Below are 504,444 nucleotides of genomic sequence, written 5' to 3' on the forward strand. Positions count from 1 at the left end.
CATACTGAACGTAGACTGGGGTCTTGTCCTCTGGAGTGAGGCGTGAGCTTACATGTGTATATAAAATCATGCCATTTCTGTGTTCTCCATTACGATCTCTCCATCATCACATTCTTGTTGTCAAATGTCTGCCCTTGCCTCTCTTTCACTCTGTAAAACAATTACAGATGCCGAATAAAGTGCAGTACAGGTAGACAGTAAGGTACAGGATCATAATGAGATTGATTGGGAGGTCAAGAGTCATTATTATTGTACTAGGGAACCATGCAAAAGTCTCAACAGTGAGGTAGAAGCTGTCCTTGAGCCTATGCTCTCAGGCTTTCATATCTTCTGCCAAGTGGGAGAGGCATGAAGAGAGAACATCCAGGTGGGTTGGGTCTTTGTCTCATAAAGCAGCCGGTAGAATTAGAGTCCATGAAGAAGGGGCTGATTTCTGTGCTGTGTCCAGAACTCTCTGCAGTTGGCAAAGCATTCGCCATACCAAGTCATGATGTCTCTGGATAGGATGCATCAATAAATATTGGAGAGGGTCAAAGGGGACATACCAAATTTCTTTAGCCTGAGCAAGTAGAGATGTTGCCAAGCGTTATTGGCCATGGCATCTACACGTTTGGACCAGGACAGGCTATTGGCGATGTTCACTCCTAACAACTTGAAGCAATTTGGGTCTCTGAAGTGGAAAGCCACTACACTAGGGAACCTCCCCTCTGTTGCAATCGGTAAGGAATTCCAAAATTTCCAATTACTCTGGCCACTTTTTTTTCAAGTGGAGTGAAGGTATTGCACTGATTTCTACGTTTCATTCAGAGTAGTATTTGGGCTACTGAGCACCTTGACCGCCATGGCTCCCTCAGTAAACATGTAAACTCTAAACCTTCCAGAGTCTGTCATTCCCTTACTAACCACTAAACACTCACAACCAGTGGAGTGATTCGAAAGAGACATTAAAACCAGGGAATGCTGGAAAATCAGGCACCGTCTGTGGAGAGGAATAGTTAATGCTTCCTGTTTATGACCCTTCGACAGGACACACTAAAGTCTGCAGTTTTTGCTTTACAAGTAAAATCCTTTTGGAAATGTTTTTGTAATTTTAGTGCTAATTCCTCCTCCCTCCCTTATTCTTATAGTGCACTGTCTTCTCCTATCAGAAACCATCTCTTCAACTCTTTAGATCTTCCACCAGTCTCCTCCCATTCTCTTACATAATCCACCCACCTTTCCACTCACTTGGTTTCACCTGACTCCCTTCCCCCACCACTTTATTCAGGTTGTTTCTTCCTTCCTTTCCAGTCGCGATGAATCGTCTTGGCCTGAAACTTTGTCTGTTTATTCCACTCAGTAGATGCTGCCTGAGCTGCAGAGTTACTCCAGTGTTAGTGTGTGTTGTTCTGGATTTCTTGTGTTCATATTCCTTGTTGTTTAGCTTGGAGAGCATAGAGCATAGATCTATGTATTTTGCCCTATTAACATTTATTTAAACTAAAACTTTATTCTTAAGAAGTACATACAAGAAATGCAAACTGGCACATGGCTTCTCTGCATTCATAGCATTGGGTCAATATATTCTATTAACTTTCAAGAACACTGGATGTTTATACCTCCAGTGTATACCCCGCTGAAAGTTCCTGTTCAGTTTAGTATCCTAATTTGCCATGGGGAATTCCAGTCAGGATGAATGCGAGTGGGTTTTCCAGCTGGCTCTCACTGGCCACACCCAGATGTGCATGTCACACTTACATGCAGTGGTAGGCTCAAATCGCAAAGAATGGACTACGGCACAATCAGAACAGGGTACTGATTGTGTATTGTCGGCCATGATCACAGTGAATGGCCGAATGGCCTACTCCTGCACCCACTGTCTATTGTCAATCCAGTGATCAAACTGCTAATCAGGAGCCAGAAAAGACCAATCAGTAAGAGTGAGCACAAGGAAAAGTGAAAAGGCTTGTGTTTGGAAAGGTATTTTGCCCACTATCGTGTTTCAGGATCGTCACCCAGTTTGTAGTTAATTGTCCTCCGGTGCTGGAATATTCAGGTAAAATCTTTCTAGTGATGTTCCTTTAAAAAGCTCTACAAGCTGTCGTATCTACTAGGTGTCAGCTTTAAGCGGTACATTGCATTCTCCAGTAACGGTATCCTCTATTACATTCTGTGTACACGGACACCACGAAACCACATAGGAGATTGGTGAGTAAAATCAGAGCTCATGGCATTGGGGGCAGGGTTTCAACATGGATAGAAAACTGGTTGGCAGATAGAAAGCAAAGGGTAGCAGTGAATGGGTGTTTCTTGGACTGGCTGGAGGTGACTAGTGGGGTACCACAGGGCTCTGTATTGGGACCACAGCTCTTTACGATTTATGTCAACGATTTAGATGAGGGCATTGAAAACTATATCAGCAAGTTTGCTGACGATACTAAACTGGGTGGCAGTGTGACATGCGAAGAGGACGTTAGGAGAATACAGGGAGACTTGGATAGGCTGGGTGAGTGGGCAGATACTTGGCAGATGTCATTCAATGTGAATAAATGTGAAGTTATCCACTTTGGAAGCAGGAACAAGAGGGCAGAGTATTGTCTGAACGGTGTAGAGTTAGGTAAGGGAGAAATGCAAAGAGACCTAGGAGTCCTAGTTCATCAGTCAATGAAGGTGAATGAGCAAGTGCAACAGGCAGTGAAGAGGGCAAATGGAATGTTGGCCTTTATTACAAGGGGAATTGAGTACAAGAGCAAGGATGTCCTTTTGCATTTGTACAGGGCCCTGGTGAGACCACACCTGGAATATTGTGTACAGTTTTGGTCTCCAGGTTTAAGGAAGGACATTCTGGCAATTGAGGAAGTGCAGCGTGGATTCACTAGGTTGATTCCTGGGATGGCAGGGCTGTCTTACGCAGAGAGATTGGAGAGATTGGGCTTGTACACACTGGAATTGAGGAGATTGAGAGGGGATCTGATTGAAACGTTTAAGATAATTAAAGGATTTGATAGGATTGAGGCAGGAAGTATGTTCCAGATGTTGGGAGAGTCCAGTACCAGAGGGCATGGATTGAGGATAAGAGGTCAGTTATTTAAAACAGAGTTGAGGAAGAACTTCTTCTCCCAGAGAGTTGTGGAGGTGTGGAATGCACTGCCTCGGAAGACGGTGGAGGCCAATTCTCTGGATGCTTTCAAGAAGGAGCTAGATAGATATCTGATGGATAGGGGAATCAAGGGATATGGGGACAAGGCAGGGACTGGGTATTGATAGTGAATGATCAGCCATGATCTCAGAATGGCGGTGCAGACTCGAGGGGCCGAATGGTCTACTTCTGCACCTATTGTCTATTGTCATCATTCTGTGAACTGCACCCACACACCCAAAGCCAAAGACGTTTAGTTTGATTTATTTTTTATAAATTGAACTTGGTAGAATTTTGAGATTCAGCTATGTTCTGATTTGTAACTCTAAAACAAAACACTAATCAAAATGAAACATGGGAGTCTGGAATGTGAGTCAAAGTCCATTGTTTAAGTGAGGCACTGTGGCGACCCACTTCCCAGCACACTTGAACTGGCTCACAAAGCGGCGCGCGCCAGCATTGAGGCCGGTCCCAAAGAGGGGGCCAAGCCTGCTTCACCAGCAAGGGGAAAAGCCCACGCGCGGGACGGGACTGTGAATACGCGCCCCCTACAGCATTCCCGCCCGGGGAGGGCAGGAACAGGAAGGCTTTAAAGTGAGGCCGCGAAGTTTGAATAAATCTCTCTTGCAACTGCAGCTCACCGACTACGTGTCGTTATTTCAGCGCTGCGTGTAGCACACCGCTACAGCATCACACGTATCACGTGGTAGCATCATGACGTGTGTGATTCACATATAACCATAACGAATTATATATAATAATGAATCGTAATGAATTCTGAGGACACAGCCTCAGAATAGAGGGGTGTTCTTTTTGAATGGAGATGGAGGAATTTCTTTATTAGCCAGAGAATGGTGAATCTGTGGAATTCTTTGCCACAGGCAGTTGTGGAGGCCAAGTCTTTATGTATATTTAAGGCAGAGGTTAATTGGTCAGCACTGAAGGGATATAGGGAGAAGACCATAAGGCAAAAGAGCAGAATTAGGCCAATCAGCCCATCGAGTCTGCTGCACCATTCCATCATGGCTGATCCTGGATCCCACCAACCCCATACACCTGCCTTCATGCCATATCCTTCGATGTCCTGACCAATCAGGAAACTCTCATCTTCTGTCTTAAATATACTCACAAAATGGCCTCCACTGCAGTCTGTGGCAGAGCATTCCACAGATTCACTGCTCTCTGGCAAAAAAAAAATCCTCCTTACCTCTGTCCTAACATGTCACCCCTCAATTTTGAGGCTGTGCCCTCTATTTCTGGATATCTCCTCCATAGGAAACATTCGGTAGATTTCAATAAGATCCCCTGGCATTCTTATAAATTCCAGTGAGTACAGGCCCAAAGCTGTCAAACGCTCCTCATATGCTAACCCCTTCATTCCCAGAATCATCCTCGTGAGCCTCCTCTGGACTCTTGAATGTCACCAATGCCTCTACCACCATAGTGCCAGTGTGTTCCAAGAACCCACAACTATTTGTGGTAAAACAAAACAACTTACCTCTGACATTATCCCTACACTTTCCTCCAATTGCCTTAAAATTATGCCCCCTCTTATTAGCCATTTCTGCCCTGGGAAAAAGTCTCTGGCTACCCACTTGGTCTATGCCTCTTATCATTGTGTACATGTCTGTCAAGTCACATCTCATCCTTTTTCGCTCCACAAAGAATAAAGTCCTAGCTCGCCCATCCTATCCTCATAAAACATGCTCTCTAATCTAGGCAGCATCTTGTTGGATCTCCTCTGCACCCTATCTAAACCTTCCACATCCCCTGTAATGAGGTGACCAGAACTGAACTCCAAGTGTGGTCTAATCAGAGTTTTATCGAGCTCCAACATTACTTTGTGGCTGTTGAACTCAATCTCCCGAATAATGAAGACCCACATGCCATATGCCTTCTTGACCACTCTAGCAACTTTGAGGGCCTATGGATATGGACCCCAAGATCCCTGTGTTCCTCTACACTGCTAAGAATTGTGAAATTAATCCTTTATTCTGCCTTTAAATTTTAAAGTCCTGCGGTTTGTGTTTGGGTTCACTCTGGCTGCAGAGAAGGCAGAGGGCAGACAGGCCAGTGCGGAGGAGAGTTAAAATGACTTAATCTGGCATTAACTGACACTTAAATACCACACTTGTACACCCTCTGCTCCAGCCAATGTCTTCCCCTTTCTTCTGTGCTACCTACAGTAGATTAGCATGTTGCTCTCTATTGCAGTCCTGATGAAGGTGCCCAGGTTTGAAACGTAACTGTTTCTCTCTTCCATCTGGCCTGCTGAAGTTTCCAATCTCTGAGAATAATACAGAGTACCCAGAGTAAATCAGGGTCAAGCACAAAACATGCTTATTAATAAAGATTGATTCAGGAAACAATTGTCTAAACATTAACTGCTCAATGTTATAAGTCCTCAGAAAGGCTTTCGGTGTTAAACCTGGGGCCAGTAGTTTTCCTCGTGAATCTCAGAACTCTGTAAATCAGCTGCCTCTGTTATGGACAGTTGCAATTTCCTGATTTCACTTCTGAGTGAGCTGGAGATCATCGAAGTGTGACATTTCAGACTTCAGAGTTGGATTTGAATATCTTTATCACATGCACACTGAAACCACAAAATGAAATGTGCCGCTTGTGTTAACAGCCAACACGCCCAAGGATGTGCTGGGAGCAGCTCGCAAATGTGGCCACGCTCTCGGTGCCAACTTAGCTTGCCCACAATGCTTGGCAGAACTATAGAACACAAATCAGAACATGCCAAGTGGTAAAGCAACAATAGTGATATAAGCCCCATTCCTCCTTCCCACCTACCCATCGTATGCACGCACACAGTTGGTCAGTCAATGCATAGGTTGTCTTCATTCGGTAAAACCTGCATTTGGCAGCATTGGTGCTCCATATTCCGCTTGGCTAGTCTAAAACTCAGTGCTAGGTCTAACGTTTACTCCCTCTTTCCCCCTGTCCTTTTAGGTCATGATTCCATTTGCCATTTACCTCACCTCTGCCACTCATCACTTCTCAACCAGCTGAGCGTTGCCCTCCTCGTACGCCATCTTACCTCTCTGTCTTGGTGGTGACCAAAGTTCTGGCTTGACCCGCTGACAACCTCCAGCAGACTTTCACTCCAGATTAGAGCACCTGCAGTCTCTTGGGTCTCTTTAGTCACAGTTGCGTGCTTCCCAACCACATGAAATGCTCGCAATATTGAAATGTAGAAAATTGGAGCAATCTTCACGAGGCAAGGTCATTAGACAGTGCAGTAAGATACAGTTCTTGGTTGTAATATTGTCAGTAGAAGGATGAATGGCCACAATAGGAGGATTGCCCTGCTTCGTAACAAACTCTGTTGGTTCTTCCTCATCCCTTCCCAGAGAGCAGAGTGGATTTCACTCCACTGGCTGATCCGAGACATCAGGTGCTAGGAATAATACCTTTCTTCTACCTGACCTGCTGAAAGTTTCCAATGAATAAACTTATTTAGTGTCAGGATAATGCAGAGCACACAACAGTAAATTAGGGTTAGGCACATAGGAGATGGTATGAGGATGTTACCAGGGCTGATGAATTAGTCATCGGAAGAGATTGGCTGAGTTCATGTTGGAGCAGAGGGTACCAAAGAGAGCCTTTAAATACTGCATAAAACTACGAGAGTCATAGTCATAGAGCAGTACAGCACAGAAACAGGCTGCTCAGCCCATCTAGTCTGTACTGAGCTATTACCCTGCCTAGTCCCATGTCCCACACCTCGACCACTGCCCTCCATACTCTTCCCATCCATGTACTTATCCAACCTTCTCTTCAGTGTTGAGATTGAACCCGCGCGCACCACTTCTGCTGGCAGCTTGTTCCACGCTCTAGTTCACCCTCACATTCTCGTAAACATTCACATTTCCACTCACTCAGAAGTGAAATCAGGAAATTGCAACTGTCCATTCCAGAGGCAGCTGATTTACAGAGTTCTGTGATTCGTGAGGGAAACTCCTGGCCCCAGGTTTAACACTGAAAGCCTTTCAGAGGACTTACAATGTGAGGGTGAACTAGAGCGTGGAACAAGCTGCCAGCAGAAGTGGTGCACGCGGGTTCGATCTCAACACTGAAGAGAAGGTTGGATAAGTACATGGATGGGAAGGGTATGGAGGGCAGTGGTCGAGGTGTGGGACATGGCACTAGGCAAGGGTAATAGCTCAGTACAGACTAGATGGGCTGACTGGCCTGTTTCTGTGCTGTACTGCTCTATGACTATGACTCTCGTAGAGGTAACCCATGACCTCTAGTTTGAGTTTCACCTAACCTCGGGAAAATGCCTGTTTGCATTTACTCTGTCTATATCCCTCATCATTTTGTGTACCTCTGTCAAATCTCCACTCATTCTCTTGCACTCCAGGGAATAAAGTCCTAACCAATTCTACCTTTCCCTGTAACTTAGATCCTCAAGTCCCAGCAACATCCTGGCAAACTTTCCGTGGGCTAATTCTGTTAGATAGGACATCATGGTGGTAGAATGGTTAGCACAGCTCACTGTCCTCCAAAGGTAGGCATTCAATTCTGGCGCCATCTGTAAGGAGTTTGTGTCAGATTAGATTCAACTTTATTGTCATTGTGCGAGTACAGATACAAAGCCAATGAAATGCAGTTAGCATCTAACCAGAAGTGAGAAAGAATATGTTATTTACAAAATAACTGCGAATAAAAAGTAAGTACTACAGCACACAAATATAAAAGGACTGAGACAGTACAACATGGGTGCAATACTGCTTAGCGCTGTGATGTGAGGTTCAGCAGGGTCACAGCCTCAGGGAAAAAGCTCTTCCTGTGCTTGCTGGTGCGGGAGCGGAAGCTCCTGTAGCACCTACCGGATGGGAGGAGAGTAAAAAGTCCATGGTTAGGGTGAGATGCATCCTTGATAATGCTTTTCACCCTGCCCAGGCAGTGTTTATGGTAGATGTTCTCAATGGTGGGCAATTGGGTGCCGATAATGCACTGGGCAGTTTTCACCACATGCTGGAGTGCTTTGTGGTCCGATACGGGACAATTGCCATACCACACTGAGGTGCAGTTGGTGAGTATGCTCTCAATGGTACAGCGGTAAAAGTCCATCAGTATCCTGGGACAGAGGTGAGCTTTCTTGATGCTCCTCAGGAAATAAAGACACTGTTGCACCTTTTTGATCAGGATGGAGGAGTTCAGGGACCAGGTGAGATCATCGGAAATGAGGACTCCAAGGTATTTGAGGCTTGATACACTCTCCACTACAGCTCCGTTGATGTAGATGGGGACGTGAGGGTGGCTCCTAGCATGCCTGAAGTCCACAATGATCTCCTTGGTCATAATGAGGTATGTTCTCCTCATTAACCACATGGATTTCTGCCAGCGGCTCTGATTTCCTCCCTCTGCTCATTCTAAATTGTAAATTGTCCTGTGTTTAGGCTCATGGGGCCAGAAGGACCTGTTCCATGTTGTATCTCTAACCAATAAAATAATAAATTTTGTTCTGCAAGTTTATGTAATACTATGTGTGTTAATATAGATTTGTCATGTCTAGAGGCGATGACTTTGTGGAATTTGTTACCACAGGCAGCTGTGGAGGCCAGGTCGTTGGGTGTATTTAAGGCAGAGCTTGATAGGTTATAGGGAGAAGGCTGGGGAATGGGGCTGAGAAGGCAGTAAAAAAGGATCAGTCATGATTGAATGGTGGAGCAGACTTGATGGCCTAGTTCTACTCCTGTGTCTTATGGTCTTATGTTTGTAATGAACTGTGCTGCTGGCACACATTTCCTGGCATTTATACCCTGGGTACAGCTCCCCTGACAACGAATTTGACAGGTTGAAGAGGGAAGTCCAATTTCCTGCAACAGCCGGGGGGTGTAGATGATGAGGTTGGGATTTTAGGCACATACAGCCTCAGGCAGTCTGGAGCAAGAGAGCTACTTGTGGTGTACAGGCCAGGGCTGCGTAGTGGGGTTAGCTCAGCCAGTGTGGACTCAGTGGGACGAAGTTTAGTTTATTGTCACGTGCACGCACAGATGCAATGAAAGACTTGCAGCAAAATCACAGACGTGTAACAGAGTCACACATTCACCAGAGAAACAAATTAAACATGAACTGTACTCTAATTTTACAAGAGCAGAAACACAAGAGATTCTGGAGCAACATACGAAATTTTGAAGAACTCAGCAGGTCAGTCAACATGTATGGAAGGAACTGCTCTTCCATAGATGTTGCCTGATCTGCAAAGTTCCTTCAGCATTTCGTGTGAGTGTTGCACAGTTAAGGTGTTGTGATTCAGGCTGTGAAGGTCAGGATCCAACTGATTGAACAGAAGTTGCTGTTCTGAGACTGATGGAGTTGGTCTTGAGGCTTCTGTACCTCCTGCCTGACTGTAGCTGTGAGAAGATGCCATGGTCTGGATGGTAGGGATCTTTGATTGATTTTTACACTCTTGGGGCAGCCTGTCCTATAGATAGTGGGGTGGGATGAGTGTGTGATGTATTGGACTGAGTCAGTCCAGTGTAGTCCAAAGCATTTTGTGTTCCTGCACGTTTGAACTGCAACCATTTAGAATACTTCCATCTGGCATTCTGTGACATGTGGTTTTGGGATGCTTTAAGCTGCAAAAATGTTGCTGGAATTTACAAAATTGACTTGGAATATTTTTGAGTTTTCCTTCCCATTGTATTTTTGCAGGCAGAACTGGCCGATACACCCTCATTGAGAAGTGGAGAGAGACAGAGCGTCACCTGGCACCCCACGAGAATCCGCTGGCTGCCCTGAACAAGTGGGGACAGTATGCCAGTGATGTGCAGCTGATCCTGCGGCGGACGGGCCCCTCTCTGAGCGAGCGGCCCACGTCAGATAGCGTTGGCCGCGCACCTGAGAGAACTTTATACCGGCAGAGCCTGCCGCCCTTGGCCAAGCTGAGGCCCCAGAATGACAGGTCGTTACGGAGGAAAGAGCCCAAAAGGAAGTCCCTGACTTTTAGTGGTGGCCCAAAGGGGTTCATTGATGTTTTTGGGAAGTGTGCGAACTTGGAGGTGAAGCACCAGCCTCTGGCCAGCAGGGTGCCTGCCGAGGAGCTGAAGAAGGTGGTTCATCTGCAGCGGGAGAAGCTCCACACGCTGCAGAGGCAGCTGGAGTCCAACCAGGCTGAAATGAAGTACTGGGAGGGAAAGGTGGGCCTCCGCATGGAGGAGGAAATCCTGCGGCTGGAGCAGAGAATTAAGAAGAATGAGGTAGAGATTGAGGAGGAGGAATTCTGGGAGAATGAGTGGCAGATTGAGCGGGAGAATGAGAAGCAGCTGAAGGAGCAGCTGGAGGAGGTGAGTCTCCGGATCAAGGACAGCGAGGAGAAGCTGAAGGACTGCACGGAGAGAATCCAGCGGATCGAACGGGGCATTGAAACCGAGAAGGTGCAGCAGGAGCTCCGCGGATCGCAGGTCAATGAGGAGGAGGTGAAGGGAAATCTGGTGAAAATCAGGAAGGACATCGAGCTCAAGTGCCAGCACAGCACGAGGCTGCAGAACAGTCTGCGAGCTGTGGAAAGGACGTTGGGTCAAGCCAATAAAAAGCTTCAGGTAACAGTCAAAGATCATACAAGCTGCGCTTATAATGTGTTGGTGTCACAAAGGAAGGAGTTACATCTGTGCTTCCTTGTGATGTAGACCATTCCAGCTCTCAGAGCAATCCCAACCCACCCACTCTTAATCTTGCCCATAACCCATAAGACATAGGAGCAAAATTAGGCCATTTGGCCCATCTAGGCTGCTTTCCCATTCCATCATGGCTGATTTATTATCCCCCTTAACCCCATTCTCCTGCCTACTCTCTGTAACCTTTAATGTCCTTATTAATCAGGAAACTATCGACCTCCGCTCTTAAATATTCCCAGTGACCTGGCCTCCACAGCTATCTGTGGCAATGTATTCCACAGATTCACCACCCTGTGGCTAGAGAAATTCCTTCTCATCTCAGTTTTAAAGTTTGACCCATTCTCCCCACATCCTCACCCACTGAGCGGGATCCTACCATGGGACGATGTACGGCAGCCGATCCGCGTCTCTTTTGGATGTGGGAGGAGACCGGAGCTGCCCACACAGTCGTGGGGAGGAAGGGTAAACTCCATGAAGACAACAGCAGAGGTCGGGGTTGAACCCGGGAAGCTGGCATCAGCTGCACCACCATGACCCACCCGCTGGCCATGTGGTAAGGAGATGGAAGGGTGTGGGACAAGGCAGTACAGCCACAGTCTGGTGTACTTTCCAGGGGAATCCACGCAGGAGATGCTACGTGCATGATTCTTCTTTGTAACATACTTTTGTGTATTTATTGATCCTTCCCCTCTCCAGTAACAATGAGTTCACTTCACAACACAGTCTGCTTGTGTTGGGGCACTTGGGATTGACAAGATTCCTTCCCTGACAGATAATATGAACCAGTCAGGGTTTTAAATGAAGTTCGAGATGGATAAACTTAGCAATTCAGACAGCATTTGTGGCAGGACAAATAGAGTTGATGTTTCACCCTTCTTCAGCCTGAACCTGTAACAACTGCTCTTTCCGCAGAGGCTGCCTCACCTGCTGAGTCTTTCCCACTACTTTGTTTTGATCTCATATTTTCAGCAACTGCAGTGGCTTGTGTTTAATGTTCCAGTAGCAGCCCGGATAGAACGCCAGTCTGGAGACTGTGAGTGGAGGCTGGGCGCCTTTGTGTCCACCCCACAGGTCAAGTAGGTCACTGTTTCATCTAGTTGGATAACACAGGAGGTTCTGCAATAAAGTGATAGTTCGTTCCTAAAACAAATTTGCCTTATAGATGTTGTGATATGGAAGAACAGTCTGCAGTTGCCTTCAAAGCACAGTTTTTAACAGGCTTGCAATTTCACTATAATAGTGCAGTCAGCATAATTCAAATCAAGTTCCCTAATCCACCATCCATTGTATAGAAACATACATTATCAATGCATCAGAATCTGGTTTACTATCATTGACGTACACTGTGAAGTTTGTTGTTTTGCAGCAACATTACATAAAATATACTGTACTATAAATTACAATAAGAAAAATAGATTTAAAATATATTAAGTTGCGCAAAAAGGTGAGCAAAAATAGTGAGGTAGTGTTCACGGGTTCATTGTCCACTCAGAAATCTGGCGGAGGAACTACAGTATACCTGATTCCTTTGATGTTTGAATGTACCACCAGTTTCTGAGGTTTTAGTGGGACTGCTGTTTGCCCAGCGGGGATTAAATCATGTACAGTTTGTGTGTCTCCCTCTCCCCCCCCCACTCATTGTTAAGATTGTACACCTGCCCACTGGGGTGTATTTTTTGGTCGTTTTCCTCCTTCATTGTATTTGGGTGGGGAACTTCGCCAGAGCTTGGGCGATGTATTCAGGTCATGTGGGTAGGGAGAAGTGAAGGCAGAATACATCCCAGCACAATAACCCCAGACAAACCTTTAACAGCAAAGTCTCACCCCCTTTGCCACCTGGCACAGCTGTCAAAGTCCTTGGAATATGACTAAATGCTCCTGATGCCCAGGACCTTTCAAAAGGAGAGAAGCTATTGGCAACAGTTGGAAATTTGTTTTTTTAAGTATGAAAGCAATAAATTAAATATTGTGATGAATGCAATTTTCTTTTGAATTTGACTGTTTTACATTGGCTTGAATCGGATTCTCTGATACCAAGCCCAGCCTGAACTGTGAGCAGATTACTTTGAGTAAGAGCTAATGAATTTCTGCAGGTTTCTACCAGCCCTGACAAATACCGGTTTGTATCTGTCAGGAAGATTGGGACTTCCTTGTATTTTACACAGGTGGCCTGCTGGACCTCCAGCGCTTCCCTGCAGGATGCATCTCTTTGGCTGTTCCCGGTTCCCGTCGTTCTTTGTGTGAAGAAGTACATGGTAGCATAGTAGTTAGCACAACGTTCTACGGTACCGGAGATCTGGGTTCAGTTCCCATCACTGTCTGTAAGGAGTCCGTATGTTCTCTCCGTGACTGCTTGTGTTTCGTCCAGGTGCTCCGGTTTCCACCCACAGTCCAAAGACGTACCACTTGGTAGGTTAACTAGTCATTGTAAATCGGGGATTGCTGGGCAGTGCAACTCAAAAAGACTGGAGGTTCCACACTGTATCTCAGTAAATTAAAAATGATTATTTTGATTATTGCGATACAGTGTAGAGTAGGTTCCTCTGGGTCTTTGAGCCATGCTCCCCAGCAATCCCCAGTTTAATCTGAGTCTAATCATGGAATAATTTACAATGACCAATTAACCCACCAGCTGGTATGTCTTCAGACTGTAGGAGGAAACCAGGGCACCTGGATAAAACCCACACAGCCATGGGGAGAATAAAAGTGTTTCCCTAACATTGCCTGGGAATGGTTTACCTCAGCTTTAAGGCTGTTTGTTCTCAATCCCCTAATCAGCAGAAGGAATAGTTTCACCCTATTCCCTTTGTCATCATGTATGTCTCAAGAATGGGTACCATAGTTCAGCAGGTCAGGCAGCATCTATGGAGGGAAATGGACAGAAATTATCTGGCTCAAGACCTTACTGTTAAAGTGACAACTGTCTTTCCCTCTTATAGATGCTCCACCGACTTCCCGAGTTGTGTTGCGTGTCTTCTCTAACCTGGAGGATTGTGGAGGTCAGATAAGGGGGATCTATAAGGAGGGGGTAGGTAATTGTGAGATCAGGTAATTGAGGGCTATTGAGAACTGGCATAGGAGGAGGACTAGTCTGTGGCACGCCAATCATGATTGTATTAAGTGATGGCACTGGCTCGAGGGGGCAGACTGGCACTCATTGATATGTGCTGCCACAGGGAAGGCCAGTTGGCCCATTAAATAAATGCCAGCCCCCTGCAGAGTAGTTCTAACAGCCCCAATTCTCCCTATTCACTATGTCCTTACCCTCTCTTACCTTCCAACTCCCGTTTAATTCTGTTTTGCCACTTACTTCCATTGAGGGTTAATTTGCAGTGGCCAGTCCCTAAGACTTTGGGATGTGGGGGGATACAGGAGCATCTGAAGGGGATCCCACAGTATTGTAGAGAGTACCTGCAAACTCCACCCAGACAGTACCCGTGGCTAGGATTGAATCCGCCACTCTGGAGCTTCAGAGCAGTGATCCGTGGCGATGATGCATTTGTTGGATTGTCATAACATCTCATTTGGGTTATTGATGTCCAAAGACTGTTAACTCTCGGCTTATACACAGTCCAGAGCCACGGGCTTGTAACCGTGCTCTGTGATGGCCCAGCAAGACCTGACAGCCCTCATGTATTCGTCAGTCGTAAGACGAGGAGTGAGCTGAGTATTTGTGGATCAGACTGTTTGCAATGTACATGAGCAGCTGTAAGATCGGGTTTCAGTACCGGCTGCTGTCGGTATGGAGTCTCCCATAATCCATGTCCCACACTGCAAAGACGTGGGTAAGGGTCAGTAAGTTGTGGGCATTCTCCTGTCTGTTGGTGCTGCAAGTGTGGCGACTGTCCACTACAATCCTCACTGCTTTGATTTAACACAAATGACACATTTTCTATGTATGTGTGACAAATAAAGCTAATTCTTATCATTAAAAATTAATCTCTAATAACACTAGTTTAGTAAGAGGTACTGTTAAAAAGTGATCAGAAATAGGCAGTGAACTTCGAGTGGACAGCCAAGGACTTTTCCCCGCGGTGGAAGTGGCTAATACATGAGGGCATCATTGTAAGGTGACTAGAAGAAAGTATAGGGAAATGTCAGAGATAAGTAAAAAGTGACAGGTGCATTGAACAAGGGTGGTGGTAGAGGCGGGTACGTTAGGGGCATTTAAGAAACCTGGGCACATGGATGATAGAAGAATGGAGGGCTATGCAGGAGGGAAGGGTTAGATAACTCATGGGCTGAAGGGCCTGTTCTGTGTTCTTTATGTCATTCAGAACAAGTCAGTTATGGTGGGATTTGAACACTTGAATATAGAGTTGTAATCCTGGTACCAATACCATGTGGTTCCTGGCCTCAGTTTAATGGTTATCATAACTGTATCTCGACTAAGTGGGCAGAATCTGTACTAGTCTGTTTGTAAATGGAATTCTGCTGGTATTGTCACATGTACTGAGATACGATGGAAAACCTTGTATTACATATTGGTTACACACTGTACACTGAGGTAGAACAAGATAAAAAATAACAATGCAGAATAAAGTGTAACAATTACAGAGTTTGTGACAACTCTGGTTGAATGGAACTTTGACTCTCCAGAAGGGCAAAACAAACTTTAACAGAAACATCAGAGAACATTAGTTTTCAACAAGGGAGATAGTCCCCTTTAAATCTAGTAGGGAATGCAGAAGGAACCTTCCTCAGAGTTTTGGGAATGCAGTGTTTGGAGAGAATTTGATTTGGTGTGTTACTAGAGAGGATGAACTCGGACGCAACAATTCAGTCGCTTCTTGAGGCTGTCTTGTCCTTGAGCTCTGCTTTCCCCCTTGTCTCGCATCCCAGATCGCGCTCTCACTTCCCCTTGGGTTAAATGAGACTAGAACTAGAGTTCGTATGTTTAGGGTGAAATAGTTGAGGGGAAATGTCTTCACTTGGAGGGTGGGTGTGAGTGTGGAATGAGCTGCCAGTGGAAGTGGTAGATGCAGGTTCAATTGTAACATTTTAAGAGATGTTTGACGAGGTACACGGATGGGAGGCGTAAGAGGGACATGGTCCAGGTGCAGATCAATGGGACTCGGCAGGAGACCAGGACAGCATGGAGTAGGTCAAGGATCAACTTTATTTACCGTGTACATTTACAGGTATTGGCAATTTTCTGTGGTGTGGCATCAGGGCACAAGGTGCAATAAAAAAAATCAACATTCATCAATGATAAAAAGAATTATTATAAAAAATAAAAATTTAGATAAACAATAAAATTTGAATAAATACATACTGTAAAAACTGGCATGTATTCACACTGTAACCAGCATTATAAAAAGTGGTTTATAGTGTTTACAGTGCATCAGTGGGGTAATAGAAGAAATGAAATGGAATGGTTAATCAGACTAAATGCCTGTGGAAGAAACCTTCAAGATAATGTGGAACTTTTAGATGGGCTGAAGTGCCTATTTCTGTGCTGTGCTACCACTCAGGCATCCTACAGACCCAGAAACCTTCCTCTTCCCCTTTGAAATCACTCAGTTATCCCCATTCTCCCCCTTTGGTTGCCTCCAGTTCTCCCACTACTTTCTCCCGTGTCTCAGCTGGTCACGTTGTGTCAGACTGTTATCAGCAGGTCCCTGCCTGCTCTCACATCTCTGTTTGAACTGCTTCACACAGCAAAGCTGTCCCCTTAATGCATCACTGCTTGACACAGTCTGCCGAACGCTTCAGCAAGCTAGGATTGGAGATCGTCTTCAGAATTCGCAGGGTCTTGCCTTCTGCAGCAGAGCCGTCAGTGCCAGATCTATCTGAGGTAACTGCAGCCAGGGCAGCTGGGTAGTCCTACCCTTTAATGCAACCCGCTGTCTGTAAGGAGCTTGAACATTCTCCACGTGACGGTTATGTGTTTTCCACATTCCAAAGACGTACGGTCAGGGTTAATGAGCTGTGGGCATGCTGTATTGCCGCTGGAAGTGTGGTGACATGTGCTGCGGGCTGCCCCCAGCACAACTGTTCATGATTTGACCTGACACATAATGATGCATTTCACTGTATGTGACCAATAAAGCTAACCTTTGTGCCTTCCGCTGGCTTACTGGCAGCACAGCCATCAACTGCAAACTTCAGTGAACGGCCCTCCTTGTACTGACCGTACACATTGTAGACACTTCTGATCTGCTAGGGACTGTTCTGTAAATACTAAATCCCTGCCTTGCTGATGGTGGAAGCTCCTAATAGAAAGTTCACTTCATCCCGGTGTAGAGTCTCGGCTGAAAACATCGACAGTTTACTCTTTTCCATAGATGCTGCCTGGCCTGCTGAGTTCCTTCAGCACTTTGTGTGTGTGTTAGAAGGTTAAAGTCCAGTGATTGTCATAAGCACAAGTACATAGAGCACCCGTAAGAAAAACATAAATGATGCACATTTTTACAAGAAAGAGCACACTAATAAAAATAAGCACAGTCCTTTGATTAACTTTATTACACATGTATATTGAAACCTACAGTGAATGCATTGCTTGTGTCAAGTCAAATTGGTGAGGATTGTGCTGGGTGCAGCCCACAAGTGCTGCCACAGTTCTGGTGCCAACACTGCATGCCCACAACTCACCAGCCCTAACTGTGGGAGGAAACTGGACCATACAGAGGAAACCCACACGGTCATGGAGAGAATGTACAAACTCCTTACAGACAGCAGCGGGAATTGAACCCCGATTGGTGCAAGCTGGTGCTGTAAGGTGATCCACCAGGTACTGTGTTACAATGTCACCCTGTGCTACCTTGCCATCCCTTTAGTGCACAGTGGACATGCCGCTGCTAAGTGATTAGGTTAGTGCAGGTTCAAGAACCGAATGGTTGAAAGGAAGTTCTTGAACTTGGTGAAGAGTGATCTCAGTACCTCTTGCCGAATGGGAGCTGTAAGAAGATGGCACGGCCCAGGTGGTGGTGATCTTTGGTGGATGTTGCCCTCTTGAGGAAGTGCCAGCTGGGACATCTTACCCTGGCCAGTTTGTAACTTTGCAGGTTTGTGTCTCGGCTTTGTGATCAGGTTTCTGTCTCGGCTTTGTGATCAGGTTTGCGTCTCAGGTTTGTGATCAGGTTTGCGTCTCGGCTTTGTGATCAGGTTTGCATCTCGGCTTTGTGATCAGGTTTGCATCTCGGCTTTGTGATCAGGTTTGCGTCTCAGCTTTGTGATCAGGTTTGCGTCTCGGCTTTGTGATCAGGTTTGCATCTCGGCTTTGTGATCAGGTTTGCGTCTCAGCTTTGTGATCAGGTTTGCGTCTCGGCTTTGTGATCAGGTTTGTAATCAGGTTTGCGATCAGGTTTGCGTCTCGGCTTTGTGATCAGGTTTGCGTCTCGGCTTTGTGATCAGGTTTGCGTCTCGGCTTTGTGATCAGGTTTGCGTCTCGGCTTTGCGATCAGGTTTGCGTCTCGGCTTTGTGATCAGGTTTGCGTCTCGGCTTTGTATCTCAGGTTTGCGTCTCAGGTTTGTGATCAGGTTTGCGTCTCGGCTTTGTGATCAGGTTTGCGCCTCGGCTTTGTGATCAGGTTTGCGTCTCAGGTTTGTGATCAGGTTTGCGTCTCGGCTTTGTGATCAGGTTTGCGCCTCGGCTTTGTGATCAGGTTTGCGTCTCGGCTTTGTGATCAGGTTTGCGTCTCGGCTTTGTATCTCAGGTTTGCGTCTCAGGTTTGTGATCAGGTTTGCGTCTCGGCTTTGTGATCAGGTTTGCGTCTTGCGTGTCGGCTTTGTGATCAGGTTTGCGTCTCGGCTTTGTGATCAGGTTTGTGATCAGGTTTGCGTCTCGGCTTTGTGATCAGGTTTGCGTCTCGGCTTTGTGATCAGGTTTGCGTCTCGGCTTTGCGTCTCAGGTTTGCGTCTCGGCTTTGCGTCTCAGGTTTGCGTCTCGGCTTTGTGATCAGGTTTGCGTTTCGGCCTTTGTGATCAGGTTTGCGTCTCGGCCTTTGTGATCAGGTTTGCGTCTCGGCCTTTGTGATCAGGTTTGCGTCTCAGATTTGTGATCAGGTTTGCGTCTCAGATTTGTGATCAGGTTTGCGCCTCGGCTTTGCGTCTCGGCTTTGTGATCAGGTTTGCGTCTCGGCTTTGTGATCAGGTTTGCGTCTCGGCTTTGCGTCTCGGCTTTGCGTCTCAGGTTTGCGTCTCGGCTTTGTGATCAGGTTTGCGTTTTGGCCTTTGTGATCAGGTTTTGCGTCTCGGCCTTTGTGATCAGGTTTGCGTCTCGGCCTTTGTGATCAGGTTTGCGTCTTGGCTTTGTGATCAGGTTTGCATCTTGGCTTTGTGATCAGGTTTGCGTGTCGGCTTTGTGATCACATTCGTAGGTGTCCCTGTGATGGATGGCTTCTGCCCTGGAAATTCAGATCCAGGTTGGTGCAATATCTGCTTCAGTCCCTGACGCACAGCAAAGTAGGCACAATCTTTGCCAAGCTGTCAGCACAATAAACCCATTGCTTCTGGGAAATATTCTCTATACAGTTTTGATGTCACCTCACTTCTGGGGACATCATCTGCCCATCGGGTGTCGGTCAGTGGTCCCTCCCCTTCCTGCCCAAAACACAGACTCAAAACAGTTGTGCAGATCTCTGCAGGGGCATCATTGTCTTCTTCTCATGTTATCACCCTGTTGCTCAGTTTGCTGGCCTTCCTCACAGGACCCCTCGTTTGCCCTCAGGACCTGTTCCAGGCAAATGGGAGAGTCTGAATCTTCTCTGACTGACCCATCACTTCCTCAGTCAGCAAAGCCCTAATCTCTTCCCCCCCCCCCCCGCAGGCTGTTTGATCCCACTGCTCATAAATAGGAGAGTGGGTTGACTGTAGAGCATCCTTTATTGAGGGCACCAACCCTCGCTGGAGTCTGGTACATCAGTGTATTGGGTCATATCTCCATGGCACTCTGTTTCTGAAGGTACAGCTCTTCCCCAGCTTATGAATGCCAGACTTGGAGCCTGCACATCTAACCAAGCATTTGGGAGGCTGATGAGATGAATTTAAAGTCAAAGTCAAAATAAGTTTACTATCAAAGTACATACATGCTCAGTGGCCATGTTATTAGGCACAAGAGTGGAATTAGTAATTAGGTGCCGGAATTAGCTTGTTTATTTCGGCTTTTTTCTTCAAAGATGTGCTGGGTGTGTCCCGGCTACAGCTGCACGCCTTGCGGATCAGTATCGGTCCATGGCCCAGAGGCTGGGGACTACTGACTTGGGCCACATTTCTTCCCCATTCTGATGTTTGATCTGAACAACAACTAAACCTCGGGACCATGTCTGCATGTTTTGATGCATTGAGTTGCTGCTACATTATTGGCTGATTAGATATTTGCATTAATGAGCAGGTGTACCTAATAAAGTGGCCACTGAGTATATATCGCCTTATACTACCTTGAGATTAATTTTCTTGCAGGCATTTACAGGAAAATCAAGAAATACTTTAGAATTTATGGAAAGCTACAGATAACAAAGACTGGCAAACAACAAATGTTCAGATGAAGGCAAGTTCAAAGTAAATTTATTATCAAAGCTCATGTATGTCACCATATTTAACCCTGACATTAATTTTCCTGGACATACTCAATAAATCTATAGGATAATAACCAGAACAGAATCAATGAAAGGCCACACTAACTATGGCATTCAACCAGGTACAAACAACAACTGTGCAAATACGAAAAGATAGAAATAATAATAATATATAAAAAAGCAATAAACATTGAGAACATGAGATGGAGTCCTTGAAAGTGAGTGTATAGCTTGTGGGAATATTTCAGTGATGGGGTGAGTGAAGTTACTTTCTTTGGTTCAAGAGCCCAATGGTCATGTTGATAATTAATAAATAATACTGAGAACATGATTTGTAGAATCCTTGGAAATTAGTCCATAGGTTGTGGAATCTGTTGAGGTGAGTGAAGTTACCCACACTGGTTCAGAAGCCTGATGCTTGTAAGATAATAACTGTTCCTGAACCTGGTAGTGTAGGACCTAATTTACTGGCTATGTGGGGGTGTACACTTCTGTCTGGGATTCTTGGTCACATTTTGAGCTATGAGCAGTTCACAGGAGCTGTAACCTAGGAGTGTCCTGTAGATTCACTGCATGTGGCTGATAGACTGGTTTGGGCTGAGTAGTAGTTGAGGAGAAACCAGATAAATATACTGGGGGGGGGTTGGTGCTGGGAAAGTAGGGTGTAGAATAGTTGAAGTGGATCAAGTGAGGAGAGTTTTGCATGCAAGGCCTCTCTGTAGTCACCTATCAAGCTTTAATAGTGTTTTGAAAAAGATATACATTGGTCGCACAACCCAAGATTCAGTACAGCTATTCAGTAGAGTTAGATACCCAGTCAAAGTGTCACTAACAGAGCTGTTAAGGCTACACTTTAATCATTTTAACTGGGTGGGGGGAGGGGCCTTCCAACATGTGGGGTCGAAACAGGCTGCAAAGGGTTGTAGATTCAGCCAGCACTGCCATCAAGGCCGTCTTCAAAATGTGGCTTCTCAGAGGGCAGTGACCATCGTTAATCTGGGACATGTCCTCTTCTCATTGAGGAAGAAGTACAGGAGGCTGCAGAGCAACACTGATCATTTTAAGAACAGCTGCCATCAGCTTTCTGAACGGCCAATGAACACGACCTCAGTAATCCTCTTTAGCAATATTTACTTATTTTTGTAACTTGTGACAATAAACCTGATTCTGCTAATTCTGTTTATAATTTGATTTCCATCTTAACATAAAGTGAGTACAAAAATGTGCTATTTGCATGTACTCTACCTGGGTATCCCTCTTGTAACTCTCACCTCTGGGTGTGTTAATCCAGTCACTATCTCCATTAGCTGTTGATTCTCCTCCTTCACTCTCTTCCCAGTAATTTACAGACAGACACACTTTACTGATCCCGAGTACAGTGACAGTGTACCTTAAACTGATATCCACAACTGAAATCCATCAGAATCAGGTTTTTTTCCCAAGTCTACAGTATATGTTGTGAAATTTGTGATGTTGTGGCAGCAGAACAGTGCAAAGATAAAATTACTATAAATTAGAAAATAGTGTAAGGAAAGAAATAGTGGTGTCCATGGGTTCAACGACTGTTCACAAATCTGATGGTAGAGGGGGAGAAGCATTTCTTGAATCATTGAATGTGGATCTTCAGGCCTCTGCACCTCTTCTGCAATGAAAGTACTGAGAAGAGGTTATGTCCCAGATGATGAGGGTGCTTATTGACAGCTGCTGCCTTCTTAAGGCCCCACCTTTTAAAGGTGAGTGTACAGTGCCATGCAAAAGTCTTAGGCACATATAGGGTGCTTAATACTTTTGCACAGTAATATATTTGTCAATGTGGAGCACAGATCAAGTTTGTAAATCTGGCGGGAGTAAAGGATGTTGGGAATGGTGAGGGTGGAATGCTGTGGGACCCGTGGTTGAGAGGGAATGTCGGGGGCGATGGAAGCATGGGTTTGAGACACCAGGCAAGGTCATTTGATTCCAGACTACTTGGTTTATTGATCAGTACAGAAAGTCTCTCGGGTGCTTCCTGCTCCCTCCCCTCTCCCTTCCCCTTTTCCCAACCATGAATCTCTTCTCCCTGCCCCCTTCCCACTCTCAGTCCGCAGCAGAGACCCAAATCTGAATCAGGTTTATCATCAATCACATATGTCATGAAATATGTGTGTTTTTTTTACTGGAGCAGCAGTCCAATGCAATACATAAAATTACTACAGTACTGTGCAAAAGTCTTAGGCTCCGGGGGTGGGGAGTGTGTGCGTGTAACTCTTACACTATACTATATAACTCATTAAACCTCACTGGATGATGAATCTTGATCTCCATTATAAATAAAATGCAATGCCTTTTGAGAAAATTGGCATGAATTGGTATTGATGTGGTCAGCAAGTGCAAAAGCAGATTGATTTGGAGAGGAATTTGCAGTCAGAGGCAAACTATTCCTTCCCACCACTGACCTTCAAAAAAGGGTTGCACTTAGCTCGTGCTGATCTCCCAGGTTCATTTGGCAGGGTCTCCTGAGTGTAAATCACGTCACTATGGCCTGGAAAATGGCAATCCGTGAAACAGTGGGGGCAAACTTAACAGCCACGTTTTATAATGCTATTTATGTGGTAAATACATACCAGTGATATTCATCGACATTTTATTCCATATCTGTCCTTTAACCTCTTAACTTTTTTAGCTTCATTATATATCATTCTTTGTTTTGTATAAAATTGTTGAATGTTGTTTTTTGTCTCATGTCACGCCCTGGCCAACACACCACAGCAAATTCCTAATACAGTGGATTCCAGTTAATTGGACCATCAGTTAATCAGAGCAGCCACTTAATTGGGACAACTGTTGGAAAAACAAAATCTAATTGAGAAAATGGTGGAGATTTATTTGGGACACTATGCCACTTAATTGGGGTTGGTTTCTAAAGATGCATGTGCTTGTGTTCAGAGAGCAGTGGTTTTTGTTACTGATAGTTGGAAAGAGATGCACGCTAAGACCAGTTAGACTTGGAGATGCCAGAAGTGGCTGGGAGTGACAGTGAAATAATCTCACTACTTCAAAATATGTTAAGAACTACAAGGAATTTGAAGGTCTTGACAATCATCTTGAATGCTGCAATGTAACAAAGATTTGGAGGATGCAATAATGGAAAACAGCAGTCTATTATCCGCACTAGGTGTCTGTGGTGATTTTGTTCATTTACAGTCAATGAAAAGAACATGGGAGAGTACACTGGATTAATTCCTCCATTCACACCTATTTGGAACTAATAGAGTTTTATAGTACTGTAATAGTATTGGTATGTTTTAATTTGTTATGTAATCCATTTCAATACATAATTTGCTACTCAGTTAAACGGTATTTTGTCATTTTAGATACATTTTTAACTATTTCTATGAAACTTTGGCTAATTGGAGCAGCTGCTTAATTGGGCTAAAATGTACTGGGTCCCGATGTGTCCCAATAAACCAGAATCTATTGTACATGTATATGTGCGTGGTGATTAAAGTGATCCTAGATTGTAACTGCATCTTGCCTTCATTCCTGTGGTTATGTTAGAAGTGAGAGGTATTTATTGTCAGTGAGTGTACACCTAATGCAGAGCGCAAGCTGACTCATTCACCACAGAATCAGATCTTCGGTTCACTGAGTCAACACCAACCCACTCCCAGTGTTCTTAACTTTTTATTGTCCGCCATGTTCCCATCAGATCTCCCCGGATTCTATAACTTATCTGCACATGGGGGCAACTTAGTGGCCAGTTTACCTACATTCAGAACATGTGATGAAACCCTGGCAGTCACAGGAGAATATGTAAACTCCACACAGCACCAGAGGTTGGGATTGAACCCGGGTTACTGGAGCCCTGCGGGGCTAATTTTGCTCGCTGAGCCATTCATACTTGACTGTGATCCTGTGGTGGAACTTTGCACAGTCTTAGTTCCCTTGCCTTAGAAAAAGGATTCACGAGCCTGGTTCTAGGGATTTGGGTTTACCTTTGAGCTGAGGTTGAGTAAATCAGTACCTCATTCCCTAGTATTTTGATGAGCAGGAGCTGTTTTGGAATTTACAACATTCTTACAGGGATTGATCAAGGCTGATCCCTCTGGCTGAAGGATCAGTCTTAGAATAAAGGGACAAAGATGAGTAATCTGTCAAAGAGCAACTTGGAACCAGCCGTTTTGATTACTGCTATTTTACAGTTTGGTTAAAGATAGTTTAGCTGTATTTGTCACATGTATATTGAAACATACAGTGAAGTGTGTCATCTGTGTCAAATCAACGAGATTGTGCTGAGCAGCCCACAAGGGTTGCCGTGCTTCTGGCACCAACGTAACATGCCGCCAACTCACCAACCCTAATCTGTACGTGTTTGCAATTTGGGAGGAAACTGGAGCAACCAGAGGAAATCCACGCAGTCATAGGGAAAATATTCAAACTCCTTACAGACAGAGTTGAGAATCCATCCCTGATCTTACAGCTGGCGTTGTAAAAGATTGATCTAACTGCTAGCTATTGTGCCAATTACAAGTTGATCACTGGATAATGTTTGCCTGATTTTTTTTCATGCACGTTTCAAAGTTGTTGAAATGAGTCTGTCCCAACAGGAGAAGGAGCTGGAGCTGGAGCAGCTGACCAAGGAGCTGAGGCAAGTCAATCTCCAACAGTTCATCCAGCAGACAGGAACCAAGGTCACAGTACTTCCCGCTGAACCGACAGAGGAAGAGCTGTCTGCAGCCCAAGAGAAAGGTCAGGATGAGCCTGTCTCTGTCCCTGCTTATCCTTTAGATCAGCAGTCAAAATTGAGCTCATTGTCACATACACAAAATTACACCTACACTCTGCTGCAACTAAAGACTTGTTTGTGGCAGCACCACTGGCACACAGCAACAGATAGACAACATTCTTGAGAGAAACATAAATGGACCAGCAGAGATTTTCTATCATTGGGTGTTATTCCTATTAATAAACAGGTTTAATACTCTTTTTAAGATGCTACACAAAATAGTATAATGAATGTTCCAGCGAACAGCTAGTTGAAAGGAACAGGGACCTTAGAGAGTTAAGGAATTGGTATTGGTTTATTATTGTCATATTTACTGAGACGGAGCAGACTGTTCATACTGATTGAGTCATTACTGTTGACCGTTGGTCAGTTGAACTATAGGAAACTCATTACGCAGCTTTGAATTGTTTGAAGCTCACACTTTGTTATCTCTACACAAACAACCACGTAACTATGTTGACTCTGGGCCAACAACGTAGAACCTGAATTCTTCTCTTCCCTCTGTACCAATGGTCACTCTGACAACTTTTCCCATTTATAACACTGAAATAGGGGATCTCCATTGGCCAGATGATCGATCCTTTCTTCTTCAAGCCCCTGGCCTGGGGGTTCTTCCTTGCAATGGTGATTCTCTGGAGCTATCGCTGATAGTGCAATCGAAGTGTCCACTTTTGTATTCATTTCTTACCAATTCAAATTTTGCATTCCGGTGTCATTGGCTGGAGGTCATGTGTCTGACCTTAACACCATTTTACTGGCTCTGCTCCAGGCCAGCATCCATTTATTGCCCCCTTCCCAGCAAGAGACAATCAGTAATGGTTTTCTGTTCTCAGTCAGCCACCAGCTTGAATCACACAGACCAGACTCAAACCCCAAGGTTCACAAACCTACATGATATATCTAACCAAAGAACACCTCACAAATAACTTATTTGGAAATGATCCTAGTTCAGCAGATCACCTGAGGCATCATTGTGTCTACTTTAAAAACACTGATAAAGCCAAAGTTCAAAGTACGTTTATTATCAAAGTATGCATTCATATATACAACCTTCAGATTAGTTTCCTAACAGGCAGCCACAAAACAAAGAAACCCAAAAATACACCCCATGTATGCATATAAAAAAGACTAACACCAGTGTGCAATGGAAAAAAACATCATGCAAACATTAACCACAAGCAAATAGTGTTTCTGAACTGAAGACTGTAAAGAGAGCGTAGAACCGGCCTCTTCCTCACGCTGAACTTCTCAATCTATCTGATCTGCGGGTTCTTCCGCTGGACCTCGCCGCCTTGATTCAGCCTGTAAATCTCTGTCGCGTCAATATGTTCTGGGGCCTAGACCCTGAGGCTTTGATTCAGTTTGTACCCAACCTTACGCACCCCTCCATGCACTCAGCATTGGGCCCCTCGCCTCACCTTGGTTCTGCCACATCGAATTGCCTCCAAGACCAAAGCCAAGCGACTGGCTCACAAAATGGAGAACACAGTCTGTTCATCAAATGGCAGCCTCTGTCTCCTCTCTCCTGGCAAGAACAAAGGCCATAAGACATGGTTGAACAAAGGCAATTGTTTTGTCTGTTTCCACTGTCCTTGATTCATTTGATTGCAACATTTTCTTTCATATTTCAAATCCGCCAAGGCCAACAATTACACAGACCATTGAGTTAGAACAAGGTTAAAACAATGGAGATCCTGAGGTCAAGGGCCCATCTTATTGACTAGGGAACCATTTAGTCATCTTAATGCAGCCAGATGGAAGCTGTTCTTGAACCTTGTGGAATGTGCTTTCAGGCTTTTTATCTTCTTCCTGTTAGGAGGGGATGGGTGGGTCTTTAATTATGTTGGCTGCTTTACTGAGGCAGTGAGAAATATAGACATGGTCTATGGAGGGGTGGCTGGTTTTCATGATGTGTTCACAACTCTCTGCTGTTTCTTGTGGCCTAGGCAGACCAGTTGCCATAGCAAGCTGTGATGCATCCAGTAGGATGCTTTCTATGGGGCATTGATAAAAATTAGGAAGGGAGCTTACTGGTAGTTGTTGCCATCAGGTTATAGACCTCATTGTGGCGATAGAGGAGGCTTTGGACCGACATGTCAAAATGGGAAAGGGAAGCAGGAGCAGATGGTAACTGAGAAATCCTACCTGTTTTTGGCAGACAAATGAAGGGCTGTTCAGTTTTGCAATTGAGCAGAGATTGAGTGGACATGGGACTGCATTCCTCATTGAGAGGGGATATAATAATCTGGATGCCAGGAAGATATCACCACTGGCTGAGGAGTCTAGGACTATCTTTTCACAATACGTCAACCTTTATGGAGTGAGATGAGCTATTTCTCAATGCAGAGGGTGTCGAATTGTTGGAACTGCTTTCCCCAGAGGGTTGTGGAGACTCAGACATTGAATTCATTCAGAACAGAGACATGTGGATTTTACAACAAAGGACAGTCCTGGAAAATGGTGGCCAATCAGATCAGACATATCTCAACGAATGCTCTGTGTTGTATGGTTGCTTGTTCTTAAAGTAAAATCATCTTCCAATCTCTTATATTTAATCTTGTAACACTGTTGCTGTGGAAACAGTCTGTTTCTTATAGAAGCACTCAGAAAATGGGTCGGGCAGCATCTATGGAAGTGAATAAACAGTTTTGTGCTGAGCATGGGAAAGGAAGGGAGAAGATATCAGAATAAAAGGGTGGGAGGTGGGGAGATGGTGGGGGAAGAGGTCAAGGGCTGGAAGATGATGGGTGAAGCCAGGTGTGTGAAGGGTTGAAGAAGGAATCTGATGGGAGAGGAGAGTGGACCATAGCAGAAAGGGAACGAGGAGTGGACCCAGGGCAAAGACATAAGCAGGTGAGAAGCGGTAAAAGGTCAGAGTGGAGAAGAAGGGTATTTTTTAACCAGAAGGAGAAATCTATATTCATGCCATCAGGTTTGGAGGCTACCCAGACAGGACATAAGAGGAAGCCATGGGCTGACATGTCAGAGCTGGAACGGGATCTCATGGAGAATCTCTTTGGACACCTCTGTAAAATACCCTTTGGCAGCCTCCTGCATTTTAAATGCAACTGCTCCAGATTTTCAAGAATTTCTTCATATTTGTCTTGTTTCTTACCAGGCATTATTGTTGCCTGAGATGTATCTGCCTTATCAAGCTAACACTGAAATGCACCCTTTCAACCCAGCCACTCCGTGTTGAGTGCTTTCCAAATCTTACCAATCTCTGGATAAGAACAATTTTGTTTTAATCCTGAAGTTTTCTATCCAATTCACTTAATTCAAAAGCTAGAAGTAACTTTATTATCAAAGTAGATGTGTGACACCATATACAACCCTGAGATTCATTTACTTACAGGTATATGCATTAAATCCAATAATCGTTATAGAATCAATGAAAGACTGCCAGACAGACAACCAGTTTGTAAAAGACAACAAACTGTGCAAAAACACAATAAAAACAGTAATAATAAATAAACAATAAATATTAAGAACATGAAATAGAGAGTCCTTCAAAGTGAGTCCATAGGTTGTGGGAACGGTCAGTAATGGGAGGAGTGATGTTATCCGCTCCTGGTTGAGGGGTAATAGCTGTTTGTGAACCTGATGGTGTTCCTGCAGTGAGAAAGAGCATGACCTGGGTGGTGGGGCGCTGCTTTCTTGCGACAAGGCTTCGTGAAGATGGTGGGTTCATCCGCGATGACCTTGGGAAGTATCCTAATTTTTGTAGGATTTTCCGTTCAAGGGCATTGGTGTTTGTATATCGGGTTGTGATGTAGCCAGGCAATATACTCTCTACTACACATTTATAGACATTTGTCAAATTTTTAGCTGTCATGTCGAATCTTTGCAAACTTAAGGAAGTGGAGGTGCTGCTGTGATTCTTCATAATGGCACTTGCCTGCTGCGTATAGGACGGGCCCTCTGAACATTGCTGACCCTCTTCACCTCTGATCCCCTGATGAGAACTGGCTCATAGACCTCTGGTTTCCTCCTGAATTCCTTGGTCTTGCTGTTGTGGCACCACTCGGCCAATCATAGAGACCTACTGCACAGAAACAGGCCCTTTGGCCCATCAAGTTCCACCTTCACCCATACCCCTAGCCAGGTGGTAGTCGAAAGTGCAATCTTCTGATCCATAATCAGATATTTTATCCATTGCGCCACTGTCCTACACTATGGGTTTGACAAGTTAGTTATTAGTAACTAACTTGTCACATCCTTCCATAATCCCCAAGATTGCCTTCTGCATACTGGTTCTGTTTTCAGTTTTAAATAACTTCTGAAACTTCACTGAGATGGTTTACACTGAGGACGTATGGATTTTTGCACGATTAGTGCTGAAGGTTGTTCCTTGAAGTGGTTTGAGTTGGAGGAGGCAGGATTCAAGTGAAGGAAAGGTTATAGCTTTGAAGGAGTTGATTTTGGAAAAGGATAAGCAGAATGGGAGAGCACAGAAGAAATATTTGGAAGTGAAAGTAGTTATTGTTCACTAAGATTGTTGTTTCAGCTACACAACAGCTTTTCTTCCCCCTGGGCCAGTGAATGGTAGGGTGTGGAGAGAGCTACGGAGGGGCACAAGTACATATAAGTGACAGTCATAGACAGGGTTGTGAAGAAGGTGTTTTCATGCTGACCTTTATCAGTCAGGCATTGAATACAGGAGTTGGGACCTTGTGTCACAACCGTACTAGTTGCTGGGAGTCACTTGTGCTTAGTTCTGTCACCCAGCTGAGGGAAGGACATCATTAAACTGGAAAGGGTGCAAAAAAAATTCACAAAGAAGCTGCTGCACCCGGAGGTCTTGAGTTGTAAGGAGGGACTGGATCTCATGGGACTTTTTATAAAATTAAGAGGCGGATGGTCTTTTTTATTGTTGGGGTAAGGGAGTCTAATACTTGAAAATATGGAGCAAGCTGCCAGAGGAAGTGGTAGAGGTGGGTACACTTACAATGTTTAAAAGACATTTATACTGGTACATGGATAGAAAAGGTGCAGAGGGAGATGGGCCAAATGCAGGCAATTGGGATGAGCACAGTCAGACCTGCTGTACGACTCTGAGCCTGTAATTGCATCATGAGCAAGTTTGAGAAATTATCCCAGATAATTGCCAATTAGAAAGAACAGTTGAAAATGCAAATAGAGCTGTTTAACATTAATTATAAAAAAGGAAGAATGGTAAAATGTTAAAATGATTAGTGTTCTATGAGGATGCATAATGAATTTGTAACAAATGACTCTCAACGCATCCTCACCTCGCACATGGTTTTGACCAGGAAGTGGTACATGGACAAGATAGATACAGGCATAGTCAAATGGGACTAGCTCAGATAGACATCTCGGTCAGCATGAGAAAGTTGGGCTGAATGGTCTCATTCTGGCCTGCGTAACTCCGTGACTCTATAACGTGTGGTTTTGCATTATGATCAAAGATGAGAAATAGTCCCGAGTACTTTCCATTAAGAAAGAATGGTTAAAAATGGAAAAAGAGAGGCCTAACATTAATATTAAAGGATGTGTTTAGACCAATAGTAGACTAGACCGGGTTTAATAATTTGTTGGTTGTGCGAGTGTGGAATGTGAGCAATGAGAACACAGAACATAGACACAGCTGCACTGTGCAGGCCATTTGGCCCACAGTGTTGTGCTGACCTTTTAACCTACTCTAAGATCAATTTAACCCTTCTCTCACACATAGCGCTCTATTTTTCTTTCATTCATGTGCCAATCTAAGAGTCTGTTAACTGGCCCTAATGCATCTGCCTCTACCTGGCAGGGCATTGTACACACCCACCACTCTGTAAAAAACAAAAATCTTACCTCTGATGTTTTCCCCCCCACCCCCCCAATACTTTCCTGCAATCACCTTAAAATTATGACTCATCATTGCTACCCTAGGAAAAGGTCTCTGGCTGTCCACTCTATCCATGTCTCTTATCATCTCGTACACTTCTATCAAGTCACTTCTCATCCTCCTTCACTGCAGAGAGCAAAGTCCTTCCTCGCCCAACCTGTCCTCATAATAGGTGCTCTCTAATCTAGGCAGCGTCCTGGTAATTCTCCTCTGCAGCCTCTAAAGAATTCAAAGATTCTGCATAGGGGTGTGGGAAACATTAAATAAACACACAGGGAAGTGGCTCATCGATTGCACTTTGGTATAACGATTTGGAAGCTAGAATATTTTTCAGAGAATGGTGTTGTTGGAGTTAGAGGGGTGCTGGTGTACCTGTTCAAGAGACACAGAAATTAAACAAGTTGGGTTTATTGTGATGTGCACATACAATGAAAAGCAATGTCACAGGCACCATGATTCAGAACGTAAAGTATACAATTCAGTGAAGGCAATAATGGTGCAAAAATTGAGTGTAGAAAAATATGATCAGAGGCAAGCCTGCAGTAGTGCAAGAGGTTCTGTTGCTAAGGTAGTGTTAGGATTGTGCAGGTCGGTTCAAGAATCTGATGGTCATAGGAAAATAGCTATTCCAGAGCCTGGTGGTGTGGGATTTCAGGCTTTTGCACAATGGCAGCAGCGGGAAGAGGGCATGACGCAGATGGTGAGGTCCTTGTTGATGGATGCCTCCTTCTTGCGGCTGTACCTCATGTAGATGCTGTCAGAGGGGAGGGCTGTGCCACTAACACTCTGCAGCCTCCTGCATTCATACGTGTTGGAATTGCCAGGCTGTAATGCAACCAGTTAGGATACTTTCAACAGTGCCTCTGTAAAAGTTTGTTAGAGTGTTTGGTGACAAGCTGAACCTACCTTAATCTAAGTAAAGATGCTGGCACACCTTCTTTATGATTGCATCAATGTGCTGGGCAAAGGACCAACTAAGCACAGAATGGGCGGGTGAGATCAACAGAGATATCCAGTGCAACACTTTGTGGAGAGCAAAGGGCATGATGAGATGCAAAAGAAGTTATGGAGATGTGCTAGAACCAAGGAAGACCCCAGTTTTGACATATATTTGTACCACTGGACCCAGCTGCCCAAAGTTAAGAGTGCAACAGCTTTTCCACTTTAAACACAACTCTCCTGCACTGGTTCCCTGTCATCATCAGGTTTGACAGACCATCACCACATAACAATTACAGCACGGATACTACCCTAAGATTCATTCACGGTAGCAGGTATCCACCGTAGAACCGAAAAGAACAATCGAATCAGTGTAAAACTACACATAAAGACTGACAAACATCCAATGTGCAAGACAAACAGTACAAATAAAATAAATAATACTGAGAATTGAGTTGCAGAGTCCATAGGTTGTGGAATCAGTCAAGTGTTGTGGTGAGGGACATTATCCACGCTGGTTCAGGGGTCTGATGTTTGTGGGGTAATAACTTCCTGAACCTGGCAGTGTGGGTCCTAAGAGCTTCCCTCGGTCACATTCCTCATGGAATTACTAGTGACGGAGTCAGTGCGGAACAAAACAGATTAGTTAGAATTCTAGAAAAGTGCACATGACTGGGACACCAAACTGTGTTTTTGTAAAGGTCTGCCTGGTTGAAAAATGGATGTTCATGTTGTTGTCGGCAGTAAGGTGAATTGATTTTTTTTTTAATGAGTGGTTTCTCCCCTCCTACAGGTTCCCTGAAGTGGCCTACCTCAGCACGGCAGCTGCCCAGTAATCTAAGGGCTCTGCAGAATCCTCTGATTTCAGGCTTCAACCCAGAAGGCATCTACGTATAATGAGATCACTCCCATCAATGAAGCCACAAGGAGAGTTGCAGAAGTTGCTGGTTATTCTCTGACCCGCAGTAGTTTTGTTAAATTTGCTGATTCTGTGCCTTACACCGAGTCGGAGCCCTGTAACCAGCCAGTCACAGATGGGTAAATGAGGATATATTTCTTGCGGAGCTAGCCAGCGTTGCTGTCCCACTACGGAATGTCTGTTCCACTCAAGGCGAACTTGCTTGGGGGTTCCAGTTGTGGAATGTAGGCAGAAGTTATTTTGCAGACTTGTGAAGGCTTTGGTTCACTTTTAAAAACATTGTTCAATTTTATTTGGAGTTTAATCCTACTCTTCCCTGCCCTCAAAGCAAAAGGGCCCAGTAATGATGGTAAGAAATTTTTGTCAGTATTTTCAAAATTAGATTTTTTTCAAAGCAATGTCTATGTGTCACAACAATGGGAAGAGGAGGTGTGTTTTGTCTGGGATGCACATAACGTGTTACATGAAGCGAAAATCATGGTGAAGGTGCACTTCACGGGAAGAGTTTTCTTTAAATCAAACACTGGGCAATTCTAAGGCCCCTTTCCAAAATGCCAAATAATAAGATAATTTCAGACATTGAACTTTCCATTGCACTGTTTGTGGCTAGTCAGTGAGGACTGAACCCTGTTTTGCTGCTACTATTCCAAACTTACAGCAGATGCACGGAAAGAGCCAGCCACCGCGAGACAGCGGAGAGAGCCGGCAGTGCAACTAGTTAACAATGAGTGAATTTCCAACTTTGTTATCGTCGCTGATTCAGAGCCCAGTAGGTTTCAATAACCGGGGGGGAGAAAATATCAGGCCTTCAGAGAGATGAGGGCAGAGTGAGCAGTGTTCAGAGCGCATGTATATTTTATATATCTCAGTGAATGCAAAATAGAAGTGGCTGTCAGATTTGGGAAATCACTGTTCTAGCTAAGGCAGGGGGGAGCTTGCCGGATTCTGATTATGTATATAGTAAATAAAATATTTAGATCTTATTTTTTGGCTTTACCAGTGTATATGGGTATGTAAAATTAATATAAGATTCAGTTTAATAGCATTACTTTTATATTATACCAAGTGCCAATTTTACACATGCACGGTCTGAACACATTGTGTTTAAGTGTATGGGAAGGAGATACCAGTCTGTCAGAACAATCACTCTGTAAATCCTATTTATTAAGTGATGCTCTGTGTTATTCAGAGACTCGTGTGCTATATATTTTCAATGCCATGCATGTAATTACCACTAAGCTGAATGCAAAGTATTAATATTTCAGTATTATTTGGTGCAAAGGAACGTACTATAAAGCAAAATTGATTTTATCACGTCTTCTTATTTCAAGCTTTAAAGTTGTAGCATTGTGAATTTTAAACAACACTGTCCTAAACCCTAATGCAGAGTAGAATAAACATGCCCATTGAAAGAATTGTAATGTGGCTTGTTTCTTTACTCTTCCACTGAATGCCTGCAGCACCTTAACTCCACATGTTGTGCTCAAAATACACCCCCCACCACAAAGAACACAGTGGCTTTTCTGGTTTGTTTTTAAGTAATGGCGAAGCATGCAGATCTGCACAAGTGTAAACTGCGATATCTTTTGGGTTTGTGGCTCAGTTAGTTTTTAAGTTGGTAGGGATAGTTTTTGGGAACTGTGTTGGGAGTCAGGTTAGGGTGTAAGGTTGGGGTGGGGAAGTGAGAGGTCAGGGATAATAAATGTAGAGTGGGTGTGTGGGGGGAAGAGCCAGGGGTCACTGTTCAGGATGCAGCACTCAGTTTGGACGCCCACTAACCCTGGAGGCCCATGATCAGTGAGTCTTGTCTTGTCCATACTGCACCAACTGCCACCACTGGGCTGTAAACGTGCAGGAGCAGACCTTGCTCAAGGATACACATACTGCCTCGCCTGAGGCTCGAACTAACGACCTTCAGATCTCTGGCCCAAAGCCTTAACCACGCCCAGTTAGCCTGGAGTTTGAGGCCTAGAGGTCAAAGTCTGGTGATGAGTGAGTCATGGAGCCATTACCCAGAGGTCAAAGTCCAGAGATTAGTGATACCAGATGTCAAAGAATAAAGTCAGCGAATCCAGAGGTCAAAGGCCCTACATCTGAGGGTCCCGGAGGAGGTATGTCTGTGTGTGTTGCTGGTGTGGAAGTGAGAAGGGTGCGTGTTTGTCTGTTATTGTTTGTTGTTGCTGCGTGGTGGGCATTCTCGATTGACACCAAGTGTGTGGCACTACTTGTGGGCTGCCCCCAGCACATCCTTGGGTGTGTTGGTTGTCAACACATGATACACTTTGCTGTATGTTTCAACATACATGTGATAAATAAATGAATCTGAATACAAAGTCTCCAGTGTGTTAAAGGGACCATTGGTGTCCATCACATGAAGGTTAGAAATCTGAAGGATTTTGTTTATATTGTTGAACAAGTAATCCAGGACTCAAAACCCACCATGGGAGTTTGAGAGTTTGAATTTATTGTCTATCTATAAACACAGGAACGAAGGCGCTGGCATCAGTTGGATAAGCATAGAGATTTGCTTTGGGAAAGGAAATGTGGCACCTGGTTTGATCTGTGTGTGGCCCCAAACTGGTATCTGAAGTGGCCTTGCTTGGCATGACACCGGCAAGGTCGCAGAGCTGGGTAGTGAGGTTCCTGTCGTCATGGGGATTTCAAAACCTGCCTGCAGGTGTCACCACACATTCCAGAGTTGTACAGGACAGAAACAGGCTCTTTGGCCCACGGTATCCCTGCCAGCCACCAAATACCCATCTACATTAATCCCATTTTATCTCTTCCGTCTGTTAACTTCACCCCTGACCTCAATTAGTCTTGCTGCCACTCAGATGCCAGGGGAAACCTCACAGCGGCAGACTGACCAGCATTTCTTCGGGAGAGACCCAGAGAAGCACAAGAAGAATGTGCAGACTCCCCACAGACTGTGCCAGAGGTTGGGATCAAACACAGGTAACCCAAGATGTGAGGCAGCATGATTTCTCACTGACTCACCCTGTGATGCCAAGCATCCAACAACACAGCTTCAGGTTTTCCTCTCTGCTACACTGACTGGGCTCTCTCTTACCCAGCACTTAGAACAGATTTAATTCTGTTTACATCAGATTCAGATTTAGTTAGCACGTGTACAGTGAAATGAGTCACCTGCATTATCAGCCAACACGCCCAAGGACGTGCTGAGGGCAGTCTGCAAGTGTTGCCATGCATTCTGGGGCATTCATGCTCACAATTCTTGGCCAAACCTCACAGAACATAACAGATCAGAACATGCCAAGTGACAAAGCAACAACTGCAAAGCAAGCCCCATTCCTTCCACACGGGCAGGCCGTCTTCAGCAGGCTCATACACTTGTAGACCTTGAGCCTTTGACTTCCCCAGTGCAATTGCAGAGATTCACAGTCTTGGGGCTCTTACCATCTGTCCTCCACTTCTGGACATTGATCAACCTTTGGGCTTTGATCTGGGCTTGCCATTAACCCTTGGGCTTTGATCTTAAGTACCTATCCAGGACCTGGCGATGAGGACTGAAATTTCAGGCCTCAAACTCTGGACTGGCTGATGACAGGATCCCAAACACTAGGCCATGAACTCTGGTCTTGCTGATTCACGCATCTAAAGGTCCCTTGGCCACACAGGTCTGCCAGTCTGACATGATGTCATTGGCTTACAGCCTGTCCTCTAATTCACCCGCATCCCTGTTCCTAAACTCTAACCTGACCCGAACTCCCATTTCTGTCCCCCATACCATCTCTAGGTGCCTAAAAAAAACCTAACCTTGAGCTGCAACCCCGATGCAGCCGGCGTCTCACAAGGACATCAACAGGAGTTGGCTGCCAGTTGCCCCACCAGTCAATACCAGGCCTCAACTTCTCTGTGACAGTTCCACGTTATCCTCAACACCTTGATCTTTCAAATGTTTACCTCCAGCTCACGCTTCTAGTGATCTTCAGATTTGTAGATCAAAATTGGACCCCTGGGAGAACTCGAGGGGTCAAGCAGCATCTGTGGAGGCAGAGGATTAATTGATGTTTTGGGTCAAGACCCTGGATTGGAATTGAGAATATAAAGGGGTGATAGAATATTAAAGTGAGAGTATGAGGCTGGAGTCAACAAGCAATAGGTGGAGATTTGCAATTTTCTGTAAAGAAAAACTGCACAGCTCAGTTTTAAATGACCATTGTATCCATATACTTCCATTCGTAACTCCCCCGCTAGTGAAAACATCTCAATATCTACCTGTCATGTCCTCCCGATACGCTTGAATAAGGTCACCTTCTCAAACTTCTAACCTCCAGATACAGACCCAAACTGGAAGCTCACAGTGTCCAAATTAACTGCTGCATTGCATTAGACTTAAACTCCTGTTCTTTGAAATAATTCTGTTGGGCATTTAGGCACCTGTGTGTCAGAGTAGCTGGAACTTCTGCTCATCAAATAAACACAACTCCCAACAGTGAAGTACTCAGTAAAATTATAAATTGTTGAGACTGGGTTACATAAGAGTATTGCCCAATCTGCCGAAGCTTGATCTTACAGCATGGTACAGGCCTTTTGGCCTACCATGTTGCACTGATCTTTTACCCTACTCAATGATCAATCTAACCCTTCCCTCCTCCTCCTACATAGCCCTCCATTTTTCTATCATCCATAAGAGTTTCCTCAATGTCCCTAATGTATCTGCTTCTAGTACCACCCTTGTTGTGTTCTACACACTCACAACTCTGTTTAAAGAAGCTATCTCTGACATCCCCACCCACCCTATACTTTCCATGAATCACCTTAAAATTATGCCCCCTCATGTTAGCCAGTTCCATTGTGGGCATAAATCTCTGGTTATCCACTCAATCTATGCCTCTTATTATCCTGCACACTTCTATCATCCTTTACTCCAAAGAATAAAGCCCTAGCTTGATCAGCCTTTCCTCGTAAGACATGCTCTCTAATAAAACAGCATCCTGGTAAATCTCCTCTGCACCCTCTCTAAAGCTCCGACATCCACATCAGCCCAGATCCCTCCCTCCATTAACAGGGATGGACAATAAATGATGCCCTTTCTAAGAATAAACACAAGTGATAAAAATGAAGATTTTTTTAATACAACAGCTGTTAGCGGAAACCCGCGTTCAAGATGGCATCTATTCCCAACAGGAGTGAAGTTATGTATTTTGGGAGGTTGAATAGGGGTAGGTTCTGCACAATAAGCAGTAAGGGTGACAAAGAATGTGGATGAACAGAGAGACCAAGAGATCAGGTCTTCATCCCTGAAGAGATGACACAGGTAGACGGGTTGATGAAGAAGACATATGCCTACATAAGCTAGGGAACAGAAGATTTGGGGAGTTACGTCTCCTCTTTTGGTTGTACTTAGTGTGTTGTGTGCAGTCCTGGTCAACTGTTAAATCCTTAAGCATTAAGACCTCTCATTCATCTAAATTCGGGACAATCCAGGGCTCATCTGCTCCACCCTTCCTTAAATAACACCCCTGCTGTACTTGGAACCAGTCCAGTCCTCTATGAGTACATCCCTTTTGTTTAGATAAGGAGACAAATTGTGTACAATATTCCAGATGTGAGACCCACCGTCGCAGTAACAGTTTGTTACCGCTAAGCAGGAGTTCTCGGAGTAAAAGCTAACATGCCACTTCTTTCCTAACTGCTTGTTCACTTCCAGTGACCTTTGATTCACTTCTAGGTCACTTTGGACATCAAAACCAGCAGGGATGACAGCAGAACAGCAATGGCTGGAGTCTCTGGGGACAGTTCAGAAGGTGCAGGATAGACACATCCTAAAGATGAAGAAGTATTCTAAACAGAGGATGAAGCAACTGTGAAGTCAGAGACAGCCTAAATACAAATGAGAGGTTATATAATAGAGCAAAAATTAGTGGGAAGTTAGAGGACTGAAAAACCTGTAAAAACCAATAGAAGGCAACTACAAACAACATAGAGAGAGAAGAGATTAAATATGATGGCAATCTAGCCAAAAATATCAAAGAGGATGGCAGAAGCTTTTTCAGATATATAAAGTGTAAAAGAGAAGTTAGAGTGGCTACTGGAAAATGACACGGGAGAGGTAGTAGTGGGGGATAAAGAAATGCCGTTCGAACTTAAGAAGTACTTTGCATTGGTCTTCGCTATGGAAGACACCCAGCACTAAGCCAGAAATTTCAGAGTCGGGGGTGGGGGGGGGGGGAAGAGAAGTGAGTATATTTGCTATTATTAAAGAGAAAGTGCTTGGGAAGCTGAAAGATCTGAAGGTAGATAAGTCACCTGGACCAGATAGAATATTCCCCAAAGTATTTGTAATGATCCTTCAAGAATCTTTAGATTCTGCGATAGTTCAGGAAGACTGGAAAATTGCAAATGTCACTTCACTCTTTAAGAAGGAAGGGAAGCTGAAGAGAGGAGATTATAGGCCAGTTGACCTGACTTCAGTGGTTGGGAAGATGTTGGAGTCTATTATTATGGATAAGGTTTAGGGGACTTGCAGGCTTATGTTTAACTAGGCCAAAGTCAGCATAGTTTCCTTAAGGAGAAATCTTGCCTGACAAATCTGTTGGAAATCTTTGAGGAAATAACAAGCAGGACAGACAAAGGAGAACTGCTAGACTTGGATTTTCAGAAGGTCTTTGACAAGGTGCTGCACACGAGACTGTTTAACAAAATAAGAGCCCCATGGTATTACAGGAAAGGCATGGATAGAAGATTGGCTGATTGGCAGGAGCAAGAGTCATAATAAAGGCAGCCTAATCTGGATGGCTGCTGGTGACAAATTCCACAGGGGTCAGTATTGGAACCGCTTCCTTTCACGTTGTATGGCAACAATTTGGATGATGGAACTGATGGCTTTGTAGCCAAATTTGCAGATGATACAAAGTTAGATGGAGGGCAGATCGTGTTCTAGAAGAAGGGATGCCTGCAGAGGAATTTGGATAGGTTGGGAGAATGGGCAAAGAAGTGGCAGATGGAGTATAGTGTTGAGAAGTGAATGGTCATGCACTTTGGTGGAAGGAATAAAGGTGTAGACTATTTTCTAAATGGTGAGAAAAGTCAAAAATTAGAGATGCAAAGGGACTTGGGAGTCTTTGTGCAGGATTCCCTAAAGGTTAACTTACAGGTTGGGTTGGTGTTAAGGAAGGTAAATGCGATGTTAACATTCACTTCAAGAGCAAGATGTAATGCATTGATCTGACCGTACTTGGAACATAGATTTCAGTTTTGGGCCTCTTATCTACGCGAAGATGTTCTGGCATTGGAGAGGATCTCGAGAAGCTTGACGGAATGGAAGGGTTAGCACGTGGGGATGGTTTGATCACTCTGGGCCTGCACACGATTGAGTTTAGAACATTCATTGAAACCTATTGAATATTGAATAGCCTAGACAGAGTGGACATGAAGATGATTTTTCCTGTAGTGGGTGATTCTAGGACTAGACGGCACAGCCTCAGAATACAGGTATGTCCATTTAGAATAGAGATAAGAAGGAATTTCTTTAGCCACAAAGTGGAATTCATTGCCACAAATGGCTGTGGAGGCCAAATCATTAAGTATACTTAAAGATAGGTTCTTTGTTAGTCAGGGTATCAAAAATTACTGGAGAAGGCAGAAGAATGGGGTTGAGAAGGATAGTAAATCAGCCTTGATGGAATGGTGGAGCAGACTTGATGGGCCGAGTGGTCTAATCCTGTTCCTTATTGTCTAACATTTCTCACCATTTCCAGTACATCCCCTTGAACCTACCCCTCTCAACTTAGATGCATGCTCTCTAAGATAAGATAGTTGAACCCTGGGAAAAAGACTCTGTCTATGCCCCTTATAACCTTCTACTAGGTTTCATCCTCAGCCTCCACTGCTCCAGAGTATACAATCCAAATTTCTCCAACCTATTGTGATAGCACACGCCTCTAATCCAGACAGCACCCTAGTAAATCTCTTCTGCACCCTCTCCAAAGCCACAGCATCCTTCCTATAGTGGAGCGACCAGATATGAATGCAATACTACAGATGCAGCCTAACTAGAACTTTATAAAACTGCAACATAACTTCCTGACTCTTGAACATAGTGCCTCAGGTAATAAAAAAAGAATGTCATATGCCTCCTTTACCATAAGACTGTAAGATAAAGGAGCAGAATTAGGCCATTTGGCCCTTCACGTCTGCTCTGCATGGCTGATCCATTTTCCCTCTCAGCCCCAGTCTCCTGCCTTCTCCCCGTATCCCTTCATGCCCTGACCAATCAAGAATCTATCAACCGCTGCCTTAAATACACCCAATGACTTGACCTCTACAGCCACATGTAGTAATGAAGTCCACGGGGTCACCACAATTCCCCCTCGTTTCTATTCTAAATGGACATCCCCCTGTGCCCTCTGGTCTTAGACTCCCCCACCATAGGAAACATCCTCTCCATATCCACTCTATCCAGCCTTTCAACATTTGATAGGTTTCAATGAGAGTCCCCCTCATTCTTCTGAATTCCAGTGAGTACTGGCCCAGAGCCGTCAGATGCTCCTCATATGATAAGCCGTTCAATCCTGGAATTATTTTCATGAATCTCCTTTGAACCCTTTCAATATCAGCACATCCTTTCTTAGATAAGGGACCCAAAACTGCTCACAATCCTCCAAGTGAGGCTTCATAAGTGTCTTATAGAGCCTCAACATTACATTCTTACATTTATATTCTACTCTTCTCAAAATGAAAGCTAACATCACACTTGTTCTCCTCACCACAGACTCAACTTGCAAATGAACCTTTAGGGAATGCTGCATGAGGACTTCCAAGTCCCCTTGTACATCAGATTTTTTAATTTTCTCACCATTTAGAAAAAAGTCTACACTTTAATTTCTTCTATTAAAGTATATGACCATACACTTCCTAAAACTATTCCATCTGCCACTTCTCAGCCCATTCTCCTCATCTCTCTTAGTCCTCCTGTAGCCTGTCTGCTTCCTCAACACTACCTGCCCCTCCACCTATTTTCATATCATCTGCAAAATCGGCTACAAAACAATTCCATGATCCAAGTTATTGACAAATAATGTAAAAAGAATCGATTCCAACACAGACCCCTGTGGAGCGCCACTGGTGACCAGCAGCCAATCAGAAAAGGCTCCCTTTATTCTCACTCTTTACCTGTTGTTAATAAGTCAGGGCTTTATCCATGTTAGAATCTTTCCCTTAATACCACGAGCTCCTAACTTGTTAAGCAGTGTCATGTGTGGTACCTTGTCACAGTTCTTTTGAAAATCCAAGTACACAACATCCATCAATTCTCCTTTGTCTGTCCTGCTGGTTATTTCTTCCAAGAATTCCAACAGATTTGGCAGGCTAGATTTTCTCTTCAGGAAACCACGCTGAATATCATGTGCCTCCAAAGTACCCTGAAACCATATCCTTAACAATCGACTCCAACATCTTCCCAACCACTGAGGTCCGACTAACTGGACTATAGTTTCTTTTCTTCTGCCTCTCTCCCTTCTTGAAGTGTGGCGTGACATTTGCAATTTTCCAGTCCTCCAGAACCATGCCAGAATCCGCTGCTTCTTGAAAGATCATTACTAATATCTCCACAGTCTCTTCAGCCACCTCTTTCAGAACCCTGGGAGGTACACCATTTGGTCCAGGTGACTTATCTACCTTCTGACCTTTCAGTTTCCCAAACACCTTCTCCCTAGTTATGGAAACCATTCACTTCTGCCCTCTGACAGTCTCGAACCCCGACATACTGCTACTGTCTTCCACAGTGAAGCCTGATGCAACATTCATAGTCAGTTGATATGCCATTTCCTTGTCCCCCCATTGCTACCTCTCCAGCGGTCCAGTATCTACTCTTGCCTCTCTTTTACACTTTTATATCTGAAGAAACTTTTGGTATCCTCTTTAATATTATTGGTAACTCACCTTTATATTCCACCTTTTCGTACTTATGACATTTTTAGTTGCCTTCTGTTGGTTTTTAAAAACTTTCCAATCCTCTAACTTCCCACTAATTTTTGCTCTATTATATGCCCTCTCTGTGGCTTTTACATTGGCTTTGACTTCCCTTGTCAGCCACAGTGCCTCATCCTGCCTTTAGAATACTTTTGCTTGGGATGTATCTATCCTATGCCTTCAAATTACTCCCAGAAACTCCAGCCATTGCTGATCTCCTGTCAAACTAGAAGTGTTTCCTTCCAATCCTCTCTCATGCCTCTGTAATTCCCTTTACTCCTCTGTAATACTGATAGATTTGACTTTAGCAACTCCTCAAATTGCAGGGTGAATTTTATCATACTATGATCACTGATCTCCTAAGATTTCCTTTACCTTAAGCTCTTTAATCCATTCTGGTTCATTGCACAACACCCAATCTAGAATAGCTGATCCCGAGTCAGCTCAACCACGAGTTGCTCTAAAAAGCCGTCTCTACAAATTCCATCACCAGGGATTCAGCACTAATCTTGTTTTTCCAATCTACCTGCATATTGAAATCCTCCATGACTATTGTAACATTGCCCTTTTGAAATGTATTTTATATGTCCCATTGTAATTTGTAAACCACATCTTTGCTACTGTTTGGGGGTCAGAATCAGAATCAGGTTTACTATCACCAGCATGTGACATGAAATTTGTAAACTTAGCAGCAGCAGTTCAATGTAATGCATAATATAGAAGAAAAAAATAGAAATAAAATAATAATAAATAGATTACAGAATACATATATTGAATAGATTAAAAATCATGCAAAAAACAGAAATAATATATATTTAAAAAGTGAGGTAGTGTTCACGGGTTCAATGTCCATTTAGGAATCGGATGGCAGAAGGGAAGAAGCTATTCCTGAATTGCTGAGTGTGTGCCTTCAGGCTTCTGTACCTCCCATCTGATGGTAACAATGAGAAAAGGGCATGCCCTGGGTGCTGGGCATCCTAATAATGGACTCTGCCTTTCTGATACACTGCTCCTTGAAGATGACCTGGGTACTTTGTAGCCTAGTGCCCAAGATGGAGCTGACTAGACTTACAACCCTCTGCAGCTTCTTTCGACTGTCTGTACAGTGTTGTAACCGATCCTTTTTATAAATGACCTGGATGGTTTGGGAGGGATGGGTTAGTAAGTTTGCTGATGACACAAAGGTAGGAGGTGTTGTGGATAGTGTAGAGGGTTGTCAGAGGTTACAGCGGGACATTGATAGGATGCAACACTGGGCTGAGAAGTGGCAGATGGAGCTTAACCCAGATAAGTGTGAGGTGGTTCACTGTGGTAGGTCAAATCTGATGGCATTCTTGGCTGTGTGGAGGATCAGAGGGATCTTGGGGTTCGAGTCCATAGGACGCTCAAAGCAGCTGCGTAGGCTGACTCTGTGGTTAAGAAGGCATATGGTGTATTGGCCTTCTTCAATCGTGGAATTGAATTTAGGAGCTGAAAGGTAATGTTGCAGCTATATAGGACCCTGGTCAGACCCCACTTGGAGTACTGTGCTCAGTTCTGGTCGCCTTACTACAGGAAGGATGTGGAAACCATAGAAAGGGTGCAGAGGAGATGTACAAGGATGTTAAAAAACACAAAATGCTGGCAGAACTCAGCGGGCCAGACAGCATCTATGGAAGGAGGTAATAACGACGTTTCAGGCCGAAACCCTTCATCAGGAGTGAAGTAACATGGGATGGTCGAGGGGGGATAAGAAGTGGGGGGAGGGATAAAGTAGAGAGCTGGGTAGTGATAGGCTGGAGGGAAATGGGCTAGGGGGAAGGTGGAGAATTATGGAAAATAAAAGAGAAAGAAAGGTAAGGCTGGGGGGGAGGGATGATAGTGAGGGAGGAAAAAGAGAGAAAAAGAGAACCAGACTAAAATAATAGATAGGGATGGGGGTAAGGGTAGGGGAGGGGTATCAACGGAGGTCAGTGAGTTGGATGTTCATGCCAGTAGGAAGGAGTCTACCTAGGAGGGAGATAAGGTATTGCTCCATCGACCTGCGTGTGGCCTCATCTTGACGGTAGAGGAGGCCATAGACAGACATGTCGGAGTGGGAGTGGTCTGTGGAATTGAAGTGTGTGGCCAATTCCTCCCGCCATTGCTGGAGGAATGAGCGCCGGTGTTCGGCGAAATGGTCTCCCAGTCTGCGGCGGGTCTCCCCAGTGTATAAATGGCTACATCGGGAGCACCGGATACAGTATATCACCTCAGTTGACTCACAGGTGAAGTGGTGCCTCACCTGAAAGGACTGTCGGGGGCCTGGGATGTTGGTGAGGGAAGAAGTGTGGGGGCAGGTGTAGCACTTCCTCCGTTTGCAGGGATGGGTGCCCGGAAGGACGTCCATGGGGAATGATGGGGGGGATGAGTGGACAAGGAAGTCGCGTAGGGAGCGATCCCTGTGGAAAGCCGAGAGTAGGGGGGAGGGGAAGATGTGGTTGGTGGTGGGATCACGTAGGAGGTGGCGGAAGTTACACAGGATTACATGTTGGATCTGTAGGCTGGTGGGGTGATAGTTGAGGACCAGGGGGACTCTATCCCTGGTGGGCTGGTGGGGGGATGGGGTGAGGGCAGAGGTGCGTGAAATACGGGAGATGCGATGGAGGGCAGAGTTGATAGTGGACGAAGGGAAGCCCTTTTCTTTAAAAAAGGAAGACATCTCCTTTGTCCTAGAATGAAAGGCCTCATCCTGAGAGCAGATGCGACGGAGGAGGAGGAATTGAGAGAAAGGGATAGCATTTTTTGCAGGAGACAGGGTGGGAGGAGGAATAGTCCAGGTAGCTGTGGGAGTCTGTAGGTTTGTAGTAGACGTCGGTGGATAGGCTGTCTCTAGAGATAGAAACAGAAAGATCTAGAAAGGGGAGGGAGGTGTCAGAAATTGACCAGGTGAATTTGAGGGCGGGGTGAAAGTTGGAGACGAAGTTAATGAAGTCGACGAGCTCAGCATGTGTGCAGGAAGCAGCGCTGATGCAGTCATTGATATAACGCAAGAAAAGAGGAGGACAGATACCGGTGTAGGCTTGGAACACAGATTGCTCCACATGGCCAACAAAAAGGCAGACAATTCCACAGACCACTCCCACTCCGACATGTCTGTCCATGGCCTCCTCTACCGTCAAGATGAGGCCACACGCAGGTCGCTGGAGCAATACCTTATCTCCCGCCTAGGTAGCCTCCTTCCTGCCGGCATGAACATCCAACTCACTGACCTCCGTTGATACCCCTGCCCCCCCTACCCCCATCCCTATCTATAATTTCAGTCTGGTTCTCTTTCTCTCTCTTTTCCCCCCCACTATAATCTCCCCCCAACCCTACCTTTCTTTCTCTTTTATTTCCCATAATGCTCCACCCTCCCCCAGCCCATTTCTCTCTAGCCTATCACTTCCCAGCTCTCTACTTCATCCCTCCCCCCACTTCTTATCCCCCCTCGACCATCCCATGTTACTTCACTCCTGATGAAGGGTTTCGGCCCGAAACGTCGTCACTACCTCCTCCCATAGATGGTGTTTGGCCTGCTGAGTTCTGCCAGTATTTTGTGTTTTTTATTTACTTCCAGCATCTGCAGATTCACTCGTGTTGCCTTTACAAGGATGTTGCCTGGATTGGGGAGCATACCTTATGAGAATAGGTTGAGTGAACTCGGCCTTTTCTCCTTGGAGCGAAGGAGGATGAGAGGTGACCTGATCGAGGTGTACAAGATGATGAGAGGCATTAATCGTGTGGATAGTCAGAGGCTTTTTCCCTAGGGCTGAAATGGTTGCCACAAGAGGACACAGGTTAAAGTGCTGGGGAGTAGGTACAGAGGAGATGTCAGGTAAGTTTTTTACTCAGAGAGTGGTGAGTGCATGGAATGGGCTGCCGGCAATGGTGATGGAGGCGGATATGATAGGGTCTTTTAAGAGACTTTTAGTGAAATAGAGGGCTATAGGTAAGCCTAGTAATTTGTAAGGTAAGAACATGTTTGGCACAGCTTTGTGGGCCAAAGGGCCTCTATTGCGCTGTCGGTTTTCTATGTTTCTAGATGATAGGCGGAGCACAATGAGACAAAGGAAATAATGAGAAACAGGTGAGTGACGGGGTACTCAGTAATACAGGGGCCGGAGTAGAACAGGAGCTGGACAGGAGCACATGGCAATACAAAAACAGACTGACGGCTAAGGGGAAAACACACAACTGGAGGTACTGAGAAAACCATCAGTCATGTATTCATCACCTTCTTTTGATTTTGTCTCCTTTTTTCATTAAAACTCTTCCCATTAACTGCAATTTTTCCGATCTGGTCAGCCTCTCCTTGCCAGTGGTCTCACTGCACTCTGTCTCTGTTTGTAAACCTGTGCAGCCATTTTCAGCGAGCTGTGGACTTGGACCTCAAGATCCCACATTCTCCTCAACTCCCCCCAGATTCTGGCACTCACCTGCATCAAGAGGCAGTACATAAAGTATAGTCATTCTTCCCTGATAGCCAGAGCTATGGCGGAAATAAGAGGGAGCATAGTCTGAAGGTGTTTGGAGGGTGTCTTTTCACACACAGAGTGGGAGCGTGCTGCCAGGGACGGTGGTGGAGGCAGACACATCAGGGAAATTCACGAGTCCGTTATGCACATGGATGAAGGACAAATGGACGGCTATGTGTGGGGGGGGGGGCGGATTTGTTAGATTAATCTTGGAGTAGGTTGAAATGTCGGCACAACATGGAAGGCTGAAGGATCTGTACGTAATTTTAAACTCTTATGTAAGGAGGAGAAATTCTGACTTTCAGCGGGTTTGGAACTTTGGAATTTACAGCAGCCAATGTAGCAACCTACGTGTCTTTGGGATGTGGTCACAGGGAGAACGCAGAGTTTGGAACGTTATGTCAGTTCACGATGTTGCGTCAACTTTGAACCCACTCCAAGGTCAATCTAACCCTTCCCGCTCACACAGGAGTCCATGTTTCTTTCATCATGTACCTAAAATTCTTCTGAATTCCTCTAGCAACTCCTACACACCCACCAGCCTGTGTAAAAGCCTCTGACATCCCTCCTATACTTTCTTTCAATCACCTCATGCCCCCTCATTTGCACAGTGGGAGGGGTCTCTGGCTGTCTGCTTGATCTGTGCTTCTTGTCGTCTTGTACATCTCAATCAAGTCACCTCAGCCTCTTTCGCTCCAGCAGGAGAAGCCCTAGCTCGCCCAGCCTGCAGGAGAACTATCAGAGTGTCCTGTCTGTGTGGTATGGAAGCTGCAAGGCCCTGAGAGGATCACTGGGGTCTCTCTCCTCCTTATTTTGTGACATGTTCCAGTACTGCTGTCGACCCACCCACTCCACAATTTCTTTGACCCACTATCGTAAAGAAGGAGATACAGGAGTTACACCTGGGTTACACCTTCTTCCCTTAGGCTGTGAGACTAATGAATATCCTTTTACCACTGAGTTCTCAACAGGACAGCAAGCTGTCAGGATCCTTCAGTCCTGATGAAGGGTCTCGGCCCGAAACACTGACAGCTCATTTCAACGGATGCTGCCTGACCTGCTGAGTTCATCCAGCTTGTTTGTACGTGTTGATCTGATCACAGCATCTGCAGTGTACTTTGTGTTTAGCAAGCTGGATACTGTTTACCTGTGCTGCACACTATGTATACTTTGAATTCCATATATTTTGTTTACTTATTTGCAATAATATTTTGTTTTATGTGCTGTGTGTGATATATGTATTGTGGGTTCACCATGTTCTGAAGGAATGTTGTTTCATTTGGTTGTATGTACAGTTAGATGAGAATAAACTTGCTTGCAACATGAAACTAAAGGACAGCACCCAGGGTCAGGACTGAGTGTGGATCACTGGTGCTGTTTTTCTGTTTCATACACACTGTTCCATTTTATATTCCATCTATAGGATGCCCTCACCCCCTCAGTCAGCTTGATGACATCCTGTCAGGCAGGGCCCAGCACTCACAGCCCCACCGTGTCAGTTTGTCATATCCAGTACCGCCAGTAGATGGCAGTGAGAGCTCACGTTCTCGCAATGTTGAGTACGGCAGCAACAAAGTAATTTCATCAATCCGACTGTCAGCATAAAGTGTGTCCAATAGTTCTTCCTACAGCTCTGGTGCATGCAACAGTTTCTTCTCTTGATCTTTCCAATACTAGGATAAGTGGCAGGATCTGCTGTGGTTTTTGTTAAAGTGCACATGGAATCCTTGACTTTATAAATAGAGATTCTACACAAAGAGAAATACAGCATGAAAACGGGTCCTTCAGCCCTTAGAGGCTGGTTTGGACAGATATGATCAGGTAGAAGGAACTAGATGGGCCAAAGGGCCTGCTTCTGTGCTCTAGTGTTCTATGGCTATGATTCTAAATGCAAGCAAATAGGACGAACATGGACACAGAAAATGCTGGAGGAAGCAAGGATGGATGCAAATGGACGGTCAGGTACAGATTAATTTATTCATCATGCATAGAGTTCTGTGCAAAAATCTTCTATATGGTGGGAGCAAAGGTTGTTGGGAAGTGCAAGGGTGGGTGGAGCCCTGCGAGAGGGTGCGGGATATGCAATAGAGGAAGAGTGCCAGGGTGAGGGGTGACACGAGTGCAGACATGGCCAGCCCTGAGACACCAGGCAAGGTCATTTGATGCCAAACTATTGGTTTATTGATCATTATAGAATGTCTCTCTGGTGCTTCCCGCTCCCTCCCAGCATGATTCAGTCCTCTTCCCACTCTCAGTCCACAACAGACCCATATTGGAATCATGCTTATCACCATTCACATATGTCAGGAAATGTGCTTTATTTGTGTGGCAGCAGTACAGTACAATACCTAGAATTACTGCAGTACTCTGCAAAAGTCTTAGGCATCCCAGGTATATATACTGAACGTGCCTAAGACTTAAATTCCATCTGCCATTTTTCGGCTCGTGCAGATCCCACTGCAAGCTTTGACGGCCTTCCTTGCTGTCCACTGTGCCCCAGTCTTGGTGTCATCCTCAGATCTGCCGATCCAATTCACCATATAATCTTCCAGAGGTTGATATATGGGCCCAGCACCGATCCCCGTGGCACACCACTGGTCACTGGCTTCCACTTAGAGAAGCTCCAGGGGCACAGAAGAGAAAGGATGCAGAATTGGAGCTGTGGGTGGAATGTGCTCCATGATTGATTAGAGGGAACATAATGGCTACAGTTAAAGAGGAGACAGTATCCTGTAGGGAGGCCGTATAGGTGGGATGATCACTTCCATAACATAGGCCTTCCAATAGTCAGTGGGAATTAAAGAATATCAATATGACATAGGTGATGTCCTGCAGATATCAATATGTATGCAAATTTCAGACAGATAGAAGAGCAATTGGTTTACAGTAGTGGGGGAATCAGAATCAAGTTTATTTTCACTTTCATATATGTTGTGAAATTCAGTGCAAAAAAAGAACAAGATAGTGTTCATGACCCATCAGAAATGTGACGCAGAAGGGAAGAATCTGTTCCTAAATCATTGAGTGTTGACATTTGGGCTCCTGTACCTCCTCCCTGGTGGCAGAATTGAGAAGAGGGCATATCCCATCTGATGTGCATCCTCAATGTTGGACGCCGCTTTTCTGAGGAATTTTAACTCTCTCAGTATTGACTAGTATTGCTTTACTGCAAGAGGCTTAGATGGGGTGGACTTTGTTAAATCCTGAGAGGTTTATGATTAGGAACAGTCAGCGTGGCTTTGTCAAGGGCAGGTCGTGCCTTACGAGTCTGATTGAATTGTTTGAGGATGTAACTGAACACACTGATTAAGGTAGAGCAGTAGATGTAGTGTATATGGATTTCAGCAAGGCATTTGATAAGGTTCCCCATGCAAGGCTTATTGAGAAAGTAAGGAGGCCAAGGGGACATTGCTTTGTGGATCCAGAACTGGCTTGCCCACAGAAAGCAAAGAGTGGTTGTAGACGGGTCATATTCTGCATGGAGGTCGTTGACCAGTGGAGTGCCTCAGGGATCTGTTCTGGGACCCTTACTCTTCGTGATTTTTATAAATGACCTGGATGAGGAATTGGAGGGATGGGTTAGTAAGTTTGCTGATGGCACAAAGGTAGGAGGTGTTGTGGATAGCGTGGAGGGCTGTCAGAGGTTACAGCGGGACGTTGATAGGATGCAAAACTGGGCTGAGAACTGGCAGATGGAGTTCAACCCAGATAAGTGTGAAGTGGTTCATTTTGGTAGGTAAAATGGTGAAATATAATGGCAGAATATAGCATTAACATTAATTCTCGGCAGTGTAGAGGATCAGAGGGATTTTAAGGTCTGAGTCTATAGGACACTCAAAGCTGCTATGCAGGTTGACTGTGTGGTTAAGAAGGCATACATTGGCCTTCATCAACTATGGGATTGAGTTTAAGAGCCAAGAGGTAATGTTACAGCTATATAGGACCCTGGTCAGACCCCACTTGGAGTACTGTGCTCAGTTCTGGTCACCTCACTACAGGAAAGACGTGCAAACCATAGAAAGGGTGCAGAGGAGATTTACAAGGATGTTGCCTGGATTGGGGAGCATGCCTTATGAGAACAGGTTGAGTGAACTCAGCCTTTCCTCCTTGGAGTGACGGAGGATGAGAGGTGACTTGATAGAGGTGTACAAAATATGAGAGGCATTGATCGTGTGGATAGTCAGAGGCTTTTTCCCAGGGCTGAAATGGCTAGCATGAGAGGGCATAGTTTTAAGGTGCTTGGAAGTAGGTACAGAGGAGATGTCAGGGGTAAGTTTTTTAAAATTAAACACACAGAGTGGTGAGTGCGTGGAATGGGCTGCCAGAGGTGGTGGAAATGATGGGATCTTTTAAGAGACTCCTGGAGGATACATGGAGCTTAGAAAAATAGAGGGCTATGGGTAAGCCTAGGAGGTTCTAAGGTAAGGACGTGTTTGGCACAGCTTTGTGGGCCGAAGGGCCTGTAGGTTTTCTATGTTTCTAGAGTTGTTGGAGACAATAGCTATGGAGTCGTTCTTGAGCTGGGGCAGTTCTCAACCTTATCTTAGGAAATGAAAGCAGGCAGGGAGTGGAAGCATCGGTGGAGAAACCATTGCCATGAACCTATAGAGTGAAAGGTCAGGTGGCACAGTATCATAACAGTCAAGGTCATGCTCACTTTCGCAGTGCCAGGTGTAACACTAGGGTTTGATTTCTGCTGTCTGTAAGGAGCTTGTTCAGTATCCCCATGATCTCATCGGTCTAACAAACAATGCATCTCACTGTATGTTGAAATGTACATGTGACAAATAAAGCTAATCTTTTTCTTAAGTGATGGAAAAGAGTTACACAGACACTAACTTGACTCTAGATGATAGAAAGCTGGAGGAACACACAAAATGCCACTTGAATTCAGCAGGCCAGGCAGCATTTATGAAGGGGGATGAGCAGTTGACATTGTGGCCAATGCCCTTCGTCAGGACTGGAAAGAAATAAGGCAGAATCCAGGATAAAATGGAGCTACTGGTGGTGGTGGGGGGGGGGCGAGGTTGGTGGGGGGTGAACACAAGATGGTGTGTTCTGATTTCAATAGTTTAGAGGGCCAGCCAAGGTAAATATATTTGGATGAAATGACATCTGACAAGTGGGAGTCACAAGTCTTAAGTGGGACCTGCCAACCCTGTCTAACCCTCAACTACATCTCCATGCCTGCAGTAACATTATGCTTCCAAGTGCTGATCCATGTTCCTGGCGAGTGTTGCAACATCCAACCATCTAATTGATCGGAATTTGTGCACAGAAATCCAATTAACAGCCAGTCATGGTAATTACAGGCACAGCTTGATTTTTGATTAGCCCTGGAATTTGTCTTTTGGATCCAATTCATGTTTACACTTCCAAGGCGAACCCAGACAGTAAACTTTGCTTGAATTTCCTGTCAAACCAATTACAAGTTTTAAAATTTGGTAGGTCAGCACAGATGAGATGGGCTGTATATCCTCCTATTCACAGCACAAGGACCTAAAGTAGGACTCGTAAAACCTATTTCCATAAAATCAAACATGGTAGTGGAATTGGGCCATTCAGTCCATCAAGTCTGTTCCACCATTTCATCATGGCCGATAGTCCCCTCTCAACCCCATTCTCCTGCCTTCTCCTCATAACCCTTCATGCCCTGCCTTATCAAGAACCCAGTAATCTCTGCCTTAAATACCCTCACTGCCCCAGCCTCCACAGCTGCCTGTGGCAATAAATTCCAGATTCACCATAATAAATATCTATAAAGATATATAAATAAAGAAAAAAGGGAGGTGGGGCAAGAGTAACTCCCTGAAGAAATCTGGTTCATTACACAAGACCCAATCCAGAATAGCTAACTACCTCGTGGGCTCAACCACCAGCTGCTCTAAAACACCATCTCATAAGCATTCTATAAATCCTCTTTTGGGATCCAACAACAACCTGATTTTCCCAATCTGCATACCAAAATTCCCCATGACTATCGTAACATTTCCCTTCTGACTCGCCTTTTCCAGCTTCTGATGCAATTTGAAGCTCACATCCTGACTACCATTCAGAGGCCTGTGTAACGCTCACAGAGTTTCTACCTTTGCAGCATCTTAATTCTACCCACAAGAATCCTACGTCTTCTGCTCTTTCTAAGGATTTGATGTCACCTTTTACAAACAGAGCCACTCCAGCCCCTCTGCCTGTCCTTTTTATACTGTGTATCCTTGGATGTTAAGTTCCCAATTATAATCTTCTTTCAGCCACAACTCAGTAATGTCCTTAATATCACAACTGCCAATCTGTGCTACACGATCATCTACCTTATTCCATATACTGCATGCATTCAAATATAACACCTTCAGCCCTGTATTTGACACCCTTTTACACTGCATCACATTCCACCGATTGCAATTTTGTCCCATGCTCTGACTGTCCTTGCAGACGGTCTCAACTACACACTGCATGTGCTTGTAAACAAACAGCCCTATCACTCCAGTCCCATTCCCCTGCCAAATTAGTTTAAATCCTCCCCAACCGCTCTAGCAAACCTGTCTGCAAGGATAATGGCTTCAGGTGTAATGTACAGGTCAGACCTTCCCCAGGAGCTGGAAATCCAAAACCCTGTGCTGCACCATCAATAACTCTCAGAGACGGGAGGGGAACGATAGGCTTTTATTAGCTGCAAGTGTCACCACAACGTCCTGGAGGAGCAGTGCCTCCAATCACCTTTATACAGGGGTCTGTGGGGGGAGCCACAGGAGCAGTCAGCAGAGGGCCACATCCCGACAGGTACACATAGTTTACCACACCCTGTCCCTGCACCAGTTCCTCAGCCATGCTTTCATTTGCCAAATCATCCTATTCTTACCGTCACTGGAACATGGCATCAATCCAGAGATTGCTTCCCTGGAGCTCCTGCTTTTCAGCTTTCTACCTCGTGCCCCAAATTCTCTTCAGGGCCTCCTCTCTTTCCCAACCCTGAAATTAATTCTAATATGCACCAAAACTTCTGGCAGCTCTCCCGCCCCCCACATAGAATGTTGTGGACACGTTCTGAGACGGCCCTGACTCGGCACCTGCAAGCTCCCGGTTTATCCATTGTATTCAGAATCACACAAACACCTCTTTAACTACAGAATCCACCATTGTGACCACAGTCCACTTCTCCCACATTCGCTCCTGAGCCACGTGCAGTGCCCGAGACCCAGTTGCTGTGGCTCCTCCCCAACAGTAGGTAGTCTACCGCAGCAGCATCCAAAACAACATACTTATCATTGAGATGAATGGCCGCAGGGGTACTCTGTACTGGCTGCCCATTTCTCTATCCTCTCTGGACAGTCACCCTCTTACCTGCCTCTTGCAACCCTCACGTAGCTCCTGTCACGACCTGTTCCCTGTATGAGGAAAAGGTCAGAGTTGCAGCTCCAGTCCTTTAACACATTCTCCGAGGAGCTGCACCTGGTGCAGATGTGGTTATCCGGAGGCTGGAGGTCACCCACAATACTCACATCTCACACAAAGGGCACAATCCAGCCCTGGAGCCGTTCTCATCGTTAACAGACAGTGAATGAAGAAACTCACTGGGTACTTCCCTTACCCTTCAGTCTAACCCTGCTGCATTCCAACCTCACTTGTCTCTGCCTTATTTTTATTTGCCCCTTCTCATGTCACCAAATACAGTCAAAATCCTGAAAGTTTTTTTTAAAAAAAAAAATCAGTCTCTCCACGACCTCCGCCAATTCAACTGTGCCTGTGTCAGCTCTTTGGAAGGTGAAACTAAAACCACATTCTCTTCATCCTTGTAACTTCCCTTTCCAAAAGGGCAGCAGATGATTTGACCAGATTTGGAGTTCATTAAATGTTTGGCACGATAGGAATACATGGATCTTGAGGGAAGCTGCAGACTTCGCTGATATAGAATGATAGAGCCATTACTCCCTCTCCCACTTTCGTTAACTCGGCTGATGTTATAGACACAGAATACCTACAGCACAATACAGGCCCTTCGGCCCACAAAGCTATGCTGAACATGTCCCTACCTTAGAAATTACTAAGCATACCCATAGCCCTCTATTTTTTTAAGCTCTATGTACCTATCCAGGAGTCTCTTAAAAGACCCTATCGTATCTGCCTCCACCACTGGCGCCGGCAGCCCATTCCACGCACTCACCTCTCTCTGCACTAGAAACTTACCCCTGACATCTCCTCTGTACCTACTTCCAAGCACCTTAAAACTGTGCCCTCTCGTGCTAGTCGTTTCAGCCCTGGGAAAAAGCCTCTAACTATCCACACGATCATTGCCTCTCATCATCTTGTACACCTGTCAGGTCACCTCTCATCCTCCGACACTCCAAGGAGAAAAGGCCGACTTCACTCAACCCGTTCTCATAAGGCATGCTCCCCAATTCAGGCAACATCCCTGTAAATCTTCTCTGCACCCTTTCTACGGCTTCCACATCCTTCCTGCAGTGAGATGACCACTTGAACAAGAACTTGGCTTCCCAACATTTCAAGCCCAGTTCAATGCTCCTAAAGGAATGAGAAGCTTTTGCATCCTTTCTACAGGAAAGATACCGATAAGATTGAAATAGCAGAGGAAATTTACAAAGATGTTGCCAGGATTGGAGGATCTGAGTTATAGGGAAAGGTGAACAGGTTCCACGCCTGCAGCTTAGGCAGATGAGGGGAGATTTGAGAGGCATACAAAATTTGAGTGGTACAGGTAGGGTAAATGCAAACAGGCTTTTTCCATGGAGGTTGGGCGAGACTAGTACTAGAGGTCATAGGTCAGGGATGAAAAGTAAACTACTTAATGTGAAGGTTGGGGGGGGGGGGGGGGGTAGAAAAAAAAAGTCCACTCAGCAGGGGGTGAGAGTTGCCAGTGGAAGCGAATTTGATTCTGGCATTCAGAAGTTAAAGTACATGGATGGGAAGGGTACGGAGGGCTATGGCCCACACACAGGCCAATGGGACTCAGCGAAGTAACAGTTTAGCCTGCTTCCTTGCTGTAGTACTCTATGACTCCAAGTAGGATTTCTTTTTAAAGTTCAGAGCAAGCCAATACAAATACAGAAAAAAAACTGACATTCCTGCAGATTAAGATTTTTTAAAACTCACTGCGGGTTAATTCCAAAGTGCGTCATTTGAACCATCTTCAATGTGCAACCTGTGGCACAGCCATCACTATTCGAACATCTGGCGAGTTCAGCATGAACTGATTGGACTTCTCACTACAATTACTGACACGTGTTTATATTGGCCCAGAGACAGTAATTGTGTCACAACCGAGTTTACACAAGGGGTGCAGTTCAACAGCCAACACAACGGAGTAATCCGATTATCCCACTTTAGTTTTTCTATTGCATGTCATAAGTATAATATAAAAAACAGCTTTTGCTTTTACACTGGGATATTAATTTTAAATGTACTCCATGTTTGTTTGCTTGTTAAAAAACTTCTATAGTTTTTCTTTACAATGAATATCCAAAAGCTATACTTATAACTAATGGTTTTAAATGCTGACAGTATTTATTTTAATAATTTAAGACTGCATAAGCATCAACAAAAAGTGCAAACATTATTCAACAATTCTTCATAAATTTGTTTTGTTCAAGACAAAATATTCAGTGGTTATCACGTGTAATTCCCCTACAAAAATAGCTTCAGACAAGATCCATGATTGTTCCCCAACTATTTACAATTCACAAGAGCCACTTCAGATATGTACATTTCCACTATATTTTAGAACTCAGCACATCAGGCATTTAGCAGCAGTAATGTAACCAGGATGAATACAAGTTCTGGCTCGCGCTCAAGAAAGGGCGAGCCTCAGCTGTTACATAACACTTCACAGCATCACCAACCCTGCTGCCTTGGCAACAACTAAAAATAGGCTTCACCGAGGCTGCCGTCTCCTCAGTTTGGTGACAACTGCATGACTTCAATTGTCTGGCAGGGCTTGGGGACAGGGTTCAGGGATGGTGAGGCTGTGGAAGGCGGGAGTGGAGACGGAGGAAAAGCAATTCAGCCCAGAATCACAAGAGTTATCACATAATTCAGAAGCATTCCACGATCACCAAAGTGGTGGATGTGCGTTTGATTTCAACTTTTAAGAGAAATTTGGATAACTGCATGGATGGCAGGGGTATGGAGGACTATGGTACAGGTCAATGGCTCTAGGCAGAGTAGTATCTCAGCACAGACTCTATAACTACGATAACTCTTCTGTTGAGACTCGGAGGGCAAGATATTTATTATTCTTAAATTCACATTTGACTGACTGGGACGGGGATTTACAGCTTGCTTCTATTGTCAATGCAAACCTTTTATTTAGGGCAGCTTTAACTATTTCTTTGAAGCTGTCACCCATTCAATACTCACTCTGTTTAATTACTTCATGAAATTCCGGGGGGGGGGGGGGGGGGAGACACGGGGAAGAAAGGGTGAACAAAAGTGGGCATTTTTCCAGGACCTGCGTCTGGTCAACATAAATATCAGAGGGAGGTGGTTGAACTCCACAATGAATGATAGTGAACGCTTCAGCATTAGGGTCTGGAGTTCTAAAGCATTATGAGCATACAGAGTGAAGAGCAGGATTCTATCATGGTGTGAAGGAACAGTGGGTTCCTGGTCCACGTCCACAGATCCCTCAAAGTGGTCGGGGTGGTTAAGAAGGCATTTGGTGTGTTGGCTTTCATTAGTCAGAGGAATTCAAGAGTTGAGAGGCAACATTCCTGCTCTACATAACCCTGGTTTGACCACTCATGGAATATCGTGTTCAGGTCTGGTCACCTCATTATAGGAAGGACGTGGAAGCTTCAGAGAGGGTGCAGAGAAGAATTAACAGGATTAGAGAGCATGTCTTATGAGAAAATGGTGAGTGAGGTAGGGCTTTTCTCTTTGGAGCAATGGAAGATGAAAGGCAACTTGATAGAGGTATATATAAGGGGCATAGATCGAGTGGATAGCCAGAGACTTTTTACCCCAGTTGTGGAAATGACTAATGCCAGAAGGCATTATTTTAAGGTGACTGAAGAAAATAATTGGGAGAATGTCAGAGATAAAGGTTTTTTTGACAGTGGTAAAACATGCAGCCGAGTGTGGTGGCAGAGGCAGATACATTTGAGAAACTCTTAGACAGGCACATGATGACAGAAAATGGAGGGCTGTGGAGGAAGGGTGGGTGGGTTAGATTGACTTGGGAGTAGGTTAAAAAGTCCGCACAACATTGTGGGCCAGAGGGCCTGGTCTGCGCTGTAGCACTCCAAATACACCAATTCCAGTCCTGAGAAGTTCCGAACTTTTAGAAGATGGATCTCTGGAAGACATTTGGAGATCAGAATATTGATTTAGTTTCAAAACTCATGTTTCAGGGCGAGTAATTTTAGAGCCCAAGACTTCTCTCCAGCTCCGGAAACAATTCAGAGGACAGGGCCCATGCTGCCCAGCACTACATTTTGAGTGTGTGGGGGGGCAGGGGAAGGAAGAAAGAGAAGACGTGGGGCAAGGAAGAGGGTCTGTGTGACCACCTTTAGGACGTACCGGCTGGTGACTGGAGCAGCTCTGGGGATCTACTCAAATCCCTCTCCATTCCGATCGGCAGTCCTGCCTGGGACCCGGCTGGGCAGAGCCCCACTGTGGCAGCTGGCTCCAGGGACAGAAACCGGCCCAGCTGAGTCTCAGGGACCAGCGCCGGAATGCCGGGACACAAGAGTGGGAAGGGGGCTGGGCACCAACACTTCTCCAAGCTGCCCTTGTCCAGGAGGGTCAAGTAGGGAACAGCTGCAGATGGGGTGATGAAACACAGAGGCAGGCAGAACGGGGGCTGCTGGCCTATCCCGCCAACCCCCACTGGGCAAAGACCAAGGTCACAGCCGAACTCAGGGCCAGTCACTTTCAGCCTCTTTGCCGGGGGGTCCACAGGCTCCGATTTAATCTGGACAGCGAGGCTGCCGTGGCCAGTCCCAACTGGCGGGCCAAGCCCCTGCTCGCCTTCTCCGCCATAGCCGCTGTCAGTATCCGTGTCACTGCTGCGTTGCTGGCACGCCGCTGCCCTCTGAATCACCGGCACACAGTTCTCCCTCGCTCTGTCACCAACAGACCGCTCCCCTCCACTGGGCGGGGGCTGCATGGCTGCTCGGTGCAGGTGGCTGAGGAGCTGCTCCCGGGACGACCGGCCCTCACAGCCAGACAGATGCTGCAAAACTTCCTGGGCGCAGGTTTGGAACCCGGAGTAGAACGCATCCAGGTCCGACCTCTTGGGTACCTTCAGCGTGGCGTCCCCTTCAAAACAAAAAAACAAAGCAGTGTTAATGGCGGACTCTTGGCAGAGTGCAGGAACAGAGAGAGCTTGTGGTTCACTACACAATTAGGAGGAGGTGATTGAACTTTACCATAAATTCCAGTGAACTCTTCAGCATACACAGAAACTGGAGTCCTAAAATGTTACAAGCTTACAGGGTTAATGGCAGGATTCTTCATCGTGTGGAAGAATATTCACAGATCCCTCAACACTGCCACGCGAGTTGATAGGGTGGAAAAAGGCCGCATGTGGTAATGTTGGCCTTCATTGGTTGGGGAACTGAGTTGGAGAAACAGGAGGTAATGTTGCAGCTCTATAAAAGTTTGGTTAGACCACACTCTGAATGACCTGCTCAGTTCTGGTCACTGCATCACCGGAACTATGTGAAAGCTTCAGAGAGGATGGAGAGGAGATTTTCCAGGATGCTGCCTGGATTAGAGAGCATGTCAGACGACGACAGGATGCTGCCTGGATTAGAGAGCATGTCAGACGACGATAGGATGCTGCCTGGATTAGAGGATGTCAGACGACGATAGGATGCTGCCTGGATTAGAGAGCATGTCAGACGACGATAGGATGCTGCCTGGATTAGAGGATGTCAGACGACGATAGGATGCTGCCTGGATTAGAGAGCATGTCAGACGACGACAGGATGCTGCCTGGATTAGAGCATGTCAGACGACGATAGGATGCTGCCTGGATTAGAGAGCATGTCAGACGACGACAGGATGCTGCCTGGATTAGAGAGCATGTCAGACGACGATAGGATGCTGCCTGGGTTAGAGAGCATGTCAGACGACGACAGGATGCTGCCTGGATTAGAGGATGTCAGACGACGATAGGATGCTGCCTGGATTAGAGAGCATGTCAGACGACGACAGGATGCTGCCTGGATTAGAGAGGATGTCAGACGACGACAGGATGCTGCCTGGATTAGAGAGCATGTCAGACGACGATAGGATGCTGCCTGGATTAGAGAGCATGTCAGACGACGACAGGATGCTGCCTGGATTAGAGAGCATGTCAGACGACGACAGGATGCTGCCTGGATTAGAGGATGTCAGACGACGATAGGATGCTGCCTGGATTAGAGGATGTCAGACGACGATAGGATGCTGCCTGGATTAGAGAGCATGTCAGACGACGATAGGATGCTGCCTGAATTAGAGAGCATGTCAGACGACGACAGGATGCTGCCTGGATTAGAGGATGTCAGACGACGATAGGATGCTGCCTGGATTAGAGAGGATGTCAGACGACGATAGGATGCTGCCTGGATTAGAGAGGATGTCAGACGACGATAGGATGCTGCCTGGATTAGAGGATGTCAGACGACGACAGGATGCTGCCTGGATTAGAGAGCATGTAAGACGACGATAGGATGCTGCCTGGATTAGAGAGCATGTCAGACGACGATAGGATGCTGCCTGGATTAGAGAGCATGTAAGACGACGATAGGATGCTGCCTGGATTAGAGAGGATGTCAGACGACGATAGGATGCTGCCTGGATTAGAGAGCATGTCAGACGACGATAGGATGCTGCCTGGATTAGAGCATGTCAGACGATAGGATGCTTGAGTAAACTGGAGTTTTGCTCGCTGGAGCGAAGAAATACAAGAGGTGACTTGATAGAGAATAAAAAGATTAAAAATGAAAATGATAGCATCAAAGATCAGGTGGATAGCCTGAGACTCTTTCCTAGGACCGAAATGGTCAAGACTAGGAGGCATAATTTTAAAGTGATTGCAGAAAATTATGGAGCAGTGATGTTAAAGGAAGGCTCACCCCCCCCCACAGAATGGTAAGTGTGCGGACCATAAACAGCAGCAGAATTACCCCATTCTCCTACCTTCTCCCCATAACCTTTGACACCCTTACTAATTAAGAACTTATCAGCTTCCCGCTTTAAATACACCCAATGACATGGTCTCCATAGCAGTCTATGGCAATGAATTCCACAGATTCACCACCCCTTGGCTAAAGAAATCCATCTAGGCCTTTCAATGTTCAAGGGATTTCTATGAGATCTCCCCCCCCATTCTTCTGAATTCCAGCGAGTACAGGCCCAGAGTCTAATGCTCATGTTTTAACCCTTTCATGACTAGGATCATTTGTGTGAACCTCCTCTAGACCACCTCAAGGCCAGTACATCATTTCTTACAGAAGTAGACCAAAACTGCTGACAATACTCCTAGTGCAGCCTGTCCAATGACTTATAAAGCCAGCAATACATCCTTGTTTTTATATTCCAGTCCTCTTGTAGAATTCCATCTTCCAAAACAAATACACTCAATCAAGGTGCACCTTGATCTCTGTGCAGCAATCCACCTTTGCAGAAGCCAAGCCCACACAAGCCATTTTAAGAGCTCTTTCACTCAAAGGGCCAGATCTGACAGTAAACACAAGCTTGCCTGCGAAACCCCACTACCTAATGACTTAAATGTTTACTTTGCCATGCATATACAATTTGTTATTTTAAGCTTATGCAAGTTTATTCACTGTGCTGCAAAATGCTAATTTTCATGACATTTATACCCTAGGCATGTATGCCCATGATAATACACCTGAACTGGAACCAGCTCCTGCTCTGCAGCTTTATAATTACATACCACAGACAGGTGCACACCACGATCCGATAAAAACCCGTGTTTTACCAGTACCCCCCCCCCCCCCAGAAAGCGAGTTCTTGTCCTTCCCCCACAGTGCTGCCCTCGCTAGAGAGGGTAATGTCAGTCCAGGCCCTGTACAATTTTAGGCAACTTAGTAGGAGTGTGGAATGAGCTGCTGGAGGAAGTGTGGGTTTGATTTCAGCATTTAAGTTTCAATAAGTTCATGGATGGGAGTGGAACGGAGGTCTGTGGTTCAGGTACAGGTTGATGGAGACTAAAGGGAATAATAGTTCAGCAGACTAGATGGGCAGAAGGGCCTGTTTCAATGCTGTAGCAACTATGACCATCTCAATTAAAATATTTCATCAGCTGCCTCTGTCCCAGAGAGAGCAACCTCCACCTTTTCCTCATAGCTCGATCGTTCTTTACTGCCAACTTCCTCCGAAATCTCCCCGTACCCTCTCCACTTCAGACCCTTCCTGTAATGCGGTGACCAAAACCATAGGCAAACACTAGCTGTAGGCCAGCTGCTAGTTTAGGTTCTTGCACAACTGCCCTACTGCACTGCTTCAAGCTCTGATGCACCATCAATAACTCACTCTGAGACATAAAGGCCAGATATCGGCTTTTATTGACTGGAAGAAGGAACAAGCAGTGAGTGACCACCATACTACATCCTGGAGACTGAGAGGCCGGGCTCAGGCCTCAATCGCCTTTATACAGGGGTCTGTGGGAGGAGCCACAGGAGCAGTCAGCAGGGGGCGTGTCCAGACAGGTATATGTAGTTCACCACAAGGTCTGACTAGTGAAGGGAGACATTCCACACCAGGTCAGTGATAATCCAATGTGTCGTTTTCCTCTGCATCCTGGGGATAAGAGAGAGGAGCCGCCGTCACCCCATCGTCTACCCGTCCTACTGCCTTCTGTCAGCACACCCACAAGCCTCTTCACCATATTTATTCCAGACCTGTTCCGTTTTCCCCAGATGAATTCTTACTCCTCTCCAGAGTGAATTCCAATTGCCGATTAACTAATTAATTTGTATTAACTAATTAATTTGTATTTTCTTTTAACAGCTTCCTTCCTCACTATTAGCTGCCCTGCTAATGTTGTGCAATCTGCAGACTGAAGCATGGCCCGGTAATTACATGCAAGTCTTATTGATATTTAAGTCCATCAGACGTAGAAGCAGAATTAGACCATTCAGCCCATCTGGTCTGCTCTACTGTTTCATTAGTTAACATCCCTCTCAACTCCATTCTCCTGCCTTCTCGCCACAGCCCATGACACCTTTGCTAATCAAGAACCTATCGAACTCCACTTTAAGTATTCCCAATGGTTTGACCTCCACAGCCATCTGTGGCAGTGAATTCCACAGATTCACCAGCCTCTGGCTAAAGATATTCCTTTTCATCTCTGTTCTAAGAAGTTATACAGATTATAATCACACAAGAAAGAATCTATAGCATTGCCCACAGAACGGCACTGCGAACAACATGCAGAGGTTGTTTCCTGGACAGAGAAGATGTTTCCAGTAGTGGGTGGAACCTAGGACTAGAGGGCACAGCCTCAGGCCAAAAGGATGTCTCTTCTGAAAAGCAATGAAGAGAAATTTCTAGTGAATCTGTGGAATTAATTGCCACAGGCGCCATTGGTGGCCAAGTCACTGGGTATACATCAACCTCCACATGGTAGGTTCTAGATTAATAAGGGCAAAGGTTACAGGGAGAAGGCAAGAGAACAGGGTTGGAAGAGGTAATAAAAATCAGACATAATGGAAGGTTAAAGCAACTCGATGGGCTGAATAGCCTAATTCATTTCTTATGTCTTATGGTCTCAAACAGTCTTTCTGTCACAAACACTTCAACAAACAATTTTCCACCTTCTGACACCAGGCTAACGGTAAACCAATGTGTCACACTCCTCTGCAGTCCAGGGGTTTTTACAGAAATGTGAGACCTTGTCAAAGCCCTTGTTGAAATTCAGATGGCCCATAATAGAACACTTCCTCAACAAATCCATGTGGGCTGTTATTGATTAATCTGTGTCTGAATGGAAGAATGGGTGAGTTCTTCCTCAAAGGGCAACAATTATGACAAAACTTAAGAAAAACATTGATTTAGACCAGGGCTCCCATCCTGGGGCCATGAACCACACAGTTAATGGCAGGGTTCCATGGCATAAAAATTGTTGGGAACCCCTGATTTAGGCTCAAGACGCAGGAGTAGAATTGTGTCGTTCAGCCCATTGAATCTGCTCTGGCATTCCACCATGGCTAACTTATTATCGTTCTCAAACCTATTCTCCTGCCTTACCCCTGTAAACCGTACTAATGAAGAACTTATCAGTCTGCACTTTAATATGCCCAGTGAGCTGGCCTGTACAATTGTCTGTGGCATGAATTCCATATTACTGCACATTGCCGCATTACAATTTGCTGAAACTTCTTGGGCACTATCTGCTGGTTTGCCCCCCACCTTCAACTCAAAATTGGAACTTTAAAGAAACTCAGTTGCCCTTGAGAACCAAGAAAAGAGGCTTAGAATTGTAAAAGGAGTTTCATAAATGTTTAAATGTCACATTACCATGCACAAAGTCACACATTACCATGATCTGGACCCTACAGTGCTGTGGGAGCAGTTTGCCCAGGTGACTGCTGCAGTAACACAAAGGAGGCAGCTACCACCATCTCAAAGACACACAGACTGTACAACATTGCTCAGCTCCCCTCCTGAAAGATTTTAATAAAACTTACCATTCTGCAAAGCAATTATCCTGTGGTGTTGCTGCTCCGTCAAAGTCGTTAAAGCCTTTAAGTGTTTCAGCGTTAACTCTAAAACTACAGCTTTCTCCAGATGACCCAGTGTCTCGAGTTGGGGGCAGGACAGAAAGGAATACATTTTAATTTTGCAAATTACTCTATCAAATGCAAATACAATCAAAGCCCCAACATAGTTCAAAAATGCAACACTAAATTAAGAGGATTTGCTTGTCTTAACGGACGGTCATTAAAACAATTTTAAACGTGTTTCAGTGTAGCCCAAAGATTTATTAAAAGCGCACGTGATTTTAATTATGTTTCACTGGCACAGGTCAAACTTTGAATTCTATAAATAAGCGGGGGGGGGTGGAATCAGTCTGTATGAATGTTAATTCGACGCCACTTTTCGAGAACGAAATAATTACAGAGCAGATAGCTTACCGTCAGTTTCAGATGTTCGGGAAGAAGATCCTTGAGCTGCGAAATGCATTCGTTAATCCTATCACGTCTTTTCTTTTCAATCAGTCTATGCGGTAATTTGTAGGTTTCCTAACAATTCGTGAAGTCAGGAAACAGCAGAAATGACAATTAGAAGGATTGCAGGTGTTACGTTGCGCCACATTCAAAGGTGTGCTGAATAAAACACACTCCAACGTGCAGTATTACTAAAAACTCGGAATAATAGCACTTGTCTCAACACTTGATGAAAACTGCTTGCCTTACCTTGCTCTCTTCTCGCTTCACCCCCCGTTTTGATTTGCATGTGAGCATCGAATGGTATTCAACACTATTAATTGAAAAATAGTAAAGTTGAGATAGGACCACAAAGGGTTAATGTACACCGGGGGGGGGATTTTAATGCACAAAAACTCACCCAATAAAGTCTGCATTTTCTAATAACTTCCGTTCTGTTAAGCAGGTGGACGGTGGTAAGCGAGGTATACCGTCCTGCATTCTGTGCCTCGGGGTAGTACGGGGGCGGAGATTGCAAAGTGCAGTCGGAATAAGACCCTCGCCGTAATATATATTCCCCTAATGTACAGTATCTGGAATGCACAGCTTTGGGTTCGGGTCCCGTTGGCTGGACTCTCCCTCTCTCCGTGTCAGCCGGCCTGTTTCCTAGTCTGCATTGCCCGGACAGACGTGCACGCAGTTTATGTCGCAAACGGAGCGCAGGCGCGCCGAGAAACCCCGAGCACTTCCCAACACACGCGTGGCGCCCGACGCCACCCACTGAGACTGGGAGAAGGGGAGGTGGCAGGAGCACAGACACCACCTTCGTGTATCAACCCCTCCCTCGAGGCAATGTACAGCACCAAGTGATGGATTATGTAGTTCGGCCCTAAGTGCCCTACTGTAGTGAGTCCTTCAGTTCCTCAGCACAGCCGAGTTAATGATCTTTACCATCAGCCTGGGGAAGAGCGGGCAACCTGGCAAGTCAGAAAGTTTATTGCTCGCCAAGTCCGTTGGACTTGGCTAATTTCGTGCACTGGAAGTTATAGCTGCGTTTACAGGTACACTGTATGTGTGCTTTTCCACCGCACGTATATTTTTTAAAAAACATAAATTTGGATGCAATTGAAGTTGCTGACGTAAAACGGGGTTGACAAAGGTGAGAGATCAGCTATCAGTTTCCTGAGCGACAGCCCTCTGCTCTTCTATCATTTTCAGTAACAGGACACACGGCTGTCAACGTGATGGAAGGTCGACCTACCAGCCCAATACCTAGGTGTTATTTTTATCTATTCGCCGCATGCGTTTTCAAGGCAATTAGGCATCCTCAGACCAGTGTCTGTCTGTGCGCGCACACACTGAAAGTGCCACGGGTAATTTATCCTGGGGGTGAAGCGGTGTTACTGCTGTATTTCTCGTGCAGGTCCAGTGTGAACTGTCACTGACACGTTTGCAAGATCACCATGTCTATGTGTTGGTGGTATTCCAGAATGTGTTTCGCATCTACGCCCGATTTACACAATTAAAAACGCAGCTTTTTTTAAGGATGCACCAACAAAGATTCTATTTCTTAATCTTGATGCAGCCACTGGCTAAAATACAGTTTCCAGAAACAAAACTAAAAACAGGTTTTTTTGCAATATCGCATTCGTCAATAAAATAACTGATCTGATGCGGCACGTAGATTTTAAACGCGTTAAGTAAACAGGAGGTCATCTTCTCCGTCATTTCAGAGCACCGCCCGGACTAACAGTGAATGATTATTTGAGCTGCAGCTGTTCTAGGCAATGGCTTTGCTGTTAACAGGCCAGTGCACGGACACGCTGTGGGTGTGATAATGCGCGACGTGGGACCATCACGTGCGATAGGAGCAATTAAAACCTTCCTCACGCCTCCAGTGCCAGCGTTGGCAAAGTCTGTAAACATGAACTCGGAAAACCCTGCCAGATTAAAGTACTGTATTACTTTTCGGCTGTGAGGAATGCTTCACAGCCAGGTCCTAGCTGAAGAGCAAAAGCAGGGCGAGAGAAATGGGAATATTTAATTAATCTGGGGAACAATGTGTGTGAGGAGGGGAGCAGATTTGTTTGTGTGTTCCTCGCAAACAGCGTAACGTGCACATCCGTGCAAAAGTGAAGGGCGCGGTAAATAGTAACAGTCCGGACGCGAGAATTAAGGTGTTCTGCTTGGGGTGTGTTCGCGATTTGCGGACACAGCGGCGTGCTGTGAATAGAATGGGGGAGACAGCAGTACTACCACTACTTGAATACAGGTCGTCCCCGGGTAAACGGGAGTACAGGGGCCGGCGGGATGGATTTGCCGCCTGCCGTGAGATCGCTGACATCTGCATGCTGTTCTGAGGCAAACGCGCGGGTTTAACTGCACGTTGTCCCTGGCTGTCCGATGTTTTAATTAAAATATACTGGCAACTGGCTGCGTTTTTTGACCTGCAAACTGTTCGAAAGCACTTTCATTTTAACTCCTGTGCTGCAAATGGCTTTGTAGAGTAAAATATGAGAGGTTGCAGAAACTTTCATACTTTATGCCATATATATGACATTCTTCTGACAACAGACAAGGACATTCGATCCATCAAGTCTATGCTTTCAAGTTATTTCAGTCAGTCCCCTCTTGCATTGATGAGTTATAACTGGAATGAAATTAGGAAGCATTTCATCACATGAAATGTCTGAAAACCAGGCCTCATTCTAAATGCCAATGATATTTAAGCCAGAGATTTTTGAAAGAAAAGGGTTTCCTGGAATATGAAGAAAAGACAATGGCCCATGGTTTTCACACACATAGACAGTATCCTTTTCAAATCTCTTCCTTTTTAACTCAAAACATTCAAACACACACACACATAATGATCACACACTGTATAAGTGTTCACTGTGGAAGACACTAGATGTTGTACCAGATGTTGTGTGTGAAGGAAGAGAAGTGGGTGCAGTTACTGTTACAAGGGAGAAAGTGCTGGAAAAGCTGAAAGGCCTAAAGGTACATAAGTCACCAGGACCAGACGAATTGCACCCTAGAGTTCTGAAAGGTAGCGTTAGAGATTGTGGAGGCATTAGCAATGATCTTTCAAAAATAGTTGGACTCTGACATGGTGCCAGAGGACTGGAAAATTGCAAATGTCACTCCACTCGTTAAGAAAGGAGGAAGGGAGCAGAAAGGAAATTATAGACCAGTTAGCCTGACCTCAGTGGTTGGGGAGATATTGGAGTCACTTATTAAGGATGAGATGATGAAGTACTTGATGACACAGGACAAGATAGGACAAAGTCAGCATGGTTTCCTTAAGGGAAAATCCTGCCAGATGAACCTGTTGGAATTCTTTGAGGAGGTTACAAGCAGGTTAGATAAAGAGGATGCAGTAGATGTTGTATATTTGGACTTTCATAGAACATAGAGTAGTACAGCACAGTACAGGCCCTTTGGCCCACAATGTTGTACCAACCCTTAATCCCTTTGACGAGGTGCCACACATGAGGCTGCTTACCAAGTTAAGAGCCCATGGTATTACAGGAAAATTATTAACATGGTTGGCTGATTGGTAGGAGGCAATGAGTGGGAATAAAAGGACCCTTTTCTGGTTGACTGCCAGTGACCAGTGGCAATCCACACAAGTCGGTGTGGGGACCACTTCTTTTATGCTGTATATAAATGATTTAGATGATGGAACAGTTGGCTTTGTTGCCAAGTTTGCAGATGATCTGAAGATTGGTAGAGAGGCAGGTAGTGTTGAGAAAACAGGTGGGATGCAGAAGGACTTAGACAGATTAGGAGAATGGTCAAGTAAGTGGCAAATAACATACAATGTTGGAAAATGCATGGTCATGCACTTTGGTAATAGAAATAAATGTGTGGACTATTTTCTGAATGGGGAGAAAATCCAAAACTCTGAGATGCAAAGGGACTCAGGAGTCCTGGTGCAGAACACCCTAAAGGTTAACTTGCGGGTCGAGTCGGTGGTGAGGAAGGCAAATGCCATGTTAGCATTCAAATCAAGAGGTCTAGAATACAAGAGCAAGGATGCGATGCTGAGGCTTTATAAGGCACTGATGAGGCCTCACCTTGAGTATTGGGAACAGTTCTGGGCTCCTCATCTTAGAAAAGATGTGCTGGCATTGGAGAGGGTCCGGAAATGGTTCACAAGGATGATTCCCGGAACGAAAGGGTGATCATATGAAGAATATTTGATGGCTCTGGGTCTGTACTCACTGGAGTTTAGAAGGATGAGGGGAGATCTCATTGAAAGCTTTCTAATGTTGAAAGGCCTAGACAGAGTAGATGTAGAAAGGATATTTCCCATGGTGGGGGAGTCTAGGACAAGAGGGTCTAGAAGACCTCAAGATAGAGAGGTGTTCATTTAAAACAGAGATGCAGTGAAATTTCTTTAGAAGGAGGGTGGTGAATTTGTGGAATTTGTTACCACAGACAGCTGTGGAGACCAGGCTGTTGGGTGTAATTAAGGCAGAGATTAATAGGTTCTTGATTGGACACGACATCAAAGTGTACGGGTGAAGGCCAGGGATGTCCATCCATCTACTACACAGATAGTGCCTCCCAGCTTTCTGCGCTATACCCAGCACACTGCCTTCCAGCTCCCAAACTTCATCCCACTCAATTCTTGACCCTTTCACAGTGTACTGTACCCCACCCAGCTTCCCAAATTCAGCTTGTTTAAATCGGACACCTGGTGCCGTAACATTTGCAGTGACATGGCAGTGTCATGGCTGTCTCATGTTCCTTACCCAGAACATCCTCAGCATGTATTCGTCGTTAACGCAGGGAACACATTTCACTGTATACTTTCTGGTATATGTGAAACTCTAGTCTGCATCACATGCGAGTATCTGCAGGGGAGGTAATTTCAGAAGCCCTGTGCACCAGTTGCATGTAACCTGAGGTGACTGAAGTCACGTGTATACTTTCTGAAAGGGACCGGCTCATTGCTACAGCCACTGTTGCAACCATAGCCCCGTCCACAGACAGGAGATGGCTCCCTCCCACCAGCTGTTACTCCAAAATTCCCTGTAGGAGTGTTTGGCATCAGGAAAGAACACTGCATTCCCCGGAAAAGGGAGAGGAGGCGAGAAACAGTACAAGAAGTTTAATGACCTCACCCATAGGTTGTGTGAAAGTGGTGGATGCAGGTTCTATTTTAACATTTAAGAGAAATTTGGATAAGCACGTGGATGAGAGGGCAGGGCTACGATGGTGTTTAACAGCAACTTCTTCCAGCTCATCTGCAAAAACAGCTTAATTTCTACTTCTGATGTTTCTTTTTTCTTTTCAGTGCAGATGGGTTTCTGTTGGAGACGCTGACCTGGAGTTACTCAGTCTTCAGTTTTTTGCAGTGGTGGGACCAGCCCCCAGGGGCTCATGACCAGCCATTTTTCTAAATCCTAGGGACACGGAGTAGAAGATGAGGGTGTCGTCATGGTCATTCTTTGCTGCTGCTTGTGCATGGGACGGTGGAGTGGGGGGGCTTTGGGTTTCTAACATTTTTACCATCACACATTCTTTGGGGCACTCTCCTGTGTTTGTGGATGTCTGTGAAGAATAAAAAATTCAAGATGTATATTGTATACATTTCTCCAATATTAAATGGAATTATTGGAGGACTATGTTCCATGATGGGATTAGGCAGAATAACAGTTCTCCATGGACTAGATGGGCCAAAGGGCCTGGTTCAGCACTGTAGTGCTCTATGACTCTATACTCAGAATCAGACCCAGTTTCTTTATCACTGACATAGGTGGAGAAATTTGTGGATTTTTCAGCAGCAGATACAAAAATTACTATAATGACAAATTCTGATGTTTTTGATCCAAGATTCTTTCAGAAGTCAAGGAAGAGGCATAAAACATGGTGCTTCACAATTGTTTTATTAAGAGCTAATAGAACAAGGAAAATTGGAAATGGACAGTAGCAGGAATCTAAGAACAAAGAAGAAAGGAAAGAGAAAGATGGCAGACGAACGTGTTCAGCCCTTCTTAAACTGTAGATAAGAGACATTTATTCAAATTTGTAGTTAAGAGTTAACTAATCAGATAGCCCCTATTCAAATAATGCAATACCAAGGGGCCTCAAGAAGGAGACAGAGCCGTAACCACTAGGGGCACAGAGAACAATTGCATATACATGCTGTGACCACTAGGAAACATACTAACTAATTACAGTTACAGTATTTTAGTTACATAAAATACAAGCAGGCATAAATTGTTAAACTTCAAGGAAAGTAACAATTATACGGTGTAATCCAGCAATAATTTACAAAAATTAAATTAATAATGCATTAGACAAATAACAAGGTAGCAATAGCGAAAGCATTTCTGAGAAATCTATTCCACCCCCCCCCCCCCCGGCTGTTTCATACATTAACCACACCCTGCTGTCAAAAGCTAACAAAAATGCAAATCTCTGTTGATACTACAAACCCAGAATAAAAACAGGACATGCTGCAAATGTTCATTAGGTCAGACAGCATCAACAGTCCAACCTAATATCTAAATAACCTGCACAGTCATTGGCATGACTCATACACCCACTCACAGTGTGCTCATACTTCCTACAGGCTCACCACATCGTTTGGGCAGATGATCGCATCTTCACTCCAATTCTCCCTCATCCCACAGGCCCTGGTGGTTTACAAGGTACAGATGATTTAAACATCTCCCAATTATTTTCACTCACTCCTCGCTATTGCCCCGATCTTCTCAGTTTCACCATCCAGCAGTTGTGTCCATAGAATATAGAGGAGGCTCCCCAGTCTGACCCTCATGGCCACCTGCTCAGATAATGGAGCTCCATGGGGTGCCGAGAGAGGGTGGGCAGCAGGTGGAATACGAGACACCTGCAGTCCAAGAATGGAAAAGTCTACATAAAGTAATGAATACAGCCCAGATCATCACAGGAAAAGCTCTCCCCATCATTGAGCCCATCTACAAGGGACACTACCACAGGAAAGCAGCAACAAAGACCTTCACCATTCAGGCCATTCTCTCTTCTCATTACTATCACAGGGAAGGAGGAACAGCCTTAGGTCCTACACCACCAGATTAAGGAACGGTTATTACCCTTTAACCTTCAGGCTCCTGAACCAGCGTGGATAACATCACAAATCTCAATATTGAGCTGATTCCACAAACTATGGACTCTACAACTCATGTTCTCAATAGTATCTATTTATTTATTACTTGAGTTTTTGTGTGTATTTGTATATTTGTCTTCTTCTGCACATTGCCATTGCTTTTCATCAATCTTTGAGTGCAGTTTTTCATTGATTCTATTGTATTTCTTTGTATTATTAAGAATGTCTTCAAGAAAATTAATTTCAGTGTAGCATATGGCGACATATACATACTTTGATCATAAATTTACTTTGAACTGAAGGCTCTCCGAGGGACATACACGTACACCAGTTCTGGTTGTAAGTCTGAGGGGTGGAATCCAGTGCCCAGCTTACAGCTAATGTCACCCACAGTCTGCAGGAGGAATTCAATGGGTCAAGCAGCATCTGTGGGAGGAAAGGAATTGTTGACATTTGGAGTTAAGCACCCTATATTAGTTCCTTTCCTCCTACATACTTTACTCAACCTGCTGAGCTCCTCTAGCAAATTGTTTGTAGCTCCAGGTTACAGTGTCTGCAGTCTCCTGTACCTGCACATACTGTACGTCATGCCTGGAGAATTGTGGGAACATGGGCAAGTCCAGTCTTTAAGCCTTGCATATGGCTTGGCTACCCAGAGAGGAAACCGAGAGCAGCTCCATGCACCGGACACCTATTGGCTGAATATCTTCTTTCATTACAGATTACAGGATGGGCAGACTGCAGGCAACGAGAATCGGAATCAGAGTCAGGTTTATTATCACTGATATATGCCATGAAACTTGTTGTATTTCGGCAACAGTACAGCACACAACCTAAACATTATCTTAAGTTACGAAAATCAATAAATATTGTAAATGAGGAATGGTGAGATAGCATTCATGGACCATTCAGAAATCTGATGGCAGAAGGAAAGGAGCTGTTTCTAGCTGTTGAGTGTGGGTCTCTGATGGTGGTAATATGAAGAGGGCATGTCTCAGATGTTAATCGTCGATGCTGCCTTCTTGAGACATCGTCTTTTGAAGATGTCCCTGATGGTGGTGAGGATTGTGCCCATGATGGAGCTGATTGAACCTACGACCCTCTGAAGCCTCTTTCAATCCTGTGCAATGAAGCCTCCATACCAGGCAGTGACACAACCAGTCAGAATGCTCTCCGTGGTACATCTGTACACAGTTTGTTTCATACCCAATCTCCTCCGACTCCTCCTGCAGTAGAGCCACTGGTGCCGCAGCCAACTCTGGCCATTGATGCATGGACTGCTACCATGATACAGTCGGGATCTAGTGCCTTGTGGGCCCTCCAGACGACTATTGGTGGGTGATGCCCCAGCCCCAGAGGGTGACCCATAGAACCCGTAACTGCTCTTCTTTCGCACAGTGGTGCTCTTGACACTGCTATGGTGATATGGCCTCTGCTCGTGTGAAAAACTGCAGACTGAAGTTCAGATCACCTGAGCTTAGAGTTGAATGAAGTCACCATTCCAGCAGCTTGGCTGAAGCAGGAGGAGGGTAACTGCACAACACTAGCAGGACAGGGGAAGCACAAAAGTGAAAGGACAATGACGGGTGTTTCTTCTGCTGATTACACTTATCCCACTATTTGGTGAGTTGCTTTTGCTGGACTCAAATTTGCTTATGGCCTGGGTTCAAGGAGAGTGACAATGACATGGGAACTGAGGTTTGGGGTTACCACAACTGGCTGGGAGGCTGAATACTCTCCCTCTTCACACATTTATGTTATTTAGAGGCTATAGATCCCATCACACAGGACAGTGCCCTCTTCTCATTGATACCAACAAGGAGGAGGTACAGGAGCATGAAGATACACACTTAGAGTTTCAGGAACAGCTTCGTCTCTTTGCCATCAGATTTCTGAATGGACAATTAATCCATTAACATTTCTTTTTCCTCACTTTTTGCACTATTTATTTAATTTTTTAAATATATACTTATTGTAATATATAGTTCTTCTTCTTCTTCTTATTATTATTATTATATATTGCAGCTGCAAATCAAAGAATTTCACGACATATCTGAGGCTTTTTTCCCAGGGCTGAAGTAGTTGCTACGAGAGGACGCAGGTTTAAGGTGCTGGGGAGTAGGTACACAGGAGATGTCAGGGGTAAGTTTTTACTCAGAGAGCGGTGAGTGTGTGGAATGGGCTGCCGGCAACGGTGGTGGAGGCGGACACGATAGGGTCTTTTAAGAGTCTTTTAGATAGATACATGGAGCTTAGTAAAATAGAGGGCTATAGGTAACACGAGGAAATATGCAGATGCCGGAAATTCAAACAACAACACACACAAAATGCTGGTGGAACGCAGCAGGCCAGGCAGCATCGATAGGGAGAAGCACAGTTGACGTTTCGGGCTGAGACCTTTCCAAAGAGTCTCGGCCGGAAACGTCGACAGTGCTTCTCCCTATCGATGCTGCTTGGCCTGCTGTGTTCCACCAGCATTTTGTGTGTGGGGCTATAGGTAAGCCTAGTAATTTCTGAGATAGGGACATGTTCGACCCAACTTTGTGGGCCAAAGGGCCTGTATTGTGCTGTAGGGTTTCTATGTTTCTATATGCTGGTGATATTAAACCTGATTCTGAGATACAGCGTGGAACAGGACTTTCTGGCCCAACAAGCAGTGTCACCCCAGAACCCACCTATTTAACCCCAGCCTAATTACAGGACAATTTACCATGACCAGTTAACCTACCAACCAGTATGTCTTTGGACTGTGGGAGAAAAATGGAGCATCCATAGGAAAGCCACACGGTCACAGGGAGAATGGACAAACGATGCCCCTCATAATTTTATAAATCTCTATAAGGTTGGCTCTGAGCTTCCTGCATTACATTGCGAATAAACCAGGCCTGACCAGTCTCTCCATATAGCTACAGGTCTCCATTCTCAACAACTTCTTGGTGAATCTCTTCTGGACTATTGCTACCAAATTCTTCCTTAGTGTGGCAACCTGAACAGTACACGGTGTTCCAAGTGTGGCAGAGCCAAACCAATGTTCTGTACAGCTGCAAAATGACAGTCCAGATCTTGTACTCTTTGCCCTGACCTTTGAAGGAAAGCATACTAAATGCCTTTTGTCGCTATCTAATCAACTTCTGTCACCACTTTCAGGAAACTTTTGATTTATACCTCATAGTCCCTCTGTATACCGACACTCCCAGAGTCTCTGCCTCTTATTCTACATGTCGTAACAGATTTTAACTTCTTAAACTTCTCAGTAAGTTTATTATCAAAGTACACATACTTTACTATAAACAACCCAGAGATTCATGTTCTTGTGGTCATGCTAAAGAAATCCATAATAGAATAATAGCCACAATAGAATCAATGAACTTGGGCATCATCGGAGGTTGTGGGAGTTTGTGATGGTTCCTCCATGTTCTGACAGTTAAAGCGACCATAGAAGACGTTGATCTCATTTGGATGCCATGCCATACTGTCGCCGATGTCACTTGATTAAACTTTATAAGAGATAATAGTAATCAAGCCCTGCCACAATTTTCAAGCATCCTTCGTTCCTGAATTGCCACTTCACCCGTGAGATGGCTTTCCAGAGATCGTACCTGGACCTCTTGAAACTTTCTTGTTCACCAGACCTGATGTCTCTGATCTGGCTCTCAGCTGATTGCAGAGTGTGGTGAACTACATATACCTGTCTGGACACGCCCCTCTGCTGACTGCTCCTGTGGCTCCTCCCACAGACCACTGTATAAAGGCGATTGGAGGCCCTGCTCCTCCCTCAGTCTCCAGGACGTTGTGAGATGGTCTCTTGCTGCTGACAGTGCTTTCTTGGTCACCAGACCTGATGTCTCTGATCTGGCTCTCAGCTGATTGCAGAGCTCACGGTTCATCCAGGGCTTCTGACTGGGAAAGACTCCAGATGACTTTGTGGGGACACACGCGTCTACAACTGTTTTAAAGAAGCCCATGACAACCAGGGTGTATTCATTCAGATCCACCAGTCCACTGACTCGAAGCAATCCCACAGCTGCTCCTCTGCCTCCTGCAGGCACCTCTTTGTTCTCTGGAGCTTTCACCGTTAGCCTGTCTCTATGCAGGTAGGCAGGAGAAGGACAGCCAAGTGATCCAATTTACTAAAGTGTAGTCTGGAAAAGCTGCTTCTCCAAGCAAGCTGCTGTGTTAAGCCACAACTCTGGCCTCTCCTCAACAATATGAGGGACAAAACAGGACAAACTCCATCCCAGCTAATTACCACCTAATCAGTCTATTCTTACTTATAACAACACAACAGCAAACTAGGCTGGAAAGAGTGAAGAGCAGATATATGAAGATGTTGACAGGAGTAAAGGGACTTTGTTATGGAGAGAGGTTGATCAGGCTGAGAGTTCATGTATTGGAGTATAGGGGAATAATGGGTGACCTTATGAAGCCACATAAATCCTGAGGGGCTTAGATAGCCTGAGTGTGCACAGTCTTTTTTTCCCCAGGGTCAGGGAATCAAGAACTAGAGGGCATAGGTTCAAGGTGAGAGAGGAGATTTAATTGAATCCTGAGATGCAATATTTTCAGCCAGAGGGTGGTCCATGTAATAATATAATAGCACAACCTTGAGCAATGACAATAACTTTCTATTCTAATCACAAACAAGATTCTATTCTATTTTTCTATTCTTTTTTATTCTATATGAAATGAGCTGTCAATAGACAGAGATTGAGGCAGGTACATTAATAACATTTCAAAGATACCTTGCCAGTTTCAAGTTCCTGGGTTTCAAGATCTCTGAGGACCTAACCTGGTCCCAACATATTGTTGCAGTTATAAAGAAAGCAAGACAGCGACTATACTTTATTAGGAGTTTGAAGGTTTTTGGTATGTCAACAAATACACTCAAAAACTTCTATAGTTGTACAATGGAGAGCATTCTGACAGGCTGCATCACTGTCTGGTATGGAGGGGCTACTGCACATGACCAAAAGCAGCTGCAGAAGGTTGTAAATTTAGTCGGCTCCATCTCGGGTACTAGCCTACAATGTCCCCAGGACATCTTCAAGGGGCGGTGTCTCAGAAAGGCAGCATCCATTATTAAGGACCTCCAGCACCTAGGGCATGTCCTTTTCTCACTGTTACCATCAGGTAGGAGGTACAGAAACCTGAAGGCACACACTCAGTGATTCAGGAACAGCTTCTTCCCCTCTGCCATCTGATTCCTGAATGGACGTTGAACCCTTGAACACTACCTCACTTTTTTAATATATATTATATCTGTTTTTGCATGATTTTTAATCTATTCAAAATACAGATACCATTATTTATTTATTTATGTACCTGTCTATTTATTTATTCTATATTATGTTTTGCATTGAACTGCTGCTGCTAAGTTAACCAATTTCACGACACATGCCAGTGATAATAAACCAGATTCTGATTCTGATACATGGATAGGAATGGTTTAGAGCGGTATGGGTAAATGGGACCAATGTAAATGGGAGTCATGGTCAGCATGGCCAGTTGGGCTGAATGGCCTGCTTTCTTGCTTTCTGACTCTATGACTCCATGTGGGAACTGTTCTGGAGACTCTGGACTTCTGGAATCGGTGCATCTATATCGCCATTGCCAACTTCTTGCATGCTGATCGGAAGGTTCTGAGGAGTTATATGTTTTAGTTGCGTAGAGAGGAATCTTGGTTGGCATGGATTAGTGGGGCTGATGGGCTTGTTTCAGTGCTGTATGACTCTATGCTAATGGAAAATGTTACCAACATTAGTATGAAACAATACTTACTCACCAATGACCTGCTCACTGATGCTCAAATTGTGTTTGGTGGGAATTATGTGGATCCAGACATTATTGAAAGTTTGGTTCAAATACAAACAAAAGAACAACGTCCGAGAGGAATGCTCTTGATATCAAGACAGCATTTATATCAGCTTTGCATCAAGAAGTCCCAATAATATTGACAACAATGGTTATCAGTGGTTGGAGTCAAATCTTGCAAAAGCAAGGTGCTTGAAATAGGTTCAGATCAACTCTCTGAGCTCTGACATTTCACTGCTGGAGCTCTTCTGGGCAATACCTTAGATTCATGCTTCATATAAAGCTTTCCACCCTTGGTAATGTCAGAAGAGGTGGTGAAAATGTCATTGGTGGGTGATGTACAATCTTCAATTCTGTTTGCAAATCCTCAGGCAATGAAGGTGTCCATGCACAACATTTAGCTGTTACGTGGTGGGCCACAATGAATATAGAATTGAGTCAGGTTTTATAAACAAACATAAACATTTATTAAACTCTGCTCAACAAAAAAGAGAAGTAAGCAAACGACTAACTTAACCAGAAGTTAACTGCTATACGACAATTCAACAAATAGCCAAACTCTGGAATAGTTCTTAAAGTGGTAAATTCAAACACAGTCTTAAAGTGGTAAATTCGAAAGTCCAAGTGATTTATACAGTCATTAAGAAGAGACTTTCCCAAAGTGACGAGTTCTTTGATGAAGTGAAGTAACTGCTGATCAGAACCGAGTGATGCCTTTCCAAATTCACGACGAAGGAAATAAAATGGCTCAAAGGAACTGACCTTTTTATTCTGGAGGGTAGACACTGCACAAACCTTTCCTGACCCTGCAGGGGTTTATCTCAAATGCAGGCCATTATTCCTGAATGAGGATTCAATAAGGTCGATCCTTTCCAAAATCACTGAACTACACCAACTTTACTCAATCCTTTTGCCTCGGGTAATGCGGGAAATTTCTTCATTCTGTATACTAGACTGTAGAGATAAAGCAAAGGTGCGACAAACAAAACTGGCTGCATTTGGTGAAACTGCCGGCAACAACCTTTGCACTTTAAAATAGAAAGTAAAACTCCACTTTAAAAGGAAACTGCGTCATGAGACGAATACGCAGCAGAACAAATTAATGAACTAACTGTGTCACAACAGGAGTTTCCCCTTTATACCTGTTGGAACGTTCCATCACGTGATCTCACTCTGGCGGGAAAATTACATCACGTGACCTCACACTGCCGGGAAAATTACATCACTCCACCATCACAAGACAATTACATCATGCTCACCAGATACTCAATTACATCATGGTCATAAGACAGTCACAAGATACCCACAGGGTATGTAACACAGCTAAAAGGCAGCATGTAACTTTCACACTGTGTAAGTGCCACTTAATGGCTGTTTTCATCATGTGAGAGAGTACAACCACATGTTCTTGACTTTGAATGTCAACATCCTGGGACAGATTACCGTTTTCTTGAATCTGAAGGGTCATTTGCATTTCTACAACAGCAGAACAGAGGCCAGGGAGTCTGTTGGGATTTCCTAAAGCCTCTTCACCATTTACAGGGCTGGGTTCTGTGGTGAACTACATATACCTGTCCGGACATGCCCCCCAGCTGACTGCTCCTGTGGCTCCTCCCACAGACCGTGGCTCCTCCCACGGACCCCGGTATAAAGGCGATTGGAGACACAGACCCAGCCTCAGTCTCCAGGATGTAGTGTGGTGGTCACTTGCTGCTTGTTCTTTCTTCCAGACAATAAAAGCCTATATCTCACCTCTCGTCTCTGAGAGTTATTGATGGTGCATCAATTTTATTGGCTGGAAGTCTTAAAACATGGAGAGTATTTTACATCCGGAAAAATTGGACTTGGACCCTCAAGCTCCAGAAGCAGCTCTTGCCTTTGAACTCTGGCTTGCATGCTTCCAATCATGCTTGGAAGTGATTCCCGTGATTGAGCCTGCCACAATGCACAAAATCCTCCTTTCCAGGGTCAGTCCGAGGGTATTCTCCCTTATCAGGGACCTGCCGACCTACCAAGGGGCACTGGATGCCCTCAAAAGACAGTACCTGTGGCTGGTGAACACCATCTATGCAAGACATCGCCTAGCGACGCAGCAGCAGCAAACTGGCGAGTCGAGCGGGGAGTTTCTCCGAGCCCTACAGACACTCGTGCGGGCCTGCGACTGCAAGGGACTGATGGTGGAACACCATGCAGAGCTCCTGGTACGAGACACCTTCATTACGGGGATCAGGTCAGTGTACGTGTGCCAGCGGCTGCTGGAAAATGCCGATCTTACCTTACGCTCGGCGATCAAGACAGCTGACACGCTGGAGGCTGCTCTGCACAACACTGACGCGGTCCAGCTGCACGATCCCCCACTGGTTCCGTGGACACTGCAGACCCCACCACCTGCGAGCGAATCGACCTTGGCTGCTGCCAGTCGCGAGTCCATGAGCTCCCCAAAACCGACCACAGCTGCTGCCAGTCGCAAGTCCATGCAGTGTTATTTCTGTGGACTCAAAAAGCACCCCTGTAAAAGCTGCCCGGCCCGAGAAGCTACCTGCTCCAGCTGCGGAAAGAAGGGCCATTTCGCCAAGGTTTGTAAGTCTGAACCATGAGCGGGGTCGGACAGCGCCGCGTGTGAGGCATGGGGGCAGCCATCTTGGTCGCCGCCATCTTGCCTGCCCGCCTCGTGCAAGGCATGGGGGCGGCCATCTTTGTCAGCGCTACCTCGCCCCGCCCCTGACCCATGGGTGCTTACTGGGCACCAAGATGGCGATTCAACTCTGGCCTCCATAACCCTCGACCAAAGCGCCCCACACCAGCTTGCAAGGTCAATGATGGACATCCTGGTGGAGGAGCACAGGACTAGCTGCCTGTTTGACATGGGCAGCACTGAGAGTTTTATTTACCTGGACTCGTGACACAGCCGGTAAGCCAAAGGGTCACCATGGTTTCTGGGTCGCATTCCACAGACATCCGGGGGGGGGGGGGAGGGTTGTGTAACGACGTTGGTGGTGCAGGGCACAGAATATCGGAACTTTGCGCTACTGGTCATGCCTCAACTGTGTGCGCCTGTGCTATTGGGGCTGGACTTCCAGAGCCAGCTCAAAAGTGTGACTATGGCATATGACGGGCCCCTCCCACCACTCACTGTCAGGAATCCTCAGTTTTGTGGGGCTTCGTCATATACCCCGCTACTGACCACACACACACACCGACCCGCACATCCCACCCAGCACCATGCCAACAGCTGCACTACTGACACAACTTGCAGCCTCTCCACCCTCAAGATCCCTCCCCCACCGCTGTTCACCAACCTGACCCCCAAATGTAAGCCTGTGGCAACTAAAAGCAGGAGGTACAGCGCAGGGAACAGGGCCTTCATTCAGTCGGAGGTCCAGTGGCTTCTCAGGGAGGGGATCATTGAGCCAAGCACAAGTCCTTGGAGGGCCCAAGTGGTCGTTGTTCAGACCGGGCAGAAAAATAGGATGGTCGTGGGCTATAGGTTCACGCAGCTTGACGCATACCCCCTACCCCGCATCACGGATATGGTCAACCAGATAGCTCAGTACAAGGTGTACTCGACCATAGACCTGAAATCCGCTTATCACCAGCTCCCCATCCACCCAGAGGACCGCCCTCGAGGCGGGCAGCAGTCTCTATCACTTCCTGCGTGTCCCATATGGTGTCACAAATGGTGTCTCTGTTTTCCACAGATGGTGGACCAGTGCCAACTGAAGGCCACATTTCCCTATCTGGATAACATCACCATCTGTGGTCACGACTGGCCGGACACAACGCAAACCTCCAACAATTTTTCCAAGTGGCCGAAGCTCTGAACCTTACTTATAACAGGGACAAGTGTGTGTTTGGAACCACCCGACTCACTATCCTTGGGTGTGTCGTGGAGAACAGGGTCATTGGCCCTGACCCCGACCGTATGCGCCCCCTGTTGGAACTCCCTCTTCCCACCACCCTCCGAGACCTCAGACAGTGCCTGGGTTTCTTTTCCTATTACGCCCAATGGGTCCCTCATTACGCAGACAAGGCCCACCCCCTGGTCAAGTCTACCACTTTTCCCCTCTCTGCCGAGGCCCGTGCGGCCTTCTGCCACATTAAAGGGGACATTGCCAAAGCAATGATGCATGCGGTGGACGAGACCATTCCCTTCCAAGTAGAGAGTGAAGCCTCCGACTTCATGCTGGCTGCTACCCTCAATCAGGCAGGCAGGCCAGTGGCATTCTTCCCTCGTACCCTTCAAGGCCCTGAAATTCGGCACTCCGCGGTGGAGAAAGAAGCCCAGGCCATAGTGGAAGCTATTAGGCACTGGAGGCACTATCTCGCTGGCAAAAGGCTTACCTTGCTGACTGACCAGCGCTCAGTTGCGTTCATGTTCAGCAACCAACAGTGGGGCAAAATCAAAAATGATAAAATTTTGAGGTGGAGAATAGAACTCTCCACCTACCACTATGACATCCTGTACCGGCCTGGAAGGCTCAATGAGCACCCTGATGCCCTATCCCGGGGAGCGTGTGCCAGTGCACAGCTCGACCAGCTATACGCCCTCCATGCAGATCTTTGTCACCCAGAGGTCACCCGATTTTACCATTTCGTGAAAGCCCGGAACCTGCCATACTCCCTTGAGGAAATCAGGATGATGACCAGGGACTGCCAAGTCTGCGCTGAGTGCAAACTGCACTTCTACTGTCCTGACAAGACACAACTTATCAAGGCCACCCACCCCTTTGAGCGACTGAGTGTTGACTTTAAGGGCCCCCTTCCCTCCACCGATCGCAATGTCTACTTTCTCAACACTATCGATGAGTACTCGTGGTTCCCCTTTGCCATCCCCTGCCCCGATACCACTGCCACATCCGTCATAAAAGCCCTGCGCCAGCTCTTCACTCTGTTCGGATATCCCTGCTATATCCACAGTGATAGAGGGTCCTCCTTTATGAGTGACGAGCTGCGCCAGTATCTGCTGGCTAGGGGATTGCTACTAGTAGGACCACGAGCTATAATCCCCTGGGGAATGGACAGGTGGAGAGGGAGAATGCCACAGTGTGGAAGGCCACACTTTTAGCCCTTAGGTCAAAGGGGTTGCCGGTCTCTCACTGGCAGGAGGTCCTCCCGAGGCGCTCCACTCCATCCGCTCTCTGTTATGTACGTCCACCAATGCCACCTCTCATGAGTGCCTCTTTTCTTTTCCCAGGAAGTCTGCCACTGAGACCACCCTACCAGCTTGGCTGACATCCCCAGGGCCAGTGCTGCTCCGGAAACATGCGAGGAGCAATAAATAAAGGATAAATAAATAAATAAAGCAATAAAGGAGCTGGTCGAGAGGGTTCACCTTCTACATGCGAATACCCAGTATGTTTACATGGTCTTACCTGATGGGCGGGAGGACACAGTCTCCGTCGGCGACCTGGCGCCCGCAGGAGCAGCAGACCACTACCCCGAACACTCCACGGTGACTATGAACCCTGTACCCGAGGAGACACCAGGCACACCAAGCCCCACACAGACTCCTCACGACACTCCCATACCAGGCGCCGCGCACACGCATGAGGGATCACTGATGCCTAGTGGGCTGACACCTCCAGTCAGGCCGGAACCAGCACAACCACCGTCTCCGGTGGAATCACCACCGGCACCTGTGCAATCACAGCCGGTGCTACGTAGATCGCAGTGACAGATTCGACCACCTGATAGACTTAACCTGTAAATATACGTAAGAAATTTCGCCCCTTGGGGACTCTCTTTTAAAACAAAAGGGGGGGTGAATGTGGTGAACTACATATACTTGTCTGGAGACGCCCCCCCCCCCCCACCGCTGACTGCTCCTGTGGCTCCTCCCACGGACCCCTGTATAAAGGCGATTGGAGGCACAGACCCAGCCTCAGTCTCCAGGATGTTGTGTGGTGGTCACTTGCTGCTTGTTCTTTCTTCTAGACAATAAAAGCCTATATCTCGCCTCACGTCTCCGAGAGTTATTGATGGTGCAGCAGGTTCACTCCCCAGCTGGCTTGGCCGAACAGTAATCCAACACTGGTTAGGAACTTGACAGCAACCAGGACAAATTGCTCTTTGATTGTTTGTCCATCTTTGTGTGTGTTGTTTCATTGATTCTATTGTGTTTCTTTCTATCTACAATGAATACATCAAAATGAATCTCTGGGTGATGTGTACATACTTTGATAATAAATTTACTTAGAACTTTGAAATCACCACACTTGTTTGGCACCTTCTGCAAAGCCTTAAGTATTCAGTAACCTTCACCATTTTCTCATTCTAGCCATAGTGGGTAAGCACTGTAGCAACTTGCTCTTTAATAACACAACCCAAATCCATGACCTGTAGTTCTAAAATGATGAGGGCACCAGGTGTGAGGGAAGACTACAACTCCATGCTCTCTTTCCTGTTGTACAGCCCCCTGACTTGGAAGTTGTCACTCCATGTAAAGTAATGCATATCGTTGGAGCACCATCTTCCAAGTGAGACTTCAAGTGTAGAGTCCAGAAGTATCCATGAGGGCCCAGATCACTAGGGTCTCAAGACCATAAGTCCATAGATATAGGAGCTGAATTAGAACATTTGGTCCATCAAGTCTGCTCCAATATTTCATCATGGCTGATCCATTTCAATCTCCTGCCTCCTCCTCGTATCCCTTAATGGCCCTGACTAATCAAGAAACTATCAACCTCTGCCATAAATATACCCAATGATCTGGCCTCCACGGCTGCCTCCGGCAACAAATTCCACAGATTCACCACTCTCTGGCTTAAGAAATTCCTTCTCATCTCCATTCTAAATGAACGACCCTCAATTCTGAGTCTGTGTCCTTTGGTCTTAGACTCCCCCCACCATAGGAAACTTCCTCTCTACATTTACTCTATCCAAGCCTTTCAACATTGGATAGGTTTCAACGAGATTCCCCCCTCGTTCTTCTGAATTCTGGTGAGTACAGGCCCAGAAACATCAAATGCTCCTCATGTGATAAGACTTTCAATCCCAGAATCATTTTCGTGAACCTCCTCTGAACCCTCTTCAAGGTCAGCACATTCTTTCTTAGGTAAAGGGCTCAAACCGGTCACAATACTCCAAGAGAGGCCTCAGCAGTGCCTGTTGAAGCCTCAACATGACATCATTGCTTTTATATTCTAGTCCTCTCAAAATTAATGATAACATTGCATTTGCCTTCCTCACCACCGACTTAGCCTGCAAATTAATCTTTGGGGAATCCTGCACGAGGACTCACAAAAAACCTCAGATTCTTGAATTTTCTCTCCACTTAGAAAATAGTCTATTGTAGCAGTGTGCTACATGCAGCGCTAAAATTATGACACGGAGTCGGTAACTGTTGTCGAAGGAAAAACTTTATTCGCAATCCTCAGCCTCACTTTTAAGCCTCCCTCAACTTGCCCCCCATGGCGCAGAGGCTCCATAGCTCTGTGCTCGCAAACCCCCGTAGGCTGTCTAATTGTGAGCCGGTTCGGATGTGCCAGGAAATGGGTCGCCACACTATGCTTTTACTTCTACTGTCAAAGTGCATGACCACACACTTCATGGCACTGTATTCCATCTGCCTCTTCCTTGCCCATTCTCCTAAAAAGTCTAATCTGTCCAAATCCTTCTGTAGCCTCTCTGCTTCTTCAAAACTACTTGCCCCTCCACCTATCTTCATATTGTCCACAATCTTGGCCACAAAGGCATCAATTCTGTCATCCAAATCATTGACATATAACAATGTGTCCCAATACAGACCCCTGTGGAACACCACTAGTCACGAGCCGCCAACCAGATAAGACTTCCTTTATTCCCATTCTTTGCCTCCTGTTAAGCGGAGGTCAGTACAAGTCTGTAAGTGTTAGAGCCAATGGTCAAACCTATGACCAGCGTGCTGGGGTGGACTCCAACATTACAGGCCCAAAGTCTATGAGATTGAGAATCTGGGGACGAGTACTCAAGGCGTGAAGATGGCCTATCCTGGGCATGGAGGAGTGTGTGTGTGTGTGTGTGTGTGTGTGTGTGTGTGTGTGTGTGTGTGTGTGTGTGTGTGTGTGTGTGTGTGTGTGTGTGTGTGTGTGTGTGTGTGTGTGTGTGTGTGTGTGTGTGTGTGTTTAGAACTGGATGGGTGGGAGGGATGAGAAAAGGGCTCATTTTGTTGTTGTTGCTGCTTGTGTCATTCTGTGGAAAATTGTGGGCATGCTATGCTGGTGCTGGAATGTGTGGTGACTCTTGCAGACTGCCCCTGGTATATCCGGTTGTTAATAACGCATTTCACTCTATGTTTTGATAGACATGTGATAAATAAAGCTGAATCTCAATCCGTTATTGCTAGTTTAAAACTTGGAACTATCCACCCAACAACAGAGTAGCTGTGTCCAGGACCATGTTTCATCACCACCCTCACAAAGGTGACAGCTGTTGACCTTGTGAGCAATGCTCAGGATCTTTGACCTTGCTCTCTCTGTCAGAGAAGGTGTGAAGAACCAGCTTTACAAGAGTTATCCAAACATAATCAATCAGAGGTTCACCCTGACAACCAAGCTCAGAGGGAAGGAGAACAGAAAAATCCACATCTTGAAGAAACTTTTCCCCAATTGGTAGTTATGCGTAAAGATGGAAAACATACAGGGCAGGCACGAGGAAATCTGCAGATGCTGGAAATTCAAGCACTACACACAAAGTGCTGGTGGAACACAGCAGGCCAGGCAGCATCTATAAGGAGAAGTGCTGTCGACGTTTCAGGCCGAGACCCTTCATCAGGACTAACTGAAAGGAAAGATAGTAAGAGATAGTAAGGGTGTGCTCTGTGCCTGCTCCATGTCCAAAATATGTGCAATGGTACAAAATGATTTATGTCTCATGCATTAAGTGCAAAACATTAACACTCCCCAATGGATATGACAGTCAAATAGTTAATTCAGAAGTACGTTAATGCAGTGTGGAACCACGGCTGAGAAACAGACTATGAACATTAACACAGAGGATTCATATGACAATCATTTGACAGAATTAATTTGTTTACCATAATTGGTCACATATGATCACATGGTAGTTCTGAATTCATATCATTTGTTCTCACCTAAATTGGCAGTACCTTTATCTGTTCACGCTGCTAGTTAATAAACTCCACAAGAAATAAGAATTCTGTGCATGCGCACACACGTGTATGTGTGTGTGTGTGTGTGTGTGTGTGGTATAATTATTTAGAAATCGGTTTTACCTTTTCGTGGTGTCGGTATCTAACCCAGAAAGATCAGGGTTGTTGGAGGGAGGGCTGGATCAGTCGGGGAGAATCTTGTGATCATTTTGCTTCTGGTCATGGACAAACAGGCCTTTCATGAGTCTAGGCAGCAGGCAGTCAGTGTTCTGCCAAAGCCTATTGTTTGCCCCTCCTAGGGTTACATCTTTGCCTGTGTGTCCTTGGAGAGGGAGCATGTGGTATCCTTAGATGCCCAGGGGCTTTCTGGGAGCAGTAGGCACCACAGGGTCTCGAGTGTGCTCTGGACAGAGATGATTTTGTTGTAATTTAAAGCTTTTGCTAATAAATAGCGTGAATTGTGGAATACTGTGGAAATGTAATAATGTGATGCTGTAACCACGGAATAAACCTCCTTTGGAAAAGAGAATAAAAAGTAAGGGAACTGGCCACAGGAAAGTGTGCAGCATGGCTGGTGGAGTTTGCATGAATTAGCTGCATTACGTTGCAGCAATGCAGTTGGCATGCAACCAGGTTGAATGTCATTTGTGGCCACCTTGTTCCGGCATGCCAACGGCAGACCATCTTCCCACTGCAGCTGAACAGTAGCAGGGCACAGTATTGCTGTGTGAGGAAGGGGAGGCCATGAGGTATCGGCAGCGCCTTAGGGATACAAAGAGGGATCTAAGCATGGTGACTACTGAGGCTCAAGCCAGTGCTGAGGCCTACTGTTCCAGCTCAGACAGAAAGCATCAAGATCACTCTCCGTTCCAGGAAGCCTCTACATCCTGTAGGTGGAGGATGGGAAGCGCTGGCTGAAAAGTGTCATTGTGAGGAGTCTGTCCTTTCTCCACATGGGTTTCCTGCCCAGATGCACAGTTTTGGTTAGTGAGTTGTGGGCACACTATGTGATGCTGGAACTATGGCAACACTTGAGGGGTAACCCCAGCACATCCTCGGACCGCGTTGGTCATTGATGCAAATGGCGCATTTCACTGTAGGTTTGATGCACATGTGACAAATAAAGCTAATCTTTAACCTGCTTCACAGCTCCAGTGACCCGGTTACGACCCTGACCTCTGGTGCTGTCTGTGTGGAGTTTGTATGGCTTCCTGGTAGCAGCACGGATTTCCTCTCGATGCTCCAGTTTCAGCGCACTTTCCACACGTAGACTGGCAGGCGAATGGTGTATTGCCTTTCATCTGTCGGAGCAGGGAGTTGGTTAGAATATGGGGAGAAAGCAATCGGGCAATGGGTGTGTTCTGTGAGCCACAGAGACTTACTGGGCCAAAAGGCCTCCTTCTATGCCAAATGGGAATGTGGTAATTCCACATCAGACTGCAAGACCCTGCAGAGGAAAGTAAAAGCTGACGAGAGCATCATCGGAGACTCCCTTCCCCGTATTGTGACACTTACTGGGGGTATTGCAGATGAAGGGCATTGTTGAGGATCCCTACCACCCATCCCACAATATCTTTGGCCCACTACAGTCAGGACTAGGACTGCCAGACTGGGTAACAGCTTCTTCGCTTGGGCTGTGACAGTATTGAACACCACCGAGGTCTCATCACCAGAATGGAGAGCTGTTTACTCTTTAATGTTTACCTGTCCTGTGCTTTACTACACGTATTTTGAATTCTATCTTATTAACTTATTTATAGTATGATATTTTGGTTTATGCACTAATTGTGTGATATATGTTCTGTGGGTGCACCATGATCCAGAGGAAAATTGTTTTGTTTGGGTATATATAAGAACGGTCAGATGACAATAAACTTGAATTTGAACTTGAACTTGTATTCTGACCGTGAGGCTTTCAGGAGGAGACTCTTGTGGATGCTCACTGTGGCAGTTGTCAGTCTGAATGCAGCTGCTGACGAGGAGTGTAGAGATTTCATCTTCTTCCTCCCTCTCACCATCAACTCCACTGGGAAGCCAGTCTAAGGCAGCTAGTGGCTCCAGGAGCATCTCCATGTCCTCCCACAGAGCAGAAGGAGATCAACATTGTCCACGAAAACCTCGCATTTCTCCGCACTGAACGCCACTTGCCATTTCTTGGCCCACTTCCAGACAACCTGTAGTTTCCAATAGTTATCCACCTCAGGGTGGCAGGCCAAAGCCAACTCACTTAATGAAAGAACCTCTCCTGGGTGAAAGGCAGCAGAATGCAACCACACAGATTGGGGTACAGGCTGTCGATATGGGTGGGCGCCAACATTACTCTCAAACCACTTGCGATGATCATCACAAGAAGTCACTAGGGCTTAAACCTGAAAGGAACATAGTGAGAAGTTTTCATTGTATTGTACACAACTCATGAGGTGGTGATGAAGACTGATACATTATTGACATTTAAGGGACTCAGGCACATGGATGAAAAAAATGGAGGGTCATAGGCTATGTAGGAGGGGAGTTTTAGATTGATCTTAGAGTCGGTTAAAAGAGGAACTCAACATTGTGAGTTGATGAGCCTTCACTGTGCTATAATGTTCTGTGTTTTATTTTCCTGTGAGTCATGAGTTCCATTCCTTATTGGATATGTACAACCTTTCATAGTGCAGAGCTATCAGTGATCATGCTTTGAAAGGAAGCCAATGACATTTTACTGGGACTTGGATTCCAGAGAGTGACATGAAGTGGACATGGACTAGTGTGATTCCTGTACTTGGGTTCCCCACCGCCACGATGAGCATCACTGACCCCCTGCCCACCTGCTGCATTTGCAGACTTGGCTGATCTGAAGGAGCAGGAGAGAGGCATCAAGAAATGGGAGCAGCTGACAACTGGTAAATGAACAAAGAGCACTTTACCTCTTGTCAAATGACAACAGAATAATCACTCCAAACCATCCTCTGTGCACAACCTACTGGAGGAGATAAACAGTTAATAGTTTCACAAAGGATCTGGAGGAACTCAGCAGGTCAGGCAGCATCGGTGGAGGGAAGTAGAATATAGATGTTTCAGGTTGAGACTCTTCATCTGGGCTGGAAAGAACGAAGGGAGGTAGCTAGTATAAAGAGATGGGGCAAAGGGGTAGTTCGAGAGCTGTCAGGTGATAGGTGGATCCAGGTGAGAGGGGGTGATAGGTAGGTGAGGGAGGGGGAGAGTGGGAATGTCAGAATCTGAGAGGTGATAGGTGGAAGTGACAAAAGGCTGTAGAGTGTGGAATCTGATAGGAGAGGATAGTGGAGTATGGAATAGGAATGGGGGTAGCTGGGGAGGAGAACCGGTAGGAGCAATGTGTGGGTGATGGGCAGAAGTTGGAGAAATCAATGTTCTTGCTGTTAGGTTGGACACTGCCAAGGTGGAATATAAGATGTTTCTCCTATAATATGTGCCTGGCCTTAACTTAGCAGTAGAAGAGGCTGTGGACAGATTTGTCAGTGTGGGAATGGGAAGTGGAATTGAAAGATCTGGCCACTGGGAGATCTCGCCTGGTATAATGGATAGAACAAAGATATTTGATAAAATAGACCTACAATCAAAGGACTATAGGAGGAATGGAGACAGGTTACATCCTATTGACATCAATGGATCTGGGGTTGAGTGGGTGAACAGCTTTATGTTCCTCAGCATCCACATCACCGAGGACCTCACGTGGTCTGTACATACCGGCTGTGCGGTGTAAAAAGCACGGTTCAGACGGTTGAAGAAGTTTGGCATGAATCCCCAAATCCTAAGGATCTTCTGCAGGAGCACAACTGAGAGCATCCTGCCTGGCTGCATTACTACCTGGTATGGGAACTGTACCTCCCAGAGCAGGACTCTGCAGAGAGTTGTGCGGACAGCCCAGTGCATCTGTAATTGTGAATTTCCCGCATTTCAGGACATTTACAAAGAGTTGTGTGTAAAAAGGATCATTGGGGACCCGAGTCACCCCAACCATGATCTATTCCAGCTGCTACCATCCAGGAAACGGTACTGCAGCGTAAAAGCCAGGACCAACAGGCTCCAGGACAGCTTCTTCCACCAGGCCATCAGAATGAGTAATTGATGCTGATACAATTGTATTTCTCTGTTACATGTATTTATTTATTACAAATTACTATAAATCGTAAATTGCACATTTAGACAGAGAAGTAACATAAAGATTTTTACTCATGTATATGAAGGATGTAAGTAATAACGTCAATTCAACCTGCATTGGGTCTCACCATTACAGAGGAGGCTGCACTGGGAGCATTGGATATAACAAGTGGCACACCAATGGATTCACACGTGAAGCCTGTCTCATCTGGTAGAACTGCTTGGGACTCTGAATGATGGTGATGGAGGATGTGTGAGGGCTTGGTGTAGTTGTGGGGATAATTGCCAGGAGGGGCATTGGTAGGGAAGGAATACTAAACAAGGGAGTCACGGGGAGATGCAACCCCTCGGAAGCTGGGGGTAATTATGCCTTCAGATGGGAGATGGCAAATTTGCAGGGGATGATACATTGGGCATGTGGGCTGGAGGGTTGGTAGGCGAGTTCCAGGGGAACCCTATCCCTATTACCTATGTCTGGGGGTAGATAGGGTGCAGGCAGACATATAGGAAATAGAGGAGATACAGGTGAGGGCTCCATTGATATTCGGAAGAAAGGAGGACGTCTCAGATGTCTTGGAGTGTAAGGCCTCATAGCGAGAACAAGTATGTTGGAATGGCCTGGCAGGGAGAGAATAATGAAGAAAACAGAACAATGTTGGATCCTGGTCCAAAGGTTCAGAAGTCAAGAATGAGGCATAAGCATATTGCTTATGCATGATTTATTAATGATGATAACTTTATTAAGTTTTAGAACAGCAGGAAACAAACAAGGAAAAGAAGCTGATAGAACAAAGGAAAGATGAAGGAAGAAGCAATTGTTTTCTCATGCTAGAGATAACATAAATTCCAGTGATAATACTTAACTTATAACATAACCAGACTGAAGTGACGTGACACCTGCTACTGAAAACAAGAAGTTTCTAGCAAGCATAGGGAAGTTAAACTACAAGAAATACACAAGGAAAATTGTGATTCTGCACCCTAATCCAACAGCAGCTGTGGGAAATAGGAACAGATTGACAAAGGAAAGGAAGCAGCAAGGGGGAGTTTTGCATGGGGTGGGGTGCAGTGACAGAGGAAGCTGCAACAACAGCGGCAGAGTTGCAGGCAGGGGAGTGAGGAATTCCCGAGGATGCTTGTTAAAAAATTATTCTTGAAGGTATTTCATAAAATTCTTTATAGGAGACTCCCAGTTTCTGTAACTGATGAAAACTGATGGAAGTAAGACTGGGAGAGCAGGGACACAAGAGTAAGGATAATGAGATGGCTGTCATTGCTGGGATATTGATGCACCATCAATAACTCTCTCTGAGACATGAAGTCGAGATATCGGCTTTTATTGACTGGAAGAAGGAACAAGCAGTGGTTGACCACCACACTACATCCTGGAGACTGAGAGGCCGGGCTCAGACCTCGATTGCCTTTATACCGGGGTCTGTGGGAGGAGCAGGGGCCGTGTCCAGACAGGTATATGTAGTTCACCACAGATATCATCAGAGCTGTTGTTCCAGGATCTACAATGGGGCTGTTATTGTTTTCACAATGTATAAATTATGTAGACAATGTGATAGTGCGATCACAACAACTTGGAGCTGAATGCTCTCAAAACCGTGGAGAATGCATATTGACTTCAGGGGAAATGGGGCTCCTCTCCACTCATCATCAACAACTTTATAGCATTGCTGTAACATATAGGTTCCTGGGCATCTTTATTTCACAGGACCTCATGTGGGCGAATCATATCACCTTTATTGACAAAAAGGAGGCAGTTAGTAAAACTCCATCTTCCCCAGAACATTCTGGTGCAATTCTGCACTGCCATTATATAGAGGGTCCTCACACCAGTCATTACTGCCTGGTTTGGTGCAACACGCACCACAATATACAAAAACTGTGATGATCTGTCTGGTCAGCAGAACAGGTCATTGGCTGCAGTCTCCCAGCATTTCAAGACCTGTAGTCCTGATGAAGGTTTTCGACCCGAAACATTGACTGCTTCTTTCAACGGATGCTGCCCGACCTACTGAGTTCATCCAGCTGTTTGTATGTATTGCAGGACCTGTATGTGTCCAGGACAAAGAAGTGGGCAGGGAGAATCACTGTGAACACTACCTACCCTACAAACTGCCTTTTCCAAAAGCTCCCTTCTGTAAAGTGCTACAGGGCTATTGAAACAAAAACTTCACAGTAACTTAAAAGTTTCTTCCCACAAGCAGTTAATCTGATTAACCATTCTAGTTAGACCCACCCCCACTTCCCTCTATCTATTACCTGAGTCACTCCATTGTAAACACTTTAAACCACTTTTTATAATGCTGTTTACATTGTATATACATGCTGGTATTTATGTATTTATGCACATTTTATTACATATCCGTCTTTTAACCTCTAAGTTCTTTACAATTCTTTATTCTTTTTAATTGTTGAATGTTGTTTTATTTTGCAAGTCACACCAGACCAACACATATAAAGTTGAGCAACCACACAAAATGCTGGTGGAACGCAGCAAGCCAGGCAGCACCTATAGGGAGAAGCGCTGTCGACGTTTCAGGCCGAGACCTTTCCACAGCGCTTCTCCCTATAGATGCTGCCTGGCCTGCTGTGTTCCACCAGCATTTTCTGTGTGTGTTGCTTGAATTTCCAGCATCTGCAGATTCCCTCGTGTTTGACATAAAAAGTTGATCCTTTATAGAAATCCTTCTATCCAAGATTGCCCATGGCACAAAAATCAGTGGTATGGTAAGCAATGTAGACTAACACATTATAATATAAAGACATACTAATGTAAAGAGACAAAATTAGGCAAAGAGACAAAAACTAAAAGGTTTTGAATGAATCATTGAAAAATACGATGCCATTCACTTGAGATAGAATATAACTTTTATTTTAACAGTAGCCTTAAACACTCCATTAAAATCTCATGGGCAATTACAAAGTTCCAAGCAGCTTACAGAATATTGGAAAGAACCAGAATAGGACAAAGCTTTGACTAGAAGCACCATCACCCCTTCAAGGCACCACAACGTAGGTAGATCTTGGCTGTTTGTTGCGTCTAGTACTATGGGATATAGCTTAAACATTGATCCAAACTGTTGAGAATTGAAATTAGGAATTGCAACAAATGTAGGTAAGCTTCCTCAAACTGCAGTTGGTGCAAGGGTCCAGGATGTCTCCGAGCAGTTGCAGGATGCTCTTGAAGGGGAGGGTGAGCAGCCAGAGGTTGTAGTACATGTTGGTATCAATTATATAGGCAGGAGAGGGGTAGAGGTCCTGCTCAGTAAGTTTTAGGGAGCCAGGAAGGAGGCTGAAGAGCAGAACTTCCTAGGTGGTAACTTCCAGATTACTCCCGGTGCCACGGATAGTGAAGGTCAGTACAGGAAAATAGCGCAGATGAATGAGTGGCTGAGGAGATGATACAGGGGGCAGGGTTTCAAGTCTTGGATCATTCTGGGGAAGGGGTGACTTGTACAAGTGGGATGGGTTGCATCTGAACTAGAGGGGAACCAATATCCTCGGAGGAAGGTTTGCTAATGTTTTTGGGGAGGGTTTAAACTAGATTTTCAGGGGGTGGGAACCAAAGTGAAGAGGCTGAGGATGGGGTGATTGGCGCACAAGTAGGGACAGCTTATAGGGGGTTTATGAGGTATATGTTAGAGCAAAGAAGCACTCAGCCTGATGGTTTGAGATGTGTCTATTTTAATGCAAGGAATATCTTACACAAAGCAGATGAACTTAAAGCATGGATCAGTACGTGGAACTATGATGTTGTGGCCATTGCAGAGACTTGGATGACTCAGGGACAGGAATGGCTGCTGAGTGTGCCGAGCTTTAGATGTTTCAAAAAGGACAGGGAGGGAGTCTTAAGAGGTGGGGGAGAGGCACTGCTAATCAGGGATAGCATCACAGTTGCAGAAAAGAAGGAAGTCATGGAGGGATTGTCTACTGAATGCTTGTTGGTGGAAGTCAGGAACAGGAAGGGGGCAATAACTCTACTAGGTGTTTTTTATAGACACCCCAGTAGTAACAGAGACTTCAAGGAGCAAATAGGGAGGTAGATTCTGGAGAGGTGCAATAATAATAGGGTTGTTATGATGGGTGATTTTAACTTTCCAAATATTGACTGGCATCTCCTTAGAGCAAGGGGTTTAGATGGGGTGGAGTTTGTTAGGTGTGTTCAGGAAGGTTTCCTGGCACAATATGTAGGTAAGCCAACTGGAGGAGAGGCTGTACTTGATCTGGTACTGGGAAATGAACCTGGTCAGGTGTCAGATCTCTCAATGGGAGAGCATTTCAGAGGTAGTGAACACAAATCTATCTCCTTTACCATGGTGCTGGAGAGAGGTAAGAGCAGAAAATTTAGGAAGACATTTAATTGGGGTAGGGGAAAATATGTTGCTATTAGGCAGGAACTTGGGAACATAAATTTGGAGCAGATGTTCTCAGGGAAATGCACAGTAGAAATGTAGAAAATGTTCAGAGAACATTTGCATGGTATTCTGCATAGGTATGTTCCATTGAGGCAGGGAAGGGATGGTAGAGTAAAAGAACCATTGTGTACAAAGGACGTAGAAAATCTAGTTAAGAAAAGAAAAGCTTAAGAAACATTCAAGAAACCAGGTACTGTTAGAGCTCTAGAAAATTACAAAGGTACCAGGAAAGAGCTCAAGAATGAAACAAGGAGAGTCAGAATGGGCCAAGAGAAGGCCTTAGTGAGCAGGATTAAGGAAACCCCAAGGCATTCTACAAGTATGTGAAGAGCAAGAGGATGAGCCATGTGAGTGTAGGACCAATCAGCTGCGATAGTGGAAACATGTGCATAGAGCCAGAGGAGATAGTGGACGTACTTAATGAATACTTTGCTTCAGTATTCAGCAATGAAAAAGACCTTGACAATTGTGGGGATGAGTTACAGTGGACTGAAATGCTTGAACATATAGACATTGCGAAAGAGAATCTGCTGGAGCTTTTGAAAGGTATTAAGTTAGATAAATTGCTGTGATGAGATGAAATATACCCAAGATTATGGTGGGAAGTGTGGAAGGAGCTTGCTGAGCCTCTGGCAATGATATTTGCATCAATAGGAATGGGAAAAGTACCAGAGGATTGGAGGGTAGCAGATGTTGTTCCCTAGTTCAAGAAAGGGAGTAGAGATAACCTAGGAAATTATAGACCAGTGAGTCTAACTTCAGTGGTGGGAAAGTTGTTGGAGAAGATTCTGAGAGGCAGGACTTAAATGCATTTGGAGAGACTTAATCTGATTAGGGATAGTCAGCCTGGCTTTGACAAAGGCAGGTCATGCCTTACAAACCTGATTGAATTTTATTTGATGGCATAAAAGAACACACTGATGAAGGTAGAGCTGTGGATGTAGTGTATATGGAATTCAGTAAGGCATTTGATAGGGTTCCCCAAGCAAGGCTTGTTCAGAAAGTAATGAGGCATGGGATCCAAGGAGACCTTGCTTTGTGGATCCAGAATTGGCTTGCCCACAGAAGGCTAAGAGTGGTTGTAGATGGTTTGAATCCTGCATGGAGGACAGTGACCAGTGGTGTTCCACAAGGATCTGTTCTCGGATCCCTCCTCTTTTGTGGTTTCTATAAATGACCTGGATGAGGAAGTTGAAGGGTGGGTTAGTAAGTTTACTGATGACACACAAGTTGGGGGTGTTATGGATAGTTTGGAGGGTTATCAAAAGTTACAGGGTGATAGGATAGGATGCAGAACTGGGCTGAGAAGTGGCAGATGGAGTTCAACCCAGGTAAGTGTGAAGTGGTTCATTTCAGTAGGTCAAATTGGAAGACAGAATCTAATATCAATTCTAATATCTAATACCAAGACTCTTGGCAGTATGGAGGACCAGCAAGATCATGGGGTCCATGTCTATAGGACAGTCAAAGCTGCTGCGCAGATTGATGATGCTGTTAAGAAGTTGCATTGTGAGTTGGCCTTCATCAACCATGGGATTGAGCTCAAGAGCTGTGAGGTAATGTTACAGCTATATAAGATGTTGGTTAGACCCCACTCGGAGTACTGTGTTCAGTTCTAGTTACCTCATTACAGGAAGGATTGGATGCTATAGGGTGAGTGCAAAGGATATTTACAAGGATGTTGCCTGGATTGGACTGGATATGAGAATAGGTTGAGTGAAACTTGGCCTTTTCTCCTTGGAGTGATTTAGGTTGAGAGGTGACCTGATACAGGTGTATAAGATGACGAGGGGCTTTGATGGATGGATATGAAAGAATAGCAAGAGGCTTTTTCCCATGGTTCAAATGATGGGACCGTTTTAAGGTGCTTGAAAGTAAGTACAAAGGGGATGTCAGAAGTAAATTTTTCTTACAGAGCGTGCTGGGTGTATGGAATGCACTGCCAGCGGAAGTGGTAGAACCTGATACAATGGGGTATTTTAAGAGACTCTTAGATAGATACACAGAGCTTAGGAAAATAGAGGGCTATGTGGTTGGGAAATTCTAGGCAGTTTCTAGGGTAGGTTACATGGTTGGCACAACATTGTGGGCTGAAGGGCCTGTAATGTGCTGTAGATTTTGATGTTCTATGTTCTCCGGTGGTTAGTAGTTAATCTTAAATCAGAAATTGATTCACTTTTGATAACCAGAGCTATTGACTCATGATAGTCTCTCACTGAATGACAGCATAGTCTCTAGTGATTAAAGCAGTTGCAAGGACAATGGGCCAGGAATGGACAGTAATATTGATGCTGAAAGATGCTGTTAGCATTTGCAGAAAAAAACTACTAAATACATGCATAACTGAAATAGGAATTTATACTTCAGAGAAGAATGTCAGGGGGAAAACAAGAAGTTTAGACAGAAGAGTATCACAGTAGAGGAATTAATAAAAATCCTACTATTACCCTGCAAAATTCCTATTTCAATAGATCGTATCTGGGTTTGGTAATGGTTGACGAGTAAGATCAGCCAGACAAATCTGATCCCTTGACTGATAATCTGGAGCCAGGAGCGCACTTTCAGAATAAGGGGTACCTTATTTAAGATAGAGATGAGGAATATCATTTCCCTTGAACATTTGTGAATCTTTAAAAGTCTCTACCCTGGTAAACTATGGAGCTGCAGTCACTGAACAAGTTCAAGTGTGAGACGGAACATTGGTTCACAGAGGGTTCAAGGACAATGGGGAAAAGCAAAAAAATACAGCTGAGGTCAGATTTCCCATGATCTTGAGTGGTGGATCAGACTGAAAGGGTCACCTGGCTCAGAGTTTTTATGTTTCTACGGCCACAGGTTGTCTGGAAGTACTCTGCAGTGTATTTTTTGAAGGTGAGCCTTTACGTGAAAAGTGGTAGCAAAATCCTTTCTTTTGCAATTTGTCCTCAATGTAATACATGAAAGGTGAAAGAAGCAGACTTCATGAAAAGTCTATTATGGAACAGTTAAGCAGGTTGAACCCATGCTTATAGGATTTTATAAGAATGAAAAGTAATTTTCATATATATGATGTGGTTCCTAGATCGGGCTATGAATCGTGGAGTGAGCAACTACCCTCTTAACTCTCCAAAGCCTGTCCACTATGCAAAGCTCAAAGTTAGCAGTATGATGTAACTCCCTCCACCCATGTGGATGAGTGCAGCTTCAACAACATGTAACAAGCACACATTGCAGCTACCATTGAGCAGAAAAATAGAGGGGTAGGTGGTTGGGAAATTCTAGGCAGTTTCTAGAGTAGGTTACATGGTTGGCACAACATTGTGGGCCAAAGAGCCTCTAACGTGCTGTAGATTTTGATGTTCTATGTTCTCTGGTGGTTAATAGTTAATCTTAAATCAGAAATTGATTAGCTTTTGATAACCAAAGCTACTGACACATGATAAGTCTCTCACTGAATGACAGCCAGGCCATCAGGTTCAAGAATGGCATACTTCCCTTTAATCATTCAATTCTCGAACCAACCTAGTTAAACAACGCTGTGACTCTTTGATCACTTTGAACTAAAATGGACTTTCTGTTCTATTGTGTTCTTTCTTGTAAAAATTATGTATATATAATTTGTGTTTATTTGTTTTCACATGAATGTTGTGTATCTGGTGCTGTTGCAAATAAGTTTTTCATTATGCCTGTGCATGATAAAAAACGACTTTGACATAGCGGCTTGCTTGACAGGTCCATTCAGTCCAGCTCCGCCACACAGTAACGGCATTGTGTATAACCATCTACACCAGTGGTTCCCGACCTTTTCTATACCCCACACCCCTAGAAAATGTTTGATTAATGTTCTCACCCCCTACAAAAGTAGTATCACATTTGAAGATGAAGAAGTCTAATTTCTAATTTTTGAACCACATACAATACTGCGAGTGAACAAATTGAACTTAAAAAAATAAGCTTTTAATTCAGTGCATAAAATGCAAATATAAACTGAGCAATTGAATTCTAATTTATTCAGAAAAAATTGTAAACAGTAAAATCAATCCCAACTGTGAACATAAAATTCAATGACTTCTTTGCTCCTGCTTCTCATTCATGATTTTGTCAAAACGTGGAACTTTCTTGCTGACTGCGATCTGCAGGTCTGCCTGTGGGTTCAGGCGATTCCTAGATTTTATCTTGATTGACTAAAGAGAACTGAATCCAGATTCACACAAGTATGTTGTTGCAAATGGAATGAGGACACGGAGTGCTTTTCCACCAAGTCTTGGGAACATATCCAGTGCTGCACACCAAAACTCCTCCAAAGTCTTGCTTTCAATTGCATTTCAAGAGCTCAATTTGTCCACAAATCAATACGAACTTCCTTCAGCTCTTCATCATCTGACATTTTTTCCAAATTGTAGGAATATGGATTCATGATCCATTCTTCTGAAATCTTCAAGTCTCCAGCAGAAAAATATCCATCAAACGATTCTGACAGCATTTCCAGATGAGCCACAATTTCTTCACACACAGTAGGAGTTATGGATCCAGCATCATCAACCATCTCTTCTAGTGAAGGAAAATTTGAGAGATTGCCTCTTTCCATCCTTCGACGCTAAAGGGGTAACTTTTCTTTGAAGGCATTCAACTTTTCACAAGCCTTCAATATATTTATCCCTTTTCCTTGAAAAGGAACACTCAGGTCATTCATACGAGTGAAAATGTCAGCTAAGTAAGCCAGCGAATTCCTATGATTGGCTGGCGAAGCAGGCGAATTCCTATGATTCCATTGCCCCAACCAGATCACATTCATGCTCTTCCAGAAAAACTTCGATTTCTTCCTGCAGTTCAAAGAAGCGGGTTAAAGTTTGTGCTCGTGACAACCAAACGACAAAGTGTGGAAAAGCAAAACTGAATGCTCACTTCTCAAATCCTCACAAAATGATTTGAAGATACGATGGTCCAAAGCACACCCCCTGATCCAGTTGATGATCTTCACACAAGTATCAACGACTTTCTTCAAATTTGGAGGCAATGTTTTTGATGCCAAAGCATGCCGATGAAGAAACCAATGGGTAACTTGCAAGTCTGGAATCTCCTTTTTCATCAATGCAGAAAAGCCAGATTTATTTCCAAGCATTGCAGGTGCCCCATCAGTGCACACTGAACCAATGACTTTGATATCTAAATCATGTTTGGCAAAGACGTCTTTCACCAGCTGCATCACATCCTTTGAAGTTGTGTTTGTTTTCAGATCTTTACAAAACAGGAAATCTTCCTTCACAGCACCATCATTGACATACCTCACTGATGTGATGAGTTGACTACAACTGGAGACATCAGTTGACTCATCCAACTGAATAGAGATTTTAAGAGGACTAGCTCCGACATCTGAGATGACTTGGTCCAAAATATCTTCACTCTAATCACTGATTAGGTTGTGAATGACATTATTTGATAGGGGCACCTGTTCAAATTTTTTTCTTGCTTCTTTGCCCAGGATAATTGTTGCCATTTCCAGTGCACATGGCTTGATGAGATCTTCCACAATTGTAAGGGCCTTCTTGGATTTGGCCACTTTATATGCCACTTGGTATGAAGCAAGAAGTAGTGGTCTTTCAACAGAAACAAAACCTAATTTTGGAAGAGTTCCTTGTGAATCAAAACAAGTTTTTTTGATTTTCAATGATCCAACATCATGTCCTTCAACATCAGCTCCGCCGTGCTTGTTCTTGAAGTGCTCTTGAAGCTTGGATGGCTTCAGATTTGAGTTGGAAAACACAACGCTACAAAGAATGTACTGGGGTTTTTGCAAGCCATTATTTCCTGTTGTACAAGTGAAACCAAAGCAAACATAGTCATCATTCCATTTCCTTCTTTTTGACATGATGAAGGGTTAATGAAGGGAAAAATATTAGCTAATATGAGAAAAACTATCTGACTAAGTCAGGGATGACCGCTTTACTTAACCAGACATGCCTATAGCAAAGTATCACGAGAAATACGCTTTTGAATATTATATTACGATATTATCTGTGGTTAATCCAAGATAAATCATCAGGTGGAAATGCTACGGGGACGCAACGCGACTTATTAGGCTACTCTCCATTGAATTTACACACCTATTTCCGATGATTGCTGGAGATATGAACTCCCATCACACGATTCAAAATCCTCGATGCTAACCATGATACCTCCTCAACTAACACAATTCAAAATTATCAACAGTTCAGGAAAAAAAACCTTTTAAGAGAAAAAAACCTTTGAAATTCAAAAACTTCTTTAATGCATTGAGACAAATACGGATGAATGACTTCAGCTGCTTTTTATCAAAATGCGGCTTTTAAAGATTTTATAATTGAATAATTTACCTACTGTCTGCGGGTTTGGTTTTAAAGCGAAGTCGTTACTTGATGGTTGATTCGGGATATATAAAGATTTTGGCATTATGAGATGATTTTTAACTCTGAGATGTAACCTTCTGAGGTGTAACTCCCAGGTAACACTGATGAGAATCCTCAGCGCTGACTCGGGCAGTGGGAGACTGGAGTGAGTTTATGTCTCTCTCGACTCGGGCAGCGGGAGACTGGAGTGTGCTTGGGACAAACGTTACTACCACTCCTCAAGGCACACTGGCAACTGGCTGAGTGATGACTCGTGACTCGTCACTCAAGGACACAAGCCACTCTTTGTCGCACCCCCTGAAATTCCATCTCGCACCCTCTGGGGGTGCGGGCACCCCAGGTTGGGAACCCCTGATCTACACAATGTGCAGCCACAGTTCACCAAGACTCCCAAGGCAGCACCTTACAACCTCATGACCTCACCAGCTATAAAGGACCAGGCAGCATATGGAAATCGCTCTCGTGACCTGGAAATATATTACCTTCCTTCCTTCACAGTACCTAGGTCAGGATCTCCTCTTGTATACCTCATATGTATGCATATGCATACCTCATACTGCAGTGGTTCAAGGCGGCAGCTCACCATCACTTTTTCAAGGGCAACTAGGGATCAGAATTACAGCCAGTCTTTTGCAGGGCTTCTACCTGAAATGCTGACAATTCTATTCCCTCTACAGATGCTGCTCGGCATGCTGGGTTCCTCCAGCAGACTTTGTTGCTCCAGATTCCAGCATCTGCAGCCTCTCGTTTCTCCATGGCAATTAGACTGACCCAGCCCGTAAAACCCACCTCCCTCCCATGAATAATTAAATAAATTACCAAAACATATAAGATTTGGAGGCGGTTTGATATGGAGTAGACTTTTTTCCCTTATATGGTGCAAATATTTGATGCAAATGCAGAGTGAGATTAATTCAAGCATCCAGGAGGGAGGGCCGAACAGGCTACTCAGTGCTGTACAATCTCCTGTAATGTGGGATAGCATAGCTACCTTCCGATAACGGCAGTGCCCACACAAGGAGGAGGGGCAGGGGGTGAGTATTTAGAACCGCAGAGGAACAAATATTCTTCTGGAGGAACACAGTGAGTAGAACTGCATCTCTACAGAGGTTGACGTTTTAGGTCTAAACCTTGCATGAGTACTAGAGTGGCAGGGCGATGGCCATTGTAAAGAGGAGGCAAGGGCTAAGCCATAAACCAGAGGTGATGGGTGGACTGGGGAGGAATGTAAGATAATGGGGAGATTGTGCTGATATTAGGACAGAGGGTGGAGAGTGGAAGGCATCATAAGAGAGAGCAGGGCATCGGGAGCGTCAGATGAGGGAGGAGGGTATTGGGGCCGAGATTGGCGGATATCGAAAGTACGAAGAGAAGTCATTAGGAGGGCATCAGGAGTGAGGGGGTGGGAGGTAGTTTGCTGCTCCCAGTTCCACCATCTGCAGTACTGTATTCTGTACCAACCCCGATGTGAGTCCCGGCGCACCGTCCTTGCGAGAACCGTTTCGGTGGGACGTTCGAGTCCCCCCTCGCCGCCCCCTTCCTCCTCATCTATCCGTGGCACGCAGGGTGGGGATTGCCCCTCAGTGTTCTCCATATTTGTACGGACTCTCCTCGGTCGGACTCAGTCACCCCTCCCCTCTCTCCTCAGAAGCGTCTCACCCCCTGTTTGGCGCGGCCACGTACCATGGGGAAGGACGGGGAAGGCGGCGGAGCGGGCGCGGCCACCGCCGCCCAGGCGGAGAGCGGTGGGAAGAAGGAGGAGGAGAAGGGGAAGGGGAAGGGGAAAGGGAAGGAGAAGGAGGGAGCTGACCGGCGGGGCGACCTGCACAAGTGCTGCGGTTGCCGCTTCCCTCTCCTCATCGCCGCCCTGCAACTGCTCTTGGCCATAGCAATCACCGTGGTCGCTTTCATCATGAAGAGTATCAGCTCCTCCCTGCTCCTCAGAGACACCCCTTACTGGGCCGGCATCATCGTAAGTATTCTGGTTTTGAATCTATGCGGGCAGTCGTTTCTTCTTTTGCAATCTTGCCGCAGGGACTGAGTATTTGCACGGGTCGCTAACTGAATGCACGCTAGGCGAGGTTGCTAAACCTTGCAGGCTTGCATTTAACACTGAGCCAGGGGCGTTTGTCCAAATTTACAGTAACTTCCAAGTCGAGTTTATCGTGTGCAAAAGTACAACGCGGTAGAGGTGAGATACAAAACTTGCTTGTCGTGGCAACAGACACGGATAGGTACAGGCAACACATAATGTATGTTATATTATAATTGTGCATTAATGAAACAAGATAGTGAAGAAAAAGAGTAAGATCTTGGTGCAAAAGAAAGAGACAGATACAAGTCCATTATGGTTCAATCCTTAGCAATGGATTGCTGAGGTATTGGCTCTGTTACTGAGGTAGTGATGAGGGTTGTGCAGTTAGGGTAGTTGCAGGAAAGTAATTATTCCTGAATCTGGTGATGTGGGACTTCGGGCTTCTGTCCTGCCTGCACATTGTCCTTTGTCAATACTGGGAAACCTAATGTGAGGCCTGTTGTTACACAGTGGCTTTTGACAATCTCTTGATAAGACACAGGGCTGCACTGTGGGTGGAATATAGAACCGTGGAAAATATCAATACGTCAAAGGTAGTGTGGGCATCACTTTGAACAAGAGAAATGCGTCATGGTTCACGTCAGAGGGGAGAGTTTCTCAGAGTGGGCACACCTGTACCTTAAATTTCAAACACTTTTCAAATGTCCGTTCTTAGGTGCTTACTCATTTCACCTGCTTTCTGTAGTTGACAGAAACAAAGGCAGCAATATCTCACCACGCTTCAAATAAATTATAGCTTCCTTTCCTCCAAAAGTTTTGAAAACAAATGATATTTAAAAAAATGGAGAGGGAAGAGCCTGCAGGGATGTCTTGCATTGTTTGTTGCTGTGTGATGGAACAAGGAAAAATTGCCTTTAGAACGCATAGAACCGAGATTTTTCCCAACAAAATGTCAGTGCATCTTCTGCAATTATTTTACATGCATTAAGCTAAAGTCACTCTGATTCAGCAGTTATATATAACCAAATATACTGTATTGTATGCATAGGGGTAATATAGATTGCCTTTGCAATTACACACGTCCATGCATTTCAACATTAGTGTGGCAAGTTTGAATGTGCAGTTTTCATTATGAATGTGAGTTTTGAATTTAAACTATGACTTTACAATGAGGAGTGAGCTATATTTGCATGACTTAGTCCAACTTCTAAGTTTACTTTCTGCGAAGGTTCAGAGCAACTTGTGATTGAGTCCATGAGGGGAAATGTTATTCTGGATTGGCTGTTTGGTGGTGAACCAGATTTGACTAGCTTAATGTAAAGGAACCCTTTGGAAACAGTGATCATAATATGATAGAATTTATCCTGCAGTTTTAGAAGGAGAAGCTAAAATCAGATGTATCAGTATTATAGTGGATTATAGAGGCATGAGAGAGGAGCTGGCCAAAGTTGATTGGAAGAGGACACTAGCAGGGATGATGGCAGAACAGCAATGGCTGGAGTTTCTAGGAACAATTTGGAAGGTGCAGGATAGATACATCCCAAAGAAGAATAAGTATTCTAAAGACAGAATGATGCAACTGTGGCTGACAAGGGAAAAGCAAACTTGATAGGCTGATTGGTCTAATTCTGCTCCAAACTCTTATGGTCTTATTCACTTGCTGCTGGCTAGCTAGGAACGTTTGTCGCTGGTGATAAAATTAATAACCATTATACACCTCTTCCAGTAATAATATCCATTGTTTTATTTTAGCGATTGTAACATTGAGTAGACCTTACTAGCCCTTTGATCCACAACGGCCAACAAGCCCCGACAAACCCTATTAACCTTAATCTAATCACAGAACAATTTGCAATGACCAGTTAACCATTCCCGTACATTTTTGGACTGTGGGAGGAAAGCAGAGCGCCCGGGGAAAACCTATGCATCCCATGGGGAGGATGTAGAGAGGCTCCTCATAGAAGGTCAATGGAATTGAACTCCGAAGTCCAGAATGCTGTAAGAGTGCTACGCAAGCCTGTATGCCACCGTAGCACCCCGAAAGTCAATGGGAAATTGAATACTTTAAATATCAAAGCATCTGAGCTCCTCATAAGTTAAAATGTAACATATGGTCACCGAAAGCAAATAGAGACAAATTTGTTTTGTTGTTCTTATTTTGCAAAGCAGTTAATCACAGATTTGGTTTTATCATTTATCCCTATAGTTGAGCTCTCTCTGTCTAGTTAGACTATTACACAGTAGTGTAGTGAGTAGTCTGTGATCCTGTTGATCTTGTTGCTGATTAACTGGCTGGAGTGTTCACTGAGATCTTTAACCCCTTGCTTCAGCAGTCTGGGGAACCCACATGTTTCAAGCAGCTTCGGTTATACCAGTGCCTAAGAAGAATGTGGTAAGCTGCCTCAATGACTGTCGTCTAGTAGCACTTACATCCACAGTGATGAAGTGTTTTGAGAGGTTGATGATGAAACATATTAACTCTTGCCTGAGAAGCGACTTGGATCCAATCCAATTTGTCTACCAGAGCAACAAGTCCACAGCAGATGCCATCTCTTGGCTCTTCACTCAAACCTGGAACATCTCAACAGCAAAGATGCATATATCAGGATGCTCTTTACTGACTATAGCTCAGAATTCAATACCATCATTCATTCAAAACCAATCAATAAGCTCTAAGACCTTGGCCTCAATACCTTCTTGTCCAATTAGATCCTAGATTTCCTCACTTGCAGACACTGGTCAGTTAATGGTGGCAATACCATCTCCTCCACGATCTCCATCAGCCCAGGAGTACCACAAGGCTGTGTGCTTAGTTCCCTCTGCTCTACTCAATTTACACTTGTGACTGTGTGGCTAAGCACAGCTCCAATGCCATATTCAAGTTTGCTGATGATACCACTGTTATAGGCTGAATCAAAAATAGTGATGAATCTGCATATTGAAAATCTGTCTGAGTCGTGCCACAAAAACAACTTCTCACTCAATGTCAGCAAGACCAAGGAGCTGATTATTGACTACAGGAGAAGGAAACCAGAGGTCCATGAGCCAGTCCTCATTGGAGGATCAGAGGTAGAGCGGGTCAGCAACTTTAATTTCCTCTATGTTATTTTGGGGGACCTGGGCCCAGCATGTAATTGCAATTACACCCTATCCTCGTTATATGCGGGGGATACGTTCCTTGCAGCCAATGCATAATGTGAATAATTATTTAAATGGAGAAAATAGGGATGTGTTCCAGAGGGCTTCCTAAATATGTTGTATCTGTACAATAATTTATTCACATTTTCATACCAATATGACACAAAAGCAGTACCACAAGGCACATTTGTATTATATTTCATCAATTTAAGGTAATATTCAATGTAATAAATCATAGAAGGTTAACATACTAGGGTGTAGAGTACTCACCAACAGTGGCAAGTGTGTTCGCTCCGGGAGATGAGTGGTTGTTGTGGTGTCGGGCAGCTTTACGTGGATTAGGTGCATGGATGGTTGTGGAGTCGGGATCATATCAAGCACAGCAAGGGGTGAAGGAAGACTCACAGAACTCTTGGGACTGCTGGCACCGGTTTGAAGAAAGTGGTGAGGGTTGTTTGCTTGGCAGCATTTTGTTTTTCAGCATAGATTTGCTTGTTAGGGAAGAAGGGTTGACGGCAGGGAGCAACTGAAATGCTGACTCCGTTCTAAACTTGGTCCATGTCCATCGCCATTTGTGCCAAGTGTTCCGACTTTCACCATTCCCTCACCATTAGTAAACTCCCGGGATTTTCAAAATCCTCTATTGCTTGCAGCATCTGAGAGATAGTTGGCTGTAAAAAAAAAACATGCCTTGAATGTGGATCACACCTTGGTCGAGTGTTGAATCAGCGACGTTGTTAGGCGGCAGGAAACACACTGTTATATTAGGATGAATGCTGTCCAAATGTTTAGGATGGGCTGGTGCATTGTCAAGCAACAAAAGAACTTTAAAGGCAAGATTCTGTTCCTGGCAGTAGCGCCCCAGAGCTGTGTTACCATCACCTGATGCCACGCTGTTTATAATTTCCAACTTTTTTTCAAGTGTTAAAGCGGTTCTCTGCCACTCGGCTGATGGCCCAGGACATGACATCGGATGCTTTGGAGGCATAGTTAAATATTTCAAGCACAAAATCACTGCACCGTAGGTAAAACCAACAAAAGTTTAAGAGCGCAAGGTCGCGCATCCACAGCTTGGCAAAACCAATGCGAGACTGGCAGGAGTGAGATTGTGAGATGCGCGCACGTGACTTGTATTGGCGGGAAAGCTGTGCTCCTCGCATAACTGTGAGTTTTGGACGCATATAAGGAGACATTGATAGAAATACAGGTGTCCCCCATTTTTCAAACATTCGCTTTATGACAGCTCGCTGTTACGAAAGACCTACATTAGTACCTGTTTTCGCTAACCAAAGAGAATTTTTGCTTTTACGAAAAAAAGACACCCGCTTTATATGTGTGTTTACCCCGAGAAAGACTACCATGACCATGAAACCTTGTTTGCGCATGCGTGTACATGTCAATTTTTTTTCTCCATATCGACTTTGGCTCGCTGTCTCTCCGATTTTGATAAGTGAAATTACACCGTACATACAATAATTCTACTTTATATAGGCTGTATATTTATCATATAATTCCTGCTTTTACTATATGTTCATGTTATTTTAGGTTTTATGTGTTATTTGGTATGATTTGGTAGGTTATTTTTTGGGTCTGGGAACGCTCAAATATGTTCCCCATATAAATTAATGGTAATTGCTTTTTCGCTTTATGACGTTTCAGTTTACAAACAGTTTTATAGGAACACTATACATCGCATAGTCCGAAGACGCATATAACGAGGATATGGTGCACGAAGAAAACACAGCAGTATCTCTACTTCCTTAGGAGTTTGTGACGATAAGCAAGTTCATAGGTTGTGCGACCATTTCAATGATGAGGCAAATAAAGTTATCTCCTTTGGTTCAAGAGCCTGATGGTTGAGGGGTAGTAACTGTTCCTGAACCTTGTTGTGAGAGTCCTGAGGCTTCTGTATCTTCTCCCTGATGGCAGCAGTGCTCAATGGTAGATTGAGCTTTACCCATGACGAACTGGGCCATATGCACTACTTTTTGTACGATCTTCTGTTTGAGGGCATTGGTGTTTCAATACCAGTCTGTGACGCAGCCAGTCAATATACTCTCCACTATATATCTATAGAAGTTTGTCAAAGTGACAGAGAGGAGGGCGCTGAGTAGGCTACGGTCAATCATGGAAAACCCTGAACATCCTCTGCACAGCACCATCCAGAGACAGAGAAGCAGCTTCAGCGGCAGGTTGCTGTCAATGCAATGCTCCTCAGACAGGATGAAGAGATCATTACTCCCCAACGCCATTCGGCTCTACAATTCAACCACCAGGGGCAAGACATGTTAAGTGCCGGGGTTAGGACTGAGCTTAAGTTACCACTCAATGCACTTTAGTAAACTATTTAAGAACTTTTTAAAAGCTATTTATTAATGCTTTTTGGGAGGGTGATTTTAGATGCATATCATATTATACTGAGTTAAATACTGTGTAATTAGTTTTGCTACAGTAAGTGTATGGGACACTGGAAAAATGTTGAATTTCCCCTTGGGGATGAGTAAAGTATCTATCTATCTATCCTTTGCAAATTGGTTGAACACCGTAGTTGGTAAGGTCTTTCATTGATGCTGTTATGATTATTATTCTGTTTTGGATTTTTTGAGCATTCCTGTAAGAAAATGAATCTCGGGGTTGTATATGGTGACGTATATATATATATATTTTTTTTTGATAATATATTTACTCTGAACTTTTTGAACTTTGTTACCTCACAGCCCCACTAACCTGGGGTCTCTGGTTCTGCTCGCAACACACAATGTTCACATTTAGAGCTATTTATCATATGCATGACAAAACATATGGCAAAGTGTGACATATGCGCTAACAACCAACGTAACCTAGCGGTGTGCTGGGGGATGCCTGAAAGTGTCCCACACATTCCAGCACCAACATAGCATGCCCACAATGTTCGGCGAGCAACAAAACAACAACAGCAGAATAAGCCCCTTCCAACTGCATGTCAGTATCTTGTCTCCAGGCTTTGGTCACTGGGCTGTGACTTCCTGACTTCTGATTGATCTTCAGTATCAATCCCTGGACTAGCCGATGACGGGACCCTGAACTCCAGGCTCAAACTTCAGGTGTGCTGACTGACCAGCCCTTGTGTCGCCTGCTCACACAGACTCCTGGTTACTGGCCTTCGAGCATGGAGCACTGCCCTGGACTGTTGTTGTCCTTCATCAGCTGACCATGTTGCTGGACTTCAAACACAGTGCAGAGTACAGGCCTGACCTCTAACTCCTCCATATCCTTGTCCCTAAACCCTAAATCTTAACCTGACATCTGAATCTCCTCTCTGTCCCCAAAACCATCCCTGCAAACTTAAGAATGAGTGGGTTAACTGTCTACTCTTTTGTTGCCAACAGCATGACTGGATGATTTTTAACTTTACGTCAAACACCTTTAATCAATCTGGATTAATCTTACAATTGGTGAAGAGCAGGTTTTACAATAACAGAAGCCCTGGTGATTGCTGAACTATGAGACCATAAAACACTGAAGCAGAATTAGGCTATTTGGTCACATTTGCTCAGCCATTCCATCATGGCTGATTTACTAACCTTCTCAACTCCCTTCTCCCTACCAACTCCACTTTAAATATACCCAATGACTTATACAGCAAATAAGTACCTCCTCATCCCTGTTCTAAAGGGATGTCTCTCTATCCTCTCCACATCCACTCTATCTAGGCCTTTCAATATTCATAGGTTTCAATGAGAACCCCCACCATTCTCTTAAACTCTGGTGTGTACAGGCCTCGAGCCATTAGACGCTCCTCATATGTTGACCTTTTCAATCCTAAGACATTCTTGTGAATGTCCGAATGTCCTCTGGCCCCTCTCCAATGCCAACAACTCAAGTAGTGTCCCTGAGATCAATCTTTAGTCTCAAAGACTTCTGGGCAATCTTGGAGAACTTGTAATACTCTGTGCCTCCAGAGTGTTTGAGGAAAACATCCCTGATTTTGGTTTTATTGACCATCAGACCAAGAGTTCCTGTCCTTTGTTTCTCCAGTTTCGTTTAATTTTGCCTTGTATTGATCACTTCCAGTCACTTTGAAAACTGAGCACAATTGCAAAGGAGCTATGTTTTAGAAGACCCATTCTGGTACACTACACCATACATGTATACATGGAGGGTTGGGGATGAAATTGTTCTTGGGCATTGCAACAGTTATAAAATGACAGCTTTTAAGAACATACATTGAAATCTACAGCATATTACAGGCCCTTCGGCCCACAATGTTATGCCGACCTACTCTAGAAACCGCCTAGAATTTCCCGACCGCATAGCTCTCTATTTTTCTAAGCTCCATGTACCTATCTAAAGTGTCTAAAAAGACCCTATTGTATCCACTTCCACTACTGCCGGTGGCAGTGCATTCCACACACCCAACACTCTCTGAGTGAGAAACTTACCCCTAACATCCCTCGGTACCTATTTCCAAGCACCTTAAAACTATGCCCTCTCGTGTTAGCCATTTCAGTCTTGGGAAAAAGCCTCTGGCTATCCACGTGATCAAAGCTCTTCATCATCTTCTACACCTCTATCAAGTCATCTCTCATCCTCAGTCGCTCCAAGGAGAAAAGACAAAGTTCACGCAACCTATTCTCATAAGGTACGCCCTCCAATACTACCAACATTCTTGTAAATCTCCTCTGCGCTCTCTCTATAGTATCCACATACTTCCTATAATGATGTGACTAAAACTGAACACCAAGGTCTTATACAGCTGTAACATTACCTCATGACTCTTGAACTTAATCCCACAGTTGATGAATGCCAACACAACATATGACTTCTTAGCAACACTGTCAACCTGTGCAGCAGTTTTGAGAGTCCTGTGGACACGGACCCCAAGATCTATCAGATCCTCTACACTGTCAAGAGTCTTACCATTAATATTATATTCTGTCTTCAAATTTGATCTGCCAAAATGAACCTTCTCACTTTATTTGGGTTGAAGACCATCTGCCACTTCTCAGCCCAGTTCTGCATCCTATTGATGTCCTGCTGTAACCTCTGACAACCCTCCAGACTATCCACAGCACCCTGAATCTTTGTGTTATCAGCAAACTTACTAACCCACCTTCTACTTCTTTATCCAGGTCATTTATAAAACTCACAAAGAGGAAGGGTCTGAGAACGGATCTCTGCAGAACACCACTGGTCACTGACCTCCATGCAGAATACAAACCATCTACAACCACCCCTTGCCTTCTGTGGGCAAGCCAATTCTGGATCCACAAAGCAAGGTCCCCTTGGATCCCATGCCTCCTTATTTTCTGAAGGAACCTTGCATGGGGAACCTTATCCACTTCATCCATATACACTACATCCACTGCTCTATCTTCACCAATATGTTGTTTCTTCCTCAAAGAATTCAATCAGGCTTGTAAGGCATGACCTGCCCTTGACAAAGCCATGCTGACTATGCCTAATTAGGTTATGTCTCTCCAAATACTGTTAATTCCTGCCTCTCAGGATCTTCTCCAACAATTTGCCCATCACTGAAGTTAGACTCACTAGTCTGTAATTTCCTGGGTTATCTCTACTCCCTTTCTTGAACAAGGTAACAACATTTGCAACCCTCCAACCCTCTGGTACTTCTCCCATCCCTATTGATGATACAAAGAACATCACCAGAGGCTCAGCAATCTCCTCCCTCGTCTCCCACAGTAGTCTTGAGTATATCTTAACTGGTCCTGTTGGCTTATCTAACTTCATGCTTTTCAAAAGCTCCAGCACATCCTCTTTCTTAATGTCTGTACACTCAAGCATTCAGCCCACTTTATGTCATCACCACAATTGCTAAGGTCCTTTTCGCTGGTGAATATTGAAGCAAAGTATTCATTAAGTACCTCCACTACCTCCTCCAACTTCATGCACACGTTTCCATTGTCGCACCTGATTGGTCCTATTCTCACATGCCTTACCATCTTGCTCTTCACATACTTATAGAATGCCTTGGGGTTTTCCTTAATCCTGCTCACCAAGGCCTTTTCTTGGCCCCATCTGGCTCTCCTGATTACATTCTTAAAGCTCCTTCCTAGGAACCTTGTAATTTTCTAGAGTTATAACAGTGCCTAGTTTCTTGAACCTTTTGTAAGCTTTTCTCTTCTTAACTAGATTTTCTGCATCCTTTGTACACCATGTGTCTTTTATCCTACCATCCTTTCCCTGCCTCGATGGAACATACCTATGCAGACCTCCATGAAAACGTTCCCTGAACATTTGCCACATTTCTGCCGTGCATTTCCCTGAGAACTTCTGTTCCCAATCTATGCTCCCAAGTTCCTGCCTAATAGCATAATATTTCCCACTACCCCAATTAAATGTTTTCCAAAATTACCTGCTCCTTTCCCTCTCCAGCACTATGGTGAAGGAGATAGATTTGTGGTCACTGCTTCCAAAATGCTCTCCCACCAAGAGATCTGACACCTGACCAGGCTCATTTCCCAATATCAGATCAAGTACAGCCTCTCCTCTGGTTGGCTTATCTACATATTGTGTCAGGAAACCTTCCTGAACACACCTAACAAACTTAACCCCAGCTAAACCCCTTGCGCTAAGGAGATGCCAATTAATATTATGGAAGTTAAAATCTCCAGTCACAACAACAGAAAATGTTGATTTACGAAATTATGAGGGGCATAGGTAGGACAGATGGAGCCTTTTTCCGAGGGCAGGAGTGTCTAGAACTAGTCATAGGATTAAGGTGAGGGGGAGAAGTATAAAGGAGACCTAAGTTTTTCCACACAGAGAATAGTACTGAGAGGCTGTCAATTCCATATCACTTGCCCAGGGTGAAGCTCTCTCTATGTAACTTTTGTATACTTTTACTACGACTTGATAAATTTAAGGAGAGGAATAGTTAAAAGAAGCAAGCGAGAGGAGACATTGTAGTGAAAGAATTATGCTTATAATGGCCAGTATGGAAAAGCTGGAAATTGTCAAAATGTTGAGACCAAATCTGAAACCGTAAGACCTTAAGATATAGGAGCAGAATTACGCTATCCGGGCCATCAAGTTTGCTATGCCATTTCATTAGGGCTGATCCAATTTTCCTTTCAGCCCCAATCTCTGCCTTCTCCCCATAGCCCTTCATTCCCTGACCAATCAAGAATCTATCAACCTCTGCCTTAAATATACACAAAAATGGCCTCCACAGCTGCCTGTGGCAAAGAATTCCACAGATTCGCCACTCTCTAGCTGAAGAAATTCCTCCTCATTCTCTGTTCTAAAAGGATGCACCTCTATTCTGAGGCTGTGTCCTCTGGTTTTAGACTCTCCCACTGTAGGAAACATTCTATCAAGGCCTTTCACCATTCAGTGAGGTCATCCCTCATCCTTCTGAATTCTAGTGAATACAAATCTTCATAAATTGTTTGAGATTTTATATAAAATCTTCACTCTGCAGAGAGTGATAAGGACAGGAAGCAATGGTGATTCATATAGATATATCCAACAGGAATTAGGTGGAGAAAGATAGGGATAGGAGGATATCTGAGTGGATTAGGTAGTCAGAGGAGATTTGTGTACATCTCACACCAGTTGCTTGTTTCCATGAAGTGGATTCAATGTCATTCCTCATTGCAAATGGGGTAGTTTGACCACAGTTCAGTGAGTTTAAGTGAGCTATACAAAACCTATGCATCTGCTGTGGTACAGGGACAGTAGTGAATACGGATTGTATACGTTTGTTTATGAATTGTGGAAATTCACACTATTGATCTTCTTATGGGAAATGTGAATGCCAATATTTGCATTGATTCAGCTAAACCAAAATTAGCACATGGGTGGATTAATATTTAATTAAATATGTCTGTACTGGCTAGCTCAGTGACACAGTGACTCCTTTGGGATTGTAGATGGAATACTTACAAATGTATTTATTGTGTTTTTTTAAAAAAATTATTATTGTGTTATTTACCTAATTGTGTTTTCTTTGTGCTGCATCAGGTTTGGAGTAACATTTTTTTTCATTCTCCTTTACACTTTTGCGCTGGAAGTGACGTTAAACAGTCTTGAATTGTGAATGGATGCCGGGAACTCTACACCCATTAGCTTAGAGCTAATGATGCGAAGGATAATGCAAAGATATAATTGAGAAACACCTAAAAACTGCAAATATGGCAAAAAGTAGTTAAAGCTGATTTCAGAATGAAATATTTAACAAAAAACAAATAATTATAACCACAGGGAAAAAAAGTACACTGTTGAATCTTTTGCAAAAAGCTGAACTGATGGAGGTCTTTGTGATCACGACAGTGTTTTGGTGGGTGAACACAGTGACCTTCCCACTTAATATAAGATGGTGCCCATCACATCCACTGGGAATTCCACAGAAACATCCTGACCTACGGAGGTGAGGATGAGGAAATGGCTATAACAAAGAGTAGTTGTGGTAGTTTTTGTTGATACTGTTAGTTTTCTGTAGGTTGGATAGACTAGAGATGCTGCAATGGCAGGTAAGCCAATGGAGATCTTGGGAAAGATTTGAGTGGAACCTGGATCTTTTAGATGGATATCTGTGCTGTAAGTTTAATGTAAAATGATGCCATTGATATCAAAATAATGAAATCAATGGGAAAAGTCCATCTCTGTGCATTATGGATGAGCAGGAAAGGTAGAAAGTGATCCCGAACGCGAGTCCTTCTGACCCCAGATGCCCTTCTGCACTGAGTCCTTCTCATTAGTCAGTATTGAGAAATCCTTGGATTAATATTCCACAGGAACAGACAGACCAAATCCTATGAGGGAGTGGAGAAGAGTTTCTGAGAAGGAATAGATGACTGAAACAACATAGAAGTGTGGCTTTTGTCACAGAAGTAATCCATGGTCTGGAGTTTGGCACGTATGATTTACTGAATCAACCACAAATAGTTTATACTTGATATCCATATAATAAAGCTTAGTGATCATCCTCTAATAATTAAATTTGGTAATAAGGAATACAAAATTGGCCTGTTAATGTTACGATATAAACATAATATCTCACTGTAAGCATATTGCTTCTGTAACAGAAGGAGGCGTTTCTTTTATTCTGTATGTCATGATACTGCAGACATTCCCTTCCATTGTTCAAAATATTTTGTGTCCTTAACTCATGTTTCTGTCCTTAGCACAGAAACAGGCTCTGCAGTCCACTTCGTTCATAGCAACCATGCTACCTATCTATGCTAATCCCTGCTTTGGCACTTATCACTTCATGCTTTTTCTGTAAAAGTGCCTATCCAAATGCATTTTAAACATTGTTCAAAAAGCTCAGAGTGATTTTTTTATTCAAACTACGTACACATTACCATATACAACGCTCAGATTCATTTCCTTGTGGGCATACTCAGTAAATCCATCACAGAAGCAATGAAAGGCCATAACAATAACAGCCAGTGTGCAAAAGACAACAAACTATGCAATACAAAAAGAAAGAAACAATCATAATAAGTATCGAGAACATGAGATAAAGAGTCTTGAAAGTGAGTCCATAGGTTGTGGGAACATTTCAATGATGGGGCGAGTGAAGTTGAGTGAAGTTATCCCCTTTGGTTCACAAGTCTGATGGTTGATGGGAATAACTGTTCCTGAACCTGGTGGTGTGAGACCTGAGACTCCTGTACCTTCTTCCTGATGGCAGCAGCGAGAAGAGAGCTTGATCTTGTTGTTGGGTGTGTGGGGGTGGGGGGGGGGTGTCTCTGATGATGGATGCTGCTTTCCTGTGACAGTGCTTCATGTAGGTGTGCTCAATCATGAGGAGAGCTTTACCTGTGATGGACTGGGCTGTATCTACTACTTCTTACAGGGTTTTCCATTCAAGTGCATAGGTGTTTCCATACCAGGATTTGATGTAGTCAGTTAATATACTCTGCATTGCACATCTATAGAAATTTGGCGAAGTTTTAGTTGTCATGCCAAATCTTCGCAAACTCCTAAGGAAGTAGAAAGGCTGTCGTGTTTTCTTCGTAATTGCATTTATGTGCTGTGACAAGGTCAGTCTTGCAAAATTATAACAATGAGGAATTTTAATGCTAATGGTAAAATTCAAAAAGATGAGCTTTATTTGTCACAGGTACGTTGAAAGGTACAATGATACAGTGATAGCTGCTTAACAAGCTACGAGCCCATGGTATTACAGGAAAAATTCTAGCGTGGATGAAACAGTGGTGGATTGGCAGGTGACAAAGAGTGGGAATTAAGGAAGCCTTTTCTCACTGGCTGCCGGTGACCAGTGGTATTCCACAAGGATCTGTGTAGGGACCGATTCTTTTTATGTTGTATGTCAGTGATATGGATGATGGATTAATGGCTTTGTTACGAAGTTTGCAGATGATATAAAGATGGCTGGAGGGGCAGTTTGTTTTGAGGAAGTGGAGAGGATACAGGAGGACTGAGACAGATTTGGAGAATGGGCCAAGAAATGGCAGATGGAATACAGTGTTGGGAAGTGTATGGTCATGCACTTTGGTAGAAGAAATGAAAGGGTTGACTATTTTCTAAATAGAGAGAAAATACAGAAAAACAGTCATGTAAAGGAACTTGGGAGTACTTGTGCAGGATTCCCGAAAGGTTAATTTACAGGTTGTGCCTGTGGTAAGGAAGGCAAATGCAATGTTAGTATTCATTTCAAGAGGACTAGAATGTAAAAGCAAGGATGTAATGTTGAGACTTTATAAAGCACGGGTGAGGCCTCACTTGGGGTATTGTGAGCAGTTTTGGGCGCCTTATCTCAGAAAGGATGAGCTGTAACTGGAGAGGGTTCAAAAGAGATTCATGAAAATGAATGGCTTGTCATGTGAAGAGTGTTTGATGGCTCTGGGCCTGTATTCACTAGAAATGGGAAGAATGAGGGGTGACCTCATTGAAACTTATCGAGTGGAGAAAGGCCTTGATAGAGTGGATGTGGAGAGGATTTTTCCTTTGGTGGGAGAGTCTAAGACCAGAGGACACAGCCTCAGAAAAGAGGGGTGTCCTTTTAGAACGGAGATGAAGAGGAATTTCTTTGGCCAGAGAATGGTGAATCTGTAGAATTCTTTGTCACAGGCAGCTGTGGAGGCCAAGCCCTTAGGTGTATTTAAGGAATGTAGGAATTGATACAGCCTCTCCACTCTCTCCTAACTGCACACTGTTCTACACTTCAGGCAACATCCTGATGAACCTTTTCTGCATCCCCTCGATGTCACCAGATCCTTCCTGCAGTGTGGCAAATAGAGCTGTACACAATACTCCAGGTGCAGTCTACCCAATGATTTGTGCTTCTGCATCAGGACAGACCAACTCTTGTACTCATTGCCTTGGCCTATGAAGGCAAAGCATACCAAATAACTTTCTCACTGTACACACCCCTTGTGTTGCTACTTTCAGGGACCTCGACCTGCACCCCAAGGTCTCTCTGCACATCAGTGTTCTTCAGACCCTCACTATGCCCTACCAGAATTTGACCTCTTAAAGTCAATACCTCGCACTTATCTGGACTAAACAGGTCACTTCTCAGGGCCAGTGTCCTTCAAGGGAAAATTAGAATTTATTCTTGCATATACCAACGTCCAGTAAAAAGCTTGGCTTGCATACTGTTCATACAGATCAGATCATTGCACTGAGGTAGAACAAGGTAAAACAATAACATAATGTGGAATAAAGTGCCAAGCCTGCAGATAAGATACAGTGCAGGTGAGCAATAAGGTGCAATATCATGATGAGATAGGTTGAGAGTCCAGGAATCCAATGTGTACTAGTGGACCATCCAGCAGTTTGCAGTAGCTTAATGGTTACAGTGCCTGCTGTATGATCAGAGTTCAATTCCCGACGTTGTCTGTAAGGAATTTGTACATTCTCCCCGTCACCATGTGGGATTCCTCAAGGTATTCCGGTTTCCTCCCACATTCCAAAGATGTACAGGTTAGGTTTAGTGAGTTGTGGGCATACTATTTTGGCGCTGGAAGCATGGCACAATTCACACTGATTTAATTTGATGCAAACTTGCAGGCTGCCCAGCACAATCCACGCTGATTTAATTTGATGCAAACTTGCAGGCTGCCCAGCACAATCCACGCTGATTTAGTTTGATGCAAATGACACATTCCACTGTATGTTACATTGTACAGGTGACAGGAAAGCACATCTTTGTTTCTTTCTTATAACAGGAGCAATAATGAATTTCTTCCACTGCAGTCTGACTTCCTTCAGCTTCCTTCCTAACTTTTTTTAGTCACAATGGTTGAGCAGCAAAATCAAACTTGCCGAGTTGGCGAGTGTCAGTGATTGTAAGGCAATAAGGCTTTGAAAGCACAAATGCACTTTTAAACTGAAGTTTAACAGGAAAAAAATAGATTCACAAAACAGCTGCCAAACAACTATGTGGTGAGTCTGTGCCAGCACCCATTTATATTAAACCCTACACTAAGTGCGAAAGTTCCTACCAACATCTCAAGGACATCCAGCATGGGTAATAAATACCATTCCCACTAGTGACGCCCACATCCTGAGAATGAATATTAAACTGTTTACATCTTGCACTATTTCCTTCCATATGGTTACGGATGTTTCCTTTTCAGTTCTCCTAGTTTTGAAAAGCAGTTCCCTTCACCAATAGATTGAAAGCGTGAAAGAGGAGGCTTCTGGGCTTGGCCTTTTATAACTTCAGCCAGGAAGGCATCACTCGCATTCACTTTTAACATTCTTTGTCAGGGGCCTCACAAAGGGAATTCTGGTGTGCGCACACTAGAGATCGCAGTGAATTCGATACAGTAATCTAGAGATCCAATCTTCATTTTACAAGTGTGACTATAGATTTGAATTTGAATGATTCTGGTCTTCATGTTGTACATTACTGAAACTTCCATCTGCTTTTCATTTGGAGGGATTGCTTTGGATACTGCCCGTTAGTCATAACAACCAATCTATGTGTATGGAGATGGAACATCAAACAGATTTAAAAGCTACCATAAACCCATTTTGCCATAATGATGCACTTAAACCAACACAAAACTTTGTACAGAAAGATCATAAGCCAAATTTCATCTAATGACACGCTCATTACACTGTAGAAATTGAGTTTGCTGTAGATCAGTACTTTATAAATAAAGTTTTTCCAGTCCACAGAATGGAAACTGGGTACATATTTGACACACAGAACATTAATTCAGAAGGACTATTTAATGCCATTTATTAAGGAACATTGCACTTAAAAAAGTAGACTGCTAAAAATGTTCACATACTGATCTTTATTTTCCAGATCTGCTTGACTGCATTGCTGGGGTTTTATATGTACTGCATCATATACGAAGTCGATGAGCACGCTGCTCGGCAGTTTATAGTAAAGGTAATTGATGAATGACGTGTTAATGGAATCAAATTAACTAATCAGTGTGGGTCATGGCTCATTGACAAAAGTTACCAGGGAGTGATAACTGCTCACTTCCAACACCTACCAGTTTCTCAGTCTTACCCCTTCACTCAACTGGTATTTGGTTAATAAGATAAAAACTCTATGATTAAGAAGTGTAGTAGTTGCCATATCACATTCTCATTGGAAGTTTCCCAGTAAGATACTAACTTTATAACACGTTTGCTAGGTTACCATTGTGAATCACATACTGTAAAACTGTGATAAGCTGTTTTAAAAGTATTGATTTGTCAATGAAGCATTCCATGATATCAGTCACACTGAGTTGGCAGCTAGCTGATTGAACATTACTGCTGAGAAAATAAAGACCAACTGGCCGATGAATACCGGCAATAGAATTATTTGTTTTATCACATAACAATTTATCTGTTTAATTTCTGTGAACACTGTAAAGAATTGCTTAATATCACACTGATGGATTATCACAATATGTATTTCCCTAAAACCAGTGAGTATAAATGTATTATACAAGGTGGCCAAATTTCTTGCATAAAGCCCCACCATGACATTAGTGTCATTAATTAAATGTGAATGATTGTATTAGAATATGGTAAAGATGGGTTAAATTGGACATTGTGGTTCATGTGGTTAGGTAAATTTAAATTCCACCCCTGAATTGGCCTTTGCCATTCTTGTGGTAGGATTTGCTGTGGAAAGTGCCTGGAATCTGTCTCCCTACAACATTAAGTATGTGTGGGTGTATTATTTCACTTCTATTTTCTATTAATTTGTTCTCAGCTCTTCAAAACAATAAGCAAATGCAAAGCTCCTCAGCACATGGATGTGCAGGGAATGGAGGGATAAGAAGGGACCAGTTAGGTCACCTTGAGTATTGTAAACAGTTTTGGGCTCCTCATCTAAGAAAAGATGTGCTGACATTGAAGAGGATTCAGAGGAGGTTCACAAGGATGATTCTGGGAATGAAAGGGTTATCATACGAGGAATGTTTGATAGCTCAGGGTCTATACTGACTGGAATTTAGAAGGTTGAGGGGGGTATCTCATTTAAGCTTTTCAAATGTTGAAAGGCCTAGACAGAGTAGATGTGGAAAGGATGTTTCCCATGGTGGGGGAGTCCAGGACAAGAGAGCACAGCCTCAGGATAGAGGGGCGTCCATTTAAAACAGAGATGCGGAGAAATCTCTTTAGCCAGAGGGTGGTGAATTTGTGGAATTTATTGCCACATGCAGCTGCGGAGGCCAGGTTTTGGCAGAGCTTGATAGGTTCTTGAACATGGCATCAAAGGTTACGGGGAAAAGGCCAGGGCGTAGGGCTGAGGAGGGGAACAAAACATCAGCCATGACTGAATGGTGGAGCTGACTCAGTGGGCCAAATGGCCTAATTCTGCTCCTATGTTGTATGGTCTTATGGTTGTAATTAATTTGGCTCAGCATTGTGGGCCAAGTGCCTGTTCCTATGTTCTATGGTTCAATACTGTTCTATAAATTGACTTTGGCTACAGTTGGTGGACTTGAGGACATTGACCTCTTCCCCTCACCAACCAAGCAGGAGCGAAGTAACAAGGGACTCAGAGAAATCAGAATCAGAAGGAAAACAGGAACTTGACTGAATGACCTTCCAAAAGTTTGGTTGATGAAGAAAGACAGGAAGGTAAGTTGTTAAGGGAACATAGGTGATTATAGCCAGGTTACATAAGTGGTTGGAGAACTGGTCTCAATACAGAGGCATCAAAGAGGGTGCAGAGGAGATTTTACCTGGATACTGCCTGGATTAGACAGCAGGTCTTGTGAAGATAGGTTGAGCGAGTTCGGCTTTTCTCTTTGGAGCAAAGGAGGATGAGAAGTGACTTGTTAGAGGTGTACAAGATGATAAGAGACACAGAATGAACATTCAGAGATTTTTTCCCAGGGTAGAGATGGCTCATACCAGGGTGCATAATTTTAAGGTGATTAGAAGAAAGTATTGGGGGAGGGAATATCAGAGTTAAGTTTTTTTTTTACAAGGTGGTATCTGCATGAAACACTGTGCCGGAGGTGGTGTTAGAGGCAGATATATTAGGGACATTTAAGAGACTCTTAGGTAGGCACATTGATGAAAAAAAATGGAGGGAAGGGTTAAATTGATCTTGGAGTAGATTTGGAGTGGGCCGAAGAGTCTATACTGCACTGTAGAGTTCTGTTTTCTAGTATAATGGGGAAAATGTGAATTGTCCATTTTGGCAAGGAAAAAATAATAAGCTGTATATTATTTAAATGGTGAGGGATTGCAAAGCTCTGAGATGTAGAGGGATCTAGTATCCTCTATGTGAATCATAAAAGGCTAGAATGCAGATGCAGCTAATAATAACAAAGGTCATCAGAATGTCATCACTTATTGTGAGTGGGTTTGAGTATAAAACTGGGGAGGTTATTGATGGCATTAGTGAGACCACGTCAGGAGTACTGTGTACAATATCAATCAAGAGTACAATCTCTTTCAAGAATACTGTGTACAATATCAATCTCTATCTTTAAGGAAGGAGGTAAGCGTATTGGAAGTAATTCCAAGAAGTTATTCAGAAAGTGTGGATTATCTTGTGAGGAATAGCTAGATAGGATGGATTTGGAGTTTAGAGAATGAGAGGTGAGTTGGTTGAAACACAGAAGATGCAGACTGGGCAGATGTGGAAAGTGTATTTTCTCCTGGGAAAATCTAGGCCAAAGGGGTCATACATTAAACAGAGAGATGAAAGGAGATTATTTTTCTCAGTGTGATGAATCTTTAGATCTCTTTTCCTGAAACAAATGTGAAAACACACTGATTATTTTGGAGGCAGAAAGGGGCTAACAAGGCCACGATCTTGGTGAATGGCAGAGCTGAAAATTTAGTTGCTTGTACTGACCTCTAAGGAAATATTTTATTATTGATGATGTTTGTAATTTGATATTGTCATCTTATATTTATTTCCATACGTCATCAGGAAATGCCAGGCAGTTAGATGACCTATGGTTGGTAAAGAGGTGAAAACTTCAGGACCTTAGGACATCGAACAAGAAAAGTGGCCCATAAATTGTTTTTTGAAGTGTTAGCATGGATTTGAAGGGGGAAATATCAGTGGCTCATTTTCAAGATTTCACAGCCATAAATGATTCAAATAACCTGATAATCTGTTGCTTGATGTGACACCAGAGTGTGCAGAGAATGGAGGGATACGGACAAGGCTATTGAAAAAGAATACCCTCTGATATAAATCAGGTCTAATATCACTGGCATATGTCATAGAACTTGTTGCTTTGCGGTAGCAGTACATTGCAATACATAATAATAAAAAATATATACATTAAAATAAGAAAAAAAGAAGAAAGCAAAGTAGTTATGTATGTATATGAGTTCATTGTTCATTCAGAAATCTGAAGGTGGAGGGAAGGAAGCTGTTCCTAAAATGTTGAGGGTGTGTCTCCAGGCCCCTGTATCCCCTCCTTGATGGTAGCAATGAAAAGAGGGCGATGAGGGTCCTTAATAATGGATGCCACCTTTTTCAGGCATCGTCTTTTGAAGGTGTCCTCGATGCTGGGGAGACTGGTGCCCATGATAGACCTGGCAGAGTTTACAACTTTCTGCACCTTTCTCTGATTCTGTGCAGTGGCCTCTGCAGACAGTGATGCAACCAGTTAGAATACTTTCCACAGTACATCTGTAGAAATTTGCAAGAGTCCTTGGCGACACACCAAGTATCCACAAAGACCTAATGAAATATAGCCACCGTCATGCTTTATTTATAATTGCGTCAATATGTCAGGCCCATGATGAATCTTCAGAGCTGCTGACATGCAGGAACTTGAAACTACTCACCTTTCCCACAGCTGATGCCTCGACTTCCCTTCCTGGAGCCTACAATCAATTCCTGAGATCTAGCCCTCAGCAGACTACGAACCTGGTTCATCCACGGATTTTGGTTTGGGCTGGTCCGGTATGTTCTCAAAGGCACACACTCAAACATGGAGGTTTTGATGAAGTCAGTGACAACTGTGGCATATTCATTCAGACTTGAAAATGAATCCCCGAATATTGTCCAGTCCACTGACTCAAAGCAGTCCTCTATCTCCCTTGACCATATTACTGAAATCTGAAGTGAAAAATAGGCTACTGGAGAAACTCAGTGGATTAAGCAGCATCTGGAAAAGGACAGTAGATGTTTTGGGTTGAGAACATTCATCTGTAAGATGAAAGTAGGCTTGGTGTTTATGTAGACTGTGGAACAGTCCAAACCCTTTAGCTCACATTGTTCAGACCTTTTAACCTACTCTAAGATCAATCTACCCCTTTCCTCCTCCATAGCCCTCCATTTTTCTGTCATCCATGTGCCTAAGAACGTTTTAAATGCCCCTAATGTATCTGCCTCTATCATAGTGTGGTGTTACATTAACCACCAGACCAGATTAAGATGTTTTAAGGTCCATACATCCTAGGGTGTGCTGCAGCCTTCAGTTTGAGTGTGATGTAGGGGCGTATGTAGGGAGGGCCACATCACAGTGGGTGGGGAAATTAGAGCCTGCGTCAGCTGTAGCAAAGAAACTCCAGTGCAGTTTAAGTTCATGAGGTCACCCTTACTGAAAGCCCTGCCCCCTGCGAATGGGCTTAATTAGATTGTCTGACTCATATGCCAGAGTTCACTGGCAGCTGTTCTGATGCCAGAAGTCTGCCGTTCCCTTCAATGATCCCTGCAAGGTGTTCGCGTGTGCTTGTGCACACATCGTTTGCTAATAGCACACAAAGAAACTTAAACTGCACACAGAAGATTGTCACCCACTGCCTCGTTGGCATGTTAAATATACTTCACAATCAGATTTCCTTTTCCGGTTTCTGACAGTGTTGACCACGTGGAGTTTGTGATGATTTGTCTGCAGATTTTACAACAGGCTTATTTATACTGTTTTTATTGAAGAAATTATTGATTCACTGTGTCAAATTCCAAAGAAGCGAAGGGAGCGAAGTGCAAAAGATTTCTAGTTCATTTAAAGCAGAGTGGCTTAATGAAACAGTAGAAACTGTTACACCAAAAGCTCATGAGGTCAGGAACATGCAGCCTCTTTCTGTGCAGTGTAACCCTATGGAGCTGAACCTTGACATCTTTAATCAATCCAAAAATACTAGGTGTAGAAATCCACCACCATCTGTCTGTAAAATTTTCTGACAAGCATTATAACTACTCAGAATGAGCGTGGAACACAGAGCATACATATAACAGGACAGGCCTATGATGTAATTACAAATTAACTAAAGTAGTAATTAACAGGCTAACAAATCTAGTCCTTTCAGCCTCCACTGTGTTCTCACTGTACACCACTATTCTCAGCACAGACCAGTGTCACATCATGTAATAGATTACCAGGTTATTTGTATCATTCATAACTCTGGAATCTTGCAAATGGGCTGCATAATTTTTATCATTTATTTCTCATTAGATGTCCTGAGGTTCTGAATGATACTATGCCATCCTTCATTTCTCCAGCCTTCATCAACTAATGGTCTGACTCTTGTACCGACTTTCTTCACCAGTTGACCACTGTATTTTTCTAAGAAACAGATGACAGCTCATTAACAAGCAATTTACTGGATTGGAAGCATATTATATATTATTCATTCTTTCATTCATCTAGAGTTGCTGCATGGTCACAGGTCCTTTTGCCCCGATTACCCCCTGCCACCCTAGTACACACATGTGACCAATTAACCCAGTAACTTGTATGTCTTTGGAATGTGGGAGGAAACCAGAGCACCTGGAGAAAACCCATGTGGTCATGGGGAGGGTGTACTGGATAAACGCCCCTTACAGACAGCCCTGGTGCTTTATGTTACTATCACTGTCTGGTTTACATTGCTACAAGTAAACAGAACAAGAGGAAGCCCTTCAGCCCATCAAGTCTGTGTCACCTCCTATTCCATCTTCCTGTCCCCTTTCCCAGCTCCCTGTAATGTTTTCCCTTTCAATTCTCCTGTCTCTTTGAATTTCTGGCAACCTGTCAGGCAGTGGACTTTAGATAGGAAAACTCTTCCTCACTTGCCTTTTCTTCTCTTGCCTATTATCTTAATTCTGTGCGCTTGGGTTATCAATCCTTCATCTGATTGGAACAGTTTACCATAATCTTCTCAATGATAAATGCCCTCACAAAATCTCTGCTTCTGTTTGAGGAAAGACCCCAGTTTCTCCACTCAATCCAAAGAATTGGAATTGGAGATGTAGGAGATCCAAATACATTTTTCTGTATTCTAAGCAATGTTAAGCCATTGAATAATTACTCCATCTGAGGCCAACAGGCTGATCTAATCTTTGACATGAACTTCGCAACCTTTACTAGCTTTTCTTTGGTTGTCACTATATGTATTTTTTTTCAGCTACTCTGTTAATCTGTACAGCTATCGTTCTGTATAACTACATTAGGATTACATTTGTGAGGCCCCTTAGCCTCTCAGATCTACTCCATCATTCATTATGATATTGGCTGACCTGACTTAATTCCCTGTGACCTTTCTCTTCCTCACCTGTCAGGAATCGATCTCCCTCTGCTGTAAAAAATACTCTAACACTGCATTTGTGAAAAAGACTAACAAAAATCCATGAGCAAGTTCAGAAATTGGAGGTGCAACGGAACTTGGAAGTCTTAGTACAGGATTACCAAAAGGTAACTTGTAGGTTGAGTCGGTGGTGAGGAAGGAAAATGCAGTGTTTGCACTCATTTCAAGAGGAATAGAATATAAGAGCAAGGATGTAATGCTGAGTTTATCAGGCACTGGTCAGGCCACACTTGGTGTATTCTGAACAGTTTTGGCCTCCTAATCTAAGAGATGTGCTGAGGGTCCAGTGGAGGTTCACAAGAATGATCCCAGAAAGCAAACGGCTAATGCATGATGAGTGTTTGATGTTTCGTGGCCTGTGCTCGCTGGAGCATAGAAGGATATCCCTTTAGAACAGAGATGAGGTGGAATTACCTCAGCCAGAAGGTGGTGAATCTGTTGGAATCATTGTCACAGATGGCTGTGGAGTTCAAATCATTAGTTATATTTAAAGCAGAGGTTGATAGGTTCTTGATTAGTAAGGGTGTCAAAGGGTATGTGAGAAGGCAGGAGAATAGGGTTGCAAGGCTTTGTCCATTTAGGAGAGGGAGGAGGGAAGATTTTGTGTCTTTGCTCTTTCAAATAGCTCGCCCTTTACTTTTTCACAATAACCTGCTAGTTCTATATGCTCCTACAGTAGGAAACATCCTCTGCACATCCACCCTGTCATGAATCCGCAAACCTTGTATGTTTTGGTCAAGTCACCTGCCGTTCTTGTAAATCCCAGTGGCTACAAACTCATCCTGTCTGATCTTTCCTCATAAGACAATCTGCCTACTTCCGTTATCAGTCTGGAACTACTTGTATCTATTCTGAAAGATAGAGATCAGTACTGTATACAATACCCCAGATGTAGTCTCACCATTTCCCTAGAACCGAAGCAGAACCTCTCTGCATTTGTGTTCACTCCACTTGCAATAAGCAATAATAGTCTCTTGGCTTTCTCAATTCATTGCAGTACCCATCTTATACTGGAGCACAGTGCCACTGCATCTCTGAGGTTAGCAATCTGCCACCAGTTAGATAATAATTCTTCTGTTTTGTTTGTCCCATCAAAATGGACAATTTCTCATTTTTCCTCATTAAGCTTCAATTGCCCACCCATTTAACTATCTATATCCCCTCATAATCTCCTTTTTTATTTAATATAGCGATACAATAGACAATAGGTGCAGGAGTAGCCTATTCGGCCCTTCGCGCCAGCACTGCCATTCAGTATGATCATGGCTGATCATCCACAATCAGTACCCTGTTCCTGCCTTCTCCCCAAATCCCTTGACTCCGCTATCTTTAAGAACTCTTATCTGTTTCTTGAAAGCATCCAGAGAATGGGCCTCCACTGCCTTCTGAGGCAGAGCATTCCATAGATCCACAACTCTCTGGGTGAAGAAGTTTTTCCTGAACTCCATTCTAAATGGCCTACCCCTTATTCTTAAACTGTAGCCTCTGGTTCTGGACTCCCCCAACATCAGGAACGTGTTTCCTGCCTTTAGCATGTCCAATCCCTTAATAATCTTATATGTTTCAATCAGATCCCCTCTCATCCTTCTAAATTCCAGTGTATACAAGCCCAGTAACAGACCCATCCAGTCCACCCAACTACACCCCATGCGATCAATTAACCTACTACTCATATGCTTTTGGAACGTGAGAGGAAACCAGAGCACTCGGAGGAAATCTTCACAACTTAGTTTCATTCCTATCTTTGTGTCAGCAAATTTAACAACTCATGCCTTCAGCCCTTTCAACCAAGACAGTCATATGCTTGGAGCCCCAGCACCAGTCCCTGTGGCAAACTACTCATTACGTCTTGCCCACCAGAAAATCACTATTGCATTATGTTACATCCTAAACTACTAGCTTTTCCTTTCGACAGTAACTTGTATAACCTTTCCTTTCGACAGTAACGTGTTGTTTGCATCAAATCAAATCAACAAGGATTGTGCTGAGCAGCCAATAAGTATTGCCATGCTTTCAGCATCAAAGTAACATGTCCGCATTTAGTGACCCTAACGTATGTCTTTGGAATATGGGGGGAAACCGGGGCACCCAGAGGAAGCCCACACAGTCACGGGGAGAACGTGCAAATTCCTTACAGGCAGCAGCAGGGATCAAACTCCGATCTTACAGTTGGTGCTTGAAAGCAACATGCTAACCGCAATGCTATCGTGCCACCCAATGGTAGAGGTATCTGTAATGTTCCAGTCTGGGGTAGGATTAAGGTCGTGTGGGTCGGTTGAAGACCCTGAATGTTATAGAAAGGCAGCTATTCCTGAATCTGGTGGTGTGGGACTTCAGGCTTCTGGATCTCCTGCCTGACGGTAGCAGCGAGAAAAGGGTAGGACCCAGATGGTGGGGCAGGGAAAATAGTTGCTCATGAGTCACAGAGTTCTAGCCATCACCTCTGCTCACTTTGTGTACATCCATTTTAAATAAAACGAATCCCATTTATTTTCCCCACATTTCCTTAAATTCACCTGACAGTATTGTGTGTCTTTCCTCTGTGCCCTCCAGTTTCCTCCCATGTCCCAGAGAAATGCAGGCTGATAGGTTAATTCTGTAGGTGAGTGCTGGAGTTTGGGGGAATTGATAGAAATCTGAGGAGAATAGGTCATTGGGGAAAATTAGTGGGCGATGGGTTTGGTCTGTGAGCCTGCAGACCGTAGGTGTGACCATTAGGAGAGCCAAAGTCCATAGGAGTTTTCCCACTTACCCCAATGAACAACTTGACATCAGCACCTCTCAAATGAACAACTCCACACCTCTTAGAGCTCAGGGCAGCACCAGGTCACAGCTAGGATATTCATAAACCATTGTTCAATTATCCCTGGATCAAAATTCTGCCCACACCTCTAACAGCACCATGCAAATATCTTCAAGTAGAGAACCCATCAGCATTAGTGGAAGCGAAGGGAAGTAAATGCCAAACTAGACACACTTGGAATATTGTATTCAGTTCTGGTCACCTCGTTATAGGAAGGATGTAGAATCGTTAAAGAGCGTGCAGAGGAGATTTAACAGAACGCTGCCTGGATTAGAGTATTTGTCTTAATAGGATAGGCTGAGTGGGCAAGGGCTTTTCTCTTTGGAAGGCAGGAGGATGAGAGGTGACTTGCTAGAGGTGTACAAGATGATAAGATCGAGTGGATAGCAGAACCTTTTTCCCAGGGAGGAAATGTCTAATACCAGGGAACGTAATTGTAAGGTAATTGGCTCAGGATAATGGGGGTGGGGGGTGGTGGCTGAGGTGAGTTTTTTTACACAGAGAGTGGTGGGTGCGTGTAAGGCCCTGCCAGGGATGGTGGGAGAGGCAGATTCTTTAGGGTCATTTAGGAAATACTTAGAGAGCTGTCAGTTTTTCTGTTATCAATGTGCCTGTGTAGAAAGGATGGCTAGATTGATCTTAGAGCAGGTTAAAAGTTGGCATAAAGTCATGGGCTGCAGGGCCTGTACTGTGCTGTAATTTTCTATGTCCTACACTGCAGAAATCGGACAACGTGCAGGCAGGAAAATAGCCTTTGCAGAGGCTGTCCATGATTCTGTCAGTCCCCCAGCTCCCTCCCGAAGGGGATATTAAACAATGATAATGAAATGAATGTGCTTTCTATCCACAGCTGATCTACTTCTTGCTGTGCACCCTTGGCCTGATTCTCTGCATCTCAGCTGTGGCTTTTGCTGGCCACCATTATAATCAGATCACCAAGCTCACCTGCCAGATGAACTCGGAGCACTGCGTCTGCAAGCAGGATCCTGAGGATCAGATAGCCCGGACTTTCCAGTACAACGATGTGCCCGACTGCGACTCTGTCACCAACACCATCAAACTCTACCTACTGCTGCAGATGGTTCTGAACCTAACCCTCGCCCTCGTCTGCCTCCTGGGCTGCTACGTGATGTGGAAGGACAGATACCAGGTGTTTTTTGCCGGCCTCCACTTCCACCCCTTGAAGAGCGCCAGCCAACAGCAGCAGAAGGTGTGAATAACCCAGCTGGAATGGTCAGTCACAGAGCGCAGGCTGACACCAGAACCCGGTGCACAGGAAGAAATTACTCCAGTATTTACATGTTTAAGACTAGACTTTGCTTACAAAAGTGTGCAATTTTGAGAATGTGCTATCTACACAAGGAAGTGTGCTTTAGGGAAATAACGGTCCTATTCTTACAGGTGTCTAATAACCCTGTTGCTGGTATAGAGTGGACTAACTGTTTCAATATTGTGCTTCCATGCCATAACTAACAAGCAAACTGCTCTGGCTTCACTTTGCTCTCGGTAATACCCCATGAGGATTTTTAAAGACTGTAAGTTGTTAACTGATGTAGGTTTTAACTGCACTCGAGAAGCAAAAACTGCAGATGCTGGACATCTGAAATAACAGAAAATGGTGAAAATGCTCAGAAATCGGATAGCATCTGTGGAGTGAAGGTTTGGTCTCCTCAGTGGAACTGGACAAGTGAGAAGGCAAGGGTGTTCAACTGCAACACACACAAACTGAATAGGAGAGGCTGCATCCATGGAAATGAACAAGTCCTCGATGTTCTGGGCCCAGGCCCTTACACTGCAGGGAAGGGGGGGGGGGGGTGGTTGGAGACCCAGGTAGTTCTGGTGACCAAAAGCTTTCATAAGGGAGTAAGACTGATGACAGCTCGCAGCCTCAGTGTGGCCTTCCTCCTCTCCTCTGTACTCACTGACATGCCTCTCCTCATCCTCTTCCAGACAGATCAGTTCTAATCTACAAGCATTAATTTCCCTTGTGTTTCCCATCCCAGACAGTGACCCTGTCCTCTCCGCCCCTCACCCCCTCACCGGATGTTAAACCTCTGGGTTGAAACACCCTTTTATACTCTCTTCAGTTCTGATGAAGGATCTTCAATCTGAAATGCTAACACCAGCTCTCTCTCTCTCCGCAGATGCTGTCTGACCACTGAGTGGTTCCAGCGTCTCTCTTCTTATCTTAAACATGAATAGCCTGTGGCACTGTGCAGATAAAGGGTGTGAGACCCTTCCTCAGGCAGCAAGAAAGAGACTAAACTACACTGGTCCCTGCAGAGAATGAGCTTTGCCTCAAACTTTAAAATGGTTTTAGTTTTTTGCAACCCTACCAAATCAACTCTCACCCTCCTTCACTCCAAAGAGAAAAGGCCAAGCTCGTTCAAACTATCCTCATAGAACGCACTCTCTAATCCAGGCAGCATCCTAGTAAACCTCCTCTTCACCCTCTCTAAAGCTTCGACTTCCTTCATGTAATGAGGGAGCCAGTAATGAAGACAATATTTCAAATGTGGTCAAACTGGGGTTTAATAGAACTGCATCATTACCTTGTGGCTCTGGATCTCAATCCCGGTCTAATGGAGGCCACCATTTGCCTTCTTAACCACCCTATCACCTTTGCTGTCTGACTATGGTGTGGTACTTAGTGGGTGAGAATCGTGTACGGCACCCAGTTGCAGTGCGTGCCAGCACTTAGCAGCACGGTTTATAGGACCCATGATTTTTAGAGCATTAACACGACTGAATTGGGGATACAGGGTGCATAGTTAGTACCGCTGTTGGCTCTCAGCTGCAGTGACCCAGGTTCGAGCATGGCCCTCAGTGCTGTCTCAGGGGAGTTACACACGCTCCCTGTGACTGCATGGGTTCCCTCGACTAACCATAAGACATAGGAGCAGAATTTGGCCATTTAGCCCATTTAGACTGCTCTGCCATTCCATCACGGTTCATTTATTATCCCCATTCTCCTGCCTTTCCCCAATACCCTTTGACCCCATAGCTCCTAATCTAGGAGCTATCAAGTTCCTCTTTAAATATACCCAACGACTTGGCCTCCACAACCATCTGTGGCAATGAATTCCACAGAATTCCTCCTCATCTCTGTTCTAAATAGAAGTCTCCATATTCTGAGCCTGTGCCCTTTGGTCCCAGATTCCTCCACTACAGGAAACATCCACTCTATCTAGCCCTTTCAATATTTGGTCCGTTTCAATGAGATCCAGCCCCTCATTCTTCTAAACTCCAGCAAAGTTAGGCCAGAGCCATCAAATGCCTCTCATGCATTAACACTTTAATTCTTGGAATCATTGTCGTGAATCTCCTAGACCCTCTTGAGTGCCAGCATATCTTAGATAAGAAGCTCTAAGCTGCTCACAGTACTTCAAATGCAGACTGACCAATGCCCTACAAAGCCTCAGTATTACATCCTTGCTTTTACTTATATTGTAGTCTTCTAAAATGAATGCTAATATTTAATTTGCTTTCCTTATCACTGGCTCAACCTGCAAATTAATGTTTAGGGAATCTTGCAAGAGGAATCCAAGTTCTTTTCACCCCTAACCTCTGAATTTTCACCCAGTTTAGAAAATAGTTTAAGCCTTTATTCCTTCCACCAAGGTTCATGAGCATACACCTCCCTACACCATATTCCATCTGCCGAATCTTTGCCCTGTCTGAATCCTTCTGCAGACTCCCTGCTTCCTCAACTCTACCTGTCCCTCCACCTATCTTCATATCGTCCATGAACTTGGCCACAAAACCATCAACTCTGTCATCCAAATCAGTAGCATATAACATGAAAAGAAGCCTAACCCCACACCCCATAGAACACCACTAGTCACTGGCAGCCAACCAGAAAAGGGTTCCTTTATTCCCACTCTTTGCCTCCTGCTAGGCAGCCAATCTTCTATCCATGCTAGAATCTTTCCTATACTACCCTGGGCTCGTACCTTGTTGAGGAGCCTCATGAGCATCTTGTCAAAGGCTTTCTGAACTGCTCTAGTTTCCTCCCACATTTTCCAAAGACGTGTATGTCTGTAGGTTTATTGGCTGCTGTAAACTATTCTTTAACGTTTAGAAGTTGATTGGAGTATGGGAAGAATGAGATGGGATTGCTGTGAATGGGTGGGCGATGGCCAGCACGTTTCTGTGGTGTGTTTGCAGTGTATTCCAGCAGCTGCAAAGCCAGTGGACAAAATGACAAGTCACTTCAGTTTTTCACAATATCGTAATACTTGTTTTTATTTGAAATGCTTTGTGTAGTGTGCTTTGATCTGATTACAGCTCACTGGAAAGATAATTCACATGTCTTTGAGTAGATCTTGGTGCAGGATCTATTAGAAGTCGAGGTAAAGCAACGTGATCCAATTTGGGTCAAGCCTTCACATGATACCATCTGTGCCTTTCAATGGCTGGACGCTTTTCTGGGCAGGCACTTGGACAGATGCCTGGAAATCTGGGAAAGACACACACACACACACACACACACACACACACACACACACACACACACACACAAGATCTTGAAATGCACAGTTCACAGTATCTCAGGAAGCAACAAATCGGCAGACTTGAGATTATTATCTACGATGGTTTTTAAAAAAAGCAAATTACAGGCCAAAGAGCAGAAATCTGTAACCATCTTCCACAGAAAGAAATCCGAGCCATGCATGTTTATAAACTTGCCTATTTCAGTTTGTTAAAGTCCAGGGAGTTACTGCATAGGCTGGGGTGCACAAGAGGGGGATCACTTAGAACAGTGACAATGTCAATCCTAATTTTTTTAAAATAAAAGCAGCCTGTTTTCAATGGAACAACTTGGGACAAGTGGAATACACTTCATTTGCTGCAAAGCAAATCAGTGCATGCAGTTACTTTCCTCAGAAACCGATGGAACAGTAAGGGCACATCTGCAAATTAATACAAGAGCACCGTTTTCTTGCAGTAACTTAGCTGTATTGCACTCTGAAAGATCTTGTTTCACAGTTACATTGAAATAACACTTTCCATAACATGTAATCATTCTTTCTCTGTTTAGTATATCTGAGTTTCAATGCGTTTTTATATTGCAGTTTCGCTATTGCTTTCAGATATCTAACCCAGTATTATACAAGCATGACTTACTTTCAATTTTGTTTGTAAAAGCACCGCCCAAATATTTTGACCCACTTGTTGGGTTGCTTGTGTGATCAATGGTCAATATCCTACCAAAATGCGACTTTTCTCTGGACTTTACATGTAAACTTTAACCTTTGTTGAAGCAATTTTCTATACAATCTTTGTGTTAAGAAGATTTATTTTCTGTCTATAATATTTATAAAAATAATAAAGTATCTATATATGGAACTTGTTGAATGTATTTTGGTCCTGTCACTTCTTAACGCTCTGTAAGTCTGGTTGTTGCATGGGGTATTAAAGGCAGTGTTTATGATGAACTGGTTAAATAACAGCATGCCCCCTGCATTTTCTGTAACCAGAACATTGATATTATCTCTAACCTCTGCTCTGTTTATCTCCACCATCCTTCTCAATGTCCAAATCATTCTGCGTCTTCCTCGGGTCTCCAGTTCTCATTTCTTTCATAGACTCCTCCAAACACAGAGACTGGTCCTTCAGCCCTTCACATTGATGCCATCCTTTGAAGGTATCATACCAGTTTCATCTACCTGCATTTGGTGCATAATCTTTAGTACATGGAATACTGCAGCACATTACAGGCCCTTGCTCCCACGATGTTGTACTGATCTTTTAACCTACTCTAACCCTTCCCTTCTACATAACCCTCTATTTTTCTATCATCCATGTGCTTATCTAAGAATGTCTTAGATGTCCCTAATGCTCCTACCAATACCCCGTATTCCTCACACCCACCACTCTCTGTGTAAAAAAGAACTTACCTCTGACAGCCCTCCCATACTTTCTTCCAATTATCTTAAAATTATGTCCCATTATATTAGCCATGCTCTTCCCCCCCACCCCCCCGTCCGATCTGGCTATCTGGCCATCTTGTACACCTCTCATTCGCTTCTGTTCCAAAGAGAGTAGCCCTAGCTCACTCAACCTATCCATAAGGCGTAATCTCTAGTCCAGGCAGCAAGTGCTTGTAAATCCTGTCTCTAAGAATCCTTTACAATAATTAGCCCACCACTAAAGTAAGATTCAGTGGTCTCTAATTCCAAAGGTTATCCTTACTCCTTTTCTTGGACAAAGGGGTAAGATTTTCCACCGTCCATTCATCTGATACTACTCCTATAGCCAGGAGGACATAAAGATCATCACCAAAGTTGCAGCAATCTCTTCCCTCACTTCCTGGAGTAATCTGGGGTATATCCTCTGGCCCTGGGGACTTAACTATCCTAATATTTTTCAAAGGTTCCAGCACATAGTCTTTCTTAGCATCAACATGGTCCAGCATATCAATCCGTTTTATGTCGTCCTCGCAAACGTCAAGGTCTCTCTCAGTGGTGAATACTGAAGCAAAGTATCTTTCAAGTTCCTCCCTTCCTGTTCTGACTCCAGGCACATGTTTCCCCGACTATCCCTTATCCCTTATCAGTTCCCTCACACTGGCTTCCTCCGGTTCTTCACGTGCATGTAGAATGCCTTGGGGGTTTCCTTAATCCTACTTGCTTTCTTCTAGCTCTTCTAAGTCCATTCCAGCTCCTTCCTGGCTTCCTTGAAACTCTTCGGAGCCCTGTCTGATCCTTGCTTCCTAAACCATGAGTAAGCTTCTTTTTGCCTTTTGACAAGATGTTTTACATCTTTTGTCAACCATGGTTCTTCCTTGCTACCATCATTGCCCTGTCTCATTCGGACAAACCTATCCAGAACCCTCAGCAAGTGCTGCTGGTAAGCAACTTCTGCACTTCTGTTGTGCATTTCCTTGAGTACATCTATTCCCAATTTATGCTTCCCAGTTCCTGCCTAATGGCTTGTAATTCACCTCCCACAATTAAATACTCCCCATACTGTCTGCTCCTATCCCTCTCCAAAGCTATAGGAAAGGTCAAGGAGATGTTGTTTATTTGCAATTTATTTGTTTGCTCATAGTACATTTACAATGTAACTGCAACATTATATTCTTCATTCTGTAATAATACACACAAAGTGCCGGAGGAGCTCAGCACCCCAGGTAGCATCTATGGAGAGGAATAAACATTTGGCACTGGTCTTGACCTGATAATGTCAACAGTTCATTCATCTCCATAGAAGTTGCCTGACCTGCTGCATTCCTCTAACATTTTGTGTGTGTTACTCTGGATTTCCAGCATCTGCAGAATCTCCTGTGTTCTTCATTTTGTTATCTTTTTAGTACTTCAATGTACAGTACATAGTTATGCCATGATCTAGCTAATGGCATGCAAAAAAACGCTTTTCACTGCACCTCAGTGCACATGACAGTAAAGCAAACCAATTCCAATCCCTCTTTTGCATTAGCAATTAAAGTGCCCATCCAGACACGTTTAAACCTGAGAACTGGAATTGCCATCTGCATTTTTATATAGTTTTATATATTTTTATATATAAAAATATAGATATATATTTTTAATATATGATCATCCTTCATTGTCCTATTCTCCATTGAAAAAGGCCCCAGCCTGCACAATCTCTCTCCATAACTCAGTCCCTTGCCTTGCGTACTGGCATCATCTTGTACAGTCATCTTAATGCATCTTTCCGGCAGAAGGGTGACCAAAACAGAACACAATATTGCAAATGCACCCATTACCAGCATCTTGTACAGTTGCGACATAACATCCCCAACTTTATAATCAGCTCCGTGACTGATGAAAGCCAGGGTGCCAAAAGCCTTCTTCACCATCTCACTTTGAGCAAACCACATACTTGTACTCCTAGCTGCCTCTGTTCTACAACAGGCCTCAGACCCTACCATTCACTGTGAAAGTTCTAGCCTCATCTGTCTCCCAAATCTAAAGCTCCATTTGCCATTTCTGTCTGTAACCCTCAGGCTCGGCCAACTCGTGTTCATCTAGGGGAAACAGCCAAACTGAGAAATCACGTTTGTGTAGATGCTGTAATGTACCGCCCAGTTACAAATGCAAAATATCAGACAGTACACCATATGCAATTAAATGATAGACTTTATTAATCTTAATCTGACTATAGGGTTAATATTGACAATAAAAAAGGGCCCAATTCCAGGAAAAGTCAAAAGTCCCCGTTGGAGCTCACTCAGTCGCCATTCTTCCACCATTGATCTCCTCCAAGCGTTGCCGACCTTTGGACCCTCAGATCCCAGTCCACTCTGTCGGGTGGTCTACTAGCTCCCTCCACACTCTCTCCCTCTTCATCTCTTCTCGAGAAAGCCCGCAAAATACCTCCTTCCAGATTCACAAGACAGAGCAACAATCTCTGATTGGCTAACATGCATACCACAGTCCTGAAATCTCCAGGCATAACCCAAACATTGCTGCTACAGAGAAACCGTTACCTCAGCAGTGAACATTACAGAGAAGCCGTTACATTAGCAGTGAATCTTTACACCGCGTTACATGTCCATTTGCACAGGTCCCTCTGTAAATCCTGATAACTATCTTCACTGTTGAAAACACTACCTATTTTAGTGTCATCTTCAAACTTACTTAACATTTTCATCCAATCATTGGTATGGATGACTAATAGCAATGGGTCAAACATTGGCCCCTGGGGAGGAACACTAATAGTCTCTGGCCTCCAGTCCGAAAAAACAACTTTCCACCATCAACCCCTGCTTCCTAGCATCAATCGACTTGTACATACAATTATCAACAGAAGCTACTGCTTCAAGAAGGCAGCATCCATCATCAAAGATCCCCACCACCTGGGACATGCCACCTTCTCCCATCAGGCAAGTCCCAAAGTCCCACACCATCAGGTTTAAGAACAACTCCTTTCCTTCAACCATTCCACTCTTGAAGCAACTTGCACAACCCTAATCGCTATAGCAACACAGTAATCACTTTGTTTTCTAACTTTTGTTCTATTTGTGTCCTTACTTGCAAAAAGTATTTAAATGTTATCCTTGTGAATGCTGCTAAAATGATGCTGCAATGCCTTGAGGATATGTTCAATCCCCACAACTGTTCTCAAATTTCACAATTTAAATAGGATTTCTGAATCAATCATGTCAAGTCGAAAGAGAAATTCCAAAACCTGTCAACAATTTACTAAAAATTTAAAAAAAAACAAAGTTCTGAGACTGAAGAATTTATTCATCCCCTTCATAATTACTATGCTAACTTTCCTCAGTAGAAATATATTACCGTATTGACTCACCCAATTTGTTAATGTAGAAAACTGGGGGATCACCTGGTTTTAATAAATTCATAAGATTACTGTATGTACCCCCTCTTTCTGTAAGGTCCAACACTATGATGGATTTTCAACAGACCTAACCAAAGTAAGACAAAAGAGCATCTGAGATAAGTTAGGGAAATGATAATAGAGAAGCACAAATCTGGGGAAGGGTACAAGACCATCTCAAGGGCACTGAGCATACCTCAGAGCTCAGTGCAGTCCATTGTGGAAAGTGGAAAAATATGAAACCACAGCCATACTGTCTAGGTTAGTCCACCCTCTAAACTTAGTCGTCAGAGAAGAATGGCATTTGTAAGAGAGGCTAGTGTTGACACCAACAGTCACTTTGAGTGAGCTGCTGAAGTCAGTGGCTGTAACTAGAGATGAATTTCAAGGCTCCACAATCTCTAAGGCCTTGAACAACATGGATATATATGGAAAAGTGGCAAGAAAGAAGCCCTGACTGAAAAAAAGCATACTCTTGCCTGTAAAGACTTTGCAAAGTGTCACTTAATAGATAACTGTAAAGATGTGGAAGAAGGTCAAAACAAATCAAATCAAGTTTTATTATCATTCATATCATACATGGGTACAGCTGAACGTGACTGAGTTCCTTTCGGGCCAAGATGCAAAATATTCAAAATAGCAAGCAAATGTTCAAAAATAATGAGTAACAATTCAAAATATCAAGCAAAGAAGCATATTCACTTGAAAAAAAACATACATAATCCAAGACTCTGAGTGGCCATGTCCAGCATGTGACAGTACAGTGTCCTGGCAGTGTTCAGACGCACGCAATCCAGCCTGTCATTCCACTGCTCAAACGTGGGAGGGCAGCACTGACAGGCGAGGCTAGGCCCCAGCTGAGCTCAACCAGACTGTAGTGCTTCTGCCTATCTCACCTGGTCTGCAGCAGCAGGCAAGTCCCAGGCTTGAGGCCTAGTTCTCACTACAACTGAGGCTACACAATCCCTTGTTGACTGTCTCTTCACCAGACTAGGGTACAGGTCTGTAGCAACTTACATTATCACTGTCCAACTGAGACTTGTGATCGCAAGTGAAATGTCCAAAACAATCTTAAATGGTTATACCACACCAACTTCGATGCTTCTGAGTAGCGGCCAGCAACATGGTCTGTAGCCAGTTCAGCTTCTCCGTACCCAAACAGGCTCCTCCGATATCCCGACCACCTTCTCCGATATCCTGACCAGCTTCTTCAACACCGCCACCGGCTCGGCTGCCAACGCCAGTCCAGCTACTCCGATCAGCGAGCATCTCACTGATGGAGCAGCCCCATAGTATCCGATGTTCTTGGAGTAGAATTATCTTTGGATCGAAAAAACAGATTTTACAATTTGGTTGGCCTGAGAGGCCAATGGACTCACATACGCTGCTATGTTACCAGAAGTTCTTGTGGTCAGATGAGACTAGAGTGGAACTTTCTGGTCCCAATACTAAGTGGTATGTGTGCTTTAGATCTAATAGAGCACATCCCTACTGTGAAGTATGGTGGAAGTAGCATCATGCTATGGGGATGCTTTTTAGCACCAGGGACTGAAAATCTGGTCAGGCTTGCTGGGAAGATAAATGCTGCTAAACACAGAGAGATTCTGGATAAAAACCTGCTCATCTCTGTCAGAAAGCTTAAACTAGGGAGGCATTTCATCTTTCAGCAGGACAACAGCCCAAAGCACACTGCCAGCACAACAAGGGAGTGGCTTCAAATGAAGAAAACTGATGTCCTTGAGTGGCCCAGTCGGAGTTATGACCTTAACCCCATCCAAATCTCTGGCAAGACCTCCACCGCCACTTCCCAACCAACGTGGTATAGCTTGAGCACTTCTGCCAGGAAAAATGGGCAAATCCTACTCCATCACTGTTGTAATGTGGGTATTACTAACAGTAAGTTAATACCAATCGGGAAGCCATTGGTAAGAAGATGCTGGTTCTGGTTTACGCAGGGTTTTACTGCCAGTGTGCTTTGTATGTAGTTCCACCACCCATGCCGTACAAGGTACCTGAAAGCCCCTCTATTGTAAATACTATTTGCCGTCCCAGATAAAAGTGTTCTTCTGGCTATGAAATTGTTGAGTGGTCCTTTTTAAAAGTAGAAGTTACCACATATTTTTGGTGACAAGATGAACTGGTTTTGTGGATGTGTCGGCTCGTTTCGAACAGGAGATGTGAGCGGATTATCAGTGAATTTGAAGAGGAAATCGAGGACTGGCTGGAGTACGAGGAAAGGTTGGGACACTTGTTCAGTGCGAATGGAATTACTGAGGAGGCTAAGGAGCACTCTATTCTTCTGAGTGTGTGTGGGGCAAAGACTTACTAGTTGATAAGGAACTTAGCCACACCACGGAAACCGGGAGAAATTCCATATGACCAACTGGTTGAGCTCAATCCAAAACCTTCGGTGATAGTCCGACAGTTCAAGTTTCACAGCCAGGTCCGGAAGCCAGGTCAGTCTGTGGGTGATTTTGTGGCCGAGCTTCGGCAGCTGTCGGAGCATTGCGATTTCAGAGCCGTGTTGGATGACATGCTCCGTGACAGATTAGTATGTGGCATTAATAATGACGCCGTACAACACCGCTTGTTGGGGGAAACCCCACCGTTGACTTTCAAGACAGCCCTAGAGATTGCCCAAGGCATGGAGTTGGCTGCTGTTAATGCCAAGGATATACAGAAAGGATATGGGGGGATCGCAGTCAGCGGCAGTGCTCCAAGTCAGGAGGGAGACTGGTAGGCAGGAAAAGCGGGTGGAACGTTTTTGGTGTGGAGGAACGCACTGTGCAAATGTTTGCAAATTCAAAGATACTGTCTGCCATGCTTGTAGCAAGAAGGGACATTTAGTTAAAAAGTGCAGGAGCATAAAGGGTGAGGTTAAGCCTGGGCAGGGGAAAGCTCAACAGGCTCGGGCAGCCACACACCACCTGGGAGAAGCAGATGGAGAGGCAGCGTGTGCCTACAACATGTTTGGGGTGGAAACGGATGAGGGACCACCTGAATCATATTATGCCACAGTCACTGTCAAGGGAAAGGACATTAAGTTTGAGATTGATTCAAGGGCTACTGCATCAGACATTAGTGAAGAGATCTACAGGAGGACACGGGGGTCCAACCTTCCTCCCATCAGACCGTCTAAGCTCAAACTCAGGACCAATACGGGGCAGCCCATACCTCATTTAGGGGTGTTATATGTGGATATTTCAGCCGGGGGCCAGGAGGCTGAAGCCAGGCTGGTGATAGCTAAGGGCAGTGGGCCCAGTCTTCTGGGCCGCGATTGGCTTTGCTCAACTGACATGAAATTAAGTATGCACACTCAACAGAAGACATTCTGCAGCGGTATAGTGATGTTTTCAGGGACGAGCTGGGCACACTGAAGGGTGTGACTGTGAAACTCCATGTCGACCCTGAGGCCACACCACGTTTTTTTAAGCCCAGGTCGGTGCCCTATGCCATGAAAGGCAAAGTCGAGGAGGAGCTGGACTGTTTACAGGGGCTGGGCATCACTGAGCCTGTCCAGTTTTCAATGTGGGCGGCTCCCATTGTTCCAGTTTTGAAAGCAGATAAAACGGTGAGGATATGTGGGGACTACAAGCTTACAGTGAATCAGGTCTCTAAGCTGGAGGAGTACCCATTGCCATGTACCCATTGGATGACCTGTTTGCGACCCTGTCAGGGGGTAAGCTGTTCACAAAGCTGGACATGAGCCATGCCTACCACAGCTGCTGCTTGACGAGGATTCAAAGGAGTACGTCACCATCAATACGCACAAGGGATTATTCAGATACAATCACCTGGTGTTTGGAGTGGCGTCTAGCCCCACCATTTTCCAAAGGACAATGGACTCTTTGCTGCAGGGGATTCCACATGTAGCAGTGTATCTTGATGATATTTTGATCATGGGAGCCACGGAGGTTAACTTAGAACAGGTGCTGAAGAGGCTCTCAAACACAGGGTTGCGATTGAAATGTGGAAAATGTGTGTTCCTGGCTCCGAGTGTGACCTACCTGGGACACAAGGTTACAGCTGAGGGGCTTTGCCCAGTGAAGAACAAAGCGAGAGCTATCAAGGAGGCCCCAAGCCCCAAGAGCGTCACTGAACTCAGATCATTTTTGAGCATGGTGAATTATTATGGCAAGTTTCTTCCCGACGTCTCAAAGGTTTTTACCCCACTGTATCAGCTGCTTCACAATGACACTAAGTGTCAGTGGGGTGAAGAGCAGGAGGAAGCTTTCAAGGAAGTGAAAGGACTCCTGCACTCAGCTAAGCTGCTCGTTCACTATGACCCAGACAAGGAGATCGCCCTTTCATGTGACGCTTCACCCTATGGAGTCGGGGCAGTTCTCTCACACGTAATGGAGGACCGTTCAGAGAAGCCTATTGGTTTTGCTTCACATACCCTGGTGGCTGCTGAGAAGGGATATTCACAGCTAGACAAAGAAGGTCTGGCCATTGTTTTTGCGGGGGTCAAACACTCTCATCAGTACCTCTATGGACGTGCATTCACAAGTTATACAGACCATAAACCACTGATGAACCTTCTCAGTGAGACCAGATGCATCCCACCGCTAGCCTCAGCCAGGATACAGTGTTGGGCTCTCACATTGTCAGCCTACCAGTATACTATTGTGTACAGAATGGGTGGGGATAATGCAAACGCCGATGCGCTGAGTCAACTCCCTTTACCTGAGATGCCTGCTGCTACATGTGTGCCTCCAGAGACTGTGTTTGCATTGGAGAGGCTGTCCGAGACACCTGTGAAGGTGACCCAGATCAAGCAGTGGACAGAGAGGGACCCAGTCCTGTCTATAGTCAAGACTTCCCTTTTCTAAGGCTGGCCCAGAGTCGTGGAAGGAGAAGAACTGAGGCCTTATGCCAAACGCAAGATGGAACTGAATCTGCAGGATGGCTGCATTTTCTGGGGGGGGGGGGTGGGTGAGGGTCATCATGCCTCCCCCTGGCCGTTCACAGATTGTGGAGGAAATTCATGAGACTCATCCAGGGGTGTCTCAAATGAAAAGCCTTGCAAGATCCTACGTCTGGTGGCCAAGAATGGATCAGGATCTGGAGAACAAGGTAAAATCATGCACACAATGTCAGACCAATCAGAACATGCCACCACCAGCTCCTTTGCACCCATGGGAGTGACCAGTCTACCCCTGGTCTAGGCTACATTTGGACTTTGCTGGCCCCTTTATAGGGCAGATGTTTCTTGTAATGGTAGATGTGCATTCCAAATGGATCAAAGTTCACATCATGAGCAACATCACAGCCCCCTCAACCATAGACAAACTCAGGCAAGTGTTTGCAGTCCACGGGTTGCCTGACACTCTGGTCACTGATAATGGCCCGACGTTCACCAGTGAGCTGTTCAGTGAGTTCATGCGGCAGAATGGCGTTCCTCACATTCGGACGGTCCCTTTCCACCCAGCCTCCAATGGTTTGGCTGAGTGGCCTGTTCAGACAGTGAAGGAAGGCCTGAAGCGTATGACAGGGGACTCTCTTAGTACCCGGCTTTCACGTTTCCTGTTTAAATACCACCTCACTCCACAGACTACGACTGCACGCACTCCAGCAGAGATGCTGATGGGGCGTAGGCCTAAGTCAAGATTGGACCTGCTGCACCCAGACTTGAAGGCAAAAGTGGAGAGAAAGCAGGAAAAGCAGAGGAGGGACATGATCAACATGTGCGAGAGAGACAGTTAGAACCAGATGACAATGTCTATGTGAGAAACAATAATCAGCAATGGTTACCTGGGGTTATTCCTGAGCAGTCTCCTATGTTGTTAAGCTGACTGATGGGCGTGTTTTCTACAGACATCAGGACCATGTGCGCCTGCGTCATGATTCCGGCTCAGACGTAGACAGTTCCATGGAGTTTCCAATGGTGAGATAGACTACTGGGGAAGCATGTCCACCAGTGGCTTTGCTAGAGGAAGAGATTTGCTGAGGGGGCAGAGTCCCCTGAAGACGATGGACATTCTCACATGGACACACAGACCCCTCTCATGTCCCCGACACCAGATCCACCCAAAACATCATCGCCAGCGGTGCCTGCTGGGTCACCAGGGGTAGTGTGTAGATCACAGTATCCTCGCAAACCTCCTGACAGACTGAATATTTGATTGAAACAACACACACAAAATGCTGGTGGAACACAGCAGGCCAGGCAGCATCTATAAGGAGAAGCGCTGTCGACGTTTTGGGCCGAGACCCTTCGTCAGGATTAACTGAAAGGAAAGATAGTAAGACATTTGAAAGTAGGAGGGGGAGGGGAAAATGTGAAATGATAGGAGAAGACCGGAGGGGGTGGGTTGAAGCTGAGAGCTGGAGAGATGAATCTTTGATTGGATAGATTTTTGTTGTTAGATTTGATGTTGAATTTGCTACATTTTTTAGGTGTTTTGTATTGGTAACCAGTTGCTAATGATACCACTGATTTTATTTACCAGTTCTTCTATATTTGGGTAATGTTGGATTTTAAAGGGGGAGAAATGTTGTGATGTGAGTATTATTAAGTTAATACTCATCGGGAAGCTGTTGGTAACAAGAGGCGGGATCCGAAGTTGGCAGGATTTACTTGCGGTATTGCATTGTATACAGTTCCTCCACCCATGACGCACGAGGTACCTGGAAGCCTCTGTTTTGTAAATATCATTTGCCGTCCCAGATAAAGATGTTCTTTTGGGCATGAAATTATCGAGTGGCCCTCTTTAAAAGTAGAAGTTACTGTGTAAAGCTAATAGAAACTTATCCAAAAAAACTACTGGCTGTAATAGCTGTGAGGGGTGGTTTGTTTTGAACCCCGGTTTCAACACCTGGGACAGTACGTGATGTACTGGGAATCTGTAACTTTGTTTCTTGCAGTGTCACGCGATAACCTACCCCAAGAGTATAAAAGGAGCCACGCATATTGCTCCAGGGACATACTTTGGGAGAAACACTTTGGGAGAGGCAATTTGGGAGACACTTTGGGAGACACTTTGGGAGAGACACTGGGAGAGACACTTCGAGAGAGACACTTTGGGAGACACACTGTGGGAGACACACTTTGGGGGAGGCACTTTGGGAGAGACACTTTGGGAGAGACACTTTGGGGGAGGCACTTTGGGAGAAACACTTTGGGAGAGACACTTTGGGAGAGACACTTTGGGAGAGACACTTTGGGGGAAGCACTTTGGGAGAAACACTTTGGGAGAGACACTTTGGGAGAGACACTTTGGGAGAGACACTTTGGGGGAGGCACTTTGGGAGAGACACTTTGGGAGAGACACTTTGGGGGAGGCACTTTGGGAGAGACACTTTGGGAGAGACACTTTGGGAGAGACACTTTGGGAGAGGCAATTTGGGAGAGACACTTTGGGAGAGGCACTTTGGGAGACACTTTGGGAGACACTTTGGGAGAGACACTGGGAGAGACACTTTGGGAGAGACACTTTGGGGGACAAATTTTGGGAGAGACACTTTGGGAGAGACACTTTGGGAGAGGCAATTTGGGAGAGACACTTTGGGAGAGGCACTTTGGGAGACACTTTGGGAGACACTTTGGGAGAGACACTGGGAGAGACACTTCGAGAGAGACACTTTGGGAGACACACTGTGGGAGACACACTTTGGGAGAGATTGGGAGAGACACTTTGGGAGAGGCACTTTGGGAGACACTTTGGGAGAGACACTTTGGGGGAGGCACTTTGGGAGAGGCACTTTGGGAGAGACATTGGGAGAGACACTTTGGGAGAGACACTTTGGGAGACGCACTTTGGGAGACACACTTTGGGAGAGACACTTTGGGAGAGGCACTTTGGGAGAGACACTTTGGGAGACACACTGTGGGAGAGACACTTTGGGAGAGGCACTTTGGGAGAGACACTTTGGGAGAGGCACTTTGGGGGAGGCACTTTGGGAGGGGCACTTTGGGAGAGGCACTTTGGGAGAGACACTTTGGGAGAGGCACTTTGGGAGACAGACTTCGGGAGAGGCACTTTGGGAGAGACATTGGGAGAGACACTTTGGGAGACACAGTTTGAGAGACACACTTTGGGAGAGACACTTTGGGAGAGACACTTTGGGAGAGACACTTTGGGAGACACACTTCGGGAGAGGCACTTTGGGAGAGACATTGGGAGAGACACTTTGGGAGACACAGTTTGAGAGACACACTTTGGGAGAGACACTTTGGGAGACACACTTTGGGAGAGACACTTTGGGAGAGACACTTTGGGAGACACACTTTGGGAGAGGCACTTTGGGAGAGACATTGGGAGAGACAGTTTGGGAGACACAGTTTGAGAGACACACTTTGGGAGAGACACTTTGGGAGAGGCACTTTGGGAGAGACACTTTGGGAGAGACACTTTGGGAGAGGCATTTTGGGAGAGACACTTTGGGAGAGGCACTTCGGGAGACACATTTGGGAGAGACATTGGGAGAGACACTTTGGGAGAGTTTGAGAGACACACTGGGAGAGACACTTTGGGAGACACGCTTTGGGAGAGGCACTTTGGGAGAGGCACTTTGGGAGACAAATTTTGGGAGAGACACTTTGGGAGACTTACTTTGGGAGAGGCACTTCGGGAGACACATTTTGGGAGAGACACTTTGGGAGGGGCACTTTGGGAGAGGCACTTTGGGAGAGGCACTTCGGGAGACACATTTTGGGAGAGACACTTTGGGAGAGGCACTTCGGGAGAGACACTTTGGGAGAGACACTTTGGGAGACACATTTTGGGAGACTCACTTTGGGAGAGACACTTTGGGAGACACATTTTGGGAGACTCACTTTGGGAGAGACACTTTGGGAGAGACACTTTGGGAGAGACACTTTGGGAGAGGCACTTTGGGAGAGACACTTTGGGAGACACTTTGGGAGAGACACTTTGGGAGAGATACTTTGGTGGAGAGGCACTTTGGGAGAGACACTTTGTTGGAAAGACATTGTGTTAGGACAGCAGGGTCGTTAGTGAGAGTGAAGAGTGCAAGCTTCGATCAAACCCAAAAAGGGAGTGAGTAGTTAATAATGCTGTGCATTTTGAAGGTGACTGACATTTCTTAACCCAAACATTGATATTTGGCACTTTCCTGCTATGCTTCAGTCGGTGACACTGGCACAGAGCCAGCTCACCCACAGGGCCGCGAAGTCTCGTAACCCGGAAGGTGCATCCATTATCTAGTCCGCATCCTTGGGAAATTGAAAAACGGCCGGTTGTGAGAGCCCGGGAGCAGGTCCCATCACTGCATGAGTCTGGGTGTGACTCTAGCCCAAGGTCTCCAATAGAAGCCTTTCAGCTTGAAAAGGAAAAAAGAGACATTAAAGGTAGAAAGTAAGCTGTTTCCAGATATTAGCTCAAAGGAATCTGGGTTAAATGCCATTGTGGCTCCATAATATAACTATAACCATAATACACGCAGCATGTGTGGAAGGGCATTCAGGACATCACCAACTACAGGAAAAGATCACGTGACTGTGTGGCTGATGCCTCCCTCCCAGATGCGCTGAACTACTTTTACGCTCATTTTGAGGTGAGAAATGACATGGCGGCGAGGAAGTCCACCCCTCCTCCAAATGAACAGGTGCTGAGTCTCACCGTGGCTGACGTGAGGAGAACCTTGTGCAGGGTCAACCCACGGAAGGGTGCTGGACCAGACAATATTCCTGATAGAGTGCTTAGAGGATGTGTAGACCAGCTAGCAGATGTTCTCACCGACATCTTCAACATCTCCCTGAGTAACGCCACCATTCCAATGTGCTTCAAGACTGGCAACATCGTCCCCGTGCCGAAGAAGTCTTCAGTGTCCTGCCTAAATGACTACCTTCCCGTTGCACTCACATCCATCATCATGAAGTGTTTTGAGAGGCTCGTCATGAGGCATATCAAGACCCTGATACTCCCCCCACTGGATCCCCTGCAATTCATGTACCGTCTCAATTGCTCAACAGATGACACCTCACTGGTCATCAGTCTGTATTCCTCACCGTCATCAGTCTGTATTCCTCACCGTCATCAGTCTGTATTCCTCACAGTCATCAGTCTGTATTCCTCACCGTCATCAGTCTGTATTCCTCATTGTCATCAGTCTCTATACCTCCCTGTCATCAGTCTCTACTCCTCACTGTCATCAGTCACTATTCCTCAGTGTCATCAGTTTGTATTCCTCACTGTCATCAGTCTCTATTCCTCACCGTCATCAGTCTGTATTCCTCACAGTCATCAGTCTGTATTCCTCACTGTCATCAGTCTGTATTCCTCACTGTCATCAGTCTGTATTCCTCAGTGTCATCAGTCTCTATTCCTCACTGTCATCAGTCTCTATTCCTCACTGTCATCAGTCTCTATTCCTCACTGTCATCAGTCTCTATACCTCAATGTCATCAGTCTCTATTCCTCACTATCATTAGTCTCTATTCCTCACTATCATTAGTCTGTATTCCTCACCGTCATCAGTCTGTATTCCTCACCGTCATCAGTCTCTATACTTCCCTGTCATCAGTCTCTATTCCTCACTGTCATCAGTCTCTATTCCTCACCGTCATCAGTCTGTATTCCTCACTGTCATCAGTCTGTATTCCTCAGTGTCATCAGTCTGTATTCCTCAAAGTCATCCGTCTGTATTCATCACTGTCATCAGTCTGTATTCCTCAAAGTCATCACTCTGTATTCCTCACTGTCATCAGTCTGTATTCCTCACTGTCATCAGTCTCTATTCCTCACTGTCATCAGTCTGTATTCCTCACCGTCATCAGTCTGTATTCCTCACCGTCATCAGTCTGTATTCCTCACTGTCATCAGTCTGTATTCCTCAGTGTCATCAGTCTCTATTCCTCAGTGTCAACAGTCTCTATTCCTCACTGTCATCAGTCTGTATTCCTCAAAGTCATCCGTCTGTATTCCTCACCGTCATCAGTCTGTATTCCTCACCGTCATCAGTCTGTATTCCTCACTGTCATCAGTCTGTATTCCTCAGTGTCATCAGTCTCTATTCCTCACCGTCATCAGTCTGTATTCCTCACCGTCATCAGTCTGTATTCCTCACTGTCATCAGTCTGTATTCCTCACTGTCATCAGTCTGTATTCCTAACTGTCCATCGGTCTCTATTCCTCTCTGTCCATCGGTCTCTATTCCTCGCTGTCCATCGGTCTGTATTCCTCTCTGTCATCGGTCTCTATTTCTCACTGTCTTCAGTCTGTATTCCTCACTGTCCATGGGTTTGTATTCCTCTCTGTCATCAGTCTCTATTACTCACCGTCATCAGTCTGTATTCCTCACCGTCGTCAGTCTGTATTCCTCACCGTCATCAGTCTGTATTCCTCACCGGCGTCAGTCTGTATTCCTCACTGTCATCAGTCTGTATTCCTAACTGTCCATCGGTCTCTATTCCTCTCTGTCCATCGGTCTCTATTCCTCACTGTCCATCGGTCTGTATTCCTCTCTGTCATCGGTCTCTATTTCTCACTGTCTTCAGTCTGTATTCCTCACTGTCCATGGGTCTGTATTCCTCTCTGTCATCGGTCTCTATTCCTCACTGTCATCAGTCTCTACTCCTCAGTGTCATCAGTCTGTATTCCTCAGTGTCATCAGTCTGTATTCCTCACTGTCATCAGTCTGTATTCCTCAAAGTCATCCGTCTGTATTCCTCACTGTCATCAGTCTGTATTCCTCACTGTCATCAGTCTGTATTCCTCAGTGTCATCAGTCTCTATTCCTCACCGTCATCAGTCTGTATTCCTCACTGTCATCAGTCTCTATTCCTCAGTGTCATCAGTCTGTATTCCTCACCGTCATCAGTCTCTATTCCTCACCGTCATCAGTCTGTATTCCTCACTGTCATCAGTCTGTATTCCTCACCGTCATCAGTCTCTATTCCTCACCGTCATCAGTCTGTATACCTCACTGTCATCAGTCTGTATTCCTCACTGTCATCAGTCTCTGTTCCTCACCGTCATCAGTCTGTATTCCTCTCCGTCATCAGTCTCTATTCCTCACCGTCATCAGTCTGTATTCCTGACCGTCATCAGTCTCTGTTCCTCTGTGTCATCAGTCTGTATTCCTCACCGTCATCAGTCTGTATTCCTCACCGGTATCAGTCTCTGTTCCTCACCGGCATCAGTCTCTGTTCCTCACCGTCATCTGTCTGTATTCCTCACCGTCATCAGTCTGTATTCCTCACCGGTATCAGTCTCTATTCCTCACCGGCATCAGTCTGTATTCCTCACCGTCATCAGTCTGTATTCCTCACCGGTATCAGTCTCTGTTCCTCACCGGCATCAGTCTCTGTTCCTCACCGTCATCAGTCTGTATTCCTCACTGTCATCAGTCTCTATTCCTCACTGTCATCAGTCTGTATTCCTCACCGTCATCAGTCTGTATTCCTCACCGTCATCAGTCTCTATTCCTCACTGTCATCAGTCTGTATTCCTCACTGTCATCAGTCTGTATTCCTCACCGTCATCAGTCTGTATTCCTCACCGTCATCAGTCTCTATTCCTCACTGTCATCAGTCTGTATTCCTCACCGTCATCAGTCTGTATTCCTCACCGTCATCAGTCTCTATTCCTCACCGGCATCAGTCTGTATTCCTCACCGTCATCAGTCTGTATTCCTCACCGGTATCAGTCTCTGTTCCTCACCGGCATCAGTCTCTGTTCCTCACTGTCATCAGTCTCTATACCTCAATGTCATCAGTCTCTATTCCTCACTATCATTAGTCTCTATTCCTCACTATCATTAGTCTGTATTCCTCACCGTCATCAGTCTGTATTCCTCACCGTCATCAGTCTCTATACTTCCCTGTCATCAGTCTCTATTCCTCACTGTCATCAGTCTCTATTCCTCACCGTCATCAGTCTGTATTCCTCACTGTCATCAGTCTGTATTCCTCAGTGTCATCAGTCTGTATTCCTCAAAGTCATCCGTCTGTATTCATCACTGTCATCAGTCTGTATTCCTCAAAGTCATCACTCTGTATTCCTCACTGTCATCAGTCTGTATTCCTCACTGTCATCAGTCTCTATTCCTCACCGTCATCAGTCTGTATTCCTCACCGTCATCAGTCTGTATTCCTCACCGTCATCAGTCTGTATTCCTCACTGTCATCAGTCTGTATTCCTCAGTGTCATCAGTCTCTATTCCTCAGTGTCAACAGTCTCTATTCCTCACTGTCATCAGTCTGTATTCCTCAAAGTCATCCGTCTGTATTCCTCACCGTCATCAGTCTGTATTCCTCACCGTCATCAGTCTGTATTCCTCACTGTCATCAGTCTGTATTCCTCAGTGTCATCAGTCTCTATTCCTCACCGTCATCAGTCTGTATTCCTCACCGTCATCAGTCTGTATTCCTCACTGTCATCAGTCTGTATTCCTCACTGTCATCAGTCTGTATTCCTAACTGTCCATCGGTCTCTATTCCTCTCTGTCCATCGGTCTCTATTCCTCGCTGTCCATCGGTCTGTATTCCTCTCTGTCATCGGTCTCTATTTCTCACTGTCTTCAGTCTGTATTCCTCACTGTCCATGGGTTTGTATTCCTCTCTGTCATCAGTCTCTATTACTCACCGTCATCAGTCTGTATTCCTCACCGTCGTCAGTCTGTATTCCTCACCGTCATCAGTCTGTATTCCTCACCGGCGTCAGTCTGTATTCCTCACTGTCATCAGTCTGTATTCCTAACTGTCCATCGGTCTCTATTCCTCTCTGTCCATCGGTCTCTATTCCTCACTGTCCATCGGTCTGTATTCCTCTCTGTCATCGGTCTCTATTTCTCACTGTCTTCAGTCTGTATTCCTCACTGTCCATGGGTCTGTATTCCTCTCTGTCATCGGTCTCTATTCCTCACTGTCATCAGTCTCTACTCCTCAGTGTCATCAGTCTGTATTCCTCAGTGTCATCAGTCTGTATTCCTCACTGTCATCAGTCTGTATTCCTCAAAGTCATCCGTCTGTATTCCTCACTGTCATCAGTCTGTATTCCTCACTGTCATCAGTCTGTATTCCTCAGTGTCATCAGTCTCTATTCCTCACCGTCATCAGTCTGTATTCCTCACTGTCATCAGTCTCTATTCCTCAGTGTCATCAGTCTGTATTCCTCACCGTCATCAGTCTCTATTCCTCACCGTCATCAGTCTGTATTCCTCACTGTCATCAGTCTGTATTCCTCACCGTCATCAGTCTCTATTCCTCACCGTCATCAGTCTGTATACCTCACTGTCATCAGTCTGTATTCCTCACTGTCATCAGTCTCTGTTCCTCACCGTCATCAGTCTGTATTCCTCTCCGTCATCAGTCTCTATTCCTCACCGTCATCAGTCTGTATTCCTGACCGTCATCAGTCTCTGTTCCTCTGTGTCATCAGTCTGTATTCCTCACCGTCATCAGTCTGTATTCCTCACCGGTATCAGTCTCTGTTCCTCACCGGCATCAGTCTCTGTTCCTCACCGTCATCAGTCTGTATTCCTCACCGTCATCAGTCTGTATTCCTCACCGGTATCAGTCTCTATTCCTCACCGGCATCAGTCTGTATTCCTCACCGTCATCAGTCTGTATTCCTCACCGGTATCAGTCTCTGTTCCTCACCGGCATCAGTCTCTGTTCCTCACCGTCATCAGTCTGTATTCCTCACTGTCGTCAGTCTGTATTCCTCACCGTCATCAGTCTCTATTCCTCACCGTCATCAGTCTCTATTCCTCACTGTCATCAGTCTGTATTCCTCACTGTCATCAGTCTGTATTCCTCACCGTCATCAGTCTGTATTCCTCACCATCATCAGTCTCTATTCCTCACTGTCATCAGTCTGTATTCCTCACCGTCATCAGTCTGTATTCCTCACCGTCATCAGTCTCTATTCCTCACCGGCATCAGTCTGTATTCCTCACCGTCATCAGTCTGTATTCCTCACCGGTATCAGTCTCTGTTCCTCACTGTCATCAGTCTGTATTCCTCACCGTCATCAGTCTGTATTCCTCACCGTCATCAGTCTCTATTCCTCACTGTCATCAGTCTGTATTCCTCACTGTCATCAGTCTGTATTCCTCACCGTCATCAGTCTGTATTCCTCACCGTCATCAGTCTCTATTCCTCACTGTCATCAGTCTGTATTCCTCACCGTCATCAGTCTGTATTCCTCACCGTCATCAGTCTCTATTCCTCACCGGCATCAGTCTGTATTCCTCACCGTCATCAGTCTGTATTCCTCACCGGTATCAGTCTCTGTTCCTCACCGGCATCAGTCTCTGTTCCTCACCGTCATCAGTCTGTATTCCTCACTGTCATCAGTCTCTATTCCTCACTGTCATCAGTCTGTATTCCTCACCGTCATCAGTCTCTATTCCTCACCGTCGTCAGTCTGTATTCCTCACTGTCATCAGTCTCTGTTCCTCACCATCGTCAGTCTCTATTCCTCAGTGTCCATCAGTCTGTATTCCTCTGTGTCATCAGTCTGTATTCCTCAGTGTCATCATTCTGTATTCCTCACTGTCATCAATCTCTATTCCTCACCGTCATCAGTCTGTATTCCTCACTGTCATCAGTCTGTATTCCTCTGTGTCATCAGTCTGTATTCCTCACCGTCATCAGTCTGTATTCCTCACTGTCATCAATCTCTATTCCTCACCGTCATCAGTCTGTATTCCTCACTGTCATCAGTCTGTATTCCTCATCGTCATCAGTCTGTATTCCTCACCGTCATCAGTCTGTATTCCTCACTGTCATCAGTCTGTATTCTTCACCGTCATCAGTCTGTTTTCCTCTCTGTCATCAGTCTGTATTCCTCAGTTTCATCAGTCTGTATTCCTCACTGTCATCAGTCTCTATACCTCACTGTCATCAGTCTGTATTCCTCACCGTCATCAGTCCGTATTGCTCACCGTCATCAGTCTGTATTCCTCACCGTCATCAGTCTGTATTCCTCACTGTCATCAGTCTCTATTCCTCACTGTCGTCTGTCTCTATACCTCCCTGTCATCCCTCTGTATACCTCACTGTCATCAGTCTGTGTACCTCACTGTCATCAGTCTGTATTCCTCACCGTCATCAGTATGTATTCCTCACCGTCATCAGTCTCTATTCCTCACTGGTCATCAGTCTGTATACCTCACCACATCAGTCTATATTCCTCACCGTCATCAGTCTGTATTCCTCACCGTCATCAGTCTGTATTCCTCACCGTCATCAGTCTGTATTCCTCACCGGTATCAGTCTCTGTTCCTCACCGTCATCAGTCTGTATTCCTCACCGTCATCAGTCTGTATTCCTCACCGTCATCAGTCTCTATTCCTCACCGGCATCAGTCTCTGTTCCTCACCGTCATCAGTCTGTATTCCTCACCGTCATCAGTCTGTATTCCTCACCGTCATCAGTCTGTATTCCTCACCGTCATCAGTCTCTATTCCTCAGTGTCCATCAGTCTGTATTCCTCAGTGTCATCATTCTGTATTCCTCACTGTCATCAATCTCTATTCCTCACCGTCATCAGTCTGTATTCCTCACTGTCATCAGTCTGTATTCCTCTGTGTCATCAGTCTGTATTCCTCACCGTCATCAGTCTGTATTCCTCACTGTCATCAATCTCTATTCCTCACCGTCATCAGTCTGTATTCCTCACTGTCATCAGTCTGTATTCCTCATCGTCATCAGTCTGTATTCCTCACCGTCATCAGTCTGTATTCCTCACTGTCATCAGTCTGTATTCTTCACCGTCATCAGTCTGTATTCCTCTCTGTCATCAGTCTGTATTCCTCAGTTTCATCAGTCTGTATTCCTCACTGTCATCAGTCTCTATACCTCACTGTCATCAGTCTGTATTCCTCACCGTCATCAGTCACTATTCCTCACTGTCGTCAGTCCGTATTGCTCACCGTCATCAGTCTGTATTCCTCACCGTCATCAGTCTGTATTCCTCACTGTCATCAGTCTCTATTCCTCACTGTCGTCTGTCTCTATACCTCCCTGTCATCCCTCTGTATACCTCACTGTCATCAGTCTGTATTCCTCACCGTCATCAGTCTGTATTCCTCACCGTCATCAGTCTCTATTCCTCACTGGTCATCAGTCTGTATACCTCACCACATCAGTCTATATTCCTCACCGTCATCAGTCTGTATTCTTCACCGTCATCAGTCTCTATTCCTCACTGTTCATCAGTCTGTATTCCTCACCATCATCAGTTTCTATTCCTCAGTGTCATCGGTCTCTATTCCTCACCGTCATCAGTCTGTATTCCTCACCGTCATCAGTCTGTATTGCTCAGTGTCCATTAGTCTGTATTCCTCAGTGTCATCAGTCTGTATTCCTCAGTGTTATCAGTCTCTATTCCTCACTGTCATCAGTCTGTATTCCTCACCGTCCATCGGTCTGTATTCCTCACCGTCATCAGTCTGTATTCCTCACCGGCATCAGTCTGTATTCCTCACTGTTCATCAGTCTGTATTCCTCACCATCATCAGTTTCTATTCCTCAGTGTCATCGGTCTCTATTCCTCACCGTCATCAGTCTGTATTGCTCAGTGTCCATTAGTCTGTATTCCTCAGTGTCATCAGTCTGTATTCCTCAGTGTTATCAGTCTCTATTCCTCACTGTCATCAGTCTGTATTCCTCACCGTCCATCGGTCTGTATTCCTCACTGTCATCAGTCTCTATTGCTCACCGTCATCAGTCTGTATTCCTCTCTGTCATCAGTCTCTATTCCTCACTGTCATCAGTCTCTACTCCTCACTGTCATCAGTCTGTATTCCTCACTGTCATCAGTCTCTATTCCTCACTGTCATCAGTCTGTATTCCTCACTGTCCATTGTTCTGTATTCCTCTCTGTCATCAGTCTCTGTTCCTCTCTGTCATCGGTCTCTATTCCTCACTGTTATCAGTCTGTATTCTTCACTGTCCATCGGTCTGTATTCCTAACTGTCCATCGGTCTGTATTCCTCTCTGTCATCAGTCTCTATTCCTCTCTGTCATCAGTCTCTGTTTCTTACTGTCATCAGTCTCTATTCCTCACCGTCATCAGTCTCTATTCCTCACTGTCATTAGTCTCTATTCCTCTCTGTCATCAGTCTCTATTCCTCTCTGTCATCAGTCTCTATTCCTCTCTGTCCATCGGTCTGTATTCCTCACTGTCATCAGCCTGTATTCCTCACTGTCCATCCATCTGTATTTCTCACCATCCATCAGTCTGTATCCATCAGTCATGCATCGGTTTGTTTTTCTCACTATGCAGATGTCTGTATTTCTCAGTGTGCAGCAAATTGTATTGTAACCAGCAACTGGTTCATGTGCACCCACTCTGCAATGGAAGCCCAGATCCTGATGGGAAATCAGAGAGTAATGCCAGAGTAGGCCACTCTCCTCTTCAAGCATATCTCACCATAAAAAGACACAATACATATCAGCATAATTAGGCCATTCAGTCCATCGTGTCTGGTCCGCATTTCCATCATGGCTCATTTATTATTCCTCTCAACTCCATTCCTTTGCCTTCTCCACATAAACATCAAAGCCCTTACCAACCATCCTCCACTTTAAGTATACCCAATGACTTGACCTCCACAACTGTCTGTTTCAAAGAATTCCACAGATTTACCACTCTCTCACTCATGACATTCTTCCTCATATCTGTTCTAAAGGCACACCCTTCTATCCTAAGGCTGTGCCCTCTGATCCTAGAAACAAACTCTCCATGTCCACACCATCTAGGCATTTCAATATTTGATACATTTCAATAAAACTCCCCCCTATTCTTCTCAGCTCCAACGTGTACAGGCCCAGAGCAATCAAATGTTCCTCATATCTTAATTCTTTCATTTTTGTGTTCAATCTTGTGAAGCTCACTTGTTCATTCTTCAGTGCCAGCAGTCCTTTCTTAGATAATGGGCTTAGAACTGCTCACAATACTCCAAGTGAGACCTCACCAGTGCTTTATAGAGGCTCCGCATTACATCTTTGTTTTTATACTTTAGTTCCTTTGACATGAATGATTTGCCTTCCTCACCACCAACTCAACCTGCAAGTTAACCTTGCACAAGGACTGCCAAGTCCCCTTGTGGCTGATTGGTAGCCTGTAAGTAACTTTAGATGCCATGTTTCAATGTCCCGTTGATCCCTAGTTCCCTGTGAACTTCACTCCATTTAGATAATCATAGTCATGCGACATGGAAGCAAAGCTTTGGGCAGCTCATCCATGGTAACCAAGGTGCACATCTAAGCTAACTACCATTTTCCCACATTTGGCCCATGGCCTAAAGCAAGGGTTCCCAACAGGGGGTCCACAGATCCCTCGCTTAATGGTATTGGTGCGTAGCATTAAAAGAGTGGAACCTCTGTTTTAATGCTTTCCTGACCATGTACCCATCCAAATGTCATATAAACATCGTTACTGTACCTGCCTCTGCCACTTCCTCTGACTGTTCCATATACTCACCACCCTCCATGAAAAGAGATTGTCTCTGAGGTTCCTTTTAAATCTTTCTCTGCTCAACTTAAACATAAAACATAGAGCATTATAGTACATTACAGGCCCTTTGGTCTGGTATGTAGTGCTGATCTTGTAACCTACTCTCAGTTCAATGTCACCCTTCCCTCTATATTGTTATCATCAATGTATCTGTCTAAGAGTTTCTTAAATGCCCTTATTGTATCTGCCTCTACCACCATCCCTGGCAGGGCATTCCACACCCCCTCCACTTCCTGTGTAAACTCTCACCACTGACATCCCCCCTGTACTTTCCTTCAATCACCTTAAGATGATGTCCACTTGTATTGGCCATTTCCACCTTGTGAAAAGTCTCTGGATATCCACTCAATCTATGTTTCTTATCATCTGTGTATCACATAACCGCCATTCCTCTATCACTCCTATCCTCATAAAACAAGCTTTCTAATCCAGGTAGCATCCTTGTAAATCTCTGCTTCCTCTCTAAAGCTTCTGCATCCTTCTGATAGTAAAGAGACCAGAACTGAACACAATGTTCCAAGTGTGGTCTAACCAGAGTTTTATAGAGCTACAACATTACCTCATGGCTCTCGAACTCTCGAAACCTCTGTTTTTGAATCCCTTTCCTGAGGAAAAAGACTGTGTGCATTCACCCTGACCGTGTTGCTTCTGAAATTCTGCCTTTTGATTTATCTTACTGAAATGCATGACCTCACACTTCTCCACATTAAACTTTATTTACAGGATTTTCACCAACAATTTCAGTCTATTTATATCCCATTACTGGATCACAATGTGCTAACCTCAACATGCCTTCTACGTGTTTTCATAACAATGCTAAACTTGGAACCCTTACAACTCATTCCTCCTCCTGCCTGTTAAATGGAAAATGATTGCAAGCCAAGAACAAATCCCTGGGATACTGCCTTAGTTACATCCCACCAACATGAAAAGAACCCATTTATTCCAGCTCTTTGTAATTCATATGACTGCCAGTTTTCAATCCATGCTGACATTTATTTTCTAATACCTCTCAATTTATGCACCAGCCTCTCGTGTGTCAAATGTTAGCTTATAGTGTATTCCCCCATTTATCTCACCTGACAAGATACAGAACATAAAACATTACATTAGTGCATCAGGCCACGTGGCCCATGATGTCTGTGTCAGACACAAAGCCAAATTAAACTACAGTACTATGCAAAGGTTTAGGCACATATATATAAGACTTTTTGCACGAATTGCATTAATTTTATGTATTGCATAGTCTGCTGCCACAAAAGAAAAATTTCATGACATTTGTGAGCGATGATAAACCTGGGTCTTTGGTGGACAGTGAGTGGGAAAGGGGCATGATAGATGGGGACAGAGGAAGGGAGAGGGGAGGGAGCTGGAAGCACCAAAGAGACATTCTTTAATGATCAATAAGCAATTGTTTGGAATCAAATGACCTTGCCTGGTGTCTCGGGACTGGGTGTGTCCACACCTGTGCCACCCCCTGCCCTGGCACTCCTTTTCTGCCACCTGTCCCACACCCCTTCCACAGCACTCCACCCTCACCATTCCCAACATCCTTTGCTCCTGCCAGATGAACAAACTCGCTCTCTGCTCCACATTGACAAATACAGTACTGTGCAAATGTCCTAGTCACCCTATGGCATAAGACTTTTGCACAGTATTGTAAATCCTTTCTGCCTGCATATGATCCATATATGGACCCATCTAGAAGCTTCCTAAACACCACTCGTGAATCTTTGCCCACCCTTTAAAACCTTGAAGCCCCTTTGCTTCCTCATCACCATCCCACCCAACTGTGCATAAGGCAAATTTAGAAATTCAGTATTACACTTCATTGCCTCATCCATATTACTGGTGCACATTGTGAAGTATGGACCTGGAGATTACAGATCCATGATTTGTAGAGAGAATAGTGAAAAGGGCAACTGTTCAGGACCCATCCAGTGAAAGACCAATTCCAATTCCAATTCCAGTGAAAGGTTGTCAACCTGAAATGTTACTCCGTGTTTCTCTCTCCACAGCACTGAGTATTTCCAGTATATACTTTATTCCTGTTTAAGAGTTGTAGTCATAGAGTCATGGAGTACCAAAGCTCAGAAACAGGCCTTTCAGCCCATCTAGTCTAGTCTGTGCCAAACTATTGTTGTACTGCACCCAGATCATAGCCCTCCATGTCTGTCCCATCCATGTACCTATCCAAATTTCTCTTAAATCCTGAAATAAAACCCACATCTACCACATCTGCTGGCAGTTTGTTCCACATTCCCACCACCCTCTGAGTGAAGACTTTCCCCTCATGTACCCTTTAAACTTTTCACCTTTCTCCCCTAAGAGCCCAGCTAAATTGGAAAGGTTGAGTGCTGTTAGAACCGAGATGGCGAAGCTGAGCCCTTGGGTGAGACTGACCTGAGGTTTGGACAATTTAAGTGCCGGGGCAGAATGAAATGGTGGGGGCTGTCGGGGAAGAGGTTGGCTTGCTCTGTGCTGGGCTGAGGTTGTGGCCTGCAACTCGTGGATCAGCTGCCGTGATGTCCGTTGTTCTGAGCTTCAGTTCCGAAAGCTGTTTGCTTGTTTTTATTGTTGGCACAATTTATTTTTTTTCTCTCTGCACTCTGGATGTTTGACTTTTGTCTTCTTTTGTTTTTAATGGGTTCTTTGTTTTGTGGCTGCCTGTAAGGAGACAAATCGCAAGATTGTTTAAAGTATACATACTTTGATCATAAAATAGTCTTTGAACTTTTCACCAATGACCCCTAGTTTTAATCTCAGTGGAAACAAAATACTGCTTTCATTTACCCTATCTATATACTTCATAATTTTGCATACCTCTATCAAACCTCCCCTCATATCCTACGCTCCAGAGAATAAAGTGCTAACCGATTCAACCTTAACCTATAACTCAGGTTCTCTATAACTCCTGGCCACATCCTTGTAAGTTTTCTCTGCACTCCTTTGGTCTTAATGATTTCTTTCCTGTAGGTAGGTGACCAGAACTACACATAATAATAATTATACTAAAGCATTTTTCCAATATGTTAGCCAAAGAGAAGTTGTGGAAAGAATTATACAATAGGTGGAGAGTTTCAGCCTTAGGAAATCTAACATTGGCTGTTGACTTGAAGATAAATAATTGGGGAATCTTTTTTTGCATTTCTCCCATAAGCACAGAAAATAAATATACTGAGTTATAAAACTGACCAATTGAAAAACTAACCACAGTTTATTAGTTAAACAACCCGTTGCAGTAGTCAGCTCACCCATCCATCAAATCAGAAGGTTATCGGCCATAAAAAGGGAGTAGAATTTGTCAGAAAGAGCCATAAAGACCCAACTGTCTCAAAAGCTCTATAAACCGCTGCTGACTATTCTGTTTATACCACATGTTGAATGATGTGCTAAGTTTGTTTTCCTTCTGGGGGCTGGGTTGATGCCACAAAGTCGCCCGATTCTGGTGGAGTTTACCTTCCTCCGCAGCATGGTCCACTGTGCAGAGCCACTCTGCTTCGAAGCTGGGTCCACTGGTGAATTGTCCTGTGATTAAGATAGGGTTAAAATCATTGGGTTGCTAGGCGGTGTGGCCCGGTGGGCCAGAAGGACCTGCTCCACGCAGTATCTCTAAATAAATAAACATCATCACACTAGGGAACTGTTCAATAGTCTTATCACGGTAGGGTAGAAACTGTGTTTGAGCCTGGTGGCATGTGTTTTCAGGATTTTGTATCTTATCTGGTGGGAGAGGATCATATGTTTCTGATGAGAGGGGACTTTGATTATGCTGTCTGCCTTACCGAGGCAGGAAGAAGTGGAAGTCCGTGGAGAGGGAGCCAGTTTCTGTGATGTGCTGAGCTGTGCCTACAGCTATCTGTAGTTCCTTTGTAATTAATTGTATTCTTTCTTGTATAATGTTTATTTTTTTAAAACTTACTTAGAGATACAGAATAAAACAGGCCCAGAGCAATCAAATGCTCCTCGTACAGTAACCCTTTCATTCCCAGGATCATTCTCATGAGCCTCCTCTGGACCCTCTCCAATGCCAGAAAATCTTTCTTAGATAAGAGGCCCAAAACCTTAAAAAGCCCCAATGTTGCGTTGTTGCTTTTTATATTGTAGTCCTCTCCAAACGAATGCTAACATTATCTTTGCCTTCCTTGCCACCGACTCAATCTGTAAGTTAACCTTTAGGGAATCCTGCACAAGGACTCCCAGGTCTCTTTGCACCTCTGATTTCGGAATTTTCTCCCCATTTAGAAAATAGCCTACAAGTATTTCTACAGCTGTAATCCTCAGTCACTGCCACAGTACTTCAGAAAGCAACATCAAGACAATTTTAACAATCTATCAATCCCCAAAATCATCTGATCCCTCTGAAATTATGACACCTAGGAATTTAAAGTTGCTAGCTCTCTCCACCTCTGAAGTCAATAATCAGCTTCTTATTCTTGTTGAAATTGAGTGAGAGGTTGTTGTTTTTGTGGCACCACTCAGCCGGATTTTCAGTCTTCCTTCTATATGCTGATTCAGCCAACAACAGTGGCGTTGTCAGCAAACTTAAATGTGGCATTGGAGCTGTGCTTAGCCACACAGTTATAAGTGTAAAGTGAATAGAGCAGGGGGCCAATCACCAAGCCTTGTGGTACACCTGTGCTGATGGAGATCGTGGAGGAGATGTTGTTGCCTGTCTGAACTGACTGTGTTCTGCAAGAAAGGAAATCGAAGATCCAATTGCACAAGGAGGTATTGAGGCCATGGTCTTGAAGCTTATTGATTAGTCTTGAGGGGATGATAGTGCTGAAAATTAAGCTATAGTCAATAAAGAGCATCCTGATGTATGTATCTTCACTGTCCAGATGTCCCATGGCTGAGTGAAGAGCCAATGACATGGCATCTGCTGTTGATCTGTTGTGACAGTAGGCAAATTGGAGTGGATCCAAGTTGCTTTCTCAGGAAGATGTTAATATTTATCATCACCAAGGGAGGCAGAGGACTGTTTACAGGACTGCTCTGAGTCAGTGTACTGGACAATATTCAGGGACTCATCTTCGAGTCTGACTTAGTAGTTGTCACTGACTTTTCAAGACCTTTGTGAATGAGTGTGTGCCTTCAAGACATACCCAAAGCAAAAGCTGTCAATGAACCAGGAGATTCATAGTCTGCTAAGGACTAGATCTGTGGCATTGAAGACTAGTGATCCAGAACTATACAAGAAGTCCAGGTATGATTTACAGAAGGCTATTTTAAGACAAAAAAACAATTATGATTGAAGTTGAAGACGGAATTGGATGCACATCAGCTCTGACGTGGTTTGCAGGCCATTACTTCCGACAAGACAAAACCCAACATCATGAATTGCAGTGATGCTTCACTCCCAGATGAGCTCAACGCCTTTTATGCACACTTGAAAGGAAGCATAAAACTACACCTGTGTGAATCCCAGCAACTTTTGGTGACCCTGTGATCTCTGTCTCGGAGGCTGATGTCAGCACACAGCTCTAGTTATGTAATTGGCCAGGACCCTGGCACTAGGCACAGTTCATTTGGAACAGCTCCCTCCTTCCCCAATACTGACGTGAATTCAGACCAGCTTCTTCCACGCCAATCTTTGAGCCATATATTCAGTTCTCTGATCTTCTTAGCCCTGTGCCAATTTGCACGTGACTCAGGTAACAACCCCGCGGGGAGGAGGGACAGGGCATCAGGTCAAACATGGAAAAGGGCACCTCCTCCTGGTGACTTCCTGTCTCACTAACACTCACCCCAATAAGACACAGGTGAAGGCCAATCAGAATCAGAATCAGGTTTATTAACTGAGCTATATCATGAAACCTGTTGTCTTGAGGCTGCAGTACAGTACAAGACATTAAAAATGATCCTAAGTCACACTAAAAAGAAATAAACAAACTAAAGAAATCAAGAAATAAATAAGTCGTCACAGAAGGGCAACAGTTAGCACGATGCCATTAGAGCTCAGGGTGTCCCGGAGTTCAGAGTTCAATTCCGGTGCCACCTGTGAGGCTCGGCTAGGCTAGGGTTAAATAGGTGGGTTGCTGAGCAGTGCATTTCGGTTGGCCAAAAGGGTCTGTTCCATGCTGAATCTCTAAATAATAATCAATAACTTTATAGATACATACACAGATAAATAAACAAACAAGCAAATAAATAGACAGTAGAGAGATGGATAGTATAAAAGAGGAATTACAAGATAGTGTTGGTGGACCATTCAGAGATCTGATGGTGGAGGGGAAGAAGTTGTTCTTAAAATATTGAGTGTGTGTCCTCAGGGTCCTGTCCCTCCTCTCTGATGGTGGTAATGAGAAGAAGGTATGTCCTGGGTGGTGAGGGTCTGTAATGACGGATGATCCAACTTGAGGTACTGCCTTTTGAAGATGTCCTCGATGGTGGTGAGAGAGGAGCTGGCTGAGTCTACATCCTCTTGTGTTCCTGCTCATAGTGTCCATGCCAGCTCCTCGCAGAGCAGTTCCTTCCGTCCCAGCCTCACCCCTCTTATTTCTGTGCACAACCGAGGGGCTGTACAGTGATCGTCTCCAACAACAGAGTGCCCATAAAAACCAGTCTCCCCTCCGTGGACCCTGTCTACACTTCCTGCTTCCTTGGGAAAACAGCCAATGTAATCAAAGACCCCTCTGCTCTTGGGCATTCCTTCTTCTCCCTCCTTCTGACAGGCAGAAGATGCAGAAGTTTCAGAACATGCACCAAAGACTCAAGGACAGCTTTAATCGTGTGAACAGACCTCTCATACAAACAAAGGTGAACTCTCAATCCCTTTGTCTGTCTCCTCGTGGTGCTTGCACCTTATTAAAGATTAGCTTTATTTGTCACGTGTACATTGAAGCATGCAGCGAAATGCGTAACCTTGCGTCAAATCAATTCATTGAGAATTGCGCTGGGCAGCCCACAAATGCCACCACACTTCTGGCGCCAACATAGCATGCCCGAAACTCACTAACACTAACCATCCGTGTTTGGAATGTGGGAGGCCACCCGGAGGACTGCCACGCAATCACGGGAAGAATGTACAAATACCCTACAGACGGCAGAGGGGAATTGTACCCTGGTCTTACAGCATTACCATTCCAGCCCATCTACACCACTGTGCCTGGACAGCACTTTCTCTGTACCTGTCACTCTATATTCGTCGCTCTGTTAGAGTTTCCCTTGTACTAGTCCAGCTAGGTAGCTGTGCTCAGTGATTGCAATGCTTATCATCTACAAACCGCACTGCAGTTACTCTCCTGGGCTACTCTGACAGCACCCCCCACTACCTATAAAGGGCAGCAGATGCCCTTCTCCTACAAGTCACCCTCCAAATCATGCACCCTCCTGACTTGGAAGTAAATTGCTCATACTTCATTGTCCCTGGGTCGAAATATTGAGGATCTCTGCCCAGAAGACCATCTCCACCTAGAGGTTGCAGTTCAGGTATAGTTGTTTCCTAGGGTTTTTTAAGGTTCAGGGGGATGGTTTTGGGAGCAGAGTTGGGGAGGGGGCGGGATTGGAGGTCAGGATCAGGTTTAGGGGCAGGGATATGGAGGAATTAGAGGATAGGCCAGAGTTTAAGCCTCCGTTCCATGTTCAAGGGGCAGGAATGTGGGTGTCATCAGGTGTTAGGCCTGCAGACCAGTGAAGACAAGGGCTGAATGTCAGTGAGTTGTCGCCAAGTCCCAGGAGGTGACGAGATCGGAGTTTCAGACCTAGCTTTTGGGTCCTGTCATTGGTGAGTGTGGTGTTCTAGGGGTGAGTTTGGGTCCTCATCCAGGTTCCTCATTCATTATTATCTGCGAGCTCCTGGGTCTACACCAAAGATCAAAGGTCAGGAAGTTAGGCCCACGGCTGGAGCTCCTAGTCTGCAAGCACATGAGTCTGCTGGAGGCTAGGATCTGAAGAAGATGGTTATTCCTGGGGTTAGAGGACTGCGGGGTTAGTGGCATGTGGGTGAGAGCGAGGAGCAGGGTTTGTTTTGCTTTGTCATTTGCTATGTTCAGTTTTGTTGTTGTCTGTTATTCGACTGAGCATCGTAGAGATGCTGTGTTCACACCAGAATGTGTGACAACATTTGCAGTGTTCCCCAGCGTACCCTGGGTGTGTTGGCTGCAAACGATGCACTTTACTGTACGTTTTGATGTATACCTGATCAATAAATCTGAACCTGAATCTGAATCTAAACTCTGAAGGAGTGCAGTGGCTCAAGACAATGGGTCACCCTCACCTGCCTTCTCATAACTAATTATGGATGAATAATAGCCAGCCTTGTCTGGGGGTGGCACAAGTGATGCTGGAAGTCCAGAGCAACACACACAAAATGCTGGAGCAACTCAGCAAGTCAGGCAGCATCTACAGAGTGAAATAAACAGTTGACATTCGTTTCCCTCCACAGATGCTGCCTGACTTGTTGAGTTCCTCCAGCATTTTGTGTGTCTTGCTTGGATTTCCAGCAACTGCAGATTTTCTCTCATTTGTAAAAAGGCAGATGATGTGTGTGTAGTTAGCCACTCTGACTTTATATATTCACAAAACAGCTTGAAGGAATTATGCAAATAGTTACTGAGTTCTGTAACAAGACAACCCCATAGTAAAAATGTAAGTAGACTGATTGATGGAATATCTGCTTTATTTTAGATCAGCATTGATAAAATGGAGTTACATTTCACCAGCTGCAGAATATGACTCATCCCCAAGTGTGTCTCATGACAAAAAAATAACTCTTTAATAGTTTAGAGAGGAAAAAAAGTGTTTGTCTTCTTCTTCCCATGTAAGTATCCAGGGGGTAGAGGAGGGTGGGGCAGTGGATGATCATCTTGGACAAACAAGCCATCTTTGTACAAGGCTGTTTTATCAGGATCAGCTTTAAAATGATGTCCAGGAACACTGGTCTGTTTAGTACAAGAACATTGCCACAATGAAAAGCATCTGGTCTCAGTGCAAACCACGTTATTGGATTTTCAAAGAGAAGTGTTGGTCACAGATAAAAAATGTAATGAGGTTATCTTATTACTAATAATACCTGTTGATGGCATGACTGCCAAGTGGTCGTAAAGCCCACAGCATCAGCTGTTTGGTGATGATATCTTGCCTCAGGAACATAAAGCTAATCTTGGGTAACCCGTGCACTGTGTTAGGCATGTGAACCACTCACACCCTCACACTAACACAAGCAGTATTTTTTTTAAAAAGGAAACACTAATATGAACATATGAGTGCTGACTTCCTCATATGTTGACAGTTTGGTTGAGGGCTCTCTGAGCACTAAGCCAGAGCAGGTAGGGACAATGTGAACATAAGTGAAGTGTGTGGGGATGCAGTGATGGTCTGGAAATGTAACACAGAATCACCACATTTAAAACCAGACTCGGGGAGAATCACAGGCAATGATTGACGTTCCTCCCAGATATGTAGCATTAACTGCTAAATATCAGAGCCTGCCCATAGTGAACCATCCCATAATAAAGAGGCCTGGAAAGGTAACAGCTTTGCATGTGACCACAAGGAATTGCACATCACAGAAACCGGCCTGCCCTCTATGGACTCTGATTATGCTGGCTGCCTGACTGAGATAGAGATCCCTGGACATCTTCTCTTCTCCCCTCTTCCACTGGGTAGAAGATACAAAAGTTTGAAAGCATGTACCACCAGTCTCAAAGACAGCTTCTTTCCCACTGTTATAAGACTAATAACTCATTGCCTAGTATGAAAAATTGGACTTTTGACTTACAGTCAACATTATTCTGATGTTACACTTTATCATTTACCTGCCGGGCACTTCCTCTGTAGCTTTTACACTTTACTCTGCGTTGTTATTGTTTGACCTTGTTCTACCTCAATGCTCTGTGTGATCTGTGTGAACGGTATGTAAGACAAGCTTTTCACTGTATCTTGGTACAAGTGACAATAATAAACCAATTCCATTTCCAGAAGTCCCTCTCTGACCCTTTGATAGATAACACAGGCAAATGATCCAGTGCAGTACTGAAGGAATACTGCATGGTTTGAAGTGTTGGGACTTCTCCTGGTGTCCTTCTCAACAGCTGTCTCCAGATCTGCAACCAGAAAATCAGACTATCTGATCACTGGTTCATCACTGCTTTTTGAACTTGCTCTCTGCAAATTGTCTGTTGTGTTACAACTGTGATTGGAGATGGACTTGTAGCCTACAAGCTCTGAACCCACAGACAGCCGCAGATCCTGAGGCTGGATGCTTGGAGATGTTCCCAAGGATCTGGTGGAGTGATGTTCCCACCATGTGACCTCAGATCTCGGGCTTTGAGGATGCATATTTTTTTGGAGGTTTGGCTTGGGTTGCAGGAGAACAACTTGTAGCTTCACCCCACTGGGAGCTGTGGTGAAGTATCAGCTCATATCCTGGTGAGAAAATGAGCAGGCAAAGAAGAGGGTGAGAAGCTGTGTACAGAAGAGGCTGGGAAAAGGTGAAACTGAGGGGGGGGGGATGGGTAGGAGTTTAGGGAAGCTCAAAGGTAGTGAATGAGAAAAGGGGAGTGAAGGGAGGGGGAAAGGGAAGGTGGAGGAGAGAGAGTGAGAGAGTTGGAGACGGGACAGAGGAGGAGCATGAAGACCAAGGAAAAGGGGGAGGTGAAGGGGAGGGAATAAGAGAGAGGGGAAGGGTGGAGAGGGTATGGGAGAGAAGGAGAGCAGGAAAACCAAAGGAGTGAGGGAAATGGGGGCAAGAATTATTTGGATGTGCATTGGTTGTCAAGAAGAATATAGAAATAGGTGGTGAGAGCAAAGTGGTTAGCAGGAACCTGTGAGGTGGACCCGAGGGCTGCTGTCATTAAGAGGGATGGGTCATTTGGCAACACATCTACTCTAGAAGTGACCCCTGCGCCAGTGCTTAGTACGGGCCACCAGAGGCTGTCATGCCGCAGTAATGCCAAACGGCTGCTCAGCCTGATCTCGTGATGCTGAGCTCTGCCCTTCTCCTTCAGTGATAGACAACGATATTGTTCCAAATATCAGTGCCTCATACGGGTTGTGTCAGACTTTCCCAACTCTCTCAGCAGACCAATACTGCAGCCTTTAATCTATTTTTAGTTAACATGAGATCATCAGAGTCTCTGATGACTGGGTTTGAACTTGTACTACATCCAATTTGCCTGCTTCCAAGCACACACTCTGCTCCAAAGGTGAAAAAACATCCTAAATAAAAACAGGCCTTGTTGTAAGTACTCAGCAGGCCAGGCGTCTGCTGTGGAGAGAGAAACAGGATCCTTGGTTGGAATGAAGGAACACCGGAAAAGACACATTTTCCATTGGAGAGGGGGGAAGAGATCAAAGGGAATGACTCTGCTTCGGTGGAGAATAAGGACAATTGAATAGCACATCACCGACACAGGGTGTGCATGCGAAATGTCGACAAATCCTCTCCCCCCACAGATGCTGCCCGAGCTGAGCTCCTGTAGCAATTGCCTGTGCAGTGCTACATTGTGGTGGTGCTGACAGAGGAAGCTTGGGATACCAATTCCCATCCAATTCCTATACCATATCCATCACGCCAAGGATCTTGTACACTTCAATCAAATCATTTCTCATCCTTCTGAATGTTGGAGTGTATAGCTTCGGCTTGCTTTATTGATCCTTAATCAAATACAACACCCTGGGAATCACTCAGACAGGAAAGAGGGAGGAGAGGAATGGAGGGAGTCTGGAAGTAGGATCAGAAACTACAAGGTGGTTAAGGTTGATGTGAGCAAAGTGAAAGATGCATTCATCAAAGATGAAGGTGATGAATGATTGGAGATGAGCCTGAATGAGTGTTCATGGGACAGCTGCAGAGAATCACTGATGGTTTGGGTGCAGCAGAAGAGCAGCGATGTTTGGGGCTGGATGGGTAAGGGAAGTCGTTTCGATCTAGTGAGGTGAAACACTGTGCTGGACGGGTAAGAGAATGGGTTTCGACCCAGAGAGCTGAAACACTGTGCTGGACGGGTAAGAGAATGGGTTTCGACCCAGAGAGCTGAAACACTGTGCAGGATGGGCAAGGGAACGGGTTACGACCCAGAGAGCTGAAACACTGTGCAGGATGGGCAAGGGAACGGGTTTCGACCCAGAGAGCTGAAACACTGTGCAGGACGGGCAAGGGAACGGGTTTCGACCCAGAGAGCTGAAACACTGTGCAGGATGGGTAAGGGAACGGGTTTCGACCCAGAGAGCTGAAACACTGTGCTGGACGGGTAAGGGAACGGGTTACGACCCAGAGAGCTGAAACACTGTGCTGGACGGGTAAGGGAACGGGTTTCGACCCAGAGAGCTGAAACACTGTGCTGGACGGGTAAGGGAACGGGTTTCGACCCAGAGATCTGAAACACTGTGCTGGACGGGTAAGGGAACGGGTTTCGACCCAGAGAGCTGAAACATTGCGCAGGACGGGCAAGGGAACGGGTTTCGATCTAGTGAGGTGAAACGCTGGACAGGATGAGTAGGAGAACGGGCTTTGACACCTGGCGGAGTAGTAGGGGAATGGTCTTTGACTTAGTAAGGTGAAATGCTGGACAGGATGGGCGGAGGATCAGGCTTCTAACCAGTGGGGTAGAGGAATGGTCTTTGATTCAGAGGGGCGAAACACTGGGCAGCGAGGTAGGGGACAGGCTTTGAATCAGTAAGGTGGAATGCTGGGCAGGAAACATGTGGTTAACCTGGGAAGTCAGCCTGATGCCCAGGCAGAACAAGCAGCCTGAGGACTAACAGCAAGCTGAGCAAAGTTCCTTTGGTATTAGGGCACGTGACTTCCACTTTGCAATCCAGTACGTAACAAGCAGCATAGACAAAGGAGAATTGGTTGATGTTGTGTATTTATATTTTCAGAAAGCCCTTAACAACTACAAGCACATAATATTACAGGAATGATGCTAGCAGGGATAAAGCAGTGGTTGATTGGCAGAGTGGGAATGAAGAGAGCCCTTTCTGGTTGGCTGCTGTTGACCAGTGGTGTTCCCCAGGGGTTTGTGTTGGGACCAGGTCGTTTTACATTATGTGTCAATGATTTGGACGATGGAATTGATTGCTTTGTTGCAAAATTTGCAGACGATATGAAGATAGGTGGAGGGGCAGGTAGTTTTGAGGAAGTGGAGAGGCTACAGGAGGACTCAGACAAATCAGGAGAATGGGCAAAGAAATGGGCAGATGGAATACAGTGTTGGGAAGTGTATGGTCATGCACCTTGGTAGAAGAAATTAAAGGGTGACTATTTTGTAAATGGAGAAAAAATACAAAAAAAACAGGTGATGTTTAATCGCTGGCCCAGTGCCCACTTTAAAAAGGAAGATTTCCGACTACAGTGGCTTCTGTTAACCCCTGATCTGGTGATGTGTTAAAAATAAGACAAACTGCAAATAAAAATAATACTGAGAACATCGGTTCTAAAGAGTTCTTTAAAGTGAGTCTGGAGACTGGGGAATCAGTTCAGCATTGTAGTTGTGAAGTTATCCACCACTGGCTGTTCCTGAACCTGGTGCTGTCAGAGCTAGTGCTCCTGTACCTCCTTCCCAATGGTAGAAGTGAGAAGAGTGGAGGTGGGCAGATCATCTTGCTGAAGGACCAACTGGCCAAATTCCAACAGAAAGGTTAGTCTGTCCCCAGACTAATCTCCAGCGTTTCCTTCTGCATGTTGTTCCAACTGTTCTGCAACCTTTCTCAACTCTAAGCTGCATGTCCTCTTTTTCCCTTTTCCGAAGGTGGTTTATTGATTGATGGTATTATTGTACAAATGCAATATTACTGTACTTCATGATGCCCACTCTACACTTTAAATTAGAACACAGTTATCTCAATGCATTTATATTGATTGTGTTTTGATGCTGCATTGGATCTGGAGTAACAATCATTTCCTTCTCCTTCACACTTGCGGACTGAAGAGTGATAATAAACAATTCTAAACTATCCAGAACATACTCGAGGCCTTGAGGAAATTCCCCCATGGTAACAAGCAAGCCTCTGTGCCACTCTAACATGAAGGTGGATACTTATAAGATCATAAGATATAGGAGCAGAATTAGGCCATTAGGCCCATCAGATCTGCTCTGCCACTTCATCATGGCTGATCCAATTTTCCTCTCAGCCCCAATCTCCTACCTTCTCCCCATATTCCTCATCACAAGATCACAAGACAAAGGAGCAGAAGTAGGCCATTCGGCCCATCGAGTCTGCTCCGCCACTCCACCATGAGCTAAACTATTCTCCCATCTAGTTCCAATTTCTGGCTTTTTCCCCATATCCCTTGATACCCAGACTAATTAGATACCTATCAATCTCCTCCTTAAACACTCTCACTGATTGGGCCTCCACAGCTGTATGCAGCAACGAGTTCCATAAATCCACGACCCTCTGGCTAAAAAAATTTCTCCTCATCTCTGTTTTAAATGGGTACCCTCTAATTCTAAGATTGTGACCACTTGTCCTGGACTCACCCACCAAGGGAAACAGCCTTTACACATCTACTCTGTCCAACCCTTTCAACATTCGAAATGTTTCAATGAAATCCCTTCTCATTCTTCTATACTCTAATGAATACTATCCAAGATTTTATTTATTAGAGTATAGAAGAATTATGCTCTGACCAATCAAGAATCTATCAACCTCTGCCTTAAATATACGTAGAGTTGGTCTCCACAGCTGCCTGTGGCAAAGAATTCCACAGATTCACCATTCTCTGGCTAAAGAAATTCCTCCTCATCTCTGTTCTAAAAGGACGCCCCTCTATTCTGTGTCTGCATCCACTAGTCATAGACTCTCCCACTATAGAAAGCACCCTCTCTACATCCACTCTAACAAGGCCTTTCACCATTTTATAGGTTTCAATGAGGCCACCCCTCATTCTACCGAATTCCAGTGAATATAGGCCCAGAGCCATCAAACATACTTCATATGACAAGCCATTTGATCCTGGGATAACTTTTTGTGAACCTCTTTCGAACCATCTCCAGTTTCAGCACATCCTTTCTAAGATAAAGGGCCAGGAACTGCTCACAATGCTTCCAGTGAGGTCTCACCAGTACTTTATAAAGTCTCAGCATTTCAGCCTTGCTTTTATATTCTAGTCCTCTTGAAATAAATGCTAACAATCCGTTTGCCTTCCTTACCACAGACACAACTTACAAATTAACCTTTGGGGTGGGTAACAGTGATTAAACAAACTGGATTAATGTTGTAGCTGACCCAACGTGAGATGAGGAACTGCTGCGTGCTTATTCTTACAGAAACATGGCTCCAGGACAACATCCCATGAACCATCAGTCTTCAGGCTGTCTCTCTCAGGGACTTGTACTAATACTATTTGTATTGGCATTTTGCTTTATAGTAACTGTATGTGTTGTGTGTGACTATATGTACTGTGTTGTCTGGCTTGGCCCCAGAGGAACAATGTTTCAGCTGTATACAAATACATGTGTATAGTTGAATGACAATAAACTTGAACTTGAGAAGTACAATCTTCAAAACTAACACATCAATTCTTAGCTCCTGGCATAATTGATTAATTAAATATAGGACCATAAAACCATAAGACATTGGAGCAGAATTAGGCCAACAGGCCCATCGATCCTGCTCCAACATTCAATCATGGCTGATCCTTTTTTTCTATCTCTTCCTCAACCCCAGTTCCCAGCCTTCTCCCTGTAACCTTTGATTTGATGTCCATTCAAGAAGCTATCAATCTCTGCCTTAAATACACCCAGTGGCCTCCACAGCTGCATGCGGCAACAAATTCCACAAATTGACCACACTTTGGCTAAGGAAATTTCTCTGCATCTCTGTTTTGAAAGGGCGTATCTCTATCCTGAGGCTGTGCCCTCTTGTCCTAGACTCTCCCACCATGGGAAACATTCTTTCTACATTTACTCTGTCTAGGCCTTTCAACATTCAAAAGGTTTCAATGAGGTCCCCCCGCATCCTTCTAAGTTCCAGCGAGTACAGACCCAGAGCCATCAAATGTGCCTCATATGATCACCCTTTCATTCCTGGAATCATCCTTGTGAACCTCCTTAGAATCCTCTCCAATGCCAGCACATCTTTTCCAAGATAAGGGGTCCAAAACTGTTCACAGTACTCAAGGTAAGGCCTCACCAGTGCCTTATAAAGCCTCAGCATCATATCCTTGCTTTTGTATTCTAGACCTCTTTAAATGAATGCTAACATGGCATTTGCCTTCCTCACCACCGACTCAACCTGTAAGTTAACTTCCAGGGTGTTCTGCACAATGACTCCCATGTCCCTCTGCAGTTCAGATTCCTGGATTTTCTCCCCATTTAGAAAATAGTCAGCACATTAGTCATGCATGACCATGCATTTTCCAACATTGTATTTCATTTGCCATTTTCTTGCCCATTCTCCTAATCTGTCTAAGTCCTTCTGCATCCTACATGTTTCCTCAACACTACATGCCCCCTCACCAATCTTTGTATCATCTGAAAATTTGGCAACAAAGACATCTATTTCATCATCTAAATCATTTATATACAGCATAAAAAGAAGTGGTCCCCGCACTGATCCCTGCAGAACACCACTAGTCACTGGCAGCCAACCAGACAAGAATCCTTTAATTCCCACTCGCTGCCTCCCACCAATCAGTCAATACTCTAAGCATGTTAGTAACTTTTCTGTAATACCATGGGCTCTTAACTTGGTAAGCAGCCTCACGTGTGGCACCCTGTCAAAGGCCTTCTGAAAGTCCAAATATACAACATCCACTGCATCCCCTTTGTCTATCCTACTTGTAATCTCCTCAAAGAATTCCAACAGGTTTGTCAGGCAGGATTTTCCCTCTAGGAAACCATGCTGACTTTGTACCATCTTGTCCTGTGTCACTAAGAACTCTATCACCTCATCTGTAATTGACTCTGACGTCTTCCCAACCACTGAGGTCAGGCTAACTGGTCTATAATTTCCTTTCTGCTGCCTTCCTCCTTTCATAAAGAGTGGAGTGACATTTGCAATTTTCCAGTCCTCTGGCACCATGCCAGAGTCCAATGATTTTTGAAAGATCATTTCTAATGCCACCACAATCTCTAATGCTACCTCTTTCAGAACCCTAGGGTGCAGTTCATCTGGTCTGAGTGATTTATGTACCTTTAGGTCTTTCAGCTTTTTGACCTCCTTCTCTCTTGTAACGGTAACTGCACTCACTTCTCTTCCTTTATACTGCTGGTGTCTTCCACAGTGAAGACTGATGCAAAATCAACATGAGTGAATCTGCAGATGCAGGAAATAAATAAAAACACAAAATGCTGGCAGAACTCAGCGGGTCAGACAGCATCTATGGGAGGAGGTAGTGACAACGTTTTGGCCTGAAGGTTTCGGCCCAAAACTTCATCACTACCTCCTCCCATAGATGCTGTCTGACCTGCTGAGTTTTGCCAGTATCTTGTGTTTTTACTGATGCAAAATACTCATTCAGTTCATCAGTCAACTCCTTGTCCCCCGTTATTATTTCTCCTGCCTCATTTTCTAGCAGTCTAATATCCACTCTCATTTCTCTTTTATTTTTAACATACTTGAAAAAACTTTCACTATCCACTTTGATATTATTTGCCAGCTTGCTTTCATATTTCATCTTTTCCCTTCTAATGATTTTTTAGTTGCTTGCCATTGGTTTGAAGAAACTTCCCAATCCTCTAACTTCCCATTAATTTTTGCTTTGTTGTATGCCTTTTCTTCTGTTTTTACAATAGCTTTGTCAGCCACGGTTGTACTATTTTGCCATTTGAGTATTTCTTCATTTTTGGAATACACATATCCTGCACCTTCCTCATTTTTCCCAGAAAAGCACACCATTGCTGCTCTGCTGACATCCCTGCCTGCAGCTCCTTCCAATTTACTTTGGCCAACTCCTCTCTCATACCACTGTACTTTCCCTTACTCCACTGAAATACTGCTACATCCAACTTTACTTTCTCCCTATCAAATTTCAAACTGAACACAATCATATTGTGATCACTGATTCCTGAATGTTCTTTTACCTTAAGCTCCCTAATTGCCTGTGATTCATTACATAACACCCAATCCAGCACAGCTGATTCCCTAGAAGACTCAATGACAAACTGATCTAAAAAGCTATCTCTTAGGCATTAAACAAACTCACTCTCTTGAGATCCTTTACCAACCTGATTTTCCCAATCAACCTGCATGTTAAAATCTCCCAATACTACCATAACATTGTCCTTTTGACTTGCCTTTTCTATTTCCTGTTGGTCCACCTTCCAGCCACTATTGGGAGGCCTGCCATCAATGTCCTTTTAACCTTGCAGTTTCTTAACTCAGCCCACAAGGGTTCAACATCTTCTGATCCCATGTCACATCTTTCTACTGATTTGATGCCATTCTTTACCAGCAGAGCCACACCACCCCCTCTGCCTACCTTCCTATCCCTCTGATGTAACGAGTAACCTTGGACATTTAGCTCCCAACTACAGCCATCCTTCAGCCACGATTCAGTGATGGCCACTATATCATACATGGTAATCTGTAATATCGCAACAAGATCATCCACATTATTTCTTATACTATGCACATTTAGATACAACACCTTGAGTATGGTATTTGCTATCGTTTCTGATTCTGCATCCCTAATGATTTGATACTCAGCCTGTTGGCTGCAACTGAGTCCCATCACCTGCCTGCCCTTCCTGACAGTCTGACTGCACACTGTCTTTATTTTTTTACCATTCATCCTATCCCGAGTCCCTTTACTCTGGTTCCCACTCCCCTGCCAAGTTAGTTTAAACCCTCCCCAATATCTCTAACAAACCTGGCCACGAGAATATTGGGTCCCCTTGGGTACAGGTGCAAACCATCTCTTTTGAACAGGTCATACCTCCCCCAGAAGAGATCTCAATTAGCCAAGAACCTGAAGCCCTGCCCCCTGCACCAGCTTCTCAGCCATGCATTTATCTGCCAAATCATCCTGTTTCTACCCTCATTGGTGCATGGTGCAAGCAGCAATCCAGAAGTTACTACCTGGGAGGTCCTGCTTGTCAGCTTTTACTAAATTCTCTTTTCAGGACCTCATTGCTTTTCCTTCTTATGTCATTGGTACTGATATGTACCAAGACATCTGGCTGCTCCCCCTCCCTCTCCAAAATGTGTGGATGTGATCTGAGACCCTGGCATCTGGGAGGCAACATACCATCGGGGTACCCCGTTGAAAAAGATATGCTTTATTAGTTTAAAAGGTACAAAGACATCATCCAGTCAGAGCTAGTTGAGACCTTTACCTCTCTTTTTGCAAAGGCAACACAAATAACACCAATTACAAAGCTTCATAACAACCATTGCTCCCCACTATTTTACAGTTCATGCAAGTTGTTGAAATGAACATTCAAATACCATGTTCTGAAAAGTAAAGCTCCTCGGGTTCTTTGATACCCACAATTAGTTCTATCATTAAGGTCCAAAATTAATATTTTAAATGTCACACAACTTTTGAAATTAATGGATCAAAGTATAAAAATATTATTTTTACTTTAGTACCTTTGGAAACATGTTGATATCAAAGGGTTAGATGCATGGCTTTAAGAGAGTGAGAGAGTATTTGGTCAAAGAAATGTGACTGAAACTCAGTAGCACAGCTTTGGGTAGGTGACAAGCCTCCCCAGCCCCATCCAAGAATGCAAAGTACCCATTGCTTTTAATGCCACTTATTCCCTGCTCCTCTTCACTGAAACCACTCCAGTGTCCTGTATGAGCTTTACACCTCAGACCGTGCTCGAAGTGCAGTTGTGCAGTGGTTGAAGGAAACTTACTGCAGTTTCCAAAGGTATCATTTATTCAGCACTGTGCCCCTGCTTTGCATGCTATCTTTACTTTGCCCAAAGTCAAAGTATTAATTTATGGTTCTTCTTCTCCTTCTTACAGAAACATCTGCATGATGCTAAGCCCCCTCTTGGACGCGGCCAGTGATGCTGATGTCCACATCTTCCTAGAAGGGTGTTTTGGATTTTCACTGCCCTTTTAGTTAATAAAATATATCTGTACTTCAGACCTCACTGGCCCAATTCTGGTTTTCTTACCAGGAAGAAGTTTGCTGGAGTCCCGTGGAGTTCTTCCATCATTTCCAACAGAAAGACCTGACCTAATGATAAGAACACATGAACTCACCCCAAGGTGAAAGTGTCCAGGAAGATGGAATGTGGAGGAGAAGTGGTGGAAAGGCAACACAAGCAAATGCACAGAGAATAACCTCAGGCAGATCACGAGAGACCCTGTAGCCACATAGGCTACTTTTAAACTGCACCATTGTTCTGTGGTCACCATCTTGCAACCAAGTGAGAAACAGAAGTGCTCAGGATTAAAGGCACAAAGTACTAACTGCACCAAGGTTAAGAACTAACCCCATTTTATTCTCTCCACATTCTCATCAACCTCCCCCAGATTCTAAAACTTGCCTACACACAATGGCCAATTAATCTGCTAAACTAATTAATCTACCAAACCCAGCATGTGGAACTGGAGCACTCAGAGGAAACCCACATGGTCACGGAGGAGAATGTGCAAACTCCATACAGACAGCACCAGAGGTTGGGATTGACCCAGGATGTGTGGCGCTGTGAGGCTGTGACTCTACCAGCTGCGCCACTTTCCCAAGAGTATTTACAAACATCTTCTAAAGTAGTGATTCCATCTCGGCCTCTGTCTAGCATTACTAATCCAAACCAGCCCATTTGGTTTTCTCCTTTTGGCATAAGGAAATGGCCAAGGACATCAGACACTGCAAAGGCTATGGAGGAGGGGTGGGGGTCAACAACTTCCTGTTTGAACTGTAGACACAAAAGACTACAGATGCTGGAATTTGGAGCAATAAATAATCTGCTGGAGGAACTTAGTGTGTTGAGGAAGGAAAGTAATTATGCAGGGTTTTGACTCGAAGCCTCAAAGTAATTTTCCAGCTCCATAAACCCCTGGTTAGACCATACTTGAATGTTGTGTCCTGTTCTGGTCGCCTGGATGTGGAAGCTTTAGAAAGTGTGTAGAGTAGATTTACCAGGATGCTGCTTGGTCTACAGAGCATGACTTATGAGGATCAGTTGAGCAAGCTAGGGCTTTTCTCTTTGGAGAGAAGGAGGATGAGAGGCTAATACTAGGGGGCATAATATAAAGATTACTGGAGGAAATATAGAGGAGATGTTACAGGTAAGTTTCTTACACAGAGATTGCTGGGTTGTGGTGGTGATAGAGGCAGGTACATTAGGGACATTTAAGAAACTCTGATAGGCACATGGATGATAGAACAATGGAGGGTTATGTTGGAAGGAAAGGTTAGATTGACCTGAAAGTAGGTTATAAGGTCAGCACTACATTGTGGGCCAAAGGACCTGTACTGTGCTACAATGTTTTATGTCATATGAACTGTCAATAGCTCCTACCCTCCCAACAGAAGCGACTCAACACGTTGACTTCCTTCAGCAGACTATTTGTTGACCCTGGTTGTTTACACAGCTCATTGTTTATTTTATCCTTTGTTGAGCTGAGCTATTTCATTAGAACCACAAGCACATCACCTACTCAACAACAGATAAAGCTGCCAATGTATATCAACATAGAGTTGGGTAAATCTAACCTGGCCAATGACCAGTCTTCTCATACTCATCAGCAAAGTGATGGGAAGTGCTGCTGAACAATATCTATCGGCTAATGACCCTCTGATGCTCAGTTGGGTTTCAGAGGTGGGCCTCCGCTCAAAGACTACATGACAGATTTGGGCAGATGAAGCAAATTCCGGTGATGAGGTGTGAATGACCAGCCTCGACATTAAAGCAGCATATGACCAAGTGGATCAAGGTGGAGCCATCATGGTATAGTTGGACCCAGTGTAATGGAAGTAAAGACCAATCATTGCAGCCCTTGGACATCCCTGCTGGACCTTGATCTCCCATTTTCAGGTGGTGGGTGGAAAAACTGCAGGAATTGGGAAAGCCATGGATGAGTGCACAAGACCTGAGTTGTGTCAGAAGTCTTTGGCAACCTTCAAACCACACAAGACAAGAAGCTGTACACCACATGGGAACAGACTGTAACCATCTCCAACAAGAGAATATCAGCATGGACGGGATGGGCCAAAGAGCCTGTTTCTGTGCTGTAGTGCTCTATGACTCTGTCTAAGTATTACTGGCATTTACCACTATTTGGGGCATTCACATACAGTCAATACTGGGGCTACAATGGAGATCAGGAGTTGGGGTTTCTGTGGCTGTATCGTCTCCAAGGTGAAGTAAAGGGCATAAGGACCACTCTCCACTGGATTGAGGGCTGAAGCGGGAGCAATCCTCAATGAACAGCTCTCAGCATAGCCTGAAGTTGTAGGGACAGTTGCAGGAAGTACAATCTATGTGGTACACTCTGGTAAATTAGTTGCCCTTCTCACATCTGTGACACCATCTGCCCACAAAGATAAGAGGATCTCTGCATGAGGCACCATCCGGGCTTCAACGTGTACTTTGACTGTAGTGGCTGAATCAAGAGGATGTCCATTCCCACTACGTCCTCGGGGAATGGAAATCTAATACTTACACCACCACCCCCCAAAGGAATGAAATGAAGTTAAAAATAGTCAGTCACTGTCTTGTAGTCAGCCATGAGTCACCGATGTGTTCATTGTGGACACAGATTGCATGAACATTGAAGCTCAGCCTGCATTCTACAGAGTGGCTCTATAATGGGTGGATATGACAGCAGGTCTTTGGCCATTTGTGAGTCCGTCTCAATGGCTTCCATCCAGTTATTAAGGCATTTGATTCCAAGTATGGTGTCAAGAATCATTACTATCCTGTTTAAATAGGTCCTGAATTCAGAAAGTCTTCAATGAGCTGTCTCATGATGATTCACGTGAGGTGTGTTGGATCCAAGAAATCCCAGACGCTGCTTGTTCTTCCTCTGCTCCGTCATCTACAGAACAAAACAAAACTCATGTCAGAGCACAGGCCATTCAATCATCAGGGCTGTGCTGGCCCTTCGAAGTCCCTGCTCCTACTCATTGCCATGATATTTAGTTTTCTTTTTCACGTACAAATCCAACTCCCTTTGGGAAGTGATTATTGAAACTGCTTTCCCCCCCCCCCCCCAACCCCATTCCTCGGCCTTCTCCCCGTAACCTTTGATGCTGTGTTCCGCAGGAGTCGGTGTTGGGGCTGCTTATTTTTATGCCGTATATCAATTATTTAGGTGATGGAATAGATGGCTTTGTTGCCAAGTTTTTGGATGATATGAAGATTGGTGGAGGGGCTGGTAGTGCTGAGGAGACAGGTAGGCTGCAGAAGGGCTACGACAGATTAGAGAATATGTGAGAAAGTGGCAAATGAAATACAATGTTGGAAAATGCATAATCATGCACTTTGGTAGTAGAAAGAAATGTGCAGATTTCTTCCCATTTTCTAAATGGGAAGAAAATCCAAAAATCTGAGATGCAAAGGGACTTGGGTGTCCTTGTGCAGAACACCCTAAACTTGTAGGTTGAGTCAGTGGTGAGGAAGGCAAATGCAATGTTAGCATTCATTTCAAGAGGTCTAGAATACAAGAGCAGGATGCTGAGGCTTTATAAGGCACTGGTGAGGCCTCACCTTGAGTATTATGAACAGTTTTGGGCTCCTCATCTCAGAAAAGATGTGGGGCATCTAGTCACTGACAACCAACCAGAGAAGTATCCTTTTATTCCCATTCACTGCCTCCTACCAATCATCCAAAACTCTAATCATGTTAGTAACTTTTCTGTATTACCATGACTTTTAACTTGGTAAGCAGCCTCATGTGTGGCACCTTGTCAAAGGTCTCCTGAAAGTCCAAATATACAACATCCACTTCATCCCCTTTATCTATCCTGCTTTTAATCTCCTCAAAGAATTCCAACAGGTTTGTCAGGCAAGAGTTTCCTTTAAGGAAACCATGCTGACCTTGTCCTATCTTGTCCTGTGTTACCATAACCTCATCCTTAATAATTGACTCCAACATCAAAGGTCAGGTTATCTGGTCTATAATTTCCTTCTGCTGCCTTCTGCTGAATGGAGTGACATTTGTAATTTTTCATTTCTCTGGCACATTGCCAGAGTCCAATGATTTTTTATCATTGCTAATGCCTCTACAATCTCTAACGCTACCTCTTTCAGAACCCTAGGGTGCAGTTCATCTTGTCTGGGTTACTTATATCACCTTAAGTTTTTCAGGCTCAATGACAAACTGCTCTAAAACCCATCTCGTAGAAATTCAACAAACTCAGTCTCTTGAGTTCAATTACCAAGCTGATTTTTCAAATCGATCTGCATGTTAAAATTTCCAATGGCTATCATAACATTGCCCTTTTGGCACGCCTTTTCTATTTCCTGTTATAATCTACGGTCTACATCCCAGCTACTGTTGAAAGGCCTGTATATAACTGCTGTCAGGGTCCCTTTACCCTTGCAGTTTCTTAACTCAACCCACAAGGATTCACATCTTCTGATCCTATGTCACATCTTGCTACTGATTTGATGCCATTCTTTACCAGCAGAGCCATGCCACCCCCTCTGCCTACCTTCCTATCTCTCCAATACACTGTAACCTTGGACATTCAGCTCCCAACTACAACCATCCTTCAGCCATGATTCAGTGATGGCCACAACATCATACCTGACAATCTGTAATAGTGCAACAAGATCATCCACCTTATTTCTTATACTCAGTGCATTGAGATATAACACTTTTTGAGTGCTGTATCTGCTACCCTTTTTGATTTTGCATCCCTAATGCACTAATACTCACCCTGCTGGCTGCAATTTTGTGACTGCTCTAGTTAAATTCTAGTCTTCTTGAAATGAATGCTAACATTGCCTTTGCCTCCTTATTACTGAATCAACCTGTAAATTAACTTTGAGAGAATCCTGAGCCAAGTGCCTTTGCACCTCTGATTTCTGAATTCTCTTCCTATTTATAAAATAGTCTACACCTGTATTCTTCCTACCAAATTGCATGACCCTACACTTCCCTATGCTGTATTCCATCTTCTTTGCTCATTTTCCTAATCTGTCCAAGTCTTTCTGTAGATTCCCTGCCACTTCAACACTACCTGCCCCTCCATCTGATGTGTATTGTCCGTTTTCTCATTTTACTTTGGTGGCATGTTTTACTTTTTACCGTTTCTACATCATAGAATAACAACAGTTTATATCCTGACCACACTTTTTGGACTTTTGCCTCCACTTCTGCAATGCTTCATCCTTACCAGCCTTTCCTTTTCTAATATCCCTCTCCCTTCAACCAACAGTGTGAGTTGCATGGTCTCCACAAATCTGACCTCCGCAAGACAAATTTCTCCAGGTCTTTGACCCATCTTTTTTACACTTAATTTTAGATCCAAACGTATGGTCATCAGTTGTGATATAGTCACCTGAGGGAAGACCTTCTCCACTGTCACAAAAGGTACTCAGTAACAATCTCACTCTGGCTATCGACATGGGTCAATACACTGCCCACCTTTTCAGAACCAGCATTTCACTCCATTAAAGCTAGGCGGGGATAAATGACTGCAGGACAGGTTGTTTGCACCTTCAGATTAATGCCCAGAGGGTGAAGATAACATTTATCTTTTGTCTACAGTGAAATAGAAAGGACCTCCTTGCCAATTTGGTGTTCCTGGGGTCCCATCGAGTCCCATCGAGGTACTTTGGCAACAGGAGGAACTTGCTCTGAGATAGTATTAGAGTTTGAGGGATATTGGCCAACTTTAAGAGATTTCCTTACCTGTTCTTTCAGTTCCGAAAGCTGACTTGACAGTTGTTCCACCAGAAACATGGTTGATTCTAATTTATCTTGCAAACATCTGATTTCATTCTGCTCACTATCACCTTCATTACTGACCAAAGATATGGCACGCATCCGAGGGAACCAATCCAAGTTCTTCTCCTGTAACCAATTAGAGGCATTAACAGTTAAGACTTGAGAACCAAGCAGGAACTTTTCTTTTGTTAGTATAACCGATTGCTCATTTGTCCAAAGAAAAAGCAACTTGCATCTTATAAAAGAGTTTTCATAATCTTGATACTTACCACAGTATCATTCAGAGAATTAACTAATCACTGTTGTAATGATAGAAATCTATGTGTTTAATAGCAATAAAATAGTTATGTAACAACATACATTTTGTTGTGGTCTTGACTTAGGAAAAAAATTAAAAGCACTTCATGGAATCAAATCTCGTTGAGACAAGTAAGGTGGTATTTGAAGAAATGGTGAAAAAGTTAGTTAAGTGGAAGTGACCGAAAAGGACGCTAAATCTGTGTCCAAGAGATGAACCACAGATGGTGGAATAAAGGACTGGAAATCGTGAAAGAGGCACCATATCACATCCTCATTACTTTTCCCTGCATTTTATCACTAGTGGTTAATAGGAACGTAGGTAGACTGCTGATGAAGGAGAAGCCAGATAAATTGTAGATGCCCTTTTATTCAGATGAATAAAGTGTGTTTCCATCTATCACCTCCCAGCCTCTGGCACTATCCCACCCTCCCCTCCCTCATCTGTCTATCATCCCTCCTCATCTAATCCACTTATTATCTGTCAGCTCTCACTCTACTCCTTTTACTCCTTTACAAGATTTTTTTTATCAACTATCTCCCCTCTAACTTTCAGTCTTATGAGGTCTCAACTCAAAACCTCCACAGTCCATTACCCCTTTGCAGAGAAGCTGCTGAGTTCCTTTAGCATTTTGTGTTGCTCCATATTCCAACATCTGCAGTCTCTTATGACTCCACACAGACCTTACCCAAGCAGAATCCGCATTTCGCCCTGTAAAGGTGCATCTCACCCATTCATGTGCTGGTTGCAAAGAGTCACATGGATACGTTCAACAATGCAGGCCCAGTCAGACGTATTACTGTTGGAATGTTTGGGGATGAAGAAATGATGCCGTGCAGATGTCGTAAGCTAATGTAAGGATATGCTTGAACTGGTGAACAAATATAATGCCATCTATAACTATTGCATAACCACTTATTTTATGAATAAACTATAGTTTTAGAAAATATAAACAAAGGCAGGTTAATATTGTAATTTGTACATGCATGATTCCAACATAAAATTAGCAAAACAAGCTACAAATATTCACTTTTTAGTCATTACAATTGCATTCAAATTCAATATTGACTTAGAAAGAAAGATAGGATAAGTGGCTTCTAATGCATGTAAATAATTCAGGGGGAATATAATTTACCATAAAATCACTTGAATGAGAATGTCACAGAAAATTCTCACATTGTCATCTGACAATGAGACTAAAGTCAGACCTCTTCCTCTCTCCCAATGTACAGCCGTTAGCCATGTACTGGAACTTATGAGAGTGTTATTAAATCTGTGCTTTCTCAATTGATTCAACTGGATTCCATTTTACCAAAAAAAAATAAGAACATTGGTTTGTAAAATCTGGAATGTGAAAAATCCTGCTACTTTGTGCTAACAAAACACAGTCTTTATTCTTTAGAGAGTTCATTATTTGTTCAATCAACTGATGAAAGGACTTAGTATGGAAGGTGGTGAGAGAGGTCACAGACAGAATTCAACAGCTTGATCCATAAAGCCACCTAATGGCTAAATCTTCAAACTACATTGTTTCTGATTTTATAAAGATTAAAAACAAGATGAAAAGGTTAACTGATGTAACATGTCCAAAATTTACTAAACCTAACCAAACATCTTTGGAGTGTGGGAGGAAACTGGAGCACCCAGAGGAAACCCATGCTTCACAGGGAGAACGTACAAACTCCTTACAGACAGTGGTGGGAATTGAGCCTTGATCTTACAGCTAGCCGCTGTGAAGTGTTGTACTAACCGCTACATTTCTATACCACTCTACATATCACAAAATTGAGCAAGAAAGAATTTGTATTTGACATAAGAATGTTGGCTAAAAAGTTGAAAATGAAATACAACCTTGATAGAAGCATCTATCACTGCCCCCTTCTAATCACTGGATCAAAACCCTAGAACTCACAACACTGTGAGTGCAATCTTCAGCAGGTCCACATGGCAGCTCACCTTCTGAAGAGCAGTTAGGATGTGGAAGTTTTGGTGAAGCTCCACAACCACATCACCTGGATCATCAGTTTTCATACCTAAAAACTCATACCATCTGGCTCAAGGCCAGTTTCTATACCACACTCATCAGACTCTTGAATGGACAGAAGATTGCAGAGACACATAGTACAGAATGAGGCCCTTCAGTCCATCACACAGGTGTTTACCCCAGCAAAGCCAATGCATCTAGGCTAGTGATACAGGTTACAAAGCAAGTAAAGTAGCTAACTGGCAGTGTTAACCTTTTAAAGCTCACCTTTATCATCTGTGCGACGTAACTTTCTGGTCCTGTGTACTCAGTTGGGTCCTTGACCTTGATTAAAACAATGAAGTATAAATAGTGCCACATATTGTGTTCAAACTTGATGTGCTCTTCAAAGGACACTGTCTTGTTGTCAAACTTGTCTCTTTCGAGCCCTGAGAACGAAGTGTGCAAGGGAGAATGTGTTAGCATGTCATATTGGTCTCTGTCAAGATCGTGGCTCAGACTTGGTTGCTTCTTAGGTTCGTAGGGTTAGTTTTGGGGACAGAGAAGGGAGTCAGGGATGAAATTAGGGATGTGGGGGAATTACAGGGCTTGGCCAGACTCTAAGTTAGAAGGCCAGTGATGTAGATGTAATTGGAAGTCAAACTTGCAGACCTGCGAGGATGAGGGCAGCTGCCCCCCATGCACACTAGTTAGCGAGACTGGAGTTCGAGCCGAGCTTTTAGGGTCCTGGCATCAGCGAGCCTGGAGTTTGAGACCAGGTGTTCAGATCCTCATCCAACATCCTCATTTGTTATCATCAGCAAGTCTTGGGTCGATACCGAGATCGAAGTCTGAAGCTCAACTGGAAGTCCAGGTCAAAGCCCAAAAGTTGATTGGAAGTCCTAAAATTGAGATCTGATGGTCAAGGTCCCAAGTCTGCAAATCTCTGCAAGTCTACAGTCCACTGGGGAAGTCGAAGACCCAAGATGTGTGAATCCACAAGTCTACTGGAGGCTGGAGGCTGAAGATGGCCTGTCCTGTGGACTGTCTATTGGTGTGGGTGAGAGGGAGGCAGGAAATGGGCTGCTTTGTAACTTGGTAAGCTCTATTTTGTTATGTTGTGTGTTGTTCTGCCAAGCACGTTGGACGTACTATGTTGCCACAAATGTGTGGCCATGCTTGTGGGCTGCCCACGGCACATCTTTGGGTGTGTTGGTTGTCGATGCAAACAGCGCATTTCTCTGTATGTTTCGGTGTGCATGCGATAAATAAATCTGAGTCTGCATCTATCTACAGCCTGATGAAGGGGGGGCCTAGTGTTTTTTCTGTCTGGTGCTTTAAATGTCTCAGTGCGTTACCGGGCTCTGCACAATATGATTTAACATTTAACACACAGAGGCACTGCAGGAGCCCAGTGGGTCAGGCCTGACTTGCTGAACTCTTCTGATGCCTTTAGTGCTGTTCTAGACTTCCAGCCTCTTTAGTCTCTTGAGTCTCTTTAGGCCTCACAGTTCATCCATCAATGAAACATCAAACCTCCAAACAAGTCATAAGGTTCAAGCAGGTGAGAAAGAACAAGAAGTTGGTTACTTTTACTCCAAAGTTTGTGGCTCCACCTGCTCTGCTACGACTCTGACATCCCTTACTATCCTGCCTTTGGTTAACATAAGGCAGAGTGGAAGAGGTAGGCCATGCCCTTCAGTCTATTCTGCCAGCCACCAAGATCAAGGACCAATTTTATTTACCATATATATTTACATATATAATCTGCAATTCACATTCACATGTGTTAGGAACTTGTTGTGGTGTGCTGCTCAGGGTGTGATATACAACAAAAACAACATTCAACAATTATAAAGATTAAAGAATTATATAAAAATAAAGTTAAAGAATAAAGGATGTAGAATAAAACATCCACAAATACCAGCATGTATTTACAATGTAAATAGCTTTATAAAACGTGGTTTAAAGTATTTACAGTGCAGTGACTGAGGTAATAGACGGAAGGGATGGGAGTGGGGTGGGCTAACTAGAATGGTTGATCAAAGTAACTGACTTGGGGAAGACATTTTTGAGATGGTGTGAAGATTTTGTGGCGTTCACAGCCGATTTAGACCTGGCTCATGCGAATGGCCATTGCTTCCAATGTTAATTATAGACCCAAGGATACAGGTTCACGAAGTGTTTCTGCTCATGAGCAAAGCAAGACTGAATTTGAACACAGAGCCTAGAACAGGGCTGGTGAACCTTTTTGAAAGTGTGTGACCAAAATGACGACAGTCTTCTAAAAACATTCTCTCACATGTCACGGTAATTTTCAGCAGAGATTACTATTTATAAATGAATTAGTAACGATAATTACGTTTCCTTAAGGAAAAATGTAAGCCCTGTTGCTTATTCAATTGTATACGATGTTTTACTGTTACTAAAAGTATAGCAAAAACAGATTAAAATAAATGAAGCATTTTAGAAAACCTGTTCAAAAATTATTAATATTAATCTTCTAAAAGGACAATTGAAAAATAACATCATTTCTAAATTGTATTGTTATTGCAATTACTTACTAATCAAATACTGATGTGTAAATCAGGTCTGCGAGGATTTCAAAACACATCATTCAACTCCACATGTTCTCACAACTGTCCAGCTATGAAAATATTTCACTGCTCTTGTATTTTAAAAAAAATCATTTACTGCTTCATTTGGCAGTAAAGATAATTATTATGATTGTTATTTATTATCGGTATGGTTTAAAGAATCAAAGAGTGGCAGTGCATGCCACGTGCCAATAAAATTTGCGCATGTGCCATAGGTTTGCCACCCCATGCCATTGCACAGCGTAGGAACAATGACCATGATCCTGAATTAATCCTGCTTGCACATGATATTTGTCCCTCCATATCTATCTCTTAAACTGCTCCTGCTCTATCGATACCACCACCCTGGTAGCCCAATCCAGGCACGTAACACTAACACTGTGTGAAAACTTGCTGCGCACATCACCTTTAATCTTCCCCCACTCACCTTAAATACATGCCCTCTAGTATTTAATATTTCTACCCTGGGAATAAGATTCATAATGCCTACCTTATCCTTGCCTCTGATATTTTACAAACATTTTGCAGTCTCCCCTCAGCCTCTGGCACGCCAAATACAACAACCCTAGTTTGTCCAACCCCTCCTTACAGCACAGTCCTCTAATCCAGGCAGTATCCTGATAAACCTCTTCTGCACCTCTCCACAGCCTTCACATCCTCCCTATAGTGGGGCAACCAGAACTGCACACAATTCCCCAAGTGCAGATGAGCCCAAGTTTTATAAAGCTGCATCATAACCTTTCCACATCACTCAATAAAACCAGAAAAGCTTTATAAATCAGAGCAGTGATGGTTGAAAAGTCTCTGAACACTGAGCCTGTGCTAAATGTTGCTATTGTAATCTCTGCGGAGTTTGAATCAGTCAGGTCTGCAGACGTTTTATTGGTGGAAACAATAGGGGAGCTGGTTAACTATTCCTGATGTAAGTGTTGACATTGAGCTCTGTCTCACCACTACCTCGCCTGACCCCATTACTGTCTCCAAGTGGTCACGCTGCTTGCCTGACACACAGGTTGAGAACTTCCTCCAGCTAAATACTGGGATGACTGAGAGGATTGTCTCCTGTGCCACCCACCGATTCCTTTCCCCAACCACTGACTCCATTCCTCTCCCTGGTTTCCGAACCAAAACTGAAGCAGGCTGTTTGCGTCGCTGGCTTCAGACCACATCACCCATGCCATCATTTCAGCTGCTCTCTTTCCATCTCAGCCACACCGTCCTCCCAGCAGCCAATCAGTGCACCAGCTCGTGCCTTGCGCTATTCACACGTCTCCCTCTTTCACCGGCTTCTCTTCAGGTGATTTTAAATTTTTCTTTACTCCTTCCCATCCAAGACCCCCCACCCACAACCCAATGAGATACCAAGCTCTACAGGTTCTGCTCTCTCAATCCTCCTTAGTTCCTTGGCACTGAGGTCCAATACCTTCGCCTGCCATGGTCATACCTCTGAGGTTCCCTCTAAGTTGTCTGCCTCCCCTCACAACTCTGACCTGACGCAGGGTCTTGCCCCGACTCTTCAACCATTTCTCTGCCTCCACAGGTGCTGCCTGACCTGCTGAGTTCCTTGGACAGGGGTTCCCAATCCGGGGTCCGTAGACCTCTTAACAGTATTGGTCCATGTCATACAAAAGGTTGGGGACCCCTGTTCTAGCAGTTTGCCTCTGATTCTCCTCATAAACCTACTGCCTCTCCATCTCTTTTTGAACCCAAGAAGCTCTACAGAAGTTGCTCATCCAGAAAAGATGCTTGCTGGCCATCGGCTCCAGTGACCCCTCAGGCAACTGGGCAGCAAGCTTTGCTCAGTAATTGTTCCTCAAGGCAGCTGTGGGGACCTGTCACTGGGTATATTTAAAGTGGAGGTTGACAGGTACTTGGTTAGTAAAGGTGTCAAAGGCTATGGCGAGAAGGCAGGAAAAATGAGTTGAGGGATAATAAATCAGCCGTGATGGAATGGTGGAGCAGACTCAGGGGGCTGAATGGCCTAATTCTGCTCCTATGCCTATTGGTATTAAGATACTGTGGTTATTATTAATGAAAACAGGAAGGTAAGAGTTGTCTTTTCCCACAACATCACTCCCGCTTTCCTCCATTATAAGAGTTATAATCAACTATTCGCAGCCATTTGGAACAATTCTGTTAAAAGATTGCATTGGGACTGCAGAAGTGGGGGGGAGGTTATAACCCCCTCAGTCAACACCGAGTCAAATCTGTACTTGTTTCATATACCACCCAGCATGGGTACCTGGGTCCACGTGCCTGGATCCAGGGATCCGATAGATCCTGCCAACACAAGACCCAGCCTGAGCTTGTAGACCTGAGTCCATTTATGGCTCTTGACCCAGATACAGGGGGGCATGGGCTGGTCGGGGTGTGAGGAGTGGTGGGAGGATGGGTGAGGAGCTTTGCGTAGAGCAGCAGTGATGGACTGTGAAGGGGTAAGTGTGAGGGACGGTGAGAGGGCAGTGAAGGTAACCTCTCACCCAGTAACTGGTGCTTGACAAGGCTGCAGGTCGACAGTGTAGAGTACAGAGCATGGCACATAACATGATTCAGATTTCTATATCTCATGTACATTGAAACATGCAGTGACTGTTTGCATTGACAACCTGCACATTCAAGTATGTGCTGGGGGCAGCCGGCAAGTGTTGCCCTGCATTCCAGCATCAACACAACACACTTACCGTGACAGAACAACACAGGACCCAACAAAACAGAACACACCCCCAAGTGACAAAGCAACAACAGCAAAACAAGCCCCATAAAACACACACACACACACTCTCTCTCACACCCCCCCCCCCCCCGGACATAAACAGTCCTCTAACCATGTGATACCGAGGGGATCACAACATGTGACAGGTCACAGCATGCTTGACATGACACAACACACAGCACACACAACTCGACACAAACTTCTCCGCGTGATCATCCTTTCCCTGAATGTCTGTAAAATGGTGTTGAAGCAGGAAACCAGAACTGACCATGTGTTTTAAGATAACCAGACAGAGCAAAATAGCCCATGTGTTATTTTCCTTTGGCTCCAACAAAAACCTGGGACCTTTCTTCAGGTCAAAGGATAGTAACGCGTGTGGTACTCTACGGGCGTTGGGTGGGCTGCAGACCTGTAGCAGCCCATTGGGGTAGATCTGTGTGCAATGGGTCTGTAGGCCACCAATATTTTCAATCACCAGTTGCCACAGTACACAGAGCTGTCTCTAAAGGAAGCTGCACCCTGACCACTCTGTCAGTTGTGTACCCTCCTTGGCTGGTGACTCTGGATGTACCAATGTGGTAAGCCTATGTACCAGTACCCAGCAGAAAGCTACAGAGCTGCAAAACCAGCATTCCCTTTGTTATTGCTGCCTTCACCTTACATCAAAGGACATATCTGGGTGGGGGGAATGGACACTTCAGGGTGATCTTGTAACCCAAAACACAAGAGATTCTGCAGATGCTGGAAATCCAAAGTAACACACACAAATTGCTGGAGGTCAGGCAGCATCCGTGGAGGGAAATAAAAAGTTGATATTTTGGGCTAAGACCCTTCATCAGGACTGGATAGAAAGGTGGGGGGGGGGGTGGGGGGGAGTCAGAATAAGACCTTTTAATCCTGCTGCCAGACTTCGCAGACTGTCCGTTGCACGTCTGAATTCCCCCCACATCACCCACACAGCAGCCGCTGGGTCCAGCAACCAAATCCACAGGACTCAAAGCTTCCTTGCTTTTTACAATGAAGCAGTTTAATAGCCTCACTTCATCCCTGGCATGCTTGATAAACAGGAACTTGCATGTTTAGCGTTACCGAAGCTCAAAGCACAGTGGGTGAATGCTTTTGATGTGAGATCATTGTGTGCAGTCCAATGCCAGACCCCAAAGAAGCCTCACTGCACTGTCCACCGTTTCCAAGCTGCCGATGGCAATGAAGCTCTCCGCATACACTAACAAACATCTCATTGACCTAATTATATTTTGAATCCATTTTGATACAGTTATTTTACTGCATGTGCTTAACACTGTAACCTCGCTTAATTAAATTACGTCACTGTGCTAAAAATGTGTTCTATCCTTCGTGAAAGTCAGAATAAAGAGAACCTGGAGAAGGAGATTAAAGAAGATCATTCAATATACAGTATACTCATTTCAGTTTGGCATTGGTATAGAGAGAATGAATGGAGAAGTCCACTTCTGCACCAATCATCTCTCCATGACACTCTGCATTGGCAACCGAGGACACATGGTGAAGGAGGGATGTGGTGGGGGAGGCCTCTGTAATCTTCAAGCCTATTGGTTGTCCAGTTTGAACTGACCTTGGCTTAACTCCTTCTACCTGCTATGCCTCCATCTCGTGGCCCAGAAAACTCTGTAAAAGGGAGCTCAAGCTGAATCCCCACAAGAGGGCGTTCCAGCCATTTCCCCCCCCCACCCCACAGGCAGGAGTTCAGATATCTCCCTCCGACAGGGAGCTCCCTACAGAAGGGAGTTCTAGTCTTTCTTCCCAACCCCCTTAGCTGGGAATTCCAGACGTCTCCCTCATTGGGAGAAGGAAGAGTTCGACATTCTTCTCCCCCCACTAGGTGGGAGTTCCAGGCGTTCCCCCAGGGAGGGAGTTCCAGATGTTCGATAACGCAGGGCATATTTATAGCTACCCAAGGACAAATGTACTCCAGATTGCATTTGTTTCTCTAACGCTATAGCACACCTTCTGTACTCTGGAAGGACACTTGAACCCAAGGCAGCAGCTAATGTTGGAGCCTCAAGCAACAGAATACTGGATCGACAGCAGAGCTTCACAACACTCAAGCTCAACGTACCACAGATAAAGCAAGTCGTTTTCAGGATCTCCTCCTTCTTCTGTTTCTCACTTCTCAGATCGGCAAATGTGTCAATGATGACCCCAAAGATTAGGTTCAGGACGATGATGATGACAATGAAGAAGAACAGCAGATCATAGACGACACGTGCAAAAAACAAAGGTTCCTGAAATGAGAAAGTTAATCTTCATCAGCATAATGGGGTCATAAGCCCTAACAAAAGGGAACCACTTTCTTCCTGTTTTGGATCCATGTAGAAATCTACAATGGATGGAGGAAATGATCAAGTTATTCTTTTATTCATTAACAGGGAAGCTGAGGAAGATAGTCAAGGGGTGGCATAGTGGTTAGCACAACACTTTACAGTACCAGCAACCCGGGTTCAATTCCCGTTGCTAGCCAAGAGGAGTCTGTACATTCACCTTGTGACTGCCAGGATTTCTGCCGGATGCTCTGGTTTGCTTCACAGTCTGTTAATGTACCAGTTGGTAGATTAATCAGTCATTGTAAATCGTCCTGTGATCAGGCTAGGATTAAATTGGGGATTGCTGGGCGGCCAGAGGGGCCTACTCTATTTGTCCATAAACTATATATACAATATAATACACTGTATGTCAATAAATAAATAAAATTGTCTCATGTAATATACATGACGCTTGATACCATTCGGGACAGAGCAGATGACTTGTTAGACAGCCCATCCATAACCACCGCTGACACACAGCAGCAGCAGTTTGTACCAAATACAGGGTGCAATGCAATGATCCACCATGATCCCTTTGACGGTACCTTCCAAAGCCACCAGCTGGAAGGACAAGGGCAACAGGATCACAAGAACAACATCTGGAAGTGGTTCCCCCAACCCACACACTGTCACAACTTGGAAATATATCATTATTCCTTCACCGTCTCTGAGTCCTGGAACCCTTTCCCTAATAACACACCTCACTGACCACAGCGGTTCATGAAGATAGTTCACCGTCACTTTCTCAAGGGCACCTAAGGATGGGCAATTAAATTCTAGCTCAGTCTGCAAAGCCCACTTCACTTGACTAAATAAAAACAAATGCGGTGAATACAGAAAAGCAAAGGCCAAGATTCCAGGTTAGTTTGTTGTACAGCTCAAAGCTCATCAGCAAACGATAGCAGAAAAGTGAGGTGTGGGTGCACAGTGGAAGTGAAACTGATAGAAGCATCAACAGAACCAAACCTAACAGAGTAAAATCAAGTTCATTACTCCCACCCAAAAAACTGGAGGAATAAAATGAACCTGAGAACTACTAAGTTGTCAAAAAAAGCTCAATGTATCGTAAACAATCCGACACACACATAACTCCAGTCCTACCCAATGTAAATAACTCTTAATGCTCTTTCAGAGGTTGTATGACAATCACTTCATTGATAAATTGCGGATTATTTGTCATTTTAGCATGTTAGAACAGAAGGACACAAAGAACTGGGAGCAAAGACAGCACAGCAGGCCACTCAAGCCTCACCATTCAATATGACCATGGCTGATCTACACCTTCTGTAACAGCTCCCCAACATACTCAACTACTTCAGATGCAACCAATCAGTTCACTAGAGATGGGTGGGACAACCTTCGAACCACATTCATGAGATAAGACAGCAGTTTGTGCCTATCCTCACGTACCACTTCTCTGTAAGCCACTAAATACAGGTATCTGTCCGATATCCTTTTACATTTTTATGGAATCAGCTTCCAACACTGACAATTCTAAGCAAAATTTCAGCTGGGTTTTCTTGGTGGGGGGATATGGTCATTACTGGTGAAATCAACATTTATTGTCCATCCCTGACTGCCCTTGAGATGGTGATGGTAAGCCATCTTCTTGAACCACAGTAGTCCAGGGCTGGCGAACCTTTTTGAGAGTATGTGCCCGAAATTGGTGATAATCTTCTAAAAAAAAATACTCTCATGTGTCAGGGTAATTTTGAGCAGAGATTATCATTGGTTAATGAATTAGTAACTGGACTGGCAAAACATTTCTGGGTCGGGACGGTGTGTGACTTGGAGGGGAACCTGCAGGTGGTGGTGGGACCATGGACTTGCAGCCCTTGACCTGCTTTCTGGTAGAGATGGTGGGTTTGTTGGAAAATCCTTTGCAAGTAACAGCAGGGCATCTTGTAGATGGTGCAGACTGTAACAACACTGCACTGGTGTTGGAGGGAAGGACTGTGTAAGCTGGTAGGTAGGGTGCCTTGCCCTGGGTGGGATGAAACCTTTGGAGAGGACAGTGTTAATTGGAGAGCATTCAAACACACTTCTGACTTCTGGAAGGTGAAATGGCATCACTCCACAGGATGTCCAACCCCTTAACCTGTTCCTGTTGTCATCTCCTTGGTAAACGTTCTCTGCACCACTTCATGGATATCCTTCTTTCCTGAAGAGAGATGAAATGGTGCCCACAGAACATAGTAGCCAAGGTCTGACCAGCGATCTGCAAAATACTCGTTCTGTTCTTGGCTCTTTACTCTGTTTATAAACTTATTAACTCCCAAGGTTTACTTCAACCACCAAATAATGCTAGCTGAGCTACTTGTGTCTGGACACCAGAATCTCTCTGTTCCCCGTAATTTTCAAAATTAGATTATTGCTGCATTTAGCTGATTTTCACACTAGCTCTTTCAAAGTTCACATTGCTCTGCAGGAAGCTCATCTACCACGTGTCCTGATAAAGGGTCTCGATCCGAAGCATCGACTGTTATTCCCCTCCATAGATATTGCCTGACTTGGTGTGTGTGTGTGTGTGTGTGTGTGAGTGTGAGTGAGTGAGTGAGTGAGTGAGTGAGTGAGTGAGTGAGTGAGAGTGAGTGAGTGAGTGAGTGAGTGTGTGTGTGTGTGTGTGTGTGAGTGAGTGTGTGTGTGAGTGTGAGTGAGTGTGTGTGCGTGTGTGTGCGTGTGTTTGTGTGTGTGTGTGAGTGTGTGTGTGTGTGTGAGTGAGTGTGAGTGAGTATGTGTGTGTGTGAGTGAGTGTGAGTGTGTGTGTGTGAGTGTGTGTGTGTGTGTGTGAGTGAGTGAGTGAGTGAGTGAGTGTGTGTGTGAGTGAGTGAGTGAGTGAGTGAGTGTGTGTGTGCGTGTGTGTGTCTGCGTGTGTGTGAGTGAGTGTGTGTGTGTGTGTGTGTGTGTGTGTGTGTGTGTGTGTGTGTGTGTGTGTGTGTGTGTGTGTGTCTGCGTGTGTGTGTCGCTTTTGATTTCCAACATCTGCCAGATCCCTTGTGCCCACCATGTGTCTGCCTGTTCCAATGTTCTGCATGTGATATCCTGAATCCCATCAGGTGTGACCTGTCGATATTAAATGCTGCTCCACAGATCTAATGCTAATTGAATGTTACGTTATGCAGGCTGTGTTCAGTAAACATTCCACCGAGGAGCAGAGAGATTCCTTGCCCCTGGTGGCTTATACATCTAATTTGTAAATTTATTATTTCAACCTTGTAGTATCAGGCAGAACATAATGTTGCATCTTTTAACTTAATGTGTCCGGTATTCTGCAGCAGATATAACTGCTCAAAAGATTGAAAGACTCAAATGTTAGTCCACAGTGAGAAACATTAGAGACAGAGTCTTGCAACGTGGAAGATGCCCTTTAGCCCAACTCATCCATGGTGGCAATGATGGCCGCCAAGCTAGTTCCATTTGTCAGCATTTGGCCCATATCCCTCTAACCTCCTTCTATCTGGTTGTTTATTAAATGTATATAATTAAATTTACTAAATTACTTATTAGGTTGTGTCTAACCAATCTTACAGAGTTTTTTGAGGAGGTTATCAGGAAAGTTGATACAGAGAAGGCAGTGTTTGCATTCTACCTGGACTTTAGCAAGGCCTTTGGCAAGGTTCTGTATGGGAGGTTGGTCAAGAAGATTCAGACAACTGGAACTCAGGATGAGGTAGTGAATTAGATTCCCACAATAGCTTCGAGAGAGAAACCAGAGAGTGGTGGAGGCCTGTGTCTAGTGGTGTGCTGCAGGAATCGGTGCTGGGTCTGTTGTTTGTCACCTACCACCCTCTGCAAGAAGTTGCCCCTTAAGTCTCTTTGAAATCTTCCACCTCTCATTTTAAACCCATGCACTCTATTTTTGAGTGCTCCATCCCTGGAGAAAAGACTGTGTGTGTGTGTATATATATATATATATATATATATATATATATTCCTCGTGATTTTATACACTTCTATTAGAACACCCCTCAGTTTACTACTTTCCAAGGAATAAAGTCCTTATAGCTGATAGTCTTTATAACTCCCTATACTGAACTTCAGGACAATTCAGAAACTGGAGACTGCCAGAAGAGAAGTGTTATTCCTTGCCGAACCCAACAACTAGTAGATCTAACATCAAGGTCATTGTTTCCCTAAATGTGAAGTGTTGAAGATATTCTTCACCCTACACTGGTTTGTGTTGAAGTAAAAAAGTGGAAAATGCTGGAAATACACAATGGTCAGGCCTCATTGGTGAGAAGCGAAAAAGTGAAAACTTTTCTGGTCAAGGACTTCTCGTCAGGACTGGGAAGGAGAGAAAGGAAAACTTGTTCTGGTGGGAATGGAGGATGTTATGATGGCGTAACCATGGGGATAAGCTGTAAACAAGGTTACTTGGTCAATGAGTGAAGGGGAGCAGTTGGAAGATGAGAACACAGCAACAAAATGTAGGAATGGTGAAATGCGGAGCAGGAGGATATGCCCGGCAGGTCAGACATGGAACGTCCTCCACTCCCGGAGAGAAAATAAACAAAACAGCTGAACTAATATCACAGACAATATGATGTACTGTAACTAATATGACTAATACAGATAGAAATCAAGGTACCTAAGCAACACACTAAATGCTGGAGGAACTCAGGTCAGGCAGCATATGTGGAGACAATGTTTCAGGCCAAGACCCTTCATCAGAATTGGAAAGGCAGGGGGAGGAAGCTAGAATAAGAAATCGTGGGGAGGGGAGGGAGTACAAGCTGGCCAGTCATAGGAGAAACTGGGTGAGGATGAAGGTTAATGAATGGGTAGGAGACGATGAAGTGAGAAGCTGGGAAGTGATAGGTGGAAGAGGTGAAGAGCTGAAGACGAAGGAATCTGAGAGGAGAGGAGAGTGGACCGTGGGCGAAAGGGAAGGAGGAGGGCCACAAGGTGGAGCTGATGAGCAAGTGAAGAGAAGAGAAAGGTTAAGAGGGGAGCCAGAATGGGGACTGGTAAAAGAGAGAATAGAGAGGGGGAAAACATCTGTGGAAATTGGAGAAATTGATTTGCATGCTGTTAGGTTGGAAGCTACCCAGACAGAATATGAAGTGCTTCTCCTTCACCCTGAGAGTGACTTCAACCTGGCAGTAGAGGAGGGCATGGACTTATGTGTTGGACTGGGAATGGGAAGTAGAATTAAAGTGGTTAGCCACTGAGAAAGCCCAGCTTTTGCGGCAAATCCCAGCAGGCTGTATCACTGCGTGGTGTGGAAACTGTATTGCAGCAGACAAGAAGGCTCTATAATGGGTAGTCAAAACTGCCCAATATGTCACTGGCACCAGCCTACCCACCATCAACGACATAGATACAGAAAGGGTTTAGGTGGTTAACGAAGCAGTCCCCCAATCTACGTCAGGTCTCACTGATGTAAAGGAGCACCAGAAACAGTAGATGACCCCGACAGACTCACGGGTGAAGTGTCCCTTCAACTGGAGGGACAGCTTGGGGCCCTGAAGGGAGGAGATGTAAGGGCAAGAACCAGGAGATTGGGGAGGGACAAGTTGTTTACAATATATATTAATGATATAGACGAGGGAATTAAACACAGCATCTCCAAGTTTGTGGATGACACGAAGCTGGGCGGCGGTGTTAGCTGTGAGGAGGATGCTAAGATGATGCAGGGTGACTTGGATAAGTTAGGTGAGTGGGCAAATTCATGGCAGATGCAATTTAATGTGGATAAATGTGGGGTTATCCACTTTGGTTGCACGAACAGGAAAACAGATTATTATCTGAATGCTGGCCAATTAGGAAAAGGGGTGGTGCAATGAGACCTGGGTGTCATTGTACACCAGTCATTAAAGGTGGGCATGCAGGTACAGCAGGTGGTGAAAAAGGCAAAAGGTATGTTGGCATTCATAGCAAGAAGATTTGAGTACAGGAGCAGGGAGGTTCTACTGCAGTTGTACAAGGCTTTGGTGAGACCACAGCTGGAGTATTGAATGCAGTTTTGGTCCCCTAATCTGAGGAAAGACATTCTTGCCATAGAGGGAGTACAAAGAAGGTTCACCAGATTGATTCCTGGGATGGCAGAATTTTCATATGAAGGAAGACTGGATCGACTCGGCTTATACTCACTGGAATTTAGAAGATTGAGGGGGGATCTTATTGAAATGTATAAAATTCTAAAGGGATTGGACAGGCTAGATGCAGGAAGATTGTTTCCGATGTTGGGGAAGTCCAGAATGAGGGGTCACAGTTTAAGGATAAAGGGGAAGCCTTTTAGGACCGAGATGAGGAAAAACTTCTTCACACAGAGAGTGGTGAATCTGTGGAATTCTCTGCCACAGGAAACAGTTGAGGCTGGTTCATTGGCTATATTTAAGAGGGAGGTAGATATGGCCCTTGTGGCTAAAGGGATCGGGGGGTATGGAGAGAAAGCAGGTACAGGGTTCTGAGTTGGATGATCAGCCATGATCATACTGAATGGCAGTGCAGGCTCGAAGGGCTGAATGGCCTACTCCTGCACCTATTTTCTATGTTTCTATGAGTGAACCAAGTTACCTTAAGTTATAGAATTCATCATCAAGTCCCGAAGACTGCAACATGCTCAGCTGGAAGTTGAGCCATATCACCTGTGATGTAGATATGTACATGCTCCATGTTAGAGGGCCAAAGCCATGTGGTTAACACAGCTCCCTCTCTCCCCTTTTACCTCTGCAGAGCATTTCCATGAGAACCTGGAGGCATTCTCGCTCTTTGAGCTTGTCATTCAAAGGCAACTTGCCTCCATTTCCTTACACTTCCCCCATAATCCTGTCAACACATACAAAAGCAGGATTAACTCAGCAGGTCGGGCAGCATCTGTTGAAATGAGCAGTCAACGTTTCGGGCCGAGACCCTTTGTCAGGACTGAAGAAGGAGGGGTCAGGGGCCCTATAAAGAAGGTGGGGGGAGAGTGGAAGGTGCCAGGTGAAAAACCAATCAAGGGGTGGGGGAGGGGAAGCAGGGAGGGGATAGGCTGGAGAGGTGAAGAAGGAATGAAAGGGGAAAGCACTATGGGTAGTAGAAGAAGGCAGAATCATGAGAGAGGTGATAGGCAGCTGGAGCAGGAGGCAGAGTGAAAGTGGGATGGGGGAAGGGAGAAGGAGGGAATTACTGGAAGTTGGAGAATTCGATGTTCATACCAAGGGGTTGGAGACTACCCAGATGGTATACGGGGTGTTGCTCCTCCAACCTGAGTTTGTCTCATCATGGCAGTAGAGGAGGCCATGTACGGACATATCTGAATGGGAACGTGAAGCTTATGGGTCGCCATAACCCTGTGATTTCCCCCATGCATCCTTCTTTGTTCTGGGGTGAGGAAGCAAAGAAATTGCCCTCCTTGTGGTCTGGATTACTTCAGAGATCAGGATAGACTGAGCAATGTGTTACGAGATGGGGCCAGTGATCAGAGAAATGAATGCACAGGGATGTTAGATCTGGAGATAAAGTTGTCCCAAAGATAGCTCAGAAGTCAGGAATGAGGTACAAATCTTATGGTTTTATCTGTTCTATTGTATGAGCAGTGGAGAATATCCCGGCAGACTGCATCACTGTGTGGTGTGGAAACTGCACTGCAACAGACAGGAAAGCTCAACAATGGGTGGTCAAAACTGCCCAATGTGTCATTGGCACCAGTCTACCCACCATCAAGGCATAAGTACAGAGAGGTTCTAGGAAAAGGCCAGTAGTATCATGAAGGATCCCACCCGTCCTGCTCATGGACTGTTTATCCTACTCCCATCAGGGAAGAGGTGACATAGATTCCATACTAGGACCACCACTCAAAAAACAGTTATTACCCCAAACAGTAGGTCTGATCAACACCTCGACTCACTAACCAACCCCACCAATACTTTATCATTTCCTGACAGAGTCAGCTTGTGTACAGACGCCCCTGTACAGAGCATCACTTGATGGAAGTGCAATCATTTGAAGTATACAAGTCATCTTAGGTCTGATTGCTCCCTATGCAACTCTCTCGTCCATTTGTCCCTCCCCACAGATCTCCCTCCCAGCAGGTAATTATCCTTGCAAGGTGAACAAGTGCCACATCTGCCCCTACACTACCACTCAGGATTCAAACAGTCCTTCCAGCTAGGGTGACACTTCACTTGTGAATCTGTTGTGTATCCAGTGCTCCCGGTGTGCGTGAGCATCAATCTCTCAAACTGCTGGCAACGACCCACTTCCCTTCACCTTTCCCCACCACCTTCTCCTTCGTCATTTTATCTCCCTACCTATCCATCACCTCCCTCTGTTGCTCCTGCTCCCTTCCCTTCTTCCATGGCCTTCTGTCCTCTCCTATCAGATTCCCCCTTCTCCAACCCTGTTTCACTTTCATCCATCAACTTCCCATCTCCTTACTTCACCCCTCCCCTCTCACCTATCACCTATTACCTCTCCCACCCCCACCTTCTTCTGTGACTTCTCATCTTTTCTTCTCCAGTCCTGATGAAGGGTCTCAGCCCAAAACATTGACGGTTTACTCTTTTCCATGGACGCTGCCTGGCCTGCTGAGTTCCTCCAGTGTTCTATGTGTGTTGCTCAGATTTCCAGCGTCTGCAGATTTTCTCATGTAAGCCATCTTATGCATTTACATTTATTGTGGTTTTTGTTTATTAACGTGTTATTTATCTTAGTGTGTTTTTTATATGCTGCCTCGAATGCTGAGTAACAATTATTTAATTTCCCTTCACACTTGTGTACTGGAAATGACAATAAGCAATCTTGAATAGGACAGGTCAGACAGGGTCAGCCTGCACCAGCAAACAAGACAGAGAACAAAGGAACTGTAGCTGGCTGTACCAGTGACTGGCTACAATTAACCGACTTTAACAAGGGAACATCAGTAAACTGTTTGCTTTTATACTGTAGACCAGATACTGACTGAATCACACATTAGCTTTGGAGACAGAGAAACTATAACTATAGAACCAAGTACACTGCAAGTAACTAAGAGTCTACACACCAACCGCTGAGTATAAAAACATATAAGCAAAAGTAAAGAAAGCTAAAACTGCAATGAAAAATGCAATAGAGGCAAAAATATGGACCTTAGTCTGAAAATAGGTAGAGCAGAAACCAGAGGGTTGGATGTCCATTGAGGACAATGCAGAGTCTGGGTGAGAAGCCTTTTGGATCTTGGAAAATTTGCTAAAGAGGAAGGGTTGGATTGATGAGAGGGGTATCAATATAAAAGGAAGATAGTCTCTGAGGGATAAATGGTTTAATTATAGCAGACCTTGATGAGGTTCTAGTCTGTGGAAAGGCAAGAGTGACCAACACAGGTGATTATCCCAGCTTGTTACCACACTTTGTTTCAGCAACAGCACATCTTGAACAGCCCAGCCAATGTCTTTCATTACCCAGAGCTCCCCACCCTCCAAACATATCCAGCTCAGGCAAGGGCAGTGCAAGCAGACATTGTATGCGATATCTATACGAACACTTACGTTCTTTGAAGGCTTCCTCAAGACGTCACCCACGCCACCTCCATTCCGCAACCCCTGGTTTAATACTGTAACGATGCACCTTAGCAGCGTGTCACAGGTTTGTTCTAGCATGGTATCATCTTGGTCCTCTGTAGGAAAACAAAAATATTTCTTTACTTGCAGGTGCATTTTAAAGATTTTCCAGATGAAATCCTGTAGCCATCTTCCTTAGGCCCCAGTTATTAGCTTCAGCCATTCATACAGTCATAGAGTACTGCAGAACAAAAGTAGGCCTATCTAGTCTGTGCAGAACTGTTATTCGGCCTTGTCCCTCAACCAACACCTGGACTAAAGATCTCTATACCCTTCCCATTCCAATCTTCTCTTGAATGTTGCAATCAAACCTATATTCATCAATTCCACTGGTAGCTCATCTCACACTCAGTGAAGAAATTTCCCTTCAGTTACTTCACTTGTCACCCTTAACCATGACCCCTAGTTGTAGTCTCACTCAACCTCGGTGGAAAAAGCCTATTTGCATTTACTCTAACTCTTCATGATTTTTTTTTACCTCTATCAAGTCTCCTTTAATTCTCCTGTGCTCCAGGGAATAAAGTCCTAACCCATTCAACGTTTCCCTGTAACTCAGGTCCTCAAATCCTGGCCACATCCCCGTACATTTTCTCTGTGCAGAGAATCTTCTCTGTACTCAGAGAATCATACAGCACAGAAAAAGGCCCTTCAGCCCATTTTGTCTATGCTGACCAAAATGCCCATTTGAGATCATCCCTTTTGCCAATGTTTGATCAATTCTCTCCAAACTTCTCCTGTTTGTTCAAATACTTTCTAAATGTTGTGGTTATACCTGCCTGGATTGCTTCCTCTAGCAGTTTGTTTCAGAGATGCCACGTTCTGTGTGAGGTAGTTGCCTCTCTGGTTCCGATTGAGTCACACCCCTCCTGCCCTCCAGTTTTTGATTCCCCAACTCTGGGGAAAAGACTGAGTGCATCCACCATGTCCACGCCATATACCCCTCTATAAACTTACTTCTCCAACTCCTACACTCCAGGCAATGGTATCCTAGCCTGTCCAGACTCTCCCTATAACCCAGTCCTGGCAACATTTTGGTAAATATTTTCTGCACTGTCTCCTATAACAGGGTGATCAAACCTGAACGAGTGCATCCTCAGCAAACTCTAACAAATGAGTTCCTAAGCGAGCAATGGTGAGCAGCCCCTCGGTTACGCGGTGACTGCGTTATTCACAGTGACTGCTAAGCAGTAATGAAAGTGGCATGTAAAGAGGGTGATTGACCCAATTGCACAACGTCAATACTTGTCTACCAGAAGTGTAACTCCAACAATAAATGTAGATATGAAGTGAAAGGCTGAGGAGAGCTTTAATTTCAGTTGGAGGGGTAGAGAGCTGATCACTGGCCTGGTTTATGCACGAGGTTGGGATAAGGAATTTAAGAATGATCCCAAATCCAATGAATGGATTAGGATTCTTTTAGGAGTTTGGTTATTCTAACTCCCAAGAGACAACACTTACCCTGTAAAGTGTAGCCGTGTGATAGCAAGACCTTCTGTAATCCTGACAAGACCACATGCATCAAGCTGTCTGCGTGAGATGCCAATGACACAACTGTGGTTGGCAGATTCTCAGATAGTGACGAGGAGGCGTTCAGGAGTGAGGAGTGGCTAGAGGAGTGGTATCGCAAAAGCAAATTTGCACTCAATGTCAGCACGAGCAAGCAATTGATTGTGGATTTCAGGAAGGGGAAATCAGAACACACACCAGTCATTTTTGAGGGTCAGTGGTGGAGCAGCTTCAGGTTCCTGGGTGTCAACATCCTGGGCCCTACAGATTGGGGTAATCATTAAGAAGGCACCTGAGTGGCTGTACTTCATTAGTAGTTTGAGTATGTCACCAAAGACTTGCAAATATGCAGAGAGAGTATTCTGACCAGTCGCATCACTGTCTGGTACGGTGACTCCAATGCGCAGGATCGAAGGAGACCGCAGAGGGTTGTACAGTCAGCCAGTTCAATCACAGGCACGACCCTCCACCTCATCGATGGCATCTTCAAAAGGCGGTGTCTCAAGAAGATGACATCCATCATTAAGATGGATGCCCAATAATAACGATCAGCGTTATGTTTTCTCATCAACACCATCAAGGAGGAGATGCGGGAGGTTTTAGGAACAGCTTCTTCCCCTCTGCTATCAGATTCATGAACAGATTATGAATGTAAGCTCATCATTCATGACTTGCACAATTTATTTTATTTTTTTGTAACATTGTAATTTTTTAAAGTTTTGCACTACACTGCTTCCACAAATCAACATTTATCTCAGTGATAGTAACCCTGATTCTGCAACCATTGGCCTCATGTACCACAACCCCCAACCCCCTACCCCCGCCACCTGCAACATCTGCAAAAGCACTCGCTGAAGTCTAGACAACACAGTCCTCATTCATCATGGGAGGTCCAACATGAATCCTCTGGGTTGCTCTTTACACTCACACAGCAGATAAATCCCTAACTGACAAATAAATTCCACTTTCAGACACAAACATCTGTTATCAGAACTTTGAGATCTTTGTTGGATTAGTGCGACCTTTAATATAAGCAGTGTATTTAGATCCTTCTACAAAAGTCAATAAACCAGCTTATTTGGTGATTTTTTTGTCACAAATCTACTCCTTTCACAGGGAGTTGGACAGGTACGTGGATCAGAAAGATTTAGAGATATGTGGCCAGGGAGATAGCTTAGCTTGCATTTTGGTCGGCACGGACAAGTTGGGCTGAAGGGTCTGTCTCTCTGCTGTGTGATTCTGTATCTCCATGGCACTACCACCCACCAGCGCTGTTATCTACTCATGGGTGAGGTTTTGCTGATACATTTCACTGCATGTTTCAATGTTCCAAAGTATGTGTAACACACAAACAAAGCCATGCTAATCTTTTACTGCCAGTATCACCTAAGCCCATGGTTGCTGCATTCAGAAGGACACCGGGTACATGGAAACATCTTCATTTCAAGGGCTATTTCAAGTCTCGCACCATCCAGGCTTGGAAACGCATTCCCATCTCTTCGGAACAGTTGGATCTAAATCCAGGAACTCACTACTAATGGAGACAGTATGGAGGAAGCTCACTTCCAACTTCTCAAAAGAAGCTGGGTTAGGTGTTAGGTGTTGGTCTTGTTCGAAACACCCATATCCTGAGTATTGTCACCTTCAGGAAATATTGTGCATCATGGAAATCTCAAACAAAATCACGAAATTCTGGGAAAAAACTTCAACCAATCAAACAATAATTGCAGAGAGACCGAAAAAATGAAGCAAATTTGCAGGTGCTGGAAACTTGGAGCAACATACATAACATGCTGGAGGAACTGAGCAAATTAGGCAGCATCTATGGAGGGGTGTATATAATTGATGTTTTGGGCCAAGAGCCTCCATCAGGGTCTCAGCCTGATGCGGTGACTGTTTATTCCTCTCCACGGATGCTGTTTTTTGCTGAGACAGGGATAATGTATCAGACTGACATTGGAAGGTCGACATTCCCTGGGAATTCATTATGTCTTAAAGAGTATGTGATGATTTTCCCCTCTGGATAAAATCACATGAAAATCTGTGTTAAACTTTTTCATGCAAAGAGGAACTCTAACCTACAGCTCATGATATCACATGTGCATTTGTTAGTAAAGAGATTTAGTAGATGGGAGAGATCAAGCATAAAGGATGTGGGACACAGCAATATTTCTTGCTTTCCTCAAAAAGCAAAAATGTAACAGCAGTTATATAATAAGACTTAGACATGACCAAAAGACATCACAAGATGCCTCTCCTTATGAACACTCCCCTATATCCAGTTTGCTTCCTCAGTTTCTTGACCAAGCCTCTCCTCAAATTAGCTGAAATAATGAAGATGGATGCTGCCTTGGTTCTGAAAAGGTATCAGCTGCATACTCTATCTATGCCTTTCATAAAATTTTACACTTCTGTCAGGTCTCTTCTCAGACTTTGCCAAACAATCTAAGTTTGTCCACACAGTCCTTGTAGCACACACTCTCTAATCCATGCAACATCCTGGTAAACCTCTTCAAAGCCATCACACCCTTCCTATAACAAAGCTTCCAGAACTCAATGCAATACTCCAGATGTAACCTAACTAGAGTTTTACAAAGCTGGAACATACACTCAATGGCCACTGTACACCTGCTCTTTATTGTGAATATCTAATCAGCCAATAACGTGGCAACAAATCAATGCACAAAAGCATGCAGACATGGTCAGGAGGTTCAGTTGTTCAAATCAAGCATTAGAATGGGTAAACGTGGAATGATTGTTGATGCCACATGGGGTATTTTGAGTATTTCAAAAACTGCAGTTCTCCTGCGATTTTCACACACAACAGTCTCTGGAGTTTACATAGAATGGTACGAGAAACAAATCATTCAGTGAGCGACAGTTCGCTTGTTAATGACAGAGAGAGGAGAATGGCCAGGCTGGCACAAGCTGACAAGAAGGCAACAGTTGTGTGTAAAAGAGCATCTCTGAACATAGAACACATGGAATATTTAAGTGGATGGGTTACAGCAGCAGAAGACCACAAATATATACTCAGTGGCCACATGATTGGGTGTTTGAGGTACCTAATAAAATGGCCACACAACGTAACTCTCTGATTCTTGAACTCAAAGCCTCAGTGAATAAAAGCTAGCATGCCTTATTTACCACCCTATTGACTTGTTCAGCTATTTTCAGGGAGCTATGAACTCGAACCTCAAGATCCTTCTGTACATCAACAACATTGTTGAAGGTTTTAGGAAGTTAAACCCAAAGGGAATGGTGAAATCAGCCATGATTTTGTTGAATGCAGAGGCAGCCTGAAGGAGATGAAAGGCCTAGCCAAGTCCTTATGCAAGCAATGGGTGTTGCTGTTGTGTGTTTACTAACCTGTAGGTGCAACAGGCAAAAGAGAACAGTTCTCTCGACACACTTGCTCCTTACTGTTCCAAGATGAGCTGTATCTGTTCTGTTGATCTGCACAAAACAAACACAGGGTGAGACTGCATTTTAATTTGTCCTTGGCTTAAAGGTGTGAATGCTAACCAGTATTTTATTGGGAGGGATCCTTTAATATCTCACAGGACAATGCACTCAATTCATGGAAAGAAGTGGAGTCACCTGATAGAGAAGTCTTGTTCTTCATCAGTCGGTCAACCTCCACGATGAAGTCATCTTGCAGAAAAAGGAAACCCACAATGGAGAAGAGGTAGACAAGGATGAGAGCCAGTGCTGCTGTCAGGAGGATGGATCGACCATTGCGTGTGACACTTTGTATTACATTTAGCAATGTTTCTTGCCTGTGGATCAAGTCAAACAGCTGGGAAAAATAATAAGAAGTTATTCAATTAATTATAATGAGAAGAACACACATGGAAGTAATGGAAACTAAATGATTTTATCAAACAAGTGATAGAACATGATAGAACTCTTAACAAGTCTGCTGAATAAGGTACATCCAAGAAGAGACATAAATACAAAAGATTCTGCTGATGCTGGAAATCCAGAGCAATATACACTAAATGCTGGAGGAACTCAGCATCTATAGAGAGGAATAAACAGTCAACGTTTCAGGCTGAGATTTTCCATCAAAGCTGGAAAGTAAGGGGGAAGAAGCCAAAATTAGAAGGTGGGGAAGGTACTGGAGTACAAACTGGCAGGTGCATAACCACAGGAGTCTCTGCAGATCCCATTCCCCTCCTTCCACCTTCTTTTCCTTAAAATGCCCCCCCCCCCATGGTGTGTACATAGAATACGGAACTGAGAACACTATGGCACACCATAGGTCCCTCAGCCACGATGTTGTGCTGAACTCTTTACTGACACAAAGATCAGTTTCACTCTTCCTTCTTACATAGCTCTTCTTTTTTCCATCATCCGTGTGGCTATATAAGTGTTTCTTAAATGACCCTGATGAATCTGCCTCTACCACCAGCCTTGGCAGGGTGTTCCACACACCCACCAATCTCTGTGTAAAAAACTACTTCTGAATCCTCCCCCACTATACTTTCCTCTCATCACCTTAAAATTATGACCCCTGGCCACTTCTGCCCTGGGAAAAAAAGCCACTCGCTATCCACTTGATCTATGCCTCTTATCGTCTTGGGAATCCTGTCAACTCCCCCAGGGTCTACCACTCACCTACACCGGGTGCCAATTAGCCACTGACCTGTGTGTCTTTAGGTTGTGAGAGGAAACCTGAAGCGTCTGGGGGAAAATCTACCCAGTCACAGGGAGAGTGTGCAAACTCCACACAGACAGAACCTGGGATCGGGATTGAACTCAGGTCTCTGGGGTTGTGAGACAGCAGCTCTGCCGCTGTGGTGTGATCCAGAATACAGGCACCAGAATACACCAGATCTCACTTTAGGGAAAAACTTATAGCCTCCTCCTGTCTGTGCGAACTTCATAAATGAGAACCATCCAGAGGGTCAGATTATCACTTACCAGGAAACTGTAGAAAAACTCATGAACAAAGAGACCCAACACGCAGACAACAACGTAGAGCACGTGATATAGAAACTCTACATCCATGACCACTGCTTTGTAACCACGGGTGAATGTTCCACGATTCCCAACAAAACTGACCAAGAACACGATTTTATTGCACAGCTAAAGAAAATAAGAGAATATGATTTCAGTAAATGCAAGGAATTTCCACTTGTAGTTTACTGCAAACTACCTTGTCACTTCAGTTTCATAAATACAAGAGGTTCTGCAGATGCTGGAAATCTTGAACAAAATGCTGGAGGAACTCAGCAGGTCTGGCAGCATCCGCGGGGGTGGTGGAGGGGGGTCGCAATAAGCAGTTGACGTTTCGGGCTAACACTGTCACTGCAAGGCTGCTTGTTACTTAGTTTAGTACAATATCATAGCACAAGTATCAAAAGAATTTCTCTTGTGCCCCCACAGTGAGCCTGCAAAACTGGTAGCCTGTGTTTCAGGAAGACACTGGTCCTGATTACTAAGATAGCTTTTGTTCTGCTTGTCAGTTTCCAAAGTAACTCTTAAGAGTTTTTCAGGCTCACTATGGGGGCACACGAGAAATTCTTTCAATTCTTGTGCTGAAATTGTGTTACAACCAATTCAGTTCATGTAATACTAATAGAGTTTCTTAATTTGAATCACAGAAACGTGTGTTCTAGCAGAGCTACCTGTATGATTGAAGAGGTGTATATGGACTAAAAACAGACAATTAATAAAGTGCGAGTAATCATAGTCATCAGGATAGAAGGCAACAGGGAGCCAAGAGTAAAAGTGACAGGGTGTTCTTCAGACCGCGAGAAATACACAGTGAAATTTCACGTGAGCCAGCGCTGGGATCAGAAGCAGAATCAGGATCAAATTTCTTATCACTGACATATGTTGTGGAATTTATTGTTTTGCAGCAGCAGTACTGTGTGATACATAAAGAATTACTCCAAGTTAAAATAAGGAATAAAAATAAGTGGTGCAAAAAGTGAGGTACTGTTCATGGTCCATTTAGAAATTTGATGGCCGAGGGGAAGAAATTGTTCCTAGAAAGTTGACTGTTTGTCTTCTCCCTGATGGTAGCAAGGAGAAGAGGACATGTTCTGGATGGTGAGGATCCTTAACGATGGATTTTCAACTTCCTTACCGGCAGAGGACAATCTGACCAGATCGGAAGCAACATGTCTTCCTTGCTGACAATTAACACTGGTGCACCTCAGGGACCTTGAGGAGATACAGACCGGATGCATGGGGTGGCAGGATAGGCAGTGGGTGAGACTTATCGCTGAGAAATGTTTGGGCTTAGCAAGGAAGAAGGAGCTGGAATAACATAAAGCAGAGGGATCAATTTGAAAAGGGGTGCAGGAACAGAGAGACCTGGGGCCAAGAGCAGACCCTGCCCTAGGGTTAGAGGTCTGTCCTGGGGTTGGAGGACTGCATATGTGTGTCGGTGGGAGGGAGGAGCAGGGCTTGTTCTGGTAATGCTGCGTTGTTGTGTGGTTCTGCTGAGTGTTGTGGGCGTGCTATGCTGGCACCAGAATGTGTGGCAACATGTGTGGGCTGCCCTCAGCACACCCGTGTTCTGAAACCCAGCCCCAGGACAGGATCTGTCTCTGGGCCTTAGATCTCTCCTTTTCAAACATGTTGGTTATTAACACAAACAACACATTACATGTGATAAGTAAGTTTTAATCTTGTATCTTGTTGGCATTTAAATGCAGCTGGAAAAGTGTGTGAAAGGGAAGAACTTACAGGACTGTGGGAGAGGGAGGGCAATTACAGCTGGCTGCATCACCCTCCAATGAAGCAATGGGAATAATGGACACCCTCTGTGCCGTAACCATCTACGATTCTGTGAGCTATGTTGGAGTAATTGTTTTCATTAACCTCTGACTGCATTGAGGTAATTTCTGCGACAATGTATTTATACTTACATTGAGAGCACCCAAGAGTATCAGCGTTGGTGCCAGCCCGATCGTGTATATAAACCGGAACATTACTGACACAGTAAATAGTCTTATTCCATGAGGTTTTGGTATGAGGATAAGCAAGACAGTGCAAACGATGACCACTACCCAGAGCAGCAGCGAGAACAGGGGTGAAATGGTACCTGTAAAGAGGGGAAGAACAGTGAGGTCATTGCGCGCTGAGGTCGAGCAGGAATTAATGACCACAGTGAGTAACACTGCGAATGGTTTAATGCAATGTATTGTATATCATAAATCAGAGTTTTTAAAAATCACTTCATTTATAACTCAATGAAATACTTTCTTGCCTATTTGTCCATCCCATGAAGTCCACCATTAATCTCCCCAGAGCTCACTGTGTCTCCCAAGGTTTTCATCATCTGCAGATTTGGAAAATCTGCCCTGTACACACAAGTCCAGCCAATGGGTTACGGTCAACTGGGACACATAGAGACCAGTACATTTTGGCCCAACTGTCCAAAGTTTCACGGAAATAGTTAAAAAAGTTTTTTTTTAAAGTCAAACTACTGTTTAACTGAGTAACAATTTATGTACTGAATTTAAATGAAATACAGAACAAATTAGAGCACCACCAATACTATAAAACTGCATATTAGCTCCTAATAGTTATCAACAGAGGAACTCATCTCGTGTTTGCTGCCGTGTTCTTTAGGTTGACTGTAAATGAACAAAATCATTGCAGACACCTAGCGCAGATAATAGACTGCCTTCACACAATTTTTTCAATCATCGCATCCTCCAAATCTTATTTTCATGATTGTGTTTCCTTCAAATTCTTCACACTTCCTAACTTGTTCAAGTAGTGAAATTGTTTCATTTTCACTCCTAGCAAAACTGGCATCTCCAAGCCTGAATGCTTGAAGCCACAGTGAGCAAGACAATTCTAAGTTGTCTTGCTGTTTATTTCTCACCAGCTATCAGTGGCAAAAATCACTGCTTTTTGAAAACAAACATACACACAACTGATGCTATTTAAAAACTGTTGATGCACCATCAATAACTCACTCTGAAATGTAAAGGCGAGATATCGGCTTTTATTGACTGGAAGAAGGAACAAGCAGTGAGTGACCACCATACTACATCCTGGAGACTGAGCGGCCGGGCTCAGACCTCAATTGCCTTTATACAGGGGTCTGTGGGAGGAGCCACAGGAGCAGTCAGCAGGGGGCGTGTCCAGACAGGTATATGTAGTTCACGACAACTGTTCACTCTAAACTCAGTGTAGTGTCTAATGGCTACACAAGTGTGTGTGACTGACACTCGATAGGAACCGTTCGGCAACAGCCTCGGTCTCAGTTTACTTACTTACTGACTTAGTGATACAGTTTGGAGAAGGCCCTCTGGCCTTTTGGGCCTTGCTGCTCTGACAACCCCACAGATCCAATTAACCATAACCTAATCAGGGATCAACTTACAATGACCAATTAACCTGCCCGGTACATCTTTGGACGCCAGAGCACCTTGGAAAATCCCTTGTATTCCACGGGGAGGATGTACAGAGAAGCCTTACAGAATGCCACCAGAATTGAACTCTGAACTCTGGAACTCTAGCATAGCGCTAACCATAATGGCCACAAGTGGCACGGTGTCCAAAATAAACCAAGGGAATCCCAATTATTCTCTTGATTAGTTCTGTTCTTTGAGAGTTGTCTCAAATAAATGACTGCCACACTTAAGCGAAGGCCCAGTTAACCGGAATCCACTGCATTATGAAAAGAAGCGGCTTTAGCTCCCCGCTGTGGACCTCAGGCAAATAGTGTTAACTCACCCTCATCACCGTCATCTCCAAATGGATAGAAAAGTGCGACAGCCAAGTTGATAAATACTGCAAAATTAAATGAAATATTTCCCCAGAGCGACATGTTTTTCGAGAACCAAAACAAGCCTGGATTATCTGAGAAGGAAACAGATCATGGTTATTAATGCTTCATGGCAGTGCTCATCTGACAGGGCTGAAGCTACAGGGACCGAGTTTCATTTACATTTATTTACGGATAAAGTGTGGACAGGCCCTTCCAGCCCAACAAGCCGCACCACTCAGCAACCCACTGATTTAACACTATCCTAATCACAGGACAATTTACGATGACCAATTAGCATACTGACCAGTACATCTTTAAACTATGGAAGGAATCTGGAGCACCCGGAGGAAACGCACATGGTCACAGGGAGAAAAATTATCCTTACAGATAGCGCCTGATTTGAACTCAAAACTCAAATGTCCCAAGCTGTCATAACATTGCATGAATTACATAGAATGCATGGAAAGTGGTTCCTGCTACTAAACGAGGTCCTCTCAATTCCTCTCTTACCTACTTCATGAGCTTATCCTTCCATTGCTACCTCTCTCATACAGTTACCTAGCAACACCATTAATCTGTCAATGCTAGTTGTCCAGCCACTCCTATGGAAAGATATGTGTCCTAATTTCTTTTCTGGTTTTCTTGATGACTATCAAAAGCCTTAAGCAAGACATCATGAATCACTGTTGTTTGTCGATAACCAAAATTAAACATAAAGAATATTGGAGATTCATGCATAACAAAATCTTGTCTGTAGTTGTTAATGTAAATGACAACATGTCTTCCCAGCAGTTAGTAGATCTACATCCAGAGATCCCTTAAAGTTGACGTGCAAGTTGATAGGGTTGCACGTTCCGTTGCCCTACGTTAGTCGAGATATTGAGTTCAAGAGCCATGAGGTAACGTTGCAGCTCTATAAAACCCTGGTTAGACCACACTTGGAATATTGTGTTCAGTTCTTGTTGCCTCAGAGGAAGTTTGTGGAAGCTTTGGAGAGAGTGTAGAGGAGACTGAATAGTATGTTCCCTGGAATAGAGGGCATGCCTCTTGAGGATAGCTTGAGAGAGCTTGGGCTTTTCTTCTGGGGCAAAGCAGGGTGACAGGTGACGATAAAGGTGTACAAGATGATAAGAGACAAAGACTGAGTGGATAGCCAGAGACCTTTTCCCAGGGTGGAAATGATTCATCTGAGGGGGCATAAATTTAAGGTGATTGGAGGATATTAAAGGTGGGATGTCAGTGGTAATTTTTTTACACAAAGAGTGGAGAGTGTGTGGAGCACTTAGCCAGGAGTGAAGGTAGAGGCAGATACATTAGGGACATTTAAGAAACTCTTAAATAGGCTCATGGATGATAGAAAAATGGAGGCCTATGTAGGAGGAAGGATTTAGATTGACCTTAGAGTAGGTAAAAATATGAGCACAACATTGTAGGACAAAAGACCTGTTCTATGTTCTATAAATTTAGCGCAGCTCCCCAGGATTAAAATGAAAACATTTACTTTTGATCTTCTTTTGCCAGATCATTTCATTGTAGAGATCCTCGGCTTGCTGGAAGAAATCGTTCACTTTGCTGCCCTGTTCATCCCTCTCAGTGGTGTTGAACACCTTCCATTTTGACTCGTGTGTGAGATACCCACAAATGCTCGGCACGGGGAAGACAATTTGCTCCATGGTTCGGTCGTGGCGCACGATCTGGTGATGGAAGATAATCCCTGTTAATGCAAACTCTTCTGCAGGACACACAGTTCACTTACAAGGGATAGTTCTCCCAGTCTGGCCCCATGCCAATTTAGACCAACGCCAATGATTCTGACCGTTTCATTGGTCCTAGAAGGACATAATTCTTAAAGCAAATAAGAATAGCCAAGAACAGCCTTGCCAAAGCTGAATACGTGCCCTAAATTGACCTTTTAAAAATAAAAAATGCCATTACTTTCTATAACATTTAGGTTATGTGACGTCTCCTCTTCCTGATGGACCATTACCAGCCTAAATGAATAAAAGCAACCTGATTTAGATTCTGATTTAAGTGAACTATCCACTTGCCTAACTGCCATTCACAAAAGGACTTTCAAATTTCAAACATTCTCTAAATGCAGAAGAGTTTTCATATTTCGTTCCTGAAAGAGGCCTCCAATTTTTTTGAGCATGGTTTCTCAGCTTTCCATTCCCCTCTTGAAAAATCACCGTATTTGTGTAAAGCTCCGGGGGCAACACCCTACCTGGGCACTGCGCTGTGGCTCTCTGGCAGGGCAGCTCCACAAAGCAAACCAGGCAGCAACAACTACCGTCGGTCTCACAGCGGCCAGCCGCGTCACAGCACAATACCACACTAGATCATGAAAACTTAACATGAAGCATTTATTTTGTCATTTGTCCAACTTCTCACTAATTACAGATCTCTAAACTCCTGCCCACCTTGAAAGGATGGGAGTTACTGATGGAGGGGGATGTAAAAGAGGCTGATTTCTTTACCTCAATCTGTGCAGTGCGACTGGCGTAAGACATTAAAGCTTCACTACCCTCGTCCTGTGGGTCCGACCCAGGTTTAAGCTTCTGTTGCAGTAGCTTGTTATGCTGTGATAGCTGGAAGAGAAACAGCGTTAAATCCCTGTGTAGGGGGATCTCTGTACACACAGGTGATAGGTTACATCAGAACAGAATTAAATCCCTGTGCAGGGGGATCTCTGTACAGACAGGTGATAGGTTACATCAGAACAGAATTAAATCCCTGTGCAGGGGGATCTCTGTACACACAGGTGATAGGTTACATCAGAACTGAATTAAATCCCTGTGCAGGGGGATCTCTGTACACACAGGTGACTGAAGGCCTGCCCTAGAGTCGGAGGGCTATCCTTGTGGATAGGTAGGAGGGAGGAAAGGGGTTTGTTCTGCTGCTCATTGTGTTCCATTGTGCTACGTTCTGTGTTGTTCTGCCGAGTTCTGTGGGCATGCTATGTTGGTGCTGGTATGTGTGCAACACTTGCAGGCTGCCCCCAGCACTTCCTGAGGTTGTGTTGGCTGTTTACGCAAACAACACATTTTACTGTTAGTTTCGATGTACTTGTATAAATCTGAAGTTGATGCTACGGCTTCTACATAGAGAAAGTCACCATGTGGACTAATTTTGTAGGGAATGCAACAGACCCCACCCCACCCCCACTGTAACAGTTGAAGCAAATCAGCATACCTGATGAGCCAAGATATAAATATTATGACCAACATCCTTTGGAGAGATATAATCATCTGACATTTCATCATCGTTAACCTCCACACCTTGACTGTAGGCATTCTTTATCACGTCAACCTTCGGAAGAAAAGATATTCAGCTTGGAAGGGTGAATCGTGACAGGAGCTATTCATTTGAATTATATTAAATTAAAAATGCTTAAACTGCTGTGGGAAGATTAAAAAATGGGTGATGGCTTCAGTCACAGGCCAAGATTAATAGGGGAGCTCTGGCCAATTTCACCTTTTCCTGCCTGTAGTTCTGGATTCAGACCTCAGGGTCTGACTATGGCACGTGGGATGCATGGCCATCTTCAAGATTCAAAATGTTTTTGTTATTTGTAAAGGAGAACGACATGATTGTTACTCCGCATTCAATGCAGCATCGAAAAACACAATAAGCAAAAAAACACAATAAATACAAATTTAAAAACTATCTTATAAACACAATGTACATAGAGGGATTGTAAATACAGAGAGTGATGCATGGTGTATGGAGGGGGTGGTGGGGTGTGTTAATGAGTGGTGCTATGGATCAGCAAGGTGGCTCGGGGTAAGTAACTGGTTTTGGTCCTGGTGTGGTTGCTTCGCAGCCTCCTTCCTGATGGAAGTTTACCCAATTGAGACGAGACAGACCAACAACGTCAGTTTGCTACCTAAGGCTGCCACTGAGATCAGCATTCTGTAAAAACTATAAGCACAACCCACAATATGGGGCTTATCACAGATGCCACAGAATTAACCTGGTCTATAGGTCTCAGATTTACTGCCCCCATGGGCAGAAACCCTCAGGAGCTCGGCTGAAGTATAATTGGCCTCAACCATTTATCTCATCACTGGGATCCACAGATAGGACAATCATGAGTCCCTCATTCATTTCAGGAATATATTTTGTTCATGCCCAGCATCTGACAGACTTTGCACCAGTACAGATTTACTTCCTTCCTGAAGTCAGAAACTTAGGCTAAATTTCTTCATTTTCTTTGTCAAGATATATGGTTTGGCAGACTGATTAAACATAAATGAAGTCAGGTTTAAGGAATTTAAAAAGGAAAGATTTAACACACTGTTTACCATTTACTTGATATTCGAAGGTGTTTGAAGATACAAAGTACCACATCTTGTGCTTTGAATGAGTTTCACGTTGCAACACTGGGGCAAGCTGAGAGACCAATATTAATTCAATAAAGGTTATAGTAAAGGGAATAACGTGTTTGACAGGGTGGGAACAATGCAAAGCCTTGCAAGACGAGTTTTGGAATATATTGTTTGCAGCAGCTATGTGACAAGTTTTGGAGCATGTGCTTTGCAGTAGCTATGTGACAAGGATGCATTACATAAATTGTTACACAAAAGTCTCGGTTGAATGGAGACAGTGTGGTGACGGGCGCATCTGGCAGGCTTGCCTTCATTGATCAGGATGTTAAGTACAGGAGCTAGGATGTCATGTCACAGCACTCAAAGATATTGGCAAGGCCACACTTAGAGTTCTATGTAGAGTTCTGAATGACCAGATTTAGGAAGGATAAACTGGAAGGGATGCAAAAAAGATTAACTCCAATGTTACTGGGATGGAGGGTTTGAATTCTAAGGAGAGGCTGGGACTTTATTCCCTGAAGCATAGGTGACTGAGGGGTGATTTTATGGTTTATAAAGGCATAGATAAGGTGAATTTTGACAGTCTTTTCCCCAAGGTAGGGGGACTAAAAAATAAGGGCAATGGGTTTAAAGTGAGTGGGGAAAGAATTAATAGTGAGCTGAGCAGCAACTTTTTCACAGAAAGGATGGAGGGTCTGTGGATCAAACTGCTAGAGGAAGGGGTTCAACTGTAGCATTTCGTAGGTATTTGGATAGGTGAATGGATGGAAAACATTAGAGGCAAGTGGGCCAAATTCGGGCAAATGACACTAGCTCAGGTAGGCATCTTGTCTGGCAAAGACAAGTTATGCTGAAGGGCCTGTTTTGACGTTGTATAAGTAACTCTATCACTCTAATGTGCTGTGCGTTAGTTGAAAGCCCAGCATCAGCTGGACAGTATTGTGTATTACTTGCAGAATAATGCCGCAGGCTCTTACCAGTTCTTTTGGACGCATGTTGTACAGAATTCGTTCAGCATTCTCACTGTCATGTCTGCTTTCCATTATCGAGAGTAGAAGTTTAGAAGCATTGTTCTGATTTACAAGAGAAAATGTACAGGCATTTTAATTAAGACAACATGAAATAATAGCAAATGTCCACTTTTATTAAGACTATTAAAAAAAGAGGGAATGCTACAACTAGTCAAGAGGCCAGACAGCATCCGTAAAGAGAGAAGAGTCAGGTTGAAGCCACCTCTCTAGATGCTGCCTGGGCCGCTGAGTTCCTCCACAACCATTGACGGAACTGTAAACCTCTTGACACCTTTGACAGACGAATGAGCTGAGCTGTGGTTTTCACTCTTGTTGGTCCGGCCAAGAGCACCTGACAAGGTGAAGATGTGGAGGGGTAGGAGGGGTCTGCGGTACTAATAGAAACTCTTAGATAGGTAAGTGGATGAAAGAAAAATGGAAGGTTTTGCAGGAGGGAAGGGTTAGGTTGATCTTAGAGTAAGTTAAAAGGTCCTGTTTGATGACCCATTGTTCAGTCCTGTTCCTACTTTCTCCCCATTTCATAGACTTATTTTGACATAAGAACTACTTGAATATATTTTACTTATGCCTCCTGTAAGCCAGAATCCAACAGGTTCATTATCTTAGGGAGAAGTTGTTTCTCCCTAACTCAGTCCTAAAAAGCCCATTATTGCTTAAGCTCTGTTCCTGAAGATTTTTCTGGATCTCCTTGCTGTCTGTGTTTCCTGTTCTCGTCATGCGAACGAGTTAGCCCTGCCAGTTAATAAGCTCATGACTGTCCCTGGCTACAACCTCAAACCTGCACTCCTGTCCATCCCCTTGCTATACAGAATCAAGCTATCACTGCTTCAGAGGTATCCATTTCCAGAGCCTTTTGAGGACAAGGGTTTGGTATGCCTTTATCTTAAATGCCTGACCTCTTTATCAGTCTCTCGCGTAAGTTATGATATGTCATGATGACCGTGGGCTGGATCCAGGTCTGCAAATCTCTGTGAGTCTACTAAGGAAGTCAAAGCCCAATGTCCGTGAGTCCAGGACAGAGTCCAAGTGCACCGGAGGTGGAGGCCAAACAAGGCGGCCTGTACTGGGGTAAACATTTGTGTGTGTGTGTGGAATGCAACTTGCTCTGCTGTTGTCACATGGAAATTTTCAGTGGAGGGAAGCGAAAAAAACACATTTTGTTAATTTACCAGCGGGATGTGACAACACGTATGGCCTGTTTCTGGTGACAGGGGGATGGTAGGTGATGTTTCTTGCACTGAAGATTTTTCTTTAGCAGTCCAACATTTAAAGGCAATGTATTTTCTCCAAAATTCATCACTCTTGTGGTGATCACAGAAGATGCCTATGTGCTTTACACTTAAAGATCAGCAGAAGAAAATGGGAGCAGAGGTCTGCCCCACCATTCAATATGATTATGGTTAATCTACGCAAGGCTTCAGTTCCCTTCCCTGTGGCTTTCAGTTCCCCGGTCTTTCGAAGATTTGTCTACCTTCACTTTAAGTGTATTTGATGATCTTGTCTTCACCACTTTAGGGACAGAGAATTCCAGAGAAGGAATTCCTGCAAACATGTTTCAAATGACCAACTCCTATGTCCCCTCATTCAAGTTTCTCCCGCTAGTGAAAATGTCTCAACATCTACCTGGTCCTGTCCCTTGCTGCACTGAAGGACGTTGTGGTGGCACCACAGTTACATTATTGTACTAATAATCCAGAAACAAAACTTCAAATCCCACTGGTCACTGTGGAATTTAAACTGAGTTAATTCTTTGGAAAAGTCTTTGTAGTGGAGATCACAAAAAAACACTACATTGATGGAAAAACTTATCTAGTTTGCAAATACTCTGCAGGACAGGAAACCTATCTTCCTTGCTTGATCTGGCCAACATTGAAACCCCAATCCCTTCCCAATTGCTTCAGTCTTTCAAGGAAAAGCCTGAAGAGTTTGTATCACCAACTTTTAGAGGGTAATTATGGACCAGCAATAATTTTGGTCAGAATGTGTTTCTGTGAGGTGGTCTGAAGTTGAGTTTTGCTGGTTCATGGAACAAACTCCTGGGTTTTTTTCAAAACATGATCATTGCACCTTTTATGTTTAATCTTTAGTCAAATGTCTTAGAAAATGGAATCTTCAAAGAAGCATTTACCTTAATCTATGGGGATTTTACAAGATATATTGAATGTAGGCCATTGGTAAATGGAAATCTTAACAGCTATCCTTTGACAAGTACAAGATGTAAAGAAAGAAGCCAAACATCTTTTTTTATCTACAAGCAAGACTTTACCTTTAGTTTCAAGACCAGGTCAATGTGGTACTTTCCAAGAGGGTTAATGTCGTTGAGGATCAATGCAATAATGATGTCAATTCCATTGCATTCATGGGTGGTAATGCAGGTCTGTGTAGGACAGAATTAGAAAAGGGTTAATTCCTTTTGCAGGACGCTTAATCACAAAATGATACCACAAAGAAAACATTACAAAGAAAGTATACCTGCCCCTCTACTTCCTCAGGAGGCCAAATAAATTCTATATCCCAGTTAACCTTCATCAATTTTTATAGGTCCACCATAGAAAGAAACCTATCTGGATGCATTGAGACTTGGAATGGCCACTGTTCTAACCACAACGTCAAGAATACACTAAGCTGTACAAAGATATGAGTAAAACAACAAAGGTGACTGACTGAAATTATGCAGGGCTTTGGTGAGACTGCCCAGAGTTCTCACAGATTAAATAATTACACAATGCATTGAGGTAAGACAAGGTAAAACAATAATGATGCAGAGAAAGTGTAACAACTGCAGAGAAATTGATCATTGAGTCTATTATGAATTTATTGAGTATCCCCAGAGAAAATGAATGTCAGTGTTGTATATGCAGACATATATGTATTTAGATAATAAATTTACTTTGAACTTTGAAAAAGTGTAGTGCAAGTAAACAATAAGATGCAAGGTTATAATGAGGCAGATTGTAAGGACAAGAGCCTGTACTAGGAAATTATTTTTCCAAAGAACCTGCTAGTAAACGCCAAAAGGGTTTTTGGAAAAGTAGTTGATCAAGTTGTTATGATAAAATACACTAGAAAACTCTCATCCTTTCATTGACTGAATTCCAGGAGAACAGCTGAAGACAAGCTAATGGCAAAGAAATGCCAGTGAGAAGAGAGAAGAGGAAACACCCAGTGTGAATCTCCCACATTCAGCCGAGTTTATCAATAGACTCTTCAGGGGTTTGACGATGTAAAGGCAGAATCTTCCAGAGAGATTAGCTAGCATTATGTTAAATCCAACTTGAACATTATCCAGCTGCCTGGGGTTTTTACCTGATTCTCATGACAGGGTCCCTGGCAATATTCAGTCAATGTTTCCAGTGTTTGGTTAATGAGGGAGACGTTCTTTTTGTTGATGTAGAGTCCCAACAGTCCAAGACCACCAGTGGTGCTGCCACAGATACAATCCAAAAACTGAAGTGTCTCACACACCAGGTTGTAATTGGTTTTGTTGTTTTGGTGCCGAAGGAAGTTCTGGAATAATAGCAAAAGTTGGAAACTGAAAACCAAGCAAATGTTTGAGATAAAAAAAATAGCATCTCAAAATGTGGGAATGTGAGAAGCTGCAAGGAGAACTCAGCCCACCATTGGTAGGTCTGCCTCAAGAAGGAAACATTGCATCCTGAGAATGCCATCTTCTCCCAGCTGCCATCAGGCAGGAGTACATACAAAGCCTTAAGTCCCACCGGGTGCAAGAGCAGCTGCTTCCCTTCAACCATCTGATCCTTGAAACAACCTGCACGACCCTCAGCATAGCAACCCCATGACCACTTTGAACAACTTTGTTTTCTGTTGTTCTAATTGCAGTTCTTCTATAATTTGGCATCATTTATGTTGTTAATCTATTTTTTTGTGAATATTATGTGTCTGTGCCTGTGAAGCTGCTACGTGGAAGTTATTCATTGCATACGTGTCCTCGTGCAGATGACAATAAACCCGACTTCAACTTTATGTTAGCACAGAAACAGGGCTTTCAATCAACAATGCCCACCTAAGCTAGCCACATTTATCCATGTGTGGCCCATATTTCTCCAAACCTTTTCGCTCCACGTATCTGTCCAACTCTTAAAAGTTGTTATTGGACCTATTCTTAATCACTTCCTCTGACAGTTCATTCCACCTATGGACCATCCTCTGTGTCAAAAAGTTGCCCCTCAAGTTTCTATCAAATCTTTTCCCCTCTCACCTTAAACCTGTACGCACTGGTTCTTGTTTTTCTGTTGTACCAATTTACTTTTCAACTCAGCGAAGAGCTTTTGAAAAGCAGAACGTTGGAGTTGACTCTTAGCTCCTGTCTGGAGGGTGTCAGTGATGAGTGTGTTATGCTTTATAAGGGCTGCCCACCACCAACAGCTTAGAGTATTGGGGAATGAGATCCACAGATTTACCACTTTCTAGCTGAAGAAATTCCTCCTCCTTATCTCACTTTTAAAGGGATGTCTCTCTATGACTCTATCAGGAGTCCTGTCAGCAGCAGAACAGATGAAAATTAAATCCTTATTTGCTGCTCATCTGGACATATTTTATAAGCACACTTACAGTTCATTTGTCATCCGTCATGTCAGGCTGGTGTTATTTAAGCCACTGAGGTGCTGATTAGGGCTTATTCTCGTTGTGTCCCCATCCCACCTCATTCAACTGCGCTAGGCTGCCGGTGAGATTTCAATGGAAGATTGAACAGGGAAAAGCCATTCATTCCCCCATCAACCTGAATCAGTTCCTTGAGGATAATGACCTGCAGAAGCCCGTGACCTCACCTGCAGCTCGAGGTTGTGATTCTCACATAGCAGCTGAAGGAACCTTAGGATTGGCTCCATTATAGTGATTAGAGGGCTCATAACCTCCTCATCTCCAGATTTCTCCTCCAGTCCAATGCAGTCATTTCCCACTGGGATGAGGTCACCCTCCGGGTCCATCTCTCTCCTATACATGTAGTAGGCTTTACACGTGGCAACGGAAGCCTCCACCAACTGTCCTTTCACTCCCTCCTTCAGGTGAACTGTCGAGTCCCGTGCTGTGGAATGATAAGACGCAGTGCACTTGTAAGCCATGCTTTACACTGTACTTGTTAGCCTTTACAACTAGAACTAGCAATTAAATGGAAGGGAATTGCAATTGGAATTGAATGGAAGGGCTGTCCATCCTCTGATCTAAGTGTGCAGCCCACATGTGAAACAGGAAAGCTCTGGGGCCACAGAGTTTGTCCGAACAATGTTGGTAATGTATTGGTTGGCCGTCCATAAGCCTATTAGACAAATGAGCAAAACTAGGTCATTCAGATCATTGAATCTTCCCCTCCATTCAATCACAGCTGATTTATTTTCACTCTCAACCCAACACTCCTGCCTACCCCCGACTAATCAAGAACCTATCAAACTCCACTTTAAATATATATCCATGACACTTCACACGCTCTTGATCTTTTCAATGACTTCAAGCTCCCTGGCCCCCATCTTCTTATTTTCACTATGAATGTCCAGTCCTTACACACCTCCATCCCCTATCAGGAAGGCATCAAAGCTCTCTGTTTTTTTCTGAAATCCAGACCCAAGCAGTTCCCCTCCACCTTTTGGAATTTATCCTCACTCTCAATAATTTCTCCTTTGGCTTCTCCGACTTCCTTCAAACAAAAAGGGTAACCACAGGCACTGGCATGGGTCCTGGCTATGCCTGCCTGCTTGTCTGCTACATGGATGTTCCAAGCTTACGTTGTTCCAAGCTTACGCTGGTGACAGTCCTGCACTTTTCCTACGCTACATCAATGACTGCATTGGTGCTGCTTCCTGCACCCACACTGAAGTCATCGACTTCATCCACTTTGGCTCCAATTTCCACCCTGCCCTCAAATTCACCTGGTCCACCTCCCTTCCCTTTCTCGATCTCACTGCCTCTGTCTCCGGAGAGAGCTTATCCACTGATATCTATTGCAAACCCACAGACTCTCACAGCTACCTGGACAACACCTCATCCCACTCTACCACTTGTAAAAACACCATCCCCTTTTCCCAAGTCCTCCGTCGCTGCCGCATCTGCTCCCAAGATGCTTTTTATTCTAGGATGAAGGAGATGTCCTCCTTTTTCAAAGAAAGGAGCTTTCCTTCCTCCACCATCAATGCTGTCCTCAACCGCATCTCTTCCAGTTCACGCACATCTGCTCTTAAGTCATCCTCCCGCTACCCTACCTGAGATAGGATTCCTCTTGTCCTCACCTACCACCCCACCAGCCTCCGTGTCCAGCATATAATTCTTCAAAACTTCCGCCATCTCCAATGGGATCCCACCACCAAGCGCAGCTTTCCCTCCCTCTCCACTTTGCACTTTCTGCAAGGATTGCTCCCTCCGAGGCTCACTTGTCCATTCATCCCTCCCCACTGATCTCCCTCCTGGTACTTATCCTTGCAAGTGGAACAAGTGCTGCACCTGCACCTACCCCTCCTCCCTCACCACCATTCAGAGCCCCAAACAGTCCTCCCAGGTGAGTCTGTTGGGGTTATTTACTGTGTTTGGTGATTGGTACCTCCTGTACATCAGTGAGACCCGGTGTAGGATGGCAGACTACTTTGCTGAGCTCCTACGCTCCATCTGCCAGAACAAGTGGGATCACCCAGTGGCCACCCATTTTTATTCCACTTCCCATTCGCATTCCAATATGTCCATCCATGGCCTTCTCCTTTATTATGACAATGCCACACTTCGGTTGGAGGAACAACAAATTATATTTTGCTTGGGTAGCCTGCGAACTGATGGCATGAACATGGATTTCTCAAACTTCTGGTACTGCCTCCCACCCTATCCCCAGCTTCTCCATTCTCCATTCCCCATCCCCTTTTCCCTCTCTCACCTCATCTCCTTGCCCGCCCATCACCTCCCTCTGGTGCTCCTCCCCCCTTTTTCTTTCTTCCACGGCCTCTGTCTCTTTCACCAATCAACTTCCCAGCTCTTTACTTCATCCCTCCCGCTCCAGGTTTCACCCATCACCTGGTGGTTCTCTCTCCCCTTCCCCCCATCTTTTAAATCCACTTCTCAACTTTTCTTCTCCAGTCTTGCCGAAGACTTTTGGCCGAAACATAGACTGTACTTTTCCATTGATGCTGCCTGGCCTGCTGAGTTCTTCCAGCATTTTGTGTGTGTTGTTCATGCAACATCCTAGGAAAGGTTTCCCTGCTAACATAGTGGTCTTTCTGTAGAAGCGGTGTCTGGGTTATGGTTAGAGATAACGGGTGCTTTGGAATGTGAGCTGTCCAACGAAGGGAGCGTGTTTTTTGTGTTGTGTGCCTGACACTGGTGTGTGAGCTGGGTCTTTGGTTCAGCAGGAGATGAAGGGAGAAGACGCTGGAGAGAGGAGGTCATAGGACTCGCCCCAGAGCAGGGCTGGTATTCGACAAAGGCTGGGGAGATCAAAGGAGGATCAGTGAAGGGGAAACGGTGAGCTCCAACTTGTGCACGTTAGACTGTTTCATTAAAATGGGCCCTTTTCATTTTTTTGCTTTTTCTTTACTAACCCTTTAGTCAAATTAAGAATGATAAAGCTCAATTGTTTAACTGTATGTGGTGTGCTGTCTGTTACTTTGTGGTATGGATTTGTAACGGTAACAAATCACACAGCATCCACACAAACCGGGGGTTTCAGGATGGTCAATCTCACACATTTGGCAGGGCCAGAGGTTGTCTTTCCTAGACTTACGCAGCCAACAGAACCAGAGTGTTTCACTCAGATTTCCAGCATCTGCCAATTTTCGCTTGTTTTAAATATACCTAATGACTTGGCCTCCACAGCCACCCGTGGTAATGAATTCATTGACTCACCACCCTCAGGCTTTCCAATTTCCTCCCCATCTCTGTTCTAAAGGAATGTCCTTCTATTCTGAGGCTGTGCCCTTTGGCTCTGAACTCGTCCACTATGGGAAACATTCTCTCCATATCCAGTCTATCGAAGTCTTTCAATATTCAATAGGTTTATATGAGAACCTCTTCATTCTTCTAAACTCCAGTGAGTAAAGGCACGGGCCCATCAAATGCATCTCATATGTTAACCCTTTCAGCCCTGAGATCATTCCTGTAAACCTCCTCAGGAACGTCAATGTTGAAGAGTTGATCCATAATCTCTCTCTTCCCATCCTCAGTGAGCCTCATACAAGAGCAAAATCAGAGCCCAGTGTGGCTGAAGATGGAGCCATAGAAGCTTCCAGCAAGGCTTATGGGCAAAGGTGGGGGGAAGCAGGGTCCCAACTGCAGTAGTGGAAGATCAGAAACTATCTATCATTGTGGGCTTCTGCCTGGGTCGCATGACCTGCAGGGTTATTTTGAGCAAGTTCAGCCAAGGCCACCAATGGCTCAGTCGTAGAACAGTACAGCACAGGAAGAGGGCTTTTGGCCCACAACATTCTGCTTAACAAATTAAAACTGCTTTAGCCAATGTGTGGATGCCTCCGCACAATGTCCTTATCCCTCCAATCTCTGAACATTCATCTGGCTATCGAAGAGCCTCCAACACCTCCCCAAGCAGTCCATTCCAGGCATCCACCACTCCTCTATGTAAAAAACTTGCCCCGAGTATGCAGATCCATTGGACCGATATTTAGGATGAGGAGAGATCGAGTAAGAATGGCATACATTCAGAGGGGTTCGAGGGAATGAATGGTGATGTCACACGTCTCCAGTCAATCAGCATGAAGGCTGTTTCCTCAGGCTGCAATGTCTGGAGCCTGGACTTCGGCATTTTAGAGCTGAGGTACAGGAGATACCTAATAAAGTGGCCACACTGTGCTGTCTTTTAATCTTGAATTATTCATAGAGTAATGAGGGAGATGGAGCAGTCAATGAGAAAGTGACCAGAACATCGAGCGATGGGTAAGTATTAGGCAGCATTCCAGGGAAATCTTTGACATGTGCTTAAATCTGATATCTCAGCATTAAAGGCATTAATCCTAAAACCTGCAGAGATGAAGATGCCTCAACCATCAAAATTTTCCTTGCATCACACTAACAAGGTTCATTAACCCACCTGCAAGCTGTATGCTAATCATAACTTTACCCTTGCAGGATTGCTTCTCTTGGAGTTACCTCTTTTCCTGTTGATGGGTGCCACAATGTCAGGTTCATCATCCTTCTTCTTATTGCTCAGATCATTAGTGTTGACTGACACCGTGGCCCTTATCTCTTGCTGGGCCACCTGCATTCGATCGTAGAACACCTTGAAGAATTTCTCAGATTTCTTCAGCTCGTTCAGCTGATGGTGAAATGAGTTCTAAAATTTTGGAAACAGATTGGTTAGCAGAGGGACAAGCGCTTTTTCAGAATTAAGTTCTCTGGCCCATGACCTACCTGGGTCTGGGTGTTTCCTCCCTCTAACAAGGCAATGCCAAGCATAATACTTTCTTCAAAGATCCTGCTGTTCTTTGTGTTTGTGATGAGGTCAGTGACCAGCTCAGATGCCCCTTCACTGTCAAGGTGGCACTGAATGTCGTAGACAGAAATCCCACCCTTGTCTGAATCCGATGAGGAGCTGCCTGTGCCAAAACATTATCAGATACTTCAGTTTCAATTTTAGAATGAGTACATCTGCCCCTTCCAGCAAAGCACAGGACCAGCGACACAAAAGACTACAGATGCTGGAATGTGGAGTAACCAACAATCTGCTGGAGGAACTCAGTGGATCAGGCAGCATTTGTGGATGAATGAACAGTCAACATTTTGGAACAAGACCGTTCACCAGGAATGGAAAGACAGCAGATAGCATGTTCTGTTACCGCAAAACAACAAATTTCACAACATAGATCTGTGATAGTAAGCTTGATTCTGATAAAGGGTGGAGGGATTGGGTGGAGCAGGAGGGAGTGGGCAATAGGTGGATCAGTCTTTTCATCAGATGAAGTGTCAGTGACCAGAAACACGAACCAGCAACATTCTTCCTCCCCAGATGCTGCCCAACCTACTGAGAGTTTCTTTTACTTTCTGCTTTTATTTCAGATTTTCAACACTTGTAATATTTTGTTATTGTCAAAGTTCAATTCTCGTCCATTTAATACAAGAATAAAGTTGGACCCTAAATTTTAATTTTTTTGGTTCAGGTTGCAGCTGATCTTTATTCCAATCCTCATGGTAATGAGCTTGAGCACACAGTAAACGTGCACCTCCTAGACCCCAGAATCAGCAAATTTCTACCCTACTAGAGGAACAGACATGAAATGCCGGAAGATCCCAGGAGGACAGGCAACATCTATGGAGGGGAATAAAAAGCCGGTATTTCAGGTCAAGACCCTTCACCGGGGCTGGATAAAATGGGAAAGGGGGAAGGAGCACAAGTTGGCAGGTGATAGGTGAGACCAGGTGAGGTGGAAGATGGGTGGGTGGAGGGTGGAGGATGAGAAAAGAAGCTGGGAGGTGATAGGTAGAAGAGGTAGAGGGCCAAAGAGAAGGAATGTGATAGGAGAAGAGAGTGGACCATGAGAGAAAGGGAAAGAGAAGGGGCACTGGAGGGAACAGATGGGCAGGTGAGGGCAAGATAAGAGGTATTGATGTTACTATTACATATCTTCCAACTCCATTCTCTAAATACCACCCTCATCCCCAATCACTTGTTCCTATCACATTTGGGCAGAAATTCACAAACCTACTCTGATCTCTCAAGTCTAAACACTGGATGTTGGCCACCTGAAGTGGTTTTGTTTCTGATCTAGAAAGTCATGGTTTCATGCCCACCCTGAGCAATTATGCACATAACGAGAACATAAGAAGCAGAAACAAAGCCAGGCCATTCAGCCCCTCAAGCCAGCTCTGTCCTTCAGTAACATCATGGCTGACCTGATTGCTACCTTAATTCCTTCCTGTCTGATCTCTATAACCTTTAGGATCTTTATGGACTAAAAATGTATCTGCTTCGCCTTGCACTTACCTACTGATCAAGTATCTAACGCTCTTTGGGGTAATGAAATCCAAGCACCCCTGGCCTTCAGGCTGAAACAGTCAATCCTTTATCCTAATCCTTCCCATCCTTGTCCTATCTCTCTCCAACAGGGGAAGCCACCTTGTCAAGCCCTCTCAAAACATATAGGTCTCAATAAGATCATCTTCTAAACTCTGATGAAATTTGGTCCCATTTATTTAACTGTTCCTTGTAATATCTTTGCCCAGGAAATGCTTTTGTGAACTTCCCTTTCACCATCTCTATGAGATAAGTTTATCTTTCTTAAATGAACCAATTAAAAATTGTGTAAATATTCCAGGTCTGTGCTGCTGGAGCAATAGTGCTCAGCAAAATTTTACAAGTCTGCAGTTACAGTTGTTGTAGTGGATGGTTGTTTGAGTTACTGTCAGCTTGAACAGGTCTGGCCATTCTCCCTTGACCTTTCTCAATGCATTTTTGCCCACAGAACTGCAACTCAATGGATGTTTTCTTTTCTTTTCACACCATTCTCTGTAGACTCTACAGACTGTTGTGTATGAAAACCCTAGGAGATCAGAAGCTTTGGAGATACTCAAACCAACATGGTCAAATTCACTGAGATCACATTTCTTCCCCTTTCTGATACTTGGTCTGAGCAACAACTGAACCTCTTGACTACGTCTGCATGCTGTTATGCCTTGAGTTGCTGCCACATGATTAGCTGATTATATTTATGAGGCTCTCTGTCAGCCAGGGTCAAACATGGATGTTCTGTCCTTGCTATCTAAGAATTACGCAGGTCGGGGCAGTACGATATGGAGAGTGAGCTGTTGCCCATGTAGCAGGCTCCTCCTCTCTATGCATCTGATGAAACCAAAGGAACGGCAGAGACTGATATGGTCAGCACTAGCACCATCGCGGGAGTTGCCAGTCAGTGTAGAACTCAATGTAGGACTGCCTTAAGGTCTCCAGCTCTGTCACTTTCCTCGGGGTTTACTCCCAAAGCCTTCCCCACAAGTGGTTATAGTCACAAGACAGCGGAGGTCTGAGATCAGAGTTTTTGTTCTCCTAGATGAGCTGCCAACCACAGCTGACAAGCCCCGTCTGCTCAAGGCGACTGGTTTTAAGGCACCAATAACCTACCTTTGCCCCTTCTCCTGTCACTAGAAACGGTTTCACCAGGCTCAGTAGCTAAGCTACATGTGAAGCCAGGAGATGGATTTGGTTGTCAGAGGAGGATATCTGAGATGTACGCCATTGGGAGCTTATCCCCACTTCCAACCCCAGCTGTAATACACATGTGTGTGTGTGTGTGTGCGTGTGTCTGTGTGCGTGCGTGCGTATGTGTGTGTGTGTGTGTGTGTGTGTGTGTGTGTGTGTGTGTGTGTGTGTGTGTGTGTGTGTGTGTGTGTGTGTGTGCGCGCGCGTTTATATAGTGGATTCTTGTTAATCGGGGCAGCCACTTATTGCTCAGTACAGTTCCTTACTTGCATCAGTCTCGCGCACTTGTGCAGCGCTTAGACACTACACCGTGCTCACAGCAAAGTTTTTAAATAGCGTCATTTTCATGTATTTGTGATTTTTGTCACTGATAGCTGGCGAGAAATAAGCAGCAAGAAAATTTAGAATCATTTTGCTCTCTGTGTTTCAAGCATTCAGGCTTGGAGATGCTAGAAATGGCTGGGGGTGAAAATCAAACAATTTCACTACTTCAACCAGTTAGGAACCATGAAGAACTTGAAGGTAACAGCAACGATCTTGAATGTTACAATGAAAATGAAGATTTGGAGGATGCAGTTGTTGAAAGCATTGTATGAAGGCAGTCCGTTATCAGCACTAGGTGTCTGTGGAGATTTTGTTCATTTACAGTCAATCAAAAGAACACGGCAGTGTGTGGGTTGTTTATTGTATCTGAAGATGACAGCGAAACCTATGCGAGCATTTTCAAGGTGGTAATGAGCTGTCCAGTAGTGTGTGGATGGAGACACAGGAGGCTGCAGAGTCTGGAATCCGGAGCAACACGCAAAATGTCAGAGGGACACACGTCATGATGTGGACTCCTCTATGTCAGCAAAACCAAGCACTGACTCAGTGGCCATCTTGTGGGACACCTGTGCACTGTCACAATGGTCATCTTGTGCTCCCGGTCGTATGTCACTTCAGCTCCTCTTCACACTCCCATACCGTCCTCCACCTTCTCCAATGCCACAGTAAAATCAAATGCAAACTAGCTGATCAACACCTCCTGTTCTACAGCCCAATAGTACAGACATTGAATTTCCCAGCTACAGGTAAGCCAGTCCCTTCAGTTCTCCCTCTGTTCTCCACCCTCATTACCGAGACTCATTATCCTCCCTTATTGGCTTCCATTTGTCCATCACCCACATACCTCTTCCACCTGGTTTTTTCCACCCTTGATTCACCTTTCTTAACCCTTTCCCCAACCTGCTTCAACCTCCACATCATCTCTCCGTTTCCTAGCCCAGCCTTCACCTACCAGCCTTTATCTCTAACCTCCCCACTCCATCTGCAAATCTGCTCTATCTGCTCAATGTTTTCCCTTGTCTGCCTTCACCTGCCACCCTGTCTCGACACTCCTGCCTCTCTCACCCAGCTGCCATTTGGTTGCACATATCGCTAATCCCTCCCTCTCACTCGCATTCACTGACCGTCTCGTCTCATCACTCGGCCCCAATGCAAGATCTAGACCTGAAACAACTAGCCCCCGATGCTGCCTGTCCTGCTGAGCTCTTCCAGTAATTTATATTTTTGCTCTGCAATCTTGTGCCAAGTCCATGTTGGCAGTTGATGTAACCTTGGATAACCACGGATTTACCTCCGGCTTGTCCCGCCTTAGAGAAACTCCCAGCGGTCAGTGGAGCATTAACGCCGCTGCTGTGTCCATCCCCTCTGTAGATGCTACGGTGGTTGCCAAAGTAACGGAGCAGAAGGATCTTCCTCAGAACGGTGCCCTTTAAAAACCAGATCAAAAGGAGCTTGTTAAATGTATTAGCTTAGAAAACAAACCTGCAACTAAGATGTCACAGAATGAAAGAAAAGATATCGTTTCCCAATTCCAACTATCCTGTGTTACAACACTGTAATACTTGTTAATGTGAACGATATTGCACTAATGAGGGCTCCAGTCGCAGGCATCACAAGAGAGTCTGCAAACCCTGGAAATCCAGAGCATCACACATCAACCTCAGCAGGTCAGGCAGCATCAACCTGTCATAGGGAGGTTGTGGGGGCACCGGACAGGGGACAGAAGAGGTTGCTTGGAATAGTTAGCATGTGTTAACGGGAGAGGCTGGACAAACCTGAGTTGTTTTCTCTTGAGCAGCAGAGGCAAGGGGAGATTTGATGGAGGTTGATAAAGTTACGTATAGAGTCAGAGTACTACAGCATAGAAACAGGCCTTTCAGCCCATCCAGTCCATGCTGACCTGAATTTCTGCCTAGCCCCATCTACCTGCCCCCAGACCATTGCCCTCCATAGCCCTCTATTCCATGTAATTATCCAAACTTCTCTTAAATGTTACAAATGAACCCACATCCACCACTTCCGTTGGCAGCCCATTCCACTCTTTCACCCCCCTCTGGGTGAAGATGTTACCCCTCAGATTCCCCTTGAATAATCCACCTTTCCCTTTAAACTTATGACCTCAAGTTCTAGTCCCACCCGATCTCTGCGGAAAAGCCTGCATGCATTCACCCTATCTATAGAAGCACAGAACATTACCGTACAGTACAGGCCCTTCAGCCCTCCATGTTGTGCTGACCCATATAATCCTTAAAAAAAAGTACTAAACCCACACTACCCCATAACCCTCCATTTTTCTTTCATCCATGTGCCTGTCCAAGAGGCTCTTAAATACCCCTAATGTTTTAGCCTCCACCATCATCCCTGGCAAGTCATTCCAGGCACTCACAACCCTCCGTGTAAAAAGCTTACCCCTAATGTCTCCCTTAAAACTTCCCTCCCTTAATTTTGTACATATGCCCTCTGGTGTTTGCTATTGGTACCCTGGGAAACAGGTACTGACTATCCACCCTATCTATGCCTCTCATAATCTTGTAGACCTCTATCAAGTCCCCTCTCATTCTTCTACACTCCAAAGAGAAAAGTCCCAGCTCTGCTAACCTTGCTTCATATGACTTGCCCTCTCTACTCTTGAACTCAATCCCCCTGTTAATGAAGCCTAGCATTCCATAGGCCTTCTTAACTACCCTATCAACCTGTGCAGTGACCTTGAGGGATGTATGGATTTGAACCCTAAGGTCCCTTTGTTCATCCACACTCTTAAGTAACTGACCATTAATCCTGTACTCAGTCTTCTGGTTTGTCCTTCCAAAATGCATCACCTCACACTTATCCAGATTGAACTCCATCTGCCATTTTTCTGCCCAACTCTGCAGCCTTCATAATTTTGTATCTCCTCTAAGATCTTCCTTCATTCCCCACTGTTCCAGGAGATAATGTCCCAACCTTTTCAACCTTTCCCTAACAAGTTCCAGCAACATCCCTATAAACTTTCTCTGCACTTTTTCAAGTTTATTGATATCCGTCCTGTAAGTAGGTCTTCACACAGAACTTCGCACAGTTGTGTGAGGCACTGATATAGTGGACAGATGGTATAACTTTCCCTGGGGTCAAAATGTTTAAATCTGGAGGGCATGCATATAAGGTGAAGAGGAGAAAGTTCAATGGAGATGTGTGGGCCAAGGTTTCTTTTTGCACAGAAGGTGCTGGGCAACTGGGTAATGCTGGAGGTAGATAAAACAGAGGGACTTTAGAGGCTCTTAATCAAGCAGGTGAATGTGCAGAGAATGGAGGGATATGGATATTGTCAGGCTGAAGGAACTAGGTGTCATTATTTCATAACATCATGAGATGAAGGGCGTTTTCCTGAGTGTCCTGTTCAAAGTTTAGGTATTATCCAAAGCAAATGTGTCATCTGTACAACCTTGACCTCTACTCGATCACAGTCACTCAGTTGGTCCTCTCCACCCCCTCCTCTCTCTGCAACTTCAAACATACATGTCTTATCCCATTTCCCATTTTGACGAAGGGTGCTTGATCTATAATGTTGATTCAGTTTCTTTCTCCACAGAAGCTGCCAGATTTGTAGGACATTCTGGTAATATCAGAGACGGCAGTTGCTGGGATCTGGAGCAACAAACAACCTGCTATAAGAACAGCAGATTGAACAGCATCTTAAGGGGGGTGAGGAAATGGTAACATTTCAGGTCAAAACTTTGCATCATTGGTCCTAATGCAGAGTTTTAAACCAAAACATTGACAATTCCATTTCCCTCACAGATGCAACTCAATCTGCTGAGTTCCTCAAGCAGTTTGCTTGTTGTTGGATAATCAGTTTTGTTAATCTATCAATCTTGTTTTACAAAGATTTTGGGGATTGCCCCTTGAGAGTCACCCTGGCCCTTCAGAGAGGTAGATGATAATCATAAGAGCCACTCAATCACCAGTGCCCCTTCCACAAGCTGAACAGAAACTAATTCCTCAGGTCAGGAGTTCTACAACATCAGAAGAAGTTATACAGGCTAACTGCGAGTATAGAATCAAGAAGGATTTTTTCCATATGGATGGTACAGGAAATCTGTAAACCCCCTCCATCCCAAATGCTGAAAGTCACTGGACTTTGCAACACTGTGATGATAAGTAATTTGGAGGAAAGACTGTCTGGAATGTAGAGCCAAAGATGACAGAAAGCTCAGATGGTTTATTTCTAACTTCTCATGGAGAATTGACCACCAGAGCACTTCTGCTGGGGCAGAGGGTGCTGGTAGCTGGATTCTGAAGTATGGTTCAGAGCCAACAGCTCCCATTTAACATGGTGAAACCTTCAGAAACAGGTTAAGGCTGGGTGTGAATCCATCGGTTTTGACAGGCGTGCTGACATACTGAAACGACGCATCAGTTTTCTAAGCACAGTGATAGAATCCGAATCAGGTTTATATCACTGACATAAGTCATGACATTTGTTGTTGTGTGGCAGGAGTGCAGTGCAGGCACAACTTATAATAATTAAAAATAATTAGTGCAAAAGAGGAATGTTCATGATTTAATAGTCTGTTCAGAAATGTCATGGCAAAGGGGAAGAAGCTGAAACGTTGAGTCATCAGACTCCAGTACCCCCTCCATAAAGGTGATAATAAGAAGAAGACATGAAAGGGATAGATAAGATAGAGGCAGGAAAGTTGTTTCTACTGGTAGATGAGACTAGAACTAGGGGACATAGCCTCAAGATTCAGGGAAGTAGATTTAGGATGGAGATGAGGAGGAACTGCTTTTCCCAGAGGGTGGTGAATCTGTGGAATTCTCTGCCCAATGAAGCAGTGGAGGCTACGTCAGTAAATATATTTAAGACAAGGTTGGACAGATTTTTGCATAGTAGGGGAATTGTATTATTGGAGAAAGGCAGGTAGGTGGAGATGAGTCCATGGCCAGACCAACCATGATCTTATTGAATGGCGGAGCAGACTCAATGGGCCAAATGGCCAACTTCTGCTCCTATTTCTTATGTTCTTATGTAGGGCATGTTCTGGATGGTGCAGGTCCTAAAAGCTGGGTGCAACCTTCTTGAGGTACCACCTTTTGAAGATTTCCTTTTAAGGCAAGTGCTGAACTTTGCCTGGGGTCCTTGTGGCCTCCAAATCATCCTATCCACTGGACGATATATTGTGGGGCAATAATCTGTAGTCTGACCTGTTGCAACAAACAAGCCCATTCTGATGAAGGATCATTGATCAGACACTGTTCCTCTCTCTGCAAACCTGAGCATTCCCCTCTTATATCAAAACCAAAACTAACTCATGAAGGATTTTTTTAAAGTCATGGTTGAATGTTTCCTGTGTTACCAGTATTGAAAAACTATGGCAACACACGATGACAATGATCATATTCAATAGCTGTTCAGTAGTTTGACCAGAAACATGGAATATCTTTGAACTACCTGGTCCACTTCCTCAACAAATACTAGAGCACATCTTGTTTTCTGATTTGGACTCTCTTTCAAATAGTCCACACTTCAATGCCCAGCCAAATATTATTTTGTCATATTTCCTTGTAATATAGAGGAGGCTGCTTAGTCCATGGAGTCTATCCCAGTTCTTTGAGCATTCCAATCGGAACCATCCCCCAATTACTTCCTTGCCGATCACCTCCCCGATTCTCCTCCACTCACCGACACTAGGAGCACATGAAAGTAGACACCTAAATTACCAATGGCAACTCAATCTGTTGAGTACTCAAGACAGAAAATCTGGATTTTATTTTGACTGTGAGTTTTCAACCATCTTACACTCAGCATGGTGAAGTGAAATACGAGAGAGCAAAGTATCTCATAGGAATACATAAAGTGCTCCCTGTTCGCACTCTAAATAATCCTGCAAAGCAATTGGCTTGCAATAATGTGTATCATGTAGAAATCTTTCTTTGGGAATCAGCAAGCCAAATAGATGGCTTATACTTTTTTTTGGATTGGATTGCTTTATTATTGTCGTGTGTGCAGAGAGACACTGCTGTGTGCTAACCAGACAGATTATTGTTAAGGCAGCATGCTGGAGTAATGCTTAGCATGATCGCTTTACAGTGCAAACAATCACTGATTGGGGTTTGATTTCTGCTGCTGTCTGCACATTCTCCCCACGAATGCGTGAATTTTCTCTGCGTACAAGTTTCCTCCCACGTTCTAAAGACGTACAGGTTAGGGTTAGTAAGCTGTGTGCAGGTTATGTTGGCATTGGAAGCAAGGCAACATTTTTGGGCTGCCAACATCACAAAATGATGGATTTCACTGTATGTTTTGATGTACTGTGACAAATATAGCTAATTTTTAATCAATCTTAATGCACAATCGAGTATTGCAGCTACAGAGCAAGTGCAGTACAGGTAAGCAAATTAAGTTCAAGAGACACAACGAGGTAGACTGGGAGGTTGAGAATTTGCCTTTATCAAATGAGATGCCCATTCACCAGTTTGATGACAGTGGCAAAGAGCCTGTCCTGAGCCTGCCTTTAGCAGGTGCGTTTTCTGCCTGACAGAAGGGCTCCTTGATTATGTGCTTTCTGGAAGTCTTTCAAATACATTTGGGGAACAATGATTTTATCTATTTGATAAGTATTTTAGATATTATTCTGGCTATATATAGTAATCCACAAACGTATTACCAGCAAGTAGTGTGATTGACTTAGGATTCAGGTAATTGCTTATTTGATGCTCAGTGGAACGACAGCATTAAATACTGTAAAATATGTGGTTCTACACAGCTGCTCTGTTCATCTACCTCTGTGCTTTCCTAGTAATTATTGTTTCTACTGGCAATCTGATGCATGAAAAATGAATTGAATTAGTTTCAGTTTCCAATCTTATCCAGGAGAATGAGGCATTGTAGTTTCACTGAACGCATCTCCTGGTATGAGTGGATATTCAGTACTTTCTGACAGTTCACCCTTTGCTGTGGATGGCTTTAAACACTGATGATATGGGAAGGCCAAAGAACAAAGAAAAATCTAACAGGGAGGAAGAATCAGAAGTCCCACCTTGGATTTAGGGTAGTTGCATGCCTTAGATTGCATCTGTTAGGAGCATTAAGTTGCTAAGGAAATTCAATTAAACTTGATCCCTAATAAATTGGAATGATGAGAGAAAATCTTATTCATGAATAAGGGAAGAATGACTTGCTAATGGTGTGATCGTCAAGTCTTCCAAAGAATGATATTCACAGCCTTTTTTATACATGCACACAAAAAGTCAATTAGATTTGTCAAAATTTACAAAAAAGTGTGGTGAAAAAGGCACAACAATGCCTCTTCCACCTCAGACAGTTGAGTAAGTTTGGTATGGGCCCCCAAGTCCTAAGAACTTTCTACAGGGGCATGATTGAGAGCATCCTGACTGGCTGCATCACTGCCTGGTATGGGAACTGTACTTCCCTGAATTGCAGGGCTCTGCAGAGAGTGGTGTGGACAGCCCAGCACATCTGTAGATGTGAACTTCCCTCTATTCAGGACATTTATAAGAACAGCTGTGTAAAAAGAGCCCGAAGGATCATTGGGGGTCCGAGTCATCCCAACCACAAACTGTTCCAGCTGCTACCATCCGGAAAATGGTACCGCAGCATAAAAACCAGGACCAACTGGCTCCGGGACAACTTCTTCCACCAGGCCATCAGACTGATTAATTCACGCTGATACAACTGTATTTCTATGTTACACTGACAATCCTGTTGTACATACTATTTATTAAAAATTAGTATAAATTGCACATCGCACATTTAGTCGGAGATATAAAGGTTTTCACTCCTTGTACATACTGTATGAAGGATGTAAATAATAAAGTCAATTCAATTCAATTCTTATCACTTCCCAGAAAATGTCAGAGATAGTCACTTTCCTGCCCACAACACAGAGAGACAGGTTGTTGAAACATCCTTGAGACTAAGATAGATTATTGCCAGCATGCTGAGAACCCAGGCCCAATGGTGAGCCTTTATTTATGATATATAGAAGGTTCATTAAATCCTTAGATCCAACAAGTCATTAAAGTACAAATGTATAATTTGTTTTATATGTCAGTATCTGACAGGTGAAGGAAAACCAGACACACTGTCTAATTATCAGAAACTTGACAGCCCACAGGTCCTCTCTACAATCTATGAGCTTCACAAACAAGAAGCTGGAGGAGCTCAGCAGGCCAGGCTGCTTGTATTTCCAGCATCTGCAGATTTTCTCTTTGTGAATCTATGACCTTCACTGTCTCCATCTTGTTTATGCACCAAGACCAGCACTAGGCATATTGCTAATTAAAGGAAGGTAATAACACACCATTTTTCTTCCACAGTATCCCACCTTCCCTGTACACAGGCAGCTGATCAAACACACTCCCTAGTTTCTCAGCTCAATGCTTTGACCAGGTTGCTGCCTCTCTACTTGAAGAGTTCCCTCAAGTTTGGTGTTGCCAAAGCCCAAAGCCAAGTGATAGCAAATGGAATGAGTCCAGATGAGCATCTGTACTAATGTCTGTAAGGGGTTAGCATGGACAAGATGGGCTGAAAGGGCTGTGTTTGCAGGGCATCAGCTTACAAAAACTGCACCCCATCTTCTCCACCCCCCCACTTCCATTGGGAATCATTTCCAAAAAAGAAAAGAAAGATGAGTTTTATTTGTCATGCGTACATTGAAACATCGAATGAAATGCGATGTTTGCATCAAATCAAATCAGCGAAGATCGTGTTGGCTGACTCACAAGCGTCGCCATGTTTCAGGCGACAACACAACATGGCCACAACTCACTAACCCCAACCATACATCTTTGGAAAGTGGGAGGATACCGGAGCACGTGAGGAAACCCACCTCGTCATGTGGAGAACATACAAACACTTTACTGACAGTGGTGGGAATTAAACCCTGATCTTACAGCTGAAATTGTAAAGAGATTGTGCTATCTTCTATGCTACATTCGGTAAGCAGCAGCAGCCCAAGTCAGAGGGCATCAGCAGGGCACATCTAACAATTTACAATGATTGCAGTTCCCTTTTCATCATACATACCACAGATACGGAGCAGGGAGTCTGTATATGCCATACCCACACCCCACTCCCCCATGACAAAAGGAGGATGGGGCGGGGTGGGGTGATTATTCCCATCTGAAAAAATGTGTTTAACACCAATTCCAGAATTAATATGCAGCAAAGACACATTTTAATTTACCCAGAGCACTCAAGAAAGAACTGTGGTGAGGTAGAATGTGATAATACTTGCAGCTCCAATTACTTTAGAAATTGGATCTATCGGTGCTTGTCTTTCACATGCAAACCACATGTAAGGGTGATCAGCTCAGGTCACATCATAGTAGCGACTCACTTCCAGGTGAAATCATATATTGGGAGCAACACACACACAGTGCTGGGGGAACTGGGAAGGTCAGGCAGCATCCATTGAGGGAGGTGAAAGATGGCACAGTAGCGCAGTGGTGAACGGTTGAGCCAGTAAATCAGGGTTCAATTCCCGCCACTGTCTGTAAAGCTGTCCAGGAGAGGGTTGTTGGAGTCAGCGCCAGAGGCAGTGTGGTGCAGCGCAGTGTCACTGCTGCCCTCCAGTGATTGACAGCAGAAGACAAACTATTTTGCAAGCAACTGCAGACTGCTGCAACATTCATGGACTCTGGGACTTGGGCTATAATTTTTTGTGTGTGTTCTATATTTTGCTGCTTTTTTATGTGCACTATATGTGCCTTGTGCTATGTATGACTGTTGGTACTGTGTAGTGAGTCTTGGCCCTGGCAAAACACTGTTTCATTTGGCTGTTTTCATGGGTGTTCATGTATGGTTGAATGACTATTACACTTGAAATTGAAAAGTATAGTACATCAAAAATGTATGTTCTCCGATTGTTATGATAATCAATGATCCAGGGCAAAGGAGATCAGGACCCCAGCTTCACCGGCCCAGCTGAATGTCAAACATTGCTTGACTTTTGAGAGTTTTCACAGAGAATGAAGGAAACACGGAATCTGGGTTAGTTAGTGGGCCCCTTTAACATTTGGATGGAAGGTAAAGGAAATTGGAGGAAACACCTCAATTGTATTAACAATGTGATCCAAATTTCAGATGAAATAATATTTCTTTTAAAATTAAGTAAAAGACTCCCAAGCATTAGAATCAGAATCAGTTTTACTGTCATTGGCATAAGTTGTGAAATTTGTTGTTTTGTGGTAGCGGCGCAGTACAATACATAAGAATTACTACAAGTTACAATAAAAATATATATTAAAAATTAAATAACAAGTGCAATAAAGAAAGCAAAAAATTGTCCATTCAGATATTTGATGGCAGAGGGGACAACGCTGTGTCTAAAATGTCTTCAGGCTCCTGTACCTCCCCCCAATGTTCTGAGAAGAGGGCAGTGGGTGGTGGGGGTCCTTGATGATGGAATGATGGATTACTTTGAAGAGGAAGGAAGTTGATCTCATTGTTGTGAATAGGATTCATGTTTGAACCAATATCGTTTCGTTTATTTCATTGCTGTTTGTGGGAAGCTGTTACTTTGTTTTCCTCTTTTTCAAAGGCAATTGCATTTCAAAAGCACCACCTGCAGTGCACTCAGTGACTGGGGATGTGAAAGGCACTTTATAAATGCAAGTTCTTCCTTCATCACATATGACAAGTGTTTTACAAATCTTGATAGATTTTAACAGTAAATAATTAACCCTTGGGTAAAGGCATGGGAAGGCAAAACTTTTGTTTTCTGCTGCCATGGAGAAGGAGCAAAGTGAACAGCTTTTTGCAGAGAGCTGGCATCTTCACGATGGGTCAAACAGTCCCTTAGCCCTGCAAGGTTCTATCATGGCCAGTCAGAGAGTGACTGAATAGCTGTACAACCAATGGGAATAAAGCAATCCTGGTTATCAACACTTGCTCTAAAAGTGAGGCTGTGTCTGGTCCCCCTGGACTGTGCTGAGTGGGTGATGATTAAAATAACCAGCGGTTCCTCGGACTGGTGTGAAATGACTGTACAATGGTGTTCACTCAGGAGAAACCACAGAGAAACTCTCAAATGCACTTTAGCTAATAAAACTGAGTGGGTCTGCTGAGCTGAGACAGTTGCAACATTGCACAAGGCATCTGTGTCTCTATATAATTGGGGCTGCTGATTACATATGATTATGCAGATTAACAAGCCATAATTTTGGCGTTCTGCTGCCAGTAAAGTATTACTGAGGGAAGGGAATTGCTGTTAGTAAGTAATAAGCCTGTCAATTAGTTCTGTATGATCCAGCTGGGAGGGGAAAGTCACGACTCGGAGGTTTGCCTTCCTGTGCTGTAGTGTGTGTAGGAGGTAAAACGGCACTGCATTGTCGCCATGGAAACATCCAGCCTCCTAGGTGGGCCACAGTGTCAAACACAGTGAGCAAACAACTGTAATAAACCCAGATATGAACTGACAGCAAAAACCTTCCTCAGAAAACAATAGATCAGCACAGAGGAAGAGACAGAGAGGAGTTCATGTGGCTGTCAGGACAGCCCAGTGTTTTTCCTAGTTGAGAAGCTCAAAGTCAGTCATAGTCACAATCCATCGCTGGTAAAGCCCTCCCCACCACTGGCCACATTCCCAAGGAAAGCAACATCCATCATCAGGGAACCCCACCATCCAGGTCATGCTCTCTTCTCATTTCTACCATCAGAAAGAAGGTACAGGAGACTCAGGCCTCATAACTCCAGGTTCAGAAAAGTTATTGCTCCCAAACATCAGGCTCTGGAACCGGAAGGGATAACTTCACTCCCCCAAAATGGAACTGTTCCCCCAACCCATGGACTCATTTCCAAGGACCCTACAACTCGTGTTCTCAATATCTATTATTTATTTAATTATCATTTTTCTTTTTTCTTCTTTTTGTATTTGCACAGTTTGTTGGCTTTTGCACACTGGTCCTTTATCCATCTCTGTTGTGTGCAGTTTTTCATCGATTCTATTGTGCTTCTTCCTATTTACTATGAATGGCCACAAGAAAATGAATCTCAGGGTGGTATACGGAGGCATATATGTATTTCGATAATAAGTTTACTTTGAACTTCAATGTAGAAACAAATTCATCTTGGCTACAGCATGGGGTTACGTCATCATCTTAAGCAGAGTTGGTTCAACTCACTCTCCCACACTTCCACCACCTCCTATGTGATCCCACCACTAACCACATCTTCCCCTCCCCCCCCACTCTCGGCTTTCCGCAGGGATCGCTCGCTACGCGACTCCCTTGTCCATTCATCCCCCCCATCCCTCCCCACGGACCTCCCTCCAGGCACTTATCCCTGCAAATGGAAGAAGTGCTACACCTGCCCCCATACTTCTTCCCTCACCACCATCCCAGGCCCCCGACAGTCCTTCCAGGTGAGGCACCACTTCACCTGCAAGTCAACTGGGGTGATATACTGTATCCGGTGCTCCTGATGTGGTCATTTATACATTGGGGAGACCCGCCGCAGACTGGGAGACGGTTTCACCGAACACCGGCGCTCAGTCCTCCAGCAGTGGCGGGATCTCCCTGTGGCCACACACTTCAATTCCACAGACCACTCCCACTCCGACATGTCTGTCCATGGCCTCTTCTACCGTCAAGATGAGGCCACACGCAGGTCGATGGAGCAATACCTTATCTCCCGCCTGGGTAGCCTCCTTCCTGCCGGCATGAACATTCAACTCACAGACCTCCGTTGGTACCCCTCCCCTACCCTTACCCCCATCCCTATCTATTATTTTAGTTTGGTTCTCTTTCTCTCTCTTTCCCCCCTCACTATCATCTCTCCCCCCAGCCCTACCTTTCTTTTTCTTTTATTTCCCATAATTCTCCACCTTCCCCCTAGCCCATTTCCCTCCAGCCTATCACTACCCAGCTCTCTACTTTATCCCTCCCCCCACTTCTTATCCCCCCTCGACCATCCCATGTTACTTCGCTCCTGATGAAGGGTTTTGGCCCGAAACATCGTTATTACCTCCTCCCATAGATGCTGTCTGGCCTGCTGAGTTCTGCCAGCACTTCGTGTTTTTTAACTCACCTTCTTTAATTGGTGTTTTGTTTAATGTGTATTTAATTAGTTGAAATAGATTCACTTACATTCGCCATGAATAGACAGTGAATCTTATTCATTCCACTGGCACTCTCATAGTGCAATATGACCATTGCACTTGGGCTTCAAGTCAACGGAGCGCAGCTTGAGTGTGCAATCTAAGCACAGGATTGACATAATCTCATCAATGATACCCACGTTCCTCAGGAAGACTCTTTCAGATTGTACGCTCACCCGCAGTAGTTGGGAAGCAGGCGTTTTAGCCGGGCAAAATGCAATATTATTGACACACGCCTTCCTAATTATTCACTGCTCAGATGAAATATTGGTAAAGCAAACCAAGGTCCACAGCACACTTTATAAGACCAAACTTTCTGGAATGGTTAAACCTCTATTTCACTCAGGAGGTAGTGAAGCCCAGGCATGGTCCACCGCCTCTCACTTCATGTGTGAATTGTTCCATCCCGGGCAACACCCTAAAGAATGTGATCTACACCCTCACCAGTGCAACAGTATCCCTAAGTGCAGCAACCAGAACCACACACAATATTCCAGCTGCAGCCAACCAGCGTTTTGTAAAGCTGTGCCAAGACCTCGCTATGCTACGTCTAGCTAATATCAACTATCACCCTCTATGCCTTCTTCACAAACTTTCCAACTGTGCTGCCACCTTCAAAGATCTATGGATTTGTACACCAAGGTCTCTTTGTTCCTCGATAGTCCCTAGTGCCCTGCCATTCGTGTACTCTTATCTGACTATGGAAAAATGCATTACCTTATACTTAAGTAAGTAATTAAGAACATTTATTGTTATTAAAGTACATATATGTCACCATACACTACTGTGATTTTCATTTTCTTGTGGGCATTTACAGGAGAAGAAAGTAATACAATAGAATTTATGAAAAAAACTATACATTAGCAAAGACTGACAACCAACCACTGTGCAAAACAGACAAATTAAAATCATTAGTGCATTTAGACGGTTCAAAAGTGCATTTTCTAAAGGGAAATTACAGGCTACAGTTTGCAGCAATAACAATTTTGATAAGGTATATTGAGTAGTTTTGTGAACTGCCCGCAAAATGTCATCATGTATTGCCAGCGGCATCTTAGACTTTTCAGAGTTAAACTCCATTTTGTCTTTTCTCTGCCCAGTCTTACCCACTGGTAATATTCTGCTCATTCTACAATTTTAGTATATTCTGTAACCTTATAACCGTTCGCGATTAAGTCACTAATGTATATTATGAACAGCAGGGGTTCCACCGCCAATCCTGTGGTGTAGCACTGGTCACGGGCTTCCGACCCCGCACATATTGAGGAATGAACAGAAGAGCTTTGGAGCAGGAGTATGTCACCTTGCCCTTCCAGACTACTCTGCCATTCTTTATGATCATAGATGCTCTGTGCTGCTCTCAACTGTCAGATCCCCATTCCTCTCAATTCCTGAATCTTTCCAAAAAAATTCATCCACATCGAATGATCCAGCCTTGAGGCAAAGAATTCCAGAGATTCACTACCCTTTGCCTAGCTTTGAGTATATTAGGTTTTCCAAAATGATTAGTATTTTCCTCTTCACTTGTCAACTTGACAATAACAGGTGTTAAACTAACCATCCTATTGTTTCCCACCTGACAAGGTCTCCTATCTTCTGGTAACTTCCCATAACAGAGTGAGTTTTGAAAACTTTTACCTGATGCATGCACTAACCCTGCAGCAATACCCTTGGGTGCAACCATCAAGTCCTGGTGCCTTGTCACCATTAGCCCCCTGAGTTTCTCCAATGGTACATCCTGTATTACTTCAGCAGATTTTCCCTGTGATATAAAATTAGCCCATCTACTACCTTAGGTATAATTTCCGTGTCCTCCATGGTGAAGACTGATATTTAAAAAAAGATTTCTGCCATTTTTTTGTTCCTTGTTATTAATTTCCCAGCCTTATTCTCTGGAGGTCCCACACCTACCTTAGTGGCTTTCTTCTTATTTGCATGTCCAGAGAAACTCTCTTATTTGTTTTGATCTTACACTCAAGTTTTTTTTCCTCAAAATCATCTTTTCCCTTCAAATGAAAATTTACCGGATCCTAATAACTTCCGAGTCCTCAGCCCTACCACAAGTCCTTGCACATAGTTTCCCTACCTTTCAATTTACCAATATCCTTCACCTCCTTTGTGAATGACACTCTGCTTTTTTCTTATAGAAACTTCTATTAAAAACCTTTAATAATAGTAATAATAATAAGTACTTTATTAATCCCAAGTGGGAAATTATTTCATTACAGCAGCAACATTCAAAAATACACTTAGCAGTAATAACATATGCTGTATAAAAATAATTATTGAAACCTCTTCCGAATTTGAATAAACTCTGGCTGAGCATTACTCAAACAACTGGTCTGTATCTGCCATTGTTCATCTACTGACTTGGCTCACAGCACGCTTTCCCAACGCACCTTAGACAAATCCTCCCTCATACCATGAGAACTGCTCCTACTTACATTGAAGATGGTGGTTTGGGTCCTGTGCCTTTCTCCTTCCAACTTAACCTGGAATTCTTTCACAGTCTGCTCACTACTTCCTAGGAGATCTTTAACCACTAGATTTCTTATTAATCCCTCCTCACTACACATGACAGAATCTAAAGCAGCCTATTCATATGTAGTTTCCACAACGGACTGCTCTTCACTGACTGTGAGGAGGGTAGGGGCAGTCTGAGGCGCTGTAGAAACACCAGCTTTCTTTCTCTGTTTATGAGAACCCATGCACGAATTGATTATGCTCCGCTCCACCCCGCTGGAGTGCTTGAGGGCAAAGGATGTTCTTCCAGCTGCTCCGTATCCACATGCTGGTGAAGGCCAGGGAGCTCATCCTTGGAATCACCTCCCTTCCCCAGCGCCTCCAGTCATGTTTCACATCCCCAAGATGGGCAATCACATGGCACTGTGCCTTTGCCAAGATGGAAAAGGATCCCTCCTAATGAACACTTGGCTGCTGGATAACCAAACCACACAAACAAACCTGAGGTTCACTGAATAAAACCTATTAATACTTCATTCACTAAAAAGGTTGTACTCATTAAATCAGTGCCAAATTAAAACTGACCTGTACCACACCATTTACAATTGCTTATGCTAACCCTTACTTACTACAAATACAAAAAAACCTTCAGGTGCTGGATGTCTGGAACAAAAGAAATGGGCCAAAGAAACTGAGAAATAAGTTAACTATTGACAGAGATGCAGGTGGCTCAGTAGTAAAGTCTATAACAAAATAATGGGGTCAAAAGAATAGAAAAGGTCTTTCCATTTTTGAAAGGTACAAAACTGGAAAACATAAAATAATAATACAGCTACATGTGATGAAAGAAATAGGGTTGACATTCATCAACTTGAAAAAAATAACTCGATTTCTCTCTCCACAGATGCTGCATGATGTGCTGAGTATCTCCAACATTAACAGTTTTTGTATGAGGTCGTAACACTTTACTGCACTGCTTTGTGGGTTACAATTCAGAGTTCAATTCTCATATAGTTTACAGCAGAGTTCAGAATTGTTAGCCTTGCTGCACTGGCCATACCCAAAAGTCACTGGGTTTCTTTATGAATGGTTCAGTTTATTTTCTGGAAAATAGATGGAATAGGTGACGAGAGAATGCACTGATAACGAGACACGGATTTTAACCTCCAGTATTTAATTGGAGATCTCTTCCTATCAAGGACTGGATAGTGCACGGTTGGACTGACTTAGTGGAGGCTCTGTGGGGGCAGAGGGAAGTGGTGAGGTAACATTAGCTGTTCTCAGGAAAGTTGTGATTTTGAGTAACACTTCTGAAGGAGAAGCATACAAATAAGAAATAGATGGGCCAAGATATTTCCTCAGAGACTGCAGAGCTGTGGGGAGAAGAAGCCCAGCAGCTGGTGAAGAAGTCTGCTGCAACCAGGCCTGTCCAGATGGGGTGTAGGTCCAGTGGAGAGGGATGAGATTCCAGAATCAGGTTCAGTTTTTAACAGTTCACTTTTGGGCTCTGAACCAGACCACTATTCATCGCTGTCCTCAGCAAGGACGTGGAGGAGGACACGGTGTTTTCAGGGTAATGTTGCCAAAGAACTGACTACAAATGAGAAATAGGCCTAATGATTGGATCTCCTCGCATGAATGGTCAGCATTGCAGGTGAGCAGAGTCACTGCCAGAGTCTGTGTTTACCCTGGAAGTTCAAACTGGAGATTGCTGCAGTGGAGAAAGATTGAGAGGTTCTGTTTTCTCAAAGAGGATTATTGCTTTATTGTAGAAATGCAGGTGGCAGAACTTTGAAATTAAGACATCAAATTTTGGCAGGATCCCACAGGAATGTTCTGAGAAGGTGGTGGTGACTTGCCTTCATGAACTGATCAGTGACGTTGATTGGATCCTTTGTAATATTGTGGCTGGGGTGGAAAGCTCGCTGAAGAGATTCAGACAGTGTTCCAGAAAAGGTAGGGTGATATAAGTAACAGGGTGGAGTAAGATGTTTTTAAAATACTACAGAGGGAAGAAGGAAGGTCTCTGCTCTTTATTGACATCCTTCGGCACCTCAGGTGCCTCAAAGCACAAGATGAAACGGCCTAACTTCCGTAATTTCTCACCCCTCCAACTTCTTCCTTTTTCCATTCCCATTTCAACTTCCCTCCAACCCCTTCTCTTCTCCTCACCTGCCTATCACCTCCCTTTGGTGCCCCTCCTCTTTCCTCTTCTCCCATGGTCCACTCTCCTCTCCTATCAGTTTCCTTCTTCTTCACCCCTTTACCTCTTCTACCTGTCATCTCCATCCCCCACCCCACCATCCTCTCACTCGTTCTCACAAATCACCTGCCAGCTTTTACTCCTTCTGCTCCCCCACCTTCTTATTCTGGCATCTTTCCCCTTCCTTTCCAGTCCTGATGAAGGGTCTCGGCCTGAAACATCGGATATTTATTCCTTTCAGCTGCCTAGCTTGCTGAGTTCCTCCAGCATTTTCTGTGTGTTGGACAAGAAGAGTGCCCCTCTTCTCGGGTTATGTCCGAGCCCGTGCGGCCCTGGAGAAGGAGCAAGCAGTGGCCATGGGTACAATGAGGGATTTCTCACAGTGGAAGGCGCTTCAGGGGCCTGAGTGTGTTGTGGACTGAGATGACCATAGAGATTTGAAACGGTAAGTAGAGTGTATCGTGAATACTGTAATACTGTAATCGTGTAGTACATCATCATCGATGAAGCCACCTTTGAAAAAGGGAGAAAAAGAACGCAGGCACTTCAGTGCAAAGCTGTGGGAATGCTACACTCTAGGAAGTTCTGAGTGACGGGTTAAAGCCCCATTTGTCCTCTCCAATGCATGTAAAAGGCTTTATGGTGTCTGTTCAGTGGGGAGAAGGGCACTTCTTCTTCTGCTCAATATCTGTTCTTCAGTCAACACCCTCAAGAGATCATCAGGCTTGTTAAATAGTTATCAGGGATATAAATCATATTGAGTGGCTTCTTGGTACGCTAAGATGGAACCTTAACCTCACAGTAGACCTCATTATGGTCTTGTACTTAATTGTTTAGAGTCATAGAGTACTACAGCACAGAAACAGGCCATTTGGCCCATCTTATCCATGTCAGCCTGTTCTTCTGCCTAGTTCTATTTACTTGCACACAGACCATAGTTATCCCTACTTCCTTCATCCACTTACCTATCTAAATTTTTCTTCATTACAATTGAACTTGCATCTACTATGTCCTCTGGCAGCTTGTTCCACACTTACATCATCCTGAGTAAAAACTCTCCCCCTCAGATTCTCCTGAAATATCTCACTTTTCATCCTAAACTATAACTTCAAGTTCCAGTCTGACCCAACCTGAGGGGGAAACGCCTGCAAGAACTTGCATGCACTGAACTTTCTCTGTAGCTGCGACACTTCGTTCTGTTATTGTTTAACCTTGTTCTTCCTCAGTGTACTGTGTAACAATTTGATCTGTATGAACAGCATTCACGACAAGTTTTCTTCCTACATGTGACAATATTAAACCGAGACAAATATCAATCAGGCCATTCTTGTATGATGGTATTAAGCACAAATTTGTTTCCGGATTATAATGCTACAAAAAACGCTTCTTTGGCTTTAAGTGCTTTACAGTGAACAGTGGTGTAGAAATGCAAGTCTCATTTCTTCCATCACTACATGATTACTAAATGTCAGCAATGATTGCAAAGTAAGACTCCATGAAGACCACTGAGGTGACAACCAAGCAAGGTTTAATCTTGTGAATGATTCAGCAATAAATATTGGCCAGAGAAGATCTCCCTGTTTTTTTTCCAAAGTGCCACAGAATCTCTCTGATGGGATAGAGTAGCCAGGTTCCTATCAGTGAGCTCCCACTCACAATCTACAGTCATTATACAAGGAAGCAGAAAAGGTGGGGCCAGTTGAGACCTGTCCCTTCACTAGCAGAGCTACCTTACTCTTCTTGCTTCTCATCGCCCCCATTCCTTTCCCATTGACCTGGAAACATTTCCATTCCAAAAACTTATCCAATTCCCATTTGAAAGTTATATGAGATCTGCTGGCTTCTTATAGGAAATAATGGCCTTGCATCTCTGTGATTCCAGTACCACACCATTGGGACTGACTCTGAAGCTCCCTGGCAGTGCTGTTCCATCCCATCAGGAAAACTGGGGTGAGGCAATAAATCATTGATGCCCAGATTGCTAGGTTTGGCTCAGGGATACTGTGAATCTGCAGGGTGAGAGCTATGCAGTGAGTCTGTAGCTTCATGGTAACCATTGTCCTTTAGAACTAATGCCAGGGATCTGGGCATCATGGACAAGGCCAGTATTTATTGGCAATGAGTAGTGAATGGTGTAGATGCCACATGAAAGATTAGCCCTAAAGACATTAGGAAGATTGCAACATCAGAAAGCAGAAAATCAGGGAACAGTGATGTGCCGGATGGATTTTGTACACAACTGTGGCCATTTATGGTGGATTGTGTATCTGAACCACGCATTAAATCATTGGTTATGGATTAACTCAGGCAGCTGTCAGTGTACACACAACATCAGGTGGAAACCTCTGGGTGAAGCAGATGGATGCTCATGGAAGTAATTAAGTAAATTCGCACCATTTAAGAAGGGGGGGGGGGGCTTTGTAAATTCAGAACTGCACCTGAGAACAGCCAGATAAGCTAACGCAGTCCAACAGTCGAGAGCTAGAGTACACCAAAAACTGGGTTCTTTGTTCAAGAGATCGAAGGCTGATCAAGAAAATCAGAGTCAGAAATAACTATTACCGCACACTTTCCTGTTAAAGTAACATGCTGATGCTAAGAATGTTCATTATAACCAGACTGTAAATAGATGGGTTCATATGCTTTAGGGCTAGTCACTCCATTCCTCTAGTTCAGGGGTCAGCAACCTTTTTGCCTCTATGGGCCCGGATCACGTATTAATGAGCCAGACAAATGCCATAAAAATTTGAAATATGGGAATTATCCATTTAAATACATCTAGTTATGTTTTGCCTCAAATTAATGAATAACGCATGCTAGAAAATCATTTGTGCTTAACCAAGGATGCCAAATAGTAATCAAAGAACTCAGTTTAGTTGTAACTTATTTCAATCAAGGCATCTTTTGAATCTATCAAAAGGACACAAAGAATTGTTAAACATAAAATATATGAACATGATGCACTGAATGGTGGTAAATTAAGTATAATAAAAAAGAAAATTTTAATGCAAACAGTCAATAAATCAATGTGAAACTTGATGCCGTTTGTTGCTTGAAAACTTCTCAATATTGGGTGTCAGACTTTTTGATGCCAGGAGCAAGACATTATCCAGATGGGCATCAGTCAATCTTGTTCTCGAATGGTTCTTGGTGTGCTTCATTTTTGAAAATAATTGCTCGCACAGATAAGTGCTGCCAAACAATGATGCCATCTTTTTTGCATGGTCCACTAAGTTAGGAATCTTCCCACTTGGATGAATATATTTTCTATAGAAGTCAAGCACTGACACATCTTCAAAGTGAAACTTTGATCTCAATATGTCATCACACTGCATCTCAATCAATTCCAATTGAAAAATTTCTGATGCAGTGTCCACTTCCACATCAAACTGAGTAGCAAACAGCTTGAACTCATTTGCATGCAAGCGAAAATCAGCAAAACAAGATGATTTTTTTCTTCGATTTTATTTTGAAACTCGAGTTATTCAACAAGTATCATAGTGCATGTAAGTATCTGGATATTTAGCATGGATTTCTTGTTAAAACACAGTGCCGCTGTTTCTGTTTATGGGGAGCCCCCATATGGCTCCCACCACTGTTAATTGTAATGTTAATTGTTCTCAATACTACCTTCTCACTACTACCGCCACTGTTAATTGTAATTGCATTGTAATTGTAAAAGCTTCTGTGGGAAGAAGCTTTTAAGATTGCAGGGTATGATTGGTTTAACAGCTCTGTAGCACTTTCCAGAGGGGAGCTTTTGGAAAAGGCAGTTTGCTGGGAGGGTAGTGTTTGAACAACGATTTTTCCAGTTAGATTCTTGGTCCTGGATACGTGTACAAGCCCTGTAATAATGGTAGACTGCAGCCAGAGACCTATTCTGCTGACCAATTTGCTGTGTTTTCGTACATTGTGAGAGGATGCTGCATGAAACCAGAGCGTAATGGCTGACGCACAGAGGGCATTATTTTGAAGCTAATACAATGACTTTAAGGCTGGTCTAACTATCCAATAGAAGCAGCTTACGACACAAGATTAGAGGGCCCTTTGTGTTATGTCATGGCGAAACATTTTCTTGCAACTTCAAGTAACCAACAACTCTGTGTGAAACACTGACCACTAGTGGTGTATGCATGCAGCTACAACAAAAACACACTTTCACGTAACAGGTAATTGGAACTCACCTTTTCCCCAAAATTGTCCTTCCTATTCAGCATTTCTCTCAGTGTTTGAAGAATTTTAATGCAGAGTTTCTCTTCTTTATCCATCAGCTTCTTAGAATGATTAATTAATCTGCAATTTAATTAAAACATAGTTTTACCCTCATGTTCTGTGACACCCACATACAACAGAACTTGCTAAAAATTCCCAACTTGCAGACTAATCATGACAGGGCTGACTGTTCTAAAGGATTTGGGAGGTGGAAGGTAGGAGGCATAATTGTGTGATATCTCATCAGGCAGGGTTACTTGTTGCATTCATTAACACCATATGCGAGTTAAGAGAGCAGTGGTGAATCATCTGAAGATATATTTAAAATAATTATGATTCCAAAGTAAAACACTTGCTCTTTAAGGCCCATATATAGTAGTAGTACTCGAGTCAAGTCTGACGTTCTCCTAAGGGGTTGCCTATTTGCAGAATGTTAGGGTGGAGAGTTTGTAGAGAATGCCTGTGTCTGACCTGGGGAGTCTGATGCGCCAGCACGGCTTGTGACAGATCCAGTGGATGGAATGCAAGATGACTGGCGACTTCACTGCCATTGTGATGTGTCATCATCTTCCGCCATCGAGGTCCTGGTTGGACCACTCCTTGTCTGGAACCTGTCCATTGACCTTACTGTCACGAGTGACCCAACCAGGAGATGTGCTAGATGGCTAAACTCCAGAAAGCATCGCTCCCGCAGGCCTCTCCACCATAACAAGGTGATGACCCTCGGAAAACCCAAATACATACGAGGGGTGATTGATAAGTTCATGGCCTAAGGTAGAAGGAGATGAGTTATGCAGCTCTCGTTAAATGCATGTGCAGGTCAACTCCGAATGATTATGTGGAAAGTTTGAAGTTAATAACTCATCGGGGTGATTGATAAGTTTGTGGCCTAAGTTAGAAGGAGATGAGTTCTTAACTTCAAACTTACTGCACAGTCAGTCAAGGAGTTGAACTGCACGTGCATGTAACGAGAGCTGTATAGCTCATCTCCTTCTATCTTAGGCCACAAACATCAATTACCCCTCATAAAGCAACAGTTCGATTGTTGCCCTTTTGATGAACACAGGCCTTCCAGAACTCTCTACTGGTCTCTATTGTGACTGAGAGTGGGAAGGGGCAGGGAGAACAGAATCATGGTTGGGAAAAGGGGAAGGGAGGGGAGGGATCAGGAAGCACCAGAGAGACACTCTTTAATGATGAATACACCAATTGTTTGGAATCAAATAGCCTTGCCTGATGTCTCAGAGCTGGGTGTGCTGGCACCTGTGCCACCCCTCACCCCTGGCACTTCTTCTCTGCTACCTGTCCCACACCCCTCCCACGCGCTCCACCCTCACCATTTCCAACATCCTATGTGCCCGCCAGATTTATAAACTCTCTCTCTGCCTCATGTTGACAAATACAGTACTGTGCAAAAGTCTTCGGCACCCTTGCTATATATATGTGCCCAAAACCTTTGCACAGTACTGTGGGCCACGGACAGCAGATGGCTTAGTGCTAGGGCACCACGTTAATGCCTCATGAAGAAATCACTCTCACTCTTTTGCACTCTAGGACGTCTTCAAAAGGCGATACCTGAAAAAGATGACATCCATCCCGGAGGACCCCGCTTCTCACTACTACCATCAGAAGGGAGGTACCGGAGCCTGAAGGTGCCCACTCAATGTTTATAGGGATAGGGATTTTTTCTTATTGCTATTTACAATATTCCTTTCGGTATTACAATGTACTGCTGCTGCAAAACAACAAATTTCATGACATATGTCAGTGATATTAAACCTGATTCTGATTCAATACGTTTGGACTAGGACGGCCTATTGGTGAGTTTCACTCCTATCAAGCCTTTCAACCCAATACCATTGATGTAGACAGGAGCGTGTGCACTGTACCCACCCTGCCCCCTTCGTGAAATCAATTATGTGTTTTTTGTCTATATTTCAATTGTAATTTATGGTATTATTTTATGTATTGCACTGTGTGTTTGCTGCAAGATAACTAATTTCATGAGATATATTAAAATTGTTTCTGATCTGTCTCCACTCACACATCTCCCGTCCCCCAACTTACTTGCTCATGAAGGCCCCACTTTCACATCTTATCTGCGCGTCACTTCCTTCAGGAAAAAGCAGCTCTGGACTGTGGAGAACATCGACCAGCACCGAAAATTCAGCATGCACCATGAGCTGGAACTGTTGCTCTAGTGTGGACACTATATCCTGTGAATTCACAGAGGAGGTTGTCAGACAATTGATCGATTTTAATGCACTTTCAACTGCAGATAAACTTTAGGTCAATGATCTTGGTCAGAACACACGGAGTATTGTGAACGGTTTTGGGTATCTTATCTAAGAAAGGAGGTGCTGGTGTTTGACAGGGTCTAGAAGAGGTTCACGAGAATGATCCCAGGAATAATAGGGTTAACATTGGAGGAGCATTTGAAAGCTCTGGGCCTGTACTCACTGTAGATTAAAAGAATGAGGAGGGAGTCTCATTGAAGCCTATTAAACATTGAAAGGTCTAGATAGAGTGGACACTGAGAAGATGTTTTCAATATTGGGGGAGTCCATGACTAGAGGGCACAGCCTCAGAATACAAGGACATCACCTTGGAACAGAGATGAGGAGGAATTTCTTTAGCCAGAGGCTGGTGAATCTGTGGGATTCATTGCCACAGACGGCTGTGGAGGCCAAGCCATTGGGTACATTTAAGGAGGAGGTTGACATGTTTTTGATTAGACAGGGTGACATAGCTTATGGGGAGAAGGAGGGAGAATATGATTGAGACATATAATAGATCAGTCATGATCGAATGGTGGAGCAGACTTGATGGACTGAATGGCCTAATTCTGGGTCCATGTCTTGCGGTCTTACAGTCAGAAAACTTCAGCTTCTTAACCCACCTGAAAAACTTTAACACTACCTTGAGCCATATTTTTTCTTTCCTCTTTCTCTCTCCATTTTGTGTTAGTGCCTGTATGTTTATTTTGCACATGAGTGATTTATATCTAATTTATGCTGATTTAAGTTTATGTTAACTTACATTGATCATAGATCAAAGCCGAGAGGTCAATTGGAAGTCCAGAAGTCAAGGCCTGCAGGCCAGATCTCTGAGACTGTGACTCTCTTGTGAGCCCACTGGCGCCAAAGACCCAATGTCGAGAATCCAACTCCACTGGAGGATAGGCCTGTCCTGGGAGGACTGTGCAAGGCCGTGGATGGGGCGATGGGGGGTAGAATGGGGCTTGTTTTGCTGTAGTGTCTTGTGTTGCTCTGCTGCTGAGCACGGTGGGATGCTATACTGTCGCCAGAATGTGTGGTGACATCTTGTGGACTGCCCCCCAGCACATCCTTAGGTTGTGTGGGTAGTTAACGTCAGTCACGACGTACTCAAGATAAATAAGTGACTCTGAATCTGAATCTTGCTCATGAGTGAAGTAGTATATATAATTTATGTTACTTTCAGCTTATTTTAATGAGCTTGTCCTTGTTTTATAATGTACTGTGCTATTGCTGCAAAAGCCTAACCCTCTTGGCAATACACCCTGTGGATGTGTGCCCACGACAACAATAAACTTGAACTTGAACCCTACAGGTTCCCATTATTGTTTCAAAGCAGCTTTACCTGCAGCTTCTCTATGATGCTCCTGTAGTCCAAGCAGGGCCCCCCACTCGAGTCCTTGTAACGGGGTGCACTACGGGTGGACATTCGCCAGCCTATCACTGCTCTCTGGACCATGTTGGTGTGGGTCTTCAAAAACAGGGCGTTGACTTGACTGTCCAGATCTACAGGGATTGCTATCGCTCGGCTCTTGGCTGCAATCAAAAGTTGAATGTTACTCATGTGTTCTTGGCTCAGTCTGGTCTCAGTGAAATTGCTGGTTTGAGACCCGCCTCAGCTTGTGACATTGATTTACATTCCGGTGCAGCATACTGATGGAATGCTGCACAGTCCATGGGACATGACTCGAAACCAGGGCCTCATCTGCACTGTCAGGTGGACATGGAAGATCCCAAGCACAGGGGAGCTATGCCAGGATTGTAACTGAAAAACAAACTCTTAATATTTCACTTTTTTAGGGAGTTTGCTCTATCCAATTGTGAACTTTACATCTGAGGCCACGTTATACTTCTCACAGCCACAGTAAAGCAGCCAACATAATCAAAGATCCCACCCACCCCAAATATTGTCTATTTTCTCCTCTTCCATTGGGGCAAAGATGCAAAAGCCTGAAAGCACATATCACCAGGCTACCTGCTGTTATAACACTATTGGATGGATCTCCTGTATCATAAGATGGACTTCAGAATTTTTCAGGAACTCAACACAAACAATTTGGCTTCTCAGAACAACCTGCAGCAGGTTTGATATAGATAGAAATTGAATAACAAACTGAAACAGCTGGAAATCTGAAATATAAACAGAAAGTGCTAGAAACACTCAGCAGGTCAGGCAGCATCTGTGGTGAGAGAAGCAGACAAATTTTCAGGTTTGGGATTGGGGAGGAGAAAAGCAATTTGGTTTAGGCAGTAGAATTGATGGGGAGGGAGCACAGAAGGAACTAATAGAATTTCTCAGATTGGTGGAGTGGGATGACCTCATTTGGTAGTTAAGAAGCGCCAAACATCCAACTCAGAACAAGGTGAATTTTAATCTACTCCCAAATATGTCTTAATTGTCCACCAAACTATCTCACTTGCTACACAGGGTATCAGCATGACTTTTCATTAAATTATTGAAATCAGACTCCCATAACCCCTCTGAAACAAATTGTCTAAACTAAATTTGAGGGATTATAAGCTGCAATTCCCTTCCAATCAGATAGTATGATGCACCTTCCTCAGTTCCGTTCAAGAACAGAGAAGGCTTATGTCTTTTGCTGAGCTCTGCCTTGCAGCCAGCATCCCTGAGATTACAGGTACATGTTCCCACCACTCCCTCACCCAGCATCACTCCAAAGTAAGTTGATTTCAAAAGAACTCTTTGTCAGAGATCAAAGAGACTGGGGGAACAAACATTCCAACCTCTGGCACCATGCAAACTTACCAACTTCAGCCAGAGTTTTGATGCAAGACTCCACTGAAGACTTCTGAGATGGAGTTGGCCAGGAGCAGTTGTAAATTCTAAAGGCAGACTGGAGCAGTTGGATAAATATTGGCTGGTGTGTCTACAGACAGAAGGAAATATGGAAGACCGTTATAAACATATAATACTAAGAGTACTTCGCTCAGGTGCCCACCATCCAGGCCATACTCTCTTCTTGCTACTACCGTCGGGCAGCAAGAACAAGAGACTTGGGTCCCACACCGCCAGGTTCAACAAAAGTTATTACCCTACAACCATCAGGCTCCTGAACCACAGTGGACAACTTCACTCTCCACAACACTGGGCTGGTTCCACAACCTATGGACTCACTATCAAGGACTCTACATCTCAGCATTGTTTATTTAATTTTATTATTTGCAAGAAATAATGTCTCTTGAACATTTGCTGTTTGTCAGTTTTTGTTATTTATTTTTTTCATAAATTCTATTATATTTATTTATTTCTCTGTAAACACCTACAAGAATCTCAAGGTGGTATATGGTGACATATACAACTTTGACAATAAATTTATTTTGACATTTGAACTGAAAAAATCATTAACTTATACAGCCGGATGATAGAAATTAGTCTGCACAGTTGATTTTAAAGTTGCTTCAGACTTTTTCTGGTCCTAAGGATAACAACTAGGAATCTCCAGACTTCAAGACTGCCAAGCTCTGAGCAAACAGGATGCAAGGTAACTCACCCACTCAAACAGACAGCAGGAGACTGAGAGGGTGTACAGAGAGCAGCGACAGCAGGATGGCTGGTGACATCCAAATACTGTGCACTGCGCTAGACCAAAATGCACATGGTTCAATCTTTGGATTCACTGCCTCACCAACATTAACTCTGCTTTGTATAAAACCAAAAGACAGGACATGAAGCAGAAGTAGGCCTGTCAGCCCATCAAGTCTATTCCCCCATTCAACTATGGCTTTTTTTTTCAATTAACAATCATGACCCTATCAATCTCTGCCTTAAATACACCCAATGATTTAGCCTCCACAGTCCTCTGTGCCAATAAATTTCACAGATTTGCCACCCTTTGGCAAAATAAATTCCCCCTCATCTCAATTTTAAAGGGATGTCCCATTATTCTGAGCTGTGCCCTTGATTGCCTAATGAAACATCCTCTCTACATTCACTCTACCCAGCCCTTTTGGTATCCAGTAGGTTTCAATGAGATTCTTCCTCATCCATCAAATACAGGCCCTGAGGCATCAAATTGTACTCAGACTTTGAGCCTTCTGCTCCTGGGATCTGAAGTATTATCCGCAGGTCTGGTTTTCCTACCCAAGCAAGACCACACATGTGACGGAGTTGAGGATTTGATTTAGAGTTGGAGGATTTAAAACACAGAGCCTGTACATTCTAGGCTTTGGAGGAAGGAGGGGTGATCTGATCAAAACATATATTCTAATTGTGCTTTCTGGGGAAGCTGGCATTCCTGGAATGGGATGTCTGGATGAGATCGCAGCCTCAAAGTAAGTTATGGGTCGCGAGCGACTAAATTTAAAAGTAGTCTCTTCAGGAGATTCTCTGGAATTCTCCACCCAAGAGGGCAGAGACTCAATCACTGAGACCCTCAAAAACCAAGATGTCAACATTTGCAGATATTAGTAGAATTCAGGGATAAGGGGCTAGTGCAGGAAAAGCCCACCCATGATATATTGGATAGTAGAAAGAACAGAGGGCCCAAATGGCCTGCTGCTGATTTTAGTTCTTGTGTTCATCCGTTTGCAAATAGATTAAAATTTCTGATAAGTCCATAAGACACAGGATGCTAATTTACCAGCACACACCTCACCACAAAGTGCCAACGTCCACACATACATGCACCCTGCCACCCTATACACACACACCTCACCACAAACTGCCAACGTCCACACATACATGAACCCTGCCACCCTATACACACACACCTCATGACAGATTGCTACCATGTGTTCATACATGTCAGCACATCACCCCCCACACACACACACAAACAACTCCCCAAACACCATTCCCCCCTTTCCCCAACACACTTCAACCTTTATTGTACAGGATAATATTAAAGTAGTTTAAATCTACAAAGAGACCATTCCTGGTGTACTACATACGTCTCAGTGTTTGAGCAATTTGGAGTAAGTTCACTAGCTGGTTCCTGGGATGCACAGGTTGCCTTGTGAGACGCCGTTGCTTGACTAGGTTGGACCAAATACCCACTGGAATTTAAAACAATTAAGGGTTCTGAGGGATTTGATGGGTGTTTTCCAAACAAGGAAGCAGCATTTCAAAAGAAGTGCTCACCCAGAAAAGGCAGAGATGAGGTGTTCTTCTCCGAGGCTCAAAAATCTTTGGAATTTTCTTCTGCAGGGGACCGTGCAGAGTGAGTCATTGGATACACAAATGAAATTATTGTTTGGGGACCAGGCGGGAAGGTGGCGAAAGGGTAAAGAATGGATCAGCTGTGATCAACTGCAAGGTGAAAAAGGCTAATCGCGGGGCTTATTGTCCAATCAGCAATGACCACAAGAAAGACTGCTCATGCATCATCTAAGCCATGCTCTCTTCTCTGTATCACTATTGGACACAAGGTGTAGACCCTTAGATTGTACATCGTCAGGTTCAGGAACAGTTATTACCATACAATTATCAGGTTCCTGAAACAGCATGGATAACTTCACTCAAATTCAACTCACAGCCTCACTCTTTTACAACTCTTATTCTCAGTTTTTTTTTGCTATTTGCACCATTTGCCTTTTTTTACACATTGGTTGCTTATCAGTGCCATTTTTTCCACAAATTCTATTGCATTTTTTTATTTTTCTGTAAGTGCCTCCAAGAACATGAATGTCAAGATAGTGGCAAACACTGTACGGACTTTGATAATACATTTTACTTCAACTACAGTCAGCCCTCCTTATCTGCAGGGGATTGGTTCCTTGTGGATACCAAAAAACGCCAATGCTCAAGTCCCTTATTCAACCTGTCTCAATGTGGTGGACATTAGGACCCAGTGGAACCCCAGACATTATTTAATCTGTGGACATTAGGACCTGGCGGCGGAGCTCTGAATCCACAGTGTTTCTGTTCACAAAAATAATCACGATCACGATTGAAAATAGAGTGGAAATAATAAAGCAATCGGAAAGAGGTGAAACGCCACCGGTCATTGGAAAAGCGTTAGGATACAGTTGGTCAGCGATCGGAACAATTTTAAAGGATAAAGTGAGAAAGGCCCTGCCCCAATGAAAGCTACGATTATACTTAGCAAGGCAGTGGTTTAATTATTGGTTTTGGGGTTTGGGGTTTTTGATCCTCCACATCAACCTGGCACGGTGGAGAATGCACTCAGAAGTGATCTGTCACTAGATCGAACTCCGGAAATTCTGTTCCCGAGCCTGGTGCTGAAACATACATTCTTAAGTGTCCTTTATGTATAGAAAGGTAAAATATACTAATACTATATACTAAGACAAACATCTGATTAACTGATGCTAAATAATACCGGATGTACCTGTTCCGACTTAGTAAGAGAACTTACGATTTTTTTCGATCCCGATCCACGATAACCCACACACATCCTCCCATATACTTTAAATCGTCTCTAGATTACTTATAATACCTAATACAATGTAAATGCTATGTAAAATAGTTGTTATACTGCATTGTTTAGGGAATAATGACAAGAAAAAAAGTCTGTACATGCTCGAACAACAAGAGCTGGAAGAGCACTTCTGGGTTTTCATGATCCCCGTTTGTTTGAATTCACGCATGTGGAATTCGCGGATAAGGAGGTCCGACTGTTCTCACAAAAGTAGTCAATTAACTATACCATTAAGTTTGTGTACAAAGGTGGCAGGAAAGAATTTAGTAATAAAATAGTTCAATGAATTCTATTCAGCCTTCAAAACCTCTCGGATTCAGGGGGATTATGCAGAAACATGCTCAAAAGGGTGCCTCACCTGTAGACTTGTGAATTTAATAATGAAATGGAAAAAGTTTAGTCTCTCACCCCCATCCTCATCACATTCTACAGGGGTTGTACTGAGAGCAACCTGAGCAGCTGCATCACTGCCTGGTTCGGAAATTGCACCATCTCGGATCGCAAGACCCTGCAGTGGATAGTGAGGTCAGCTGAGAAGATCATTGGGGTCTCTCTTCCCGCCATCATGGACATTTACACTACACACTGCATCCGCAAAGGAAACAGCATTATGAAGGACCCCACGCACCCCTCATACAAACTCTTCTCCCTCCTGCCATCTGGCAAAAGGCACTGGAGCATTACAAAGGTGGCAGGAAAGAATTTAGTAATAAAATAGTTCAATAAATTCTATTCAGCCTTCGAATTTTCTCAGATTCAGGGGGATTATGCAGAAACTCGCTCACCAGGGTGCCTTACCTGCAGACTTGTGCTATTGTCAGAGAACGGGGAGCTGAAGAACCCACTGACTATGTTCATCACCGCCTCTGTCACATACTTCTCCAGCGCAGTGTCTGCATGCCTCCTGTCCGTTGTGGAGTTGCAAACCTTCATGAAGAAAGTTAGTGGAGGGTAAGTGGTTGCAAGGGAAGGGGGGAGCAAAAAGTATTAAAGAGACAGCAATCCATACAGATGTATGGGAGAGAAGAACAAAGGGAAATACCAACTACTCCGAAGATCTTCATCTCAGCTGATGAAACATATCATGTTATAACACAGGCATATGACATAAGTAACTTTAAACTATTGTTGGGATGAAGTCTTGATAAAAGATCTTGGCCTGAGGCATCAACTGTTTATTTCTCTCCAGGATGCTGCCTGACCTGCCAGGTCCCACGCCACCAGGTTCAGGAACAGTTATTACCCTACGACCAGGCTCCTGAGCAGGTGTGGATAACTTGACTAACCTCAGCTCTGAACTGATTCCACAACCTCTAGACTCACTTTCAAGGACTCTACACCTCATTTTTTCAGTATTATTGATTGATTATTATTATTGCTATTATTTTTTATTTGCACGTTTTGTCTTTTGCATGTCGTTTGTCAGTCTTTGGCTATGTATGTATAATTTATTGTAAAATTCTATTGTATTTCTTTGTTCTACTGTGAAAATGAATCTCAAGGTAATATATGGTAACATATACATACTTTGATATTTGAACTCCAGTATTTGAACTCCAGCATTTTGGGTGTATTGCTCAATTGAGTAGAATCCTTTGCGTCTTTAAATACTTGAATCAGGTAGAGGATTTTGGGTTGAGCACAGTGCAAAGGGTGCAGTTCATCAAACACTTTGGGTCAAACTGGTCATGGGAAAGGTCATTAATCGTCCACTTCACAATATTGTAAGAAGCTGCCTTGATTAACGGAACGTCCTTCATGGCATCAGATGGCCCTTAACACATTATTACCAATAATATACTTTGAAGTGTGTTCGGTATTGTAATGAAGGAAACGTAGCAGCCAGTCTCAAACAGCAATGCAGTAACAAACAGATAATTAGTTTTATAATATTGAACGAGGTACAAGAATTAGTCAGGATGTTGTGGAAGATTCCCTTGCTGATTTCAAGTACTGCTGAGGTTTGGTTCCAGCCCAGAGCACAGCTGAGGATTTGCCCTGTTGGTTTATCTAAAAGACTATTCCCTTGACAACACAACTCTCCTTTAGTACAGCCCCGAGGCATCAGGATGGATTTTGTGCCAAGCAATACACAAGCTGCTGGTAGAAGTTAGCAGGTCCGGCAGCCCCTGTGGAGAGAAATGGATTGACACGAGACCCTTCATCGGGAATGAACGCTAAGGTTAAAGATTAGCTTTATTTGTCACATGTACATGGAGATATATAGTGAGCAGTGCCATTGCGTCAAATCAAATCAGTGAAGATTATGGTGCCACCATGCTTCTAGTGACAACATAGAATGATCCACAACTCACTGACCCCAAACTGTACATCTTGGGATGTGGAAGGAAACTGGATACCTGAGGAAACCCACATGGTTGTGGGGAGAATATATTAATTCCTTACAGATAGTGACAGTACAGCTGGTGACTGTATGGTGTTACACTAACCACTTACCATGCCAGGCAGGGGATTGGGGGGAAATATCCAGTATGAAGAGGTGAGGGGAAGGGGATGAAGCAAGAGCCAACAAGCAATAGGTGGATTCAGACGGGTGATGGGCAAGGGGAAGGGAGAGAGGGAATAATGACGTGGAAGACGGGAGAGTGGGAATAGTGATGGAAGCTGGGACGTGACAGGTGGAGGGCAACAAAAAGCTGCAGCTGATGGAACACGATAGGAAAGGAACCAGGAGCAAAGAACCAAGTGAGGGATGTGAACTTTGCGTCAAGCAGCAGGAATGGACTAAAACCCACCAACTGCTGACTCAAGAGGCAAAAATGTTACCTCAGGGTTTCTCAACTGGTGTTCCACAAGAGGTCGCTAGGGGTTCTGTGAGAGATTGTGGCTTTAAAAAATAAACTTCATTTTCTGAACTTGGCGCAAGGTGCGACGCCAGCACTCGCAGTGGCGGGCAGTGACCATTAGAGGTCCCTCAGCCCAGCATGGCAGTGTGCAGTAAGACCACGTTTATTTGCTTGAGTCCGTTCTCAGTTTATATGCGAGATAGGGGAGGCCATCGATAATTGGTGAGCACTGTATTGCACGGAGGGGAAGATGGTAGTCTAGTGATTGTGGAGTGTTGTACTGCATGGAGGGGAGGGCGGTAGGTTGATAATTGGTGAGTGCTATGTTACAGGGAGAGGTGGATGGTAGGCAGATGAGGGTGAAGTGCATTTTCCAAGCATTGAATTGACTTGCCCAACTTGGGCTGTGACATCAGCATCTCCCTCCAGAACTACCTCCCCAACTTCCCTTTACACGCTGCTGACTGCCTTATGGAAGCAAACAAACTACCAGTGTAGCAGAAAATTGGAGGGAAAGTTTCATTCTAAAGACGGTCCAGTGTGGAGATTTTTGAAGATGAGGATTCTAGGCCCAGGCCTATGGACAATTCTGTTAAGGTTAATGATGAAGAATTACAATCTTCTGAGTCATTTCACTGCACCAGTGCAACAATGGAAACAAAAAAGTCCATCTTTACACTGAAAGCTACTTATCAATGGGTTTTACATGGTCTGGTGATTCAAGTTTGTAAGATTTGTAAATGATGGTGAAATTTAAGAAAAGTTTTTCTGTTGCAAAGAGTTGCCAGAACCAAGCAAAGGCCAAGATATATTTAACGTTTTGTCTTCATATCTGGACACAAACAGTCCAGATATGAAGGAACTGTGCTGGCATCTGTACTGATGGTGCCCCATCAATGGTTGGCTCCATGAAAGGTTTAATTTCTCTTGTAAAAAAAGGAAATCCTGACATTGTCACAACACAATGCTTTCTTCACAGAGAGGCGCTGATATCAAAAACTCAGCTGATATCAGCTGATATCAGCTGAAATGAAAAAAAAGTTCTGGATGATGCTACAATAATGGTTAACTTTATTAAACAAAGACCAGTTCACTCAAGAATGTTTAAAAAACCGTGTCAACACCTGTACCAAGAGAACACCAACCTCCTGCTACACACAGAAATCTGGTGGCTTAGCAAAGGAAGAGGTCTCAACAGGGTGTTGGAGCTGAAAGGTGGATTGCAGGGGTACTTTCAAGAAAATAGAAAGCCAGATTTTGCTGAGTACTTTGAAGATGAAGAATGGCTGCAGAAACTAGCCTACTGAGCAAACATTTTTCATCATATGAACCAGTTGAACAAGTCTCCGCAAAGCCCTGGAGAAAATGTTTTGACTTGAAGTGCCAAGATTCTTCAATATAAAAGGAAACTGAATCTTTGGAAAAAAGTCATTGTGCAAAAGGAAATATTGAAATGTTTCCACTGCTGCTTGGGCTTGAGAGTGAGGAAGGATATTAGAAAGTCTCGAGTCTTATTGAAAACCATCTGGAAGAACTGCAGAACAAAATTGAGCAGTAGTTTTCCTCCCTTTCAACACAAGTTTATGACTGGGTGAGGGACCTTTCCTCAGAATCTTCTGCTCAGCCTGAGAACTTGACTTTGAGTGAAGAAGAAGAACTTTGTGACTATGCAGTCTGCAGTCTGATTGTGCCCTCAAGTTGAGATTTACTGACCTGCCACTGAAAGGAGACGATCTCTATCCTTGCTCTTGATGCTTGCTAAACAAGAAAAAGCTTGCTCACATATGTAAGAAGTTGACACTATAGCAAAATGTTCATTGATTTCCTATGAATGGCAGGTCATTTTGCTATAGTGTTCAACTTCTTACATATGTGAGCAAGCTTTTTCTTGTTTAACAAGCATCAAGAGCAAGGATAGAGATCGTCTCCTTTCAGTTGAAGGTGAAATCCGACTGTGCTCATCTCAAGTTTGACCCAGAAATGAGCATTTATGCAGCAAAAAGCAAGCACAGGTTTCACATGCTAGGCCTACATTTGAGCCTGATCATATCACTTAGTAAGAAAATGCTTTTTCAAAGTCTGGTATAAAATTGTGTCTTAGGCTATATTTTTATTAATGTTGCTTTTGTTTATGGTTTTAAGTAACTTTACTATTCAACATTGTCAGTTAATTTTCATATTGTAAATAGCATTAATTAAAATCAATTTAAAATCTTTATTTAAATTAAATCTACCGAACCTACCTTTAGAAAAACTAAATCCCATTTTGGCTTATGCTAGTTTTTTAACAGAGATTTATTATGTTTGCCTTTATGAGTTTTTAAAATTTATGAAAGGGAAAGAAAGAGATTAACTTCAAGATAGGTAAGGTAAGCTTAATTACCCATTTTTTTCCAAGAAAGGTTAGCTAAAAATTCTTTCTGTGCTCAAAAGAGCATTGACAATTATTGTTGGATGATTATACCTTCAGCTTACTGACCACACTAACATACTGTGAGTTGTGGATATAATCACTTCTGTGTAAGGGTTCCCCGAGGCCTGAAAATTATTTCTAGGCTTCCTCCAGGGAAAAAAGGTTGAGAAAGGCTGTACTACCTCTTTAATAAGAAGCTCGTCAAAATGATATCAGACTGGATATAAAATATCGAGACGATTCATTATCATCAGATTAATTTCCCCTGATCTTGTGAACAGGAGACTACTTCTACATCATAAAAAAATGTTACACCAGCTGATACATGATTAAAATATATCCTCTGTTTTAAATATAATATACTTGAGCAGAGATAGTAAATAGGAAGCCATGTAAATTTAATTGGCAAACAGTATTCAATAACTGTGGTTATGAACAATTAAGTTAATAATTCTTTACTGACTATGTTTTGCGATACTTTACTGGAGCCTTGCTAACTTCCCTGTGCAATGCCAACAAGGATTCACACAAGCGAACTGTTTTCTTAAGGCATCCAAACTGGTTGAAAGTAAAGTTTTTTTAATCTTTGATCCCTATTGGAGCTGCAAAACATGCCAGAGGAAACAATCATTGACACATAGACTTACCCGATTCATGTCAACAATAAAATTTTCAAACAGCTTCCAAATGTGGTTACTTGTGTAAATCTCTTTCATCTCCACCTCTGTGTCCACATAGCAATGGTTCACAAAGTTAACGTAAGCTGTCTTCACCTGGAAGAAACAGATTTACTGACTCATCATGGAATTGTTTAAGTCACCCAAACAAAAATGCTTGTGCTTTCAGAAAAGATTTTGATCCACAATTAATTTTCTTGCAGAGTCATGGAGCAGTACAGCACAGAAACAGGCCCTTCTCTGTGCCGAGCAAGATTCTACCCACATTTGGCCCATATCCCTCAAAACCTTTCCTATCCATTTAGCTGCCCAAATGTCTTTTAAATGTGTGTACCACTTCCTCCGTCTGGTGTCTTGTTCCCATACACACCACCACCCTGGACAAGAAGTTACCCCTCGGGTTCCTTTGAAATCTTCCCTCTCTCATCTTAAACATCTGCTCTTTTGGTTTTGATCCCCTTTCCTTGGGAGAAAGACAGTGTGAATGCTCCCTATCAATGCCCCTCCTGATTTCATACACCTCCATGGTCTAAAGTCCTAGCCTGCCTGACCTGGGCCCTCAAATCCCGGCAACATCTGACCATCTTCATTCTCCAAATGACATAGCTGTGAAGGGGATTTCAGCCAATATCTGTCAGGATATTCACTTGGGGGGGGGGCACTTTCAAGGGGAGTGCAAAGTGAAATTTTCCCTCATTCCCTGGGGAATGTTGCCATTCCTAACCACTGGCCAGTCTGGTGAGATCGACAAATCAGTTGTTTAATTTGGGAGGATTCCCTGCAGTCTACCCTCTGCCCCAGCTAGCCACACCAACCCAACAAAACACTCCTCTGGCATTCTTGTGGTTATTGCCAACAAGGACAGCAGAGAGCATGCACAAAATGCTGGAGAAACTCGTCAGGTCAGGCAGCATCTATGGAGGGAGCAAGCCAAGACCCTCCATGAGGACGTTCTGAGGAGGGGTAAGAATGGCAAAGAAAAACGATGCCCACAAGTGACCACAGACCCAGTCTCCTCTGTCAAGACAATATCGTCAGGGGGCAAGAGAATGCCCACTGAAGAGTAGTGTGATAGGCTGGTACGGTGACACAGCTAGTAAAGTCCACACCTCCAGCGATCCGGGTTCAATCCTGGCCTTGGGTGCTGTCAGTGTGGAGACTGAACGTTCTCCTTCCCGCTATTTACCAGTTAAGTAAGCTGTTGTAAACTGCCGTCAGTATGTAGGTAGTGGCAGAATTCGGGAGGAATTAATGTAGAATTTATATTTAATCTATTGTTTGTTCAGATGCCAGTAAGTTTTTCATTGCACCCATGCACTTGTGCATATGTCATAACCTTGACTTTGACTGCACAGTACATTATTTTCCTCAGGTTTATTTTGTTCTAATTGTGTTCTTTCTTGTATAATTTTGTGCAATTATTTTGTGAATGGTGTGTCTGCTGCTACGTGTCTGGCATGCAGTCGCCAGCAAGTTTTTCATTATATTTGTGAATGTACATGTACTTGTCCATACGACAATAAACTCGGCTTTGACGTTGGGTTAGAGTGCGAGCAGCACAAACGGGTGCTCGTTGGTCAGACCACACACACTGGGCTGAAGGGACTGTTTTATGCTGTATCTCTTCGTGGCTACAGAGGAAAGGATGTGGTCCCTTTACTGCACCCACTACGAGGTTCAGAGAGGGGTTTCACATATCACCTGACCGTCACCCCACCTTCTTATTCTGGCTTCTGCCCCCTTCCTTTCCAATCCTGATGAAGGGTCACAGCCCAAAACATTGACTACTTTCCCCCTCAGATGCTGCTAGATCTGCTGAGTTCCTCCAGCATTTTGTGTGTGTGTGTGTGCCTAAATAAAAAGAGATTCTAGAGGGCAAAATCAGTGGTTTGCCTGAAAGAAAGGTAGCATCAACTTACAGATGTTTTTTTAAACTCTGAGGAGGATAGATGAGGAGACTGCTCTCAGTCTTCTCCCCTTAGTTGGGGAAGTAAAACTAGAGGGTAAATTTTAAGTGAGAGGAATAAAATTTAACAAGGACTTGAGGGGCGACTTTTTCCACATAGACAGTAGTGGGCGTGTGGAGTGAGTTACCTGAGGCACAAAGGCCTTTATTCAGGTAGGTGATATGAAGGGTTGAGAGAGAGATATAGGCCAAATGTAGACAAATGGGACCAGTTCAAGTAGGCACCTTGGTTGGCATGGACAAGTTGGGTAGACAGGCTCAGAAATGGGCTATTCTAACCAACCAACACATGTCTTTGTGGTCCTCTACCCTACTTCACCTAACTCTGCTCCCTCGTCGTTGACTGGCAACCACTTAAGTGACTCTCTTTCATCTGTCTCAACCTCTGCCTGTAGGTGAAAGTTTCATATTCTCACCACTCTTTGGGAAAGAAGATTTGCCTAAGTTCCCTCGAGATATATTAATGACTGCAGGATATAGAACATAGAAAAGTACAGAACAGGAGCAGGACCTTCGGCCCACGATGTTGTGCAGAATCAGTTAAGCTAATGAAAACTAATCCTTTCTGCCTGCACATGGTCCATATCCCTCCATATCCTGCATATTCATGTACCTAAGAGCCTCTTAAACACGTCTGTTGTATCTGTCTCCATTACCAGCCCAGGCAGCACATTCCAGGCATCCACTAATCTCTGTGTGAATAAGATCTGGACTTGCATATCTCCTTTGAACTTACCCTGTCTCACCTTAAGTTCATGCTCTCTCGTCCTGGGAAAAGACCCCGGCTGTCTATCTATGCCTCTCACAATTTTATAACCCTCTCTCGTGTCTCTCCTCAGACGGCTGTGCTCCAGAGCGAACAACCCAAGCCTGACCACCTTCTCCTTACTGCACCTGCATTCCAGTCCAGGCTGACACTGACAACTCCCTCGGTGGCATGCCAAGCAAAAACACCTTTGCTACTTCAACCTGATTAAACAACTTCAAAATGGTTAAGGTTTCTTTGGGCCTTCCATCAGATTGTCTTTCCCTTCTAATCAAGTTTTTCCAATAGTTTATCTCTCAGCTATGGCTCTATAAAACCATCAGATCAAGTGAAAGCTGAGAGATAAACTATTGGATTGTCGAGTTATCCTTGTACGATTTTTTTCTGGATGCTCCATGACACCTCAACACTGAAATCAGAGGTCTCGGGGGAATATAAAATACTGAAGAGATGGGCTTGCTTCACGTATTCCGTCATGAGTGTTTGAATCATTGAGTTACTTTGTAAAGTTTACACAGGATCTTCAGTAAAGAAACAGTCCACTCCTGCATTTATACTCTTTCTGTCTTCCCTCTCTAGAGTCATAGAGTGCTACAGCACATAAACAGGCCCTTTGGCCCATCTAGTCCATGCTGAATTATTACTCTGCCTGTTCCCATTGACCGGCACCTGGACTGTAGCTTCCATACCCCTCCCATCCATGTACATCAAAATTTCTCTTAGAAGGTGAATTCGAACCCACATGTGACTTGTTCCACACTCTCATCATCCTGTGAGGAAAGAAATCCCTCCTCAGGCTCCTCTGCAAAATTTCGCCTTTCACCTTTAACTTACAACGTTTAGTTCTAATCCCACTCGACTTCAGTGGGGAAAGCCTGCTTATCTGTACCCTTCATACGATTGTATACCTCCATAAAATCTCCTCACATTTTCCTACGCTTTAGGGAATGAAGGATCAGCTTTTGAACCTTTCTCCATAACTTGGGCTGTCAAGTCCCAGCAACATCCTGGTACATTTTCTCTACACTCTTTCAGTCTTATTGATATCTTGCCTGGGGGTAGGTGACCAGACCTGCACAAATTAGTCCTCACCAATGCCTTATACAACTTCAACATAACATCCCAGCTCCTAGACTCAGTACTTTGATTTATGAAGGCCAATGTGTCAAAAGCTCTCTGTGAAGCCAGTTTCAAGGAATTATGCATCTGTACTCCCAGATCTCTCCGTTCTATCACACTCCTCAATGTCCTACTATATGTATTAGTGACATCTCTGAACCCTTCCTCTTCATTTATTTCAACAGACTCTCCGTAAGTATACCTGTACTGTCACATCAAGCATGTGAGAGCAGGTCTTCACATTCTATCATCAGAAAATCTCCTAGGTGAGATGAAGAATCAGATTGTTTGTTCTTTTGTGATATGAAACCCTCCTGTCTCTAGCACAATTCTGGTAAGGTCATTCCCCTCCATTCTTCTGAAGTCTAAAATACGCCTATAATTTCTTTAGCTGCTGCTGATAGGGCTTATTCCCTGTCTAGCCTCTTAACCACTGCTCCACTCTCTTTACACTCATGACCATGAGGCTAAGCATAGCTCCAATGCCATTGATAAATCAGAAGATCTCCACTTCCTGAAGTCCACAGTTAATTCCTTGGTCTTACTGATTTTGAATGCAAGGTTGTTTTCACAACCCCACTTAACCAGGCGATCTATCTCACTCCTGTACACCTCCTCATCACTATCTGAAATTCTGCCAACAATAGCTCTGTTGTCAGCAAATTGAATGGTGGTATTTGAGCTGTGCCCAGCCACACAGTCATGGGTGTAGAGGTAGGAGAACAGTGGGCTAAGCATGCACCCTTGAGGTGTGCCAGTGTTGATTGGCAGCGAGGAGAAGATGTTATTTCCAATCTGCACCAACTATGGTCTCCCGGTGAGGAAGTGTAGGATCCAGTTGCAGAGGGAGGTACAGAGACCCAGGATTTGGAGCTTGTTGTTTTGAACAGAGGGTCTTATTGTGTTGAACACTGAGCTGTAGTCAGTAAACAGCAGTATTGCTGTTGTCCAAGTGACCCAAGGCCGAATGGAGAGCCACTGAGATTTTATACACTGTAGACCTATGATGGCAATTGGCAAATTGCAGTGGGTCTGGGTTTTTGCTGAGGCAGCAGTTGATTCTGGCCATGACCAACCTCTCACAGCATTTCATCAGAGTAGATATGAGTGCAAATGGGCAAAAGCCATTGAGGTAGCTCACACTGCTCTTCTTGGGCACTGTATGATTGTTGTGCTTTTGAAGCATATAGGAACCTCCTACTGCAGCAGTGAGTGATTGAAGATGTCCTTGAACACTCCTGCCAGTTGTTAGGCATAGGTTTTCATGAGCCCTACCAGGTACGCCTTGTGAGGGTTCATCCTCTTGAAAGATGTTCTGCTGTCGGCCTCCAAGATAGAGATCACAGGGTCACCAGATGCCCCAGGGATTCACACCAGTGTAGTTTTATTCTCCTTTTCAAATCATGTACAAAAGGCATTGAGCTCATCTCATCTTCTTCTTTCTTTTCGGAATCAATGGCCTGCAAACCCTGCCAGACCTGATGTGCATCGCATACCATTTCTGACTTCAACTGGAATTGATTTTCGCCCTTAAAATAGCCTTCCATACGTTGGACTTGAACTTCTTGTGTAGTTCTGGATTGCCGTTCTTAAATGCCCTCAGCAAGCTACGACTCTCCTGGCCCATCTATGTCCTGTGGTTTATGTCTGTCTGGTATGTTCTCGAAGGCACACACTCATCCACACAGGTCTTGATGAAGTCAGTGACAACTGTGGTGTCTTCACTCAGATTCAAAGATGAGTCCAGTGGACCGACTCAGAGCACTCCTGTAAACACTCCTCTCCCTCCCTTGAATACGCCTCCTTGGTCCTCACAACCGGTGAGTCTCTGTCTGTACACCAGAAGGAGAAGTACAGCCAGGTGATCAGACTTTCCAAAGTATGGCTGTGGGATAGCAGGTAAGCATTCTTGATGGTGGTAGAACAGTGGTCAAGTTTGGTGTTTCCTCTGGTCCCATAGGTGATATGTTGGTGGTAGTTGTTCAGAGACATCTCCAGGCTGGCCTGGTTCAAATCCCCTGCAATGACAGAGAAGGCATCCTGGAACATTGTTCCATGTCTGCCTATCGTGGTGCTCAGCTCCTCCAGTCCTGCCTGAGGTGGAATTACACTGCTTCCAGGATGATGGCTTAAACCTCCTGTGCCAGATAAAAAGGACGGCATTTATCCGTCAGATGTTCCAGGTTGGGTGAGTGGTACTGAGACAGAACTGCCAAGTCTATACACCACCATGAATTAATCATAAAGCATATTCCACCCCTTTAACTTTAAAAGACTGAGCTGTCCAATCTTTGCAGAGAATGGTGAAGATATCGGGCTGCAGTGCTGTGTCTGAAATGGCAGCCCAACATGGATGCCACGTTTCCATGAAGCAAAGTACCCAGCAGTCCCTGATGTCCCTCTGGTATTGCAATCTTGCTCTGAGCTCTTCAGTTTTATTTTCCAGAGAGGGGACATTTGCCAGCAGGATAGTACGGAGTGGGGGCCTAAGGCCTGTACATTTCAATCATATCTGCAGACTGGCATACCTTCTGTACTTCCATTTTCTTAAAGGGGAACTGCATTCACGACAAGTCTGCAGTCTGGGATCCACGATATTGTTAGATTTGAGTATCCATTGATTTTTTTTTAAACAGCTTAAAGTAATGTTGCTTACTGAAGGCTGTGACTGAATTTCAGTTGTAGTAGTCCTAAATGGGAATATTTAATGATTCTATTGCTGCTGCATGCAAACAGTTACCACCTATCAGCACCGTCCTGATCAAATTGTTGTTTGTAGGATCTCAAATAGCAATGGGGAGGCGTACAGGAGTGAGATATATCAGCTGGTTGAGTGGTATTGCAATAGCAACCTTGTACTCAATGTCAGCAAGACCAAGGAATTGATAGCGGACCTCAGGAAGGAGAAGTTGTGAGAACACACACCAGTCCTCATTGAGGGATCAGCAGTGAGCAGCCTTAAGTCCGTGGGTGTCAACATCTTGGAGGCTCTGTCATGGACTCAATACATTGATGCTGTCATGAAGTAGGCACGTCAGCTGCTCTACTTCCTCTTAGGGGATTAGTTATGCCACCAACGACTCTTGCAAATTTCTATAGACGCGTGGTGGAGAACATTCTTTCTGGTTGCTTCATCACCTGGTAAAGAGGCTCCAATGCAAAGGGTCACAAGAGGCCGCCGAGGGTTGTAGCAAATCTATCTCAGCTCCATCACAGGCACAACCCTCCCCACCTTTAAGGACGTCAATAGACATCCACCATTAAGGGTCTATGCCTTTTGGAACATGCCCTCTGCTTGTTATTGCCATCAGGGAGAAGGTACAAGAGCCTGAAGACCTACACTCAATGATGCAGAAACAGCTCCTTTCCCCTCTGCCATTAGATTTCTGAATGGTCCATAGACACTATCTCATTATTCATTTTCATTGCACTATTTATTTAGTAATTTATAGTAATCTCATGCCTTCTGCCACAAAACAACAAATTTCACTTTATATAAGACAGTGGTCATAAACATGATTCTGAATCTTTGCAGACTGGGTCCAATGCCAGTTTGTCCTTTCTTAAATACAGGGACAAATACCGTGGTCTGGGTGCAGCCCTTATACCATCTCTAATTGTAACAATACCTCTCTATCTCTGAACTCCAGCCCTCTTGCGATAAAAGACTAACGTACCATGCGCCTTGCTAGCCATTTGCTGTAGCTGCCTATTAATGTTGTGTGACTCTTGCCCAGGAACACTTAGAACCCACTGCACTTTGCTCTTCTTCAACCTTTCTCTACTCAAATAATTGTGACCTCTCTATTCTGCCTGTCAAAAAGTGATACCTCATGTCTCTCTATGTTGCTCCTCATCATTTCCTAGCTTATTAATGTTCTCCTGAGTCAGAGAGCACCACAGCACAGAAACAGGCCCTTTGGCCCATCTAGTCCCTGATGAACTATTGTTCTGCCTAGTCCTGTCGACCCAGACCTGGTCCATAACCCTCCATCCATGTACTCATCCAAATCTCTCTTAAATGTTGAAATTGAACCCATATCCACCACTTCCACTGGCAGCTCGTTCCACACCCTCTGAGCACCCTCACGTTCCCCTGAAATATTTCACCTTTCACACTTAACCTGTGACCTCTAGTTCTAGCATTACTCAACCTCACTGAAAAAAGGCTGTTTGCTTTTACACTAAGTAATATCACTCATAATTTTGTATACAGTGCCTCTAAGAAGTCTCCCCTTGTTCTCCTACACTCCTGGGAATAAAACCGTAGCCTATACTACATTTCATTATAACCCAGGTCGTCAAGTCCCAGTAAATTGTATTGCATTCTCTCAATCTTACTGATATCTGCCCTGTAACCAGAACTGCACACAGTGATAGAAACAGTCAGCACTTAATATGCTCATCTCCTCTAACTTGAACCGACTGGCACAACTCCAATCACTGAGGTTTACCAAAAGTTTGATCCCTTTGCACGAAAATGTTCTTATTGTGTTCTCCCTTGTAAAATGTGTGCATATCTTTTGTTTATAATTTTCTTGTGAATGCTGTGTATCTGCTTCTCTGTGCCCTTGCTGCTGGGGCAATTAAGTTTTTCATTACTTCTGTGCACACATGTACTTGTATATTTGACGATAAACTCAGCTCTGGATACCAGAAAATTTAGAACCTGTGTTTTTGGATCCAGCAACGAAATCACTGTGAACAGGAGCAATCCCACCTGTCTTCCCCTGTGATACCCTTTATTGCCATGCTCTGTTTTTGTTCAGAAGCTCTTCATTCTGCTGTGTCCTCTGACCCACGCTTTCCTTGCTGCTATTCATAAGTCACTAGCAACTTCTCCTTCTCGCAAGACCCAGCCCAGGTTGTCTGAACGAGGAAGGACAGGTTTATATGTACCTCAGGTATGCAGTCGTCATGGGTTACCACCCTCACGATGTCATCCAGAGGCAGCAGGGAGTTGCACTTGATCTCAGTGTACACATTCTTCCCCTCCGTGCAAGTAGCCAGTAGCTCAACCAAGGCAATGTGATAATTCAGCGCTCCATTTTCATCACAACGCTCCTGTTCTGAGGACATCATTTGCAACAGGAGAGGAAAGGAAGCTCTGTCGTTGTAGAAGACCAGCACATCTTCTCCTCCATTCGCCAGCTGGGGATTGCAGAGGGAAAATACCGAGAGTTACTGCTTGTGATACAAAATGTCAACTCCAGCATGGACAGTCCCAAACCCAGCTACGCAGCCCCGCCCTGTAAAAACCCCGAGCTACAGAAATTCCAAAGACCTCTTCTCAGGGAGGGGCGGATCTTCGATGATGGGGGCAACTTGAAAGACTGGTCCAGGACAGGACTCTGGTCAGCTGCTATCTGTGTCCTATGCCCCTGTACAGTTAAGTAAGCATGGTGCAAAATGTCACATGCCACCAACAGGAGGCGCCATTAGTGGGCTGTTAAAAGGAAAAGTGAGGTACTGTTCCAAGTACGAGCCCTTCCTACTGAGATGTAACCGTCACTAATGTCTGGTGATTAGGGAATCAACTACTCAATATTGTAAGTAATTGATCCCAATACATGACCCAAAACTGCATAACTCTACACAGAACAAATGCTGTATTCATGAAGCATGATTTATTCTGAGTACATATTCAGAATAATTCATGTGAAGTACTTCAAAGGTTGGGATTTTTGCATGCCAACTGTAACTAGGTGAGCAAGCAGTTGATCTTATTTTTAATCATTAAAGTAGCCTTTGTCGGGTCAGGATATTGGACAGGACAGCTCCTGCACCCACTGAGGTGATGAGGTCTGAACTGAAAGTTAACTAGTTAACATTTGCTCCACAGATTTCCAGCACTTAGAAATGAAACCTACAGTTTGGGGTCTATTTCATTGCATGCAGCCCACACTGTCACACTGTTTCCAGTGTATTTTATCAGTTGTGCAGTTACCTCAGTCATCACCATATCTTGGCACTTCTTCACATACTTCCCATCTGCTTTCACGATGGTCTGCAGGAACTTCAGGTAGAGCACGTGCCGGCCGTGTGTCTCGATGCAGTGTACAAAGTGCTGGATGACCCTCTCGTTGATCTCGTTGCAGAGGTGGTAGTTGTTCAGAAAAATGTGCCGCATGGTTTCTGCTTCCAGAAGCTGTTAACACAAAAGGTGGGGGGGGGGGGGGGGACAACATTCAGTGTCTGTGACAAAAGAGAGACTGTTGGAAACACACTCATAAAGTGTCGGAAGGTCAGGAGGTCTTTCTCATCCTGATGAAATGTGTCGGCCCGAAGCATCGACTATTCATTTTCCTCCATAGATGCTGCCTGACCTGTCGAGCTCCTCCGGCATTTTGTGTTTGTAACTCCCTCAGGATGATGCTTGGGTAGCTGGACAGGGCAATGGCCGATTAATCCTGATCGGTCCGATTCATTTTGGGAGGAAGAATAAGGCCAATACATACTCAATGAATGGTAGGGTCTGAAGGACAGAGATTAGCTTTATTTCTCACGTGTACATTGAAACGTACAGTGAAACGCATCATTTTGCATCAGATCAAATCAGTGAAGATTGTACTGGGCAGCCTGCAAGTATCGCCATGATTCCAGCACTGACAAAACAAGGACACAATTCACTACCCCTAACCATAGGTCTGTGGAATGTGGGAGGAATGTGCAGACTCCTTACAGACAGTGGCAGGAATCGCATGCCCGTTTTACAGCAGTCTGCATAAAGCGTAGTGCCTTATGGCGGAGAGCTACCATGTCAGGTCAGGGAATACTGATCTCCCACCTGGTACTTATCCCTGCAAGCGTAAGTGCTACACCAGTCCCTACACCTCCTCTCTTACCACTATTCAGGGCCCCAAACAGTCCTTCCAGGTGAGGCAACACTTCACTTGTGAGTCTGTTGGGGTAATCTATTGCATCTGGTGCTCCCGGTGCAGCCTCCTCTGCATTGGTGAGACCCGACACAGATTGGGGGACCGCTTTGTCGAGCACCTCCTTCAGGATCTCCCGGTTGCCACCCACTTCAACTCTGCTTCACATTCCCATTCGGATATGTCCATCCATGGCCTCCTCTACTGCCACGATGAGGCCAAACTCAGGTTGGAGGAGCAACACCTCATATACCATCAGGGTAGTCTCCAGCCCCTTGGTATGAACATCGAATTCTCCAACTTCTGGTAATTCCCTCCCTCTCCCTTCCCCCCTCCCACTTTCACTCTCTCTCCTCCTCCAGATGCCTATCAACTCTCTCATGATTCTGCCTTCTTCTACTACCCATAGTGCTTTCCCCTTACATTCCTTCTTCACCTCTCCAGCCTATCCCCTCCCTGCTTCCCCTCCCTCACCCCTTGATCTTTCCCCTTACTGGCTTTTCACCCATCCCCCACCTTCTTTATAGGGCCCCTGCCCCCTCCTTCTTCAGTCCTGACGAAGGGTCTCGGCCCGAAACGTTGACTGCTCATTTCAACGGATGCTGCCCGACCTGCTGAGTTCCTCCTGCTTGTTGTACGTGTTGATTTGACCCCAGCATCTGCAGAGTACTTTGTGTTTAGGAAATACTGAGCCCTTGATGTAATGTCCAATAGATGCCTGAAGGTGGCAGTACAGGCTGATAAAATGGGAAAGGCATGCGGGATCTAGGCTTTTCTTCACCAAGTCTTATACAAGGCAAGTTCTTTACATGAGCAGGTGCCCAGATCGGACTGCCGGGGTAGTCGGGGGAAGCACACAGAATGGTGGCATTTAAGAGGCTTTTAGGTAGACCACGAGTATGCAGGGAATGTCAGGATATGGATCAGGAACAGGCAGGAGAGGATCAGTTTCATTTGGCGTCATGGTTGCCATGGACATTGTAGTTGGCAGGGACGTTGTGGGCCAAAGGGTCTCTTTGTGTGCCCTGCTCTACATTGTAATCTCAGAGCATAGGGATGGTACAGCTTTTAGAAGACACTGATGAGGTTACAGATATGGGCCACACTATGGGAAGGACATGATTACTGTGCAGAGGGTGTAGAGGAGATTCACCAGAATGGAGCACTTCAGTTATACACAGAATGTAGAATATTACAGCACAATACCAGCCCATTGGCCCAATACATTGTGTCGATAGTTTAACCTACCCAAAGATCAATCTAATCCTTCCCTCCTACATAACTGAGGCGAGAAAATCTGCAGATGCTGGATATCCGAGCAACACACACAAAATGCTGGAGGAATGCAGCAGGCCAGGCAGCATCTACAGAAAAAATACAGTTGACGTTTTGGGCTGAGACCCTTCGGCAGGACTGGAGGGAAAAAGCTGAGGAGTACGTTTAAAAGATGGGGGGGAGGGGAGAGAGAAACACTGGGTGAAAAGTGAAACCTGGAGGGGGAGGGATGAAGTAAAGAGCTGGGAAGTTGATTGGTGAAAGAGACAGAAGGCCGTGGAAGAGGGAAAAGGGGGGAGGAGCACCAGAGGGAGGCTATGGGTGGGCAAGGAGATAAGGTGAGAGAGGGAAAAGGGGATGGGAAATGGTGAAGGAGAGGTGGAGTGAAGGGTATTTCCGGGAGTTTGAGAAATCGATATTCATGCTATCAGATTGGAGGCTACCCAAACGGAATATAAGGTGTTGTTACTCCAACCTGTGTGTAGCCTCATCACAACAGTAGAGGAGGCCATGGATTGACATATTGGAATGGGAATGGGATGTGGAATTAAAATGGGTGGCCACTGGGAGATCCTGCTTTTTCTAGCAGATGGAGCATAGGCGCTCGGTGAAGCAGTCTCCCAATCTACATCGGGTCTCACTGATATACAGGAGACCACACTGGGAGCACCGAACACAGTATATGACCCAGACTCTCAGGTGAAGTGTCACCTCACCTGGAAGGACTGTCTGGGGCCTTGAATGGTGGTGAGGGAGGAGATGTAGGGGCAGGTGTAGCACTTGTTCCACTTACAAGGATAAGTGCCAGGAGGGAGATCGGTGGGAAGGGACGAATGGACAAGAGAATTGCGTAGGGAGCGATCCCTGTGGAAAGCAGAAAGTGTGCGGGGGGGGGGGAGGGAGAAGATGTGCTTGGTGGTGGGATCTCACTGGAGATGGCAGAAGTTTCAGCTAATTATGTGCTGGATGTGGAGGCTGGTGGGGTGGTAGGTGAGGACAAAAGGAACCCCATCCCTGGTAGGGTGGCGGGAGGATGGGGTGAGAGCAGACGTGTGTGAAATGGAAGAGATGCAGTGTTGATGGTGGAGGAAGGGAAGCCCTTTCTTTGAAAAAGGAGGACATCTCCTTCACTCTTGAATGAAAAGCCTCATCCTGAGAGCAGATGCGGCAGAGACAGAGGAGTCAAGAGAAGTGGGAAGCATTTTGCTTAGTGATCAGCAGTAGGCCAAAGAACCTGTGCTGAAGAATTGGTTTAGTTAGGTGTTTAGTTACTAGTTTAACTAGTTTGCCACGACATCGTGAGCTGAAAGGGCCTGTTCCTTTACTCTGTGGTTTCAATAAGCTTTAAAGTTTGCAACACCTCAAGAAGCTTCATATCCAAAGTACTTAGACAACTGCAGAGCAGGAAGTTTTGTGGCACAGCATGATCCCACAAACATATGACATACGTGGCCAGGTGTCTATTTTAATAAATCATAATTAACCGAGACATATTATTGACCAGGGCACCTCTGTATTTCTTCAGGCAAGGTTCTGCAGCCCATCCTGACAGTGTAGATAACATCTCAGTTCAACAAGAAGAAAATGCTGGAAACACTCAGCAGCCTGAGCACCATCTGTGGAAAGGGGAACTGTTAACATCTGGGGTCTGCATGGCAGCCCAGATTTCTCTGTTTCCACTTCAGACTACTAGCATCTACAGTTCTGTTTTGAGTTTCCCCTCCGTTTACCTGCAGGAAGATACTTGCCAGTGAAGCATTGAAGTCTCTAGTATGAAGTTGATTAATTTGGTGCAGATTATGGAATACAACGCACGCTCTCTGAATCGAAGGACATGATGATGGTCACAAGACTACAGCAATGGACATGCCAGCAAAGGGTAAGCAGTCTTCGCAGGGGTTGTAAACACAGCAGGTTCAACAATGCAGAGCAACAAACACAAAATACTGGAGGAACTCAACCGGTCAGGTGGCAGCTATGGAGAGAAAAACACAATTAGTGCTTTGGGTCAAGATCTTTCATCGAGACTGGAAAGAAGGGGCAGAAGCCATTTTGAGGTCAGAGGGCACAAGCTGGCTGGTGATAGGTGAAATCGGGAGGGGGGGATGTGGGTATGTGAGGGAGGGGTGGATAAAGTGAGAAACTGGAAGAGGTGGAAGGAATCTAATAGGAGAGGAGAGTGGACCATGGGAGAGAGGGAAGGGGGAAGGGCACCAGAGGGATGTGATGGGGTAAGAGGGGAGCCAGAATGGGAACTGGAAAGAGAAAGAAGGGGGAATGGGGAGAAATTACCCAAAGATAGAGAAATCAATATTCATGGAATTAGGTTGGAGGCTATCCAGACAGAATATGAGGTCTTGCTCCTCCAACCTGAGAGTGGCCTCATTGTGCCAGTAAGGGAGGCCGTGGGCCGGCATATCAGAATGGGAATGGGAAGTACTGTGATAGAAGACAACATGAAAGTTTTCACTGCACCTTTCAGTAGCTGACAAAGATCACATCTGACAGAATGCTGGTACTTACACCGGGATTGAGGAACAAGTTGAGGTGCTTATGGAGGAGGGCCTGGTTCTGTGGATTTCCTGCACAGAAATTCTGCACAAATCCATGGGCCAGATTCATGATTTCGATCATCTTGGCGTCTATCTGCAAAATGAATTTAACACTGATTTGTATCATTTTTCCTGAGGAAAATCCCTACCTGTAACATTCAAATTCTGAGTGCCTTGTGGCTGTAGACTCAAAGCTCCACGGTTACCTTCTCATACGGGATCTGAAGGAGGTCCAGCACAGCGGTGTGAGCTCCCATGTTCTTCAGGAGGCGTTGCTGCTGATTCCGGCTCCTCCGCGCACTCTGTACACACAGCTTACTGAGACGGAGCAGAATCTGCAAAGAACAAACCAGGGAGGCCGTCAGGCTCAGACTGACCAACTGCCAAGAGACTGCTGTGACAATTGCAGAGGGGATGTCAATGCGAGCCCCAGCATCTCTTTAACACTGCAGAGGGGATGTCAATGCGAGCCCCAGCATCTCTTTAACACTGCAGAGGGGATGTCAATGCGACCCCCAGCATCTCTTTAACACTGCAGAGGGGATGTCAATGCGAGCCCCAGCATCTCTTTAACACTGCAGAAGGGATGTCAATGCGAGCCCCAGCATCTCTTTAACACTGCAGAGGGGATGTCAATGCGAGCCCCAGCATCTCTTTAACACTGCAGAAGGGATGTCAATGCGAGCCCCAGCATCTCTTTAACACTGCAGAGGGGATGTCAATGCGACCCCCAGCAACTCTTTAACACTGCAGAGGGGATGTCAATGCGACCCCCAGCATCTCTTTAACACTGCAGAGGGGATGTCAATGCGACCCCCAGCATCTCTTTAACACTGCAGAGGGGATGTCAATGCGACCCCCAGCATCTCTTTAACACTGCAGAGGGGAAGTCAATGCGACCCCCAGCATCTCTTTAACACTGCAGAGGGGATGTCAATGCGACCCCCAGCATCTCTTTAACACTGCAGAGGGGAAGTCAATGCGACCCCCAGCATGTCTTTAACACTGCAGAGGGGATGTCAATGCGACCCCCAGCATCTCTTTAACACTGCAGAGGGGATGTCAATGCGACCCCCAGCATCTCTTTAACACTGCAGAGGGGAAGTCAATGCGACCCCCAGCATCTCTTTAACACTGAAGAGGGGAAGTCAATGCGAGCCCCAGCATCTCTTTAACACTGCAGAGGGGATGTCAATATGACCCTCAGCATCTCTTTAACACTGCAGAGGGGATGTCAATGCGACCCTCAGCATCTCTTTAACACTGCAGAGGGGATGTCAATGCGACCCTCAGCATCTCTTTAACACTCAGCATGTGAAGAAAGAGAAGTTGCATTCTTTGGAGTTGAGAAGAACGAGGGGCGCTCTTATTGAAAGTGTCTGGCTATTCAGGGCATGCCTTCTTCTCATTACTACCATCAGGGAGGAGGTTCAGGAGCCGAAGATGCATCATGACAGTTAATGATCAGCTCCTTCCACTCCGCCATCACATTTTTGAATGATCCATGAACCTATGAAGTACCTCACTATTTTGCTGTTTTTGCACTATCTATTTTTATATATTTCTTATTATAATTCAGAGCAATTGCATTGTATTCCCACTGCAAAACAACAGATTTTATTTATTTTATTTGGAGGTACAATACAGTAACAGGCCCTTCTGGCCCAGTGACCCAGGCCACCCAGTGACCAATTAACCTGCTAACCTGTCTGTGGACAGTGGGAGAAAACCAGAGCACCCGGAGGAAATCCACACCCACATGGGGAAAGCGTACAAACTCCTTACAGACAGAAATGGGACAACTTTCACGGCGTATGTCAGTGGTAATAAACCTGATTCTGAGATGTGAGAAGGGATTTGACCGGACAGATTGCTGTGATGGTTCCACAAGTGGGAGAATCTCGAATGAACATTATACTCGGTTTGAGTGATCATGCAGAGGAGGGAGATAAACCTCTGAAAGATTGGGATTTTCTTTTTTATATATTTCTTATTATAATTTATAGTATTGTACAGTATTACACTGTACTGCTGTGACAAAACAACACATTGCATGACAGTCAGTAATGACAGACCTGGCTCTGATTCCGTTACTGAGGCCGAAGCGAAGCTGGCACAGGAGAAGGTAAGGCCTGGAGCAGATTGGCCACCATTATACTAAATGGAGAGGTAAACTTGGGCCTCCTCTAGCTCATTTCTCCTTTTGTGCTTCTGTTCTTAAATACTCACCCGAATAACTCCCAGGCGTGAGTCCTGCCTGAAAGACATTCACTACTTGAAAAGGCTTAAATAGTGAACTTCCAGTGGACACTGCCCAGTCCAAACAACCCAACACCAGGATTGAAAGGAAGAATTAACTCAGCAGAATGGGCAGTGTGAGCTGGAAGGGAGTCACGTCACAGACAGTTACCCCTGAAGAAAGGCAGCGTTGGGATGCTGTCAATGTTCACCCACCTCCTTCACAATCTTGTAGTTATTGCTGCTGTTGCTGTCTATTTGTGGTTTTTTGTTGCCGTCTTGTACAGGGCTCAGGATTCCCGGATCCTTGAAGGTTAAAAAAAATAGAAGGAATCAAGGTTACTGAGTCAGGGAAACAATACGGTTTAAAATTGTTTACAATGGGTCTTTCCAGCTCAACAAAACTGTGCGTCCCAATAACACCCAAATGACCAACTAGGCTGTACACCTTTGGAACGTGGGAGAGCACGGAGCACCCAGAGGAAACCTGGACAGGCAAGGGGAGAATGGAAAACTCCCTACAGACAGTGGAGGAATTGAATCAGGGTCCCTGGTGCTGTAATAACATTGCACTAACCGTTACAATGCTGTCTCACGCCCCAGACCTAAAACAGTGAACTTGGCAACTCAGTTCCATGGAGCTGTAGACAGGTATGACCCATGTAAGGAACGACACTGCGGAGGCAGTTACCAACACGAAACCCCACCCTGACGAAACTTACCTTCAGCTCGATCAATCAAACTGTAGACAGGTATGACCCACGTAAGGAACGACACTGCGGAGGCAGATACCAACACGAAACCCCACCCTGACGAAACTTACCTTCAGCTCGATCAATCAAACTGCCGCAAATTAGCATTCTTGTTCTTTCTCTGGGGTATATCACTCATTCCATTTACATCTGATGATGCAAATTCATGTGTTGTCAGTCACTTACAATCTATTTAGTTATTGAGATACAACGTAGAACAGGCCCTTCCGCCCTTCAGCAGCCCCCGTTTTAACCGAGCCTAATCACTGGACGATTTACAATGACTGTGGGAGGAAACCCACGCGGTCACGGGGAAAACTTACAAACTCCTTACAGGCAGCTGTGGGAATTGAACCCGGGTCACTGGTACTGTAAAGCGGTGTGCTTTGTACATGCCACCCAGTACAAAGTATTCCATTGGGAATTGGTTTATTATTGCCACGTGAACTGAGATACAGTGAAAAGCTTCTGTCTGCATGCCATCCAGGCAGATCAGTCCAACATAAGTTCATCGAGGCAGTACAAAAGAGAAACAAAAGGGATAAAACAAATTGCAGAATATGGTCAGAAAGTGCAATGCAGGTACATAGAGTTTGGGTAGAATGAGAAATCAAGAGTTCATGTCTATGGTACAGGAGCTTTTTTTCCAAGAGTCTTAAGAGAGCAGAAACTATCCATGAGGGGACATCAGTGATTGAATAAAAGAGGGCTCAATGAAATGTGAGTGCTTTTCACAAAGGCACACAGATATATGGGCTTACTGAGGTTCAGTGAGTGGGCAAGAGGCCAGAGTTTCAGGTGAGAGGTAGAAGGTTTAAAAGGATTTTGAGGGTTGTTTTTTTTTAACTTGAAGATATATTAATATTTGAAACATATTACCACACTGATATTTAATTTGGCAGATGAACTATAATGCAAAAAATGTGAGGTTTGTCTTTCTGGACAGAGAAATATAAAAAGCAAGTTAGTATCTAAGTGGTTTGAAACTGCAAAGCATTGTCATATGCGGGGCACAAAGCAAGAAATTAAAATGGTTACTGGAATGTCGACCTTTATTGCAAAGGAATGGAGTATAAAACTAAGGAAATGTAGATGTAAGCTATTTGCCAGGTGCTTGTGAGACCACATCCAGAATACTACCTACAGTTTGGTCTCCGTACTTAAGAATCCTCATTGGAGTAGTGTGGAGAAGGTTTGTATGGTTGATCTCTGGGAAGAAGGTGTTAATGTATGAAGCAAGATTGCATAGGTTAGGCCCATACTCAATGGGATTTAGAAGAAAGAGAGATGACTTTATTGAAATAAAGTCTGACTGGGTGACAGCTGACAGGATGTTGTTCCCAGTGAGGAACCAATACAATTGGACAGTGTTTAAATCTGCAGGTTTTTGCCCCAATCTTCATTCCAACTAAGTTCTGGATGCACAATGTTTAATATTAAAGGAGCAACACACACACACACACACACACAATGCTGGAGGAACTCAAAGGGTCAGGCAGCATTTATGGAGGGAAATGATGTTTTGGGCTAAGACCCTTCATCATGACTATTGATGAGTTTACTTTCCTCTATAAAAGTTGCCTGGCCTGCTGAGTTCCTCCTGCACTTTCTGTGTGTTGTTTGTTTGTTTATGTATTTATTGTGATATCATGTGGAACAGGCTATTGCACATTCCACAATCCATGGGGAGGATGAGCAGAGTCCTTACAGATGTTGTCAGAATTGACTCAGAAGCACTAGGCTGCGATGGCGTTGTGCTAACTGCTACACTACCGTGGCACCAGATTGCAGTCTCCTTTGTGTCTCGATGTAAGACCAATGGTGCTGTTTCATTAACTAAACTGAAAATAGGCAAACCACAAAAAATAACCACACCAACCACTAGATAAACCAATTTAAAATGGTGGCAACTATGTTAGAAATCATCTTCAGGCTACAGTTATGGATAGCAAACAGTCTCCTAAAATAAAAACAAAAAACAGAACCAAGGGATATTTTATTAATGTATCAGACTACCCTCAAAGGTTCCAGGGGCAGTTAAAAGTGGTCCAGAAATGATCACAATTCATGAACAAACAGGGAAGCAATGATTCATTTAACCTGTAGGTTGGGCCGGTTTCATGAAAAGCCTAGATCACTCTTATACCGCCATCAAAAAATAGTCACAGATGCTGAAGTTGTTTAGAGGAAACTTATACTTTAAATGTTGCAGCCATGACATTGCATTCAGGCAGATCACAGAGAAACATCCACCCCCGCGGGACGAGAACACCAGGCCCAAATTGTTAACAAACCTCGGCCTTCACATCATCTGCTCCTTCAGCCTGGTTCTCACTGCTGCTATAATTCCCTTTCTTCTCCACCCATAACTCGGATTTTTCCACTGTGAGGCGTAGCAAGTCCAAGTCAGCTTTGATCTGCTTGTAGTTATCCACATCCTGAGAAGAGACAAGTAACTGGACCTGGAACACAAGAAGAAAGACTGTGAATACCGTACCGTATACATCAGGCAGTAGAACATTTCTGTGGTTGTGATCAGGTTCCAGCCCCAAGGCCTGACCCCTCCCAATCCGCATTACTTCCTTTGGACTGAGAGCCCTCTGGGAACTCCCCATTCCCTCAGCTCCAGCTTCACGCAAGTCCCAAACATCTTTCAGCCCCAAGCTGGAAGTGAAGCTGTCAGCTGCCTGTGACTCAATTCCACAGTTTCTTTCCCAAACTCTCATCTTTCCAACACTTGCTTTTTCATCTTCTTGCTGGGAATTTGGCATGGAATTTCCTGTCGTGCCCTACATGACTTCTGCGGGACATTATTCTCCCTGCAATGGGAATCAGAAAGAGACTTTTCCTAAGTTACTCTGGGAGAGCCCTCTGTTGGCTCTGAGACAGTAAGACATAGGGTCACAGAGTCATAGAGCACTACAGCACAGAACAGGTTCTTTGGCCTATCAAGACCATGCCAAACTATCGTTCTGTCTAGTCACTTTGATCCACTCCTAGACTATAGTCCTCCACACCCCTCCCATTCAAGTACTAAGTATTGGTTATGCCATTCGGCCCATCTAGTCTGCTCTGCCATTCAATCATGCTTTTCCTTGGAGAACGAGGTCTTCCCTCTGCAGAGCTGCGCTGGGGGGGGGGGGACCCTATCAGATGAGCTGCTTACTTGCCCATTTATCTCTAGGAGCATTCCACTGACCCTTGTGGCTACTGTAATTCCACAGGTGTATCCATCTGACTCCCTCACTCCATCAGCTCAGACACCCTCCCCTACCCCTCCTCCAGCTGGAGTCATTCTTTCCCCAAATCTACCTCTGATATGCCCCCCAATCACCTTAATATGCACTCTCATATTAGCGGTTCCCACCCTGGGAACAGTCTCTGGCTATCCACTTGATCTATGCCTCTTATCGCCTTGTACACCTCTATTAAATCATCTCTCATCCTCCTTTGCTCCAAAGAGAAAAGCCCTAACTCGCTCAACCTGTCCTCATAGAATGCTCTCTAATCCAGGTAGGATCCTCGTAAATCTCCTCTGCATCCTTTCTAAAGCATCTAAATCCTTCTTATATTAATACAACCAGAAATGAACACAATACTCCAAGTGTGGCCTAACCAAAGTATCAGGCCTGCACATTCAGATTCCTTCCAGTCTCCACCAGTTAACAGGAGTTATCCACAGTCCTTGTTCACTCATTTGAAGCAACCAGCCACAACCAGTTGCTCCTAGTCTTCCGTTACCTTGTTGCCTGTGTGAGTTTAGTATCCGTTCTGTCTTGTTTTGTGGCCCCTTGAGGTTTGCTATTTTGCAGTTGATCATTAAAGTTGACGCTCACCACTAACTCATCTCAGCAGCTCTCCTTTTGGTCAAACCTCCTCTCCATTTCCCTGACACCAAGGCTTTATAGAGCTTCAAACACAAAATACTGGAGAAACTCAGCTATGATCATAGGTGCTGCCTGACCTGCAGAATTCCTCCATCAGTTTAGGTTTTTCCTCTGGATTGCCAGCATCTGCAGAACGTTTTGGATCCAGGGTTTTATAGACCTGCAACATTACCTCACACTCTCAATCAATCCCTCGACTAACACACTATACGCCTTCTTAACCACCCTCGGTGATGTGGATCCTCTCACATCCCAAAGACGTGTGAATTCATGGATTAATTGGCCACTATAAATTGTCCCTAGTGGGTAGGTGAGTGGTAGAGTTAACAGAGAGTTGATGGAAATGTGTGGAGAATAATATGGAATGTCGTTATTAGTCAAAGCAAGAGTCAGGAAGTTATGTTCCAGCTTTATAAAACTCTGGCTAGGCCATATCTGGAGTATTACATTCAATTCTGGTTGCCAAATTATACAAAAGATGTGGAGACTTTGGAGAGGGTATACGTAGAAGAGATTTACCAGCATGCTGCTTGGATGAAAAGGCATGTTTTGTAAGGGGAGGTTGGACAAGCTCAGTCTCTGGAGTAGCAGAGGCTTGAGTGAAAACCTGATAGAATTGTATGAAATTACAGGACATCTGGTATTATGAGTCTAGTACCAGAGGGCATGCATTTAGGGTGAGAGGGAATAAGTTCAAGTGAGATAAGTAGGACAAGAGAGTGGTGGGTGCCTGAAATACACTGGAAGCCGATACGATAGAGGCAGTTCGATAGGCACATTAGTGTGCTGGTGAGTGGACATTTTGTAGACAGACGTGATTAGTTTAGTTAGGTATTTAAATACTGGTTTAATTAATTGTGGGCCACAGAGCCTGTTCTTGTGCTATACTGTTCTATCTTCTACATTGTAGTGCAGGACTGGGTAAATGGGGGCAGATTTAGTGTGCTTCTGTCCTATACCACTCTAGGACCAGAAATGGAGAAGGGGGATGTAGGAACTGCTGTAAGTATTTAAAGAGGATTTTGTACCTGTTTGAAAGCCTGGAGGAGCTCCGCTCTTTGGCTAAAATGCTTGAAGAGCAATTGTAGTGCACCGGACACGAGAGGAGGATAGTCATGCATGATCAGGTGGACAAGGACTCGCAAGAACGTCCGCCCCCCTTCATCATCCAGTTCCACCGAGTTCCTCTCCTGACTGCAGAGAGAGACAGCATATCACCAGGAAGCTCAGGTCATTCTTGAGAACAATGAGACTGGAGCTTTAACAGCTGCCTCCTATTCACACAAGTAGCGGAAGAGCCACCATTACCAGTCCACAGCTCAGGTAATGATGTGTCGGAGTACAGGAAGGAGATAGGGAGCATAGTAACATGACATCATGGCATCCCTCAGGGTCAGCAAAACAAATCGTCTGCCCATTGGCTTCAGGGCGGGTGGCGGGTGTCTGTGCCCTTGCTCCTGTTCCCATCAGTGGTGCTGAAGGAAACAGGAGCTTCCATCAAGGTTCAAACCTTCAAGTTCCTGGGAATGATTATCGACAACAGCCTGTTCTGGTTCAGCCATATGGACAGGAAAGCTCACCGATGCTTCTATTCCTTCAGGAGGCCAAAGAAATTTGGCTTGTCCTTATTGACTCTTACCCATTGTTATTGATTCCCATAGAAAGCATCCTATCTGGATGCATCACGGCTTGGTACAGAGTCTGCTCTGTCTGTGACCGCAAGAAATTGCAGTCATGGACACAGCTCAGCACGTCATAGAAACCAGCCTCCCCTCCATGGATTCTACCTACACTTCTCGCTGCCTGAGTAAAGCAGCCAACAGAACCAAAGATTCCACTCATCCCAGACATCTTCTCTTCTTGCCTCTCCCATTGGGCAGAAGGTACAACACTACCACCAAGCTCAAGGACAGCTTCTATCGCGCTGTTATAAGGTCATTGAATAGTTCCCGGGAATGATAAGATGGACTCTTGACCTCCCGATCTAAGGTGTTATGATCTTGTGCTTTACCGTCTATGTGCAATGCACTTTCTCTGTAGCTATTACACTTCATTTTGCATTCTGTTATTGTTACACTTTGTTCTACATCACTGCACTGTGTATGATTTGAACAGTATGTAAGACAAGCTTTTCACTGTGGTTTGGTACATGAGACAATAACAAACCTTGTAGGGAAGATCGCTGCCAATGTAAACACAGTGAGATTGCATAAACAACAATGGGATCAATGGCAGGGAGGCCACCTTTACTGCGCAGGTTGCATTAGACATAGGGCCTTTAAAATGGCTTCACCCTACATCCACCCTGCGAGAGATGCTCAGGTCTGGGTTTAATTACATTAACCCTGCCAGAGTACAGCCCTCTTCTTAGAGCGCAGATTACATTTGAACCCCTTCAACCCCGACCTTCCGCCTGAGAGGCGGGGGCGGTGGTGATAAATTGACATGACACCTAATGGTCTTGCAGGGGAAGGACTCACCTAAGCCATGGCTTTGTCAGGAGGGGGGCTGTTGGCTTAACAGCGTTGATTGATGTGGCTGGTAATGATTCTCTCTGTAAGTAATCATGAAGACAGAAGTGGTCGAGTGCAACACGAATCCCACTCAACAACAGCTCATGAGCTGTGGGTGGGTGGGAGGTAGAACTGCTTATAGCCACTCCGGTTGTGATGGGAACAAACTCAGTGCTTGTTGTTACCTTGGAAAAATCTCCCAGCTGTAGAGGGGACAGTCAGCTGAGTGGGGAGAAGAGGTGGGGATGGAGCAGCTCCTGTCAATCGACACCCGGAGTCTGCCCACCCTCACCGTGTTCTGGCCCCAGTCACAGCACAACCCACACCCTGCCCTCCAGCCCTGCTGGGCAGCCGCTCCTCACCGAGCTGTGGGGTGAGGCACCAGTGGGCAGGGTGGTCCCAGATCGGTGGGGCAGCAGGATTCCACATTCAGGGTTCAAGCACAGCCTGGAAAGGGGGTGTCCTTAAAGTGTCAGGGAGAGGGGCTGCACCTCAGAGTGGAGGAGCAAAGTATTATAATGAACAGCTCTAGCACTAATTGGGGATCAATGTACCCACATTTTAACATGATGGGTTATAAGAAAGAAAACAAGGCACGTTTACAAATAAATTATTCTCAGGTTTCCAGCCAGGTACAGATATTGATTTTAATCAATATTTTGATGACAAACTCTGCTGTCTTCATCAGGAATGATATCTAAGTGTGTCTAGTCCAGTGGTATTTATATCCCTGTAATCAGTCCCTCCTGACTGGTTAGTCCGCATCCAATCCAGTCTCCGTTGTCCCACCTTGTTTACAATCGAATTCCAGTTCTTCAAGCAAGACCTTTGTGCATGTTTAATTATCTGAATTACCAATTTATTGCTACCACAGGATAAGGAAAAGGATATGTAAGTCCTGAGTATATGTGGTCATGGAAACTCGGCAGAGGTGAATTGGCAGGTTGCTTTGCCGCTTTCCCGGTGATGCTGACGGGAACACAAATGAATGGAGATATAAAAGACTCCTGGCAGCATCACACGGGCTCTCCAGTCTCATTGTACCAGCACCAGAGTAAAACGAAACAGAAATTGGCTTTTAGACATACAAGGTTAAACAAAAACCACATGGGAATGGCTCCTACCTTCCTGCAAACATTGTCTCTGCCTGCTCTCCGATAGCCTCCAGGTCTGGCACTGTACAAAATAAAGCACAACTTTACAGGTGGTGACTGTGAAAAAGGTCAGACTTCATCACCTCCCTATCTGTGAGAGCATGAGAGGTGGTGATGAAACCACAGGGTCTTCGGAATTTGGTGGGACAGATGCAATATTGGATCGGTTGTCTGTTTCTCACCACACCTCATGCCCAAGTCACCCCCACCCCACCCTCCCGTCCACACCAATTTCTTCCTCTGTGGTGCCTGCTCCTACTTTACTCATCGATGCTTATCCCCTTTAATCAAAACTTCTGCATTTTGTGCTTCACTTTATCATCAGAAAGAAATTGCACCCTCACTAAAGATTAAGAGATTATTTTTAAGAGAGTGGCTTTTTCATTGTCACATGTATATCTAAAGATCAAAACATACGGTGAAATGAGTCATTTCCATTAATGACATACACAGTCTGAGATGTGTGGGGGCAACCCTTATGTGACACTATAATTCTGACACTAACACAGCAGGCCCACAACTCACTAGCCCTAACCGTGCATCTTTGGAATGTAGGAGAAAACTGGAGCACCCAGAGGAAACCCACGCGGTCATGGTGGGAACTTACAGATAGCAACGGAAATTGAACCCAGATCACTGCCGCTGTAACAGTTAAGCAAAACTTTTTGCCACAAGCCACCACTATTTCAGAATGCTATCAAGCACACACAAATACACTCACCATTGTGTGATTAAAAAGAAAGCTTGTTTAAGAGTTCTGAATCACTATCTACTCTTTAATTTTGTGCATATCTCAATTACAGTAGTTCCTAAAACATTCTGCAAAGTTTTACAAACCCAGATGTGCAATTTCATGCTGCCAGATTCCGCCTCATACATAGAAACTCACCATCTCACAGCGGACATACCAAGTCACTCTAGACTCAGCTGCTCCACTCTGCTGAGATTTCACTCTCAATTTGACTTACTGTCCAATTCCCCATTGACTTTCCCCCACCTGAACTTAAGGTAGAATACTCCCCAACTTCCAGACAAGCGCTGCTCCTAAGGCACAAGCACCAGGGGCAAGGCCATCCACCTGACAGGTACCCCTGTTCACTGTGTTAAACACTCAGTCCATTAGCAACCTCTCACTGTGGCTACAGCATGACTCCATAATGCTTCTTCCCTGCACATCCCAAGCCAGTGATGTCCGACACTGAGGTCGTCACAGATTGATTATTCTTCCAAACTCCCCAGGTCACAGCCACCCATCTCTATCATTACAAGATCAACACAGTTCAACACTTCCCGAACAGCTCTGGGGGAGCTCCAGCAGTACCCGGGCCCAGAAGACAGAACAGTACAGGCCCTTCAGCCCCCCTTGCTTTCATCCACATGCAGAGCTAACCTTCCATCCCCAAGTGAAATATCACTCAAAACTTCACCCTACCCAAATGCTGGCCAAAACAGGTTCTGGATATTAGTGATGGTTCATTTAAAGTGCCCCTATTGTACCTATGTCTACCACCATCCCTGCCAGGGTGTTCCATGCACCCTTCACTCTCTGTAAAAAAAAATTACCACTGACATCCTCCCCATACTTGCCTCCAGTCACCTTAAAATTTAGCCCCACCCCACCCTGATATTAGCCGTTTCTGCCCTGGCAAAAAACCTCTTTTTGTCCTTTTGATCTATGCCTCTTATCATCTTGTATACCTCTATCAAGTCACCTCTTAACCTACTTCAGAGAAGCAAGAGGTCTGGGACAGGCTGCTAAATAACATATTTTACGTATGCTTTGAAAGGGAGAATAAAGCTACACTTGTGCGAATCCTTGCAGTATCTGTTGACCCTGTGACTGTCACTCAGAGTCCAATGTCAGAACATCTTTAAAGATGGTGAACCTTCACAAGGTGTCAGGCCCTGGTAGTGTATCTGGTAGGGTTCTGAAAACTTGGGCCCACCAACAGACGGGAGTGTTCAAGGACATCTCCAATCTCTCTCTGCTGCAATTGGAGGCTCCCACCTGCTTCAAAAGGGCGACAATCATACCAGTGCCCAAGAAGAACAGGGTAGGCTGTCTCAACGACAATCACTCAATGGCACTCACATCTACCATAATAGAAATGGCTAAAATCAACTCCTGCATAAGCAGGGACCTGTACCCGCTGCAAACTGCCTATCACCACAACAACGGATGCAGTCTCACTGGCTCTCCACTCAGCCTTGGATCACCTGGACAACAGCAATACCTTCGTCAGGTTGCTGTTTATTGATTACAGCTCAGCGTTCAACACAATCATATCCTCAGCTCTAACCAACAAGCATGAAAACCTGGGCCTCTGCAAATGGATCCTTGAGTTCTGGGCAGATCAGAAATATCATCTCCTCCTCGCTGACTGTCACAGGTGCAGCTGAGGAATGTGTGCTTAGCCCACTACTCTACTCTCCCTACACATGCTGTTGTGTGGCTAAGCACAGCTCAGGCGTCATCAATACTGTACGTTTGCTGGTGACACGACAATTGTTGGCAGAATTGAAGACAGTGAGGAGGAGGCGTACAGGAGCACGACAGAAAAGCTGGTTAAGCAGTGTCACAGCAACAACCATGCACTCAACGTCAGTAAGTCCAAGGAATTAATTGTGGACTTCAGGAAGGGGAAGTCGAGGGAATATACACAGTCCTCATCAAGGGATCAGAGTGGAAAGCACGAGCAGTTTCAAGTTCCTGGCTGTCAACATTTCTGAGGATCTATCCTGGGCCCAACATATTGATTCAGTTACCAGGAAGGCACGACATTGGCTATACTTCATTAGGAGTTTGAGGAGAATTGGTATGTCACCAAAGACACTTGCCAAATTTCTACACTGAAGAGCATTCTAACTGGCTGCATCGCCATTGGTTATGGAAGGGCCACTACGCAGCACAACACTGCTTCTTCCCCTCTGCTATTGGACTTCTGAATGGACAATATACCCAAGAACATTACCTTTGTATTTTTTCTCTTTTTGCACTACTTGTTTAATTTATTTCTATCTACTGGTTATTGTAACTTATAATTTTTCTTATTATGTATTGCAAAGTACTGCTGTTGTAAAACTACTTTCATGTGATAGACCAGTGAGACTGAACCCGATTCTGATTCTGATAAGAGGCCCACACTGGCTGTCATAGGACCACACAGATAAGAAACTGTTGTGTGCAGTTCTGGTCACTGACCTACAGGAAAGATATCAATAAGATTTAAAGAGTACAGAGAAAATTTACAAAGTTGTAGCCAGGCTTTGAGGACCCAAGTTTTAGGGAAAGGTTGAATAGGTTAGGACTTTATTCCTTGGAGCAAAGGAAAATGAGGTATACAATATTATGTGGTGTACGTGCAAGCAAGGTAGAGGTGGCACCATGACAAGGTCCTGTTGTCCCTTGCTGACACACTGGAGCAGGACAGGTGTAAGAAGAGTCCGGCTGGCAAGGTTGGCATGAACGTTGCTGTCTGTGCTGGGCCTTGATGAAAAGAACAAGAACCAAGCAGCTCGCAGGATGGGGAGGAAGCAGAAAGAGCCTCTTGCTGGATAAGAAGCAGGTGAGAGGAGTTGAGCTCAAAGTCAGGAACAGAAGGGCAGTAACTTGGCCACCACTGCTGACCCGCCAACTGGAGAGTGCAGTGGTTAAGGGTCAAAATGCACTATGAAGGTTGGGCACCACCTGGTGGCATCTGTTCCTGGCCAAAGACTATGGTTACCTCGTCAGGTAACTGAAGGGAGCACCCTGATGTATGATGCAAGTGAGAGGCATAAACATAAGCAAGCTTTTCCACTGAGATTGGGTGAGAATAGAACTAGAGGTCAAAGGTAAGGGTGAAAGGTGAAATATTTAAAGGGAACTTGTTCACCCAGAGAGTGATGTTGCTGTAGAAGGAGCTGCCAGTGGAAGTGGTAGATACAGATTTGATTTCAACATTTAAGAGAAATTTGGAGGGAAGGATTGGACTCAGCAGATAACAGGTCGGTGCAGATTAGATAGGCTGAAGGGCCTGTTCTATGACTCTGTAACTCCAAACTTAAGCTGCCTTCCCTCGCCTCATCTCCACCCTAATGACAGGATCACTAGGTGCAGGAACCTTGGCAATTTTGCCCACAGCACAAGAATGAAATTAAAGACACGCTGGCCTGGGTCACCAATCAGCCCCACAAATGGGGTGGGGGGGGGGGAATTAAGGAGCAAAATGAAGAGGTGGAAGGGAAAGAAAGAGGAAAGAAAAGAAGGCATGGGGAAAAGGGGGAAACAGAGAGAAATTAAGGGCTATTGAGGACTGGCAATGGAGGGTGCTGTAGGGCAGACAGGCCCTGACAGTGGTGTTGCAGTGAGTCTGGTATCAGAGTGTAAGGATCATCGGCCTGCCCGGACGCTGACTGACCTGCTGGGATATTTATAGCACTTCTTGTTTTCATTATTTTGGCACAAAGAGAGACCTCATTACCACTGATTAGAAAAACAGACAGGTCGCATCAGCCACATCTCACAGACAAGGCACTTTGTGCAATGTATACCTCTCACTGCCACTTAGAAGTTTACATTCCTTGTAAACTTGGCCTTCACCAGTAAATAAACTTCTTAGTTCCCTGGCGAGCTTCCCAAGGATACAACAGAAGGCCATCACTTGCTGTGATTCACCCTCAAGTAAACCAGAAGATGTCATTTGTAATTCACTCTGATTGCAGGTTTAACACCACAGTTCAGGGTGTGTTTCACTCACCTGTAGTCTCTGTCGGTGAGCTTGTCAGGGAGTCAGAGGAACTACTCTCTCCAAATTCCTTCTTGTAGATGGACAGCATGTAGGAGATGCGATAGTCCAGTCTGACACTAAGAATGAACTGAAGAGCAAATCCTTGTTTATAATCATAAGCAGCGTAGGGATAGAACACGGCAGGACTCTAGTTAGATAATGAGATTCAATATGTTCAGATTTATTTTTAATTCAAAATAAAAACCATTAATCTGCTGTAACTAGAAAATATTTATTCCTATTATCTTGAAATTTCTTTAGCCAGAGAATCTGTGGAATCCATTGCCATGGACAGCAGCAGAGGCTAACATTGCATATACTTAAAGGGGAAGTTGATTAGTCAGGACTTCAAAGGTTACGGGGAGAAGACAGGACTATGGGGTTGAGGGGATAATAAATCAGCCACGATAGAATGGCAGAGCAGACTTGATGGGCTCCTATATCTTATGGTCTGAATCTCCCAAAACTCTCCCACACTCCACAGCAACTATTTGCATTTATTCATTTGTTAAAACAACCACAAGTCATGGCTTCACGCCAGTGAGGTCAAATCTTACAGACTTGTTAGAGTAGTTTAAGGAGGTGCCGAAGATGATTGATGAGGGTAGGGAATAGATGGTGTTTACATTTGTAAAGTATTTTACAAGGACCATAGGCCAACTTGATAAAATTATGAAATGCATAAAGAATTTTTTTTCTCTGGATAGAAATGTCAAATACTAAGGGGCAGAACTTTAATGTGAGAGGGGGAAAGTTTAAACTCGATTTGTGAGGCAAGTTTACTTTACACTGAGAGAGGTAAGTGCCGAGAGTGCACGGCCAGAAGAAGGTAGTGGAAGCAGGTACAATAGAAGCATTTACGGGGAGTTTAGACAGGCACATGAACAGGCAGGGAGTGGAGGGATATAGACTATGTATAGGCAGATGGGACTGGTTTAAAATGACATCATGTTTGGCACAGACACTGTGGGCCATAGGTCCAGTTTCTGTGCCGTTCTGTTCCATGAAGTGTTATGGGACAAAACTGAACCGTATATAGCAGGGGTTCCCAACATCGTTTATGCCATGGACCCCTACCACTAACCAAAGAGTCTGTGGACACCAGGATGGAAACCCCTGATTTATAGTTATTTGGGGAAGTTCTTGGGAAACTGCAAGGTCTAAAGATAGGTAAGTCACCTCGACTAGATGTATTGTGCCCCAGAGTCCTGAAAAAGCTGGCTGAAGAAATCACGGAGGCATTAGTAATGATCGTTCATGAGTCACTAGATTCTGGAGTGGTTTCAGAAGACTGGGAAATTGCAAATGTTACTCCACTCTTCAAGAAGGGAGAGAAGCAGAGGAAAGGAAACTATAGACCAGTACTTTCAAAGTGAATCCTATAGGCATTGTGAATGTAATGTTCTGGTATCACTGATTTCTCCAGGTAGTCCAAACCGATACACTTCCTGTGCTCATTGATGCAGGTTTCCACCGTATGTCCCGTCTGGCCCACATACACTGCTGTGCATTCACGGGAGTTCTGTAAACGCCTGCTGATCTAGGTACCAGGTCTTCTCTGACCCGCATAAGTTGTGACTTGAGCTTCCTTACGGGTTTGTGGATGATATTAATCCAGCATTTCTTCAGGATCCTGCAGATTCTTCCAGAAACCATGCAAGTATAGGAGCAATCAGCAGTAGCAGAACACTGCATTCGCAATGAACACAGGATTGATTCTGAACACACAAAACTACCATGCCACACCATTGGCTTTTGGGATCACTCGGTAAAGGAAGCCATTGAAATAAAACTAGAGGAAAAGAATTTTAACACAGATGAAGATCTCGCTCAAAGTAAGAACTGGAATTCAATTGTAAACAAGGAGGGAGAGCAGAAACCTGATGGGATGAGGATTACCCAATCAGGACAAACGAACTACAGGCATATCACTAGACTAGACACATCCAGGCATCAACCCTGAAAAAGATGGCATTTGTCAGAACCAAGTTTGTCAGTTATAATTGATACCTATAACCAGCTGGAAACCTGAGAAGAGTTTATTCATTATAGGCCAGATAGTCTGACCTCAGTGGTTAGGAAGATGTTGGAGTCGATTATTAAGGATGAGGGTACTTGGAAGCACATGATAAGATAAGCCATAGTCAAGGGAAAATCTTGCCCAATAAATCTGTTGGAATTCTTTGAAAAAGTAACAAGCAAGATAGTCAAAGGAGAATTGGTAATGTTGTGGACTTAGATTTTCAGAAGACCATTGACAAGATGTCACAAATGAGGCTGCTTAACAAGTTATGAGTCTATGATATTACAGGAAAGATTCTAGCATGGATAAAGCAGTGGCTAGTTGGCAGGAGGCAAGGAGTGGGGATAAAGGGAGCCTTTTCTGGTTGGCTGCTGGTGACTAGTGGTGTTCTGCAGGCATCTGTGTTGGGACCAATTCTTTTTACATTATGTGTCAACAATTTGGATGATGGAATTGATGGCTTTGTTGCAATGTTTGCAGGTGATATGAAGATAGTTGGAGGGTAGGTAGTTTTGAGAAAGTAAAGAGGCTACAGAAGGACTTAGACAGATTAGGACAATGCACAGAGAAATGGCAGATGGATACAGTGTTGGGAAGTGTATGGTCATGCACTTTGGTGTAAGAAATAAAAAGGCTGACTACTTTGTAAATGGAGTGAAAATTCAAAAACCTGAGGCACAAAGGGACTTGGGAGTCCTTGTGCAGGATTCTCCAAAACGTTAATTTGCAGGTTGAATCTGTGGTGAGGAAGGCAGTACAATGTTGGCATTCATTTCAAGAGGACCAGAACATAAAAGCAAGGATGTAATGTTGAGAATTTATAAAGCACTGGTGAGGCCTCACCTGGAGTATGGAGGGCAGATTTGGACCCCTTATCTTGGAAAGGATGGGCTGAAACTGGAAAGGGTTCAAAGGAGATTCACAAAAATGATTCCAGGGTTAAATGGCTTGTCATATGAAGAGTGTTTGATGGCTCTGGGTCTGTATTCACTGGAAATCAGAAGAATGAGGGGTGGCCTCATTGAAATCTATCGAATGCTGAAACGCCTTGATAGAATAGATGTGAAGAGGTTGTTTCCAATGGTGGGAGAGTCTAAGACCAGAGGACACAGCCACAGAATAGAAGGGCACCCTTTTAGAATGAAGATGAAGAGGAATTTCTTTAGCCAGAGAGTGGTGAATCTGTGGAATTCTTTGCCACAGGCAGCTGTGCAGACCAAATCTTAATGTATATTTAAGGCAGAGATTGACAGATTCTTGACTGGTCTGGGCATGCAGGGATACGGGGAAAAGGCAGAAGATTGAGGCTGAGCTGAAGATTAGATCAGCCATGATGAAATGGCAGAGCAGACTCAATGGGCCAAATGGCCTAATTCTGCTCCTAAATCTTACAGTCTTATGGTCTAAGGGTTGTAAGTAAATAAAGGGATGATGAGATGTCGAAAGGGTCAGGGAAAGAATTCCAGAGGCAATAAAGACATGCCCAATGAAGGAGGTTGAGGCAAGCAGGAGACTAGAATCACAAGAGCATAGGGCTATTGAGAGGGAAAAGATAGAGATTGATAGAGTAAAGAGGGATCTGAAGAGAGCTGAAGTTGTAAAATTGCAAGGGAGCTGGACTAGAGGTTGATGCACGTACGGTGCAGATGTAGGGAGATGAGAGACGTAGTCCAATGTGATATCACCAACCTGCAGATGCAAGGTACATGAAATCATGCAGTGGCACCGCACTATGGATGCAACACTGTTAGTCGGGTACATGCACATTATCATCTCATTTACTTGTATGTATGTGGGAAGATCTAAAAACAGGGAGTCACCAATGAACCCAACAAGAAACCGTCTGTGGGAACAGCACTGATGCACGCTTGAGGACGTTAGCTGAGCACATGATGCAAAAGAAATCATAACAAGCTGACAGAGAGACGGGTGAATGGAGACTCCATAGACCACTTGTGCTAGATAATTCTATGCATTCCAGAATCAAAATCACATTTATTATCACTGATTAGGTGAAATTTGTTGTTTTGCAGCAGTCGTACAGTGAAAAGACATAAAATTATTCTAAATAAATAGTACAGAGATAAAAAGAATAATGAGGTAGTGTTCCAGCAAGTAACTAGTTTTCCTAATTATTATTTACCTGTTGTACTTCAAGTTGCCTTTATTGAATTTGACTGAATAGAAATCAAGCCCTTAGCCCTCAAGCCTGTTCCAACATTGAGTAAGATCACGGTTATTCCATTCCCACCAACCTGTAACCTTTCACATTCTTTCTCATCAAGTACCTACCGGTATCTCCCTCTGCCTTGAAAATATTGAAAGACTCTGCTTCCACTGCCCTCTGAGGAAGAGAATTCTGAAGACTCACCAGCTTCTGAGAGGAAAAATGCTGCCTCATCTGTGTTTTAAATGGGTGATGCCTTTTTTTAAATAGTGACTCCTCAGTTCTGTAATCCCCCTCAGGAGGAAACCTCCTCCCCACTTCCATCCTGTCAGGATTCCTCAGGATTGAACCTTCTCCTTATGTGGTGACATTGCCTGCTATGAGGGAACATGCTGCCAGATGCTGACACTTTAAACTGGGCCAGTTAAAATGGAATTCAACTATCAAAAGCGCACCTGCAATATCTCGATTATTTTCAGCTTTGTGTCCATAACGGTCACGTCCTCATTTTCTGAGGTTTGCACTTGCTTCGCCTGCCCACTCCTGGATGGGGTGTCGTGTCCCTCCCCCAGAATTCCAGGTAAGAGAGACCCTCGGCTCAGAACCATCTGCGTCATCATCTCTCCCACTCCGTGGATTGTCCTGATCACGTTGTTCCCTGAAAGGTGGCACACAAGAACACTTTGTTTCAACCAAGGTAGCTTGCCTTCTGCCAATCTATTGGGAGCCCTTATTTACAAAAGACAGGATTAAATATATAGATGCTCTGAAGATGAAACAATTGGTTATTAGGGGAAATAAATAAATATACATATTAAAGTTATTACGAATTCCATGGAGCATGTGGAGATCTTCCAACAACCAGGCATTCTTTCTTTCTTTCTTTCTTTCTTTCTTTTTTTTTCTATAGGGCAGTTAGTGGGGAGGGGTTAAGGGGAGGGGGTAAGGGTTATATATATTGTTTTTTCATACTTTGTAATCATTTAAAAATGCAATAAAAAAAGTTTAAAAAAAAACAGAGGTCTGCCTTTATCAGTATCAGAATTATTATCACAGACTTAGATGATGTTAAATTTATTGTTTTGCAACAGCAGCACAGTGCAAAGGCATAAAATATCTCTAAATTAAAATATAAATAAATAAAAACACAAATATAAACAAGTGGAACCAAATAAAATGATAACAGAGTTCACGGACTGTTCAGCAATCTGGTGCTGGAGGTGAAGAAGCAGCTTCTAAATCATTGAGTGTGGGTTTTCAGACTCCTGTACTGCCTCCCTGATGAGAAGAGGGCATGCCCTGGATAGTGAGGGTCCTCAGCGGCAGTGAGGCCCCTTTACTTTCATTTCAAGAATGGAATCAAAGGGAATTAGCCCATGAAACTGAAGGATCAGGCCACGGGCTATGTGAAGCAGTTCTGCTGTTGCTCCTGGTGAATCAGTGAGCGAGGCCAGAAACAGGGACAAATCTATAAGCTCCCATTCAATACACCGTTTTGGAAACTCAGTCACTTGGGTAGACAAAGCTTTCAATGAGAGCAACATGTGTTACTCAACTCCTTTCCCATCAACCAAATGGCAACTGGTCTCACGCTGATTATTTTATAGGTTAATTGTTATCAATGGGGTTTTATTTCATATCTCTAGTCCACAACTCTTTTTTTTCCCGTTGTCTTCCCTTTGTGCTCTCAGCTCCACTTTCTTGTTTGATTTCTGCTCTTGTGACATTCAATAAGGTGAACATAAGAAATAAGTTTTATCCTTCATCCTTGACTTGTGAAGAAACTTGAGGTCACAGAAGCATCAGGATCCAACAATACTTATTTTGAAATGCAGGTAGATAATCATCTAATTTAACAGCAAATGCTACACCAGCAACTATTTTCCTTTCAAAGGTTTTTCTCATTATACTTGGAATACTTCTTTGTACTGTTCCCTTGTCTTTTTGTGGGCTTCTGTAATTTAGAAGCTGGAAAGAATGCAGAGAAAAATTATGTAGATGTTGAATAAACTCTTCTCAGGCTTCCAGCCGGGTACAGGTATCAACTTGGTGGCAAACTCCGCCATCCTCATCAGGGATGATGTCTAAGCATGTCTAGTCAGAGGAATATATAGCCTCATCTTCTGCTCCTCCTTGACTGGCTAGTCCTCATCCTGTCAGGTTTCTGCTCTCCCACCTTGTTCATAATCGAATTTCAGTACTTACTTAAAGCAAGACCTTAACCTTTGTTAAAATTCTTATCCTCTGGTTTTATTTCAATGGCTTCCTTCACCAGGCGGTCCCAAAACACATTGGCGCCACACTGTAGTTTTGTGCCATCAAAGTCCATCCTATGGCCATTGTGAATGCAATGTTCTGCTACTGCTGATTTCTCCGGGTATCCCAAATGGATTCACCTCCTGTGGTCCTCGATATGGGTTTCCACCATGCACCCTGTCTGGTCGATATACACAGCTCTAGATCCTTACGTGGACGTTGCCAGGATTTCAGGGGACTGGGTTATGGAGAAAGGTTGAGCAGGCTAGGACTTTATTCATTAGCGTGTAGGAGAACAAGGACTGATCTTATAGAGTTAAATAAAATCACGGGAGGTATAGATAAGGTGAATGTACAGTCTTTTTCTCAGGATTGGGGAATCAAGAACTAGAGGGGATAAAGTTTAAGGTTAGAGGGGGGAGATTTAAAAGGAACAGGAGGAGTAACTTTTTCATCCAGGGAATGGTCAGTGAGGTGGGGGACGTTAACCACTTTACAAAAGGTACTTAGCGCTCTGAACTTACCCCCATCTTGAAACTTGCTTAGTCTTTCTAAATACGAGGATGTGGGATTCTGAACACAGTCTAGAATGGCCAGCAATGTTCTTGTTAGTCTCAGAAGCTCACTAAAGCTGTAGAACCCAAAGTATATTAAGTTCCGAGCCAAATTCACCACCTGGAAAAAAATCGAAAATCATTTGGTTGGTTGACCAACACTGGATAACATTTATGAGGACAGTGGGGAAGTGGGGAATTGTAATTGAAATATATCAGGCTCATTCTCTTTCAACGTTAAATTTTGGGATTGAGCTCCCAATTTTTACCGCAGACAAAAGGGCAGTGGATTTTCAGCAGAAATTACTCTATGCTCTGTTACGCACCTCGAACGTGAGCTTGATTTTTTCCTTGTCTCCAAAAGGAAATGGCTGGGTTACCACGTCCTTCAGGTACTCCTCCACAAAGTCCATCGTGAGAGCAAACTTGTTCTTTTTGTCATCACGAGACATGTCTGTGACTGAGTCGTACCTGTCCAGAGATCAGAACCTTTAAAGGAAATGCTTCAACCAGCATCAAGCAAACCATAAATTACACAGCTGTCACACCATGACAACAATATATAAACACAAAAGATTCTGTAGATGCTGGAAAACTAGAGTAACACACACAAAATGCTGGAGAAACTCAGCAGGCCAGGCTGCACCTATGAAGGGGAATAAACAATCAACATTTTGGGCTGAGACTTTTCATCAGGACTCAAGACCAATGTACACTATTGTAATACCAATGCATTACAGCTACATACCCAGTTGCGTCCTGAGGAAAGGATACTAAATGCCAAATGCAGGTCAAAGCAAAACATCTTTAAATATTTTATTACGAAAATGCTTTTTCCATTTTCTATTAATTTGTTTCTTAAAACTGTTAAACGTAGGGATTAGGAATCTTTTCTTCAGAAAGAACACTCTAAATGTCTAGGCAATGTGTGTAAGGCCACGTTATAGAAAGAGGCCATTTTGCCCACCTGGTTAATGGTGATGTTTATTTTCCACAAGAGTTCACTCTCCCCCTTGCTTCTTCCCTACCTGCGACCAATTTGCTCGTCCCCTTCTCTGTCACAGAACAAACGTTCCCTTTAGCGTCACAAGGACCACTCTAATACGGCGGTGCAGTAGCATAGCAGTTAGTACAATGCTTTACTGCACCGGCGATCAGGGTTCAGTTCCCACCACTGTCTCTCAGGCAGTTCTCCCTGCGACTGCATGGGTTTCCCCTGGGTGCCATTCCAGAGGGAACAGGTTAGGGCCAGTGGGTAGTATACTGGCTCCAGAAGCAGGCTGACCCTGAGTACATCACTGGACTGAGCTGGTCATTGATGGAAATGATGCAGCCTAACCAGATTTTTATAAAGCTGCAGCATTAGTCCTTGACACTTGAACTCAAGCCTCAACTAGTAAAGGTAAACTTGCCGTACACCTTCTTTAACACTCTATCAAGCTGTTCAGTTACTTTCAGGGAGCAAATGGACTTCAACCCCAAGATCACTCTGTACATCAACACTGCTTAGTGTCCTGCCATTAACTGTGTAATGTCCCTTTACAAATGATGTCCCATCAACTAGTTGCTCTGTTCTTTTGATGCAGATGTTGGGAGGTGCTAAAGTTTAGACAAACATACTCGTGAATTGTGATTTTGGTGGGGATTTCTGCCCACAGCCGGGCGTACTTCACGGGGGTGGCGGACTCCTGGGGGTCCCGGTCCACGTGCATGTGCAGCATCAGTCGGCAGAAGGACGCACGCAGGTCGTAGGGCAGCTCCTCGTCCGACATGCAGCGCAGGATGAGGTCCACCCCGAGCTGAGTCGAGATCTGGTCAATAGCCAGGTACTGACGATCAAGGCACATTCTGGCGAAAAGGTTCAGCTGGTACCTGTAGGGCAAGGATGTGAGTGAGAAGGGTGAGGGTGATGACCAAACACAGGGCAAAGTTTAACACAGAACATAGAACTGTACAGGCCCTCCAGCCCACGATATCATGCTGACCTATTAAGGTCATAGTCTCAGAAGAGTACAGGACAGAAACAGGCCCATCAGCCCATCTAGTACATGCAGAACCATTTAAGCTGCCTACTCCCATCGACCTGCACCAGGATCACAGAGGAGATCTGATAGAGGTATACAAAATTATGAATGATATAGATAAGGTAAGTGCAACCAGGCTTTTTCCACTGATGTTGGGTGGAACTTACAACCAGAGGTCATGGGTTAAGGGTGAAAGGTGAAAAGTTTACGGGGTAAATGGATGGATGGTAGGAATGCCCACCATACATCTACCTATCCCAGATTCTCTTAAGCATTTAATCGAGCTCGTAAACACCACTTGTGCTAGCAGATCATTCCACACTCTCACGATCCTCTGAGTGAGGAAGTTTCCCCTCATGTTCCCCTTAAACTTTTCACCTTTCACCCTTGACCCATGACCTCTGGTTGAAAGTCCCACACAACCTCTGTAGAAAAAGCCTGCTTGGATTTACCCTATCTATACCCCTCAATTTTCTATACTTCTATCCAATCTCCTCCCAACCTTCTACATTCCAAGGAATATAGTCCTGCCTATTCAATCTTTCCTGAAAACTTAGGTCCTCTAGACGCAGCAACATCCTTTCTCTGTACTCTTGCAACATTTTTTTATATCTCTCCTGTAGGTAGGTGACCAAAACTGCACACAATACTCCAAATTAGGCCTCACCTACATCTTATACAACTTCAACTTAACATCCCATCTTCTCTACTCAGTACATTGATTTAGGAAGGTAAATGTACCAAAAGCTTTCTTTAAGACTCTATCTACCTGTGATACCACATTCAGTGAATTATGGACCTGTATTCCCAGATCCCTTTGTTCTATCACACTCCTCAGTGCCCTACTGTTCATTGTGCAAGAACTACCCTGGTTGGTCCTACCAAAGTGCAAAATCTCATACTTGTCTGCATTACATTCTATCTGCCACTTTTCAGCCCACTTTTCCAGCTGATGCAGATCCCTCATTAAGCCATGATTGCCTTCCTCACTGTCCACTACACCCCCAATCTTGGGGTCATCCACAAATTTGCTGATTCAGTTAACCACATTACCGTCCAGATCATGGATATAGATGATAAACAACAATGGACCAGCACCGATCCCTGCAGCACTCCACTAGTCACAGGCCTTCAGTCAGAGAGGCACCCCTCTACTACCACTCTCTGGCTTCACCCACAATGCCAATGTCTAATCCAATTTATTACCTCATTTTGAATGGCCAACAACTGAACCTTATTGACCAGCCTCCCATGTTGAAACTTGTTAAATATCTTACTAAAGTCCTGAGTAAATACAGATGCAAAAAATCCATTTAAGATCTTGCCATCTCTTTTGTCTCCATACATGCATTACCATTCTGATCTTCCAGCAGACCAATTCTGTCCCTTGCAATCCTTTTGCTTTTAACATATCTGTAGAATCCCTTAGGATTCTCCTTCATCTTGTCTGCTAGAGCAACCTCATGCCTTCTTTTAGCCTTCCTAATTTCCTTAAGTGTTCTCTTATGTTTCTTGTGCTCCATAAGCACCTCATTTGTTCCTACCTGCCTATACCTACTATGCACCTCCTTTTTTCTCTTAAACAAGGCCTCAATATCTCTTGAAAATCAAGGTTACCTACGCCTGTTATCTTTACTTGTTATTCTGACAGGCACATACAAGCCTTGCACTCTCAAAATTTCACGTTAGAAAGCCTTTCACTATCCAAGTACTCTTTTGCCAGAAAACAACCTGTCCCAATCCACACTTGCCAGATAATTTCTGATACCATCAGAATTGACCTTTCTCCAATTAGACTCTCAACCAATGGACCAGACCTATCTTTGTGCATATTTACTTTGAAACTAATAGCATTGTGACCAAAGATGCAAAGTGTTCCCCTACACAAACTTCTGTCATCTGCCTTGTCTCATTCCCCAATAGCAGATCAAGTATCAAGACTTCTACACACTGATGAAGAAAGCTTTCCTGATCACATTTGACAAACTCTATCCCATCTAGTCTGTTTACAGTATGGGATTCTCAGTCAATATGTGGAAGGCTAAAATCATCTACTATAACAACCTTATGTTTCTTGCTACAGTCTGCGATCTCTCTGCAAATTTGTTCCTCAGAATCCATCAGACTGTGGATGATCTGTAAAATAGCCTCATTAATGTGGCCATATCTTTCTTATTTCTCAGTTCATAACACCTCACTTGTCAAGTTCTCCAGTCTGTCCTGATGGAGCAGTGCTGTGACATTTTCCCTGACTAGTAATGCCACCCTGACCATCCCAGGACATTACTACCATTAGGGAGGAGGTACAGGCGCCTGAAAACTCACACTTAGTGTTTTAGCAGGATTCTTTTCCTCTACCATCAGATTTCTAAATATCTCACTATACTCGTTTTAACTATTTATTTATGTTTGTTGTAATTTTTATGTCTTGCATTGTACTGCTGCCGCACCCAACAAATCTAAGTGATAATAAACGAGATTCCGATTCTGATTCTGGGTATCGACTTCCTGCTTCCCAGTTAGTTATACCTTTCCATACTTCAGATTTCCCTTCTGCATTGAAGCAGGCCGTAAGACCTGTCGAGCTCATTCCTGCTGCACATAGCAATCCCATCCTGATACTGATTTTCTCTGAACCCTATTCCCTTCACATTCCTGCCCCCCCCCCAACTGAAAGAAATTTACAACACCCAAGTCATCGACTCACCTGCACATTTTTGGAATGAAGGAGCAAACCCTGAGGACCCGGAGTAAACCTACGCAATCACGAGGAGAACGTGCAGCACCAGGAACCGGGATGCTGAGTGATGCTCTGCCAACGTTCCAACGACCACTTCCCCACTTCCAACCTTATCTTGGACCCTCAGCAAACCTATCCCTCACGTCCCATATCTAAGGAAGGAGGTGCTGACCCTGGAGAGGGTCCAGAGGAGGTTCACACAAAGTGAAAGGTTTAATCTATGAGGAGCATTTGATACCTTCAAGCCTGTATGAGTGGGGTCTCGTTGAGTATCTTCCCCAGATACTGAAAGGCCTGGATAGAGTGGATGTGGGAAGGACATTTCAATTGCTGGGAAGGTCTAGGATCTGAGGGCACAGCCTCAGAATAAGGGATAACTCTTTAAAACCGACCAGAGGAGGAATTTCTTCAGCCACTGGTGGTGAAGCTGTGGAATGCATGGCCACAGAGAGCTATGGAGGCCAAGTGATCGGGTGTATTTATGGCAGAGATTGTTAGGCTCTTGATTGGTAAGGGAGTTCAGGGCTACAGGAAGAAGACAGGAGAATAAAATCGAAAAAGAATCAGCCCTGATTGAATGGCGGAGCAGGCTTGATGGGCCAAATGGGCTAATTCTGCACCTGTGTCTTATTCTGTCTCTCGGAGGCTGCTACAATTCCCCAAAACATCCTGAGGTCCCACCCCTCCTTACTGCTTATCATCCCACCCGAAAAGCTCACAGCATCCTCCCCTTCGCCTGTGCTGATCCTTAGCATGAGCCCTGGATCCTGATTGGTTCAGACACTCACTGCCTTACCAAGTAAATGTCACCAACCCACCAATTACACCAGAGATCCTAGGAGGGAGGGTCTCCACCTACCAGGAACCCCCCACTCACTTTACACAACAGGCGACAGGTTCAATTGCTGATAGAAGACCAATCATTGACACATTTTGTTCAACCAAAGATGTAAGGGACAATATCAAATGTGTGGAGCAAAGTCACAAATCAGTCAGCAGTACATTAAATGATAAAAAATAGTGTTTTTTGAGGTTTTTTTGGAAATGAATTTAATTTTCTGATTGCTAAACAGAAATTACCTGTAGTAGGTTAAAATGTCATTTTCTTCTTTGTTGCCCTCCTTCGCTTCCTGAGCAAGCTGGCGGATAGACTTGCCATGAGGTTCCTTGTCTCCATCTATCCAGTACAACCAGACCTCATCCTCTTCACCATCCTCCTCAAGCAGAGGGCTCTCAATGCTGAAATCCCCACGGTTCGAGAGCAGCCTTTCAAGAGATCAGAAACATTCACACTTGCGATTACAGAAGAGTCAAGGCTTTTGTAACAGCTAATTCCTTCAGATGCATGTCTTCAAAAAATGATTAGTAATTTTTTTTTAACTAAGGGAGTTTTTCAGAGGTAGCTGTGACGCGGATACAGCCTGGCCCATAACAGAAACCAGCCTGCCCTCCATGAACTCTATTTGTACTTCTTACTACCTTGGTAAAGCAGACAGCAAAATGAAAGCCCCCACCCACCCTGGTCATTCCTTTGTCTCCCCTCTGCCATCAGGCAGAAAGCACATACCATTAGATTCAAGGGCAGCTTCTATCCTTATTGCCCCTAGCATAAGATGATCTCTTGACCTCTCACTCCACAGGTCATAGCCTTATTGTCTACCCTCATCACAATTTCTCTCTAACTGTAGCACTTTATTCTGCATTCTGTTATCATCTTTCCCTTGTGTTGTTGTAATTAAATAACCTGTATGGATAGCAAGCAAAACAAAGAGCTGCACTGTGCCTTGGGACAAGTGCTGATAGTAAATCAATTTACCATTTCAGATCATCTCCAATCTTCCCAACTCAACAAAACCATAGTCCAAAGTATTTAACAGCATCACCCATTGAAAGTCATAGTTGTTGAAATTGCTTGTTTATGAAATAGAAATTGAAAATGCAAGAGAAACAGCAAGTGGCTTCGATCAGATTGGCACCACTGTTATGGCTTGGTTTTAGCTCCGTCGTTCCGTACGATGTTGTTTTACACAGAATCAATTAAAATTGAAGTGGTGATGAGCATTTTGTGAAAATATTTATGGATATTTGCAGTGCTGGATCTTCACTGTGTACTTGAGATTCACCTGGAATAAATTTGCTGTTGGCATGTGGGCTGAAAAAAAAGAGTTGCATTGATAGCCACAAAGGCAGATGAACACTCAGTGACTGACGCAGTGTTGTACAGCACAATACACACCAACTATAAATCCCAAATGAGCTGATGCATTTACCTTTAGATATATATCGAACATATTTACCTGAGCTGGTTAGATGTATATAGAAATTGATTAGCAAGCCCTCAGCCACTGAGCGGGCATTAAATATACGACATATTGCCTGCAACTCCCCAATCCTATAAAGGACATATCTACTTACTTTGTTTGAATGAGAATATCAGCATTGGATGAGTTCAACATAAATTTGCAAATGAGCTCTTGGGTGATAGGAATGGCAATGTTGTTGGATACACAGAGGTCTGACAAATAATCCAGAAACCTGGAAAAACAAAAACACATTGGACATTGTAGGGTAACGCAGTTGGTGGAAATATACATAATTCACAAACACCCATATTGTCTTGGGTTTCACTTTAAGAGGCTGGTCTGATGTGATGATGTAATGACATAAAGGACTTTTAGCGTGCCTTGTGTTGAGGTTTTGGAGTCCAATAAATGTGTTATGGTTTTTCTTAAATATAAAATGCCTCACTTCATTTTATTTGCGAAAACCTACAACATAAATGCTTTGAACTTAAGCCTCTCATTGTCACTAGACAAAGTTTCAAAAAAACTTGTTGGGAAAAAAACGAAAAGTTAAAGACTCATTCCAATGGTCTCTTTTTCCATTCCTGCTTTCTTTTCTTCTCATTTGTTGGATTGCAATGTAGTATTATTATTTTTCTTGTAGTTTAACTTTCCTATAGTTGCTTGTATTTTTACATAATCACTTACTGTATATATATAATTGTTCAGTGAACTTTCCAGTAATTACAGTACAGTTGCTTCTATATTTTCCTAGAAATTTCTTAATTTTAGTAGCAGGTGTCATGCCACATCAATCTGGCTATTTTATAGGTTAATTTTTATCAATGGGATTTCATTATCAGTAGTCTTTAGTATGAAAAGACAACAACTACTTTTAATTTGATCCTTTCTTTGTTCCCTCGACATGTATTTTCTTTGCTCTTATAACATTTAACAAATAAACATAAACAAGTTTTATGCCTCATTCTTGAATTTTGTAAAACCTTTGGATTACAACAGCACCATCAAGATCCAAAACGCTCAACTCCTTATTTGTCTTTCTGAATCTGATTTAAATCTCTTATCCTACTCCCCTCCAGAAATCTCTCTGATTTTACCACTGATATAAATGTCCCTGGAGAGGGAGCAAGAAGGCATGTGGGTCTTCAAAATTCCAAGTGTGCTTCGCCACATTATGAATTTGCATTTGCAGAAATTTGCAAAGCAAATTAGTTGATGAGGAAAAACTTCAACATTGCAGTGGTGCAGCGCTCTGGCAAAACTCTCAGCTAGGGTGACCAGGGATTAAATTTACATTTGACCTCTTGCCTTTCTCATGTTTCTGCCGCGTCCTTTCTTCCCACCTCCACTGCCTGCTCTGGACGGTGGGAGCTGTCCAAGCTCCCCGTCAGCTGCTGCAGACTGGTTCAGCTATTAGGAAGGAACAACTTAGGAAACATTAAATTCCTTTACGATCAGGTGTTCCCAGCTTTTTTTGTGCCATGGACCCACTACCATTAACCAAGCTGTCCGTAGGCCCTAGATTGGGAACCCCTGCTCTAGATCCTTCTGAGAGGAAAATCTTGCTTGAATAATAATGCACTTCCTCACGGATTTGGAGTGAAAGGAGACCCCTGACAGACCAGTGGGTGAGCGTTAGGGCTGGGGAGACACCTCATGACCCTGGGAGAGAGAGAGCTCATAGATGACCAGAAATTATTGTTAACAACATTAGAAAGATATGGTATTAGAAGGGGGCACATGACTGGTTAAGTAGTTATTTGGAAGACGGGATCAGTATGTACATATAAACAACTCAAATTCAAAACTTTTGAGGGTCACTTGTGGGGTTCCACAAGGTTCAGAGTTTGGTCCATTGCTGTTCATTTTGTATATAAACGATATATGTATGGTTTCTCAGACATTAAAATGTATATTATTTGTTGATGATACAACTATATTTTGTTGTGGGGAATATCTGAAACAACTTTTGGATACAGTGGAGAAAGAACTAAAAATTATGAAGAAATGGTTTGATACTAACAATTTATCACTGAATCTAAGTAAAACTAAATTCATAAAATTTGGAAAACGTGTACCAAATTCATATAGTAAACAGAATAAATGATGTTGAAATTGATAAGGTATCTGAAACAAAATTTTTAGGAGTGGTAATAGATAATAAATTAAGCTGGAAACAAATATAAATTATGTCAAAGCAAAAATGTCAAGATCTTTTGCAATATTCTACAAAGTACAAGATTGTGTGTGTGTCCAGTTCTGGTCGCCTCACTATAGGAAGGATGTGGAAGTATTGGAAAGGATACAGAGAAGATTTACCAGGATGCTGCCTGGTTTAGAGAGTATGGATTATAATCAGAGATTAAGGGAGCTAGGGCTTTACTCTTTGGAGAGAAGGAGGATAAGAGGAAACATGATAGAGGTGTACAAGATATTAAGAGGAATAGATAGAGTGGACAGCCAGCGCCTCTTCCCCAGGGCACCACTGCTCAATACAAGAGGACATGGCTTTATGGTAAGGGGTGTAAAGTTAAAGGGGATATCAGAGGAAGATTTTTCACTCAGAGAGTGGTTGGTGTGTGGAATGCACTGCCTGAGTCAGTGGTGGAGGCAGATACACTAGTGAAATTTAAGTGACTACTAGACAGGTATATGGAGGAATTTAAGGTGGGGGGTTATATGGGAGGAAGGGTTTAAGGGTTGGCACAACATTGTGGGCCGAAGGGCCTGTACTGTGCTGTACTATTCTATGTTCTATTTCTTAAATCAGGAATCTTTGCATACATTATAATGTTCACTTATAGTACGATACATGACTTACTGTGTAGAGGCATGGGGAAATACATACAAAACAAATACAAACTTGATTTTTCTTCTCCAAAAGAAAGCCATATGTCAACAAGCCATCGTCTGTGTCAATAAATTTCACAGATTCACCACTTTCTTGCTAAAGAAATTCCTCCTCATCTCTGTTCGAAATGGATGTCCTTGTATTCTGAGGCTGTGCCCTTAACTATTGGAAATGCTGTCTCTATGTCCACTCTACCTAGACCTTTCAACATTCATACAGTTTCAATGAGATGATCCCTTCTCATTCCTTAAACCCCAGGGAGTGGAGGCCCAGAGCCATCAAATGCTCCTCATACGTTAACCCTTTCATTCCTGGGGTCATTCTTGTGAGTGTCCTCTGGACCCTTTCCAAAGCCGCCATAGCCTTTCTTAGATAAGGGATCCAAAGCTTCTCACAATACACCAAGTGCGGTCTGACCAATGCTTTATAAAACCTCTGTATTAAATATTTGCTTTTATATTCTAGTTCTCTCAAAATGAATGGAAACAGTGCATTTGCTTTCCTTACCACAAACTCCATCTGCAATTTAACATTTAGGGAATCCTGCACAAGGATTCCCACGTCCCTTTGCATCTCCGATGGCTGAGTTCGCTCTCCATTTAGAAAATGGTACAAAGTTCAAAATAAGCTTATTTTAAAAGTACAAACATGCCACCATATCCGCCCCAAGATTAATTTTCTTGTGGGTATTCACAGTAACACGATAGAATCAATGCAATAGAGCATCAAACAGGACAAACGGGCAATGTGCAAATGACAACAAACTGCACAGATACACAAAGGAAGAATAATAATACTAATGGTAGTAACAATGTCAGATAGAACCTCTGGGGATATACTTTCTCAATGAAAACAGGATTCAGCATTTCACCAAGCATTTGCAATTCTGATAAGTACACATAACAAAACTTAAATGAAAGCACAACCCAGAGAAATAAAGAATTGTCACTACAGAAGAAAAAGAACCAATGGAAGGACATGACCCTCCGTGGAAGACATCCCCACGATCTGAACAGTCTAGATGTCAACAATGAAGCGTTGAATACCTGGCTCAAAGTTAGTGACCACCTCCTAGAAACAGAGGGGTTCCTTTAAAATCTTGCTTTAACATACAAACTCATAAAACACACCTACCTCATTATAAATACAAGCCTGATCCAGGTTTAGAGTCAGATTCCCACAATCGTTTTATTACCAATACATTATTACAGATAAGACAACCCATAATTATCATTCCAATGTGATATTACAGGACAAGCAAGCAAGAACAACTTCCTTAATAGATATTGTCACACATAATACAGGGATCAGTAAGCAAAAAACACCAGAAACATGCTGAATTAAAAGAGGAAAGTGGAAGACTATGGAAAGTGAATAGTAATATCTACAACTGGTATCATCCTACAGTCACTTCACAATCGCATTAGGCCTACACAGCAATATTTATGTAAATCTTCAGATGGCCACAATACTAAACACAAGTAGAATAGTCCAAAATTTCCTAGCAATTGACTATTCCTGTGCCTCAGGTTTTACGAGCTTAAGCTGAGAAAAAAATACAATAAATAATAATAATAAATAAATAAGCAATAAATATTGAGAATGTGAGATGAAGAGTCCTTGAAAGGGAACCTATAGGTTGTGGGAACAGTTCAGTGCCGGGGTGAGTGAAGTTGAGTGAAGTTGTACCCTCTGGTTCAAGAGCCTGATGGTTGAGGGGTAATAACTATATCTGAATTTGGTGGAGTGGGTCCTGAGGCTCCTGTACTTTCTTTCTGATAGCAGCAGCGAGAAGATTATTGAGGGGTCCTTGATGACTGATGCAGCTTTGTAAATATGCTCAATGGTGGGGAGATGGACTGGGCTGTATTCACTACATTTTGTAGACTTTTCTGTTCAAGGGAATTGGTGTTTCCATACCAGGCTCCTTGGTCTTTCTGACATTGAGTGAGAGGTTGTTGTTGTGGCACCACTCAGCCAGATTTTCAATCTCCCTCCTATATGCTGATTTGCCACCACCTTTGATTTGGCCTACGACAGCAAACTTAAATCTGGCATTGGAGCTGTGCTTAGCCCCACAGCCATAGACAATAGACAATAGGTGCAGAAGTAGACCATTCGGCCCTTCGAGCCTGCACCGAAATATAAAGTATAAATAAGTATAAAGCGAGTCGAGCAGGGGCTAAACACGCAGCTCTGTGGTTCACCTGTGCTGATGGTGATTGTGGAGGAGATGTTGTTGCCAATGCAAACTAGCTGGGATCTGCAAGTGAGGAAATTAATGAACCAATTTCACGGGATGTATCGAGGCTGGGTGTTGAAGCTTATTGATCAGTTTTGAAGGAATGATAGTGTTGACTGCTGAGCTGTAGTCAATGAGGAGCATCCTGACTTACGTATCTTCACTGTCCAAATGTTCCAGGGTTGAGTGAAGAGCCAATGAAATGGCATCTGCTGTGGACCTGTTATGTTGCTAGGCAAAATGGAGCGGATCCAAGCCACTACTCAGGAAGAGTTGATAAGTTTCATCACCAAAGCACTTCATCACTGTGGGTGTAAGTGTTACTGGACAATAGTCATTGAGGCCAATTACCATGCTTGTCTTAGGCACCAGTATAACTGAATGTTGTTTGAAGTAGATGGGATCCTCAGACTGCTGAAGCAAGAGATCAAATACACCTTTATTCCTCCTACCAAAGTGCGTGGCCATACACATCCCTATACTGCATTCTATTTGCCACTTTGCCCATTCTCCTAATCTGTCCAAATCCTTCTGCAGACTCCCTGCTTCCTCAACACTGCCTATCCCCCCACCTGTCTTCGTATTGTCCATAAACTTGGCAACAACGCCATCAATTCCATCATCCAGATCATTGATATATAATGAGAAAAGAACATGCCCCATAACGAACCCTGTGGAACATCACTAGTCAACAACAGCCAACAAGACAAGGTCCCCCTTATTCCTACTCTTTGCTTCCTGCCCCTCAGCCAATCTTCTGTCCATGCTAGTAACTTCCCTGTAACACCCTGGAATCTTCAAACTGTGGTGAGATGCTGCCAGCAACCAATGTGACTACTGGCAACATTCTGCAGAAGGTTTACAAAATTACTTCTTCTTTTCTTTTAAATATACTCTACTACTAATCTTTGTGCGATGGGAGCCTGTAATTTACATTTTGACAATGTGTCTTTGGGCTGAATGAGCAATCAGGTGCTTCTGGTGTTCCCGAGGGAATTCGGCTTGGTTAGCAAAGGAGTGTCAGCCTATTGGCGGAGTGTGAACCCAGGATGGGCTCCAATTCCTGACCAACTTGCCGATTAAAGCGTTGAACAAGATTTAAATCAGTGAGGATGAGAGCGGAAGGTGAGAGGGTCTTCAGTGCCATCGGCTTGCTGTCTACCTCTGTTTGACTGGCCTCCTTCTCCTTCTCACGTTGCTGATGGAGGAAGGTCTTGAGTCTTGGGCAAGGTTTGATCAGCACGGTTTGTGCATTGCACTCGCTTTTAGCGGACTCTGCAGCTCATGTTAAATATATTTCTGGTTTCTGGCTAATCTGTCTCTTTTTGGTGCTCTTTTGCACTACTTTGATCAGGGAGGACTGGCTCGTGGCCTGCAGTCAACAACCAATACAGTGCTAAACTGAACTGAACTAAAATAAACTGAACATCCCTAGACTGCTTCAAGAACTCTACAGTTAGCTGTTTAATATTCTGTGTGGTATTCACTCGTGTTTTTACATTTGCACGCTGGGTGTTTAATGTTTTCTTTGAATGGGTTCCATGGTGTCTCTTTCTCAGGGTTTATACTGCATATACACTTGGATAATAAATGTATTGACAGAGAGAGAGATCTCATAGATTAAGGGAAATTTTGGGCAATGGGGGCAGAGATGCCTCATGGACAAGTGGACTGGTGCAGTGGGAGACACCTCACGCTCAAGTTGGTGGTTGGTGGGCAGAGACACCTCATCCTGCTTAGACAGACCCACCTCATGTCACAGGCTGACGGGACCCCTTCAGAGGACTGAGCTCAATTACTGAACCCCCGATTGGTGTTTAGCATCCCTCTTGTTACTGGTCCCAGCACAAGTTCATAAAAAAGTTAATATCACCCAATTTACCCACCCTAATAAAGAACCTAATAATCCAGATGCCAAGACGTGTTTAGATTAATCTAAAACTATATATTGCACTTGGGGAGACGATTTAATTTAAAAGTCAGTGGGACCGAACAGAGTTGTTCAAGCAAGCGCGAGAATTCTCACCTTGGCTCCCTGTTCCTGCGCAGCAGACTGACGAATGTCTCAATTTCCTTTGCAGTGATATGTTTCTCCAGCAGCTTCCTGTTGTTGTGTAACAGCGCAGTGATGGTGTCCTCCGCCAGCACATCATATCCAATTTGGGACTGCATAACGCCGAACATCTTAGCAATGTATTCCTGCAAGGTTTAGAGAAATGGACAGGCACGTGAGGAAACACTTGTCTGTGAGCTGGACCGAGCTTGTGGGGGACGATAACAGAAATAATCCCTGTGCATCCCAAACTGCTGACCTTGAGCCTTGCGGAAGCAAACATTCCCTCTCCCTCTCCGTTTTAAGACCATCAGGCAATCGGAGCAGAATTAGGCTATTCCGCCCCACCATTCCATTGCGCAGCTCGGTAGCATAGCAGTTAGAGCGACACTATAACAGACTGGGACATCGGAATTTCGAGTTCAATTCCAGCGTCCTCTCTAACGAATTTGTACCTTCACCCCGTGACTGCACGTTTCATCCGAGTGCTCCGGTTTCCTCCCACAGTTCAAAGACGTAGCTGTTAACAGGTTAAATGGCCATTGAAAACTGCCCTGTGATTAAACTAGGTTTAAATAGGACAGTTGCTGTGTAGCATGGCTTGTAGGGCAGAAGTGGCCTATTCCACACTGTGTCTCCAAATAAAAATAAATAAATCATGGCTGATTCATTATCCCTCTCAACACCATTTTCCCTGCCTTCTCTCCGTAACTCTCAATGTTCTTACTAATCAAGAGCTTATCAACATCCAGGTTAAGTATACCCAGTGTCTTGGCCTCCACATCCCTTGTGACACCAGAGACACACAAGGTCACAGGTGATCAACTGCACCAACCTGGTTCTTCCTGTAGTCCTGCTGTGAGTGGCGAAGGACGCGGTAACAGAGCCGCAGGATGTATCGGTATGGAGCATATCTCTGGTCCCCCAGGTCTTCCAGTCTCAGCATTGGCCCTTCTCCTTTATCCACGAAAGGAGCTTTCAGTATTCCAAAGATCTGTCATGAAGGTTAACAAAACATGGCACGTCAGTGAATGATGGGATAGGGATTACCGTAAGATAAAGGGGCAGTTCCAAGCTCATTCTGCCACCCAGTGTGCTCTGCCATTTGACTGGTTGATATTTTCTTCAACCCCATTCTCTTGTCATCTCCCTGTTATCCTTTACTTCCTTACCAACCAAGAACCAATCAATTTCTACCTTAAAGACTTGATCTCCACAACCCTCTCTGGCAATAAATTCCTCAGATTCATCACTGTCTGTCTGAAGAAATCGCTCCTCATCTCATTTCTAAATGGATGCTCCCTTACATCCTTGGAAAGTATTCTTAGAGGTGGATAGACAGGGTCTGATTAGAAACAGTCAACATGGATTTGTCATGGAAGGTCATGTTTGACAAATCTTGTTGAATTTTTTTGAAGAGGTTATTAGGAAAGTTGACGAGGGTAAAGCAGTGGATGTTGTCTATATGGACTTCAGTAAGGCCTTTGACAAGGTTCTGCATGGAAGGTTAGTTAGGAAGGTTCAATCATTAGGGATTAATATTGAAGTAGTAAAATGGATTCAACAGTGGCTGAACGGGAGATGCCAGAGAGTAATGGTGGATAACTGTTTGTCAGTTGGAGGCCGGTGACTAGTGGTGTGCCTCAGGGATCTGAACTGGGTCCAATGTTTTTTGTCATATACATTAATGATCTGGATGATGAGATGGTAAATTGGATTAGTAAGTATGCAGATGTTACTAAGATAGGTGGCATTGTGGATAATGAAGTAAGTTTTCAAAGCTTGCAGAGAGATTTAGGCCAGTTAGAAGAGTGGGCTGCAAGCTGGCAGATGGAGTTTAATGCTGATAAGTGTGAAGTGCTACATTTTGGTAGGAATAATCCAAATAGGACAGACATGGTAAATGGTAGAGCATTGAAGAATGCAGTAGAACAGAGTGATCTAGGAATACTGATGCATAGTTCCCTGAAGGTGGAATCTCATGTGGATAGGGTGTTGAAGAAAGCTTTTGGTAAGCTGGCCTTTATAAATCGGAGCATTGAGTATAGGAGTTGGGATATAACGTTAAAATTGTACAAGGCATTGGTGAGACCAAATTTGGAGTATTGTGTACAGTTCTGGTCACTGAATTATAGGAAAGATGTCAACAAAATAGAGAGAGTACAGAGGAGATTTACTAGAACGTTACCTGGGTTTCAGCACCTAAGTTACGGAGAAAGGTTGAACAAGTTAGGTCTTTATTCTTTGGAGCGTAGAAGGTTGAGGGGGGACTTGATAGAGGTATTTAAAATTATTAGGGGGATAGATAGAGTTGACGTGGATAGGCTTTTTCCATTGAGAATAGGGGAGATTCAAACAAGAGGACATGAGTTGAGAGTTAAGAGGCAAAAGTTAAGGGGTAACACAAGGGGGAATTTCTTTACTCAGAGAGTGGTAGCTGTGTGGAACGAGCTTCCGGTAGAAGTGGTAAAGGCAGGTTCAATTTTGTCATTTAAAAAAAAAAATTGGATAAGTATATGGACAAGAAAGGAATGGAAGGTTATGGGCTGAGTGCAGGTAGGTGGGACTAGGTGAGAGTAAGCGTTCGGCACGGACTAGAAGGGCCGAGATGGCCTGTTTCCGTGCTGTAATTGTTATATGGTCACTTGGAGGCTGTGCCCTTTGATCCTAGGCTCTTCTACCTTGCCACATCCACTCTATCAGAACTTTCAGTATCCACTAGATTTCAGTGAGAATTCCCTTATTCAGAAACCTGATAGCAGAGGGGAAGAAGCTGTTCCTAAACCATTGAGCATGAGTCTTCAAGCTCCTGTACCTCCTCCCCAGCTAGAAGAGGTCATGCCCCAAATGGTGAGGGTCCCTAGTGAAGGATACCACCCTCCCGAGGCATCGCCTCTTAAGGATGTCTACCATGGTGAGAAGGATATAAATTGGTTTATTATTGTCACATATACAGTGAAAAACCGATTGCAAGCCATCCATACAAATCACTTCATTAGATCATTACCACATGGTAGTACAATGGAGAAGGGTGCACCTCTTTGCTACATTCTGGTTAAACTGACTTTTATTTTGTTAATTGCACAAAGGAACTCTGAACTTGATGACTGAGATTTCACCCTAATGTGAATTGTAAGACCTGTTAGGGATGGATAGATAAACCAGGAGCTTGTTGGGTATGTGCGAGCAGGAGTAGCATGGTTAAAAGTTTTCACTCAGTCATGTTCGTAATGGTGTACAGTGCGGGAGTGATGAACCGGGACTGCTGAGATGAAAACATTCACACTCAAAAGACCGCGCAAAAGGAGACAGTCTCCCGCGCACGGGAGGCCCAATCAATCAGCTGCATGTGCACTTGCCACATTCTTCCAATCAATCCATTACAGTTCAGACCAATACCATTACATCAAATTAATCCAATTAACCAGTCCCCTCAAATGTGGCTCTAGATTTCTTAAGGATCAAAAACACCTGATACCTTGCCTGGAGTAGAGACTCATTTGATTCTGTCCCATGAGAAGGATAAAATTGGTGGTTACCAGAAACCGTACTGAGGTGCTCTTACCTGCTTCAAAATATTTTGCTCCCTCATTAACTTCTGCCTCTCCCTGTTTGGTTTGGTGATAACCACATCCAGGACTTCTTGGCCATTACTGACCGCATCCGCAACAAAAAAAACCAGGTCTTCCAGAAGCTTTGTCACAAACCTGTGGACAAATTCAGTTCATGGTTTTCCGTTACCCTGCTTATTTCTGCTTTTCATCAGGTGTTAAATGAGCTTCCTATGGTAGTGTCTGACTCGAGCTATGTCCAGAGGAAGCAGCATCTCAGTGCTACCCATTCCCCTGCTCTTTGTGAGAACTCTGTCTATGCAAAATGGCTCCGTTGTTAACCTGCATCATAATGTTCTCCAACCTATTTCCAATCTCATGCTTTAAAAAAAACAGGAGCTCATTCAGCCCATCAATTCTATGCTCTCCCATCAGTCCCATTCTCCCTTACCTCCTTGCTATCTATTCTCTTCGACATGCCCATCGATTCCCCCTATATTCCCACAGAATAGAGTCAATTTACAGCAATCAAGTAATGCACCAACCTGTATGTCTTAGGGATGTGGGAGAAACAGAGGAAACACATGCAGTCACTGTGTCCAGAGATACCGGCCACGTGACAGACGCACTGCCACCTGGCTGGTCGGAGGACACACCACACGCCAGTCAACATTTGGTACCTCCCAACTAATCAATGCACAGCTAAATTATCGGTCACCTTAATTGGATTATGTCGCCCAGCCCCATGCTATAAAAGGTGAGACATTTGCCTGGCTCACTCTCTCTTACAGACCACCTCATTGAAGGTAAGTGCATTGATTTATGTTTGGGAAGGTTTATGGTTTGTCCTGGTAAGGGAGCCGCAGCTATCCAAGGTCAAGGGGGATAGCTGTTGTAGTGCTTTTCCCTCGTTCTTTGCATGTGTTACCGTACCCTGTCCCCACACCTCTCTCTGTGTATTGTACAGCCGACCCGACTTCCCCTTGTAAATAAATTCCTTATTATTAAAACTGTGTGTGTCCAGGCCTCTATTGTTGAGACTCAAAGAACCGGTTATTTTCCATCACAACAGTCACAGAGAGCGCATGCAAACTCCATGCTGGCAGTCCTGGAGGATGGGTTTCAACCCAGGTAGCTGCAGTTGCAACAGGTCAGCCCTACATGCTGTGCCATTATTCCACCCACGCCTTCAGCAGCACCTCAGGACCTACTTCCAGTCGGGAGCTATGTCTATGACAAGGCCAACATGGGATCAGTGAACTCTCCCTAGATGAAGCAGGAGGTGGCAGAACGGGTAGTTTGTGACGCACCACACTCCTTCTACCATTTCTCCAGGGGTTTTCAGCACTCCTGGTGCTCAACTCCTCCAAGTTCAGAGGTCATGGATCAGAGATTCTAGGGAGTCCATGGGGACATTGCTGAGGGATCTTCCCCTCTGCCCACCAAAGAAACAATTCCTGCTTGGATCTGAGATTGAAGGGTCTGTGTCAGGGGTCTTGTATCAGATGTGAATGTTCCAAGTTCTGCAACAGAACCCAATGAATTCAGCTTGGGCTTGCAGTCAGGGGATATTGGCCTGGCATGCAACAGTTGGTGAAGCTGGTGGTTGGGTAGACATCATGGCATGCTGAGGATCTGCCAGGGTTTTCCCCAGTGTATGCTCCTCAATAAACAACTCTGAAACAGTCTGGGTTGGAAACTGCTGCAGATTAATCCCACTAGTACAGCCATTGCCCAGAGATCCAGAGACCTTGGTTCAGTCCAGTGGAAGTTTCCAAGTTCTCCCCGTGACCACATCAGCTCCCCCACGTGCTCCAGTTTATTTCCACATCTCAAAGATGTGCTTGTGTGTGGTTATCTGGTGTTACAACACCAGAGATCCATTCCCTTCATTGGCTCTGTAGGACGAGGGAAGGTGCTATATAAATCAGACTTATTTGTTTTAATGCAAGGTTGCATTTCTTGAGTTTACAGCTATTCCGGCTGAGCTTCATAAATTCCCTTCAGCTTTGCTTCACAAAAATCAGTTTGGTTGGACTCTTTACACCTAAATTTCCACTGACGTGCAATGTTTTAAAATTGTATCAGTTTCCAATATCCACAGCAATACACACAAAATGCTGGAGGAACTCAGCAGGTCAAACAGCTTCTCTAGAGAGGAATTAGCAGTCAGCATTTCGGGCCGAGCCACTTCATTAGGACTGGAAAGGAAGTGGGAAGAAGCCAAAATAAGAAGATGAGGAAGGGGAAGGAGTACAAATGGACAGGTGATAGGTGAAACTAGGTGAGAGGGAAGGTGAATGGATAGGGAATGAAGTAAGAAACTGAGAGATGATAGGTGGAAGAGTTAAACGGCTGAAGAAGAAGGAATTTGATTGGAGGTGAGAGTGGACTATGGAAGAAAGGGAAGGAGGACAGGCACCAGAAGAAGGTGATGGGCAGATAAGTAGAAGAGAAGGGGTAAGGGGGAGCCAGTACAGGGAATTGAAAAATAGAGAAGGGAGGAAGGGAAATTACTGGAAATTAGAAAAACAATGTTCATGCCATCGGGTTTGAGGTTACCCAGATGGCATCTGAGGTGATGTTCCTCCAACCTGAGAGTGACCACATCATGGCAGTAGAGGAGGCCATGGACCGAAATGTCAGACAGCTAATGCAAAATTAGAATTAAAATGGGTGGCAGAAAGAGTGAAGGTGTTCTATAAAGCAGAGACCCCAGTCTACATTGGGTCTCGCCAACATAGAAGAAGCTGCACCAGGGGGAGTGGATACAGTCGATGACTTGGATAGATGCAGAGGGACCTTTCAGTAAAAGTTAATTATTTTAACACCTTCATCATCCCCTGCAGTACAGCCCCTCCAAATGGTTATATTGGTATTTTTATTAAGGATGGGCTGAAATGATCCCTTTTATGCTGCAACAAAATATGGGATAAAATCAAAATAATTGGTGCTATACAACTGCATCCAATCAGAATATACCAATGAAAATTTCATCCAATCACTTTTCAGTTTAAACAAAGTTTGCCCCATGATGTCAGCTATTTGTAGAGTAAGTCCTCTGACAATTGATGAAACATAGAAACAGAGAACCTACAGCACAATACAGGCCCTTCAGCCCACAAAGTTGTGCCGAACATACCCCTACCTTAGAAATTACTAGGCTTACCCATAGCCCTCTATTTTTCTAAGCTCCATGTACCTATCCAAAAGTCTCTTAAAAGACCCTATCATCTCCACCTCCACCACTGTTGCTGGCAACCCATTCCACGTGCTCACCACTCCCTGAGTAAAAAACTTACCCCTGACATCACCTCTGTACCTGCTCCCTAGTACCTTAAACCTGTGTCCTCTTGTGGCAACTATTTCAGCCCTGGGAAAAAGCCTCTGACTATCCACACGATCAATACCTTTCATCATCTTATACACCTCTATCAGGTCATCTCTCATCCTCCATCACTCCAAGGAGAAAAGGCCAAGTTCACTCAACCTATTCTCATAAGGCATGCGCCCCAACCCAGGTAATATCCTTGTACATCTCCTCTGCACCCTTTCTATAGTTTCCACATCCTTCCTGTAGTGAGGCAACCAGAATTGAGCACGGTAGTCCAAGTGGGGTCTGATCAGGGTCCTATATAGCTGCAACATTACCTCTCAGCTCCTAAATTCAATTCCACGATTAATGAAGGCCAATACACCGTATGTCTTCTTAACCACAGAGTCAACCTGTGCAGCTGCTTTGAGCGTCCTATGAACTCGGACCCCAAGATCCCTCTGATCCTCCACACTGCCAAGAGTCTTACCATTAATACTATATTCTGCCATCATATTTGACCTACCAAAATAAACCACTTCACACTTATCTGGGTTGAACTCCATCTGCCACTTCTCAGCCCAGTTTTGCATCCTATCAATGTCCCACTGTAACCTCTGACAGCCCTCCACACTATCCACAACACCTCCAACCTTTGTGTCATCAGCAAACTTACTAACCCATCCCTCAACTACCTCATCCAGGTCATTTATAAAAATCACGAAGTGTAAGGATCCCAGAACAGATCCCTGAGGTATTCCACTTGTGACCGACCTCCATGCAGAATATGACCCATCTACAACTACTCTTTGCCTCTGTGGGCAAGCCAGTTCTGGATCCACAAAGCAACGTCCCTTTGGATCCCATGCCTCCTTACTTTCTCAATAAGCCTTGCATGGGGTACTTTATCAAATGCCTTGTTGAAATCCATATACACTACATCTACTACTCTTCCTTCATCAATGTGTTTAGTCACATCCTCAAAAAATTCAATCAGGCTTGTAAGGCATGACCTGCCCTTAACAAAGCCACGCTGACTATTCCTAATCATATTATACCTCTCCAAATATTAATAAATACTGCCTCTCAGGATCTTCTCCAACAACTTACCAACCACTGAAGTAAGACTCACTAGTCTATAATTTCCTGGGCTATTTCCACTCCCTTTCTTGAATAAAGGAACAACATCTGCAACCCTCCAATCCTCCGGAACCTCACCCATCCCCATTGATGATTCCAAGATCATCGCCAGAGGCTCAGCAATCTGAGATGGCAGAGATTTGTTCTAAAGCCCTACAATGGAGCGGTCTGGGTCATTGTGACTTCTTGCTTGTTTTAGGAAGACTTTGTTCTACATTGCTATGTTGGTGTCAGAATCAGTGGCGGCAGTTGCGGGCTTGGGTGTGTTGGTTGTTAACGTAAATGACGCATTTCACTGTATGTTTTGATGCACGTGCAATAAGTAAATCAGAATCGGAATCTGAGGGTCCTTCACAAGGACAGACAGGGGAAATGGCAGCGGGATGTTAAGTGACATTTTGTATACTCAATGAAAAAGAGAGAGAGGGAGAGAGCATTTTGAATTGGGATTGACTTGGTCAGGTGTTGAGGGAAACCGCGTACTGAGCTGTAAAGTGGGATCAGAGGAAAGATCAAAGCCAAATAACCTTCAACGGCACCTGCAAGTTTGTATGTTAGCCAAGTGAACTTTGTACTGCCACATGAGAACTCAACAGCTAGAAAATAATGCAGTGTTTAGTCACAGGCTATGACAATGTGAAAGCTGTGGAACCATCTCATTGGGCATCATTCTCATGGCAAAGATTGGAGTCTCCCAGAAGTCTAGAAGTTTATTATCATCAGCTGGAAAGTCAAGTAAATTTATTATCAAAGTACACATATGTCACATATACAACCCTGAAGTTCATTTTCGTGTAGGCACTTACAGGAAATTGAAGAAATTCAACAGAATGTACGAAAACTACATAAACAAAGGCTGAGAAGGAACCAAAGTGCAAAAGACGACAAACTATGCAAATGAAGAAATCAATAACGCTGAGAACCTGAGTTGTCAAGTGTTGAAAGTGAATCTGTAGGTTCAGTGTTGAAGTGAGTGAAGTTAGCCATGGCGGTTTGGGAGGCTGTTCCCGACTTAATGCTCCTGTGATGGTAGTAGCAAGACAAGTGCGTGGCCCAGATGCTAGGAGGTGCTTTCATGTGGAGGCACTCCCTGTAAGTGAGCTCAATGGTAGGGAGGGCTTTGCCTGAGACGGTTTGCAAGTAAACTGACTTACTACCAGATGACAGTCTTCCTGCAATATGCATTTATCACAAAATAAAGAAGCTGCATTAATGGAGAACAAATGTTACTTTCTCATTGCAACAGCTGAGATGGGTCCACGTAAAACATATCCATAAAGCAGCTTTGGGAAAAAGGGAGGAGACGAAAGGAAACCAACAGAACAAGTTGGGAGTGAAAGAAATGATATACAAGAAGACAAGGAGAGAAACATTCCTTCCTGTGACAAACAGAATTAAAAGTCAGAAAGGATAAATCGAAGAGCTTGCCCTTACTTGTTCCGTCTTGTCCTTTTAAGCTGACTGGGACGTGTTCCTTTCTCCACTATCTCTCACCCTGGGGAAGTCCCTGCAAGGGCATTTCTGAGCAAACCAAGGTCAGCAACGTAAAGGTTTAACACAAAAATAAACATGGTGGCAAACTAGCCCAGTCTCTGAGAGGGAAAACTCAGAGACACAAGAGGCAGCCGATCCTGATCAAATGGCTGGAGGAACTCAACGGGTCAGCCCGCAGCTGTGGATGGAAACGGACAATCGATGACTTGGTTTGAGCCCCTTCATCTGGTCGTAAAGATAGTGAGAGAGAGAGAGCTAGTTTAAAGAAGTGAGGGGATAGGGCAGGGCAAGAACTAGCAAATGATAGATGGATCCAGGTGAAGAGGAGGATAGGCATATGAAGGAGGGGGAGAGTAAATGGCAACTGAGGTTCCGCAGTGGTAGGTGGAAGCAGCAAGGAGCTGCAGTTGATGGAATCTGACTGGAAAGGTATCATGGAACCAAATAAGAAAGATGAGGAGGGGGGGTGGGAACAGTGAGGGGAGAGGACCCAGTGGGTGATTGGCAGGTGGAGTGGGTGAGGTCAGAGAGAGAAACGGGGTGATGGCGTCTGATGTGAATGTGGAAAGAACCAGGTAGACCAGGAGGAGAGAGAAAAGGGACAAAGTGGGAGATCTTTACCTGAAGTTGAAGAAAACAGAGGTAGATTTTGCTTTTAAACAAATAAAAGATTAAAGGTACAGTGTGATTGAATAACATGGGACAATGCTGCTCCAGTGAAGTAATTTCTCAAATTGCAATTTCGAGAGCAAATTTAAAAACATTCCTTCAATCTGACTTCATTTCAGATCTAAAGTATGTGCACAAAAGACATGGGAAGATCAAAACCTGCACTATACAAACAGGGAAATCATGGGTAAATTCAACAGTGTGCACAGAAGAGACTTCCTCATCCAGAAAATGAAGAGAATGCAAAGTATGCTAGCAGGCTCAGGTTCTAAGGCAAACAGGAAAAACGAATTTGCAGGAAAGCTAATTAAACAGGAATGTTGGAAGCTGGAGATGAAGTTGTCCAAAAGATTCTTCAGGACTCAAGAATGAGGTGGAAATCTTGTGGTTACAGCCAATTTGCTAGATGTTTATAACAAAGAAATAACAGCAAGCAGCAAACTTTAACTGTAAACACCTCACTCTAACAAAGATCCTGCCTTGTGGTCTGTCTTTCTACTGGAAAATGATTCAAACCAGGCAGAGAGGGAATCTCCTCTGACAAGAACAGCCGATGAGACCAGGACAGTTGTGATTTATGCTGCCCTGACACTTCAGGATCACAGACAAAAGCTACAGAAGTACAGAACCCGCTATAACAACTGAAAATCTACAGGCAAACAGGTGAATACACAAACATATAACCAAGAATAAAGAAAGTTAAACTACAAGAAAATCCAACAGGAGGGAGATAGGAACAAGAGGTCACACTGTTGGGGTTTGATAAAGGAAGGGTGTAAGAGGCTTTTGTGGAACAAGTCAAAGTCGATTGTCGAAGTCAAAGTCAAAATCAAAGTAAATTTGTTATCAAAGTACTTATGTGCTACCATATACTATTTACTGGAAAATGAGGAAACACAACAGAATTTATGAAAAACTGTACATAAACAAAGACTGACAAACAACCAAAGTGCAAAAGAAGAGAAATTATGCAAGTAAAAGATAAATAATTCTGAGAACTTGAGTGAGTTGTCGAGTTCAGAGATGAGGTGTGTGAAGTTAATCGCTTCAATTCAGGAGCATGATGGCTGTAGGGTAATAACTGTTTCTAAACCAGATGGTGTGGGACCTGAGGCTCCTGTACCTCCTGCCCAATGGCGGCAGTGAGAAAAGAGCATGGCCTGGATGGTGGGGTCCATGATGATGGATGATGTTGTGTGTGCAACAGTAAATATCCAATGGAGCAATGTACATGCACTTTGTATTTGTGGAACATATTTTCAACTCACCTTCTTTCATTCTGAGAGATGGCACCACTCTCTAACCTCTGGACAGTGGCTAAAAGAACTTTACTGGCATCATTGGCAAAATCCAAGTCCCGGACTTCTGAGAGCGGCACAGAGACAATGGCAAATGCCTCCTTGTCTTCCTTGGTTGGGCAGGTTCCAATCTAATAACAAGACAATGACCAGTCCGTCACAAGAACACAAATGCCAATCTGACTATGGGAAGTTAAATGCCACGGATGGAACATTGGAGTTGTGCACTGGTCTCGTTACTGAACTAACAATACACAAATAACCCAAAGTTCATTCAAGCCCCAGCATTGAGATGGAGAATCCATGTTCAGGCTTGATTTAAGCTGAAAGCCATTAGGTCTTTTGTGTGGATTGTTGAATAACCAAATTGGTTACTCTTTGCTTCAGTAGGCAAGAGATTTCATTACACCTTGTTGTGTAAAACAATCTAATGAGTTTTGGTAGAGGAAAGCTGACTGTTTATCACTTCCTGTGACTGTCTGTGTATCACTTCCTGTGACTGACTGTTTATCACTTCCTGTGACTGTCTGTGTATCACTTCTGGTCCCCCCACTGGAACTGGTTGACTCTTAATTGCCTTTGGAAATGGCCGAGCAGGTCAAATGTTTTGGTCAAACTTCAGAAAAACATAGAACATAGTCACCTCTCACCCTTCTTTCCTTCAAAGAAAAGAAACCCTACCTCACTCCAGAACAAACTGCTGCAGAAACAGCCAATTGAAACGCAGCCTCTGTTGTAATGTAGGACAAGTAGTAGGGAGAGATTTTACACAGCAAGATCCCATTAAAAGCAATGAAATAAAAGGCCAATTCATATACTTTAATAATGTTAGCTGAAGAATATATGTTAGCCAGGAATTAGATAGAACAGAACTTTACAGCACAGTACAGGTCCTTTGGCCCATGGTTGTGCTGACCTTTTAACCTACTCTACTCTAAGATCAACCTTAGAGCTCTTGGGCTCAATCTTGGGCTCTTACAAAGCCCATAACCCTCCATTTTTCATATCGTTCATGTGCCTATCTAAGAGTCTCTTTAACTGTTGCTGTCAAGAAAGGATACAGCCGGGATGTCGGAATAGGAGTTGGCTGTGATAATGTAAGTTACCCTCGTCTGTTGGGCTGACAGACAACATGGGAACTGTGTAGCCTCGGCTGTAATAAGGACTAGGCCTCAAGTCTCAGGCTTGCTTATCGCTGCAGACCAGGTGAGGAAGCGCTGGAGTGTGAGGTCCGCGCTCGGTAGGGGCTGGCCTCTCCCACTGGTCCTGTCCTCCCGCGTTCAAGCGTTGGAAGGACAGGCTGGATTGCTTGCATCTGAACCCTATCACTAATGTTCTATCGACTGCGGGACATGTTGCTCAGGGTCTTGGGCAGTATCTTTTTTTCATGTGATTGTGCTTCTTTGCTCATTATTTTGAACATGTCACTTTGTTGGTTTTACCATGGCCCCAGAGGAATGCTGTATCGTTTGGTGTGTCTAAAGTGGTTGAATAATAATTAAACTTGATTTGATCTGCCTCTACCACTGACCCTGGCAAGTACATTCCAGGCATCCACCTCTCCGTGTATAAATAAACTACCTCTGACCTGTCCCTAAACTTCACTCCATTCACTTGAAAGGATATCCTCTGCTACTAGTTATTGACGCTCTGAGCAGAAGGCATTGGCTGACTATTCTGTATGTATGTACCTTATAATCTTATCTAACTGAGCCACCAGTAGCATGGCAGTTAGCATAACAGCACCAGCGACCAGGTTCAGTTCTGACACTGTGTGTCTGTTCTTCCTGTGCCTCCAAGGTCTACCTCTAGGTGGTCCACTTTCCTCACACTTCCCAAAGGTGTTAGTAGGTTAATGAGTCACATGGGTATAGTTGGCCGAATGGGTCTGAAGGGCCCTATTACTCTGCTGTAACTCGAAATAAAAATAAGATACTTCAAACAAGTTGCCTCTCATCCCCCTTCAAGATGTTTTATTGATATTACTGCTGATTTCTCTTTAAGTACAATCTGGCTTTGACACAAGACGTTCTGCAGATGCTGGAAATCCAGAGCGGCACTCACAGAATGCTGGAGGAATTCAGCAGCTCAGCTAATGTCCATGGAGAGGAATAAACAGTTTAGGACAGAGATCTTTCATCAGGACCGGAAAGGAAGTGAGGAGGGGGGAGAGTCATCGAAGCTGACAGTGAAATGCGTCTTTTGTGTCAGGTAGACTCAGTGAGGATTGTGCTGGGGGCAGTGCACACATGTCCCCACACTTCCAGTGCCAACAAGTCCCTACTCCTAACCCGCACGTTGGGAGGAAACCTGAACACCTGGAGGCTTTGACTGCGGTTCATGCCCCTTTCTACAGTCAGTACATAGAGACCTACTGATCACATCACATTAATATGTTCCTTCACCTGCCAGATGTAGGAAGTGCAAAGCAAACCACCACCAACAGCCACTCTTCACCGATGGAGCTGTGCTGCCAGTCCCCCTCTCAACAGTGTAAGGAGGGGCACTTTTCCAGTTTAACCACTCAATCTACCAGCACCAGCAGTCCAATTAGCCCCCACTGTATGCACTGGGACATTGGCTGGCCACAGATATGAAATGGTAAATAGCTACGAGTGATTAATATCCTTTATCTGCAGAGCGTAGCGGTTAGTGCAACTGCTTTACAGGGCCAGCCTGATTCCTGCCGCTGTCGGTAAGGAGTACGATCCCCCGTGAACACGTGCGTTTTCTCACGCCGTTCTCCTCCCACATTACAAAGGTTAGGGTTAGTGAGTTGTCGGCATGCTGTGTTGGCACCTGAAGCTTGGCAACATTTGTGGGCTGCCCCCAGCACAGGCCTGGCTGATTTAATTTGCAGCATTTCACTGCATGTTTCGTTGTACATGTGAGAAGTAAAGCTATCCTTTGACCCCTACCGTCACAATCTCAGGCAGACAATGTGACTCACAGCAAAATGAAGCGCAGCCGTTGTTGTAATGTAGGACAAACAACAATGGCATTAAAGGGCAATTCATATATTTTAATGGTTTTAGTTGAATATATGCCAGCCAGGCATTACATAGAATATTACAGCACAGTACAGGAGCTTTGGCCCATGACATTGTGCTGACCTTTTAACTAACTCTAAAAATCAATCTAACCCTTCCCTCCTACATAGCCCTCCATTTCTCCATTATCCATGAGTTCCTTAAATGTCCCTAATGTATCTGCCTCCACCATCCCTGGCACGGGGTTCCACATGCTGTGTAAAAGGTTACCTCTGACATCCCTCCAATCATCTTAAAATTATGCCTCTCATATTAGCCACTGCCGCCCTGGGAAATTCTCTCTGCCTATCCGCTCAATCTATACCTTATCAGCCTGTACATTCTACCAAATCGCCTCTCCTCTTCCTTTGCTCCAAAGAGAGAAGCCCCAGAGCACTCAGCTTTACCTCAGAAGACACGCTCTCTAATCCAGGCGGCATGCTGGTAAATATCCTCTGCACTCTCTCTAAAGCTTCCAGGTCTTCTTTCAAATGCGGTTCTGCTGCTGTTGGAGCCTGTAATCTACATTTTGGTCGTGTGTTATTGAGCCGATTGAGTGACCTGGCACTTTGCTGTCTCTGAGGGTGTTCCTTGAGGCTTTGAGCAAAGGGTGCGGCCTCAAGGCCAAGAGTTCAAGAATCAAGCCCACGATTGACTCCATTTTTGGGCGATTAAAGAGCTGCGGAAGTTTGTAATTATCAAGGTGAGAGGTTGTTTAGCACCGTCTACCAGCCTCCCCTCCATTGCTGCTGGAGGAAGGTGTCTGTGGTGAACTACATATACCTGTCTGGACACGCCCCCCCCCACCCTCTGCTCACTGCTCCTGTGGCTCCTCCCACAGACCCCGGTATAAAGGCGATTGGAGGCACTGCTCCCCACTCAGCCTCCGAGATGCTGTGCTCTGTTTTGCTGTTAATAAAAGCCTATCGTTCACCTCCCGTCTCCGAGAGTTATTGATGGTGCATCAGTGTCTGTGTGTGACAGCCTCCCTCTCCCTCTTGCTCACTGCTCCTGAAGGAAGGTCCCTGCGTTTGAATGGTCTCCCTCCCTCCCTCCTGTCAGACGATGGCGCCGGAGTTCTGGGTCTTTGACGAAGTTTAATTGAACGGTTTGTGGAATGGATTCTGTAGTTCACATTAGGATGTCCTTCCAGTTGCTCCATTTCTCGTTGCTATTTTGGGCCACTTTGAATCGGGCCAGCCTGCAGATCATGAGCAGTGAGCTGAACTGAATATGCCCGGAATCTTCCAATTCTCTGTTTTATAAGCTGCGTTAATTGCTCGTTTTTTCTGTTGCTGTTTGCACGATTTTTTTTTGTGCATGGGTGGGGGGGGGGTTGATGTTTTTCTTTGAATGGATTCCATGGGTTTGTTTCCTGGGTGTCTGAAGGGAAGATGAATTTCAGAACTGTATGCTGCATATATAGTTTGATAATAAATGTACTTTGAATCTTTAAATCCTTCTAACAATGAGACGATTTGAACTAATCCAATGTGGATTAGCAGCCCCATCTCTTTAAAATTGTGCTGGTCGATCCCTGACATCAGACTGAAGGTGCCACGTGTAATGATGTAACAGCAGAGGCCCTGCGTCTGAAGCCTGCTACCCCAAGGCAAGACCGCCACTCCAACCTGCAGCTGTCAGCCTGTTGAACAGCCAAGACCCTGGAGGACAAACTAACACGACACAGCTGCACAAAAACCTCCACTGTACGTGCAACTACTCAAGTAAATTTATCAGTGCGAAATGAGTTCATTTGTTTGCTACTCATCATCAAATAGAAAGCCACTAGGATGTTAACCTTCTCGGAGCATTGTAATGTCAAATGAATTACTTTCCCAAACTGAAACTAGCTTAGGAGGAATATTTTGTATTGACCAGACTAGAAATTGACTTTTTAATTGTTGGTGTACTTGTGTGGCATTGATGCTGTGCTACATCTCTAAATAAAAATACCTTCAGCATCACTGGCCGTTCCTCTTCAACATCAATGGGGATGTTGGTGCTGGTCACCCACGTGTTGGTGCAGAGATGCCTTAATCTCACGTATGAGTTCCTGGAGAAAGTCAAAAGGAATTTGTTCAAAACAAATGCCCAAGTGATAACATGTGCTGGGACAAAATTTGCTCACTAAATACGATGAGTGAGGCAGGGAGCATCACCAAACTGAGACCTTGGTCCTCACATACCCGAGAGCTGCAACAGTGACCTGCTGTTAGTCTTAACAGTTCTATACATTATTCGTATATTAGTTCCACTTAACTGTCTATCAGTAAATCACCTTGTACAGAAAACCGCTACCAAGCCCTGGCAATCTGCAGGTAAGGCCGACAAGCTTGGTAGCGTAGTCAGAAGAGAGTGAAACAAATGTTGTCGTACACCAGGGCTTTGTGGCACAGTCATGCACCAGCCTCTTTCTGCTGGGAAATCCAAGAAATTCCCATGAGGGGGCAAAACAGCATAAATGAACACAAAATGATTTTAGCAAACACAACTGAAAGAACCATGAAAATTCTGGCAGGTTGGGACAAATATGCAAACTCCGTTAGTGGAGTGGCAGCTGACCTCTGCACTCTGATGGAAATTGTGGGCCACGTAAATGTTTTCCTGCAGAGAAGAATTACCTGGGCACCAGAGAGTCGGCTCTCTGAAGAGTGGTGGTGTCAAGCTCAAAGAGGGATGCGATATCGTTTCCATGGGGCACCGACACCAGGGTATAAATGATCTTTTCCACCATCTGACGCTTGTTTTTAATCGGCAACATGTCCCCCTCGCTCTGAAATGAAAGAAAACAAACTGTACAGAGGCCCGAGGCAGCAGCATTGATATAGTTTACTATAAGCCAGTTAACAAACCTCAGAAGCTGTGTAGCTATTTGACATTATGCAATGTGGGATACAGCACCAGTACTTGTGTTACATTACTGCATTTCACAAACGACTTTAGCTAAAATCTACTGGGCCACCTTTTTGTCTGATGAAGTCTTTTCCTCCTAACTCAACATCAAAGAGCCATTAATGGACCCACGTGTGGCTGTCCACTCTACCCAGGCCCCTACCTCCCATCCTCCTTCAGGCCTTCGCTTCCTCAGCCTCTCCTCGTAAGTCATGTTGAGTTAGATTGTGCCAATCAGGATGCTCTTCTATAGATGCACAGTGGAGATTATCCTGACTGGTTGCATCATGGCCTGGTGTGGAAGCACCAATGCCCAGGAATGGAAAAGCCTACAAAACATAGTGGGCAGATCACAGGAAAAGCCCACCCCACCACCATCATCAAGGACCCCCAATGTCAAATCCATGTTTGCTTCTCGCTGCTGCCGTCAGGACCCACACCACCAGGTTCAAAAACAATTATTACCCTACAACCATCTCACAACCTCTAGACTCACTCTGCAACTCAGTATAATTTACTTCTTATTTGTTTGCTTTTTTATTTATTATCTGTTTTATTTTATTTGCAGTTTGTCTTCTTTTGCACCAATGTTATTTTCAGTCTTTGTGTATGGTTTTTCATTGCTTTTATTGTATTTCTCTGCTCAATAAGAATATTAATTTCAGGGTAGTACACGGTGACGTAAGCATATTGTGATAAAAAATTTAGTTCTTCCATCAGGTTGTTTTTGGACGACCTAATTCTACCCATTTGTAGCCTCCTCTTCAAAACGAATTTTCCTGATCATCAGCAAACTTAGCAACTACAACTTCACACCCTCGACCAGAGCACCCAGATAAATTGTAAGAGGTTGGGGGGGGGGGGGGGGTCCCAGGACCTGTCGCTATGGCAACAACATACTTTACATTTTGAACACAAGACAACAACCCACCCATACCATTGCAGTCAACTAACCACCTCAGTGATACTTCAAGCACTATGACCTTTTGCTTTTTGTCATAACCTTTGATGCAGTAGCTTAGCAAATGTCCTCTGAAAATGTAGGTGATCAGCATAGACAAGATGGGCCAAAGGGCCTGTTTCCATTTTGTGTGACTATGAATCGAAGACAAAGAGTACTGATGATGTCAGAAGCCCAACCTCTGCCGCACATCTCACACCGTTCTCATTGAGAAGACCTCAGCCACACATTGGCAGAAGCCAGCAGATCTGCTTCTTTGCAGCTCCAGTGAACCAGGTTCAAGACACTGTGAATTTGAGGGTTCCCAACACACATGGTCAATGAGCCACTGAAAATTACCGCGTGTGTAGATAACTTGGGGGAATCTGAGGGAAGAATAACATGGAATTGGTGTAGATGGGTGCCTGATAGACAATATCATGGGTGAATGACAAATCCAGAGGAACACACACAAAATGCTAGAGGAACTCAGCAGGCTATGCAGCATAATGGAGGAGAATAAACAGCTGATGTTTTGGGCTGAGACCCTTCATCAAGGCAGAAAAGAACGAGAGAGAAGCCAGAATAAGTAGGTGAGGGAGGGGAAGAGGTACAAGTTGACAAGTGAGAGGTGAAATTAGGTGAGGGGTAAGGCAGGGGTTGGTTGGGGATGAGGAATGAAGAGAAAAGCTGGGAGGTGACAGGTAAAGGGATCTGATAGGGGAGGAGAGTAGACCATGGGAGAAGGGGAAGGAGGAGGGGAAACAGGGGGAGGGGATGGGCAGGTGAGGAGAAGAGAAGGGGTGAGAGGGGAGCCAGAATGGGAAATGGAAAAGGAGATAAGGGGCGGTGGGGGGAGAAATTACGGGAAGTTAGAGAAATCAATATTCATGCCATTGGCTTGGAGGCTACCCAGAACACGAGTTGTTGCTCCTCCATCCTGTGGCCTCATCATGGCAGTAGAGGATTGATGGACTGACATGTTGGAGTGGGAGTAGAAATGGATGGTCATCAGGAAAACCCATCTGCTACCTGAAGGTGTGGTGTGGAAACGAAGTCCTGGAGGCTGCAACGTGCCCAGATGTGAGATGAGGTGCTGTTCCTCAGGCATTGTGTCACACCCTGACAGTCAGAGTGGGAGGGGGATGGGGAATTAAAGTGGCTGTTGATTTTCAAAGACAGAGCACATTTTCCCACACTGTCCTTTGCCACCAAGCACAGTCCTGAAGGAGGGCTGTTTCGAACGGGTCTGAACAGCCCGGTAACACACAAAATAAACCCGTACACTGCAACACAGAGGCAACAATTCAATAGCAGCTGCTCGAGCAAAATTAAGTCAAAGGTTGTCCACTCACCACTCCCTTTGACTCCAGCTGGTCATTTCGGTAATCTGGATTAATCTGAAACAGACGTTTGATGAGAGCTTCAGACAGGAGAAAAGGCAGGGAAGGACTTTCTCAGGGGTTCTCTGGCTAGGTGGCAAATACTTGGAGCATATCTCACCAGAGGAAATGGCGAGGCAATTACATTACAAACATTGGATAACGAAGGGTTAGGATTAAGGGGATACGGGCCAAACACAAGAAAATGGGAGTAGCTTAATGGGGATCTCGGTCAGCATGCACCAGTTTTGCTTTGGTACTGTGAAACTCTGTAACAGTGCGGCACTCAGACATCAGTCCGTGATGCCATGATAAAATCATTTACTAAAAATACCTAGTGCCAGGCAAGGTCAAGCCCAGGAAGATATCCTCCAACCATACTGAATATACAGCAAGAGCATACCAGTAATATGAAAACCAACCACAAAGATCACTTAAACTGATTATGTGACGTAACTGGGGCCTTTCACTTTTACTAAAATAAATATGAATGTCCATGCTTGAACATTTTCCCTGCACCCCGACTGACGAACTCATCAAAGATGATTTTCCGTTGGTCAGTGGTAGCAGCAGTGATTTACCAGAGGGGGTGGCATTGTGCCTCGGCTGTAATACCTTCTCTGCACTTACCGAGGTTTATTCAAGGCTGGGCTGACATGTGACGTTGGTGCAGAAGGTGGAGCACCTCGCTGGTAAATGCTTTGTTATCACATCTGCTGAGACGTGGTGAAAATCTTTGTTTACGTGCCAACCAGACAGATCTTTCCAAACACAAGTATCGAGGCAGTGCAGGAGGGAGAAGTAAATCAGAATGCAAAGTGGATTGTTATGGTAACAAGGAAAGTGCAGTGAAACAAATAAGGTGCAAAGGTTGTGACCAGGGAGGTTGAGAGACCGCATGCCATGATAGCGTAGTGGTTAGCACAACACCATTACAGCTTGGAGTTTGATTCCAGAGACATCTGTGAGGAGTCTCCATACGTCCTTCTTGTGGAATACATCGGGTTTTCCCTGGGTGCCCCGGTATCCTCCACAGCCCAAAGACATACCCAGCGGGTTAATCGATCAGTGTAAGTTGTCCTGCTGCGATTTGGTTTGGGTTAAATCGGGATTGTCAGGGTTAACTTTATCAAATACGGTGAGGGATCCATTCAAGAGTCTGATAACAGTGGGACAGAAGCATGTTTAAGCTCGGTGGTACACATTCTCTAACTTTTGTATCTACGGCCTATTGCGAGAACAAATAATACAAGGCCAAAATGCCAAGTCTGACTCTGTCTAATCTGTTTTGGGTAATAAATCCCACTCATTAACTCTACTTCACTTAAAAAGGCCAACGTTCCCAACCAAATGTGGTGGATTGCAGAGGCAGGCCCTTCAGCCCACAAACTCCCATGCTTGCCCCTCTCTATTCTCCCTACATTCTCACAAAATGGCTGTTATGTTACCAGTGCAACAGTAATGACAATACTTTAAAACTTTATCAGAGTTGCAAAGGAATGCAAAACATCCTGGAGGTGTGACAAGAATGTTATATAAATGTTTACAATTGTTAATCAGTTAACCAGAACACATTAATCATAAAACAGACCACTACAGCACAATACTGGTCCCTAACCACAAGATCAACCTAACCCTTCCCTCCTACATAATCCTCCATGCTTTTATCATCCATGTGATAACGTATGACTTTTTAAAATGTCCCTAATGGATCAGCCTTTACCACCACTCCTAGCAAGGCCTTCCACACATCCACCACTCTCTGTGTAAAAAACATACCTTCTTCTAATCTTTTTAAAATTATGCCCCCTTGTATGAGCCACTTCTGGCCTGAGAAAAGTTCCCTGGTTATCCACTCAATCTGTGTCTCTATTAAGTCACAGCACTGCAGTAAATCTTCTCTGCACCCTCTCTAAAGCTTCCCCATTCTTCCAATAATAAGCAAACAGAACTGAACACAAGTGAGATCTAACCAGGATTTTACAGAGCTGCAACATTACCTCACAGCTCTTGAACTCAACCCCTCATCTAAGGAAAGCCAACACACACATTCCTTCTCAACAACTGTACTGTCTCTATGCACAAAGATCAACAAAGGGCCTGGCACCGATCCCTGTGGCTCATCACTAGTCACAGGCCACCACTGAGAACCAATCTTCCAAAATCACTCACCGCTTCCTACTGTCAAGCTAACTATGCACCTATTTAGCCAGCTCCCCCAGGATACCGTGTGATCTAACCTTCTAGGATGATCAACTCCATCCACAAAGGTACACACAGCTGATTCTGCTCCTCCAGCTCACTCCTTATTAACTAACATTAAATGTACAGTAATTTTAACAAGGGTCAAAATATATTCTGATCAGCAGTACATCACCAGTGAAAGATGCGGTGATTAAAGATCTGGGTGAAGAACTACTGAAAATAAGACTTTCCCATTTATCTCGATCTACCAGTGGGAACATGCATGAAGGTTCGCTGAAGCTGTGGCTGCACGCACCTCCAGAGCTGAGTGCATAGACACAGACTGAGGGTGGGGATGGGGATGTCTTTCTCAAGCCTGCAGGCTGACAGCACAGGGATCAAAGTCAAAGTCCATCTTCGCACCGTTTGAGCAAGTATGTGTACAAGTGCAATGAGAAACTTACTTGCAGAAGCAACACAGGCAGGTGGCATCAGAGGAGCAGCATTAACAGGAAATACACAAATCAGACTTAATTATACACATCTTTTACAAGAAAGAAGACAATTAGAATTTTAAAAATCACTTCTACTGCTAAGTGGTTATCGTGTTGCTAAAATGTAGTGATCAGAATGGTGAAAGGGAAGTAGTTGTTTCTGAACCTGATGGTGTGGGACTTCAGGCTTCTGTACCTCCTGCTCCATGGTAGCTGTGAGAAGGTGGAATGAACCGGATGCTGGGAGACCCTTGATGATGGACGTTGCCTAGTGCTTGGGCTCCAGCAGTCCACCATTTCAATCAATGATTTGGCCGAGGGTACCAAAGGTCCAAACTTGCTCTTGGGGTGGTGAGGATGGAGCAGAACACTTCAAGGAGATGCAGACATGAGGCATGGGAGCAGAATTAGGCCATTTGGCCCATTCCATCATGGCAGATTTATTACCCATCTCAACCCAATTGTCTGACTTCTACCCTTTAATGCTCTTATTAATCAAGAATCTATCGACCTTTGCTTTAAATATACCCAATGATATGACCTCCACAGCCGTCTGTGACAATGAGTTCCACAGATTCATCACCTAGTGACTAAAGAAATTCCTCCTCATCTCTGTTCTAAATAGATGTCCTTTGTATTCTGAGGCTGTGCCACCTGCTCCTAAACTCCCCTACTACTGGAAACATCCTCTCCACATCCATTCTATCTGGAAATCTCAATACTTAATAGATTTCAATAAGATCCTCCGCATTCTTCTAAATTGCAATGAGTACAGGCCTGGATACATTAGCCCTTTCCTTCCTGGGATTATTCTTGTGAATCTCCTCTGGGCCCTCTGCAATGCCAGTCTCTTGCATCCTATCAGATAAGGGGCCCAGAACTGATCACAATACCCCCAGTGCAATCTGGCCGATGTCTTAAGAGGCCTCAGACGAGTTGAATACAGCGAACAGAACCTGTCAGCTCATCCACTTTGATGCACCAATGAGAGATGCGGAATGTATTTCAAATGGTGAGAAGCCGGGTGGTGCTGATGTTCTGTTGGTACCTGGGTGTCCCTGTACACATCACTGAGAGCTGACACACAGTGATGAGGGAGGCCAGCAGTAGGCAGGTTTTTGTCTTTCTACCGAGAGGATTTGAGTGCAGGAAACAACAGTTGTTGGAAAGATCAGCAGTTACTTTACTCTTCATGTTCTTTTTCGCCTTGTTTAATAGATGATTCAAAACAGAAGCAGTCTGATTACACACAGAGTGTATGCAATAAAAGAGAACTTTTCATCCACCACTAATTAGAATTCCCTCAGTTAATACTTCTGCAAGCACTTTCAAAAATGCTCTCAGCATCATATGGACCACCAATTATTGATACTAAAATCAGGGTTATCCGACCTGGGAATTGATATAATGCAGTTGTCTCATAATAACCTGGACTCTTCTACTTACACCCAAAGCGTATACATTTTGGGTAAGACCTCAGTATCACAGGGGTCATTGGGCTGGATTTTCAGGAGACTAGTACACATTTCTGTGTGCATTAGGAGTCTCAGGACATGGGTGAGGAGGTACAAGACAAGAAGTCAGGAACTACCAGAGACCTGCTCCCATATTCAAGCACCAATGGTATACAGTGCTCCAGGAACCACACAAGGGAACCCACAGTACCTGCAGATCACAAGCTGGGCTAGACCTGACACAGGTTTGATGAACCCACTGACTTCAATACAGAGTGAATTTACATTTTGTTTATGAATTAAGTTTACTTAAACGTATTTAAATAGAATTAGCCCACACATCCAAGTGATGTAACTGGGGTGTGGCCGCTGTCATATGCCAAACAGCTACTTGTGAGAGGTGAGAGCTGGATGTCCAGTGGGGACCAAATGTGAATGATCTTCCCCAGAATGAACAGGACAGGCACTTTCAGCAGAGGTGATGTCCTCTCTGGACACTCCATACCCGGGTGAGGGTGGACACGACGAGACAGGGACATGCCTGTTCCATACACTGGGTGAGGGTGGACACGACGAGACAGGGACATGCCTGTTCCATACCCGGGTGAGGGTGGACACGATGAGACAGGGACATGCCTGCTCCATACACTGTGTGAGGGTGGACACGACGAGACAGGGACATGTATGTTCCATACACTGGGTGAGGGTGGACACGACGAGACAGGGACATGCCTGTTCCATACCCGGGTGAGGGTGGACATGACGAGACAGGGACATGCCTGTTCCATACCCGGGTGAGGGTGGACACGACGAGACAGGGACATGCCTGTTCCATACACTGGGTGAGGGTGGACACGACGAGACAGGGACATGCCTGCTCCATACACTGAGTGAGGGTGGACACGACGAGACAGGGACATGCCTGTTCCATACACTGGGTGAGGGTGGACACGACGAGACAGGGACATGCCTGTTCCATACCCGGGTGAGGGTGGACACGACGAGACAGGGACATGCCTGTTCCATACCTGGGTGAGGGTGGACACGACGAGACAGGGACATGCCTGTTCCATACACTGGGTGAGGGTGGACATGACGAGACAGGGACATGCCTGTTCCATACCCGGGTGAGGGTGGACACGACGAGACAGGGACATGCCTGTTCCATACCCGGGTGAGGGTGGACACGACGAGACAGGGACATGCCTGTTCCATACACTGGGTGAGGGTGGACACGACGAGACAGGGACATGCCTGCTCCATACACTGGGTGAGGGTGGACACGACGAGACAGGGACATGCCTGTTCCATACACTGGGTGAGGGTGGACACGACGAGACAGGGACATGCCTGTTCCATACCCGGGTGTGGGTGGACACGACGAGACAGGGACATGCCTGTTACATACCCGGGTGAGGGTGGACACGACGAGACAGGGACATGCCTGTTCCATACCCGGGTGAGGGTGGACACGACGAGACAGGGACATGCCTGTTCCATACACTGGGTGAGGGTGGACACGACGAGACAGGGACATGCCTGTTCCATACCCGGGTGAGGGTGGACATGACGAGACAGGGACATGCCTGTTCCATACCCGGGTGAGGGTGGACACGACGAGACAGGGACATGCCTGCTCCATACACTGGGTGAGGGTGGACACGACGAGACAGGGACATGCCTGTTCCATACACTGGGTGAGGGTGGACACGACGAGACAGGGACATGCCTGTTCCATACCCGGGTGTGGGTGGACACGACGAGACAGGGACATGCCTGTTACATACCCGGGTGAGGGTGGACACGACGAGACAGGGACATGCCTGTTCCATACCCGGGTGAGGGTGGACACGACGAGACAGGGACATGCCTGTTCCATACACTGGGTGAGGGTGGACACGACGAGACAGGGACATGCCTGTTCCATACCCGGGTGAGGGTGGACATGACGAGACAGGGACATGCCTGTTACATACCCGGGTGAGGGTGGACACGATGAGACAGGGACATGCCTGTTCCATACTCTGGGTGAGGGTGGACATGACGAGACAGGGACATGCCTGTTCCATACCCGGGTGAGGGTGGACACGATGAGACAGGGACATGCCTGCTCCATACACTGGGTGAGGGTGGACACGACGAGACAGGGACATGCCTGTTCCATACACTGGGTGAGGGTGGACACGAAGAGACAGGGACATGCCTGTTCCATACCCGGGTGAGGGTGGACACGACGAGACAGGGACATGCCTGTTCCATACCCGGGTGAGGGTGGACACGATGAGACAGGGACATGCCTGTTCCATACCCGGGTGAGGGTGGACACGACGAGACAGGGACATGCCTGCTCCATACCCGGGTGAGGGTGGACACGATGAGACAGGGACATGCCTGTTCCATACCCGGGTGAGGGTGGACACGACGAGACAGGGACATGCCTGCTCCATACACTGGGTGAGGGTGGACATGACGAGACAGGGACATGCCTGCTCCATACACTGGGTGAGGGTGGACACAACGAGACAGGGACATGCCTGTTCCATACCCGGGTGAGGGTGGACACGACGAGACAGGGACATCCCTGCTCCATACACTGGGTGAGGGTGGACATGACGAGACAGGGACATGCCTGCTCCATACACTGGGTGAGGGTGGACACAACAAGACAGGGACATGCCTGTTCCATACCCGGGTGAGGGTGGACACGACGAGACAGGGACATGCCTGCTCCATACACTGGGTGAGGGTGGACATGACGAGACAGGGACATGCCTGTTCCATACACTGGGTGAGGGTGGACACGACGAGACAGGGACATGCCTGTTCCATACACTGGGTGAGGGTGGACACGACGGGACAGGGACATGACTGTTCCATACACTGGGTGAGGGTGGACACGACGAGACAGGGACATGCCTGCTCCATACCCGGGTGAGGGTGGACATGACGAGACAGGGACATGCCTGTTACATACCCGGGTGAGGGTGGACACGACGAGACAGGGACATGCCTGCTCCATACCCGGGTGAGGGTGGACACGACGAGACAGGGACATGCCTGTTCCATACACTGGGTGAGGGTGGACACGACGAGACAGGGACATGCCTGCTCCATACACTGGGTGAGGGTGGACATGACGAGACAGGGACATGCCTGCTCCATACCCGGGTGAGGGTGGACACGACGAGACAGGGACATGCCTGTTCCATACCCGGGTGAGGGTGGACACAACGAGACAGGGACATGCCTGTTCCATACCCAGGTGAGGGTGGACACGACGAGACAGGGACATGCCTGCTCCATACACTGGGTGAGGGTGGACATGACGAGACAGGGACATGCCTGCTCCATACCCGGGTGAGGGTGGACACGACGAGACAGGGACATGCCTGTTCCATACCCGGGTGAGGGTGGACACAACGAGACAGGGACATGCCTGCTCCATACACTGGGTGAGGGTGGACACGACGAGACAGGGACATGCCTGCTCCATACACTGGGTGAGGGTGGACACAACGAGACAGGGACCTGCCTGCTCCATACACTGTGTGAGGGTGGACACAACGAGACAGGGACATGCCTGTTCCATACACTGGGTGAGGGTGGACACGACGAGACAGGGACATGCCTGTTCCATACCCGGGTGAGGGTGGACACGAAGAGACAGGGACATGCCTGTTCCATACCCGGGTGAGGGTGGACACGACGAGACAGGGACATGCCTGTTCCATACCCGGGTGAGGGTGGACACGACGAGACAGGGACATGCCTGCTCCATACACTGGGTGAGGGTGGACACGACGAGACAGGGACATGCCTGTTCCATACACTGGGTGAGGGTGGACACGACGAGACAGGGACATGCCTGTTCCATCCCCGGGTGAGGGTGGACACGACGAGACAGGGACATGCCTGTTCCATACACTGGGTGAGGGTGGACACGATGAGACAGGGACATGCCTGTTCCATACACTGGGTGAGGGTGGACATGACAAGACAGGGACATGCCTGTTCCATACCCGGGTGAGGGTGGACACGACGAGACAGGGACATGCCTGCTCCATACACTGGGTGAGGGTGGACACGACGAGACAGGGACATGCCTGTTCCATACCCGGGTGAGGGTGGACACGACGAGACAGGGACATGCCTGTTCCATACCCGGGTGAGGGTGGACACGACGAGACAGGGACATGCCTGCTCCATACACTGGGTGAGGGTGGACACAACGAGACAGGGACATGCCTGTTCCATACACTGGGTGAGGGTGGACACGACGAGACAGGGACATGCCTGTTCCATACACTGGGTGAGGGTGGACACGACGAGACAGGGACATGCCTGTTCCATACACTGGGTGAGGGTGGACACGACGAGACAGGGACATGCCTGTTCCATACACTGGGTGAGGGTGGACACGACGAGACAGGGACATGCCTGTTCCATACACTGGGTGAGGGTGGACACGACGAGACAGGGACATGCCTGTTCCATACACTGGGTGAGGGTGGACACGACGAGACAGGGACATGCCTGTTCCATACATTGGGTGAGGGTGGACACGACGAGACAGGGACATGCCTGTTCCATACCCGGGTGAGGGTGGACACGACGAGACAGGGACTTGCCTGTTCCATACCCGGGTGAGGGTGGACACGACGAGACAGGGACATGCCTGTTCCATACACTGGGTGAGGGTGGACACGACGAGACAGGGACATGCCTGTTCCATACCCGGGTGAGGGTGGACACGACGAGACAGGGACTTGCCTGTTCCATACCCGGGTGAGGGTGGACACGACGAGACAGGGACATGCCTGTTCCATACACTGGGTGAGGGTGGACACGACGAGACAGGGACATGCCTGTTCCATACACTGGGTGAGGGTGGACACGACGAGACAGGGACATGCCTGTTCCATACCCGGGTGTGGGTGGACACGACGAGACAGGGACATGCCTGTTCCATACCCGGGTGAGGGTGGACACGACGAGACAGGGACATGCCTGTTCCATACCCGGGTGAGGGTGGACACGACGAGACAGGGACATGCCTGTTCCATACACTGGGTGAGGGTGGACACGACGAGACAGGGACATGCCTGTTCCATACACTGGGTGAGGGTGGACACGACGAGACAGGGACATGCCTGTTCCATACACTGGGTGAGGGTGGACACGACGAGACAGGGACATGCCTGTTCCATACACTGGGTGAGGGTGGACACGACGAGACAGGGACATGCCTGTTCCATACCCGGGTGAGGGTGGACACGACGAGACAGGGACATGCCTGCTCCAAACACTGGGTGAGGGTGGACACCACGAGACAGGGACATGCCTGTTCCATACCCGGGTGAGGGTGGACACGACGAGACAGGGATATGCCTGTTCCATACCCGGGTGAGGGTGGACACGACGAGACAGGGACATGCCTGTTCCATACCTGGGTGAGGGTGGACACGACGAGACAGGGACATGCCTGTTCCATACCCGGGTGAGGGTGGACACGACGAGACAGGGACATGCCTGTTCCATACACTGTGTGAGGGTGGACACGACGAGACAGGGACATGCCTGTTCCATACACTGGATGAGGGTGGACACGACGAGACAGGGACATGCCTGTTCCATACACTGGGTGAGGGTGGACACGACGAGACAGGGACATGCCTGTTCCATACACTGGGTGAGGGTGGACACGACGAGACAGGGACATGCCTGTTCCATACACTGGGTGAGGGTGGACACGACGAGACAGGGACATGCCTGTTCCATACACTGGGTGAGGGTGGACACGACGAGACAGGGACATGCCTGTTCCATATCCGGGTGAGGGTGGACACGACGAGACAGGGACATGCCTGCTCCATACCCGGGTGAGGGTGGACACAACGAGACAGGGACATGCCTGTTCCATACACTGGGTGAGGGTGGACACGACGAGACAGGGACATGCCTGCTCCATTCAATGGGTGAGGGTGGACACGACGAGACAGGGACATGCCTGTTCCATACACTGGGTGAGGGTGGACACGATGAGACAGGGACATGCCTGTTCCATATCCGGGTGAGGGTGGACACGACGAGACAGGGACATGCCTGCTCCATACACTGGGTGAGGGTGGACACGATGAGACAGGGACATGCCTGTTCCATACCCGGGTGAGGGTGGACACAACGAGACAGGGACATGCCTGTTCCATATCCGGGTGAGGGTGGACACGACGAGACAGGGACATGCCTGTTCCATACACTGGGTGTGGGTGGACACGACGAGACAGGGACATGCCTGTTCCATACCCGGGTGAGGGTGGACACAACGAGACAGGGACATGCCTGTTCCATACACTGGGTGAGGGTGGACACAACGAGACAGGGTCATGCCTGTTCCATACACTGGGTGAGGGTGGACACGACGAGACAGGGACATGCCTGTTCCATATCCGGGTGAGGGTGGACACGACGAGACAGGGACATGCCTGTTCCATACACTGGGTGAGGGTGGACACGACGAGACAGGGACATGCCTGTTCCATACCCGGGTGAGGGTGGACACAACGAGACAGGGACATGCCTGTTCCATACACTGGGTGAGGGTGGACACAACGAGACAGGGACATGCCTGTTCCATACACTGGGTGAGGGTGGACACGACGAGACAGGGACATGCCTGTTCCATACACTGGGTGAGGGTGGACACGACGAGACAGGGACATGCCTGTTCCATACACTGGGTGAGGGTGGACACGACGAGACAGGGACCTGCCTGCTCCATACACTGGGTGAGGCTGGACACGGCGAGACAGGGACATGCCTGTTCAATACCCGGGTGAGGGTGGACACAACGAGACAGGGACCTGCCTGTTCCATACCCGGGTGAGGGTGGACACGACGAGACAGGGACCTGCCTGTTCCATACCCGGGTGAGGGTGGACACGACGAGACAGGGACATGCCTGTTCCATACACTGGGTGAGGGTGGACACGACGAGACAGGGACATGCCTGCTCCAAACACTGGGTGAGGGTGGACACAACGAGACAGGGACATGCCTGTTCCATACCCGGGTGAGGGTGGACACGACGAGACAGGGACATGCCTGTTCCATACCCGGGTGAGGGTGGACACGACGAGACAGGGACATGCCTGTTCCATTCCTGGGTTAGGGTGGACACGACGAGACAGGGACATGCCTGTTCCATACACCGGGTGAGGGTGGACACGACGAGACAGGGACATGCCTGTTCCATACACTGGGTGAGGGTGGACACGACGAGACAGGGACATGCCTGTTCCATACCCGGGTGAGGGTGGACACAACGAGACAGGGACATGCCTGTTCCATACACTGGGTGAGGGTGGACACAACGAGACAGGGACATGCCTGTTCCATACACTGGGTGAGGGTGGACACGACGAGACAGGGACATGCCTGTTCCATACACTGGGTGAGGGTGGACACGACGAGACAGGGACATGCCTGTTCCATACACTGGGTGAGGGTGGACACGACGAGACAGGGACCTGCCTGCTCCATACACTGGGTGAGGCTGGACACGGCGAGACAGGGACATGCCTGTTCAATACCCGGGTGAGGGTGGACACAACGAGACAGGGACCTGCCTGTTCCATACCCGGGTGAGGGTGGACACGACGAGACAGGGACCTGCCTGTTCCATACCCGGGTGAGGGTGGACACGACGAGACAGGGACATGCCTGTTCCATACACTGGGTGAGGGTGGACACGACGAGACAGGGACATGCCTGCTCCAAACACTGGGTGAGGGTGGACACAACGAGACAGGGACATGCCTGTTCCATACCCGGGTGAGGGTGGACACGACGAGACAGGGACATGCCTGTTCCATACCCGGGTGAGGGTGGACACGACGAGACAGGGACATGCCTGTTCCATACCTGGGTTAGGGTGGACACGACGAGACAGGGACATGCCTGTTCCATACACCGGGTGAGGGTGGACACGACGAGACAGGGACATGCCTGTTCCATACACTGGGTGAGGGTGGACACGACGAGACAGGGACATGCCTGTTCCATACACTGGGTGAGGGTGGACACGACGAGACAGGGACATGCCTGTTCCATATCCGGGTGAGGGTGGACACGACGAGACAGGGACATGCCTGCTCCATACCCGGGTGAGGGTGGACACAACGAGACAGGGACATGCCTGTTCCATACACTGGGTGAGGGTGGACACGACGAGACAGGGACATGCCTGCTCCATTCAATGGGTGAGGGTGGACACGACGAGACAGGGACATGCCTGTTCCATACACTGGGTGAGGGTGGACACGATGAGACAGGGACATGCCTGTTCCATACACTGGGTGTGGGTGGACACGACGAGACAGGGACATGCCTGTTCCATACCCGGGTGAGGGTGGACACAACGAGACAGGGACATGCCTGTTCCATACACTGGGTGAGGGTGGACACAACGAGACAGGGACATGCCTGTTCCATACACTGGGTGAGGGTGGACACGACGAGACAGGGACATGCCTGTTCCATATGCGGGTGAGGGTGGACACGACGAGACAGGGACATGCCTGTTCCATACACTGGGTGAGGGTGGACACGACGAGACAGGGACATGCCTGTTCCATACCCGGGTGAGGGTGGACACAACGAGACAGGGACATGCCTGTTCCATACACTGGGTGAGGGTGGACACAACGAGACAGGGACATGCCTGTTCCATACACTGGGTGAGGGTGGACACGACGAGACAGGGACATGCCTGTTCCATACACTGGGTGAGGGTGGACACGACGAGACAGGGACATGCCTGTTCCATACACTGGGTGAGGGTGGACACGACGAGACAGGGACATGCCTGTTCCATACCCGGGTGAGGGTGGACACGACGAGACAGGGACATGCCTGTTCCATACCCGGGTGAGGGTGGACACAACGAGACAGGGACATGCCTGTTCCATACACTGGGTGAGGGTGGACACGACGAGACAGGGACATGCCTGTTCCATATCCGGGTGAGGGTGGACACGACGAGACAGGGACATGCCTGCTCCATACCCGGGTGAGGGTGGACACAACGAGACAGGGACATGCCTGTTCCATACACTGGGTGAGGGTGGACACGACGAGACAGGGACATGCCTGCTCCAATCAATGGGTGAGGGTGGACACGACGAGACAGGGACATGCCTGTTCCATACACTGGGTGAGGGTGGACACGATGAGACAGGGACATGCCTGTTCCATACACTGGGTGTGGGTGGACACGACGAGACAGGGACATGCCTGTTCCATACCCGGGTGAGGGTGGACACAACGAGACAGGGACATGCCTGTTCCATACACTGGGTGAGGGTGGACACAACGAGACAGGGACATGCCTGTTCCATACACTGGGTGAGGGTGGACACGACGAGACAGGGACATGCCTGTTCCATACACTGGGTGAGGGTGGACACGACGAGACAGGGACATGCCTGTTCCATACACTGGGTGAGGGTGGACACGACGAGACAGGGACCTGCCTGCTCCATACACTGGGTGAGGCTGGACACGGCGAGACAGGGACATGCCTGTTCAATACCCGGGTGAGGGTGGACACAACGAGACAGGGACCTGCCTGTTCCATACCCGGGTGAGGGTGGACACGACGAGACAGGGACCTGCCTGTTCCATACCCGGGTGAGGGTGGACACGACGAGACAGGGACATGCCTGTTCCATACACTGGGTGAGGGTGGACACGACGAGACAGGGACATGCCTGCTCCAAACACTGGGTGAGGGTGGACACAACGAGACAGGGACATGCCTGTTCCATACCCGGGTGAGGGTGGACACGACGAGACAGGGACATGCCTGTTCCATACCCGGGTGAGGGTGGACACGACGAGACAGGGACATGCCTGTTCCATACCTGGGTTAGGGTGGACACGACGAGACAGGGACATGCCTGTTCCACACACTGGGTGAGGGTGGACACGACGAGACAGGGACATGCCTGCTCCATACACTGGGTGAGGGTGGACACGACGAGACAGGGACATGCCTGTTCCATACCCGGGTGAGGGTGGACACGACGAGACAGGGACATGCCTGCTCCATACACTGGGTGAGGGTGGACATGACGAGACAGGGACATGCCTGTTCCATACCCGGGTGAGGGTGGACACGACGAGACAGGGACATGCCTGCTCCATACACTGGGTGAGGGTGGACACGACGAGACAGGGACATGCCTGTTCCATACCCGGGTGAGGGTGGACACGACGAGACAGGGACATGCCTGCTCCATACCCGGGTGAGGGTGGACACAACGAGACAGGGACATGCCTGTTCCATACACTGGGTGAGGGTGGACACGACGAGACAGGGACATGCCTGCTCCATTCAATGGGTGAGGGTGGACACGACGAGACAGGGACATGCCTGTTCCATACACTGGGTGAGGGTGGACACGATGAGACAGGGACATGCCTGTTCCATATCCGGGTGAGGGTGGACACGACGAGACAGGGACATGCCTGCTCCATACACTGGGTGAGGGTGGACACGATGAGACAGGGACATGCCTGTTCCATACCCGGGTGAGGGTGGACACAACGAGACAGGGACATGCCTGTTCCATATCCGGGTGAGGGTGGACACGACGAGACAGGGACATGCCTGTTCCATACACTGGGTGTGGGTGGACACGACGAGACAGGGACATGCCTGTTCCATACCCGGGTGAGGGTGGACACAACGAGACAGGGACATGCCTGTTCCATACACTGGGTGAGGGTGGACACAACGAGACAGGGTCATGCCTGTTCCATACACTGGGTGAGGGTGGACACGACGAGACAGGGACATGCCTGTTCCATATCCGGGTGAGGGTGGACACGACGAGACAGGGACATGCCTGTTCCATACACTGGGTGAGGGTGGACACGACGAGACAGGGACATGCCTGTTCCATACCCGGGTGAGGGTGGACACAACGAGACAGGGACATGCCTGTTCCATACACTGGGTGAGGGTGGACACAACGAGACAGGGACATGCCTGTTCCATACACTGGGTGAGGGTGGACACGACGAGACAGGGACATGCCTGTTCCATACACTGGGTGAGGGTGGACACGACGAGACAGGGACATGCCTGTTCCATACACTGGGTGAGGGTGGACACGACGAGACAGGGACCTGCCTGCTCCATACACTGGGTGAGGCTGGACACGGCGAGACAGGGACATGCCTGTTCAATACCCGGGTGAGGGTGGACACAACGAGACAGGGACCTGCCTGTTCCATACCCGGGTGAGGGTGGACACGACGAGACAGGGACCTGCCTGTTCCATACCCGGGTGAGGGTGGACACGACGAGACAGGGACATGCCTGTTCCATACACTGGGTGAGGGTGGACACGACGAGACAGGGACATGCCTGCTCCAAACACTGGGTGAGGGTGGACACAACGAGACAGGGACATGCCTGTTCCATACCCGGGTGAGGGTGGACACGACGAGACAGGGACATGCCTGTTCCATACCCGGGTGAGGGTGGACACGACGAGACAGGGACATGCCTGTTCCATACCTGGGTTAGGGTGGACACGACGAGACAGGGACATGCCTGTTCCATACACCGGGTGAGGGTGGACACGACGAGACAGGGACATGCCTGTTCCATACACTGGGTGAGGGTGGACACGACGAGACAGGGACATGCCTGTTCCATACACTGGGTGAGGGTGGACACGACGAGACAGGGACATGCCTGTTGCATATCCGGGTGAGGGTGGACACGACGAGACAGGGACATGCCTGCTCCATACCCGGGTGAGGGTGGACACAACGAGACAGGGACATGCCTGTTCCATACACTGGGTGAGGGTGGACACGACGAGACAGGGACATGCCTGCTCCATTCAATGGGTGAGGGTGGACACGACGAGACAGGGACATGCCTGTTCCATACACTGGGTGAGGGTGGACACGATGAGACAGGGACATGCCTGTTCCATACACTGGGTGTGGGTGGACACGACGAGACAGGGACATGCCTGTTCCATACCCGGGTGAGGGTGGACACAACGAGACAGGGACATGCCTGTTCCATACACTGGGTGAGGGTGGACACAACGAGACAGGGACATGCCTGTTCCATACACTGGGTGAGGGTGGACACGACGAGACAGGGACATGCCTGTTCCATATGCGGGTGAGGGTGGACACGACGAGACAGGGACATGCCTGTTCCATACACTGGGTGAGGGTGGACACGACGAGACAGGGACATGCCTGTTCCATACCCGGGTGAGGGTGGACACAACGAGACAGGGACATGCCTGTTCCATACACTGGGTGAGGGTGGACACAACGAGACAGGGACATGCCTGTTCCATACACTGGGTGAGGGTGGACACGACGAGACAGGGACATGCCTGTTCCATACACTGGGTGAGGGTGGACACGACGAGACAGGGACATGCCTGTTCCATACACTGGGTGAGGGTGGACACGACGAGACAGGGACATGCCTGTTCCATACCCGGGTGAGGGTGGACACGACGAGACAGGGACATGCCTGTTCCATACCCGGGTGAGGGTGGACACAACGAGACAGGGACATGCCTGTTCCATACACTGGGTGAGGGTGGACACGACGAGACAGGGACATGCCTGTTCCATATCCGGGTGAGGGTGGACACGACGAGACAGGGACATGCCTGCTCCATACCCGGGTGAGGGTGGACACAACGAGACAGGGACATGCCTGTTCCATACACTGGGTGAGGGTGGACACGACGAGACAGGGACATGCCTGCTCCATTCAATGGGTGAGGGTGGACACGACGAGACAGGGACATGCCTGTTCCATACACTGGGTGAGGGTGGACACGATGAGACAGGGACATGCCTGTTCCATACACTGGGTGTGGGTGGACACGACGAGACAGGGACATGCCTGTTCCATACCCGGGTGAGGGTGGACACAACGAGACAGGGACATGCCTGTTCCATACACTGGGTGAGGGTGGACACAACGAGACAGGGACATGCCTGTTCCATACACTGGGTGAGGGTGGACACGACGAGACAGGGACATGCCTGTTCCATACACTGGGTGAGGGTGGACACGACGAGACAGGGACATGCCTGTTCCATACACTGGGTGAGGGTGGACACGACGAGACAGGGACCTGCCTGCTCCATACACTGGGTGAGGCTGGACACGACGAGACAGGGACATGCCTGTTCAATACCCGGGTGAGGGTGGACACAACGAGACAGGGACATGCCTGTTCCATACACTGGGTGAGGGTGGACACAACGAGACAGGGTCATGCCTGTTCCATACACTGGGTGAGGGTGGACACGACGAGACAGGGACATGCCTGTTCCATATCCGGGTGAGGGTGGACACGACGAGACAGGGACATGCCTGTTCCATACACTGGGTGAGGGTGGACACGACGAGACAGGGACATGCCTGTTCCATACCCGGGTGAGGGTGGACACAACGAGACAGGGACATGCCTGTTCCATACACTGGGTGAGGGTGGACACAACGAGACAGGGACATGCCTGTTCCATACACTGGGTGAGGGTGGACACGACGAGACAGGGACATGCCTGCTCCATTCAATGGGTGAGGGTGGACACGACGAGACAGGGACATGCCTGTTCCATACACTGGGTGAGGGTGGACACGATGAGACAGGGACATGCCTGTTCCATACACTGGGTGTGGGTGGACACGACGAGACAGGGACATGCCTGTTCCATACCCGGGTGAGGGTGGACACAACGAGACAGGGACATGCCTGTTCCATACACTGGGTGAGGGTGGACACAACGAGACAGGGACATGCCTGTTCCATACACTGGGTGAGGGTGGACACGACGAGACAGGGACATGCCTGTTCCATACACTGGGTGAGGGTGGACACGACGAGACAGGGACCTGCCTGCTCCATACACTGGGTGAGGCTGGACACGACGAGACAGGGACATGCCTGTTCAATACCCGGGTGAGGGTGGACACAACGAGACAGGGACCTGCCTGTTCCATACCCGGGTGAGGGTGGACACGACGAGACAGGGACCTGCCTGTTCCATACCCGGGTGAGGGTGGACACGACGAGACAGGGACATGCCTGTTCCATACACTGGGTGAGGGTGGACACGACGAGACAGGGACATGCCTGCTCCAAACACTGGGTGAGGGTGGACACAACGAGACAGGGACATGCCTGTTCCATACCCGGGTGAGGGTGGACACGACGAGACAGGGACATGCCTGTTCCATACCCGGGTGAGGGTGGACACGACGAGACAGGGACATGCCTGTTCCATACCTGGGTTAGGGTGGACACGACGAGACAGGGACATGCCTGTTCCATACACTGGGTGAGGGTGGACACGACGAGACAGGGACATGCCTGCTCCATACACTGGGTGAGGGTGGACACGACGAGACAGGGACATGCCTGTTCCATACCCGGGTGAGGGTGGACACGACGAGACAGGGACATGCCTGCTCCATACACTGGGTGAGGGTGGACATGACGAGACAGGGACATGCCTGTTCCATACCTGGGTGAGGGTGGACACGACGAGACAGGGACATGCCTGCTCCATACACTGGGTGAGGGTGGACACGACGAGACAGGGACATGCCTGTTCCATACCCGGGTGAGGGTGGACACGACGAGACATGGACATGCCTGCTCCATACACTGGGTGAGGGTGGACACGACGAGACAGGGACATGCCTGCTCCATACACTGGGTGAGGGTGGACACGACGAGACAGGGACATGCCTGTTCCATACACTGGGTGAGGGTGGACACGACGAGACAGGGACATGCCTGCTCCATACCCGGGTGAGGGTGGACACGACGAGACAGGGACATGCCTGTTCCATACCCGGGTGAGGGTGGACACGACGAGACAGGGACATGCCTGTTCCATACACTGGGTGAGGGTGGACACGGCGAGACAGGGACATGCCTGTTCCATACCCGGGTGAGGGTGGACACGACGAGACAGGGACATGCCTGTTCCATACACTGGGTGAGGGTGGACACGGCGAGACAGGGACATGCCTGTTCCATACCCGGGTGAGGGTGGACACGACGAGACAGGGACATGCCTGTTCCATACACTGGGTGAGGGTGGACATGACGAGACAGGGACATGCCTGTTCCATACACTGGGTGAGGGTGGACACGACGAGACAGGGACATGCCTGTTCCATACACTGGGTGAGGGTGGACACGACGAGACAGGGACATGCCTGTTCCATACCCGGCTGAGGGTGGACACGACGAGACTGGGACATGCCTGTTCCATACCCGGGTGAGGGTGGACACGACGAGACAGGGACATGCCTGTTCCATACCCGGGTGAGGGTGGACACGACGAGACAGGGACATGCCTGCTCCATACACAGGGTGAGGGTGGACACGACGAGACAGGGACATGCCTGTTCCATACACTGGGTGAGGGTGGACACGACGAGACAGGGACATGCCTGCTCCATACACTGGGTGAGGGTGGACACGACGAGACAGCGACATGCCTGCTCCATACACTGGGTGAGGGTGGACACAACGAGACTGGGACATGCCTGTTCCATACACTGGCTGAGGGTGGACATGACGAGACAGGGACATGCCTGCTCCATACACTGGGTGAGGGTGGACACGACGAGACAGGGACATGCCTGCTCCATACACTGGGTGAGGGTGGACACGACGAGACAGGGACATGCCTGTTCCATACACTGGGTGAGGGTGGACACAACGAGACAGGGACATGCCTGTTCCATACCCGGGTGAGGGTGGACACGACGAGACAGGGACATGCCTGTTCCATACACTGGGTGAGGGTGGACACGACGAGACAGGGACATGCCTGCTCCATACCCGGGTGAGGGTGGACACAACGAGACAGGGACATGCCTGTTCCATACACTGGGTGAGGGTGGACACGACGAGACAGGGACATGCCTGCTCCATTCAATGGGTGAGGGTGGACACGACGAGACAGGGACATGCCTGTTCCATACACTGGGTGAGGGTGGACACGATGAGACAGGGACATGCCTGTTCCATACACTGGGTGTGGGTGGACACGACGAGACAGGGACATGCCTGTTCCATACCCGGGTGAGGGTGGACACAACGAGACAGGGACATGCCTGTTCCATACACTGGGTGAGGGTGGACACAACGAGACAGGGACATGCCTGTTCCATACACTGGGTGAGGGTGGACACGACGAGACAGGGACATGCCTGTTCCATACACTGGGTGAGGGTGGACACGACGAGACAGGGACATGCCTGTTCCATACACTGGGTGAGGGTGGACACGACGAGACAGGGACCTGCCTGCTCCATACACTGGGTGAGGCTGGACACGGCGAGACAGGGACATGCCTGTTCAATACCCGGGTGAGGGTGGACACAACGAGACAGGGACCTGCCTGTTCCATACCCGGGTGAGGGTGGACACGACGAGACAGGGACCTGCCTGTTCCATACCCGGGTGAGGGTGGACACGACGAGACAGGGACATGCCTGTTCCATACACTGGGTGAGGGTGGACACGACGAGACAGGGACATGCCTGCTCCAAACACTGGGTGAGGGTGGACACAACGAGACAGGGACATGCCTGTTCCATACCCGGGTGAGGGTGGACACGACGAGACAGGGACATGCCTGTTCCATACCCGGGTGAGGGTGGACACGACGAGACAGGGACATGCCTGTTCCATACCTGGGTTAGGGTGGACACGACGAGACAGGGACATGCCTGTTCCATACACTGGGTGAGGGTGGACACGACGAGACAGGGACATGCCTGCTCCATACACTGGGTGAGGGTGGACACGACGAGACAGGGACATGCCTGTTCCATACCCGGGTGAGGGTGGACACGACGAGACAGGGACATGCCTGCTCCATACACTGGGTGAGGGTGGACATGACGAGACAGGGACATGCCTGTTCCATACCCGGGTGAGGGTGGACACGACGAGACAGGGACATGCCTGCTCCATACACTGGGTGAGGGTGGACACGACGAGACAGGGACATGCCTGTTCCATACCCGGGTGAGGGTGGACACGACGAGACAGGGACATGCCTGCTCCATACACTGGGTGAGGGTGGACACGACGAGACAGGGACATGCCTGCTCCATACACTGGGTGAGGGTGGACACGACGAGACAGGGACATGCCTGTTCCATACACTGGGTGAGGGTGGACACGACGAGACAGGGACATGCCTGCTCCATACCCGGGTGAGGGTGGACACGACGAGACAGGGACATGCCTGTTCCATACCCGGGTGAGGGTGGACACGACGAGACAGGGACATGCCTGTTTCATACACTGGGTGAGGGTGGACACGGCGAGACAGGGACATGCCTGTTCCATACCCGGGTGAGGGTGGACACGACGAGACAGGGACATGCCTGTTCCATACACTGGGTGAGGGTGGACACGGCGAGACAGGGACATGCCTGTTCCATACCCGGGTGAGGGTGGACACGACGAGACAGGGACATGCCTGCTCCATACACTGGGTGAGGGTGGACACGACGAGACAGGGACATGCCTGTTCCATACCCGGGTGAGGGTGGACACGACGAGACAGGGACATGCCTGCTCCATACACTGGGTGAGGGTGGACACGACGAGACAGGGACATGCCTGCTCCATACACTGGGTGAGGGTGGACACGACGAGACAGGGACATGCCTGTTCCATACACTGGGTGAGGGTGGACACGACGAGACAGGGACATGCCTGCTCCATACCCGGGTGAGGGTGGACACGACGAGACAGGGACATGCCTGTTCCATACCCGGGTGAGGGTGGACACGACGAGACAGGGACATGCCTGTTTCATACACTGGGTGAGGGTGGACACGGCGAGACAGGGACATGCCTGTTCCATACCCGGGTGAGGGTGGACACGACGAGACAGGGACATGCCTGTTCCATACACTGGGTGAGGGTGGACACGGCGAGACAGGGACATGCCTGTTCCATACCCGGGTGAGGGTGGACACGACGAGACAGGGACATGCCTGTTCCATACACTGGGTGAGGGTGGACATGACGAGACAGGGACATGCCTGTTCCATACACTGGGTGAGGGTGGACACGACGAGACAGGGACATGCCTGTTCCATACACTGGGTGAGGGTGGACACGACGAGACAGGGACATGCCTGTTCCATACCCGGCTGAGGGTGGACACGACGAGACAGGGACATGCCTGTTCCATACCCGGGTGAGGGTGGACACGACGAGACAGGGACATGCCTGTTCCATACCCGGGTGAGGGTGGACACGACGAGACAGGGACATGCCTGCTCCATACACAGGGTGAGGGTGGACACGACGAGACAGGGACATGCCTGTTCCATACACTGGGTGAGGGTGGACACGACGAGACAGGGACATGCCTGCTCCATACACTGGGTGAGGGTGGACACGACGAGACAGCGACATGCCTGCTCCATACACTGGGTGAGGGTGGACACGACGAGACAGGGACATGCCTGTTCCATACACTGGGTGTGGGTGGACACGACGAGACAGGGACATGCCTGCTCCATACACTGGGTGAGGGTGGACACGACGAGACAGGGACATGCCTGCTCCATACACTGGGTGAGGGTGGACACGACGAGACAGGGACATGCCTGTTCCATACACTGGGTGAGGGTGGACATGACGAGACAGGGACATGCCTGTTCCATACCCGGGTGAGGGTGGACACAACGAGACAGGGACATGCCTGTTCCATACACTGGGTGAGGGTGGACACGACGAGACAGGGACATGCCTGTTCCATACCCGGGTGAGGGTGGACACGACGAGACAGGGACATGCCTGCTCCATACACTGGGTGAGGGTGGACACAACGAGACTGGGACATGCCTGTTCCATACACTGGCTGAGGGTGGACATGACGAGACAGGGACATGCCTGCTCCATACACTGGGTGAGGGTGGACACGACGAGACAGGGACATGCCTGCTCCATACACTGGGTGAGGGTGGACACGACGAGACAGGGACATGCCTGTTCCATACACTGGGTGAGGGTGGACACAACGAGACAGGGACATGCCTGTTCCATACCCGGGTGAGGGTGGACACGACGAGACAGGGACATGCCTGTTCCATACACTGGGTGAGGGTGGACACGACGAGACAGGGACATGCCTGTTCCATACCCGGGTGAGGGTGGACACGACGAGACAGGGACATGCCTGTTCCATACCCGAGTGAGGGTGGACACGACGAGACAGGGACATGCCTGTTCCATACACTGGGTGAGGGTGGACACAACGAGACAGGGACATGCCTGTTCCATACACTGGGTGAGGGTGGACACGACGAGACAGGGACATGCCTGTTCCATACACTGGGTGAGGGTGGACACTACGAGACAGGGACATGCCTGTTCCATACACTGGGTGAGGGTGGACACAACGAGACAGGGACATGCCTGTTCCATACACTGGGTGAGGGTGGACACGACGAGACAGGGACATGCCTGTTCCATACCCGGGTGAGGGTGGACACGACGAGACAGGGACATGCCTGCTCCATACACTGGGTGAGGGTGGACACGACGAGACAGGGACATGCCTGTTCCATACACTGGGTGAGGGTGGACACGACGAGACAGGGACATGCCTGTTCCATACACTGGGTGAGGGTGGACACGACGAGACAGGGACATGTCTGTTCCATACACTGGGTGAGGGTGGACATGACGAGACAGGGACATGCCTGCTCCATACACTGGGTGAGGGTGGACACAACGAGACAGGGACATGCCTGTTCCATACACTGGGTGAGGGTGGACACGACGAGACAGGGACATGTCTGTTCCATACACTGGGTGAGGGTGGACATGACGAGACAGGGACATGCCTGTTCCATACCCGGGTGAGGGTGGACACGACGAGACAGGGACATGCCTGTTCCATACCCGGGTGAGGGTGGACACAACGAGACAGGGACATGCCTGCTCCATACACTGGGTGAGGGTGGACACGACGAGACAGGGACATGCCTGTTCCATACCCGGGTGAGGGTGGACACGACGAGACAGGGACATGCCTGTTCCATACCCGGGTGAGGGTGGACACAACGAGACAGTGACATGCCTGCTCCATACACTGGGTGAGGGTGGACACGACGAGACAGGGACATGCCTGTTCCATACACTGGGTGAGGGTGGACACGACGAGACAGGGACATGCCTGTTCCATACACTGGGTGAGGGTGGACACGACGAGACAGGGACATGCCTGCTCCATACCCAGGTGAGGGTGGACACGACGAGACAGGGACATGCCTGTTCCATACACTGGGTGAGGGTGGACACGACGAGACAGGGACATGCCTGCTCCATACCCGGGTGAGGGTGGACACGACGAGACAGGGACATGCATGTTCCATACACTGGGTGAGGGTGGACACGACGAGACAGGGACATGCCTGCTCCATACCCAGGTGAGGGTGGACACGACGAGACAGGGACATGCCTGTTCCATACACTGGGTGAGGGTGGACACGACGAGACAGGGACATGCCTGCTCCATACACTGGGTGAGGGTGGACACGACGAGACAGGGACATGCCTGCTCCATACACTGGGTGAGGGTGGACACGACGAGACAGGGACATGCCTGCTCCATACACTGGGTGAGGGTGGACACGACGAGACAGGGACATGCCTGTTCCATACACTGGGTGAGGGTGGACACGACGAGACAAGGACATGCCTGTTCCATACACTGGGTGAGGGTGGACACGACGAGACAGGGACATGCCTGCTCCAGTATGCAAATCAGCTCCAGCCGAATGGCCAGGAAGGTGGGTCTGGAACACTTCGCGGAGAGCAATGGGCATGGCAAGACACAGGAGCAGTCATGGTCATCCTCTGCAACCCAGGAAGCCCCTAGTTATGACGACTACTCGTGCCACTGGAATTGGACTTCCGAGGTCCAGGGAGTGGAACTGCCCCAGTGCAAGGGCTTCTCCACTTTAAAAACTCTCCCGCACAGGTTTCTTCATGTAGTACACATCATCTGTGAAGAACTGCCCAAACCTAACTGTCATCATCAGATACAGCAGAAACCAATCAATCTATGAGTTCTTTGAAGAAGGAACAAGAGGATTAATGAGGGCAGGATGGTAAGAAAGATCTGGAAGGTTAAATCGCATGGGATCCAGGGAGAGTGCGCTGAGTGGATGCATAATTCGCTTGATGGTGGGCAGCAGAGGATGAAGGTGGATAATCAGACGACAACTAGCGGTATGCCAGTAGGGAGCAGAGACAGGCCTTTGGTGCTTGTCATTTGTGTAAATGATTTGGATGGAAATGTAATCAAATGGTTTGTCAGCTTGCAGATGACACTAAAAGAGGAGATATCATAGTCAGTGCAGAATGTCATAAACATTTACATGGCTGAAGGAGATCTGTAAGTTAACACAAGAGATTCTGCAGGTGCTGGAAATCCAGAGTAACGCACAGGGTGCCAGAGGAAATTCAGAGTAATGCACAGGGTGCCGGAGGAAATCCAGAGTAACACACAGGGTGCCGGAGGAAATCCAGAGTAATGCACAGGGTGCCGGAGGAAATCCAGAGTAACACACAGGGTGCCGGAGTAAATCCAGAGCAACACACAGGGTGCTGGAGGAACTCAGCGGGATTGGCATTGTCCATGGGAACGAGTGGACAGTCGGCATTTCGGGCCGACACCCTTACCCGAGGCATTGAAATGTCTGTTCATTTCCATGGATGCTGCCTGACCTGCTGGGTACCTCCAGCATTTTGTGTGTGTAGTCAGTGGATGTTGTTTAATCGGATTTTCAGAAGGCCTTTGACAAGGTGCTACACGTGAGGCTGCTCAACAAGTTAAGAGCCCGTGGTATTTCAGGGAAGATACTAGCACAGATAGAAGATTGGCTGAGTGGCGGGGGGGGGGGCAGAGATTGGGAATGAAGGGGGCCTTTACTGGTTGGTTGACACTGACTTGTGAGGTTCTGCAAGGGCCAGTATTAGGACCACTTCATTTCACATTATATGTCAATAATGTGATGATGCAATTGATGGTTTTGTGGCCAAGTGTGCTGGCAAGACATGGCGACGTTTTGCAAGCAGATAAGAAAACTACTATCTTACTAAATATGCTTTTCCTGGCCTACAATCACTGCCATCCGCAGCCTGGAATTTCCGTTTGGGAGTTGTGCTTTCAAGCCATCTGTATGACTTGGCATTTTTGTGATATCCTGAAGGATTGGGTGAATTGAATTCTCAAAAAGGCAGCTATGGCCACGGTGGTCATTACTGGAGCAGACTTGGGGCTGGACTGAAATTTTAAGCCAGGTTGAAACTTTGGGTCAGGTTGAAGTGGTGGGGCCTGCACCCAAGAGCAAAAAGCAAACCGGTGGTTAGCCGATTCGAGCACCGAGCCAGATTCAAAAGATCAAGGCATCGAGTCCAAGGGTGAAAGATGAACCAGTGTTCAGCTCACTATTCTGTGAGGCTCCACCCGCCTCAGCGCTGAACGGGCACCAGGACTGTGGGCTTACTTTCAGGGACACTGACAATCATGGTCTGTGTGCTATTTGTTTACTTTTTTATTGTTTGCACAATTCATTTTTTTCACACTTTGGATCTTTGGCAGTCTTTGTTGTGTGGGGTTTTTCATTGGTGCTATTGCGTTTCTTTGTTTTGTGGCTGCCTGAAAGGTGAATCAACGTATAATCGCAACGTTGATTTTGATTTAGATTAGCAGAATGGGCAAAGAAGTGGAAGATGGAATAGCGTACGGATCATGCACTTTAGTAGGAGGTATAAAGGTGTAGACTATTTTCTAAACAGGGAGAAAATTCAGAAATCAGAGAGGAATTCAGAGGTGCATAGGGACTTGGGAGTCCTCATGCAAGATTCCCTAAAGGTTAACTTGCAAGTTGAGTTGGTGGTATGGAAGGCAAAGGCAATGTTAGTGTTCATTTTGCAAGGATTAGAATTTAAAAGCATGGACTTCATCAGGCATTGGTCAGACTGCAGTTGAGAGCAATTTTGGATGCCTTATCTAATAAAGGACGCTCTGGCATTGGAGAGGGTCCAGGGCAAGTTCACAAGAATGATCCTAGGAATTAGAGGGTTAATCTCTGAGGAGCATTGGATTGCCCTGGGCCCAGTTCTCACTAGAGTTTAGAAGAATCAGAGAGGGATCTCTTCGGTGCAGTGGATGTTTCCTGTAGTAGGGAAGTTTTGATCCAGAGGGCACAACCACAGAATAGAAAGATGTTTCTCTAGAAGAGAGATGAGGAAGCATTTCTTTGGCCAGATGCTGGTGAATCTGCAGAATTCGTTGCCACAGATGGCTGTGGAGGCTAAGTCATTGGGTATATTTAAAGCAGGGGTTGATAATTTCCCGATTAGTAAGGGAATCAAAGATGATAGGAGAATGAGGTTGAGAGGGACTCTGCTCCTAAGTCTAATTGGTCCTTTAACACTATGTCACTATTCCTCCTTTGCACCATTAATTTGTCACAGTAATTTTATCTTGCACTGTACTGTTGCCACAAACCAACAAGTTTCATGATAAATGTAAATGATAATAAACTTGATTTTAACCTTTTAAGACTTAATAACTTTTGAATTGTTGAGCCCTGAAACACAGACCTTCACTCCATTCAACTGTCCAGTAACCTGCCTGGGGTCTGTGGCTTCTCCAGCACTCTGCACTTCTGCAAGTGAGGCTTGCTGCAGTCCCTCTGCTGGCTCGAACCTGTGTCCAGAACACGCTGAGCTGTAAAGTGTATTATCAACCAGCTGTAATGAGTGAGCTGTTGCCCGAGGGTGGGGTCACTGGCGGGAACGGGCAGTCATCTCTGCCAGCAAATTCTAGGCTAATAACCTCTTCAAAATCTCCATTCTGCACAAGAACAGCGTCTCACCCCAAGCAGCAATGGCTTCTGAGAAAGTCAAGCCAATAAGAACATGAGAATACTGGCAAGATTGTACCCACAGCTAGATAGCACTCACACAGTAAGTCCAAGTCAGGTTGTACCTTACTAACATGACTGAGTTTCCTGAGGAGGTGACTGACAAGAGTGCATCTGAGATGTTGCTTCCATGAGTTTTTAACGAGGTCCCTGATTAATCACAAGATGCATGGGATCCGTGGTGAATTAGGCATTTGGATTTCCTATAGAGGATGGAGGGCTATGTCTAGCTGGAGCTCTGTTACCAGTGGAGCTCTGTACTGGGACCTCTGCTATTTGTGATATGTATGAATGACTTGGATGAAAACGTGGATGGGTAGGTTAGCAAATTTACAGGTGATACAAACGCTGATGGCATTGAGGAGGTCCCGATGGTTGCTGAAGGATACAGCAGGATATAGATCAGTCGCAGTTGTGGGTGGAGAAACGGCAGATGGAGTCTAATTTGGGCAAGTTGAGGGCACGTACTTTGGAAGAGCAAATGTGAAGGGAAAGTACACAGTAAACACAGAACACATCCCCACGTCACTTTACTCTGTCCTGACCCACCCAGACGGCCCCAACTCTTATGTCAGAATGCTGTTCATTGACTTTAGTTCAGCATTCAATACTGTGATCCCCTCCAAGCTGATCGTCAAATTTCGCCAGCTTGGTATCAGCTCTTCCCTCTGCAATTGGACCTTGGACTTTCTGACTAATAGACCCCAATCTGTTAAGTTAGACAACCCCTCCTCCTCCACTCTCACCCTGAACACTGGCGTGCCTCAAGGCCGTGTGCTGAGCCCTCTACTGTACTCCCTTTTCACCTATGACTGCATTCCGGGTACATGGTTCTAATTCCATAATCAAGTTCGCAGACAACGCCACAGTGGTTGGCCTGATCAGAGGGTATGACGGAACGGCCTACAGGGACGAGGTCCAGCACCTGGCCGCGTGGTGTGCCGACAACAACCTGGCCTTTAACACCCAGAAGACCAAGGAGATCATTGTGGACTTCAGGCATGCTAGGAGCAACCCTCACGTCCCCATCTACATCAACGGAGTTGTAGTGGAGAGTGTATCAAGCTTGAAATTCCTTGGTGTCCATATTTCCAAGGATCTCACCTGGTCCCTGAACTCCTCCATCCTGATCAAAAAAGTGCAACAGTGCCTTTATTACCTGTGGAGCATCAAGAAAGCTCACCTCTGTCCCAGGATACTGACGGACTTTTACCGCTGTACCATTGAGAGCATACTCACCAACTGCACCTCAGTGTGGTATGGCAATTGTCCCGTATCGGACCACAAAGCACTCCAGTGTGTGGTGAAAACTGCCCAGTGGATTATCAGCACCCAATTGCCCACCATTAAGAACATCTACCATAAACGCTGCCTGGGCAGGGTGAAAAGCATTATCAAGGATGCATCTCACCCTAACCATGGACTTTTTACTCTCCTCCCATCCAGTAGGCACTACAGAAGCCTCCACTCCTGCACCAGCAAGCACAGGAAGAGCTTCTTCCCCGCGGCTGTGACCCTGATGAACCTCACATCACAGCACTAAGCAGTATTGCACCCATATTGTACTGTCTCAGTACTTTTATATTTGTGTGCTGTAGCACTTTTTATTCACAGTTATTTTGTAAATAACACTACTCTTTGCATTTCTGGTTAGATGCATTTCATTGGCTTTGTATCTGTACTTGGCACAGTGACAATAAAGTTGAATCTAATCTAATCTAAATGTCAGGACAATACACATAACAACGCTGATGAATAGAGAAATCTTAGGGTCCAAGTCCATAGCTCCTGGCAAGTGGTTGCACAGGTCAACAGGGTGGTAAAGAAGGTGGATTGCATGCTTGCTTTTACTTGTCCCTTCGAGAGTTCAAGAGTTAAGAAGTTTTGTAGCAACTCTGTGACACTCTGGTCAGGCTACATCTGGAGTATCGCATTCAGCTCTGGTTGCCCCATTATAGAAAAGACGTGGATACTTTTGAGAAGGTGCAGAAGAGGTTTACAGATTTGCTGCCTGGATATAGGGCATGTCCTCTAAGGAGAGGTTGGACAAGCTTGGGTGGCAGAGGCTAAGGGAGCCCTGATAACATTAGAATTGGCATAGATGGAGTAGACTGTTCCCCAGAGCTGCAATGTCTAACACTAGAGAACATGTATTTCAAGTGAGATCAAAGGAAATGCGTGGGGTAGGATTTTACTCAGGGAGTGTGTAAAATACACAGAAAACCTTACTATTTTGCTCTCTTTTGGCACTATTTATTTATTTTTCAATATCTTTCTTAATGTATCTTATGGTAATCTTTAATGCATTGCACTGTACTGCTAAAGCAAGACAATAAGTTTCACAACATGTCAGTGGCTCTGATTCGGAATGAGCTGCTAGAGGAGGCAGGACCAGCAACAGCACTGAAGAGGCATTTGGACAGCTGCATTAATGAGCAGAGTATAGGAGGATGAGGGATTCCTGCAGACAAGTGTGATTAGTACAGCTAGGCATAATGGTTGGTATAGTTATGATGGGCTGAAGGGCTTTTTACCATACAATATGACTCAACACCTCGATGAGAAAACCCACTCACTCCAAACATCACTTTGGTAAATCTTCTCTGAACTTTTTCCAATCTCCCTCAATAAGGAGACCCCTAGTGAACACAATACTCCAGTCACAAACTCACCAAAGCTCAACTCTAAATAAGTCCAAGATTTTCTCTGTCCATAGAATTTGGTGTTTCAAAATGCATTCATCTGGGTAAGGCAACCTAATGTTTATGTAAACCCTGGCAGGACGTTGGTGACACCTAGGCTGTAGAAAATGATGGAGATCGGTGTTGAGCAAGCAACTATACCACAAGGTGATGACTGCTGATTGCCCGGAGAGTGTTCAGGAGAGATTTAAATAAAAGTTCACTGGATGCTTAGTTGATTCAGCTTAATTACAAAGAAAGACTCTTATTTCCAGGAAAGTAATTGGTTTGAAACGAGTGCTCTAAAGCTCCACAACTTTTACAAGGAGTGCTGCCACAGGAAAGCAGCATCCATCATCAAGAACCCCACCATCCAGGCCATGTTCTCTTCTTGCCATTACCATCAGACATCAGGTACAGGAGCCTCAGGTCCCACACCACCAGGTACAGGAGCCTCAGGTCCCACACCACCAGGTACAGGAGCCTCAGGTCCCACACCACCAGGTACAGGAGCCTCAGGTCCCACACCACCAGGTACAGGAGCCTCAGGTCCCACACCACCAGGTACAGGAGCCTCAGGTCCCACACCACCAGGTACAGGAGCCTCAGGTCCCACACCACCAGGTACAGTAACCTCAGGTCCCACACCATCATGTTCGGGAGCCTCAGGTCCCACTCCACCAGGTACAGGAGGCTCAGGTCCCACACCACCAGGTACAGGAGCCTCAGGTCCCACGCCATCATGTTCAGGAGCCTCAGGTCCCACGCCACCAGGTACAGTAACCTCAGGTCCCACACCATCATGTTCGGGAGCCTCAGGTCCCACACCACCAGGTACAGGAGCCTCAGGTCCCACACCACCAGGTACAGGAGCCTCAGGTCCCACACCACCAGGTACAGGAGCCTCAGGTCCCACGCCATCATGTTCAGGAGCCTCAGGTCCCACGCCACCAGGTACAGTAACCTCAGGTCCCACACCATCATGTTCGGGAGCCTCAGGTCCCACACCACCAGGTACAGGAGCCTCAGGTCCCACACCACCAGGTACAGGAGCCTCAGGTCCCACACCACCAGGTACAGGAGCCTCAGGTCCCACGCCACCAGGTACAGGAGCCTCAGGTCCCACACCATCATGTTCAGGAGCCTCAGGTCCCACACCACCAGGTACAGGAGCCTCAGGTCCCACGCCACCAGGTAGAGTAACCTCAGGTCCCACACCATCATGTTCAGGAGCCTCAGGTCCCACGCCACCAGGTACAGTAACCTCAGGTCCCACACCATCATGTTCGGGAGCCTCAGGTCCCACTCCACCAGGTACAGGAGGCTCAGGTCCCACACCACCAGGTACAGGAGCCTCAGGTCCCACACCACCAGGTACAGGAGCCTCAGGTCCCACACCATCATGTTCAGGAGCCTCAGGTCCCACACCACCAGGTACAGGAGCCTCAGGTCCCACACCATCATGTTCGGGAGCTTCAGGTCCCACGCCACCAGGTACAGGAGCCTCAGGTCCCACACCATCACGTTCAGGAGCCTCAGGTCCCACACCACCAGGTACAGGAGCCTCAGGTCCCACGCCACCAGGTACAGGAGCCTCAGGTCCCACACCACCAGGTACAGGAGCCTCAGGTCCCACAACATCATGTTCGGGAGCCTCAGGTCCCACACCACCAGGTACAGGAGCCTCAGGTCCCACACCATCATGGAGCCTCAGGTCCCACACCACCAGGTACAGGAGCCTCAGGTCCCACACCACCAGGTACAGGAGCCTCAGGTCCCACACCATCATGGAGCCTCAGGTCCCACACCATCATGTTCAGGAACAGATACTCACTTCCAACCACCAGGTTCCTGAACTTTTTAAATTTATTATTTGCATGATTTGTCCTCCTTTGCACATTGGGTGTTTTTCAGTCTTTGATATGAATGGTTTTTCATGGATTCTATAGTATTGCTTTATTTTGCCTGAAATGTCTACAAGAAAATGAAACTTAAGGAAGAAACCGGTGACATATTCAAACTTTGATATTAAATTTACTTTGAACTGAGAACAAGTATCAGAAAACGTAACCGCTGAAGACTCGGTGTGCAATGCAGTTACTCTCAGCAATGTGGCACTCTTCCTACCTCTGCAGCCAAGTAGTTTCCTGTTGCCAGATGCTTAAATCGGAAGAGGCTGTTCCAGTGGCCTGCGCCCCCTCGACAAGGGTCATGATGCACCACCTGAAAGGAGAAACCCTTCATTAGCCAAACAAACAGGACACTTTGATAGGAAGCCACAGGAACAGGAAACTTGTCAGTCATCAGGACAGACACTGACCTCAGAGCAGGCCCTGAGATCCCCCAGCTCATCAGTGTTGTGTAGGAATAAGGAGCTCCTGGAATAACTACCGGATTAAACAAATTCTACCCATTCATGAGAATGTATATTACTTGTATTTTCCCAATGTGTTTTGATAGATTTATTCTGATTTTTCTCCAGGAAACATATTGCACTAATGAAACTCATTGGCCAGAAATAGGAGAGTGAGAGACTGCAGTGCTGAAACCTGCAGTGACAAACAGTCCGTCGGAGCAGCTCAGCGGATCGAGCTGCATCTGTCAGGGAAGAAGAATTGCCAACATTTATCAAACCATTTATCGTGCAACCTCCTCACAGATGCTGCTCAACCTGCTGAGCTCCTTCAGTAGATTGTAGTTTAAAGCAAGAATTGAACTCTTCCACTTTTCTCTAGTGGTAGAACCTAATCAGTGGATACTAGCAACAAAGATGAGATTTAAAAATTATCACTGCTTTTTCACAACTTCATCATCCTCTGGCTGAAGGAATTTCTCCTCATCTCTGTTCTAAATGAATGTCCTTGTCCTCGGAGTCTGTGCTCTTGGTCCTAGACCCTGCTACTATTGGAAACATCTTCTCCACATCAACTCTAACTTGAACTTTCAATAGTCAATAGATTTCAACAAGATCCACCTTCACTCTTCTAAACTCCAGTGTGGTGGGTCTGGAATATAGATAGGTTGGAGCGGAAGATGTCTGCGAATTGATCTCCCTAAAAGACATTGTCGAACCAGAATTCAATTGTCACCATCACTGACACTAGACTTCCACTTCAGATTATTTAACTGAAATAATTTAGATTTTCCACTATTGTGGTGGGCTCCAGATGTGTAACCTGCGCCTCCAGATTACTTGCTACCATTCCCGATGATATTTAAACAAAAGCCTTCGCTGGTTTAGAAGGTGGAACACTTTCATAGCGGTTGGTGCTCCACGTTACAGTACGTCATTGGGGTTCCTGCTGCTGACTGTACGTTCTCCCTGTGACTGCGTGGGCTCCCTGTGACTGTACGTTCTCCCTGTGACTGCGTGGGCTCCCTGTGACTGTACGTTCTCCCTGTGACTGTACGTTCTCCCTGTGACTGCGTGGGCTCCCTGTGACTGTACGTTCTCCCTGTGACTGTACGTTCTCCCTGTGACTGCGTGGGCTCCCTGTGACTGTACGTTCTCCCTGTGACTGTACGTTCTCCCTGTGACTGCGTGGGCTCCCTGTGACTGTACGTTCTCCCTGTGACTGCGTGGGCTCCCTGTGACTGTACGTTCTCCCTGTGACTGTACGTTCTCCCTGTGACTGCGTGGGCTCCCTGTGACTGTACGTTCTCCCTGTGACTGTACGTTCTCCCTGTGACTGCGTGGGCTCCCTGTGACTGTACGTTCTCCCTGTGACTGTACGTTCTCCCTGTGACTGCGTGGGCTCCCTGTGACTGTATGTTCTCCCTGTGACTGTACGTTCTCCCTCTGGTTGCTCTGACTTCCTCCCACATTCCAAAGATGTAGTGAGTTATGGACATGCCATATTGTCATACTTTCCGGCTGTCCCCAGCACACCCCTAACTGAGCCGATCATTGATGCAAGTCTCGCATTTCACTGGATGTTTCAATGATTCAATGAACGTGACAAGTAAAGATAAGTAAAGATGTGTCTCAGTCTGGAAAGAGCTCAATGCACCTTTTAAAAAGGACATTTACTTGGGGGGCACTCAATACATTCTGGCTGTCAATGCGATTTTCAGTGTCATCCACCTGGATAAGTGGCAAACCTGTTGCTAAAGAAACAGAAGTTGGCCTACAAGCTTGATTAATGAAGTACAGCCTGAGAAAAACTCAAATTAAAGACTAATAGATGGCCATTTCCAGGACCAGTCAATTCTCCCCACTCATATGTTGTTGGATCAATGATACAAAAAGGAATTGAGAAAGTGTGTGTTTTGCACAACTAAGGTTCTACCTCAATTTCCCAGAGTGCCTTGGAGCTTGTAGCCGAGGTGGCGGACTGGCGCAGGGTGGTCCTCAGGAAGATGTGCTGTTGCTTCTTGTACTCGTCACAGGTGAGGAACTTCTCCTGCTCAGCGTGGAAGAGCCTCACCACGTCCCCCTGCGGGCGTAGGGACAAACGCGTCAGATGGCAACAACGGAGGCCATATGTGGCACAAACCCAGCCGGGGCTGGAGAGGAAGAACAACACTGACCCCTTTGAGGACATCTTCCCGGTAGTCACTATACTTCATGAAGAGCGCAATCTTCCAGCTTGTGTTGCAGTTCACAGCATTCACCTGGAATTGAGGACACCTGGTTAATTTCCACATCGGGTGCCCGACCAGAGTCTCTCCACTGATGACAACTGATTCTCACCTCTTTACAGCCTGGGTTGTCCAGCAACTCGTGGCAGCTCGCATGCAGTGGCTGTCCGGCATTGACAGGGTTCAGCACCACTTTATCTCCCACAACCACCTAAACACAAAGTCAAAGTCAGCGAGTTTAGTGTCACATGCATGCAGTGGAGAAAGTGTGCTTCCAACAGCATCACAGGCACGTTCCAGCATCCACAAGGAAAACATCAATTTTACATGAAAAAACACAAAACACAATGAGGCCACCCTCGGGGTGGAGGAGCAACATCTTATATTCTGTCTGGGTAGCCTCCAACCTGATGGCATGAATAAAGCTTTCTCCTTCCCCTCTTCTTCTATTCCCCAATCTGGCCTCTCACCAATTCTCACCTGCCTGTCCCCTCCTCCTGCCTTTCCTCCTGTGGTCCACTCTCCTCTCCTGGCAGATTCCTTCCTCTATGGCTCTTTACCTTTCCTACTTTTGGCTTCACCTATCACCTTCTAGCTATTCCCCTTTACCTACCCCCCCCCACCTTTTTATTCTGGCATCTTTCCCCTACCTTTCCAGTCCTGAAAAGGATCTCAGCCCGAAACATCGACTGTTTAAGTGTTTTATCACTTATGAGCCTGATTTAATTTTCTGAGGATGTGACTAAACACATTGATGAAGATAGAGCACTAGATGTAGTGTATATGGATTTCAGCAAGGTATTTGATAAGGTACCCCATGATAGGCATATTGAGAAAGTAAAGATGCATGTGATCCAAGGGGATGTTGCGTTGTGGATCCAGAACTGGCTTGCCCACAGAGGCAAAGAGTAGTTGCAGACAGGTCATATTCTGCATGGAGGTCAGTGATTAGTGGTGTGCCTCAGGGATCTGTTCTGGGACCCTTACTCTTCGTGATTTTATAAATGTCCTGGATGAGGAAGTGGAGGGATGGGTTAGTAAGTTTGCTGATGACACAAAGGTTGGGGGTGTTGTGGATAGTGTGGAGGGTTATCAGAGGTTACAGTGGGACATTGATAGGATGCAAAACTGGGCTGAGAACTGGCAGATGGAGTTCAATCCAGATAAGTGTGAAGTGGTTTATTTTGGTAGGTCAAATATGATGGCAGAATAAAGTATTAATGGTAAGACTCTTGGCAGTGTGGAGGATCAGAGGGATCTTGGGGTTCGAGTCCATAGGCCGCTCAAAGCAACTGCACAGGTTGACTCTGTGATTAAGAAGGCATACGGTGTATTGGCCTTCATTAATCGTGGAATTGAATTTAGGAACTGAGAGGTTATGTTGCAGCTATATAGGACCCTGGTCAGACCCCACTTGGAGTACTGTGCTCAGTTCTGGTCGCCTCACTACAGGAAGGATGTGGAAGCCATAGAAAGGGTGCAGAGGAGATTTACAAGGACATTGCCTGGATTGGGGAGCATGCCTTATGAGAATAGGTTGAGTGAACTTGGCCTGTTCTCCTTGGAGTGATAGAACATGAGAGGTGACCTGATAGAGGTGTATAAGATGATGAGAGGCATTGATCGTGTGCATAGTCACAGGCTTTTCCCAGGGCTGAAATGGCTAGCATGAGAGGGCACAGTTTTAAGGTGGTTGGAAGCAGGTACAGAGGAGATGTCAGGGGTAAGTTTTTTACACAGAGAGTGGTGAGTGCGTGGAATGGGCCGCTGGTGATGGTGGTGGAGGCGAATACCACAGAATCTTTTAAGAGACTCTTGGACAGGTGCATGGAGCTTAGAAAAATAGAGGGCTATGGGTAACCCGAGGTAATTTCTAAAGTAGGTATATGTTTGGCACAGCATTGTGGGCCGAAGGGCCTGTATTGTGCTGTACGTTTCTATGTTTCTGTGGTTACTCTTTTCCATAGACGCTGCCTGACCTGCTGAGTTCCTCCAGCATTTTGTGCGTGTTGCTCTGAATTTCCAGCATCTGCAGAATTTCTTGTGTTTAAAACAAAAAAATAGTCTACTTTAGTGCCAAGTGATCTAAGTGGCCATAGTGTTGCTAAACTGTAGAGGTCAGGGGTGGCATAGTGCGCACAATGCGTTACTGCAGCCAGCTGTAAATCAGGGTTCAATTCCTGCCACTGCCGATAAGGAGTTTGCATGTTCTCCCTGTGACCCTGTGGGTTTCCTCCAGGTGCTCCAGCTTCCTCCCACATTCAAAAATATACTGTTAGCTTTAGTAAGTAGTAGACATTGTACGTTGGCACCAGAAGCTTGTGAACTGTCCAGTGCAGACCTCACAGATTGATTTGACAAAAACTGATAAATTCCATTGTATATTTCAATGGACATGAGACTAATAAAACAAATCTGTAAACTTCAGGGTTGTCACTGATTCAAGAATGAACTGGTTGAAGGGAAATGAATGTTCATGAAACTGGTGGTGTGGGACTTCAGACTCTGTTCCTCCTACCGATGGAAGCTGTGAGAAAATGGAATGGCAGATGGTAGAGGAAACAGCACCAGTGACAAGCACAGTTAGGAATCAACCCAAGGTCTCTGACCAAATTTATATGTGCTGAGAGATCTAGGGTTCAAGTCCATATCTGCACAAATCAATACCGTGTTAAAGAAGGTGTATGGTATTAATTGAGGCACTGAGTTCAGTTATAAAACTGATCAGGTCACATCTGGAGTATTATATTCAAGCAAGCTGAGGCTTTGGAGAAGGTGCAGAAGAGGTTCATCAGGCTGCTGCCTGAATTAAAGGGTGTGCGCGCTAAAGAGAGGTTGGTTTGTTTTCTCTGAAACATCAGAGGCTGAGAGGTAAGCTGAGTTAATAAACAACACTGAACCGAGCTGAGCTAAACTGAATACGCCTGGAGACGAGAAAATGCTGGAAGAACTCAGCAGGTCAGGCAGCATCTATGGAAATGAGTAAACAGTTGCGTGATGAAGGGTCTTGGCCTGAAACGTCAACTGTACTCTTTTCCATTGACGCTGCCTGGCCTGCTTCCTACAGCCTTTTGTGTGAGTTGCTTGAATATGCCTGCACTCTTACGATGACTTCGGGGGTTGGTGTTTTATTTTCTGTTTTTTTTTGCTCTTTTTTGTTTTTCCATTCTATATCGAAACATCGACACATACTGTGAAGTGCATCATTCTGTGTCAAATCAAATCAGTGAAAACGACACTGGGCAGCCCGAGTGCTGCCAACTCTCTAACCCTAACCGCGCGTTTTTGGAATGTGGTTGAAACTGGAACACTCATGTTGTCATGGAGAGAACAAACAAACTCCTTATAGGACCGTGGCGGGAATTGAACCCCTGTCAGCAATCACTGGCACTGAAATAGCATTATGTTACCATGCTGCCCTTGTATTGAAGAGGCACTTGGATGAATATGCAGCGAGTGGAGGGATATGGACAGTATGTAGGCAGGGATTAGTTTAGGTAGATGTTTATTACTAGTTTGATTAGTTGGGCACAACATTGTGGGCAGAAGGTCCTATTCTAACTTAAGGGCACAGAATCAAAAACATGAAGCTCCCCACCTGCACATATCTGCCCCACTATACTTCACCCTCTTCCCTAGTTAGCAAAACCCCTGATCCTTTCTCCTTGCACCTACCCAGGTGCCCTTCGACGAGACACCTGCCTGCCTTCTCAGGAAAATCTAATAACTGGTGATGTCGGACGGGACAGGACACCTGACACAGCTCTGTCAAATGTGGCTTTCTCACGCAGGTAAATAGAGAACGCATTTCTTTACAGTGGAGAAAGCCTTGGCGAGTGCCCCAACCAACTTTGTTGCCGTGGCAGCTCCTTAAAATGTTCTGGTTGTGAAATGGCAGCTGCGGAGGCCTGGCTGACAGACACTAAGGGAAGATTGCCAGCGAGCAAAGTAACTACAAGACAGCTGGTGGCAGGGGAGGGATGCGCCTGGTCTGTGAACATGTGTGTGCACACATCAGCATGAGTGTGTGTGTGAGTGTGTGTTGTGTGTGTGTATATGTGTGTGGGTGGGTGTGTGTGTATGTATGTGAGTATGTGTTGTGTGTGTGAGTGTGGGTGTGGGTGTGTGTGAGTGTGTATGTGTGTATGAGTGTGTGTGTATATGTGTGTGGGTGGGTGGGTGTGAGTGTGTATGTGTGTGTATGAGTGTGTGTGTATATGTGTGTGGGTGGGTGTGAGTGTGTGTGTGTGTGTGTATACACTCTGTTGCTAAAAACTAAGTCGTTTTATTCCCATTTTCTCTAGTTCTAACAAAGTTTTTGACTTGCTTGTTAACTGTTTCTCTTTCTACCGATGGTAAATACCTAATATTTTCTATATTTATTCAGTGGGTCTCACACTGTCACACAGTCAATTTGCTGTGAGGGTCACACCTCGTGTCAGACGAACACCTGGGGGACCAATATCAATGAAAGCTCTGTATAAATTGGCGCTTAACAACTGCATCAGGTGATTCAGGTCTCACAATACCCCATGCCACTTAAATCAACAGGCTTCCAAACTGAAAAGTGTTAATTCTTCAGAGGCACAAGAGATTCGACAGATGTTTAAAACTCAGCAGGTCAATCAGCATCCGTGGAGGGGAATTAACAGTTTTGGGCTGAGAACAGGTAAAGGGTCTCAGTCTGAAACATTGACTTTTTATTCCCCACCGTAGATGCCTGACCTGTTGAGTTCCTCCAGCATTTTCTGTGTTCCTCCAAATTTTCAGAGGGACCTTCATGAATTAACACACATTCAAGTTAGTTAATTAGGAAAGCTGTCTCAGTCTACAGTGCAAGAGGTCTGAGAACATTGGCAGAAGCATACTGGCCCATTATGTGAGTTCTAGTAAGATTGCATCTGTAATATTGTGTACAGTTTCGGTCTCCCTATATGGAGACAGTTGGCCAGGTTGATTTCTGGTATGCTTGAGGTCACCATTGTATATAGGAGAGAATAACCAGACTGGGCCAATGGAGTCATAAAGAAATTACAGTGTAGAGACAAACTCCATGGCCCAACTCGTCCACTCTGACCAAGATGCTCATCTAAGCTAGTTTCTAAGAGTTTATAAGAGGGTAATCACATTGAAACAAACATAATTGATACATGTATGGATGCTAGAAAAATGGAGGGTTATGTGGAAGAGAAGGGTTAGGTTGAACTTAGAGTAGAGAACGGCCTCTACTGTGCTGTACTGTTCTCTGTTCTAATTCATACAGAGCTGGGTACGACAAACGCAGGGATGATGTTTAAGAACCAGGGTTCACAATCTCAAAATGGGGTATCCATCAAGTCTGAGAGAAGTCTACCAAGTATAGACGAGTACTTACAGAAGCATTCCAGATGCATTCTTCCCAGAAACCATATTCTACCCATGTTCTCATTGTGTACAGTACTGTGAAAAAATCTTAGGCACATATATATTGCTAGGGTGTCTACAACCTTTGCACAATACTGTATTTGTCAGCATGGAGCAGAGAACGAGTTTGTAAATCTGGTGGGAGCAGAGGATGTTGGGAATAGGAAGGTGGAGCACTGTGGGAGGAGTGTCAGGCAGAGGATGCCGGGGTGAGGGGTGGCACGAGTGCAGACACACCCTACCCTGAGACACCAGGCAAGGCCATTTGAATACAAACAGTTGGTTTATTGATCATTACAAAATATCTCTCCGGTGCTTCCCTCCTCCTCACTTCCTCCTGTCAATCTTTCTTAGCATTCCTTTCTCTACACTCCTACCCTGAACATCCCTCCATCCTCCTCACTTTCTTCCTCTGCACTTGCTCTGATGACCAGCATCCAATCTATCTACTCCTTTGCATTCTCTTCCTTGTTCCGCACACTTCTTGCCCTATTTTTTCAGTTCCTTCTCCCACTGCCTCCCCTCATTTCCTGCTGTCCAGTCCCGCTTGGTTAACATCCTGTGCTCTGTACTGGAAGGCTTATACTGGGAACTCTATACACAGGTAGTCTGAAGGACCTACTCTGAAGATGAGTGGGTCAGCGTCATCTGTATTCCTTCACATCTGCACCTTATAAACATGGTGCAATCTTCTGCTATACCAAACTTAGTCAACGTACATTGAAGGTTGAATTTTAAGGCAGAATACAGGTTTAATGACAGGATCTTTATTGGTGTTGTGGAGTAGAGGGATCTGGGGGGTCCACGTCCATAGATCTCTCAAAGTTAGCCCACAAGCTGATAGGGTTCTTAAGAAGGCGAATTGTGTGTTGACATTCATTAGTCAGAGGATTAAGCTGAAGATCCGCGAAGTGGTGTGGCAGATCTATAAAACCCTGGTTAGAGAACACTTGGAATATGTGTTCTGCTCTCGTCACCACATTATAGGAGAATGTGGAAGCTTTCGAAAGGATCCAGAGAAGACTTACCAGAATGCTGCTTGGATTAGAGAACATGTCTTATGAAGCTAGGTTGAGTAAGCTAAGCTTTTCTCTTTGGAGCAAAGGAGGATGAGAGGTGATTTGGTAGACAAGACGATAAGAAGCCTAGATGAAGTGGATAGCCAAACTCTTTTTGCAGAGTGCAATTGCCTGACAAAAGGGGCAAAGTGTTAAGGTGATTGGAGGAAAGTATAGGGGATGTCAGATATAGTTTTATTACACAGAGAGTGGTGGGTGTGTGAACATGCTGCTAGGGGTGGTGGTGGGGGCAAATATGTTAGGGACATTTAAGAAGCTCTTAGACAGGCATGTGGCTGATAGAAAAAATGGAGGGCTATGTAGGAAGGAAGGGTTAGACTGAACTTCAAGTTGGTTAGTAGGTTGGCAGGCACAACACGTGGGCCAAAGGGCCTGTTCATTCAAGAGGACTAGTCATCACTTGCAGATGTTTTAACAGCAGGATTTTACAAAAAAAAGTAACTTGAGTTAATTGAGAATCAGATGTCCAAGATCAGAGGGATGGGTGGGATCTTGACGGCTAAACTTAGCCAGTGTTACGATGACTCAGACACACTATTCAAAAGCCCAGTCTGTCAGTCCACCAGTGAACTCGCCCTGATAAATGGCTCAGTAAGTTCTCAGTGCACCAGCTCTGAAAAACAACATGACAATGGAAGGAAGTCACTAGGCAGTTGCTCATGAATGTTATCAAAATCCCACTCACAATCAGCCAGAATGTGGGAGTGTGATATCGAGCACTGCCAAGAGCCTGGTTTACCACAGCAGATTATGTCAGGATGACTCATTCAAACAAAACACGGAAATGAGAAAGTGCAGAGAAATTGTACTTGTCGGAGGTTTCCTGTTGGTAGCTACTTCAACTGGATGTAACTCCTGACGAGTCTTCTGGAAGTCATGAGTTTAACTACCACCCTGTAAGGTCAAGACCAACCTTTGCAGGCCAGACAGGGCTACTGCATATTTGGCAAACCTTAGCTGGCCCAATAACATTCGGGTCTCACACAGCATGAAAATAGCCCCTTCATTAGGAGTTTGAGGAAATCTAGTATGTCACCAAAGACACTGGCATATATTTACAGATGTACCATTGAGATTATTTCAACCGGTTGTAGTACTCTCTGGTATGGAGGGGCAAATGCACAGGATCAGAAAAAGCTAGCCAGCTGTAAGTTCAACCAGCTCCCTCGTTGAGCACACCCTCTATATAAATATATTTCTTGTTTTAGCTTGCAGGATGTTTTATGTATTACACCGTACTGCAAATTACAAAACCACAATTTTCACAAGTTACAGGGATGTTGCTGGGACTTGAGGACCTGAGTTATAAGGAACTGCTGAATAGGTTAGATCTTTAATCCCTGGAGTGTTGAAGAATGAGTGGAGATTTGATAGAGGTATAGACACAGTAAATGCAGGCAGGCTTTGACCACAGTTGGGTGAGACTAGAACTTGAGGCCATAGGTTAAGGGTGAAAGGTGAAGTATTTAAGGAGAACCTGAGGGGGAGCTTCTTCACTCAGAGGGTGGTGAGACTATGGAATGAGTTGCCAGCACAAGTGGTGGATGTGGCTTGATATCAACATTCGAGAGAAATTAGGTTAAGTACGAGGATTGGCACTGTATTGAGGGTTACGTTCTGGGTGCAGGTTGACAGGACTGCGGAGAATAATAGTTTGACACGGACTACTTGAGCCAAAGGGCCTATTTCTATGCTTGCGATTTCTACAACTCCACACTCTATATGTCAGTGATAATAAACTTGATTCTTATTCTGATTCAGCCCTTAGTCTTCGACACCCATTCTTCAGGGAGCTGTAAAGTTACTTTTACCAGTTTGATGAGCTTGAGAGTAGCTTGTTTTAGCTAAGATATGGGTAACAGCCTAGAGCTCTGCTAGATATAATTTTGTTGGGTAAAGGCACTAAAGTATCCTAGAGAGCCCAGTTAAAACAGAGGTCAATAGATTTTAGTTTTAACGGAATTAAAAAACAGTATAGGGAAATGGCACTAAGGTGTAAGGTCTTGGTCTGGAAGGCCTAGAGGACCTAATCCTGCTCCTAATTCTTCTGTCCTTACAGAGCAGAGGGGAGCAAACTTGGCAAAGTGGGATTGTACAGGACAGCCATCATTTCATGGAATCGGGGAGCAAGGTAAAGGAGCTGGTAGAATGGCTGACCCTGCGTTGGCAAGTGGAGGACAGAGTCACAAGTCATTGAGTCCTGTTGCACTAGAGCACAGAACCAGGCCCTTTAGCCCATCTAGTGCATGCTGAACTGTTATTCTGCCTATTGACCCAGGCTTGGACCACTTCCTTCCATAACCTTCCCTTCCATGTATAGTAGTTACCAAAATTTCTCATAAATGTGGAAATCAAACCTGCATCTACCACTTCCACTGGCAGCTTGCTCCACACTCCACCACCCTCTGAGTGAAGAATTTCCCCTTCAGGTTCCCCTTAAATACTTCACCTTTCACCCTCATCCAAGTATTGGTCTCGCCCAACCTCAACAGAAGAAGCCAGCTTCAATTTGTCCAAACCACACCCTCATAATTTTGTATATCTCTGTAAGATCTCCCCTCACTCCAACACTCCAGGGAATAAAGGCCTAAATAAAGCCAACCTTTCCCTATAACTCAGGTCCTGAACAGTCGAAGTTTGGTTGGTGCACCATCCTGTGGTTCTCACGAGTGGACGTACATTGTCACCTTCACTCCTCAGCTTCCAGAAGGGCTGGATGTAGAACCAGGAGCCTTCGTTTCCTGCGTGGTCCAAGGACACCCTCATTGCATTCTTTTCCAGGAGCGCTGGCAGCCTTTTGTTGACAGTGAGGTACTTGTTGCTCTTAATGTGCAGCAACTGCAAGCAAATGCAGACAGACGTTAAAAAACAACCGACAGTTTCGTTGATCTAACCACAGATTATTTATACCTGAACATTATTTACTTACCTCTGATCTGACTTTGGCTTCTTGTACAACCCTGATTCCTCTTGCCCCCAACATTAGTGGTGGAAGGGGGTTAGGGTCAGAGCAGAATCAGGTTCATTTATAAAAACATACAGTGAAATGCGTCATTTCCATTAACAACCAACACACCCAAGGGTGAGCTGGGGGCAGCCCGCAAGTGTGGTCACATATTCCGGTGCCAACATAGCATGCCCACAATACCCGGCAGAACATAGAACACAACAAAACAGTAAGAAAGGAAGCAAGTATTAGAGAGGAGATTCTTCAGAAAGAATCAATATTCATAAAGTGAGTTTCTGTTTCACAAGCCATTACAAAGTCTCACTGAAGACAGTTTATCTGAAAGATGTTCCCATTGTACTTATTTTGAGCACAAGATGTAATGATGTGGTTTGACTGGATGACCACACTTCACTCACACCTACACAGTAAAAGGCCACGTCACTTGTATCCTGTAAAAGGTCACATTGAACCCTCATCATATCATTCACAATTTGGATAAGAATATACAATGTATAGACAATAAGTCTGCAGATGATTCTAAAGTAGGTGTTGTCTTTGAAAATGAAAGGGTGTGTCAAGAATTGCAGTGGGACATTTATCATTTGGGTGAGGTGGGCTGAGGAATGACAAACGGAATTTATTTCAGACCTTTAGAGTTTTTAGGACTTTTACATTGAATGGAAGCAAACTGGATACTGCTGTAGAATAGACGGACTTGGGAGTACAGGCGCATCATTCCCTTAAAATAGAGTCACCAGCAAACAGGGCAGTGAGGAAGGTTTTTGACATACTGTCCCTCATCAGTCAGGGCACTGAGTAAAGAAGTTGGAAGGTTATGTTGCAAGACGCTGGTAAGGAAACACTTTGAGCATCATGTTGTCTTATTGGAAGCCTGTGATTGCACTGGAAACAGAGCAGAAAAGACTTACAAGGGTGTTGCCAGGACTCAAGGGGCTGAGTTATAGGGAGAGGTTAGACAGACAAGACCTTTACTCCTTGGAGTATGGGAAACTGAGGGGCATAGATAGAGTGAATGGTCTTCTTTTCCAGGGTGGGGGAATCAAAAGCTAGAGCATTAGTTTTAAGGTCAGAGGTGAAAGGTTTAATAAGAAGCTGAGAAGCAGTTATTGTTTATACAATGGGTAGTAGATATTTCATATAAAATGAAGAGGTGCATAGAGGGTTCAACAGATCTATTGAAGAAACATTCGCACAGATATATGAATGACAATAATTTGCAGGGGAATTGAATTAGCTTGAACCACATTTTGGTCAGCTTAGACACACAGTTTGGTCAGCATGGACACACACTTTTGCCAGCTTGGACACACATTTTGGTCAGCATGGACTTGCATAGACTGAAGGGCCTTTGCTGCACTCTATCATTCTAATCATCAACACTTTGTGGCTAAGAGCAATAGGAATTTCAGCCTTGGGCCCCATCTTTCTAAGTTCCTCAGTATCTATCCACCAACCTCCCTCAGCCCACAACCCCCTCCCCCCATGACACTGTGGAGTACGTTCCTCATGCCGACTGTGGCAAGACAGAAAAAGCAGCCGACCATGTCCTTCCCAAGGGCAATAAGGGATGGGAAATAAATGCAGGCATTGCCACAGGGAGCAAAAATAATCCTCCCAGCACAGGCCGTTTACCCACAGAGTTCTTTGACTGCACCATCTGTGACTCCGGAAATTCCCAGATCTCTAGCCCTCCCGTTTGTTGTCCTCTTGAAACTTGCAGACCTGATGGGTATAATCTGTATCGGCTCTCTTCCTGGTGCTTCAGTCTTCAGTCGGAGGACTGGGACAGGCCTTGACTACCTCCTGCCCTAGACCAGAACTCTGGGCAGCTTTGCACACAACGCATCTGAAAGATGCTGAGAAGTGAACTGAACGGAGAATAAAAGTTGAAAGGTTTTGAGGGATCATCAGATGAGCCTTTCACTGCCGTAGTGGACATGGTCAAAGTCAAAGCCAAAGTAAAGCTGTTACCAAGATACACGTATGTCACTATATATTTCCTTAAGGCTCATTTTCTTGCAGACATTTACAGGAAATTAGAGAAATAAAACAGAATTTCTGAAAAGTTGTACATAAATAAAGACTGACAAGCAACCACTGTGCAAAAGAGGACAAATTGTGTGAATAAAAATTAAATAATACTGAGAACGTGAGTTGTGGAGCCATTGAAAATGAGTCTGTATGTTATGGAAGCAGGTCAGAGTTGAGGTGAGTGTTTATAATGTTCTCTGCAGCAGTTTATACTTATTAAGCACCTTCACTCTGTTCACTGCAAGAGCCAGGATCCTCCGATGGCTACACATTTCATTTTGACTTCTCATTCCCAGTCTGACAATTGTCCATGCCCTCGTCTCCTGCCACAGTGAGATCAAACTCAGGCTGGAGGAGCAACGTCTGCTTGGGTAGCCTCCAACCTGATGTCATCAATGTTGATTTCTCTAACTTCTAGGCACTTCTCCCCTTTACCTCCTTCCTCCTTCCACTCCCCAACCTTCTTATCCTGGCTCCTGACCCCTTCCTTTCCAATCCTGATGAAGTTTCTTGGTGCAAAACATCGACAGCTCAGTCCTTGCATAGATGCTGCCTGACCTGCTGGGTTCCCCCCACGTTTTGTGTGTGTTGCTAATAGCTGGTGATGACACATTCACCACATCAGCACTCCACCCCGACACACTGAAGTGGCATATTCAGTCGAATCGTACGGGGTTCTTCTTTGACAGGACTTGTGGTCTTAAGGCTGAGAGATTTTGAGAACAAGCAAATGCATAAAGTCACCTAGGCAGCAGGCTGCCCTTCTCCTGAACCAGGCAGCCAACAGCTGCAGAGAACTGAAGGCAGGCAGGCTGCAGAGTCGGCACAGGGACACACACGAAACCGGTACAGCAGATTACCTGAATGACATTGCTGTACTTCACAACCTCTCCCAGCAGTTTCTTCTTCTCTATCTCATTCTGCTTCTGTTCCAGCTCGGCTGCTTGCTGTGAAAAACATTTGTTAAAGTTCATCAACTTCAGAACATAGAACATCGAACACTACAGCACAGTGCAGGCCTTTTGGCCCTGTTGGCCTTTTAACCTACACTAAGATCAACCTAACCCGTCCTTCCTACATGGCCCTTCATTTTTCTATCATCCATGTGCCTTTCTGAGAATTTCTTAAATGTCCCTAATGTATCAGCCTCTACCAGAACCCCTGGTAGTGTAACTTGAACACCCGCCAATTTCTGTGTAAAAAATTTATATCTGACATCCTGCCTAAACTTACCTCAAATCTCCTTAAAATAATGACCTCTTGGAAAAAGGTGCAGGCTATTCACTCTGTGCCTCTAATCATATTTTGCACCTCCATCAAGTCACCTCTCATCCTCCTTCACTCCAAAGAGAAAAATCCAAGCTTACTCAGCCTATCTTCATGGACATGTGCTCTAGTCCAGGCAGCATCCTGGTAAATCTTTTCTGCAGCCTCTCTAAACTTCTACATCCTGCAATGAGATGACCATAACTGAATGCAATACTCAAAGTATAGTCTAAACAGGGCTTCATAGACTATAAATTCAGTGATAAACCATCAAAGTAGATTGCACAAGTTGTCTAGCTGATTAATCCCATTCCTACCTCCCACCTGCCGCACAACTCCTTCCCGACACACTTGCAAACCATCACCCGAAGTTTGTCTTTCCCCTATCTTCTGGCAAACTAAACCTGCACTGCATATGGAACTAATGATGGTTCCTCAAAAATAATTGGGCAAAGGTCCGTCACAATAATGCCACAGTGTTGGGCTGAAACAGCAACCACCAGGGTCATGAGATGGAGCCCAGAGCTGCACTGACTGATGGGTAGTGAGCTAAACGGCCACTCCTCACTGCAGCCACAGGAAGCACTGCCATGATGGTGAGGGAAACCATGGGGAAGAGGCCAACATCTCTGTGTCTAGACAACCATCTCATGACAGTATGCTGACACCAACTTACATGTCACGGGAGACCCCGCAAGATGTGGGCTGGTTAAATGTCCAGAGATGACAGTGACAGAGATGATGAGACCTAAATAAAATGAGGCTGGAATCAGACATAGGAGCAGAATTAGGCTGCTTGACCCATTGAGTCTGCTCCGCCATTCCTTTATGGCTGAATTATTTTCACTCTCGACCCCATTCTCCTGCCTTCTCCCCGTATCCTCTGATGCCCTTACCAATCAACCGCTGCTTTAAGTATATCCAATGTTTTGCCCTCTGCAGCTGTCTGTAGCAATGAATTCCACAGATTTGCCATGCTCTGGCTTAAGAAATTCCCCTCATCTCTGTTCTTAAGGGATGTTTGTCTATTCTGAGGCTCTGTCCTTTGGTCCTAGTCTCACACTATTGGAGGCATCCTCACTACATCCACTGTAGTTCTGCCTTTTAATCAATAAAGGGACAGCAACTGATTGCATGACGGTGGCAGTGAAGGCCGACAGGTACTGCCATCCCTTTCTAATCCCAATAATACACACACCTGACTGGCTACTCCCAGTAGTTCCAATATGTGCCGGGATAGAGGCACAGTGAGCATCATTACCCATGACATCAGCTGACGGAAAGGGAATTGTTATCAAGGTCACTTTTACATTGGGCCTCACTTTGCCCATGGGTGCTCGCTGCCCTGACCCACCCTGGGTCAGACAGCTTTTGTTGCCTTCAAAAAACATGCACAAACGGCTCCAGTTTCTAAATGGAAAGGCTAAATAAATCAGAAAGCATCCGTGGAACGAGAAAATGGTCAAAGATTCGGATCTTGGAAGGGTTACAAATCCAAATGTTGACTTGTTCCACAGATGCAGCCTGACCTGCTAAGCATAAACACAGGAGATTTTGCTGGTGTTGGAAATCCAAGGTAAAACACACAAAGTGCTGGGAGAACTCATTCCTGATGAAGGGTCTCTGCCCAAAATCTCCACTGTTTACTTCCCTCCGTAGATGCTGCCTGACCTGCTGAACTCCCCGAGTATCTGTGTTACTCCGACCTGCTGAACTCCCCCAGTATCTGTGTTACTCCGACCTGCTGAACTCCCCCAGTATCTGTGTTACTCTGACCTGCTGAACTCCTCCAGTATCTGTGATACTCCGACCTGCTGAACTCCCCCAGTATCTGTGTTACTCCGACCGGCTCTACTCCCGCAGTATCTGTGTTACTCTGACCTGCTGAACTCCCCCAGTATCTGTGTTACTACGACCTGCTGAACTCCCCCAGTATCTGTGTTACTCCGACCTGCTGAACTCCCCCAGTATCTGTGTTACTCCGACCTGCTGAACTCCCCCAGTATCTGTGTTACTCTGACCTGCTGAACTCCTCCAGAATCTGTGATACTCCGACCTGCTGAACTCCACCAGTATCTGTGATACTCCGACCTGCTGAACTCCTCCAGTATCTGTGATACTCCGACCTGCTGAACTCCCCCAGTATCTGTGATACTCCGAACTGCTGAACTCCCCCAGTATCTGTGTTACTCCGACCTGCTGAACTCCCCTAGTATCTGTGTTACACTGACCTGCTGAACTCCCCCAGTATCTGTGTTACTCTGACCTGCTGAACTCCTCCATTATCTGTGATACTCCGACCTGCTGAACTCCCCATCTGTGTTACACTGACCTGCTGAACTCCCCCAGTATCTGTGTTACTCCGACCTGCTGAACTCCCCCAGTATCTGTGTTACTCCGACCTGCTGAACTCACCTAGTATCTGTGATACTCCGACCTGCTGAACTTCTCCAGTATCTGTGTTACTCTGACCTGCTGAACTCCCCGAGTATCTGTGTTACTCCAACCTGCTGAACTCCCCCAGTATCTGTGTTACTCTGACCTGCTGAACTCCTCCAGTATCTGTGTTACTCTGACCTGCTGAACTCCCCCAGTATCTGTGTTACTCTGACCTGCTGAACTCCTCCAGTATCTGTGTTACTCTGACCTGCTGAACTCCCCCAGTATCTGTGATACTCCAACCTGCTGAACTCCCCCAGTATCTGTGATACTCCGACCTGCTGAACTCCCCCAGTATCTGTGTTACTACGACCTGCTGAACTCCCCCAGTTTCTGTGTTACTACGACCTGCTGAACTCCCCCAGTGTCTGTGTTACTCCGACCTGCTGAACTCCCCCAGTATCTGTTTTATTCCGACCTGCTCTACTCCCCCAGTATCTGTGTTACACTGACCTGCTGAACTCCTCCAGTATCTGTGATACTCCGACCTGCTGAACTCCCCCAGTATCTGTGTTACTCCGAACTGCTGAACTCCCCAGTATCTGTGTTACTCTGACCTGCTGAACTCCCCCAGTATCTGTGTTACTACGACCTGCTGAACTCCCCCAGTATCTGTGTTACTCTGACCTGCTGAACTCCTCCAGTATCTGTGATACTCCGACCTGCTGAACTCCCCCAGTATCTGTGATACTCCGACCTGCTGAACTCCTCCAGTATCTGTGATACTCCGACCTGCTGAACTCCCCCAGTATCTGTGATACTCCGACCTGCTGAACTCCTCCAGTATCTGAGTTACTCCGACCTGCTGAACAGTATCTGTGATACTCCGACCTGCTGAACTCCCCCAGTATCTGTGTTACTCCGACCTGCTCTACTCCCCCAGTATCTGTGTTACTCCGACCTGCTGAACTCCCCCAGTATCTGTGTTACTCCGACCTGCTGAACTCCCCCAGTATCTGTGTTACTCTGACCTGCTGAACCCCCCCAGTATCTGTGTTACTCCGACCTGCTGAACTCCTCCAGTATCTGTGATACTCCGACCTGCTGAACTCCCCCAGTTTCTGTGTTACTACGACCTGCTGAACTCCCCCAGTGTCTGTGTTACTCCGACCTGCTGAACTCCCCCAGTATCTGTTTTATTCCGACCTGCTCTACTCCCCTAGTATCTGTGTTACTCCGAACTGCTGAACTCCCCAGTATCTGTGTTACTCTGACCTGCTGAACTCCCCCAGTATCTGTGTTACTACGACCTGCTGAACTCCCCCAGTATCTGTGATACTCCGACCTGCTGAACTCCTCCAGTATCTGAGTTACTCCGACCTGCTGAACAGTATCTGTGATACTCCGACCTGCTGAACTCCCCCAGTATCTGTGTTACTCCGACCTGCTCTACTCCCCCAGTATCTGTGTTACTCCGACCTGCTGAACTCCCCCAGTATCTGTGTTACTCCGACCTGCTGAACTCCCCCAGTATCTGTTTTATTCCGACCTGCTCTACTCCCCTAGTATCTGTGTTACTCCGAACTGCTGAACTCCCCAGTATCTGTGTTACTCTGACCTGCTGAACTCCCCCAGTATCTGTGTTACTACGACCTGCTGAACTCCCCCAGTATCTGTGTTACTCTGACCTGCTGAACTCCTCCAGTATCTGTGATACTCCGACCTGCTGAACTCCCCCAGTATCTGTGTTACTCCGACTTGCTGAACTCCCCCAGTATCTGTGTTACTCCGACCTGCTGAATTCCCCCAGTATCTGTGTTACTCCGACCTGCTGAACTCCCCCAGTATCTGTGTAACTTTGACCTGCTGAACTCCCCCAGTATCTGTGTTTCTCCGAACTGCTGAACTCCCCCAGTATCTGTGTTACTCCGACTTGCTGAACTCCCCCAGTATCTGTGTTACTCCGACCTGCTGAATTCCCCCAGTATCTGTGTTACTCTGACCTGCTGAACTCCCCCAGTATCTGTGTTACTCCGACCTGCTGAACTCCCCAAGTATCTGTGTTACTCTGACCTGCTGAACTCCCCCAGTATCTGTGTTACTCTGACCTGCTGAACTCCCCCAGTATCTGTGATACTCGGAACTGCTGAACTCCCCCAGTATCTGTGTTACTCCGACCTGCTGAACTCCCCCAGTATCTGTGTTACTCTGACCTGCTGAACTCCTCCAGTATCTGTGATACTCCGACCTGCTGAACTCCCCCAGTTTCTGTGTTACTACGACCTGCTGAACTCCCCCAGTATCTGTGTTACTCCGACCTGCTGAACTCCCCCAGTATCTGTGTTACACTGACGTGCTGAACTCCCCCAATATCTGTGTTACTCTGACCTGCTGAACTCCCCCAGTATCTGTGTTACTCCGACCTGCTGAACTCCCCCAGTTTCTGTGTTACTACGACCTGCTGAACTCCCCCAGTATCTGTGTTACTCCGACCTGCTGAACTCCCCCAGTACCTGTGTTACACTGACCTGCTGAACTCCCCCAATAACTGTGTTACTCTGACCTGCTGAACTCCCCCAGTATCTGTGTTACTCCGACCTGCTCTACTCCCCCAGTATCTGTGTTACTCCGACCTGCTGAACTCCTCCAGTATCTGAGTTACTCCGACCTGCTGAACTCCTCCAGTATCTGTGATACTCCGACCTGCTGAACTCCCCCAGTATCTGTGTTACTCCGACCTGCTCTACTCCCCCAGTATCTGTGTTACTCCGACCTGCTGAACTCCCCCAGTATCTGTGTTACTCTGACCTGCTGAACTCCTCCAGTATCTGTGATACTCCGACCTGCTGAACTCCCCCAGTATCTGTGATACTCCGACCTGCTGAACTCCTCCAGTATCTGTGATACTCCGACCTGCTGAACTCCCCCAGTATCTGTGATACTCCGAACTGCTGAACTCCCCCAGTATCTGTGTTACTCCGACCTGCTGAACTCCCCGTGTTACACTGACCTGCTGAACTCCCCCAGTATCTGTGTTACTCCGACCTGCTGAACTCCCCCAGTATCTGTGTTACTCCGACCTGCTGAACTCCCCTAGTATCTGTGATACTCCGACCTGCTGAACTTCTCCAGTATCTGTGTTACTCTGACCTGCTGAACTCCCCGAGTATCTCTGTTACTCCAACCTGCTGAACTCCCCCAGTATCTGTGTTACTCTGACCTGCTGAACTCCTCCAGTATCTGTGTTACGCTGACCTGCTGAACTCCCCCAGTATCTGTGTTACTCTGACCTGCTGAACTCCTCCAGTATCTGTGTTACTCCGACCTGCTGAACTCCCCCAGTATCTGTGATACTCCAACCTGCTGAACTCCCCCAGTATCTGTGATACTCCGTCCTGCTGAACTCCCCCAGTATCTGTGTTACTCCGACCTGCTGAACTCCCCCAGTATCTGTGTTACTCTGACCTGCTGAACTCCCCCAGTATCTGTGTTACTCCGACCTGCTGAACTCCCTCAGTATCTGTGTTACTCTGACCTGCTGAACTCCCCCAGTATCTGTGTTACTCTGACCTGCTGAATTCCCCCAGTATCTGTGTTACTCCGACCTGCTGAACTCCCCCAGTATCTGTGTTACTCCGACCTGCTGAACTCCCCCAGTATCTGTGTTACTCCGACCTGCTGAACTCCCCCAGTATCTGTGTTACTCGGACCTGCTGAACTCCCCCAGTATCTGTGTTACTCCGACCTGCTCTACTCCCCCAGTATCTGTGTTACTCCGACCTGCTGAACTCCTCCAGTATCTGAGTTACTCCGACCTGCTGAACTCCTCCAGTATCTGTGATACTCCGACCTGCTGAACTCCCCCAGTATCTGTGTTACTCCGAACTGCTGAACTCCCCCAGTATCTGTGTTACTCCGACTTGCTGAACTCCCCCAGTATCTGTGTTACTCCGACCTGCTGAATTCCCCCAGTATCTGTGTTACTCCGACCTGCTGAACTCCCTCAGTATCTGTGTTACTCTGACCTGCTGAACTCCCCCAGTATCTGTGTTACTCTGACCTGCTGAATTCCCCCAGTATCTGTGTTACTCCGACCTGCTGAACTCCCCCAGTATCTGTGTTACTCTGACCTGCTGAACTCCCCCAGTATCTGTGTTACTCCGACCTGCTGAACTCCCTCAGTATCTGTGTTACTCTGACCTGCTGAACTCCCCCAATATCTGTGTTACTCTGACCTGCTGAATTCCCCCAGTATCTGTGTTACTCCGACCTGCTGAACTCCCCCAGTATCTGTGTTACTCCGACCTGCTGAACTCCCCCAGTATCTGTGTTACTCCGACCTGCTGAACTCCCCCAGTATCTGTGTTACTCGGACCTGCTGAACTCCCCCAGTATCTGTGTTACTCCGACCTGCTCTACTCCCCCAGTATCTGTGTTACTCCGACCTGCTGAACTCCTCCAGTATCTGAGTTACTCCGACCTGCTGAACTCCTCCAGTATCTGTGATACTCCGACCTGCTGAACTCCCCCAGTATCTGTGTTACTCCGAACTGCTGAACTCCCCCAGTATCTGTGTTACTCCGACTTGCTGAACTCCCCCAGTATCTGTGTTACTCCGACCTGCTGAATTCCCCCAGTATCTGTGTTACTCCGACCTGCTGAACTCCCTCAGTATCTGTGTTACTCTGACCTGCTGAACTCCCCCAGTATCTGTGTTACTCTGACCTGCTGAATTCCCCCAGTATCTGTGTTACTCCGACCTGCTGAACTCCCCCAGTATCTGTGTTACTCCGACCTGCTGAACTTCCCCAGTATCTGTGTAACTTCGACCTGCTGAACTCCCCCAGTATCTGTGATACTCCGAACTGCTGAACTCCCCCAGTATCTGTGTTACTCCGACCTGCTGAACTCCCCCAGTATCTGTGTTACTCTGACCTGCTGAACTCCTCCAGTATCTGTGATACTCCGACCTGCTGAACACCCCCATTTTCTGTGTTACTCTGACCTGCTGAACACCCCCAGTATCTGTGTTACTCTGACCTGCTGAACTCCCCCAGTATCTATGTTACTCCGACCGGCTCTACTCCCCCAGTATCTGTGTTACTCTGACCTGCTGAACTCCCCCAGTATCTCTGTTACTCCGACCTGCTGAACGCCCCCAGTATCTGTGGTACTCCGACCTGCTGAACACCCCCAGTATGTGTTACTCCGACCTGCTGAACTCCCCCAGTATCTGTGTTACTCTGACCTGCTGAACTCCCCCAGTATCTGTGTTACTCTGACCTGCTCTACTCCCCCCGTATCTGTGTTACTCCGACCTGCTGAACTCCTCCAGTATCTGTGTTACTCCGACCTGCTGAACTCCTCCAGTATCTGTGATACTCCGACCTGCTGAACTCCCCCAGTATCTGTGTTACACCAACCTGCTGAACTCCCCCAGTATCTGTGTTACTCCGACCTGCTGAACTCCCCCAGTATCTGTGTTACTCCGACCTGCTGAACTCCCCCAGTATCTGTGTTACTCCGAACTGCTGAACTCCCCCAGTATCTGTGTTACTCTGACCTGCTGAACTCCCCCAGTATCTGAGTTACTCCGACCTGCTGAACTCCCCCAGTATCTGTGTTACTCTGACCTGCTGAACTCCCCCAGTATCTGAGTTACTCTGACTTGCTGAACTCCCCCAGTATCTGTGATACACTGAACTGCTGAACTCCCCCAGTATCTGTGTTACTACGACCTGCTGAACTCCCCCAGCATCTGTGTTACTCTCACCTGCTGAACTCCCCCAGTATCTGTGTTACTCCGACCTGCTGAACTCCCCCAGTATCTGTGTTACTCCGACCTGCTGAACTCCCCCAGCATCTGTGTTACTCTCACCTGCTGAACTCCCCCAGTATCTGTGTTACTCTGACCTGCTGGACTCCCCCAGTATCTGTGTTACTCCGACCTGCTGAACTCCCCCAGTATCTGTGTTACTCTGACCTGCTGAACCCCCCCAGTATCTGTGTTACTCCGACCTGCTGAACTCCTCCAGTATCTGTGATACTCCGACCTGTGAACTCCCCCAGTTTCTGTGTTACTACGACCTGCTGAACTCCCCCAGTGTCTGTGTTACTCCGACCTGCTGAACTCCCCCAGTATCTGTTTTATTCCGACCTGCTCTACTCCCCTAGTATCTGTGTTACTCCGAACTGCTGAACTCCCCAGTATCTGTGTTACTCTGACCTGCTGAACTCCCCCAGTATCTGTGTTACTACGACCTGCTGAACTCCCCCAGTATCTGTGTTACTCTGACCTGCTGAACTCCTCCTGTATCTGTGATACTCCGAACTGCTGAACTCCCCCAGTATCTGTGATACTCCGACCTGCTGAACTCCTCCAGTATCTGTGATACTCCGACCTGCTGAATTCCCCCAGTATCTGTGATACTCCGACCTGCTGAACTCCTCCAGTATCTGAGTTACTCCGACCTGCTGAACAGTATCTGTGATACTCCGACCTGCTGAACTCCCCCAGTATCTGTGTTACTCCGACCTGCTCTACTCCCCCAGTATCTGTGTTACTCCGACCTGCTGAACTCCCCCAGTATCTGTGTTACTCCGACCTGCTGAACTCCCCCAGTATCTGTGTTACTCGGACCTGCTGAACTCCCCCAGTATCTGTGTTACTCCGACCTGCTCTACTCCCCCAGTATCTGTGTTACTCCGACCTGCTGAACTCCTCCAGTATCTGAGTTACTCCGACCTGCTGAACTCCTCCAGTATCTGTGATACTCCGACCTGCTGAACTCCCCCAGTATCTGTGTTACTCCGAACTGCTGAACTCCCCCAGTATCTGTGTTACTCCGACTTGCTGAACTCCCCAGTATCTGTGTTACTCCGACCTGCTGAATTCCCCCAGTATCTGTGTTACTCCGACCTGCTGAACTCCCCCAGTATCAGTGTAACTTTGACCTGCTGAACTCCCCCAGTATCTGTGTTTCTCCGAACTGCTGAACTCCCCCAGTATCTGTGTTACTCCGACTTGCTGAACTCCCCCAGTATCTGTGTTACTCCGACCTGCTGAATTCCCCCAGTATCTGTGTTACTCTGACCTGCTGAACTCCCCCAGTATCTGTGTTACTCCGACCTGCTGAACTCCCACAGTTATCTGTGTTACTCCGACCTGCTGAACTCCCCCAGTATCTGTGTTACTCTGACCTGCTGAACTCCCCCAGTATCTGTGTTATTCTGACCTGCTGAACTCCCCCAGTATCTGTGATACTCGGAACTGCTGAACTCCCCCAGTATCTGTGTTACTCCGACCTGCTGAACTCCCCCAGTATCTGTGTTACTCTGACCTGCTGAACTCCTCCAGTATCTGTGATACTCCGACCTGCTGAACTCCCCCAGTTTCTGTGTTACTACGACCTGCTGAACTCCCCCAGTATCTGTGTTACACTGACGTGCTGAACTCCCCCAATATCTGTGTTACTCTGACCTGCTGAACTCCCCCAGTATCTGTGTTACTCCGACCTGCTGAACTCCCCCAGTTTCTGTGTTACTCGGACCTGCTGAACTCCCCCAGTATCTGTGTTACTCCGACCTGCTCTACTCCCCCAGTATCTGTGTTACTCCGACCTGCTGAACTCCTCCAGTATCTGAGTTACTCCGACCTGCTGAACTCCTCCAGTATCTGTGATACTCCGACCTGCTGAACTCCCCCAGTATCTGTGTTACTCCGAACTGCTGAACTCCCCCAGTATCTGTGTTACTCCGACTTGCTGAACTCCCCCAGTATCTGTGTTACTCCGACCTGCTGAATTCCCCCAGTATCTGTGTTACTCCGACCTGCTGAACTCCCTCAGTATCTGTGTTACTCTGACCTGCTGAACTCCCCCAGTATCTGTGTTACTCTGACCTGCTGAATTCCCCCAGTATCTGTGTTACTCCGACCTGCTGAACTCCCCCAGTATCTGTGTTACTCTGACCTGCTGAACTCCCCCAGTATCTGTGTTACTCCGACCTGCTGAACTCCCTCAGTATCTGTGTTACTCTGACCTGCTGAACTCCCCCAATATCTGTGTTACTCTGACCTGCTGAATTCCCCCAGTATCTGTGTTACTCCGACCTGCTGAACTCCCCCAGTATCTGTGTTACTCCGACCTGCTGAACTCCCCCAGTATCTGTGTTACTCCGACCTGCTGAACTCCCCCAGTATCTGTGTTACTCGGACCTGCTGAACTCCCCCAGTATCTGTGTTACTCCGACCTGCTCTACTCCCCCAGTATCTGTGTTACTCCGACCTGCTGAACTCCTCCAGTATCTGAGTTACTCCGACCTGCTGAACTCCTCCAGTATCTGTGATACTCCGACCTGCTGAACTCCCCCAGTATCTGTGTTACTCCGAACTGCTGAACTCCCCCAGTATCTGTGTTACTCCGACTTGCTGAACTCCCCCAGTATCTGTGTTACTCCGACCTGCTGAATTCCCCCAGTATCTGTGTTACTCCGACCTGCTGAACTCCCTCAGTATCTGTGTTACTCTGACCTGCTGAACTCCCCCAGTATCTGTGTTACTCTGACCTGCTGAACTCCCCCAGTATCTGTGTTACTCAGACCTGCTGAACTCCCCCAGTATCTGTGTTACTACGACCTGCTGAACTCCCCAGTATCTGTGATACTCCGAACTGCTGAACTCCCCCAGTATCTGTGTGACTCCGAACTGCTGAACTCCCCCAGTATCTGTGATACTCCGACCTGCTGAACTCCCCCAGTATCTGTGTTACTTCGACCTGCTGAACTCCCCCAGTATCTGTGATACTCCGAACTGCTGAACTCCCCCAGTATCTGTGTTACTCCGACCTGCTGAACTCCCCCAGTATCTGTGTTACTCCGACCTGCTGAACTCCCCCAGTATCTGTGTTACTCCGACCTGCTGATCTCCCTCAGTATCTGTGTTACTCCGACCTGCTGAACTCCCCCAGTATCTGTGTTACTCCGAACTGCTGAACTCCCCCAGTATCTGTGATACTCCGACCTGCTGAACTCCCCCATTATCTGTGTTACTCCAACATGCTGAACTCCCCAGTATCTGTGTAACTTCGACCTGCTGAACACCCCCAGTATCTGTGTTACTCCGACCTGCTGAACTCCCCCAGTATCTGTGTTACTCTGACCTGCTGAACTCCCCCAGTATCTGTGTTACTCTGACCTGCTGAACTCCCCCAGTATCTGTGTTACTCTGACCTGCTGAACTCCCCCAGTATCTGTGTTACTCCAACCTGCTGAACTCCCCGTATCTGTGTTACACTGACCTGCTGAACTCCCCCAGTATCTGTGTTACTCTGACCTGCTGAACTCCCCCAGTATCTGTGTTACTCCGACCTGCTGAACTCCCCCAGTATCTGTGTTACTCCGACCTGCTCTACTCCCCCAGTATCTGTGTTACTCTGACCTGCTGAACTCCCCCAGTATCTGTGTTACTCAGAACTGCTCTACTCCCCCAGTATATGTGTTACTCTGACCTGCTGAACTCCCCCAGTATCTGTGTTACTCCGACCTGCTGAACTCCCCCAGTATCTGTGTTACACCGACCTGCTGAACTCCCCCAGTATCTGTGTTACTCCGACCTGCTGAACTCCCCCAGTATCTGTGTTACTCCGATCTGCTGAACTCCCCCAGTATCTGTGTTAGTCCGAACTGCTGAAATCCCCCAGTATCTGTGTTACTCTGACCTGCTGAACTCCCCCAGTATCTGAGTTACTCCGACGTGCTGAACTCCCCCAGTATCTGTGTTACTCTGACCTGCTGAACTCCCCCAGTATCTGAGTTACTCTGACTTGCAGAACTCCCCCAGTATCTGTGAACTGCTGAACTCCCCCAGTATCTGTGTTACTACGACCTGCTGAACTCCCCCAGTATCTGTGTTACTCTCACCTGCTGAACTCCCCCAGTATCTGTGTTACTCCGACCTGCTGAACTCCCCCAGTATCTGTGTTACTCCGACCTGCTGAACTCCCCCAGTATCTGTGTTACTCTGACCTGCTGAACCCCCCCAGTATCTGTGTTACTCCGACCTGCTGAACTCCTCCAGTATCTGTGATACTCCGACCTGCTGAACTCCCCCACTTTCTGTGTTACTAAGACCTGCTGAACTCCCCCAGTATCTGTGTTACTCCAACCTGCTGAACTCCACCAGTATCTGTGTTACACTGACCTGCTGAACTCCCCCAATATCTGTGTTACTCTGACCTGCTGAACTCCCACAGAATCTGTGTTACTCCGACCTGCTGAACTCCCCCAGTTTCTGTGTTACTACGACCTGCTGAACTCCCCCAGTATCTGTGTTACTCCGACCTGCTGAACTCCCCCAGTACTTGTGTTACACTGACCTGCTGAACTCCCCCAATATCTGTGTTACTCTGACCTGCTGAACTCCCCCAGTATCTGTGTTACTCCGACTTGCTGAACTCCCCCAGTATCTGTGTTACTCCGACCTGCTGAATTCCCCCTGTATCTGTGTTACTCCGACCTGCTGAACACCCCCAGTATCTGTGTAACTTCGACCTGCTGAACTCCCCCAGTATCTCTGTTACTCTCACCTGCTGAACTCCCCCAGTATCTGTGTTACTCCGACCTGCTGAACTCCCCCAGTATCTGTGTTACTCCGACCTGCTGAACTCCCCCAGTATCTGTGTTACTCTGACCTGCTGAACCCCCCCAGTATCTGTGTTACTCCGACCTGCTGAACTCCTCCAGTATCTGTGATACTCCGACCTGCTGAACTCCCCCAGTTTCTGTGTTACTACGACCTGCTAAACTCCCCCAGTATCTGTGTTACTCCGACCTGATGAACTCCCCCAGTATCTGTTTTACTCCGACCTGCTCTACTCCCCTGGTATCTGTGTTACTCCGAACTGCTGAACTCCCCAGTATCTGTGTTACTCTGACCTGCTGAACTCCCCCAGTATCTGTGTTACTACGACCTGCTGAACTCCCCCAGTATCTGTGTTACACTGACCTGCTGAACTCCCCCAGTATCTGTGTTACTCCGACCTGCTGAACTCCTCCAGTATCTGTGATACTCCGACCTGCTGAACTCCCCCAGTTTCTGTGTTTACTACGACCTGCTGAACTCCCCCAGTATCTGTGTTACTCCGACCTGCTGAACTCCCCCAGTATCTGTGTTACACTGACCTGCTGAACTCCCCCAATATCTGTGTTACTCTGACCTGCTGAACTCCCCCAGTATCTGTGTTACTCCGACCTGCTGAACTCCCCCAGTTTCTGTGTTACTACGACCTGCTGAACTCCCCCAGTATCTGTGTTACTCCGACCTGCTGAACTCCCCCAGTATCTGTGTTACACTGACCTGCTGAACTCCCCCAATATCTGTGTTACTCCGACCTGCTGAACTCCCCCAGTATCTGTGTTACTCCGACCTGCTGAACTCCCCCAGTATCTGTGTTACACTGACCTGCTGAACTCCCCCAATATCTGTGTTACTACGACCTGCTGAACTCCCCCAGTATCTGTGTTACTCCGACCTGCTCTACTCCCCCAGTATCTGTGTTACTCCAACCTGCTGAACTCCTCCAGTATCTGAGTTACTCCGACCTGCTGAACTCCTCCAGTATCTGTGATACTCCGACCTGCTGAACTCCCCCAGTATCTCTGTTACTCCGACCTGCTCTACTCCCCCAGTATCTGTGTTACTCCGACCTGCTGAACTCCCCCAGTATCTGTGTTACTCCGACCTGCTGAACTCCCCCAGTATCTGTGTTACTCTGACCTGCTGAACTCCCCCAGTATCTGTGTTACTCTGACCTGCTGAACACCCCCAGTATCTGTGTTACTCTGACCTGCTGAACACCCCCAGTATCTGTGTAACTTCGACCTGCTGAACTCCCCCAGTATCTGTGTTTCTCCGACCTGCTCTACTCCCCCAGTATCTGTGTTACTCCGACCTGCTGAACTCCTCCAGTATCTGAGTTACTCCGACCTGCTGAACTCCCCCAGTATCTGTGTTACTCCGACCTGCTGAACTCCTCCAGTATCTGTGATACTCCGACCTGCTGAACTCCCCCAGTATCTGTGTTACACTGACCTGCTGTACTCCCCCAGTATCTGTGTTACTCTGACCTGCTGAACTCCCCCAGTATCTGTGTTACTCCGACCTGCTGAACTCCTCCAGTATCGGAGTTACTCCGACCTGCTGAACTCCTCCAGTATCTGTGATACTCTGACCTGCTGAACTCCCCCAGTATCTGTGTTACACTGACCTGCTGTACTCCCCCAGTATCTGTGTTACTCTGACCGGATGAACTCCCCCAGTATCTGTGTTACTCCGAACTGCTGAACTCCCACAGTATCTGTGTTACTCCGACTTGCTGAACTCCCCCAGTATCTGTGTTACTCCGACCTGCTGAATTCCCCCAGTATCTGTGTTACTCCGACCTGCTGAACACCCCCAGTATCTGTGTTTCTCCGAACTGCTGAACTCCCCCAGTATCTGTGTTACTCCGACTTGCTGAACTCCCCCAGTATCTGTGTTACTCCGAACTGCTGAACTCCCCCAGTCTCTGTGTTACTCCGACCTGCAGAACTCCCCCAGTATCTGTGTTTCTCTGAACTGCTGAACTCCCCCAGTGTCTGTGTTACTCCGACTTGCTGAACTCCCCCAGTATCTGTGTTACTCCGAACTGCTGAACTCCCCCAGTCTCTGTGTTACTCCGACCTGCAGAACTCCCCCAGTATCTGTGTTACTCTGACCTGCTGAACTCCTCCAGTATCTGTGATACTCCGACCTGCTGAACTCCCCCAGTTTCTGTGTTACTACGACCTGCTGAACTCCCCCAGTATCTGTGTTACACTGACCTGCTGAACTCCCCCAGTATCTGTGTTACTCCGACCTGCTGAACTCCCCCAGTATCTGTGTTACTCCAACCTGCTGAACTCCCCCAGTATCTGTGTTACACTGACCTGCTGAACTCCCCCAATATCTGTGTTACTCTGACCTGCTGAACTCCCACAGAATCTGTGTTACTCCGACCTGCTGAACTCCCCCAGTTTCTGTGTTACTACGACCTGCTGAACTCCCCCAGTATCTGTGTTACTCCGACCTGCTGAACTCCCCCAGTACTTGTGTTACACTGACCTGCTGAACTCCCCCAATATCTGTGTTACTCTGACCTGCTGAACTCCCCCAGTATCTGTGTTACTCCGACTTGCTGAACTCCCCCAGTATCTGTGTTACTCCGACCTGCTGAATTCCCCCAGTATCTGTGTTACTCCGACCTGCTGAACACCCCCAGTATCTGTGTAACTTCGACCTGCTGAACTCCCCCAGTATCTGTGTTTCTCCGAACTGCTGAACTCCCCCAGTATCTGTGTTACTCCGACTTGCTGAACTCCCCCAGTATCTGTGTTACTCCGACCTGCTGAATTCCCCCAGTATCTGTGTTACTCCGACCTGCTGAACTCCCCCAGTATCTGTGATACTCCGAACTGCTGAACTCCCCCAGTCTCTGTGTTACTCCGACCTGCTGAACTCCCCCAGTATCTATGTTACTTTGACCTGCTGAACTCCTCCAGTATCTGTGATACTCCGACCTGCTGAACTCCCCCAGTTTCTGTGTTACTACGACCTGCTGAACTCCCCCAGTATCTGTGTTACTCCGACCTGCTGAACTCCCCCAGTATCTCTGTTACACTGACCTGCTGAACTCCCCCAATATCTGTGTTACTCTGACCTGCTGAACTCCCCCAGAATCAGTGTTACTCCGACCTGCTGAACTCCCCCAGTTTCTGTGTTACTACGACCTGCTGAACTCCCCCAGTATCTGTGTTACTCCGACCTGCTGAACTCCCCCAGTACTTGTGTTACACTGACCTGCTGAACTCCCCCAATATCTGTGTTACTCTGACCTGCTGAACTCCCCCAGTATCTGTGTTACTCCGACCTGCTGAACTCCCCCAGTATCTGTGTTACTCTGACCTGCTGAACTCCTCCAGTATTTGAGTTACTCCGACCTGCTGAACTCCTCCAGTATCTGTGATACTCCGACCTGCTGAACTCCCCCAGTATCTGTGTTACTCCGACCTGCTGAACTCCCCCAGTATCTGTGTTACACTGACCTGCTGAACTCCCCCAATATCTGTGTTACTCTGACCTGCTGAACTCCCCCAGTATCTGTGTTACTCCGACCTGCTTTACTCCCCCAGTATCTGTGTTACTCCGACCTGCTGAACTCCTCCAGTATCTGAGTTACTCTGACCTGCTGAACTCCTCCAGTATCTGTGATACTCCGACCTGCTGAACTCCCCCAGTATCTGTGTTACACTGACCTGCTGAACTCCCCCAGTATCTGTGTTACTACGACCTGCTGAACTCCCCCAGTATCTGTGTTACACTGACCTGCTGAACTCCCCCAGTATCTGTGTTACTCCGACCTGCTGAACTCCCCCAGTATCTGTGTTACTCCGACCTGCTGAACTCCCCATCTGTGTTACACTGACCTGCTGAACTCCCCCAATATCTGTGTTACTCCGACCTGCTGAACTCCTCCAGTATCTGTGTTACTCCGACCTGCTGAACTCCTCCAGTATCTGATACTCCGACCTGCTGAAGTCCCCCAGTATCTGTGTTACACTGACCTGCTGTACTCCCCCAGTATCTGTGTTACTCTGACCTGCTGAACTCCCCCAGTATCTGTGTTACTACGACCTGCTGAACTCCCCCAGTATCTGTGTTACACCGACCTGCTGAACTCCCCCAGTATCTGTGTTACTTCGACCTGCTGAACTCCCCCAGTATCTGTGTTACTCCGACCTGCTGAACTCCCCCAGTATCTGTGTTACTACGACCTGCTGAACTCCCCCAGTATCTGTGTCACTCCGACCTGCTGAACTCCCCCAGTATCTGTGTTACTTCGACCTGCTGAACTCCCCCAGTATCTGTGATGCTCCGACCTGCTGAACTCCCCCAGTATCTGTGTTACTCCGAACTGCTGATCTCCCCCAGTATCTGTGTAATTTCGACCTGCTGAACTCCCCCAGTATCTGTGATACTCCGACCTGCTGAACTCCCCCAGTATCTGTGTTACTCCAACATGCTGAACTCCCCAGTATCTGTGTAACTTCGACCTGCTGAACTCCCCCAGTATCTGTGTTACTCCGACCTGCTGAACTCCCCCAGTATCTGTGTTACTCTGACCTGCTGAACTCCTCCAGTATCTGTGATACTCCGACCTGCTGAACTCCCCCAGTTTCTGTGTTACTACGACCTGCTAAACTCCCCCAGTATCTGTGTTACTCCAAACTGCTGAACTCCCCCATTTTCTGTGTTACTCCGACCTGCTAAACTCCTCCAGTATCTGTGTTACACTGACCTGCTGAACTCCCCCAGTATCTGTGTTACACTGACCTGCTGAACTCCCCCAGTATCTGTGTTACTCTGACCTGCTGAACTCCCCCAGTAACTGTGTTACTCTGACCTGCTGAACTCCCCCAGTATCTGTGTTACTCCAACCTGCTGAACTCCCCCAGTATCTGTGTTACACTGACCTGCTGAACTCCCCCAGTATCTGTGTTACTCTGACCTGCTGAACTCCCCCAGTATCTGTGTTACTCCGACCTGCTCTACTCCCCCAGTATCTGTGTTACTCTGACCTGCTGAACTCCCCCAGTATCTGTGTTACTCCGACCTGCTCTACTCCCCCAGTATCTGTGTTATACCGACCTGCTGAACACCTCCAGTATCTGAGTTACTCTGACCTGCTGAACTCCTCCAGTATCTGTGCTACTCCGACCTGCTGAACTCCCCCAGTATCTGTGTTACACTGACCTGCTGAACTCCCCCAGTATCTGTGTTACACTGACCTGCTGAACTCCCCCAGTATCTGTGTTACTCCGACCTGCTGAACTCCCCCAGTATCTGTGTTACTCCGACCTGCTGAACTCCCCATCTGTGTTACACTGACCTGCTGAACTCCCCCAGTATCTGTGTTACTCTGACCTGCTGAACTCCCCCAGTATCTGTGTTACTCCGACCTGCTGAACTCCCCCAGTATCTGTGTTACTCCGACCTGCTGAACTCCCCATCTGTGTTACACTGACCTGCTGAACTCCCCTGTATCTGTGTTACTCTGACCTGCTGAACTCCCCCAGTATCTGTGTTACTACGACCTGCTGAACTCCCCCAGTATCTGTGTTACTCTGACCTGCTGAACTCCTCCAGTATCTGTGATACTCCGACCTGCTGAACTCCCCCAGTATCTGTGATACTCCGACCTGCTGAACTCCTCCAGTATCTGTGATACTCCGACCTGCTGAACTCCCCCAGTATCTGTGATACTCCGACCTGCTGAACTCCTCCAGTATCTGAGTTACTCCGACCTGCTGAACAGTATCTGTGATACTCCGACCTGCTGAACTCCCCCAGTATCTGTGTTACTCCGACCTGCTCTACTCCCCCAGTATCTGTGTTACTCCGACCTGCTGAACTCCCCCAGTATCTGTGTTACTCTGACCTGCTGAACTCCCCCAGTATCTGTGTTACTCGGACCTGCTGAACTCCCCCAGTATCTGTGTTACTCCGACCTGCTCTACTCCCCCAGTATCTGTGTTACTCCGACCTGCTGAACTCCTCCAGTATCTGAGTTACTCCGACCTGCTGAACTCCTCCAGTATCTGTGATACTCCGACCTGCTGAACTCCCCCAGTATCTGTGTTACTCCGAACTGCTGAACTCCCCCAGTATCTGTGTTACTCCGACTTGCTGAACTCCCCCAGTATCTGTGTTACTCCGACCTGCTGAATTCCCCCAGTATCTGTGTTACTCCGACCTGCTGAACTCCCCCAGTATCTGTGTAACTTCGACCTGCTGAACTCCCCCAGTATCTGTGTTACTCCAACTTGCTGAACTCCCCCAGTATCTGTGTTACTCCGACCTGCTGAATTCCCCCAGTATCTGTGTTACTCTGACCTGCTGAACTCCCCCAGTATCTGTGTTACTCCGACCTGCTGAACTCCCCCAGTATCTGTGTTACTCTGACCTGCTGAACTCCCCCAGTATCTGTGTTACTCTGACCTGCTGAACTCCCCCAGTATCTGTGATACTCGGAACTGCTGAACTCCCCCAGTATCTGTGTTACTCCGACCTGCTGAACTCCCCCAGTATCTGTGTTACTCTGACCTGCTGAACTCCTCCAGTATCTGTGATACTCTGACCTGCTGAACTCCCCCAGTTTCTGTGTTACTACGACCTGCTGAACTCCCCCAGTATCTGTGTTACTCCGAACTGCTGAACTCCCCCAGTATCTGTGTTACACTGACGTGCTGAACTCCCCCAATATCTGTGTTACTCTGACCTGCTGAACTCCCCCAGTATCTGTGTTACTCCGACCTGCTGAACTCCCCCAGTTTCTGTGTTACTACGACCTGCTGAACTCCCCCAGTATCTGTGTTACTCCGACCTGCTGAACTCCCCCAGTACCTGTGTTACACTGACCTGCTGAACTCCCCCAATAACTGTGTTACTCTGACCTGCTGAACTCCCCCAGTATCTGTGTTACTCCGACCTGCTCTACTCCCCCAGTATCTGTGTTACTCCGACCTGCTGAACTCCTCCAGTATCTGAGTTACTCCGACCTGCTGAACTCCTCCAGTATCTGTGATACTCCGACCTGCTGAACTCCCCCAGTATCTGTGTTACTCCGACCTGCTCTACTCCCCCAGTATCTGTGTTACTCCGAACTGCTGAACTCCCCCAGTATCTGTGTTACTCCGACCTGCTGAACTCCTCCAGTATCTGAGTTACTCTGACCTGCTGAACTCCTCCAGTATCTGTGATACTCCGATCTGCTGAACTCCCCCAGTATCTGTGTTACACTGACCTGCTGAACTCCCCCAGTATCTGTGTTACTCTGACCTGCTGAACTCCCCCAGTATCTGTGTTACTACGACCTGCTGAACTCCCCCAGTATCTGTGTTACACTGACCTGCTGAACTCCCCCAGTATCTGTGTTACTCCGACCTGCTGAACTCCCCCTGTATCTGTGTTACTCCGACCTGTTGAACTCCCCATCTGTGTTACACTGACCTGCTGAACTCCCCCAATATCTGTGTTACTCTGACCTGCTGAACTCCCCCAGTATCTGAGTTACTCCGACCTGCTGAACTCCCCCAGTATCTGTGTTACTCTGACCTGCTGAACTCCCCCAGTATCTGTGTTACACTGACCTGCTGAACTCCCCCAATATCTGTGTTACTCTGACCTGCTGAACTCCCCCAGTATCTGAGTTACTCCGACCTGCTGAACTCCCCCAGTATCTGTGTTACTCTGACTTGCAGAACTCCCCCAGTATCTGTGAACTGCTGAACTCCCCCAGTATCTGTGTTACTACGACCTGCTGAACTCCCCCAGTATCTGTGTTACTCTCACCTGCTGAACTCCCCCAGTATCTGTGTTACTCCGACCTGCTGAACTCCCCCAGTATCTGTGTTACTCCGACCTGCTGAACTCCCCCAGTATCTGTGTTACTCTGTCCTGCTGAACCCCCCCAGTATCTGTGTTACTCCGACCTGCTGAACTCCTCCAGTATCTGTGATACTCCGACCTGCTGAACTCCCCCAGTTTCTGTGTTACTACGACCTGCTAAACTCCCCCAGTATCTGTGTTAGTCCGAACTGCTGAACTCCCCCAGTATCTGTGTTACTCCGACTTGCTGAACTCCCCCAGTATCTGTGTTACTCCGACTTGCTGAATTCCCCCAGTATCTGTGTTACTCCGACCTGCTGAACACCCCCAGTATCTGTGTAACTTCGACCTGCTGAACTCCCCCAGTATCTGTGTTTCTCCGAACTGCTGAACTCCCCCAGTATCTGTGTTACTCCGACTTGCTGAACTCCCCCAGTATCTGTGTTACTCCGACCTGCTGAATTCCCCCAGTATCTGTGTTACTCCGACCTGCTGAACTCCCCCAGTATCTGTGTAACTTCGACCTGCTGAACTCCCCCAGTATCTGTGATACTCCGAACTGCTGAACTCCCCCAGTCTCTGTGTTACTCCGACCTGCTGAACTCCCCCAGTATCTGTGTTACTCTGACCTGCTGAACTCCTCCAGTATCTGTGATACTCCGACCTGCTGAACTCCCCCAGTTTCTGTGTTACTACGACCTGCTGAACTCCCCCAGTATCTGTGTTATTCCGACCTGCTGAACTCCCCCAGTATCTGTGTTACACTGACCTGCTGAACTCCCCCAATATCTGTGTTACTCTGACCTGCTGAACTCCCCCAGTATCTGTGTTACTCTGACCTGCTGAACTCCCCCAGTATCTGTGTTACTCCGACCTGCTCTACTCCCCCAGTATCTGTGTTACTCTGACCTGCTGAACTCCCCCAGTATCTGTGTTACTCCGACCTGCTGAACTCCCCCAGTATCTGTGTTACTCCGACCTGCTGAACTCCCCCAGTATCTGTGTTACACTGACCTGCTGAACTCCCCCAATATCTGTGTTACTCCGACCTGCTGAACTCCCCCAGTATCTGTGTTACTCCGACCTGCTGAACTCCCCCAGTATCTGTGTTACACTGACCTGCTGAACTCCCCCAGTATCTGTGTTACTACGACCTGCTGAACTCCCCCAGTATCTGTGATACTCCGAACTGCTGAACTCCCCCAGTCTCTGTGTTACTCCGACCTGCTGAACTCCCCCAGTATCTGTGTTACTCTGACCTGCTGAACTCCTCCAGTATCTGTGATACTCCGACCTGCTGAACTCCCCCAGTTTCTGTGTTACTACGACCTGCTGAACTCCCCCAGTATCTGTGTTATTCCGACCTGCTGAACTCCCCCAGTATCTGTGTTACACTGACCTGCTGAACTCCCCCAATATCTGTGTTACTCTGACCTGCTGAACTCCCCCAGTATCTGTGTTACTCTGACCTGCTGAACTCCCCCAGTATCTGTGTTACTCCGACCTGCTCTACTCCCCCAGTATCTGTGTTACTCTGACCTGCTGAACTCCCCCAGTATCTGTGTTACTCCGACCTGCTGAACTCCCCCAGTATCTGTGTTACTCCGACCTGCTGAACTCCCCCAGTATCTGTGTTACACTGACCTGCTGAACTCCCCCAATATCTGTGTTACTCCGACCTGCTGAACTCCCCCAGTATCTGTGTTACTCCGACCTGCTGAACTCCCCCAGTATCTGTGTTACACTGACCTGCTGAACTCCCCCAGTATCTGTGTTACTACGACCTGCTGAACTCCCCCAGTATCTGTGTTACTCAGACCTGCTCTACTCCCCCAGTATCTGTGTTACTCCGACCTGCTGAACTCCTCCAGTATCTGAGTTACTCAGACCTGCTGAACTCCTCCAGTATCTGTGATACTCCGACCTGCTGAACTCCCCCAGTATCTGTGTTACTCCGACCTGCTCTACTCCCCCAGTATCTGTGTTACTCCGACCTGCTGAACTCCCCCAGTATCTGTGTTACTCCGACCTGCTGAACTCCCCCAGTATCTGTGTTACTCTGACCTGCTGAACTCCCCCAGTATCTGTGTTACTCTGACCTGCTGAACACCCCCAGTATCTGTGTTACTCTGACCTGCTGAACACCCCCAGTATCTGTGTAACTTCGACCTGCTGAACTCCCCCAGTATCTGTGTTTCTCCGACCTGCTCTACTCCCCCAGTATCTGTGTTACTCCGACCTGCTGAACTCCTCCAGTATCTGAGTTACTCCGACCTGCTGAACTCCTCCAGTATCTGTGATACTCCGACCTGCTGAACTCCCCCAATATCTGTGTTACTCTGACCTGCTGAACTCCCCCAGTATCTGTGTTACTCCGACCTGCTGATCTCCTCCAGTATCTGAGTTACTCCGACCTGCTGAACTCCTCCAGTATCTGTGATACTCCGACCTGCTGAACTCCCCCAGTATCTGTGTTACTCCGACCTGCTGAACTCCCCCAGTATCTGTGTTACACTGACCTGCTGAACTCCCCCAGTATCTGTGTTACTACGACCTGCTGAACTCCCCCAGTATCTGTGTTACTCAGACCTGCTCTACTCCCCCAGTATCTGTGTTACTCCGACCTGCTGAACTCCTCCAGTATCTGAGTTACTCCGACCTGCTGAACTCCTCCAGTATCTGTGATACTCCGACCTGCTGAACTCCCCCAGTATCTGTGTTACTCCGACCTGCTCTACTCCCCCAGTATCTGTGTTACTCCGACCTGCTGAACTCCCCCAGTATCTGTGTTACTCCGACCTGCTGAACTCCCCCAGTATCTGTGTTACTCTGACCTGCTGAACTCCCCCAGTATCTGTGTTACTCTGACCTGCTGAACACCCCCAGTATCTGTGTTACTCTGACCTGCTGAACACCCCCAGTATCTGTGTAACTTCGACCTGCTGAACTCCCCCAGTATCTGTGTTTCTCCGACCTGCTCTACTCCCCCAGTATCTGTGTTACTCCGACCTGCTGAACTCCTCCAGTATCTGAGTTACTCCGACCTGCTGAACTCCTCCAGTATCTGTGATACTCCGACCTGCTGAACTCCCCCAATATCTGTGTTACTCTGACCTGCTGAACTCCCCCAGTATCTGTGTTACTCCGACCTGCTGATCTCCTCCAGTATCTGAGTTACTCCGACCTGCTGAACTCCTCCAGTATCTGTGATACTCCGACCTGCTGAACTCCCCCAGTATCTGTGTTACTCCGAACTGCTGAACTCCCCCAGTATCTGTGTTACTCCGACCTGCTGAATTCCCCCAGTATCTGTGTTACTCCGACCTGCTGAACACCCCCAGTATCTGTGTAACTTCGACCTGCTGAACTCCCCCAGTATCTGTGTTTCTCCGAACTGCTGAACTCCCCCAGTATCTGTGTTACTCCGACTTGCTGAACTCCCACAGTATCTGTGTTACTCCGACCTGCTGAATTCCCCCAGTATCTGTGTTACTCCGACCTGCTGAACTCCCCCAGTATCTGTGTAACTTCGACCTGCTGAACTCCCCCAGTATCTGTGATACTCCGAACTGCTGAACTCCCCCAGTCTCTGTGTTACTCCGACCTGCTGAACTCCCCCAGTATCTGTGTTACTCTGACCTGCTGAACTCCTCCAGTATCTGTGATACTCCGACCTGCTGAACTCCCCCAGTTTCTGTGTTACTACGACCTGCTGAACTCCCCCAGTATCTGTGTTACTCTGACCTGCTGAACTCCCCCAGTATCTGTGTTACACTGACCTGCTGAACTCCCCCAATATCTGTGTTACTCTGACCTGCTGAACTCCCCCAGAATCTGTGTTACTCCGACCTGCTGAACTCCCCCAGTTTCTGTGTTACTACGACCTGCTGAACTCCCCCAGTATCTGTGTTACTCCGACCTGCTGAACTCCCCCAGTACTTGTGTTACACTGACCTGCTGAACTCCCCCAATATCTGTGTTACTCTGACCTGCTGAACTCCCCCAGTATCTGTGTTACTCCGACTTGCTGAACTCCCCCAGTATCTGTGTTACTCCGACCTGCTGAATTCCCCCAGTATCTGTGTTACTCCGACCTGCTGAACACCCCAAGTATCTGTGTAACTTCGACCTGCTGAACTCCCCCAGTATCTGTGTTTCTCCGAACTGCTGAACTCCCCCAGTATCTGTGTTACTCCGACTTGCTGAACTCCCCCAGTATCTGTGTTACTCCGACCTGCTGAACTCCCCCAGTATCTGTGTTACTCCGACCTGCTGAACTCCCCCAGTATCTGTGTAACTTCGACCTGCTGAACTCCCCCAGTATCTGTGATACTCCGAACTGCTGAACTCCTCCAGTATCTGTGATACTCCGACCTGCTGAACTCCCCCAGTTTCTGTGTTACTACGACCTGCTGAACTCCCCCAGTATCTGTGTTACTCCGACCTGCTGAACTCCCCCAGTATCTGTGTTACACTGACCTGCTGATCTCCCCCAATATCTGTGTTACTCTGACCTGCTGAACTCCCCCAGAATCTGTGTTACTCCGACCTGCTGAACTCCCCCAGTTTCTGTGTTACTACGACCTGCTGAACTCCCCCAGTATCTGTGTTACTCCGACCTGCTGAACTCCCCCAGTACTTGTGTTACACTGACCTGCTGAACTCCCCCAATATCTGTGTTACTCTGACCTGCTGAACTCCCCCAGTATCTGTTTTACTCCGACCTGCTGAACTCCCCCAGTATCTGTGTTACTCTGACCTGCTGAACTCCTCCAGTATCTGAGTTACTCCGACCTGCTGAACTCCTCCAGTATCTGTGATACTCCGACCTGCTGAACTCCCCCAGTATCTGTGTTACTCCGACCTGCTGAACTCCCCCAGTATCTGTGTTACACTGACCTGCTGAACTCCCCCAATATCTGTGTTACTCTGACCTGCTGAACTCCCCCAGTATCTGTGTTACTCCAACCTGTTTTACTCCCCCAGTATCTGTGTTACTCCGACCTGCTGAACTCCTCCAGTATCTGAGTTACTCTGACCTGCTGAACTCCCCCAATATCTGTGTTACTCCGACCTGCTGAACTCCTCCAGTATCTGTGTTACTCCGACCTGCTGAACTCCTCCAGTATCTGATACTCCGACCTGCTGAAGTCCCCCAGTATCTGTGTTACACTGACCTGCTGTACTCCCCCAGTATCTGTGTTACTCTGACCTGCTGAACTCCCCCAGTATCTGTGTTACTATGACCTGCTGAACTCCCCCAGTATCTGTGTTACTCCGACCTGCTGAACTCCCCCAGTATCTGTGTTACTTCGACCTGCTGAACTCCCCCAGTATCTGTGTTACTCCGACCTGCTGAACTCCCCCAGTATCTGTGTTACTACGACCTGCTGAACTCCCCCAGTATCTGTGTTACTCCGACCTGCTGAACTCCCCCAGTATCTGTGTTACTTCGACCTGCTGAACTCCCCCAGTATCTGTGATACTCCGACCTGCTGAACTCCCCCAGTATCTGTGTTACTCCGAACTGCTGAACTCCCCCAGTATCTGTGTAATTTCGACCTGCTGAACTCCCCCAGTATCTGTGATACTCCGACCTGCTGAACTCCCCCAGTATCTGTGTTACTCCAACATGCTGAACTCCCCAGTATCTGTGTAACTTCGACCTGCTGAACTCCCCCAGTATCTGTGTTACTCCGACCTGCTGAACTCCCCCAGTATCTGTGTTACTCTGACCTGCTGAACTCCTCCAGTATCTGTGATACTCCGACCTGCTGAACTCCCCCATTTTCTGTGTTACTCCGACCTGCTGAACTCCTCCAGTATCTGTGTTACACTGACCTGCTGAACTCCCCCAGTATCTGTGTTACTCTGACCTGCTGAACTCCCCCAGTATCTGTGTTACTCCGACCTGCTCTACTCCCCCAGTATCTGTGTTACTCCGACCTGCTGAACACCTCCAGTATCTGAGTTACTCTGACCTGCTGAACTCCTCCAGTATCTGTGATACTCCGACCTGCTGAACTCCCCCAGTATCTGTGTTACACTGACCTGCTGAACTCCCCCAGTATCTGTGTTACACTGACCTGCTGAACTCCCCCAGTATCTGTGTTACTCCGACCTGCTGAACTCCCCCAGTATCTGTGTTACTCCGACCTGCTGAACTCCCCATCTGTGTTACACTGACCTGCTGAACTCCCCCAGTATCTGTGTTACTCTGACCTGCTGAACTCCCCCAGTATCTGTGTTACTCCGACCTGCTGAACTCCCCCAGTATCTGTGTTACTCTGACCTGCTGAACTCCTCCAGTATCTGTGTTACTCCGACCTGCTGAACTCCTCCAGTATCTGTGATACTCCGACCTGCTGAACTCCCCCAGTTTCTGTATTACTACGACCTGCTGAACTCCCCCAGTATCTGTGTTACTCCAAACTGCTGAACTCCCCCATTTTCTGTGTTACTCCGACCTGCTGAACTCCTCCAGTATCTGTGTTACACTGACCTGCTGAACTCCCCCAGTATCTGTGTTACTCCGACCTGCTGAACTCCCCCAGTATCTGTGTTACTCCGACCTGCTGAACTCCCCCAGTATCTGTGTTACTCCGACCTGCTCTACTCCCCCAGTATCTGTGTTACTCTGACCTGCTGAACTCCCCCAGTATCTGTGTTACTCCGACCTGCTCTACTCCCCCAGTATCTGTGTTACTCTGACCTGCTGAACTCCCCCAGTATCTGTGTTACTCCGACCTGCTGAACTCCCCCAGTATCTGTGTTACACCGACCTGCTGAACTCCCCCAGTATCTGTGTTACTCCGACCTGCTGAACTCCCCCAGTATCTGTGTTACTCCGACCTGCTGAACTCCCCCAGTATCTGTGTTACTCCGAACTGTTGAGTTCTTTCAGCATTTTGTTCTTGTTTCAGAGTTCCAGCTTTGTTTCCATACTTTTAATTTCTAAGCTGTTTTCTTTCCCAGTATGCCTGATTCTTTATTGAATTCGGAAAGTTCCTTCTGTAATAATATTTCCAAGCCCTGTAGACCAGATGACAACACTGTTAACCTGATGTGTGTATGTTGTGTAATGCATTGATGTGGATGACTGAGCAACCTCAGGACTGCATCCTCTGGTGACACCAAAAGCACCAGGAGAGGGGCAGCTTATGTATTGAAGGAAATCATTTAATCTTACACTCTGTACCCAATACCACCTGAAGGATCCTCCGAGGCCCAGCTGCCGTTTCGAGCCTGATTGACTGTATAACGGGATTAAAGTGGCAGGAAACATCGTGCAGGTGAAAACACACACATTCTCTGGATAAAATATGTATGGGTACCTGCAGCTTCTTCAGCAACGCAGCTTCGGTGTTGCCCTGCTTGGACTGTTTGGCTTTCCAGAACTGCTTCTGTGCTGAGTAACGGTTCATAGGGCATACCTTGAAAAGGCAGTCTGGTATGAAGCAAACAGAGAGATGGTCACAAACTGAAAGAGAGAAATCCTGACAGCCTGGCTTCAAAATCCAATTGCACAGTGGCTGAGGTCATCATGCCTCTGCAAGATAGAGAAGCAGGCAGGAAAAATTATTGCGGGCACTCCCCACCCAGCAAACTAACTTGTCAAAAAGCTCACTTCTGGAAAGCACAAAGGTCTATTCAAACAAAATCTTCCTGCCATCTTAAAAGTTTCTTCCCCCAAGCAGTTAATCTGATCAACCATTCTAGTTAGCTCCCCCACCCTCATCGCGGCCCTGTAAACCTTTAAACCACTTTGTACAGAGCTGTTAACAGTGTGATACATTCTAGTGTTTATGTATTCATGCACACTTCTATTCTTTAACCACGAACTTGACTTTTCTATAATTCTTTGTTCTTACAATAGTTGACTCTTGTTGTTTTGCATTGCATGTTGCACCCTGACCAACATACCACAGCAAATTCCTGAGGCATGTATCGTACAAGGCACATAAAGTTATTGCTTGATCCTTATTCTCATGAGTTCCATGAATTTGTGTGTTTTAAACCAGTGTGGATGACTGGCATAAGAATGTAAGAAAATAGGAGTGGGAGTAGGCCATTTGGTCTCTTAAGTCTGTCCTTTTATTTAACATGACCTGCCCTGGGCCTTAATCCCACCTTTGTGCCAATTGTGCATAGACGGCGATTCTCAAAACTTTCAGAAATCTATTCACTTTCTCTTTAAGCACCCTGAGCACTGTCCTCCAGGGTGTAGAATTATATCCTCTACAAGAAGGAGTTTCCAAACAGCTCAGTTAGAAATGATAAGCTCCTTAATCTTGTTACTAAAGGCATTCGACAAGGTCCTTACCTACCCTTTTCTGGCAAAGGCATACTTGGAAACTGGGAGGCCTTCAAAAACTGAATTGTAAGAATATAATGCTGGTATATAACTGACCGAATGGAAGATAAGGATAACAAGTGTTGGGTATCCTAGTTTTCAAGAGATATTGAGGCCCGGGTTAAGAGAAAAAAGGAGGTGCATAGCAGGTGTAGGCAGGTAGGAACAAATGAGGTTCTTATGGAGTACAAGAAACATAAGAGAACACTTAAGGAAATCAGGAAGGCTAAAAGAAGGCGTGAGGTTGCTCTAGTAGACAAGGTGAAGGAAAATCCTAAGGGATTCTACAGATATGTTAAAAGCAAAAGAATTGTAAGGGACAAGATCAGTCCTCAGCTGTGGGAAAGTTATTGGAAGGTATTCTTAAGGACCAGATATATAAGTGTTTGGATAGACACGGAAGATCAGAATGGTAATGCATGTTGGAGCCAACACTGATTGGGAAGATCTTAAATACATTCTTTGCATCTGTATTTACTTAGGTAAAAGATACAGAGTCTATAGAAATGAGGCAAAGCAGCATCAAATTTATGGACAGTACACAGATTACAGAAGAGGAGGTGTTTGCAAATCAGGATGAGTAAATCCCCAGGGCTTGACAAGGTGCTCCCTCAGACCCTACAGGAGACAAGAAGAGAGCATGTCCCAAGTGGTGTTTTGTCCCTTTAAGAGCTGGCTTCAGCGATCACATCTGTTGGGCTGCTGGCTGACAGCTGCAAGAACCTGCAAAGTGCTACAGGAAAAATGCCACTCGGCTGGAAAGAGTCCAGAGACGACTTACGAGGACGATAATGGACTGAGTTATGGGGAGAGGTTACGACCTTCCCTTTGGAGCACAGGAGAATGAGGGCTCATCATATTGTGTATACAATCATTAGGGGGCAGAGATAGGGTGGATGAACAGCCTTTTACCCACTGTTGGGGAATCAAAATCTAGAGGGCACAGGTGTGAGGCGTGAGGGGAGAGAATTAATAAAAAACATGAGAGGCAACTTTTTCACCCAGAGCAAGGTGCATACTTGGAACGAACTGCCAGAGGAAGCGGTTGAGGAAGGTACATCAACGACACTTAAAAGCTTCTTGGACTGGAAAAGGCTTAGAGGGATATGACCAAACATGGGCAAATGGGACTAGCTTAGATGGGATTTTTGATAGTATTGACTTGTTGGGCTGAAGGGCCAGTTCCCATCCTGCGTGACCTTTAACAAGCTGAGGGCTGTTGCAGTAGGCACAGCAAACAGGTCCCTACATTATGCATTTGGGTTTCACTCATAAACTTGCAAAGCTATTTATTAGTTACAATAGAACTGTAACAAGCGTTATATTTTGGCAACACTTTCAATGCTTTTAGCAAAACGACCTTGTAAAACACTACAGAAGTTAAGCTTTTCTTGATTCCAGTTGCCACAAGGTTTTATCAGCCACATTAAATGACTGGAGGTTGCTATATCTTATCAGTAAGGGTGGAATTTTTCCAGTACTGTGGCCCTGAACAAAACTGCAGACCATCTGCTTGCAGCCACCTATTAAATGGAGATTTTGCACTTAATAGACTGAATATACTCTGCCCACCAGAACCACGCTGGGTCCTACTAGAGCAATCTCATTATATCCCCCCTTCCCTCACACACCCATCAAATTCCCTGTCATTTCGTTGTGACTCCCAGACACTGGGATGTCAGTGGGCAATTAACCTGCCTTTGAGATGCTGGAGGAAATTGGAACAACCCGAGGAAATTCACATAGTCGCGGTGAGAACAGTCCACAGCTAGAGAGCACCGCAAGTCGGCAACGAACCTGGGTCCCTGCAGCTGTGAGACAGCACAACCTGCCGTATCAGGCTGCCAACCGTGTCTCAAATCACTGATTCTGTGCTAACAATACCACTCTTCCTCTGACACAGCCAAATGTCTGGGCAAGTGGGTCCTGAAAAGCTAGCTTGTTCACGTGTTTGCAAGCGATAGTTAATGTTTTCACTTCCAGGCAGTTAGTGCATGATTGAATACATCCACAAAAAGCACAGCCACAAGAAAGTTTCAGCAGCTAAGTCACAGGGAAAGGTTGAACAAGTTAGGTCTTTATTCTTTGGAGTGTAGAAGGTTGAGGGGGGACTTGATAGAGGTATTTAAAATTATGAGGGGGATAGATAGAGTTGATGTGGATAGGCTTTTTCCATTGAGAGTAGGGGAGATCCAAACAAGAGGACGTGAGTTGAGAGTTAGGGGGCAAAAGTTTAGGGGTAACATGAGGGGGAATTTCTTTACTCAGAGAGTGGTAGCTGTGTGGAATGAGCTTCCAGTAGAAGTGGTAGAGGCAGGTTCAATATTGTCATTTAAAAAAAATTGGACAGGAAAGGAGTGGAGGGTTATGGGCTGAGCGCAGGTCGGTGGAACTAGGTGAGAGTAAGTGTTCGGCACGGACTAGGAGGGTTAAAGCAGCATCCATCATCAAAGACCCCACCTCCAACAAACCCACGGTCTCTTCTCACTTCTGCCATCGGGCAGGAGGTACAGGAGCCTTAGATCCCACATCCTCAGGCACTTGAACTGGTGAGGATAACTTCACTCACCTCAACTCTGAACTGATTCCACAACCAATGGACTCACTAAAAAGGGCTCTATGACTCATGTTCTCAGATAATATTTATTAATTTATCTTCCTTTGCACAAAGTGGTTATTTACCAGCCTTTCTTTGTCTGCAGTTTTTCACTGATTCTATTATAGTTCTTTATTTTCCCATGAATGCCTACAAGAAAATGAATTTCAAGATTGCATATTGTGATATAGATCTACTTTAATAATAAATTTTCCTTGAACTTTGAACCCTAACTGAGTCTTTTACTGCGGTTAAAGTTAAGCTATCACAAATTGTGATCTTTGGTACAAAAACACATTCCACCCAAAATATCCAGATATTCTCAGTGTTGGCACTATTGCTTTATTCTGTAGTTGTTTTTAAAAAAATCAAGGTTAAAAATATTGACCTTTTAGAAAGGACAGTAAGTAAATGGTATAAATAACTGGACAATGAAGACAAAATCTAAGAAATTTAATTAAAGAAGTGTAGGTGGTCTGGCACAATCCTCTCTGATTTGAGCTGATGCAAATGATGTGTTTCACTGCATGTTTCTATATACATGAGATAAATAAAGCTAAAGTTTTTCATCTCTGAAATGATGGTGCTGTGTGATTATACTCCATTGACCTCTTTGAAGGGCTTTAATGTAAAATATCTCAGTCACAATTTGAATAATTCTCAGTGAGATGACATGATTCAATCTCTCCTCAAGTGTTGGGTTTATTTGATCAGATAAAGGAAGCCAACAAGTCAGTTCAGATACAAGCCCAGCAGATTAGAAGGTGCATTACTAGTGTTAAAGTGGGGTGCGTGAGTCACCCTTGTTTGTCAAATGTGCGGTAGTTGGGTTTTAGGTTTCCTTCTCTATCACAAAGCTGATATTGGCACTTGTCTCTTGATCTATAGCAGGGCTTTCCAGCATTTATTATTCCATGGACTCCTAACTTTAACCAAGAGACCTGTGGACCCCAGGCTGGAAGTCCCTGATCACAGAGCTGCTGACATTAAGCCAAGCAGCTATGATCTCAAAGTGCTTAACATTGCATCCAGCAATACGAATCTCTCAAGATCTAACCTGGGCCCGACATGTTGATACAATTACAAATAATACATGCCAGAGGCTTTATTTCACCAAAGACTGGTCAATTTCCATGGATTTTGACTGGTTGCATCACTGTCTGGTATGTAAGTGCCACTGAATAGGATCAGAAAAAGATGCAGAGTTGTAAACTCAGCCAGCTCCATCATGGGCACCAGCTCCCCAGTCATCAGGAACATCCGAAAAGGTGATGCCTGAAGAAAGTGGCACCCATCATTAGGGGCATTTACCATCCAGGACATATCCTCTTCAAAGTTCAAACTACATTATTATCAATCTATACGTTCAGCCTTGAGATTCATCTCCTTACAGACAGACACAAATCAAAGAAATCTCTAAAGAGAGAAAGAGAAATCGTGCAATTAATAAAAGCAAGCAAATAGTATTTAGAACAAAAGTGACATGAAGCCCGGAGCAGGCCACAGCCTCGGCCTTGGTTCACCACAGAGCCCAGTAAGTTTCTCATTACTATTATCAGGAAGGAAGTACAGGAGCCTGAAGACGTTGTTGCAGAGAAAACCTTCCAGTCAGTAACCTGAGGCTTGGTCAGTCTTCTGAGCTGCAAGGCCCATTTCAGAGAAGCACAAGTGATCTTGCATAATTCTGTGTGTTGTCTGTACCTACATGCCAGTGATGCCTCTACAAGCAAGTTTTTCATTGTATTTCCACCTCACCACACTTGTTCACATGACAATAAACCATGAACTGAGTTGTCCACAATCTGAACAATACTTAACTCTCAACAATTGTCTAACTATCTATTCACTTTCCATCATCAAAGAACCCCACCGTCCAGGCCAGGCTCTCTTCTCTCTGCTGCCATTGTGCAGGAGATTCATGAGTCTTAGGGCCCACACCACCAGGTTTGGAACAGTTATGACCCTACAACCATCAGACTCCTGAACCAGCGTGGAGAACCTTACTCAGCACAACTCTGAACTAATTCCACAACCTACAGGCTCACCTTCAAGCCTCTTCAACTCATGTTCTCATGGTATTTTTTTTTGCACAATTCCTTTTCTGTTACACATTGGTTGTTTGTTGGTCAAGGCTGGTCAGGAGGGGCAATCAGAAAACACACATCAGCCTTCGTAGAGGGGTTAACAGTTGAAAGAGTGAGCAATTTTCACATTCCTGGGCATCAGCGTCTCAGGGGATCTATTGTGGGCCCACCGCATTGTTGCAGTCACAAACGCATCCAGTGGCTCTAATTCATTAGGTGATTTGGTATGTCACTGAAGACTCCAGCAGACTCCACAGAGTTACCATGGAGAGCATTCTTTATTTAGTTATTTATTGAAATACAGTGTGGAATAGGCCCTTCTTGCCCTTTCAATCCCGCCACCAAGCGATCCCCGCCACCAAGCGATCCCCGCCACCAAGCGATCCCCGCCACCAAGCGATCCCCGGATTTAATCCAAGCGATCCCCGCCACCAAGCGATCCCCGCCACCAAGCGATCCCCGGATTTAATCCAAGCGATCCCCGCCACCAAGCGATCCCCGCCACCAAGCGATCCCCGCCACCAAGCGATCCCCGGATTTAATCCAAGCGATCCCCGCCACCAAGCGATCCCCGCCACCAAGCGATCCCCGGATTTAATCCAAGCGATCCCCACCACCAAGCGATCCCCGCCACCAAGCGATCCCCGCCACCAAGCGATCCCCGGATTTAATCCAAGCGATCCCCGCCACCAAGCGATCCCCGCCACCAAGCGATCCCCGGATTTAATCCAAGCCTAATCATGGGACAATTTACAATGACCAATTAACCTGCCACCTTTGGACTGTGGGAGGAAACCCACACAGTCATGGGGAGAACATACGAACTCCTTACAGGCAGTGGCAGGAATTGAACCTGGGTCGCAGGTACTGTAAAGCGTTGTGCTAACCACTATGCTACCATGCCGTCTTAGAAAATAACCATCAATGCCAAAACCAGTTTCAACTCCCCTTCTGTGCCAATTCCTGGATCATTCACATATTGTCCCATCTCTACCTTAAGTATAGCTAATGATCTGCACACTCAGGGACAGAGAACTCTGGAGATTTACCCCTTTCTGAGAGGTGAAGATGGAAAAGATGACAGAGTAGACTGCTTTCTCACAGTCACAGGCACTTGGGGCTGAATGGCCTCTCTGTTGTATCCCAGTGTGATCCCATTTTGTGCTGCTGGCCTTGATCTAACATGACAGCTCCTCAACTCTGCTTCCCCAGTTTGTTCCCTGCAGCAGCATTTGTCGGTAGCCTCAGGATATGCAATGGGGAACTCCTTTCTCATTAGTAAGCCAGATCTTTACTTTTGGTAGCCTAAGAGATTCTGCAGGTGCTGGAAATCCAGAGCAATACACACCAAATGCTGTTGGAACCCGGCAAGTCAGGCAGCCAACATTTTGGGCCAAAAAGATTATCTACTTTGGGTCTTTTGTTTTTAAACAGCCTTTCTATCACACCAGTTCAGGAGCCTGATGGTCGTGGGTAATAACTGTTCCTGTACTTAGTGCTGGCGGCTAATACTGGGGATGAGGGTTTGTCCTTTTAAGAAAGGGCAGTTGGGTCTGTATTACTTGGGATTTCAAAGGATAAGGTGTAACCTTATTGTAATGTAAAAAGACTTAAAGAGGGCTTGACAGGATAAATGGTGTGCTTTTCTCAAATGGGGGTGTATCAAATAAAAAATAGCTACAAAATAAGGGGACGTTCATTAAAACCAACGACTCTATAAATGTCTTTGCCTACAGGGTAGTGAATCTCTGTAATTCCCCACCCTCCGAGGGTGTGGGGGTCAGATTATTAGATCTACTTCTGTTGGGGATAGGAGTTGAGGCCAGTAAGGGTCTAATGGTTAGCGTGACACTATTGCAGCTCGGGGAGAAGTTCAGACTTCAATTCTAACGCCTTCTGTGAGGAGTTTGGGTGTTTTCCCCATGACCACAGAGAGAATGGGCATTCTACCTGCATGCATCATGATTTGGTATAGCAGCCGCTCTGTACGTGAGGAATGGAGGCTGCAGAGAGTTGTGGACACATGAGAGAAACCAGCCTCTCTTTCATGGGCTCGGTCTGTACTTGTTTTTGTCTCAGTGAAGCAGCCAGCATGATCAAAGACCGCACTCACCCTGAACGTTCTTTCTTCTCTCTCCCTTTGGGCAGAAGATACAGAAGCCTGAAAGCACGTACCACCAAATTCAAGGGCAGCTTCTGTCCCACTGTTACTAAACCTGTTAATGGACCTCCAGTACAAGATGCACTCCTGACTCTCACAGTCTACCTCATTATGATCTTTCCCTGTCGCTATTACACTTTATTCTGCATTCCATTAATTTACCTTATTCTATCAGGGGTTCCCATCCTGGGATCCACAGACCCCTCAGTTAATGGTAAGGGTCCATGGCTTAAAAAGGCTGGGGACTCTGCTCAATGCACTGAGTAATGAATTGGTCCTTATGAACAGTATGTGACACAGTCGTTTCACTGTGATAATGTGACGATACTCTATAAAGATAAGCTTCATGTTTTACAGTCAACCTGTGCAAATTCCTAACTTGCTACAAGCAACAAAAGCAAGGCTCCAGTCCTTAATGCTACCTTGTTTCTGTACAGCATACAGTCTGCATACATGTTCATGCATTAGGAATTCGCTGTGTTGTGTTGGTCAGGGGGCAGCGTGCAATGAAAAACACCATTCGACAATTATACAGAAAAAGAACTATATAAAAATAAAGTTGGAGCTACTGATCTGGAATAAAATGTGCACAAATACATACCAGCGTGTATTTACAATGGAAGCAGCATTATAAAGTGTTTAAATTGCAGTGACTGAGGTACTAGATAGAGGAGAGCACGGGGTTAACTAGAGTGGTTGATCAGATTGACTGCATGGGGAAAGAAACTTAAGGTAGTGTTAAGTTTTTGTTTTAATAGCCCTGTAATGCTTTCCAGAAGAGAGCTTTAGGAAAAGGCAGTTTGTAGGGTGGACACAAAGTCCACAAAGACTTCTCTGGCCTGCTTCTTGATTAAACACAGGGAAGAACTCTGCCAGTATTGCCATCTTCTACATGTACCTGAGATGTAAGTGGGCAGATGGGTTTAACGACACCCACGGGCTTGGCCTAGGATCCTGTGTTCAAGCCCAGTCGATCAGAGCCCGAAGTGAGATGGACATTGACTGAGCCACTGAAGGAGTCCAAAACTTTCTCTATTGGCTTAACGATATCACCTCAAGATAAGATTCTCAGCTACCTCTGTCAGCTGTAACAGTGATGGCAAACTGACTATAAATGCACAGAAGATAACAAAAAACAAAGATACATGCCATGATACGCCCAACACCTTCACCACAATGGATACGTCACTGCTGTTTCTCACTCACACTCATGAAGTGCACAGCTCCTTTCTACAGCCTCTAAAATTAAGTTGTTCAAACCAAGTGATAAAGCATGGCCATAAAGACCATAAGATATAGAAGCTGAGATTGGGCCATTTGGCCCATCACACCTACCCTACCATTTAATCATGGCTGATTTCTTTCTCAACCTCACTCTCCTGCCTTCTCTTTCTAATCCTTAAACCCCTTAGTCATCAAGAACCTATAATTCGCTGCCTCACACACACTCAATGACCTAAACTTCACATACCTCTCTGGCAATGAATTCCACAGATTCACCACTGTCTCACTGAAGAAATTCCTGCTCATCTCAGCCCCAAAGATAAATCCCTTTATTCTAAATCTGTGCCCTCAGATCCCTGGATCTCCATACCCACTCTATCCAGGACTTTCAACGAGGTTCCACTCTCATCCTGACCATACACAATAATCTGGAGAGGGAATCTGAGATGACATTACAGATAGATGACCTGAGGTCATCACTGGCCCCATCGGACACAAAGAGCAACAACCATAATTACTAAATTCAGCATTGAACCCCACCCGGAGCTGCAACTCGTCTGGGTGGAAGATGAAACCCTGTTCCTCAGGCTTCCATTGGGACAGGAGAGGAGATCAAACTGGGATTGGGGCAGAGACCTGAAGTGACAGGCAGCTGGAAGTGCAGTGAAGGAGGTGCTCTGCAATTTCAAAAGCAAGCACGAGGAAATCTGCAGATGCTGGAAATTCAAGCAACGCACGCACCAGCATTTTGTGTGTGTTGCTCTGCAATTTCAGTTTGGTTCCTGCGTGTAGTGGAGATCACGCTGACTGTCGTGCGCTGGACAGCTGAGTCAGTTCAACACTGGCTGAAGGCAAGGCCAAATGCCAACCCGAGGAACTGTACCTCATCTTCTTCCTGAGTAATCAACAACTCACCAGGATCAAACTGCACTCCCCCATCTCAGGTAACCTGCACCCCTGTTTTTCCTTTCTCTCTCCCTCTGATCCACCTGGTCTTCTCACACACCTGACCTTCGTAATCCCTTCCCATCCCCTACCTAATTCCATCTGTCTACCACCCCTACACCACTGCTCCCTCTAAGTTGTGTGGGAGCGCGGCCACACAGAAGCTGAAACGCTCCCGTGCACATAGCCTTCGTTGCTGTACGGCTGGAAATGTTTTATTTAATGTTGATACGATTTTGAAATTATGTTAATATAATAATGAAATCTATGTTAATATAATTGCAAAATACCCTGTAATTAATCCAGTTTTTAATCTTTCTTTCTAAATCTTTTTATTAATATTAGTAATATGGACAGAATACAGATGATATATTGATAAAGAAATTACCAACATACACATTCCATTACATATGAAAAAAAAACATACATAATAGTTACAATATAAATGAGTTTACCAAGACATAAGCCATAAGATATATATCTGGACATAGTAAATCTAAATATTTCATAATGTATAATATAAAAAAAACAGAAAAAAGAAAGAAAAAAAAAATTTATATAATGCAAAACTAACTAATCTAATAACTATAACTAATAAGTAATATAAAAGAAAAAAAAAACAAACAAAAGAGAAGGAACAAAAAAAGTGGGCTGTTTATAATATCTCACAAAAATAAGTATTCATCAATGCCGTCACTTCCGGTCCTCTCAAATTAATCTAAATATTCATAGTCTGCATATTATATAAAAAAAAACATTTAAGGAGCCATGCAGTTTTGAGGTGGTGTAGGAATCTCCTGCTCAGAGCAATGGCTGGTCCACACAGAGGGAACAGTGGCCTACATTCAGCCCTCCCTCCCTGCACCGTGCCCAGCGTCCCTTACACGGTTCCACACATCACCTTCCTTTTCTATCAGATTCTGTAACCTGCAGCCCTCTGTTGTTTCCACCAATCACGGCCCAGCACGCTATTGCTATTCCCACCCCTCCCTCCATCAATTCCTCGCGACCTGGCTCCACCAATCACATGCCAGTCCTCTCCCTCACCTCATCACACTCTCAGCCTGAAGCAGGGTTGTGACCAGAAACACTACCCCTTTCCCCCCAGTTCCCAAAACCAGCAGCCTCCTGCCTCTCCCCGGATCCCTGCTTCCCTGTAAGGACTGCTTTTGTACATGGATGCCGGGAAGGCCAGCTGTTGCACTGGAAGGCGCTGTGAGAAGGGGGCAGGTTGTTGGAGAGAGCTGAGCGAACCAGGTGGATGAAGGGAAGTCTGTCCTTCCCACTTGGAAACACACCCGGAAGACGGAAGCCTCATCCATGAAAGATTCCCAATCGCAATGCCTTCAGCAAGACCTTGCACTTATTTAGCTCCACTGGGAGTGTAAAGTAGCCAGAGGTATGATCAGACAATGAACTGTAGACTAATCCAGTACAAAACCTGCCCAACTCACTCGTGAAAACCCAAGGTGCCCATCTGAGCTCGTCCCATTTGCCTACATCTGGCCCTTGTCCCTCCTATCCAAATACCTATACTAAAGCACTAGATCCTTTCTCTTTTAAATATCGTTAATCTGCTTGCCTCATCCACTTCCTCTGGCAGCATGTCCCAAATACTCACCAGAAGATTTGTCCCTCAAGTCCCTTCTAAGTTTCATCACGTTTTCAATATTTATTGCTTATTTGTTATTACTATTTCTTTTCTTTTTCTTTCTGTATTTGCGCAGTTTTGCACATTGGTTGTTTGCCCGTCCCGGAAGAGTGTGGTCTATCAAAGTACGTTTATTATCAAAGTCTGTACACTTAATACAAGCTTGCGACTTGTCTCCTTACAGACAGCCACAAAACAAAGAAACCGAAAAGAACCCATTACTTGCCAGGGAGAGAGGTGGGGGAACCTCAGTTGGAGGGAAGAGGGGTGTGGAGGTTAGGGTTAGGGGTAGGGTTGGGTGATGGAGGAGAAGGCCTCCAAGCAGGTAGGGAGGGGGGTACGTGGTTAGAGTTAGGAATAAGGGTTTAGGCTGGCGGAGATAGGGTTGGGGAGCTTAGGGTTAGGGTGAGGGGGTGAGGGGGAGAGTGGGAGAGAGCGGGAGAACTGGAGAGAGGGAGAGGAGAGGGGGAGGGGAGGGAGAGAGAGAGAGAGAGGGAGAGAGAGAGAGAGAGAGAGAGAGAGTGAGAGAATGTGGAGATTGAAAGGAGGTGGACCTGGTGCAGGATGACAGAGAGGAATTCACAAATGGCAAATGGGCAGAGAGGGAAGGAGGGAATTGGCAGAGAGAGAGAGTGATTCTTGAGATGTGGGGGGTACCTGGCGGGGAGGGAGGGCTGTGGATGTTAGCATAAGGAGAAATGTTGAGAGATGGTGAAGGCTGCCTGTCAGGGCAAGAGGGGTGTACGTGGTTAGGGTTAGGATTAGGGTTAGGGTTAGGGTTAGGGTTGGGGGCTAGGCTGGAAGAGATAGGGATGGGGAGTTCAGTGTTAGGGTTAGGATTAGGATTAGGGTTTAGGGTGAGAAACAGACAGGCAGAGACAAAGAGAGAGAGACTTTATCTTGTTCTTTCACTCTGGTTATTTATTGCTGTTTATTTATATCTGCATTTGCACAGTTTGTTGTCCATTGATCCTGTTTACAGTTACTGTTCTGTAGATTTGCTAAGTATGCCTGCAGAAATAGAATGTCAGGATTGCATGTGGTGACGTGTGTACTCTGATAATAAAATTTACTTTGAACTTTGAACTTTAGAGCTCCTCCATGTGTGTTGCTCTGGATTTCCAGCATCTGCAGAATCTCTTGTGATACTGATGTTATAACTCAGTTGCATTAATGTTTAAAAATAAGGCTGAAGATTAATCAGTATCTAAGCATGGCAAGCTCAAGGTCATAACTATTTCCTTCAGTAGCTTTGATGATCTTAGTTACTGTGGTCTCTTTATCTCTCAGCACTTTAAAGGAAATGGGACACCGAATGGCAGGCAGGACAGAGGTAGCAAGCCTGCAGTGTTGTCACAGCCGAGGTCTCCCCCTTCTCAGTGCAGTCACTGTACTACCTGCTCCGCCTCCGGCCTGCTTATGGGTCGCCACACTTCCCCCACGACAACTGTGAGCACACTTCAGACAGCACTTCTGTCACACACCCATGGGACACACTGCGGTTGTGGAGGGGACTGCAAATAGGCATAAACACAGGCTCTTTCAGTACATAGTGAGCAGCAACGAAAGCAGTGAGCAGAGAGCCAACCGAGTTTTAATAAATCTGGAAACAATGCTTCCCGAATAAACAAAACTGAAACCAAAAGCAGCAGGCAAAAGGGTGGGGCTCACGCTTCAAGCAACAGCTTTATGTTCCAGTCCGTGGCTAACGATGAACTACGTGGTAAATCAAGCAGTGAGAATGTTCAGGTTTCTTGTCATTCATCTGGAAGGGAGAGGAGCCTGACGCCCCACACTCATTGTTTTAGCAACAGCTTCTTCCCCTCTGCCATCAGATTTCTGAACAGACAATGGACCAACACATGAACACTACCTCGCTGTTTTGCTCCACTTTATTTGTATTTTATGTATTTCTTTAAAAAATTATAATTCTTTTATGTATTGCGGTGTACTGCTGCCACAAAATAAAATTCATGACATATGCGTGTGATGACAAGCCCGGTTCTGATTCGGATTCTCATCCAGTTGAAGCACTTCCAGGTATTTGCCCCTGTTGATCATCCCAAATCTTAAACACAAGAGATTCTGCAGGTGCTGGAAATCCAGATCAACACACAAAATGCTGGAGGAACTCAGCAAGTCAGGCAGCATCTATGGAAAGGAATAAACAGTTGATGGTTTGGGTCCTGAAGAAGGGTTTCAGCCTAAAACGTTGACTGATTATCCCCTTCCATTGATGCTGCCTGACCTGCTAAATTCCTCCTGCATTTTGTATACAGTTGTGAAGTTAGTTGATTTGCAGCAGCAGTACAGTTCAAAACATAAAAACTATTTTAAGTTACACAAACTAAATATTAAACTAGAGAGAGAGAGAGAGAGAGAAAACTGCTAATTGCATTAAACAGACACATCAAATACCAATAAGCAGTGTCAAACCACAGGATTTCTCTTGACTTGTCCTTGCATAGGTAACAGCTGCCCGAAAGTTACCGCTGCTCGGCTGCAGACAGTGCAGTGCAGGTGGAAAGCATGCAGGGGGAAATGTATGAACTGCTCTGTGGAGCAGCAAATGCACGGGTGCAGCGAGATCCTTGTGCAGAGAAGTTCCAGGCCACATTTCAACCATCTGCAGATGTGTACGTACCACGGTCAAGGCCAGACAAGTGTTGGATGTAAGCTGCAAACTCCACTGTCTGAGCAGCATACGTTCCTCAATCAACAACATCAGAACTTTAGAACATCGAACATAGAACATTTCAGCACAGTTCAGGCTCTTTGGCTCATGATGTTATGCTGACTTTTTAACCTGCTCTAAGCCTTCCCTCCTACAGAGCCCTATAAATGTGTGGGTGAGAATTTGATGGGCTGAAGGGCCTATTTCTTTCTGTGGCTCTTGGGACAATGGAACCCTGTACAAGGATATATGGTCTAGTTGCCCAGCTTCTCCTGGGGGAGAGTATATTGAGGTCTTCTGGCAGGAAAGTTATTGTGGAGGTTGTTCAGGGAGCACCTGCATGGGGCTCTGGATAGGTTACTCCCATTGAGAAAAGGAAAAGATGGTAGGGTGAAGGAACTATGGTCGACAAGGCTTCTGGTAAGATGGTGGTGTGTGTGGGGTCACAGCGGCTTCTCCAGCTGCACCTTCAACAAGAGGTGCAAATGTGTTCCTTAAACATTATTTTTCTCGTTGCAAGACTCTCTTCATACTGCCAGTCTGGTTCATTGGTGAAACTGATGGGGAGGGAGGTACATGGCCTTGGGCCTTGGTTATTGTGTGGGCCAGGTCGCCATGCCACAGATTCGCCTGCTAAGCCGCCCAGGGAGGAGTCACTGGATGAGGTGCAGGAGGGAACAAAGACACACCAGGCGTACAGGGATCCATGCTGGGTTGAGGACTGGGCCCTGCAGGCCTGCTCTCCAGTGTTCACTCTCTGGAAGACAAATTGGATCGCTTTCATCTGAGATGAGGAACTGCTGCGTGCCTGTTCTTGCAGAGAAGTGGTTCCAAGATCAAATCTCATGTACTATCAATCTTTAGGCCATGCCACTCAGGGACTTGTGCTAATATTATTTTGTAACTGCAAGTGCTATCGTAACAATACATGCAGTCCGCTGTGTGTGACTGTATGATTGTGTTTTGCAACTTACCCTGGAGGAACGCTGCTTCGTTCAGCTGTGTGGTTGAATGACAATTCAATTTGAACTTGAAATTAAACTGTGGCTGACAACTGTGTTCCTGTTGCACCTTCTGGGATACTTTGGTCAGTTCTTGAAATATCCCAGCTCTCTATGGTACAGTATACAGTACTCAGTGTACAGTACAATACACAGTACCCAGTATACAATACAGTATACTGTACTCAGTGTACAGTACAGTATATAGTGCTCAGTGCACAGGAAGTACAGTATACAGTAATGTATAGTACAATACAGTACTCAGTGTACAGTACAGTATACAGTGCTCAGTGCACAGGAAGTACAGTATACAGTACAGTACAAAATACAGTACTCAGTGTACAGTATACAGTGCTCAGTGCACAGGAAGTACAGTATACAGTAGTGTATAGTACAATACAGTATACAGTACAATATACAGTACTCAGTGCACAGGAAGTACAGTATACAGTAGTGTATAGTACAATACAGTATACAGTACAATATACAGTACTCAGTGTACAGTACAGTATACAGTGCTCAGTGCACAGGAAGTACAGTACACAGTAGTGTATAGTGCAATACAGTATACAGTACAGTACAGTATACAATACTCAGTGCACAGGAAGTACAGTATACAGTAGTGTATAGTACAATACAGTATACAGTACAATATACAGTACTCAGTGTACAGTACAGTATACAGTGCTCAGTGCACAGGAAGTACAGTACACTGTAGTGTATAGTGCAATACAGTATACAGTACAGTACAGTATACAGTACTCAGTGCACAGGAAGTACAGTATACAGTACAGTACAATAAACAGTACTCAGTGTACAGTACAGTATACAGTGCAGTGCACAGGAAGTACAGTACACAGTAGTGTATAGTACAATACAGTATACAGTACTCAGTGCACAGGAAGTACAGTATACAGTAATGTATAGTACAATACAGTATACAGTACAATATACAGTACTCAGTGTACAGTACAGTATACAGTGCTCAGTGCACAGGAAGTACAGTACACAGTAGTGTATAGTACAATACAGTATACAGTACTCAGTGCACAGGAAGTACAGTATACAGTAGTGTATAGTACAATACAGTATACAGTATAATATACAGTACTCAGTGTACAGTACAGTATACAGTGCTCAGTGCACAGGAAGTACAGTACACAGTAGTGTATAGTACAATACAGTATACAGTACAGTGCACAGGAAGTACAGTATACAGTACTCAGTGCTGTCCTCATTAGAAGGGCCAAGCATCTGTCAGCCCTAAACAGTGACACTGAGCTGCTATTTTGATTCAGTCACCCACTCTCTGTCTGACCTCTCTCCCTGCCAAATCCTGCTCACTGTAAACTTGGGGGACAACACTTCATCTGCCCATCACCCACACTTCACAAGCAGACTCTCTGATCCAGATCACAGGTTCTGGGGTACCCACAGCTGGTGGAGACCCACCACCCTGAAGATCTTCCATCCTCTGGTGTTCCTTTCTCTTCGCTTTTGTGTAGCCTCAACAAAATCATAACCATTGAATTAGTTCTGTTTTCCATCCCATCATTAACTTTCCCTTTAAATCAATCGTCCCTCTGTTTCCGCCCCTCCATATTCCCCGCCTCTGCACTTGCTTAAATCTAGTTACATTTCCATATTTTGCCAGCTCTAGTGAAACTTTGTCAGCCTGAAACTTAACATTTGTACATTTCTCCCCGGTTGCTTATTAAAGTTATCCCTGTGATGTCAATGGAGGGGTGAACATTAATCAGGCTAGCAGTGAGACACTCCTGTTCTGTGTTGGGTTTATCCCATCAGTTTGAGAGGGTTTTAGGTTGGCCACGACTAGGGCACTCTTAGATTGGAGGAACTACGCATCAAATTCTATCAGGCTAGCCTCCAACCTGATGGCAGGATCATCGATTTCTCTAACTTCCAGTAATTTCTCCCTCCTCACCCTCCTCCCTCTTTCCATTATTCATTCTGACTACACAGTTACCCCTTCTCTTCTCCACACTTGCCCATCACCTCCCTCTGGTGTCCCTTCTCCGTCTTTTTCACCCATCATTCACTCTATCTTTCTTCTTCAGCCCTTTACCTCTCCCACCTTACACCTCCCAGATCCTGCGGGAGATCAGAGGGGAGACACGAATGGAGAAGGGAGTTGCATAGGAAAACAGAAAGTGGGGGGCAAGGAAAGATATGGTAGGTAGTGAGAACTGGTTGGAGTTGGTAGAAGTTATGGAGAATTTTCTGCATGTCGCAGAGAATGGTGGGGAGGTAGGTGAGGACAAAAGGAACCCTGTCGCTGGTTGGGTGGTGGGTGGAGGAAGGGAAGCCTCTTTCTTTGAAGAAGCAAAGACATCTCATTAGTTCTGGAATGAAAAGCCTCATCCTGAGAGCAAATATGGTGGAGATGGAGGAATTGAGAGAGGGGGATGGTATTTATAAATGTAACAGGTTGGGATCAGTAGATAAGCTGTCTCCAGAGATAGAGACAGAGAGATCAAGAACGGGAAAGGAGGTGTTGGAAATGGATCAGTTAAATTTGAGGGCAGGTGGAAGTTGGAGGCAAAGTTGATGAAGTGGCTGAGCTTGGCATGGGCGCAGGAAGCAGCACCAATGCAGCATAGGAAAAGTTGGGGAGTGACACCAGCGTAGGATTGGAACATAAACTGTTCTACATAGCCGACAAAATGGCAGGCATAGCTGGGAGCCATGCTAGTACTCATAGCTGCACCTTTGGTTTGAAGGAAGTGGGAGGAACCACAGCAAAAATTATTGAGAGTGAGGACCAGTCCCACCAGACGGAGGGGAGTGGTGGTGGAGGGCAACTGGTTGGGTCTGGTGTCCAGAAAGAACCAGATGGGAGAAGGAGATGTACAGGGACTGGACATCCATAGTGGAGATGAGAAGACCAGGCCCAGGGAACTAGAAGTCATTGAAAAGATCAAGAGCATGTGAAGTGTTAGAAATGTAGGTTCTCTTTTTCTCATTAAGATTATTTAGGCAGCATGGTAGCATAGAGGTTGTTGTAATGCCGGTGATCCTGGTTCAATTCCCGCGGCTGTCTGTAGGAAGCTTGTATATTTTCCCTTTGACCACATGGATTGGCTCAGGGTGCTCCGGTTTCCTCCCACAGTCCAAAGACATACGAGTTAGTAGATTAATTGGTCACATGGGTCTAATTGGGCAGTGTGGGCTTGTTGAGCCAGAAGGATCTGTTATTGTGCTCTTTCTCTAAATAAAAAATAAAAAATCTTTGATCTTTTTCCGTAAAGGAAGATAACACAGGAGGGGGCTATTTGGCCCACTGGGCTCCTATTGGCGCCTGGCAAATCAATCCCATCTCTCCCATTCCCTCTCTTTTTATTTCCCTGTGGCCCTGCAAATTTCTCATGAATGACCATCAACACATCTTTTGCACCTAACTACATTCTAGGGCAATTTACAGCAACCGTTTATTCCATCAGCTTGCCATCAGATTGTAGGATGATTAATAGCATTGTAATTGCCTCTTGATTCTCAAACCCCCCCAAACAGCCTCTGCAAGTCAAGGGGCAAGAAAAATCAAGGCAGACCCTGGAAGAGGAGGCTAATATTGCACAAGCTAAACTTGTTCCCAAACAGCTGGAACAGAGTATGCAAGACCAGAGCAGTAAGTGAGCCTTGGTTGAAATCACTCACAACACCCAGAGGAGAGTCACTGCTGAAAAAGGAAAGGAAGCTATACCAGATCCAGTACAGTTTCTACATCCTTACTGTGAACTTCCATGTCACTCACAATTTGGACTTAACAGCCACCTTTGGATCACAACAGAACTGCACAAATGTAACAGCCATTGTCAGATACGGTAGACAACCAATCAGTCAATGCCAGATTAACATTTTAATGGTTTGAGCAGAGAAATATTGGAGTTGGCATCAGGTTACATAGTGAAAAGCGTTTATAAATACACTATCAAGATGGATGATGTCTTACTGTACACTGGGACAGAACAAGGAAACAGAATGCAGAACATAATGTAGCAGTTACAATATTGGTATGTTTTAGAAATTCACCTCTGTCAGTTAACTCACCTCGGAATTTCTTTGGAGGATTGGTCAGGTCTCCGGCTTCTGGCTGCACCACGCATCTGTCATCCACTAACCTGCAAGAGAAAAGCCATTGCTTGAATTAGCCGAGACAAAACTACACAATTTTACCCTTGACTTTGTACTCTGGGAGCAAACACTTACAAGGACTGACATTTCATTTGCTACTCAGAACAAGATTCACGATGGAATGACAAAGAGTGCTTTAAAAGATCAGATTGCTACAGAGCAGGTACATGATTGGATTAGTACCAGATTACATTGCACAAACAGGATGATAGTGCAACATTCACCTTGGATCCTTCTGACATCATCTTAGTAACCATTTAACACCAAATGGCAAAAATCCTTTAGTCCTGCTGCATGGTATAAAGGAGTCAATGTCCAAGCCCTTCAGATGGACTGAAGCATGAGCGACATCAGGAAGAACATGGAACAAAGGAGAGTATCACAAGGTTGGTTTATCCTACACAAGACACAATCCAATGGCCCGTTGAACTCCTCTATTGAACTCCTCTATACTCTTATAGTGCTTGTAACTCTTATATTTATTTCTATGTTCCCCAAGTACTGGGAGGCATCTGCACCTCAGTTTTCGGTCTGTCTCACTGCTGACTCAGGAAGTTGACGATCTAAGCCAGGAGTGATGAACCTATGGCACACGTGCCCAAGATGGCAAGTGCAATAGGTTTGCTGGCATGAGGCATGCACCCGCCCCTCGATTCTATGAACCCCACCCACAATAAAAAAGAAACATAATGATTATCTTTACTACCAGACGAAGTAAGGAATGAGTTTTTTGCAACCTGAGAAACATTTCATACTGGCGTGGCACCTGCTAGATGGCTGTGAAAATACATGACATTGCATAATACGCTCTGAAATCCTTGCAGACAAGGGGTATTCATCAGTATTCGGGTAGGAAACAATTACAATAACAATATATTTCAAATGATGTTGTTTTTCAAAGACTAATATTAATAACTTTCAAATAGAGCTATACACATAATGAACAAACAAATCAAACAGCATGTATGGAGAGAATAAACAGCTGGTGTTTTAGGCTGAGACCTTCTGGACTGGAAAGAACGGAGGAAGGAAGAGGAGGTGGTGGATGAGATGCTGGAAGGAAAGGGGGAAGGAAGAGGAGGTGGTGGATGAGATGCGGAAGGAAAGGGAAAGTGGAGGTACAAAAATGAAAAGCAACCAACAGTGCATTCGGAAATGGGTAGTGCATAAGTACACAAACACCACAGGAGAATGGTACATCTGGGCTGCCATACATAAAGGAAAGACTTAACTCCAACCACGATAATACATAGGCCAGAGTTTAAGAGGGAAATGCATTTTTGCTATTCATTTCAAGTGGACTAGACCATAAGAGCAAGGATGTACTGCTTAGGTGTTAGAAAGTGTTGGTAAGGCCACTTTTGGAATATTGTGGGCAACTTGGGCCCCATATCTAAGGAAGTTGGATGGCCGTGTGGAGATGTGTCTCTACCAAAGGACATAAGGTGCTCCTTCCCTCCACTAGCCTGCAAGTCACCCTTGGGCAAGGTGCAGCACCTGCTTAACCACCCGATCAGGGTCACGCGAAGCCACGTGAACAGGTGGTGAATGGTTGTATGAGCAGCCGATGCATATCTCAAGTCCTGGTTGTGTGACCAGTGACGTCAAGCAAGCTCTGCAGAGTATTGATAATGGCTGGGATCACCCATCTTGTAAAGACGCTGCCCAGATGAAAGCAATGGCAAACTACTTCTGTAGAAAAATTTGCCAAGAACAATCATGGTCATGGGACCCACATCATACGACACGGCAGATAACGAACAAACAAACCTAAGGAAGGGTGTTTTGGCCTGGGGGAGGGTGCAGAGAACGTTCACAAGAATGATCGCAGGAATTAAAAGCTTAACCAATGAGGAGTGCTTGATATCCCTGATCCTGCACTCGATGGAGTTCAGAAAGATGAGGAGAGATGTCATTGAAACCTACCAGATATTGAAAGGCCTGGATAGAATGGATGTGAGAGGAGGTTTCCATTAGCAGGGTGACCTGTAAGCTGGTGGAGGGAAGGAGCACCTTACACCTCCTTTGGTAAAGATGTATCTCCACCCAGCTTCCTTAGATATGGGGCCTCGGATCAGAGGGCACAGCCTCAGAATAAAAGGATGTCTCTTTAAAACTGAGGTGAGGAGGACTTTCTTCTGCCAGGGCGGGGAATGAATCTGTGGAATTCATTGCCACAGAAGGCAGTGGAGGCCAAGTCATTGGGTGTCTTTAAGGCAGAGATTGGTAGCTCTTGATTGGAACAGATGATAAGGGTTGCGGGGAAAAGGCAGTAAAATGGAGTTGAACAAACATCAGTTATAATTGAATAGTGGAGCAGTCTCAATGGGCTGAATGGCCTAAGTGTGCTCCTACATCTTATGGTCAATATAACCTCCTTTGAGTGAACCTTGGGAAAGTGTGAATTCCATTTGAAGTTCTATGCTCTACAGTTTACAGGGCAATGTAACTTTTCACCAGCATGTTCCAACACTTCAGATTACACTTCCTCAGACCATGGGGGAGTTCAGTAGTTCATTGCACTTTGACTACATTGGTTTTAAACCACATCATGACTCACCATTAAAAACACAAAATGCTGGCAGAACTCAGCAGGCCAGACAGCATCCATGGGAGGAGGCAGTGACGACATGACTACCTCCTCCCATAGATGCTGTCTGGCCTGCTAAGTTCTGCCAGCATTTTGTGTTTTATTTATTTCCAGCATCTGCAGATTCACTCGTGTTGCCTTATGATTCTTCATTACATCTACTACTGGCTGCAAAGAGTTCTCCTCACTCCCCAGACAACAGTTATCCTCCAGCCTGACTGACAGATCCTGCCCTGTGAGGGGCCAGATTTATGTATAAGATCTCGGAGTGGAATTTAGGCCATTTGGTCCATCGAGTTTGCTGTCCCATGAGCTGATTTTGTCAACCCCATTCTCCCAACTTCTTGTGTAACCTTTAACCCCTCCCCATCAATCTCTACCTCAAATATACCCACTGCCCTCTGTGGCAACAAATTTCACAGATTCACCATGTTTGAGCTGGAGAAAATTCCTCTTCATTACAGTTCTAAAGAGATGTCCCTTTCTTCCGATACTGGGCCCTTGGATCCTACCTTAAAGAAAGGAATAATGACATTTTGGCCTCAGGTACACTCTGCCCTGTTTGCAGACTATCAATTAGTACGAGATGGCAGATTTCCAATCAGATTTTTTATATATACTGTATATTTCTAATCTTATGCAGTCAGCACTTTTCCCAGAGATTTCATCATTTTTGTTTGCTTTCCTTACCCTGGTTACATAATTCAACAATTACATTAAATGCACAAAGGTTCAATGTGTTGAAAAAAAGTTGACAATGCTAATGTGAAACAATAGTAACATCAGGTGTAAGAGCTTGATAATAATTGTCCAGACTGGGCAGCTCTTCATGTCCCATGGCGAGGCCAATGTTTATTGAGTAGCCTTGGGACTAGCTGATCTACTTTAGAGCAACTTGAAATCAAACGACTTGTGTGGAAGTGGAACTACAGATAGACTGATCTGGAGAGCACTGATTTAACTTCTTCCCCAACAAGAGAAAATCTGCAGACATTGGAAGTCCGAGTAACACACACAAAATGCTGGAGGAACTCAGCAGGCCAGGCAGCATCCATGGAAATGAATAAACAGTTGATATTTCAGGCCGTGACCTTGTCGACTGTTTACTCTTTACCATAGATTTGTGTGTTTGCTCTAATTCCTTCCAGAAAGGTTTGGGCTTTTCCAAAAATCTAGTATGTTCAGAGTGAACTGTATTTGCTACTTCCAAAGGTTTTATAAATAGCAACACTGCTATTTGAATCCTCAAATAGCAACACTGAGGTCTGAAACAACATAGGTGTAGTAACCAATACATTGCATGGTCAAGCCTTTCACTACTTGACAGTCCCACTGGTGTGACTGGTGGTTCCGGGGACACTACATCATGAGGAGAGCTCCATTCACTGAAAACTAGTGGTCAATTAACCAAGTATTGGCTATGTCAATGAGCTGATTGGTCCTTTGTTGACCATTAGTTACAGAAGCCCTCCAGCCAATCAGCTATTGATTCCCAGAGCTGAAAGCAATCCTGCTGGGAAAGAGGCAAGTGCTGAAAGCAATCCTGCTGGGAATAAGACAAACTGAAAGCAATCCTGCTGGGAAAGAGGCAAGTGCTGAAAGCAATCCTGCTGGGAATGAGACAAACTGAAAGCAATATTGATGGGAAAGTGACAAGCTGAAAGCAATCCTGCTGGGAAAGAGACAAACTGAAAGCAATCCTGCTGGGAAAGAGACAAGCTGAAAGCAATCCTGCTGGGAATGAGACAAACTGAAAGCAATCCTGCTGGGAAAGAGGCAAGTGCTGAAAGCAATCCTGCTGGGAATGAGACAAACTGAAAGCAATCCTGCTGGGAAAGAGGCAAGTGCTGAAAGCAATCCTGCAGGGAAAGTGACAAGCTGAAAGCAATCCTGCTGGGAAAGAGGCAAGTGCTGAAAGCAATCCTGCTGGGAAAGAGGCAAGTGCTGAAAGCAATCCTGCTGGGAATGAGACAAGCTGAAAGCAATCCTGCTGGGAAAGAGACAAGCTGAAAGCAACTCCGCTGGGAATGAGACAAGCTGAAAGCAATCCTGCTGGGAAAGAGGCAAGAGCTGAAAGCAATCCTGCTGGGAAAGAGGCAAGCTGAAAGCAATCCTGCTGGGAAAGAGGCAAGCTGAAAGCAATCCTGCTGGGAAAGAGGCAAGAGCTGAAAGCAATCCTGCTGGGAAAGTGACAAGCTGAAAGCAACTCCGCTGGGAATGAGACAAGCTGAAAGCAATCCTGCTGGGAAAGAGGCAAGCTGAAAGCAATCCTGCTGGGAAAGAGGCAAGAGCTGAAAGCAATCCTGCTGGGAAAAAGACAAGTGCTGAAAGCAATCCTGTTGGGAAAGAGGCAAGTGCTGAAAGCAATCCTGTTGGGAAAGAGGCAAGTGCTGAAAGCAATCCTGTTGGGAAAGAGATAAGAGCTAAAGCAATTGTGCTGGGAAAGAGACAAGAATCTGCCTTAGCTTATCAGGATGTTGGATGTCAAACACACACCAAGGCCTCACTTGGCTGGTGATGAGAGGAGCCTTTATGTTCAAATCCTCCCTGTATGTTCAAAACGTCATTCCCAAGGCACACTGATGTTAGGACAGCTGCGGTGGAGATCAGACAATTACCACCTCTTTGCCCACTGTGGATTTGCTAAGTGGGTGTGGAAGCTGATGCAGAAACAGAGGACTCTCTGATTTACGGGCTCTTCCCGGACATACATACACACACACACCCACTCACATGCACTCACCCACACACACTCACACACACACACACTCACACACACGCACGCACACACACTCACTCACTCACACACACACCCAATTCTCACACACTCACTCACACACACACACACACACACACACACACGCATGCACACACACACACACACACACACACTCACACACAAGCACGCACACACACTCACTCACTCACTCACACACACACCCAATTCTCACACACTCACTCACACACAGACACACACACACACACACACAGTCACACACACGCACACACAGACATCAAGTGCTGCAGGAAGCTTATCAACTTTTTTGTTCTGCAGACAACTTATTGGTCTCCCAGCTCAGTCCATAAGTGAATACTGCCCACTGACACATTCAGGGTTGCAGTCAGAGGGGAATGTGCTGAAGGATGCAGCCAGGGCTAAGGCTTGTGGGGAAAGACCACAGTCGAGGCTCCTTCTGCTACCACACGAGTCGGGTGGGCAAGATCATACAGTGGAAAGGTGTATTAAAAAATTGTTAACACTACTGAATCTGTTGAGCAAATGACAGATTTCTCATTGAAAGGCAAACTGCTGAGTTATAGAGAGTTTGAAGAGGTTGGGGCCCCATTTATTGGAGCATAGGAGAATGAAGGCTGATCTTAACTAGGTGTCGTAGATTATGAGGGGCAGAGATAGGGTGAATGCACACTATCTGTTTCTCCAGTTCAGGAAAAAAGACCTAGATAGCACAGGTTTAGGATGAGAGGGGAGTGACCTAATAGGCAACATTTTCACCAAGAGCGTAGTCAGTGTAAGGATTGAGCCCCCAGAGGAAACGTTTGAAGGCATACAGTGTACTGTCAACATCTAAAAGGTACTAGGACGTTTCCGTGAATAGGAATTCCCAATACCAAGGACATACAGTCAAGGTTAGTGAGCTGTGGGCAAGATACATTGTCGCTGGAGCCGTGACGACACTTGTGGGCTGTGCAGTACATTCCTTCCCGATCTGGTTTGGCGCAAGCAACGCATTTCACTGTGCGTTTCAACAAACGTGAAAGAAATAAAGCCAATCTTTATCTTTTTCTTTATAGGGAAGATTTTGAGGGATATTGGCCAGATGTGAGGACATGGAATGAGCTTAGTTGGGAATCTTGGCCTGCAAAGGGCCTGTTTCAAAGCCGTATGACTTCATGACAGTGCAGCACTCTGACAGTACTGCACTGAGGCAACAGACTAGTTTCTGATGCTCTTATCCCCATCCCTCTGAAACTCCTCCTATTCACAAGTGACTCCGACAGTTTGCCTCTTAAACTTCCGGGAATTCTTTGCAGAAGTATTTGGATTGGAAAAGCCATGCATTCCCTCCCCCTCTCATTACTGGCTCCTGGCCCTGCTTTTACAGCTGACGCCCTATGACCTTGAAACAATAGTGCGCACAATGACCGACACAGGTTCAGATTGTTTTTAAATGGCAAAGTTGTAATGACTCACATTCAAAACATTAGTATCTCGCCCCTTCAGAGCAATGGACATTCATCACTGGCAACAACAAGCAGGCCCCTTCACAACCCTTTACACTGCAGCTCTAACCCTCCAGAGGCCATATCCCCTGGCACCCTCATACTGCTGTGTTTAACATCATATCCAAACGCACCACAGCTCAAAATGGCAACCACCTTGTACTCTGCCCTAAGACCGCAAGAAAGCACAGAGAATTATGAACACAACCCAGTTCACCACACAAACTAGCCTCCGTTCTTCTCAGCTCTGTCTACACTTCCCACTGTCCTGGGAAAACATCCAGCATAATCAAAGGCACTTTGCATCCCACTAATTCCCTCCTCCACTCCCCCAAGCCCCTCTTCCATTTGTCACAAGATGCAATAACACAGGCCACCAAGTTCAAGAACAGCTCTCTCTCACTTAACACCATCTTCTACAATAACAATGAACTCTTGATCTCTCAGTCAACCTCGTTGTGGCCCTTGAATCTAATTTGTTTGCTGCACTGAACTTCCTCTGTAGCTGCAGCATGATATCCTGCATTCTTTGTTTTTTCCCTTTGGTACTGTCTCAAGGTGCTGATATTTGGATGATACTTCTGACTGGCATACATCTATGAAATGATGTGTCTGGATGGCATGCAAACAAAAGTGTTTCACTGTGCCTCAGTATATGCAACAACAGCAAGCCTGGAGCCTGAAGCCAGTCATCAATTGGGACCTTCTACAAGGCCCACCAGAATTCTAACAGGAACTTCTAAGCAGTGGATCAATAAACACTTTGAGAGACTGCACTTTCTCTGCGACTGGAACACTATATTCTGCATCACTCCCGAACCCAGCAGGTCAGGCAACATTTTGGGGCAAATGCATCATCAGGATAATAGACCGAATAGCCCACATGCTGGGTCTCAGCCCAAAACATTGACTGCATGTTCCTCTCCTTAGGTGATGCCCAACCTGCTGAGTTCCCCGAAGTTTTTGTGTGTGTTACTCTGAAGCTGAAGCATCTGCAGAATCTTATGCTAAATCGGCATTCTGATCATTTTCTTTCTGTTTACTATCTCGAAGACTAAAGTTTAGAATGACGCCATGCAAAACCAAGTTTTCCACTCTAGATGTGACGATATTAAACCAATAACTAAAGGGAGGGGGGTAAAAAGAAATTAACTGATGGAAAGAGGAGGAAGGGCAAAGCACAGGCAAGAGCTTGCATTTCTAGAGTTCTATCAAATGCTTGAAATAGTCAGCGAGTCAAGCAGCATCAATGGAGGAAGAAACAGAGCTGACATCTCAGGCAATGGCCACTCATCTGCCCTGATGTTCAGCATTTTCTGTTATTTCTTCCATTTGCTCCACTTTGCTCTAATGTTTCTTTCTTTTCACTGCTCTAAAGCCAAATAACTACTTTGTAAAAGTGTGGTCACCACTGGGACAAAGGAAACTCAGAAACCAATCTGTCCACAGCAGGCCTCCCCATAAGAGGCATTGAGATAATTACCAGACGACACAGTAGCTGCTGGAGGAAAGCAGGTCAAGCGGCATCTGTGGGGGGAAAGAGTGGTTGTTGCTTTGGGCTAAAACCCTGTGTCACTCCTTTCCTCCCACAAATGATGTTCCACCACTGCATTCCTTCAGCAGGTTATTTGTTGCTCCAAATTCCACATCTGCAGCCCCTCGTGTGTCCATTTAACTAGCACATGGACCTAGTTAGTTTGAGAATAACCAAAGATCAGATTTGCAAGGGAATCATTTTTATCTGGAGAAACAATGTTGTGCATAGATATTAGAAGTGCTGAATTTAAACATCACCAACCACTCTACACTGAGCTGCAGTTTATCCACTGTATATAGGGTCAGGCGTTGACAGTGAGCAGAGCTGCAGCCACACAGACTGAGGGAGCCAAATTCAATCCTGCCCTCAGGTGCTGTCGATGCACACTCGCCCTGCAACTGCATCAGCTTCTCCCACATCACAAAGACAGGCAAGATGGTACGTTTGCAAAGAAAAAGAATTTCAGGATGTATATTGTATACATTTCTCTGACAGTAAATGTACCTATTGAACCTAACTGTTCAAATCCAAGTTCAAGTCTATTGTCATTCAACCATATACATGTCAACCACTGAACGAAACAACACCTCTGAACCAAGGTGCACAACACAGTATGTATAACTGACGCACGTAGAGTACAAATAATAAAATAGAATCCAGAAGCTTGACATTTAGCATAAGATGCATTTACAACACAAGTAAACAGTATAACACTACCGGCACTTCATAAGCTGCTGTAAATTACGCAGGTGAATTGTAAAATCTGGAGGGATGATGGGGAAGGGTGAGAGTCAATGGGAATGTATGAGGAATAAGTAAAATGATGGTGTTATTGGGTGGTTGATAGTTATCATGGACTTGATGGGCCAAAGGGCCTGTTTCTGTGCTTTATCGCTCTGTGACTCTGATTCTATATTTAGAAATATGGGAGCTGCCTGGAAAGAAAAGAGCCTGATCCCAACCACCCGTCCCACAATCTCTTTGACCCACTACAGTCAGGACAGAGCTACAGGAGCATCAGGCTGGGTAACAGCTTCTCCCTTCGGGCTGTGAGAATAATCCACACCCTGTCACCACCGCGACGGAGAGCTGTTCATTGTATAGCTGCATTTCGAATTAACTTTCAGTAACGTATTTATAGTATAATATTTTGTTTTGTGTGTTGTGTGTGATAAATAGTGTGCTGGTGCACTGTGGTCCACAGGAACGTTGTTTCATTCAGTTGTATACATGTACAGTCAGATGAACTTGCAATACATAAAAATTACTGTAAGTTACAAAATAAGTGAACAGTGCAGAAGAGGAATAACAAGGCAGTGCTCATGGACCATTCAGAAATCTGATTGAGGGTGGGAAGAGGCTGCTCATGAATCTCTGAGTGTGGGTCTCCTACAGAGAATGGGAATGCATTTGTTACCCAGACTGGTTAGAAAATCTCTCACATCACACACCATAATCACACTCGACTGACATATTAAGCTTTTTAATGACAGCATTCCACACTAGTTCCAACCCTTGCACTCATCTGAAGGATACATAACTGGCCATGACTCAAAAAGATTTCAGGTTGTCAGATTTATTTATGACATCTATCAAAGGGTGGCCTCATTTGTTCAGCACAGCAGCAAATGCAAGTAAATGGGCAATTACCTGTAAAAAGTATTCACATTTCAGAACATTACCTTACTAGAGTACTAATTTGTGAATAAGTGACTAATTTAGGATGTCCACGCTAATCTGTTTAACCAGCTGAGCTAGTGTAGCATGGTGGATTGGCTTCATATCTTCAAAAGCCACTGAGTTTAAATTGCCCTTTATTTTTAAAATGTAACATACTGTGACCACTGGAATTTTCATGTTCAGAATTAGCAGGATAAAAGTGTAAGTCGTTGAGCAAATCTAACTGACCCCTGCCTGGTTTTAAACTATTTCCTTCCAACTCTCAGCTCAGGGATCGGAAGGGTTTGCTCCGTGCGATAAAAACACTCGGCACAAGTCCACCCAGATTCAGCAGCTGCAGCCGAACAGACGCCATTGTTGCTTCTGTTGGTCACAGCCTGGTGATGGAATCTAAAGGTCTGCCACTCAGTAGCACGTCGCAGATTGAAGGGTCATCTTAGAGAGGGAGGGGGAGAGGAAAGGACTTTTTCCCAGGGTCAGGAATCAAGAACAACGGGGCAAATAGGAACCTAAGGGGCAACTTTTTCATCCAGGGGGTGTCAGAATCAGGTTTATTATCACTGACATATGTCGTAAAATTTGTTCTGTGGCAGCAGTACTGTGCAATACATAAAATATACCACAAGTTACAATAAGAAATATCAGAAAAAAGAGCAAGTAGAGCAAAAAGGGAGCAAAATAGCGAGGTAGCCTTCATGGGCTCACAGACCGCCTGATGGCAGAAGGGGAGAAGCTGTTTCTAAAACACGCAGTGTGTGTCTTCAACCTCCCATACCTCCTCCCTGCTGGCAGTGATGAGAAAAGGATACATCCTAGGCGGTGGGGGACCTCAGTGATGGATGCTGCCTTTTGAAGGTGTCCTTTTGAAGAACTCAGTATATGGAATGAGTTGCCAGAGGAAGTGGCTAAGGCAGGTAGATAAACAATATTTAAAAGGCCAGGTAGATGGATAGGAAAGGGTTAAAGGTATATGGGCCATACATGGACAAATGGGACTAGCTTTGATGGGAATCTAGGTTGGTGTGGACAAGTGGGGCCAAACAGCTTGTTTCCATGCTGTATCTCTCTCTGTAACCTCAGGACTACAGTCCATGTCAACCAAACCTCTCCGATGATGAGCAAGGACCCGATTTTCTAGCATCTCCACAAACTCAGAACATCTCAACAAAGTTCCTAAAGTGCTGAGAGGTAGGGAAATGCCCATTTAGTCATACCAAACAGTACTCTGCAAAAGTCTTAGGCACATCAATATACTTAGGGTGCCCAAACACAGTACCATATTAGTCAATGTGGGTCGGAGATGAGACTGTAAATATGGCGGGAACAAAGGGCATTGGAAATGGTGAGGGTAGACTACCGCCAGAGGGCTGTGGGACAGGTGGCAGAGAAAGAGTGCCAGAGGTGGGGACTGATGCGGGTGCAGACACACTCAGCCCTGAGACACCAGGCAAGATTTCAAACAACTGGTTTAGTGATCGTTTACATAATGTCTCCCTGGTGCTTCCAGCTCCCTCCCCTCTCCCTGCTCTCTTTCCACTCTCAGTCTACAATAGAGACCCATATCAGAATCAGGACAACCATCACTCATATACAGTATTGTGGTGAACTACATATACCTGTCTGGACACGCCCCCCCCCCCCCCCCTCCCGCTGACTGCTCCTGTAGCTCTTCCCACAGACCCTGGTATAAAGGCGATTGGGGCCTGAGCCCTGCCCTCAGTCTCCAGGATGTAGTATGGTGGTCAATTGCTGCTTGTTCTTTCTTCCAGTCAATAAAAGCCTATATCTTGCCTCACGTCTCAGAGAGTTATTGATGGTGCATCAAGTATGTCATGAAATTAGCAGCAGTACAGTGCAATACATAAAATTGCTACAGCACTCTGCAAAAGTCTAAGGCACCCTGATTTTATATATACTGTGCGTACCTAAGACTTTTGTACACTACTGTACTTTCAAAATGCAGATTAATATTTGCAAACAGCATCTGCAGTACACCAAAGCCTAGCCAAAAGATTCTAGTTCGACTTAATATACACTGCAAATACGGAATTGTTATGAGTGATTGACAACAACAAGGTACTTTAATGATTCTGTAACTAATTACTGCAGTTCCCATCTAGCACATCACAGGAATTATGCAAAGTCCAATCCAAATTTCTAGCTTTGGACATTCCTTTGACCTTATCTTCAGTAACTTTGGACACAATGATCAAGTCAGCTCTGGGTTTTCTTCATATCCGAGAAAATTCATTTAGGGTGAGAAACTTGCTTAATAGCAGAGCAGTGCACTGCGTTGTTGCATGACTCAGTCTCATTCGGCCCTTGAGCCTGTATGACTATTCAAAGATAATGATTGAACCACATCTTATCACATCATCATGTACTGATGCCCTTCAATTGGAATTGGTTGATGATTGTCACACATACTGAGACACCATGGAAAGTGTTTCTGTTCACATCATTACACAGTGCACTGAGATAAAACAAGGTAAAACAATAACAGAATGCAAAATAGAGTGTGACAGATACAGTGTAGGCAATAAGATCATAATGGGATAGATTGTGTGGTCAAGAGTCCAATTATACCAGGGAATTAAAACAGTCAGATAAAAGCTGACCTTAACATGCTCACTGGTCTTTGGATCTCCTGAACCAATGTTCAGGGTGTGTGGAGTCTTTGGCCGCTTCACTGAGGCCAGGAGAACTATAGACGGAGTCCCAGGAGGGGAGGCTGGTTTTGGTGATGTATTGTGTCCACAACTCCCTGTAATTTCTTGGGGTTACAGGCAGAGCAGTTGTCATACCAAGCAATGGTGTATGCAGTAGATTGAGGTTGTCTGGTTGGAGTCAATGCATGCCAAGAGAAGCCCCTTGAAGCACTTCACTGTCAATAATCAGGTAATCTTATTAGAGAAAGATTGTACAGACCTGCAATTCCATTGCCACTCAAGGGGAGAGGATTACAGATTCTTTCCTTCCTTTATTTCATAATTTCACTACAAAGTAGCTTAAAAAAGGAGCTCTGCAGGTCAGGCAGAGGGGTGATGAATAGTTCGCAAGCTGAGACCATTCACCTGGACTGAGGATGATGAAGGAAGACATGAGAGTCTGCAGATGCTGGATTGTGAGGCAACAAAGGAAGTGTTGGAGGCACATGGGTCAGGCAGCATTTGTGGAGGGAAATGTTCAGTCCAAAGACGGGGAGATAGCCAGTATATATAAAGTGGAGGGAAGGGGGTAACCTTTCACACCCTAACTATCATCCTCCTCCTTAAATACACCCAATGACTTGGCCTCCACAGCCAGCTGGGGCAATGGGTTCCACAAACTCACTACCCTCTGGCTAAAGAGTTTCCTCCTCATCTCTATTCTAATGGCATGTCCTTCCATTCTATTCTCTCTCTGCCTTAACATCTCTGGAACACTGGACGGAAGGGTATTAATTGAGTTGGTTTATATAGGCCAGCACTGCACTGTTCTATCTCGATGTCTATGCCAAAGATTTGCTTCCAGTATCCTTTGAAATATGGTCCCAAATACTGACAATCCTTAGAATAATTCACACTTCATCCTGGCCTCTCTCCAAGGTGCATGCAGAAAGGTTCCTCACTATCTCGTGAACTGATCAGTGCTGAGACTGGATAATAGGGTTGTAGAATCGCACAACAGATGAGCAGGCTCCTCAGCCCATCATTTCTATGCCGGCCCTTGAGTACTCCTCTGTGCCAACCCCATTTTCCCACCCTCGACCCTCAACTGTCACTGCTCTGACCTTCAAGAGTTTTGATACACTGTGTGGTGCGGTGTCCAAGTTATGGTGAGGAGTCAGCATGCCAGCCTCCATCGTCTCACACCCACTTGTAGAGACTTCATTTTTAAGGAATCACTTTCATGGGCTTAATGTACATTTGACATTTGCTTCTGAGCTCATAGAATCACAGAAAGAGGCCCTTTTGTACCGCACTACAACACATAAACAGGCCCCTTGGCCAACCTAGCTCATGCTGAACCATTATTCTGCCTAGTTCCATCAACCCACACCTGGACCATACCCCTCCCATCCATGTATTTAACCAAAAGTCTCTTAAATATTGCAAATGAAACCTCATCCACCACTCGTTCCACACTTGCATTACCCTCTGAGTCACAGTTTCCCCTCAGGTTCCCTGTAAATATTGCACCTTTCATCCTTAACCCTTTAGATCTACTCTCACCCAACCTCAGTGGAAAAGGCCTGCTTCCATCTACCCTATCTACACCCGTCAAAATTTTGTATATCTCCATCAAATCTCCCCTCATTCTCCAGAAATTATACTCCTAAACTATTCAACCTTTCCCTGTGGTGTGGGTTCTCAAGTCCCAGCAACATCCTTGTAAGTTTTCTCTGTACTCCCAAAGAGCAACATCTCAAAGTTGTCTGCATTAAATTCCATCTGCCATTTCAGATCCTACTGCAAGCTCTGACAGTCCTCCTCACTGTCCAATCAAATGGTTCCATGTATTATCAGTGAATGTATACAGTATACAACCTGAAATACTTGTCTTCACAGACAGACATGAAAAACAGAAGAACCCCAGAAGAACGAATGAGAAAATCTTTTGGAGCCCCAAAGCACCCTCTCCCACCCCCCACTCCCTGCACAAGCAGCAGCAAGCATTAGTGTCAAAACTTCCCCCTCCCCTTCCCCACCTACCTGTTTCAGCAAAAAACCTGGTGTTATCCACAATTTGCTGATCCAGTTTAGTACATTATCATCCGAGTCATTAATGTAGATTACAAGCAATGGACCCAGTATGTATCCCTGTGGCACATCACTAGTCACAGGCCTCCAGTTTGAGAGGAAATCGCTCTCTGACTTCTCCTGCGAAGCCAACGTTGCTTCCACTTCATCCTGAAATCCAAGCAACTGAGCCTTCTGGACCAGCCTCCCATGTGGAAATTTATCAAAGGCCTTGCTAAAGTCCATGTAGACAAACTCCACTGCCTTTCCTTCATCAACTTTCCATGATCCACCCTGCGCAAAAGCATGTTGACTATCCTTAATCAGGCCCTGCCTATTCAAATACTTACATATCCTGTCCTTCCAGTAATTTATCCATTACTGACATCAGGTTCATGGACCTGTAATTTCCTGGCTTATTCTTACAGCATTTCTTCTGCAACAGAACAACATTAGCAATCCTTGGGAAATATATAAAGTTTGTCAATTCTCTATACCTCTAATAATCTTGTGAACCTCTATCAGGTCTCCCCTCAGACAGAGAAGACTATCCAAGTTTATTCAAATTCTTCATAAGCATATGCTCTCTAATCCAGGCAGTATTCTGGTAAACCTCTTCTGTACCTTCGACATAGCCTCCACATCCTTCTTATAATGGGGAGACCAGAACTGAATAAAGTACTCCAGATGTGACCTAACCAGAGTTTTCTAAAGCTGCAGAATAACTTCCTGACTAATAAAGGCAAGTGAGCCGTACAGCTTCTTTACCTCTCTGTCGTTGTGCTACCACATCCAATGGACTATGGGCTTGGACTCTGACCCTTCTCTACATCAGTGCTGTTAAGGGTCCTGCTTTATGTTGGGAGGGGGCAGCATTGGTGTTGGTGGTGCAAAAAAACTAAATAAATTCATCAGAAAGGCTGGATCCGTCCTTGGCTACTGTGTCTATCTGACACAGAGGACTCTTTTGAGTTAGTGGTAGAGAGGAGATCACTAAACAAACTGTTATCCATTATGAACAATTGGGCACATCCTCTCCATGACCAACTGAATAAGCAGCAGAGTGCCCTTTCCAACAGGCTTGTTCAGCTCCACTGTCACAAGAATTGTTACAGAAATTCTTTCCTACTAAATGCAATAAGCATATACAACAGTTCATCTCTGTGCGACAGAGCACACATTATAATACAATAGCAGCACACACAAAGTACTGCCTGGCCTGCTGAGTTCCTCCGGTATTTTGTGTGTGTTGCTCGAATTTCCAGCATCTGAAGAATTTGTCATAGTACAATAGTCTCTGTTTTATTATTTCATACATTATTATTGCACATTGGTACATTACTATTGTGTAGATTATTATTCTGTACTTTATTATTAGTTAATATTATCATTATTATATATTATTAATGCTAAGTGTATTCTTAAATGGTCTGGCTGTAATGGAATAATTTCACACTTGGGATCAATAAAGTACTTATTATTTTTATTATTGTCCTCTTACATTTGATTGCCCAAAGTTACAATCAGATCTGACACGGAGGTTGAGTGACCAATTTCTGCTTCCATATCTAAGCTGGAGCCCATTTTCAATGGATCAATTTCTCTGTTTTTGAAAAAAGTTCGGAATCACACCTGGCTCTAGGATCACAGTCAAGCAGCCACCTAGATTTAGGCGTTGACTTATTTGTTTGAAAACCAGGATGATTGTCATATACCTGAGTACATGTCTGCATATGTGCAGTGAAAAAGCTCCTCACAGCAGCATCACAGGGACAGAGCTTGTCAAACAGATGATGAACATCAGCTCCTGGAAGGGATGTTTCATTACTCTTCCAGCTTTTCCTCAGAAATACAAGTTATAAAGAGGCAAACAGCAACAACAGCACATTTACCTCCATCTGACTGCAAAAAAAGCAAACACTGAGGATTCCAAGGAAACGCTAAATCCATGTTTCAACAATGAACCACCTTAAAAACAACTTGTTCCTGCTTGTGAACTGCTTCCAATGAAAGGCTTTACAGAAATTAAAATTATTGCTATTTTCTGAACACCCACAATCAAGGTTTTATAAACAGCTTCTTCCTCTCCACCAACAAATTTCTGAACAGGCCTGAATCCATGAACATGACCTTTCTTTTTCTCTCTACTGTATATATACACATATACATATACATGATTGTAATTATCGTATATTGCACTGTACTGCCACTACAAAATAAAATACTCCATGACATATATTAGTAGTAATAAGCTCGATACTGATGCTGATTCTTTCATATGGCCTTCAACTTTTCCAAAACTCACAAGTGAGGGAAGAATTAAGCACCTATTTAAATGCTCAAGTTGGGGCTATTACAATTCTCCTTTCTCATGCCCAGTTTTTTTGGAGAGGAGTGGCCACAAGGTCTCCTTCAAGATCTTGCATCAGCATGATGAAGATCAGTGGGATTGCAGAGATTCAATCACAGGGAAGGCTCACTGTTATCTTTATTTTAACAAGATTTGGCCTGTCACCAAACACTGTTACAAACTTCTACATATGTACAGTTGAAACTATCCTTGAAACATCATGGTCTGGTAGAGCAATTTGAATGCACAGGAGAGTAAGAAACTGCAGAGAGAAGTGGACTCAGCTCAATACATCACAGGCACATCGGTCCCCACCATCGGTAGTTTCTACCCAAGGCACTGCCTCAAGAAGGCAACATCTATCATGGAAGATCCCCACCATCGCGGCCATGATACACTATCTTCTCACAGTTACCATTAGATGTGAGGTACAGAAACCTGAAATCACAAATCACAGAGTTCAAGAAGAACTAAGTCCCTTCAACCAATTCATTTCTTGAACTAACCTGCACAGCCCCAATCACTACCTCAGTATAGCACCACTATGACCACTTTCCACAACACTGGACTTTGTTTCTTCGTTGTACAAATTATGTTCTTTCATATATGTTATCTTTATGTTTTTCCTTTAAAAGTTGTGTCTCTAATGCTGTATACCTGTGATGCTGCTGCAAGATTTTCATCGCACCTGTGTGTATATGGACTTGTGCATATGACAAGAACGTCTTATTTGCTCTAGATTCCTTCCCCTCCAGCCATTTACCTTTCCTACCCACCTGACTTCACCCATCACCTTTCAGCTAGCCTGCTTGCCCTCCCTCAACTGTTTTATTCTTGCTTCTTGCCACTTCCTCAGCCCCAAATGTCTTCTGTTTAATCATTTCCAAGATGGCACCAGTGTACGTCAGCGACTCTGCAGGCTGCAGGAAATTGTACCAGGTTTCCTCTTAAATATGCTCCTTTTCAACTACTTTCACTGCAATCTGCACTATTAAAATATCCTCTTAACTTTGGACTACAAAATGATCTTCATAACTCACATACAACAGTTAAATGCAGAGCAGTTAAGTATGGTGCCTCTAAGGGTCAACGCCATGGGCGTGGCTGAAACCTCGGCAGGAGAGGCGGGATTCAAACCAGGCTGAAGTACAGGGGGATGAAGCCTCCTCTTTTGAGCATTTTGGTGAATGTGCAGTCACTTGACGATCTCAAGGCAAGGCTGGTGTATCAGAGGCTGATGAGGCAGGTCTCAACTGTCTGTTGCATTGAGACAGATGTTGGGGTTATATCAATTTCTTGTTCTCCTTAGATCAGCTAAAGGTTAAATGTAGACCATTCTATTGCCTCATGAGATCTCATCTGTGATCCTGACCATGGTTTACATACCATCAGTGGCCGATTATAAGCAAGCTCTTGGAAAACTGCATGATGCTGTCTGTAAGCAAGAAATGGCCCATCCCGACACATATTAAGTTAAGAGTTGGAGTCTTTAATTAGTCCTGTTTGAAGAAAACCCTGCTCAATTATCACCAGCACGTAACCTATTGCACCAGAGGTCCCAACACACGACCAATGCTACAGTACAATAAGGTCCTTCCTGAGACCACACTTTGGTAAGTCAGATAATTTTGCTGTAGTCCTGCTACCTTCATTCAGTCAGAGCCTGAAGAGCAAGGCTCCAGAGATCAAGACAACTAAGAGATGGTTGCAGGAGGCAGAGGAATGGTTACAGGGTTGCCTCGAGTCACTGGACTGGGCCACATTTAGGAACTCATCTGAGGGCCTGAATGACTACTTCAGGGTTGTCGTTACAGACTTTATTAAACCAGCTGTGGATAATTGTACCCCCACAAAATCGCTCAGGGTTTTCCCAATCAGAAGCCCTGGATGAACAACGAGATCCAGAACCTGACGACAGCCAGATCAGAGACATTCACCTGGAGATCGAGAATGCTACAAGAGTTGAAGGTATGATCTCTGGAAAGCCATCTCTTGGGTGAAGTGAAGATTCTGGACTAGACTGGAATCAACAAAAGATGCATGACAGCTGTGGCAGGGTTTGAATGACATAACCTTCTACAAAGTTAAATCTAGCGACCCAGGGGGCAGCTGAGCTTTGCTTCCAGATGAGCTCAATGCCTTCCATACTCGCTTTGACCACCAGAGCAGGGAGGACCCATCAACCACCCCATCTCCCGATGATGTTTTGGTCTCGGTATCTGAAGATGATGTGTGGGCTGCCTTCGAAGGAGTGAATCCAAGGAAAGCATCTGGTCCAGACTGAGTTCATGGACCTGTGCCGACCATCTAGCTGGTGTGTTCACAGATATCGTCAACCTCTCTCTCCGGTTGTGTGTGGTACCCATCTGCTTCTAGCAGGCTTCAATTGTACCAGTGCCCAAGACCATGGTAACCTGTCTAAATGGCTATCACCCATTGGCATTAATATCCACAGTGATGAAGTGTTTTGAGAGGCTGGTGTTGAGGCATATCAGCTTCTGTCTGAATAGCAACTTGGATCTGCTCCAATTCACCTACCGAAGCAACAGGTATACAGCAGGTGCTATCTTGTTGACTCTTCACACAACCCTGCAACATCTGGACAGCAAAGATGCTCTTTATCAATTACAATTCAGCATTTATCATCCCCTCTAAACTAATTAGTAAATTGTAAGGCCAGGGCCTGAATACCCCCTTGTGCAGTTGGATCCTAGATTTCCTCACTTGTAGACCTCAGTCAGTTCAGATTGGCAAAAGCATTTCCTCCACAATCTCCAACAGCGCAGGGATGTGTGCTTAGCCCCCTGCTCTAATCGCTTTACACCTATGACTGTGTGGCTAAATATAGCTCCAACACCATATACAAGTTTACAGAGGACTCCACTGTTGTGGGCTATATTAAAGGGGCGATGAATCAACATACAGGAGGGAGAATGAAAACTTGTCTGAGCGGTGTCATAACAACAATTTCTCACTCAATATCAATAAGAACAAGGAACTGATTGTAGATTTCAGGAGAGGGAAGGCAGAGGTCCATGAGCCAATAATCATAGGAGAATCAGAGGTGGAGAGGGTCAGTAACTAAATTCCTGGGAGTCACCATCTCCGAGGACCTGTCCTAACCCATCATATGAATATTCTGGCAAAGAAAGCACGAGAGTACCTTTACCACCTCTGGAGTCTGCAGAGATATGGCATGTCATCGAAAACCTTGGCCAACTTCTATAGATGTGTGGTGGAAAGTGTGCTGACTGGCTGCATTGGGAACACTAATGCCTTTGAGCAGAAAATCCTACAAAAGGTTGTGGATTTGGCCCAGTTAATAATGGGTAAATCCCTCCCAAGTATTGAGTACATCTACATGAAATGTTGCCGTAGAAAAGCAGCATCTATCATCAAAAGTCCTCACCACCCAGGCCATGCTCCTTTCTCGCTGCTGCCATTGGGTAGGAGAAGACACAAGAGCCTCAGGACCTACACCACCAGGTTCAAAAACAGTTACTACCCCTCAACCATCAGGCTCCTGAACAAAAGCAGATAGTAACACTCAATTAAGGACTGTTGTATTGTTATTATATGCTTGATATTTATTGCTATTTATTTATATTTGCATTTGCACAGTTTGTTTACAGTTTGCAGTTACTGTTCTACAGACATGCTATGTATGCCTTGCTATGTGTTGTATGTGATGACATATATGTATTCTAAAAATAAATATTAATTTGAACTTTGAACTTTTGAGATTTCCATCAGTGATGTCTGACCTGCTGAGTTCCTCCAGCATTTTGTGTGTGTTTGTTGCTCTGGATTTCCGGCACTTTGCAGACTAGTTTGTGTCTATTGTTTACTCTTTGTGTTCTTTCTTGTAAAATGTGTGTATTGCTCACCCTGGGCTTTGTGACTGTGATATGATGTGAGTTTCTCATTGTAACTGTACCTGTGACATGACAATAAACATGCCTTCGGGTAATCTGACAAGATGAACACCACAGCAAAGCCATCTATTAGTTTATCTGAACTCCTTAGGAGAACACCTTTTCATTAGGTTGTTATATCCATATTCTATTTCCCTCTGAAATTCATGCCCAGCAAATCTATTGATCTTGCACCTCAAGATGAAATACAACAAACTATCACACTGACCTCAGTAAACAAAACAAAGAGAAACTGGGCTTTCTGTGCCGAATCAATTAGCAAACTCTACGCATCCTCACCTCAAAGAGTGGTTTGGAGGCTTGCGTGCCTCAGTGATCCAGGAAGCTCTGTTGGCTGGAGTCAGGGCTCTGGGCTTTGGCTCTTGGTAGGGTCACCCCTACCAAACAGGTCAAAGGGTAGAGGCCAGACTAGGAGAGGTCCACCTGTCCTCCAGGTTCAGGGTTCAGCTCAGGGCTAACAACCCTGACTGGTAAAGCAAAATTGTTACAGATACAGCAATGAAAAATTCTTCTACATCTGACTGTGACATTATTCCTAAGTCTCCACCCGGGACTTGTATGACTGACAGTAGTGAAAACCGAGAGGAAGCTATTAACACAATGAAGGAAGCCCTGAGTACTGCCAGAGGTGGAGGATTTTCTTTGCTGCCTGATAGGCCAGCGACATAACAGGCAGCAAATAAGTAGGCAGACATCCTCATCTACAACCCATAATGCAACCTCCACACGGAAATAGAGATGTTGCTTTCCTACAGCTCTTTTCACATCACAATACCCCAAGACAACAGGCTGAGTGAAGTTAGCCACCATTAGCTATAATTTTGCAAATAAACTTAAGGTTACAATGAAATAGCTGGTGAAGGAAGTGTCGACTAACAATACAGACAGGATCTCAGGTTCCCTTCCTGTGTGTGCCAACCTGAATGTTTCAGTCAGGTAAAACCAACAAAAATTAATACTGGCATGCAAATCAGAAACACAGGAGATTCTGTAGGTGCTGGAAATCCAGAACAACACAAATAAAATGCTGGAGGAACTCAGCAGGTCATGTAGCATCTAGGGAAAGGAATAAACAGTTGATTTTTCAGACCAAGACCATTCACCAGTCCTGATGAAAGGTCCTGGCCCAAAATGTCACCTGTTCATTCCTCTCTATGGATGCTGTCTGACCCTGCTAAATTCCTTCAGTATTTAACGTATATTGTTCTGGACACTGGCCTGCCACGGATTGTGTTCTCCACCCACTGGTCCCAATTGGAAACAGGCCAGGGAATCAGATGACAAAAGATCACCTCACATTTCGGGCCCGTGCTCTATCTCATCACCTTTACCCAGGCAAGACTGACGCGTGGTGTGCTCACTGAAGCAAGGTAGGCAAGGACAACAGCAACCAGCCCAGTTCCTTCAAAGAAAGGGATGGAAGTGTGGTGATGCCAATGGGCATGGAGATAGTGCCAGTTAGCTTACCAGACTGACAATTCCGAGATCAAATCCTATGTTGGTGGCTGTTAATCATTTGGAATTAATAATTTTTAAAGACAAACTAGTCATTCACAATTTTCAAAGTTCAAAGTAATTTTATTATCAAACTACATAAATATCACCACATACTACCTTGAGACAATAAACCAAAGATATACAATAGAAGTTATGAGACACTACACATAAACAAAGAATGATAGACAACTAAAGTGCAAAACAAGATTAATTGTGCAAATCATAAATAAAAACTGAGAACATGAGTTGCAGAGTCTATAGGTAGTTCAGCATTGAGGTGAGTGAAGTTATCCACACTGGTTCAGGGGCCTGATGGTTGTCAGATAATAACTGTTCCTGAACCTGGTGGTGTGGAACCTAAGGCTCCTGTACCTCCTGCTCAGTGGCAGTGGTGAGAACAGAGCATTGTCTCGATCTGTAAAACTGACTATGCCTTCACCTGATCTAGGCTGTATGTGATTCCAGTCCCATTTATGCAGGTTGTACCCTGTGAGATCGGTGAGGCCAGGGTCCACTATCTATTGGCAGTGCCAGATCTACCACCTCTAGCCCTCCCAAAATGGCACTCTGCACAGCTGCCAGAATTTCAGAACAATGGGCTTAGAAGGAGAGAAACAAGCCATTCTGGACTTGATGGATAAAGATGAGAAGGAATTTCTTTAGCCAGAGGGTGGTGAATCTGTGGAATTCATTGCCACAGATGGCCGTGGAGGCCAAGTAATTCAATGGATTTAAAACAGAGGTTATTAGGTTCTTGATTAGTAAGGGCATCAAAGGTTATGAGGAGAGGGCAGGAGAGTGGGGTTGAGAGGGATAACAAATCGGTGATGATCTAATGGCAGAGCAGACTTGATAGGCTGAATAGCCTCATTCTGCTCCTACGCCTTATGGTGAACTAGAATCTGTTTATAATCAGATGGCAAGAAGCAGAATTCTCTTGACACAGCCTCTAAGTTGAAGTCACCTTCCTCCAGCACCAATCTTGGCTAACGTTCAAGAGGAAACAGTGCCGTTGGAGGAGAAGTGCCCTTTGGGGGACCCGTCAATTCCGGAGCACCAGTGGATGACCAGACCATCTCCTCACGTAACAGGCGATTCCTCCACAAACAGGTGCTCAGCGGAGTATTGGTTTTAGTTATTGGAATTGTTATTGATATTGGCTTATTGTTATCACATGTACCAAGACACAACGAAAAGCTTGTCTGGCATACTGTTTATACAGATCAAACAATAACATAATGCATGCTTAGAGAAATCATGTGAGAAGGCAACATTGATGCAGAACGAGGTAAAACAATAACAATGCAGGATGAAGTGTTCAGCTCCAGAGAAAGTGTGGTGCAGGGAAACAATGAAGCAGATGTTCAGGTCAAAAGGCCATCTTAAAATATAAGCAGTCCATTCAAGGTTCTGATAACAGTGGAGAGGAATTTGTCCTTGAGCCTGGTGACACATGCTTTCACACTTCTGTATCTGCTGCCCGATGAGAGAAGGGAGGAGACAGAATTCTCAGGGTGACTGAGCTCATTGATTATGCTGGCTGCTTTGCCAAGGCAGAGAGAATTATGAACCCAGAGTTTCCGTGATGTACTTAGGGAAAGTCGCTAAGGAATTTGGAACTGAGGTGAATACGTGGATTGGAGGCACAGTTTAGTGCTGATGCAACTGAAGGGCAAAACTGCATGAGGAACGTCAGAGTGTCGTAGAAACAACACAGAAACAGTCCCTTCGGTCCATCAAGTCTGCGTCAACCACCAATTTACACTGATCCTTCCCTAATCCATTCTATTCTCCCACGTCCGCATCAACGGTCCCAGGTCTACCAACTAACTGCACACTGGGGGATATATACAGTGACCAAAAAACTCCCACTTATCTTGTGGGACGACAGTGGAGCAACTGAAGAAACCCACAGCCAGAAGAAGTACCGTGCAAACTCCACATGGACAGTGCCGGGGGGATGGGGGTTGTTAAAGATTGAACCGTGACGCAGCCGCACTACCAGCTATACCCCTGTGTCAGGAGAGAGTGGGCAATGTACATTCTCGTGTTCCAAGTGATCAGACCAAACCTTTCTCTCAAAGTTTATTAGCTATGTAGACGAAGACAGCAACCAATGGCAAGATCCTGCAGACAGCTTTTGAAACTACTCCTTCTTCTATTAAATATGCCTCTTCTCCTGAACTGCAATCGATTGCAGCCTGTAATTTCCATTTTGATGATGTACTGTATTCTTGAGCTGAATGTACAATCTGGGGCTTCTGCATCTCCTGGGGAATTCAACAAGGTTGATAGCCAAGTGTGCAGTTTCCTAAAGGAAGGATGCAAACCCATGGTTGGCTCCATTACTCCTCACCAATTAAAGCATCAAGCAAGATCGAAATCAACAGGGACGAGAGCGGGAGACAAGTGTGTGTTTAGTGCCGTCTGCCTGCGTTTCACCTGCTGCCAGGGAAGGTGCGGTTTTGATCACCTCATGGCTCCTGGCTGTGGGACTCTGCAGTTTGATCTTTAATGTCCTCAGCGCTGAACACACCCCAGGGTGTAGACTCATTTTTGGAGGACTCCAAGACACATGTTTCACGTGTTTCTTGTTACTCTTTTTTTTTGCTATTTGCGCAATTTGACCAAGGCACTTCGACATGGAAATGACTCTGCAGCTGAGGCCTGCAGTCATTGACAACTGAACTGACTCGGTGACTGTGGCTCCTGGACTCTGTGGTTTGATGCTGAATATTCTGCGTTTTTTTGCGTGATTTGTTCTTTTACTCACACATTCTGTGTTTGATGATTTCTCTAATTGGATTCCAAGCTGTTTTTTGGCTGTCTGGGAAGACGAATCTCAGGGTTGTATACTGTATATGTACTTTGAAAATAAAAGTACCTTGAAATTTTATTATTTCATTGCTGCTTGTATATTTTCAAGAGTGTTTAATTGGCTTTAAAATCCACAAATTATGAAATTCATAAGTAAATACAAAAAGAGCTTCCATGCCTCATTTAATGGCTACATTGGGGGAAATGACAACCATTTGATTTTCAGACATTACCTTCAGTGCAAGAAACATTTCCAAACCACAATGCTTGTGCAATAGTTCACTTCCGGCATTTGAATGGCAAAAAAGTTAAATTCCTTGTGATTAGCCAGTTTCGAGATGTTGTAATATGCAGTTGACTTTCCTGTCTGGCCAAGTATGTTGGACTTAGGCAGGTCCAAACAGCTATCTCATCCATATCAAATGCCAGAAAAAAAATTAGCAAGTGAAAATGTTCTTGATTTACAGAAGGAGACATTTTCAAACAGAGTGTAATATACTGCTAACCTGAACAAAAGCATCTGAATGAAATATGAAAATCAATATCCAGATCTCTCAGACTGCATCCTTTGAAGGGAGGCCTCAGCCTCTCAGCTGCAGATTTCAATCCATGAGAGTTCAATTTCAACGTTTAACAGACGTTTAAATAAGTAGATGGATGGGTGGGTGTGGTGTGGAGAGCTATGGTCGATGTGCAGGTTGATGGGATTAGGCAGAATAATAGTTCATTACAGTCCTGTGGGCCGAAGGTCCTGTTTCTGTGCTGTAGTGTTCTGTCTCCATGACTAATGTTTGCTTCAGCTGTGCTTTGTTGATTCTGTAAACTCTGTGTGATGGTTATTCTGCACTATCGTGTAATTATGTACATCGGGTAACCTGTTATCACACTACACCCATCAAGCTCCTGAACCAATGTGGATAACTTCACTCACCTCAACCCTGAACTGATTCCACAACTTTCAAAGACTCTATCACTCATGTCCTCAGAATTTTTTATTTGCAAAATTTGTCTTCTTTTGCTCATTGGTTGCTTGTCAGTTTTTGTACGTGCATAGTTTTTCATAAATTCTATTGTATTTCTTTATTTTCCTGTAAATGCCTGTGAAAAATGAATCTCTAGGTAGTATATGGTGACTTGCATGTGGTAATGAATTTACTGCTACATTTTTTTATTATTTACTTTTATTGTTAATAAGTGTAGTTTGACGTTGGTCAAAGAGGCAAGTTGTCTTAAAGAGCAGGAGGGAGGTGGAAGGAGTTTAAGAGTTTAAGGCATGGTGGAGTGAGGAAAGTGGTAATGTACTGGATGGCTGGGGAATTACAGAGCGCTAGAGGGTGGAGAAATGGTCACCTGGCAAGGGCCAGGCTCCACGTGCTAATGGGAATCAGAGAGCTGGCAGGTACAGCTGGTCTGAACTCAATGAAACAGACGTACAGGTGCTGATGCAGCCCTCTGCCTGACTCCCCATCAAAGTTCAAAGATCAAAGCCCGAAGGTCAATGGTAAGTTCAGAAGTCGAGGCCCAATTACTGAAACTTTGACTCGGCAGATCTGCAAATCCACTGGCGAAGGTGGAGGGCCATTGCCTGCAACTCCAAGAATCCAACGGAGGCTGGAGGGCTGTCCGTGTGTTTGAGTGGGTGGGTGGGAGGAACGGGGCTTGTTTGCTCTCGTTGTTTGTTGCCTGTGGGCATATGCAGAACGTGTAGCAACACCTGTGGGCTGCCCCGGCACACCCTTGGTTTGTGTTGGCTGGTAATGCAAATGATGCATTCCACCACGTGCTCTGGTGCACTAGTGATAAATAAATGAATCTGAGCTTCCCACACAACACATCCAAACATCAGTGACAATGACTTCTAAGCCTGGATAAGATTGAACAGGCAAACTGGAATGCAAGCAGGAATCCCACGCCCAACCTGTCCAGCCCTCAGACTGGTCCTGCCTTTTACGCAATTCGAGGAAGAGTGCCTGAAGTCATCTCCTCACTATCTCCTTTCCCCAACAGTTGTTAAAGTTTGGGTGTCTGCTTACAATGGGGAGAAATCTCCCTCTACAAGAACCATGGAGCCCTCCCAAGCCTCAGTGCACTGCCAAGCTCACAGGAGCTGACTAACGTTGAGCTCAAAGCCAACTTTATGCCTTCAAGGCAACAATACTTCACAAACCAGAGACAAAAGATTCTGCGGATGCTGGAAATCTTAATCAACAAACTCCGAATCCTGGAGAGGGGGGGCAACATCCTCGCAGGGGATTCTACAGTTGACATTTTGGGCTTCAACCCGTTATCAGTTTATGCCTCTCCATAAATGTTGCCTATAACAAACATGTTCTTCTAACATTGTGTGTGTGATACTCTTCAAATTGAGGTTTATCCAGCTGGATGGCCCAGAAAGTGAAATGGCTGCTCAAGAGACACACACATGCATCTACCCAATGTGAGGCCATGGGGTTCACTAACTGGCCAAACTCAAACCGGGCGTCAGGCACTTCCACATCATGCAGGAATGCAGTACCAACCCTGTGCCTTTCCTCCCACTGATGCGGCTTGATTACTGAGTTAATAAGCAGATGGTTTGCTGTTTATCATTAAGTTATTTTGCATCTTTGTGGCCGAGCTCAAGCAAGCTACCAGACCAATCTTATACTGTCACCATGTGTCCACAGGCCTACTTGCTCTGACTATCCATAACCAGTTTTCTCTGTACCTAGAGTCAGCCTTTACAACACTAATGTTGGGCTGTACGGAGCATCTGAGAGCATGGTTGTCCACAGGACAATGAAGAGGATAAAAAAACAAATGCTGGAAGAAGTCGGGGAGCACCTGTGGAGGCAGAGGGATGGCTGACATTTCAGTTCAAGAACCTGCAGGGAATGAGAGTGCAGAGGGCAGATCACCAGTATAAGGAGAGGCAAGTAATAGGAAGATTCAGGTGAGGAGGGGGATGACTCCTAAACTCCAACAAAAAAAAAGTCCCAGCTGATCTAGTCTCTCCTTATAACTCAAGGCCTTCAGTCATGATCACAAGCTTGTGAAACTTTTCACATGAAGGATGTCAACTTAATGTCATCCTTCTTATAGCAGGGAGACCAGAACTGAGCACAATACTCCCAGTGAGCTCTCATTGTATTTATACAGTCGATGGTTCAATCAGGGTCAATGGTGGGCAAACTGTTCCTTTGAAATTCACTTGTTTGGTCATAAATTTAGCAATATAACATTGAAAGTGATAAATGTTCATGCAGAAATATGCACGTGTGTGTGCCCCACTTCTTGACAAATGTAGATGTAGCTCAAGGTTTGTGTTGCATTTTCTCTAGGACCTCATAGTCCTGAATTTCCCTGGGACTTGAGTAGGGAGTGGAATGTTGAAACGGGCTACCACTGCATGATTGAGGGGTTCCAACTGGAGATGTGGCCTTTCCTCTGCCATGGGATTGACCACAGCAAGACTAGAGTTCAAATCCCAGCATGGCAGTTGTGGATTTAGAACTGGACAAAACGTCAGTGATAGTGATGACCACGAACTACCAGTAACTGGGTCTTCAGGTGATGAAATAATGTCATAGAGTCATACAGCACAGAAACAAGCTCATTGGCCCAACAGGTCTACAGCAACCAAATTGTTATCCATTATCAACAATCAGGCACATCCTCTCCACGACCAACTGAATAAGCAGTGGAGCATCCTTTCAAGCAGACTTATTCAGCTCCACTGTCACAAGGATCATTGCAGAGAATCTTTCCTATCAAATACAATAAGCATACAGTACAACAGTTATCTCTGTGCGACAGGAGAACACACATCATAGTGCAATAGTCTCTGTTTATTATTTCATACATTGTTATTGCACTGTAGTGCACATTGATAAATTATTGTTTATATTTTTATTCTGTACTTTGTTATTAGTTATTATTATAATTTATTATTATTGCAAAGTGTGTTTTTAAATTTTGTTGCTGTAATAAAATAATTTCCCACTTATTATTATTCCCATTTAAGCTAATCCTGTTTTCCTATGTTTAGTGCATATCTCTATAAACCTTTCCTGCCCACGTACTGATGTAAATACTAAAACCTTTCATCTTTTCCTGGCTAGGTCCTTGAACGAGTCCAGGCTCACCTCTGCCATTACATTCCTGAAAAGTGCATAATCCCACGAACACCACCTCACTGTTCCTCTTTTACACCACTTACTTACTTATTTTTGCAAACTATAGTATTTTAGGTTTTGTACTATACAGCTTCCACAAACAACAAATTTCACGCCATGTCAGTGACATTAAACCTTGTTCTGATTAACTTCATGAAATGGCATTTTGATCCATTAAATTGGCACATCCACATGCAGAGCCTGAAAAACGGGTGTATTCTTTAAGAAATAATGGTACTAGGAATCTAGGAATACTCCTCGTGGCTTGTGACTGAAACCTGGCAGGTTCCAAGTGCCTGCACCTCTCAGCTACAGAAGTGCAGCCCAACATAAATGCGTGAGAATCTGGCCAGAATTGGTCTAAATAATGGTTACTTGCTGAACTATTCTCCTTGGTCAAAGATTAGGTCTTCATCCTCTAAAGCTGGGTCTGGCGCTGGCTTCATCGGTTCAGCTCGATAGTATCATCAGACACTCTCGCCCAGCGAAGCACGTACCAAATATTTCAGCCATCTCCAATCTTAAACACAAGAGATGCTGAAAATCCACAAGGACACACACAAAATACTGGAGGAACTCAGCCTCTGTGGAGAGGAATAAACAGCCAATGCTTCAGGCCAAGACCCTCGCACTGGGGAGGAAGGGGAAGAAGACAGAATCTTTCACCTATCACTTGCCAGGTTGTACTCCTTCACCTCCCCTCCACCCCCACAACCCTCTTTTCTGTTCTTCCTCTTACCCTTCCCGTCCTGACGAAGGACGCCAGTAAAACCACCGACAGTTTGTTCCCCTCCGTAGATGCTGCCTGACTCGGCGAGTTCCTCCAGCATCTTGTGGTTGTCCACCCCAATTCTGATGCCTCTTACTTTATTGACCACTGATAAGCTGGTGCAGCCACAAGACGGGGGCTGCTGCAAACACTCATTTTAGAACAGAAGACTACATTCAAAGCTGTGGAATATAGGGCATCAGGGTTCTGCTGCTCTGCAGTCCTGAAATTACATTTCCTTACAGGTCTTATGAGTATTAATCTTACATACTACATTCCATCAGTCAGACATTACTCCTTAAATTGAATTGACTTTATTACTTACATCCTTCATAAACATGAGGAGTAAAAATCTTTACGTCTCCATCTAAACTGTGCGATTATAGTGACTTATCATGACAACAGGAATGGAGATAAGCTTATCATGTTAACGTTCTTGTGACACTCTCTTGCAGCAGGTAGTCTGAGTCCGTGCCTTTTACACAATGAACCTTTACTGAGAATGACCCCATCGGTAAGATCAATCACCTGATAAGTGTTCAAAGTGACCTCGCTGTTGTGGAGACGTGCTGTTGCAGGGGAAGGGTAGGAGGAATTTAAGAATGCTGAGCAGAAAGGTAATTGTTAAGCTCTGAGTTGTCTTTTCCACATTTCTCCCGCTACACTGTGCACGGTGCCTCTGCCTGCACCTGCATTCACATTCACATCAGAATCAGAAGTAATTCTGTAAGACACATTGTCCCAGCTCTTTTTCTTTACAAAAGTTTTCTCACTAACAAAAGCACTATACAATAATCGGGACATCTGTTACCCACCGTGTGCTTTGCCAATTGCTCGCTGCACCTGCATGTTAGTTTTCAGCAACACATGCACAAAGACATCGAAATCCTTTTGAAGACCAACATTATCCAATCCCTGAACATTTAACACTTTCTCTGCACCAAGGTGGATAACTTCACATTTGTTCACATTATATTTGCAGTCTCAAACTAGCGTGGGATTATTATCTATAATGCTCTCAAGCCTGTCAATTCCTGGAAATCCCCCACTGTGCCTATAGGGACTGCCTGCTCCTTCCCCAGGGACAGGTAGTCAGCTCAACTGCCCACTGTGAGAAGCCAGCTCCCCAGGCCCAGGGGCAAGCTAGCCAGGAGATTCTTCTAGTGGCCCACTGCCCCCACATCAGCAGCAGGTGACTGAGATCAGGAGCGGGGTGGGGGGCAGGTGGAGTAGGGCAGCTCAAACAGGGGCTTCAGGCTCTGAACTGACTCAAAAATCTGTTGTACACCACTGCTCCACTTACCTTCCACCCCAGGTCCCCAGGGCACAGGGGAAAGACCCCTTCATAAAGAGGCCTCTACAGGGGGCCTCACCAACAACCAACCAGCGGATTCCCAACATTACACACCCCACACCATAATAATGCCACATTCTTTTTAGACTCCACTGTCAAACCTCCCTTGGTTTCCCATCCTCTGCAGAACTTGGGGAGAGAATTACTTGCACACTCTTTACCTGATGTTGCAGTCCTTAGTAGACTCTCCTCCAGACTTCCAACACTCATTATCTTTATATCCCACTAGACGATTCCTTGTTATATTTCAAAATGAAACATTATTTGTAAAAAGTATACACAGGAAGTACAAAAGGTGACTCTTCTGCATTCAAGACAATGCAGCCCAACTAACTTAGCCCCTTTAACCTTAAGTCAGGTTATTTTTATGTTGCTCCTGTAGAGGTCTAGTGTAGCTGGTAGACGTGTTCTTCCAAGGTCACTATGACCAAGACACACCAATCAAAACCCTGTGCAATTCTGGAAATGTGGCCTTCTTACAGTCCCAAAGTAATAGACAGGATCGAGAGTGTAGACTCAGCCAGTTCAATCATGGGCACAAGCCGCCCCATCATTGAGGACATCTTCAAAAGGCAATGCCTCAAGCAGGCAGCCTCCTTCACTGAGGACCCTCACCATCTGGGACTTGCCCTCTTCTCATTATATCTCTCGGAGCTTAAAGGGGGTGGCTCAGTAGCATAGCAGTTAGCATAATGTCATTATGGTGACAGTGACCTGGGTTCAATTCCCACCGTTAACTGTGAAGAGTTTGTATGTTCTCCCCGTGACCGCGTGGGCTTCCTCCCGCAATCCAAAGATGTAAAAGTTAGTGGGTTAATTGGTCACATGGGCTTGGGCTCATTGGGCCAAAGGGCCTGTTGCTGTGCTGTGTCTAAATAAAATCAAATTTAAAAACGATGTCCACTCAATGTTTTAGGAACAGTGTGTTTCCTCGTCTGTCATTAGATTTCTGAACAGTCCATAAACACTACCTCACAGTTCCTCTTTTAAACTATTTATTTATTTTTGTAACTTTTAGTAATTTTCAGTTGATGTATTGTACGGCTGCCACAAAACAAACACATTTCATGACATATGTCAGTGATGATGGAGAGGTTAATTGGCCATTGTAAAATGTGCCGTGATTAGGCTCGGGTTGAATCGGGGGTTGCTGGGCAGTCTGGCTCAAAGGGATGGAATGGCCTCAACATAGAATAAGGAAAGAAAGAAACAGATAAATAAAAAAATAAATAGATAGACCTATAGACAGATAGATGGATGGATAGTGGATAGATCGATAGATAGATGGATAGACTGATAGATGGACAGATAGATGAATAGTTGGACAGGCAGATAGACTGATAGATGGATAAATAAATAGATAAATGGATGAATGAAGTAATGATAAACCTAATTCCAATTCCGATTCTGAGGACCAGGTCCATAAGATATAGGAGCAGAATTAAGCCATTTGGCTCATCAAGTCCACTCCAATACCTGGATCAAGTCTGGTTCGGATATTACCCTTATCACAAGTGACATCTAATGGGCTTTCTAGGATTGGTACTGTGAGCCCCTCAGTGCTCTAACCAACAAGCAAATCTGGGACAGAATGTAGACCTCAGCCTATAGAGTATAAACAGACTGAATTGTCAAATTTAACAACAGTAACAGTGAAATGACTGTATTTACAATCTTGCCTCAATTTGTGTGAAAGAGCACTGGCTCACAGGGAATTGATCACTCACGTAATGAGATACACGTGCCGCAATCCAAATGTGCCAAGTTTCAAACAAAGCACAGATTCAGTGGGGAAATCATATTACATAATTATACCCTCAGTTTGCCTCGTGTCCAAGTGGGCACAAGGGAAAATCAAAGGAAACCTTCACCGTTGGAAGGCAGGCACAGCGACAAACAGCATCTCCTCTGGCAGCCCTTTGTGATCACAGTAATGTAAACTAGGCAAAAGCTGATTGACTTATCAAACATTGTCAGTGATGGATATTGTACATTGAAGGAGATCTCAGATGAATTAACCCTATGCCCCACAGCACCAGATTCAGGAACAGTTACTACCCTAGAACCATCAGACTCCTGAACCAGCATGGATAACTTCACTCACCTCAACTTGCACTGATTCCAAAGCCTACAGACTCCCTCTCAAGGACTCTACAACTCACTGTTTTTTATTATTTGCATGATTTGTCCTCTTTTGCATATTGGATGTTTGTAATCTTTGATAAGTATAGCTTTTCATAAATTCTATTGTATTTTTTAATTTTCCTGTAAATACCTGCAAGAAAATGAATCTCAAGACAGTAGATGGTGAACACATACAGTATGTGCTTTTGATAATAAATTTACTCTGATGTTTGAACATTGAAATATTAGTCAATTAAACCACACTCCATTCAAGGCATCAGTAAGTAGCTCCCCATCTGTCTTCCTGTCTAACTGTTGATACTGATAATCACAGGTGATAACTGACACTCTCTCACTTCTCTCTCTCTCTCGCTCCCTCTCACTCTCTCCCTCTGTCTCCCTCTCTCTCTCTCTCACTTCTCTCACTCTCTCTCTCACACTCTCTCTCCCTCTCTCCTTCTTTCTCTCTCCCACTCTCTCTCTCCTCTCCTCTCTCTCTCACTCTCTCTCTCCTCTTTCTTGCTCTCTCTCACCTCTCTCTCTCTCGCTCTCTCACTCTCTTTCACTCTCTCCCTCTGTCTCCCTCTCTTTCTCTCTCTCACTTCTCTCATTCTCTCTCACACGCTCTCTCCCTCTCTCCTTTCTCTCTCCTCTCTCTCACTTCTCTCCTCTCTCTCTCCCCTCTCTCTTGCTCTCTCTCACTCTCTCGCTCTCTCTCTCACTCAGACTTGTGCACAGTGATCTCATGACTGAATTTAACAAAGAGCACGAATTTCTCCCCATTGATGTATGAATGCCGGCCACAGAAAGACCAGCAAATGAAAATCATAAAACTGCCGATGCTGGAAACATGAAAAAGGAGTTAGAAAATGCTAGAAACGTCCAGCAGCACAGTAGTGAATCTGAAAGACCACCTGCCTCACAGCTCTCGGGTTTAATCCTGACCTCCTATGCTGTCTGCGTGGAGTTTGCATGTCCTCCCTGTGACTACGCGAGATTACTCCGGGTGCTCTGGTGTCTTTCTGCGTCTCAAACACATGTGGTTTGTATTTAAATCGGTCAGTATAATTTATCCCTGGTGCAAAGGCCAATGGAAGAACCTGGGGTGTGTGGAGCCAATGGCGCATTACCCATTACAAAAGACGTGGAGGCTTTGGGAACGGCACGTTATGGGTATTAAAGAAACTTTTAGGAAGGCAATGGATGACAGAAAAATGGAGGGCTATGTCGGAGAGAAGGGTTAGATTTACTTTAGTGTAGGTTAAAATGTCAGCACAACATCATAGGTTGAAGGGCCTGGACTGTACTGTGATGTTCTTTGTTTTATCGGGATGCTGCCCGGTTTAGAGGGTCTGAGCTTTAAGGAAAGGTTGGACAAACTTGGCTTGTGTTCTCTGGAGCAGTGGAGGCTGAGGGGTAACTTGACAGAACACAATACAGTTATGAGAGGGATAGAAAGGGTAGACAGCCAGGATGTTTTTCCCCAGGAGGGGATGTCAAATACTAGAGGGCACACATGAAAGGAGAAAAGTTTAAAGGAGTTTTTTATTCACACACAGTACGTGGTGGGCGCCAGGAGTGGTGGCAGAGGGAGAAATACTAGTAGCGTATAGAAAGTTTTTACATAAATATACAGTACTGTGCAAAAGTCTCCGGTACACATATATAGCCAGGGTGCCTAAGACTTTTGCACAGTATGGAGTAATTTTATATATTGCACTGTACTGCTGCCGCAAAAAAAATCATTTCATGACATATGTGAGTGATGATAAACCCGATTCTGATATGGGTCTCTATTGTGGACCGAGAGTGGGAAGGGGGCAGGGTGGGAAAAGGCGACGGGAGAGGGGAGGCAGCAGAAAGCACCAGAGAGGCATTCTGCAATGATCAACAAACCAGTTGTTTGGAATCAACATGTCTCAGGGCTGGGTGTGTTTACATCAAGCCTTCTCAGCCTCCTATCCCACACCCCACCCCCGGGGATCTACCCTTGCCATTCCCAACACACCTTCCTCCTGCCAGATTTGCAGACTTGCTTTCTGCTCCACGTTGACAAATACAGTGCTGTGCAGAAGCCTTGGGCACCCTGGCTACATAGCGTATATGTGCCCATGGTTTTTGCACAGCACTGCAGATACGCAGCAAATGGGAGGATATGAATATGGTGCAGGCAGAAGGCCTTTAGTTTAATTTGGGATCGTGCTTGGTGCCGTCATCGTGGGATGAAGGCCTGCTCCTGTATTGTGGTGCTCTATGCTCTATACAGCATGCAGAGATTAAAATGTGATGAACAGGTGCTGAGCTGGCAAGGATTCAGTGAGCTCGAGGCGCTTCTTTCCACTCTACAAACTCAGCACGGCAGGTAATGACTTGAAGGTGTTTCTCCAGAGGCGCCTCTGGCCCTGCTGAGTGTTTTCGCCACTCTCTGCTTTCATATGACTAACAGATGTTTGCAGGTACACTGCCTTGCTTTCAGCACAAGCTAAACTGCCTTCTGAAAGCAACTCTGGCGACCCGGAGCAGGAGAAGCACAGTGACGCAGAGCATGTCAGCCAGTCCAGGCTGGGTGAGATGGAATGAATCCCAGTCACTTTCGGCTTTGAGAGGTTGGGATGGGGTAAAGTTGGCGAGCCCAGAGCTGTGGAGCCTGAGGAGTAGGGCGAGTCGAGGAAGGGTCTGGGGTGACATGGGCACAGATCCTGGGTGTATAAAGATTTTTTTAAAGATTAGCTTTATTTGTCACATGTACATCAAAACATACAGTGAAACGCATCATTTTGCATTAAGTTAAATCAGCGTGGATTGTGCAGGGCAGCCCACAAGCATCGCCTTGCTTCCAACACCAACACAGCTCGTCCACAACTCACTGACCCTAACCATACACCTTGGGAACGTGGGAGGAAGTCCAATGGGCCACAGGGACAACGCACAAACTCCTTACAGGAATCGAACCCTGATTGGTGATCATTGGTACCGTAAAGCTATTGTGCTAACCACGACACATCCATAGGTGGAACCTGGGTGTGTGCTGTAGGTGCTTTCCCTGCCTCACACCCTCTCCAGCACCACCTATCTTTCTGAAAAGCCTCAAACTCCGAGTGGCCCACTGGTTAGTGCTGCTGCCTCACGTTCCGGCAGTGTGCACTTTGTGAATTCAACCTGCGACCGCATGGGCTTCCTCCCAACTCGACCAGCCACTGCAACAGCTCAGAGGCAGGAGGATCAAGGGGTCATTCATGGGCACATGAAGGAGAATAGAGCTCAGGGGTGCGGGGAAATAAGGAAAGAGAATGGGGCTGATGGGGATGCTCAGATAAGAGTCTACATGAACCTGATGGGCCAAATGGCCTCTTTCTCTGTTGCAGTAAGTAAAGTCCTACAACCTTTCATACTGTAGATAATCCAGACAATGAACGCTAAGGGAATGGTTCAACTGTTAACCACCCCAGGATCAGTGACTACATTTACTTACTGATGTGATTGTGGAATCAAAGTTGCTATTAAATTAAAAACATAAGGGATTCTGCAGATTCTGGAAATCCAGAGCAATACACGCAAACTGCAGTGGAATATCAGCGGGTCAGGCAGCATCTGTGAAAGGGAATGCACGATTGACATTTCGGGTCAAGATCCTTCGTCGGGCTATTAAATTAAGCACTGCTACCAAACAGTACCATTAAACAGTGCGATAATCAGTGAATTAAGTGTGCTTTTATGTTGCAGCTTCAAGTTCCCGGGTGTCAACATCACTGAATATCTATCTTGTGCCCAACATATTAATGTAATTATGAAGAAGGGAGGACATCAGTTTTATTTTAATTAGAAATTAGACTGAATCCAAGATGGCGTCAAGCTGCAATCAACTTTGAGCTGTGGCACAGATTTAGTTGATTTTTAATTTTTTTTAGGTTTGTAAGAATTGTTTGAGGGACAGATAGGGAAATTAGGGGTTATCTTAGGGGTTCAGGGTGGTGATGTAGGGGAAATTAGAGGTCAGACCAGAGTCCAAGTCTCTGCTCCAAGTTCAAAGGCCAGTGACCCAGATATGGGACATCTGTGGTTGGATGGCAGATGTTGGACCAGCAGAAAGTGGACGAGAGATCTCCCAGGTCAGCAGGATCTGGAGTCAGAGTTCCCTGTGGGCAGGAGGAACAAGTTCCGGGGGCCTCCTGGTTCATAATCAGTGAGACCGGAGTTCAAGGTCTAGTGTTCGGGGTCCCACCATCGGCAAGTCCGGATTGCGAGGCCTAGTGTTTGGTTAGTGGCATGTCCTTGGATCAATACCAAGGACTGAGGCCTGAGGACTGAACTGGAAGTCCAGAAGTTGAGGCCTAGTGTTCGGTTAGCGGCATGTCCTTGGATCAACACCAAGGACTGAGGCCTGAGGACTGAACTGGAAGTCCAGAAGTTGAGGCCTAGTGTTCGGTTAGTGACATGTCCTTGGATCAATACCAAGGACTGAGGCCTGAGGACTGAACTGGAAGTCCAGAAGTTGAGGCCTAGTGTTCGGTTAGTGGCATGTCCTTGGATCAACACCAAGGACTGAGGCCTGAGGACTGAACTGGAAGTCCAGAAGTTGAGGCCTAGTGTTCGGTTAGTGGCATGTCCTTGGATCAATACCAAGGACTGAGGCCTGAGGACTGAACTGGAAGTCCAGAAGTTGAGGCCCATTGGCCAGAGCTGAGTCTATGAATGTGAAAGCATGCAGGCCTGAGTGTGCTGGAGGCCTGAACTGGGTTAAGGGATGTGGATGTGCATGGGAGGATGGGGACTTGTTTTGCTGTTGTTATTTTGTTGCTTATTGTGTCCTGTGTGCTGCTGCTGAGCATTGAGGGCAAGCTATGTTGGCACTAGAATGTGTGGGCACACTTGCCGGCTGCCCCAGCACACCTTCGGGTGTGTTAGTTGTTTAATGCAAACGGTGCATTTCAATGCATACTTCAATGTACAAAGGTAAATAAACTTGAATCATAGACCTTGAATCTGGAGTTTGAGGAGATTTGAAATGTCACCAGAGACTAGCACACCTCTACACATGTATAGTGGAGAGCATTCTAACTGGTTGCATCACCATCTGGTAGGAAGGGACCAATGCACAGGAGTGGAAAAGGCTGCAGAGGCCTGTAAACTCAGCCAAGTCCATCATGAGCATTGGCCTCCCCAGCTTCAAGGACATCCTCAATAGGTGAGGCCTCAAGAAGGCAGCATCCTTCATTAAACACGCCCACCATTCAGAATATGCCCTCTTCTCATTACTACCATCATGGAGGAGTTACAGGAGCCCCAAGTTACAAACTTGCCCTCCGCCATCAGATTTCTGAATCGTCCATGAACCTATGAACACCACCTCAATATTTTTTGCTCTCTTTATATATATAAAATCATAATTTACAGTATATTTTATGTATTACACTGTACTTCTGCCACAAAACAACACATTTCACAACACCTTGTCATGGATAGGAGTCCTGGGGGCCTCAACGACCCAGAGAACTATGTTAGCTGGAGCTAGGGCTTTATGCTTTTGTTCTGGGCAGGGTCACCCATGCCAAACAGGTAGAGGCCAGACTAAAAGTGGTCCACCAGTCCTCCAGGTTCAGGGTTCAGCTCAGGGTTAACAACCCTGACCAGTCAAACAAAATTGCTATGGGAGCAGTAATGAAGAATATCTCTGGATGGAGGACCTTCATTGCTGCCTTAAATGACAGCAGCGTAACAGGCAGTAAGTAAGTGTTAGTGATAATAAACCTGATTCTGATATTACAAACCACACCAATAGTCTGAGGGATTTAGAGGAACAAATTAATAGAGAGATCACAGACTGTTGTAAGAAACATACGGTTGGTAAAGCAGGTGATTTTAACTTTCCACAAACTGACTGGGACTGCCATACTGTTAAAGGACTGGATGGTATAGAGTTCATCAAATGTGTTCAGCCAAATTTCCTTCATCAGTACATAGAAGTCTCAAAGAGAGAGTGCGATATTTGATCTGCTAATAGGGAATGAGACAGGGCAGATGAAAGAAGTTTGTGTAGGGGAACACTTTGCATCTAGTGTTCATAATGCCATTAGTTTCAAAGTACATATGCAAAAAGGTAGGTCGGGTCCACAGCCTGAAACTCCAGATTGGAGAAAGGCCAATTTCGGTGACATCAGAAAGGGTCTAGCAAGTGTGGATGAGACAGGCTGTTCTCTGGCAAAGGAGTACTTGGCAAGCGTGAGGACTTCAAAAAAGAAATTTTGAGACTACAAAGTTTGTATGTGCCTGTCAGAATAAAAGCCAAAGATCACACGTGTTGGGAACCCTGGTTTTCATGGATAATGAGGCCCTGGTTAAGAAAATAAAAAGGAGGAGCATGGCAGGTATTGGCAGGTAGGAACAAATGAGGTGCTTGTAGAATACAAGAAATGCAAGAGTCTAAAAGAAGGCGTGAGGTTGCTCTAGCAGACAAGATGAAGGAGAATCCTAAGGGATTCTACAGATATGTTAAGAGCAAAAGGATTGCAAGGGACAAAATTGGTCCTCTGATTGGTCATCGATGGGTGGAACCAAAAGAGATGAAGGAGATCTTAAACAGTTTTTGCATCTGCTTTAACTCAGGGGATGAACACAGAGCCTATAGAAGTGAGGTGAAGCAGCGTCAGCCTCAAAGACTCTACACAGGTTATGGAGGAGGTGTTTGCTGTCCTAAGGCAAATCAGGGTGCATAAATCCCCATGGCCTGACAAGGCGCTCCCTAGTGGAGTGCCGCAGGGATCAATACTGGACCCTTTGTTGCTTGTCATCTACACCAACAATCTGGATGATAATGTGGTTAATTGGATGACACCAAGAGTGGGGGTGTAGTGGACAGCGAGGAAGGCTATCAGAGAGATTTGGATCAGCTGGAAAATGGGCTGAAAAATGGCAGATGGAATTTAATGCAGACTAGTGCAGAGTGTTGCACTTTGGTAGGAGCAACCAAAGTAAGTCTTGTACGGAGAATGGCCAGGCACTGAGGAGTGTGGTAGATCAAAGAGATCTGGAAATGCAGGCCCATAATTCATTGAAAGTGGTGTCACAGGTAAATAGGCTCATAAAGAAAGCTTTTGGCACATTGGCCTGAGTACTTGGAAGATGGGATGTCATGTTGAAGTTATATAAGATGCTGGTGAGATCTACTATGAAGTATTGTGGCCATCTACCTTCAGGAAGAAGTAAATAGGTTTCAAAGAGTACAGAGGAAGTTTACAAGGATGTTGCTGGGTCTGTAGGACCTGAGTTATAAGGAAACATTGATTAGGCTAGGATTTCATTCCTTAGAACGCAGAAGATTGCAGAGATTTGATAGAAGAATATCAAATTATGTGGGGTATAGATACAAGCAAGGATTTTGCGCTGAGGTTGGGTGGGACTACAACCAGAGGTCATGGGTTAAGGGTGAAAGTGAAAGATTTAAGTGGAAAATGAGGGGAAGCTTTGTCACTTAGAGGGAGCTGCCAGCACAAGTGGCGCATGTGAGCACGATTTCAATGTTTAAGTGGTTTGGATAGGTACATGGATAGTAGTGGTATGGATGCTACAGTCGGGTGCAGATCAAATGGAATAGGCACTTTAAATGGTTTCAGCGTGGAATAGATGGGCTTAAGGGCTGGTTCGTGAGCTGTACTTTTCTATGACAATCACCCAGTAGCACATCTACAATGATGAAGTGTTTTGAAAGACTGGTGATTAAACATATCAACTCCTGCCTGAGAAGAACTTAGATCTGCTCCAATTTGCCTACCAAAGCAACAGGTCCACGGCAGAAGTAGTGCCGGATTAACCTAGTAGCAAAAGTAGCATATGCTACGGGCCCCGCACTAAATGCTTGCAAGCTGCAGTCTGGTGAAATCGTCATCTCACCGTATTCTCACGACGATCTGGCAACGCTGTTGTTTTCATGTCGGGGGAGCCGCATGCTGCATGATATGTGTGTGCAGGCGTGTGTTGGCTCCTTGCTGTGTCGTGGTGACCTTTGTGCTATCTCCCGCGCTCCCAAGCCGCTGCAGCGTGCATTGTTACACCGCTGGAGGGTGCACCGCCACGGTGAGCCTGTGACGAGGGATGTGCGACTCAACAGTTTTATGTGACCCAGTTCATGATTCCTCATTTTTTTCCTGATTTTAGGTGTCCGAACCAGCTGAGGAACATACAAGATCGGATTAGACTGTGAGTTTCAACCTGTATTTCCCAATTGAAATGAGTTTCAATAAGCACCTAAACAGATATTTTTCAGAACGCTATTCCTAGTTGGTTGTTGAGTGTATGTGATCCACACGCGCTCATCGCCACAACAGTCACATAAATTTGTTATTGACTGTGCGCTATGTTTTGCCGTCAGGGCCAGCTGAAAGATTTGTGAAGTTTTTGGATATGGAAGGTCATATTGTTGAACTGCTCGCTCAAAGTTTACTTGACTTTTTAAAAGAAAATGATGTTGATCTAAAAGACTGCCAAAGTTATGACAATGCCAGCAACACGAGTAGCAAGTATAGTGGCTTACAAGCACGAATTAAAGAGCTGAATGTGTTTGCGGATTACATTCCATGTTTTGCTCATTCACTAAGTTTGGTTGGAAGATGTGCTGCTGAATGTTGTCAAGAAGCATTAATTTTCTTTCAATTTGTAGAAAGCCTGTACACATTTTTTTCTGCTTCTGCTTATCGGTGCATTCTTTCTGCTTTCTCCTTTCTGCTGCATTATCTGATGGTGGTGCTCATTTGCCCATTGTGAAAAGAATGTCAGATACCAGGTGGTCAGCTCATGCAGATGCAACTAAAGCACTTTTACACAGTTTTTCTGCAATAAAACCAGTCCTGGATGACATTTCAAATAACAATGATCAGAAGGCAAAGTGTCGACAACAGGCTCGTGGAGTACTTTCAACCATGGCGAAGTTGGAAACAGGAATAATGGTCATATTGTGGGATCAAGTATTACAGCGTTTTCAAATGACCAGTGCTTCTTTGCAATCTTCTGGCCAAGACTTGAACACAGCTTGTGCACTCTAGGAATCCTTGCATCGATATATTCAAGCTATGCAGTCTACTTCAAGCAAAATCGTGCATATGATTATTTCAGTGGTTCCAGCACTTTTGATCCACTTGTTGAATCTCAAACACCTTCTCAGAAGTTTAAAAGCCGAACATTTCTTGCCATTATCGACAGCTTGCTTTCTGCCCTGTCAAAAAGGCAAAAAGCTTATCTAAAGGTGAATGGTGTTTTTGGATTCCTTCATCAGTTACAGTAGTTTACACCTGAAGAGATCATAAAGAGGTCATCAAATTTTATTAAACCAAATCCAGAAGATCTGGAAGAAAGTCTTGGTGAAGAATTTGTGCAGTTTACTGAACTGTTGAAAACTGATCTTGCTTCTCATATTGGTGCCAAACAAGACCTTATAGAGTGTCAGTTGTACCGTTTGATAGCTGACAATTCTTTGGAGTCATGTTTTCCAAATGTAGAAAATGCCTTGCGCATCTATTTGTCACTCATGGTTACTAACTGCAGTGGAGAATGCTCACTTTCAAAACTGAAAAGGATTAAAAATGAACTAAGGAGAACCATGGGTCAAAACAGATTGAACAATCTCACTCTAATGAGCATTGAACATGAACTTCTGTGTGAAATAGACATTTCCAATATCATCAACAAATTTGCTCATGCTAAATCTAGAAACTGTAACTTTTAAACTGTAGTTTTGTTACTTTTGACATTTGAAATTGATACCTACATGTAAGTAATACTATTAGTGAAGTGTCAGATATTTGTCGTATTATCTGGTTGTATAGCAAATGAAAAAATTGAATTACTTTACTATGCAAGTAAATCATTTATGTTTTAATACTTATGAGCATTTTTAAAATCCAGGGCCCCTTTATAACATATGCTACAGGCCCTGCACTAGCTTAATCCAGCCCTGGGCAAATACCATCTCACTGGCTCTTCACTCAACTCTGGAACATTTGGGCAGCAAAGATGGATACAACAGGATGCTCCTTATTGACCACAGCTTGGCATTCAATACCACCATCCCTTCAAAACTAATCAATAAGCTCCAAACCTTGGCCTCAATACCTCCTTGTGCACCTGGATCCCGGGTTTCATTTTTTCATCCGGTCAGTTCAGATTAGCAAAACATCTCCTCCATGATCTCCATCATAACAGGTGCACCTCAAGGCTGTGTAATTAGACACCTCTTCTACTCACTTTACACTTATGACTGTGTGGCTAAGCACAGCTCCAATGCCATATTCAAGTTTGCTGATAACATCACTGTTAATTCAGCATATAAGAGAGAGATTGAAAATTTGGCTGTGTGGTGCTGAAACTGGCGATGATCTTTGAATCAACAATGGGGATGGGAGAGGTTCCCGAGGATTGGAGGGTTGCAGATGTTGTTCCATTATTCAAGAAAGGGAGTAGAGATAGCCCAGGAAATTATAGACCAGTGAGTCTTACCTCAGTGGTCAGTAAGTTGATGGAGAAGATCCTGAGAGGCAGAATTTATGAACATTTGGAGAGGTATAATATGATTAGGAGTAGTCAGCATGGCTTTGTAAAGCATAGGTCATGCCTTACGAGTCTGATTGAATTTCTTGAGGATGTGACTAAACACACTGATGAAGCAAGAGCAGTAGACGTAGTGTATATGGATTTCAGCAAGGCATTTGATAAGGTACCCCATGCAAGGCTTATTGAGAAAGTAAGGAGGCATGTGACCCAAGGGGACATTGCGTTGTGGATCCAGAACTGGCTTGCCCACAGCAGGCAAAGAGTGGTTGTAGACAGATCATATTCTGCATGGAGGTCTGTGACCAGTGGTGTGCCTCAGGGATCTGTTGTGGGACCCTTACTCTTCATGATTTTTATAAATGACCTGGATGAGGAAATGGAGGGATGGGTTAGTAAGTTTGCTGATGACACAAAGGTTGGAGGTATTGTGGATAGTGTGGAGGGCTGACAGAGGTTACAGCGGGACATTGATAGGATGCAAAACTGGGCTGAGAAGTGGCAGATGGAGTTCAACCCAGATAAGTGTGAAGTGGTTCATTTTGGTTGGTCAAATATGATGGCAGAATATAGTATTAATGGTAAAACTCTTGGCAGTGTGGGGGATCAGAAGGATCTTAGGGTCCGAGTCCATAGGATGCTCAAAGCAGCTACGCAGGTTGACTCTGTGGTTAAGAAGGCATATGGTGTATTGGCCTTCATCAATTGTGGAATTGAATTTAGGAGCCGAGAGGTAATGTTGCAGCTATATAGGACCCTAGACAGACTCCACTTGGAGTACTGTGCTCAGTTCTGGTCGCCTCACTACAGGAAGGATGTGGAAGCCATGGAAAGGGTGCAGAGGAGATTTATAACCATATAACCATATAACAATCACAGCACGGAAACAGGCTATCTTGGCCCTCCTAGTCCGTGCCGAACCCTTAATCTCACCTAGTCCCACCTACCCGCACTCAGCCCATAACCCTCCACTCCTTTCCTGTCCATATACCTATCCAATTTTATTTTAAATGACACAACTGAACTGGCCTCTACTACTTCTACAGGAAGCTCATTCCACACAGCTATCACTCTTTGAGTAAAGAAATACCCCCTCGTGTTTCCCTTAAACTTCTGCCCCCTAACTCTCAAATCATGTCCTCTAGTTTGAATCTCCCCTACTCTCAATGGAAACAGCCTGTTCATGTCAACTCTATCTATACCTCTCAAAATTTTAAATACCTCGATCAAATCCCCCCTCAACCTTCTACGCTCCAATGAATAGAGACCTAACTTGTTCAACCTTTCTCTGTAACTTAATTGCTGAAACCCAGGTAACATCCTAGTAAATCGTCTCTGCACTCTCTCTAATTTATTGATATCTTTCCTATAATTCGGTGACCAGAACTGCACACAATATTCCAAATTTGGCTTTACCAATGCCTTGTACAACTTTAGCATTACATCCCAACTTCTGTACTCAATGCTTTGATTTATAAAGGCCAGCGTTCCAAAAGCCCTCTTCACCACCCTATCTACATGAGACTCCACTTTCAGGGAACTATGCACAGTTATTCCTAGGATGTATTTACAAGGATGTATTCTGGATTGGGGAGCATGCCTTATGAGAATAGGTTGAGTGAACTTGGCCTTTTCTCCTTGGAGTGAGGAGAATGAGAGGTGACCTGATAGAGGTGTATAAGATGATGAGAGGCATTGGTCGTGTGGATAGTTAGAGGCTTTTTTCCCAGGGCTGAAATGGTTGCCACAAGAGGACACAGGTTTAAGGTGCTGGGGAGTAGGTACAGAGGAGATGTCAGGGGTAAGTTTTTTACTCAGAAAGTGGTAAGTGCGTGGAATGGGCTGCCAGCGATGGTAGTGGAGGCGGATACAATAGGGTCTTTTAAGAGGCTTTTAGATAGGTACATAAAGCAGAGTAAAATAGAGTGCTATAGGTAAGCCTAGTAATTTCTAAGGGAGGGACATGTTTGGCACAACTTTGTGGGCCGAAAGGCCTGTATTGTGCTGTAGGTTTGCTATGTTTCTAACAACAACCTTTTACTCAAATCCAAGAAGAACGAGGAGCTGATTATTGACCAGATAGGAAGAAACTAAAGGTCTATGAGCTAGTTCCCATCAAAGTAACAGATGTAGAGAGGGTTAGCAACTTTAAATTCTTAGGTGTTATTATTTCAGAGACCTGTCCTGGGCCTAACGTAGGCCAATTACAAAGAAAGTGTGGCCGTGTCTCTACTTTCTTCAGTGTTTGCGGAGGTTCAACATGACCTTTACAACTCTGACAAATTTCTGTAGATGTGTAGTGGAGAGTATATTGACTGGCTGCATCACAGCCTGGTATAGGACACCAATGCCATTGAACAAAGAGTCCTACAAAAAGTAGCAGTGCATTATGAGTAAAACCCTCCCAACCGTTGAGCACATCTATGTTGTCGCAGGAAAACAGGATCAATTATCAGGGACCCCTACCGCCCAGGATATGCTCTCACCTCCCCCCCCCCGCTACCATCAAGAAGAAGGTGCAGGAGCCTCAGGATGCACACCACCAAGTTCAGGAACAGCTACTACACCTCAACCATCAGGCTCTTGAACCAAAGAAAATACTTTACCCAGCTTCACTTGCCCCATCATTGAAATGTTCCCACAACCTATGGACTCAAGGACTCCTCAGCTCATGTTCTTGATATTTATTTATTATTATTATTATTCCTTCTTTTTCTATTTGCACAGTTTGTTGTCTTCTGCACACAGGCTGGATGGTCTTTCGTTGATTCCCTTAAGGTTATTATTCCCTAGATTCCACAAGCAATCCACAAGAGATACATTTTCCACAAGACAATGAATCTCAGGGTTGTATATGGTGACAATATGTACTTCAATAATGAATTTACTTTGAACTTTGAAGTCAAACCTGTTATTATTTAAACAGTGCTGGAAATCTCACAAGTAGGTACTGGATCATAAGATATAGGAGCAGAATTAGGCCACTCGGCCCATCGAACCTGCTCCACCATTTCATCATGGCAGATCCAATATTTCACTCAGCCCCATTCTCCTGCTTTCTCCTCATATCTCATCCTGCCCTGACAAACCAAGAACCTATCAACCTTTGCCTTAAATATACAAAATGACTTGGTCTCCACAGCTGCCTGTGGCAAGGAATTCCACAGATTCACCACTCTCTGGCTAAAGAAATTCCTCCTCATCTCTGTTCTAAAAGGTTGCCCCTCCCCCTATCTTCATAATATCTGCAAACTTTGCAGCAAAGCCATCAATTCCATCATGCAAATCATTGACATATAATGTAAAAAGAATCGGTCCCAACACAGACTCTTGTGGAACACCACTAGTCATGGGCAGCCAGTCAGAAAAGGCTCCCTTTATTCCCATTCTTTGCCTCTTGCCAATCAGCCACTGCTTTATCCATAAACACAAAGTACACTGCAGATGCTGTGGTCAAATCAACACGTACAACAAAGCTGGATGAACTCAGCAGGTCGGGCAGCATCCGTTGAAATGAACAGTCAACGTTTTGGGCCGAGACCCTTTGTCAGGCCCAAAACATTGACTGCTCATTTCAAAGGATGCTGCCCGACCTGCTGAGTTCATCCTGCTTGTTTGTAAGTACTGCTTTATCCATGCTAGAATCTTTCCTATAATACGATGGGCTCGTAGCTTATTAAGCAGCCTCATGTGTGGCACCTTGTCAAATACCTTCTGTAAATCATCCCACACTCCCCGTTGCCAGAAAGAAAGATCAAAACAGAGCCTGTACATCTCTGACCTACTGCCTGGTTCTCGGTCCCTACTTCTCTTGGCTATCCCACTCCTGTCACTTTAACTTTTCCTTCTGTACCAGCTCAGCTTGCTTTGTGCTGTTTGTGCTCATTGTTGTATTTATTATTACCATCTTCACTGTTTACCTTGGTGCAAGGAATTTCATTGCACAATAAACTGATCTGAATCTGACCAAGTCCTGGAGTAGACTGGATCACTAACCACTGATACTACCTGAGTGGATATGGAGAAGATGTTTCCTATAGTGGGGGGTGTTGAGGGCCAGAGGGCACAGCCTCAGAATAGGACATCCCTTTAGAACAGAGATGAGAAGAAATTTCTTTAGCCCAAGTGTGAATTCATTGCCACAAATGGCTGTGGAGGCCAAGTCATTCGGTATATTTAAAACACAGGGTGTCAAAGGGAGAAAGCAGAGGAATGGGGTTGAGGGGGTTAACAAATCAGCCATGATGGAATGGTGATGCAAGCTCGCTGGGCTGAATGGCCTAATTCTGCTCCTTTGTCTTATGGTCTGGTGGCTGACCTGTTGAATGCTCACAGCAGTGTTTTTGCTATAAATTCCAGACTAAAACTTTTGCAACATTTGTGCAATGTTAATTGCAACTTGATGTAACATATGGAAAAGTCCACATCATCCTACAATGCCCCACTGGGCACAATTTCCGCAACAAAAATGTCACACAACAACAGATGCATTCAAACGCCAGAGGAGACTGTTGAATTCCCACAGGCTTTCCCCACCCCGAGCAGGTCAGGAAGTGAGCTGCCCCGGACGGGACGTGATAGTTTAAAGATATCCCACCCATTCCAACTGTAATGAAGATCAGATTTCACCAGGATTTATCAGGTGGGATCGAACTGGCAAGCGTTGACCCTCTGTGTTCAAACCGCAGAGGGGCACTGTAGACAGGTTCGCCTTGTACCAGCAACAGCTCTGCCTGGGACTCCCTGCTTCAGTCCCAACCTGCCAAACGCAGGTCTCGTAAGTGGCCCCAGTCTTGATTCTGGGCCTGGGACGGCTTGTTTTAACCAGTCACTCAATAAATAAACAAAGAGACAGCGAAAGAGAGACAGACCGTGTGTGAGAGTGAGAGAGAGAGAGAGAGTGTGTGTGTGCGTGTATGTCTGTGTGTGAGAGAGAGAATGTGATGTGTGTGAGAGTGTGTGTATATGTGTGTGTGAGAGAGAATGTGAAGAGTGAGTGTGTGTGTGAGAGAGAGTGTGTGTATATGTGTGTGAGAGAGAATGTGAAGAGTGAGTGTGTGTGAGAGAGAATGTGAAGAGTGAGTGTGTGTGAGAGAGAATGTGTGTATATGTGTGTGAGAGAGAATGTGTGTATATGTGTGTGAGAGAGAATGTGAAGAGTGAGTGTGTGTGAGAGAGAATGTGAAGAGTGAGTGTGTGTGAGAGAGAATGTGAAGAGTGAGTGTGTGTGAGAGAGAATGTGTGTATATGTGTGTGAGAGAGAATGTGAAGAGTGAGTGTGTGTGAGAGAGAATGTGTGTATATGTGTGTGAGAGAGAATGTGAAGAGTGAGTGTGTGTGAGAGAGAATGTGTGTATATGTGTGTGAGAGAGAATGTGAAGAGTGAGTGTGTGTGAGAGAATGTGAAGAGTGAGTGTGTGTGAGAGAATGTGAAGAGTGAGTGTGTGTGAGAGAATGTGAAGAGTGAGTGTGTGTGTGTGTGTGAGAGAGTGTGTGTATATGTGTGTGTGAGAGAGAGAGTGGGGGGGGGATAGAGTGAGTGACAGAGCCTCCAACAGCCTATGTTTCCGCTTTTTAGAGGGTCTCGGGGGAGAGGGGTGGGGCAAAGATAAGAAATGGAGTGACGGGATAAAGAGAGAGAAGGGGAATGGGAAAAGGTGAGGGGGAAATGAAGGGGGAGGGGAAGGGGAGAAGAGGGGGAGAGGATGATGGGGAAGTGGAGAGGGGAATGGGAGGAAAGTGGGGGGTGGGAGGGAGGAGGAGGGGAGAGATGGGAGAAGGAGGGAGTGAGAGAGGAGCAGGTGAAAGGTGAGGAGGAGGGGAGAGTTGAAGGATGAGGGAGAGTGGAGGAGAGGAGAAGGGGTGAGGGAGAGGAGGAGGTGTCAGGGAAGGAAGAGGGCAGAGGAGAGGGATGGAGGGTGGAAGAGCAGCAGAAAAGGAAAGGAGGGGAGATGGGGAGGAGGGAGGTGGGGTGAAGTGGGAGGTGGAAGAGGGGGAGGGAAGGGAAAAGGAGAGGGGAACAGGAGCATGAGTGTGAGAGCGGCGAGGGGAAGGACTGAGGGGTAGCATGTGTGAGGAGAGGAAGAAGGGAAGGGGAGAAGAGTGGGAGAGGATGGGAGGAGGGAGAGGAAGGGGGAGTGGGGAGGGGTTATGGAAGGAGTAGGAGAGGGACGAATGGTAGATTGAGGAAAGGGAGTTTGAGGGAAGGGAAGTGGGAGGGGATGGAATGGGTATGGGGAGGGGGTAGTGTGAGCAAGGGGAAAGGAGGAGAAGGGGAGGGTGGGAGAAAGAGGAAGTGGGAGAGGAAAGAGGGTGAAGAGGAGGTGTGGGGAGGGTATTGAAGGGCTGGTGAGATGAGGCGTGCCGTGCGGAGAGGGACAGACAGTGGGGATACAGCCCGCTCCCTAACAGTGGCCGGCGCTGCTCCCTCTCCCTCCCAGCTGGAGCCCCCGCTCTTTTTACCCCGCGATCAGCCCCGTCCCGAGCTCAGCGCCACTTCCGACTCTGCCTCGACTCCTGCGGGCGACCCTCTCCCTCCCGACCCTCCACCCCCTGGGGAGGGCAGGGGAAGAGCGGGGCTCCAACTTTGCCCGTAGTTGTCAGCCGCCGGGCTGCGCCTGTCTGCACTCACCCCAGCGTGCTGATGAAGCCATTGACAGTTCCCTCGGCGTAAAGGGACACGATGTCCCCGATGTGGAGGAAGCTGGACATCTTCTCCATCTTCTCATGGTATAGGGTCCAGTCCGGGCAGGAGGGGGCTCACAGACTCCGGGGAGGGGAGAAATAACCGGCCTTTCCCGCGGCTCTCCACACACTCCCGGAGAGAGGCGGCCGCCTCAAAGTAAACAGTCACTCAGTCTCTCACACCTCGCGAACATACACACACACACGCACACACACACACACACACATACACACACAACACACACACACAGGGCGACAGCGCAGCGGCAACGCGGAAGTGTGCAGGAATGTCAGGGGGTGGCACAGTCTCTGCCCGTAATCAGCTCCCGATACCTTCACTTCCGCAAACTGACCGCGTGTGAAGCTCTCTCTCTCTCTCACACACACTCACACACATGCATACATTTATTCACACGCACACACCGCGCACATACACGCGCACGCGCGCGCTCATGAACAAACACATTCACAAACACGCGCCCATGAACATACGCAGTCACAAACACTCCTGCAATGGACTCGTTAATTCACTAACACGCATTCACACGTACATACATGCACACGCTCATTCTATATCTGTTCCACTTGCAATGCTGCTGTGACACTGTAATTTCCTTGGGATCAATAAAGTATCTATCATTGGCACACTCGTGCACAAAACACACACTCACATCGCATTCACAAGCGCGCACACACACATGCACTCGCATCCATGCACAAACACACACATTCATTAGACCACAAGACATTGGAGCAGAATTAAGCCATTTGGCCCATCGCGCCTGCTCTGTCATTTCATTATGACAGATCCATTTTCCCTCTCGGCCCATTCGCCTGCCTTCTCCTCGTATCCTTTCATGCCCTGACTAATGAAGAACCTATCAACCTCCACCTTAAATCCACAGATTCATCACCCTCTGGCTAAAGAAAGTCCTCCCACCTCCGTTCTAAATGGACGCCCTCGTGAGTTTGTTTTGCTTGACTGCGGGTTTGAGTGTGTATGCATGTTTGTGCAGAACTTAAAACCTACTCTAAGGCCAATCTAACCACTCCCTCCTACATAGCCCTTCATTTTTCTATTATCCCTGTGCCTATTAAGTGCATCTGCCACGTACAACCATCCCTGGCCGTGCGTTCCACACACCCACGACGTGGTGCTTTCCACAAAGCAAATGTCCATCATCAAACAAAATCCATACTGCTCGATGAAAATGTTGATGTCAACACTGAACAGAGTAGAAACTCGTTCAGTGAGACCACCTGTTGGAAATTCAAAGGGTAAGTGAAAGCACAATTTCTCAGCCCCGTGGAATCCCGCTTCATCCAATCGTCACATTTCTCCCATAGTGTGAAGTGGGGGAGCTGGCTGGGAGAGAGGAAGCTTCTGCTGGGGTGGGGGGAGACAGATACAAACACAAGAAAATGAGGGGTGGTAAAGTGCCTGCAGAGTGATAAAGTGCCTGCAGAGTGGTAACAACACAGAGAAAGAGTAACTGAGGCATGAGAGAGGAAGACTGAGAACAGGGCTGAGGCAGGCAGACATGACAGGTGGTGGTGGGAGGGCGGGGTTGAGGATGGTGAAGGGGGTGGAAGTGAGATATGAAGTGGTTAGGGAATGCAGGCAGGAGGCAGACTGGTAAATGGAGATGGGGATTCTGTGGGAGAGGACAGATCCAGTCAGGGGAGAGGGAGGGAGATGGGAAGGGGAAGAGCATAAAATAAAGACAATTAAGAATGGAATGACAACAAAGTGTAGATCACTGTTTTATTTATCTTAGAGATACACCGTGGAACAGGCCCTTCCGGCCCTTGGTGCTGCATGCAGCAACCCACCGACGTAACCCCAGCCTCACCGGTTTAACCCCAACCTCACCGACGTAACCCCAGCCTCACCGATGTAACCCCAGCCTCACCGACGTAACCCCAGCCTCACCGACGTAACCCCAGCCTCACCGGTTTAACCCCAACCTCACCGACGTAACCCCAGCCTCACCGACGTAACCCCAGCCTCACCGGTTTAACCCCAGCCTCACCGGTTTAACCCCAACCTCACCGACATAACCCCAGCCTCATCGACGTAACCCCAGCCTCACCGGTTTAACCCCAACCTCACCGACGTAACCCCAACCTCACCGACGTAACCCCAGCCTCACCGGTTTAACCCCAGCCTCACCGGTTTAACCCCAACCTCACCGACGTAACCCCAGCCTCACCGACGTAACCCCAGCCTCACCGGTTTAACCTCAGCCTCACCGGTTTAACCCCAACCTCACCGACGTAACCCCAGCCTCACCGACGTAACCCCAGCCTCACCGACGTAACCCCAGCCTCACTGGTTTAACCCCAGCCTCACCGGTTTAACCCCAGCCTCACCAGTTTAACCCCAGCCTCACCAACGTAACGCCAGCCTCACCAGTTTAACCCCAGCCTCACCGGTTTAACCCCTGCCTCACCAGTTTAACCCCAGCCTCACCGACGTAACCCCAGCCTCACCAGTTTAACCCCAGCCTCACCGACGTAACGCCAGCCTCTCACAAAACTATTTACAATGACCAATTAACCTACTAACTGAAGGGTCTCGGCCCGAACCCCGTGCTTTTTTTTCCATCGATGCTGCCTGGCCTGCTGAGTTTGTGTGTGTGTGTGTGTTGAAGCCACTAACCAGTACATCTTTGGACCGTGGGAGGAATCCCAGGAAAGAATGTACAATCTCACTTATAGAGGACACCGGAACTGAACTTAAGAATCTGACAACACCAAGCTGTAATAGCATCATACTAACTGCTACACTATCGTGGCTACAGTGCCAGGCTGTGTACTGTTGCTGTACATTAAACCAGAGTAAACAACTCAACTTAGATTATTAACTCGAGTTCAAAAATACTACAGAAAGTCCCAGTGATAGGTTGTATCAGCCATCGCTGAGGCCTAATTTGGAATGCTGTGTACAGTTCTGGTCACCTACCTACAGGAAAGATATAAATAATTCTGAAAGAATACAGAGAAAGTTTATAAGGATAATGCTAGGACTTGAGGACCTGAGGACTGAGGAAATATTGAATAGGTTAGAACTTTATTCTCTACAGCATAGGAGAATAAGGGGAGATTTGAAAGAGTTATATAAAATTATCAGGGGTATAGATAGGGTAAACGCAAGCAGACTTCCACTGAGGTTGGTTGAGACTAGAACTAGAGGTCATGGGTTAAGGGTGAAAGGTGAAATATTTAAGGGGAATCAGAGGGCGGTGTGAGATTGGAATGAGCTGCCAGCACATGTGGTGGATGTGGATTCAATTTCAACATTTAAGAGAAACTTTGATAAGTGCATGGGTGGGAGGGATATGGTACAGGTGTGGGTCAATGGTAATGGGTTAGTATGGACTAGAAGGGCCAAGCAGCTTGCTTCTTCCTGAAGGCAGACTCAAGGCCGGTTCCAGCACTGATGCGTCGTGGGAGATAGATCGTAAGCAGTGAGCTGGCTGCTGGTTGTATACGCAGAGACCCGAGTTCTTTGCGCACAGAGCTCGGAGGAAGCAACGCAACAAAATTTTAACACCATCAATTAGCAAGTTGCTTTGTTATGTCTCCCCTCTCGCTGCGAAATGGGGGCACCTCTTTTTCCCTTATTAGCCGCTGGTGGCGTAGTGGCCTCAGCACTGGACTTCGGGGCAAGAGGTCCAGAGTTCAAATCCGGCCAGCTCCCTTGCATGCTCTCCGTCCGTGCTGGGTTAAGACCTGGTGATCTCTTAAAATAAGCACACCCGGCAGAAGGCATAGGCAAACCACTGCTGCAACTTCCCAATATGTCAGAAGTGGGGTGGAGGGGAATCGTCCACCAACTGGAAACTCCAGGTGCGACCTACCGAGGATGACGGAGAGAGAGAGAGAGAGAGAGAGAGAGAGAGAGAGAGAGAGAGAGAGAGAGAGAGAGAGAGAGAGAGAGAGAGAGAGAGAGAGAGCAAGAGCCTGTGGTATGTCGAATTACCAGGTGAACAAGTGGAGTTTAGGGTAGTGCAAGTCTGTGTCTTTATTGATACTTTGCTGCACACTTGAGTGCTCGTTGGGGATGACGATGTTTCTTGCTGGTGAGAGGGAGCTGGGGGGGGTTGAGGTTCTGACATTTAACTGTCATTCATTCTTTGGGGGCAGTCCTCTGTTTTCGTGGATGTCTGCGAAGAAGAATTTCAGGATATATATTATATACGTTTCTCTGACATTAAATGTATCTATTGAAGTGCTTTATGGCTCTATGAATATATGAAAAAGCAAAGTAAAATAATACTGGCAAAGAAGGGAGCGTAGTGTGGCTACACAAAGTGGAAGTTGCCAGAGATCAGGCTAATCCCAGAAAACCAGGTCAGCAGAAAGTACCTGCTACCCAAAAAAATTAAATTCTAAGGTGATGAGCTGGAATCTGAGGCTTGAAGTTTGTTACATATTAGAAAAGGTTTTGCAGCAACAACCTTGCACTCAACGTCAGTGAGACCAAAGAACTGATTGTGGTGTTCAGGAAGGGTAAGACAAGGGAACACAAATCAATCCTCACAGAGAGATCAGAACTGGAGAGAGTGAGCAATTTCAAGATCTCTGATGATCTAACCTGGTACCAACATATTGCTGTGGCTACAAAGAAGGGAAGGCAGAGGCTTTCATTCATTAGGAGTTTGAGGAGATTTGTTTTATCACCTAAAAGACTCAAAAACTTCTACAGAGGTACCATTCTGACTGGCTGCATCACTGTGTGGTGTGGGGGAGGCAGGGGTACTACTCAGGATTGAAATAAGCTGCAGTGTTGTAAAATAAGTAACTTCCATTTTGGGTATTAGCCTCTGTAGTTTCCAAGACATCTTCAAGGAATGGTGCCTTAGAAAGGCATTGTCCATTATTAAGGACCCCCAGAACATGCCCTCTCTCGTTGTTACCTCGATGGAGGTACACAATCAGTGATTCAGAAAGAGCTGTTGCCCCTCTGCCATCTGGTTTCGGAAATACCATTGAACTCATGAACACTACCTCAATACTTATTTAAATTTTGGTTTTTGCATTACTTACTTTAACTATTTAATATACTGTATTGCAATTTTTTTCTATATTTATAATGTATTGCATTGTACTACTGCTGCAAAGTTAACAAATTTCACAACATATGCTAGTGATATTAAACCTGATTCTGACTCTTGACTTCATCATTGTTCCAAGAAGCAGTTATATCCCATGGATTAAGAGGGACTTTGGAGTTAGTCCATAGTCTGTAATCAGGAAGGAGATAGTGTGACTGCAAGAATAGATGTTTTGGAGACTCAAGATGTAGTGAAGGAGCCTCTGTCCTTGCCTTTGTCCAACAGGGTACAAAGTTCTTACACCCAGTATGGATGAGAACAAGACTGCGGGGTGGATAAGCAAACTAACTACTTGAACTAAAGGCAGGAAGCAATGAAATGGGTAGAGTAAAAAGAAAAGCATTAGCCATGGTCATTGATCATGGGTTCATACAGCAAGGGACCATCAACTTCAGCCCAACCATCAAGTGCTCATCCACACTAATCCTATTACCACCAACTCCCCTCAAATTCCATCACTCCAGAGGCAATATGGCACATGCAACCAAGAGAGTACACCAGCACCTCTATTTCAGGAGGCTAAAGAAATATGGCATGTTCACTTTGAGCCTCACTAGCTTTTGTCCATACACCATGGACAGCATGATGTCTTGACATGGCAACTGTTCTGCCTGTGACTGTAAGAAACTGCAGCTCAGCACATCACAGAAACCAGCTTCCCCTCCAACGATCCTGTCTACACTTCTCACTGCCTTGGTAAAGCAGCCAGCATAACCAAAGAGCCCACCCCAGACGTTCTCACTCCTCCCCTCTCTCCTCAGGCAGAAGCTACAAAAGTCTAAAAACCTGTACCACCAGGCTCGAGATCCACTTCCATATCACTGTCATAAGACTATTGAACGACGATTCCCTCGTACAGTGAGATGGACACTTGAATTCTCAATCTACCTTGATGTAGTCTTGAACCTTACTATCTGCATGCATTGCACTTTCTCTGTAATATTGTTTTACCTTGCACTACTTAAAGCATTGATGTAATGAAATGATCTGTATGGATTCTACGCAAAACAAGATTTTCACTGTACCTCAGTATTTGTGGCAATAACAAATAATTACAGCAGACAATTAACCTTGCAACCTGCATCCAGAGTATTGCAATCAATACCGGTTGTCCCATTATGGGAAGAATGTTTTTAGGTGGTGGAGTGGAGATACTTCTCTACCAGAGAAGACACTTCCCTCCACTAGCCTGCAGGTCACCCTTGGGCAAGGTGTAGCACCTGATTAGACCCCTGATCAGGGTCATGTGAAGCCAAAGGAGCAGCTGGTGCATATCACAAGTCCTGTTTATGCGACCACTGATGCCAGGCAGACAAACTCTGAAGATTATTGATAATGGCCGCAGTTGCCTGCCTTGTGAAGACACTGCCTAGAAAAAGGTAATGGCAAACCATTTCTGTAGAAAAACAATCATGGTCAAAGACCATGATCACACAACGCAGCACATAATGATGATGGTGATGTTGATGCTTTGGAGAGGCTGCAGAAAGAGGCTTACTAGGATGCTGCCTGGATTAGAGGGCAAGAATAGACAATGGGCTACACTGGGTTGTATTTTCGGAGCAGCGGAGGGGAGATCAGATAGAATTTTGTAAGATTATGAGAGGCATATACATAGTACACATCAGTAAGATGAAAGAGCTGATTGTGGACTTGAGGAAGGGTAAGACAGAGGAGGGATCAGAAGTAGAGCTTCAAGTTCCTGGGTGTTAAGATCTCTGAGGATCTAATCTGGACCCAACATATCGATGTAGTTATAAAGAAATCAAGACAGTGGCTGTACTTTATTAGAGTTTGAAGAGATTTGGCATGTCAACAAATACACTCAAAAACTTCTATAGTTGTACCGTGGAGAGCATTCTGACAGGTTGCATCACTGTCTGGTATGAAGCGGCTACTGCACAGGACCAAAAGAAATTGCAGAAGGTTGTAAATCTACTCCATCTTGGGTACTAGCCTACAAAGTACCCAGGGCATCCTCAGGGAGCGCTGTTTCAGAAAGGCAGTGTCCATTAATAAGGACATACAGCACCCAGGGCATGCCCTTTTCTCTCTGTTACCATCAGGTAGGAGGTACAGAAGCCTGAAGGCACATACTCAGCGATTCAGGAACAGCTTCTTCCCCTCTGTCATCCGATTCCTAAATGAACACTGAATCCTTGGACACTACCTCACTTTTTTAAAAAATATACAGTATTTCTGTTTTTGCACGTTTTTGAATCTATTCAATATACATCATTGATTTACTTGTCTATTATTATTTTAATTTAATTTATTTTTATTATTTTCTCAGCTAGATTATGTATTGCAATGAACTGCTGCTGCTAAGTTAACAAATTTCACGTCACATGCCGGTGATAATAAACCTGATTCTCATTCTGATTGCTGGTAACTTTCTCCCCCAGGGTTGAAATGTTAAATGTTACAGGGGCGCATTTAAGGTGAAGGGGTTGAGTTCAAAGGTGAGCTGATGGGCAAATTTTTTTAGACTGGGAGTGCCTGGAATGTGCTGCCAGAGGTGGTAGTGGAGGCAAATACAATAGACACTTTGAGGAGGCTCTTAGACAACACATGCATGTGCAGAGAATGGGGCGGGGGGGGGGTAGAGACATTGTATTAGCTCATTTAGTAATGTTTGAGTGGGTGTGATCTTGGGTTATCTTGGCTGCTTTACCGATGTGACAAGTATAGACAGCGTCCACGAAGGGGAGGTTGCTTCCATGATGTGCTGAGCTGTATCCACGACTGGCAATTCTTTGCAGTCTCGGAAAGAGCGGTTGCCATTATCAATCTTTAATGCACCCGGGTGAGATACATCAATAAAAAAATTACTTGGATCAGATCACAAGCTGCATTACAAGATCATAGAAAGCTTAAAGGTCGTTCATCCCACTGTGTCTGTGATGGTCGATCCTTACCCCATCCCACCTTCTAACACTTGTTCCATGATCCTGCTGAGAACACCTCTTCAATCACACTGCTTAAATGTGATGACGGACAGCATCTCCTCTTCAGTCTGGACATGCTGCCTCATTCATGATTTGATACTAAATTCACTCATTTCAGATAACCAGATGTCCCTGTTTATGATGTAGGTAAGCACTTGGCTATTCCCCCTCTGTAGATGCTGCCTGACCTGGTAGTTACCTCCCGCATTCTCTCTTGATCCTGATTTTCACCAGTGTCCGTGTTCCTTTGCTTTCTATTCTCTGTCTTTCTAACAAACTAATAATTACCCAGACAACCCCTTCACTGACAGGCCCTTCGTTCTTTCCACACACCCTCTGAAACTTAAAGCATGTCTTTTTCACTTTTCCAATTCCAATCAAATGATCATTGACCTGAAATATTGCCTCTGTTTCTCCCTTCATAGCCACTGCCTGACCTGCTGAGTACTCCTGGAACTTTCTGCTCCAAGGTCCGATTTCTAACAGCCACATTATTCTGATTTTGACGTCTTTGTGCTGTGCTGCTGCCACAAATCAACAAATCTCACGTCATGTACGGCAATGATAATAAACCTGGCACTGGTTCTGGTTCTGATTCAGGTCTAAATCTTTTAACCATGTCAGAGGTTACAGGAACAAAGCTGGAGAATAGGGTCAAGAGGAATCATAATGATCAAATAGTGGACAGACCAGACATGATAGCCTAATTCTGTTCACATGTCCAATTGTAAATTATGGCTTTAAACAACATTGTGAAGGAAAGAGTTCTGGAGGGATAAGTTTAGCAGAAAGAGCAATGCTGTAGCACAGTGTAGCAACATAGGTAATAATAAGCAGAGTGAGACAGGAACCTGGCAAAGGATCTACATCAGGAAAATGGAAATGACAATTGATCTGTGCATATCAAGTGATCAGTTGTCCATCACACTTAACAATATGATGGACAACTGTGCGAGAAATGCGACCAACATCAACAGGACATCTTCCATGTGTTCATAGAGTTCAAGGTGTGGCATGATGCACTCTGGGCCACAATGAAGAGATGCAACATGGGACAGAAGCTGATCCAAACCATCAGGCAGCTCTACACCAAAGTTAGCAGTGCAGAACTTGTTCAAGGCGCAGTTGGAGAGTTGTTCCACACATCAGTTGAAGTGTGACAAGGCTGGCTCCTTTCACCCACACTGTTCAACATTTGAAGGCATAGGCAAAGGAAGCACAAGAAGGTATGGACAAGGGAGGCACAGGAGCGCCTACAGGACTGCTTTGAATCGGTAGACTATACTGTATTCAGGGATTCATCTTTGAACCTGGATGAGTATGCTGCAGTTGTTACCAACTTCATTATAGCCTGTGTGGATGAGTGTGTGCCTACAAAGACTTACTGCACATTTACAAACCAAAAGCCGTTGATGAACCAAGAGATACGTCATCTGCTGAAGGCTAGATCTATGGTATTCAAGTCTGGCAACCCAGGCCTGTACCAGAAAACTAGGTATGATTTACGGAGGGTTCAAGGGGTGAAAAGACAATTTCTAATGAGGTTGGAGGTGACATCAGATGCACAGCAGCTCTGGCAGGGTCTGCAAGACATTACTTCCTACAAAGTAAACCCAATAGCATGAATGGCAGTGATGCTTCACTAAATGATGACCTCAATGCCTTCGATGCACACTTTGAAAGGGAGAACACAACTACAGCTGTGAAGATTCCTGCTGCACCTGATGACCCTGTGATCTCTGTCTCAGTGGCCGATGTTAGACTGTCTTTAAAGAGACCGAACCCTCGCAAGGTGGAAGGTCCCAATGGAGTTTGGTGAGGCTCTGAAAACCTGTGCCAACCAACTGGCGGCATTATTCAGTCATTTCCAACCTCTCAGTGCCACAGGTGGAAGTTCCCAATTGCTTCAAAAAGGCAACAATTATACCAGTCCCTAAGAAGAATAATGTGGGCTGCTTTACTGACTATCTGCTTGGTAGCACTCCCATCAACAAATAAGGAAATACTTTGAGAGGTTGGTCATGACTAGACTGAAATCTTGCCTCAGGAAGGACCCGGATCCATTGCATTTTGCCTATCACCACAATAGGTCAATGGCAGATGCAATCTCAATGGCTCACCACATGGCTTTAGACCACCTGGACAACAAATTCACCTACGTCAGGATGCTGTTCATCGACTGTAGCTCAGCATTTAACACCATCATTTCCACAATCCTAATTGAGAATTTGCAAAACCTGGGCCTCTGTACCTCCCCCTGCAATTGGATCCTCAACTTCCTAACTAAAAGACCACAGTCTGGGCAGATTGGTGATAACATCTCCTCCTTGCTGACGATCAACACTGGTGTACCTTAGGGGTGTGTGCTTAGCCCACTGCTCTACTCTCTGTATACACATGACTGTGTGACTAGGCATAGCTCAAATACCATCTATAAATTTGCTGACGATACAACCATTGTTGTTAGAATTTCAGGTGGTGACGAGAGGGCGTACAAGAGTGAGCTATGCCAACTAGTGGAGTGGTGCTGCAGCAACAACCTGGCACTCAACGTCAGTAAAATGAAAGAGTTGATTGTGGACTTCAGGAAGGGTAAGACGAAGGAACACATACCAATCCTGATAGAGGGATCAAAAGTGGAGCGAGTGAGCAGTTACATGTTCCTGGGTGTCAAGATCTCTGAGAATCTAACATGGTTCCAACATATCAATGTAGTTATAAAGAAGGCAAGACAGCGACTATTCTTTATAGGGAGTTTGAAGAGATTTGGCATGTCAACAAATACACTCAAAAGCTTCTATAGTTGAACTGTGGAGAGCATTCTGACAGGTTGCATCACTGTCTGGTATGGAGGGGCTACTGCACAGGACCGAAAGAAGCTGCAGAAGGTTCAGCTCCATCTTGGGCACTAGCCTACAAAGTACCCAGAACATCTTTAGGGAGCGGTGTCTCAGAAAGGCAGCGTCCATTATTAAGGACCTCCAGCACCCAGGGAATGTCCTTTTCTCACTGTTACCATGAGATGGGAGGTACAGAAGCCTGAAGCACACACTCAGTGATTCAGGAACAGCTCCTTCCCCTCTGCCATCTGATTCCTAAATGAACACTGAATCTTTGGACACCATCTCACTTTTTTAAAATATACAGTATTTCTGTTTTTGCACGTTTTTGAATCTATTCAATATATGGCGTTGATTTACTTGTCTATTATTATTTTAATTTAATTTATTATTATTATTTTCTCAGCTAGATTATGTATTGCAATGAACTGCTGCTGCTAAGTTAACAAATTTCACGTCACATGCCGGTGATAATAAACCTGATTCTCATTCTGATTGCTGGTAACTTTCTCCCCCAGGGTTGAAATGTTAAATGTTACAGGGGCGCATTTAAGATGAAGGGGTTGAGTTCAAAGGTGAGCTGATGGGCAAATTTTTTTAGACTGGGAGTGCCTGGAATGTGCTGCCAGAGGTGGTAGTGGAGGCAAATACAATAGACCCTTTGAGGAGGCTCTTAGACAACACATGCATGTGCAGAGAATGGGGCGGTGGGGGGGTAGAGACATTGTATTAGCTCATTTAGTAATGTTTGAGTGGGTGTGATCTTGGGTTATCTTGGCTGCTTTACCGATGTGACAAGTATAGACAGCGTCCACGAAGGGGAGGTTGCTTCCATGATGTGCTGAGCTGTATCCACGACTGGCAATTCTTTGCAGTCTCGGAAAGAGCGGTTGCCATTATCAATCTTTAATGCACCCGGGTGAGATATCCGGGTAACAGTATTTCTGTTTTTGCATGTTTTTTAAAACTATTCAATATACGTAATTGATTTTCTTGTTTATTTTTTTTCTCTCTGCTAGATTATGTATTGCAATGAACTGCTGCTGCTAAGTTAACAAATTTCACGTCACATGCTGGTGATAATAAACCTGATTCTCATTCTGATTCTGATTTCCTTGGAGCAAACAATAACAGATGCCCTAGAAGACCAAATCAGCACGTTCTGCATCGGAGGACATATCATAACCAACCTCAGGTTCGCCGATGACATTGATGGGCTGGCAGGAAGTAAGGATGAATTGGCCTGTCCTGTGAACTGTCTGGACAATACACCTACTGGATACAGCATGGAGTTCGGTGCAGGGAAAACCAAGCTAATGAGACACAGAGAGGAGCCAATCAGAACAAAGATCTCAGTCAGTGGACAGGAACGTTCAAAATGTTCTCGTATCTTGGTACTGTCATCAACCAAGAAGGATCAAAGCCTGAAGTCCTTGCAAGGTCAGCACAAACAACAACAACACTGACTAAACTAAACCCAGTAACATCGCGCTCAGATCCTAGTTGAAACTCCTGCATGGGCTTGTGCTCTCCATCTTCTTGTATGCAGGCGATTCATGGACTTTGACAGCAGAACTGCAGAAGAAGATCCAGGCAGTAGAAATGAGGTGCTTCAGAAGGCTCGTCATCGTGTCCTATACAAACACAAGTATGATGAACTGTCACCCAGAACATGAGGCACTATGAAGATCTACTGTCCACAGTAACTAAGAGGAAACTGAGATGGTGTGGCCACATAACAAGATCAAGTGAACTATCAAAGGCCGTTCTTCGGGGAACAGTGCAGGAGAAAAGAGAAAGGGGCAGACAGAGGAGGAAATGGGCAGAGTGGACCGGAGAGAGTTTTGCTGCCACCTAGACACTAGCGCACAACTGTCAGAGATGGAGGCGACTGGGGCAGTGATATCCATACAGTGTCCCTACGACCCGGGGGCGGGGGGGGGGGGTGTTGCAGGCTCCATAACTGTAACCATTGTTTATCTTGCTGTGCTTTTTTGTGCTGCATCAGATCTGGAGTAACAATTATTTCATTCTCCATTACACTTGTGCACTAGAAATGATATTAAGCATTCTTGAACCTTGGATCTTGTAATGTTGTTAATCTATAACCCTCTGGTTAGAACAGGAGATCTTAACTTTTTTATGCCAAAGACCCCTTTGACAATCTGGTGAAGTTTATGGACCCCCTCTCAGGATAATCTATTTAAATATAGGAAATAACATTACAAAAGAAACCAATTACTTTGTCAATATTGTTAATCTACTATATGCATTATATGTACAGTATTTTGGCATGTTGGTCCCTGAGGACTGTTTCGTCTAGCAGTATACATGCGTACAGTTGAATGACAATTAAACTTGAACTCATCGCTCTTGTGTATATGACAATGAACTCAACTTTGACTTTGTCTAGGAGAATATAGGGGAGCTTGACAGGCCAGATGACCAGTCACTAGAACAGCTTCTTCTCTACTGCTATTGGACTTCAGACCCCTCACCTCTTCCATGTCCCCTTCCCAGTAGTGAAGCAATGTTCTCAAACCTTTAATTCTACCCCTTCCTTTTTGGGACTTCATCGTTTCTTTTTGTACTGTTTCAGTTTGTACAACTATACCTAGCAGGATTCTGTGGTCCTGCATTTACTTTTTATCATTGTATTGATAAAAAATATCAATACAAGTGGCCGCGTGGTGTGTCGACAACAGCATGGCCCTTGACACCCAGAAGACCAAGGAGATCATTGTGGACTTCAGGCATGCTAGGAGCCACACTCACGTCCCCATCTACATCAACGGAGCTGTAGTGGAGCATGTAACAAGCTTCAAATTCCTTGGTGTCCATATTTCTGAGGATCTCACCTGGTCCCTGAACTCCTCCATCCTGATCAAAAAGGTGCAACAGTGCCGTTATTTCCTTTGGAGCATTAAGAAAGCTCACCTCTGTCCCAGGATACTGATGGACTTTTACCGCTGTACCACTGAGAGCATACTCACCAACTGCATCTCAGTGTGGTATGGCAATTGTCCCGTATCGGACCACAAAGCACTCCAGCATGTGGTGAAAACTGCCCAGTGCATTATCGGCACCCAATTGCCCACCATTAAGAACATCTACCATAAACGCTGCCTGGGCAGGGCAAAAAGCATTATCAAGGATGCATCTCACCCTAACCATGGACTTTTTACTCTCCTCCCATCCGGTAGGCGCTACAGGAGCCTCCGCTCCCGCACCAGCAGGCTCAGGAAGAGCTTTTTCCCTGAGACTGTGACCCTGCTGAACCTCACAACACAGCGCTAAGCAGTATTGCGCCCATATTGTACTGTCTCAGTACTTTTATATTTGTGTGCTGTAGTACTTACTTTTTATTCACAGTTATTTTGTAAATAACACTACTCTTTGCATTTCTGGTTAGATGCTAACTGCATTTCATTGGCTTTGTATCTGTACTGGGCACAATGACAGTAAAGTTGAATCTAATCTAATCTAAATAACTCTGTACACAGTGAGCAACTTGGTCTACAGGACACTGAACTGATCTCAATCTGACTCTGAAAACCGTGTGTGTATTCCAAAAGTTCTATGCTGGTGGTTGAATATGAAAGGAAGTCATAGTCCTTTGGGACTTGTCACATTGCCCCCTGGAAATTCCTGCACTTACACAGAATTTGAGACATTACCAAACAGTGACCCAGGTTCGATTTCCACCACTGTCTGTAAGGAATTTGTATGTTCTCCTTGTGACAACATGAGTTTCTGTTGGCTGCTCCGGTTTCCTCCCACAGTCCAAAGACATACAGTTTAGCAGGTTAATTGGTGGCATGGGTGGGACAAGCTCATTGGGCCAGAAGGGCCTGTTACCATGATGTATCTATAAATGAAAGTTTAAAGATCTGATCTACAGGTGGTTGTAAATTCCACAACGGCGATTGGAGGGTTCCACCAGGATGCACTGAAGGCAGCTGTAAAAACTAAAGGCAGGGATTGGGGGTGGGGGGTGGGTTTGCTGTTGGCTGGAGTGTTCAGTTGAAAATTGGCAGTGACAACATGAGATCAGGATGGCAAAGAGATTGACATCTTTTGCATGCAGCTCTGGCACACATTGATTCCAACCGCCTTTTTAATTAACATCTCCTTCATGTGACTTGTGTGAGTGTACGTTTTAACCAATCTAACAGCGGCAGCATCCTCCAACTGCAAATTGTGAGGCTGAATTTGGCAGAATTTTGTTCTGTATGGGTTTCTCTGCAAGGTCTGTAGTTTGACTACGAGGGAGAAGACAAGCTACTATAACACTGCTGGTGGGAGCGTGACATTTGTCCTGTGGATCTTCCTCAAAAATGCATCATTAAACAATAAAAGTGGTAAATTGATTTATTATTGTTACTGTTACGAAATCCCGTAACTGGATCACTTACCAGCAAAGATAGAGAGGTCCGTTGAAGTCTGATGGTACTATTTTTAAAAGTATTTATTGATAAAGGGCACAAAAATAAGATTAATGCAAACATACAGATAATATACCTCATCAATACTAAATCTAAAGCGTGGGTATAATAATAACCAATAAGAAATAGCTCTATCATTGTCTAGGGGATATTGTATTGTCCGATGGAAAGATAACAGTCACTGTTAGTTCGTTCAAGCTGCAGCGTTTTTGGGTTTAAGAGCGAGGCGGTTTAAACTTGCCCAGGTCTGTCTTTTATGATGCCAATCCGTTGAGTCAGGGGAGTGGGTTCCCCGTTGTTAGCTAAAAGCTGTTTTCCGTGGTTCCAGTCACCAATTCCAGAAACGGAACTGAATGCAAGTGGCCTCCTTCAGATGACTTCCTGCTGTTACGTGGTCGCTTAACGTTTCTTCTGGTGCATCTGAGGGACTGTTCCTACAGACCCTCTTTTATCCTGACTCGCAGGGTCGTAGATGTCAATCAGGTTGGGGGTGTGCACTCTCTCCCTCAACCAGCCCACTTTGCCTGAGGGCATTCACATAGCATAGTATCTCAATCCACAAATTGGTCTCCAAGAGACAGTGGCCACATCCCGTAGCTTTATATCGCCGGGGAAACGAGACAGTCTGCACGTCTCTTGTCCCATTTCCTGGGCCTCTTGACCCAACCCAACAGTGATCTTGTGATTCTCACAAAGGAGGGGGCTACAGACGTAACATTACAAGTAGTGAGGTACAGGGAAAAACCTCAAAGGTTCCATTTAATGTCAGAGAAACGTCTTCACAACCATCTATGAAAACAGAGAAATGCCCCAAAGAATGAACGACAGTTAAACGTGAGAGCCCAAAGTACCCCCTACCCAGCTCTCCCCTCCTGCGCGTAAGCGGTGGTGAGCAACAATCCCCCCTCCCCACCGGCAAAACAAAAAGCGCACCCGCTACTGAGCACAAGTGTGAGCTAAGCGATAACAAAGACACAGACCTTGCAGTTACCCTAAAGGCTTCGCATTTCATCCGACATTCGGCAACCCAAAGGTTCTCTCTCTCCCTGGCGAGGGAGAGGGAGGTGTCCCCCATTTTCACAGCAAGTGGGAGACATAACAACAACCTGCTGGTTCACAATGTTAAAACTTGTCAGAATCATTACAGAAAAATGCAGTGCAGGTCAACAATAAGGGTAAGGTCACAGTGGGGTAGATTGTGAGGCCAAGAGACTGTGTTATCATATAGAGAACCGTTCAGTCTTAGAAGCTGTCCTTGAGCCTGGTAGAATGTGCTTTCAGGCTTCTGTATTTCCTGCCTGGTGGGAGAGGTGAAAGATAGGATACCCAGGTTGGTTATAAGACCGTAAGATATAGGAGCAGAATTAGGCCATTTGACCAATCAGGTCTGGTTCACCATTTCATCATGGCAGATCCACCTTCCTCTCAGTCTCAATCTCCTGCCTTCTTTCCGTATCCCTTCATGCCCTAACTAATCATGAATCTATCAAGCTCTACCCTAAATACACACAATGACTTGGCCTCCACAGCTGCTTGTGGCAACAAATTCCACAGATTCACCACACTCTGGCTAAAGAAATTCCTCCTCATCTCCATTCTAAATGGACATCCCTCTATTCTGAGGCTGTAGCCTGTGTTCCAAGACACCCCCACCATAGGAAACATCTTTTCTACATCCAGTCTATCAAGGCCTTTCAACTTTCAAAAGGTTTCAATGAGAGTCCCCCTCATTCTTCTGAATTCCAGTGAGTACAGGCCCAGAGCCATCAAACACTCTTCATATGAAAGGCCATTCAATCATGGAATCATTTTCATGATCCTCCTCTGGACCCTCTCCAATGTCTGCACATTCTTTCTTAGATAAGGGGCCCCAAACTGTCATAATACTTTAAAAAAGACCTCATCAGTGCCTTATAAAGCTTCAAAATTACATCATTACTTTTATATTCTAGTCCTAACATGAATACTAACATTGCATTTGTCTTCCTCACCACTGTCTCAACCTGCAAGTTAGGTTTTAGGAAATCCTGCACGAGAACTCCCAAGTCCCTTTGCACCTCAATTTTTGAATTTTCTCTCCATTTAGAAAATAGTCTACATTTTTTCTTCTACCAAAGTGCATGGCCATACACTTTCCAACATTGTATTCCATCTGCTACTTTTTTGCCCATTCTCCTAATCTAAGTCCTTCTGTAGCCTCTCTGCTTCCTCAAAACCACCTGCCCCTTCTTCTATCTTCATATTGTCTACAAACTTGGCCATAAATCCATCAATTCTGTCATCCAAATCATTGATATATAACTTAAAAAGGAGTAATCCCAATACAGACAGCTGCGGAACACCACTAGTCACCAGCAGCCAACTAGAAAAGGCTCTCTTTATTCTCACTCTTTGCATCCTGCCAATCAGCTACTGCTTTATCCATTCTAGAATCTTTCCTGGAATATCATAGGCTCATAGCTTGTCAGTCAGCCTATGTACGGCACCTTGTCAAAGGCCTTTTGAAACTCCTAATTCACAACGTCCACCAATTCACCAATTATCCCTGCTCGTTATTTTTCAAAGAATTCCAACAGATTTGTCAGACAAGATTTTCCCTTCAGGAAACCATGCTGTTTCATCATGTGTCTCCAGGTACCCCAAAAACACATCCTTGACAATTGACACCAACATCTTCCCAACCACTGAGGTCAGATTAACTGGCCTATAATTTCCTTTCTTCTGCCTCTCATTTCTTGAAGAGAGGAGTGACATTTGTCATTTTCATATCATCCAGAACCATGCCAGAATCTATTGCTT

The 504,444-nt window shown here is 45.5% G+C and overlaps 5 protein-coding genes and 1 long non-coding RNA gene across 15 annotated transcripts in view; 3 read left to right on the plus strand and 3 right to left on the minus strand.

Annotated features, from left to right (window-relative positions):
- The window catches only part of rassf8b (Ras association domain family member 8b), a 170,614-nt gene extending 136,455 nt beyond the window's left edge, over positions 1-34,159 (plus strand). For all 10 annotated transcript variants that reach the window (XM_059987718.1, XM_059987717.1, XM_059987712.1 and 7 more), the window contains 3 exons: positions 9,791-10,677; positions 24,857-24,998; positions 32,619-34,159. In XM_059987718.1, coding sequence (XP_059843701.1) covers positions 9,791-10,677; positions 24,857-24,998; positions 32,619-32,722 — 1,133 coding nt within the window. In that variant the 3' untranslated portion in view covers positions 32,723-34,159. The remainder of the gene's footprint in view (positions 1-9,790; positions 10,678-24,856; positions 24,999-32,618) is intronic.
- A 22,300-nt stretch (positions 34,160-56,459) lies between these two features.
- On the minus strand, positions 56,460-65,961 carry bhlhe41 (basic helix-loop-helix family, member e41). The gene is made up of 5 exons (XM_059987720.1): positions 65,690-65,961; positions 65,539-65,602; positions 65,257-65,364; positions 64,810-64,921; positions 56,460-59,425 (listed from the first exon to the last, which is right to left on the minus strand). The coding sequence occupies exons 1-5, from the start codon at positions 65,767-65,769 to the stop codon at positions 58,674-58,676; spliced, it is 1,116 nt and encodes a 371-aa protein (XP_059843703.1). The 5' UTR covers positions 65,770-65,961; the 3' UTR covers positions 56,460-58,673.
- Positions 65,962-99,741: 33,780 nt separating this feature from the next.
- LOC132403906 (protein FAM200C-like) lies at positions 99,742-103,780 on the minus strand. Its single transcript, XM_059987722.1, has 2 exons — positions 103,648-103,780; positions 99,742-101,608 (listed from the first exon to the last, which is right to left on the minus strand). The coding sequence occupies exons 1-2, from the start codon at positions 103,778-103,780 to the stop codon at positions 101,205-101,207; spliced, it is 537 nt and encodes a 178-aa protein (XP_059843705.1). The 3' UTR covers positions 99,742-101,204.
- sspn (sarcospan (Kras oncogene-associated gene)) lies at positions 103,726-134,614 on the plus strand. Its single transcript, XM_059987721.1, has 3 exons — positions 103,726-104,158; positions 120,594-120,680; positions 130,933-134,614. The coding sequence occupies exons 1-3, from the start codon at positions 103,871-103,873 to the stop codon at positions 131,296-131,298; spliced, it is 741 nt and encodes a 246-aa protein (XP_059843704.1). The 5' UTR covers positions 103,726-103,870; the 3' UTR covers positions 131,299-134,614.
- Positions 134,615-177,977: 43,363 nt separating this feature from the next.
- On the minus strand, positions 177,978-486,685 carry itpr2 (inositol 1,4,5-trisphosphate receptor, type 2). The gene is made up of 57 exons (XM_059987723.1): positions 486,240-486,685; positions 435,219-435,289; positions 415,796-415,908; positions 387,217-387,303; positions 384,034-384,192; positions 374,985-375,083; positions 374,822-374,905; positions 374,581-374,727; positions 372,419-372,514; positions 339,397-339,441; positions 336,831-336,982; positions 336,163-336,262; positions 331,148-331,308; positions 323,278-323,419; positions 320,548-320,706; positions 319,686-319,858; positions 312,679-312,798; positions 311,344-311,529; positions 307,120-307,371; positions 305,826-305,970; positions 305,470-305,620; positions 303,145-303,347; positions 298,470-298,587; positions 293,701-293,752; positions 291,092-291,257; positions 288,471-288,638; positions 285,641-285,730; positions 283,393-283,521; positions 283,158-283,280; positions 278,432-278,632; positions 277,384-277,635; positions 268,604-268,729; positions 263,535-263,663; positions 259,103-259,223; positions 257,681-257,871; positions 256,127-256,275; positions 254,032-254,140; positions 233,373-233,508; positions 228,976-229,160; positions 228,715-228,898; positions 224,409-224,665; positions 222,925-223,125; positions 221,885-221,995; positions 219,565-219,660; positions 217,452-217,568; positions 216,737-216,847; positions 215,761-215,953; positions 214,226-214,351; positions 212,404-212,579; positions 210,446-210,610; positions 209,120-209,318; positions 208,889-208,975; positions 203,942-204,069; positions 194,246-194,411; positions 187,126-187,286; positions 184,541-184,702; positions 177,978-181,717 (listed from the first exon to the last, which is right to left on the minus strand). The coding sequence occupies exons 1-57, from the start codon at positions 486,326-486,328 to the stop codon at positions 181,631-181,633; spliced, it is 8,106 nt and encodes a 2,701-aa protein (XP_059843706.1). The 5' UTR covers positions 486,329-486,685; the 3' UTR covers positions 177,978-181,630.
- On the plus strand, positions 250,142-264,060 carry LOC132403908 (uncharacterized). Its single transcript, XR_009515387.1, has 3 exons — positions 250,142-250,292; positions 255,614-255,711; positions 263,926-264,060. It is a non-coding gene; the product is annotated as an uncharacterized LOC132403908 (long non-coding RNA).
- Positions 486,686-504,444: the final 17,759 nt, after the last annotated feature.

Source organism: Hypanus sabinus, chromosome 13 (genome assembly GCF_030144855.1).
Source record: "Hypanus sabinus isolate sHypSab1 chromosome 13, sHypSab1.hap1, whole genome shotgun sequence".
NCBI lineage: Eukaryota > Metazoa > Chordata > Chondrichthyes > Myliobatiformes > Dasyatidae > Hypanus > Hypanus sabinus.

Bases quoted from the DNA above. Each gene is read 5' to 3' on its own strand.
- bhlhe41 (XM_059987720.1), bottom strand. From the start codon at position 65,769: ATGCAGGACGGTATACCTCGCTTACCACCGTCCACCTGCTTAACAGAA. The intron at 65,365-65,538 runs GTAAGGCAAGCA...ACGAATTGTTAG, and splicing joins TGAAGCGAGAAGAGAGCAAG to GAAACCTACAAATTACCGCA. The intron at 64,922-65,256 runs GTAAGCTATCTG...CCCCAACTCGAG, and splicing joins CCGAACATCTGAAACTGACG to ACACTGGGTCATCTGGAGAA.
- LOC132403906 (XM_059987722.1), bottom strand. From the start codon at position 103,780: ATGGAGAACACTGAGGGGCAATCCCCACCCTGCGTGCCACGGATAGAT. The intron at 101,609-103,647 runs GTTGGTACAGAA...CTTGTACAACAG, and splicing joins GCGCCGGGACTCACATCGGG to GAAATAATGGCTTGCAAAAA.
- itpr2 (XM_059987723.1), bottom strand. From the start codon at position 486,328: ATGGAGAAGATGTCCAGCTTCCTCCACATCGGGGACATCGTGTCCCTT. The intron at 372,515-374,580 runs GTAGAACCTTAG...TTCTCCTTTCAG, and splicing joins AGGCACTCTGGGAAATTGAG to GTGGTGCATCATGACCCTTG. The intron at 216,848-217,451 runs GTATGCTGATTT...TTTCTCTTCCAG, and splicing joins TTTATATCTTGGCTCATCAG to CTATCACAGCATAACAAGCT.
- sspn (XM_059987721.1), top strand. From the start codon at position 103,871: ATGGGGAAGGACGGGGAAGGCGGCGGAGCGGGCGCGGCCACCGCCGCC. The intron at 104,159-120,593 runs GTAAGTATTCTG...TTTATTTTCCAG, and splicing joins CTTACTGGGCCGGCATCATC to ATCTGCTTGACTGCATTGCT. The intron at 120,681-130,932 runs GTAATTGATGAA...TTCTATCCACAG, and splicing joins CTCGGCAGTTTATAGTAAAG to CTGATCTACTTCTTGCTGTG.